This window comes from Doryrhamphus excisus, linkage group LG17, assembly GCF_037039965.1.
Source record: "Doryrhamphus excisus strain RoL-2023G ecotype Guam linkage group LG17, RoL_Dexc_Guam_v1.1, whole genome shotgun sequence".
Taxonomy (NCBI): Eukaryota; Metazoa; Chordata; class Actinopteri; order Syngnathiformes; family Syngnathidae; genus Doryrhamphus; species Doryrhamphus excisus.
This window is the reverse complement of record NC_136373.1, coordinates 3,592,224-4,038,430: the sequence shown is the minus strand read 5'-3', so window position 1 is coordinate 4,038,430 and position 446,207 is coordinate 3,592,224. Positions and strand designations below refer to the sequence as shown.

Below are 446,207 nucleotides of genomic sequence, written 5' to 3'. Positions count from 1 at the left end.
AACTCATTGGCTTCCAATTTCATTATTTTAAACTTAAGAACAGATTGTGAAACACAAAAATGTACCACTTCCACACGGAACGGGAGGCGAACTTATTTGACTCCTTATTTGTCCTTGCTACTGAAATAACAGTGTGTTGCTTTTGATGGCTGGTGACCAGTCCAGGGTGTACCCCGCCTCTCGCCCAAAGACAGCTGGGATAGGCTCCAGCACACCCGTTAAAAAGAAAATATATGGATGCTTTTGATGCTGGATAATTGTGTATATGTAATAACCTATGTTTGTGTGTTGTTACTTTCACTTCTACTTATGACGTGCGACAAAATGTTATAATATACATATAATATAGACCATTATTTCCATATAACTTGTCCTCGAGTCCCATCCTTGTTGTCTTACAGGCATTTTCACTTTCCATGCCAAGGACTGATCCAGTGTGTAAAGTGTTTCGGAAGATTTCCCGCTTTAGATTCCAGCCATGGGAAATGTTCCTGTGGCAACAGGCTCCCTGCTGGGCTGTCTGATCTCTGCTCCAACTATCGTTTGTTAGCCTTTTTTTGGATGGCTGTGTGTAGACCTACACAACCTGTTCTCATGAGACATTTAGGCAATGTCCACATAAATATGGATATTTTTAAAACCCATACTATTCTCTGTGCTTTGGTCTTGTTCTCATGCAAGAGGAGGTTTTTGAAGAGTCCGGTCAAAGTGAACTTTGGTTTCGGTATCTATGTGGATGGGTGAAGCAGCTTTTTGGTTTGTATCATAAAAAAAGGTGTGACTCCGAGATAATTAAGCATTAACTTATTGTTGATGATCAGTGAATTGCATAGCGCAATATAATATAGTGCTTTTTTTTTTTTTAAATACAGTACTGTATGTACAGGGCCAGGCAAATTGATCTGACACATTTGTAGGTTAAATAAAAGGCAAATAAAGTAAAGGAACAAAAAAGTGAGGACTTAATGGAGAACTAACCTTGTTACTAACCTAGTAACTAATGATTTGAGTTCTGCGGAACTATGGCACATACATTTAGAGTAGTTACTGATGAACTGATGAGGAACCAATGGGTTTAGTTACTGAGAAAATAAGGCAAAACTATTTTGAGTAGTTACCGAGAAACTAATGAAGAACTAACAAGGAAATAATGAATAGTTACTGAGAAACTAGGGCACATACATTTAGAGTGGTTACTGAGGAACCAATGAGTTTAGTTACTGAGGAAATAAGGCACACAAATTTTGAGTAGTTACTGATTAACTAATGAAGAACAAAGAACTAATGAGTGGAATAGTTACTGTGGAAATAGGGCACACAATTTAGAGTCGTTACTGAGGACCTAATGAAGAACTAACGAGTAACTAATGAGTAGAGTAGTTACTGCAGAATGAGGGCACATACATTTAGAGTAGTTACTGATGGACTAATGAGGAACCAATGGGTTTAGTTACTGAGGAAATAAGGCAAAACTGTTTTGAGTAGTTACTGACAAACTAATGAAGAACTAACAAGGATAATGAGTAGAGTAGTTACTGATGAACTAATGGGGAACCAATTAGTTTAGTTACTGAGGAAATAAGGCACACAAATTTTGAGTAGTTACTGATTAACTAATGAAGAACAAAGAACTAATGAGTGGAGTAGTTACTGTGGAAATAGGGCACACAATTTAGAGTCGTTACTGAGGACCTAATGAAGAACTAACGAGTAACTAATGAGTAGAGTAGTTACTGCGGAATGAGGGCACATACATTTAGAGTAGTTACTGATGGACTAATGAGGAACCAATGGGTTTAGTTACTGAGGAAATAAGGCAAAACTGTTTTGAGTAGTTACTGACAAACTAATGAAGAACTAACAAGGAAATAATGAGTAGAGTAGTTACTGATGAACTAATGGGGAATCAATGGGTTTAGTTACTGAGGAAATAAGGCACACACATTTTGAGTCGTTACTGAGGACCTACTGAAGAACTCACAAGTAACTGAGTAGAGTAGTTACTGCGGAATGAGGGCACATACATTTAGAGTAGTTACTGATGGACTAATATAGAACCAATGGGTTTAGTTACTGAGGAAATAAGGCACATCAATTTTGAGTAGTTACTGAGGAGCAAGGGCACATACATTGAGAGTAGTTACTGAGAAACTAAGGCACATCAATTTTGAGTAGTTACTGAGGAATAACTACAGATGAAGTGATGAGTAGTTACTGAGCAACTAATGAGTAATTACTGAGGAACCTCAATAGTTACTGAGGAAGAACTAATGCGGAACTAATGAGTAGAGTGGTTATTGAGCAACTAAGGCACATACATTTAGAGTAGTTACTGAGAAACTAAGGCACATCGATTTTGAGTAGCTACTGGAAATAACTACAGATGAAGTGATGAGTAGTTACTGAGCAACTAATGAGTAATTACTGAGGAACCTAAATTCTGAATAGTTACTGAGGAAGAACTAACAAGGAACTAATGAGTAGAGTAGTTATTGAGCAACTAAGGCACATACATTTAGAGTAGTTACTGGGAAACTAAGGCACATATAAAAAAAGTTTCTTTACTTTATTTGCGTTTTATTGAACCTACAAATGCATCAGATCATTTTGCCTGACCCTGTAGATCTTTTTGAACGGGTTCCAACTCAAATTCTCATGAGAAAATGTTGAGCTACAATATATGGGGAGTCAGCAACATTCCACGTGAGAGCTTTGCACCGTCCGAGACCACTAATCTATTCTCTACACATGGCGGTCCTATACTGTATGCTGTATACTGTATATGTGTGTGTGTGTGTGTGTGTATGCTCATCACAGATGTTCTCTTTGGCTGAGATTTGCTGCTCAGCAGGGGAGAGCATAGTTTAAAAAAAAAAGTGGAATAGAAAATTTTCAGTTGTTTAAGTGGTGAAAGGTGTTGTGTGCTTACGTGTATGTAGATTCTAATGTGGACTGACACATGCGTGGCAGTGTGGGGGGGGGGGTATTAATGTCGATTGACAAACGGGCAAAGTCGCATACAAAAAGCATAGAACTGCTGATGTAGTCCTGATGTAGTTCTTATTGACTCAACACAATTTTGTGTGCATTACCTATCTCTGCATGCACTTGAAAATGTTGTTACTCCACTGTTGGTGTGAACGTTATGTGTGTTACACTTGCTGTACTTGTTGTTATTAACGCATTCGCTGTTGGTAAAGCTACCATGCGGTCAATGAGAAATGTATTTTTCTTTCCACTTTCTCATGCATTCCAAGTCATTATTCAGTTAAATTTGAATTTGTCATGTGTTTAGTCACATTTATTCACGTCCTCTTCTCCTTGTTGTGCTTATGTTATTTTGAAAACTAACTAGAACTTATATTGCACTAGTATGGTGTCAAAAACGTGGGAATGTGAAACCATTTAATGACCTCACAATGCAGGGAATATGAGAATACACACACACACACACACACACACACATATCCATTATGTTTATTTTGATATTGTTTCCCCAATAAGAATTTGCCGAACTTAATTGTTTTATCTGGGACTTTGCGTCCCCAATGAGAGAGCATGTCCCCACAGCTGGGACAACGTAACAACTAAATGACCCTGCGATGTCGGGAATATGAGTGTACACACACACACTCACACACATGCTGAAAGTGACCAAAGTTTATAACGTCCACTGGTGGTTTCAAGTTGAAATCAAGCTGCTAAAACCATCATGAGATCATCAGAACCACACACAGACACACACACACACACACGACATGGGATCTGAAATAAATTGGGGACCACACATGGTCTTGTCATCACCTAAGCAGCCAACAGTAAACGTCAGAGAGACTGTAGGAGAAGAATAGGAAAGCTTGATTGTGGGCTGTATAATAGAGCAACATACATTTAGAGTAGTTACTGATGAACTAATGAGGAACCAATAGGTTTAGTTACTGAGGAAATAAGGCAAAATTATTTTGAGTAGTTACTGAGAGACTAATGAAGAACTAACAAGGAAATAATGAGTGGAGTAGTTACTGAGGAACTAGGGCACATACATTTAGAGTGGTTACTGAGGAACTAATGAGGTTAGTTACTGAGGAAATAAGGCACAAAATTTTGAGTAGTGGAGTAGTGGAGTGGAGTAGTTGCTGAGCAACTAACAGGGAACCAATGGGTTTAGTTACTGGGTAATAAGGCACATCAATTTTGAGTGGTTACTGAGGAACTAAGGAAGAACAAACAAGAAACTAATGAGTAGAGTAGTTACTGAGGAACTAGGGCACATACGTTTAAAGTAGTTACTGAGAAACTAAGGCACATCCATTTTGAATAGTTACCGAAGAAGAACTGACGAGGAACTAATGAGTAGAGTAGTTACTGAGCAACTAAGGAGTAATTACTGAGGAACTGAGGAACCTCAATTCTGAGTAGTTACAGAGGAAGATCTAACGAGGAACTAATGAGTAGAGTAGTTATTGAGCAACTAAGGCACATACATTTAGAGTAGTTACTGAGAAACTAAGGCACGCCAATTTTGAGTGGTTACCGAGGAAGAACTAATGAGTAGAGTAGTTACTGAGGAACCTTGATTCTGAATAGTTATTGAGGAAGAACTAACAAGCAACTAATAAGTAGAGTAGTTATTGAGCAACTAAGGCACATACATTTAGAGTAGTTACTGAGAAACCAAGGCACATCCATTTTGAATAGTTACCGAAGAAGAACTGACGAGGAACTAATGTGTCGAGTAGTTACTGAGCAACTAATGAGTAATTACTGAGGAACTGAGGCACCTGAATTTTGAGTAGTTACCGAGGAAGAACTAGAGTAGTTACTGAGGAACTAAGGCACATGTGAAAAGAATGGTAGGACATCTTCCAAGATGGAACGTTAAGGGTTTTCTTTTTGTTGTCGTTTCCAAGGAAATGTTTCATCTTGAAGAAACCGTTTTGGCAAAGCAGACCACCAACACACAAAGACGGAAGGTCAGCTTCATGATAATCCCCAAGCAGACTTTGGGCCAATGGGAATTTTTCAAGGTCTAAAGGTAATCTTTTCAAATTGTAAGCGGATCCTTTCTTTCTTTAAGGTCTTAAAACTGGTAATCCTTCATAAGTGGACCAGCACTTAGGCACGGTTTCTTTATCTTGATTATTTTACCAGGGCCATGAAATGTAGTGGATTGGGGGTCCACAGAGGCCAGGGGAAAACACTTTATCAGATGTAAATACATAATAAATACAACATAAATAAATATGTAGTATGTGTCGGATACACATAATGATAATGGAGTCGGTGGTCAACTGTGGGAGTACGCACGCTCGTCGTAAGAAAACCAATATCCCAGCAGAAGCCAATGTGGGTTTAACCTCTGACCCCGTGACATCTCGTCTTAGTTACCACGCCTGCTGAGAAATCGTCTCATGATGCTTTTGGTCAACTTGTACCTGCTCGCTAATTGTTGGTGGTCGGGCTATCTGATAGGACGATCGGTCAAAACAGTATGTTGCTAAACACAATATTACTGTTAATATCCGATATTATGGTGTTGCAAACGTCCCGCTCCGTAATGTAACATTGATGTATGCGAGAAAGTACTATATAATATACATGGGACAAGTACACTGGAACCGGTACACATAAAGACAGAGGGACTAACAAAACTAATAATTATTATTATTATTTTACGTTAGATAGTAGAAGGAAACCAAAGATCAGAGGTGAAGTTGAGTGGTTTCAGGAAAACGTCCCTCGAGACTTAACCCCCGACCTCCATCAACCCGCTTCCACCCGTCATTTTAGTCTTTCCGTGTTTCCATTTGTATTAAGTCGTCTGTGTCGTCTTGCACAAAGTGTCCGCTTTACTGACTTCTACGCTCTGCGCCTCATCAGCGGCGGTGTCAGAAGCATAAAAAAAAACCAACCTCATTCTCGTGTTTATATGTGCAAAAGGTGCTCATTACGCTCCGTCCGCCATTAAATATAACAGCGCTGCTTGTTTTGTCAAAACAGTCATTAAAAGACGTTGACTTTATGAGCCTCTAAAAACAACCAATTAGGTTTGAAGCCCGACACTCAATAACACTCAAACGCCATGCATAGTTTCATCACAGTTGTTTTCTATCACAACTATTACCCTGCATAATTCATATTGTAATATTATGGGAATTTAGTCTTCACTGCAAAGCCATTGAGCTATTGAGCACTGTTTGTCCGAAAAACAAGGAGACGAGCTGATTTGAGCTGATTTTAAACAGATTTCCTTGCCAGACGTGCAGCAGAAACGTAATTAAAAACATGCTTTGCATTTTGTTTGAAGTGGAAAGGAAAGAATTGAAGTAGAAATTATTGAAATACGCAAAGCCAGTTTGTTAATATCCAGGTTACAACAACATATGACTGAATGTTATATCGGTCAATATTGGTTTATATATTTTTCCCTATAGTGAAAGCCGATGTGGCCCTTTAAGCAGCATAAGCAACATTGCTGTTGCCATGACAACACGCAGTATATACTTGAGTCAAGGTTTTGCTTAACCGTGTTCGGCTTGGCACGTCAAAACAGCTGTGTATATATATATATATGTATATACATATATACAGTATGTTGTCGCCGCATGTGTATTAAAGGGGAACTGTACTTTTTGGAGGAATTTGGAATCATTTAAAACATTTAAAATCCTTGTGTGAGTGAAACATCAAAACATATTTCTTTCACTTTTCTTTGCATTATAACACTAGAACATGAGTTAATATAAGCTAGCTAGCAAGCACGTCATTTGGTACACACCTATTTCAACTATAAAACCTCTAAAAAAAACAAAAAAATGTTTTATCGTTTTATATATGCTGTGTGCACGTCGGTCATGTGGTTAGCGCGCAGACCTCACAGCTAGGAGACCCGGGTTCAATTCCACCCTCGTCCATCTCTGTGTGGAGTTTGCATGTTCCCTCCGTGCTTGTGTGGGTTTTCTCCGGGTACTCCCATTTCCTCCCACATTCCAAAAACATGCTAGGTTAATTGGCGACTCCAAATTGTCCATAGGTATGAATGTGAATGTGAATGGTTGTTTGTCTATATGTGCCCTGTGATTGGCTGGCCCACCAGACCAGGGTGTACCCCACCTCTCATCTAAAGACAGCTGGTATAGGCTCCAGCACCCCCGCGACCGTCGCGAGGATAACCGATAGAAACTGAATGAATGAATAAAATCCTTGTGTGAAACAAAAATGAGTTAATATAAGCTAGCTAACAAAGCACGTAATTTGGGACACACCTAGGAAGCCTCTAAAAAAACATCAAACAATGTTTTATCGTTTTATGCATACTGTGATCATGCATGAACGGGTTATTGATGATAAGATGTAATACTTACCTATAGCGAGGCGTTGGGCCAGAAATAAAGTACTTTGTGTTAGATGCTACAATAACAATATCGTTGTAGCTTGGTTAATATATAGGTAAATTAAAAAAAGTGCAGTTTCCCTTTAAGTATTTCTATGCTCCCCCCTCTTTGTTTCTGCTTCTTTCCACTTTATTAACATTTTTCTTAAACTTTCCTTGCCCCGTTGCCCTGTTTCTTCTCCCGACTCGGCCCCACTTGACTTGCAACTATAAAACTTGTGACCTGGGTTTCTCAGGTGCATTAATAAGCGTTGTAAAATTTGCAGTTTTGTGCGTTCATGCAAAAGTGAAAGTGGGGACGTGGAAAAAAAAAAAAAAAGGATTGGACTGGACACAGATTGTAAATCACGTTTGGTTTCAGTTGTTATGGGGTTATACGTCTTGTTTTATCCCAATGTCATAGTCTACAAATGTGACACACATAAACATAGTGTTATATATCTAATTGTTTTAATGACTGAGACGTTTGCTCGTGTAATAAAAGACAGGAATGTAGAATTTATTGTTCAGCTTTAACATTGCAAAGTGGACTTTTTGGAGACATTTTTTGCAGTTTGGTAATTTATTTTTTTAGACAGTAATTGTAATTGTTCATGAAGTGTATAATGCATAAAGCATGATACTGATACCACCATAGACTTTTGGACCAAATTGTTCAAGGTTCATCAGACTACAGCACAGTTTCACACACAGATTAATTATTTTTGGTGAAATATAACAATCCCATCATGTGTTTTGTTTTTTTTTTAAAACTGGAACTGGAGTGTTAGGCTGCATTCACACCTCATTAATTTTGATTAAATTTTTGGCGCAGCTCAAGCAGTTTTCCAACCCGAAACAAGCAAATAATAAAAAAATACAGTCAGTGACTGATGCACGATCGTGCCCACTGTCTCAAAAAAGGCCAAGAGTGAATACATAATAAACATTTTTTTTGAAACACGAATACAGATAATGACAAATGTGCTCGTTTTATCCGTCAAGAATTCATTATTTGTAACAGATACTCGTTTATAACAAATATACAGCTCATTCCTAGTCTTGACACATTTGGAGGGTAGTGTAAAATACACAGAACTGGAAATTACTACTGGCGCTTTCGATGGGTTGCGGCTGAAATGCTTTGGAAGACATGCTAACTTACATGTAATACACGTGAAATAGCATAGACAAATGGCTACTGACTGATTATTATTATTATTATTACAATCCTCGCCGTACGTTTTGCTAGATGGCAGTGCTGTTTTTCAACCGATCTTGCTCAAATTTTATTCACAAGTACTTGTCCGTGTCCTAAAAGTGTGTACCGAATTTAGTCATGGTTCGACGAAACACTGTAAAGTTACAGTGAGGGATTTCAAGTCAATCCAACAGTTCTATAATGTGTAGTGTTTGTCGGAAAAAAAATAATAGCACAACAGTGCAATGGGGTCATGTCACTCCTGGGTGTCATTTTTTTTTTAGAAAGCATGACATCATTCCAAGAGCTTGGCATTCCCGGTCTACAGCTAAAGCAGAACCTTGAAGTGTCCCAAGATGAAATGGACCGGAAAGAAACAGAACAGTACAGTGAAGCATGTGCAATGAATGGAAGCTTTTGACTTGGGCTCGATTTTTCAAGCAGAAAGCTTGAAAGCTTTGATGTTTAAATGTGACTCTGCACGCTCTGCAGCATCTCCGGACTCCGTCAGCACGGCCGCTAGTGGCTTTTAAAGAAGCAGGCGAATCCGAGGCTTCAGCCAAGCATGAAAGCTTTTTATTGAAGAGCTTAAGGATGGATGAAAGGAAGTAGAAGAAAAAAGGTTGGATTGGTAACCTTGAGGAGACATCTTTATTGGGTGGTGGGACGGTTGGTTGTACTTCCTTGGTCCATGAACTTCCTCTCTAAAAAGTCAGAATATTATATATTATACAGTTTTATTATACAGTTTTATACAGTTTTTCCTGTATAACGCTGCAGGTATTCCGCCCACCATGTTGGTGCCCCATCCGATTTAATATAAAGTTTGTTGTTAAATTCTGGCAGTAGGATCTAATTTTTTTACTGCTCAAGAAGGATGAGGAGGAGCTACCGCAAATATACCATCAAAGGGTCTCCTATTTGGCAATGTATAGCAGGAATGCTGGTGGAAAAACAAGAGGCCTGGATTAGCCTGCTGCTGTGTTTAATATAACTGTCAGGAACATATGACATGTCCTGTGTTAATTTGATTGGTTAAGATTAGACTCAGCTGTTTTAAACCCTCTCACGCCTTCTCTCCTCCTTCTTTGCAACTTCCACCGATGGCAGGGATGGAGGCGTGGGTGCGCCAGACTGCGCTGCTCATTAAATTTAAAAAAAAAAGTGCGCTGTCCACATCCTGAAATTAGAGCTCCAAACCTCCATATGGACTGTTTTTTGTAATCGCTCATTTTAGTGTATTCCTTAATCCAAAAAATTATGTAGAATTTTTGGTTAGCATGTATTTTAGCATAATAAAGGTAGCTTGTAAATTTACTAGATTAGCAAATTTGGGTGGAGGAAGTATGCTACCCCTCTGCAAAGCTTTGGGTAATCCTGCGTCAGTTTGATATCTACAGTGTCATCGAGTCCTTCTGGCATGGGCACCCAACTGCTAGTTGGGGGGGGGGGATCCCGGGGGGTCCCGCCAGGTCCAAAATGTGTTTCATCTCCTCTGAAGTTTAAATGAATAGCTTGTTTGTCATCTTTAGCACTATTTACTAATTTAATGTGTCAAAATGACTTTTACAACTCCAATGCTCCAACCTGGTGAAAGCGCTTTACTATTTTAGCCTAATTCGACATGCACACACACACACACACACACAAACTCGACACAGTAACAGCGATGATGGATGCCCTTAAGGGTGGAACCAGTAAATAAACATTAGCGACCATGATCTACAGGTCAAGAGGTGATAGTCCGTGGCCCGTGCGTGTGTGCCTGTGTATTATTTCGAAAAGAAACGGTTCCACAATAACACAAACGGAAGGTCCGAGGAATGGTGACCTCCAGTTCAGACCGGTGACCCCAGCGTGTAGGAACCACACGTCCGTCATCACTTTGTCCTCACTGAGTGGACGCACACGACTGCGCTTGTTTGTTTTTTTTTTCCCTTTCAGTGACTATTGTTAGATTTTCTCCTCTGACTTTAGTGGACGGTAAACAGGACAGCCTGGCAGGAAGGACTCGTGTAGGAACTCGTGTGTTGGAGGCACACACACATGAACACACACTGAGGCCACATAAACACAACTATTGTACTGTGTGATTTTTGGTAGACAGCACAATTCATGGTTCCATTTGTCATAGCAAGTCTTTTCATGTCCTGAAGCAGCAAAACAGCCCCAGACCACCACACTACCACCACCATATTTTACTATTGGTATGATGTTCCCTTTTCTAAAATGTGGCATTACATTAAAGTCTTTGTCTTTTTTGACATGATGTTGTATGACATGCCCATCCTTTTGTTCAGCAGAGGTTTTATCTTGGAACTCACAGTCATATACAGAATACTGTGGGGTCTTTTGTGACCAAGAGTCACAAACCAAGAGGTCACAAAAGACCGAAGGGTCAATGACTTGGTCATTGGGGCAAGTGACCGAAAACACAGAGCAGTGTTGAACTTTGTGTGGACAGTGTCTGGCCAGCCAAAATGACCACAAGAGGTCACAAAAGACCCTGCAACAACATCCAAAGAACTGCAGGCCTCACTTGCCTCAATGATGGTCTTTTGTGACCTCAACGATGGTCATTGAGGCAAGTAAGGCCTGCAGTTCTTTGGATGTTGTTGTGGGGTCTTTCGTGACCTCTTGGTCCTCTTTTGTGACCTCTTGGTCACAAAAGGCCGAAGACCTCAATGGTGGTCATTGAGGCAAGTGAGGCCTGCAGTTCTTTGGATGTTGTTGTGGGGTCTTTTGTGACCTCTTGGTCTCAAAAGGCCGAAGACCGAAGGCGCAATGGTGGTTATTGAGGCAAGTGAGACCTGCAGTTCTTTGGATGTTGTTGTGGGGTCTTTTGTGACCTCCTGGTCACTAAAGACCGAAGGCCTCATTGGTGGTCATTGAGGCAAGTGAGACCTGCAGTTTTTTGGATGTTGTTGTGGTGTCTTTTGTGACCTTGTGGTCGAAGACCGAAGGCCTCAATGGTGGTCATTGAGGCAAGTTAGGCCTGCAGTTCTTTGAATGTTGTTGTGGTGTCTTTTGTGACCTCTTGGTCCTCTTCTGTGACCTTTTGGTCACAAAAAAACGAAGACCGAAGGCCTCAATGGTGGTCATTGAGGCAAGTGAGGCCTGCAGTTCTTTGGATATTGTTGTGGGGTCTTTTGTGACCTCTTGGGGTCATTTTGGTTGGGTCGTTTTTTTACACAGGGCCATGTACTTTTGGATTTGTTTGATGATGTGAAACATTTAAGCGTGACAAACGTGAAGAATAAATAACAAATCAGGAAGGAGGCAAACCCTTCTGTATGTAAATGAAACTTAAGACGTCAAGTTGAAGAACAAGATGGATACAGAGCAATAAGAATGGAGAATACCAACAGTGGGTTCTTGTTATGGTCCAACACAGGTAAATGGATAATATCCTCCTGCTTCCTGCAGCAGAGCGAGACACATAAAGACTCCCTTATAACATGGTCCAACACACACAAACACATCCACACCAAGTCCATGTGGGGCCTCCTGTGGGAGTCTGGGCCCACCGGCCTCAATTAAGAGTGATTACACGCTGACCTTAGTGCTGAACTCCCACATGCGGGACTCCCGCCCATCCTAATTAAACCGTGACCTCGGCGCTGACCACTGGACGCTAAACACTAGCAGACCAGGTCGTAGCTCTGCTGACACCACATGAGGACCTGGAAAACACTTAGCGAGCATAAGGAAGTCATTTTAGAACGCTTTGTAAGGCACAAATGGAACGTACACTTCATGCAGCCAAAAGAGTTTCCGACTAGAGTAACACTTAAATAGAACTATAAAACCTTCTCTTGTGGTCATGAAGGTCCACTTTCTTATAGTTTTTTTCAATCATATGACATCATGTCATCCAAGAGTTGAACAGGTCCAGTTAATTTCCTTTCTGACCTATTTTTTATTGGGTATTTTTTATTTTTAACCTAAATCATTTTACAAATATATTATTATTCATCCATATTCTATGCCGCTTATCCTCACTAGAGTTGTAGGTAGGCTGGAGCCTATCCCAGCTGTCTTCGGGCAACACGCGGTGTACGCTCTGGACTGGTGGCCAGCCAATCACAGGGCACATATAGACAAACAACCATTCACACTCACATTCATACCTATGGACAATTTGGAGTAGGCAATTAAGCTAATTTATTATGTTATGTGAACAAATATTTTTATTTAATTAAATTCATTATTTTTTTTTTACATTTTTACAGTCTTTGTCTTTCAAAATGTTTTAAACAAATTATTTTTTTATTTACTTGAATTTAACGTGATCATTTTTCTAATAGTTTATTTGACAATGTACAAACTTTAATGTAAACTGATGGCAAAATAAAAAATTACCAAGCACACCCTAATATAATACTATTATTACATTATTATACACTATATAAGATGTCTTAATTAAAGTGGTAACAAAATGGTAATCAAAGGCTGCTAGGTGCCAAGGAGTATTCGGGATATGATGAGTTTTACTTTATTTTAGTTTTATTGTTTTTTTTTTTTTTTTATTAAACAGTGACCAATTTTTTTGATTAATTCATGTTACTATAGAAAAAAATAGTGACAACAACCTGGATGTCAACCAGTGACACGGACAATTTGGAGTCGCTAATTAACCTTTATTCCATTCCCTTTACGTCCTATAATTATTTTTTATGCGTCCCTAAACCAGTTTTTAATATCTGTCCATCAGATTAGGGATACACCCTAAACTGACTGTTAGCCAATCGTAGTCCACATATAGACAAGCTCCTGACTGCATAGCCAACATGGCTACTATAACTATAAAATAAGCAAATAGCGGTTTATCTACAAAGTGTTCAACATCCTCTCCAAGCAATGAAAGCTGTACTTGTCTCCTCCTTTAAAGGTCTTCCATTCAAAGCGCTTTGTTCTTGCTCAATGTCGCCTCCATCATGGACGTTTTCACCGTGATTGCCAAGAAAGATGAAACATTTCCCAACAACCCGCCAAGTACACTTGCAATCACAGCGCCTATGTTTTAAGGGCCCCACTCTCCATCACTGAAGGATATCTCTGATTGGTCAAAGAGACACAATGTCAAGAGTGGGCTTTGATTTCTGTAGATGACTGTAATCCAGAGTGTAATCCAGACGCTGGAAGATTTTGGGAGACTTTCCAAGCAAGGATGGTGACAACTTGAAAATATTTGTGTGTCAAGAGTGGGGAAGGAATTGCACAATGCTAGGTCACATTCTGGTGTGACGCAAATGGCACATGCTTTTGGATTATTATTATGAAACATGTCAGTTGTCATTAAGAACTTGCGAGAAGCGATCGTGTCAAGGTCATTCTATGGCATGATCATCATTCCAGACCGTGGTCGTCCTTTTCTAATCATGTCAAGGAAGGAAAAGTGTGCTGTGCTTGGGCACGGATCAGTTCACAGACTAGCTAAACATGCCGGACCTTAGGTGTGAAGTAGGCCCACGCGTGGTCCTATTTGAGTAGTGCGAGTCCACCCTAAAATGGAACCTCGAAGGTGGAATGTGAGTCAAAACTTTTGTCGTTTAAGGTCTACGCTTTGACACATGCCATTCGATTAGGATGATGTTAATGGAAGTGTGTTGCTTTTGTGTACTTTTTCCACGTTTCTGACCTATAAAGGTAGTAAGAATGTTGTATTTTCGTGTTAAATGATGCCAAAGTTTCAGGTAATCAGGTTTGTGCATTTAGAAGTGAGTCTGGGATGGGTCAAAACGCTCCGTTTTAAAAGGCGGGGGTAAAACTGACCCTTTGTGATGTCACAGAGGGAACTCTCTGCCCTCCCCTAAACTCTGTGTTGTAGAGGAATCGGGATTGCTAATAGCCTTTTTTTTCACAATAATTTTTACTGGCATAAATATGACTTTGTCGATTGGTGTTTTCTTGTCATTTTTGCTGTCATAATCATATTTTTGTCTTGATCCTTTGGAACAATCATCATCAGACAACAGACGGAAAAATACTCCATAAATGCAGACGATAAGTGCAGACGCTAGAAAAGACTAATAAATGCGAAGACAAGCGGTGGTGTGTTTATTTAATCAGTCTGAAGTCTGTGTTTACTTGAAATGGAAGAACAATAGCGGCTGGAATTCCCACTCGAAGCTCTGAGATGTGAAAAAAATATGGAATATATTTGGGGTTTCCTACAGGGAGAATGCCGTGCCACGTTAATATTTTTTGAGAAAATGTCTTGTAAAGTTTAGTAAAGTTGCTCCAGGGGTTAACAACAAATTCCTGATGGAAGAACAGAAGCTGAAGTGTTGGTGGGAGGTCTTCCTGAAGAACGTTCTACAATGCTAAGAGACACATGCTAGCACCCCCCCCCCCTTCCCCCTGTTGTCTCCCCAAGATCTCATACTCCTGTGGTAACACTGACACCTTGAATGGACGCCCACACCCCACCCTGCAGTGACCCCTGTGTTCACTTGGGTTTGAGTGTGAATAGATTCATGAGAGGATGCGGGTGGGGGTGTTGGAGAACATCTTAATTAAACTACAGAACACGTACTGGTAGTGAAGGGGTTAAAGAAGTTCACACGCATGCGGGGATGGCCTTCGTTTTTGTCTCTGGTATTCCGTGTTAATGTTAGGAATTGGATGATCATGAGCTTGTGGGGGTGTAGAAGGGGACAGCTCTTTGGGGGGGCGATGCTTAGAGGGAGGTTGTTGAGTGGTCGCTGGGTGTTGATGAAGAAGACGAAGAAGATGGTCCTTGGGGTGCCACTGGGCAATCCTTAGGGGGATGGTGCTCGGGGGGTGGTCCTTGTGGGCGGTTGGGTCAAAAACATTACACCATTTTTCTATTAAAGATGGTGGCTGGTTTGTTGGTGACTCCGTGATGTCTAAGGACAGTGGATCCTTGAGGGTCAGTCCCTGGTGATGTGGCTCTTTTGGGGGGCTGTCTTTGATAGGGCGGCCATGATGTATTTATTTGGGGAGCACTTCTTGGTTGGGACAGTCCTTGGATGGCTGTTGCATACTATTGCTTGAAGACGACACCAATTGCAGTCGGTAGGTAGGTGGAGGGGGGGGGGCGGCCATGGGTCATCCTTGGTGGCCAGGTGGGTAGTCACTCAGTCAACTGCAGAGGGCAACCATTTTGGGGATTGGTCCTTGTCCTTGTAGGGGGAGGCAGTCTTTGTTGAGTGGCTGCTGTTTGATATTAAAAATGGTGTTCCTGGGGGTTGCCAGGTCATTTTGAAGGGGCTGTTCTTGGGTGGGGGGGATTATCCTGAAGGGGACGGTCCTTAAGGGGGAACCCATTTCGGTGCAGTCCAGTCTACCAAATTACCAAATTCATTGTACACAGTGGTGCACTGGACCAAATTACCACTATGTGGGGTGCGCCACCCTGCGCCCCCCCTGGCACCGGTTTCACTCCGGTTTCCTCCCACATTCCAAAAACATGCTAGGTTAATTGGCGACTCCAAATTGTCCATAGGTATGAATGTGAGTGTGAATGGTTGTTTGTCTATATGTGCCCTGTGATTGGCTGGCCACCAGTCCAGGGTGTACCCCGCCTCTCGCCCAAAGACAGCTGGGATAGGCTCCAGCACCCCCCACAACCCTCGTGAGGATAAGCGGTCGAAAATGAATGAATGAATGAATGTGTTGTGCTGTATCGATGCTGCTGTTTTTGGCAATTGTGCTAATTAACAAAATTTAACAAAAACAAATTATTGAAATATTATTATTAAAATATATATAAATAAATATATTAACTATATCTAAATATATTTAAATATAAATAAAAATATTTTTAAAATTAATTAACAAAAATTGTTGTGCACAAAGAAACTAAAAGCACATCTTGCTAAAACATGGGAATTCGACTTTCATCACTCTGTGCAGAGAGAGGAAAAGAGAGAAAATGAGAGCTAGAGAGAGAAAGAGAGAGAGAAAGCGAGAGAGAGAGAGAGAGAGAGAGAGGAGGCGTGGTCCTGGTCTTCCAAGCTGACTTGTCCTCTCTTGTCTTGCACATGTGTTGGAGGACGTGCTCCAGCACTGACACCCGGTCCATCAGTGTGGACGAGACCGAGACACCCTGAGTGCATGCAAGCCTCACATCGGTGCTCCTCCATTCCGCATGTAGACACACGAAGGACAGGAACAACATTCCTTGGTTGGCTTTTCTTGGAATATCCAGTCTTGATGCTTTAGATTGAAGCTTAAAACCGGGAGTCAGTGTTCATTCATTTGTTTCGATTCCATCAAGAAAGGACACAATGACAGGATTTATGTCTTTTTTCATTCTTTTTTTGGCACTTCTTGCCTCTTGTTCCGGCAGCAAGTTAAATGTGCCACGCCTCAGACTCTCCTATAAAGGTAAACCCATCCATGCATTTTAGTATCATTTAAATATCTGGCTCCTGTTTTTTTGGGGGGGGGGGCTTCCGACAATGAATGAGGCGTGATGCGAGGCAGCCGGAGGATATTTGGCATAAGCGGTCTCTTCTTTGCCTTGTTATTAAACTTTATTAGCAGCGGCGAGCAAACACCCGCAGAGGATGTTGGCAAATTTATATCAAGTGTGATTATGGAGGCCATAAACCGCTGAGCTCATTTCTAAGACACGGTAGCAACTGTTTTTAGATCCTGTTGACCCGATGGATGCTCATTATGTGGATGCTGAGAAACAAGCGGAATCAAGCATTCACACAAAGAGTGAAAATACTTTATTGTGTTCATGCTGGGAATTAAGGAATTCGCACCTTAAAACTTGGGCTGGATGCTGCGAACTGAAGCATTTTGCGTGACTCCCGAGAAGTAAAGTTTTACATCTCCCACCCCCAAAAAAATATTTGAACGTTTGAGGATGAAAAATATATTGTTTGAATATGAAACGTTGCTCATGCTGAGAACGAATCAACGCTTTGAATCAAGAAGTCGATACTCACTCAAAATGCTGAGAACTACTCTTGCTGCAAAATCTGAATTTTTCCAGCAGCAATGCTGTAAATCAATCATTCACACTAATGGTGTTGGGAATGCTGAGAACCAGTGCTTTTTTTGTTAATGCTGAATATCAAGCAGTTGTGCACCAAAATTGTTGTGAATGTAAAAAAAAAAAAAAAATCAAACATCATGCTGTGAAGAATTTTGAGTGGAACTGTTTTGTGTGAATGCTAAAAATCTAGCATTCACACAAAACCCGGGTTGAATGCTGAGTCGTTTTGTTTAAGGTGAACCGTTGTTTTTGTCAATGCTGAGAATCAAACACTTGAGAAACACGCTGAGAACTAGCGTTGTTTTTTTTTTTTTACGATAAAATTGAACGAATGCTGAGTGTCAAGCATATTAACCTTGGGATTTTGAGACATATGAACCCTGGGAGACACAAAACCTGGGGTGAATACTGAGATGTTCTGTTTAAGGAAAACTATTGTTTTTTGTCAATCCTGAGAATCAAACACTTTGTACGAACGCTGAGAATTAGTTCTGTTTTTTTTACAATAAACTTGAACGAACGCTGAGAGTCAAGCATATTAACCCTGGGATTTTGAGACACAAAACTCGGGTTGAATGCTGAGTCGTTTTCTTGAAGGTGAACCGTTGTTTTTTGTCAATGCTGAGAATCAAACACTTTGTATGAATGCTGACAATGAGTTGTGTTTTTTTGCACGATAAACTTGAACGAATGCTGAGAGTCAAGCATATTAACCCTGGGATTTTGAGACACAAAACTCGGGGGGATTGCTGAGTCGTTTTGTTTAAGGTAAAGTGTTGTTTTTTGTCAATGCTGAGAATCAAACACTTTGTACGAACGCTGAGAGTCAAGCATATTAACCCTGGGATTTTGAGACACAAAACCTGGGGTGAATGCTGAGTCGTTTTGCTTAAGGTAAACCATTGTTTTGTGTCAATGCTAAGAATCAAACACTTTGTATGAACGCTGAGAACTAGTTCTGTTTTTTTGAACGATATACTTGAATGAATGCTGAGAGTCAAGCATATTTTGAGACACAAAACCCGGTTGAATGTTGAGTCGTTTTGCTTAAGGTAAACCATTGTTTTGTGTCAATGCTAAGAATCAAACACTTTTTATGAACGCTGAGAACTAGTTTTGTTTTTTTGAACGATATACTTGAACGAATGCTGAGAGTCAAGCACGTTAACCCTGGGATTTTGACACACAAAACCTGGGGTGAATGCTGAGTCGTTCTGTTTAAGGTAAACTGTTGTTTTTTTGTGAACGCTGAGAATCAAACGTTGACACAATACAATGAGTTTAATGCATACACATAACACATGCAAAGTACGTGAACGCTGAGACATTGACATGATGCAGTGTGCCAAAATATTACTTTTAATGCTGTGAAATAATTTTATGTTAAGTTTTGAACCAAAATGAGTTGAGTTGAGTTGCATGCTGAAATTCGGGCCCTAATAGTCAAAGCTCGGTTGCGTGAATGCTGAGAACTCATGTTGTTTTGCTATGAAAAATTGAAAGAATGCAATAAATCAAGAAATTCCCACTCTGACATCTCGTAGAACGTTTTTCCCAGAACAGTAGAAGCTGCTATAGCTGCACTTCCTGTAAAGGCCAGGTGTCCCCATACCTTTTGTCCATGCAGTGTGTCCTCTTCCTGTCTGTCTCGCTCTAATCTAACCCAACCTTCTCCTGTTGGCCGTGACTCATTTAGCTGTAATGATAAGCTTGTCAAAGACGGTGTTGACTCTGTTGCTGCCAAGTCGCATTCATTGTTTGCTTCCAGTCAGGACACAGTATGTGTGTGTGAGAGACTGTGAGTGTAGTTATCATCATATCACACAGGATTTCCTTCAGGGGAACACTCACATCGTGGTCTTCCTGTTGAAGGGACGTATGACGACCACACAAAGTGGGAAAACAGAGTGGATGTGACTCTGAATATGACTGTATGGATGATACCATTTCACTTCTGCTACTATTTTGTGCAAAAAGTTGTGATAATGGCGGTCGAGTGGTTAGCATGCATGTGAAAAAAGACTCCTCTCATTCCATGTGGAAGTGGTAAGTTCTTGGATTCTTACTATGCCCTTCTCTGCACGACCAGGTTTCAATCCCATCCTCGGCCATCTCTGTGTGGAGTTTGCATGTTCTCCCCGTGGATGTGTGGGTTTTCTCCGGGTACTCCGGTTTCCTCCCACATTCCAAAAACATGCTAGGTTAATTGGCGACTCCAAATTGTCCATAGGTATGAATGTGAGTGTGAATGGTTGTTTGTCTATATGTGCCCTGTGATTGGCTGGCCCACCAGTCCAGGGTGTACCCCGCCCCTCTCGCCCGAAGACAGCTGGGATAGGCTCCATCACCCCCTGCGACCCTTGTGAGGATAAGTGATAGAAAATGAATGAATGTAACTTAAACCAGGCTGCACGGTGGACGAGTGGTTATCGCGCAGACCTCACAGCTAGGAGACCCGAGTTCAATCCCACTCTCGGCCATCTCTGTGTGGAGTTTGCATGTTCTCCCCGTGCATGCGTGGGTTTTCTCCGGGTACTCCGGTTTCCGCCCACATTCCAAAAACATGCTAGGTTAATTGGCGACTCCAAATTGTCCATAGGTATGAATGTGAGTGTGAATGGTTGTTTGTCTATATGTGCCCTGTGATTGGCTGGCCACCAGTCTCTCGCCCAAAGACAGCTGGGATAGGCTCCAGCACCCCCGTGACCCTTGTGATGATAAGCGGTAGAAAATGAATGAATGAATGACGTTGTGATATTTGAGCTAACATGGACTTGGGTATGAGTGTAGCCGAGTGTCTTTATGAGGACTAAGGAGTGCAAAACCTTAGGTAAAAAAAAAAAAAAAGCTTCCTTCCTGTTGAAAAACACCCTAATTGATTGAAATGAGATAATGACAGCTTTTCCTGTTGCTAAATTACTTCCTAATCCTCCCGGGAGCACAGACACGCTTTGGGCTACTGCTGGGTGTCATGAGAGGTGGCGGGGGTTTGGGGTTCGGGGTGGGGGGGTTAGTGATTGAAAGACAGGCGAGATGAATGTGAGATTGAAGATAACATGGCTAAAATGATGCCAGTCGTGGTGGAAATGATAAAAAAGTTTAGGGTCGTCAGCACAGGAAGTAGTTGTGCACTAATAACATTGTTATGAGCAGCAGCAGGTTCTTTACTACAACAATCCACATGGAGCTGCCTATAATTGGTGAGTACTTTCCAGAACAGGAATAATGAGGTTTTACCGTGTTGCCTTCATGGCCCTCCTTCTCATACTTCAGCCAAAGAAGGTCAAGATACTCCAGTCATCAGATATCAACATTATTGAGTAGTACTTAACTATACATGAAGTACTGTAGCTAGAGATACGAGATAGATGGATACTAGATAGATAGATGGATACTAGATAGATAGATGGATACTAGATAGATAGATGGATACTAGATAGATAGATGGATACTAGATAGATTGATAGATACTAGATAGATTGATAGATGCTAGATTGATGCTAGATAGATACTAGATAGATGCGAGATAGATACTAGATAGATTGATAGTTCCTAGATAGATTGATACTAGATTGATAGATACTAGATTGATAGATACTAGATTGATAGATACTAGATAGATTGATACTAGATAGATTGATACTAGATTGATTGATACTAGATTGATTGATACTAGATTGATTGATGCCAGATTGATTGATGCCAGATAGATTGATGCCAGATAGATTGATGCTAGATAGATTGATAGATGCTAGATAGATTGATAGATACTAGATACTAGATTGATAGATACTAGATACTAGATGGATAGATACTAGATACTAGATGGATAGATACTAGATGGATAGATATTAGATGGATAGATACTAGATGGATAGATACTAGATGGATAGATCTAGTATCCATCTATCTAGTATCTATCTATATTAAATAGATAGATACTAGATAGATAGATACTAGATAGATAGATAGATCTAGTATCTATCTATCTAGTATCTATATACAAGATTGATGGATGGATAGATACTAGATAGATACTAGATATTTACTAGATAGATACTAGGTAGATAGATACTAGATATCTATTTATCTAGTATATTTACTAGATAGATACTAGATAGATAGATATCTAGTATCTATCTAGATAGATAGATATCTAGTATATTTATTAGATAGATACTAGATAGATAGATATCTAGTATCTATCTATCTATCTTGTATATAGATACTAGATAGATAGATACTAGATATTTACTAGATAGATACTAGATATTTACTAGATAGATACTAGATAGTACTGTGGCTTCCATTTAATTGGTTAAGCAATGATATGGTTCTTGCTTGAAGCAGCTGAAACAATTTCCCATCATGCATCACTCTGTGTGTTGTCTTCCTCCCAGACAACCTGCCAACTCCTGTGTTTGCACACACACTCACATTCACACTCTCCTGCATACAATATTCACTTTGTTTGGATGAAGGTGCCGGCCGGGGGGGGGCTAGGGGGGTGGGGGGGTGTCAGAAGAAAACAGAAGCGCTCTCACCAGCAGCCCTCCATTTTTCAGCCAATTGCATTAGCCGTGGAAGTCAAGAGATGTGTTAGTTTTGTGTGGCCTCCTGTGAATGAATTAGTGTGTTTGCTCAGTTGGCATCAACCACAAAGCCTCACAAAGACCACCGCTGCTCGCTCTCGGACCCCAAGGGGATAATCCGTCCTACGGGGTCTGTCGGGAACCGACTGTGTGCATGTGGACACCATTCTCCTCCCCATCTCACATTATAATACCATTTTTATCCATTGGTCTTGACTACTAGTTGATCCCAGGGCTGTAGAAGATGTAGAAGAAGAATAAGAAGGACACAAGTGGTGTCATCTGTTTACGTTTGAACCAGAAGAAAAGCCTCGGTGAAGCTACAGCAACAGCAACAGGTGGTCAGGAAATGGCGGGATTTACTCTTGTCAGGACTTTGATCTTTACTGGGATTGATGGCTACAATTTATGTGGTCTACAAAGGCAAGGAACGGCCCGGGTCCCTAATGGGTTACAAAACAATCCCATAAGCATCTGCGGTTGTAGGCAACCTCCAAATGTAGTTTGTACTATCATCAGGGGCAGTATCTACACGCTTTATCTCTACTTCGCTTTATCTAGCTCTACATGCACTTTATACTGCTTGCCTAATCAGTAGGGATGGGTAGAGATAAATAGATATCTAGATACTAGATAGATATCTAGATACTAGATAGATACTAGATAGATAGATACTAGATACTAGATAGATATCTAGATACTAGATAGATACTAGATAGATAGATACTAGATACTAGATAGATAGATACTAGATAGATAGATACTCGATAAATACTAGATATATAGATACTCGATAGATACAAGATAGATAGATACTCGATAGATAGATAGATAGATAGATAGTAGATAGATACAAGATAGATATCTAGATACTAGATAGATAGATACTAGATAGATAGATACTAGATACTAGATAGATAGATACTAGATACTAGATAGATAGATACTAGATACTAGATAGATAGATACTAGATACTAGATAGATAGATACTAGATACTAGATAGATAGATACTAGATACTAGATAGATACTAGATACTAGATAGATAGATACTAGATACTAGATAGATAGATACTAGATAGATAGATGCTCGATAGATACTAGATAGATAGATAGTAGATAGATACAAGATAGATAGATACTAGAAAGATACAAGATAGATACGTAGATACTAGAAAGATACAAGATAGATACGTAGATACTAGAAAGATACAAGATAGATACGTAGATACTAGAAAGATACAAGATAGATACGTAGATACTAGATAGATACTAGATAGATAGATACTAGATATATACTAGATATATAGATACTAGATAGATACTCGATAGATACGATAGATACTCGATAAATACTAGATAGATAGATACTCGATAGATACAAGATAGATAGATAGTAGATAGATACAAGATAGATAGATACTAGAAAGATACAAGATAGATACGTAGATACTAGATAGATACTAGATAGATACGTAGATACTAGATAGATACTAGATAGATAGATACTAGATAGATAGATACTAGATATATACTAGATACATAGATACTAGATAGATACTCGATAGATAGATACAAGATAGATATATACTAGATATATATACTAGATAGATAGATACAAGATAGATAGATACTAGAGATATACTAGTTAGATAGATACTAGATATATACTAGTTAGATAGATATTAGATACTAGATAGATAGATACTAGATAGATAGATACTAGATAAATACTAGATAGATAGATACTAGATAGATACAAGATAGATAGATACAAGATAGATAGATGAATAGATACTAGATATATACTAGATAGATACTAGATATATACTAGATAGCTGGATACTAGATAGATGGATACTAGATAGATACTAGATAGATGGATACTAGATAGATACTAGATAGATGGATACTACATAGATACCAGATAGATGGATACTACATAGATACCAGATAGATGGATACTACATAGATACCAGATAGATGGATACTACATAGATACCAGATAGATGGATACTACATAGATACCAGATAGATGGATACTAGATAGATAGATAAGATAGATAGATACTAGATAGACACTAGATAGATACTAAATAGACACTAGATAGATAAATACCAGATAGATACTAGATAGATACCAGATAGATAGATACTAGATAGATATATACTCTGAATTTCCTATAGTACAGTTTGAGAAAATACAAATATAACACTAATAAAAAAAACTACAAATATTTGATGTATTATATTATACAGATTTAAGTCCACTCCACTTTCTCATGTAATCCACATTATTATTAGTGAGTTAGTTGAGTTGTTAGATATAATGAGTATATAAGTATTTTAAGTAAACACGTTGGTGATAATTCCAGCAATTACGCTATCGATATGTTTTGTTTTCCTTCTAGTGTATATTTTACAAACCTTGGCACCAGACAGCTAATGTGGGATCAGGTAGCAAAGGACAAGATTAAGGAGGGAGCGCTGAGAATGTGTCAGATTCCCCAAATTCTTGACACGCTGCAAAAATATACAGCAAAGCTATTGATACCCTGGGAAGATGACAGCGCTGGCGACAACCATGGATGCACGTGTGTTAGCATCAATGCTAATGGGAGCGACCATCTTTATTTGTGTGTGTGTGTGTGTGTGTGTGTGTGAGCGATTCTGGCATGCATTTTGTACCTAAGGGGCTTCTAATAGACTACATATGTGCCCCCCCCAAACCCCCACTTTCTGTGTCTGTATCTACACTATATGTGTGTACATCCCAGTCCGCCAATGTCCAATTTGTACACCGGAGTTGTCAGCATGAGATTTGGAATTGAACCTCAGCAAATACTTCATCCCGTCCCGCTTCTCCCTCCTCACGCTCAATTTTACACCCCTCCCAAAATGTTCTCCTTACTTTGTAAGGCCATCTGCTTTATATCAAACTTATAGTCGGAGCGTTAACGTCCTTTCCAAACCAGTAGAGAGATTTTCCTGGTGCCTAATCAGCGTTAATGACATTCTGGAATGAAGAAGAACATTGACGAACCGCAGACCTCCACTAAGGTTTAAACACTGGTCACCTGTTTCATCGATGCAGTACTCTTTTACTCTATTTGTGTATAGCTTCTATTTCCTCACTGAAGGAATTGTGTGGAAATATGGGCTAATAACTATAAAAGCAATCTTCACTCGCTTAAATGTACTGCAAAAAAAGGCCAGTAAGGATAATTCATAATGCCGCCTACAGAGAACATACTAACTCTTTATTTCTAAAATGACAAATACTTCAACTTGCTGATATAGTTCATCTTCAAACAGCTAAAATAATGCATGAGGCTAAAAATAATTACCTAAAAATGTCATCCAATATTTCTCTACAAGAAAAGAGAAATATAACAAAATTTGAAACACTTATGTGCTAGGACTACGTTAAAAAGCCATAGCATTTCAGTATGTGGAATCAAACTATATATCACTATATTGACACTTACTATGGTACCCATTATGTCATTGTATGGTCATATCACCTCATACTTTGATACGTGACAAAAAAACTTTAATTTAATTTAATTTAATTTAATTTAAAAAATTATATTGGGAAAGCAGGAAGTGAACAAATGTAACAGTTACTGAATGTAAAAGTACCAGATGGAGGGGTAGGATTTAATAAGCTTTGCTTCTTCCTACTCCTTTCGGACATGTGGAACTGTGAACTGATTATGGGATGCATTCAATTGTAATCTGATGCATGTTCAAATGAAATAAAACCATTACCATTACCATTATCACTTTATTGATATACAGCACGCAGCATATCATGCATTGTCTTGACCAACAAATACTTCAAACAGATTTCCAGCAACATGTCGGTATGCAATTCGTAAAAAAAACAAAATTAACTCATTTAAAAAAAAAAGTAGCTGTAAGTCCCGCTTTAGGTAGCAGTGTTTGCACATCAAACATATTCCCGGCCAAAGAATGTGATTTCAATTCCAACAACATCAGGTATTCGCAAATTCCGGGTCTTATCTTCCCTTCTTCATAGCAACACGAAACATATCATGCACGGTATTCCATTTTATTATTGGAAAAACAATGAAGTCACTCAAAAGATACATCTGTATATCAATATGCCAATTTGTAGTCGTTTCCCCTAGAGGACAAAATCAGCACTCCCATCACACACACTCACACACACTCAATGAGCTAATAGCTGACATCTGTAGCTTGTTATCCGTCTTAGCGGCTCAACGCCACGCTATAAAAACCACAACACGGCCTCACCTCACTGTCCTGCTATCCAGCCATCCATCCATTCATTCAACCTCCACCCTGGGCTGTCTATCCATCTTCAGCTTCCCCTCTGGGTTTATTTTCCTCTTCTTAAAGCTCGAAAATACATCTTGAGTTTCGTCCCTTGTGCCTACCAATCTGTCTCCTTGTCCTTTAACCACTCCCGTTTTGATCCCTTTGGGATTCCGAGTGCCTTCCAACGTCGGTGAAGGAACACTTACATCTGTCTTTAATGCATCTTGTTCCCCCCCACACAAGACTTCCAGCGACAAACCCAAAGTGACACACGAAAGAGCGTCTGGTTTCGGCGGACGTGTCAAAGGCCGGTGATGGTATTGTGCCGAGTGTTCCACTTCAAAGATAGCCGCTACGTTTATTCAAGGGTTTGTTTACAGTGTCGGCGGTCCATTTGAGTCGGGATCAGGCCTGTGCTGGATTGGATCAATTCCCCAAAGAGAGACTTTTGTCTCATTTTCTCATTGATGGATATCGGTGAAATCTTAGCGTAGAAATGTGGCTACATTTAATAAATAACAGTAGACTATGTTTATGACTATTTAAAGGTATTTTATTTGGCGAAGTCGGACATACAAGTAGTATTTGTTTTGCTTTGATATGTAGATAAGTGTATCTGGTGACTGTCAATTACGTAATGTGTACGTTGGTTCTTTTGTAGTCCGTTAAAAGAGAATGGATAGCAGAAGTGTCTGCTCCTAAAGCAACATATGTTGTAATCGGACCTTAACATAATATCTTCAAAGCCATGTTGACGGTACGCTGGCTTGTAACAACTAGAATATGTGATTGTCATGCTGGATCTGGTGGGAAAAAAAACCCTTCTTTGGTCAAGACAGTACATGATATGCTGCATGCCGCCATGTTGGATGGAAGTAAAGACATTGGATCTGATATATACCAACATTTACAGACGATGGATAAATTGCAATAACATTGTTACACAAAAAAGAAACTGATCTACCAAAGGGAATTTGCGTTTTTATACCAAATGGTTATGTTGAAGACTTGAGAATCTGTTATGAGTTCCTCATGAAATTAAAAAGCTGACCTAAACCTGCTCAGGGCGATCCCAATAGGGAAGAGAAAGCAGAACTGAAAGTAGCAGAGATGAGGATGCTGAGGTTCTCGTTGGGAGTGACCAGGATGGATAGGATCAGGAAGGCGTACATCAAAAGGACATTACATGTTACATAGTGAGTTTATATAAATAAAGGAATAATGTACCCCCCTTCAACTCCACAACATCAACATTTTCTTGATTTGTTGTTCTTAAAATGCGCAGTGGAACTGTGGACTGTTTTAGAGACATTTTTCCCCGAAAGGAAATATCGGTAGAAATAATCTGTTCCAGGGTCAAGCTGTGGGCATGATGTGTTTGAAGTCATAACTGTCATACAAGTGTAAAATATAAATCCTTAAGTGACAGCTCTGGAATCTGAATTACGACCCCCCCCATGTTTTATAAGATTGACGTACAGTAGCAGGACTACTTGTTTAATTTGTGGTCAAACGTTCTGGCACATTGTTGAAAATTTGATGTAATTATCATTGTAGTTGCACATCAAATTTTTTTCCCTTACTTATTATATATAAAAAACGTATTTCTATCTGCGATTAAATGTGATTAATTCTGAGTTAACTGTGGACCATATGTGATTAATCACAATCGAATCTCTAATCAATGATTTGATTCGTTGTTCTTAAAATGTGCAGTGGAACCTCTAAGGTTAAACACAAGCCAGCTTCTGGATTGTTCAGCTTTAGAGACAGTTGTCGGTAGAAATAATCTGTTCCAGGGTCAAGCTGTGGGCATGATGTGTTTGAAGTTATAACTGTCATACACGTGTAAAAATAAGAAGCAGAGATGAGGATGCAGAGTTTCTCATTGGGAGTGACCAGGATGGATGGGATCAGGAAGGAGTCTATTACATGTTAAAGGCCTTGGAGATAAAGTCAAAGAGAGATGAGATGGTTGGGACATATCCAGAGTCACAGTACATGTTGAAGTACAGAGATGAGGATGCTGAGGTTCTCACTGGGAGTGACCAGGATGGATAGGATCAGGAAGGAGTACATTACATGTTAAAGGCCTTGGAGATAAAGTCAGAGAGGCCAGACTGAGATGTTTGGGACATGTCCAGAGTCACAGTACATGTTTGAGTACAGAGATGAGGATGCTGAGGTTCTCACTGGGAGTGACCAGGATGGATAGGATCAGGAAGGAGTACATTACATGTTAAAGGCCTTGGAGATAAAGTCAGAGAGGCCAAACTGAGATGTTTGGGACATGTCCAGAGTCACAGTACATGTTGGAGTACAGAGATGAGGATGCTGAGGTTCTCACTGGGAGTGACCAGGATGGATAGGATCAGGAAGGAGTACATTACATGTTAAAGGCCTTGGAGATAAAGTCAGAGAGGCCAAACTGAGATGTTTGGGACATGTCCAGAGTCACAGTACATGTTGGAGTACAGAGATGAGGATGCTGAGGTTCTCACTGGGAGTGACCAGGATGGATAGGATCAGGAAGGAGTACAGATGACATGATGAGACAGGGTTGGATGGAGAAGATTGATTTGCTGTGACAACCCCTGATGGGAAAAGCCCAAAGAACTATAATATTAGAATATGGACTATATTTGAATATATTGTAATAGTGCAGGCATTTATTGTTAAAATGACAAAAGGAATGAACATAGTATGCAAGCTTATTTTAAAATATACACTCCTTAGAACAAGTGGATCTTCTTCATTCCTGTGTCCTCATTATATTTGCTCTGCTGTCAGACTTTAGAACATTCATCATCAAACTCCAGCATTCTGCAGTTTCCTGCTCCTCTTCCTTGTTATTTTCTGACTCAAAGCCTCCCTTCTCCTCTCGCTGACCTTATCTTTCCCCGCCGTCGTATCCCTCTTGTCTTAGCATCTCTCTTTTTTTTTTTTTTTTTCCTGCCAATGTTTTATGTCTGACTTTTAAAGCTTTAAAGCTGCGCTTTCATCACGTCCCTATTAGGGATGGTGTGTACAGAGGAAACACGATCAAGTCATAAACTATTAATATCTTCTCCACACTTAAACACACACACAGAACCTCATTACCAGCGTAGTAACTTGTCTGTGTGTGTGTGTTAATGAAGAAGGCCTGTGGAGAAGAAGTAGGACGTTCATAGGAAAAAAAAAATAACGAGATACAGAAAGTTTACAAGTTAGTGAAAAAAGGAGTTCTACCCTTGGCAAATTTGGAGTGAAAGTGCATTTGTATTCGGAACTGGAAATGACTCAAAAGACCCTAAGAAGCTGGTTTACTTTAAAATTGCCATGCACCGTGTGTCAACAACAAATATTGTCAATTCGGTGTGGAATAAATATAATGTTATTGACTCAATACAGGTTGCTTGGTGATGAGTGATTAGTGTGCAGGCCACACAGCTAGGAGACCCGGGTTCGATTCCCCCCTTGGGCATCTCTGTAGTAACTTGTCTGTGTGTTAATGAAAAAAGCCTGTGGAGAAGAAGTAGGACGTTCATAGAAAAAAAAAAAACGAGATACAGAAAGTTTGCAAAGAAAGAAAGTATTTCTACCCTTGGCAAATTTGGAGTGATAGTACATTTGTATTTGGAACTGGAAATGACTCAAAAGACCCTAAGAAGCTGGTTTACTTTAAAATTGCCATGCACCGTGTATAAAGAACAAATATTGTCAATTCGGTGTGGAATAAATATACTGTTATTGACTCGATACAGGCTGCACGGTGATGAGTGGTTAGCACACAGGCCACACAGCTAGGAGACCCGGGTTCGATTCCCCCTCGGGCATCTCTGTAGTAACTTGTCTGTGTGCTAATGAGGAAAGCCTGTGGAGAAGAAGTAGGACGTTCATAGAAAAAAAATAACGAGATACAGATACAAGTTAGTGAAAGAAGTATTTCTACCCTTGACAAATTTGGAGTGAAAGTACATTTGTATTTGGAACCGGAAATGACTCAAAAGACCCTAAGAAGCTGGTTTACTTTAAAATTGCCATGCACCGTGTGTCAACAACAAATATTGTCAATTCGGTGTGGAATAAATATAATGTTATTGACTCAATACAGGCTGCAAGGGTGACAAGTGGTTAGCGCGCAGGCCACACAGCTAGGAGACCCATGTTCGATTCCCCCCTCGGCCATCTCTGTGTGGAGTTTGCATGTTCTCACCCCTTGCGTTTTCTGCGGGTACTCCGGTTTCCTCGCACATTCTCCGAAAGTGCATGCAGAGCTAGAGATGTATAGATGTTGACCACTCATGAGACTTCAAATGCAGCTACTACCAGCTTCTACCAAGAAACTACATCGGGAGGTTGCCTACAGCCACAGATATTAATGCCAATGTTTTTTGACCTGGCGCTACCGCAATTTAGAGACTCTAGTTAATTGAATAGAGGAGTTAATTGGAGCAGATGTAATTGTAATGAAGATGTAATGAACCAATAAATTCCTTGGGGGGGCAGGCACCCAGGGGGCGTGCACCCATTCAACCTTTTGGACTTTGAAAACTGTTCCCAGATTTTTTTTTTTTGGGTAATGGGGGCTTTGCAACCAGGTGCACAAGCAAACTCCTACACCCCCCCCCCCCCCCCAACATCCCCACCCCCTGGCCGCCATACCGCCATAGATATATGGCAGGACATGTAGGGGCTTCTCATCTATAGTGCACATGTTTCTAACCCGAGTAAGATTTAGTATCATTGGATGGAAAGTGCAGGTTTTGCATTGTGACCCCGTGGTGAGAGTTATGTTTCTTGGTCTTGGTTCAGTGCTTTTGGAGGTTTTTTTTTTTTTTTTTTTTGTGAAGTAGGATTTAGTGGAGGACTTTGTTGGACAAAGAACCATATTTGGTAACATGAAGTTTAAAAAAAAATAGTGTGCTTTCTTGTGAAATAATATATTCATTATTAATACCAGATAATCAAACTCTTTTTTTTTTTTGTTCTTGTTCTGTGTGCAGACTTGCTGTCCACCAACAGGTCGTCTATCTTCAGCGGACATCATGGACAACTGTCGCTGTCCGCCGTGTATCTGGATGAGTACCGTGACCGTCTCTTCCTGGGGGGCCAAGACGTCTTGTACTCGCTCCTGCTGGGACCCACCAGGAGCGAGTCCAAAGAGGTGAAATGAACAAAATACTGTAAAACACGTGAAAATATATATTTATTTATCACTTTGTTTTTAATGTTCAAAGTGAAATGCAAAGTAAAGGACGTTTTTTAGTTTTTTTTAGGTAACGTTTTTAGGTGAATAAAAAATAAAAATAACAATCTTGGGTAAAATGCAAATTAAATAAATGTAATAAATAAAAATAAATGCCTAACTAAAAGTGAAGTTATCAAAAATATATATTATAACAATAACACAACATGCAAACTCCACACAGAGATGGCTGAGAGTGGGATTGAACTCTGAGGTCTGTGTGCTAACCACTCGTCCGCCGTGCAGCCCACTACTAATAATAGTAGTAATAATTAAAAATGTATTGATTATATTAGTACTGAATTTCCTATAGTACAGTTTGAGAAAAAAATCGATATAATACTAATAAAAAAAGTACAAATAGCTACAACATAAAGTAAATATATAAAGATATTTATACATATTTATACATTATGCATAACATATATAATATATGTATATGTACTAAATACACTACATTTTATCCAAATTGAATTTGATCAACAATAGTTTTTCATTCATTCCAAAAATTAGGATGATCTTTTTTTCAAATCCTGATCATTGTAGGGCTGCACGGTGCACCCTGAAGACAGCTGGGATAGGCTCCAGCACCCCTCGCAACCCTTGTAAGGATGAGCGGTGGAAAATGAATGAATGAATGATCATTGTATGACCACCACATCAATAAAACATCAGGACAGATTAATCAGATTACTCGCAGTTTTCAAATAAATTAATCTTGATTAATCACCTGACCAGTCCAGGGTGTACCCTGCGTCTTGCCAGAATTTAGCCGGGATAGGTTCCAGCATTTAGGCTACATGTACACAAATATTAAAGTGCAGACGTTGTCGAGGTTTGAATCCATCTGGCGGCCATTGTTGTTCTGACGTGTTTGTGAGTTGGAGATACATATATGATGTTGATGAGTTGAGGTCCGAATAAAGTTATACAAGAGTGCCAGACTACACTACACTGTGCTTCTGCCATTCCTCTGATTGGTTTAATTATTTGTGCAAAAATGTTCAAACTCCAACGCAAACAGTTGTGCTCAGTGTAAAAGTCCCTTGTTGCACCATAAATCAAACCACCAGCGTTTGGCAGAAGGTGCTGTTCTCGCCACAATAACACGGTTCAATGCTTCCAATTATTTCTAATTACCCTGCAATAACTTAAAAAAACATTCTTTTGACACACAGAAATGGAAATAGTGATACCAGAGAGTCGGATATTCTCCATAAAATATGTATTATCTTGGTTCAATAATTGTTCATTTGACAGAAATTATAAAAAATACTGAACTGTTAATGTTGTAGGCCGACTGGGGGATGTTTTTTGCTCAGCAGACATCAGGACCAGGTTCTAATGAAAGGATGTGTTAGCGACTCTCCTCCACTTTTCATCTGGAACACAAACAACGTCAACCCTCAAAGGACGAGGACACGAGACTGATGTCTGTGATGTCGGAGGATGGGACTCAGGGTTGGACATGTGTGGAGTAAAAGCAGGAAGGAACTGGGATGGATGGTGGAGGTCAGCCATATTTCTCACAAAAGGGTGGAGATCTCGGGGGCGCCAGACGGGATGTTGCTGTGCAGCATAGAACGAGCCAAAGAACCCTGAGCCAGGGATTTTAAACCACTCCAAAATTTAGATATGTTCCAATTTCTAATTGTATTGCAGTCAAGCTTGAAATTCGACTTTTCTTTCCAATGAATTCTGATGAGAACAACCATCTTTTGGACACGACTAGGACACGCCCTCAAATCTATTTTTATGCTGGAATCCATAGGAAATAATAAATACTAATAATCTGTTCCAGGGTCAAACCTAGATTCCTAAAAACAGCAGACCACTTGATGATTTTTTGACTGACCTTTTTGCTGTAGTGTGTTTTATGACCTTGAGATGACCTCATGAAGACACATTGAGAACAATCACATGTTGTCATACACGTCAGGACTGTTTTCAATCACGCTTGTTAGCCAAAACAAAGCGGTTTCAGACTCTGTGTTGGTCCGTAAGAAAGTTTCTAGTTCATTGATGGCCAATGTTGAGACGTCTTTCATTGGCTGTTATGTTTCAGTACAGGCAGAAAGCACACGGAAAGTACCACTTCCACACACAATGAGAGTTTTTTTTTTCTCACATACATGCAGTGTGTAGCTAACTTAATGTAATGGTATGTCTCATCAATGTGACCAGAATACAGAATAGGGGTACACCCTGGACTGGTGGCCAGCCAATCACAGGGCACATATAGACAAACAACCATTCACACTCACATTCATACCTATGGACAATTTGGAGTTGGCAATTAAAGCTAAATTATTATGTTATGTTATGTGAACAAATATTTTTATTAAATTAAATGTATAATTTTTTTTAAAATTTTTCCAGTCTTTCAAAAATGTTTTAAACAAATTATTTATTTACTTGAATTATCGTGATTATTTTTCTAATCGTTTATTTGATAATGTACAAACTTTAATGTAAACTGATCGCAAAATAAAAATTTACTAAGCACACCCTAAAATATAATTTGGAGTCGCCAATTAGCCTAGCATGTTTTTTGGAGTGTGGGAGGAAAACCGGAGTACCCGGAGAAAACCCACGCATGCACGGAGAGAACATGCAAACTCCACACAGACATGGCCGAGAGTGGAATTGAACTCAGGTCACGCAGAGAAGGGCGTAGTAGGAATCCAAAAACTTACCACTTCCACATGGAATGAGAGGAGTCTTTTTTCACATGCATGCAGTGTGAATGTAACTTAATGTCTTAATGCCAGAATATCACATATAACTTGTCTTTATATATATTTTTTTTTTGACTAATAATGGTTTATAGTAAAAAAAACTTGATGAAAGAGCCACTGAGAGATGAAACGTCTTCTCCGACAACCTAAACAGTCCAGTTGCAATCAATTCAATACAATGTATGAAATGAATGAGAATATTCCCAAATAATTATTTCTGCCAGTCATTGCAAAGATTCTCCTTCCTGATGGATGCATCCAATTCAAACATGGTCTGGATGGTCCGATTTAAAGTGTTTGTCCTCCCTTGTAGATCTACTGGCCCCCGTTACCCGGCAACAGAGAGGACTGCATTCAAAGGGGGAAAGAACCACAGGTAAGTCATTAACGCTGATTGACTGATGTGTGAATGTTGTCTGTGGCTAAGTAGGATGGATATGGGCAACGCACTTATTAGGGGACGAAAGAAGCTAAAGAAATTTCGATATTTCTTCCTGTATGGATTGTGTATTGTCTTCAGTTAAGGCTGCACAGATGTCTTCTTGCATTCCATCACATCACTTTGCTTTGTCAGTATTTTCGGGGTGTCAAACAAGATGGATCACATACCAAAAAAAAAAAAAAAAGACAGCGAAGTACTCTTGACATAACTTTGACCAAATGTGGAGGAGTTGGGGGGTGGTGGGTCAGTCTTCAGATTGTTTCTATGGTCCTTTTGTGTGTGTGTGGTATACATTCACCACTCATGCACCAGACTGTGTTTACGTTCCATCACTCTGTTGAGAAAAGCAAAAACATCACGTTGGCATTACTTTGACTGAAAGGTAAATAAATGTAGCAAAGGGAGAGAGAGAGAGGGGGGGGCGTTTGTTTAATCTGCCCATGTCAGCAGCCTTTTTTTTTTTTTTTTTTTAGACAACAGTCAACCTCCATAAACATTTAAATGATGGCCTCCTTCTTAAGAGCCACAGCCTGTGACCTTCACCGTCATCAGTTAGAGCTCATACAAATAAATGCTGTACTGTCATTCTTTAACATTAATCACATTGGATTCAAGTGATTTAAAGGGGACCTAGTATGCTTTTCTCGCTTTTCTGTCCTATAAATGTAGTTAGAATGTTGTATTCTATTGTTAAATGATGCCAAAGTTTCAGATAATGAGGTTTTCGCATTTGGAAGTTAGCCCTGAAAGAAGTTCGGGATGGCTCAAAACGCTCGATTTCAAGAGGCGTGGTAAAACTGTTCCTTTGTGATGTCACAGAGAGGCGGATTTCCTTATATGGTTCATATTTACGAAGCACTTTTGATGTGTGACCAATCACAGAGGAGTGGGCATGCCATGGGTGGAATAAATTAAAACAGACCGTTTTGACAGGAAGTCCCTTTTTTGTCCTATAAATGTAGTTAGAATGTTGTATTCTTGTGTTAAACGATGCCAAAGTTTCAGATAATGAGGTTTTCGCATTTGGAAATTAGCCCTGAAAGAAGTTTAGGATGGCTCAAAACGCTTGATTTCAAGAGGCGTGGTAAAACTGTTCCTTTGTGATGTCACAGAGAGGCGGACTTCCTTATATGGTTCATATTTTTTTTATATTTTTTGACGTGTGACCAATCACAGCGGAGTGGTCATGCCATGGGTGGAGTAAATTAAAACAGATCGTTTTGGCAGGAAGCACAAACGGACAGCAGGAATAGGTGCAGATTCTGGGAAGTCTAAAGGTACGCAGGGTGCGCTTCGCCTGCACTAAGAATAGACCAGGTCGGAACTGGCACCTTTGGCGCGTTGTTTTGATATTACATTTTGGACACCTCCCCTGGTGCGCCGCCACAGCCCAATCTACCAAATTAGCTGCGCATCATTGGTGGGATGCTTGGGGTGCGCCATGCTGCGCCACAAAATTAGAGCCCATGGTGTTAATGAATTCCCAGTGACATACAAATCTATTACTGTGTGTCCAAATAACAAAGCTATTACGCTACGTAAGTGCTTCCATTCCGTCTGTCTTTCTTTGAGCGTTCATCCATTAGTACCATTTGACTGCACTTGACTGATGTCAGTCTGTAGTAATAATAGTGGGGGGGTTAAGCACAGAGCAAAAGACTTGTGCCTACATTAAATCAAGTCGGTCTTTACGGTGCTGCTGCTGTTGCTAACTGCTAACATCTGCTATCGACAAGCCATCCGTGCAGCATTGAAAACTTTATTCCAAGACTTAGAACTTGATATTAGAGAAATGAATCCATGCATGTATAGCTGGCTTTTTACTTTTGGATGCTCAGTTCAAGGACCCTCTTTTTATTTGTTATTGATTCATTTGATAGCGCCATTGCACAACATAGACTGTATATAAGATATTAATGATAGCTACAAGCTCATTTTCATTGGTCACCAACAGTAAAGTTAAAAACTAGTTCAATTCTTGATGTCATGTCATATCTATAAATAAACCCAATGCGTAACTTTCATGTTTCTCCATAATAAACCACATCATTTTTCCATAAGTACAATTTTCTTCCGACATGTGGGACACATTTGTCCCCATTTCCAATGACTCAAACGATTACTACATCACTTTGGAAGGAGCGGCCGCCGTTCTGTCAGCAAGTGTCATCTGAAAAAGACACTTCGTAGCTGCTTGTCAATTGATTAAATGTCTATTTTTTCCAATCCAGGCAACGTTGACGCTACCGCCACAGAGAAAAAGAAACTAGTTTGAGGGAAAACGGGGAAAAGGGAAAAAAAACGTTTTTTGTTGAACTTTCTTTATGGCCTCAATAAAACCCACCCACATATATAAAACTCCAAAATCCCAGAGTGAATAGAGCTCAGGCGTATTTCTTTATTGTCAACATTTCATTCCACTGTAGGCCACACAGATTTCACTTGCTTCTATGGCGTAGGTCTTGTTTAAACTGAAGCGCAGCCTTTAGTTCTCGCTCCTGAAATGGAGAATAAATCATACTGGATCAGGCATACGCTGTGGGCTAAAAGAACCAATGAAATAATGATGATTCCAATAATGTAAACGTAAAGTGGAGTGGAAACTCCATCCGTTCCGTGTCACTGGTTGACATCCAGGTTGTTCTCACTATTTTTTCAATAGTAACATGAATTAATAAAAAAAAAATTGGTCACTGTTTAATTTTTTTTAAAATCAATAAAACTAAAATAAAGTAAAACTCATCATATCCCGAATACTCCTTGGCATTAGCAGCCTTTTGCTACAATTTTGTTACCACTTAAATTAAGACGTTTTATGTATTGTATAATAATGTAATAATAGTATTATATTAGGGTGTATCAGTTTACATTAAAGTTTGTACATTATCAAATAAATTATTAGAAAAATGATCACGTTAAATTCAAGTAAATTAAAAAAATAATTTGTTTAAAACATTTTGAAAGACAAAGACTGTAAAAATGTAAAAATAAATAATTTAATTAAATACAAATATTTGTTCATATAACATAACATAATAAATTAACTTAATTGGCGACTCCAAATTGTCCATAGGTATGAATGTGAGTGTGAATGGTTGTTTGTCTATATGTGCCCTGTGATTGGCTAGCCCGAAGACAGCTGGGATAGGCTCCAGCACTCCCCGTGATCCTTGTGAGGAAAAGCGATAGAAAATGAATGAATGAATAAAACTAAAATAAAGTAAAACTCCTTGGCACCTAGCAGCCTTTTTGTTACCAGTTTGTTACCTCTTAAATTAAGACGTCTTATGTAGTGTATAATAATTAATGTAATAATAGTATTGTATTAGGGTGTATCAGTTTACATTAAAGTTTGTACATTATCAAATAAACTATTAGAAAAATAATCACGTTAAATTCAAGTAAATAAAAAAAATTGTTTAAAACATCTTGAAAGACAAAGACTGTAAAAATTTAAAAAAATGAATTTAATTTAATAAAAATATTTGTTCACATAACATAACATAATAAATTAGCTTAATTGGCGACTCCAAATTGTCCATAGGTATGAATGTGAGTGTGAATGGTTGTTTGTCTATATGTGCCCTGTGATTGGCTGGCCACCAGTCCAGGGTGTACCCCGCCTCTCGCCCGAAGACAGCTGGGATAGGCTCCAGCACACCCACGACCCTCGTGAGGATAAGCGGTATAGAAAATGAATGGATGGTGTTTTTAAATGCAAATAAATACATGTGTAGAATAAATTCAATATGGTTTATATATATATATATATATATATATATATATATATATATATACTTTTGTAACATCATTTCAAATGTTCTGTGATATGAAAGTACAGATGAAGTACACGGAGCCAATAAAAGTGGTTGTTCAATGCCAGCATGGTCAGCATGTCACTTTGGGCTCCAATCCACGGAACTGAGTGGAGTCTATCACGTTACATCCAGTAATAAAAAGCAAAATATTTTGGGTCTTGTTACTAAAACATGTGGTCTCAATAAGAAATGTCAAGAAATAACTTTGTTCCCTGGGTAACCCTGAAAATCAGCTTATCTCCATTTGGATGACATCTTCTATTACACTTGGTGTATTTTTGTGCGAGTATATGCGTCACAGCGTATGAGATTGTGGTTCTCAGTACCTCGAAGTAATCGTAATGGTTGTGTGTGTGTGTGTTTTTTTTTTTGTTTTGTTTTTTTTAGACGGAATGTGCCAACTTTGTGCGCCTCCTGCAGCCGTACAACCGCACTCACCTCCTGGCTTGCGGCACTGGAGCCTTCCACCCCATGTGTAGTTTCATCTATGTGGGACACAGAGGAGAGGTAAGCATTTACACAGGCGTGGACGCAAAGCCATGTTACATTTGGATGGGAAATGAAATGGACATGAATTACGCAAAAGTTCATGTTCTGTTTATTAGCATGACGAAAAAAAAAACCCTTCTTCTTCACGGACATGGTACATGTACGCCCAACACTTCCTGCATTAAAAAAAGGCTAAAATGTCAGCAATTTGTTGCTCAGGACTTCAAGCGTTCACACCCAACAAAAAAAGGCTTCGCTACAATTCAGTTAGTCAGTAAGTGGGGGGGGGGGGGTCCACATGAGTTATATATCCTGACCTAAATGAGTGCTAAGAACAAATAAATATGAATTACTGCCAAACTGTATATTTTTTACAAATTTTAACAAATCTGATTTTTTTCATTGTTCAATTGGTTGGATCAAATTTGGATTATTTACTGAGCATTATTTTTTACCATAGCACCAAAATGCACCATTTAGCATTTTAACATAGCATCAAGAAGCTTTGGAGTGTATACTATGTCTTCATATGGTTCAACCCCTGATTAAATGGTTTATTTCCCTAAAAATGTGTGTATTTAAAAAAAGAAAAAAATTCTATATTCTATACCCATCCATCCATTTTCTATGCCGCTTATTCTCACTTATATTCCAAAGTACATCTTTCATAATTGTTTTAATACATAGTATGAATACGGCTAATATAATGAATAGCCAAAAATCAAACCATAAATTACCGTCCTGACCGGAATATGAAACGACCATTTTTAAGACAATATCAAAATACAAAATTTAATTTAATTTAATTTAATTTAATTTAATTTAATTTAATTTAATTTAATTTAATTTAATTTAATTTAATTTAATTTAATTTAAAAAAACAATGTAAAAAATGATATTAGGAAAGCAGGAAGTGAACAAATGTAACAGTTACTGATTGTAAAAGTACCAGATGGAGGGGTAGGATTTAATAAGCTTTGCTTCTTCCTACTCCTTTTGGACATTTTGATTTGATATTTGATGATGTGATGCATTCAATTGTAATCTGATGCATGTTCAAATGAAATAAAACCATTACCATTACCGTAGTCAAAATTACTTATGGACCGTACTGTCCATAAATATACTCCGTAAAAGTACTATGTTTCAGCCTGAGCAGACAGCAATATCTCTTTTGGCCTTTCCATTTAGTTTGATGCTAATCCGGGCCGAGTCCTCCCCCCTCCAAACCAAAACAAACGACAGGGATGCATGAATGAGAGCCACTTAGACTCAAGTTCCAGCTGTCGGACGCCTCAGCGTGGCCTTCCACATGACAGCTCAATGTGACCCAGCAGGAGGCAGTCAAAGCGGGCATGAGCCGAGCATAAAGTGGATCCAAATCCACCAAGAGGAAATGTAACACCGTGGTGGGAAAGTGCCAGACTTTTAGTAACCGGGGAGTGGATTTATTTGTACTCTTACTCTCCTTAGTGCTGTATCTGTCAATATGTCATCTTCACTGCATCAAGTACTTTTTTTCATTGACTTTTTAAAAAACTATTTAAGCTACAATGACACATGAGTTAATTGTTTTTAAGTTAAGGTGAACTGACTCAGCATTTGCAACTGAACGGACTGAAATGGTATTTTAAGGGCCATAACTGCCGATTTTAGAGCTGCTCCAGACTCAAGATGTATTTTTACAGCATTGAGTTAACGGTATTTCCAGCCTGTTTGATTGCCTGGATTTACTTTGTACTATGTACATATATTGGGTCACATGTTGCCTACTCGACATCCATTGCAGCCTGGTCATTCTGGTCCCTTCTCAAGGTTTCTTTTGAGTTTTTCCTTTGCCCGGATGAGGGTTCAGATCTTGGGATCTTGTTGATTGTTGCCAGCTTCCCCAACATGACAACATTTGATTCACCGGTATAAGTCATTTTTGTACCATTGGAAGAATCTATATACGGGTAATGGTAATGGTAATGGTTTTATTTCATTTGAACATGCATCAGATTACAATTGAATGCATCACATAATCAGTTCACAGTTCCACATGTCCAAAAGGAGTAGGAAGACGCAAAGCTTATTAAATCCTACCCCTCCATCTGGTACTTTTACAATCAGTAACTGTTACATTTGTTCACTTCCTGCTTTCCTAATTTTATTTAAGGTTTTTTTGTTGTAATTTAATTTAATCTAATCTAATCTTATTTTATTTTATTTTATTTTCACATACCAAAGTACAAGGTGATATGAGCATCCAATGACATAATGGGTACCATAGTAAGTGTCGATATAGTGATATATATAGCACATCATGACTGGTTCAAGACTCTTCATCCTTGTATTTAGCAAACATCAACTGCTTGTATTGTTTCTTGAATTGGCTCATCGTTGTGCATTGTTTGACTTCCTTACTAAATCCATTCCATAGTTTGATTCCACATACTGAAATGCTATGGCTTTTTAACGTAGTCCTAGCATAGAAGTGTTTCAAATTTAGTTCAAAGTATTGGATGACATTTTTAGGTAATTGGTTATTTTTAGCCTTATGCATTATTTTAGCTGTTTGAAGATGAACTCTATCAGCAAGTTGAAGAAATAAGGAGTTAGTATGTTCTCTGTAGGCAGCATTATGAATTATCCTTACTGGCCTTTTTTTGCAGTACATTTAGCGAGTGAAGATTGCTTTTATAGTTATTAGCCCATATTTCCACACAATAAGTAAGATATGGTAGAACCAGAGAGCAATAAAGAGTGTGGAGTGATTTCTGATTGAGAACAACATAGGTATATAAAAAAATATATCACCCAAACCTATCTTGTTCTAGTTTGTGTATGGAATCTATCTTCCATTTCTTTCATCTCTCTCAACTTGACTTCTAATGTTTTATTGCTTTATTTTATTGCTTATTTTTTCAGCACCGTTGTCACTGTCCTGTCACAGAACTTAATGACTGAGGAATGATATAACCGATTAAGTTTTTCCAAAGTGTGCCAAGGCAAATACAGAAAACGAATGCTTTGCCAAACACAACACGTTAGAACCCCTAGTACCATTTAGACAAGTGATTGGCCAAACAAACGTTATGCCCCGAAGTGGAACAATTTAAGAAACTCTATCCGGGATTCCAGAAATTGTCAGTAAAAGTCAAAGGTTTTGGATTGCAAAGACAAATGTTGGGTCCATTTGACGTGGTCCTGTGTTGTGACTGCCCAGTCAAACAATGGCGCCCTGTCTCCAGACTTAAACTTTCACTCCCGTAAAGGCTCTGTCTCTAATTTAATCTTTCACTTCTTACATAAACGTGGCTGTCTTCTACGTGGAAAAAATACAACGTAGACATGTGGACATTTATGAAGCCCAGTTGGGGGGAAAGTCAGGTACTATGACAATATTGGAGATGGAAAAGTGAAAGACTAATATAACAAAGAAAATATAGCAACGTCCGATCAATCCATGTCAATAGTCCAGGTTTAGGCTTAAAACCTCAAACATTTCCACTGCGACTCTTCACTGACATGCCAACGTCATAACATAACGCCTCAGCATCAAACGTTGCTCGGACTCGAACCAAGAAAGTGATGGCATGAGAACGCCACAACCACTATAACATGTACGTCTGACCCTCACTGAGATGAAATGCCTCAGGGGGGAATAAAGGTCATCCCACCCAGAGGTCGGTTGGATCGTTCCAAGCCTCGGTTCCCTACACAGGTTAGGCAAACATTCGTGTTTGTGTGTGTTCTGCACCAGTTAGCAACTGGTTAAATAAACGGCCCGACTCCCCGTGGACTCGAAGGTTTAGAGTGACTACCTGATGAAACTACTGAATCGTGGCGCATTTAGCATCCTAAAAAATGTCCATATTTAATAGTGTTTTGTTACCATGAAAACTGTAAATTACATTTGTGGCACCCTTTATGGGTTGTGGTCTAGAATTTTAGCATCTTTAAACAAATGCTGAATGACTTATTATTGTGTTATTATTGTGTTGTTATTGTGCAACATATACGAGACATATTTTACCTTTGGTAATGGTAATGGTTTTATTTCATTTGAACATGCATCAGATTACAATTGAATGCATCACAAAATCAGTTCACAGTTCCACATGTCCAAAAGGAATAGGAAGAAGCAAAGCTTATTAAATCCTACCCCTCCATCTGGTACTTTTACAATCAGTAACTGTTACATTTGTTCACTTCCTGCTTTCCTAAAATAATTTTTAAATTGTTTTTTTAATTTAATTTAATTTAATTATTATTAATTTTGTTTTGTTTTGTTTCATTTTTTTTTAGTAGCCAGGTCCCAACCATGCCCTGGTTGGGACCAGTCTTGCTCAAATTCCACAAAAGTGCTATTCAGTCCTCAAAAAAGCAGAATCGCAAAAACAAAAATTTTCATTACCGGTCAACACCTAAACCTAATAATAATAATAAAAGAAAAAAAATCGTGACCAAAAAGAGGTAAATACCCATATAGTTATGTTGGTTAATGATTTGGCTAACCTGGAGTTGGCTAACTAGTTGTTGGATTGAAGCCAGAGCGTGTCAGGGATATACTGGACCAATGTCGCTTTTGCTAACTTTGCTCCAAAACACAGTGTTGGGTAGCGGTGTTACGAGTTCAATTCCCGGTTGAGTGATGGTGACGGATTCCTGTATTGTTTTCCACATGAAATATCACAATATCCTATGCAGAAGCTACATTTCTTCCGGCATTTGTACATTTTAAGTAGTTAGTTAAGTGAACGGACTGCCTCGACTCGGCACAGGGGGAGATCACCAGCTAACGACCAATTGACTGAAATGAACGGATCTTTTTACTGATTAACTGATGAACCGGAATGATCGTTTTTTGCCCACCACTAGTCTGTAGCATTTTTTTGTCCCATTATTTTTAGTAAGACAGATTTTAATGTCATCTGTGATGACGCCACAGAATAGGACTCACCCAGTTAGTAACAATAGTCCATTGTCTAGCCAATAAAACAAACGCCCAGATATTCACGGGTCACTTTGAGGGCACCTCAATCAATAACGATCGTGTCAAACTTACCGTAATTCTTGTCGACATCAATTCATATTTTATTTTTAATGTTTAATCCTGGACATTTTCAATGCTGAAGAGATAAAAGCCTTGCTGTTAGGATGTCGCAGAATGTCAGGATGTTCCCATGTGGCGTTTGTGGCTTCGTTCCAAATAGATAGTCAATGAAAAAACAAAGAGACCAAGCATGACTTTTTGATGCGGTTGGTGTTTTACTGCAGTCACTGGAAAAATAAAAACAGCCGACTCTTATCAACATGAGGAATATTTTCTAAATACACAGCTGGGAACGTTCGCCTTAAACCATAGCGTGCAAGGAAAGGAAACGGACGAGTGTATTTACTGGGTGACTTCATGCTGAAAGCCTATTGACAGAAAATTAATGACCCTGATGCAATATGTTTTTATATACACTATCAGCTGTTTTTTTTTGGGTTCTTGTTGTATTTATTTATTTTTTTTCCTCACTCTTATGACCTCGTCGGCTCCTCGCTGCAAAGTTAAGCTCTGGGCGGGTCGTCACTGGGGAAACTGGGTGGGAAACTGGTCTGAACTCTGGCAAATGACACTGATCCCACACTTCCTGGTTTCTCAGACAGACACACAGAGAGAGTTCAGAGGAGGGCCAGACACGTCGGAAAGAAACAAATAAGAGCCAAGACTTGCTTTGTGTGCACAAAGGGAGAGGAATTCATTCTTCTGAAGAGATTAAAGTCATAACAATGGTTGTGTTTTCCACGGACAGCAATAAGATGAGCATTGATTTATGCTAAATAAGACCATACAAAGTATCTGGGATGTTTTTGTTTTTGTTATTTTTCCATATCAAACAATACAAATAACAATCTTTGTGAAATTTACAGACAAAAAATGCAGAACCGGAGATGTCACTGCTCAGATTTTTGTGGTATCTCTGTGAAACAGTGTAGCGGTGAAAGTTCGCCATTCATCTCTCATCCCATTTAAGACAATTTTGGTCGGTTTAAGCCTCCGCATTTGAGGTTCCATTTCTACGAGTTATTTTTTTTTTCCAGCAGGAACCACTGTGATGGATTTTGTGCAAGAAAGAATGCTAGGTCAAGATACATTATGCTAAACTACTCGGATAAAACATCTGTAGTTTAGCTTTGTGATTTACCTAACACAGGGGTCGGCAACCTTTATGATTTCCGAGGAGAAAAAGCAGAGTTGATCGAGTACTCTTGCTAGTATTGGGTCTCGCAGAAAGTCAGATTTTTTGCAAAACTCATGACAAAGATGCGTATTTCTTCCCATTCGGGTGATACTTGAGCATTGCGAAGGGAGCCACTCTGGAGCCATGGGTTGCTGACCCCTGACCTAACAATTAGTCTAATATGTAATAATATGGGCTGCACGGCGGTCTAGTGGTTAGCGTGCAGACATCACAGCAAGGACAGCCGAGTTCAATCCCGAGTTTGCAGGTTCTCCGGGTACTCCGGTTTCCTCCCACATTCCAAAAACATGCTAGGTTAATTGGCCACTCCAAATTGTCAATAGGTATGACTGTGAGTGTGAATGGTTGTTTGTCTATATGTGCCCTGTGATTGGCTTGCCACCAGTCCAGGGTGTACCCCGCCTCTCGCCCGAAGACAGCTGCGATAGGCTCCAGCAACCCCCGCGACCCTTGTGAGGATAAGCAGTAGAAAATGAATGAATGAATGAAATAATATATCTCATTAATAATGAATGCATTTTCAGAAATATTCATTCTGTACACAAAATGTGGACACAACGGCAAATCAGAATTGAGCAACCTATGATGTGTTTGTGACGTCCACAGCATGTCTTCACCATGGACCCTAAGAACGTGGAGAGCGGACGAGGGAAGGTCCCTCATGACCCCAGCCACCCGTTTGCAAGCACCTTCAGCGGTAAGTCCATATGGTCCATATGGCTAATTTGATTGGTTTATCTCTTATTGTCTTTCTCATTGTAAAGTATATATGTGAAGTTTTTGGAGTAGTAGCTTAGTAGTAGAATAGCTGACTCAGCAGTCATGTGACACGACCGCAGGCCTCCTGCGCTTCAGGATCCTTTTACACTTCAGTCCTGAAGGTTTGAAACAGGCTGTTTGCGTCCTCGCGGCATGTGGGCGAATCGCGGGATAAATGTGTGTACATTCCCAGGTTGACTGTGATTTATTAAGGCAGCGTTGTGTGTGTGTGTGTGTGTGTGTGCACCTATATAAATGTGATCCATCTTTTCATGCCTGTTTTATAAATGAGGGTCTGTGTAATAGATCTCTATGGAGGGTAATCCTCACTGGTTCTTCAAGTGGCTAAGGCCCCAGTTGGTTTCTCCAATGACCTGGATAAGTTTTTAGCTCGCCACCATCAACCTGCTAGCCTATGCTGGGCTAACTTCCAATAACTTAACTTAACTTAAGTTTATGTGCACCTGAGCTCCCATAAAGACAGTAAATCATCAATGGAGGCCACTGTACAGTATATTGCGTTTTTCCATGTAAAATGTGCTAGCATAAATAAACGCTATAATTATAGCCATGGCGTTTATTTACCTAAACACAGAGAATGTGGCGTTAATTGGAATCAGGCGAACAGTGGTTGAAACTCAAATAAGTTAACAGTTCGAGCAACTACGACGTTAAAGCGCACGCAGAGGTAGGTAAATGTTAGAATAAAATATACATCGAATGAATATAGCATTAGTTATCACCCTTATATCCGTTTGCTTAGACAATAGAAAGAGTGTTTGAATGTGCTGAAGAAGGAAGGTTCCTGTGACCCTCATCAGAGATCCCCAGCGACCCCCAGGTTCCTGGAGGTACCTGGATGCGCCAACAGCAACCCTGCAGATGTTCATGTTAATCCTGCAAGAATGTGTCAAGATAAGAACTCATAAAACAATAAAAGTAATTACTCTCACATATACACACAAACATAAACAAACAAATACAGCTCGTACAACTGCCCCCCCCTTAGAGTAGCACGACTATGTAGTAGGGACCACCGAAAAGAGAATAAAAAGAGTGTGAACTGCATATTCAGAGTGGAACGGCATGTCACTGGGTATGATGTTCCACTCTACTCTCTGCGAGTAACTTTGAATATTATTTTCTGTCTCTTCTGTATTTCTGTATTTAAGTGTTTTTAAAAGCATCACAGGAGTTTGAACCTGACAGTAAAACTGCTAGATACTGACTACTCTTCATACGTCTAATTATTAAAAAATGCATTTTTTTTTTTTTTTGTGATTTACCTAACACCGGGGTCGGCAACCTTTACGATGAAAAGAGCCATTTTACCCCCTCACTCACGAAAGAAAAATAAACTGGAGCCGCAAAACATAATTCAAAAACAATGTCTTATAAACTTTCAAGAGTTTTAACAGTACAATATTAGATTCTCGCCAGATTTGGGGGGAATTTTGGGGTATCAAAGTAGTTCCGAGGAGAAAATCAGAGTTGATCGAGTACTCTTGCTAGCATTGGGTCTCGCAGAGAGTCAGATTTTTTTCAAAACTCATTAAAAAGATGCATATTTTTTCCCATTTCCGGTGATACTGAGCATTGCGAAGAGAGCCACTCTAGAGCCATGGGTTGCTGACCCCTGACCTAACAATTAGTGTAATATGTAATATATGCAAGACTGCAAATCCAGACTTGACTGCTAAAGTCTATATTTTAACTTTCCCTTGACTTGTGTAAATGGAGTCGCCCTCCACGGTCTCAGTAGAGGATCCACATAGAAAGCACTAAAGTTTGGTTTTCTCCCAATGGGATCCATATGGGATCTGCGGGATTTCCCTCTTCCTTCCTGTGCTGCATGTCAGAAGCCTTGACCACGATCCTTAAGTGTCACCAACGATTTCCGTCTTGTGTTTGACTTCTTGTTCTTCGCCGACTTCCAACCGTCCAGGCGGGGAGTTGTTTACAGGACTAACGGCAGACTTCTTAGGACGAGACTCTGTGATCTTCAGAAGCATGGGAGGTCGCTCCACCATGAGGACGGAAACCGACCATAAAATCCTCCATGGTAATGACTGAGTCTTACGTCGAGATAATCCTTTTTCATAACGACTGCTAACGGTCTCTTCTCCTAAGACCCCAAGTTCGTTGCGGCTCACCTCATCCCAGACAATGACGACAGAGACAACGACAAAGTGTACTTCTTCTTCACGGAGAAGGCAACCGAGGCGGGCGACAGGGAGGAGACCATTCACACACGTGTCGGACGAGTGTGTGTGGTGAGTTCAAGAAACTACGACTACTATCTCATGGATCATAGTACCTTGCCTTTATTTCTAACAGCTGAAAGAAAAGTTGATGTACGTATTTATAGATCAAGTAGTCCTTATCATTATTATTTGGACTCATTTCCTAAATGTGGGATTGAGCCTTAAATACACGAAACCTTTTTGATGAGGTAAATATGGCAAAGTGTTTTATGGTTGCAGCCTCTCATCCACACGCAAACGGCGTTCCGGGTTACCCAGATCGGTATTTTGGTAATGGTTTTATTTCATTTGAACATGCATCAGATTACAATTGAATGCATCACATAATCAGTTCACAGTTCCACATGTCCAAAAGGAGTAGGAAGAAGCAAAGCTTATTAAATCCTACCCCTTTATCTGGTACTTTTACAATCAGTAACTGTTACATTTGTTCACTTCCTGCTTTCCTAATATAATTTTCAATTTTTTTTATTAATTTTATTAATTTTATAAATTTTATTAATTTTATTAATTTTATTAATTTTAATTGTATTTAATTTTATTTGATTTTATTTAATTTTATTTAATTTTATTTAATTTTATTTAATTTAGTTTCATTTTGTTTATTATGTAATGTAGTTCTTCCCTGAGATCATATTTTTCCTCTCTCGTAGAGAAGTATTGGATGACATTTTTAGCTAATTGGTTATTTTTAGCCTTATGCATTATTTTAGCTGTTTGAAGATGAACTATATCAGCAAGTTGAAGTATTTGTCATTTTAGAAATAAGGAGTCAGTATGGTCTCTGTAGGCGGCATTATGAATTATCCTTACTGGCCTTTTTTGCAGTACATTTAGCGAGTGGAGATTGCTTTTATAGTTATTAGCCCATATTTCCACACAATAAGTAAGATATGGTAGAACCAGAGAGCAATAAAGAGTGTGGAGTGCTTTGTTCAATATTGAATAGCTGGAAATTGTATATGTAATATAGGATATGGACACAATGACACAATTTTGGGAAAATTCCGGATCACCGTCAGGATCTAGGAATGTTTTAAACGATTCTTTTTAACATAGTGAGATAGGACCATTTGTGCATATAACGCCACAAAGAATGGTCACAACACAGGACAAGTTTACAATAGGTTCTACAAAATATCAAAAACTGATCCAAAAAATGTTGGATTGTTATTTTGGTGTGAAAAACAATATGGGGGGTCTGGTTCTCTGGTTCTCTGGTTCAACCGTACTGTACAGTCGGCCATTCTTGTCCATTTCTATGGCTTCTTTTGCATGCGCTATGCAATCCTTGACTGTATTTGTTTTGGTTTGCACACAATTGACCTGTAAATTGCTGAAGAAAACCTTTTTCCCACATTCATTGTGGAAACAAAACATCTGGCTTGCGAGTTGAGTGTGAAACAGAGAAGAAGCCCAGCGGTCAGGTGTAGGAACCAAACATCTGCCGAGGAAGTGATTGCAGAGTTTGCAATTTCGCAGCCAGTGGACTTTCTCGTTTCCTGGTCGATCCCTTACGGGCCTGGAGTTTGGAATCTAGGCCAAAAGCTACGTGGGTCCATCGCTAGAAAAAGATGATGATGATCAAGAGAGCTCCGTAAGAACAGCTCCTAACTCTCTTGTGAGCTATCCGATGTTGACTTATCTCAAAAGGGTGGATATATATAAAAAAAAAAACACAAAAAAACTTCAAATATTTTCAACAAAATGAAGCCGGTCTCCTTCCAAAGTACACACAGCTGTCGGATTTCACGTTCAACGTCTCAGTTCTCTTTGCATGCTTCCTTACATTCTTCCAGGCTGCGTGCGGAGAGCATAAATATATGAAGAATATATAGGTATGCTAACAAGAATAAATGAAAATATACATAACCGCAGTGGTAGCAACACATAGGAAACTGGACCAGAGGGAACTTTTAACCCTTTTGAGAGAACACAATCCATTTGTGAACAGCAGTCAATGACTTTCATACTTTGAAACCACTTTTCCCAATTGGAAAAATCATGGAAATAGAATCTGTCACCATGATATAACCTTTTTTAAACTGTACAGACATGCCCTTTTTATAGGGCATCACTAAAAAGCAGCAGAACAATGTGACTTTTTTTTTTTTACCCAACCAATCTGAAAGAAACTGAAAAATATATTGTTAAATATAATGGTACTAGGACTGCACGGCGGTCGAGTGGTTAGCGCGCAGACCTCACAGCTAGGAGACCCGAGTTTGATTCCACCCTCGGCCATCTCTGTGTGGAGTTTGCATGTTCTCCTCGTGCATGCGTGGGTTTTCTCTGGGTACTCCGGTTCCCATAAAATTCCAAAAACATGCTAGGTTAATAGGCGACTCCAAATTGTCCATAGGTATGAATGTGAGTGTGAATGGTTGTTTGTCTATATGTGCCCTGTGATTGGCTGGCCACCAGTTCAGGGTGTACCCCGCCTGGGATAGGCTCCAGCACCCATCGCGACCCTCGTGAGGAAAAACGGTAGAAAATGAATGAATGAATAACGGTACTGACGTCCGGCTGAACCCCACATGATCAAGCACTTTGCTGATGGAGGCGAGGAAAAACGTTTTCATTTTCCACTTGTGGCTTATTTTTAGCGTCCTTCTGCATATTGTAAAAATAAAAGAAAAAAAATTATGATTCAGTTATATGATTAGATATTTCATAAAGCTGTTTTGTAAGAACTTACACTGAATTAGTTTAGTGTCTATGAAATGGGTCATTACCAAGTCCTTACAAAAACTGTACAACGGTTTTTGTTTCTGTTTGTTCTGTTTACTAGAATGACGTAGGAGGACAGAGAGTTCTGGTCAACAAGTGGAGCACCTTCATCAAAGCCAGACTGGTTTGTTCTGTGCCAGGACCTCATGGCATCGATACACACTTCAACCAACTGGGTATCTATCTGTATATCTTGTCATGGGTAATACTAGAGATAGGAACCTTGAATATACTATTAGTGTAGTCAGTGTACAGCTAGTATCACCGTGAAAACCACATGAAAATGAGCTTTGAATGAACCACAGATCATTTTGTTGGACTTTGAACTATGAGATAACTGTCTGATTGTTTCTACCCAAACAGAGGATGTTTTCTTGCTAAGGACCAAGGACGAGAGAAACCCGGATATTTATGCAATCTTCAGCACTATCAGGTAAAAAATCTAACAAATCCTAAAAACATATTGTTACACATACTATAGGGTAGACTCTTAAGTTATATTCATTCTTTCATTTTGTACCGCTTATCCTCACATCCTGGACTGGTGGCCAGGGCACATATAGACAAACAACCATTCACACTCACATTCATACCTATGGACAATTTGGAGTCGCCAATTAACCTAGCATGTTTTTGGAATGTGGGAGGAAACCGAAGTACCCGGAGAAAACCCATGCATGCACGGGGAGAACATGCAAACTCCACACAGAGATGGCCGAGGGAGGAATTGAACTCGGGTCTACTAGCTGTGAGGCTGGCACGCTAACCACACGACCGTCGTGCACATAGCATATATAAAACGATAAAACATTGTTCGATGTTTTTTTTTTAGAGGCTTCATAGTTGAAATAGGCGTGTCCCAAATGACGTGCTTTGTTAGCTAGCTCATATTAATGCATGTTCTGGCGTTATAATGCACAGAAAAGTGAAAGAAAGTATTACTCGATTAATGAAAACAACAAACTTCAAACTCCGGGAGGAAACCGGAGTCCTACAGAATCCACACAGAGATGGCCGAGGGTGGAATTGAACTCGGGTCTCCTCGCTGTGAGGCCTGTGGGCTAACCACTCCATCGCCGTGCAGCCCTGTGACTGAATTATTCCAAATTTTTATAGTAACCTAGCATGTTTTTTTTTGGAATGTGGGAGGAAACCGGAGTACCCGGAGAAAACCCACGCATGCACGGGGAGAACACGCAAACTCGAATTCAAAATCGAACTTGAGGCCTGCATGCTAACCACTCGACCACCGTGCAGCCTGTGTTGACGTTATATTTTTAATGTAATTCTACTTATTTAAGTGACAATCCTATCTTTTGTTTATCTTCCCTACAGTAACGTATTCCAGGGTTTCGCCGTATGCGTCTATCGCATGGCTGACATCAGAGAGGCCTTTAATGGGCCGTTTGCTCATAAAGAGGGTCCGGACTACCAATGGGGGCCCTATGAGGGACGCGTCCCTTACCCAAGACCAGGAGTGGTGAGTGGTTATTCAGGGTTTTATTCTGCCAATTCCGATACCAAGGACTTAAATTGTCCAATGCCGAAACTGATCACTTGCTACTGGACAGATCCTTACATGCATAATTTTATCAATATTTTTCACTTGAAAGTTGGTAATTTTTTGCTTATTTAAACCTATAAACAGAATTGTATATACTGTATACAGTTTGTAAGATGCTTATATAAACATGTTGAAATACAGTATAATTTTCAATCAAATGAAGTGTTGAAAAGCCCGAAATTGGTAAAGTAAACTTCTGGTCGCTGAGTATACTTGCTGAGAGCCTGTCAGTCACGTTGCTGCAATTTCAATTTAAAACACAAACACAACTACTCGCAATCACACGGGCGTTTCTTACGCCTCATTTGCGGAGCCAGCGGGAACATATGGACTATGAATTATATATACGAAAGAAGCTGACTTTGCTGATTAACAGGAATGTATTGGCTTTTGTGCAACTGGTGGTCAAAAATGAAAGAAAAAATCAAGAAATCTTGCAGAACACCTTAAGCTAACGTGCTTTCTCCATTAAAAATAATTTTGTGAACTGTTTATTTTAGTACCAAGATACAAGTCAGTAAAAATTCCGATGGTCGACCTCTAAAATGTTCTTCTTTCCTTATTTGATATCTCATCCGAGAAGATTAAAGCCACGAAACATCCATCACGTCCCCTTATTTGGCTGTCAGACGTCCGCAGGAATGAAAAACAGTTTTCATTGGAGACAACTTTGATTAACCCTGGCTGTTTATTTTGGATGAATTGCTGTACTTCAACGCCGTTTTGGCACACGGTGATGGGATTTCTTTTGTTGATTCAATCCAGCGTTACCCCGACCTTTGTGTTAAAATGTCATTATCATCTCATTGTGTCACATTTAACAGCCTTCGTCCGTCAAGGCTAATTATTCCAGATCGTCATCCTACTTTTATTTCACATGACACTCACAATATAAAGTGTTTTATGTTCTTTTCTTGTGTTTCTTCAGTGTCCTAGCAAAATCACCAATCAGCCCGGCAGAGAATTCGGCAGCACCAAAGACTTCCCCGACTCCGTGCTCCAGTTTGCTCGTAGCCACCCGCTCATGTGGCGTCCGGTGCACCCCGCTTTACGGCAACCCGTCCTCGTTAAGGCTAATGTTCCTTACAAGCTCAAACAAATCGTGGTGGACCGCGTTGAAGCCGAGGATGGGCAGTATGACATCATGTTCATCAGCACAGGTGAAAAGGACATAAAACGTCATAATTGACTGAACGGGGGAATTGAACCGCAGCTTCTCTTGTAGACATTGGCAGCGTGTTGAAGGTCATTGCTCTGCACAGTGGAAACAGCCTGGAAACAGAAGAGGTCACACTGGAGGAGCTTCAAGTCTTTAAAGTAGGTTTAATGTCTTATATAATATGTCTTATATACAATATAGTTGTTACATAACGTATTGTTGTCATCATTACAGGTGCCAACGTCCATTACATCACTGGACATATCCGTCAAAAGAGTAAGTCAAATTTTTTTATAAATCCTTGATTGAACGAGTATGTCTCATTGCCCCCCCCCCCCCCCCTCCCCAATGTCATCATCAGCAAGCCCTGTACGTGGGCTCCCCAGCAGGCGTGGCCCAGGTTAAGTTGCATCGTTGTGAGACTTACGGGAAGGCGTGCGCCGAGTGCTGCTTGGCCAGAGATCCTTACTGCGCCTGGGATGGCTCGTCCTGTGCTCGATACGTACCCAACAGTAAACGCCGCTACCGCCGACAGGACATCAGGCACGGGAACCCGGCGCTCCAATGTCTGGACCAGAATTTTAGCGGTACGTTTGACTTCTACGACTGGTAGAGAAAAGTGTCAGGCGTGATAGAAGAGTCACAAAACTGTGGCGAGACCAGCCATGTTGTTTGAGGAAAGGACAGGAAGCAGAGATGAGTCCTCATTGGGAGTGACCAGGATGGATAGGATCAGGAAGGAGTACATCAGAGGGACATTACAGTTACACATGTTACATAAGGTAGTCTTGAAGGCCACCATATTTCTGGTTGGTTATTGGACAAGACAAGCAAGGTTATGTGGGCATGTTGGTATAAGACAATATAGAATAACGCTGCTCATAATCATTCCATGAAACTATTCCCGATGCTTTCTCTCACAATCAGAAGACCTGGAGGAGATGGAGGACCATGTGGTTTACGGGGCCGAGAACAACAGCACCTTCCTGGAATGTGTTCCTCGCTCCCCACAGGCTGCCGTCATCTGGTTCATCCAACGTGATGACCGCAAGGAGGAGGTGAGATGACACCTATGAATGTGAGTGTGAATGGTTGTTTGTCTATATGTGCCCTGTGATTGGCTGGCTGGCCACCAGTCCAGGGTGTACCCCGCCTCTCGCCCCAAGACAGCTGGGATAGGCTCCATGTGGATATGTCAAGATACTCTCAACAGATATTTGATTGGTACGTCAACACAACTATTTGTCCATAACAAATTCAACTTAAGCGCGGCGGTGAGTGGTTATATAGGAGGTCACAGCTAGGAGACCTGAGTTCAATTCCACCCTCCGCCATCTCTGTGTAGGACTCCGGTTTCCTCCCGGAGTTTGAAGTTTGTTGTTTTCATTCATCGAGTGATACTTGGGGTTAGCATGCCGGCCTCACAGCTAGGAGACCCGAGTTCAATTCCACCCTCGGACATCTCTGTGTGGAGTTTCCATGTTCTCCCCGTGCATGTGTGGGTTTTCTCCGGGTACTCCGGTTTCCTCCCACATTCCAAAAACATGCTAGGTTAATTGGCGACTCCAAATTGTCCATAGGTATGAATGTGAGTGTGAATGGTTGTTTGTCTATATGTAGACAGCTTGACAGTGACTGAGGTGAGTCCAAGGAAATACAGCTCGAATAGGTGCAGATTCTGGAAGATTTAGAAAGTTTTCTGTGCGGGTTATTGTGTGTAGCTGCTCTATAGGAGTCCAAGGTATTTGTCCATAGGTATGAATGTGAGTGTGAATGGTTGTTTGTCTATATGTGCCCTGTAATTGGCTGGCTGGTAACCAGTCCAGGGTGTACCCCACCTCTCGCCTGAAGACAGCTGGGATAGGCTCCAGCGTGCCCAACAAAAAATATATTTTTTGTTGTTATGGACACAGAAGTGAGGATGTTTGTAGGATGCCTGAAAGCAACAAATCCATATTTTTGGGCGCCAAAATTCATATTTTCCACAATCTTTGCCTTGAAGAGTGCCTTCTTAATATCATGTGACGGCAGAAAGGAAGTGGTTGACAGATTTGGGTGGCGTGTAATCTTTGGCAAATGGTTGCCTTTAAACCCGAGATGCGTACGTCGTAGCTCAGGCACGTGTTCCACTCATCCGCCATTGTTTTGACAGATGGGTGAAATTGGGCAATTATATTTGAAAGACCATTGAGCGCATGCCGCAGATTATTACGTCCACTACGTCCAATCACTCACGTGTTGAGCTCATAATTGTCCAAACTCGAAGCGAGCACCTCAGTCATCAGCACCGTTCCCTGTTTCCCTGCAAATAAACACTAACCGCTGACAAGGCTGCCATATTTGTGTTGGCGCCGCAATGGGACAGTCTTCGGAGCAGAGGTTCGGAATACGAGCTAATGGGAGGAAAGCAAGGGGGCGGACAAGAAAGAAGGATGAGGTATGAATGAATAGAGGCAGCGGTGTTGAAATTTGGAAAATGTGAAATACAGGAAGTGACAGATTTAAGTGGAGTAAGGCGGGACCTTAAAATAAGTCTAAGCGGTCCCACATTCGCTGAAGTTTTGGTAATGCTGGCGTTCTTATACGTAGCAACTAGCGTGTTGTTTCTTCATACCAAAATCGATTCTAATTCCCCTTCCCAGGTCAAGCTGGACGATCGGGTCATGTCTACAGACCAGGGCCTCCTATTCCGTCGTCTCCTGCACCAGGATGCCGGAATCTACATTTGCCGGTCTAGAGAATACGGCTTCACCCAAACGCTAACCCGGATCACTCTCGAAGTTCTTCAAGGGGACACCTTGGATGAGCTGGTGGGTCAACGGGAAAACGCCGGCCTCTCAGACCTCGTCAAGGACAGATCAGGCGCAGCCTACAAAAGCTGGATGCCATGCAACTCCTTCGGTAGGTTAGGCCCCATCGGCCAATCACGGATGTGGTTCAAGGATATTATGCAGATTATCGGACCGTCCAACCTTCCCCACGTGGAGGAGTACTGCGAGAGGATGTGGTGCAACGAGAAACTGAGGAGGAAGCACAAGGGCATGGTGGAGAAGTACCGACAGGCCCAGGAGAGCGCCAGGAAGGCTCGGAGCAAGAGTTCCGGGGAGAGGAACCGCATGCCGAGGGACCTTAGCGGAATTGTGCAGTGATCCCGAACACTAAACCAAAAAACTACAACTGAGGTGGATTAGATCTCTGCTCCGGTAGTCCCCCTTGAGAAAAGACTTCCTTTGGCCTGGACATGCAGATCAGGAAGGGACAATCCAAAGGGGTTTTGGAAAATGAATTCTGACTTAAAAACGTATCACAGATCAAAGAAAACCGTTTAATTGACTTGGCATCGTTATCAAGTCTTAGTCTTTGACTTTATTTTGGGCTGAGCCTTTGACTTCACTGACCCCCAAACCATCTGAGCTAGCTAAAACTGGATGCTAGGCAGAAACGACATGTTGACGGTTCAACGGATTTGCACTTTTCCACACAAAGATCCTTAAAGGGACAGCGCCTTATTTTCACCTAGGTTGACCCCTGTTGGTCGTTTTGGTTGGTAAGCAAAAAAAAACAGTGTCATCCTAAAGGACCCTATGGAGGACTCTCGGATTTTGAAACTTTTTCTTTCCAAGATCACTTCAGTACGGTACGCAAGAAGGTCGGAAAGAGTTCAGGAATTCTGTAAATTGTCGCAAAAAGGAATGCCGCACTACTTGGCAGCACTAGCCACGTATACATGGACCCAAATATTCCAATTCCATTCGGGTTATTTGCTCAAACAAAAAGAATGTAACCTTTGTATACACCTCATTCCGAAAAAAAAGTGCCAATCGGAATGAATATATAATGGGATTCCCAGGGGTGGAATATTCCTTTCCCCAATCCGATTGAGGTATCTTGTACCCGCTCAAACGGGTGCGTTCTTCTTTGTGGTGTTTTTCTTCTTCTGTTGTTTATTAACGGTTGGCAAGCAGCTTTCATGTGCATTAGCGCCATCTGTGGAACAGAATCTAAACCCTTCTATACGCCATTCATAAGTCCAGTTTTATTAAAAAAAGAAAATAATTCTTCCTAATGATAAAATATTAGCAAGTTTGAACTTTATCTTTTCCTGTTCCCGGGTGCGTTCTTTCAGCGAATGCTGAGATATGACGTAACACGCTGCTCAAGACGTTCTTAGATTTAAAAAAATGGAGGCGAGCAATCGGCACTGGACTGCTGCGGAAAGTTTGTTTTTTATTCAAACTAAATTTCAAGACTGGACAAACGAAAAACTGGCAATACGGAGTTATTCCAACAAGTGAAAGAAAAACTGGAGGAAGTCGGTATCACGTGATGTTGGTGTTTACGTTTTACTGTGTATGCCCCATTGACTATTCTGGTTGATTATAGCGCATCATGTAGACACATGATTGGAATATTCCTTTCCATGGATACCATTGCTTTCGGAAAGGTCATTCGGAAAGATTCCAAAACTCCTCATGTAAACGTGGCTATTGTTGAGTCAGTCCTAACTAGTTTGCTGTCTAAGGAAGAACAACATGACTTGGAAAGTTGAGCTACTTTATATCCACTCAACTTTATTCTGATCAATTCCACAGAAGAAGATTAAAAGTTCTTGCAGTAGATATTGAAAATATGATAAAAGATTGTTTATCTTCACTGTAATATTCAATCAAGTTTTTGAATAGTCATCCATTCATTTTCTATCGCTTATCCTCACCAGGGTCGCTGGAGCCTATCCCAGCTGTCTTCAAGCGAGAGGCGGGGTACACCCTGGACTGGTGGCCAGCCAGCCAATCACAGGGCACATATAGACAAACAACCATTCACACTCACATTCATACCTTGGAGTCGCCAATTAGGAACAGGAGATGAATTTCAAAATAATATCACCAGTATTCATTCAGAAGAGCCAAAATGTCAAAATTGGAGTGGCCAATTAAGCTAGCATGTTTTAAATATGTTTTTTGAATATACCACTCCTTGAAACTCCATCATAATTTTGCATCAACAGCTCAATTATGCATGAAGTAGATTTACCACTAAGCTAAGTAGACGTCTTTTGGTAGCATGTTTGCATCCTCTCTCCTTCTATAATTGGCATTTTGAAACTGAATTTCAATTTTTTTGTAGTCCGGGATTAAAAAAAAAATCACTGAAAGTTGCATTGTGGGACATTTAATGCATTCAGCGTTTATGTAGAGTGGTATCCGTGTTCCCGTGGATCAACGCCGCTCCATAGTACTGCTCCCTAGAAATGGCAAAATTGTACATTTCAAATTACAAAATAACGTAATAATGTATAATTGTTGAAAAAAAAGGTGTTGTGTGTGATTATGAATTTAGTATTTTAGCATTTTTAACTTAATGCTGTCACAGTTTATCAATGACTTTAAAACCATCAAATTTTATCCTTATGTTATTTTCCGACATATAGGATAAAACCGTTTTTGTTGTACTGAAACACTTGTAAAATGTTGTTGTAGTATACCACCGAGCATATTGTATACTTGTTAATATGTCATCTAAAAGCATTAAACTAAGATTTTGTGATATGTATCTTTGAGACAACTTTGGAGTACAATGTAAAAAAAAAAAAACGGTGTATAGTTGAAAAATTTTGCGATGCATCTGTAAGTTTTAAAATTACCAACCAAATCAGGGTTAGGGTTTTGATTAGAGGTAGGGTTGTGTACTAGGATTATGGTTTTGGTTAAAGTTGGGGTAACGGTTAGGTTCAGTTTCGGGTTTAGACAAGGGTTTAGAGTTTGTGTTAGGGTGAAGTTTTGGGATAAAGATACTACACTAACTACAAGGCATATATGTAACAATAATACATTATTAATATCTGTACAATTACCCCATCTTGAGGACTGACCACAAGTTCTCAAAGAGATTAAGCTCTCAGTAGTTTCCTGGACATGGACCCAAAATGTCGATGTTTTCTTTCCCAAGTCACTTCGTCAGTTGGTTATCATTTTTGCCTTAGGAAAAAACAATGGATGTCCCAAAACTGTTGGGAGAAATTGCTCTGGGAAGATGTTTTGGGACTATTCTTTATTCCTGGTTGTGTTCTTAGGTAGAATTGTGAGTGAGCTGAGAAGCTGTTATGATTTCAGGATGCTTGGTTATGACACCGAATCGAAACAATCAATCAGAAAAGGGATTAAAATGATGAGAAAATGATATTACCCCAGTCTTTCACAGTCCAAAACCACTTTGCCCCTGTTTTCTTGTCATTAGCCATGGTTAACAGAGGAAAAACAAAGATTCCAAGCATGACAGAGCCATCTCCATCCTTGGATCCTAGAATGTTAACCACAAAATAACTAACATAATGTCAACCTTTTTTTTTTTATAGCAAAGGATGAAATGCAGTGGAAATGATATTTTGGAAATTAAGCTAATTTTCATGACTAAAAGGGACTTTGCGATTCACTGCCTTTTATCTGATCACTATTGGTAACATTCTGGAGTGTATGTATGCAAAACGGACATGAGTGTAGATATGTTTCCAAGATGGCCGCTGTATGTTTGCATTGCTTACAATACTGTAGTGATTCATGTAAGAACTTGAGTGATTTTGGTTAAAAACAAAAAAGAAAACCATGGAAGTATCAGGTGTTTAACTCTTATCAGCTATTATTTTCCATTATATTTGTACCTGGGTGACATATTGGTGACATATGTGGATAAAAACTCTATAAACATTGAGAAAATAATGTCAATATTGGTGGTATTGTGTTTTACACTTCAAGTGTATTTTGTTTTCTTGATTGTGATGGGGAAAAAAAAGTTTTAAAAAATTGCTTTCATGAGACAGACACACATGGAACGTACCAATGAGTAACCTTTTTGCAGCATTTGCAAAAATAAATGTATAGGAGATGACCTAGCCCACCATTCTCTGCAGTGTTACAATTTAATTTGAACATTAATATACACTCAAATCCCAAAGTCCGATAAAAAGAATGTAGAAGCAAGAATCAAAAATTCGAACGAAATTGTGTGTTTTGCGCGGTGCCTTGATTTGGTATCGTGCTTTCATTGGTTTTCTAGTTTTTTTTTTTTTTGCATTCTAGTTCATGTCAACCATCTGCACTGAAGCTAAGCAGTATGTGTCTTTCTACTGATATCTTTCATTTAAAGATAAGACTTTCCCGAGCAGCCTGCCCATATAAGGTCGTGTTCCTCTGTGCTTTTGCTTTTTAATCGCTAAACACTCAAAAGCTTTGGGCTGGAAATAAAACAGCACTAGAGTGTTTTTAAGAGCCAGACATGCCTAGCCGATCCACAGGGAGATCCCATCGCAGATTTACAGGCTCCGCTTTTGACTAATGAAGATGAATCTAATCTGGAATGGTTCTACTTTATATGGGAATATTTCTGTTGAGGTCAAGTGGGAATAAAGCAAGCTAAATGACGTACGGATGTTGCATGGAGGGGCGTGGTTGCTAAAGTGATATAAGCAGAACTGGAGGTAGCAGAGATGAGGATGCTGAGGTTCTCATTGGGAGTGACCAGGATGGATAGGATCATGAAGGAGTACATCAGAGGGACATTACATGTTACACAGTGAGTTTATATAAATAAACACACCTCACCGCAACATCAATATTTTCTTGATTTGTTGTTCTTATCTGTTCCAGGGTCAAGCTGTGGACATGATGTGTTTGAAGTCATAACTGTCATACAAGTGTAAAAATAAGAAGCAGATATGAGGATGCTGAGGTTCTCGTTGGGAGTGACCAGGATGGATAGGATCAGGAATGATTTGTTGTTCTTAAAATGTGCAGTGGAACCTCTAAGGTTAAACACAAGCCAGCTTCTGGATTGTTCAGCTTTAGAGACAGTTTTCCCCGAAAGGAAATGTCGGTAGAAATAATCTGTTCCAGGGTCAAGCTGTGGGCATGATGTGTTTGAAGTCATAACTGTCATACAAGTGTAAAAATAAGAAGCAGAGATGAGGATGCTGAGGTTCTCGTTGGGAGTGACCAGGATGGATAGGATCAGGAAGGAGTACATCAGAGGGACATTACATGTTACATAGTGAGTTTATATAAATAAAGCAATAATGTACCCCTTTTCCACATCATGGGACACTTTAACTACACCTCAACATCGACATTTTCTTGATTTGTTGTTCTTAAAATGTGCAGTGGAACCTCTAAGGTTAAACACGAGCCAGCTTCAGAAAGAAAATATCGGTAGAAATAATCTGTTCCAGGGTCAAGCTGTGGACATGATATGTTTGAAGTTATAACTGTCATACAAATGTAAAAATAAGAAGCAGATATGAGGATGCTGAGGTTCTCGTTGGGAGTGACCAGGATGGATAGGATCAGGAAGGAGTACATTCGAGGGGCATTACATGTTAGAGGCCTTGGAGATAAAGTCAGAGAGGCCAGACTGAGATGGTTGGGACATGTCCAGAGTCACAGTACATGTTGGAGTACAGAGATGAGGATGCTGAGGTTCTCTTTGAGAGTGACCAGGATGGATAGGATCAGGACGGAATACATTACATGTTAGAGGCTTTGGAGACTGAGATGGTTGGGACATGTCCAGAGTAGAGATAGTGAATATATTGTAGAAGGATGCTGTGTTTAGGAGGTAGGAGGCGTAGAGGAAGACCAAAGAGGAGGACATGAGGGTAGTATGCAGAAGACAGGCTTGGATGGCGGAGATTGATTTGCTGTGGCGACCCCTGAAGGGAAAAGCCCAAAGAGAAAAAAGAAGATTATTTAAACTGTAATAAAAACAACAAAGAGTGACCTAAAAGTGTGAAAGAGTCGGTACTGGCTATGACCTGAAAGTCACACAAGAGAAGCGCTGAAAGAGAAAAGAAAGGAGAAAATGGAAAAACATAGAAGAGAAATCGAAACAAGGAGTGTCACGGCTTGTTTTATGACATCCAAACTAGGCTTGTTTGAGGCATCTATTCCAGGCTCCATCATAACAGCAATTATTCATGTGCTGTGATCTAACGTAACGATGCACGACCCACTTTGGAGCACAACCCTGCATCATGCACCTCCATGGTGTATGTAGAAGTTATATAAGTTACTGGCATTAAATAATACTCCCCTTTTGATACATTGCAGTATGCACCTTGTAGTCTTAAACTTGTTTTGTAAAATACACTGTGTTTCCAGGCACGATTGTGCATCAGTCACTGACGATGTAATGGTAATGGTATTATTTCATTTGAACATGCATCAGATTACAATTGAATGCATCACATAATCAGTTCACAGTTCCACATGTCCAAAAGGAGTAGGAAGAAGCAAAGCTTATTAAATCCTACCCCTCCATCTGGTACTTTTACAATCAGTAACTGTTACATTTGTTCACTTCCTGCTTTCCTAATATAATTTAAGTAAACGTTCCATTTTGCATTTATTCCTGGCATTCAGTAATACTCCCCTCTTGATACATTGCAGTATGCACCTTGTAGTCTTAAACTTGTTTTGTAAAATACACAGTGTTTTTGGGCACGATCGTGCATCAGTCACTGACGATGTAATGGTAATGGTTTAATTTCATTTGAACATGCATCAGATTACAATTGAATGCATCACATAATCAGTTCACAGTTCCACATGTCCAAAAGGAGTAGGAAGAAGCAAAGCTTATTAAATCCTACCCCTCCATCTGGTACTTTTACAATCAGTAACTGTTACATTTGTTTACTTCCTGCTTTCCTAATATAATTTAAGTAAACATGTTCTGTTCTGCATTTATTCCTGGCATCAAGTAATACTCCCCTCTTGATATGTTGCAGTATGCACCTTGTAGTCTTAAACTTGTTTTGTAAAATACACAGTGTTTTCGGGCACGATCGTGCATCAGTCACTGATGATGTAATGGTAATGGGTTTATTTCATTTGAACATGCATCAGATTACAATTGAATGCATCACATAATCAGTTCACAGTTCCACATGTCCAAAAGGAGTAGGAAGAAGCAAAGCTTATTAAATCCTACCCCTCCATCTGGTACTTTTACAATCAGTAACTGTTACATTTGTTCACTTCCTGCTTTCCTAATATATTTTTTTGTTTTTTTAATTTATTTTTTTAATTTAGTTTGTTTTGTTTTGTTTTGTTTGTCACGTACCGAAGAACGGGGTGATATGACCATCCAATGACATAATGGGTCCCATAGTAACTGTCAATATAGTGATATATATATACATTACATTACATTTGTTCACTTCCTGCTTTCCTAATATAATTTAAGTAATGCATTTATTCCTGGCATTAAGTAATACTCCCCTCTTGATACATTGCAGTATGCACCTTGTAGTCTTAAACTTTGTAAAAAAATACAGTGTTTTCGGGCACAATCGTGCATCAGTCACTGACTGTGTTATTTTTTCTGTCTGCTTGTTTCGGGTGGTTTGGCTGGTGATATAAAGTCAGTCGGAAAACTGCTGAGAAAAATACATTCAGCAAAGCTGACACATTATTGTTAGTTTTATTGCCATGTTTGCAACTCCCATAACATCCTGTTTTTGTGTTTTATACCGCTGACTTAAACTATTGCAAGTTCATTCGAGGTTTTTGGCCTTATCGTTTTACTTTCAGCATTAAAAAAAAATACCAGAAAAAAATTAGATTTGCTAAATGATCCAATTGAAAGATGTCACAACTTCAGATCCCACCCGAGGAACATCTTTGTTGTCTTGCGCGGTCGTCAAGTGTTGAACAAATGTGTTGAAACAATGCGTCATGACTCATCAGTTCTACAAAAGCAGATGGTCCACTTTGCTCGTTGCTGTTATTGCATTTACCCTGTCATCAGGAATCCTGGATGATTATGTCGGGGCTTGTTGTTTCCTGGCGTGACAAACATCCCGGCCATCAAAGGCGAGAACGCCAAACTATCCCCAAGCAGATGTTTGATGTTTTTTTGCAACGCAGAAAGGAACATGTGTTTTCATGCGCCGTTGTTTAGGTACTAGAAGACGTCTTGTTTTTTGACCCACAGTGAAACAAAGTTGAATCAGCCGGTTTCATATTTTTGACGTTTAGCAAATTTGTCAATCATGCGAAATGGATAGAGTCAATATTTTGAGTCATATTAAATTTCACTACTCATTTGCATTGCATTTGATTCTGCCAAAAAATATAAAATAACAAGTAGTGTGTGAAGCAAATAGTTTGTTGTTAATACATCCACTATCCAGGAATGGAGTAAGGTAATAATAATAATAATAATAATAATAATAATAATAATAATAATAATAATAATAATAATAATAACTACTTCTATTCATTTCTTCTACTTTAAGCTACTAGGCATCATTTGTAGGCTGTATCAATTAGTGTGAATATGTTTTTTTGTACATCAATAGCACAGCTTTTGTGATTTTGTTGATTGCAGCACCCCCCAGTGGTCAACTTATGTATTACAGAAAATAGTATATCATGCAATACAGTATACAAGCCATAGAAAAAATATTAGACCACTTTTGTTTCTTCAGTTTATTGATCCATTTTAATGCTTGGTACAAGTTTGTTTGGGCAAATATAACAACGATAACAAAAATAACTAAAATCTTGCAACTTTTCTTGATAATAACTATAATAATAATTATTATATTTGTCCCAACAAAAGTACCTTTACTTGTAGGGTGGTGTAATACAGCTGACTCGCACCACAAAGTGAGGTGTCAACATGATGTGTACATGATGGTAAATTCAGCATTCCAAAGGTATAATTTGCGTGTTTTTTTTTTTATTATTAATCACAAACAACATATACAACAACATTTGAACATGAGCAAAGTCATGAAGTACCGCTTTAGAATACAAATTAAAATAAAATCATAGTCACTCATAAATATAATAATAATAATAATAATAAAGTTAATGTAGCTAATGTACTATAGCCTAGTACCATGAGTTGTCATCTGGAGTAGCATTTTCCATTAGGAAAAAAACACTGTATAATTACAATGAATTTTGAGTGAGGTTCCCAAAATTTGTATTTGTATAGTTTAGAATTAAAGGAGCTGTAACAACAAAAATGTACTACTTTACTCTTGTAGTATTTGAACTTTTTGTAGTTTTATTTTCACAATAAGTATTTTTGGGGCAAACTGCGGCTCATCCGTCTTCATCCGGCCCAGTTGGCATTTCTAAACATTCATATATTTCCACCGCAAGGCATGCTGGGTAGCTCTTTGTTGCAGCTGAGCTACCCAGCATACCTTGAGGGCATTTGGAAATAACATTCATTCATTTTCTACCGCTTATCCTCACGAGGGTCACCGGGGGTGCTGTCTATAGGCGAGAGGCGGGGTACACCCTGGACTGGTGGCCAGCCAATCACAGGGCACATATAGACAAACAACCATTCACACTCACAATCATACCTATGGACAATTTGGAGTCGCTAATTAACCTAGCATGTTTTTGGAATGTGGGAGGAAACCGGAGTACCCGGAGAAAACCCACGCATGCACGGGGAGAACATGCAAACTCCACACAGAGATGGCCGAGAGTGGAATTGAACTCGGGTCTCCTAGCTGTGAGGTCTGCATGCTAACCACTCAACCGTCATGCACCTATAATGATTATTATTATATTAAACGGGACCTATTATGCTCATTTTTTTAACCCTTTGGCTTGAATTGTGGACTCCTATAGAGCAGCTACACACAATAACCCTCAGAAAACTTTCTAGATCTTCCAGAATCTGCACCTATTCTAGCTGTATTTCCTTGGACCACTCGACCACCGTGCAGACTTGGAAATAAAAAATTTTAAGTAATGTGTTGTTTAGCGCTTAGCTGTTGATTTATGTGATGCGTTAACTTGCTGTGGATGTGTTGTTGGGTTTTTTTTGTTGCTCCGTGAGCAAGTATGTCAGTCTGATTGATGAAGTTTTTAAGGTTTTGACTCGGGTGAGGATTTTTTTTGTTGAAAAACTAAAAAAAAACACCACTTTTCTCTGAATATTACAATATTTTTTGTAATTTTCATTTTTTTTCTCATAATATCACAACTTGTTTACGTTATTTTATTTTCAGTGGCCCCAATACTAGAAGCCTTTTTGTGCTTTTTGCATGTACACACTAAATACCTCCTTTTTGCACAGATATTGAATAAGCCTGTGAGGTCTGCACGCTAACCACTCGACCACCGTGCAGCTTTGGAAATAACAATTTTTAGATAATGTGTTGTTTAGCGCTGAGATGTTGATTTATGTAAAGTTGCTGTCAATGTGTTGTGTTTTTGTTTTGTTGCTCTGTGAGCAAGTAAGTCAGTCTGATTGATGAAGTTTTTAAGGTTTTGACTAGGTTGCTGATTTTTTGTTGTAAAACTAAAAAAAAACACCCCTTTTCTCTGAATATTACAATATTTTCAGTTTTTTTTCTCATAATACCACAACTTGTTTATGTTATTTTATTTTCAGTGGCCCCAATACTAGAAGTCTTTTTGTGCTTTTTGCATGTACACACTAAATACCTCCTTTTTGCACAAATATTGAATAAGCAGTAGTTGTTTTTTTTTAGCTCCCCACTCCTCAGTCTGTAGTGGTTTAATGGTGTAACACAATATTAAGCAATCACAGCTCATTGTATGTGTTTGTCATATTGGCTGCTACAGTACGTGGTGCCTCAATGTGCCAAAAGGAAGTTCTCAGTCTGGCGTCTCTACATCATAAAGTAAAAAGAAACAAAAAAAAAAAAAAGAAAATGCTGAAAGATTGTAAATACATCACATTAAGTAGTTCATCTTTCTGCATGCTTGTGTGTGTGCGCGCATGTTTCCAGTTGAATATTCCAGTTGTGTCATTCCCAGTCATGAAATGCATCGTTTGTCCTCCTCCGGTCTTTAGAGGTGAAGTCCATCCAGGATCTTTTTGTGTCAGAGTTCACACTTAGCGGAAAGACGATTTATCTAACAAATAAGGGACATGTCACAGTACTCAACGACAATGACACGGTGGTGGGATCGTGCGGGATGAACATGGGACAAAACATGCAAAGAAGTCCGTAAACCCGATAAATGTACACAATGGCGGAGGTGCGTTCAAGGTGTCGAAAACGTCTCCAAGAGTTCAGTCATTCTCCCTGAATGAGTCCTGTTGGATATTTCGTTATTATTCCCCCGCACTCCGTGGCGCCCGAGGGTTTGGTTTTCCATCGTGGGTCCGGCGGTTCCTCCCCTTCCTCAACTCCTGAAGATGCTTCCATTTCTTGTTCGAGGGCCGTACAGACGGGCCTGGGGTTTCCGGGTCTTTCCTCGGAGCAGCGACTTTCCTTTCTGTTTGTTCACCGGCGGGATTCCGTCGAGCCCAGACTTGCTCGCAAATCTGGTCCACGGTGCTCAAATTGGGATGATCCACCAGCTGCATGAAGTCCCGATACCAAAGCTTAGGGTTGGAACCTCCTGAGCTGCGGGGTTCCGCTCTAGAAGGGGCGGCCGAGGGCTGGTTGGTGGAAGTGGACTGGATGACGTCTAATGTGATACCCAGCAAGGTTTGCGTGAATCCGTGTTCCATGGCGTGACACTGGTAGACTCCCATGTCCCTCCTTAGCACCCGTCGAATCAGAAGGCCTCTATCCGTCTGCAGGATACGCTCGTCCAGACGTACCTTCACATGAGAACATGGAACGTTTCTTTGATCAAGTTCTACCCCACGTTAGTCAATATTTCAATCTTCTCACCTCTTCTCGTGGTTTCTCTCGTTGCTTCTGGAAGGTCCAGGTGACTCGGGCCTGAAGGGATTTGGGAATGCACTCCAAGAAAGTACTGCTTCCTTCAACTCCGTACAGCTTCTTTTCAGTGACGTGGTGCTTGTGATGGTCTGCAGGGGGCAGCAAAGACAAGATCAACGTTATGAGGCAAGTACTTCTGCACTTTTTTTTTTTTCATCCACAATCCCTATATGAGACATGAACACAAGTCTTTCTGTTTTATGTGTGTTATAAAGATATACAAACAGCTAAAAATAGAGGCAGGTAATTGATGCACAGAATGGTAATGGTTTAATTTCATTTGAACATGCATCAGATTACAATTGAATGCATCACATAATCAGTTCACAGTTCCACATGTCCAAAAGGAGTAGGAAGAAGCAAAGCTTATTAAATCCTACCCCTCCATCTGGTACTTTTACAATCAGTAACTGTTACATTTGTTCACTTCCTGCTTTCCATAATGGGAAATCGCCTACAAAGCCCGCTATTACAACTCCTCTAATATAGTTTTATATAAATACTGTAACCATGTAGTAACAGTACATAAAGTAGGTACATTCACGACAACATGTAATACAGTATTTTTTGCCGTATTTTTGGTCCTTTTAAAAATGACTCGAATTTCCTTCCTGGGTTTTGATTTCACCCGTTGCCTTTTGGAGGTGGCCTAAGGACTGCGCATATGGGTAGCTAGCCGGCTAGCAGCTAGCTGTTGTGATTTGACGAGGTGTCACTACACCAGTAATGTACTTCTTTGTTGTAACAATGTTAATAACAATAATAATAATAATAATAACAATGTGACTGTACGTTATGTACAGTAAATGGAGCGTTGTTGGCGTTTATTGATAGGCAGAAAGGTGTGGAATAGCTAATTACACACAGTCTCTTTTTATCAGTTTTTATATCTTTAGAACACAGAAAAGAGAAACGTTCATTTACTTCCTGTGACGTCATCTCCTTCACTTTGAGTGATGATGTGTATTTCTTTGAAACGGCGCCATTGTGTTGAGGAAGGAATGGGGTCAGCAGGGGTCACACGGGTGACAATTTGGGTTGCAACTTGGTCACAGCATGAATGAGACTTTGTTTCTATTGAGTTGGTATTACTACCAATCAGCACAATGTTCAATGCTTGCTTTTGTCTATGCAAGGCCAATTTCATGATCAATTTATATATTTAATAGCCCTTTATATTATTAATGGCCTATTTTATGACACAGCACACTGAAATATAACATGACTAACTATATCCTTGAACATATAGTAAATGAATGACTTGTTATTTACCTCCAGAGCACAGAGTGTTGGGATCTCCGTTCCTCACATCCTGGCGACGGAAGCGCCTACAAGACGAAAGGTTGGTACACGTCATTAAATATATACAGGTACATGTATGTACGTTTATCGGGCTGTACGGTGTACAAGTGGTTAGTGCACAGGCCTCACAGCTAGGAGACCCGAGTTCAATTCCACCCTCAGCCATGTCTGTGTGGAGTTTGCATGTTCTCCCCGTGCATGCGTGGGTTTTCTCCAAAACATTCCAAAAACATGCTAGGTTAATTGGGACTCCAAATTGTCCATAGGTATGAATGTGAGTGTGAATGGTTGTTTGTCTATATGTGCCCTGTGATTGGCTGGCCACCAGTCCAGGGTGTACCCCGCCTCTTGCCCAAAGACAGCCGCCGCAACCCTCGTGAGGATAAGCGTTAGAAAATGAATGAATAAATGAATGAATATTATCATAAAGGCTGCACATTGGTCGAGTGGTTAGCACGCAAACCTCGCAGCTAGGATACCCAAATTCAATTCCTCGGCCATCTCTGTGTGGAGTTTGCATGTTTTCCTCGTGCATGCGTGGGTTTTCTCCGGGTACTCCGGTTTCCTCCCACATTCCAAAAACATGCTAGGTTAATTGGCGACTCCTAATTGTCCATAGGTATGAATGTGAGTGTGAATGGTTGTTTGTCTAAATGTAGACAGCTTGACAGCGACTGAGGTGAGCCCGAAGGAAATACAGCTAAAATAGGTGCAGATTCTGGAAGATCTAGAAAGTTTTCTGTGAGGGTTATTGTGTGTAGCTGCTCTATAGGAGTCCACAATTCAATCAAAGGGTTAAAAAATGAGCATAATAGGTCCTGTTTAATATAATAACATTCATTATAGCTGCACGGCGGTCGAGTGGTTAGCGCGCAGACCTCACAGCTAGAAGACCCGAGTTCAATTCCACCCTGGGCAATCTCTGTGTGGAGTTTGCATGTTCTCCCTGTGCATGCGTGGGTTTTCTCCGGGTACTCCGGTTTCCTCCCACATTCCAAAAACATGCTAGGTTAATTAGCGACTCCAAATTGTCCATAGGTATGAATGTGAGTGTGAATGGTTGTTTGTCTATATGTGCCCTGTGATTGGCTGGCCACCAGTCCAGGGTGTACCCCGCCTCTCGCCCGAAGGCGGCTGGGATAGGCTCCAGGATCAGTATATAAAATGGATGGATGTATAATTCAAATATTTGTTATTATATTATATTTGTTCTAACAACAAACTGAAACCAAACGGACCTCTTAGTGTTGGGTAGATAGCGAGTACAGGAAGTGCCATCCCAGGCGCAGTAAGGGTCTCTGGCCAGGCAGCACTCAGCACACGCTTTCCCGTACACGCTACAGCGGTGGAGGGGCACCTGCGCGATGCCCGTGTTGGAACCCACGTAAAGTTGTTGCTATGGTGATAAAAATCGGAAACATAAAATCAATATTAAATATGATATTATTTTGGGAACTGTTTTTGATACTGAGAATGAACTGACCCGTTTTGAAGAGATCTGCATGTCAGTGATGGACGATGCATCCTGAAGAGAGATAAAAATAGAATCATGATTAACCATGACAATATTCAACGTCATAAAGGTAGATTTTCTTACTTTGAAGACCTCTAACTCTTCTAGCAGGAGTTCCTCCATGTTCTTCCAACTCTCTTTAGGAACGTTGATCACTTTTAGTACCGTCCCTTTGTCTGAAGTGGAAAGAGGAAAGAACCAGCAAACTTTTTATTCCTCTATTTAAGTGGCCCAATGCCCCAAGTACCAAATAATGTTCTGAATCCAGATCTGGAATTTGGATTGTATTTATTCAACACGCGTTGGAAATAGATTTCTATGAGATTTATTATGTAGCTTGGTATGATAGTAGAAGAAATGTGTCCAATTTTAATTGCGTTCTAGATCAAAAAGGTTTTCTTCAATATGCTAGGTGATAAATAAATAATTTCTAACTATAATCCCCAGTCCATATCCAGATCATTTTTTTAATGCAGACAACTCAAAAAGTTTTGGAAATTTTAGGGGTGTCACAAGAAGAGACGATACACAATTCTGAGTCAAATTAGTTAATTTTAAAAATACAAAAAATACATTAAATTATATTAGGAAAGCAGGAAGTGAACAAATGTAACAGTTACTGATTGTAAAAGTACCAGATGGAGGGGTAGGATTTAATAAGCTTTGCTTCTTCCTACTCCTTTTTGGACATGTGGAACTGTGAACTGATGATGTGATGCATTCAATGGTAATCTGATGCATGTTCAAATGAAATCAAACCATTATCATTAGTGTGATCGTCGGATCGACTGATAAAAGCGTTGATTAAGGTTAAATCCATAGACCAAGTGATTACTCCAAAACCTGATCCAGACTGGCAATCCTGATCCAAATTAAGATTATTATCATTCCTCTCTTATGTAATCCAAAACAAATATTTTACCTGTTCCGATAAACATGACGTCATACTGCCCATCAGCGGCGTTGACTCTGTCTACAGTAATCTGTGTGAAGCTGTAGTCCACGTTGGTTCTCACAAAGACGGGTCTCCTCGTCATGGGGTAGACCGGGTTGTACATAAGAGGGTGGTGACGCGCAAACTGTATCACATCATCCGGGAAACCCTTAGTGGACTCAAAGCTGCCAAAAGTCTTGCTGGGACACTGAGGACACAAAACCAAAATAGAAATATTGTGTATAATACATTTGTCATTATAACATAAATGAAAACAGTCCAGTTATTTAGCACAATGAGGACGCAGAACTCTGCTAATTAACTATAAATAATGAATTAGTGTTGGAGTGGAGTGGATTAATTGTGGCACGAGAGAGGTTTTTACTGTAAGTACAATACAATACAGGCTGATCAACAAATTCTTATTCTTAATTCTGCATTCTTAAGCACACACATTGTAGCCATTTTGGAATGAAATGTCCCTATTAGAATACATGTGTCCCTAGATCAGGGGTCGGCAACCTTTACTATGAAAAGAGCCATTTTACCCAATGCCCACTGAAGAAAAATAGCCTGGAGCCGCAAAACATATAGTATGTTTAAAACAACATTGGAGGGAATTTGGGGGTATCAAAGTAGTTCAGATAAGAAAAGACGAGTTGGAGTACTCTTGCTAGTTTTGGAGATAAACTTACATAAATGTATGTGTAAACTACTGTAAACGTAAAAACAAGTTCCCATGCCGCTGTTTTTAAATTATCTCGAATTTATTTTTTAGATTTGTAGGTAAGTATTACTTGTTTTTCTTCATGTACTGAACTGGATAGCAGTCAGAACTCACTCAGGATGCATTCATGGTCTCAGACAAAGTTGGATTTTTTAAAACTCAAGTTGCATTTTCCCCACTCGGGTGTTAAAAATATTCAAGCATCGCAAAGGGAGCCACAATAAAGAGTCTGAAGAGCCACATGCGGCTCTGGAGCCGCAGGTTGCTGACCCCTGCCCTAGATTCATTCATTCATTCATTTTCTACCGCTTTTTCCTCACGAGGGTCTCAGGTGGGTGCTGGAGCCTATCCCAGCTGTCTTAGGGCGAGAGGCGGGGTACACCCTGGACTGGTGGCCAGCCAATCACAGGGCACATATAGACAAACAACCATTCACACTCACATTCATACCTATGGACAATTTGGAGTCGCTAATTAACCTAGCATGTTTTTGGAATGTGGGAGGAAACCGGAGTACCCGGAGAAAAGCCACGCATGCACGGGGAGAACATGCAAACTCCACACAGAGATGGCCGAGGGTGGAATTGAACCCTGGTCTCCTAGCTGTGAGGTCTGCGCGCTAACCACTAGACCGCCGTGCCGCCCGTCCCTAGTTTCAATTTAAGGCAAAAAAAAAAGACACATTTGAATCATAAATCATAAATCTCAGCCCACTACGCTTACCACTGATAAAGGACAAAGCCTTTTTATAACTCTGTAAAAAAAGGTAGGCTTCACTGCACGTCTTAAAATCAAGCACGAGGCTCTGCTAACAGACGTGGAAACTATAAGTTTATTGCAATACTAACGTGTGAGAATAGTAGTTCTCACTGGATTAAGTATGACCAACTGAGAATGTATGCGACTATACTAAAATATTGAATGGAATAGAATAGAATAGAATAGAATAGAATAGAATAGAATAGAATAGAATAGAATAGAATAGAATGGAATGGACTTTATTGTCATTATACAAGATGTACAACGATATTGGAGAGCTTCTCCTTTCAGTGCAATAGTCAAGTTAAAAAAAGTATACAAAAAGTAGAGTAAAAAATATATCCAAGATATACACATATATTGCACAGGAGCATATACGGGAGCAGACATATTGCAGATATATTAATTTTAGTACAAATAATGACTGGTGTATAGAGATGAGTAAAAGTCACATATGAGTGTATTGTATTGTATTGAGTGTATTCTTGTATTCTCGTTGTACATCTTGTATAATGACAATAAAGGCCATTCCATTCCATCAATGTACCACTACCACACACACACACACACACATACACACACACACACACACACATACCATTCCAGGGCGTGGATAAGGCACTTTTCCCTGGAAGGGCACCCACTGGTAGTTGGGCCCCTCTTTGTGAGCAAACGGCCCCAGGAAGGCCCTCCGGATGTCATTCATGGAGTAAAGACACACCGCTGAGCCTTTAAATACACTGCTGCTGGGGGGACAGGGGAGAGCCGGGTGAGATACGTCAACATACACGCACACACACACACACACACACACACACACAAATACCATCCATCAATGGGCATCTGACCTGGAAGTGGAGAAGACTGTGTAGACCAGAGGATTCTTTCTGTCCCTGGTCTGCAACAGGAATACGTCGCCTGAGGATGGACACACACACACTTATTTCAAAAGTAGTGCAAAGGTGAAAGGTTAAAGGGCAAGATATGCACCCTGTGGACATGTCTAGATACTCTCAACAGATATTTGATTGGTACATCAACACATCTATTTGTCCATATTCAACTTAAGAGCAGTGGACAAGTGGTTATCTAGGAGGTCATAGCTAGGAGACCTGAGTTCAATTCCACCCTCGGCTATCTCTGTGTGGAGTTTGCATGTTCTCCCCGTGCATGCGTGGGTTTTTTTTCCTCCCACATTCCAAAAACATGCTAGATTAATTGGCGACTTCAAATTGTCCATAGGTATGAATGTGAGTGTGAATGGTTGTCAAAATGGGGTCGCTGGGGTGCTGGAGCCTATCCCAGCTATCTTCAGGCGAGAGGCGGGGTACACCCTGGACTGGTTGCCAGCCAATCACAGCAATTTATTTATTCTATACTTAAAAAGGAAGTGAGAAACAAGGACAAAGAAACCAAAAAAATACCACTTCCACAAGGAATGGGAGAACTTGTTTTCACTATGTCAGATTGAACGTGCTGTACACTGTGAATGGCTGGCGACCAAACCACACACAAATAGTGTTACCCAAAGTCAGCTGGGATAGGCGCCGGCATAGTATATAAGCTGTACGCTGCTTACACTGTAAGCTGTTAATATGAAGACAGCTTGACGGTGACTTGAGGTGAGTCCAAGGAAATACAGCTCAAATAGGTGCAGATTCTGGAAGATCTAGAAAGTTTTCTGTACGGGTTATTGTGTGTAGCTGCTCTATAGGAGTCCAAGGTATTTGTCCATAGGTATAAATGTGAGTGTGAATGGTTGTTTGTCTATATGTGCCCTGTGATTGGCTGGTGACCAGTCAGGTGTGTTCATCTTAAACTAGAGATTATTGTACTGTAGATTAAAGATGCTACAACCCATCCAATGCTAAATTATTTGGCTAAAACATCCCCATCTTAGCTCTGTATAATACCTAATAGTTTTTTCTCATAATGAATTTTATCTTTACAATATGCCAAGGACCAATAAAAAAAGAACAGCCATGTTTTTTGGTACAAGTGACAGGTTGGGATCACATGACACAAGTGTCATTGTTCATTGTAGTGATGGATAGCGGTGGCCCAAAGTGAGGCACAATCATTCCCACTCCCTCCGTAGGGTCAGCAGCTGCACAAACAAGATGGCTGGCGGCTGGTTTACGGTCACAATAAATTGATCACATCCAACGGAGATTTTTTGACATGGTCGATCAGAGTCACACTCACGTAGCTCGTCAAAGTAAGTGTCGCTGCCGTCGGCCCCCGGCACCGAGCAGATCAGACGCGTTTTGAGGAAGGTGGTCCATTTGTTCACCAAACTTCGTTGACCGCCCATGTCGTTCTATGACAACACAAGACATAACATGACAGAAGATAGATAGATACTAGATAGATACTAGATACTAGATACTAGATAGATACTAGATAGATACTAGATAGATACTAGATAGATACTAGATAGATACTAGAGAGTTACTAGAGAGTTACTAGAGAGTTACTAGAGAGTTACTAGATACTAGATAGATACTAGATACTAGATACTAGATAGATACTAGATACTAGGTAGATACTAGATACTAGATAGATACTAGATACTAGGTAGATACTAGATACTAGATAGATACTAGATAGATACTAGATACTAGATACTAGATAGATACTAGATAGATACTAGATACTAGATACTAGATAGATACAAGATAGATACAAGATAGATACAAGATAGATACTAGATACTAGATAGATACTAGATACTAGATAGATACTAGATACTAGATAGATACTAGATACTAGATAGATACTAGATACTAGATAGATAGATAGATAGATAGATACTAGATACTAGATACGTAGATACTAGATAGATACTAGATACTAGATAGATACTAGATACTAGATAGATACTAGATACTAGATAGATACTAGATACTAGATAGATAGATAGATACTAGTAGATACTAGATACTAGATACTAGATAGATACTAGATAGATATTAAATAGATACTAGATAGATACTAGATAGATACTTTGCACAATAATTCCAATGTTTCCCACTATTTCTAATCTTTTTTGTGTCAAAAAGGGAAAAATGTGATGATAACCATAGATTCAGAAATGGAATATTATTTAGATAGTAGCGGGAGCATAACAAAACACGTTTGTCCTGGCTGATCAGTACAATATGGCTAAAGGTCAGAAGTCACTGAATAGTTGTGAATTGTCTATATGTGCCCTGTGATTGGCTGGCGACCAGTCCAGGGTGTACCCCGCCTCTCACCCAAAGTCAGCTGGGATAGGCTCCAGCATGGATAATTAATATAATATTTGTATTTATTTTGTTGATAACGTCTTTTTACACTCATATGACAGTTGCTGATGGAGTCATCCTTTACCCTGCAGAGTTGCCCGATGCGTGAATACGTGGACTTCCCCAGTCCCTGGGCCTCCACTGCTGTCTCCCGAAAGAAGAAGAACACTTTATCGTCGTCTGGGTTTTCACTCTCTGGGACCCAAAAGGAACCAACAAACTTTGGCTCTGGTAAAGGTAAACGCACAACAAAGATCAGGTGTGAATGACGTGTATTAGCATGGTGAGTGTATGAAGGAGTTAATGCTCACCATTCAACCAGCGTGAATCGTGTTGCTCCGTGCGGATGGAAGGACGTTTACCCAAACTTCGAAATATGGTGAAGTCCCGCCCCATTAAGTCTGTAGCGACACCTGCGTACAGCTCATCACCTGGGAAACACAATCAATACATTCCTCAGTAACACAAAGTAAAAGCTACTGCATAAAACATGCAATTCTATATCGTATCGTCAAACGTTACCAATAAGCACAGACGCAGCATTATGGCGAGGATCATAAGGACTTTTCCCTTTGCCATCTTCCACACTAGAAGGGTCGATTCTGAAGACGTGATCCTGACAGGGATGACACAAGGACATGCTAACCTTGAATCAGCGTATTTATTTATTCATTAGTTTTGGTGTACTCACCTCCATCCTGTGGCCGACCTCCACAAAGGCACAAGTAGGGTGGAAGGCTCCGGTTCCGCAGGCGTACAAGTGCGTACGGTTGAAATGGTGGACCATCTTCACATAGTTAACGCAGTCCGACTGAAACACACACACAAATACACACAATAGATATATTTAGTATAGTATATTTGAATGATTACTACTTTTTTCACACACATATATATATATATATATATATATATAGTGCATCCCCCCCAAAAGAAAAAAAAAATTGTTTTCTATTTTTTAAGGGAATATTTTCATATTTGTTCAAGAAAAAAAACATAAAAAAATAAATATATATATACAAAAATGATTTTATATATATATATATGTAATGTTCTTTTTAAACAAAAATGATTACATATTTTTTTTATGTTTTTTCTTGAAAAAAAATGAAAATGTTCCCTTAAAAAATTTTAAGGGAACATTTTCAATTTTTTTCAAGAAAAAACATATATATATTTTTATATATTTGTTAATATTTTATATTTAATTTTATTTGATTTTATTTAATTGTATTATTTGATTTTATTTAATTTTATTAATTTTATTTTATTTTATATTTATTTAATTTTTTATTGTGTTTATTTTTTATATATATTTTATATATTTTGTATGTTTTCATACAAAAATGATTATATTTTTTTTTTATGTTTTTTTCTTGAAAAAAAATTGAAAATGTTCCCTTAAAAAATAGAAAAAAGATTTTTTGGAGGGGAGGGATGCACTTTTTTCTTTCAAAAATATACAACTTTTTCCCTGAAAAATACAGGATAAGATATTTTTATTTAAATGTACATCTTAAATGTAAATATACATCCTAAAACTTTTTCTCAGTCTGGCCTCTAAAATGTAATGTCCCTCGTGATCCTATCCATCCTGGTCACGCCCAATGAGAACCTCAGCATCCTCATCTCTGCTACCTCCAGTTATTTTCCTTCTTCTTCTAATAAAACAATCATACAGGGAAAATGTGTATGAGGTCATAAAAAGTCTTTGGTGTGTGATGAAACCAAATAGAGGAAAAAAGTGCAGTGAATTAGATGAATTATGTCAACAATCACCATTTCTCAAGTGAGTGTGCGTAAAAGGGGTCACACTCGTCGACCTTTGACGTCGACCTTTGACCTGCTACTGATTCATGAGTGGAGACTTCAAGATGGAGCTCGCTCTGACCTCAAAGGGCCTTTTAAGGTCTTGACTTCTTCCTCTTCTAAAGCTGCTTTGTTTGAACTTTTCTCTCCACTCTAGTAATTATTAACACAGTTCAGCCATCATGTTAAAAGTATAGGTGATGTCTGGTTGCCAGACGTTCAACGACTCGTTAATTCCACCTCAGGCTCATATAGACGCGTATATTCCCAGTCAACTCGCAACAATGACAAAAGCTTGAATAGCTTCTAATGTTTGCTTTTGTGCTGTGTTTTCATTGTGTGTGTGTGTGAAAAAGAGAGAGTGCTCCACAGTTGATGGCTGAGAACTTATGTGTGAACTCAGCGCACGTTGTCCAGTGGACAAACTTTAAACACACAACACGGCGCGGGGAAAAAGCTCAGGAATGCTTTTGATGGTTTCTGGCCACCAGGACAACGTAACTCTGTGAACCGTTGTCTGTCTTAAACTTGATGGAACGGATCTTTCTGTTATCTAACACAAAATGCAGAAAATTGATCAGATCTCGGAGAAACATTGATTAAGTCATAGTTATCCAGCTGCGAAAACAAAACTGAAACCAGCAAATTGCATGCTGAGTATGACAAATTCTGACATGTTAGCTGGTCTGCACTAATATTAAACGTCCTCCCAGCCTCTCAAACCCCCTCTGACAGTTCACTGTGGTTCCCCCCACCCCACTATACTATACATACATATACATTTAGTGTGCATGTGTGTGTGTGTCATGCCAACCGCAACGCTTATGACAAGACTCCCGCTTTTCCATTTGGTTGATGTATTTGGCTGTGTTGCTTTGAAACGTATTCTTGCATGTGCTCTGCTCTCCGTCAAGGATTTACGACATCGCTGTTATTGCCAAAGGATGTTTTTTGGCGAGAACACGGTTCTTCAACATCCATCATGATGTCTGATGTGGCCAACAACCACCGCAGGGCTGCAAGGCTGCAAGGTTGCAAGGCTGTGTTCCTCCATCCACATAGTACACTTGGCCAAGGATGACCAAAACATGATGATGTTTTGGGAGCTGCACAGTGGACAAGTGGTTAGCACACAGACCTCACAGCTAGGAGACCAGGGTTCAATTCCACCCTCGGTGGAATCTCTGTGTGTAGTTTGCATGTTCTCCCTGTGCATGTGTGGGTTCCAAAAACATGCTAGGTTAATTGGCGACTCCAAATTGTCCATAGGTATGAATGTGAGTGTGAATGGTTGTTTGTCTATATGTGCCCTGTGATTGGCTGGCCACCAGTCCAGGGTGTACCCCGCCTCTCGCCTGAAGACAGCTGGTATAGGCTCCAGCAACCCCCGCGACCCTTGTGAGGAAAAAGCGGTAGAAAATGAATGAATGATGATGTTTTGCGGCAGCACGGCGGGCAAGTGGTTAGCGCGCAGACCTCACAGCTAGGAGACCAGGGTTCAATTCCACCCTCGGCCATCTCTGTGTGGAGTTTGCATGTTCTCCCGTGCATGCGTGGGTTTTCTCCGGGTACTCCGGTTTCCTCCCACATTCCAAAAACATGCTAGGTTAATTGGCGACTCCAAATTGTCCATAGGTATGAATGTGAGTGTGAATGGTTGTTTGTCTATATGTGCCCTGTGATTGGCTGGCCACCAGTCCAGGGTGTACCCCTGCCTCTTGCCCGAAGACAGCTGGGATAGGCTTGTGAGGAAAAAGCCATAGAAAATGAATGAATGATGATGTTTTGCTTTGCTGCCATCTATCTGCTTGTCTTTGCAGTGCGGGCAGGGGGAGGAGCCATCAGCACACCTGTTGCCAATTACCGCAGGCTTCATCAGCATGGCTAAAGCTTTCACCCTTACCAGATCATACCTCAGACTCCACTCTCACAATCATACCTATGGACAATTAACATCATGTTTTTGGAATGTTTTGGAATCAGAGTACCAGGAGAATGGCCACAGCTTGACCCTGGAACAGATGACTTCCTATGTAAATACAGTATGTATTGCATGGCTTTATTAAATTGACTCCTTTCAGTTGTGTTGTAAAACTCCACACAGTAACAAACAAACATGAGATTAATGGAGGACAAGGAACACAATGAGTGCCCACAAAGAATTTTAGACCCCTAAGGGGGACGCTTACTTGGAAGTAATTAGGGTCAACAAGGTGAGGTCAAGTTTTAACATGCCGCTGACACAACAAAAAGCACAAAAAAGAGGTTATTTAATTCTGATAAAAGGACACAAATACTCTAAAAACATGTGATTATTCACTGAAAATCCACACACACACACGCGCGCTTATCCAGGTGAAAGTGGAAGTGGGTAGTCATTTATGAATGGGGCTCATTGTGTCAGCTACAGCTGTGTAATCACGCTGATAAAGCCTCTATACAACACACACACACTTTCCAACATGAATAGAGTATACAGACGCATGTCACACACACACACACAGAACATGGAGACATCATGTCATGCTGGGTGGTCTGCGCACCTTCTCAAGTCATACATGTTTAACATATAGTCTTGAAAAATAAACACAAATTCCTACTGCATGTTCAGTGGCAGAGACAGAAGTATTGATGTGTATGTGTTCACCATAATGTCCCTTTTTATGCACTTCTTTGGGGTTTTTTTTAAGCTACTTGTTCACCACTAAACCACAAGTTTTCATACATTGTAGTACAATTGGATGTTCTTAATGTGTTATTGTGATACTCGCTGTTAACTTTTATTCTTCTATTGGAAATGTTGCACTTTGAGATCATTCATTTGATGTAAAGTGTGTTATAAATTACATTTATTATTATTAATAATATTAATAATAATAAATAATAATAATTATTATTATTATTGTAATAATTATGGTCATTATAATTATGATTGTCATGATAATTATTATAATTACCATTACAATTACAATCATAAGAATAATAATAATAATTATTATTATTAATAATAATTATTATTTATTATCATTATTATTAATAATGAATTTAATTTATAACGCACTTTACATCAAATGAATGATCTCAAAGTGCAACATTTACAATAGAATAAGTTAACAGCAAGTATCACAATAACACATTAAGAACATCCAATTGTACTACAATGTAGGAAAACTTGTGGTTATAATAATTATATAATTATTATCATAACATTAATATTATTATAATAATTATCATAATAATTATAATTATTAACATAATATTATTATAATCATAATAATTATTATAGTTATTATTGTGGTGATAATTATAATTATTATTATTATTATTAATAATAATAATTAAAGAGACTTACTGTGATGTCTTTCCCAGCCCAGTTACACTCCTCCCTCCACTCAACGGGGGCCGGCCAGTAGATCTGAAAGACAAACAGCAAAAGTGTCATTCTCATTTTGTGTACAGTTTATTTATTTTTCTATTCTTTCTTGAAAAATGAGACCTAACCTTATGCTCCTGTTTTGCGATGTTATCCAGCGATAGCGACAGCAGGAAGTTCTTGGCCCCCACAAACAGACGACCCCTCTCTTCATCCAGCAACAGAGCGCTGAAGCAGCATGAACGTTCCAGCTCGAAGCGCCTCACGCCGTGGAACTGCTGCAAGTCTGAAGTTAGAGACATTTGTTTTATAAATAAAGTTTTTTTTGTATTTGTTTCACTAGTAAGGTAAACTGTTACATCTGTCTGTCTTGTATAGTTTTAGGGAGTCATTACTCCTTACCTTTGAAGGAGAGCTTCATACGTGGCGAAGAGGAGGCCGAGGAGGAAGAAGAGGAGGTGGACGAGGAGGAAGAACGTGTGACAGTGCTGGAGGATGACGAAGAAGCATGAGCGGCGGCCAAGCCCAGAAGGAACAGAGAGCTGCAGGTGACCATCATGGCCACCGTCATCATCATCATAGTCATCATGCTGGAACACTCCTGCTGGTTTTTGACGACGAAGGTCAGTAATGTCAGGCTGGCTTTGATGTTTGGATCAGATGAAGTCCATGGAACTGGTCGGGTCTGAGTTTTAAGTCTTTATGGGACTCCTGCGATCACCTTTCGCCTCCAAGATGAGATGAAAATGTCACACATCCGCACCTAAAAATAGAACACATGTTTGACTGACACTTTATGGGTTAAAACGAATTTCACTTTATTTTACTTTCGTTTTAGTGTTCTCAATATTTTTTTTACACTCGTGACAGTTGATAATGTTAATCAAAATAGTAAATAGTAGCGCTAGTTACACACCACTAGTCATCACATGTTGTTGCGCTGTTGAGTGGGAACGAACGTGAACATGAGTGACTGACTCGACACGGCTGACCGGGTCTATGCACAGAAGGAGATCACAGGCTAACTACCAATTGAACGAAATGAACGGATCTTTTTACTGAATGAACCGGAATTATCCAGTTCACTGAAATGAACGGTTTTGCCCACCACTAGTAAGAGTGCAAAGAGGGGTGGACAGATTCCCCAGGATGCTTTGCTGTAATTAAAATGATCCCTTTTGACCGTCCTATGCCTCTTTAAGGTGTTATTTTGTACAGATAGGGTGTATATAATAATTTAAATGTTTTTTTTAGTCATGTCCAGTTAAATTCTTTTCACTTTTGGTCTGAACATGGCACCTTTACTAAGAATAGTTGTGAATTCCATGCTATATATAATAATCGTTCTATGTTCAGTATATTTGAAGTATACTTAATATTGGGAAGTGTAGTAATGTATCTGCAGTACCAGTACATTGAACTGAATGATAAAGGATGAAATGGCAACAGAATTGATGAGTGGTTATACTGTATTTTAGTTCTGTGTATAACTTTTTTACACTTAAGTTAATGTTAATATTCAAATGTTACTTAAAATGAGGGACTAGACAAACATCCCTGTGTCACATTCTGTTCGTTATGTTCTGTTCGTTTGTCTTGCTTTCGCTGACTCTTTTGTTTCCTCCAATCAGCTCTCTCATTCATCTTGTGTCTAGTTCAGGTGTGTCTTGTTCTTGTCAGCTCCTATTTAGTTCTTCTTCTTTTAACTCCTACGTGGAACTACATATTTTTGTATTTTAGATCCTAAGTTGCCCAGTATCTTGGAATTAAACTTTTTTTTTTTTTTTTTTTTAGCAGCATTCCACTCTAACCTTCATTGTTTCCACAGACAACATGACACTCCTGGACAAAACACAAGAGAGCCGATTGGAGGAAACAGAAGAGTCAGAGCAAATCAGGGTCTCCCTGTTCAATCTCCATTATGTGCCGAGATCTCCAACCGGTGAGTAGTTTCACATTATTTTAGTTTTTTATAGCATGGTTAACTAGTCAATAATAATTATTATTATTAAATGACTGAACCTTGGCCCTATGACTTCAAATGTGAGTAGTGTTACTTTATTTTAGTTTTATTATACAGCGGGTGGTAAAATGGTACCTAAAACATATTTACACAGCAAAATGCATCATAAAGCTTACAAAATGTTGATACAAAATGTTACATACAGAACCAATGTTGTAATTGTGCTAGGAAGCGAACATCTAAAAACACGACAACAGCTGAGTAGCAACATTTTAAAGCGTATACAGACGTAGATACGTTTCAAATTTAGCTAGAATCTGGAAGATCTAGAAAGTTTTCTGCACGGGTTATTGTGTATAGGTGCTCTATCAGAGTCCACAACTCAATACAAATGTTTTGTTTTTTAACCGGACGCTAATTAGAGATCCCTGTGGTTATTTACAGACTACGCACCCTGAATCGAAGTATTTATTGGAGTATTTAGAGCAGGGGTCTCAAACTCAATTTACTTGGGGGCCACTGGAGCTAGGGTCTGGGCGAGACTGGGTCGCATCAGGTTTTCAAAAAAAAAAAAACCCAAAAAACGCATTAATTAAAAACAGAAAAATGAATAAACTTTGCTTTGGTTTCGATTTTCTACAAGAAAAGCTCTGATAAAACATTCCACTGTTCTCAAATATCTTATATTTTAATATAAATATAATATAATATAATAAATATTTTATATATCTTATTTATCTATATTTTATTTTTCTACACAAAATAAGATGAAAAATAAATAAACAAATCAAGAATAAAGAAAATCAATCAATCAGTAATAAATAAATATAGTAATAATAATAATAAAACGGCAAATAATAAAAACCACATATAGTTGGTGGGTAGACAAATTATTTTTTTCAGATTAAAATGAACAAAGCATTATTAGAGCCCTGTAGACATGACAAAACACGACTATAGTCACATTTACACTCTTTTTATTTTCAACATATTGCGCAACTGCAGGGTCTTGAGACACATGCTAACTCGCAAACTAGAGAGCTAGCGACCTAAACGGTAGCCTTCAAGTTATTTCCTTTAAACTTAAATAGCCAAAAATTTACCACTTCCACATGGATAGGGAGGATAACTATTAACAGTTATTTAACCTTTAACATGAACATTAATCAAACGTAATTTTTTTCTGGGTACATGATACCATACAGCATCCATATCAAACTTGCGCGGGCCGCACTAACATTAAACTTTCATATCAAGGCAGGGGCCTCAAATTAGTGTCCTGCGGGCCACATTTGGCCCACGGGCCGCGTGTTTGAGACCTGATTTTGAGTAACTAGAATATCACTTGGTTGAGTGCAAAACTACGAATGAACAGAGGGTGAAAATAAACTTCTTCCTTCCACTAACCTTCTACAAAGTATGTATATTTTGGTGTAATACTGCTCACCGTAAGTGTCATACAATTGAAGACTTTTGTACACTAATACAGTACATCCATACATCGTGCACACACACTAGGCTGCTGGCACACACTGGCATGAATAATGAGGCTATTGAGGCACTGAGACAAGAGAGCGCTTATGAATCGCCAGCGCTGCTCAACAAGACGGGAACATAAGGCTTCCACACCTGGCAGCATACGTGCACACATAATGTATATGAATGCACAATGGCGCACATGCAAGCTTTTAAAGCCGCACACACATTTCCTTCCCTTGCCACAGCTCCGTCGGTGAACAAAAGGAGTCTTGTTAGCTTTAAGTCGTGTCAAGATTGTGTTAAAAAATTAAAAAAGAAGCATAAAATTGCTGCTTGACAGCACTAAGGAAGTGATTACGGTGTGAAGAATGCTTTGGTAGATGGTGTATTGTGTTGCCGTGACAAAAGGTAGAGGACTTTGCTGTTTGTGTGTGTGTGTATACTTGTTTTTTTTTTTTGTGCAAAGACACTTTTCATCGTCTCGGAGCCACAAGTCTCTTTGTGTTTCTCACTCAGCACTTAGTTGCAACCCTCTACGCTCTATAATGCATCTTAATAAAAAAAAAAAAGAAGCCATTGGGTGCTGCTGACACTTCAGTTCAGTTCAGCTTCAATAGACAGCGGCAGCAGCATGCCAAGAGAGAGTGGATTAAAAAAAGAAAGAAAAAAAGAGAAGGCCAGATTGTTTAGAAAGGGGTGGGCGGGGTCAAGGCGTATTATAAAAAAATAGGTCTAAATAGCGACGAGTAGACAAAAGCAGGGTTGGCCTTCGGGGTGAGAAAGGTGATGTTAGAGTGTAGGCTGATGTACAGTACAAACTAATGAATATTAGCACACTCGGCCATGACACAATACACACTAATAATTCAAATCAACTTTATTTGTATAGCACTTTTCCTGCAAAGAAATGCAACACAAAGTGCTTTACAGAATTAAAGCAATTTCCACAATTAAAAGGAAAAAACAAAGAAACAAAAGAAACCCCATCCTTCCCACCCTCCATACTAGACCCACACACGCACACACACAAACACACACACACACACACACACACACACACACAATCACACAGAGTAGGGAGACATGGCATGGCACTGAGGAACAAGGAAACGCCACCTTTGGGGCCGTCCACACTGGGAGGAGCTGCAGGCCGTGTCATCGGAGGACCAGCACCCGGGCCCCCCGGACTCCGACAGACGGGCGGACCCCCATATTAAAGGGAGGAACCCCCAGCCGGCCGGGTCGAAGGGACCCAAAGATGGCACCCCCTCAGCAGACCCGAACAGCCCCTAGTGTGGAGGACCCCCCTGAGGAAACACTGGAGTTAAAAGCTGAAGACTAAGAGCAAAAAATATGACTAAAAAGATAAAAACATAACACTGGAGTTAAAAGCTGAAGACTAAGAGCATAAAATAGGACTAAAAAGATAAAAACAAAACACTGGAGTTAAAAGCTGAAAACCAAGAGCATAAAATAAGACTAAAAAGATAAAAACATAACACTGGAGTTAAAAGCTGAAGACCAAGAGCATAAAATAGGACTAAAAAGATAAAAACATAACACTGGAGTTAAAAGCTGAAGACCAAGAGCAAAAAATATGACTAAAAAGATAAAAACAAAGCACTGGAGTTAAAAGCTGAAGACCAAGAGCATAAAATAGGACTAAAAAGATAAAAACAAAACACTGGAGTTAAAAGCTGAAGACCAAGAGCATAAACTAGGACTAAAAAGATAAAAACAAAACACTGGAGTTAAAAGCTGAAGACCAAGAGCATAAAATAGGACTAAAAAGATAAAAACAAAACACTGGAGTTAAAAGCTGAAGACCAAGAGCATAAAATAGGACTAAAAAGATAAAAACAAAACACTGGAGTTAAAAGCTGAAGACCAAGAGCATAAAATAGGACTAAAAAGATAAAAACAAAACACTGGAGTTAAAAGCTGAAGACCAAGAGCATAAAATAGGACAAAAAAGATAAAAACAAAAGCATAAAATAGGACTAAAAAGATAAAAACAACACACTGGAGTTAAAAGCTGAAGACCAAGAGCATAAAATAGGACTAAAAAGATAAAAACAAAAGCATAAAATAGGACTAAAAAGATAAAAACAACACACTGGAGTTAAAAGCTAAAGACCAAGAGCAAAAAATATGACTAAAAAGATAAAAACATAACACTGGAGTTAAAAGCTGAAGACGAAGAGCATAAAATAGGACTAAAAAGATAAAAACATAACACTGGAGTTAAAAGCTGAAAACCAAGAGCATAAAATAGGACTAAAAAGATAAAAAAACACTGGAGTTAAAAGCTGAAGACCAAGAGCAAAAAATATGACTAAAAAGATAAAAACAAAGCACTGGAGTTAAAAGCTGAAGACTAAGAGCATAAAATAGGACTAAAAAGATAAAAACATAACACTGGAGTTAAAAGCTGAAGACCAAGAGCATAAAATAGGACTAAAAAGATAAAAACAAAACACTGGAGTTAAAAGCTGAAGACCAAGAGCAAAAAATAGGACTAAAAAGATAAAAACAAAACACTGGAGTTAAAAGCTGAAGACCAAGAGCAAAAAATATGACTAAAAAGATAAAAACAAAGCACTGGAGTTAAAAGCTGAAGACCAAGAGCATAAAGTAGGACTAAAAAGATAAAAACATAACACTGGAGTTAAAAGCTGAAGACTAAGAGCATAAAATAGGACTAACAAAATAAAAAAAATAATTGTCAATTTAATGGGCCAATGAACTCAAGGGCATTTTTATTATGTGAAAACACTCGAGTGCTGTCTATGTTTCCAGAAGGGCTTCTTAAAAGCACTTTTAAATTGCCAAAATGTCAACATTAGGGTTCGATTTTGGACAGCACGCTTCCAAGACATCACTCACATTAATGCACATGATGCTTAGGTCCTATGTGGTCACTAGAGGGCGTGCAATAGCACCTTCAGGCCAAGCCCATCAATGGTGGCTACTACTTCCTGTTCATGTCAAAGCTTTAGGGCTCCATTGGGATCCACTATGGATATTTTAGCTGAAAAAAAACGTTTTGGATATGAAACCTTCCACAATAACACGATATGGACAAAAGTATTAGGACTCCTGGACCGCTTTTCAACTGGAACAAATTGCATTCCAAGCATCTATGGGTCATCTGTGAAGGGATCTGCCAAAAGTGTACCATCAATCATGACTCCATTAGTCATCATTGACTATTTAACACATGCTTAGCTGCAGCTTTGGAGTCATGGGAACGTTTCCATCAAGTGTTCTGGTCCAAATGGCTCAGGACCAGCAAGTAGCAGAAGACTGTAGAACTTGAGCGCTGATCTCTGCCTTTTTAGAGAACATCTTACTTTCTTTTCCCCTGCTCTTGTGTTCTTCCTTCTTAAATCCCTTCAAGACGTGTGGTCTTAGTCGCTTAGTGTTAGTTTTGTTAGTTTTCCGTGACTAGTGCCTGGCTGCATTACATAATGATAGCATTCTCACACAGAGAACAATAAAACATATGTAATTAATATTTTACATAAGGGGCTGACATAGTTTTAGAATATTGAGGTGTTTAATGTGGTAGAAAATATCAATATTATAATTTTACAGCAGTTTTTAAGAGGATGAGATTTCTTTAGCCTAAGGACCTTGAGTTAATTTTTAAAACTAGCCCTTTACAGATAATAACGTATAAAATTGCTGAGTGTTCAAATACTCATTTCTGGACATAATAATACCACATTAATGGGACACCTTGTCTCTGATGTGGTAATTAATGACTGTTTCTGGGTATCTTTCATTTATCATCTTAGCAGGACATATTTGGACAATTGTAGGCTTCCAACCTCTTGCAAAAATAACTTTTAGGCTTTAGCAATCCCAGAAAATGGATGAAAGGAACAAAATTCCCACACACTCCCAAGGTACATTCCTTAATGATACTAATACTTTCATTTAAATATGCAGGAACAGAAGCATGTCATTACCTCTCTGGTCTACAACTGCAACCATCCATCCATCAACCCTATCTTTTAATAGGGTTGCATGTATGCTGGAGCCTATCCCGACTGTCTTTAGGCAAGAGGCGAGGTACACCCAGGACTGGTCGCCAGCCAATCGCAGCAACTGGAACCAGTCCAAGCCAAACCTCAAGGGAAAGTCACTTCATCCCTGTGCCAAGATACACAATGACGATAAATCAACTCACCTGTCCATTTGCTTCCATGGACCCAAACCCACCGTGGTCAGAACTTCCAGAACTCCCTTCAGAACAAGGGTCTAAAAGGGTCGCCAAGTATTCCCATCCTTCATGTAGTGTCGATGTAATTTGACCTCTTAATTCCCTACAACACATCCAGTGATTGGTTTAAGATTGATGGTGGATGTCCTAAATGGAAATAAAAAAAAGTCCACTCTATGTCCTCAAAGCAGCGTGCCGTGATGTGAACGTATTCCCAAATCCAAAGTCACTTTCTCTGATGAGCGTCTGCGGTGGCAATCTTAGCGTCCACTTAGAAAAATACACAAGTCTTCTTGACGTCCACATGCGAGATAGTCTAACCCACACACATGCATACACAAAGACACACATGCATACACACACGAGTGCTGAGCAGCGCTGAAGTGCTCCGAGGGAGAGCAGGCAGGAATAATGGACTTAATTCAAGAGAGGAGAGGGAAGGAGGGAAGGAAAGGTGGGATGAAAGAGGAAGGGGAGTGGAAAGGGGCAGGGACATGCAATTGTGTGTGTGTGTGTGTGTGTGTGTGTGTCTGTCTGTGTGTGCATGCGACTGTATGTTTGCATTGTCACATTTCACTTCCATGACTTGGCTGAAATAAATGTCAGTATTACAAGGTCCACCCAATGAAAGTACTGTAAACAATGTGGCCTTAAATAGTATATAAACATTTCACCATCATTTGGATACTACACAAGCTTGTAAATAGGAGAATAGTGTGTATTTTGTTCCTATGGATGTTTGCATGAGTCACCAACTTCACACAAATCATTAAAAAATTATTACATATTAAGTTTTATAGATCACTTACACACATACACAGTACACATTCATTCATTCATTCATTTTCTACCGCTTTTTCCTCACGAGGAAGCCTATCCCAGCTGTCTTTGGGCGAGAGGTGGGGTACACCCTGGACTGGTGGCCAGTCAATCACAGGGCACATATAGACAAACAACCATTCACACTCTCATTCATGCCTATGGACAATTTGGAGTCGCTAATTAACCTAGCATGTTTTTGGAATGTGGGAGGAAACCGGAGTATCCGGAGAAAACCCACGCATGCACGGGGAGAACATGCAAACTCCACACAGAGATGGCCAAGGGTGCAATTGAACCCTGGTCTCCTAGCTGTGAGGTCTGCGCGCTAACCACTAGACCGCCGTGCCGCCCCACAGTACACATATAGTGGGATAATAATAAATATAGCAACTTCTGTCAATTTCAGATTTAAAATAATGTACCGACGTAAGCCCCACACATTTCTGATTAAACCACGCCCACTTCCGGTTTATACCCCGCCCACTCAGAGGACAGATGCAGTGTGGTGTACTTGTCTCTTGTCAAAGATCCTCAATATTATGGCAGTAATCTACGGTTTTTCAGCACCTACTGCAAATATCTAATATTCAAAGATCCTCTATATTCTGTAACCGGAGTGCTCTTGTTTTTTTTTTTTTGTGCTTTTTAAGATATTACTACACAAATGCTAGCCAAATATCCTGTATAAGACAAGAGCACTCTGCTGTTTTCAAGATACTACTGCTTATGAAATATGCTTAAATATGTTATATATTACTGTTTGATTTTTTTTTATGTAAATGTTAAATTAGCAAAAATTGCATTTATAGTCCATGGTGCCAACCATGACAAAGTAGCTCGCAAAACAAACAAAAAAAACGCTTCTCGACAAAATGTTGTGTTGCTGCTGGATGTTTGCATTATCTCAACAATACTAGTTTCTTTTCTTTTCCAAAAGAGGAATCTTTTAGAATGAATTAAGCAAATGCAGACAACACGAGACAGAAGACCCTAAAAATACACACTTTGAAAGGTTATACTTGGACTCATGAGGTGATAATCATCTCTCTAGCTGTCCAAATTAAGATCAGTTGACTGATTGCATCCAATCATGTTTTGATGAAGCCATCATCTTAAAAGTGCAGTTTGTATTTCCAATCAGCGGAGTATTTAAGAGGGGACATCAACACAAGCAGGAAGATGTGCTGATAGAAAGCAGGGACGTATGCTGGTGTTGATGCCTTCTTGGAGGATCAGATAACTGGACATTTTAGGAAACAGCTGATTGGCATACATTTTTATCATATAGGGGATGACATCATCATACATCAAGGTTGAAATCAAGGTCAGGTGGGGTAAAAATGTAGAGAAAATTGATATGACACACATGTTAGGCTTATTTTTTAATGTGATTTTGATGAGATCATCACAATCAACCACAACACTTTAGATCAATGCACCCATTCATCCAACTTCAAAGACATTCCTGCACTAGGACTAACTAATACTAAATATTCACCATAGCTTTTTGATAGCAAAGATACATACCAGGAAAACTGCTGTACTTCCTGTTTGCTGAGATTTTTTTTTTACGGCGCATTGTCATACAGAGGATTCTTTGATCCGCGTTTTTGCAGTATGTCCTGAAAAACGGGACATTCAAACAGTCAAGTTTGAATGGTCACTTGTTGCTAGGCAGAGTTCATAGGCCTCAACGATAAAAATATAAAACACCATGCCATAAAAATGGCATACATCATCAGTCTTGTTGAGTTAAACCTGCATTATGTTATGCTAAAAAAAATCTAACCTCATTTAGTGGCGATACAGACCTGTGATTGGTCAGTTTTCAGTACATTATTTCCTATTTCCACTTTCGTATACGCCTTCTCCTCTGATTTCACATCAACATTTCGCCATTATTCGCAAAGGAAGCTAACAAGCTCAGTGCTCACTGTTCACTGAGTTGATAGAAGACGTTTGGGACGACTCTGAACGCTCGGTTTCAGAGTTTTTTTTTTCTAGCACCGGCTTCCTTATATGGGCATGCGCTTTAGGCCAGATAAGCTCTAGGACTGCCTTTCCCACAGCTCATTTTCGCTCTGTTTTCGGTTCTTAGCTATGGCTCCCATGAGATCTTTTTACAAGGCAAGCTCAGGCAGAAGTGGTTGGAGTTGGTGATTCATAGTTTTCATCTGTCAACAGAATTTCACACTGGACTGTTTTTGTGAAATATCCGCGTTAATACGTTGATGTTGGACATACTCAGTACTCTGTAAACGCGGACCTGTGTTACCACTCTTGGAGTTCATTCACGGTAATTCAGGGGTCTCAACCCAGAAGCTCATGGGCTAGCAATAGCGCCTAACCACATTTAAATTGGCTCTCTGAAGACTTTATTCATTTATTATTAACAGAACAAAATTAGAAAGTGGGGCTCGGTAGTAGTCCGGAAGTACTTGGGAGTGTGACCAATCAAAGCAGAGTGTGCAGAGTGTGCTCAGTCGGGCCGTGGGTGAAATAAATGAAAACGGACCGTTTTGGAAATACAGCTGGAATATGTGCAGATTCTGGAAGCTCTTTTTCTATGCGGGTTATTGTGTGTAGCTGCTCTATAGGAGTCCACAACTCAATACAAAGTGTCAAAAAACGAGCATAATAGATCCTCTTTAAATACAGATACAATACTGCTCATTCACTGCTGTCGTTGTCAAAGCAGATGTTTTTAATAGAAAAAAAAACTTGTGTAGTATAAAGTATCCACTTCCACCGGCGGTGTGTCACGTCACTATTTGAATCTACATTCCAGTGGCAGGTGCTGAACTCTGCCCGGCAACCAGCACACAAACCCACAAAACGCTCTCCCAGCAGGCAGGGTATGATGCCCATTGAGAGGTCAGGAGTCTCACATTGAGTGAGGGATCACTACAGTATGTGTTTGTATTGTGTGCACAACTTTTTATTTGAGGGTCCACTCATCCGCCTCCCCGCCCCCCCTGCTGATCTGTCTGTCATAAAGGGGTCTTAATGTCTTTACAGGCTGTCATCCTAACAAAGACTCTAGTCTACTATCGTAACACAAAGCGAAATCATCTTATAAGAACTTTAAAAGTCTTTTTAGTGGGAAGTCAATCAAGTATTTTTGTGTTAGGCCTTCAAAATCCTCCCCGCTGATCCACTTTACTACTTTAAATTCTAAACAACAAACTGCACTGATAATACATAATGACTTATCTCACATTTTGCATAAGTAATTAAATATGGAAAACAATGTATAAATATATTTTTAAAATATATGATTTCATTTCATTCATTCATTCCTTTTCTACCGCTTATTCTCACGAGGGTCGCGGGGGTGCTGGAGCCTATCCCAGCTGTCTTCGGGCGAGAGGCGGGGTACACCCTGGACTGGTGGCCAGCCAATCACAGGGCACATATAGACAAACAACCATTCACACTCACATTCATACCTATGGACAATTTGGAGTCGCTAATTAACCTAGCATGTTTTTGGAATGTGGGAGGAAACCGGAGTACCCGGAGAAAACCCACGCATGCACGGGGAGAACATGCAAACTCCACACAGAGAGGGTGGAATTGAACCTAGCTCCAAGCTGTGAGGTCTGCGCGCTAGCCACTCGACCGCCGTGCCGCAATTTAATTTCATATAATAAAAATATATATGTATAAAACGGGCTTCCGTCAAATGTACGCTTGATACTCTCTGCAGTTGAGTCATACACACATAATGTACGTATACATCTGTCCATCCATTCACATCCATTCATTCATTGTCCATAGGTATGAAAGTGAGTGTGAATGGTTGTTTGTCTATATGTGCCGTGTGATTGGCTGGCCACCAGTCCAGGGTGTACCCCGCCTCTCGCCCGAAGACAGCTGGGATAGGCTCCAGCACCCCCGCATTCACATCCAAATGATTAAAAATAGGTTTTTTTAAGGTCAAATATTGCATGTTGTTTTGGCTCCGTTACAAATATAGATTGAAATACTTGTTAGCATAAGACGATTAACCTTGTTACGTGACTGTAAGGTACAGTACCATCCAACGCCAGTGTACATATTACATCAGCCTATTAAATGCACCATTGTTTACTTCACTGCATATAGTATCCATAGAGTATGCAAACTTATTATGGGGATTATTATTATTATTATTATTCTAATTGCCTCAGCAGCTATGGTAACACTGGCCACTGACATTGACGCTTAAGCTTGCAATGCAGGAGGTGGATAACAGATATAGAGTGTTAAGGTATGCAGCCTTTGCTGTCTTAGGCAGCCATTGATGTTGTTAAGAATCAAGCATGAAGACTATGATGGGATGTCATACTACACTGAATGAAGCTAATATTCATTTTGACTCCATTTTCTTCTTGTAGCAGCCCAACAACACGTCAACTAGGTTTTTTTTGCACCAAATCCTCCGAAATTGCCATCAGGGCAGGATCAAGCAGTAACCACTGTTGTGTCAGGGAGGGGTCATGACCTCGTCCTCTAGTTGGGTCTTTGTCTCGAAACAGAGCATGCCAGCTCTCCACAGATTTCTGTGATGTGTCCTGGCAGGTAGTCTATGACACGGTCCCCTGACCCCTGTGACACCACTGGGATTATTGGGGGCCCCGGATGAGAATGGCAGCAAAAAGGCCAAAGAAGAAGCGAGTGTGTTACAGTGGGGGGGTCTTTCTTGGAAAGCCTTTGGGGGGCACCCGAAGCTGTAATCCTCTCTGCTGGACTTTGATGTGATAGCACCCAACTGAAAGGATGGAGGGTGACAAGGGGATGCGGTCTGGAGTGCAAGGAGGGTTTAAAGGGGGGGGGCTAAGGGTACAAGGCGGAGTTGACAATGGTGCCAACATTGGCTTGCTTGTTATTGTTACCCTCAATTGGGGTAGCCTGACCGCATTTTGTCCTTTTTGAAATATGTTTTTGTCTTATTCCATGAAGTCATCATAAAATAGGCATGATACCTACAATATAAGAATTTTGTTAACTTTGACTGACCAAAACATTAGGTACACTTGCACAGTAGCACAACAGCCGCATCAAGCATTCTGTATCAATGGCTGACATAAAGGGGCTAAAAATATTATTACAAAAAATAAAATAATATTCATTCATTCATTCATTTTCTTCCGCTTTTTCCTCACGAGGGTCGCGTGGGGGGGGGTGCTGGAGCCTAACCCAATAAAATAATATAATATTTATAAAATATTATTAGTCAGCGCGGGCACGATCGTGCATCAGTCACTGACTTTTTCTATTTTGTCTGTAGTACTGAATGCAGTGCTTTTGAGAAAAAATACAGTCAACAATGGTAACTGATCTTCCTGTTTGCCATGTTTGCATGAATCACCAACAAAATAATTATTTTGTTATTTTTGTAACATTATGACTTTATTGTCATAATATTACCACTTGATTCATGCAACTATATAACTATTTTTACAACACTTTTGTTTTTCTCTAAGCATTAGGACTTGTAGTGACTATTTTTATTATATTACGACTTTTTTCTTGTCGTATTTTGACTTTCTTCATTACAATTTCATTTTTAGCATTGTAATATTTTAATATTTTAACACACTTGAATTTAATTGTAATCATTCCTGCTGGACTTTGATGTGATCGCACATAACTGAAAGAATGGAGGGTGACAAGGGATGTGGTCTGGAGTGCAAGGCGGGTTTAAAGGGGGGGGGGGTCTAAGGGTACAAGGCGTAGTCGACAATGGTGCCAGGGGGATCAGTGATGGGACTAACGCCTTCCCAGGCATGTATCACACCCTATCTGGCTATAACGACCACCTGCAAACCAGACATATACACATGATGTATAAACATCTGTCTATCCATTCACATACGTACAGTATATCATGTAAACATCAGTCTGTCCATTCACACATGCATTGACATCATTATTATCGCAGCTGACTTGGGGGGAGTGGTATCATAGTGGTATCACATACCTGTTTGTCCATTCATTCATGTATCTCTTCCTAAGTATAGCAAACTAAACAATATGAAAACTATTGGGAAAACTTGCAGTATGTTCCACAGAGCAGCTTGTGGAGCTCAGCCAGTGGATTAGAACACCTTGCATGACCACGGCTTTGCTTCTTTCATGCACACGCACGCAGGCACACACACGTACAAAGCAGTGTTTGGCAGAGGAATGCACATTTCTGCACTAGTTCCCACCACTGTTAAATCTAGTTGGCTGAACACTGGCTTATGAAGGTGTCTCTCTGCATGTTGGCAAAACACTGAAAAGTGAAAGCAAATAAACTCACTTTGCCGGGTTGCTTCGGTAACACAACTCGACAAGCCAGCCCATCTCAGGAGCGATGCACCGGGCACCCTGTAATTCGTCTCTTAAACTAAACTATTCCTAAACTATTCCTGTTGATACAAGAACAGAGATCACACAGTAAGGATGTCTTGGAGACAAAAAAAAAAAAACGGGGAAAACACCTCTCTAGTTGAAAGGAAGAGGACTTTAAAACACTACCTTTAACGCCGACATTTACCATCTTAAAAATGCCCACACATGCATCGGTCCCTGTCCATCATGTTGTATAAACACAGGGAGAAGAGGAGCTAAGTACAGGTTGCTTTAAAGAGATTGTATATTTGACTTTCACAGTGACAAAGCATAACATAAATAACAGAAAATTATGAAAAAATCACATACACTTGTAGTTTTTAAATAAATGCCTGTCTAGTCACATATATACATAACATTTTGCAAGATATTATTGGTCTCACTTTGGTCGTTGCTCGTCTCCACATAGTGAAAATCAGGAAGAAATGCAAGAGTTGAAAAAAAAAATACTGCAAACATTTAGTGCAAAAATGGTCATGAGTGCGTTAAAGTAAAACTCTCTTAGGAAATGTGGAATCAAACTATGGGATGGATTGAGTAAGGAAGTCAAACAATGCACAACGATGAGCCAATTCAAGAAACAATACAAGCAGTTGATGTTTTGCATTATTAAAAAAAAACAAAAAAATCGTAAACTGTATTATGGAAAGCAGGAAGTGAACAAATGTAACAGTTACTGATTGTAAAAGTACCAGATGGAGGGGTAGGATTTAATAAGCTTTGCTTCTTCCTACTCTTTTTGGACATGATTGTAAAAGTAAACTGTATTATGGAAAGCAGGAAGTGAACAAATGTAACAGTTACTGATTGTAAAAGTACCAGATGGAGGGGTAGGATTTAGTTTTGCTTCTTCCTACTCTTTTTGGACATGTGGAACTGTGAACTGATTATGTGATGCATTCAATTGTAATCTGATGCATGTTCAAATGAAATAAAACTATTACCATTACCAAAGTGGAGCATTGCGTTTTGCCACACACATATAAACATAACTCTTTCAGATGTCCATCAGACACACTATCTGACATCAAAATACTTCAGCAGATCGCACAAGTGGGCGGACGGAGAGCTTTCAAACCTTGCCATACATGTGAAGATGATTTTATACACACACATGCACTAACATAGTATCTCTGGAGTATTAAAACTAGTAAATTACCTTTTTATAAAATGAATAAAAAGCCTGGAGCAGTATGGGGGAAACTGGAAAAAGAACGAACCACGACACATTTATGTATTTTTTCATTTGATCAAATCACTAGACGAATCAGTTTGTCTTGCAGTGCATACTGTACATTCATTCATATCCCGCAAAAATGTTAGTGCTGCATTCAAATGCTTCCTACAAAACAATAACATTTCAGCTTCCAGGGACAAAAGTATTCCAGACAATTCAGGGCAAAAGGAACTGAATACACAATGAAACGGGGCCTTTTGAGGTTGCCACGGAAACGTGGCAACACGCCTTGTTATCACAGAGGCAACATCTGTGATTAGCATACAGTAGCTTCCAAATCGCAGTGAACACACACACACACACACACACACACACTCGTACACAATAAAAGCTGGAATCTAAGCAAGTGCAGTCTGATCAGACGTCAAGGGATTACCGAGGCTGGAAGACTATATTGCGCTCTCTCAGACATGAGCTCATATCATACAAGTTATGACATTACCACACAATATCGGGAAGTTTCTGAAGAAAAAAGGTCCACATTTCTGTTGCTTAAAAAATATTGATACTTTCTTCCTCGTAGTAGCTTTGAATGTTAGTCCACTTATTCCACTTTTGGAATGGAAACGTCCATGCATATAGAACATTCATTCATTTTCTGCCGCTTTTCCTCACAAGGGTCGCAGGGGGTGCTGGAGTTTAGTAACGGTCGCCAGCCAATCACAGGGCACATATAGACAAACAACCATTCACACTCACATTCATACCTATGGACAATTTGGAGTCACCAATTAAACTAGCATGTTTTTTGGAATGTGGGGGGAAACCGGAGTACCCACGCATGCACAGAGATGGCCGAGGGTGAAGGGTGGAATTGAACCCTGGTCTCCTAGCTGTGAGGTCTGCGCGCTAACCACTCGACCGTCATGCCGCCTCCATATACAACATACTATACAATAAGACTAATAATGGAAGATGGAGAGGAAAGGGAACAACAGGAGGAGAGGGGAACTAAACACCTATGGGGGAGTGCAGTGTGGGACTGTCAAAAAAAACACAAATAAGCACACTCACACCAGGGATATAAATTATATCTGTAATTGAAGGCATTCAATCAAAGATAAGTACCGCCTCAGTACGTATTTTGGAGCAAGCAGACACTCTGTAGCACTTTTAGTGCAGGAGGAACCTTTGTTGTATGCGGGTCTGCATTGGGCTCTGAATGACAAAAATGAGTAGCTCTTGGTCATTTTCTTTTTTTTAAAAGTGGCTCTCACAGGCCCATAATATAGTCAGTAGTCCATTTTAACATTTACACTGCATGTATGTGATCATTATAGACCTTCGGTCTCGGGCTGATACTGACACTTGGGGGCATGATACCTGGCCTGATACCAGACAAACCATGTGATGATCTTATTATCACATACTATTTAATCATAAGCTTATTATCACGTACTATTTAATCAAAAGACCATTTTGTTTCCGGAAAATGTTCAGTTTATTACATGTATTATATCTAAACAGTGTAAACACAATAATTGCAAAAAAATATTTCAACAATAATATTTTATCAACAGTCTTATCTTATCAATGTCTGACAATTAAAGTTCCATTCATCAAGTTTGGGTTTTTTGGTGACTGGAGAAGCACTAGACACTAAGCCAAGGGTGGGCAAACTACAGCCCGGGGGCCACATCCGGCCCGCCAAGTGTCAGACATGGTCTGTTGTTTACAAAGTGCTCCTGAAAAAAGGGACACAAGCACATAATAATAATAATAATAATTATTATTATTAGATTATTATAATTATTATTAGAACTATTATGATTATTATAATTATTATATTAATGCTAATTATTATATTAATTATATATAATAGTATTGTTATATTTGCATATTTTACATAATAATAATATAATGATTATTTTAATTTTATTGTAATTATTATAATATTTTATTATTTTTAAAATATTTAAATATAAATATAAAATAATAAATAATAATAGCAGATTGCATGACAATTTTACAGATACAATAATACCAGGTGGACTGTTACGTGTAAAATATATAGTCTGCCCCCCCCCCCCACCCCCCTTCCCGTAAATTTTGTCATATCAATGCGGCCTGCGAGTCAAAAAGTTTGCCCACCCCTGCACTAAGCACTCGCGCGCTGTTCTCTGATTGGTTGTTTCACGGGCACGATACCAGAGCAGCACGCTCTGAGTGGACAGCTACGGGGGCTGATACTGGACATGGTTAAACTCTATATTTTATCAGTATCACTGCCCTGGGCTTTGACACAGTATCATTTTTGTCTTTTCCCGTATCATTCATGGGCGGTTTCTATGGTACAGGGCCAATTAATACTGTAGTATGTGATAATGTACTGTACTGTACTTTATCACATACTACAGTATTAATTGGTTTCTAGGGTACAGGGCCAATTAATACTGTAGTATGTGATAATGTACTGTACTGTACTTTATCACATACTACAGTATTAATTGGTTTCTAGGGTACAGGGCCAATTAATACTGTAGTATGTAATAACTATTGGTATCAGTACCGGCCGATTTCACTCATAGAATATTGGAATCGGTATCGGCAGCATAAAACCCTGATTGGACCATCCCTAGTTTTAGCACCAAACATGTTCTCTATGCACTGTTTCTGTTTAGGCAGCAATCCAGCAGGGCAGAAATGAATTGCACCAAATGTAAGATTAATGAAAAGAACATTGATTTCTTGTCGGTAGCGTGCATGGTTCTGTGTCTCCTATTCCTAAACCACAACTGATGGAAACGTAGCGATGGACCTGGTAGTTTGTTTGATTTACAACGGTGAATTGGGTCAAAGCGGCACTTTAGCCCACATATTATCATAATGAAATAATTTTCTCCACCACAGCCCCTCTTATTCCCTGGCTTCCTCCATCCATCCGCCTTGAGGTTGCAGGTAGCCGGCCAAGTGGAACAGGATTAGAACGCTGTGAGTATTAGAGTGTCCTGGCCAAACAAACTGTCATTTCCCTCCGTTTTGGCTCCCTTCTTCAAACCTCATTCCCTCCTCCCGAAGGCCACGTGTCAAGAGGAGGGGTGGGGGAGTGGGGGGAGCAAAGCAGCACGAGGAGAGACAGACTGGTAAATAGATTTACTGGCGGTACTGAACATTAAAGACTGTTCTGGCTTGAACCAATGTTGTAGTGTGAAGGAAGGCTTAACACTAGCGTCTCGCGGGCCGCATTTGGCCCGCGGGCCGCAAGTTTGAGACCCCCACCTTGATACCAAAGTTTAATGCACACCGGACACAATTAACGTGATTTTGCCCCGCCCATACTGTTACCCTACCCTGTTACCCCGCCCTGTTTTGCTTTGGATTAGCTAATGAAGCGAAAGGCTTATGACGCTGGGTACAAATAAATACAGGAAAATGATTTGGAATAAAATGGAAAATACACGTCAAGATAAAGCATCTCATCAAACATGTTGTTAAAGTTACGATGCTAACTTGCTAATTAGGTAAAATTATTAAGTTTCATTAATGTCCATGTTAAAGGTTAAATAACTGTTAATACTGTACATTTGAATCTGAAAAAAAAAATAATTTTTCTACCAACTCTACCAATGTGGTTTCTCATTTGCTGTTTTATTATTATTTTACTTATTTTTTACTGATTGATTTATTGTCTTTATTCTTAATTTGTTTATTTTTTTATCTTATTTTGTGTATAGAAAAATAAAAATTAAGATATTTGAGAACAGTGGAATGTTTTATCAGATATTTTGGTGTGGAAAACCGGAACCAAAGTACTGAAAAAGTGTAGGGTATAGCAGAAGCAAAAGCATTGTCATTTTTCACCCAGAACCGAGCTCCGGTGGCCCCCAGGTAAATTGAGTTTGAGACCCCTGGCTTAACATATATTGTTTATATATTTAAGTCTTTACAAAAAAACATTTAAAAAAATGCATCTTAAAGATGTCCAAGACATTTTTGCACATGTTGCAATGTAACAGGACGTAAAAATGATAAATATATGCAACATAAAAGCCTCCCAATAAACAATGCAACATTAGCAGTATTCCAAACAAACACACTGAACATGAATAGGATTTTGGCCTCCACATGGCAAATAATCAAGTCAAGACGACGAGGATGAGGATGAGGACGGGGGTACAGTGACCCCGCCGAGAGCACAAAGTTGACAGTGGAAGAATTAGACCGGAATTCGCAAAGCATTCTCACATGTTCTCAAAGAAGATTCATCGGGTCTATAATGTTACGACTTCATCTTCAAACCCGTTGGAAGAGGAGCCAGAACTGTTCTTTATTATCCATACTGTCTGTAGTGGCTTTCAATGCAAACAGGGGGCTTTGCTTCTGCCAACATGTGCGCTATAACCGTTTCCAGCAGGAAGAGCACTACGACTTCCATCATTGCACCTTTCACTTTGTTGGCACTGTCGTACCACAGTGGTAAGATGCTTTTTGAAATAGGTGATTTATTTTAGTTTTATTGTCTGATCTTGACAGTCCTGATGGCTTCCGATGTTACTGGAATGACAAGGAGATCCCACATATTTTCCACATCACCATCACAATCTGGAATGCTTTTTCTTTCAATAGGACAATGACGCTTCAGATTGTTCATGGGTGTCAAACGGCAGCTGGCTAAGTGGAGATGTAATTTTTTAATTGGTCTTGAAAATTTTGATGTATCTTTGGGCTCCCCCTAGAGCGGAAGTGCCCTGGTTGCTTGCTTGGTGTTGTTAGCCTAAATTGGGGTAGCCTGACCGCATTTTTTCCCTGTAGAAATTTCCCATTAGAAATATGTTTTTGTCTTATTCCATGAAGTCATCATAAAACAGGCATGCTACCGACGATATAAGATTTTTGTTAACTTTGACTGGCCACAACATTAGGTACACTTGCACAGTAGCACAACAGCCGCATCAAGCATTCTGCATCTATTGCTGACGTACTAAAGGTGCTAAAATATTATTACACCCCTCAAAATACATTGCAGTATGCACCTTGCAATCTTAAACCTGTTTCATAACGTACACGGTGCATTTTTTTCAAGTCGGGTGCACGATCGTGCATCAGTCACTGACTGTTTTTTGTTTGTTTGTAGTAAAAAATACAGAAAAAATACAGTCAACAAGGCAGACTGATTTTCCTGTTTGCCATGTTGGCATGAATCACCAACAAAATAAATTAACGAATAAAATTTCAAGGATTATTCAAGGTTATTCAAGGTTATTTTTGTAACATTATGATTTTATTGTCATAATATTACCACTTGATTCATGCAACTATATAACTATTTGTACAACAAACTTTTTTCTTTAAACATTAGGACTTGTAGTGACTATTTTTATTATATTATGACTTTTTTGTCGCATTTTGACTTTCCTCATTGTTTTGTAACATTATGACTTTATTGTCATAATATTACCACTTGATTCATGCAACTATATAACTATTTTTACAACATTTTTTTCTCTAAACATTAAGACTTGTAGTGACTATTTTTTTATTATATTACGACTTTTTTCTCGTCGCATTTTGACTTTCCTCATATTACAATTTTCATTTTTAGCATTGTAATATTTTAACACAGACTTCATAGTACTCATAGTACTCCAACCATATTAACCCATTTAGTACGCTGCAGTTATGGGCAAAGTGAGAATCTAATTTCTAAAAAATGTCAGTTAAAGTGAAAGAATATTGAAAAGTGTGAGTCCTCTCATGCGCGTGTTGATGATTAGCAACGGTAATAGTGTTTGCTATGTGTGTCATTGTTCATTCTTCTCCGGTATCTTCGCCACTTCCTTTTCCGACACTGCTTATCTCCTTAATAAGTCACCATAAATTGTACCGTTGATGTTGAGCTACTCTGGAGTAAAAATGGAGTAAATTCAAATAGATGACATATATTGCATGCAAACTTCAATAAGTCTAGAACGTCTTTTTGGCAATGTATATTGAAGGAATGGTGACTGTGGTTTGCCAAGCTGTGACCACAAAATGTCATGTGTGGAATATATGTTTATTTTATTTGAATTTAGTAAGTAAGTAAAGTTGGAGCAAAGCCGACATGGAGTCAGCAGAAGCCTGTAGCCACAAACTGCATGTCCTGCCATGTGTGAGAAGACATCGTAAAATTGATGCATTTTCTTTGCCATTGTAAATAAACGGTTACATGACATGGTTTTGAGGAGAAAATCCAACGGGGGGAGGGGGGGGAGTCAGGAATTAGTTGTGTACTGAAAGGCGACTTGCTCACGTTTGGGGTTTGGACTAGCTACAAATGCTTATTTGACGTTTTTTGGAGTAAACCTGACCTGAATGGTTTGATTTAATTTAGATTTTTGTAACATTACTTTATAATAACAATATAAAGTGGATTCTCAGTTAGCATACGCCCCGGTTAGTGTGATTTTTAGTTAACATGTAGGTTTGTTGGAGGGAACCGTAGTACCCGGAAAAAACTCACGTATGCACAGGGAGAACATGCAAACTTTTAGGTCTTCCCGATCTCTTGACTGCATGGCCAATATGCTAACCACTCCCATCGTGCGGCTACTTCCATACTGGATAAAACAAAATTTGTTCCGGATCAAAAACCACTCCATACTCTTTATTGCTCTCTGGTTTTACTATATCTCACTCATATACTGTAACCTATAATGTAAAATACAGAGAACATACAAATACAAATCATGGCGTGATGTGTGATAGAAGAGTTTTAGCCAAAATGAAAGGAAAAGTATACAAAACTGTGGTGAGACCAGCCATGTTGTTTGGTCTCGAGACAGTACCACTGAGGAAAAGACAGGAAGCAGAACTGGAGGTAGCAGATATTAGGATGCTGAGGTTCTCATTGGGAGTGACCAGGATGGATAGGATCAGGAAGGAGTACAGAGACAAAGTCAGAGAAATTGATTTGCTGTGGCGACCCCTGAAGGGAAAAATTGTGTTTTGGTTAGACTATTTTAGTTTGTCTATTTTCATAGACTATTTTTGTATTATGACTTTTTGTATTATGACTATTTTTTTTCCTGCGACATAACATTGTATTCATAACACTTCATTCGTAACAGTTTTGTTGCAATATCACAGCAGTTCTCATCACCAAATTTTGTATAAACATTTTGCATTAATTTAAATTTAGTACAATAATCTCGAAAATGCAATGTTTATCCTTTTGGTCTCCGCACAATAACTCAGTAGAAGTAGAATTGTGGCATGGTAACTGGTACACCATAAATGCCACTCTATACAATAATGACAAGTATGGGTGTTTGGCACCATGTTGTCTTTATATAACTATTACACAACATTAATAGCTGATTCTTCATAGACTGTTAGAGTGTAATAGAGTGTAATACCGTTGGTTTATCAAGGAGGTATACAGGCGGCATCTAATTAGCGAGTATCGTTAGTGCCGAGATGGGGTTCATCCTAATGAAATGCTAATCGTTGAGGCTGATCAGAAAAGAAGCCAGTTTAACATCCCAGTGATTTCTTTAATTGACGATTTTAACGACATTACATAACGTCATGCACACAAAGAGATGACAGTAACGCATGAATCCCCTCATTCACACTAATTAATTACCACACTTAATGAGTGCATACTTAACAGCCTGCACGTAAACACCAGTGGGACATGATACACTGGGAGTGTTTCATGTTAATTGGGTCTTTGATTGCGGGGTGCAAAGTTAATACTGTAACATAAAGTAGAGTCAAATATGAATTGGAATATGAATCTGCACGACAGGACACACACACACACACACACACACACACACACACACATGGAAAAGAAGTGCAAATATTTCCATTTGTCGTCACATTTGCCGTAAACACCATGACAGCTCCTCATTGACGGCAAATGGCAGAGGTGGCGGACGCCTCCACGACTGTCCCCGCGGCGACCGATCGGAATGCTAAAAATAAATGCAAGCCTTTGTGGACCGACAGAAGGTCAACGGTTGTTATCCGCAACCGCAAGTGTCACATTGTCCGAATGCATTGTAGCGTCTGACTCGCCGAGGACACGCCCACGTTAGGAAGTGCTTTGATATTTGCCAACGCCGTGTGTGTGTGAGACGACATAATTTTTTTTTTTTTTTTTTTGCAATTAAACACATTATGAACAAAAGTATTGGGACATTCCACCGACATGAAGTGAAAAGTGCAAAAAATATAGGGCAGCTATAACCAGCGCCCACTCTTCTGGGAATACTTCCTATTATAAATCATATATAAGTTATATATGATTATAAGAAGTCGTCTCACATTGACAAGTCATAAACGGTAGCGTCTTAAGCGGGTTACACGCTACACAAGCTGTAAATGTGTTTCACCTTGCTGAAGTGTACTTATCATCCTCTTGAGAAGGAACGATAATCCAAGCATGCGAGCCTGGATTTTGAGACCACTTAGGAAGATGACAGATGGGATCGGTGACAAAATCCCCTTATCCGCTCTCTGCTCACTTCATTCCCAAAATGCGTCACGTTCTGAGAGAGAAATAAATAAATAATACAAATATTAGCGCACTTAAACGACAGAGGCGTTAATATTTGTCAGCAGGAAATTCGAATCAAAATAAATAAACGCAACACATCTCATCAGGGATTTTTAAGCCTCGCTTGCCGCCAGATTGTTGCATATCCTTACACCTGCTTTCAGCATTCGGACCTATTCACTTGTTGCTATCTCTCGTGTAACATTTCCCAGGACTGTGCAAGTTCTCTTAGTTAGCTTTTGTTATTTTTTGCTCCCTTAGTTTACCGCTTCGTCCTGCTTTCTATTGTACTTTGTTTGCTTTTGAGATTTTTTGAACATGTGCCTTTTGTTCTTAAACTTTATGGTAATGGTTTTATTTCATTTGAACATGCATCAGATTACAATTGAATGCCTCCTATAATCAGTTCACAGTTCCACATGTCCAAAAGGAGTAGGAAGAAGCAAAGCTTATTAAATCCTACCCCTCTATCTGGTACTTTTACAATCAGTAACTGTTTCATTTGTTCACTTCCTGCTTTCATAATACAGTTTACTTTTACAATCGGTAACTGTTTCATTTGTTCACTTCCTACTTTCCATAATACAGTTTACTTTTACAATCAGTAACTGTTTCATTTGTTCACTTCCTGCTTTCCATAACACAGTTTACTTTTACAATCAGTAACTGTTACATTTGTTCACTTCCTGCTTTCATAATACAGTTTACTTTTACAATCAGTAACTGTTTCATTTGTTCACTTCCTGCTTTCATAATACAGTTTACTTTTACAATCAGTAACTGTTTCATTTGTTCACTTCCTGCTTTCATAATACAGTTTACTTTTACAATCAGTAACTGTTTCATTTGTTCACGTCCTGCTTTCGATAATACAGTTTACTTTTACAATCTGTAACTGTTTCATTTGTTCACTTCCTGCTTTCCATAATACAGTTGAAGGTTTTGTTTTTGTTTTTTTTTAAATAATGTACCCCGTACCGAAGGTAAGTTGCGTACATTGCTGACAAAGTAATGATCTGACAAACTATTTTCGACGTTTTTTTTTTAATAATGTACCGAAGTACGAGGTGATATGACCATACAATGACATAATTACTAAGTGTCAATATCGAGATATATATATAGCACATCATGACTGGCTCAAGACTCTTCATCCTTGTATTTGACAGGTTTTATAAAACCTTTGTGTCTCTGGTTTGGGGTCCGATTCCAGCTTTCCCTCGCATTTTCCATTTCAAGAGCGCCAACTAAGCACAAGCTAGCTAATAAGAATCACAGTGTCAAAGAGATATTTCTACACACATACACACACATACAGTATACACACACTCACGCTGGGTGGATTACTGGATAGTGAGTGCCAAATCTCGTCTCCCCCGCAGTGAAATAATAGAGAGTGATAGTCAGCTCAGGTCATGTGACAGGCGAGTTGATTGGAGCAAAGTGTGAACGCAGCTGTGTGTGTGCGTGTGTGTGTGTGTGTGTGTGTGTGTGTGTCATTCTCATGGCAGAAGGAATGCAGAGAGGAATTCTTGTAATTGTCCAAACTCTGCCCCGACGTTCATCCCACTCAGTCATCCAGAGTCCCCCATCAACACACACAGGCACATAGTCTACAATGGAGTGAAGCATTATTTTTTGTGGACCAGCCCAAACCCCCTATATAGAAAAAATATGGGGGGGGGGGGTTGTGACCTTTAACTAGTGTTTTTGCAGTTGGTTCTTAAAGGGGTGGTCTATTATGGTCATTTTTCAGCCCTTTGTATAGAGTTGTGGACACCGATAGAGCAGCTACACACAATACCCAGCACAGAAAGCTTTCTAGATCTTCCAGAATCTGCACCTATTCCAGCTGTATTCCTTTGATTTCGTACTTCCCGCAAAAAAAAGTCTGTTTTAATTTATTCCATCCACGGCACGCCTCCAGGCATGGCCACTCCGCTGTGGTTGGTCACACTCCCAAGTGCTCTCGAGGACTTCCGGTGTTGTGTTGATAGCTGTATAGGAGTTGATAATAAATGTTGATTTATCTTTTTTAAATGTCCGCTTTTAACAAACAGCCATATATGTGTCAGGCTTCAGCAGTTTGTCGGCAAGTCCAGCTGCATACTGGCTCATGTTTCACAAAACAGAAATGCAGTTGACATATTTATGTCTTATATTTATATATATTATATATATGTTTTATATATTATATATAATATATTTTTTAATAATTTTAAAAAATTTTCTTTTGCTGGTAAGGAATCCTTGAGCTGAGTGGTTAGCACGCAGGCCTCACAGCTCGGAGATTTGAGTTCAATTCCACCCTCTGCCATCTCTGTGTGGAGTTTGCATGTTCCCCCCAGTGCTTGCGTGGGTTTTCTCCGGGTACTCCGGTTTCCTCCCACATTCCAAAAACATGCTACGTTAATTAGCGACTCCAAATTGTCCATAGGTATGAATGTGAGTGTGAATGGTTGTTTGTCTATATGTGCCCTGTGATTGGCTGGCCACCAGTCCAGGGTGTACCCCGCATCTCGCCCAAAGACAGCTGGGATAGCCTCCAGCACCCCTATGACCCTTGTGAGGATAAGCGGTAGAAAATGAATGACTGAATGAATGGTAAGGAATCCAGAACTCCAACAACTTGATCCTTGAGTCTGCTTAGTGAGGAATTGTAAACAAATGTAGCTAACCCTTACACCCTGAAGAAACACTGCTAAAAAAAAGTAAGCCTATATTTTCTTGCACTGCTGATAGAGAATGTGCAAAGGGAGATAAACTGGAGGCAAAAAAGAGGCAGCTGACACTGTTGGAAATGCTGACTAAAAGACATGGCTGTAGGCAACATGATCACTTAACAAAAAATCACAAGGAAGAGGTGGTCACACCAACTCTGTCTGCATTATTTGCACATGCATTCGCGGTGCATTCACAACTAGCATGGAAATTCTGCATGCCATTAATTTTGTACATTTCAAAATTTTATTTGCACAGCACGCAACTCTGCAAGGTTTACACATACTTCACACTTGTTTACAACTTGGTTTGTTTCTTTCGGCTTTTTTCATGATAACGGGATTACCACAGTGGATCTTTTGATCACTTTATATTCCAGATGCCGGTTTCCTCCCACATTCCAAAAACATGCTAGGTTAATTAACGACTCCAAATTGTCCATAGGTATGAGTGTGAATGGTTGTTTGTCTATATGTGCCCTGTGATTGGCTGGCCACCAGTCCAGGGTGTACCCCGCCTCTCGCCCGAAGACAGCTGGGATAGGCTCCAGCGCCCCCCGCGACCCTCTTGAGGAAAAGCAGTAGAAAATGAATGAATGAATATTCCGAATGAATATGCCCTTCTTAACGAATACCAATTACTTGCTTACTCGTGGAAATTCATCCAGAATGCTAACAACTACACCAATTTACTTATCGGGGCGCCATGGGTATACAAAATGGTATACCAAACAAATTCCTTTGTTGGCTTTTGTTGAACAGGCCTGTGCTATCATTTAGCTATCATGCTAGCACTAGCCTGCTAGCATGCTGCTGTTACTGTTCCGAGATGAAATTCACTTAAATTGATGTTCCATGTGTATTTATTCACCCAAGTGACTTAAAGGATAATTACATTTCACACCAATAAAGGCTGCCTTACAGAAAGGAAAACATATTCCTTACAGGTGCTTTAATGGAAATGCAGACCTTTGATGGTGTTAGCAGCTGCTTCTGATCAAACGTTTCACGTTTCTTTATGACATTTAGCGCTTAGTTTTTTTAGTCCCCCAGCTTCCCTGCTTAGAGATGCCCTTGGGGCAGGATTCTCTGTGCCCAGGTGTGTGTGTGTGTGTGTGTGTGTCGAGTTGCAGACACGCCTCCGAGTCCAGCTGTCTCTGATCTGATTTAAATTGATGGAACACTACCCCGGCTGATAAGTAATCCTTTGTGTAGAATCGCGTTCATTAGACACTCTGCTGTAACTTTTATCTGAAAAAGACACAGGTGGACTTAAATTATAGCACACACATGCAGTCACACAGACTCATTGCAAGTTATAGATAGATAGATAGATAGATAGACTGTCTATCTATATCTTTCTTTGTCATTGCACAATAACACAGCAGTGAAATTGCCAACAAAATGTCGTTGCCTGGCTCCTGTATAATAATAGTGTATAATAATAATAATGTGGAGAATAGATGACATCAAATATGAACAATGTACAGCGTACACAGTAATTTGTATAAATAATTTAAATAATTTAGAATAAATAACAATTTAAAGTTTTGGTTGTGCGTGTGGGCAGGTAGAGGGGCTTATTTGGCATTGAGCAGTCTGATGGCCAGGGGGAAGTAGCTATCTCTAAACGCTGTACATTGTTCATATTTGATGTTATTTATTTATTGATAAGAAAGTCTGCCTATGTCTATGTAAACAGTAATTTGTACAAATAATTTAAATTATTTAGAATAAATAATAATAATTTAAAGATTTTCTGCGTGTGCGTGTGGGCAGGTAGAGGGGCTTATTTGGCATTGAGCAGTCAGATGGCCAGGGGGAAGTAGCTGTCTCTAAACGCTGTACATTGTTCATATTTGATGTCATCTATTTATTTATTTATTTATTTTATTTATTTATTGATAAGAAAGTCTGTCTATGTCTGTAAACAGTAATTTGTACAAATTTCAATAATTTAGAATAAATAATAATAATTTAAAGATTTTTGCGTGTGCGTGTGGGCAGGTAGAGGGGCTTATTTGGCATTGAGCAGTCTGATGGCCAGGGGGAAGTAGCTGTCTCTAAACGCTGTACATTGTTCATATTTGATGTCATCTATTTATTTATTTATTTTATTTATTTATTGATAAGAAAGTCTGTCTATGTCTATGTAAACAGTAATTTGTACAAATATTTTCAATAATTTAGAATAAATAATAATAATTTAAAGATTTTCTGCGTGTGCGTGTGGGCAGGTAGAGGGGCTTATTTGGCACTGAGCAGTCTGATGGCCAGGGGGAAGTAGCTGTCGCTAAACGCTGTACATTGTTCATATTTGATGTCATCTATTATTTATTTATTTAGTTATTTATTTATTTAGTTAGTTATTTAGTTATTTAGTGATAAGAAAGTCTGTCTATGTAAACAGTATTTTGTACAAATAATTTAAATAATTTAGAATAAATAATAATAATTTAAAGATTTTTGCATGTGCGTGTGGGCAGGTAGAGGGGCTTATTTGGCATTGAGCAGTCTGATGGCCAGGGGGAAGTAGCTGTCTCTAAACGCTGTACATTGTTCATATTTGATGTCATCTATTTATTTATTTATTTATTTAATAATTTAGTTAGTTATTTAGTTATAAGAAAGTCTGTCTATGTAAACAGTATTTTGTACAAATAATTTAAATAATTTACAATAAATAGTAATAATTTAAAGATTTTTGCATGTGTGTGTGGGCAGGTAGAGGGGCTTATTTGGCATTGAGCAGTCTGATGGCCAGTGGGAAGTAGCTGTCTCTAAAACCTGGTTGTTCTACAGCGGATGCTGCAGAGCCTTCTCCCCGACGCCAGGCGAGAAAACAGTCCATGCTGGGGTTGTGTGGGGTCAGCAGACGCTTGATGGTTTGAATGCTTAAGGCCACCCTTAGCAGTTGACGGTGACAAACTCATATTCTTGTGATGGCGCTCACTTTGTTGTTTGTCTTCAAACTGTGGTGGGACTCTCCACAGAGAGAACGTACACAAGACACATTTACGACCAAACCATCACTCTGGCCTCGAGCTTCTCGTCTGGCTCCAAAAATCAAGAGCAGCATTGTTTGGCTCTGCTCGCCATCAGCTGCTCACATCAAGCATGAAGTTTCCGTTTTAGATTTAGGGACAAGACGCCCAACAGAACATTCTCTTCAAGACTTAGTTGTATCTCTACACTTCTATTCTTGTGTCTATGCTTGTTCTTCGGCTTTTATTATTTAGCACCTGTCGAGCTCGGAACAGGAAGTCCTGTAATGCGATGGAAACGCACGTATGAGCCGGACAGAAGTACAGACTTTGCAGCAAGACTACTGTATGTATGTCAACTAGACTGGACGCACAGTGCTGACATCTGTGAATGCACGCGAGTTAATGTGGAAAGACGTCTGGGCTGAATTACCACTACACCTAATGACTATTTCATGTCAGGAGCAGAGGAAGAGAGGCCAGAAACTCAACACAGGGAGGAATTCTGACTCTTCGCTTGTGCCCTTTTGCCTCTTTGTGCTTTACATCTTCTCACGGCTATTGAGTGAAAAAAAATCCTACAATAATGGAAAAGAACTGCATGCTCCCACACAGCATTGAGCTTAGAACCCAACCTGATCTTTGGGACTTTACCTTACCACTTATTATACAGGAATGACAGATTTGTAGGTTAAATAAAAGTCAAATAAAGTAAAGTAAAGAAACAAAAAAGTGTTTTTATTTTTGAAAAGTACATATAATGCCATTCTGTTTCATTTGCTAAATACAAGGATGAAGAGTCTTGAACCAGTCATGATGTGCTATATATATCACTATATTGACACTTACTATGGTACACATAATGTCATTGTATGGTCATATCACCTCCTACTTCGGTACAGGACAAAAAATTACAAAATTTTTAAATAAAAAAAAAATTTTGTCATATCACCTCGTACTTCGGTACGGGACAAAAAATTACCAAATTTAAAAATAAAAAAAAAATTGTCATATCACCTCGTACTTCGGTACGGGACAAAAAATTACCAAATTTTTAAAATTCAAAAAAAAATTGTCATATCACCTCGTACTTTGGTACGGGGCAAAAAACTACAAAATTTAAAAATTCAAAAAAAAAACCCCCTTAAACTGTATTATGGAAGGCAGGAAGTGAACAAATGTAACAGTTACTGATTGTAAAACTACCAGATGAAGGGGTAGGATTTAATAAGCTTTGCTTCTTCCTACTCCTTTCGGACATGTGGAACTGTGAAATGATTATGGGATGCATTCAAATGTAATCTGATGCATGTTCAAATGAAATAAAACCATTACATTATGTTTTAAAAATGAAATCACTTCTGGCGGTGCGAGGTCGGCCGGTTGATTTTGGTTTCAATGCAGATCCAGTAGCTCTGAAGTTGGTAATCCATAACAAGATGGTGTTTGGAGCTGGTAGGGGATCATGTCTACCAAGATTGCAAACGGAACGCTCGTTGTGTTGCAGTTATAGATTTGCTTGTTTTGATAAATGTGTGATGCTCACCAGTCCAATTCATGGCAGCATTATAAACCAACAAAGCTCTTTACTTTATTCGCCTTTTATTTAACCTACAAATACTATGTCAGATCCTTTTGCCTGACCCGGTACAATACTCACACTTCCTTCTTGCATTTGAGACTCAATAGATTGTCTGTTTATGGCTATTAAACTGTCACCAGGCACACATCAGTGCAATAAAACATCTTCTTTCTTTGTTAAATGTCTACATAAGAAGACCTACATTTGATTGAAGGTTTGATTGAAGTTTAGAAACCAAAGCTTTCGATTTACCAATCACTCTACCAGTAGTCACAAGCTTTGGTTCGTGACCAAAAGAGATCCTGATACTAGTTAGTTTGAGGAGCTTGGTCATCGGTTGCTTAGCCAGTTGAGATGGTCAGTTGTTCTCGAGACCCCAGGGTATACCTACGACACATATCTTCAATATTTCAATAAGGTTTTATGTTTTTTAAGTTTGCAGGAGTAGGTAGTACATGGCTTTGTTTGGGAACCCCTGATGTATATAATATATATACAGTAAACATATGGCCTGTATAAGCAACTATTTGAAGACACCAGCCAATTCTCTTTATTTCCTACATCACAGTTGGTGGTCACATGAAAGACTGCCAATTAAAAACATCTTTTCTACTAGTGCATCTCTTCTGTCAACACTCTTCAGAGGCTTAAAGACTGACATCTAAAGGCCGTGGTGGCGACATTAGGCATGTGTTTGTGGAGAGAGTCGGGAAGGAGATCAACATTATTATAAAATGTAGAAAATAGTTTGTCGGATCATTACTTTGTCAGCAACGTGCAACGTACCTTCGGTACGAGTTACATTATTTAAATAAAAAAAACAAAAAAAAACTTAAAAAATTTAAAAATTAAGAAAAAAACCCTTAAACTGTATTATGGAAAGCAGGAAGTGAACAAATGAAACAGTTACTGATTGTAAAAGTAAACTGTATTATGGAAAGCAGGAAGTGAACAAATAAAACAGTTACTGATTGTAAAATTAAACTGTATTATGGAAAGCAGGAAGTGAACAAATGAAAGTTACTGATTGTAAAAGTACCAGATGGAAGGGTAGGATTTAATAAGCTTTGCTTCGTCCTACTACTTTTGGACATGTGGAACTGTGAACTGATTATGTGATGCATTCAATTGTCATTGTCATGTTCAAATTAAATAAAACCATTACCATTTCCATTACGTACTTTCTCTCAGTTTTTGTAGTGACATTTTCTGGTAGTGGAACAGAGGACTTTTTAAAGGTTCTAAGGAACCAGAACGGAGGATAGAAGATTTGAATCAACTTGACCAGAAAATACTAAAGCAGAAGATCCACTAATGACCGTAATATGGAAACTGGGATTTGGGAATCCAATAGGGCCAACCTGTAATCTTTGTACTTCCATTTCCTGTTTGCTTGATGGGAATTTAGAAGTCAGTATTTGGATCTTTTGTGACTGGTGTGTGGGGTCTGTGTGAGGTCTGAAGTCACGTTTTGCAAAATAATCAATATTTTCAGGAGTGCCCTTTAAAGTTGAAAGAACTTAAGAGTTGTGCTTGATGTCCTGATTTTATGAAACTTCAGCATCACATGATTGACTCTGTGTAGGTTTTTCTTTTTCTTTGGCTTTTGGAAACACTAAAAGGTGGCCACAGATCAGCCTCTTGATGAATTTAATGAAAAGCAGGATGTTTTAACCATTTTTTTATGGTTTAAGTCCCACATCAAGCAACTATTTTATATTTATAACCTAGTCACCAGGAGGATGGATCCATTTCGACATAAGAGCAAGTGTTTCTACACAATATGTCTACTACGTGTCAAATGGCTTTTCCATATAAGAGTGTTCCGTTCTGGGGCTCCAACCTTCCAAATTTTGTATCTGTCCATCTGAAAATGTCATTTGCTAATGGTCGCTATAACTGCTACTGCTTTTAAATACCTCACGTGCTTCCTGTCCTGGAGCTGTCAGGAAGCTTCATCCTCTGTGGAGGAGGACGAGGAGAAGGGGGGGGCTTTAACACACAATAAACTACAGTACCTTGCAAAATTGAGTACACTTTCACATTTCAGCAGGCATTTTATTACATCTTCTCAAGGGACAATACTATAGAAAGTAAACTTGGATATACTTTTGAGTATTTTGTACAATATTTGGGACATTGTTTTCTAGCACTGTCTTAATCCTCTGGAGCATTGAATTGAATTATGCTTCCCAGTGGAGGCAGCGGCCAGGGACACTACCACCACCATGTTTGACTGTAGGGAACATGATTATTTTGCCACTCACTTGTGTTACCATGACAATAACACTTATACTAATACTATTTTATAATTGTTTTACACCACATTGTTCAATGCAGGAGACATTAGTACCAAGTTAAATACTTTTCCTCCAATTTATTTATTCATTCATTTTCTACCGCTTATCCTCACGAGGGTCGCGGGGGTGCTGGAGTCTATCCCAGCTGTCTTCGGGCGAGAGGCGGGGTACACCCTGGTCTGGTGGCCAGCCAATCACAGCAATTTATTTATTCTAGACTTAAAAAGGAAGTGAGAAACAAGTACAAAGAAACCAAAAAAATACCACTTCCACAAGGAATGGGAGGAGAACTTGTTTTCACTATGTCAGATTGAACGTGCTGTACACTGTGAATGGCTGGCAACCAAAAAAAAAACATATCGAGCGATCCAATCCTAGTCAAGATGTCGTCGATCTTGCAAGACTTCCATTCCATATTTAGTGGATTAATCTTAGAAAGTGGAGTATCGCTTTAAGGCACATGTGCTGAATTAAGATGCTAATATAGAAATGTCTTATCTTACAGTGTGATGATGTAGATGCTGGACCAGAGTGCATCATTAGAGGAGTCTGTGTCTACATGGGCGAAGAGCCAGATAACCTCCTCCAGGAATATGTGGTATGTATATGAATCGGTGCTTATGCTCTTCTTTTGTTCTCATTCTTGATCATTGTGCTGAAATTGTTTAGCGATTAAAAAGAATATATATTCTGAGGCTTGGTGGTTAGGTTTGACTTGCATAACGTTTCTTTTCTTACCTTTTGTCTGTTTTGCACAGAGCCTGGATCAGAACACCATCATCAAGACCAATGAAGATATATGTTGGCAAAGAGCATGCCTCAAGTGATATGAAGTGTTGTTCTTGAAGGCATCAAGGTGTTGCAAAAACCTTGATAATGTAGCATTAGCTGTTGCTACGCTGTTTGGATTGTTGTATGCGCTGAACCTCAGCTATGCTACTGACCTCTGCTACACTTTTGAGGTAATCCGAAAGATCTGGATGGAACCGGATGGAAGGAAACTTTCCAACAAAGCACTTGCTGAAAAACAGGCTCCGTCAGGGAACAGGTCAGACTGATTTGACTGCACTTTATTTTTTAATGTTTTGTTTCTCAGTGACAAATCCATAGTACTTTATGCAGAATTTACTTTTAATTTATTTTGTTGTGAATTATTTGGGCTGCATGGCGAATGAGTGGTTAGCGCGCAGACCTCACAGCTAAGAGACCAGGGTTCAATTCCACCCCCGGCCATCTCTGTGTGGAGTTTGCATGTTCTTCCCGTGCATGCGTGGGTTTTCTCCGGGTACTCCGGTTTCCTCCCACATTCCAAAAACATGCTAGGTTAATCAGCAACTCCAAATTGTCCATAGGTATGAATGTGAGTGTGAATGGTTGTTTGTCTATATGTGCCCTGTGATTGGCTGGCCACCAGTCCAGGGTGTACCCCGCCTCTCGCCCAAAGACAGCTGGGATAGGCACCAGCACCGCCCGTGACCCTTGTGAGGATAAGCGGTCGACAATGAATGAATGAAGTAATAATCCATTAAGAAGAATAAAATTTCACATGTTTTTCAGTGTACCGCTTATCCTCACAAAGGTCGTAGGTGTGCTGGAGCCTATCCCAGCTGTCTTGAGGCGAGAGGCGGGGTACACCCTGGACTGGTCGCCAGCCAATCACAGCAATTTGTTTATTCTATACTTAAAAAGGAAGTTTAGAAACAAGGACAAATAAACCAAAAAAATATACCACTTCCACAAGGAATGGGAGAAGTTGTTTTCACTGTCAGATTGAACATGCTGTGCACTGTGAATGGCTGGCGACCAAACCACACACAAAGACATGAGTCTTTAATCCACAATCTAAATGGTTTTCATTTCATTTGTAGAAGCTTCATCTTGTTTCCTGAAATCAGCAAAGAACAATCAAGTTAAGCAGGTAAGCAAGTATTATGTATATACATGGAGGTGTATGTACGTGCATACGTGTGCGTGCATATGTGCACGTATACATGCACATGTGCGTGCGGGTACATACATGTGCATACATGCATGTAGTCTATGTAGTCAAACAGTTAATGTAATTTAACTAGTTAGTACATAGTTAGGATGTAGTTAGTACGTAGTTTAACTACATAATAGTAATGCTAACTAGGTAGTTTAACTATAGTATGTAGTTTAATTACATACTGTAGTTAAACTACGTAACCAACTATGACACATATGCAGTTTGTATGTGGTTAAACTACGAAGTGTGGAGTTAAACTACATGCAAACTACGGACTGCGTAGTTTAACTACATACAAACTACGGACTGTGTAGTTAACTACACACAAACTACATACTGGTAGTTTAACTACATACAAACTACGGACTGCGTAGTTTAACTACATACAAACTACGCATGCGTAGTTTAACTACATACAAACTACATACTGTGTAGTTTAACTACATACAAACTACGTACTGGGTAGTTTAACTACATACAAACTACGTACTGGGTAGTTTAACTGCGCACAAACTACAAGGTGTGTAGTTTAACTACATATAAACTACGCACTGCGTAGTTTAACCACGAACAAACTACGAACTGCATAGTTTAACTACACACAAACTACAAGGTGTGTAGTTTAACTACACACAAACTACGCACTGCGTAGTTTAACTACATACAAACTACGCACTGCGTAGTTTAACTACATACAAACTACGCACTGCGTAGTTTAACTACATACAAACTACGTACTGGGTAGTTTAACTACACACAAACTACAAGGTGTGTAGTTTAACTACATACAAACTACATACTGGATAGTTTAACTACACACAAACTACAAGGTGTGTAGTTTAACTACATACAAACTACGACTGCGTAGTTTAACTACATATAAACTACGCACTGCGTAGTTTAACTACATACAAACTACACACTGCGTAGTTTAACTACATACAAACTACGCACTGCATAGTTTAACTACATACAAACTACGTACTGGGTAGTTTAACTACATACAAACTACGCACTGGGTAGTTTAACTACACACAAACTACAAGGTGTGTAGTTTAACTACATATAAACTATGCACTGCGTAGTTTAACCACGAACAAACTACGAACTGCATAGTTTAACCACGAACAAACTACGAACTGCGTAGTTTAACTACACATAAACTACAAGGTGTGTAGTTTAACTACATACAAACTACGCACTGCGTAGTTTAACTACACACAAACTACGCACTGGGTAGTTTAACTACATACAAACTACGCACTGCGTAGTTTAACTACATACAAACTACGCACTGCGTAGTTTAACTACATACAAACTACGCACTGCGTAGTTTAACTACACGCAAACTACGCACTGCGTAGTTTAACCACGAACAAACTACGAACTGCGTAGTTTAACCACGAACAAACTACAAGGTGTGTAGTTTAACTACATACAAACTACGAACTGGGTAGTTTAACTACATACAAACTACAAGGTGTGTAGTTTAACTACATACAAACTACGCACTGGGTAGTTTAACTACACACAAACTACAAGGTGTGTAGTTTAACTACATATAAACTACGCACTGCGTAGTTTAACCACGAACAAACTACGAACTGCATAGTTTAACCACGAACAAACTACGAACTGCGTAGTTTAACTACACATAAACTACAAGGTGTGTAGTTTAACTACATACAAACTACGCACTGCGTAGTTTAACTACACACAAACTACGCACTGGGTAGTTTAACTACACGCAAACTACGCACTGCGTAGTTTAACTACACGCAAACTACGCACTGCGTAGTTTAACCACGAACAAACTACGAACTGCGTAGTTTAACCACGAACAAACTACAAGGTGTGTAGTTTAACTACATACAAACTACGAATTGGGTAGTTTAACTACATACAAACTACAAGGTGTGTAGTTTAACTACATACAAACTATGAACTGGGTAGTTTAACTACATGCAAACTACGCACTGTGTAGTTTAACTACATACAAACTACGGACTGGGTAGGTTAACTACACACAAACTACGCACTGCGTAGTTTAACTACATACAAACTACGCACTGCGTAGTTTAACTACGCACAAACTACGCACTGGGTAGTTTAACTACATACAAACTACGCACTGCGTAGTTTAACCATGAACAAACTACGAACTGCGTAGTTTAACTACATACAAACTACGTACTGGGTAGTTTAACTACATACAAACTGCGCACTGCGTAGTTTAACTACATACTGCGTAGTTTAACTACATACAAACTACGCACTGCGTAGTTTAACTACGCACAAACTACGCACTGGGTAGTTTAACTACATACAAACTACGCACTGCGTAGTTTAACCATGAACAAACTACGAACTGTGTAGTTTAACTACATAAACTACAGACTGTGTAGTTTAACTACATACAAACTACGCGGCGTGTAGTTTAACTACACGCAAACTACATGGTGTGAAGTTTAACTACATGCAAACTACGCGGCTTGTGGTTTAACTACATACAAGCTACATGGTGTGTAGTTTAACCACATACAAACTACATGCTGGGTAGTTTAACTACATACAAACTACATGCTGGGTAGTTTAACTACATACAAACTACATGCAAACTACATGGTGTGTAGTTAAACTACATACAAACTACATACTGTGGAGTTTAACTATGTGGCTAGTAGTTTAACTACATGCAAACTACATGGTGTGAAGTTTCACTGCATACAAACTACACACTGTAGTTTAACTACATGCAAACTATGTGGTGTGAAGTTTCACTGCATACAAACTACACACTGCAGTTTAACTACGTATCATGAAGTTTAACTACACGCAAACTACGTGGTGTGTGTTAAACTACATACAAACTACATACTGTGGAGTTTAACTACGTGGCGTGTAGTTTAACTAGGTAGTTTAACTACCACAGTCAGCTGGGATAGGCTCCAGCATAGTATAAAAGCTGTACACTGATTTAACTATAACCAATGTTATTTTCTATAGTATTAGTATTGGTCATTGAGTAGCTACACTATGATAAAAATGTAACAACCATTAAAGTGTCCGTGTTCTTTGTCTGCATGTCTGTATCACCACAGAGTGAGGCACACCCATCCCCATGTTGTGCGAGCTGGAGGCTCTCTGAAGGTGAACCCCAAAGGATTCTGTGTGTCCTTTCATGTCTGCACATGAGCACAGTACGCATATTGCTGTAAAAAACGACGACACCCGGTACAGTTCCTAGAGCGCTCAAAACTTTAAGACAAAGTATATGTTTTTAAAATAAAAAACAACAGTTTTGATGATGGGGGGGTTGAAAAGATGACAAAAAGGATAGATGTAGCTTTCATCCAAAGAGAGGGAATGCCAAATTAGCAATGTGGCATGATACCCCCACTCTTCCTCCCTTCTCCTGGGACACATGAGTCAATTAGCCTGCCTGGAGGAGCTGCCAAGAGCCTGGAAAAGGGAGGAAGGGATGATGGAGGGGGTGGGAGGAGGCTGGTGGTAACGATAGTGGTCTCGGTGATAGCCAAGGCCAAGGACATCAGCGGGGAAAAGAGCTATATTTAAAGTGATATATAGTTCATTAGTCTAATGTAGTGTACCCCCAATTGAATGTGGACGGATATACAAAATTTGCGTCTTTTAGAAGTTGGACAAAAATGATGAACTATATAAAAAAAATAATAAAAGTGCAAAAGGGTCCATAAAGTACCATCAGTACAGTACAATAGCAGTAATATAGCAGTAACTATTTGTTACACACACATAGTTAACATTAGGAAACATCACACTAATGTAAATAACAGGACTAGCATGAAAATGACCAGAGAATTTCACCTTTTTATCAGAGCCTTTAATTAATGCATAACACCCAGGCTATAATTACAGTATTTATACAAGACATTGTACTCATTCCATGTACTTTCAATTGTTACTGACATACTTTGGCGATTTTTTCTAGTGTTTCTGGTGTTTGTATTCTCATTTGGGCGTACTGCAGATTCAGGGTGCACTAGTGTGTTCCTGTGTGTGTGTCATGGCTGCAGGTGACTTGAGTGACAGGTTCGAGGGGGCCAAAAAGGGGGGGTGGTTGGTAGTAAGGGGAAAATGGGAGGATATGCAGGCAGAAGCGCGTCTCATCTTATCTGACAAGCACACTGCAGAACAGCAAAATCCCCTGCATAAGCCCCCAGGAGCTTTCCTCTGGGACATCATGCATGTGTGTGTGTGTGTGTGTGTGTCTAAAACATATACGGGTGCTTGCTTGTGTGTGTACATTAAGTGTGTGTGTGCATGCATGACAGCGATGGTGAGAATCTCGTTACTGTGAGAGTAGCTTCCTATAATCTTCCTCAAATTCAATGCTGCATCAACGTTCAAGGTGATAGGACAGGACAGGACAGGCCCCCTCCCCTCACACACACACACAACAACAAAAACAATGGATGTACCTGAACCTTCCTAAGAATAAATTCAGAAGGACAAGGCAAGCAAGGCCATTTCAGACGATTTTGGCATATCTTTCAAGGCACGCAGAATATTGTGTTCTTGAGCTATATAAACACGGAACTTAGAACGTAGAAAGAAACCGAGAACCGACAAAACCAAACACCTACCTCTTTTTTGCAACTTGCTTCTAATGCACTTTTCTGGTCAAAAAACACGGGAAACCTCACACACACTCAACAGGGGCCCCAGAAGCATCCAAAAATGGCATAAAATGCCAGAGTTTGAAGGCGGTGATTTCTGAAAAAAAACGTAAGGGGTTAGTATGTCGTTTTTTTGTCATTTTTTTCAACTTGCTTCTAATGCACTTTTCTGATCAAAAAACACGGGAAACCTCACACACTCAACAGGGGCCCCAGAAGAATACAAAAATGGCATAAAATGCCAGAGTGTAAGGGCGGTGATTTTTGACAAAAACGTGAGGGGTTGGTGTGTCGTTTTTTGTCATTTTTTTTCAGCTTGCTTCTAATGCACTTTTCTGGTCAAAAAACACTGGAAACTTCACACACACTCAACAGGGGCCCCAAAAGCATCCAAAAATGGAAGAAAATGCCAGAGTTTGAAAGTGGTGATTTTTGACAAAAAGAAACGTAAGGGGTTAGTTGTCGTTTTTTGTTGTTTTCTTCAACTTCCTTCTAATGCTCTTTTCTGGTCAAAAAAACACGGGAAACCTCTCACACACTCAACAGGGGCCCCAGAAGCATCCAAAAATGGAAGAAAATGCCAGAGTTTGAAAGTGGTGATTTTTGACAAAAAACTTAAGGGGTTAGTATGTCGTTTTTTGTCATATTTTTCAACTTGCTTCAAATGCACTTTTCTGGTCAAAAAACACTGGAAACTTCACACACACTCAACAGGGGCCCCAAAAGCATCCAAAAATGGAAGAAAATGCCAGAGTTTGAAAGTGGTGATTTTTGACAAAAAGAAACGTAAGGGGTTAGTTGTCGTTTTTTGTTGTTTTCTTCAACTTCCTTCTAATGCTCTTTTCTGGTCAAAAAAACACTGGAAACCTCACACACACTCAACAGGGGCCCCAGAAGCATCCAAAAATGGCATAAAATGCCAGAGTTTGAAAGTGAGGATTTTTGACAAAAAAACATAAAAAAACGTTTTTTGTCATTTTTTTCAACTTGCTTCTAATGCACTTTTCTGGTCAAAAAAACACAGGAAACCTCACACACACTCAACAGGGGCCCCAGAAGCATCCAAAAATGGAAGAAAATGCCAGAGTTCGAAAGTGGTGATTTTTGACAAAAAACGTAAGGGGTTAGTATGTCGTTTTTGTCATTTTTTGCAACTTGCTTCTAATGCACTTTTCTGGTAAAAAAAAAAAAAAAACACGGGAAACCTCACACACACTCAACAGGGGCCCCAGAAGCATCCAAAAATGGCATAAAATGCCAGAGTTCGAAAGTGGTGATTTTTGACAAAAAACGTAAGGGGTTAGTATGTCGTTTTTTTGTCATTTTTTCAACTTGCTTCTAATGCACTTTTCTGGTAAAAAAAAAAAAAAAACGGGAAACCTCTCACACACTCAACAGGGGCCCCAGAAGCACCCAAAATGGCATAAAATGGGCCGCGGACATTTTTTATATGTTCAAGTGGGCCCTGAGTTGGTAGGAACCTCTGTATTATGAAGATTGTTTTCAAGAGATGATTTGTTTACCATCAAACTTTGCACATACTCTATTTTGAACTGTGCTGCTGTTGCTCTGACATTAAAAGCATCTCCGGTCAAAGGGTGCGCACATCAATTAGAGCATTATCTGCGCTTGTCACCAAAAATATGCTCATGTCTTTGAACCTTTACGAAACCCACAAACGACTGTTCCGTGACCTCGGTTTCAACCCATTTGTTATCATGCCCTCCATCGCAGGTGTTTAGCTTATTTACACATATCAAATGACACCTTTTAAAATGTAACTCTAGCTCCAACATACTCCAGAACCTCGTATAATATACCTCATGAGCAACAACAGGTGTGTAAATGCAGGTATAGCATGATTACAATCATAATATCCAGTAACTGCAGTGGAAACAAAAATGATGACCGCAAATAACAACAACAGCAAAGACGAAAAGTGTGATGACAACCAACGGGACTTGGACTCTGATCAGATTCGAGTCAAAAATTTGGACTGAATTTGACAACATCTTCAAAGACTTGCAACTCAAATTGAACTTTGACATCAATGACTATGGACTTGACTCAGACTTTGGTTTGATGACTTGAAAACACGACATTTTCAGTGAGTGTGTTGAGTTAAATGTGTCCCCCATTTAAAGTATAATATTGTTGTATGATTTCCATCAAAACAACACATTTCGGCCATATTGCATTGCATCTTTTAACGTCCAATCAGGTTTAAGAACTAAAAAGGGTGTGGCTTACATTTCTGCTGAAGAGTAGTCGAAAGTTATTTGTAAAATGAAAATACTATATCGTTAACGTCTTCGGAAGTTGTCGTTGTACTGTTTTGATCTGACTAAATCTGGAATGCTACGTCAGCACTTTTTCTGTGACTAAGTCTTATCACATTTAAAGAATAAAACCATTCATTGTATTTGTTAAATTCAGTGGCGGAACCACCCCAGTGGCCACCCCCCCCCCACGGCTATGGAACAAATTTTGACAAACATGGCTCTGTGGTGCAGAACATTAGTTCAGCCGAACCGCTGTTTCCGCTTGGAAGAGTTTCAATGCAGCACACAACTTTCCATGGGAGACCAGAAGAGTGCTGCCTATTTTGGCGAGGACCTGTCAATAAAATTACGTCTTGCATGAACTGTAAGTGGTAAGTAGGTTGGCCATGATTACTCTGGTCAGTTCCCAGTTCCGGTCAAGTTTTCTCACTATGTTGACTTTGACTTAAAGCGAACCAATTATGCTTTTTCCACTTTTCTGACCTATAAATGTAGTTAGAATGTTGTAGTCTTGTGTTAAATGATGCCAAAGTTTCAGATAATGACGTTTGCGCATTTGGAAGTGAGCCCTGAAATTAATTTTTAGATGGTTCAAAATGCTCGGTTTCAGAGGGCGTTGCAAAACTGTTCCTTTGTGATGTCACAGAGGGGCAGACTTCCTTATACATTCATTCATTTTCTACTGCTTTTTTCCTCACGAGGGTCATGGGGGGTGCTGGAGCCTATCCCAGCTGTCTTTGGACGAGAGGCGGGGTACACCCTGGACTGGTGGCCAGCCAATCACAGGGCACATATAGACAAACAACCATTCACACTCACATTCATACCTATGGACAATTTGGAGTCGCTAATTAACCTAGCATGTTTTTGGAATGTGGGAAGAAACCGGAGTACCCGGAGAAAACCCACGCATGCACGGGGAGAACATGCAAACTCCACACAGAGATTCCCGAGGGTGGGATTGAACTCGGGTCTCCTAGCTTGAGGATAGCTGTGAGGTCTACGCGCTAACCACTCGACCGCTGTGCAGCTATAATAATTATTATTATTATATTAAACGAGAACTATTATGCTCATTTTTTGACCCTTTGGATTGAGTTGTGGACTCCTATAGAGCAGCTACACACAATAACACGCACAAATTCATACCTATGGACAATTAACCTAGCATGTTTTTGGAATGTGGGAGGAAACCGGAGTACCCGGAGAAAACCCACGCATGCACGGGGAGAACATGCAAACTCCACACAGAGATGGCCGAGGGTGGAATTGAACCCTGATCACCGAGCTGTGAGGTCTGCGCGCTAACCACTAGACCGCCGTGCCACCCTTCCTTATACATATATATATATAAACGCTCTGTTACGCTGTTTAGTTTAGTTAGCAGATCCTTTAACATGCTCAAGGACACTATAACACTATACATAAGTGAGTCGAGTTTTGTGAGTTCCAACTGCCTGTGAACGTTACATGAGTCCTGAATGTACTAAAACGGATTGATGGGATGTATATCATTGAATTTTACTGAATACACAATTTCGGGGGATTGTAATCGGGACAAGTAAATTTATACTTAATTGGATACACGTGTCTCATAACGCTAGAAAGACGTTAACGATTAAAGAACGCATATAAGAAAGAATGAATAAAATAAGCAAATGAAAGTTTGATGCAGGTACAGCCTTTTGCTTTCTATTTGCCTGAGAGAACAACTCGGAGTCTCATCTGTCCCCTCTGGCTATGTTGGAGGTGGGGGGGTGAGTCAATATTTCAAGAGCGCAGACATAGTTATTAAATATTTCAAACAAAGGAAACCCGGCATTGGTGCTCTGCTAGGAAATGATATGTAGCTTAGCATCGGTACCATATTGAACAAATACATGCTTGGTAAGGAGTTAGTACTTCATGTGTTTCCACATGAGGTAAAACCCATTGGGAGGGGGCGGGAGGGGTAATGGCTTTTTGGGTGTGGCGCTGACAGTTGTTACCGTAGCTCAGCGGACCCACCTTGAACCCAACGCAAGGTTAAATAAATGTCTTCCACGCCGGAGACATGCATCATGCTGGCAGGTGCATAATAGCAGCAGGACGAGTACTTCCTGCTATATAGTACTACTATGTACTTTGACCTTGTTTTTTTATTGTTTGGTATGACGGAAGACACCACTCCAGTCCAGTCCATCACCTTTGGCCCATTAGAGGACAGCTATAGAAATAGGACACCCCCGCTAGTGAGAAAATGTATCCTAGGAAGACAATGCAGCATTCCATTAAACCAAGGGTGTCCAAAGTGTAGCCAGAGCACCATTTTCGGCGCGGAGCTCGTCACCGGGCGGGGAATTGATATTTAGTGTCATCATTAGCCACGTTGACGTGAGTTTTTCTCTTTCCGAATAGTAATGGTATCCATGGAAAGGAATAATCCAATCGCGTGTTTACATGCGTCGCTATAATCAACCAGAATAGTCAATGGGGCATACGCAGTAAAACGTAAACATCAACATCACGTGATACCGACTTCCTCCAGTTTTTCTTTCACATTTTGGAATAACTCCGTATTGCCAGTTTTTCCTTCTTCCAGTCTTGGAATTTAGTTTAAATCAAAAAGTGTAGGACCAGGGTTCGATTCCACCCTCGGCCATCTCTGTGTGGAGTTTGCATGTTCTCCCCGTGCATGTGTGGGTTTTCTCCGGGTACTCCGGTTTCCTCCCACATTCCAAAAACATGCTAGGTTAATTAGCGACTCCAAATTGTCCATAGGTATGAATGTGAGTGTGAATGGTTGTTTGTCTATATGTGCCCTGTGATTGGCTGGCCACCAGTCCAGGGTGTACCCCGTATCTCGGCTGAAGACAGCTGGGATAGGCTCCAGCATGTGCTCTGATGTACCCCGCCTCTTGCCCAATGGATTGATTATTAGAGCCCTCCAGAGATGAAATAACACCCCTATAGTGACCTCGACCTTGGTATTACCCAATATAATAGACTCACATGTTAGTATTGTGAGAGTTTGTTGGTTGTTTGATTGGCTGGTGACCAGTCCAGGGTGTACCCCGCCTCTCGCCCGAAGACAACTGGGGTAGGCTCCAGCACCCCCACGACCCTCATGAGGAAAAAGCGGTAAAAAATGAATGAATGAAGAATTATTTTCTTTTTTAATAAAACTGGACTTATGAATGGCGTATAGAAGGGTTCGGATTGGGGAAAGGAATATTCCACCCCTGGGAATCCCATTATATATTCATTCGGATTGGCACTTTTCTTTCGGAATGAGGTGTATACAAGGTTACATTCAAATAACCTGAATGGAATTGGAATATTTGGGTCCATGTAAACGTGGCTATTGACTCCATAATGCTGCTATGATGTCACACTATTTACCGTTCTACATACACAACCCCTAAATCATGTGTCACCCGTCTAAATTGTAAGGTAGTCTACCATCTCTTTGTCCAAAGTGGGTCAAAGTGTAAAAAGCAGAGCACTTGGTGCTGAGGTGGGCTTGTGTGGTATGATAATAGAGGGGTTACAATCCAGGTCAAAATGGTTCTTGGGTGGGGGGGCTTCCAAAGAGCGACAAGACCTGGGATTACAGGACTGAATAGGTGAGATGACAGACAAAACACACCTGTGACTAAGCCCTCCCCCGGGGAGGAAAACATGAAGTCAAGATGGGGAAAGATGCTGGCATTCTTCCTCCGTGGAGAAGAAACGGAATGAGAATGTGACAGCTTCATGAAGCCAGATGAGAGGATGAGGAGGGGATAAAGAGCAAGGCTGTTGGTTTTGGTGGTCGCCTTTCAGGGGAAAAAATCAGCAAAGGCAAAGCCAAATGTGATTAGAGAACAAAAGTGGCAAAGAAGCAGAGGGATGGGGAGCAGAATAGGCGCTAACTACAAGGACAGGCCCTGCCTGGAGAAATACACACGTATCTCCAAATGACTTTTATTTGCTTTGTGTAGCAAAATTAAAAACTGGGGGGACATAAAAAAAAATTAAAAACTGCTTTGTTTGTGAACATTTTTAATAAAATGTTATTATTTTTTCGCATAAAAATATAATCAAAAAATTATTATTATTATTATTAATAAAAAAATTTCATCAATATAAAAAAATGTTAAAAAACTAAATAATTGGCTAAATTTAAAACATATCTTTTTTAAAATTAGTATTTAAAAAAACACTTTTTCAAATCTAAATTACTGTATTATTATTATTATATATTTTTAATAATGGGGAATACATTGCATCAATATAAAAAAAAAAAATAAATAATTGGCTAAATTTAAAACATTTTTATTAGTATTTTTTTTAAAACACTTTCAAATCTAAATTTCTGTATTATTATTATTATTGATATATTTTTAATTATGGAGAAAAAAGTACATCAATATAAGAAAATAAAAATAAATAAATAATGTGCTAAATTTAAAATATATATTTTTTAAAAATCTGTATTTTTTTAAAGACACTTTTTCAAATCAAAATTACTGTATTATTACTATTATTAATATATATTTTTTAATGATGGAGAATTTTTTTATATAATAATAATATAATATAACAATATATAATATATATAATATCATAATAATAATATAAAAATTATATACATATAAAAAATATTAAAATAAACTAAATAATGGCCTAAATTTAAAACGTTTTTTTTTTAATATTAGTATTTTTTTTTTAAAACACCTTTTCAAATCTAAATTACTGTAGCAGGAAATTTGGAACATAATCACTTTTCTTTTTTTAATGAAAAATAAACAAAACAACTGGAGAAACAGCAAAAAACAAAGTACCTTTCTGATGTTTTTTTTTTTTTTAATAGAAATGTATGCTTTCTATTGGCCAGAAACTATACTGAACATTGTACTTCACACTGCTTATCGTAGCCAATCAGTGATTCCAATGCTCCGCTTCTACCTGCCGCAATTCAGGCATTGAAACACGCTCCTCATAATAACTCCTCTATGACTTATAACAGACTGAACCAGGAAGATTATATTATAACTACTAAACATAATACCAGCCATGTTTAGATCATTAGACCAGCTATGGAACCACAGTTGACACAAATCAATCATGTCCCTTGGAGAAACTTTAAACATGTTAAACCATAAGAATGCTGATATTGAACACACCTGCACACACCTTCTCCGCCTCACACACGCCAAGACTACTTCCTCCATCAGTTAGCCATTAAATGACAACGGTCAGTTTAAAAAGGACAAAGACACAGCAGACTAAGGAAAAGGTGTGTCTCACCTTTGTCCTCCTTCAGGATCCAGTCCCTCGTGCGTCGTCCCTCGTGTGTCGTCCCTCGTGTGTCGTCCCTCGTGTGTCGTCCCTCGTGTGTCGTCCCTCGTGTGTCGTCCCTCGTGTGTCGTCCCTCAGCTGCTCAGACTCCCCCTGGCAGGTGTCGGCATGGCCAAATAGTCCAAACGACGAGCCCCTCTTAAAACGCTCCACTCTCTCAGTCCTGGTAGGATTTCCAATAGAAAATGTGTGTGTGTGTGTGTGTGTGTGTGTGTGTGTGTGTGTGTATCGACACAACTCCAAGCGTGGTTTGGTTTCTCTGTCCTTCCTCTTACAGACGGCCGGGCAGAGAGAGGAGGGAAGGGAGGCAGTCAGGGGGTGGGACACCACACAGGGGATGCTTTTTCTCCACCTTTTTATCTCCTTCATAGTCACAGTCGAGTTCTTTTAGCCTCCATCAAAAATTGGAGTATTGTTTCTCATCACGTTTTACATTAAAAAAAAAACGTAAAAGCGACAAAAAAATGTTGTAATATGCATGATTTCAACTGACTTTTGCAGGTTTATGTCAGCAAAATATTCTACACTGACGCAGACCTGGCAACATGTACAGACCATCACACTACCGCCACCATATTTTACCGTTGGTATGATGTTCTTTTACTGTTAATTTTACATCTTCTAAATAGTTACATTTCTCGTCAAGCCACTAAAGGGATCATCGAGATGTTTAAGGACAAAATGTACATGATTTTGGTCTCGGGCTGTTCTTGACTAGTGTCTTTCCTATAGATATATTTATATTTCCTAAACTGATAAAGGCTGTTTTCAACGGTCAGTTCAATGTCATCATTGAAAACTAATTATGTAAATTACCTTGGAAAAGCGCAGAAACCTAGCAATGTACCAGAAGCCGTGCAAGACACAAATCGGTACAACTCCAGACATTACGAACACATCTGGAGCCTATCCCAGCTGTCTGGTCACCCTGGACTGGTGGCCAGCCAATCACAGGGCACATATGGACAAACAACCATTCACACTCACATTCATATCTATGGACAATTTGGAGTCGCTAATTAACCTAGCATGTTTTTGGAATGTGGGAGGAAACCGGAGTGGTTAAATTTATATATGGCTAAAATATATATGGCCTTTTTTCCCTATTTTTTGTTGAGAACTGATATTTTGCCAAAACTTACTTACCTCAGCAAAAAGTACATTCACTTTTAGGGTTAAAAGAGAATTTACTTAAAGTCATTGTGTGTAGTTTTGCTTTGTTTTAGTTTTATTGTACTGTTTTTAAACTTCCTTTTGTGCTTTTTGACGAGCAAAAAAATGCATTTTAAGAAGTACGTTTTTATGTCGGGTTTTTTGTCCACTTCTTTTTAATCCTATACATGTAATCAAGCAAGTACTCTCCAAGTTTCATTATACAGTGGTTAACTTCTTTTTACACTTGACTGTTAAGTATATTAAAAATTACCGTGTGTGAACCTTTTGGAGTCACCAATTAACCTAGCATGTTTTTGGAATGTGGGAGGAAACTGGAGTGGTTAAATTTAAGATAAGATAAGATAAGATATGCCTTTATTTGTCCCTCAGTGGGGAAATTTGCATTTATATATGGCTAAAATATATATGGTCTTTTTTCCCAATTTTTGGTTGAGAACTGATATTTTGCCGAAACTTCCTTACCTCAGCAAGAAGTACATTCACTTTTAGGGTTAAAAGAGAATTTACTTAAAGTCTTCGTGTGTACTTTTGCTTTGTTTTAGTTTTATTGTACTGTTTTAAACTTCTTTTTGTGCTTGTATGACAAGCAAAAAAATGCAGTTTAAGAAGTACGTTTTTATGTAGTTCATCAGACAAGTACTCTCCAAGCTTCATTATACAGTGGTTAACTTCTTTTTACACTTGACAGTTAAGTATATTAAAAACTACGGTGGCGTGAACCTTTTGGAGTCAATTTTGAACAATTTGGAGTCGCTAATTAACCTAGCATGTTTTTGGAATGTGGGAGGAAACCGGAGTACATGCAAACTCCACACAGAGGGTGGAATCAAACTCGGGTCTCCTAGCTGTGAGGCCTGCGTGCTAACCACTCGACCACTGTGCAGCCTTGATAAATATATAAATATAGTATAAATAAAGATTAACATAACATAAGTTCAATACTTTTCTTCCTTGTGTTTTGTAAACATCAACCGGTTGAATAAAAAGTCTTAATTTTTGGCTTCAAGAGCCTGATTTGAAATGTTTGTATTTCCAGGCTCCTTAGCATGTAAACAAATAGCTTTTATCAGAACGGTCTTGTGCAAACAGATCCCGAGACGCCTTAGGATCCTTTAACTGTTTACAAGGCATAAAAGCGGCGCTTATCTATGACGCTACAAAACACACACCTCTTCTAGCTGCCACAGTCCAGAGGTGAAGCCTCTCCTTCTGGGCTACCCTATCCTGAAAAGATCAACCTCCCTTCTCTTGCAGCTTCAGCCTGTTTAGAAATTTTGTTGCTCATAATTAATTCATCATTTATTGATTTGCACGCAGACATGTGATTCCTACTGCTTTTTATTACACAAACTAGCAAAGCAAGTGTGAGTGAAAAGCTAATCTCTTTTAAGACCGAGTGAAAAATTGCATTTATTTACATTTTTTACTGTTATATCTTAAAGAGGACCTATTATGCTCATTTTCTGACACTTTGTATTGAGTTGTGGACTCCTATAGAGCAGCTACACACAATAACCTGCACAGAAAACATCCGAGATCTTCCAGAATCTGCACCTATTCCAGCTGTATTTCCCGCTTAAAAACGTTTGTATTTAATTTAGTCCCCACATAGCCCGCCTCCGGGTACGCCCACTCCACAAATGAGTGGTCACACGCCAAAATGGCTTCCTAACTATAACCAAACCCCACTTTCTTATATAGTGGGTATAGGAGTTGATAATAAATGAATAAAAGTCTTTAGACAGCTAATTGAAAAGGGATTAGTGGCTTACTGGCTGGAGGAGCACTCATTGTCGGACACACTTTGTCAGGCACACTGACATCACACTGATATTGTATCCCCTCTCTGGGCATCTGCGCTTCAGAAGGCATATACTGTATTTTCTGGACTATAAATCGAACATAATTAGGTAAAAAAAAACATACATAAGTCAAATAAGAGAGGGGGGGGGGGCTTGACCCTGCACCTCAATCCACCTAAGCTTTCCCTCTTTCCTCAAAGGAGTCTGTGTTTTTTTTTTCTTCTTCCTCAAATTGGCTTTTTCTAGGTTATCTGAAATGACTCCTCCCCTTTAAATCCCCCCCATTAGCCTTCTTCTCGGCTGCATCACTTCCATCCATCTGCCCTTTACCTTTCATTAGTTTAGCTTCAATTTAAAGAAATACGTTTTATTTTTCAGTGATTTACTTTTCCCTTAAGCTTTTTAACCTTATGACACGTTTATTATTCGGCTTCTTCAACACCCAGACTGACTATAAACCAGCTATTGCATTTACAATACTGAAGATATGTCCAAACAAATTATTAGGGCTCCAATAAAAAAAAATCCACAAAATATTTTTTAATGTTGCAAAAAAGAAAAACATAAATAAATAAATAAAATAATTTTTACAACTGTATTTTTCATATGACAAATATAATATAAATATATTATATACAAATCGATTAAAATATGATTGTGATTAATCGCATTTCTTGTCCATAATTAACTCACAATTAATCACATTTAACCGCAGCTAGAAATACGTTTTTGTCTAATAAGTAGGGGAAATCTCTTGTGCTTCTTTAACACCCAGACTGACGATAAACCAGGTATTGCATTTAGAATACTCAAGTCAAACAAATTATTAGGACTCCAATAAAAAAAAATCCACAAAATATTTTTTTATGTTGCAAAAAAACAATAAAAATTAAATAAATATTTAGTAAAATTAAATGATAAAAATTAATTTTAAAACTGTATTTTTTATATGACAAATATAATAGTGCAATATTAAAATTAGGGCTGTCAATAGATTAAAATATGATTGTGATTAATTGCATTTTTTGTCAATAATTAACTCACAATTAATCACATTTAACAGCAGATAGAAATACGTTTTTGTCTAATAAGTAGGGGAAATTTCTTGTGCTTCTTTAACACCCAGACTGACTATAAAACCAGGTATTGCATTTAGAATACTCAAGTCAAACAAATTATTAGGACTCCAATTTTAAAAAAAAATCCACAAAATAATTTTTTATGTTGCAAAAAACAATAAAAATTAAATAAATATTTAGTAAAATTAAATGATAAAAATTAATTTTAAAACTGTATTTTTATATGACAAATATAATAGTGCAATATTAAAAATTAGGGCTGTCAGTAGATTAAAATATGATTGTGATTAATTGCATTTTTTGTCAATAATTAACTCACAATTCAGGGCTCCAATAAAAAAAAATCCACAAAATAATTTTTTATGTTGCATAAAAATTAAATAAATATTTTGTAAATAAATTAAATAATAAATAATAGTTTTTTAGACTATTTTTATATGACAACTATAATACTGCAATACTCAAAATTAGGGCTGTCAATCAATTAAAATATGATTGTGATTAATCACATTTTGTTCATAATTAACTCACAATTAATCACATTTAACTGCAGATAAAAATACATTTTTGTCTATAATAAGTAGGGGAAATCTCTTGTGGTAAACGATTGAATATGCAACCATACAATACGCCTTTAAGGAAAATGTTGTTGTTCTTCATGTAAACACCATGGCAACTATAACGCCTTAGTGGACAAAAACCCACACTAGACAAAAGCTCATCCAAAGGCTGCAGTCCTATTTCTATACGGTAAATATTTCATACCTGTAACACTAAAAAAGGTCTGTTATGATACCGTCAAATATGTCAGTGTAGACATCACACACACACACACACACACACACACACACACGTAGACATTAATGATTGATGTCATGAGGATTCTGATCCTGTTTCTTACTTCCTGTTTGTCCAAAGCCCTGACACGGCAGAGACCCTCATGTATATTTATATATTATTCTGTTTAAATCTTCAAAGGACACTTCAGCTTCTCGGCAGATAAATAAACACATTTTTGTTTATTACAAGGTTAAACAAAAATATATATATATATATATATAATTATATAGTGTTTTAGTAAACTGCTGTAGAAGTCTGCTGTTAGTTAAACACACAAAAAGAGCAAACAGGAGATAAGAATGTGGTGTGTTACATTCATTAAGGCCAGTTAGCCGCTATTACTAAACCACCTGACATTACACAATCTGTGTGTGTGTGTGTGTGTGTGTGTGTGTGTGTGTGTGTGGTTCGAGAAGTGTATCCCTTATGATGGGGATTATTCCTCTTAACTGGATATATCCCGTTTTGGTGAGGTAGTTAATTTCATGCTCGTATAAAATCAACAGTAACAGTAGCTCATGTGTGTTGCAATAAATGTGTGGAGGACAGGAAGTGATGTCAGCGGTTCAGAGTTTTAGTTCGGAGCGGATTCCAGTAGCCTGTGTTGTTATTATTATTATTATTATTATTATTATTATTATTATTATTATGTGTTGTGAGATCAAGCAAACATGCAATAAAATCCTGTTGTTGCGTCGATCGGATATGGTGCTTGTGTGTCTCACTTCGATAAATTCACGGTCATTCATTCATTCATTTTCGACCGCTTTTTCCTCCCGAGGGTCGCGGGGGTGCTGGAGCCTATCCCAGCTGTCTATGGGCGAGAGCTAGGGGTACACCCTGGACTGGTGGCCAGCCAATCACAGGGCACATATAGACAAACAACCATTCACACTCACATTCATACCTATGGACAATTTGGAGTCGCTAATTAACCGAGCATGTTTTGGGAATGTGGGAGGAAACCGGAGTACCCGGAGAAAACCCACGCATGCAATTGAATTGAATTGTTCTTCTACTCAGATATTCTTATTGATTATTCACAGTGTTCCTGAATGCATCATGTATCTATGAAGGTCATTTGGTGTTCTAAAAAATAATTTTTAACCGTTTGCGGTATTCCGTGCCTTTTCCAGCTCACTTAGACGCTTAATAAAAAGAGCCAATACAATGCTTGACAAAGGTCAAAGGTCTCAGTCTCTCTCCATGAGGTAGGAGACCGTGATCCATGAAAAGCTAACAAAGTAAATGAAAGAAAATTGGTGAAAAAAAAAAAAAAAAGCAGGAAAGAATGAGGAGGAAAAAGGACAAAGTGTTCCCTGTGCTCTGCTGTGAATGCCAGAGACTTCTGGGCCAGTCTCCCAGGCCTGGAGGTCAGCTGGATACCAGAACTGAACCATTGGTCCACAGCATGAGGAGGAATGAAATCAAGAAAACAATTCAAGTCCTTCATTCTCCTCCTCGATTAGGAATTTATTCAACAACAGAAACCATAGAAAAATATTGACTACATTAAAAAAAACGCTTAATCCTGACCAAGTTTCATAGAATTCAGTCAAAATGAAGTTTTTCCGATCTTTCCTGCAAGGTTCCGCAGAAACTAAACACAGTACTTTACTCCCATTTCTGTTTACACTACAGGGCCCCTCTAATGAGATTAAGGGTCCAAAAAGTGAGACGAGGAGCTACCGTATCTCAACTTCACCCTTACCCTTGCCCTTAAGTCTTCAAACCTCATCCATCTTCACTTCCTGTCAAAGTGTTATTTTAGCAAGCTTGTCCACCCCAGCATCAGCAGCACCCTTCGCATTATCATCATCATCATCAGTTTAATGAACTGAACTTATATTCCAGTGTTGTTACATCTACTTCCTCACTCCTTTATCCGCCATTTTTACTTTAACCTCCACCTAGGAACCTTCTTCCTGCGCTTTACAAGTCTGTTACCGGCTGCCCCAGACACTCTCCACCACCATTAAACGTGCTTCAACAAAACAAGCAAGTTTATGAGGGAAAAACATGTCATAAATCCATAGAATTTCACACAAAGCGTAACCTCTTTCGGGGCCATGTTGACATCTCAACCTTTTGTTGAGAACCGTTGATGGTTCTGTCGATGGTAAGGCAGTAAGGGACAAATACAGTGGATTGAGTAAGGAAGTCAAACAACAACAATGAGCCAATTCAAGAAAAATTTAATTAAATTAAATTAAATTAAGTAACAAAAAAAAACTTAAATTATATTAGGAAAGCAGGAAGTGAACAAATGTAACAGTTACTGATTGAATTAAATTAAATTAAATTAAATTAAATTAAATTAAATTAAATTAAATTAAATTAAATTAAATTAAATTAAATTAAGTAACAAAAAAAACTTAAATTATACTAGGAAAGCAGGAAGTGAACAAATGTAACAGTTACTGATTGTAGTGAATTAAATTAAATTTAAAAAAAAACAATTAAAATAATTATATCAGGAAAGCAGGAAGTGACCAAATGTAACAGTTACTGATTGTAGTGAATTAAATTAAATAAAAAAAACAATTAAAAAAATTATATCAGGAAAGCAGGAAGTGAACAAATGCAACAGTTACTGATTGTAAAAGTACCAGATGGAGGGGTAGGATTTAATAAGCTTTGCTTCTTCCTACTCCTTTTGGACATGTGGAACTGTGAACTGATTATGTGATGCATTCAATTGTAATCTGATGCATGTTCAAATGAAATTAAACCATTACCATTACCAAATTCACTTGGTAATGATGACTGGCTATGATTGGGGATTTGATCAATACAGGAGAATTGGTTCTTGAGGGTCTTGAGGGTCTCCCCTCATGTTTTAAATATTTTTTTCCCTATTTCAGATACAAAAGTCAACTAAAACCTGAGACAGGCGTCATTTCTATATCCACGTGTAATATGTGCGCATTGGAGGGTTAGCGTCAATGCTGTCCACACATACCACTCACACAGGAGTGTTATGACACGAAGGACAGATAAGCCCCGGCACTCAAACAGCCCAAATTCATTCGCAGCGCTCCGTGGGAAAGGAGCACACATACCAATACACTATACCAACACCAATGCTCTCGGTCTTAGGTACTTCGGTGTGTTAGTGCATGTACAGACGGGACTAGCCAACCAATTACTCTCAAGCCTCGGGTTCTCAATATGTCGTACGCGTACCGCCAGGGGAACACCACTTGTGAAATGAAAGACAATTTGCGACTAAAATTCACAATTCCGAATGCCCGAAACACTTCACGAGGCAACGAGAACCACTCCTTAGTAAAAGGAACATGGCAGCCCGTCTGGAATTTGCCAAAAAGCACCTGAATGACTCTCAGACCATGAGAAACTAAATTCTCTGGTCTGATGGCTTTCGTCTGGCCACTCTACCATACAGGCCTGATTGGTGGATTGCTGCAGAGATGGTTGTCCTTCTGGAAGGCTCTCCTCTCTCCACAGAGGAACGCTGGAGCTCTGACAGAGTGACCATCGGGGCCTTGGTCACCTCCCTGACTAAGGCCCTTCTTCCCCGATCGCTCAGTTTAGAAGGCCGGCCAGCTCTAGGAAGAGTCCTGGTGGTTCCAAACGTCTTCCATTTACGAATAATGGAGGCCACTGTGCTCATTGGGACCTTCAAAGCAGCACAAATGTTTCTGTATCCTTCCCCAGATTTGTGCCTCAAGACAATCCTGTCTCGCAGGTCTACAGACAGTTCTTTTGACTTCATGCTTGGTGTTTGTGCTCTGACATGCACAGTCAACTGTGGGACCTTATATAGACAGTTATTATATTTCCAAATCATGTCCAATCAACTGAATTTACTGCAGGTGGACTCCAATTAAGCTGTAGAAAGATCTCAAGGATGATCAGTGGAAAAAAGATGCACCTGAGCTCCCCCCACCCCCCCCCATGTGATTTTCATCAGTGTTTTTCAGACGGTAGCCAAGGACACTTAAGTGTTGATAAATAGAAAGACAAAACAAAATGTCCTTAGAGGGGGTCTCCGCCACGGAAGCCCCGCCCCCCTACACCAACACAATGATAGCATACAAAGATGCTTACATGGTAACTACATCTTACATCTGATAGCTTTGTCTTTTATTGTTTCTCTTGTATATTTTCTTATGCGCTATCATCTTTTTTTTTTTTCTTTGTCCCGTCCTCGGCTGTCCTCTCTTGTCTGTGTTTAGCCATCACTCTCTCATCCTCCCTCGTTTCCACTCAGCGTCCTGTCCTTGACTCTTGGCACTCTGCTCTCAGTTGTGTCTGCTTCTGTTATCGTCTTTTTACTTTTGAAAATTGGGCTGTCTTTGCACCCTGAATGTGGACATTATTAGTGAAACACAGGAATTATTAGTGAAAGTGAAACAGGCTGTTCATCAGCCTATTAAAACTACAGTTAAATAAAATTAAACAAAAGTAAAAATAAATAAAAAAACAATGACTATGACTTTTTTCTGTTTACGGTGTTACCAATGGCTCCCAGGAAGTGTTTATTCCAATGGAAGGGAACGCTACATTTGTTTACATTTCCTAATGAGGAATTTGAGTTGAAATGACGTCACCGCAACCGAGACTTCCTTATATGGGCATGCCCAGTTGGCTCCCAGGAAATATTTCCAATGGAAAAAGTGATTAGAGTTCCTGATTCCCTACTAGCAAAAATATATATATTTTAATTTGTCAACAGCACACTGGACTGTTTTGTGAATATGGGCCACTATGCACTATGCTAAGTAATTTATCAGTGTCCTAACTGTTTTTTTTATGTAATTAATGGAACAAAAGTGTTTTTTGTGGAGTATTATAGAGTGTTTATACAGGCAGCTATTAGAAGTCCTCCTAACTAGGGAGTGTGACCAATTACAGCAGAGTAGGTGTGTCTGGAGGCGGGCTGTGGGTGGAATAAATTAAAACTGACCATTTTGGCAGGAAGCACGAAATCCAAAGAGCTGAATAGGTGCAGATTCTGGAAGATCTCGAACATTTTCTGCACATTCATACGTATGGACAACTTAGAGTCGACAATTAACCCAACATGTTTTTGGAATGTGGGAAAATTAGTGAAATAACAAATTGCTAATGTAACAAGGACACCATAAGATAAAACATATTTGCCGCCCCTTGCTTCAAATCCAAAAGGAAGACAAATGATGAAGAGATTTTTTTCCCCAGGGGAGAAAGGGATGCAGAGGAAATGGGGTAAAGACTAAGGTAGGATGAATGGAGCTCGGTTGGAGGATGAGGGGGGATGAGAACGCGGGCTCAAGGGATAAGACGGTAAACGGGTGCCAAAAGAATGGAGATAAAAGATTGACGAGATGGAGATGAGGCGGAGAGAACGACTAGCGCTATTGCTAGCACTGGTTGCCATTATGAAAGCCAGATACTCCCCATAAAAACTTTGCCAAAACGGATCCATGGTACCCGTCTTATTGCACCAAAGACATAAGTGGGCGTATTTATTGGGGTAGGGGGGATGAAAGAAAGAACATCAGGAAGCAAGAGAGATTTGGAAGTGATCTCGGCCTCATTTGTTTGCTCCACTCTGGAGAGAAGACAGTTTTAAAAAAGAAAATCCTTACGCCTAGACATCTGGCCCGACCCCATTTAAATGGGCATGCCCTGTCTATAAGAAAAAAAATATGCTCCTCCGCCAAATTTACTCGGTCGTCAGAAGGGCAAGCTGTAAGTAACAATTTTAGTGTACTAATTGTGTTTATTTTGTGTAAATAATCAGACAAAAGGGTTTCGGCAGCTGTGCGGAAGTCCTCAGGAGCATTTACTTTATGCTTTAACTGTGTATAAACGAATGAATGTTGTATTTTAATATATCTTTTACACTGTTTACTTGCTTTTATTCAACTCCATTTGTCTGTAAAGTGTCTGAGTATTTTGAAAAGCGCTAAACAAATAAATTATTTTTTTATTATTATAATTATTATTATTGACCAATTACAGCAGAGTGGGCTTGGCGGAGGCGGACCTAGACGAGGAACATTAATTCATTCATTTTCTACTGCTTATTTTATCTTATTTTATCCCAGCTGTCTTCGGGCGAGAGGCGGGGTACACCCTGGACTGGTGGCCAGCCAATCACAGGGCACATATAGACAAACAACCATTCACACTCACATTCATACCTATGGACAATTTGGAGTCGCTAATTAACCTAGCATGTTTTTGGAATGTGGGAGGAAACCGGAATACCCGGAAAAACCCCACACATGCACGGGGAGAACATTCAAACTCCACACAGAGATGGCCGAGGGTGGAATTGAACCCTGGTCTCCTAGCTGTGAGGTCTGTGCTAACCACTCGACTACCATGCAGCCCTAGTGGAGGAACACGGAAGAGTATATACATAAACCGTTTGAGCGTTTGAAGCAGGAAACCCAAGGAAAAACTACAGGAAGAGATGCAGAGTCTGGAAGATCTAGAAAGCTTTCTGTCCACAATTCAGTACAAAACTTGAATATATAATATAAGAGGTCTTCTTTAATAGAATTAACAGAATAATTTTATAGTTGGAGCATAGAAAATCTGTTTATAACTTTGTAAATATTAATTTTTTAACATTATTAGAGCCCTGTAGACATGAAATAACACCTCCATAGTCACCTTTACACTTTTACATTTTTCTCTATAAGTCATCTTCATACGTTAGAGTGTATATTTAATCATTTAAATCAGTATAAGGCATTTATATATAGTAGATGTGGATAAAGTAGTGCTTTTAGCGACACACACTGGATGGAAAAACACAGCTCATTAACATTAAAGCTACAGACACACAGTAAAGAAGATTCCCAGTCTGAATTCCAGCATCGAGGCAACATTCTAGACCTCGGATACTTCATAAAAATTGGTGAAAAATCCTTTAACATGGGGTGTTTACAGTTAAGGAAGCATGAGGGTGGCGCTGAGTACACACAGTCAGTACTAACGTGATGAACCTAACATACTGAGACTGGAAAGCTAGCATGAGTATGACATTATTATGAACCGGTGGCGTTTTTTTTTTTTTTTTTTTGCCTGGGGCTCATTAAAGCAGCAGGAGGCGTTTTCTGTCAAGCCTGGTTCTTGTTAAGCAGTCAGAAAATAGACTACCACAGCAATATGGTACATTATAGGAATGAAATCCTCTCCATGGCACCATGGAGTTGGGTTTAATACGAGACACATGCATGATGAGGACGTGCACCCTCCCTCCGCATTGGAAGCACAATAGAAAAGTCAATGTGGAGTTTGAACATGAAATGAGCTTTAAATGAGGAGCACATTTGGAAGTCATATTAAATACATTTTTAGCTTCCCATATTTCTTTAAAAAACATAACTTGTTCACAATGCGGTCATATATCAAGTCAAAAAATACCAGACCCCCCCCCAAAAAAAATTGTGCAATAAATAGAAGTATGCATGTAATGTATGTGGCAATAGTACTCAGGACTTCATGGAGTACTTCTTGTTTTGCTTATTTATATATATTTAAGGTACAACATGCCCAAGTTATGTACTGGTACCGATTGTCGCTCCCTCACAATATAGTCAAAAATCACTAAAAAAATTACTAATTATGAATTTTGCACATTTGGATCTTAATGAGGTTTTAACTATATTAGATCCAAATTTGCATACAGTAAATCCTACATATTTTTCAACTGGTCTTAAGATTTTGATCGATAACTTTCGGAAATAATTCATGTATAAATAATTGCAGTTTTGTGGTCAATAACGGTCTATTGTTAGTCAAAACATATTGAAATACAAATGATATGTAGTATTCTGGTCACTAGGTGGCAGTAATAACACAAAACATTGAGATGTTACATTACATCGCCTCCCATTCTCCGTTCTCCTCCCATTCTGTGTGGAAGTGGTACGTTTTTGGCTTCATCGGTTTAAAAGAAATCAATTTGAGGCTAACTGGTTAGCTCGCAGACCAGTCCAGGGTCAGCTGGGATAGGCTCCAGCATACTGTATATACACTTAAATAAAATAAAAAATAAATAAAATAAAATAAAATAAAATAAAATAAAATAAAATAAAATAAAATAAAATAAAATAAAATAAAATAAAATAAAATAAAAATTAAAATTTAAAAAAATTAAATAAAATTAAATAAAAAAAACTTAAATTATATTAGGAAAGCAGGAAGTGAACAAATTTAACAGTTACTGATTGTAAAAGTACCAGATGGAGGGGTAGGATTTAATAAGCTTTGCTTCTTCCTACTCCTTTTGGACATGTGGAACTGTGAACTGATTATGGGATGCATTCAATTGTAATCTGATGCATGTTCATACCATAATAAGTCAATAATAGTGACTTGTTTACCACAAGTTCAACCTATCCACTAAGTTTCATTGAAATCAGAGCAAGTGTAGTTTTTGCGTGATAATACTCGCTTCTTAATAACAGACCAAAACAACATCCTGAGTATCCAGTAAGTGGGCGGTGCTGAACTGCTGTAAAACTGTCATTATCACACGTCATTAGCTATTGTGCAAGATGACCTCCTGTTCAAGCTGTGACAGTCTACGTTGTCCAGAAATGACAGGACTTCCTCCTGCTTTTCAGACCCGCCCCCACTGAATTTGTTCTAGCGGTCACTCGGAGGTCACTTAGTCTTAGTGCCGCTTGTTTACCACCAGATGATATCAGCGGTGTAGAAAGAGGTTCACAGGAAGGATGAGCTCACTTGACATGACAACACAAGTTGTCTCGGCCATTGTTGACATTGGTTGGCTTCCTCTATACTTAATGCAGGGACTGTGTGTGCGTGACAGGAGAGGATGATAGCGGAGCAAAGATAGAAAACGTGTGAATAAAAGCACTCGTGGCTGCCGGTGATGTCACCGCTTCGCCTATCTCAGATTCTCATGAAAAATGACATCACTTAGTTTGGGCATTTGGGTTCATTAATGGCGTATTTACAATATGCTGGATGTAGCCTTTTGGAGCAAATAAGAATAAAATTGTAGCTATATTTTTAGTTAACTCGAGTTAACTCTTGTGCCCTAGAATACAAATGGCATCATATACACACTGCAAACTCATTCAATCCCAATTCATCTCATTTTTGCTGATTTTGACTGAGGTGTGTCACAGTAAATGTGGAAGACAATATAAAAAAATTAATTTTTTTTTTTTATTTAAATATTTTTTAAAAACATAAAATAAAAATAATTAAAAATAATTAAAAATAATTAAAAATAATTAAAAACAATTAAAAACAATTTAAAACAATTTAAAAAATTTTAAAAAAATAACTAAAAATAATTAAAAAAAATAATTACAAATAATTAAAAATAATTACAAATAATTAAAAATAATTAAAAATGTGGAAGACAGGAAGTTCAGTTTTGAGTTTTAGCTTGTCATGGTTAATTACGACCGCAACAGTAGTTGGTGTTTCATTCAAACCTGCAATAAAACCCCTGTTGGTCTTCGATCAGGACTGGTGCATGTCTCCCTGAACAATTACTGACACCTAGTGACCAACGTACAATACTACATCAATCTTTTGACTTATAACATTATTTATTTGGATACAATCTGTTCTTTTAAACTAATAAAATAATGTGGTTAGCGCACAGACCTCACAGCTAGGACACCAGGGTTCAATTCCACCCTCGGCTGTGTGGAGTTTGCATGTTCTCCCCGTGCATGCGTGGGTTTTCGGCGGGTATTCCGGTTTCCTCACATATTCCAAAAACATGCTAGGTTAATTAGCGACTCCATCTACACATGATAACCAGCACAGAAAGCTTTCTAGATCTTCCAGACTCTGCATCTCTCCCCGTAGTTTTTCCTTGGATTTCCTGCTTCAAACGCTCAAACAGTTCATGTAATTTACTCTCCCATGTTCCTCCTCTAGGGCTGCATTGTGGTCGAGTGGTTAGCACAGACCTCACAGCTAGGAGACCAGGGTTCAATTCCACCTTCAACCTCTGTGTGGAGTTTGCACTCCAAATTGTCCATAGGTATGAATGTGAGTGTGAATGGTTGTTTGTCTATATGTGCCCTGTGATTGGCTGGCCACCAGTCCAGGGTGTACCCCAGCCTCTCGCTTTGAAGACAGCTTCCTGGTGATCATTTTTAGGGGTTTTCCAGGTCTGGCTGTTAAAAACACGCACCTGCGCTTCCTTCTTAGCTTCCATTTTCCCTTTCTCTGCAGGTGTGTCCATTTTATAACAGAATTAAGCGTTTTAATGCAGTTCCGTCGCGGACTCTTGCCTTCCGGTGTGCGGGTGTGAAAATGAGCTGGCGAAATGTAACAAAACCTCTAGTAAAAAAGTCTGCACGGGAAATGAGCACTTAAAGGACAATCAGCATTTACAGCAGCTAAGTTAGTGCCAAAGCAATTACCAATGAAGTGCCGGAAATCACTAAAGGCCTGCATGCAGGCTTAAACAGACACTGACATTGACAAATGTGAAGCAAAAAAGGAGAAATATTGAATAATGGGCTGTTCTCAGCAGATGACCTTAACTCTGCAGCTAATCCTCCTCCACAGTGTCACCTCCTTACACGCTTTGGCACGTTCTGTTGGGTTTGTGGATTTTTTTTTTTTTTTTTTTTTGCCAGCCATTTGTCATTCTCACTGAACTTTTCACTCCAAAAAACACAGCTGAGCACACCTTGGTAGCAAACACCTTCCACTGCTGCAATACCGTCAACTTGACATTATTCTTATTATGGAAAAGTGTGCAAATGTTACGATTACTACTTGTAGCAGTACCTAATCTTACAGTTATCAGTCAAAATGCAGAAAAATACTACTGTAGTGTTATTGTTGTATTTGCCTCAAAAGCAAAGCATCATCAGAAAAACAAGAAAAGAACTTAAAAAACAGGCTGTTTTGCATAAAATTTCTTCACATGTTTACTGCCTTGGACTCATACCAGACAAACTAACATCCACCCTCATTTCTTTATTCATTCATTCATTTTATCCACACTAGGGTCGCGGGGGTGCTGGAGCCTATCCCAGCTGTCTTCGGGCGAGAGGCGGGGTACACCCTGGACTGGTGGCCAGCCAATCGCAGAACAAACAACCAACAAACTCTCACGATAGTAACATGTGAGTCTATATTGTGTCTATTATATAATAATACCAAGGTAGAGGTCACTATAGGGGTGTTATTTCATCTCTGGAGGGCTCTAATGATCAATCCATTGGGTAAGAGGCGGGGTATATCAGAGCACATATCAACAAACTATCCCCTATTTCATATTGCCGGTCGCCGGTATGCTGGAGCCTATCCCAGCTGTCTTCAGCCGAGATGCGGTGTACACCCTGGACTGGTGGCCAGCCAATCACAGGGCACATATAGACAAACAACCATTCACACTCACATTCATACCTATGGATAATTTGGAGTCGCTAATTAACCTAGCATGTTTTTGGAATGTGGGAGGAAACCGGAGTACCCGCAGAAAACTGGGGAGAACATGCAGAGATGGCCGAGGGTGGAATTGAACTCGGGTCTCCTAGTTGTGAGGCTAACCACTCGACCGCCGTGCAGCTCATATCTTTATTTTTATGTTTTTGTGCTCGGCCTATCATGAAAAGGCGGTCCTTATTATAACATTTGTGGTTACAAAACACGCCCATAAAAAGCTGGCATGCTCTCATATTTAGTTTTTATTACTTTATTAGACATCGTTCCATTTCTGCAATCATCCCACTGACTCTTATATCGATTTGTGTATTGCCATTATGCAAGGTGGTGGTTATCACTAATAACTGGTAAGAGGAGTATCGTCCAATAAATGTTTTTTTTTGTTTTTTATAATACCATAATAATCCAAATGTTGTCCTCCCTACTGCTCATTGCCGCCTTTATTTTCCTCTTTCCTATTCTTCCAATTTCCATGCTGTTGTTTGTCTTTTCCGCGTGTGAGTCCACACTTGACTTTTTATAGGCCGCTTGTTAAAAGTGTGGCAAACACTGCAGACATGAGCTCACATGCTTCGCTTCTTCTGTCCTCCTGTTTACACATTTTTAATAGGCTATCTACCAAAAAGGCTAACTAGCAAAGACATATTTATACGTCTTTTATTGACATTTCGTTGTGGGAGTGGCAAAAAGAGGTAATGATGCAACTCCACAATAGAAGAGATCACATTTGGTGCAGTTTTAACCTGAAAAAAGGGTCCACAAGGTGGAAGGAGTGCAAGAAGAAGAGATTGTAAAATTAATTATTATTAATAAAAAATTAAAAATGTAAAAAATATATATTTATTAATTTTTTTAATTAATTTTTAACACATAAATTAAAAAAATATTTATGACATTTTTTAAATTAATTAATTAAAACTAAAATTAAAAAATATTTATGACATTTTTTAAATTAATTTATTAAAACTAAAATTACAAAATATTTGACATTTTTAAAGTTAATTTATTACAACTAAAATTACAAAATATTTGACATTTTTAAAATTAATTTCTTAAAACTTAAATTACCAAATATTTATTCATTTTTTGAAATTAATTTATTAAAACTAAAATTACAAAATATTTATGGCATTTTTTTAAATTAATTATTAAAACTAAAATTACAAAATATCTATGACATTTTTTAAATTAATTTATTAAAACTAAAATTACAAAATATTTGATATTTTTAAAGTTAATTTATTAAAACTAAAATTACAAAATATTTGAAATTTTTAAAATTAATTTCTTAAAACTTAAATTACCAAATATTTATTCATTTTTGAAATTAATTTATTAAAAGTAAAATTACAAAATATTTGACATTTTTTAATTAATTTATTAAAACGTAAATTAAAATATATATATATATTTTTTTATTTATTTATTAAAAAATAAATTAAAAATGATTTAAACATTTGAGCACACATCTACAACAGGAAATATGTCTTTCAGTGTTATTTTTCACAGTTTTGGTGCCAAGTGCACTTTAATAGAATAATGGTAAAGATCTTTTGGATAAAGTGTTTCCTTATGGTCACTCTGGTGTTTTTTTACGGTCAATGTGTTCCGCAGTTGTCACCCTCCGTCTCCATTTAATGTGCCTTTCCATTTGCTCACATTGTCTTGTGAGCCATTTTACTATTTGAGCAGATGTGTGATGACTTGACGGGAATTTCCAACCTTTTGTCTCACATTTTCCTGATCAAATGTGGTTTGTTTTAAAGACAGTACAAAAAAAAAAATAAAAGGTAGGGTGTGGTTGGTGAGAGATATGTTATGTAATAAATCTAGTGGACACAAATGAAAATACAGAAGTTGTTTTAGTCATGTCATGTCAATCTGTGACGCTACTGGAACTCTTCCAGCCATTTATGACGGCAGCGCTAGTGGGTGGGGAGGTGTTTTTTTTTATATATTTTCTAAACCCTCCTAACTCTTTTTTTATGTAATCCTATTTGTCATTCAGGCTGCTTGAATGATGCACTCTATTGCACCCACACTCAAGGCCACGTCTCTATTTGCAGAGTTGCTATTATAAATGAAAGATTACATGTCATGAAATCAGCATAGAAGGAGGGGAAGACATGTTTGCCCACTTAGAGGGTTGCTTCGCTTTCAATGAGGCTTTAAAAGTGGATGCTGGAGCCTATCCCAGCTGTCTTGGGTGCGAGAGGCGCGGTACACCCTGGACTGGTGGCCAGCCAATCACAGGGCACATATAGACAAACAACCATTCACACTCACATTCATACCTATGGACAATTTGGAGTCGCTAATTAACCTAGCATGTTTTTGGAATGTGGGAGGAAACTGGAGTACCCGGAGAAAACCCACGCATTCTCCTAGCTGTGAGGTCTGTGCTAACCACTCGTCCACCGTGCAGCCCTAGAGGGGGAACACGGGAGAGTAAATGACAAATCGTTTGAGCGTTTGAAGCAGGAAATCCAAGGAAAAACTACGGGAAGAGATGCAGAGTCTGGAAGATCTAGAAAGCTTTCTGTGCTGGTTATCATGTGTAGATGCTCTATAGGAGTCCACAATTCAGGACAAAACTGAGTACAAAACAGCCAATCACAGGGCACATATAGGCAAACAACCATTCACACTCACATTCATACCTATGGACAATTTGGAGTCGCTAATTAACCTAGCATGTTTTTGGAATGTGGGAGGAAACCGGAGTACCCGGAGTAAACCCACACATGCAACATGCAAACTCCATACAAAGATGGCTGAGGGTGGAATTGAACTCGGGTCTCATAGTTGTGAGGCTAACCACTCAGTCGCTGTGCAGCTCATATCTTTATTTTTAGCATAAAATGTTTTTGTGCTCATGAATAGGCGGTCCTTATTATTATAACATTTGCGCCAAGGGTGGAATTGAACACTGGTCTTCTAGCCGTGAGGTCTGCGCGCTAACCACTCGACCACCGTGCAGCCCGGATACTATCATCAGAAGGAAAAAATAAAAATATAGTGTCAGCGTCAGGTTTGACGTGTTGAAGCTCAATATTTTTTTTCATGAATGTTTCAAAAGAGACGTTCAGTTTACGAAACGAGATGATAAACGAGAAATAAACCAAATGCAATTACTTTTAAGAAAAGTACAACGAAAAAAAAAATATATGGCAATATATTGAAATCTACTTGTCAATTTCTACTATGTTACCTTGCATTGGTCCTCATGAGGCTACACTGTATATGTGTATGCTACTGGCCCCGCCTCCACCCATTGTAACTAAGATGACTGACAAAAAGGGCTCACACCGTTCATGCCGTTGTTGAAACCAATGCATAGTATGAAGTCTTTTCCTGCCTGTTTGGAGGTGAGCGACGAGGAAAACAGACGCATGGCATATTACGGTAAGAGAATCAACGGCAGTAGATATCAATAATAATCAATATATTGATATAATCTGCCCTCCAGTAATGATTAACTCTGCTTGTGTTTGTTCTGTTTGGTGCAAATCAAATTAATCCGATTTTAGAGGCACGTCTTCAGTGTTCGTACTATTAGCGTGAACACTTTGAAAGTAATGATGTCAAATCCCGCAGCTTCCTGTGTATTACTGCCAAGACACACCGTTGAATAAAAGTCATGTATTGACTTGACTCGACTCTCACATGCAAAACACACTTGAGTGAAGCTTAAGGATTATTTTGCAAACACGACGTATGTAATAAGAAGGTAATTTGGCCCTCAGGGCAGCTGCGAGTGTTTACACAGTCTTCTCCACTCATAGGCTATTAAGTTATTAGGTTTCAAAAAGCAGGCGCTAGCTCTCTTTGGAAATCTGAAGACTACTGTTTGAATTTTTGACATTTCTGAGGTCGCTGGCTGCCCAGAGTCATCAGTGATTGGCAGGCAGCCCCATGATCTGTTTTGCTTTATCACGGCTGCTCTTGGAGAAGGCCTCACTGATGGATCTTGGTAATGCTAATGGTTTTATTTCAATTGAACATGCATCAGATTACAATTGAATGCATCACATAATCAGTTCACAGTTCCACATGTCCAAAAGGAGTAGGAAGAAGCAAAGCTTATTAAATCCTACCCCTCCATCTGGTACTTTTACAATCAGTAACTGTTACATTTGTTCACTTCCTGCTTTCATAAAATAATTTTAATTTAATTTAATTTAATTTAATTTAATTTAATTTAATTTAATTTAATTTAATTTAATTTAATTTAATTTAATTTAATTTAATTTAATTTAATTTAATTTCTGTGTATACAGTATGCTGGAGCCTATCCCAGCTGATCCTGGACTGGTCGGCGAGCTAACCAGTTAGCCTCAAATTGATTTCTTTTAAACCGATGAAGCCAAAAAATATACCACTTCCACACAGAATGGGAGGATAACGGAGAATGGGAGGCGATGTAATGTAACATCTCAATGTTTTGTGTTATTACTGCCACCTAGTGACCAAAATACTACATATCATATTTCAATATGTTTTGACTAACTATAGGCCGTTATTGACCACAAAACTGCAATTATTTATAAATGAATTATTTCCGAAAATTATCAATCAAAATCTTAAGACCAGTTGAAAAATATGTAGGATTTACTGTATGCAAATTTGGATCTAATATAGTTAAAACCTCATTAAGATCCAAATGTGCAAAATTCATAATTAGTAATTTTTTAGTGATTTTTGACTATATTGTGAGGGAGCGACAATCGGTACCAGTACATAACTTGGGCATGTTGTACCTTAGATATATATATAAATAAGCAAAACAACAAGTATTCCATGAAGTCTGGTACTTACAATCAGTAACTGTTACATTTGTTCACTTCCTGCTTTCCATAATACAGTTTTTAAGTTTTTTTTTTGTTCCTGCTCCGGTTGTACAAAGACCGAATGGCACCAATCCCGTACTCCCGGAGCACCCCCCCCCCCCAAGGATATCTTTTCCAAGTCCATAAAGAACATATAGACCAGTTGGATGCATCCTCACGAGGGTGTAGTCCAGTGTTCCGCAAGCGGGACGAAAACCACATTGAACCTCTTGAATGGACTCATCCACCACCCCAACCCCCCTCCCGAGCTTTGACCACCCCAGATACCTCAGCCACAGTAATTGAACTGTCCGTGTATGTGTTTTTTTTTTTTACCTGTTATTTAGTTGAATTATTTTAGTTTTATTTAGTAAAATGACAGCTGGTTCATTTCCCTATCCATGTATCACACAAACACACGCATACACCGACTGACTCAGACAAACTTGAACAAGAGAGAAAGTTTCCTTTCAGAAAGTCAACATAAAGAATCAGCCCAGATTGTTTGGAAAGGAAACCAAGCAGACCAGAAAGCAGGGTCAAATAGCAAAAAAAAAAAGGAGGTGAAAGCTGAGGCTGCGGGAGACAATGGCTGCTAAAGAGAAGGCAGTATAGGTGTGCGATGTTCAGGAGCGATCTGGAGCGTGGGGTCAAATAGTTTGTTTCCTTACAGACCACACAGACTACAAAGGAGGCCATTTTAACATGACTTGGAACGGTAAAAATGGGATGTTTTGTTTGGTATCGGTTACGCCTTCATGAGGTTCATATAGAGAAGAACAGGAGGTCTCAGCAACCTTTCAGCCTCACCAGTTTAGCAATAAGTCAATAATGAAAAGACAGAAAATGTCAAAACATTCAAGTATTTTTCAAATGTTGAATAATAATCTTATTGAAGAAACTACTTTATGAAGTACTAAATCAAGTCTGCATAACAAATAAAGGCTCTATTATGCAATCTGCTCTTTCTCAGCAATAAAAACAGCAGCAAACATAAAATAATCACATATTATTAACCATCAATTTACATTAGTCATTTTTCATTTCATAATGATATATTTCCAAACCAAATGAAAATAGCTAAAGTAGTACCAATCGAAAATTACAAAATAATTGAAAAAGCTATTCAACAACAGGTTACATAAATCATAATTGAGAATGAATTAATCCCAGACAGCCAACAAGCTAACATTTCTACTTCCATGGGACCAACTGAAATAACAAAGGAAATTACCAACGCATTTATGGATTCACCAAAAGTATTAGCAACAATTAATCACAATATCTTAATGAACAAAGTCTTGGTCTTGAACTGGGAAAATATGTGAAGCAAGGAGAATATACATCTACAGGTTTAAATTATGTGGCGTACCCCAAGGGTCAATACTGGAGCCCAAACTGTTTAACTTATACATAAATGACTATAAATAAATAAATTAAAATATATATATATATATATAAAATAAAATATAAAATATAAAATATAAAATATAAAATATAAAATATAAAATATAAAATATAAAATATAAAATAAATAAATCTGTAAATCTGTTTGGTAATAGCAAGGATACCTTCATGCGCATACAAAAGATGGCGTGGACATTGATAGAGAGAATGAAATTAAAATTCTAGAAGTGATAATAGAAATCTCGGAGTCATTTTTCTAGACACACCAGCCAAAGATAAATCCCGCAAGGAAAGACATACCTCTTGGTACGTTGGTGGGATGGAGCTTGAAGCCAGTGACGGTCTGCCAGTTGGCGATTATGGGTGTCAAGCCCTCAATCCACGATGAAGGTGGATGGACGGACAATACGCATCAGCTTCCTGGGAGAGAAACAGAGATGGTTGATAGCTATTCATTGGACTTGAAGGACTTCAATTTCAAAAAATAACTGGAAAATGTGGAGGATTCAAACAATTTGACAGGTAATATAAATATAAGCCTTGAAAGAGGTTCTACCTTGCTGCTGAAATTACTAATAAAGTGCCTGTCGACATTTGTGAACCCCTTGGTGAATTGAACCCTCCATGGGTGGATTTGTATTATTATGGTAATGGTTTTATTTCATTTGAACATGCATCAGATTACAATTGAATGCATCACATAATCAGTTCACAGCTCCACATGTCCAAAAGGAGTAGGAAGAAGCAAAGCTTATTAAATCCTACCTCTCCATCTGGTACTTTTACAATCAGTAACTGTTACATTTGTTCACTTCCTGCTTTCGTAATATAATTTTTAAATTGTATTTTTTTTTTTAATTTTAATTTTATTAAATTTAATTTTGTTTAATTTAGTTTTATTTAATATAATTTTGTTTAATTTAGTTTTATTGTATTTATTATGTAATGTAGTTCTTCCCTGAGATCATATTTCTCCTCTCTTAAGTATTGGATGACATTTTTAGGTAATTGGTTATTTTTAGCCTTATGCATTATTTTAGCTGTTTGAAGATGAACTATATCAGCAAGTTGAAGTATTTGTTTTTAGAAATAAGGAGTTAGTATGTTCTCTGTAGGCGGCATTATGAATTATCCTTACTGGCCTTTTTTTTGCAGTACATTTAGCGAGTGAAGATTGCTTTTATAGTTATTAGCCCATATTTCCACACAATAAGTAAGATATGGTAGAACCAGAGAGCAATAATTTCTGATTGAGAACAAATTTTGCTTTGTTCAATATTGAAATATTTCTTGCCACCTTATGTTGTATATTTGTAATATTAGGTTTCCAGCTCATATTTTCATCTATTGTGATCCACAGAAATGTATTTTCCTTCACCCTTTCAATGTGTACATTATTATCTTGGAAAAAAGTTGAGTGTTGAGTATATAAAGAGCACAATAATCCAGTTTGGAGGTAAGATTTGTCGTGTATTTTAATGAACTATTTAATTTCTCTTATTTCAAGGTGACAACAAAAACGGTCCTTAATGGCCTCTTAAGATAACAGTAGTGCATGAGTAATGGGGCAATTGGCCCACCCGGACATGCGGCAACATGTTGACCTAAAAGGAAGCTGGAGGAGGGAAAGACGGGGTTCATCTCGCCGTGGGCGGTGTGATTCAAACTCATTTCATGTGGCTCAAAACTGGGAAAACCGTGTAGGCGTGTGGCTTGGGGATTCATGGCAAAACGGAAAGACTCGAACGGGCCACTGTGCTCGGAAGTCGTCTTGGTTGGTTGAAAGTGCTGACGTCTTTTCACATTAAAATGAATACCGTCATGTTCTGGACTCACCTGCAGTCCCTCAGGTTAACCTGTGGCATGTCTGTCACTTTCTATATATTTATATATGCAGAGAGGTCAAAAGGTCAACACTTAGGGGTCATAGGGCACAGACAGATGAGCCGGAGAGGAAGAAATAACTAAATAAGCGTCTATCTATATGCAGCCTCAGGGCTTGACGGGATGCTGGAATTTGGCTGACCATTGTGACCCTTTACTCATCTAGTCTAGTCTAGTCTTTCTTTAGGGTCATGGCGATGCTCAAGGGGATGCTCAAAAGCAAAGTAAAACATAACTTGGAATGTTCAGAAACTGGAATAATAGAACACAAAACCTTTACAATAATACTATTTAGGTTAACTCAAAATTGAGCCGGCCAATCAGCATCCTTAGAGGAAACAGAGGCGGGAGCTCGGTTATAAATGGCAACCTCCAATGATATACAAAAACAACAAACATATGAGGGCATATAAAACTGTAAAAAATTAACAAATTCGGTTGTCATTCACCAGAATAAATTACATGGGGAAAAACTAATGAGTTATAAAGAAAGCAATTTGTATTGTATTGAGTTGTTGACTACTGTAGAGCAGCTAAACACAATAACCGTAAAGATTAAGACCCAAACGGTCTGTGTAATTTATTCCATCCATGACCCGCCTACAGACACGACTACACGACTTTTAGCTACAAAAATAAGAAATGCTAAGGGTTTGTTTTCATAAGCAGGGATCTTTAACTGGAAAATGTTCGCAAAAAAAGCAAAATTTTGGTGTACTTTTTTTTTTTTTTTACATTAACCGCAAAACATGCTAACCAGGGAGGATGCTAACCAAGGTTCCACTGTATTGCAAACCTAAAAATCCATCTTTTTTTTTTTCTACGCAGATTTTGTCTTTTGAGGATACAAAATCAGGTTTCAAAAAAGCCCCAAAACATGCTACTACTACTGCAAGTACTTCAAGAACACTTTAGGTTGAACTTTTTTAAGGCAGTTTAGCTCCAAAAAAATTCAATAAATGCTAAGGGATTTGATCTTTAACTGGAAAATGTACGCTTTTTTTTTTTTTTACCTTAACCGAAAAATATGCTAACCAGGGAGGATGCTAACCAAGGTTCCACTGTATTGCAAACCAAAAATCCATCTTTTTCAGTATTCAAAATTGTGTTACTCAAGGTCGATTGCACTTACACAGATTTTGTCTTTGGGGATACAAAATCAGGTTGTTTGAATAATAATAATAATAATAATAATAATAATAATATGGGTCATCTCTCTGCATTAATATTATCCTTTTTTGTCCTTCAAATTTCAGGCTGCTTCTCCTTTACCTCCCAGTCAGATTAAGGCGTTTTAGTTAGAAAAATAAGGAATGCTAATGGTTTGTTTGCATAAGCAGGGATCTTTAACTGGAAAATGTACGCAAAAAAGGCAAAATTTTGGTGTTCATTTTTTTACATTAACCAAAAAACATGCTAACCAGGGAGGATGCTAACCAAGGTTCCACTGTATTGCGAACCTAAAAATCCGTCTTTTTCAGTAGTCAGACTTATATTACTGAAGGTCAATTGCACTTACGCAGATTTCGTCTTTTGAGGATACAAAATCAGGTTGTTAACTTTCAAAAAAAAAAAAAAACAAACATGCTACTACTACTCCAAATAGTTCAAGAACAATTTCTTGACTTTTTTAAGGTGTTTTAGCTACAAAAAAATTCAAAACAGATTTGATTTTTAACTGGAAAATGTACGCATTTTTTTTTACCTTAACCGAAAAATATGCTAACCAGGGAGGATGCTAACCAAGGTTCCACTGTATTGTGAACCTAAAAATCCATCTTTTTCAGTATTCTAACTTATGTTACTCAAGGTCGATTGCACTTAGATTTTGTCTTCGGGGATACAAAATCAGGTTGTTCGAATAATAATAATAATAATAATAATAATAATAATAATAGTGATGTGAGTCATCTCTGTGCATTAATATTATCCTTTTCTGTCCTTCAAATTTCAGGCTGCTTCTCCTTTACCTCCCAGTCAAATGAATTATTAGCAATCGTGCCACAGAGCAGGATTACTTTCTGGCTAATAATCCTTCCCGTCTCAACTAATCCCAACTGTTTAAACGTCTCCTAATCCCTTTAAAAGACCAGGGAATGGCCGGAATGGCTACACGACGCATATCTGAAGAAAAGTACTTCACTGTACGGTAGATCCCTCAAATCCCTAATGTGATTTCATACCTTACGTTTGGAGATTGACCAATGGCACGGCAGGTTAGAGTGGTGTGATCCAATCGGAAGCGGCGTACGAGTAAAACAAAATTCCTGCGATGGAGAACTAATCAGATTCTTAAGCGCTTAGGAAGGGGAATTAGCTGGAAAGTTGTCTGGTTGTTATGATTTCTTTGTCGAGGGGATGCCGTTATCTCGGAGCTGCATTAGGGAGATTATTCTTTTATTCCGTCTGTAATACTGGGAATACTTTCCTTGCTATTTAAGTCTTTGCTACAGTAAGGCGTGGTGCAATCGGTGGGAAAAGTCTGTCCATTTTTCCATAAATTAATGAAGCCGAGGTAAAATGTTTTACCCTCACAAAACTTCTGACCGACGTTAAAGACACAGACCAGGAAGGTGAACTATTTTCCTAAACCAGGGTTGGGAGTGTCCCTGTGTTTGTCTTGGGAATAACGGGATAACAGTAAGACAGCTTTAAGTGCTTTATGTCAAAGTCTATGGAGGCCAAGGACAGAACCAAACTGGTTACGGTCCGTCAGCTAAAGCCTTGCAATGACTTTAAACGCAACATCCATTCTCCGTGAGGCATTTAAAGAGGAACACACACACACACACACACACACACACACACACACACACACAGAGTGAAGAAATGCCTGACATGCACGTCAATGACAGGTGTTTCCTCAGCGTGAATGTGTTGAGGCTAGAGAGAACAACAAGGACAGGTAACCACACACTTTAGCAGCTGTTTGTCTTATCGCCCAGCATTCCGACGGACGACTTTTTTTTTTTTTTAACTCTCCATTTGGTGTTTTGCCCAATACATTTACCTCCCACTGCAGTTTATAGGACAATACATCATTACTGTACTTGTATGAACACCTCCTCAGGGATGATTGTAAATAAAAAGCATACATTATTACATAATTGTGTCCCACCGCTGCAAAACTGCAAAAAGTATATGCTTGTAAACATAATAAAGTAATAATACTTGGACAGAAATAACAATAAAATTAGCAGCAAGAAGTCATAATGTTTCTAAATGAATACGTTTATATCGGTACAGGATTATGAATAGGAACAGTTGTAAATATGCAATTAGCAATGATGGTAAAATTGGAATGCAGCCTCCTTTGATACTTAAAAAAATAATAATAATAAAATAAAAATGAATTTGTGCAGAATGAGGTGAGTTCATTATTTTGCAGAATGAATTACTGCAGAGTTTCTTACTTTTATTCTTAAACGGATGTTTGTGCCGCATAGAAATGTGCAGCTTTCCAAATTGTATCGTTACCGGTATTATTTACTGTAATTGGATGTTCAAATTATGACTTTTTCTTCATATACTGAAGGTTTAATCTTTTGAAATTACTATTTTATTCTTTTCACGTTACAATTTTTGATAACTTTATTCTGTTTCTTGTAGAATATGGTCAAATTCCACATTTTTTCTTTTCATATTATGACTTTTTCTTCATATTAGTATGGGTTTAATCTTTTGAAATTATTATTTTATTCTTTTCACATGACAATTTTTACAACTTTATTCTGTTTCTTGTAGAATATGGTCAAATTCCACATTTTTTCTTTTCATATTATGACTTTTTCTTCATATACTACAGGTTTAATCTTTTGAAATTACTATTTTATTCTTTTCACGTTACAATTTTTGATAACTTTATTCTGTTTCTTGTAGAATATGGTCAAATTCCAATTTTTTTCTTTTCAAATTATGACTTTTTCTTCATATTAGTATGGGTTTAATCTTTTGAAATTATTATTTTATTCTTTTCACATGACAATTTTTACAACTTTATTCTGTTTCTTGTAGAATATGGTCAAATTCCATTTTTTTCCCCTTCAAATTATGACTTTTTCTTCATATAATACAGGTTTAATCTTTTAAAATTACAATTTTATTCTTTTCACGTTACAATTTTTGATAACTTTATTCTGTTTCTTGTAGAATATGGTCAAATTCCAAATTTTTTCTTTTCAAATTATGACTTTTTCTTCATATTAGTATGGGTTTAATCTTTTGAAATTATTATTTTATTCTTTTCACATTACAATTTTTGATAACTTTATTCTGTTTCTCATAGAATATGGTCAAATTCCAAATTTTCTATTTTCAAATTATGACTTTTTCTTCATATAATACAGGTTTAATCTTTTGAAATTACAATTTTATTCTTTTCAAATTACAATTTTTCATAACTTTATTCTGTTTCTCATAGAATATGTTAAAATTCCAACTTTTTCTTTCCAATTATGACTTTTTCTTCATATTAGTATGGGTTTAATATTTTTAAATTCCTATTTTATTCTTTTCAAATTACAATTTCTGATAACTTTATTCTGTTTCTTGTAGAATATGGTCAAATTCCAATTTTTTCCCTTCAAATTATGACTTTTTCTTCATACACTACAGGATTAATCTTTTGAATTTAGTATTTTATTATTTTCAAATTACAACTTTTGATAACTTTATTCTGTTTCTCGTAGAATATGGTCAAATTCCAACTTTTTCCCTCCAAATTATGACTTTTTCTTCATGTTAGTACAAAAAAATGTCCTTAATATAATTTCCCATAGTATTTTTCATTAATTAATGTGGTAAAATTGTAACTTTATTCTTATAAAATTATGACTTTGGACTTTCTCTCTGTTTAAATTATTCAGGGTGTCACGATACACAATATCGGGTAAGGATGAGCCGGATACTGGTTAAAAATCAGCGCCGGTGTCTGGTATCAAACAGAGAATGTTACTGCTTTCAACGCAACAGGACAGGATCAGGATTCGGTGCCGTTTTTTTATACGTAGAGCAGCTGTAGAGAAAAAGCAGGAACAAGAAAAGGATGAAGAAAGACAAAGAGTGGAGTGATAGACAGAAAGCCAGCAGACTCGTAATGAAAAGCCTGAAGTTGTGATGGGATGGAATGAGATGGAATGAAGGTGTCGGCAGATGTCGGCCATGTGGACACGGTGAAGGTGTTAAGATTCTCATTTTCTTCTTTTTTTTGCCCCTCAGCGTGCTGTTGACAAGTCTTTGGAGATTTACGAGACAACCCCTCACTTCGCACTTCTCCATACAGTATCCTCCTGTTAAATTACGTAACGTTGCCTTGCTTTGATTTCTGCCTTTGACTGACACTTCAAATGTAGCGTCTAAAAGAGCTCATTTTTGTTTATACCGAGTATCCAACTCATCCCTACTGGAGACCCCGGACTTAAGCTAGCAAAGTGGGAGAAGCCCTGGACGTGTGGCACTGCCTCCCGCCTCGCCCAAGGAGGAGCACTCATTGTCGGACACACTTTGTCAGAGTTGCCGTTGGTGTGGTGGACCTCAGAAGCCCGACATGGACGCAGTGTGTCCGAAATGAATGCACCTTTCCCGGCGAGAACGCGCTGCTTCTGGCTCCAGCAACATTTTGCGGATATTTCACGTGAAATACCGTTGACACATGAAAATATTTTTCTCTTGCTGGGAATCTAAAATAAAAAATATAATACCTTCTGCCTGAGCTTGTTTGCTAAACAGAGTAGCAGAGAGCTTATCCGGCTTACAGCAATGTCCATATAAGGACGTCCGCCTCTCTGTGACATCACAAAGGGTCAGTTTTACCACGCCTCTTGAAACCGAGCGTTTTCAGCCATCCCAAACTTCTTTCAGGGCTCACTTCCAAATACTGAAACCTCATTATCTGATACTTTGGCAAGGTTTAACACCAGAATACTACATTATAACTACATTTATAGGTCAGAAACGTGGAAAAAAAGCATCATAGGTCCGCTTTTAAAAAAATGATGGCGACAGTTTGACCATGAAAGATTTCTATCTCCACTATTTCTTCCTATGGGGGGAAAAAATGTTCAGAAATGACAAACTCTCCATCCCACTGGGTGGCTATGGTATTTTTATGCAGCCTCTTTTGGCAGTAGCTACGGGGTATTTTTTTGAGGAATTTTACATGACAAATGTTTTTCCCCGTAAAAGTAAAAAAAAAAAAAAGAAAATCACTCAAAGATGATAAAGACTCAAAGGTGTTGTGGAACGACAAGTATTTAGTTTTTAGGGATAAAGGGAATACCTACTGTGGAGAATGTGAAAATACCACAAAATAAGCAAATATGCTCACATTATTCCAAACAATGTGAAAAAAAACATCTGTTATAAGAACAAAATAAAGGTCAAAGTTGATTTATTGATGAATAAAAATGTCTATGTGATTAAAAGTGTTTTTTTTTAGTGCTGATTTAAAACATTCCACAGAAGGAGCAGGTTTGTTTAGCAGGGGGAGATAGTTCCATAGTTCCATAGTTCCATAGTTTGGGGGCCTGTCACTTTGGTTTTTTTGTCCAGTCCTGGAACAATGTAAAACAGGTTGCAAGACGTCCATGTTTTGTTGGGAGTGTGCAAAATCAGAACAGAAGAGTCAAGCATGACTTGACAGTTCTTTAGGAAGACTTGATGCATCCTGAATCCTTTTAAACAAAAAGCAAGAAAAGATGCTTCAGGGGTTATCATCTATTTTTACGTGTCTTTGTCAGGCGTTCTTAGTTAGACGTGCACATAAAGTATACCGACACATCATAAATACAAGCGGGGAGGATGGGGGGGGGGGGGTTGATTCTTTTTCTTTGCAGCAGTAGAACAGATTGGTCCTCTGGGCCTGATGACGGTTCAGTAACATGGGCCAATGCACCAGAAGAATAAGCTCACAATCAAAACAACTCTATTATTAATATCATAACCTTACATGAACCTCAGTAACACCAAAGTCACCTCATGGGGATGAAAATGATTTTCTTTTAGTTTTTTTATTGAAATGAATTATCATCTTGATAGATTATTATTATTATTATAGGCAACCTCCATCCATCCATTTTCTGTACCGCTTATCCTCATAAGGATCGCGGGTATGCTGGAGCCTATCCCAGCTGTCTTCACCCTGGACTGGTGGCCAGCCAATCACAAGGCACATATAGACAAACAACCATTCACACTCACATTCATACCTATGGACAATTTGGAGTCGCTAATTAACCTAGCATGTTTTTGGAATGTGGGAGGAAACCGGAGTACCCGGAGAAAACCCACACATGAATGGAGAGAACATGCAAACTCGAACTCGGAATCAAACTCGACTCTCCTAGCTGTAAGGCCTGTGCACTAACCATTATATACTGTGCAGCCTTATCCTAATGTCACCATCCAAAATACAAATTTTCACAAAGAATTAAAGAATCAATGAATGATGTTGGGCCGCACTGTGTACAAGTGGTTAGTGCGCAGGCCACTTCGATTCCCACTTCTCGACCGAAGACAGCTGGGATAGGCTCCAGCATGCCCACGCATGCACGGGGAGAACTCCACTCAAAAGCGGCGATTCGAACCCAGATCTTCCCCGATCTCCTGACTGTACGGCCATGGCTGTTGCCGTGAAAGTCATCGGCGTTGCATGCAGTACGCTTTCTCATGCACTCCACATCATTATTAATGTTAGAAAATTAACTTGTCATAAGTTTTCGCAGTAACGCCCCGCCCTTTCTGTGGTTTCTGTAAATAACTGCCTCATTTATTATTATACTGTATTTACGGTATATATATGTATATATATATATAAAGTGAAATAGGGGCGGTGAAGTGGTTAGCGTGCAGACCTCACAGCTAGGAGACCCAAGTCAATTCCACCCTGGGAGAAGATAGTTTAGATAGTCTATTATGCTAATTTTGGGCCCTTTGTATTGATTTGTGGACTCCTATAGAGCAGCTACACACAATAACCCGCACAGAAAGCTTTCTAGATCTTCTCCCCGTGTATGTGTGGGTTTTCTCCGGGTACTCCGGTTTCCTCCCACATTCCAAAAACATGCTAGGTTAATTAGCGACTCCAAATTGTCCATAGGTATGAATGTGAGTGTGAATGGTTGTTTGTCTATATGTGCCCTGTGATTGGCTGGCCACCAGTCCAGGGTGTACCCCACCTGGGATAGGCTCCAGCACCCACCATGAGCCTCGTAAAGATAAGCGGTAGAAAAATGAATGAATAAAGTGAAATATTACCAATTGAACCTATCTTTCCATATATACGCAATAAGTAGTAGTGTGTGTTCAGTAATACTTTGAGTCCATGTTCATTTCATTATCCAGTGTGTGTTTTTTTTTTTTATTATTCCTGACTCAGCAGTTTGTTTGATCCTGGGATCATAGTGTAAGTGCCGAGTCAGATGAAGGCTGCAGCAAAGTTTTTTTAAGCGCGGCATAAATAAACATGAGTTTGAGCCCTTTCCTGTATACGTAGTACATAGAGTGTACTGCAAGGCACTGCATCGCTGCTGCATGCATGACATCAGCTGCATGTTAACACAGGCTTTGACTTTGTGGATTAGTTCGATTCTGTTTACGTTTACCTTGCAAGGTCGCAGCGATTATGAATAAAAATGTACACAGAGAATATTAGCATTTTACATCACCTGCATAGAATAGTACATAAATAAAAATAAATGGATTTCTTTATGTCACAGTGTTGACATCTGTGTTTCTAATCGGGCATCTTTTTGTTTAGTTAGGTGGGTACCGGTTGCAATGACTCACAGTACTTTTTCTTCCGTATGTATTTAGTCACGATTAATTACCATTGAAGACTTTCTGACTGAGGCTGTTAACTCAGTCAAGTGGAGATTATTAGTCAGAGCTTTGCTTGGACTGGATGTTTGGTTTCCCGGCCTTCAAGAACTAGCCAAACATTAAAAAAAATAAAACTAAAACGCACAAAGCGTGTCTAATCTAGTGTTTTATGGTTAATAAAATCGAATGAAAAACTTCATAAACAAGACTTACCCTGTGATGATAACCATAGAACCAGGAACATGACCAAAACTAGCGCATATGCTAAAAAAACAAAAATATGGGAAGTTTAATAGCAACCAAAATGTGTTTAAGCTGAAAATCTTAAACTGTGATGACAATAAAAATATGCATTATAATTATTTGACTTATTTGTAGTCAACACTGGTTGGTTACCGAGACAGATTTATGGAGTAAATATGACCAAAAAGGCCAAAGGAGTGTTAACTGGAGTTAAGTCCCAGCATGCTTTATGATGCATATTTGGCTGGAGGTCAATTGTGGAGCCATCCATCGCTCACTGAGAAGCGACACATTGATTTATGGGGCCCCGCCCACACACACACACACGCACAAAATGTTGAAAGATTTGTGAGAAGATCGAAGAGATTTGAGCGGTCATTTTTATGGCAAGCAATTTGAACGTCTTTAACGTGTTTAGAAAAGGTGGAAAGTTAAACTTGTCAAATGTATTTCTGGTAGCTGATTGTAAATTCCTCCGTTTAATAGGATGACTATTATATGATAATATTGTACAATATGATGTTAGCTCATTATGAGCGAGTTATTTTTTTCCTAAAGTCATCACTTATGACCCAACAATGACTTTTCCAGTTTGTTTCTTTTTTATTTGTCTTGCTAATCTATGAGATTTAAATGCTCCGTTTCAGAGAGTTTTTTCTAACACTGGGTCTTTGTGATGTCACTGTGAGCCTTGTAGCTAGCCCTATTCATTCATTTTCTACCGCTTATCCTCACGAGGGCGTGCTGGAGCCTATCCCAGCTGCCTTTGGGCGAGAGGTTGGGCACACTCTGGACTGGTGGCCAGCCAATCACAGGGAACATATAGACAAACAACCATTCACACTCACATTCATACCTATAGACAATTTGGAGTCGCTAATTAAGCTAGCATGTTTTTGGAATGTGGGAGGAAACCGGAGTACCCGGAGAAAACCCACGCATGCACAGGGGAGAACATGCAAACTCCACACAGAGATGGCCGAGGGTGGAATTGAACCCTGGTCTCCTAGCTGTGAGGCCTAACCACTCGACCGCCGTGCAGCCCCTATTTCACTTTATATATATACACTTTTTAAAACATACCGTTGCAGATTCTTGAAGATTTAGAAAGCTTTCTGTGTGGGTTATTGTGTGTAGCTGCTCTATAGGAGTCCACAAATTCACAAAAATTAGCATAGTAGGTCCCTTTTATTTAATTAAAATTATGAGCAAGTAATTTTTTTATACACACTTTGTTTTTTCCCCCGGTGTTTTGCTGAACGTTTTGGAGAACATCTAAGCTCTGTTATGTTCCACTACTACCACAACTAAGACCACAGTGTGTATGCACGTATCCTACGTAGAGGAGGATTATGGGATTTTGGGAATGGTGGGAGGAATTCACACACTAACCCCGCCCTTCCCTCCTTCCACTTGGCACTCCTCCATCTTGCCTTTGTCCTGGTGATTATTCCTGTCCTTATTCCCATGCTGCATCTTAAGCGACACTTGCAACTTTGTTGTTTATTGGAATAGCAATTCTTCTTCTATTTGGCATTGAATTTTGAGCATGAAATTGTTATATAACAAAATTTATTTTACACTCCTTTGTGTGGGGGGGAGTCGAGGGGGGAGGGTCGTCATTGTACAGTATACTGTAGCGATTGAATGCCATTTATTTATATCATGTGGCGTATCAAATTAAAAGCACAAAATGAATACAGACTCACCATCCGTCAGTACAAGCCTGGAACTACCAAGTGTTATCGCACTAATTAACTTGAGGTTAATTCATAATTAATTATTGTTGCCTTTAATCATTTCCATGTCGCATCAGCATTTAGCACTAAATATGAGATGGAAGAAAAAACGGTAAATATACAGTTTAGTTGTGTATCTGTGCAGAGTGGGATAAATTTACATGGTGCGTTCAAGTACCGTAAATATGAATTGTTTGAGATAACTTGCAACGAGTCTCTTACAGTCGAGTTTTTCAGGGCTGTCATACAATTAAAAAATGTAATCAAATTAAGCACTTATTTACTTAATTAATCAGGATTAATCGTGATTAATCACCATTCGCAACTATGTCTGAAATTCAGCTGGTGATGCTGTGTCTTCGGTTCCACTCGGATAATAGTGATTGACTGTTTGAGGGCTGTGCTGGATCGCTGTTCAGAGGGAGTCTGCAAAATGTTTAAAATTCGATTGTGCCCCTGCCCTTGTGCTTTTGAGCAACTGCTGAAGATGATTCCAGTTGTAGGACCAGTCTCACAGGAGGCCGCTACACCTGGAGGAACAATCAGGTCTCGCTAACAGTTCCTCTGAGCCAACGTTAACTCGAGAGGGAGCCTAACCACCGGAGATGTTGTCCATATGACGCCGTTCACCGGACTAACCATGCTGGCCTTTTTTTGGGGCCTTTATATAGGCCTCCAAAATCGATCAAATTATACAGACATGTGCAATGAACTGTGACAACAGGACAACCCATCATCTCAACTATCTCGTTGTCTTGCTATGTAGAGACAGGAAGCATCAGAACAATCCAACACCAAGAACTCCTTTGTCCAACTCAACCCCGCCTAAGTCTTTCCTGCTTTTGTCCTCCTACATGCAGCAAGCATCAGCACCAATGTTGCGCCTCATCTCGGGGATTCGAACAATGCTCCGTCTCAGGGCCTCGGCCCACACAGCGGAATACTACTGAACGTCTCCTTCTGTCCGTCAACTCCTCCTGAGTCACTCCACCGTCTTTTCTTTGGCTTCCTCCTCATCAGCGGCGTCTCCAGCCTTCTTACCCAAAGTGGTGACCTCACCCACGCCCGCCCACGTTACCGTGACCTCATCATGACAGTCGAGCGATGGTGGCACTTATCGGCACCATTGTGTCCGTGATGAGGACATCTGGAAGATGTCAACCAGCTCGCGGATCAAATCCCAAACAATATCTTGTATTGAGAACTTCATGAGAAACTACGTTTATTTTCCAAACTGGGGGTCAGGGGTCAAAATGTCTTTGTACAAGTAGAAATATTGTAATACTTGAAAACCAGGATCATTTTAGCCAACTAGCAATGCTGATCAGTACAACTGTGCATGTTTTTTTACTGATCACGTTTGTGCGGGCGCTTGTTGCTAGGCAGAAACCATTTCATTCATTTGTTCTTAAAATTGTGACTTACTTCTCATATATTCTCTTAAAAATGATTGCTAAATTCATATTTCATTGTTTGACAAATAAATGTACCTGTAGCTTTCCTATTTGTATTAAATATAAGTATTTATAATGTGTGTAGAAAGTTTGAAATAGCTGAAGTGGCAAATACGGTACACTAGGTAAACGATGCCCTCTGCTGGACATTGTAGGAACGTCATCTCATCACTAAATGAAATTATTGTACAAAGTCACAATGACAAAGATACAATAGAATATAATGTGTTTGTTACAGTTTTTAATTGGGAATTACGGCATGTTAACGACACTGTTTAAAGGTACTGGTGCAGCCATAGCACTATGTTCAGGAAGCACTGGGCCTGTGTCTCCACTCGAGACAAAGAGTGTCCGTCTTCTGCAAACCATAACAACCTGCACACAATAACAGCCACTGCATTTACAGTTTTATTGATTTTCATAATTGATTGACCTAATTATGGTAATGGTTTTAGTTCATTTGAACATGCATCACATTACAATTGAATGCATCACACAATCAGTTCACAGTTCCACATGTCCAAAAGGAGTAGGAAGAAGCAAAGCTTATTAAATCCTACCCCTCCATCTGGTACTTTTACAGTCAGTGACTGTTACATTTGTTCACTTCCTGCTTTCCTAATATAGTTTAAGGTTTGTTTGTTTGTTTTTTTTAATTTATTAACAAAAAAATTTGTTCACTTCCTGCTTTCTTAATATAATTTAAGGTTTTAATTTTTTCAATTTATTTAAAATATATATTTTTTTTAATTTATTTTAAAAAATTTGATCACTTCCTGCTTTCCTAATATAGTTTAAGGTTTTTTTTTTGTTTTTAGTTTATTTTAAAAAATAAAATATAGACTTAAAAAAAATACACATTTAGCTAGTGAAGATTGCTTCTATAGTTATTAGCCCATATTTCCACACAATAAGTAAGATATGGTAGAACCAGAGAGCAATAAAGAGTGTGGAGAGATTTCTGATTGAGAATAAATTTTGCTTTGTTCAATACTGAAATATTTCTGGCCACCTTATGTTGTATATTTGGAATATGAGGTTTCCAGCTCATATTTTCATCTATTGTGATCCCAAAAATGTATTTTCCTTCACCCTTTCAATGTCCACACCGTCTATTTGTATTTGCTGGTGTGTGTCCTTTCTGCTGTGAGCAAACAGCATGATTTTAGTTTTATTTAGGTTCAAAGACAATCTATTATCATCAAACCATCAAATTAGGACTAGAAAGCATTTATTCCTGGTAAATATCAGCCTGGCTGCCATGATTAGGTGTGTGTGTGTGTGTCAATGTACCTGACGGGCGATGCTCTGCTCTTGAGTGCTTTGTAGAGCTCCAGGCCTTGATGAGGAGACACCCGTCTGTCTCTGCCCCCCAGCATTAAAAGCACAGGAGCCTTGATCTACATTACATTGGGAAAAAAAACACTAATTAACTGGGTGCAATGATTTGTAATAAATGTGCTAGTTATTAGCATAAATGTTGACCCAGTTTGGCCAGTGTGTGTCTAACCTGTGCAGCATGTATGATGGGTGACCTCTCCAACATGGCTACCAGTGCCTCAGCAGTGGGTGTCTGCTCGTAGGAGTACTGCAAGCCCACGCTGGTGTAACGCCTGAGGGTGGACATTAAAACGTGTGCGGTATCTGACAGCGGAGTGCGTTACGTTTGTTACGTGTGTTTACTGACCAGTCCACGATATCACTGGTGCCCAGCAAGGTGGCGGAATTGATGACCGGGTTCCTGGCCGCACACGCCCTGTAGAAGTCTGGATACTGAGCCACCAGGTGACACGACAGGAAGCCTCCATGGGAGCCTCCAATGGCGGCCAAGCGCTGTGGGTCGAGGGTGGTGTCTCTGTGCAGCGCGGCAAGCACGGCCCTCTGGGTAAACACCCCAGATATGAATATTATTATATTATTATATCATTTAGTGGACTCCGTGAAAGCATATCCAGCATACCTGTACATCTTTTACATCCTGTCTTCCAATGTGTCCAACGAGGGACAAAATGCTGTCCTGACCAAAGCCTGTGGAACCACGGTAGTTCACTGAAAACAGGAAATAGAAACAATACAGGATGACAAAATAAAAGTGTGTATCGGATAAGAGTAAAGGGTCTCACCCATGAGCACGGCAAAACCAAGAGAGACCAGACCAGCTGTGGTGATGTTCCACTCGGCTGCAAACTGGGAGTGTGGACCACCTGTAGGAACATCAGACTGAGGACTACAAGTGAATCATGATTAGATCATTTAGCAAGGACCTACCGTGGATAAACACGACAAGTGGTGTCTTGTCTCCATGGAGAGGACGTCCGTGTGGTTTAACCAGGACTGCTCCAAACTTCACCCCAGCTATGGTAATGGTAATGGTTTAATTTCATTTGAACATGCATCAGATGACAATTGAATGCATCACATAATCAGTTCACAGTTCCACATGTCCAAAAGGAGTAGGAAGAAGCAAAGCTTATTAAATCCTACCCCTCCATCTGGTACTTTTACAATCAGTAACTGTTACATTTGTTCACTTCCTGCTTTCCTAATATAATTTTTAAATTTTTTTTTACTTTATTTTCATTTTATTCATTTCATTCATTCTATTTTATTTCAATCTATTTTATTCATTTTATTTCATTCTATTTTATTCTATTCATTTTATTTCATTCCATTTTATTTTATTTTATTCATTTTATTCTATTCAATCTTATTTATTCATTTTATTCTATTTCATTTTATTCATTCTATTTTATTCCATTCTATTCTATTCATTCTATTCTATGGCTTTTTAACGTAGTCCTAGCATATAAGTGTTTCAAATGTAGTCCATCCCTGAGATCATAATTCTCCTCAAAAAACCACAAAGAAGAAATCTTTCTTTGTAATGTTGCCGTGTCAAACTCACGATAATTTGAGTTGTCCTCTTCTGGTGGTGGTTCAACTTCGAAACCAGTCCACAGGAAATCAAAGGTGTTGATGGGTTCCTGCAGGGCGTGCCAAGTTACTACAGTGTCACCTGATGAAGGGAGGAACCCGACTAGCTACACACACACACACACACACACACATTGTGTCAATAACAAAAGCCATCATTGTCTAATTGGTGGCGCTGTGTTGTGTGTCCAACCAGAGTGGGTGGTGTGTTGGGACTGGAGCAACAGACGACCATCAGGTCTCCCTGGATGGTCAGAAGCTTCCAGCTACCGTAGACCTTGGATGCATCAGAGAGGCCTAGAATAGATGCGGGACAGGATTTGAATGTTTTGGGGGAACATTTTATTCCTCAAAACAAAAAATAAAAAAGAAAATAACTCATTACCGGAGAGGGAGGTCACTTTCTTTGATGGTCTGTCCACCACAAAGAGGTCCTGACAGAAGGACAGCATGATTGGCCAACCAGATAACTAGTTTATGTTATAGGGTTGCTATTTATGGATCAATGTAAGCTTAATGGGTTCTTATTTGGCAGAGTGTAAGGTTCCCAGATGATTTATCTGCTATACTGTTTCTCTACACTTACTGTGTGTTTGATTGTGAAGAAATTTAGCTCTGAGCTTCAGCTGTGGGTCTGCGCGCTAACCACTCGACCGCCGTGCCGCCCAACATTTTATCATTTTATTTAAAACGAGTGGTTTTAAAATCGAGTGGTTAGCGCGCAGACCTCACAGCTAGGAGACCAGGGTTCAATTCCACCCTCTGTGTGGAATTTGCATGTTCTCCGCGTGCATGCATGGGTTTTCTCCGGGTACTCCGGTTTCCTCCCACATTCCAAAAACATGCTAGGTTAATTGGCGACTCCAAATTGTCCATAGGTATGAATGTGAGTGTGAATGGTTGTTTGTCTATATGTGCCCTGTGATTGGCTGGCCACCAGTCCAGGGTCCAGAAAATGAATGAATGAATTTCATATATATATATATATATATATATATATAGTATAATATTAATTTTAACCGTTTATTTTTACCTTTCGATTCTGACAGGCGCTGCTGAAGACGACTCTCTGGCAATCAGCGGACCAACAGCAGGGCGGCAGAGCTTCATAAATACCTGCAAAGCCATCTGAAACACACAAAACAAACAATACTATCAATATAAACAATGACAGGCTGTATCATGATGAAATATCATAGCATTTGCATTGATCTTCTTGAACAAAGTGCTTGATTTCCAACGCAAATGAAGTGCAAACGCGCCAGATTGTAAACATCCCATACCAGTTAGTGGCCTACTAACAACGTCCACCAGTGTGGATGTCTTCTTGCTGGTCAAATCCATCTGTAGAACATCAATAGTCACTAGTGGAACACATACGGATACAAAGTACACATATACTGTATAGTATTGTGGTACCTGCTGCAGACTGAGGCACTGATGGTGTGGCCCAAAAACTTGACCCTGCAAGTAGATCAACGTGGACCCGTCTGGACTCAGCCTGGGACAGGACACCGACACGTCATCCCCAGTCAAACGCTCTGTTTTGGACAGTGTGGAGTGGATTGAAGAAGGTGCATATAAGGTGTTTTATTTTGAAAGGGTGAGCAATGTGGCTCACCGCAGCGACCGTCCATGCTGAGCTGGAATAACGCTGACCTGGAAGAGTTCACAAAGAGAAAAAAAAAACACTTTGTTGTGTTGCCTCATGACAACAATTAAACAATCAGGTGTCTCTCTAACCTGCGATTGGAGCAGAACTTGAGTCCCAGTCTGAAGGGTTCATGGTACCAACCTACAAAGAACACACTCTGACTTCCTGGAGCCCAGCAAGCCTGGAGGTGGTGGTGGTGAAGATAACACATATTCAATATAACATACCATACCATATAATGTACAGGACTGAATCAGACCTGCCCTGGTGAGACGTCAGCGGGGACGCCCTTCAACACGTCCACTGCACCACTGTGCAGATTAAGGACACAAATGACCGGAGTGCTCTTGTTGGTCAGAGACTCGCCCCAATCGTCACAGTAAACACTCCTGTCCTGTGAACACGCGACATGTCCACACATGGCCATGTTTACATACTTAATGTGTGTGTGTGTGTGTGTGTGTGTGTGTGTGTCGAGATCTACCATCCCCCAGGCAGATTCCTCATCATCATTTGTTGCCTGCTTCAGTTTCTCAGCGATGTAGAGGAGCTGGCTCTCACACTGAGACCACGACAAAACTCCAAATTGACCTAAAATAATGACAAAATACAGTGTCGCCATGGATACTAGCCTTTTCTGCGCATGAATAAAAACATTTACATTCGTATCAAAGTACAAATAAAAGGTTTGATAAGGTCATTTTCACATTTTAGTCAATTTTGTGAGTCATGTGTTATGTTTTGTACAGGTAGAAATTGTGTTTTAGCTATAATTATATAACTAGCTCTAAGCTAACTGCAAGACAATCAATATCAGGTGTGGAAAATGCACAAAAAATAAAAGTAATTAAGGAATTACGATTTCATTTTCAATTCTATTTATTACATTGATAGATGAAAAGCCCAAAGACATAAAAACAATGTGAAATGTTATATGAATGCCTTTGTTTATACAATTAAATGGTGGAAATTAGCTATCAGATTGAAAGCAGTTCCCTTTTACGACACTAGATGGGCACCTGAAGGCACCAAGGAAGCCGTTAATTCATGCTAGTGTTAGCATGCTATTGCAGTGTATTTAGTGTACTGCTTATAATAATAATAATAATAATACATTTTATTTGTATAGCGCTTTTCAAAATACTCAAAGACACTTTACAGAAAAAATGAGTTGAATACAAGCAAGTAAAACAGAGTAAAAGAACATTCATTCGTTATATAGCTGAGATGTTGTGTTGCTAACTGCTAGCTTTCCAGTTCGTCACGGCCACTACCGGTTAATGCCCATTTTGAGAAAATCACCACTTCCGGTTTAGCTAGCTAACTAACTAGCTCGCTGGACAACTAGATGAATGGATATGTGGATAAAATAATTGACTGTTAAATGTGTCGTACAAGTGTCTCACCATCATCATACACGCCGCCATGTTTGTTGAGGGCGGTCAAATTGAGGCACTTCCTGAGTCCATGATGGTCCCAAATCTACAAGATGGCGCCAACCATAGTAAAATAAATTAGAATAGGAATGAGATGGTTGGATGTATGGATTAAATGTTAGAAAAGACCGGTGGTCACCTCCATTAGCTGTTGACCACCAATGTCTCTGACCACGGCCCTCACACCACCAATAGGGGATAGTCCACTCAGTAGTCTAAACATGAACTAAATGATTATTTTGGAAACTATTTATACGATACTGTATTCGGCTAATTGAAATGAACAAAAAAGGACCAGAAAATGAATCATTTTAACTGTACATGCTCTTAAATGTAGCAAGTGCATGTAGTTTTACCATGCATGTCCGTGTATGTGTGTGTACCGACTCTGCAGACAGTGGTCCACATGGTCCAGGTGGGAGGACAGTCTTGATTTTGTTCTGGTCTACAGAGTCCAAAACGAGAGTCCATTGTTGCGAGTAACAGAGCCTGGATCCCCTCACAGCATCAGCCTGACTCCATCCTGACAACATTCACCCAGTTTGTGTTCGTGTTCTATTTCAAGACTTAAACGGGAAGTACAAACGTGGAGTTGTACCTGCAGTCACTGTAATCACGTTGATGTCTGCTTGTTGTTTTTTCTTTACGTCAGCAGAAAAAGCTGCAGGAAGAGAGCTGACTTCTCTGTGCAGCCTCGACACGTGTCTGGAATCCATCTGCAAACACTAACATTAGTAATTATAATGACCTTATCGTTAAAGTCATTCAAAACAACACTAGATATCTATTCATAGCATCCAGCTGCTATCTATTACGACCAACGACTGCATTAAGATGAATCATTTTGACTTTCAAGGTGCTTAAGCTTGTTACCTGATCAATATTCGACTCACGTGTTCTTTAAAACGTTTGCAGAGCCTCCATGTTCACTTGGCGAGTGGACCGTACCACTCTTGCTACTTTCAGAGGGGTGTAGCAGCTGCGAATCGCTCACAAGATGGTCGCCAAACATAGCAAACATGTTTGTTGTATATTGTCTTACTTTACTTAAATTATATTAACTCGTCATTTATGCTTACGGTGTCAATACTGGCGACATTAAACCTGTTTTAGATGGCCGAAAAATCTTTAGACCCCCCAAAATAATATTAATTTGGTGGGGGTTTTCTCTATATGGTTTTGTTTAATATTCATACGAATTCAACATTCATTCATTCATTTTCTACCGCTTTTTCAAAATCAAACCCAACCAAAATCAATTTTGAATAAATACCCTTCAAATAAAAACATAAACCCCACAATTTGTCACAATATAAATCACAATGTGCACAACAATCGTCCATATTGACTATTCACTCAAAATAAATCAGATATTTTGACACAAATATGCAGTGTATACTCCAAACACTCCTTTAATGATTCAAATAACACCTCTTATGATACATCCCAATGTACATCATGCAATTACATACAATAAAATATAATTTAAAAGAGCATAAACAACCAATAATTCATCTTCTTCCCATAGTTATGTCTGTAAACTTTGCATTCTCTTAAAACTAAAACAAATGACAACTTCTACTCTAATAAATTACAATTTAAAATGTTTGTTTCCTTCCTTTTTAAAAAATACGTATAGCAGTACAAAAAATGGTTGTTTTTTGTAATTAGGCTTCTATACTTACAGGTTTTATTCCAAAAGTGTTGCAAAAACTTCAAATAAAAGCACACACATGAGCTGGTGTAGTTTTTGGCAATAAGAAACAATGAGATGCAAGAATATTTGTGGGAGGGGGCATGTCATAGTTAGCATTAGCACCAATTAAAAACCACATCAACATAACAGCCTTAATGTTAACTGCCCTAGAATTTCCCTTCCATCCAACCTAACATGTTGTTGCTTCCCAATACATTTTTGTCCAGTTTGAAAAATACTGCAAAAAGTATTGTTACACAGTATGTAACAATGACACAGTCTTGATCAATCTTGTAGGCAAACATGTTATTTCTTACGAGGGTGGTCCTAGCTGTAGCGTCAGCCATCTTGAATGTGGAGAGCGTAATGGCGGGTACGAGGTTTTGACGTTGTTCGTTTGCAGAGCACGCGCGGCTTGAAGGCAGTCGACGGCAGTCATGTCACATGACGTCGGCCCGTTTGTCGCGTACTTTGTTCCTCTGTTTTGTTCTGGCCTTGAACGCGGCCGAGTTGAAAAGATGCTGTTGAGGAGACATAAAGATTGCTAAATCTCTGCAAACATCTCTGATCAGTTCTGCACATGTGCGAGACCGACGTCACTTCCTCCAGAGTTTTTGTGCCAGAAGAAACCACCTTTACCTTCTCAAACCGTGAGATCTTGTTGGCTTTGAGGGTGGTGTCCAGGATGATGGGAGGTCCTAAACCAAAGATGTCCCTCAGCAGTGGGTTAAACTGCAGCAAAACAAACACACAACAGAAAGTAAATAAAACATCTTTTTAAGAGAGATATTCCTGACTGCTAACCTGCAGTTGGTGCCTGACTCCAGACTCCAGGATCTCCTTGAAGGCATCGTAGATTCTTCTCCTCATCCAGCTGTCGATGTACACACTCTCCACTCCGAACCTGATCTTCTCCTCTGTGAAGTCTTCATTCTGAAGAAGACACGTGAAGCCAATGATAATCACGGTGATGGACTGCTGCTGTATGTGTGTGTGTGTGTGTTCCAAACTCACCTCAATGTAGTGTAGAACCTCCCTGAAGATGGAGCGTTGTTTCCTCCTGTCGTTCTTGGCGCGATGCTTGTTGCTGTCTGTGGCTAGACTCTTCAGATTTTCACACAAGCTTTCTCCATCCTCCACCTCAAAGTCCTGCACGCAAAAACATTAAAAAGTCACCACACTACAGCCATAATTAGAGAGAGGCTCTGAGAGGTCTTTATTCGTCCCACAAGGAGAAGATCTCAATAAATCCATAGTTTAAATGAATACTGTACAAATACACACATGGTGATTATAAGTGAGGGAGCAATTAAGGGAAAACAATGAACAATGTGTGTACCTCATCTATTTCCCGCCCCAGCTCCACCAGCAGCGCGATGGTTTCTCCCGCAGTGATTCTGTAATTGACATCGCTACTTTGCAGGCACGCTTGCAGCTTGGGGAGGTGACTGCAAAACAAGTTTATTACATTGTTCATTTTAAATCAATCAAACATGTCCACAGACAACTAAATAAATAATATAAATATAAAAAACTATCGTGTATTCATTCACAGGTGCAGGAGGACAGAGAGTCTGGATGCAGGACAGAGGGTGACCAGCAGGGACCAGGCCTGCAGGGCGGCGCTGTGGAGGGCTGGACCGCCAGGTTTAGGCGTGGGCATTGCTCCTTCTCTGTTGGGGTAAGACAACATGAAGACGCTCTCCAGGAGGGACAATGACTTGATCAAGTCCTGGGAAGGAAACAAAACAAAAGCTCAATGTACAATGCAAAGATATTCAGTACTAGCATAGCATCCTTAAGGGTATTTTACTGTTACTGTAAACATACAGTCATTTATACGGGTAAAATTATGAATGACTAAAGACCCAATTGGCCCTAAAATGTTCTCACCTCTCCGTCTTCAGCAGCAGAGACATAGCAACACATCCCCAAAGCTCTGGCACACTGAAGGGGACACATAAAACACAACATGTCTAAGTAAATGTACAAAGATAAACTACAAACATGGCGCACTATATCAGGCATCCTCCGATTGTTTATTATATGCAGGATATTATGAGGTGCCATGAGAGTAAAACGTGACCAATCAGACCAAACATTGGTATCACTACTGTGAATAATACAGTACATGGAATACAATGGAATCTACTGTAATCTGCCATGTATTTTTCATAAGTACACATCAGTACATATGGTTAGTAGTAGCAGCTACAGCTGCTGTCATTATTACCGCCGTTGTTTTACCGTCTATTGTATTGTATTCTATAGGTATTGTATACGGTTACTCACACTCTGACGTGCTGTCATGCTGGCAGTGCTGTCAATCAAGATAGTGGTCATGATGGGGCGAAGCATGTTGAAGACCTCGGCCGCCTCATCTCCTCCACCCAGCTGGATGCAGAGCAGGGCAAAGAGGGTGGCCGACAACGCCTGCTCCTCTCCACCGCCTGGATGGAGGAAGCGTTAGTGTACAAATACAACAAATAATACTTGTTCGGTAACAACGTCGTATCAAGATTCGCTAACGTAACAAAGAATGTGGGATATTCAGGTGCTGGTTCATGTGACCTTTTTTGAGGCTCCTCTCCAGGCAGTCGCTGACCGTGAGACGTCTCTCTGTGAGGAAGTCGTACAAGACTTTGGAGGAGAAGGCCTGGCACAAGGACTCCAAGGCCGCGAGCCTTGTCTTTGCACTGAGACCCAGTCAATATTTTAGTGATTTGGCTTTATTCTTTTATTTTGGGATAATTGCTTCGGAAGACAAGAAGAAGGCTCACCTCTTGTCGGTGAGATTGTCGATGCACTGTTTCAGTTTGTCTTCCATTTCCTCTTGGGCTGTCTGCTCGTCCACCTGCTCCCCACCTGTGTTTGGAATGGGAAGTAGTAGTCAAACAGTTGTAATATTTCATACTGTAATTACAAGTATATACAGTACGTATACGCAGCTCACCTATGCCCTCCTCTGCCACCGAGGTGCCTTCACTGGCGCTGCTGTAGTGGCTCAGGATGTCCGATGTCAGCTCATCATCGCTGGCTCCTGACTCCACCTTGTTGCCAATTTTGGCACCTAACACACACACAAGGATGTAATCACATCATTAGCAAAAAAGTGCGAAAAATGTTACAATGTTACATTTAAAATGTCCTGTTTATTGAGGCTTATAGTTTTTGCACGATGATAGATGGTAATATTTAGTTGATTTCAGTTATCTTGTTTCAGATTTTGGTGTGGAAATAAGGGGTCATGGGTCAAACGTGTTACCTTTCAGGGAGGCTTTAGCTGTCAGCTGCAGTTGAAGAACCTCCTGACGCAAAGATCCTGGAGACGACGTATGGACGATGGAATGAATGATGTATATTTAGTACGTATGTGACACGGGCGTCACAATGGCGGAGGATGTGAAATGTTGATGAAAATAGGAATGTGATGGTGGCGAAAACATCGGAAAATGAGTTTATACACAGCTTTTAACTCATTCAATCCAAGCCAAACACACAGAATATTGTGTCCTAGGGCTATTCAAACATGGTACAAATCAAGAGGAGGAAAAAAGGGTATATTTCAAGCATTACATTGACTTTGACACAAATTTTGTCATATATAGTTAGCCAAAATATCTGCTAAATTGGTGTATCTTACTCACTCGAAGCAGGAAGAGGCAGGGAATGTTGTGCCTTTAAGTCCCTTTATGTAAATAAATAATGGCCTCAGCAATAATTAGAGTTTTACCTTAACTGTTTTTAAATACATAACAGTGCAAATATGGCAAGATTAATTTGTCAACAATATAGAAAAAGCTATGCTGTTTAATATGCGGTACGTGAGTGTGCACGCGCCGCAATCCAACCCTGTGTCTTTTTGAATCATCAACTTTATTAACACACATAACTGTCACGGAAATTCAGTAAAGTAAAAATATTTCTGGCATGGCCGGTGGTTTGCTATTTATGTAAATACTATAAATAAACATGTCTATATATAAATATGTATAGCCCTACATGTCAGTCCGTTAAAAAAAACTCAAAGCTTCAAAGTTGCTTAAAAGCCACTCTTAATTGAATGCTAAAAAAAACATTTACCATGTTGCTAATGTTAGTTAATTGTGATGCATGTGCCGAGCATGACAACATTGCTAACTATTTTCCCAGTGTATTAACAGTAACAGTAAAAGTTTTGGAGTGGTTTAATGAACACTTACCCGCTTTTGTGGAGCCACGTTTCCCTTTTTTAATCCGCGGCATGGCAAGCACCTTCGAGCGGCCGGCCAGCTGGGGGTTAGTTAGCTAGGATAGGCTACCTAACGAACGTTAGCCTACTTTTAGCCGACTATTAAAAGCTCCTCTCTGGTTCTACAGTCGGCGTGGAGACATCTGGGTGGTGTTGATGCTTCCCACGATAATAGTTCAAAACACAAATCCACACTCTGGTGAAAAAATAATGCTGATTAACCAAGAACAGCACTCAAGCTAACTTCCACCAGGGGAGAGAAGTCTAAACCAAAGGAGAGACCAAATCAACAGTTGTCCTCGATGTATTATCTATGATTATCCCCTGGTAATCTATACGTAACACCGGGTTGACAATGTGAGCATTTCTCAAAGAGTTTGGGGCGAAGTTCGAAACACGATGCGGTCTCCAGGTCCACCATCTTCCCCTCAGTCACAGCAGAGAGAGCACGCCGACTGCCGGGTGTTGCCAGGTTAGCTTGATAAAAGTGGGTTGCCAGGTACCGCTCAACTTGATCCCGTCTTTCCGTTACAGGACTGTGTAAAATTCAAATAAAGTCACGGCTAAATTGAAATAAAATGACTAACTTAATCACAATAAGATGGCCTAGCATGTATATTACTGTGTCTTTAGTCAATTTAGCATTTAAGTGTGAACTGACAAGGGTGTATTCTTGCAAATATCAAGACAGCAAGGTGACATCATCAAAAGTGCTATGATCTTCTGGTGATGCCATGTCGACATCACTGCTTTCCCATCCATGATCATCTTAGAGGCAAAGTCGAAATCCCATAAATACTCAAATTTACTACTGTGGTCAAAAGAAACCAATAACAGCCAAGGCCTCCATTTAGTGCCAGGTCAAGACATTGTAACAGCTGTGGCTGTAGGAAACATCCAGTTTCCTCTACATGGTGGCTCCAGCCGCTTCATCTACCTCTGTGTGTGCTTAAAAATGTTATCTGTTGGTGTGAAAGTCATGCCTGTTTTTACACTTTGAATTTTTAATATTCTCACAAAACCAATACAACCATAATACTAATTAAATATCTTTACTTAAGATTTGTATTTGCGGGTCAATTACAAAATACTGCTTTCATCAAGTAAATGTTCACATACATCGATTAAGAGTGTACAAAAACATGTTTACACATCAGTAGTTTGCTGTTATATACCGTAAACAAAAACAATGTAATAGAATTGAATTACTATATTAGTAAATTTGGTCCAACAGTGGTTACTTCAGCACTTCACAGTCATTTTGATGTATTACTTGTCACTCATTACTGACTCAACAGTAAAGTAGTAAACTGGGGGGAAAAAGCAAGGCACTTTGGGAAAGTCTAAACCACGCCCCCTAGCTGCCAGTTGGTAAATAACAAGCACCATAATACCGCCACAATTTAACCCGAGAAGATACTATGTACCATAGGAATGTATGTATACTATACAGAATAGTACTTTGTGGGCACAAAGGGCATCTTGGAAACAACGGCGGGAACGGCTTTTTTCCGGACCTCCACTTGAATCGTTGTTCCATTTTTAGCAAAGGTGGCGTCCACGTAACCCATGGCAATGTTTTTTTTCAGGCAGGGTGAAGGGCAGCCGCTGGTCACCTCACCTAAATAAGAAACAAACATCCTTTATTATGCAAAAATAACTAATATACTGTATATGTATATAATACCTTTAACAATGCTAAAATATAAATGCTGAGAGTGTGTATTTTCTGACCTATGACCTTTCCATCGGGGCTCAATATGGGTGTGTGTTGTCTGACCGGAGGCCCAGTGGACACCAAGCCCACCCTCTTCCTGGCGGTCTTAGCTTTGATCTGTGGTACGATGATGTCAGCACCAGGGAAGCCTTTTGTCTGACGTCGTCGCTTTCCTGCATGCCACATGATGACATCGATGTAGTAAACAGACCCGACCACAGCGGGGTGGGGGCGGTAGGGGTGGGAATGAGGGGGATAATGACACTATAACTACAATTACTTCACCTATCGTCCACACGAGGGTGGCCTCAACGGGCGTGGTTGTCTCATCAATGTCATTGCCGTAGAGACAAAGCCCCGCCTCCAGTCGCAGGCTGTCACGGGCGCCCAGTCCAGCCAGTTTGACCTCGCTATGCGCCAGCAGCTTCTCAGTCAGCTCTACCACTCTGGATTGAGGAACTGAGATCTGACAGAAAGTCACACACACACACACCAATCATCACCATCTCACATTGCTATATTAGTTTGTATTCTGAGACATGAATACACATTCTAAAGCTATAAAAACAGATACAAAAAGACAGGTAATCGTTAAGAATGAGTACCCTTCTACTGAAATTACCTCCACACCGTCCTCTCCAGTGTATCCACATCTGGTCACCCTGCAGCCAGATACACCAAAGACAGTGGCGAGGGCAGACGTCATGAAGGTCAGCTTGCTGAGGTCCTCCTTCAAGCCCTCCTGCAGCACCCGAGACATGGATGGTCCTGTAAAGCAAACAAGAGAAACATTAGAAATAAGAGTGTAGTACTTTGAAAAAAAAAATTAAAAAAATGTTACCTTGCAGAGCAATCAAAGCTTCATCCAGGAACTCCAGGTCAACATCAGAGCCTGAAGCCTTAAACTCTGCAAGTCTGGACTGGAAATAACACACATATTCAGTACGCATCAGACTACAGCCAGTGTAATGTGTTTTAACCTAAGTGTGACATGATTATCATCCGGACTATAAGTCACACTTTTTTTCATAGGTTGGCTGTTCCTGCGACTTATACTCCAGAGCGACTTATAAATGAAAAAACTGCTCATGTTACATAAACACTGGACACATTTTTTGTTCATGTGTACGTATGTTTTGTGTAGCTGAATAAGCATTGTGTTAGCATACCTTACACCTATTCAGCCTGTTCTCTGTCCTTTTATTATTGTTAGAACTTGCCTTCCAAGATGATGTAATGTCTGTTTTGGTCAAGTAGTGACCAAGTAGTAACCACTCGAATGCCATGTGCGACTTATATATGTTTTTTCTACCTAATTATGCATTTTTGGCCTTGTGCAACTACTCCGGAGTGACTTATAGTCCAGAAAATACGGTATTCTTGCTAATCAGACTTCTCTGTGTAAGAAGGCAGGTGCTTGTTGCTGCCATCTTTCCACAATAAGGGAGAGCTACAGTAGCTGGGAAGTGTAAAACATAAAATATCACAAAGCAACAGTTTGGACCTTACCCCACATCACTGGTTGTTTACAGTGAACTTATCAGTACTATTAATGCTGACTAAGCAGTTTGCTCAATCCTGCTTTTACAACATTGGGTCTCCTTCTGCTGTGTTAATACACAGTCTATGTGTCAGTACTCACCTTCATGTGAGCAGAGTCTTTGTCAGCACAGCCAGCGTTAGAAACTACATATAAGTAGTCCTGGTCCGTCTTGGTCACTATAAGGTCATCAATGATCCCGCCCTTGTTATTGGTGAAAAGGGATAGTGTGCCCTATATATATTGGAATGATATATATTGGTTATGAAATGATGACTTCCATCCATCCATCCAATTTCTATAGTGCTCACCTGGTTGTCTTTAAGTTCCAAAATATCTGCCACCACCAGAGACTCCATGAACTTGATTCTATCTTTGCCGTGGACTTTGGTCTAATGGAAATGCAATCGAAGGAAAGGCATTGAGAATGTGTGTTTGGTTGTCTGAAGTCGGCCATGTTGGCTGCTGTCCCTCACCTGCAGCATGTGGCTGACATCAAAGATGGAGCAGTGCTCTCGTGTGTGCATGTGTGAGCTGATGTGACTGTCTTTGTACTGCACGGGCATACTCCAGCCTGCAAACTCCACCATTTTGCCACCGTGCGCCTTGTGGAAGTCAAACAGGGGTGTCTTCTTCAGGGCGGCCTGGAAGAAAGCAAAACAGGACACTTTAGGAATGTTATTAGTCTTTTTTTTTTCAGGATTTTTTTACCTTTAGCATTGTAAAAAAAATGACTGGTTTATCAGAACAGCATTGGATTATGGGATGCAGTGAATCTGCACTTCAAGTACAGCTTTTCTTTTTCAACAAAAGTCCAAGGTCAGCCGTTCTTAAGTACAGCGGTCAATTGGTGTGTAGTGAAACTTTGTTAAAAGATAAAAATGCTCTAAATAGAATGTTATCAGTGCAGCTTAATGATTAAAGAGGAATTATTATGCTCATTTTTCGACCCTTTGTATTGAGTTGTGGTGCCCTGTAGAGCAGCTACACACAATAACACAATTAACACTATAGCGTTGCAGGAAAAATGTCTCTCTTGATGCTAAATGGAATAACCTCCAATTCATGTGATTGCTAATAATTGTACAGTATTTGTCTTTTCATTTTTTACAGAGTATAAAGTCATTTGAACAGTGCCAAATATTGTGTAATCTTGTGGTGGTTGCTATCATGTGACCATGAGTTCCCACATACAAAAACTATATTACGCAAGACATAAAAAAAATAATGCACTGGATATTTGTGGGTTTTGTATTCAATTCTTTTGTGACTGCAATGCATAAATGTTCCACTAAAACTGGGAATTGAATAACATGGGGTACCCATGACTACACGAGAATACCTGTGTCAAACTGGTGATTCAAAACATTCCATCCGTGTTTATCTATTTTGGTTTTAACTGATAAAGTTGCCGATGATTTCCACTCACCTCTCCACTTGATGACGCGTGTCTGTGCTGCAGCCCCCTGAATGCACCTCCAGCTGCCCGCATCCCAGGTTCACCGCAAGCCCGGAGCCGAAGCCCCGAAGCCCCGGCTAACAGGCGAGCCCACATGTCAACACCTAAAGTCCCACTGCTGGAGTGTGTCGAGTCGCTCCCAGCCTCCGTCCGACGATACTCCTGGTGGGGTAATAACACCACTTCCGCTTGTGCGTGTGGCTCAACTCTTTTTAGACTTCGAACCCATCATACAGCCGAGTTGACTGGTTTCCTGGTCACGACACACGCAGGGGTTTGTGGGAAATGTAGTGGATTGACGATAGCATCAGCTTGAGATTTAGCCAGATTTGTAACTTTCGTTATAGATGGTATTTTGTAATATAACAATTTCATATCCATAAGTAGGAGACATACATATTGAAACTTCCGCTTGTACGTGTGGCTCAACTCTTTTTAGACTTCGTTGACTGGTTTCCTGGTCACAACACGCGCAGGGGTTTGTGGGAAATGTAGTGAATTGACGATAGCATCAGTTTTAGATCTAGCTATAGAGCCAGCAAGCTAGCTAGATTTGTAACTTTCGTTATCGATGGTATTTTGTAATATTCATAACAATAACAATTTCATATCCATAAGGAGGAGACATACTTTACACGTATTGAAGTTGTAAGATATCTAAACAATCATTTGAGTGTCCTGATAATAGAAATATTGTCAATATAGACATTATAGTGTCATACTACTAATTTCTTGTTCATGTATTTGTCAGCCGGAGGGCTACTTCCTGTTTTACAAAAGAGCGGCGCCATTATGATTCAAGGGGTGAACAGTTAGTGATTCATTTTTTTTTAACAAAATGTCTGTGGTATAAAAGTTATTTAAGCAACAAAGCTAACTAAAAAGCACTTAATGTTTGGGGGGGAAAGATTGAGATGAGCACTAGCTAAAACACACTTTCTTTGTTCCTGGTTCACTTTTTGGTCCACATTTCAGTCTGACTTTGTAGACTTCGGGGATGTGGGATCAATATATTTTCATTTATTCAACTTAACTGCACTTTGACATGGATATATTTATGGATGTAGTGTGTGTGTATGCGTCCCAGCCTACTAGCCTGGCTACCTAATAATACCACCATGTCTCGACTGCTATTTTAGGACACTTGGCTTGGGAAAGGCCTCTCTGTCTCACTGTTTCTCTCTCCGGCAGCTGACTTGATCCTAAATGTGAACCTGGTCACAAAGACTCGGAAAAGGGATCACATCTGAACGTCCTCTGCTGTTGGACACTGACCTGCGCTTTTAAAGACAGAGCTGTGTTTCTTTTTTTAGGACTGGTTTGAATTGAATCGAATGATACACTGGACTAAAGAATTGAATGTTCTGTCTACCACATGCTCATGACTGATACACAAGAACAGGAATAGTACTTTTCTTCATGGTGAATAAAGGTAAGTAGACCTATGGCCGTGCTTTTGTGGGAAATTTGATTTGCTTGGAAGCAAAAAATTGACTTTACAGGGGTACCTTGGTTAATGTCTGCCCCGGTTAGCACATTTTTCAGTTAACATCCATCATGTATGCAAAATTTTTTCCTCGGTTTGCTGTCACCTGTCAGGTTACAACAGTTAGTTTTACGGGCGTAATATGGTGCATGTAACGAATGGTGCTTGGTAAACGAATGCAGCCATCTTGGATCACTCACCTAAGACAAAATCTTGCCATACTTACATAGTTTCAGAAGCAGGGCTGCTGTGCATGGATCTAACAAAGAAGACGCCGGCAATGAATGAGTCTGTTGATAAATTTAAGGAAAACTTATAAAGCATAAATTTTTAGGTGTCTGGAATGGATTAACTGGATTTACATTATTTTATATGGGAAAACTTACCTTGGTTAGAGTCTGTTTTGGGTTGAGTCAGACCTTCTGGAGTGGATTAATGATGCTAACCAAGGAACCACTCTAAATAGATATAATCTCTTCCGTGCGGCCATCATAAAACCTCCATACAAGTGTAAAAAGAAATTAACATAATGATGTCCCAGTTGACAGTCGCCATGTCAAGACCCCCTTCGCAGACCACTCCGCAGGCCTACAGGGTCAGCGACAAAGACCTGACTGAGATTGAGCTCCATTCTGTGGACTCCATCAACGACCTTCACCGGACACACCCTGACCACAACCACAAAGGTATATACACATATTGTATGCTGGTAACAGATACAAGGTATACACATAAAATAGAAGTGTACATAAAATATGCAGATATCAAAGACACAAGTAAATTATTAGCAAAGGTACATGTGCATATATATGCACAAAGGCATTTGTACATTCCAAAAACATGCATGTTAGATAATTGGTGGATATAATACTAGCAATAAGTGTATAGTAATATGCTAGTAGCACAGATATAAGGGTACACACACCGTGTATGATTCCAGGGTCAAGGCCACCCCGCCCAACTTATACACCTTCTGTGAATGGAAACCCACATGTGCATCACATGACCAGTGTGGGCAGACGAGGAGGCAAATGGCAGAGTCATCTTCAGGACATGTTGACTCCCAGCTCATCACGAGCGTACGCCATGGCATGTGCTGTCATCACCCTGCTCCTCATCACCCTTTTACTCATTTTCTACTTCCTGGGTCAGCAAATACGTCCTTTTTATTTTATTATTATTATCACAGCATATTGTAATATTCCGAATATTCTCCATCAGTACAACAGGGAAGTGCACTCTGGAGGCTGACGGAGGCCGTGAGGGAGAAAGAAGCCTCGGCGGCAGAGCTCACTTTGTTGATTCAACAACTACAAGAGCTGACACTCAACCTCACAATCACTCAAAGACGCACATGAGAGGAGACGGAGCCAACGTATTCATTATGGATTCATTATGGATATTCATTATGCATGCTTATTGACCGACACTACCTTGATCATTATTGTGATTATTATTATTGTTGTGATATTTTACATTGTTTAAGAGGTTTATATGGAGGTGCGGTGGTGGTGGTGGACTGGAACTGGCAGCATTTGACTGTGGACTAAATCCCAAACGTCAACATAGATGTGTATTTTTTCTTTTTTTGCATTTTCCTTGACTGTTATTGCCAGTTTTGCCATTTATTTGACTGTTTTCAACCTATAATTAAAAGTGACTTGTATGTCTTGTAGGTTATTATTAATATAGTTTACATGGACATTCTAAATTGTCCATAGGTATGAATGTGAGTGTGAATGGTTGTTTGTCTATATGTGTCCTGTGATTGGCTGGCGACCGGTCCAGGGTGTCCCGCCTCTTGCCCAAAAATCAGCTGTGATAGGCCCCAGCATACCCCCACATAACCCTGGTGAGGACAAACGGCAAAGAAAATGTATCTTATTAAAAACAATACCTTAATCAACATTTTTAAAATGTTGAGCCCCTTAAATTTATTAATATTAATTTTATTTCCTTTATGTGAAAATTACATTCAAATTAAATTTCACACCAATCCTCCAGATGGATTTTCAAACTATGGGTAGCACACGTATATATAAGTCATCCTAAATCAACCCTGCAAAGACCTCCCCTCTGTATTATGTGTTTTTTTTAATATCCCAACGAGTTATAACCCAATAAAAAGACACCAAGTTGCCGTATAAGTCGTTCCAATTCACAATCTATTACGCAATTGTAGATTTCTTCTGTCTGATCCGGATCAGCATCTCGACATCGACTGCTCATGTCTGTCCAATTGAACATGGCGGCACCCACGGATTCGCGTGCGGTGTTTACCGACGGTGTGCGAGTGGTCCTTCATAATTGGCCAGTTCTTCAGGTAAAAACACACACACGCGCGCGCATGCGGACATACGCTCATATACGGAAGCGAATATGTAACACGTTTCTGTACGTAAGTATAGAAACACGCGCACACCGGAAGTGTCGGACAACCGCACGAGAGCTGAGCTTGGGAGCGACACAGTGACGTTGACGTGCTTTGTTATCAATAAAAATAGATATTAAATGGTGACGAATCTATGGATATGGAAAGAATGGCTATGTTTTGACTATCTAAAGACGTTATGACAAAAGGTAAATATCACGCTCATCTATGGTTATGAACATTAGGTCTTGACCAAAACAACATTCCCCCTTCCAGATTGCGGTGGACAATGGCTTTGGAGGCGTGTACGGGCAGCAGAAAGCTGACTGGATGGTGGATGTTGTCCAGCAGTATTTCCATGACAACAGTAAGTATAACCATATCACCTGTCAATTCATCCATCGTGTTGCATAAGTTATGACAATGGTTTTGTAACTGGGTGCGCTGCAAAAAAAAAACTTTGGGAACTTTGAGTTATGAAATGATTTTACGTTATCCTTACATAGGCCTGTCACAGTAATCAATCAGTAAATCAATCAACCATATGATAAATTAATTCAAACTCAACAGTGGTGTGGAAAGTCTTTTTTTGCACGATTGTTGCCCCACTAATCTTTGCAGAATTGTTGTAATTCAGCCACATTTTTTTTACTGTCAACATTTTTAAAGCTCAGATAAACCACTGATATTCTTGCATGTATAATAATAGATCACAATAATGCAATATTTCCTTAAATGTGTCATCTTTCACCCTATAAACTGTCTTTTCAAGTGTATTATTAACAAGCAGCATTTCTTTGTCGTAAACTACACTCAAAAGACGTCCCTCTTGGTACCGGCCATTTTTGATTATTTTGACTGATTTTTCAGGGCATACATAATATTGTGCTCCTGGGCTATGTAGACATGGTATATACCAAAAGAAATATTAGACTCTCATCTATCATTAGGAAAAAAAGTTTGTTTCTACCTTTCTCTGTTCTTGAGCAATCCGCAGTCAAACATTGGTAAGTTTCAGCAAAAATCAGTTCCATCAGTTCTAAACAAAAAAAGGGAGAGAAAAGGCATTTGTGAAAACATTTCAAGCAAAACTTTCACTTTGACACAAATTTAGCAATATATATTTAGCCACAATGTGTACACGATGACGCAACATGCTGCATTCTTATAAAATAAAATTTTTTCCCTCCTAACTTTCACTTTGTTACCTTGCACTGCTCCTGACGAGGGTCCATTCTTTTGCTGTGTTTGTGCATTATCAGCTGACCTTCAGCAGTTTGAAGTTGAAGATTACATCGCCACCCTCATGGATCAGGAGTTTGACACCGTGGTGGATGACGGGAGTTTACCTCAAGTACACACATCATCATCATCATAATTGTATTTTATTATAAACAATTACATTGTTTTATTCTGATTCCGATCCTGAAAATGTGATACTGCAGCTCTGTATTTACCGCCCCTTGTCGCCTTATAACAGCTTTCATGTCCTCAGGTTTGTGTTAGACTGATGCAGATGTTTGGTCAGTGGCAGCAGGGGGCGCTGCAAGAGCTCACGCAATCCATCCAGTCTCTGACCCAGAATAAGACATCCAGGGCAAAGGTCACAGCCCCGCCTACACAGTCAGACTCAGAAAGTGATGCGGAGACGCAGGTGCGCCCACACACACACAAAACATACCTATGGTTCTGATAGTATTGTGTGATTAAGCCAAGTGTGTGTGTGTGTGTAGGCCATGGAGTGTGACACCACTTCAGTCAACACAACAAATCATCCTCCTCAAGATGAAGACGGATGGACGCTGGTTCAAAAGAGAAAGTAACACAGAGTGGATTATTTTGAACTTCTTACATGGACCTGAGGACTCGATGGTGATGTCATTATGATCAGTCACATGACATTATGGATATTGTTTTTTGGTAAAGCGCAGCAGGCCAGTTTGTTTTTAATCACACCGGTTTGGTTGCTTGTACATGAACATAATAAATATCACGTCAACGTCAGTCAGAATCATCTTAAATTAAAACATATTTTACAAAATGACAGTTTTGATCAGTTTTAACCACATTGTAGGAAATATTCCAGGAGTTCTGCAGCCACCTGGTGGATGCTCGGTTGCTAAGAACTGATTCTACAGTAGTGAATAAATGTCCAAGAAGATCAGTCAACCACTTATTTCCTTTAAAGCAGTGATTCATAACTACTGCGCCACGGCACATAATTATTTCATGCAAATGTTTGTGGTGCTGCGCGGTGCAGCAGTGGTCAACATGTTTTACCTTGCAGGCAGGAGAGCAAGGAGAGCACGTTTGTGTGGGTTCCTCCTCCGGCTTCCTCCTCCATCTTAAAATTCATATTATTGGGCCCTGTGATTGGCTGGGAACCAGTCCATACTGTACTCCAAATTTCAAGTCAACTGGGATAAACTCCAGCACACTGGTCACCTTAATGAGAAGAATGAATGAACTAAAGATTAGATTTCACAAAGAGTAAGTCAATTTATGATATACTGTATACTTGTGACATATTTGTAATATTTTTGTAATATAAAACATGTGCCTTGGCTCAATATAAGTTGTGAAACACTGTTTTAAAGCTGCGTCAACCACTAACATCCAGAAGAAAAACAAGCAGGGAAGAAGATCAGGAAAACAATGCAGGAAGAGAAGCATCATGATGGTCACGATGATAACGCCATCAGCTGGTGTGCCGGGGTCGGTCCAGCGGCGTCCTGCAAAGAATACGGAAGTGATTCCTTCAGTTGTACATCTAGAAACAAAGTGCTCAAGGCAGTGATTCCCAACGACTAATTTCACTTAATTACTTCAAATAATATTTTCTACAAATAATGTTCACATTATCTACTGTGTGTCAGTGATGTATAGCAGGTGCTGTGGGGAATGTATGCCTTGGCTCAATAAAGTCAGGTAACACTGCCTTACTGTACAATGGTGCCTGACAATTCAGTACAAATGTATTAAGACACTAATGATTATTGAAATATAAGGTGCATCACAACAAATCAGTATATCATACAGAAGGTCATTTATTTGCAGTGGTAGAAAATGAATAAAGTGAAATATTGAAAGTTATAGGCATTGCATGCAGTACGCTTTCTCATGCACTCCACATCATTAATGTTAGAAAATTGTCATGGGTTTTCGCAGTAACGCCCAGCCCTTTCTGTGGTTTCTGTAAATAACTGCCCCATCTATTATTATACTGTATTTACAGTGTATATATATGATAAATGAAATAGGGGCTGCACGGCGGTCGAGTGGTTAGCGCGCAGACCTCGCAGCTAGGAGACCCTAGTACAATTCCACCCCCGGCTATCTCTGTGAGGAGTTTACATGTTCTCCCCGTGCATGCATGGGTTTTCTTCCGGTTTCCTCCCATATTCCAAAAACATGCTAGGTAAATTAGCGACTCCAAATTGTCCATAGGTATGAATGTGAGTGTGAATGGTTGTTTGTCCATATGTGCCCTGTGATTGGCTGGCCACCAGTCCAGGGTGGCTCCAGCATACCTGCGACTCTAATGAGGATAAATGGCATAGAAAATGGATGTATGGACATTTTCAAGGTACTCAAAAATGCTTCACAGTAAGATTAAAACAATATAAAGCTAAATAACAAAGGCACATTAAAATGTTTGGAGTTGTTTTTTGAAGGTGGGAAGTTCAGAGCAAGCAAGCAACTTGACCTCCGATATTAGTAGTAATAAAGAAACGTGAATAATTTAATAGGCCCCTCATCCTTTCATTTTTTTAGGTGGTCCTGGGCAGAAAAAGTATAGACACCCCTGATTTAGTGCTTATTGTAAATTCAGTTGTAAATCATTTAGGAAGCCAGTGCAGTGGAGAAATAATCTTTTCCTCCTCAGTTCTCGTCAGTGCTTAGCATTTTGGACGAGCCCTGGACTTGCCTGTTCATAGATTGTCATAGTCATTCATTCAATCATGTATTTTACTGCACACGAGGTTCCTTTACTACGCTGCCAGAGCCAAATGCAAAGCAATTTAGAGTACCTTCATGCTGAAGGGCGACATGCGTTTACTGCATTCTGTCTGGCTCAAAGTTGGTCTTTCCATTCTGTTTCTCCTTGAGGGATTTGTGAGACAAGTGAGCAGCCTGGACCACACCCTGCCAAACAAGTGTCAGCTTTTGGAAATTGAGCGGACGTCAACACAAGTGAACAAAAGAACATCACGGTCTTACACACCTTGAAGCTTCGTTTCCTCTTGGGAATGTTCTGCTCGGGGTGAAAGAGGATCACATAGACTTTAGGAATGTAGAGCATCCCGAGGGAGACGGACGCACTGAGAGTCATGGATACGGTCAAAGTGGCTGTCTGGATGAACATCTGGAGTGACGAGCACAAGGTGACATTTGAAGGTCGGTTCTTTGGGACAGTAGTTCAGTGAAATACTTTTTTTTTTAAAAATTTATATTTTTTTTATTTATAACATTTTTTTTCTTTTTGTCAGCTACATTGGAACTGAAGTTGACCGAAGCAGTTGTCAGCATAATAAAAATTGGACCTACAACACAAACAGAATGTGTTTCCATCAATATTCCATCAATTGGGGAACTAATTTACTTTTCATTATTTCATATTTGTGTCAGCCGCGCATTGGACGAGTGGGAAGATTCACCACTCTTCCATGTTTTCACCATTTGTGGATACTGGCCCTTACTATGGTTGGTTAGAGTCCCAAAGCCAGACTGATAGAACTTTTCTCCCTTAATAATAAAAAGTTTAATTTCAAAACTGCATTCTGTGTGCGATTGTGGGGTCTGATTGTAAACATTTAAGTGTGATGTTTGCATCCATTCGCTTTTGTCTGATTTCCCACCTTTTCTGTTGACTGGGCTGTACCAAAGAAGATTGGCACAAAGGCCAGCCAGACGATACAGGTGGTGTACATGGCAAAGCCAATTGGCTTTGCCTCGTTAAACGTCTCTGGGACTTTGCGGCTTTTAACTGCATACACGGTGCACGTTACCTAGCAACAGAAAGGGAACAGGTTACACGGAAAAACACAGAGGGCGGCTTCATGAGATGAATGTGTTACCATGAGAATGATACTGTAGCTCAGGCAGTAGATGAGTGACAGATCAGACATGTCACACTTGAGAATTCCTCGAGCCAGGTCAGGGTTTGGAGGGCGGAGCTCGTTATAATCGACAATGGTGTGAGGTGGAACGACAGCAAACCACACAAACACACCAAATACCTGACGCACACAAACACACAGATGAGTCGCATCAGCACAAACAGGAAATGGTGCCCGTGGTCTTACCTGGACAGAGATGAGGATGAAGGTGATAAGCAGCTGGGACGTGGGGCTGATGAATTTGGGCGGTGTGACAGACCTCTTGCCCTGTTCAAATATCCGATAGATGCGGTTGGTTTTGGTCAGCATGGCCGAATAGGTGATGGCCATGCCGAGGCCCAGCAGGAGGCGCCGGAACGCACAAACCACCACGCCTGGCTCGGCAATCATCAGGAAAGTGATCAAGTAGATCAGGAAGATTCCTGAGAGAGGGGGCGGGAAGGTGGCATCATGACATGACACATTTACAGCCTTCTGCTTTGTTGGGTTTTGGATTGTACATAAGCACACCGCATATAAAACTAAAATCATGATACAAATAGACGGTGTGGACATTGAAAGGGTGAAGGAAAATACATTTCTGGGGATCACAATAGATGAAAATATGAGCTGGAAACCTAATATTACAAATATACAACATAAGGTGGCCAGAAATATTTCAATATTGAACAAAGCAAAATTTATTCTCAATCAGAAATCACTGCACACTCTTTATTGCTCTCTGGTTCTACCATATCTTACTTATTGTGTGGAAATATGGGCTAAAAACGATAAAAGCAATCTTCACTCGCTAAATGTACTGCAAAAAAAGGTCAGTAAGGATAATTCATAATGCCGCCTACAGAGAACATACTAACTCCTTATTTCTGAAATCACAAATACTTCAACTTGCTGATATAGTTCATCTTCAAACAGCTAAAATAATGCATAAGGCTAAAAATAACCAATTAGCTAAAAATGTCATCCAATACTTCTCTACAAGAGAGGAGAAATATGATCTCAGGGAAGAACTACATTTGAAACACTTCTATGCTAGGACTACGTTAAAAAGCCATAGCATTTCAGTATGTGGAATCAAACTATGGAATGGATTGAGTAAGGAACTCAAATATTTATATAATCACTATATTGACACTTACTATGGTACCCATTATGTCATTGTATGGTCATATCACCTCATACTTCGGTACGAAGTACATTATTTTTTTTAAAAAACCTTAAACTGTATTATGGAAAGCAGGAAGTGAACAAATGTAACAGTTACTGATTGTAAAAGTACCAGATGGAGGGGTAGGATTTAATAAGCTTTGCTTCTTCCTACTCCTTTTGGACATGTGGAACCATTACATATTTACTTCTTAAATGGCTTATGGCTATATTGGGTAATACCTGTGACTACAAGGGTGTTATTTAAAGTCTAGAGGGCTCTAATAATGTTAAAAATGTATTTAAAAGGATGTAATCAGGCTGAAGTGTAGCAAAAGTACAGTATTCCATTCAAGTCATAGCTACGGTGTTTACCCGTGTGGTACTTCTGTGTACTTGTAGTTCGTGTGTACCTGTCAGTAAAACGTAGCTGAGTTCTCGTCCAGCCGCTCTCACTATGGGCGTGTCATTGAAGCGGATGAAAGTGATGACAACCGTGCTGGTTGCTAGGATACCAAGCATGGAAAGAGCGGCCGGCACTAAGGCCCAAGGGGAGTTCCACTCCAGTTTTATGATCGGAGTGGGACGACAGGCGGTTCTGTTGGGAACCGGCCGCATGTCTGATGGACACATCTCACAGGTGAACTCATCCAGTTGGTAGTGGTAACCATCGCAGAGCTGTAGACCGGTTAGAGAAGCAGAGAGACACATCAGACGTACGCGTCTGAGAGACAATTTAGATAGACAGACAGGAAGTTACCTCACAGTGCCAGCAGCACGGGACCCCATTCACCATCTTCTTCCTCTCTCCTGGCTTACAGGGAAAACTACAAATGGAGTCTGGAAGTGATTTATCTCCTCCGGACCACTGCATCTCTTCTAGCTGACAGACAGACAAGCAACATTAACATCTCATTGGGTCACCTTAGATGTTTATTCCGACCTAATCGGAGCCTTACGTTAAGACGCAGGTTATTGGTCCACTGGCCAATGACATGGTAGCCAGGGTGACTGTGGTTGGTCATCTGGAACTGGAAGATGTCGTAGCGACCAGGAGCATCTCCGTTCTCATTGAACAGAACACTGGTGCCTGCACTTCCTGTCGGAACAAAGAGGCGCCTGTTGACCAGGATCAACTGAACCTAACACACCTGAAGTAGACTTTTCCTTCAGAAGAAGCAATTAGCGCATCCATTTTTATGTGACTGAACACACAGACGTCCACATTATGTGTGTAAGAGCGAGAGAGAGAGGAAAACATGAAGGAAAAAGAATTTCACTCTGACTCAGAAGGTGTTCTCACCGTTGAAATTGACGGCTCGGATGTAGTCGAGCAGAGCGCGACCCTCCACCGGATCCATGTGGCTACAAACTCCTGAGGAGGAGCTGCAAAGGTTCTGCTGCATGCTGTGCAGAGCGTAAGCTACAGCATAGACGGCATCGATCACAAATTGGACCTTCCCTTCCTGTTCGTAAGAAGAGTCCAGGCCAATTCTCTCCTGGCCTGTGGACATCAGATGTAGTCAGGGGAGGCAGAACTCATATAGCTAATAAGAGGGGCGTGTTATGATGATAATTTAACATTTTACCCAAAGTAGAGCCAAAGAAAGTTCTTTAAAACGTCCCTTGCTACATCATGTTTCGAACATTACTCCCTGACTCCATCGCGTTTTTGCAAATATTAATAAAGTGTCCCTGTTTTATGGTTGATTATGGACTCACGCAATGTATTAATAAAACAACAACATGCGCTCCATATTGTATGCTAACCAGAGAATGCCTCTGCTTGAGGTCACATGACAACTGACACAAACCTGTGCACTTTTTTTTGCCAGGGTCCACTTTCACACCAGGACGGGTGAGTTTACACCGGAAGTCGTCTTCCCAGAATTCGTTGAACCAGATGTTCCTGCGGTTGTTCTCCAGAGAGCGTGACATGAAGTACTGATCAAAGCCTAGAACACACACACACATGAGCACGCAAACACACACACACACACACACACACACAATGGTGTCATAGCGTGTTCTTACCGTCTATCGACGCTCGTTTTGGCAGGATGGTCACCGCACCCTCTGCCATGTCCTCTAGCTCCATGATTGGTGAGCTCTTTGCTCCCCAGCTGTCAGAGCCCACAAACAGGAAGTGGCCCGTCAGGTTAGCACGCTTGGCTGCTTCAAGGACCTGTCTATCATAGGAGAAATGGCCAGAGTCAAAATGGAGTCCAATTAGCTGGCGATAACTTCCTAACATACTTGATGTCGTCCTCATTGGCAAAGATGATGACTCCTCTGGCATTGCTCGTCTCCATCAGACGCTTGATGATCTTGTCAAACTCACCGTCCGTCGGTTCACGTGGGATCTTCACCGACTGGGCAATACACACCCCACCTGTGACATGCAAATCACCCATCAATAACACAAGGCCTAATCCACAGTCATAAAATAATAATACCACATAATATGTGCATATATATGTTTAATGAAGATGCGTGACATTACCAGCTTCTCTGGAGATCTGCATGAAGGCATCCACTCCGCTCTCACCATAGTTTCCCTCAGAGGCCAGCGTGGACACATAGTTCCAACCGAGGGCTTTGACAATGTCCAGCATGGCCTGAGCCTGGTACGAGTCTGGAGGAACCACTCGAGAGAAGAAGTCATAGCGGTTGTTGTCGCTCAGTTCCGGAGCAGTCGACGCGTAGCTCACTTGAGGGATCTGAAGGATGACACGTCGTTAAAGTTAAAGTGTTTGGGTACACTTGGGTTTGAAATAAGTAAAATGGACAAAGATGACAGAATAAAAATGGCATGTTCAAAGACCCGCAGTGTCATACTTCCATGTCATTGAAGTTGCTAGACTACAAAAAGCACCATTGTAGTTACAACAGTGTGTGTTTCTGTAAAAGAGTGTTTGGAAGTGACGTATAAGCTATCCACTAACATTTGAGTGATGGACAGTTTACTTTACTAATGTCTACTTTTCATATGTTGTGTTTGTTTATACACTGAAGTCCATTTGTGTTAAGATGTTTAAAAAAACCTTTTGCATGAAGCAAATATACATAATTTAAAAACAATCTTTCTTTCACTTATTACAGTCTGTTTAATTGCAAGTTAACTATAGACAAAATATGATTAATCATGATTAAATATTTTAAATCGATTGACAGCCCTGGGCAGTCTTTGATTTTTCTGCATGTGGCCCTAGCTGAAAAAGGCTCGATCACCCTTGATTTAAGGTGATGTGCATGGAAAAAAAAAGGAAAACACACAAACACAACCCAACCACAGGTCAAAGTGGGCGGAGCAGACAGGACAAACGACAGACAGAAGATTAAAGTTGTGTAACAGCCAAATGTGTGTCACTGTTCAATCATATGAATAACAATCACATTAGTGTGTGTGTGTGTGTGTGTGTGTTTGCAAGCGTTGACAGATTAGTGTAAGTGACAACTCGGAATAGCAGACTGGTTTATGCGCTCATCATGTTACGTGTCGTACTTCTGCCAAGACCAAACAAAAGACAAAATTATTTCATATTTGACCACCAACACACATGGCAGCAGCATATCATCATTATATTTAATTATTTCTTAATGTAACCATCAGTTTCCCAGTCCATCCCCCATGTTTCTTTTATGATTGATGTATGACCTTTATCTACTTTATCTCCTAAATGGGCTCACGCACTTATACACACACACACACAGAGTTATTAAAAGCATTAAAAGCAGCAGTCAAGCAGACACAAATTGCTTAAAATATTAATCCAGCATGCAGACAGGCAGCTTGTGTGTGTTCCGGTAAAAATGGTAAATGAGTTCACAGGTTCCAGTGGCGTTTTGTGTCATTTTTGTGTAATAATAGTACATTTAAAAAAGTCTCTGAATTCACTAATATACATATTTGTAATGATAGAATATTACATATTTTTCATGATAGAATATCCCCTCTAAATTGAAAATTTAACACTTATGTACACTAGTCTTTGGTTCTGTTTCTTGGCGTCATCGCATGAGTTGGTGTCTCATGTGTAAAGTTGGTCAACATTAGGATCAATTGGATGTCTTCCCAAATCAAAACTCCATTTCCTTCAAGATTGGTGATGGCTTGATTTCCAACATACCATCAGAGGTTTTCCTATTTAGCGATGTAGAGCAGAAATGGTGGAAAACAAGATGCCTGGATTAGCCTGCTGCTGTGTTTAATATAACTGTCTGTAGCCTCTGATGCGCAGTCCAGTCCTAACCATTTAAAGGCAATGAGAAGCATTCATTTGATTGGTTAAGATTATACTCTCTCCTCCCTTTTTGTCATTTGCGCCGGTAGGCAGGACGGGGGCGTGGGTGCGCCGCGCTGCGCCTAATTGTGTTGCTCAAGAAAATTGGCATGCACTGGCCACACCCCGTTGGCGCAGCGTAGGTGCAAAAGAAGATTTGTGAACCAAGAACACAAAATCACGTTGTGGGTTACCTCAAAGAGACGTAGTATGTTGGCCACCATGATGGACACAGAGCTGGCTGAGGCACCAACAACCGCCACCACACGCTCCGGTTTTCGGATGACCGGCGGTTCTCCGTTGGAGCAGCGGATGTCGGATGTGTCCTTCTGGATCAGGGCCTGGACAAAGGTCAGGGACTGTTCCAGGGCATACGTGTCCCTGGAACATGTGTCCAGGATGCGAGCACCCAAGGTGATGTTGGGCAGCAAGTCGGGGTCGCTGTTGATTTGGTCCAAAGCGTACAGCATGGCTTCCATGCGATGGATACCCTTCTCCTTCTTGAGCTCACCGCAGGGCAGACCATGGGGTCCGCGGGCGTGGATGGGAAACAGGCCACCCAGGGTGATGTCTCCCGGGATCTTAATGGAGTGTGGGTGGAAGTGTTGATGAGAGGCCATCACCTTCTGCACCTCTTCACCTGACCACAAGCAGATGGACATGAGGAGGCGGAGCCACCAGAGCCGGGTGGCAATGTGATGCTGATGCCCCAAGAACAAAATGAAGAAAAGGGGGAGGAGGGAGTGTGGGGTGTAGACTGATGATATCATTCTGATCAGATGTTCACTTGGCGATCTTCATCCTGCTTTTGGTGCCTGAAAGAAATCAATCAGTGACAACTTTACAATTTGACACTTCCAAAAACCAAAATGTTGTACGTTTAAGAGATTTTTTTAATCTGCATCTTAGCATTGGGATACAGCTGACGCAGCAAATGTTTGTAATTCCTAATAATACATCACATTAATACTGAATACATTTTATTTTATAATATGTTGAAATTACCTCCCCACTTGACCTGTTCAGGGTCATGGAGAGCTGGAGCCTATCCCAGATGACCCACTCTGGATTGTCACCACTCAGTCACAGGACTCATACTGTGTAGGCAGCCATTCAGTCACATTCACACCTGAGTTTGTCTTTGGGCTGTGGGAGGAAACCACAAGCACAAACTCCACAAAAAGGTCTGAGCTGAGACTGAAACCATCGCATTGCATTATTATAATCATAATCATAATCATCAGAGCTACAATGCAAGTATCCATTGATGGATTCATTATCCAGAGTAAATGAACAATAAGAATAATCATCATCATAAGCACACCTTTAAGGTAAATCAATGAGGAATGAGAAACTTACCGCAGGAAGTGCCTCCTCCCAGGTGGAGGAGGGGGTGCTCACATCCTGACTTCCCAGCTGTGATGTTCTGGTGCAGTTCTGCCCATTGAACGAATGTGAAAACTTCTCCACCTCTGCTTGACACTCCAATCAACACGACTGCGCTTGCGCCCAGAGCACGCTTTCAGAGAGGCGTAGTAATGCGCTAACAGTGACCCCTAGTGGTAAGTGATGGTTCTTCATGCTCAGCAGTTCAATGACACAACTTCGTCCTCTTCTTTGTTCTAATTTCTCACTACGCATAATGTCTTTAAACACGACTTGTTTGACACACTAATGAGTATTACTTACTGAATATATTTTAAAGGCTTGCGAGTCTTTCAGAAAAGGGGGCGGGAAATGGCCCCGTGACACTTGGGCAACCGTGCTAATGTTAGCTAAACTCACTTGGATGTGTATGGACAAGACCATGAAGCAATGTTGTCCATTTTGTCTTTGTTCCATCATGTTCAGCAGTCCGTGTAATATCAACACTACTAACTTTCCGTCGACACCCTTGTCGGAAGCAAAATATGCAGTCTGTGCTTTTTAAATGGGATGATAATCTATGACTAGGGGTAACTCAATTTGTAGTAATAAGGTGTTATTTTCATGGGAAAATAACTAAAAGTTAAGCTAGCCCAACTTGGTTCATTCACTTCCTGGTGTTCGTCGAAATTAGTCGCTGCTTGTCTGGCCACGGCCCTCTTTTGTCATTGCAAACCACGCCCATTACAGGTGGAGAACCCGCGCGGTGCATCATGGTAAAAAAAAAACTTCGCCGACTAAGGACGATCACTTTGGGGGTTTTTTTATTTCTTTTTGGAATTTTTGAACTACAAAGCCACCAATACACCGCGTCGTAAGGTTGTAACTTCTTTAAAGAGAAGCCCTCCATTATCTACTAGATCGACATTTTGAATTCTTCCGGTTTGGAAATCTATTGGCGCGTATCTTCCGCGGACGGACGCGGCGCGTGCGCAAACTGATGGAGGACTCGCACGCGAATTGATCGAGACCACCACGAGCGGAGAGTGACGTCATTATGGACAAGGGAGAGAAGTTCGGTCCAAGACAGGTGAGTAGAGTGACGTCACTGCTGGTCCAACTGGTTTGTCTGGATGAGGAAAATGTATGGAAGAAAAAAACGTAGTTAATAGTTTAGCACATGATCACCTTGAGTCTCTGTGTTACCATGTCAACCTCCTCCAAACTTCACCAGGATTTGGACTTGGACACCACCTTTCAGTTCCTTCCCGCCCCCAACGCCAAAAAGTTGGAGAAGAAGCATGGGCGCAGAAGACTATGGATAGGTGTTGGTTTTGTGATGGCGGCAGTCGCTCTGAGTCTACTGACTGGACTACTCGTGTGGCGTTTACATCGTGAGTTGATGTTTTGGATGTGTGTGTTTGAAGGCGTGGCTCATACACAAACGACCCTCATAAGGGACGCGCCCATATCCCAAAATATAGTATGTTTTTGTTGCACAGTGCACAGCAACGACCCGGTGCCACGCATCTATGTGGGCTCCATGGAGATCAAGCAGCACTTCCTGTCGGTGTATGAGGACTCCAGCAGCATTCAGTTCTCTGAGTTATCTTCTCAGGTTAGCAAGCAGGTGAGTGGCAGGTTGGAACATGATGTTTGAATGAGTTAGCATTCGCTAATGCTAACATTTTGTCTTACAGCTACAAAGCATGTACTCCAAAAACGCAGTTCTGGTCAAATACTACAAACGCTCATCTGTGGATGCCTTCAGGTATGTCACATGACTTGAACAAGCGTGTATCCTGGTACGGTGGTACAGTGTACAATTAGCATCCGCTTCAGATGAAGCATGGCATGTTTCTCTCGCTCCAGCGATGGAGGCGGAGACTCTGTGATGGCGTACTACCAGTCGGAGTTTGACATCCCCGCCCCTCAACTGGCTTCTGTCGATGCCGCAATGACATCGCTGCAAACACCGGCGGAAAGTCAACAAAGTCGACAAGGAAGAGTGTTGGTGAAACCTGCCGATGTTCTCGACGTCAACAGTGTTGTAACACGAGGTTGGATCGTATTTTGACTTTATGAAAAGCATGAAATAACCACAAAATTAATAATAATATTTGTGTGTGCAGCTATCGATCCACGGATGACATCATCGTCCATACTGGGTGAGAGAGTTTCCTGTGTCAGTTGATTGACAGCCAGTAATGAGATAACGCTCAACAACACCGTGCTCATTTTTCCAGTCAAGAAGTCTTTTAACGTGCACGTCCAAGATGGCGGAATGGTTCAGTCACCGGGTTTTCCCGATTCCCCGTACCCGCCCAGCATCTACCTGCAGTGGCGTATGCGGGCTGACCCCGATCACCGTGTCCGACTGGACTTCGATACGCTCATCTTGGAGGACAACTGTCAGAATGACTTTGTCAAGATCTATGACTCGCTGGCGCCCATGGAGCATGCTGCCATTACCGAGTTAGACCCTCCACGTAATTCTTAATCCACCGCGCGCTAAACCATTACGTCAACAAAATTTGTTTATCTGCAGATATTGTGGTTTTCCTCACCATTCGCTGTCATTTGTGTCATCTGGGAACGTCATGTTGTTGACACTGGTCACCAACATGGAGAAGAACTTCCCGGGCTTCAGGGCCAACTACTCGCAGGTCTCTCTAGCGCCCCCAGGTGGGTATATGACACTTGAATGTGTTTTTTTTTTAAATTGTTGATCATATTACCCGTATGGATGACCTCCCGGCAGGCTGTGGAGGGTCTCTAAGCGGTGACGTCGGCTTCTTCTCCTCGCCGTTCTTCCCATCCAGCTACCCTCCTCAGACCACGTGCGTGTGGAATATTCAGGCCAGTAACTACTCTTCCTAGAGTTCATTCCAGGGAAAAAACATCTTTAACCCTTAGATGCACGAGTGACTGGACCGTACACTCTTCCATAAGTGGGTCAAAAATGACCAATACTAGAATCAATGCGTTTTTATGCCAATTTTGGTTAGGAATAATCACTTGTATGATTTTTAGTATTATATTTAGGTTAATTTATTCCTGACAGCCAAAGTTGATACAAAGGTTCCTATTGGATTCCATAGAAAATACATGCGGGTCATTTTTGACCCACTTATGGAAGGTTGCACAAAAACACAAAAACAAAAATTCTTAAAATGTATAAAAGGTAAGTTATAAATGTGAATGGCATGATATCAAAAATGTGTTTTTTGAGGAATACCTAGAATATGAAATGATAAAAAAAAAATTCATTACAAAGATATTTCAAGAAAACAACCTGACCGGATGAATGTGAGTGTGAATGGTTGTTTGTCTATACTATGTGCCCTGTGATTGGCTGGCGACCAGTCCAGGGTGTACCCCGCCTCTCGCCCAAAGACAGCTGGGATAGGCTCCAGCATCCCCGCGACCCTTGTGAGCGGTAGAAAATGAATGAATGAACAACCTGACCGGGTCATTTTTGACCCACTTATGGAAGGTTGGGGTAGTAACACAAAAACTACAATTTCTTAAAATGTATAAAAGTGTGTTAAAAATGTGAATGGCATGATATCAAAAACATGTTTTTTGAGGAATACCTAGAATATGAAATGATAAAAAAATTTCAAAAATTTTTGACCCACTTATGCATCTCAGGGTTAACAGCTTAAACGTTCAATTTATCAGGAGAGAATCTCGTCCATGTGCATTACAAATACAATTTTGTTGTTTTCAGGTGTCACATGACAAGCTGGTCAAAGTGGAGTTCAGAAAGTTCTACGTCGGAAATGACTCCAGCGACTGCTCACAGGATTACGTGGAGGTCAACGGTCGGAGGTTGTTTCACCGCGTCATGTCTGCATGTATAGACGACACAAAGCTTCACGCTAGACTTCAATGCCCACTTCCTGTCTCTACGTGACAGACTGTGTGGGACAAAAGCGGAAAGCACGGTGGTGGCGAGCAGAAGCAATGCGATGACCGTCAAGTTTAACTCCGACTCGTCCTACGTCAACCGTGGTTTCATCGCAGATTACGAGGCGTTTATCCCAAGTGACCGTGAGACAATTTCTAAGCTAACGTTTTCACTTGTGCTCTCGCACCCGTGTGAGCTTCTTGTATTGTGTCTTCAAACAGCGTGTCCGGGACGCTTCCGCTGCACCAACGAATTGTGCGTGGACTTGAGTCTGCGATGCGACGGCGTTGATGACTGCGGAGACGGCAGCGACGAAGACGACTGCAGTGAGTTTTTAATTTAATTTTAATTGAAGTCCTCATCCGTGCTGACGTTGTCACGTGTCTCAGCATGCGAGGCGTCCCACATGAGGTGTGAAAATGGCCGCTGTAAGGCCAAATTCTGGGCGTGTGACGGCATTAACGACTGTGGAGACAACTCGGATGAGCGCAACTGCGGTGAGCCAAGTTTTACACTATATTTTTTTACGTGGTTGAGAACTTTGATGTCAACTTTGTCTTCTTTGGCAGGCGCCTGCAATACCGGCGAATTTCGCTGCAAGAACGGTCGATGCGTCGCATCGGCGATGGTATGTGATGGAAAGTTAGACTGCACAGACGGTTCGGATGAGTCCAAATGTGAGAAATGTAAGGATGCTATTCTTCAAAATGGCCGATCTTGACACATTATAGCTGTCAAATTACGTCAAAACAACTTGCCTTTGTGCTTTCATGCAGCCGTCGCCATGACAACGTGTTCGGAATTAAGCTTCCGTTGCAAAGACGGAGGCTGTGTCAACAAAGTCAACCCCGAGTGCGATGATAAGGATGACTGCGAGGATGCGTCGGACGAGGAATCGTGTCGTATGTCCAGCTGGTGCACACACACTAACACACACACACACAATAACACACACACACAGTCGTCATGTCAACTTGTGTTTCTAGAGTGTGGCTCGCGGCCATACCGTAGCTCCCGTATAGTTGGCGGTCAAGTGTCGCGGGAGGCTGAGTGGCCGTGGCAGGTCAGCCTCCATGTTGGGACCAAAGGTCACGTGTGTGGAGCTTCTTTGTTGAGCCCCCGCTGGCTACTGACCGCCGCCCACTGCATCCAGGACAAGGGTCCAATCAGGTACCATCACAATAACGGCCATGTGTCAACCTATCAATCAACACGACAGGTTAAAATGACATTGCAATGGTATAAAAATACTGTCAGCAGCTAACCTTGACTTCCTGTGTGGCAGGTACACTCAGGCCGACCAATGGGAAGCCTTCCTGGGGCAGCACACGCAGAGTAGCGCCAACGAGTGGACAGTGAGGAGGAAGGTGAAGCGGATCGTTGTCCACAGCCACTTTGACCCGTTCACTTTTGACAACGATGTGGCGCTGATGGAGCTCGACTCGGACGTCCCGCTCAACCAACACATCTGGCCCATCTGCCTACCTTCACCAACGCATCAATTTCCCTCGGGTCACCGCGCGTGGATCACCGGGTGGGGCGCCACCAGAGAGGGAGGTGGGTAAATATTACAGTATTGAAAGTATTACAGTATTCACTCCGCATTTTGACGGCATCCTCGTCACCTGACAGGTGTAGCGGTGAGTGTCTTGCACAAGGCTGAAGTCCGCATCATCAATAGCTCTGTGTGCAACAGTCTGATGAAGAATGAGGTCACGGACGGAATGTTGTGTGCTGGCGTCCTCAAAGGCGGTGTGGACGCCTGCCAGGTAATTGCGCCGATTACGCCGTGACTAGAAGGCAGCTGATGTCTCCATGGAGAACAACTATCTTGTGATAGTGGTGTGTCGGTCATGAACGAACTGGTCAAAATAACTAGTTCTTTTTTTGTGAACGGAATGAACGAGGTCACCACCCCTAAAATACCCGTTCAGTCGAAAATGCTTTTTTTTTGATTGGCTGGAGAGTCAGTTGACCGTTCCTTTTGCAGGGCGGGACTATCTACGTACTTGCCTGTCTTATCCTATCATCACGCCTCGCTCTGTGGGTGGGTGGGGTTAGCTGACCGAGAGATTGACCGACACGTGTCGGTCGTTCATTCATGACCGACAGTTGAGTAGGAACAACCGAGATCACAGCCTAATGACCAATTGACCGAAATGAACGGATCTTTTTACTGAATCAACCGCATCACTGAAATGAACGGTTTTGCACGCCGCTACATTTGTGACTCTTTTAGGGAGACTCCGGTGGTCCGCTGTCTGTCACCAGCCAGAGTGGGCGGGTCTTTCTAGCCGGCGTGGTGAGCTGGGGGGACGGTTGTGCTCGCAGGAACAAACCCGGCGTCTACGCACGAGTCACCAAATACCGACGCTGGATCAAGGAGCACAGCGGTGTCTAGCGGCAAACAGGAAGCGGCCATAAATGGTCCAAAGAGATACAGATGGTTGAGATGAGACTCTGCCTCTCCCAAATACACGGATGTGTATTACCATGGCAACACTGTCAAGGACCAGCAACTATGGTGGACACAGAAGCAGACTTTTATACTTTAAGGAGTGTGGCATCACACCGTCTGGTCATGTTATCATCAGACAGATGATAACTGAGGTGCAGCAGGTTTTATTCCATATCTTTAAAAATATTTGTATATTATTATTATTATTATTATATGTGTGAGGTGAGTGTCGGTGACAACCTGACCAAACATAAGAATCTGAAGCAGCGCTGAGAATAAATACAAACTTTTAATATTTGGTGGTGTAAATATATTGCAAGTACTACACGAGAAGACGCTGGAAGAATATTGAATAATCCCATCATGCATTGCGCTATATTGCAGAGAGCTTTGGTGTCATTAACAGAAGCAGCAGAGAAAACAGAATCGGGGTTCAGTTGAGGAGCAAAACAGCATCACATTAGACATATTTCAAAATAAAAACGTTTCCCTTCTTTGTGCTGATGAAAGAAAAAGTTCAACATAAATTGTCACAGTCGCCGGGTACGAATTCTGTTTTCTCCGCTTTTCTCCACAGCAAATAAAAATGTAAACTCAGCCGATGTCACTACATTCAACAGTCACATGATGAAAGTTGGCTCTCCCACGTTACGTCACTAACAATAAAATCGTCTTATTTTTCTTCTTCAGTTTGAAATGACTTCAGCACCGATATAACATGAGTGACTTCCTGAAGCTTTAAAAATCATATAAATAATCACATGAAAAATACAAACAATAAACACCGCCAGCTGATGCGTGAGTGTCGGACATTCTGCAAGCTGATTGGACCGTTTATGCAGTTGACTTATTGGTGTGTGATCGCTCATCAATTACCTTTTAGCCAGTTTATTAAGGCCCCTCCCCCCTTTTATGACCAATGCTTGATGGCTTATGTAACTGGACATAAGTATGGTGATTATTTACAGTAATAAACATAAATGTTGCTCTACAGTTGTATGCAAAAACACATTGCTTCAGCTGATTGGTTGGCCGTTCCCTTTTACCGTGATGATCAATGACACCAACACTATAATGACCTCAGAGCGGATGTTCATAAAAATGGAAGACCTGTTGCCATGGAAACAATGTCCCGTCCTCTGATTGGTCATTGACTATTGCGTGTGCATGCAAAACATTTTGCCACCTGGACACTTGACAGCGATGATGTCAGAAGAGGAGACTCCGCCTCCTGCTCAGACTGTTTACTGAAGAAAAAAAAAAACAGTGTAATTTTCTTAATAAAATATCACTTCATCATTAGAAGTACAACTTCTACTACTTCTGAATGACTAGAAAACTATTTGTAATATACGTATATCAGTAATTATATATATTATTGTTATATTTGCATAATTTACATCATAATAATATAATAATTACTATTTTAATTTTATTGTAATTATTATAATACTGTATTATTTTTAAAATATTTAAATATAAATATAAAATAATAAATAATAATAGCAGATTGCATGCCAATTTTACAGATACAATAATACCAGGTGGACTGTTACGTGTAAAATATATAGTCTGCCCACCCCTGAACTAGACTGTAGTTTATGATGCTGTTGTTGACATAGACTGACGCATTTTTTTAATAAAAATTACCTCTTTGGGTCTAAAATCAACATTAAGCAGGTTCCCGTTTAAAGAATAGGTCTAAATTATGTGTCCTACCTTGATCGGATGTTCTCAGTTTTTCTGGTTCCAGTTGAATTTCGGCCAACGTGAAAATGGATGTGGCTGAAATAAAGATCAGAGTGAGACATCCTCTCTGGAGGTGTACGATTATGGTGTGCACTTACTGTCAGGAAGTGTGCGCACTCTGCTTCCAAGGTTTCTGAAGTAACAATGACTCATGGCCTCGTCAGCTGAAGTTCTTTTCTTTCCTACAAACTACACACAAATATCAGAAGACAGAACAAAAAAATATGCTAATATACTTTTATTCTGAAGGGATGCATGCTGACTGACCTGCAGGAACTTTGACAACAGCTGGACGCCGTCACTACTGAGCCTGAGCGCACGAAACACAATAGAAGTGGCAATGTGTACACGGACACGGAGTCGTGTGGCTGTTGTGTGGGAGTTACCTGGGTGTGTGATCGCTCAGGTTCTCAGGCGGGTATTGAGGATAGTTTGCTGCCGCAAATTCCTCATTGGAACTGATTCCAGGCCAGCTCTCTTCAGTTGGCGTTCCTACACACGCAAACACACACGATTTTGAATGTGCTGTTATGTACCAAGTAGTATTCTACACTGGGTGTACTCTCTAGGTGTCAGTAACATTACATTGATGACAACAGCCACCAGGAAGTACGCTGTCAAGGCTAATGTGTAAGTCTATCTATTTATGTCTGAGATGGCTTATTTTGGATACTACTATAATCAGTATTACATGTAAACAGGGTTTGAATAATTGCAGCTATTAATAGCTATTACAGCAGCTAATTGGGATCTGTTCATGTGGTAAAAGTGAAGACAAAAAAGGTTACGTTCTGACCCAACAACTTAAAAATGAAGTGAAGCTCCTCCTCCACTGTGGAACCAGGAAATAATGGTCGACCTGTTGTCATCTCATACAAGATACAGCCCACACCCCTGCACACACACACACGCATAAACACAGGTGAGGTGAGAACAAATGTGAGTTCTCTGCTAATAAAATGATGCTGCACCGACCACATGTCGATGTGCGTGGAGTAATCAGTGCTGCCAAGCAGGATGTCTGGTGGGCGGTACCAAAGTGTTACCACCTCATTCGAGTACGTCTTGGTCGGAATCGACTTGGCCCGGGCCAGACCTACAACACCAACAACAACAACTAGAATCACAATGGACACACACCAGAACCACAAAAAGAAAGACTAGAACCGCATAAAGTCTCACCAAAGTCGGCAAGTTTAAGTTCTCCTCGCTCGTTGATGAGAAGATTTTGGGGTTTGAGGTCTCGATGGAGAACTTTCCTGCGATGACAGTAGGATAAACCTCGCAGTAACTGGAAGAGGAAAAGCTGGGAACGAGGACAACATCATGTCAACAAATGTGGAGATAACAGTCACCACATACGAGGCGGGAGAGGAAGAGTGACGCACTTTGACATTGTGTACATGGATGACGTTGCCACAGTCGTCCAGGTACTGTTTCAAATCTTTGTCCTAAAACACACAAATAAAAGTTAGTTTTTGAAGAAAAAAAAAGAACTGTAATGCAGTTGAACCTGGTTATAAATAAATACATGTAGATTTTATTAGTTTCACAGAATGGCAATGCAGCCATGTCTTTATGTACTTCCTCTTGTGTTAGGGTCGGCACATTTTAATGCATAAAAAGACTCACATAACATTTGTTTATTGCATCAAGGCTTTTTGACTTTGACAGGAAACTCTATTTCAACAAAATAAAACCAAAAAATTTTTTTTTTACTACATTTTAAAATGGTCTGGTTGAAATTATGACTGCTGTATTGTGAGGGTCGGTTTCGACCCGGTTATAATAATATGACTATAAAGCAATATTTTGAGCCAAAAATGAAATCATAAGTGTACAATTAGACAACACAATGACAACCAGCTCCTCTTCTAATCATGTAAGCTTCAGGGGATTCTCATTTTGACCGCTTTTCCAGTATAGTAGCAGAAAAACAATGTCCAGACATGTGAGGTGAATTCACTCATTTGATTGGCAGATTTCACATTTTCAATTTTGATCATGGAAAGAATGGCAACAAGTACAGTGAACCAAGATCTGGACCTGTTCTGCTTTTTGATTTCACTTTATACTAAAGTTCTGTTGCTGAAAACAATAACTTTTTCTACCTTTTCTTGACATTAATATATATGAGTCAAAATTCACCCCAACACCATAGATGTTTCTTTAGTGATGAATACTAAAATGGCTCTCTGTAATAACCAGGTAACAAAAGAATTCAATTTATTAATATGATTCTTTTGAGGTTCATTTTACCATTTTTGGAAACTGAAATCAAGGGGTATAGTGACAAAAAATGCCCACACCAAAAGTATTAAAAGCAACATTTTCATGGATGAGGAAGCCTAAGAAGGTAACCAAGACATGAGAAGCAAATTTGATGGTAACTTATTGTTTTTTATAGCTGATTTAATACATGGGTCAAAACCGACCCGTTAACCTAAAAGATGATACCAGAAATCTAACACAAGAGGAAGGTTAATATTTACTTTATTAATATTAGTAAATGAAAAATCTTTAGCATTTAGCATTCTGAGGTTATAACCGTGATATACTGTAGCTGCAAAATTCCAACCGCAAAATGGCAAAAGATGACTGTACACACTCAACTTGTTCATGTGTGTGTGTGTGTGTGTGTCTCACCAGGTACTCAAAGACCAGTGTGAGGGACTTCTGTGTGTGTATGATGTCATGAAGTGTCACTATGTTGGCATGTTTCAGGTCCTTCAGCAGAGACACTGATGAAGACAAACAAAGATACGTCACATATTTAAAAGACCCACAACACACACGTGCACGCTCACACACACACGCTGAACTCCTGAGGTACCTTCTCTGATTGCTGTACACGGAGCTCCTTCTTCATGCTCCAGACGAATTTCCTTCAAAGCCACCAAGTTGTCTGTCAGCTTACTACGACCTTTGTATACTGTCGCATAGGTACCCTGGACAGGACACACACACACACACACAGGTGAGACAGACAGCCAGACAGGCAATAGACAGATAAATGAGAAACAGGGTCCCAACCTCTCCCAGTTTGTCCAGTTTGACATACGTCTCAAGTTTGCCAAATCCGATCTCTGACTGCACACACAAGATTCCATATTAGCCACTGAGAAAACATCATCATTAACAATGTACAATCACAGTTACTGTGTGATTCCCCCACCCCCACCCACAATAGACATACCAAAGAGACTCTGCGTAGTCGCCTGCTAATTGGCTGTTCAAACAAAGCTGGACCAATCACATTGCACTTCTCCAGGTAACCGTCTGGAAGACGAATGTCCGCTGGCAAGGATAAACGTTTGTTGATGTCCTGAAAGACATACAAAGATATTGTCACGAGGGTCGTCGGGGTGCTGGGGCCTATCCCAGCTGTCTTTGGGTGAGAGGCGGAGGTACACCCTGGACTGGTGGTCAGCCAATCACAGGGCACATATAGACAAACAACCATTCACACTCACATTCATACCTATGGACAATTTGGAGTCGCTAATTAACCTAGCATGTTTTTGGAATGTGGGAGGAAACTGGAGTACCCGGAGAAAACCCACGCATGCACGGGGGAGAACATGGCCCAGAGTGGAATTGAACCCTGGTCTCCTAGCTGTGAGGTCTGCACGCTAAGCACTCGACCGCCGTGCCACCTGTCACAGTACATTTATTCATTTTCTACCGCTTTTTCCTCACGAGGGTCGCGGGGGTGCTGGAGCCTATCTCAGCTGTCTTCGGGCGAGAGGCGGGGTACACCCTGGACTGGTCGCCAGCCAATCACAGGGCACATATAGACAAACAACCATTCACACTCACATTCATACCTATGGACAATTTGGAGTCGCCAATTAAACAAGCATGTTTTTGGAGAACATGGCCGAGAATGGAATTGAACCCTGGTCACCTAGCTGTGATGTCTGCACGCCGTGCCGCCTGTCACAGTACATAATATACTAATATTTAGCTAGTGTGTGCAAGCACGTACCTCAGTGGAGATCTTCTTGGTCCTCAGCCGAACTCGAACTGGACTTTGGACATCATCCGAGGAGGACGTGGGCTCGTTTTCGCCGTCTGAGCTCATCTTGACGTCCTCATGGACGATCTCTGCCAGGACACAGAAGATGTTGCGGAACAAAGTGCACGAGAACGTTCCGGTCATGTGATGTACTTGAGTCCTACCAAGTCTGCTGCTGTGGTTCAAGTATGAGCTCAGACTGCGTCCCAGACCACGAGGTCTACGACTGTAAGACTGGAAAAGAGACTGAACCGATGAAGATGATCCTCGAATTTTTACTCCACCTGATGAAGGTCGATGTCCGCCTGTCTCTGTCAGTAGGAACATCCAAAAATAGTCTATTTTATTCGGATGGCGCCAATTCAAAGCACTTTACTCATAGAAATAAATAGCATTAGCAATAGCAATCACCAGTATTACCTGAGTCGCTATGTGATGTCATTTCCTGGTGGTCACTCAGCGTCCTATCTCCTGCACCGGCCCCTCCCCTCCCCAAGGTGAGAGAGAGTTGACGCTTGATCTTCCTCATCCTCTCCATGAGGGGGGGGCGTGAAGCTGAGGGGGGCGGGCCAGCCAGTGTGGAAAGCACACCTGAAGAGGTACACACACACACAAAGTCACACACACAGAAAATGGGGCTGCGGTCATCAATATCAGCTCATCTGTTACCATGGTAACCTGACACATTGGTACGACTTGATTGCTGTTGAGTTTAGTATAGGGGGGTAGGCTATCCATATGTTGCTTCTGACAACACTGATATTAATTAATATTAATTAATTCTACCGCTTTTCCTCACTAGGGTCGTGGGGGGTTGCTGGAGCCTATCCCAGCTGTCTTCGGGCGAGAGGCGGTCCCCAGCCAATCACAGGGGCACATGTAGACTAACAATATTGTGGGAGAATATAGCTAACCAGAACCAATTCTAATAGCTGACTGAAAACTACTAACAAGCTAATAAGAGCTGACAGCTAACACTTAACATACGAACAGCTGACAGCTAAAAACTAACATGCTGTGCCAGGTTATGACGTCATGACGTGAGAGTAACGTCCACACGTTCTTTCTGAGCTTGTTGTAGACAGCAATTAGCAAGTCCTACTGATTATTCCGGCCGTGACTATGTTTTGGTGATGGGGGGCGGGAGCCGTCTATTTGCTGCACATCCTGTGTTCTCAATAGAGGCGGAGGAAGAGCCGTTCGGCGAACGTCTTTGATAGCCCTCTTCGAGGCGGTTCCGGTATCAAACGTGAACACGGCGATGGTTACTCACCGAGAGGCTTCGCCCCCGTGTCACCTGGCTTATCTTTGGATCGGTTCAGCGTGATAGTGTGGAGGATTCTTGTCGCTCCCAGTAGTCTGCCGCCATATTGCTTCTCAGCACATCAGTGACGTCACAACACGTCCCACCTCCCCGCCCGCATCTTTTTCAAAGTAACGTTTTTATGAAGATGTGAATACGCAGCAACATATCCACTATTCAACAAACGTATTGTTAAAAGGATTCGTGATTTATTTTTTTATAAAAATTCATTTTTGTATCTTCGTACATTTTGTATCTTTAGATCCACAAGCTGTTTCCCTTCAAGCAACATGATCTGATGTCATATGACTTAAGGACCGTTTTTAAAGGGGCCCTATTATGCTTTTTTCCACTTTTCTGACCTATAAATGTAATTACAATGTTGTATTGTCATGTTAAACCATGCAAATCTTGAACACATCTTAAAGTAATCTCTTTTTTTGAGAAACTTTGGACTGTATAGTCTCCACTTCCGGATCGGATTCAGGATCCAACAAAAAGCGGACATTTTAAAAAGATAAATTGCCGTTTATCAACACTTATAAAGTTGGCGGCACCGACCAGATGATTTTAAACGCACTGGCAGTAGGCGAAATCGGCATTTATTATCAGTATTAACTCCTAATTAGTTAGCAGCACAAACCGGACGTGTTTCTTATGACCATACACAGCAGAGTGGGCGTGTCTGGAGGCGGGCCGTGAGTGCAGATGAATAGTTGCAGATTCTGGAAGCACTAAAACGTGTGTAGGAGTCCACAGCTCAATACAACAGGCCAAAAATAGCATAACATGTCCCCTTTAAGAGTCTACACAATAAAGGCCTGTAAAATAGCAGTCATTATTGTGACGAAAAAGGCCGCCGCTAAGGCTGATGGGAGTTAAAAATCTTTGCCAGCAAGGAGACGTTTGACTGGCTCTTTTGCTGGTGGAGGCGGTCCTTGTCCTGTTGCTTCTGGCTAATGGTGTCTTTTTGTGTCTTCTTCTTCTTCTTCGATTGGATCTCCTCTTCTGTCTGGCGCTGTGTGAAGTCCCACGTGCGATCCTCCACCTGGCAAGAACATTTCATGAGGTGTGTTTTTTTTTTTTCTTCCACATTAGACTTCCTGCATTAAAGGTGTTTATTGCTGATATAACAGCTCACACCTGAGCGATAACAATGGAGTTATAACAACAACAACATTTTTTCATAGAAATTTCATTAGTAGTTATGCAACACTACCAATGGATATTTCACACACGTGTGCTACAAGTTCCTGACCCAACCTACAAAGCCGTCAACCTCTGTGGCACCACTGCTATGTGGTACAAACGTTTACGTCGACCCAATGGGGACACTCACCTGCTGTGCGTCACTCTTCCTCTTCCTCTTCATTTTGTCCATGTGAGCGCTCTTGTCCACGCTATCCAGGTAGAAGTTGGTTTCTTTCTTGGCCTGCGACACTTCAGTGCGGAGGCGCTGCTGTAGCACCATCTGCTCGTAGGCCAGACGCTCGCTCAGGTGTGTCCACTGGAACCTGTGTAGGTACTACCACACCAAATATTAATATACTGTTTTATAAACTCAGGGAATATAATAATAAATATAAATATAATATGGAAAGTGAGGCAATGGTAATTTTGCACTACTGACTTTATTCTGCTTAAAGAAATTAATGCAATGAAACGGAATAATTGTATTATGTTTTTGGTGTTGTTATATTGTTTAATAATATAGTGTTAAATTATTAAAAAATATTGAAAAATGTCAGTATCAGTATTTACAATACTGGCTCTAAGCTAACGTGAAATAGTACCTTGATGCACCAGAGGTCAGAGATGAACGTCTGGCGTTTCCTTGTGGCCATGGGAGTGTTGTGTAGCGATGCCGCCACTCGCTTGGCCACGCGTTTGTCACGAAACTCGATCCAGCCCTCGGTGAAGTCGCACCTCCTCGATCCCGATTTCTTCTTCCTTTTTTTGATCTCGCCATCTGCAACCACAACATAATGTGTCATGTTTGTATGTATATACATGTCAAATCATTGTTTCACGTTTTTATTTGCCTTCAGGTTGCAGGAAAACGCGTCCAATCTCGCCGTATACGGACATGAGATTCCTCAGGTGTTTGGGTCGAAACCTCGGAGGAATGTGACCAATGTACAAAATCCCTGGAACACACTTCCTGGCTGAAGAGGAAGTTGGCTTAGGCCCTTGGAGAGTTCTCTTTGTCCGCTTTATTTTAACACTATCTTCATCATCCACAATTGTTGTGTCCGCTTCTTCCTCTTCAGTAGTCATCTTCTTGTCTTCTTCTTTCTCCTGAATAGTCACCTTAGTGTCCACCTCTTCCTCCTCCTCCTGAGATGTGGACTTCCTGTCATCCTGTTCCTCCTGGACGGGCATCTTCCGCTCCTTTTGTCTGTTGAGTACAAATCAAAGACTGTTTATTACATTTGAGGACAGCTATAAATGTGTTACCACAACACTTGGTCTAAATATTTGTATTAGTTTTAATCAATTTTACTTTTAATCACAGACTGCACACGTCGTACTTGCTAACAGGGAAACTTTCAACGCGACACGATCTATTTATGTAAAATAAATAATGGTGAATTATTGCCGAGCTTATATTTCGATGAAAAAAGTTAAATAATATATTTCGATGAGTGAAGGTACAATGCTAAACACTCCAAATATGTCAGAATCTCACCGTGAGAACACTCCACGGCGTGCTCAAGCGTCGCGTACTAGTGACGAAACACTTCCGTTCAGAGCACATGCACTTCCTGGTACCACTTTAAAATAAAAGCTTCATAACTCTTCGGTCGTTTTCATATTTGCGAAGTTTATCTGCATGGGAGACTCGAATTGAATTATTATTTTAAAAGTGATAAAAACGAATTAACAATAGGATCTTATTTTATGTCAACCCAAATTTCACACAGTTTAAGCTCATCTTCGTTTTCAGAGATGTTTTATTTTGAAATAAATTTGTCGCAAGGAATGCCGGGAGGCGGGATGTTTTGATGTGAGTAGCGGCTAACGTTACTGTTAACAAACAAACATGCAGAGACCGGTGTCCACTTTGCTGCTGAGTCCAGGTGTTAAAGTCAAACTGCTCAACGCGGGATTTCAGGTGCTCAATGACGTCATTTCCGTTACAGCGCTCAACCTCAGTCGGGGTAACGTTCTTCTTATGTTTTACTCTTTTCTGTGTACTGTGGCTTGCAAGCAGCTACTAGCACCATGAAGTCGATATTTGTTTTATTCTGATCATATTCAGATCAGTTATAATGAAAGTTAAAATCGCAAAGTCATTCAGTGATTTTTAAACATTTAAAGTAAAAAACATTGGTATCAGAATTACATAATACATTTGTAGTATAGTCTATCTAATTTATATTGCAGAGGCGGGTATCAGCCAGCAGGAGGCGCTGGAGGTACTGCAGACAGCGCGGAAGGAGGGAGGAGCTGATGAAGGAGGGGGAGGAGCTCCTCTGACGGCTCTCGACCTCTTGCAGAAAGAGGAGGAGCTAAAGAGCATCGTGACCTTCTCCTCGAGTTTGGACAATGTGCTGGGAGGAGGACTTCCTGTTGGGAAAACAACAGAAGTCTGTGGAGCACCGGGAGTGGGAAAAACACAACTTTGGTGACACATAAACACACACACATACACACACACGTGTGCATCAAATGTGACACAAGCGTGTTCAGTCTGCAGTTGGCAGTGGACGTTCAGGTGCCACCATGCTTCGGTGGCCTCGGCGGTCAGGCGGTATACATTGACACGGAAGGAAGCTTCATTGTTCAAAGAGTCGTTGATCTTGCTGCCGCCGCCGTCCGCCATTGCTCCTTGCTGACAGACGACGCAGAGCAACAGGACGCCATGACGACCTTCACCGTGGACAGCATCCTGTCTAACATCTTCCTGGTACGGCGCAACACTTACCACTTGACAGGAAGTGAAGTGATCATGTTGTGGTCTTGATGTGTTTCAGGTGCGTTGCCATGACTACGTGGAGCTCCTCGCCGAGGTCTACCTGCTGCCCGACTTCCTGTCTCGTCACCCTAATGTCCGCCTTCTTGTGATTGACAGCGTGGCATTTCCCTTCCGTCAACTCTTTGACCAGCTGTCGCAGCGGACACGCCTCCTCAACGGCCTCGCCCAGCAGCTTATCGCCATGGCTACCAAGCATAACGTAGCCGTGGTCATGACCAATCAGATGACCACAAGGCTGCGAGGTGGACAGTCTCAGCTCGTCCCTGCGCTGGGGGAAAGCTGGGGCCACGCCCCTACCCTGAGACTACTCCTTCAGTGGGCGGGCTCGCAGAGGCAGGCCACCATATTTAAATCACCAGATCACATGGAGGCCACGGTCGGATACCAGATCACCACAGACGGCTTCAGGGACGCAGAACAATCAGAGCAGCTGCAGAGTAAACGCCCACGTGTACTCCTTGACCAATCAGATGCCTGCTCCAGCAAACAGATGCAGTTAATTGGTGACAATGTTTCTTTATAAATGTTACTTTAGTGACTCATTAAAATGTGTTTTCAAACCTTTGTTTTCATCAACAACATTTTGGTCTCTAAATATGCTTTAGTCAGTCCAAGTGGTCGCTAAAAACCTTTCAGGAAGTCACAAATCCTTCAGTACTTTTATTTTGGTAATTAAAGGAAACAGTAGTTGGTGTGTTTTACTGGGCAAATAAAAAGATATCCGTGACACTAGTTGCTATTGAATAACATGGATGGGAGGAAACTAGTCAGTTTATATTTCAAAATAAAATGTCTTCATTATCAGGGCAGCTTAATTGTTGAGTCGCTGATATTTCGCGAGATCGCTTCAGCGACGACACAAACACTTTTGTCATGTTTTTTTTTTTATTGGTGTCATGAATATTACACGTCTGTGCTTTATTTGATTCAGTTGCTCACTGGACCCCCCCCCCACCACCCCATCGTATCTCCCTAATTAACATAAAAGAACCGAGTCAATTCCGAAATAGTCCCCTGTTGGCGGCCATTTTGTCAAACTGTCAATACTTTGACATACAATAATACAGTCGCCATGACTGGCAAATGTTTTAGTGTATGTTTGGAGTTGACTTCCACTTTTGATGTGGAACGCAGACAAAAAAAAGGGGGTGAGTCGGAGTCCAGTGAACAGAGAGTGCTTTGAGATCAAATACCTACAACGGTATCCATGCATAGTAGTGACGTCTCTTAGCATTCCGGAAGGCCAGGAACATTCCTGAATGAAACTGTTTGATTATGGAAAGGAAAACAAAAAGAACATTTCTTAAGTTATCATGCAAAAACAACAAGGTCATTTTCCTCCTTTGTGGTTTTTGTTGTTTTTTTTTTAAATAAGGTGGCTAATTGGTCGTCATAAGTACCAGGCTCATGCACGGACTGACACCAGAGGGCGATGTCCACATTTTTTTTTCTTTTTCTTTTTTTTTTCTTTTAATTTTTTTTTCTGAGGTTCAATTGCAGGTGAGAGTTTATCTTACAAATTATTTTACAATGTACACTAGTTCCTAATTGGTCAAATGAAGCATTCGTGCGCAAATAGCGCTAATGTTTAAGCTAGCAGACGGTCAGGTTTTCTTTCATTGCAGACGGACAGATTAGCGTGATGTCGCTAAAGCTGCTAGCATGCTACTTTCTTTATGGCATACAAGTTTGCACTTGGGTCCAACTTAAGTTGCTTCCGGGTGCAACCTCTAATGTGACGGAAGAAAGCTGACCTTTGAACTTGTAAGCTATATTGCATTTGTTGACAAATTTGTGAACGTAGCATGTTAGCCACACAGAAGATCCATCCATGTGTGGGTTTTAAAAACATGCTAGGTTAATTAGCGACTAAATTGTCCATAGGTATGAATGTGAGTGTGACTGCCCTGCGATTGACTCGAGACCAGTCCAGGGTGCACCCCACATACTGTCCGAAGTCACCTGGGATAGGCTCCAGCATGCCCCCCCCCGCGACCCACGTGAGGATAAGCGGCATAGAAGATGAATGGATGGATGCTTCAAACACACAACACAATTAATTGATCTTATTATCGATTATTAATAACTACTTCCTTTGCATATTTGGATGTCCACACCCGTCCAAAAATTGACATCTTCCTCCGTGTGTCCATGTGAGAACGGCGTCTTGCCAAGTAGCCATCTTGAAGTCCTGCAGGAAGTGGATGCAATGAAGAACCTTGTGATGGTGTGGTTCAAAGGTCATAACAAGACGGCTTGAGTTTTTGTGCGTTTTTGGTCTTCAAGCCGCAATCCTCAGCCAACCACAGCACGTCTTTGCTTTCAAGATGGCGGCAAGGACAGCGGCAAAGGCGTCCGGCGAGCTTGTGGCGGTGGGTCGGATTAAGGCCCAGGCTGAGGTTACAACGAGGAGATCTTGATGGTGTCGGAGGTGTAGGCGGTGGCACGCGTCGTACGCAGGATGCCGGTCGGGATGACAGCGGGCGAAGGAGGGAGGCTGTCGTCGGGCGTGTTGGCGGGTGGCGTGGGGATGCTGATGATGGCAGCGCTGAAGTCCTGCTCGCCGCAGTTCAGTTTGAGGTCCACCTGTGCGTTGAGACTTGAACGTCTGAGACAAAAAAAAAAACACACACACACGTCAGCGGCAAAACACGGCGCTAAATGTTATTAAAGTTTACGTTTGTTTACGTCTGAGGTGGAAGGTGCGTGCTCTTGGTGTGCAACGTGTCCAGCTCCTGAACGCTCCCCCGACTCACGGACACAGTAGAGTTAGCCAGACGCATGGCCGCCCGCCTTCGGACGCGGCGAGGGCAGCAGCCTGTTGAGTGGTTTGGCGCCCCCTGCTGGCTGGACAGGGAGGTGCTGCGGCTGGTTCGGAAGCCAACTGACTCGGTGATGCACAACTCGCTGTAGTTCAGCTCGTCTGTGAACTCGTGGTTCTGTGAAGAAGGTGGGGGGGGGGCAGTTGACTTCCTGGGTTTCTATTTTAGTCTCTAACAGGAAAGACACTAAATCAAGGATGTCCGAGGTGTGTTTTTATCCCACAGTTCCTCTCCATCCTTTATCCTATCTCTCAATGTCACATGTCCCTCATTTCTAAAATCACAAATACTTCAACTTGCTTATATTCGTACTTCGGTACATGTCAAAAATTAAAATTAAAATTAAAATTAAAATTAAAATTAAAATTAAAATTAAAATTAAAATTAAAATTAAAATTAAAATTAAAATTAAAATTAAAAAAAACTTAAACTATATCCGGAAAGCAGGAAGTGAACAAATGTAACAGTTACTGAAATTAAAATTAAAATTAAAACATATTAGGATAAAAATTTAAATAAAATAAATTAAAAAAAAAACTTAAATTATATTCGGAAAGCAGGAAGTGAACAAATGTGACAGTTACTGAAACTAAAATTAAAACATATTAGGATAAAAATTTAAATAAAATAAATAAATAAAAAACTTAAATTATATTCGGAAAGCAGGAAGTGAACAAATGTAACAGTTACTGATTGTAAAAGTACCAGATGGACGGGTAGGATTTAATAAGCTTGAACCAGTCATGATGTGCTACTATATACTATATATCACTATATTGACAGTTACTATGATACCCATTATGTCATTGTATGGTCATATCACCTTGTACTTCGGTACGTGACAAAAAATAATTTTCTTTTTTTTAATAAAAAAATAAAATAAAATTAATAAAATAAATTTAAATAATTTAATTTAAATTAATTTTTTTATATTAAAAAGGCCGGAAGTGAACAATCCTTTTGGACATGTGGAACTGTGAACTGATTATGTGATGCATTCAATTGTAATCTGATGCATGTTCAAATGAAATCAAACCATTACCATTACTGTCTCTTTAACACAAGTTATGCGAGTGTATGCTCTATGTGGAATATAACATACGCCAGCATGATGTCACATGTCATGTGTGTCATGTGTGCTGACTCGGCATGTTTACTGACCGTGGTCTTCTCCAAGCAATGAAGCAGGTGATGATGTTGATGCTCAAATGTCGATTTGTTCTTCACACACAGAGCGCCGCTGCCACTGTCACGGTCCTGTACACACACACACACACACACACACACACACACACACACACACACACACACACTATTATAATCAGAGGTGCTCATGTACTTTGGAGTGTTTGTCTTTGTCAAAAGGATGAAGAACAAAATAAAACATCCAGCAGGTGGCAGGAAAATGGAGAGCCATTATACACGATGTGTGTGTGTGTGTGTGTGTGTGTGTGTTTCACCCCAAGGGCTCGGTCTTCTTTGTACTGCAGGAAAGCGTTTGTTGTTCCTTTCTTTGCCATGCGGATCCGAGCCAAACGGACTTTCTGTTGAACAAGTGTGTTGAACATAAGTGTGCATAAACATTGGAAAGTTTGCCAAAAGTATACGTTATAAAAATTAATATGTGCATAAAGTATGGGTGCACCAACCTGCTGCGCTCTCATCTTGTCGGCTCGCTGGTTCTGGTGGTAGATGCGACTGAAGTTGGACACGATGACGGGCACGGGGAGGGCGATGACCAGCACGCCGCTGAGTGAGCAAATGGAGCCAAAAATCTTCCCGGCGATGGTATTGGGGACCATATCGCCGTACCTGCGGACCAGAACCGTGAAAATTGAGTACCAGTCAAGCTGGAAGTGCTGTGTAACCATGGTAACGGAGAAGCATCATCTTCTAGTCACATGATGTCATCATCTTGATGCACGTTCAAAATAAAGCACACACACTAAACTGGGAGGGGCTCCTCCAGAAGCGAGGGTGTGTGTGTGTGTGGGGGGGGGGGATGTCATGGCGTCATGCCAAATAAAGGTTTTACAAGAGTGGGAGGTCCCTCAAGAGCCGGGTCAGCCCGGTTCTGGTGAGAGTGTTCAATATTTCATGACCGGGATTATGTCATCCTCCACTCAATATGGAGGGAACATTGTCGGGAACAACAACGTTTATTAGCCGACTTCTCCAGTGATTAAAAAAAATTCAGAAAAACATCAATCCTCTGCAAAGAGGAAACAAGGAAAGAAGGCAACAAGGACGCAGTGAAAAGAAACAGGAAGCCATTTTTCTAATGGGCCTGAAAGTCAACGTGTGCTGATCCCAGATCGGCTCCGATGATACATAAATAAATAAATAAATAAATACAATAGTCCATTAGCGGTGAGCTGACCAATCGCACACTCAGCTTGCTTATCAGCCAATCAGATCATGATTCAGCACAGACAGCCGATGCTAATTCGGTTTATTTTCTCTCCGACTTGGACAAGAGTGCACGTCTTTTCCCCTTCAGCTCACAACTCAAATGAGCCAAATACAGTAAACATATATATATATATATAAACATAACATATATATATGTATATATATATTGTACTGCATTGTGATAGAGAATACTGTAATACAGAAATGACACCTAAACAAGACTGTTCGGAAGCCATTGTGGCGTTGACATGAAAGACACTGAGAATAGAAAAGATACTTTCCGCTGTGTAACAACAACGTAGGAAGCACATGTGAGAGACACAACATGTGGGTGGATGCCGCATGAAGTTGAGCCAATCAGTGTCGAGGATACTCAACAATAACATCCTGTGTTGTGTAGTACGTGTACCCAAGTCTTGTATTTATGTATCTTCACTTGGATAATAGTAGGTCGAGTGGTTAGACCTCACAGCTAGGAGACCAGGGTTCAATTCCACCCTCGGCCATCTCTGTGTGGAGTTTGCATGTTCTCCCCCGTGCATGCGTGGGTTTTTTTTCCCAGGTACTCCGGTTTCCTCCCACATTCCAAAAACATGCTAGGTTAATAAGCGACTCCAAATTGTCCATAGGTATGAATGTGAGTGTGAATGGTTGTTTGTCTATATGAAGACAGCTTGACAGTGACTGAGGTGAGTCCAAGGAAATAGGTGCAGATTCTGGAAGATCTAGAAAGTTTTCCGTGTGGGTTATTGTGTGTAGCTGCTCTATAGGAGTGTGAATGGTTGTTTGGTTAAGGGGAGTTGCTAGTTGTGTGTAGCTTGGAGATGGTAGCTGATTGGAGCGCAGTATACAGAGGACTTGTCTCCATGCCAACAATACACAGACAGATGTTACTGCATCAAATAGAGTTCACTGCTGTGTGGACTTTTTTTTACTTTCACTTTGGTTTTTGGAGCAGTTTGCTTCTTGTCACATTAAGTTCCCCTGGCCAGGGGGCGGTGCCATGGGAAAAAAAGGGCCCTTGGCATAATTCATTCATTCATTGATTCATTTTCTACATTCATTTTAACCTAGCATGTTTTTGGAATGTGGGAGGAAACCGGAGTACCCGGAGAAAACCCACGCATGCACGGGGAGAACATGCAAACTCCACACAGAGATGGCCGAGGGTGGAATTGAACTCGGGTCTCCTAAATGTTGATATCAATAACTAATAATAAGCACTGTCAAAAATAGCACGACAGGACTCCCCCTTCAGCTTGAAAGAAGCCCTGACCTCTGGTGTCCACCATCGGGTTTGGGGCCCTCCCGGAGGAAACTGGAGTACCCGGAGAAAATCCACGCATGCACGGGGAGAACATGCAAACTCCACACAGAGATGGCCGATCATGGGATTGAACTCGGGTCTCCTAAATGTTGATATCAATAACTAATAATAAGCACTGTCAAAAATAGCACGACAGGACTCCCCCTTCAGCTTGAAAGAAGCCCTGACCTCTGGTGTCCACCATCGGGTTTGGGGCCCTCCCGGAGGAAACCGGAGTACCCGGAGAAAACCCACGCATGCACAGGGAGAACATGCAAACTCCACACAGAGATAGCCGAGGGTGGAATTGAACTCGGGTCTCCTAAATGTTGATATCAATAACTAATAATAAGCACTGTCAAAAATAGCACGACAGGACTCCCCCTTCAGCTTGAAAGAAGCTGACGCTGGTGACCTTGCTACCACAGCTCCGATCGGATGCCTCAGCAATGAAAACATGGAATATGTCCCATTTGGACTCAATGACCCCGCCCTCCCCCGGGATGTCGGCAAAGCTCTTCCGAAAGTGAGAGTTGAAGACGAGGTCAACGGGAGACTAAACACACATAAGGCTACTACTACTATGGGGAATAATAAACAAATATTTTAACTTCAGTAACTTTTTACTAACGAGTACCACAATGCATGCTGGGAGCCAGCGTCACTACCGAGTAGGAGTGGCATAAAATATCTTTATCTCAAACTATCATGATATTAAACCCTACTATGGACTTAGGTGCATTAATAACGCCCATGCAACACCCTGATATCTGACTTCTGACAAAGTGTGTCCGACAAAAATAGTAGCTCATCAGCTGTCAGTAGCTCCTAAACATTTTTCTATTAGCTCTCCAAAGACTTTATTTATTATAACTCCTATACCCACTATATTAGAAAGTGCAGTTTGTTCGTATTGACCAATCACAGTGGAGTGGGCGTGCCCGGAGGCGTGTCGTGGGTGGAATAAATTAAAACAGACCATTTTGCCGGGAAGCACAAATCCAAAGAAACTGGAATAGTTGCAGATTCTGGAAAATCTAAAACGTTTTCTGTGCGGGTTATTGTGTGTAGCTGCTCTATAGGAGTCCATAAGTCAATACAAAGAGTCGAAAAATGAGCATAATAAACATGATGATATGATGCATGTTTTTTCAAACGAATCGGTTCTCTAAAAAGAGCCGAAATGTCCATCAGAACATACAGAGTTTCAGTTCTAAATGTTCTAAATCTAAGTGAAATTTTATGGGTGATGAACGCATCACTGCTAGGAGACCCGAGTTCAATTCCACCCTCTGACATCTCTGTGTGGAGTTTAATTAGCGACTCCAAATTGTCCATAGGTATGAATGTGAGTGTGAATGGTTGTTTGTCTATATGTGCCCTGTGATTGGCTGGCCACCAGTCCAGGGTGTACCCCGCCCATCTCGCCCAAAGACAGCTGGGATAGGCTCCAGCATCCCCCCCCCACCCCACGACCCTTGTGAGGATAAGCGGTAGAAAATGAATGAATGTTCCTCCTCTAGGTCCGCCTCTGCCAAGCCCACTCCGCTGTAATTGGTCAATCTCTCTTATGCTCTTGAGGACTTCCGCACAGCTGCCGAATCCCTTTTGTCTGATTATTTACACAAAATAAACACAATTAGTACACTAAAATTGTTACTTACAGCTTGCCCTCCATAGGTATGAATGTGAGTGTGAATGGTTGTTTGTCTATATGTGCCCTGTGATTGGCTGGCAATCAGTCCAGGATGTACCCCGCCCATCTCGCCCAAAGACAGCTGGGATAGGCTCCAGCACCTCCCCGCGACCCTCGTGAGGATAAGCGGTAGAATATGAACTTATTAGTTTGATCTGGAGCTAAAAGACCAACGTCCTCGCCGTGTTTCCTCCATCCCCCCCTCTTTCCTCTCTGGCGGCCATGTTTAATTGATAACGTGATGATGAAAGTTGCAAGAGGAAGGATGCTCATTTCATGTTTTCGCCTCATCTGGACAACATGTGATTTCTTCTTCTTCTTCTTCTTCTTCTTCGTCTTCCTTGTGTTTTTTTATTATTCCTTATTTATTATTCCTTATTATTTGGATTCTATCTGATAGCATGATAACAATACCTCTAAGTGTAATGTATTGTTGCCATCTACACACAAAACATGTTTTATTTATCGTGTTTCCTTTCCCGAAATCACGTACTTCCTACTCAAAGACAAAGAGAGGACTCATTGTCATCATGGCGTGACTCGGTACAGTCAACGTGTTCTTACCATAAACCTAAACACTAAGATGTACTACTATATTCTAGGACTAGTACACAAACAATGTCAGAGCTAAGAGTAGCGAACTTGATGATGTCATAGCGGTATAAAAAAAAAAACGTCTATAAAAGCCAAGAGTCTATTTTTAGCTGCTCCTGCTATTTCGAGACCACTCTTCACTCCAACAGGAAACGCACGGTGTCAACTATCTACAGTATCCCGATGGTGTGTTCAAATCCATCTGCAATAACTGGAAAAAAAAATTATATAACAAAAAAAAAAAGTAATTATCCGTCTGTGTCAAAGTGATCTTTGAGTTCTTCATTGTTGTCATGATCATGAGCAGCGGAGCAGAGCAATAAAAAGGAGACGACGACGTGAGTCTGTGACAACAAACAAAGAGTAGCGAAAACAAAATGAACACAGTATTTTTCTCACAGGAATTCCGAATAAAAATCACTTTTTAAAGTCGTACACCAGCCGGACTGAGCGAGAACGAGGATTTTCCATCGCAAAAACGATGCGACTCCCTGCAATGAATAACCACTTCCTCACATGAACCCTCCTCAGCTCTCCGAAAAGGCGAAATGTCTGCAGAAAGCGCCGATAAAAAAAAAAGTACACAATGACTCACTACAACAGACAACAACCTGTTATGACTCACTCGGACACATGGTTAGCAGGGATTACAATAAACTACAATGCAATAGACAACAACACAGCGGGACACACTACACCCAGCAACATCACAAAGGACTACAATAAAAGACTACAATCTGTGACTCATTACAATAAATGACTACACACCGTGACTCACTGTAATAAACAACAACACACTGTAACCCTCGACAACAACGCAACCACACGCCATGTAACTACACACTACTAGTGTTGAGTTGTGCGTCTGTGAGCAACAACACACCGACACTGCCGCACAAACACATACACACCCGTATATATAAACACGGCGTGGGCGTGGGCAGGATGAAGATTGGCCGCCACACCGAAGCAGCATGGCGTGGGCGGGCGCGCGCTCGGCAGGACACACAAGAAGAAGCGCTGCACGTGCGTTGCCACGGCAACTCACCCCAGCGTGGTCATGGTGACGATGGTGTACCAGAAGGAGGCCGGGATGGAGGTGAAGGTGGAGCCCTTAGTTCCTTTCTCGGCGTAGAACATGACCGTGGCGAAGATGATGATGGCCATGGTGAGAGAGAAGAGCAGGAAGCCGAGTTCCGAGGCGCAGCTTTTCAACGTGTAGCCCAAAATCCTCAATCCCTGCGAGTGACGTGAGAACTTGAAGATCCGGAAGACGCGGAACACCCGCAGCGTGACGAAGGCGCCACTCACGTCCTCGTTTTCGGGCATGACCAAGCCGATGTAGTACGGCATGATGGCCACCACGTCGATGACCGACATAACCGAGCGCATGAATTTGCAGCGACTCGGCGCGGCGAACAGACGCATCAAGTACTCAAAGGTGAAGATGAGCACGCACGCCGTGTCCATGCAGAAGAACGCCAGCTGGTACTTCTCGCCGCAGGGCAGGTCCTTGACGCTCCCCTTGGGTGGGCGGCAGGGGACCGTTTCGACCACGTTGGCGATGACCGACACGGCGATGAAGAAGCCCGTCACGTAGTAGAACACCAACGCCATGGTGGACGTGTGCGGGTTCTCAAAGGCTCGCCACAACCGCTCTCTCGGGGTGCTGTGGGGGGGCAAGGGCGCATCCATGGCTTCGTTTGCTTCCGTGTCCTCCGCCAGACGCTCCTGGTTTTCCTTTTTCCGGTCTCGATATTCCTTGGTGCGGAAGAGAGACACAAGGAGGAAAAATTATTGCCATAGTCAACCACTTTCATTGACACCCAAAAGGGTCATTTTTATGGAAAATGGGCCCCCATCGTCATCATTAGCATAAAGCCAAGGAAATATAACTGGAATAGGTGCAGATTCTGGAAGATCTACAAACTTTTATGTGTAGGTTATTGTGTGTAGCGGCTCTATAGGAGTCCATAAGTCAATACAAAGTGTCAAAAAATGAGCATAATAAACATGATGATATGATGCATGTTTTTTCAAACGAACCGGTTCTCTAAAAAAAACCACCACCAGTCCATGGGGCATCAGGTTCAACTGTACTGGACTCGTACCAGCACCTTTTTGTTTGTTTTTTGGGTGGGTGGAATAAATTAAAACAGACCATTTTGGCGGGAAGCACAAATCCAAGCAAATATAACTGGAATAGGTGCAGATTCTGGAAGATCTAGAAAGTTTTCTGTTTGGGTTATTGTGTGTAGCTGCTCTATAGGAGTCCATAAGTCAATACAAAGTGTCAAAAAATGAGCATAATAAACATGATGATATGATGCATGTTTTTTCAAACGAACCGGTTCTCTAAAAAAAACCACCACCAGTCCAAGGGGCATCAGGTTCAACTGTACTGGACTCGTACCAGCACCTTTTTGTTTGTTTTTTGAGTGGGTGGAATAAATTAAAACAGACCATTTTGGCGGGAAGCATAAATCCAAGCAAATATAACTGGAATAGGTGCAGATTCTGGAAGATCTAGAAAGTTTTCTGTTTGGGTTATTGTGTGTAGCTGCTCTATAGGAGTCCATAAGTCAATACAAAGTGTCAAAAAATGAGCATAATAAACATGATGATATGATGCATGTTTTTTTCGACTCGTACCAACACCTTTTTGTTTGTTTTTGGCTCAACATTTGCTATAAAAGTCAATCTTGTAACACATTGATGAGTTCACTCTCCTTCTCACTTTATAGTCGCCATTGCTCATTCGAGGGCCGAACGGTGTACGAGTGGTTAGCGCACTGGTGAAAGACCCGGGTTCGATTCCCTGCTCGGGTATCTCTGTGTGGAGTTTGCATGTTCAGGTACTCCGGTTTCTTCCCACATTCCAAAAACATGCTAGGTTAATTGGCGACTCCCGAACCCGATGGTGGACACCAGAGGTCAGGGCTTCTTTCAAGCTGAAGGGGGAGTCCTGTTGTGCTATTTTTGACAGTGCTTATTATTAGTTATTGATATCAACATTGAGGAGTTCAATTCCACCCTCGGCCATCTCTGTGTGGAGTTTGCATGTTCTCCTCGGGTTTTCCCCGGGTACTCCGGTTTCCTCCCACATTCCAAAAACATGCTAGGTTAATTGGCGACTCCAAATTGTCCATAGGTATGAATGTGAGTGTGAATGGTTGTTTGTCTATATGTGCCCTGTGATTGGCTGGCTGGCGACCAGTCCAGGGTGTACCCCGCCTCTCTCGCCCAAAGACAGCTGGGATAGGCTCCAGCATGGCCGCCACCCACGTAAAGATAAGCGGTATATAAAATGAATGAATGAATGTTAACTCGTGACTAAGGAAGCCCGCATGCTAAAACACTGCCCCTTGTGTATCGGTAGAGTATTGCGCTGCACACGCTCAGTCATGATACATTGAAAGCATCATTTGACCTGCTCTGACTGCTGAATTCGGAGAGCCGTGAGTGGAGTCCGTACCTCCATGCAGCAGTCGCCGATGATTTCAGGCACAATGCCGTAGAAGGCCAACTCCTCGTCAAAGGCTTGGATACACTCATGTCGCGGGTAGTGCAGCTTGCCCGTGCGGTAGAAGTTGAGAATATGGCGGAACATTTCTGGGTCTCGATCAAAGAAGTACTCCTGAGTGTCCTCGTTGTAGAAGAACTCTTTCTCCGAGGAGCCCAGCAGCGTGTCGGGATAGCGGTCCAGAGTGTTCTTCCATGTCTGAACAAACGCAAGAACGAGCATGAGCGTCAATGTTTGGGAAATAAAAAAAAAACAACAACAGTCACTGGTAGATTTGGTGGCTCCGCCCCTTTCAGCCGCCATCTTTGGAGCACCTACCTGAAACCTGACCCCGCTGACGTTGACGTACAAGATCTCGTCAGACCGAGATGAGTTGTCTATAGGCGGTTTGGGCATCGTCTTCTTGGCCAGCGGCAGCCAGCCCACCGCTGCTGCCCGCGCGAAAGGCAGCCATGTTGCCACGCCGGCCGCCATCTTGCAAACCTGCACAGCTTTGTCGTCAGGGAGCTGCTCGGGGTACGACGCAGGTGGCGGTGGCACCTGCCCTTATTTCCTGGTGTGGGCGGAGCTTGGCATGTTGATGTGTGGGGAGGGAGGCATGGAGGGAGGGGGGTTAGATATATTCTAGGTGTCACGCCATGGAAAAATGGCCGACAGGAAGTGAAGATGACACACGTGGTGGTGAAGAAGGATGTGTGTGTGTCAGTGCTGCGGTCTTATTAAATTGTGATGATGCTGGCGAAGTTGCAAGCTCGACACAATCTTTTTCTCTAAGTGTCTCTTTGCCGCCGCCGCCGCCGCCGCCACCGCCGCCCTCTTCCTCCTGCCGCTGCTCCTCACTCTCAATGGACCAGCAGCGGCCACTTGGCGTCCATGTTTGCTTGTCCTGTCAAATGGATGGAAGGGGGGGGGGTGTCAGAGAAAAAAAATTAAGGACAGGGAGTGTGAGAATAAGGAAAAAGATGGAGGCCGCAGGAGGACGGCTCAAACACACACACACACACACACACACCAGGACAAGATTCCTAATACTGCTAAATTGAGTGCATGATGGAAGTCAACAAACAGGAAGTGGATTGTTATGTAAAAATATATATAATCTAAACTACTAAGTAATCTGATTACTGACTCTGCATATGTGTGTGTGTGTGTGCACATGAGAGCAGCTCGTCAGGAGAGGCCAGTCAGGCTGAAAGTTTGATTCATAATTCATGAACACACACTTTTGACTTCTCTTCAATGTGTGTGTGTGTGTGTATGGAAGAGAGAGAGAGAAAGAGAGAGAGAGCGACAGAAACAGGAAGAGAAAGAGAAAGAGAGAGAATGGAAACCCTAACCTGATCCACACTGCAGGATGTAGAAGAAGACAAAGACGTTGAGTTCAGGTTCTGGTTCGACTCCACAAATAATGATGGACTGCTTGTGTATGTGTGTGTGTGTGTGTGTGTGTGTCTCTTAATCAAAGCGTGAAAACGTTCGGCTCCACTTCTCCAGGAAAGTCAAAGGTCACAGGAAATCAATGCTCCTCTATTAGAGGCCATATTTACATGCTATCCGAGGCTCGCTATGACATGCATGAATGAATCTGGAGGAAAGAACAACAACAACAAAGAATTACTCAGCATTCACACGATAAAACTAAATGGTCACCATTTAACACACTGACTCATACACACGCACACTGACTCCTACGGGCTCTGACTGACTCGCATACGGACACATGGACTCGTAAAGATTCATATTGATTGGTACAGATTCAAACTCAAATCGCAAAGACTCAAACTGACACACACTAACTCGTACAGACCTGTAAAGAGTCTTAGTGACTCAAGAAGACAACCGTCAATTTTAACAGACTCACATACAGTTGACTGTTTTGACTCAAACTGACTCAAAAAGATACAATGATTCATACAAGTCATACTGACTCATACCGACTTGCATCGGGACACATGGACTCGTAAAGATTCATATTGATTCGTACAGACTCAAACTCAATCGCAAAGACTCAAACTGACTGACTCAAAAAGACACACACTAACTCGTACAGACTTTCAAAGAGTCATAGTGACTCAAGAAGACAAGCATCAATTTTAACAGACTCACATACAGTTGACATTTTTGACTCAAACTGACTCAGAAAGATACAATGATTCGTAGAAGTCATACTGACTTGCATAGGGACACATGGACTCGTAAAGATTCATATTGATTCGTACAGACTCAAACTCAAATCGCAAAGACTCAAACTGACTCAAAAAAAGACACACTAACTCATACAGACTTGTAATGAATCATAGTTGACTCAAGAAGACAACAATCAATTTTAACAGACTCACATACAGTTGACTGTTTTGACTGAAACTGACTCAGAAAAATACAGTGATTCGTAGAAGTCATACTGATTCATACTGACTCTTACAGGCTCAGACTGACTTGCATACGGATGCATGGATTTGTAAAGATTCTATTTGATTCGTACAGACTCAAACTCAAGTCGCAAAGACTCAAACTGACTCAAAAAGACACACACTAACTCGTAAAGACTTTTAAAGAGTCATAGTGACTCAAGAAGACAACCATCAATTTTAACAGACTCACGTTCAGTTGACTGTTTTGACTCAAATTGACTCAGAAAGATACAGTGATTCGTACAAGTCATACTGCCTCATACCAACTCATACTGACTTGCATACGGACACATGGACTCGTAAAGATTCATATTGATTCTTACAGATTCAAACTCAAATCGCAAGGACTCAAACTGACTCAAAAAGACACACTAACTCGTACAGACTTGTAAAGAGTCAAGGTGACTCATACAGACTGATACCGACTCCTACAGGCTCATACTGACTTGCATATGGACACATGAACTTGTAAAGATTCAAATTGATTCGAACAGACTCAAACTCAAATCGCAAAGACTCAAACTGACTCAAAAAGGCACACACTAACTCATACAGACTAGTCAAAGTGACTCAAGAAGACAACCCATCTCAAGTACAGTTGACTGTTATGACTCAAACTGACTCAGAAAGATACAGTGATTCGTATAAGTCATACTGATTCATAGTGACTGGTACAAACGCAACATCGTTTGGTAAAGACACACATTCACGCTGACTTAAAAACTCAAAAACATACGCAGTGTCCCGTACAAAGTCACTCACGTACAATACTCACTGACTCATTTGGACGCACACTGACTGGAAAAGACACCGAATTGTAAAGTTGATCGGAAAGACTCACAATGACTCGCCCAGACTATGGAGGACTCGTACAGACCTACGTCGACTCTAACCGACTCAGTCAGACTTGTATTGTCAAGTTGAGTGTGTTCTTGCTGGGCCGAGGCTCCGCCCCTTGGGTGAGGTGACGGGAAACAAGTCACTTTTTGACACCAAAAAAGTCGTGCGAGGAACTTTTGAGCAAAACTTTCGGGTTAAAAGCAGAGCTGAACCACACGTGTGTGTGTGTGTGTGTGTGTGTGTGTGTGTGTTCATGCAATATTCATATTATTAATGTGTGGTGTGTGTGTGTGTGTGTACTAACAAATATGAATGCAAACACACTGAACTTCATCACTAATTGATATAAAGGCATGATATCACACACACACACACACACACACACACACACACACACACATTGTTGTCTTCTATATATTTAGTTGACTTCTCTGCTGTCATCATCATCATCATCATCATTATCATCATCATCATCATCATGCAGCTTCTATTCTATGCTATTCTGGGCATGAGTGAATGTGGAGCACATTCCATCCTACTTACCTCTGCTGCTGCTGCACTCCACCAGGAAGAAGAAGATGATGGAGGTGGAGGAGGAGGAGGAGGATGAAGAGGAGAAAGAGGGGAGAAAAGTTTCCAGGATGAAAAGAGGAGTGATGAAGAACAGATAAAAGATGGACCGCCCTTCTTTTTACGTTCTCGGTGTGCTTGTGGCTCTGCTGCCTCGGCAACAAGCACATCTACTGTCTCTCTCTCTCTCTCTCACACACACACACACACACACACATAAAAAAACACGCGCGCGCACGGACACAAGCTCCACCTCCACTGACATGCTCGGCCCTCCACTCCCTCTCTTTTGATTCACTTCCTCTTGTTCTCCATGTAAACACACACACACACACACACACGCGCATGCGCGCGTATCTGATTAACGGAGGTCACGATGGCACACCTCTGACCGTCATCGCCATTGTTGCGCACGTGCACGCCCAAGAGCGGCGGGATAGGTAAAAGTGTCCCACGTGGATTGTGGAGCCCTCGTGCGCGCGCGCGCACACTCAATAATGCATGCGAGGGAGCAGCCGGTCAGCTGTCGTTTTTTTTTTTTTTTTTGCCGACGTCGCGCACGCATCATCAAAGTTTTACGACTTCGAAGTTGTTAGCGCGTCAGCAGTTTTGCCACCCGCGGCCACCAGGGGGCGGCGTGTAGAAGTTGCTCTAATGCTAAGCTAATGGAATTAGATTTGAATGTGACTTAAGTTAACATATAACAGAGGCTACAGAAGCATTGTAATAAATGTGACGGCTCAGCCGCTACAGAAAAAACTGTAATAATAAATGTTTACATCAAAGACACTGCAGTTTTTATGAGTTTTTTTTCCTCCAGAGGCCACGCAGGCGTCCTGGAAGTTGATGACTGGGTATACCAAGTTACTTCCTGACTGCTTTAAGCACATGTTGACCATTTTCAAGCTAACAATGGTATTATGGATTATTATTATAGCTGTTATTATTACTGTTAATAGTGTAGTGTCACTAGGACCACTTCCTGCTTCCCAGCATGCTCTGCTGGACTGCTTTGTAAATAGTTGTAACTATTAGATGTTTAAGGAGTCACATACTTTTATTGTTCTGTTCCACATTGTTGGTGATTGAAGGTGATCGCAAACAATATATATTTTTTTTGATCGCAAAAATGACATTTATAGTTCATGGGGGAAGCAAAGCGTCATTTCCAGAAGTGATTATGGCCACGATTTGGGGAAAAAAAACTTACCATATCACTCGGACACTATGAACATCCAGCAGCAACACAAAGGTTTTCACCTGACTATTTTGATGCGTCTTTGCCGGCATAAGATATGCATTATTACAATATTACTATTATTACTTTCATTATTTAAGTAGCGAATAGGTCGACGCTGGTTTATTCCTGTTATTCCTGGCGCTCGGGTCAAAACACATGTGGAACGGCAAAAGTTCTGGAATGAGGGTGAACCACAGGAAGGTCGCATTGATCGTCAGCCGAGTCCGAGTCATTAATAATGCAGAATCCCAACCAGGAAGCACGACTGAGGAACTGTACCAGAACCGCATCCTTGCTTTGCACTAGACATCATCGAACAAAGTGATGATTATTGGCATCCATTATATTAGTCATGGGTGTTATATGTTAGCATACATTATAATATCATATATAATCACAATATTTTATATACATGAGAATTATCATACATTATACTCTATTAATTGATATATTATCAAATACTTTGGTTGTTGACCTAAGACAGTGGAGGCTTACGACAGAAAATGCTTAAGATGTCTTAGCCAAGTCTAAACCGAGTCTAGACCTAAGATGATCTTAAGCATTGATATATGATTGATATGTCAAAATGTCGTTCATTTCCTCTCTGCAGAGGAAGTAGCGAAAAGCACTTCCTCCAAGGTTCAAATGGAACACAAACACTTGAAAAAAATGCAGTCAGAGGCGGGAATTGCAGTCATGTGATCACAGCCGCGCTTCTTCAATTACAACCTCCCACACACACACACACACGCGTGCGCGCACACATATCACTTGTGCGTGTTGCCGCAGTGGCAACTCAGGCTAAAAACAAACGTAGAGGCTCTCATTACAGGTCGATCAATACATCTCAGTGTGTGTGTGTGTGTGTTTGTGATGACATCATGGCGATGCCTCTGGGTCTTCTTTCGTGTTCCTTGCCAACATACTTTTTTAGTAGCGGAAGATGAAACCGGTGATATGTTCACTGTCATTGTGTGAATGTGAGCGCCGATTCATTCAGCCGAAGGGGCGGGGCGGGGTGCACGATGGTTGACACACACACACACACACACACACACACACACACACGTCTATATTTAGCTGAGTGCTGCAGGAAAAAGCTTGTGAATTTTTTAAACTTTGGAAGCCGACTTCCTGCCCTCCGTGGTTGCCAGACGTTGGGATTGCCGTGGCAACCCCAGGACTTTGACATCATCACTACTTCACATAAGTCATACAGACTTATCTTTGCAGCGTTCCTACTGTATGTATTCTTTGTTATTCATTTGAATTAAACTTAGTTTTACGTTATGAACCATGAAGTAACGGCATCAAACCAAAAAAAGAGCGCACTACTTGGAAACAATCACCAGAGGTGCTGCCGAGTAAAAAAACATAACTCGCGGTAGAGTTGAAGAAAAATATGTTCAAAGTAGACAAAAAAGAAGTTAGAAAGTTATAAAGGTTAATGACATCACTGATGCATGATGGGTATTTGGTCCAAGTAAAGCGTCCCAGCGAGCTTTGCTTTAATTAAGAGCACCCCACCCTCGATTAACCCACAGACGGGCCAAGCCGATCCGCTCACCTCTGCAATCTTCTGCTCTCAACGGAAGAGGAAGTCGCTGACGGCTAATTGGTGTCATCTCCCAGTGGACACCTTCAAAACTTTGTGACCGCAACAATACTTTTACTCTGAAAGAGAGAGGAGGGGGGCAGAGTCCCACTTCCGGGTTACGAAGAAACTTTTTAGAAATGACTGGACGGGGTTTGACATGAGCCTCAAGCGTCCGAGACCAGGAATTACAAGATAAAGTCACGATAACAAAGTTCCATTTCAGGATGTTTATTTGGCTTCACGATAAAAAGCATCTCTTTACATTCTAGTTTTTTTAAATATTATTTATAACAACATTTTCTTCAATTTCAATTGGCCAATTGATCACTTACATTGTTGTTTTTGTTGACTCCTGCATGGAACATCTAACCTCACAATCAATCATCACACTGCCAGGACATACCCAAGCCCTCAAACGGGAAGCCGGAGAAGGGAGCATCCCAGGACGTAGTCGAGGGCGCCTTAAGTAGTGTCTGCTTTTATAAATAATCCGACAGAGGAAGCAGGACATAGACACAGATTTCCAAGACAGACGAGATGATTCATTTCTCTTCAATTCGCCAAAAAGTCACAAACATAATAAAATGATATCTTTTAAATATATTTCACTCACATTCGACTGAGACAGATGCTCCAACAAGTAGTCCGGACCCAGCATGTTAACTGGGAGCTATGCCCAGGATATAGACATAGTATGAAGGCATGAGTGGATACACCCTCAAATAGGCTTCCTGGTTTGTTGGGAGGAAAGGGGGGTGGGGTGGGTCCGTTGGGGGGGGGGGGTAAATGAGGATTAGGTGCGCAATGAGAGCTCAAGTGTTCCATTTCAATGCAGTTTGCATTTGTCAGGCTGTGGCCGGGCCCAGGTGGAGATTAACAATAAATGTATGGTTTAATTACAGTACATTCATTATTAAGAAGATTTCCATTCCCCGCATGCTATGGATGGATGGGCACGTTCCAGCACTTAAACACAGCCTGGGATAAGAACAAGAACAATCCAGACAGTAGTCAAGGACCATGAAAAAGTCTCACAAGAAGTCGGTCCCAGGTGTTAGTCTGAGCCCAGTCTTTCAGTTGAGGTGAATGATATGGAAGGGTCTCACCCCGAGCAAGATGAACTCCCATCAGGACCGTGTTCTTTGCTGAGACGGACTAATTCCTGGGACAAAACCTCCAGGTCCTGTAGAATAGAGCGGGAAATGTATTCTATGTGTGGCCAATAGAGGACATTTTAGCAGGGACGCCTGTTCTTCCATAATGACTAACGCTAGCTTAGCATGGGGTGAGCACAAAATAGTGTCCACTCTGACATCATCATCCGTGGACAAAGACAAGGAGGACATGACTCCAGCAAGTTAGCAGTACTTTATACTTGACTGTGGTGCCCCGCCCCGCTTTTACTCATGTTTTAACTGTGTATTAATGAATGAATGTTGTGTTTTAATGTATCTTTTACGCTGTTTACTTGCTTTTATTCAACTCCATTCTTCTGCGCTACACAAGTAAAATGTATTATTATTATTTATTATTATTATTATTACTGTGAGTGGGTGGGTGTAGCGATACCTTCTGCAGGTGCATGTTCTTGGTCAGCTGCTCTTCCAGCATGTTCTGCAGCTTCTTGTTCATTTCGCGCACGTTCTCGTCTCCGGACTTGACCAAGTCCCTCAAGACAGACCCCAGACCTCCTCGGTCAACCTGAGAAGCTCCGTGACCCCCGACAGCACCACCTGACACATCTAAGGACATGTGATAAAGATATGTTTAGGACATGTTTAAGACACAAAGACTGAGATTTGGACAAGCAATGATGATGTGTTTAATGTGTGTTAAATGTGGGATTTTACTATTTTGAAACTGAAGCTGTGTGTATGCGTGTGTGCATATCACCAATGCGGCTATCCATGACGTATGTCTCTATGATGGCGCTCTTCCTGCAGATGTCCTCAGCCATGGACGAGCAGCTTACTTCCAGATGCTTCACCTGTCAGTCAAACATCAAAAGGTCTCGCATAACAGGCGGGACAACCAATGAGATCCACAACCAATGATGTCCTCACCTTCTCCTCCAGCATCCACTTCTCCTGCTGGACCTCAGCCAGCCTCTGGAATAATTCTCCCAGCTCATCGTCAGAAAGGTCGGCGGCACGCTGACACTGAGGACTTCCTCCTCCCGACTGGTCGCGGCCATCGCCGTCAACAACAGGCGTAAGTCGTCTTCACAACGCCGATCACATGACTGACACACTGCACTCACCTTGCTCTGATTAGCACTCTGGTTCTCCTTCATCATGTCTCTGTAGGAGAAAGACGACACGGAGGACGAGTCTCCTGTCTGCTGATTTCGACTTGGACTGTTGATCTCAGACAGAACTAGTTCCTCCAGGCCTGCAAGGAAGTGGACAAGTTCCTGTTAGGCAATACAACTACCCGTCTCCTGATGGACATCAATCACAGTCCTTCAAAGGATAGTATGTTACCGCCCTCCCCCTTTAAGGCAAGACCACACCCATTTAAGGCAAGACCACACCCCTTTTAAGGCAGGTGCTCCTGGCACAGGACACAAATCGAAGTGGACTACTTAAAAATGTCTGATTGTCAGCTTTGTCCAGCAAAGCTTTTTAAACTTTCATCTGTCCTTATAGATTATACATGATACTGTGTGTGTGTGTGTGTGTGTGTGTGTTAGAGGGAATCAAAGCACTGTATGAAATATTGAAGAGAAGGTTCCGGACTGAGGCAGAACCTACTGATGCAGAGTTCACATCCTGCTGCTGCTGCTGGACTCCACAACAGCGTCTATGCTTCCATGCACTCGATTAGTAAGATCGCTGAAATAATTAGCAAGTTTGTCACAGGCTGTCGAGTGGTTAGCGTGCAGACTTGGGTTCAATTCCACCCTCGGCCATCTATGTGTGGTCGACATGGTCAACCGCTTTCATTGACACCCAAAAGGGTAATGGATGAAAATCATATCCATAAATTAAAAATCCTTTATTATTACCCATTATCATTCCCTAAATGTGCAAATAAAGGCTAGGTTTGGCTTTGGTTATTTCGACGACCACTTATGTCAACTCGTACCAACACCTTTTGTTGTTTTTGGCTCAACATTTGCCATAAAAGTCAATGTTGTAACACATCAGTGACTTCACTCTCCTTCTCTCTTTTTATTCACCATTGTTCGCTCGAGGGCTGAACGGTGCACGAGTGGTTAGCGCGCACGTCACAGACCCGGGTTCGATTCCCCACTCGAGTATCTCTGTGTGGAATTTCCATGTTCTCCTTGTGCATGCGTGGGTTTTTTTCCGGTTTCCTCCCACATTCCAAAAACATGCTAGGTTAATTGGCAACTCCAAATTGTCCATAGGTATGAATGTGAGTGTGAATGGTTGTTTGTCTATATGTGCCCTGTGATTGGCTGGCGACCAGTCCAGGGTGTACTCCGCCTCTTGCCCAAAGACAGCTGGGATAGCCTCCAGCACCATAAGCAGTAGAAAATGAATGAATGAAATACTGGTTAGCGCACAGACCTCACAGCTAGGAGACCAGGGTTCAATTCCACCCTCTGCCATCTCTGTGTGGAGTTTGCATGTTCTCCCCGTGTATGCGTGGGTTTTCTGCGGGTACTCCGGTTTCCTCCCACATTCCAAAAACATGCTAGGTTAATTAGCGACTCCAAATTGTCCATAGGTATGAATGTGAGTGTGAATGGTTGTTTGTCTATATGTGTCCTGTGATTGGCTGGCAACCAGTCCAGGGTGTACCCCACATCTCGTCTCTGCTTGTTGTTTCTCTTGTGAGACCTCGACTGTAAATGTACATGAGAAGCAATTCTACGAGCTACAGTGCTATCCGTTTAAGTGATTGTGTAAAACAATTAGCTGCAGGACACAACTGTTGCCCTTTATTGACTTTATGATGAGCATCTTAATTAGCACAGAAATAATAAAAGTCGCTACACTAAGTCGTGGCTACTTTTTTTTTTAACAGCACAAAGTACCACCGTTTGGTTTCCTTGGTTCCTTGGTTCATGCACATGTCCATGCTAGGGGTCATCAGCGGGTCAGACTGGTACTGATACCTGTTCTGGTTTTGCTGTTGGTCAAAATCTCTTGAAGTCTTTCCTGCAGTTTGTCTGCTCGCTTCCTCTCCAATTGCAACTGTCGCTTTAGGTCCTTCAGCTACACACACACACACACACACACACACACACACAATGTTAACATGTTCATTACTGTCCAAATAAAAGCATATATCTTAAATAATATTTGACTTGTTCTTCTTGTTTTTATGGTATTGGCTCCTTCTTAACGGTCTTATGACACACACACACACACTCACCGCTGCACTTCCTTTCTTCTCCAGAATCCTCTGTCCATCCACAGTGTCTTTGATTTCCTGTAGAAGAAGAGTTGTGACAGGTGAGAAGTGTTGACGTACTTTTATCGTGTTGGTAATATGTAGGATATTAATGATGAAGATGTGTGGCTAACAAACTGCACGTGGTGGACACACACACACAAACACACACGTGTGCAACAAGTGGCGAGTTTGGTAGTTTGGTAGTTACCTGTTTGAGTTTGCCGATGGTCTCATTGTGTTCGTCTCTTTGCTTTTGGATCTCCAGCAGCTGCTGGTGGACTGATTCTAACTCAACTTGCTTGGCCTGCAATGCAACAAAGGCAGGGACGGTAAACACGCACACATAGACACTCATGAAACATATACACATATATGCAATCTCCAGTATTGTGTGTGTGTGTGCATAGTGGAAGTGTATGTTCAGAATAACTGTCCATATCTCTGGCTTTTTCATATTCTTTGGCTTTTAACTTGGAGTGAGTCGTATGGTCCTGTGTCTTTTAATTTTCTTTTATTTTAATTGGTTTTATTTTTTATACTTTTATTGCTTTGCTTCTTGTGTTTAACATTTTATTTCTTATTTGATCTTTTAGTTTTGGATTAAATTCAATTTGTACCTTTATTTATTTATAGTATTTTATTTTTACTTTTTATTTTAATACTATGTGCACCACTTTGGAAACTCTGTTTATAAAATGTGCTATATAAATAACGTGGTATAAATAAAGTAAATAAAGTACCTGCAGATCAAGTGTGTGTTGGTCTTGTAGAACTTTGATAGCTTGTTGATGCTCCACAGTCATCTTCTCCATGTTCTCCTGCTCACACACACACACACACAAATAAATACATGAGAGAATGATGTCCTGGTAATTGATCTAATGGTGTGCAAATACAAACCTGGGCCTCGTTGAGTTGTCGCTCAAACCATCCTTTGGTTCCTTCCATGGACTGAAGTTGAGCATGGAACTCTTCCACTTTCATCTGAAGACTCTCCAGGTCTTTGCTACGAGCCTGGAACACAAACTCATTTGGTTATCACATCATGTTGTCATGATACTTCCTCATCTTCTTTACCTTCTCGTCCCGGAGCTGCTGCCGGATCTCCTCCTCGGAGCGATTCTTCTCCTCATGAAGACCTCGTAGCTCTTTTTCATAGCGTGCCCTCACACCGAGGACCTACAGGACAAAATGTTCATTTTTCAGGGAAAACTAAGTGTCCTCGTCATGAGAGAAACACGGTGGAGGTTCACCTCCTTCTCGTGCTGCAGTTTGAGGTCCGACAGCGCCTCCTTGTGGTCAGACTTCTCTTGGTTGAGCTGTATGGCCATGTCGTCCAGCATGGCCTTCCTCTTCTCTGCTATCTACACACACAGTCATACAATTTCATACCATTATGGGTAAAAGAGCGCAGATAACACTTGTATTTGCTAGGTTAGGCTAAATAACTAATAAATAAATGACAAATGACACTAAAATAAGAGATGTTTGAGTGTGTGTGTACCTTCTTGGTCTCATCCAGCTCTCTCAGGAGCTTATCCTTCTCTTGTCCTTCTTCTGTTAACTGCTCCAACAATTTCCTATTTGCAAAACTGGACTCCTGAAGGAAAGACGGAAGAAGGATTATTATTGAATGTTTGTTTATGATATATGAAATGAGGCTTCTGTAAGTGTGAGACGTCAACCCGTATGGGAATGAAGCCCACCTGAAGCTGTGAGTCGAGGTCATCTCTCTGGGCCAGAAGCTTCTCTTGTTCCGCTTGACTCTGCTGCAGCTCGGCCGCTCGCGCCTCCTGCTGCTCACGCAACAGACTGACCTCCTGCATCTTGCTTGTCTGAATCTGCAACGGTTTAACAGGCCTGAGAACATCCCCGTCTTCACGCTGAGCTCCTAAGCACAACTACGTCTAAAAGACATTTGAGGATGAGGAGGGCAAGAGAAGAACATTGGAAGCTGGCAAAGCAGGAACTTTACTGAGTTTGTTTGTTTTGTTCTAGGCTTACTGCTCTCACTGATCATTTTCAGTAGCTTTAAAAGATAACGGTTGAAATATAAATCATAAATTATTAAATTTATTATTAAATTAATTCCAGGCTGCACGGCGGTCTAGTGGTTAGCTAGGAGACCAGGGTTCAATTCCACCTTTGGCCATCTCCGTGTAGAGTTTGCATGTTCTCCCCGTGCATGCGTGGGTTTTCTCCGGGTACTCCGGTTTCCTCCCACATTCCAAAAACATGCTAGGTTAATTAGCGACTCCAAATTGTCCATAGGTATGAATGTGAGTGTGAATGGTTGTTTGTCTGTATGAAGACAGCTTGACAGTGACTGAGGTGAGTCGAAGGAAATAGGTGCAGATTCTGGAAGATCTAGAAAGTTTTCCGTGCGGGTTATTGTGTGTAGCTGCTCTATAGGAGTCCAAGGTATTTGTCCATAGGTATGAATGTGAGTGTGAATGGTTGTTTGTCTATATGAAGACAGCTTAACAGTGACTGAGGTGAGTCCAAGGAAGTAGGTGCAGAATAGGTGCAGATTCTGGAAGATCTAGAAAGTTTTCTGTGCGGGTTATTGTGTGTAGCTGCTCTATAGTAGAGTCAAAGGTATTTGTCCATAGGTATGAATGTGAGTGTGAATGGTTGTTTGTCTATATGTGCCCTGTGATTGGCTGGCTGGCCACCAGTCCAGGGTGTACCCCGCCTCTGGCCCCAAGACAGCTGGGATAGGCTCCAGCACGCCCCCCCCAACCCTCGTTAGGATAAGCGGTTAAAAATGAATGAATGTATATTTAGTATTGTCATTTTTAATAGATGTGTCTGCACCTACTTCACCAAAACAAATTCCTAGTATGTGTTTGATCATACTTGGCAATAAAACAATTTCTGATTCTGAAAGAACACATATCATCATACGTACATCCTAAAAATATTGTAATATATGCCGACTTCCATATGGCCCTACCCTACTTTGACGTATCCATGCCTGGACTATGATTTGCCAGTCGAGATTACCTGTTCTAGAGCAGCTAGGTTAGTCCTCAGAGCATCATTCTCCTGCAGAATGTTGTCCACCTGCTCCTGACTGACTGCACTCTGACTTGCTACCTGCAGTGTCATGCATGGCAGGCAGGCCGGGGTGAGCAGAGGAAAAAAAGAGGAAAAACAGGAGACAGATTCCAGTGAAGAGAAGCCGGAAGAAGTGGAAATTTACATTTAATCTAATTTAATCTAAATATTGCCACAAAGACGTCACATACAGCAGCCACTTCATCACTAAAACAAAAGAAGATGGCGCTAAACTACTCTCAGACGCTACATGCTGTCCATGCATCATTGCAGAGCAAACAAGCCCAAGTAAACAGCCTCGGAACGAGATGTTGACGAGGAGCATTACCTGCTCTTTGAGAGCGTTCACAGCCAGCTGGTGTTCTTTGTCGTCGGTCTGCAGCTTTTCTCTCAACTCCGACAGAGTCTAAAACACAGAACAGAAAAAAAAAACGCCTGCTACACTTCCTTCGTGTGGCAAATGTCACAACTGAGGTGAAACTTTGATCTCTGACTTGATTGGCTGCCGTGAGGTCAGACTGAAGCTTGTGGACGCGTGCGTTGGTCGCCTTCGCTTCCTCGTCTCTCCTCTGGTTGATCTCCTCGATTTTTGTCCTGCACATGTTGGGTTGCCAGAAGGTTACTCGCTCAGTTACTCGCTGTTGTGACAGTGATTGGCATAGTGGGCGGGGCTACCCTCACCTACTGTCATTGTACAGAACTTCCTTCTCTGCCTGAAGACGCTGGAAACTGCAACAAGGAAAGAAGGTTTTTTTTTTAGGTATGTAAATAGTGACAATGATGATGATGATGATGATAAAGAGGTCCCACCTCTCTTGTTTCTTTTTTAACTTGTCAGATAGCTAAAAAAAAGACACATGTTTCATCATTCCAGGATCAGTGTCAATATTCAGACCAGGAGGAGAGCATCAGGTGACGTTTACCTTAGAGACGTCGTCCAGGAGTTTGGAGATTTCGGCCTGTTTGGATGCCTGCATGTTGGTTGGGCAGAGAAAGTCACATGACAACAACATCCATGTTTATGTTAACATCATTTTATGTGCATGTGTGTGTCAGGTGAGTGACAGATGACCTGCCAACCTTGAAGAATATTATTTTCTAACAATTTCCTAAAATAAATTTGACGTTGCAAGTCTGCAAGTGTGTGACAGGTGAGTGTCAGGTGACTGACAGGTAAAGTACATGCGTACCTCCAGGTGGCGCAGCTGCTCCCTCAGCAGCCTCTTCTCCTCGTGTTGGTTGTTCAGGGCGACCTCCAGCTCTGCCCCAAAGCAGTGAGTTAATGGACACAGAGCAGCCGACCAGCCTAGCGCTGAGTGCTTAGCTACAATCTCCTCTACGCTCTTCTCTGACAGGCCTAAAGGGGGCGCCGCACACAGCAGGGGGCAGTCTACCAGTTAGTGTGCCAGACACACACTATATAAATATAACACACCTCTCATATTCTCAGGATGGTTCAGCCCGACGGTTGTTTTTGTAGTGTTGTGATAGTATTTGATTATGCGCCGTGTTGTAGTTGTGTCGTAGTAATATTTTAGTAAGGATATACTGTAGCAGTGCTGTGTTCAGGTTGCAATAATGTTATGCGAGTGTCACAGTAGTAGTGTTGTGTTAATGTTTTAGTAGTGTTGCACTGAGTCAGTGTGCCAAAGTGACAAAAACAAAAAAGGAGGGTCTACTAGCTTCAATAGAGTAGTGCTGCAACAATAACAACAACGACTGTGATAAGCATGAATCTTAAATTGCTTATGAGCCTCACCATGTAAATGCGTTTGTCCCTGCTGAGCTTCTGTCTGCAAACAGGAAGTAAACAAAATTGGTTTCCGAGGCAACCCTAGAGCACGCCTATAAAATTCTGTCAATCACCTGCTGTACAATTACATTGGATCCCTCTGCTGCTGCTAGCTCCTCCCCTTTCAATTCAATGTTACACACTCCATTGGCTGAGCCGTCTGTCCTTGCGGTAGCAGTCTCTGCTCTCTGCTGATCAAAGTGCTCCTGCAGGGCTGAGAGGGAACAACACAGCTTACGAATTAAATTAAAAAGCCCCCCCCTCTGTGACAACCGCCCATTAACGATGATGGTTTCACATCTGCAAACATACTTCGCACTTGCTTCTGAAGAGTGGTGTTCTCTGCCTGGAGGCGGAGCAGCTCTTCATCAGCAGGACTGGGGGCGGGGTTAGTGCTGTCTTGCGAAGCGGTGGCCACGCCCTCTTGTTTTAGATGCTGGTTTTCCCGTTCGAGCTGCTCAATCTGGGCACACAACTGCAAGGAGGCGACGCGGGGTGACACATCAAGTGGACACCGAAAGTGGACAAGTGGACGGTACCTTGGAGAGTTCAGCCATAAGGGTGCTGTTCTGCAGTCGAAAGTCTTCTTCCTGGCTGTGAAGTTTACCCTGTAGCATCTCATTCTCGCTCAGCAGTGCTTCCACTTCCTGCAGACAAGGGGGGATTGAATCCCATCAACCTAAGACTACCGTCAAGCACTAGAGGGGGCTGTTTAAGAAAGTGAGCCTCGGTAACCACAGTAACAGAGGAACACTCACCTGGGCTCGTTTGCTCTTACTCAGAGCCTGAGGAGACACAAAGTATCACACGCATGAACTTCATCTGATCAGCCAAATGTCGATTATAAAAAACATGACTGTGACATTCCTTACCTTCTGTGCTTTAGCAAAATCTCTTTCCAGCACCACATTCTTGTTACGCAAGGTGCTCAGCTCTGCAAACACACACAACATCATCATCTCATGTGATGAAGACGCTTCTAAAAGGGGGTGCCACACATGATGACGTCATTCAATTAAAAGAGAGTTTAGTTTATTTACCAGCCGAGTTCTTCCTCAGATCATCGGACAGTTGATAGTTGTGTGTCCTCAACTCCAGCAGCTGAGCCTGTGCACACACATTTACCATCATGAAAGTTCTATTATTTTTCTGACACGCTATTTAATGCATTAACACGACTGTGTATGCTATGACGACAAATTAGCATGTTTAAATCAGTCTGTAGTTGCTGTTCAAGATGACTGTGTCAAAGCGCAATTTGTGAATAAAAATAACATATTGGAGCGTGTCATGTGACCTGTCACGGGGTCGCTAGGCTAGGATCGCTACGTGAAGGTGGCGATAAAGGTTCCTTGGCTAATAACGATAACATCTGTGGTCCGGTCCAGACCTATTGTCACGTCTCAAATAACACAGTCAGACCAAAACAAGGCAAACGAAACAGCTTTGACTAGATATATGTCCCACCCAAGTGGCGAATGATTAGCCTCAGTTGGCTAACCCCAATAACAATTCACCTGGCGGCTTTAAGGCGAACTAAAAAGTGGCAATTATCAACGTGAAATCGCCGCAACGTGACATTTACAGCTGTCGTGTTTCTTAGTACCTGCATACGATGAAACTCCTCCTCTGAAAGAGCCTGCGACATGATGCTCCCGCAGCCAGCAGGCTAGGCTATGCTAGGCTATGCTAGCCTAAACTAAGCTAAGCTATCTGAGAGAAGAGAAACAGCGGCGGAAGAAGCTCTCGCTCTGAATTGTTGTAATTTGGCACCACGTCCACTGGGGGGAGACAAAGACTTTTTGTTTGCAGCAGGCGAAGAGTTTGAATAACCAAGAAATACAATTAGTGACCTGTGACCTCATTAGTTAATGAGGTCTAAGACCCGCCCCAACACATCATCCTTCGTTTGACAATATATGATAATAAATAACGTAATAAATAAGAAATAATAACACTAAATAATAATTACAAAACATTACATAACTTTTTAATAATAATGACCCAACAGTTAGTAAACGATGACATTCATTCATTAACCTACGTTAACTTTTTAATAAGAATGGCCCAAAAATTAGTAAACGATTGCATTCATTCATTAATCCATTTGGTCATTTATATGCATGAATCTGATTCATCGTCTGAACGAGAGGGAGACCCCGTTACGTCAGCGACAGGTGGGGGGCGGAGCGTGTGTGGTGACGTAAGCACCAGCAGCCTCTTTAAAGGCTGGAGTTCTCAGCGTTTCTCTCGTGTGATGGCGATGTGCGCGTTCCCGTGATCACCCGGAGGACTAACAGGAGGTGACCCCCCCGTCCCCCCCAGCGAGGATCTGATGACTTTCTTCAAGCTGACATTCAAATGTTTTGTGGATTGCTTCTGAACGTCGACGGAGAGCGTTTTTTATTTCTATATTTGACTTTCTGTCATTTGTTTATTTTTGGGGGGGAACGAGAGCCAGCCAAGAAAAGTGTTTCGCGTGCGTCTTGGTTTGATTGACAGCTGAGACAGTCAGGATTCGTGTGTGTGTGTGTGTGTGAGCGCGCGCTTTGGAACATTCCAAATAAGTAATCCCTATTACTTCTTATCATCATTGTTGTTACTATTAGTGATTTGAGTGATTGATGGAAAAGCAGACTCCTCCCACTTCGTCCTCCTGCTCTCTGCTCCTCCTGGAGGAGGCTAAAAGGAGTCAGCTCCTCCTCCCTGCTCCGCTCATGGCGGCGGACGGCAAGAAAGGAGGCGTAGTCATGGGGGCGGAGCCAGGGCGTCAAGAGCGGGAGACGTGGACCAGACAGATGGACTTCATCATGTCCTGTGTGGGCTTCGCTGTGGGTCTGGGGAACGTGTGGAGGTTCCCCTATCTGTGCTACAAGAACGGAGGAGGTGAGAACAGGCCCCGCCCCCCATACACACAAACACCTCCCACTCAACTAACTTCACTTTTAGTGACCCAAGAAGGGAAGACCAGTCCAGGCCCCGCCCACTCACCTGTTTAGGCTAACCTTTACTAGTAGTGGTCACCTGACTTTGCCAATGTTTACTTGCACTGATCATTGATTGAATGCACCAAAGTTACGTAGCTTGGTCGCCCATGGGCAGGAAGTGATGTCGTGCTCATGCATGTGCGGCAAGCTGGTGGGCGGGGCCAGTGTGACACAACACTAGTCACTTTTGAAGGTCACTTATTTTGATGGTGGCCATCTTAGTTTGACCTTTGTTAACAGCTAATGCCTTGTCTTCTTGCATCTTTCCTTTCATCCATGTCTCCTTGTGTCCTTGGTTCCGGTGCTCTTTCTTTTCTGCACTCATCCCCATCCTTCACACACACACACACACACACACACGAACACACCCACGCAATCAAGGTCAACGCAAGTGTGTGTTTTGGATGAGTCATCAGTCTGATTGCGATAGTAACCCGCCTGTAAATCATGAACCTATTGATCTTGAAGTGATGCTTGGCTTTCTGTCTCCATGACAACAAGATGTCTAGTCAGGGTCAAAGGTCGCAGAGATGTTTTGAGGGGGGTGTGACATCATCATTATCATCATCATCACGTGCGCCACAGTTTAGTGCCAGTTGCCAGTAATCCTTTAATCCTATTGGCACAACTACAGGCTCCGCCTCCTCACCTCCTTTGCCTGCCTCAGACCAGCCTTCTTGTGTCTTGAACACGTAGAGGCGAACATTTTATTTGTTTACTTTTGTGAATGATCAACTTGTTGGCGTGTAATAAAATGCAGATAACGAGCGTGACCTGGTTAACACTGACTCTCGCTCCCGTGGGTTGTCGTGACCAAGTCATTTCTGCCCTAGTCTTCTCCTTCTTCTTCACTTAGCATGTTGATTTAGCTCGGATTAGCCAGATTAGCTCACTAACTGTAGCTTTGCAGTTTAACATGCTAAAGTGTCACTTTCCATTCTCAGCCAATCACGTGCACGCATGTGAGATGATGCAGCAGTGGGATTCACACGTAAAGGAAAGCGCACTGTGGGAGAATACACAACAAATTATAAACATTTACAGTCATGGCCAAATGTTTTCAGAATGAAGTACAAATATAGTACATATATATATATATATATATATATACATAATAAAAGTCTGCTGCCTTTTATAATGGCAATTTGCACATCCTCTAGAACGTTATGAAGAGTGATAAGATGAATGTCAATTAATTGCAAAGTCCCACTACCACCACCATATTTTACTGTTGATGATGTTCTTTTGGATTAGCATGTTGGCCTCACAGTGGTGAGATAGGGAAGACCTGGGGTGTTGAATATCTGTAGGAGCATCTCTGTATGCAGCTTACATGTTCTCCCCATGCACGCGTGGGTTTTCTCCGGGTACTCCAGACAAATTGTCCATAGGTGTGAATATGAGTGTGAATGGTTGTTTGTCTATATGTGCCCTGCCCTGCCTAATGTCAGCTGATAGGCTCCAGCATACCCGCGACCCTAGTGAGGATAAGGGGCATAGAAAATGCATGGATTGATCTAACACAAATGTCCCAAACATGGAAATCAGCAAGGGGGCACCACTGTACTTGAGTCTATCATAGTACCATCTGACTCTGAACCCAATACAATACACAGTCCAACTTGTATGGAAAAACTAGTTCCCAAAGGAAATAAAGACACACTGTGTGAACAATGATGAGTCAAGTGAGTATTTTAGAGCATATGATAATAAATAGTACCTGTTACTGACCTCTGTCTCGGTGTTTGAGACCGACTGGGGGACTTTTGGGCTTTACTTACAGGACAGAGGTAAAAGGTTGATCAAGGTAGCGAGTCTGAGTTAAGATGAAGCTGTAATTGTTTTACACACACGGCTTAGATGAATGAAGTTATAAAATGTTACATAAAAATGTTACAGCAGCTGTCCAAAGTCTGGAAGGTCATGCCGGGGCATTTATACCTTAATGAGGTCACAAATGAAGGTTGTCCTCCTTGTCATTATCAGGCGTCTTCCTCATTCCATACCTGTTGATTGTCTTTGTGGGCGGAGTCCCCATCTTCTTCCTGGAGATCTCATTGGGTCAGTTCATGAAGGCTGGAAGCATCAATGTGTGGAACATCGCACCGCTTTTCAAAGGTAGCGCACGCCCCCAAACCTGTGCAATATGATCAGGAAGTTTAATTTGTGTACGTGTATGTATGTGTGTGTGTGTGTGTGTGTGTGTGTGTGTAGGTCTGGGCTACGCGTCCATGGTGATTGTGTTCTTCTGCAACACGTACTACATCATGGTGCTGGCGTGGGCCTTCTACTACCTCATCAATTCCTTCAGCGCCCAATTGCCGTGGTCCACGTGCGATAACCCCTGGAACACGTACGCCTGCGTGGACGCCTTCAGTCTCCATCACTGCAACAATGCCACTGATAACCACACAGACGCCACCGTCACCAACGGCAACCTGTCCTGCGACGACCTCGCCCACGCCAGATCCCCTATCATTGAGTTCTGGGAGTGAGTTCTACAATTCTTAATAGGATATGTAGTGCAATGTGATTTGTATTAATGTAACATATTGTGTGTCACAGAAGAAACAATTGTCTGTTAGCAGGAAACTAAGTGGAAGGGATTAGCGAGATGCAAAGCTAAACTGCCTAGCTTAGTGCATGTGTCTGTGTGTCTGCAGGAACAAGGTTCTGAACATCTCATCGGGCCTGGACGACCCGGGTCAAATCAACTGGGAGCTGCTGCTGTGTCTGATGGCCGTGTGGCTGCTGGTCTACTTCTGCGTGTGGAAGGGTGTCAAATCCACGGGAAAGGTAACGTGCCAGCAACACGCCATAAACACGCTCCCTTGCTCACATGGTAGTGACATCATCACACCACCAAGAGGTCATGTGACACTGACCTTGTCATCGTGTCCTCAAATTGTGTGTGTGTGTGTGCGTGCTGACGTAACACTGACAAAGGTCAAAGGTCACTGATCAGCTGTCAAAGCAAACAAGCTAAAGATAATGTGCACGTACATCTCTTTAAAGCTCTGTGTGTGTGTGTGCCCACTCGCTGTCACGTGGCAGACTAAGCGTTTCCATGACGATGCAGCGGAGGGGGTGGGGATGGAGTTGGCTGTCTATTCATACCGTAAGGCTGTGATTGGTCCTAGGTGGCAGGGGGGGAGGGGTTACTTATTCTGCAGTGGGACGTGACTGAGAGATGCAGCACACGTATGTGTGTGTGTGTGTATGTGTGTGTTGGGAGTTATGGAGGTCACATGACCATCACAAATGACATCACACATTTGCACATAGAGGTCATCATGGTGGTGTGTGAGTGGGGGTTTATTATCTCACAGTGCGTGTGTGTGTGTGTGTGTGTGTGTGTGTGTGTATGCTCACTCTCACGGATCTTCTCTATCAACACAAACATTCGTGTTGGTGTTCAACAGCAGGTAGCATTTTCAAGTACGCACCCTCGCACAGTCTCGTGGATTGAAGCTTGCGTGGACTCGGTGTCCTCACAAAAGACAACATATCTTCACACAGACTCGTCCTCATAACGACACACAGTATGTCCACGCAGAGCATCATTCTATTCTAAAACAATAACGATGACATCCATCCATCTGTTTTCTATACTGCTTGTCGTCACTTTGGTTCGCGGGTATGCTGGGGCCTATCTCAGCTGTCTTCGGGCAAGATGTGGGATACACCCCGGACTGTTCACCCGCCAATCACAGGGCAATAATGATCATTTAAAAAAAATGTAATTGATGTTACAGTCGGCAATAATATAAAGTTGTACATGGTGTAAATTATACACCATGACTTTCTAATGACTTAACTTTAAGTATGACATCATTATTCTTGGGGCAGCACGGCGGTCGAGTGGTTAGCGAGCAGACCTCACAGGGTTCAATTCCACCCTCGGCCATCTCTGTGTGGAGTTTGCATGTTCTCCCCGCGCATGCGTGGGTTTTCTCCGGGTAGGTAGGGTAGGTTAATTAGCGACTCCAAATTGTCCATAGGTATGAATGTGAGTGTGAATGGTTGTTTGTCTATATGTGCCCTGTGATTGGCTGGCCACCAGTCCAGGGTGTACTCCGCCTCTTGCCCGAAGACAGCTGGGATAGGCTCCAGCACCCCCCACAAAATGAATGAATGAATGATTATTCTTTCTAATGGCACAATAAAATACAGTGAAATGAGAGACGCATGCTGTACCGTTCTCATTTTGAAGGCGTGTGCGAGCTGTGAGGTGCTTGTCGCTGCTGTCCTTCCATAGAGAGGAAAAGCCGGCATTCTTTTGACAACAGCAGGGCCATCTGGAGAGCAGAAAGTCAAATGCATTAAATATATTTGCATGCTGTGTTGAATGAATGAATGAGTTTGACTGCCAAGATGGAGGACTATAGATAAACAACAGGTGATCAGACTTTCATAGCTTTTCCTGTAGAAGGATGGTGTATGTACTTCATATCCAAAAGGTAAGACCACAAATGTTTTTGTGGCCGAGGAATAATTTTCCTCTTGTTCTAGTTACCCATCTTAATGAACTAAAAAAAGTCAGCCTGGTTCGTGTGTGTGTATGTGTGTAGTGATCTCAGGTTCCTGTTTGTGTTCTTCTCATCTTTATTTTCTCATGCTGTACTAGAACATTTGGCAGACATGTGACCCGTGCATGTGTGTGTGTTTTAGATTGTGTACTTCACAGCAACGTTCCCGTACGTGGTTCTGATTATCCTGCTGGTCCGGGGAGTCACGCTTCCTGGCGCTTATGATGGCATCATGTACTACATCAAACCTGACTGGTCCAAACTAGAAGAGGCTCAGGTCAGGACCCGCAAGGGGGAAACATCCACCAAATGTTTGACAGATCCTGTTGTGAACTTTCACCTCTGACCCCACAGGTGTGGATCGACGCCGGGACACAGGTGTTCTTCTCGTACGCCATTGGTCTGGGAGCACTGACGGCGCTAGGCAGCTACAACCGCTTCAACAATGACTGTTATAAGTAAGACGCACACACCCGTGCACATCAGCCAAACGTTCATTGACTCGATGCGTGTTTTCCCGCCATCAGGGATGCCTTCGTGCTGGCACTGATCAACAGCGGCACCAGTTTTTTTGCCGGCTTTGTGGTCTTCTCCATCTTGGGCTTTATGGCGGCTGAGCAGGGCGTCGACATCTCGCAGGTTGCAGAGTCAGGTGAGCTATTGTATTTTGAAAGGCAGGATACTCACTTTTAGAGGGAAAATTCCACACATTCCAGGAAGTCATGTTGTCATGGCATATGCCATGCAATGCAATGTCAGCTGACATTGTGTGTGAATCCAGAAACGGTGAAGCGAAACAGAAATGCTTTTAAAAGGCACAAAAATCTAAATTTAGAATGAACGCAGGAGCCATTCAAAAGCTGAAGCTGGGCTGAAATGCTGTGGAAATACGCTAAGACGTGTCCTGAAAGTAAGAGTAAATTGGTAGTTTGAGCTCAAATCGGGAATGGCGGCGCACCAGGGGAGGTGTCCAAATTTTCAGCTTGGCGCAGTGATAATTTCGTGACAAAACAGTGCGCTGAAGGTGCCCAGAAAGATCGCCAGCTCTAACATTGTCTGTCGGAGCGGACTTAATGAAACCGTCTGAACCAGCCTGTACAGTTTTGTATTAAATGTCCCATCACATCTGATGTCAGATCAAAGATGTCACACTTAATGGGAATTCAACCTGACAGCAGCTGAAAGTATGATGCCATCCGAGGCCTGCTCCACGTTGGGGCAAAATAAATAGCTTGCACCCCCAAATCAACATTTTAGAAGTGAAAACTCTGCCAAAAAAAGCACCACACAGCTCCACGGTATGGTTTAGTATCTCTGGACTTGATCTTAGGACCTCCAGATTACAAACCAAGCAGTCTACATGTATGCAATAGGAACCGCAGTTGCCCCACCCACTTTCCCTGAGTCACATGACGTGTGTATGTGTGTCCGTGTGTGTGTGCGCATCAGGTCCAGGTCTGGCATTCATCGCGTATCCAAAGGCAGTCAGTTTGATGCCAGTGGCTCCATTATGGGCGGGGCTTTTCTTCTTCATGCTGCTGCTGCTCGGCCTAGACAGTCAGGTGACACGCATGCACGCAAACACACACGGCTAGTTTAGCTTAGCATCTTGCTAATAATGTTAATCACACTACATATAAACACACACACACACACACAAACACACATACAGATATATTAGGGATGCCTCGATCAGGGTAGTATGCTGCCTATTCTGATCACCTATTAGTGAGATCGGCCGACACCGATCACATTGATTAACAGTACATTTTTTAATTGATCTATGTGTGTGTGTGTGTGTGTGTTCAGTTCGTAGGCGTGGAAGGTTTTGTGACAGGGATTCTGGATCTTCTCCCGAGCAAATATGAGCATCGCTACAAGAGGGAACTCGCTGTCGCCGTCTGCTGTTTGCTGTGCTTCATCATCGACATCTCCATGGTGACGCAGGTCGGTGAGACGCTCACATTGGCACCACGTGGTCCAGGAATCAAACCGTGACATGTTGTTGTTGTTGTTGTTTCCAGGGAGGAATGTATGTCTTCCAGCTGTTTGACTATTACTCAGCCAGCGGGATGACGCTGCTATGGCAAGCCTTCTGGGAATGCATCGTGGTGGCCTGGGTGTATGGTACGGTACCCTTCTTAAATAGTGCTTCATCTAGAGGAAGACGTTAGTCCTAGAGACATTTTAGTATTTATTTATACATTCCAAAAATCTATGGTGCAGTTCCTCCGACTATGACAAAAAAAAAGAAGCAAAGACGGGTGCAGTTAGGTAAATGGGAAGACATCACAAGGCGCATAAGAATTGATTGTTAATTTCGTCCAGCTGCCCAGCACAGGAACAAACGTAACAAATGTGATATTTTCCCCTTTGTAGTGTGATATGACAACATTTCTTTTAAAAAGTAACTTACTGACTTATATACTTATAAGTAATGTCATGAAATTGCAGAGTATCAAACGTAGTGTAGTGGAGTGCAGTGTAATGTACGGTACTTTAGGACAGTCTAGTGTAATATAATGTAGTCCAGTATAGTACAGTGCAGCATTGTATAGTATAGTATAAATACCTAAAGCTATATGTGCTAGATATGACACAGTAAAAGAACTTTATGGACTTTATTTCTTTACAGTCCGATTTTTTCCATCCAACAGGTTAATTTGTATGTCTTAATGAGTCTGGTTTCTGTAATGAATGAACATTAACATGTAAAGTAAGGCACGAGCTTAGAGGAGCACGTGCTAATTTACACACACACACACACACACATATATACTGTATTTGGCTTTATGACGAAAAGGGCGCCAACAGGTTAGCTAGCACTTCAAATGTTAGCATTAATATGCAGGCGGACACAAAACAATGGGCGATATTCGCCGCCTAATTTGCATATAAATACGATCGTTAACACATGAACATGAACTCACCTTTATCGCTAACGTTGACAGACATACAAGTACAAAGACAAGATTCCAAACTTCAAGCTTCAAACTTTCAAGTTTCGGTTGTGGTCCTACTGAGGGGACCCCTTAGTTGCCCCGCAAGTTGCCTGATACAAAAACCAACATGAAGTCTGCCGTGAACAGTGCCTGGACAAACATATTTACAACAATGGAATTTACAACACTAGTAACGTAGTGTGGTGTCGTTTATGGCAGTCTTGTATAGTATGTGTTGGAATGTAGTGTAGTGTGGTGTTAGTTTGTCATTTCCTCACACAGAGAGGAAAAGCCAGTGTTTTTTTTTCATTTCAACTTTATGGAAATGCAAACAAGTTACAAACAAGTTAAATGCTACATATAGTATTTTCATCCCATGCTGAATGGAGTGCATACGTCTCGCCAGTCACATAGTGATATGCTAAATAATGATGATGATGTCATCACTTGGCAGGTGCCGACCGCTTCATGGATGACATCGCACGAATGATCGGGTACAGGCCCCTCCCCTGGATGAAGTGGTGCTGGTCCGTCATCACGCCTTGCGTCTGCATGGTGCGTCTCACACACTCATTGACTGTCATTGTGTACTTTTGTGTGGGACACATTGCTAACCATGTGTGTTTGCATTCAGGGCATCTTCCTGTTCCATCTGGTCAACTATAAGGCGCTGACGTACAACAACACGTACGTTTACCCGTGGTGGGGGGAAGTGTTGGGCTGGTGCCTGGCCTTGTCGTCCATGTTGTGCATTCCTGTCAGCCTCGTCTACAAGCTCTTTCTCGCCAAGGGATCCTTTGCGGAGGTTGGAGGTCACACCTCATCTTTGCTGTCGTCTGATCTGCAGCGTGCTAAGCTCTACGTGCGTGTGTGTGTGTGTGTGTTGCAGCGCTGGGCCCATCTGACCAGCCCGGTGTGGGGGGCTCACCACCTGGAGTACATGGCGCCTGACGTTAAGTCACTGAGCTCTCCCGCCAATGATGACAACAAGGTCATCATCTTCGAGAGTGTCATGTGACCACCCCCCCCCACGTGACCATCCGGACGCGTCACATGCCCTGTTGAGGAGGCCCAAAGGAAGTGACTCAAATCGCACTTTATCACGCTCGTCTTCCTGTCTGACCCGCCAAAATATCAACACTGTGAATCGCCACATGCTCCTCTCTGACACTTACCTGACCTTTGACCTCTTACAGGTCAAAAGTGCCAAAGTTCTTCCCTTGCCCGCCCTTCCCCCATCCCACTCAGAATACTCCAGTGCAAGAAGACGTAAGAGTTGCCTTACGTTGTTGTCTTAATAGCAGCCGGAGGGGGCGTGGCTACAAACCAACAGGAAGTGTTTTTTTTTATGCAGTATGGGGCCTATTCTCCCATTTGTGTTTTTCTACATGTCTGGAGTTACGTGCGTTTCCCTTATTCGAATTCCTGACACGTCCACCGTGCGTTTTGCAGACGCATCAACTAAGGAGGTGGACTTTGCCACTATATCATTTTTTAAAGGTAGTCCGAAAACACGGGAGTTTTCCAAGCAATTATCACTGAAATCCATAAAATTAGATAAAGCGCACTTATAGGTTTAATTGATATGTCCAATAATAATATTTGGCTACATTTCACTGCCTAACTTGTGCTTTTTCGCGCGTGCGTAGTCATGGTGATGTGACCATGTGTGTCCTCCGATTAAAGTTTTTGTTTCACTTGTTATATTGTGTAGCAACAATGAGCATAAATGTAATGTTAATGAAAACGTGGACGCGTTTAGGGGCCCTCACACACGAAAAAAATAATTACTTCTTTCTTTTTTAAGTTAATTTCTCTTGGAGGTCCCAAGCAGGTGCTTAGTTCGTTTATGCCTTGGGCCGGGTTCTATTCCGCGCAGTTGCGCGCCTTTGCCTCATGGGAGAATAGGTCCTAAGTGTTCATGGCTTCCTCAAGCTCCGCCTCCCAGCTGTGGCTACCTCGCGACTTCCTGTTTCGGCTTTAGGTGTTTTCATGCTGCGTCGCTATGTGAACAAGCAACAGTGGTTGGGGCTTTTATTTTGGCAGATGTGAAGCCTGTCAAGGCCCCCCCATCTACAGGTGACAAAAGGGATTTTTTTTTTTTTTTCGTAATGTTTTTGTTTTTCAAAGTGCTGAAAACTTAGTGTTTGGTGAGTTTAACATGCTTTAATGGGTTTTATTTTCATAAGCAAAACTCAGAAGATGTACCAAATACAGTCAATGCAGATCTACTTCCAGGCAAGGAGCCAATCAGCTGAGCCATCGCCTTTGCGACTCGAGTCGCTATCCTAATCATTTAGCACGTTAGCTTCTAGAAAAGATGATGTCATGTTTTTGTTCTAGCGTTCATCGTGGTCATATGATCAGAAAGAAGCACTGAAAATGTGAAAAGTTGTAAATAACGGTTCATTTTGTCACTTTATTGTGGAAGAGTGTCAGGATGAACGCAAACAGGAAGTGAGGTTTCAGTGAATGACTTAGACGTGACATTTACTTTGCTAAATTAACTTTTTTTGTAACTTGTGAGACTAAACAATTATCAACTAAGTATTTTGTTACTGGGATAAAAAAATGACTGAATTGAACATCTATATGAATGAGCTTTTAGTGTCAAATTAATTCTTTGTGTGAAAAAAAATGGTCTTACTGCACTTTTTTTGTTGTTTACGTCCGAGCAGAGCATATCTCCTCCAGAGAAAATCATTGATCTAACATTACCACACATAAGCAGCCAATTTGGCTTCATTATCAGGAAGGTAAACAAGGTCCGCTCATTGTACTGTAATTACATCAGTCATGTGATCATTGCTCGCTAACCAAATAACAGCAATAAAACTAATGTGATACAATCACCTGTGTACGTGCGTGGGCTCACAAACACGGACACAAAGAGCATCACTATACTACTTAAAACTGCAAGCCCCTCCCCCATTAAAGCTAATTAGTCACAAGCCAATCCTTAGTGGAGTCATACACAAGCTACAGTACATCAATAACACAGTACAATATGGCTCCAGCATGATAGCTCTATGGGATATCAGATATGAAAGCGCCGCTGCTTTGCTGTTTAACTCATTCGAAGATTTATCGAGAACCTGATGGACATGGGAGTAAAAATAATTCGGTTTTGACAAGCTGCACAAATCCTGGGTTTGTTAAGCCACTTTGACAGTACACCCCGCCTAGCGTTAAGCAATGCTAACAGGCTCCATCCCCCTCCATACCTGGTTTTGGTGGTGAGTTGCACGTGAGTTATAAATGGATCCGACACTTTCCGAAAGGCCGGTGACGTGACTTTGCTATAGCACCACATAAAGACAACAAAATGAACTAGTCAGCACTTCTGACGTCCTCACAGAAACTAGATCTTAGCAAGGCTGGGGGATCCAAGGAGGGCAAAGTGTTTTCTAAATTAAGCAAACAGCTGCCTTAGAACAACCCCCGCGCACATAGCTACGCTAGTTACATTGAGAACACCAACAATACACATGCACAGTATTTGCATGTACTGTATATTTTATTGATAACGTGCTATTTTTGCAGTTTCCGTCTTAACATGAAAAAAAAAACCCAAGCGACACATTAGCACGCAATGCTAACTACACGAGTCAACTTATGGCTCTGATGTCGTACTTTGCAAAGATTCTTCAGTGAGAAGCCAACCGTCTTAAAAGATGAAAGCAAGAACGAGCCGACAGGAAGTGATATGACACACACCGGAGAGGGCGACGACGATGAGACGCAGACCATCTTCATCCTGCTCAGTCAGACTTCTTGTCACCGCTGGCCTGCGAAAGGGAAAGGACCAAAACATGAGCAACGCCTCCTGCAGGCGGGAGGAAAATCTGCTTCCAGACAGGAAGTGTGTGTATGTGTGTTACCAGCAGCTTGCTGTGTTCGTCCAGCAGTCGGTCGTATTCCACTGTTAGGTTTTCAGCCTGCTTCTTCATCGCACGAACGTCACCATCCGACTTTTGCAGAGCTACACACACAAACACACAAAAAATAAGCTTCAAAAAGGTAGCCAGTTCTCATCAGCTTTCTTCAGAGCGTCCTCGCACCTTTTTTGGTGGCGTCCAGTTCCTCCTTCAATGTCTTCACTTCGTCCTTTAGAGTCTTGTTCTCTTCCTGCATTCCGCCTCCTTTTTTGCCCGCCTCTGGCACCTCAATACCAGCGTCACGTAGTTTCTATCAGATAAAGAAGACATTCATTCATTCATTTTCCATCGCTTTTTCCTATCCCAGCTGTCTTCGGGCGAGAGGCGGGGTACACCCTGGACTGGTCGCCAGCCAATCACAGGGCACATATAGACAAACAACCATTCACACTCATATTCATACCTATGGACAATTTGGAGTCGCCAATTAACCTAGCATGTTTTTGGAATGTGGGAGGAAACCGGAGTACCCGGAGAAAACCCACGCATGCACGGGGAGAAAATGCAAACTCCACACAGAGATGGCCGAGGGTGGAATTGAACCCTGGTCTCCTAGCTGTGAGGTCTGCGCGCTAACCACTCGACCGCCGTGCCGCCCATAAAGAAGACATGTTCATTCTATTTCCTTTGGAACAGATTGTGTTTGACTTTAGGTTGTGGTAATGAAACGCGTCATTACACACACAACACATGCACAGGTTGGCAGCTGTGTGATGGAGGAGCGTTTAGAATTCACACCTGTTACTCTGATACATCCGTGTCTGTGTTGAGCGAGTCAAACCCCCTCCATGCTAAAGAGTCTGGGGTGCCCTGACGATGATGAGGTCAGTGAACACAGCACACAGCACAGACACAGTGATTGAGCGCAGCAGCTGGCCAGTGATGCAGTCAAACAGGTCTCCATCATAAATTATAAAAACTATTTTTTTTTTTTTTTCTAAAGCTGTACATCGTCTCACTTTCACATACTGACGCCATCGTGATTCTACCCTCAAACCCCCCCTTTCCCAGGTCTGACTAGGCATTAGGACATCACGTCCGGACCCGCATGGACCTTGGAGGCGAAGACAGGAGCAAGTATTTTGCAGTATTACAAATAGTAGTTCTGCAGTATGAAGTATTATTACTATGCCACGACAGGTTCCGCCCCATCCGTTTAAAAATAGAGCGTACACACGAATAAATAGTGATTCACTGCCCGGCAGCCATGTGGTAGTTAGTCACAAAGCAGCAGGGTCAGAGTATGTGGCGCCCCTGCTGGCGGGAGTAGGAGTGACTTACGTCTTGCAGCACTTGGTTCTCCTCCATGAAACTTTTGGCGGCATTACTGGCGCCCTCCGCCTGCTTCTTGAACGCCTCGTTAGACGCCATCAGCAAGGCCTGCTGGGAGAGCAGCGTGGCCAGACGACGCAGCAACCTGCACGTACACACACACACACTGGGTTTACATTAGGTTGACTTTAAGTCATTTCAGATCAGGTCTGGATTTGAGTTTACAGTTAAAGTGTGTTTGGATAATGTTTACAAAGAGTTTAAAGTGAATTGATCAGGTTTAGACCATTTAAAGTGAGTTGAAATTGGGCTTGGACTCATTTTCAAGAGAGTTTAGACTTGGTTTAGACTGGCTTTGGACACAGTTTAACATCAGGTTGTGACTAAAGTTTTAAAAGCAGTTTTGATCGGGTTTACAAAAGAGTTTCAAGTCAAATCAGGTTTCAACTTTTGAAAGCGACTTCAGACCAGCTTTGGAATGAGTTTAAAGAGTTTAGCTAAGGTTTAGATTGAGTTTAAAGTGTGCCGCTGAGATGAGGCACATTTAGACCGAGTGTTGCTAACAAATTAAATAGAGGAAAGTACTCACCTGAAAACGTCGCGCACACTAACCAGCAGCAATAAACAGTTACAGTTTACAAAGAGTTTAAAGTGAATTGATCAGGTTTAGACCATTTAAAGTGAGTTGAAATTGGGTTTGGAGTAATTTTCAGGAGAGTTTAGACTTGGTTTAGACTGGCTTTAAACACAGGTGTATACATCAGGTTGTGACTAAAGTTTCAAAAGCAGTTTTGATCGGGTTTACAAAAGAGTTTCAAGTCAAATCAGGTTTCAACTTTTGAAAGCGACTTCAGACCAGCTTTGGAATGAGTTTAAAGAGTTTAGCTCAGGTTTAGACTGAGTTTAAAGTGTGCCGCTGAGATGAGGCACATTTAGACCGAGTGAGCTGACATTTGGTGCGAGCGGCTGCAGCACACATGATGTGTGTGTGCAGCTGAACGTGGAGTGACTTTATATTTAGTAACACCCACACGGATCGCGTGGCGTTGACAGGTGGTGATGATGTAAGAGCGAAGTGGGCGGGGTTAATGTCATTCATGTAATGAAACATGACCCAAAGCGTTTTGCACATCAATGGTCGAGGTCCGAGGCATGTTCACAAATTCATATGATGCGTTTAAGGACATGCTGAGCAAAAAGACGACTGAAAAGGAGGCATCCGTGTGGTCCAAATATGGCCGCCGGGTTACAGACAGTCCGGAAATATCCCATCAGCTGCCAACACTTTCTGCTAACTTGAGTCCCAAAATGGAAGTGCACGAGGAGCGGCGGTGTGAGCGCGTGTGCATACTGCCCCCTGCTGACGACTGAACTTCCTACATCAACAAACTACTTCAAGTGTGATGCGTTCAATAACAAATGATAAATTTAGTTAAAATATCATGAAAAATAACATAAATATTATTCCAGTACAATCAATTAATATTTTATTCATTATATTGATTTCAATTTTGACACAAAAACCCTGCGTAGAAGACGCACATGTGATGTATTGTCGCGTGTACTCACAGGCAGAGCAGCAGGGCGAATCCTGCGATGTACAGATTTCTCTGAGCTCGAAAGAGCTTCATGTGAATGTGCTCCACGGCTGTCGGGTTGTTGCTCAGGTCCACCTTCTCCGTCACACTGTACTTCCTCACCTCACGGACGGCGTCTGGCACGACAAGGTCATGTGACATCACAATATTGACAACAGACTGCACCTATAACACAAAGCTAAGATGGAAGCTTAGCATACATTGCCTTCCCACAAACCCATAATTTTTTTTCTGCATGTGGCCCTCGCCGGAGAACGTCGGACAAGTTTAGAGGTTCTACTGTAGTGTATATTCATATACACACACTGATGCACACACTTACCAATGAGCAGGAAGACCAGGATGGCCATTGCCACCATAAAGGAAGTGTTTCCATATAAGGCAATGGTTTGGACCAACCGAGACCTGAAGACACTGTTCCATCTGGGCCAACACACACACACACACACACACATCCATTACAAATAAGAGTGATTGCGTTAGAAAAATGCACGATGATGTTGGTAACTGCTATTCATCTGAATGTGTTCAGTACCTCTTAGCAGAAATGAAGGGAATACAGAGGAGGAGCACCAAGAAGACCTCCACGTACAAGAAGGTGGCCACTGCTGTCCACTGGAGACTCATACCTGAGTGATACACACGTACAAACACATACAGTCACAATACATAGCATAGATGTCAACATTTCCATTATAAAATATGTCAAATGTTCCACAAAATGAAGCAAAAATATAAAAAAAACGAATTTCCCAGTGAAAACAAGGAGTGTTTACAGACAATACAGTCATGTGATCAGTGTAGAATACTACATATTAATGTCTGTCTTCTGAATATATGGCTATTTCAGTTAATTTAACCTTTTTTTTGCTTGGAAATACTTAATTTATTTTAAAAATACATAACATTTGCTTAATTATGCATAAGTTTAACTAATAATTGTCAGGGGTATTAACATATTTTTGAAAAAACGTGCTTTAGTGGTGAGCACGTCACGTAAACTGTACGTCATATTAGTGATGGGGGCGTGGCTGCTTTGTCAAAGGCCCAATCAGGCCCCAATCTAATTGAGTCAGGCCAAACACAGTCTTGTGTTGACAGCCATGATAAAGTCATCAATCGTCATATTGAAAAAAAATACGAAACTTTGACGTTTTGGCCTTTGAATCCAAACAGGATAGCTTCCATGTTACAGTGTATACTTAATCCATGTATTTGTTACGTCATACACACAGACAACTTCAATAGAATAACACCAATTTCGTACTATAATTAAAAATGTATATTGTGTATCTACAGAGTAGGCGGTGGCTATTTCCTGGAGTTTTACGAACCCTAGGTAGTTAAAAAAAACACAAACGCAGTTTCCCACTTGACCTGAAATACGCCTCTTTATCCATTAAATAACCATACAATGACACATAAATGTGTAATTCGACTTGACGCGGCGTGTTGAATCAGATGTGACTATTCTCTAAACTGCTAACAGAAGCTACCTGACCAAAAACAACTTTTGGCGTCTGGAGAGATAATGAGGCTAGCAAGCAATTACCTAGCTAGCTCTGGAGAAGTGTTGCTAACAAATTAAATAGAAGAAAGTACTCACCTGAAGATTGTCGCACACACTAACCAGCAGTAATAATAAACAGTTGCAGTAATAATAACAAGTTATGTATGTCAAAGCCTCCCAGTTTAGCTTTTAGCTTTGCTGCGCTCGGCTGAGCCAAGACAAGACGACACTTCCGGTTCCTGGTACAAAACGCCAGCTCATCTGGATGACGAAATGTGATTGGTTCCATGTACATACAGCCATACACTAGGAGCAGTGCTAATTGGCGACTGCTACTACATGTTACGGAGTCTTTTGTCGCTCATGTATCGTAAATTATATAACAATAAATACACAATAATTAATATAAAATACATACATTTTAATTCAGGCCTACTGGGCTGCGTTTCAGTTCGCACACTTTCCAATTTACACTTCAATCAGGTAGGATCTACCATTACGAAACCCCGAGATTTTCAGCCTCCCCCCAAAAAAATGTCTCATAAAAATTTATTGTTTTTTCCTTTAATTTGCTTCCTTTAATTTTAAGGTACATACTACAGTTTTGGTCTTAATTCACCTGCTGAAAACGAAATCAAAATGCGTAATCTTTCATAAGTGTTTCGACCGCTCCCCTTCCTTCTGATGCAATGGACTGTTCCAATTTGCCGCTAAGGTCTGGAAAACTGGAACGAAGCAAGCAAATATGTTGGCACTGAGTTAAGCCTCTGACTTCAATATGGACACTATTGGTACTATGTATACAGTTTCTGAGGGCGGCAGAAACAGTCGGCTTCCTTGACATTTTAAATTGTGACCAGTCGAGTTAGTACCTCCCCTTTGGGTAACGTAGCTAAGGTAGTGATGGCTGGAAAACAGTATGTGGCCTGCAACACCAGGGGAAACCTGCAGGTGTCGTTGTTGTTCCGCAGACACACACGCGCGCCTCCACACACTGCAGTCTTTCTGCACTCGTCTCATTAACATCATAGTCGGTAGGTGGCGCTCGAAGTCATCTTCTTTATGTCAGACCAGATTGTTTTGCCAAGTTTCTTTCCAGCCTGTAGAGGACGCTAGGGAGTGGGGTGTGTTTTGGGGGAAAGGATACAGTCTTTTATCTTTTTTTTTTGGGACGCATTTTGTTCACCGAAGCGGCAGCCATGTTGCTGCTCCACTTTTATTTTGCTTGGCTTCTTTCCAACACCCCCACCATCCGCCAGAGTGCTGTTATCAGCAACATGCAGCCCCCCATTTCTGGCAGTTCATTCACAGGCTAACGTGGCGTCCTGCTGGGAGGGGGGGTATAGCGCCGTCACGGTTAAAACGATTAGGAAACATCACACGGACAGAGGACACGCTGACCCTGTGACCTTTCACTTGATGTGACGTAGCAGGCAGCTAAGCTAACCGTCGTAGCTTACAATTTTTCTCATTTATTAAACATGGAAGTGGTCATGTGACCGGCTGCCACCCAATCATAAATGATGCAGAAGATGGACGGGCTGGGCTGTTGCTGGGCGGATTAACCCCAAGACTAGCTAATATTTCAGTGGATTTTTTTTCTGCAGGATGTGAAGGTCTTTCAAAATAAAGCTCTCCTCTCGAACACAGCATGTATCAATCACAGCGCCTTCGCAGAAATTTGTCATACTCACTGCTTAAGGCTACAGGAGGCTAAAGATGATGTGATAGTGGGTGTGCTGTCACAACTAATGAGCCGAGAGACAAGTGAGGCATTGTTTACACTTCAGTGATGATGTCACAGTGTACAAACAAAAGGCGATGGCAATGTAGAAAAAAAAGACACAGGCTATTACATGAAGCAAGTCGTCATGGTTACACTTCAAAGTCAAACATGTTTTCATTTTCAATGTTTTTGATGACATCATGGACAAGTGTCAATGTCCTGCAGTGGCGACTCTGCCTCACGTTTTTTTTCCCCCAATGAGGCGAAGCCGCAACACAATCTAATGTAGACGTCTGCTCGACTGATTGGCTGCTGCTATGATACAGTCACAACAAGTCTGCAGAAGAGGGAAGGGCTACTCCACCCCTCAATTCATGTCCAGTGGGCGGGGCCGAACAAATCCCATCGTCAGCTCCGCACTTCCTCTACAGTCAAGTGTCTGACGTCAAGTGTCAAGGTCAAACACTGGCTGGTTGGCACCCATAATAAATAAAAGTGTAAACAATAAATAAAACCAAATAAAACAATAAATACCCTTTAAATGTGTGTGTATGTGTGTTTTGATGAGTTGTGACGTCACTAATTACACCTGACCCCGCCCACTTCCCACAAGCATCTTCAGTCTGCTGCACGCACACGCACGCACACACACACACACACACACACACACACACAATCTAATGGGTGGTTTTGGTGTGGACAAGCCAAAATTTCCACATAAAAGACATTCGTCCCCACAGTAAAGGTGGCACGTCAAGGGCTGCGCCACAACATACACACACATACGCGCACACACACACACACACACACACACACACACACACACACACAGTGGTGTTGGTCCAGTAGTGGCTTTCCTTCCCTTCCTGTCCAAGAACCAACCATAAGCTTCCTTGACTCGTGTAAACGTTATTGTTTTGTTTTGTTTTCTTTGAGTCCAATTGAGCTTTGATCTTTGATCTCTGCTTTGGTCCAAGTCCGGTCCTGCTCTGCTGGTCCCGGTCTTTCCATGGCACTGGTTGCTGGGCACAGTATTCGCATCATGGCGGATGATGTCCCGCCTGAAAGGGGTGAGGGGGGGGCGGGTCGAGATGGCGCTGGAATGTTCCGAAAAGGGGCACCGCAGTCTAGATCGGTCAGGCAGTAAACACGTACAAGGTCTGCTGGCCAATCACTGAGCAGCATAGTTGACCATTGAGGGCTGCTGGGGGCTGTGGGGGGGTGGGCGTGTCAAATGGGCAGGGTTTATACTGTAGACGCAATCAGCAGGCGTGATTGTCCACTTCCTGGTTGGTGCTCATTTATGGCCAATGGTGAGGGTTTAGACTGATGCCGCACCCCCCGCGAGGCCCCAGACGATTGGGTGCCAGCCCAGCGCTCAAGTGGCTCCATGATGGATTGGCAAATAAATAACACGTTGATTGATTGATTGGTGCAGTTCAGAAAAAAGGCCCCGCCCCCAAGCCCAGTGTCCAATGAGCTGGTCTCCTCAGCTTCCCGACATCAAGTTGATGGCTTGTTCCAATTTGTGACGCAGTTTGTGTTTGCGACAGTAGGCGTCACGATCCAGGGCCGTCACAACCTGCACACGACAACGCCGTCAGTTCAGGAAAACTGAGCACCGATGCTCAGTGCAGTTGCTCGAGAACGGCACTCACCTCTTCTTTGTACTTGTTGATGTAGAAGTAAAGCTCACTGAGCGCGCTCAGCGTGTTAAACTCGCTGCCGTGGAGACGGGACTGCTCCACCAGGTAAGCGTCCATGTCCTGGTCGCTGATGCTTGGCATTTTAGCGATGTCTCTGTAATACCTGCGAGAGACACACAAAACACTCGGCTTAGCATGCTAGCTACCGCTAATATTTTGTTGTCTTTTTCCCTAAAATTATTCACAGAAGAACATTAATTCCACTTGGAAATGACAGATTTATGTTCCTTCTTTTATGGTTTGGTTTCAGTTTATATCCCCATCTGTGGATCGTTCGATATATTAGCGTTAGATATATTAGCTACCTCTCCACCCAGCTCTTGTAGTTGGGGATGTCCTTTGCGTAGAGCAGCTTATTGGACGGGGAGTCTTTCCCAAGTCTGTGTTCGGATGTGGAACAGGAGTCCATGAAGGTCTGAGCGACAACCGACAGGCACGCGTCTGTGATGCTACTTTTGTGGATGTCGAACACAAACTGCGGGTTCTTGATGACGTTGACCCAGAACCTGAGAGGAAGGCTAGACATGTGGACAGGAGACAATGTTTATTATAGCTTTATACGGTCAAGGTGACGCAGCCAGTGTAGTCCAGTCGTACCAGTTGCTCTTCCAGGTGTGCCGCACGTCCGGGTCGCTGATCTGGCGTTTGTCGGCCTGCTCGTCCAGGAAGTCGAACATGTATTTGATGGCCAAAGGTAGAGCGGAGCCGCGGTGGGCCGTGCTGAAGACGGTCTCAAAAAGGTCATCCACAAATTTCTGCAGTGTCCCCTGGTGGTGAAGGAGAAGAGGGCAGCGTGTCAGTCACAGTCACTTCAATGTTTTGTGTATCTTTTGTGTGTGTGTGTGTGTGTGTAAGACCTTGGTGGCCAACAGACGCGTCAGGTAGATCTCGGACACCATCTTGCTACCTCGGTCTCCTTCTCGCTGGTCGCTGTGCTCGTGGTTCTTGACCAGGTGCCACAGTTTTGTTCCTGAAACACACAAAAGGTTAAGTGTATGACTGACACCACACACATCAGCACACTATAAGCGTCGCAAGATGGCGGCTACCTGTCTCCTGGTCTGGAGTGATCATGGGCGCTCTGGACCTCAGACTGTCAGGACTACTGGACGTGCGCAGTAGCGACTCTGCACACACAAAAAGCACAATGTTACTTACATAATAGTGTGTATGCTTGTGTGTGTGTGTGTGTGTGTGTGTGTGTGTGTACCGTATCTGCTGAGCGATCTCGTGAAAGTGAAGCTGTTAGCGATGTTATACGCAGAAACCTGCTTCTGGACCAACGCCACCAGGGAGCCGTCTGTCACCTTGTAATACACATCGACAAGTTCATCTCCCGTGGAGGCGGACGTCGACGGTCACATGACAAGGGCGTACCTGATAGTGAGCCAGAGTGTTGAGCCTCTTCCAGTCGCTCTCGATCTTGGTGGTCACGTCTTCGTCCTGCAGGATGATCCTCGTCAGGCGGCCTTGACGCCACTCTAAATGCACAAACACGTTAGTTAATGTTAATAATAAAGATCGACCGATATGTTTTTTTTCCGGCCGATGGACGATATTTGTGGCCTATGCTGCTTTTGCTCCCTCAATTTATATGAAAAAATTACAAGGATAACAAATATTACAGGTCTCAAGTTTAAACAAATATTTCACATTTAAACAGTATTATCAATTTTAAAAGGAGTAAAAATACCCCCCCGTCTTTCTTAGATGAACTTTTGAAGGTCACGTGAGAGGAGGAATTTACCAAGGTCCATGTCATCAGCCTGAAGTCGCTGTGAGAAGGGAATTCCTTTGTAGACGGCGTCCAGAAGCTTGTCTTTGACCTGCGTCACCGTGTCACAGTTCAGCACCTTGACTGGCACCTCCGTGCCAGCCTCGCCCTCCGGAGGGATGCACATCAAGGTCTAAGGACGATGGCGTCATGAGTGGACAGACACTTCTGTGTGTGTGTGTGTGTGTGTGTGCATTACCAGCTGCTTGTAGTCAATCTGCTGCCTGATGAGTTTGTCCTCGCTCAAAGAGTAACGAGCTTCGCCTGTGATGGCATCAATGGGACCCTTCTCCATCTGCTGCTTGATGGCGCAGTACAACATGAACAGAGGCTCCCCTGCACATTCCTGATTTGAGGGGGGGGGGCAAAGTAAAAGGAGTCAAACATGGCATCCTTCTTTCTACCTTCATGAGTACAAAGGTCACCTTGAGGAATCGATACAAGAGGAAGGTGAACCAGTTGGTCAGCATCTTTTCAGCCACAGACTCCGTCCTGTGGAGGACAAGGTCATAGGTCACAGAGGGGGGTCATTTCACACAAGACAGCTCAGGGTGAAAAGTCGTTCACGGACCTCCTCAGCAGCAGTTTGGGATGATTCCGGTTCTCCAAGTTCTTCTCAATCAGGTCAGCCAGCAGTTGCTTGAGCACCACCGTGGCGTACTCCATGCGACCCTGACGGAAAGCCATAGAACGTTAGCGTATACCGCGACCCTTAGCCGCCGTTAGCAGACAGACCGGACTGGTACCTGCAGCGCGGCCATTAGCAGTGAGGCCACGTTCCCACGGTCGCGCATGGAGAAGGACCGCTGAGCCTCCAGCGTGTGGATGAAGGTCAACAGGAACATTTTGTTGTTGAGGAGCTGACTGAAAAGTCGCAGGGCTTTCTCCACGTTGGCTGGAGACTGAACACACACACACACACACTTAAATCAATACAAGGTCTTCAGTCCCAAAACCAGCTTGATCTGATCCAAATGCAAATATATGTGAAAAATGTACTATTGTTGCCATAGCAACCCATACTGACTGGTGTGGATGCTACAGATGTGAAATATGTATTTGATCCCCTAACTAACCAGCTAGCATTCTGATCTTCACAGTCCAGTTATGTCCCTTAGTCCCACCCCTTTAGGGAAGTACTCCTAATCTCAACGTTCCACCACCACGGACAAGAAGACCATAATGGTCTGGGTGACAAGACCAACAGCAAGACCACTATTATTATAATGCAGAAACTTCAAAATCAAATTCCTATTTTCCATATGTGACATACATCCAGCTCCTTGAGTACGGGGTGTTCTTCTATTCCAGGGAACATGACTCTCATGGTATACGTGCGATATTCCAAGAAGGGAATCTTGACTCCATCCATGTCATTGGTCAGCTCCTGAATGTCAGTCTGCAGCTCAGCAAACGCTACACAACAAACACACAAACAGATGAATACCGATACACACACACACACACACACAGCGATGATTGCGTGTTGGCGCACGTACCCTCCTTGCACTCTAGCGCCACCCTGCTTTCGAGGTTGTCCATCTGCAGCTGGAGACGTTTTAGCGTGCGGTCAGCGTCGCGGGTCTTTCTCTTGTATGCTATGAGGACAGCGATGATGGCCACCAGCAGCACGCCGCCGCCAGCTCCGATGCCGATGATCGCGGGCAATGTGAGAGCGCTGTCCGAATAAATGTGCAGCATTCCCGGGGAGAATTCCAGACCTCCCACCAGTATCTACGAGACCACAGCTAGGCGTCAGAGCCGAGCGTAGACAACGTTGAATGACAAGTGAAGGGGCGGGGTTAACTCACCACCACACGTTGCTCCCCGGTCAGCTCCGGCGAATCACAGAGAAGCTGATGTTCCGAAACCGTCAACAAGCATGGAGACTCTCCAATGAGGACTGTGTAGTTGAGGCGGCTGTTGCCAGGAGCAGGTGGGACCAGGTTCTTTCCCTGCACGAGCACAAAGTTCAAAGATGTCCTGGCCTTCCCAGTCTTACCTTCCTCTGCCGTTTCGCACCTTGAGGATGATGGGAGAACCTGGCTTGACCTCCAGAATCCCAGAGGTCCCCAGAGAGTCAAAGATGGGGTTGGGGTAGTGTGTGAAGGGGGTAGAGTTAAGAACCAGCAGAGAGGACACCTGCAGGCCAAAATGTAAATTTGAGTCAGTAAAGACAAAAATATAATCGAAACGGACTCAAACATCACCTGATCCAAGATGAAGCCAAACTCATCAGCACGCAGCGCTCCCTCTGGTGGCTTTGTTTTGCCGAATACCAGCCCGGGAGCCAAACATGTCATGGCGCTGTCGTTGACCACGGTGCAGAACTGCTCGACAGAAAGAGGACCGACTTAGGATGGGAAATTAGCCACATTATAAAAGTAGCTTGCTGCTGGCCCAGCATCAACAAGCTAAGGTGGCTAATCTATTAGCACACAGGACCTGAGGAAACTTCAAAATCTTACATTGTTGGTCTCCACGCCGCCATATTTTGCTCTGATTTTGGGCTCCTGGATGGTGAGCAGATTGGTTCCTGTAACTGTTATCACTGTGCTGCCACTGTACACACGCACACACACACAAAACACAGTTGGGAGTAGTGCTCTGATTGGTGGACAGTGAAAGTGGGTGTGGCCTACTTGAGAATAGTCCAGTTGGGTTCAATGGCAGTGATGGTGGGGTCCTCCGTGTAAAGGTATTTGGTCTCCGAGCTGGTCACTTCTGCCTTGTCAATCATCAAGCGGATAGGGGCTGGTCCTACTCCAGATGGGGAGGTGGGAGTAATGCAGACTACCTCTCGATTGGTGCGTCTGGACAAGGAAGAAGAGCAATTTTTGACTTTGACTGCAATTAATTAATCTCATGTCTGTGAACTCACTTGACAAAGAGACACTCGTCCTTGTCTATGAAGACGGACACACTGCTGCCGGCGTCCAAGTTCCGACCCTTCACCGTCAGTCTGGTTCCCCCAGAAACTGGACCCCTCTCTGGACCAACACTACTGAAACTTGGACTCTGTGTAAACACATCAAGATTGTCCTCTGGTACTTTGGACAACAAGTAAAAAAAACCCAAACAAACACAAAGTCCAAGCCTTACCACAAAGGCATACGTCTGAGTGGACATGGTGCGGTACTCTGCACTGCACACGCCGATACACAGCTCCACAGAACCGCCTGGAGAATGAGGCAGCAACGCCTCCGCCATGTCACACACCACCCTGCATGCACATACAGTCAGATAGCATCTCCCAAAGGGACACAAACGCACCAAGACTGTCATAAGACTGTCAGCACAAGGCTAAGTGAAAACAACATAATGAGCTCGCTAAGGGCTGATCTGCATTCATGAAGCATGTCCTACTTAGACCTCCAGCTAGACCTTGGAGATACTGGAAGGACTTAAGCCAGGAGAAGAAGACACACTAACCTCTCGGCGCTGACATACAGCGAAGGGACGGGGTTACAGCGCACACCGGCCACCTGAACGTGCGTAATCTCCTTCACCTGCAGGCCCAGGTTCTCCCCCTCAATGGTCACGAGGGTGCCTCCCTCACGAGGGCCCGTCAGTGGCGAGATCTGCGGGATTCCATATTAAAAAAGGTGAGCGCAGAGCAGGGGGCGTCTGCTTATGAGGCGTGCACACGGTAGCGCTCCTACCTTGGTGATGCGAGGGTGGCTGCAACGCACGTTGTGGCGTCCGTGGTGCATCCAGCTGTGTTCGGGCGCCGCGCAGTGCTGACGCAGCACGCACTTCCTATTTTCGCCACACCAGCCGCATTCGAAGGAGGGCGGGGCTTTCAGGCACTGACCGCAACTGGAGCGCTGTGCCTCGCACTTGTACAATAACGCTAAAAACACACACAAGACAACGGCGGTGACGCAACAGTCCGTATATAGCTCAAAGAGCCTTACCTTTCATGGACACCGGCTTGTCAATCAAGAAGTCTCCATCCCAGACAATGTTGAAGTCCACCGGAAGGTCAGCGGCCTCTGTACCCTCGTACCAGTACTGGAACGAGAGAATACTCGTAAAGCAAACAGGACAATGGTGTCATAGACATACATACAAGTACTCAACGAATCAAAAATACAATATATTTCATAATAGCTCTTTGCATGTGTGTCTAACGCATTTATTTCCCATTAAAGTCTTCCAGCTGAGCCCCCCCCCCACACACACACACACACACAATCTGTACTGTAAACCTCCTGGTCAGTGATGGCGTGAGATCATGTGACACTGCATGTTCATATTGGCTCTGATGTCACACATGAAAACCGAGCATGTGTTGTCTCTATGGTAACCTTGCTCTGTTGCCATGGTAACATAAGTGGACATGTATTTATATACAGAAAGGCCATACTGCAAAAAAGGGCTGGCCAAATAAAATAATAAACCCATAAATAAAAATAAAAATAAAAATAAAAATAAAAATAAAAATAAAAATAAAAATAAAAATAATTATGCTGAACAGGGTAGTCTCACCGAGGTGTTCTGACACTGAATGCAGGACGAGTTGAAGCGGACCGCTGGCACGCGTTGGACTTTTCCTTGAATGTGAAATACACACTCATAGTTCTTCTGTCCCGACTGAGGTTGAGGAAGGTTACGGGCTCGCAACGTGATTGGACGAACCAGACCGGCCGGAACCAAGATGTCTGACGTGGGTACGATCTGAGGACAGCCCTGCGAATAGGAAAATCACATAATCAACAACATGGCCGACTCATGACACATTGCACTTTGCTGCACAACAATATTAGGACAGGAGACGTGACAGAGACAGTGAGGACAGTTAAACGGACTATGAGGCCATTTAGAGACCCGGTGGGGAAATTTAGTCACATGGGAAGGACATTTGGACACACAATGAGGACATTTAGCGACATCGTAAAGACACCGATTTCCACAATAAGGACATTCATCCATCCATTTTCTATGCCACTTATCCTCATTAGGGTCACCCTGGACTGGCCGCCAGCCAATCAGGGCAAACAATCATTCCCACTCTAATTCATACGTATGGACAATACCTTGGACTCAGACAAATGTCTTTCACAACAGCCGCTAGATCTAAGCTTGGTGACTTCCCATAACAGAAAACACAGACACACACACAAGCACACTCCCACAGTGGAGTGAAAGCTTCATTAACAAGAGCATCGCCACAGTAATTAATTGCTTTGTGGCTGACAGGAAGCCCATTAGCGCCGCAGGAAGTGGACCAGAGCACAGTCTGCTGTACTAACTGGGGGGGAGGCTATATAAAAGCAAGAGTCTCATCGCATCGTCTAGTGAACGTGCTCAGTGTGAAAGAAGATTTACCTGGGAGGTGCTGACCCGCCCCTCCAGGAAGGAGCAGTCCTCCAGATTGTTGGTGCATATATGACGATATTTGCACCAATGACATGGAAACATGCTGCTGACACAGGATGTGCACCTGCAACACAGGAAGTCGGGAGAACATGTTAATATTTTTGGTGTGAAAAATGACATTGAAAGGCCCTATGTTAGATGTGTGTCCAATGTTGACTTTTGTTGGGGTTTTATCACTAAAAACAGTTTCTTTCCGGCATCTGGGGACGCCCCCTCTGTAGTACTGTGCTCAATATGTTGTTTTATTAAATGAGTACTTTCATTTCGTTATTGTTTTCAGTGTCAATGAGCACTTTAAGACCGAAGAGGATGCAAGGACAGAGGAGACTCTGTGGACACGGGGACGACAGGCTTACGAGTTGAGCACGGAGCAATTGTAGAAGGTCAGATTGGTGCTGATGAAGTTGCGTCCCGTCTCACTGGATCGAAGACTGAGTTGGATGTCTCGTTTCTCTCCTAAGGACACAATATTGTCTTATTAGTGTATGTGTGTTGCACGTGTGTGCATGACGAGTACAACACGTGTGTGTATTACCGTAGGAATGTGCCGGCAGGTCTCTTAGCGTCGGGGAAGTGCACGTCACCTGATCTTTGCCCACAACCTCTGCCGGGGTTTCGCTGATGTCCTCGAAGACGCAGGACACGCCCCCGGACAGCATAGGCACATTGTGCACGTGTATGGTCAGCTGCGGACAATGAAGTGACTCAATGATATTTCTCTCGGTTGATTGACAGAGGAGCCTGAATGCCACTGTACGTACCTGCGTGGCGGGTGCGGTGACGGACATGTTGCTAGGGGTAACGGAGATGTTGACACACTGCTCCAGCTGGGAATTGAAGTGCTGAGGCTCTGCCCACTTTTGACATGCTTCCTGTCTGGAACATCTGCGGGGGTCACATGACCACCGATTATGATGTTGGCCCAGAATAGACAAAAATCAATAGATGCTTGACGACTTCAGTTGAAAAAAACAAGCAAAGTGCTTTTATATTGAAGGGCAACTTGCTTGATGTTACAGTAAAGAGGAAACGCCTCCACCTGGACTTCAAACATCAAACAGGACCACACACTGTGTGTGTGTGTGTGTGTGTGTGTGTGTGTGTGTGTGTGTGTGTGTGTCTTCCCATGAGGCCTCATTAACGTTTCTATAAATGCTCACACACACACACCCGCGCGCAAGCACACACCCACCAATCAGAAGCGAGTGTCAGAACACCTTTAGTGGTTTAGTGTGAAAGAAAACAAAAATGATTTCTAGTCAAATACACTCAGTGCTACTGTATCACTTCCCAAAGCTGGCTTTGCATTCCCGATCAGTGTCTCGGGATTGACAGAACATGAAAGTGGGAGTGACCAGGATGGATAGGATCAGGAAGGAGTACATCAGAGGGACATTACATGTTAGAGGCCTTGGAGATAAAGTCAGAGAGGCCAGACTGAGATGGTTGGGACATGTCCAGAGGAGAGAGAGTGAATGTATTGGTAGAAGGATGCTGCCAGGTAGGAGGCGTAGAGGAAGACCAAAGAGGAGGTTTACAGATGTAGTGAAGGAGGACATGAGGGTAGTTGGTGTGAGAGAGACAGATGCAGAAGACAGGGTTGGATGGAGAAAAAAAAAAATATGATTCTGTATATTGTATATTTTGTATTTTCATTTTTAATCGATGTGTCTGCATCTACTTCACCAAAACAAATTCCTCGTATGTGTTTGATCAATAAACAATGATTCTGATTCTCATGAAAGGGGTAGCAGGAAGCCTGCCGTCACATCAAGGGGGAGTCTCTTGTGTCAATTTCAGCCTATTTTGCGACGTGCAACACGGCGGTGCTTTCAGCTGGAGTGATTTATATAACACCTCACTGTGCACCAAACACATGTCAAATGTCTAAATTGTTTTTTCCAAAACCTTTAACTTCATTCATTGATTCACTCATACAATGTGCATATTAAGCCTTCAGCAATATAATAATAACAATAATAATAATATAAATAATAATGATAATAAGGTGGGCTGTACAGCGGACATGTGGTTAGCATGCAGACCTCACAGCTAGGAGACCAGGGTTCAATTCCACCCTCGGGTACTCCAGTTTCCTCCCACATTCCAAAAACATGCTAGGTTAATTGGCGACTCCAAATTGTCCATAGGTATGAATGTGAGTGTGAATGGTTGTTTGTCTATATGTGCCCTGTGATTGGCTGGCCACCTGTCCAGGGTGTACCCCGCCTCTCACCCGAAGACAGCTGGGATAGGCTCCAGCACCCTCCACGACCCTCATGAGGATAAGCGGTAGAAAATGAATGAATGATTAAATAAGGCTGCACGGTAGCGAGTGGTTAGCGCGCAGACCTCACAGCTAGGAGACCTGGGTTCAATTCCACCCTCGGCCATCTCTGTGTGGAGTTTGCATGTTCTCCCCATGAATGCGTGGGTTTTCTCCGGCTTCCTCCCACATTCCAAAAACATGCTAGGTTAGTTAATTAATTAAAAAAAAATTATTTAATTTATGTGCCCTGTGATTGGCTGGCCACCAGTCCAAGGTGTACCTTTGCCTCCTGCCAAAAGACAGCTGGGATAGGCTCTGGCGACCCTCATGAGGATAAGCAGTAGAAAATGAATAATAATAAATACATTTTAGCATTTGAATGTTAATTTGAAAACACTTTAATATGCAATTTATCAATAAATACGATTCTGGTACCCGATTCAGGAGTATGAGCCAGGTGTACATGTCTTACTTGTTGTAGAGGACACACCATCCACAATGCGGGTCTCCTGAGGACAGACAGTCGGAACAAGACTGATACTGCTCACATGTCTCCACAGGAAATCTGCTCACCTAAAAAAGCAACACACCACGGTCGACCACGTGTCACACACACACACATTTTGGCTGTGTACTTATGAGTGTGTGTACATACCTGTCTGTCACTGAGCAGGTAGATGTACAACTGGTCTGGACTAAACATCATGTCTCTCAGGATGGGTTTCCCTTCCACTACGGCCACCGTCTCATACAGCAAAGCATTGTTGGAAGGCGGCGGGACTCCATCCACGCGGATCTGAAACACACACACACACGGCATGAACACACATGTACACATATACAGTATGTATCATCATGTTCATGACTCAGAAGCACCCACCTACCCCGTGACCCAAAAAAACAACACTGAGAAGGAAGGGGAGGGGTTCAGGGGGAGCTTGTGAGGAGGGAAACACCGACAGGTAAGAGGAAGTAGTGTGTGTAGTCGCCAGTGTGTTCATTAGCTGTACACTTGGACTTAATTAGAGCTGATGAGTTACACCCCCCCTCCAGACACACACACACACACACACACACACACAGATAGTGAGCAGCATGGGGGTGGGGGTGTCGTGAAAGTAGGGCACTGCAGCAGACTTGAACACCCCCACCCCCCTCCCCTCACACACACACACACCACAGTGGTGAAGATGTTATTTAAAGCAGCTGACATGATTCAGGAAATCACCTTTGGAGGCGTGGATGTGGAATCTAACCCTAACCACACACTGACCTTTAACCTCTCACCCTGAGACAATTTGTCTACAGTCAGTGTGTGTGTGTGTGTCTCCATCTCACTTCCTGTGATGCCATGATGATGTCCCTCTGTCACAGCCCCACCCACTTCTGTCATGAATAGAACCAAATTGGCGATGGTATTACATGTTGAGGCCCCTCCCACTTTAACAGCGACGTTAACTCATTCACCAAAGACTTTTTTTTTTCAACCAAAGACATTTATACCAACCATTTACACCACACACAATAAATTAAAACAGTTTTGTCGGGAAGCAAAAAAGAAATACAGCTGGAATAGGTGCAGATTCTGGAAAATCTGAAAAGCTTTCCGTCTGGGTTATTGTGTGTAGCTGCTCTACAGGATATCACAACTCGAAAAATGAGCATAAAAGGTCCCCTTTAAGGTTTTGCATGGAACTTTCCACAACAAATGCAATAAGGGCTTTTATGATACTTACATATATGCTTCTTATCGCTTATTCTAGTTTGTGACTCAGGTCGCAGTGTCGTTCGATTCATAGTAGTATTGAACGTTTTGATACAGATACATATATCGTAGTACCCCTGGCGGCCTTTTTCCGCCTTTTGCATGTTGTCGTCTTCATTTGAAACCTCATGTTTTTAAATATGATGTTGCTGTCGAAACGCAACCTGAGATACTATTACACTATCGCACTAGGTGATGATGTTGCCATGGCAACACAGCTGATGTCTTTGATCTGCTAATGATGCACTGAAGTGTGTGTGTGTATGTATACAGGCGCATATAACCAATGTGTTACTGGCTGACGTGTTACAGCAGCAGTGAAGCACACACACACACACACACACACACACACACACACACAGTGCACTCAGGTTTCATGGCAGCTGTTCCTGTGACTGGTGAGTCTGTAATGTGCACAAATGTGCATTAGTCTTCCCTACATTAATTAATAAATCATACAGTTTTTGTGGTAAAATATGGCCTATTAGTCAAATGAACTAAAATATAAATTTAAGGCATTCAGAAAATGCATTGAAAGATGCGATGCTATGTCACTTAGCGACACTGGTCGACAAGTGACATAATGTTACTGTAACAACAACAACAACCATACAGGCTACTGTTGTAGCTGTACGTCCGCTAAAACCGAACTCTGAATACCTAACATCACTTCCTGTCCGCACATCTGGAATGCATTTATTGCAACGCACATGAGTATCAGTCTTTTTTTATGTCTTAAATGGCTTATTTTCTCTGATCCATCGACAATATTGAGTAGATATTAAGGTTATACATGGAAGATCATAAACAGGATTTCTGAGGTCCAACTAATATAAAAATATTTGATTTATGAATAATGAAATTCACCCAGCACAGTCGGGTCTGGAAGCAACCAATCCGCATAGACAAGAGATTACCGTAGTTATCAAGCAAGTCATTCACAACTTGCCCATTTTCTCATGGACCACACGGAGGATGGATGGAAATAAACACAAAATTGTGTGTGAATTAAGATGGCTCACACACACACTATTCATTGACAACTCAGAGCCTGAGGGAGGAAGACGAGAAGGAGGTAGAGGAAGACCAGAGAGGGGTGACATCGGGGTATGTGTGTTGGGGGCTGTTAAGCTTATTAGCCCATTCCCATCCCCCAATGCACGCATACAATGGACAATAGTGAGACCACCAACTGATGCTATTCACCCTTCAGTCACACAACATCATTTTTTTCTTTGCATTGTGCCTATTTTATTCAATAAGCAGGAATTACCTTGCTAACTTATCATCGAAAAAAAGTATATATACTTTTTAAATATATACAAAACTGCTACGTCACACGGAAAGATTTACAGCTTCTCCATGTTGTTTCGAAGCATTCCAGTCTAAACTTTTATGATGAACTCCATCGCTCCTTCCTTAACCCACCATTGACCGCTTTTATGGTCGCCATGGTGACGTATGGAGAGACAGAACATGATCGCATGTGAAGAGTCTTCGGGTCTCTTTGGGAGCTGACACATCCACTAATTCTTCCATCGTCTCCACGGCAACAGCATAATAATTAATCCTCGTCTGTATGTGTGCGTGCGCACACGCACGTGCGTGCGTGCGTGCGTGTGGATGTTTCGGCAGGGAATTCGAGGAACGCTAAGTTATGCACTTATTGAGGCACGATCGCACACATACACACACACACACACACACACACACACACAGACAATGGGAACAGGACGCATCACTTAAGAGACAAAGATGTTTCTGTCAAACACAAACCGCACACACACGCACACAAACACACACAGGGTTTGTTTCTTGAGGGAAAACTAGCATAGATGACAAACATGAGAATATCTTTAAAAATGTTCAACTGCATCATCAGTTGCGCCTTGTTTTTTTATTTACCTACCTCGCTAGCTAGCTATGTGATGTAATATGATGCTATTGTCACGATCACGTACATACACGCTAGTGTATAAAGTCGTAGCGGAAGCTAACAATTTACCAACAATAAATCTCTCTCTCACACACACACACAAACACAAGTTGCGTTCATTTCATCATCTTTGCTCATTTTCCCCTCTCTGTCCGTCTTAAAATCCATAAACATTGTCCCCAAGGACACACAAACACAGTCGTAAAAGTGTGTGGTCTGAATGGGAAAACTAAGCATTTCGTGCTGCGAGTGCGAGTGTGTGTGTGCGTGTGGTCAGTTGGGTTGACACACCCAGTCTAAATGTGTACACGGGAGGAAATACACACTGGAACTGTACTGTGACTGCCACACGGTAGCACGGGCTGATAGCGCCGCTGTGCTAATGTTAGCTTAGCAGAGAGAAGGGAAAATCTTTGCAAGCTCGTTAAATCATGCAAATGTAATGGGACTGCTGTTGTCATGGGGACGAGGGAAGCTGCTGATGTTTAATTGTTCAAGTATTGTCTGTGTGTGTGTGTGTGTGGTCAGCACAGCGTGTCTCCTCTCTACCCCGTGTTTGTTTTGAAAAAAAACGAGCACACACGCAAACCCTCTGGACCAATCAGCACACAGTGGAGTAGAAGCGCTTTCACTATCTTGACATCAAGTACATGAACGGGGGCTGCACGGTGGACGAGTGCAGGCCTCACAGCTAGGAGACCCGAGTTCAATTCCACTCTCGGCCATGTCTGTGTGGAGTTTGCATGTTCTCCCCGTGCATGCGTGGGTTTTCTCCGGGTACTCCGGTTTCCTCAAATATTCCAAAAACATGCTAGGTTAATTAATTAGCGACTCCAAATTGTCCATAGGTATGAATGAGAGTGTGAATGGTTGTTTGTCTATATGTGCCCTGTGATTGGCTGGCGAACAGAAAATGAATGAATGAATGAATCAACTACATGAACGCTATTTAAACCTGACATGATGTCACATGTGACATTTGTGGAGCTTGATTCCCTTTGAGCAAGGCATTTACACATGACATTGTAAAGCAGGAGTGTCTAAAGTGACAAAATAAAAGTGTTGTGAATTTGTTGTTATATATAATATTATTGTTGTCAATAATAATATAATAATAATAATTTGTTTGTTGAAACATCTTAGCATATATTGACCTACACTGGATTAGGTTTAGTATCTTTAATGTACAAATTCTATCCATCCATTTTTCTGTGTGTGGCCCTGCTGTAATGTGCCCACAAGTGTGCTGGACCCAGTGCAGAGGTCAAAGTTCAACACAAAGTCATTGATGTCAAATAACATCAATCATCATCTCCATCATTCAAAGAGCTCTTACCTTCTTGAGTTGGCCACTGCGCGTCCCCACGAAAACCACCGTGTGCTCGCCGTACGTGTAGGCCGCCACTGCGCCCATGCCCTCCGTGCGGTCCTCGAACAACGGGCTGCCCTCGATGACTCGCAGACCGCCAAGTGGCTGATTTAACACCAGACCGCAGAAGTCATCTCCGATCTGCTTGGGCTGTGAAGACGATGATTGTTTCCTGAGTGACTCAACAAGTGATAGTGGGATGTGCAGAGGCGATACCCGGGTCACGTGACTCACTGTATGAATGCAGGGCAGCTCCTTGTTGAGTAACCACGGTAACGAAAGTCGTCCCTCGCCGCGATAACACGAGCGTATTCTCTCCCTCATGGCCAGGTTGATGTCATGAAGTGTGAAGAGACACAAGAGCGTCTCTCTGGGCGGGTTGGAGCGGTTCTTCTGACCCTGAACGCACCACAAGCCCACATAAGAGCGGTCATCATTGAAGAGGGAGGTCAAAGGTCGCTCACCTGGGAGAAGATGACAAACAGCACGTCGTCGTCCTCCGACAGGCCAAGCGCCTGAGCTAAGCGTCGTCCCGGTTTCTGCTTGTAAGCGGCCTGGACCAGTCGGTATTCCACACCATCCTTGGTGCATCCCAGAGGAAATTCCACATACGAATAGAATTCCGTGTCGTTGGAGCACATTCTCACAATCTTGGAGGTGAAGAATTTCTCTCCGCCGGCGTCCATCTGCGTCAGCTGCGTGTCCAGCTGCAGCGTCAGGAAGTAGACGTAGGTGCGGCTGGAGAAGCCGTACACGTAATAGATGTCGAACGCCGGGTAGAGGGACAGCGTGTCCGACGGGATCTTGATCTGAGATGAGACAAACTCGTCCTGGTAGACCAGCGAGAACATGTTGACGCTCTCCTCGTCGGCTACCAACTTCCTGCTGGACAGCGTCGGAAAGTACTCTGATTTTCCGTCGATGGCGGCGCCGATGAAGAGACGGCTGCCGTCCTTGGCTGGTTTCTTCTTCTTGGGGTCGCTTGTCCAGTCGTCCTCGCCGACAACCACACCTGGAGAGCGAGATTGCGGTTACCATGGTGATGCTAACACCGTACATCTCAATGCCTCAAGCTAGTAATACTACCTATTAGTGCTAGTACTGTGTTGATAGTTTTGAAAAGTTAATGCTAGGTTATCAATAATGCCTCGCACGTGTATTAATTAGGGATCGACAGATATGGTTTTTTTCGGGCCGATGCCGATACCGATTTTTTTCCATCACCCTTAGTCGATGGCCGATTTTGCTTGGGCCGATACTGCTTTTTGCTGCCTCAATTTACATGAAAAAATGACAATGATAACAAATATTACAGGTCTCAAGTATAAACAAATATTTATTTAAATGTAAACTGAACACATTAGGATTCAGCTTTCTTCAACACACATTTAAACGACATTATCAACTTTAAAAGGAATAAATATAATAACGATATGCAAAACATTTCTGTCGTAGTTTAAGTTTATCTAGCATCGATGTGATGACTGCTCCTCCGCAGTGTGACGCACAAAAGTCGAACACGTACCCTTTGTTGTGATTCACCACTGTTTTGCGCAGTGGGAGGGGTACCGCGACTGCATGTGTTTGTAGGGGTCCTCCGGCAACACAAAGCTGCCCGGCGGATGCCTGCCTGTAAATCATGCGGCGGAAAAATACATCGGCGAACCCACGCGCGTATCGGCCGATACCGATTCAAGTAAAGAACGCAAATATCGGCCCGATATATCGGTCGGTCGATCATTAGTATTGATGAATAGTTGGTCAACTTTGAGATTCCACAAGCTACCAGGAAAACAACAGGACAGACCGAAGGATAGCAGCAGACCCAAATAAGGTATTACATTTATCATCAGGGCGGCACGGCGGTTCTAGTGGTTAGCGCACAGACCTCACAGCTAGGAGGACCAGGGTTCGATTCCACCCTCGGCCATCTCTGTGTGGAGTTTGTATGTTCTGCATGCGTGGGTTTTCTCCGGGTACTCCGGTTTCCTCCCACATTCCAAAAACATGCTAGGTTAATTAGCGACTCCAAATTGTACATAGGTATGAATGCGAGTGTGAGTGTCTATATGTGCCCTGTGATTGGCTGGCGACCAGTCCAGGGTGTACCCCGCCTCTCGCCCGAAGACAGCTGGGATAGGCTCCAGCACCCCCTGCGACCCTCGTGAGGAAAAGCGGAAGAAAATGAATGAATGAATGTTATCATCAATAACCTCTTAATACGTGATAACATCTTGTATATAAAAAGATAAAAAATGGGGGTGTTGAAGCGGGCCCGCCCATTTGACACGAACGAGGGAGAAGACCCGCCCACCTGCCATCCCGTCAGCCTCCCTGGCACCAGAGAGATAGTGCTCCTTGCGGTGGTGAGGCTCCCCCAGTTTGAAGAGGTCCTCCAAGCGAAGAAACTGACAGACGCCCTGCCAGATGGAGCCGCATGCCACCAGTCTGTTCCCGGTGTAGTCCACCAGGAGCAGCTTGTTCACGTTGTCCAGCGACTCCAAGCTGTCCACACACACACACACATACAAAGGTAAGAAGACAGACAGCAGAGACAGTTAGGCAAGACAATGAGGCGAGACACACCGGTGAGCGCAGGCCCTGACGCTGGGTGGGGGGTAACACTTAGCGTTGTCCTCCACCGGTCCGGTCATGTGACTCCTCAGCTCGGTCAGGTTGGCCGACAGTTTGAGGACCCGGTTGACGGCTCCGACAAAAACCTCACCCGTCCTCTTGTGGACGGTCAGGTGGGTGAGGGAGGTGTCAAACACTTGGTACACCGCTCTGCCACCTGCCGCCACCAGGGGGGGAGGAGGCGCCGCCGGAGCGGAGAGGAGGGGGGGAGAGAGCAGGAGGAGTGAGAGGTAGGAGAAGAGGAAGGGAAGAGAAGCAAACATGGCGGGAAGCGGAGGAGGGTGGAAAGAGGAGGTGCTGTCCACAGGTGAATGAAGAGTGTCAGCAGGTCATGGCTGCAAAAAAAAAAGAAAGATGGCTGCCATTAGTCAAGTGTGTTTACAAAAGGACATGTGCCGCATGTTTTTCCCATCATGCACCAACATAATTACCACACACATGTTTTTTTATATATACACCAGTATAGAGTCTTCCAATGATAATAAAATTACTTTACCAGTATCAATTATAAACGTAAACAATACATTAAATTAATGAAATGCCGTCATTGTGAGAAGGAGGAACGTTCCATGTAGGGAAGCATTTACTAGACGGACCGTTCAATATAAACACTAAACCGCCTCTTTCCGAACTAAAATGGTTGAAATGGTGATAAACACCGGCGAATGTTAGCATCACGCCATAGAGTGAATTGAAGCTAGCAGCGTTAGCTTTGTTTAGCATGCTAGCGTGGTTGCGTGCATGAGTATATCTTCACCGCTTTAATGTGAGGGCCATTTCATAATGCGGGATGACAGTGTGCAAGTTATAAGCGAAGACAGGAAGCACATTATAACTTGGATATACTACCGGCCTTCAAAATAAAAGCGCCGTCAGCCGTTTAACTGTGTAAATAACAGTGTCATAAAAAATATCTACATATGCAGATGGAAATTCATGGGTGACGACATCCTCCTTAATTATAAGCACCGGTATTACAGTTTGTTGGAGATTTTTAGGCAATGTGTGCAGAAGCTGACATCCCATAAGAAAAGTTAGCTAGTTTGTTACCAATAAATAAATGCTGTCTTCACATATGCATGATGATGGATGGTCAAGTGAAACTGAGGAGCGCCTCAAGAAAACACACACACACAGATCCATCTGTCGACCCCTCCCCTCTGGTGGGCCCCCATAGCTCAGCAGGCTAATTAGCTAATGTGCTGATCTTTCACTACTTCTATAGGTTGCTGTGTGTGTGTGTGTGCAGTCATGGTTACTACTGGAGTAAATCTTTATTAGAGCGACATGGTGGATTCCGTGTCATTAGCCGCTAATCATCTTGATTGCAATGGAAGTCAATGCACGGGACGCTGACACATGCTAAGTCGCATTAAAACATTACAAAGAAAAAGCTATAAGATGTAATGTTAAATGATATTGTCGGCCTTTTTATTTGCATTAATTTTGACATTTCATATGTCCCGGACTACTTTGAATTTATTCTTGTTGTGTTTTAGTAAACTAAAAAAAAAGTGAAGAATATCAAAAGTGGCTCCATGGAAAATGGTGACATTCCCGACATTAGCAAAGCAGTTAGCACATGAACTAGCAGCACAATATCCAAGTGAGAAAATGCATGCTTTTGAAAACAGTTAAAAATATTTTTGTAATCAAAACAACAGGCTGGTCATCACACTTGACAATCATTGCAAATGTTTTCTGCGATTATATCGCTCACTGTCTGCTCTAACACCAAACATCTTATTTGCCCTAGCAAGTGCCTTAGAAAAACAGATCCAACCTTTTTTTTTTGTTATTCATAATTTTATGAAAAAAAAACTGAACTGTGGTAACTGGGTCTTGGAAGCATGAATATTTTCCACTTTCCATACTTGAATCAAATCAAATTTCGTCCTTTTCCATACTTGCATCGGAACACTGGTTTGCCAGCCAGAAAACACACATGTGACCTGATTGGTCAGTACAAAGATAAGTGGGCGGGGACAAAAAGACACCAGACTGGCTGCACCAACATGTCCATTTTTCCTTTTTCCTCTTGTCACCAACTTTGAACATCCCAGAACATTCCTGCTGGTGCAAAACGATGTCTGACAACAACTGATGATGATCACCATGGAATCAACCCCGTTATTTGTTCCCTACCACTCCCGTGCTCTGATTGGCTGTCACACTCGACAGCTAACCAAGTCAATTAGGATCATGAGGCTCAAGCGGTAATGTGGGAAGAAAAGCAGACTAAAAAGATACAGGCCAACATTTATACAGTCATCCAACTGGCAAACGACGGTTGCTATGGCATCAGCAGCAAAGGGAGTGGCTAAGTGTGTGTGTGTGTGTGTGTGTGTGTGTGTGTGTGTGTGTGTGTGTACCAGCCAAAAAAAAAAACTGTTTGACCTTGGTTTTATTACTAACCCATAAAGACATAAAATCATAATACATCTCCCACCATCCAGCTACTTCATAACACACATAAAAAACACACAACGGTGCTGGAGGTCAGAGGTCATCAAGGACGGAAGCGAAGGGGGCCAAGTGATTGTTTCCTTTTGGTTGTTGAGCTCATCCTGTCTGAATGTGTGTGTGTGTGTCTGAGACACACAAAATAGGTCGGATAGCATGGATGACAACATGAACAATATACTGTATGTACATGAAATACAGAACTATATGCTAAATACACAACAGGAGGAGCGTAGGAACGTACGTCAACACTAACATATGACAACCATCCTCCAATCCCTCCCCTCCATTGGCTCAGTGCTTCCATAGTAAATCCTCGTCTACCTCAAAGAACTCATCCTTCAGCAAAATTCATCCCGCAATCTCCGCTCCAAAAACAGCAACCTCCTCCATATCCACACCACTAAGCTCCATGGTAGATTTAGGCTTTCTGCTCAGCCGCTCAACCGCCTCTGGAACTTCCTGATCATTTCGAGGCTTAAAAAAAAAATTAACAATGAAAAGCACCAGATGTGTATTCTATTATAATAATACTAACCTTTGACCCCTGAGCTACCTGCAGCACTTGAGGTCAGTTCCAGCCGCACACACGCACAATCGATATTCCATGATAAATGCAGTGACATATTTCCAGTAATAACATCCTGAGGAAGATTCCCCAGAGCAGACGGAGGAAATGTCATTAGCAACACACACACACACACACACACACACACACACAGGTTAACCATGTGTAAATGAAACAGAATGATGTCACAGGTGGTGTCATCAACCCACATTTGTGGAGTTGATTGATTTTCATTTTTCCGTAAGCATAACTGGCAGGTTCAAAGCTTCGTGCAAAACATTACCACCGTGACAGAGGTTACTCAAGGTCAAGATATACACATGTTCCTTATATACAGTATAATGTGCGTACATCAGTAAATGCAGCGGTACATTGTGTGCATATCACCACAGTACACTGTACAAGTATATACTGTATCAGTACTTTATGTGCATTAGTATCTATACAGTACTAAATGTGTATCATATTTATAGTAGGAGTATTGCAATATTTTACCTTACAACGGATTACTAATATGCTTTGCTGTGTATTCATTCATTCATTTTCTACCGCTTTTCCTCACAAGGGTTGTGGGGGGTGCTGGAGCCTATCCCAGCTGTCTTCGGGCGAGAGGCGGGGTACACCCTGGACTGGTGGCCAGCCAATCACAGGGCACATATAGACAAACAACCATTCACACTCACATTCATACCTATGGACAATTTGGAGTCGCTAATTAACCTAGCATGTTTTTGGAATGTGGGAGGAAACCGGCGTACCCGGAGAAAACCCACGCATGCATGGGGAGAACATGCAAACTCCACACAGAGATGGCCGAGGGTGGAATTGAACCCTGGTCTCCTAGCTGTGAGGTCTGCGTGCTAACCACTCTACCACCGTGCCACCTATTTGCTGTGTATAGATTTTTAAAATGATTAAAATATGGCCGCCTGACTCCTTTTTCACCGTTCCTGAATCCCGGACGAAAATCGGCCAATCAAAACAGAATTCACATTTAAACATGGAATCTCACAGGAAGTGACATAATGTGAATGAAATGATGTCATCACGAGGAGAAGGAACTTTGGTGTGGGGAAGTATTTCCCCGGCGGACCGCTCAATTGTGTCAGGTAAATTAATTATGGATATAAACAAACAAGTCTACAACAATGAATGACTAATGTTATTTGAATCAAGTGCAACCAAGACTTCTGGTTGAATTAATGAATGACATAACAGGTTGGATTAAATCAAGGCTGTGATTAATTAACTCTGAGCTGGGGTATACTATGGCTAGTTGGGAAGACGTTTCTCCAACATAGGGCGTTGCCATCTTGTACTGACTTCATGTTATGTTGTACATTTAATGCTTTAGTAGCATGATAATCCAAGGAAAGATGTAGGTGTTCTATTCTGTTGGTAGATGAAGAAAACCTTGCAATCGCAAAGTGTGAAATATACAAACATGGGATCTTATGCTTATGGACATGCCCTCTCGCCACGATTTCACACAGAAAGCTCTGCCAGCGTTTTGTAAGAAGATACTGAGGGCCTTTATTTTCTTATTTGTTTACATTCCTGCTGGGTATTTTAAGTAGAGGTAGGAGACCCCCCTGGGGCATCTCAGTGTGGAGTTGGCATGTTCTTCCCGTGCATGTGTGGGTTTTCTCCGAGTACTCCGGTTTCCTCCAACATTCCAAGGTTAATAGGTTAATTGGCGACTCCAAATTGTCCATAGGTATGAATGTGAGTGTGAATGGTTGTTTGTCTATATGAAGACAGCTTGACGGTGACTGAGGTGAGTCCAAGGAAATAGGTGCAGATTCTGGAAGATCTAGAAAGTTTTCTGTGCTGGTTATTGTGTGTAGCTGCTCTATAGGAGTCCAAGGTATTTGTGCATAGGTATGAATGTGAGTGTGAATGGTTGTTTGTCTATATGTGCCCTGTGATTGGCTGGCCACCAGTCCAGGGTGTACCCCGCCTCTCGCCCGAAGACAGCTGGGATCGGCTCCAGCAGGTATAGAAAATTGGAAATGGTACTCAAGTCCAAATTATTTATTTTCTTACTTGATAGTTCAAGCTATCTCAGTTAGCGCCTCCGTTAAAGTGTTAAATGTTATAATAAGGTCAATAAAAATAATACGGTGATCGAGTGGTTAGAGCGCAGGTGGGAGACCCGAGTTCAATTCCACCCTCGCCCATTTCTGTGTGGAGTTTGCATGTTCTCCCCGTGCATGCGTGTGTTTTCTTCCGGTTTTCTCCCACATTCCAAAAACATGCTAGGTTAATTAGCAACTCCAAATTGTCCATAGATATGAATGTGAGTGTGAATGGTTGTTTGTCTATATGTCCTCTGTGATTGGCTGGCCACCAGTCCACGGTGAGAATAAGCGGTAGAAAATGAATAAGTGAATGAAAAATAATATTGGATCAGTTTTGTCGCTCTTTATTTTTTTAATGTATTAGACGTATCCAATCAGGTCTCGGTATTGGCCTAGAGGGATCACTGTATACATACAGTACATGCTAACATTAGCGTGGCCTGTTGCTGCCCCGAGTGTCCCTGCTTTCTTACCTGACCAGCAATGTCTATTGTTTACATCTGTACTGCGGAAAGATCTACATTGCTGCTATCACTACTTTTTTTTTTAAACATAATTACCATAAAAAACAAAACAACATTCATTCATTCAAAGATCATATCAGACATTTTGGTGAGGATCTGGATAAAGATGCAGATTAGGACACTAAGGTATTAATAGACTCATCAGTAGTATTTGGTCACTTCTTATTGTAGTAAACATATCAAATGGCAACAACACTGTCAATAAGTATTAATATGTATACATACAGTACATATCACATGACATCATCAATAAGGAAACCAATCATGCCTTTGCTTCCTTTCCTGTGGATTCAAATCTGGTGCTGTTTGGGACTCTAGGGTATGGTCTAAGCGCTTATCGTGATTGTTTGGACACTTTGTGTAATTCATATTAGAAACAACATATGGCATCATCAGCCATAACTATTGATTATTAGATATAATTGCATCACGTTTGAGGATGACATCATCACATCAGACCATCCATCAATTCAATCATGCCTTTGCTTCCTTTTCTACAGCTCAATTGATCATCGTATTGGTAATTATTAGGGTTATTTATTACATGGATTATAGATGAGATTAGTGACGTCAGATGTGATCAAGCACTGTATCGATGACGTATTGATTGGTTGAGTGATTGATCTGCTAGGTTTCAATCATCACATGCGGATGGACGAAGGAGGCCACCGTTCCTTGGACGACCCGCCACCCCCCCCTTTGTTCTTCTTTAATGGATCGGCGTCTGGATTCCCTCCCCTTTTCCTCCCCCAACACACACGGACGCTAATACGCATGTAAAGGCCTCATTCACGTCCTTCTTTTTTTTGGGGAGGGGGGGTCCCCGCGTGTCGTGGGTCTACAGCGAGCCGCCCCACCTGGACGTCCACTCCCTTCTCTCCAACCCCCCCCCAAAAAAAACACACTCGACAAACCCCCACCCCCCCTCCAAGCAACCGCACCCCCACCCCCACGAGTGCTCGTGCACCTACCTGCAAGGAGTCAGGATGGACAAAAATCAATCCAAGGAGTCTCATTAAGGCGGCGGGAAAGCAGCCGGTACCAGAACCAGAAGTCCTGTATCTTTCTGTATGCCGAGCGCCTTCGGTACTTAGTGGTACCGGTACCACACGACGAATAAATCCACGGGAGAAATGACACGAATCGAACACAACCTGCCTCGTTTTAATGTGTGTGTGTATGTGTGTGTGCGCGCGCGCTCGTCCCCGTCTGGACACTACCACCTTGTGGTGTATGGACGGGGAGAATACAGACGGCACCGCCATTACTACTGTATAAAATAGCCTCAAATAAATATAAGTTATTTTATAAACGTGTGATATGTATAATGTGACATTTAATTTAATCGCTGACGTCTGGTGTGCTAACTTACCGTAAAATGTACAAAGTGATGCTTTTAAGCTAAACGAATACCCCCCCCTCCAGAGAACTGTGTGTGTGAGTTGGTACGCTCCATCCAGAATCTGCTGTTTTTCTCTTTTAAGCAGATGTGGAGAAACTGAGACAGGGACAGACAGACAGACAGACAGCGACAAACAAACGGGCAGACAGGGAAAGACAGATAGACCGAGTAAAACGGAAAAAGAGAGAGCGTTGGTGTAACACATTCAATGGAAACCGGCAACATGGACGACATTACACACACTGCTGCATCACACATTCACCACTACAGTCATGATAATGAATTGGACATTTCTACCAAAGAAAAATTGAAGAAATGTTGTATATTTTTGTGTCAGTGAACAATATCAAGGTGTGTTTGTTCCATAGAACAACAGCATGAACGGAGTGAGCTCTTTTAGTCAAGCTCTTGTCTTCTCTGTCTCTATCAATGAAGACTGTGTCACATGGTGCCAACCAGCAGAACCAGAAACATTCCTCAGTGGAGGCCCAGGCCCAAAATAACGACGGCTGGGTGTCGTCTGCTTTTTGGGTCGGGACCACTTTTGATGTGTAACATTTAAACCTGTAATCAAACCTCTGTGAGACGCCGCTGGACCGCTCCACTTCCCCCCCTGTCATTTTCTTAATTGAACACACTTGATGTTTTCATCTCTTTCTCTCACACATACACACACGCGCACGCACACGCACAATGTGTGTCCCCACAAATGCAAAAGACGAGAAGAGACCCACACACACACAAGGAGTCGAGCTGGAGAGGAGGAAAGGAAAGTAGGAAGCAAGGAGAGGAAAAAAAAGAAGTTATTATTGAAGAAGCATGATGGCGCCCTCTAGCGGCTACTCACTGAATCCTCACGCACAGGTATCAAACCTGTGAACTTTTCTCCATTCGGATGGCAGCCAGCGGTGGCGATGAGGTTGTTGCCATGGTTACCAACGAGCCGCGCTTTGACCTGATTGTTAAAACGCAACAACCATGAGGTAGGATTTTAAAAGAGAGCTGCTCTGTTGCCTGGCAACAAGCTCTCTCGGTTTTCTTTTTTTACTGAAAAAGGAATTAAATCTTTTTTTTTTTTTTTTTTTTTGCTAGTCAGTACTTTATCTATGGACATAAACCCAAACCCTGTTTCGGCACTACTTGCTAAGCTAAACCTCATACTCGATACTCAAGGTACTTAGATGTTCACAGTTCGCATGTAACGTCAGAAATTAACCACTTGTCCACTGTGCAGCTCAGTGACATTTATACATTTTCATTCATTCATTTTCTACCACTTATCCTCACGAGGGTCGCAGGGGATGCTGGAGCCTATCCCAGCTGTCTTCGGGCGAGAGGCGGGGTACACCCTGGACTGGTGGCCAGCCAATCACAGGGCACATATAGACAAACAACCATTCACACTCACATTCATACCTATGGACAATTTGGAGTCGCCAATTAACCTAGCATGTTTTTGGAATGTGAACCGGAGTATCCGGAGAAAACCTCAGAGATGGCCGAGGGTGGAATTGAACCCTGGTCTCCTAGCTGTGAGGTCTGCGTGCTAACCACTCAACCGCCGTGCAGCCCTGCTCCCAATTTGCTTTCTTAATTCTTAAATCTAGTTTCTCCGACCCGTATCAATCCTTGTTGTCATCGAGTTGGGTCTTTTTGGTTTTATGATGTCTGGCTGCGGAGAGTCCACGACTACAGTTAGTAGACTTTTATTGTGCTGTTAAAGAAGCATGTCACATTGTCAAGACAAAAAAATTGAACTAAAACTTCAAAAGTTTCGGCAAAATTAACCAGACTTTGTACCAAACAAGTCCAGTTGGGTCTTGTGGTGTTCCCGTCCATTCGGTGTTTCACCCCTCCAGGCAGGTCCAGGCGATAGGCGGTGCTCTGGGTCCTTTTGGCTTCTGAATGCGATGATTAAATTCTAAAACATAACACAAAGGAAGTAAACGTATGAAAATGTTAGTCTGGTGTAAAACTGACATTAGCATGCTAATAAATGTCATTTATTATTGTTAATGTGGCTGCAGCGGGCTAAAACACGCTAACAACTAGCTAGCTGCTAGATTACTGAGCAAGATTATAAAAATAAAGTAGTGACGTTACTGACCGAGATGTGTCGCCGAAGTGGAGACGTCTTCGTAATCGTTGCTTACAGGAGACAAATGAGTATCTGGAAAAGGACCAGTGTGAACGGTCAGTTGGATATTTAGTTGAAATGAAATGTTTGGGTTACCTGGCGCTGATGAAGCTGCTCCAGCATCATGGACGGGGCGGGCGTGTGGGACCTGCGGCTGCAGGATGGTGCTGTAGAGCGGCGGATAGTCGTTGTCATAGTGATGGGAGATGCTACAGGACATGAGACAGTGTTGGGAGTACTCCATTTAATTATTTGATTGAATTATGCCACAGCGTAGTCGCTATGATGGTTCTTCTGACTGCTTCCTGTTCTTGCTCTTTGAGGCACTTAGCTCACCTGTAGGCATCAACATACCTATTTCCCGCCACTCCGGGCGGGGCTACACCGGCGTCACCTTGGCTTTCTGCTGGTGGGCGGTGTTGTTTGGGCTTGTTGACCACGGCATACGTGTCATTCATGTTGTTGACAGGTCACCGATGCTAATGCTAATGTACAGTATATCACAAAAGTGAGTACACCCCTCACATTTCTGCAAATATTTGATTGACACTTTGATACAATGTGAGTGTACAGCTATCCGCTCAAAATAACTCATTGATAGTAACTAACTAAAACCTTGCTAACCACTAGTGGATACCTAGCTCTCAATTTCGCTACAAAGACTCAACAAGATGCTTGTTTATGTTTTTTTACTTGAGGACTGGAGCGCACGTCTTGTGCTGGAAGATACAGCCATCCCAAGGAGAGTGGAAATTATAAGTGTTGTCGCCACTGTTGTTGTTGACGGAACTAGCATGAATAAATACTACCAAAAAGAAGTTTCGGTAATGTTTTAAATAATCAAAATAAGGCACGATACTGTAACTATTACATGTTATCATCAGTGTATGTGTTAATGCATGATTACAGCATGTATATCAAACGAATATATTTCTCTATGAATGGCTAGCATCATGCTCTGCTTCAGTATGTCACGAATTATACTATATGTACATTATATTAGTCTACAGTTATATACCATACATATAATACCATACATACAATGCTTTTGTAGTACTTTTTCAGTGGTGAAAATAATTAATGGATTCTGCAAATGCCTGCAACAAATTGCTCTACTCTTATAATTGCGTTTAAAAAAAAACTTTATTGAAAACACACAAAGCAGTGCCTCCAGCTAGATATACAAACAAATCAAATGCAAGATTGTATGCTTTGTTGAATGATTTAATTAATTTGACTGCCAATATGGAGGATTGTATAAGTATTCATATTTATTTTATGTTATTCATTTTTGTATTTTTAGTCCTGGCAGGTGAGGTCCCTACTTTGAGGGTAAAATTGTCCAAGTTGTACACTGACTACTTCACATTGTATCAAGTGTCGTTTGTTTGTCCCATAAAAATATTTCAATTATTAGCAAAAATGTGAGGGGTGTACTCACTTATGTGACGTAATGTAGCTTTGGCTCTCTTCCTAGTCTCCTTCCTTCCTTCCTTCTTCACTTGTTGACTCTTTGCTTGTTTAAAACACGTTCTCTCACTTCTCTTCCACACGAGCACGAAATTCAAGTCAAACAATGACACGACCTGTCCTCCATGTTCGGTGTGGTCCAGTCCAACGACGACTCTCTCTCTCACCAACTGAAAGTCATTTACAGGAAGTGCTATTACTTCCCCTTTTCTGGGCTGTCGACCAGACTGGGCGTCAAAGTACAAGCAGCACGTGACGTCAAGCTATTTGCGTGGAGCGTGACGTCATCAACAAACGACCAAAAATGACGTCACGTGCTGCTCCCGGAAGTGGAAAAGCATCAGTGTGAGAACTCCGATTACAAAACACTGTCAATACTAGCAATTACAATGCACTTTTATTGTTTTATTAGACTGACGTCTAGCCCTGACAAGCAAATAAAGAGTGATGTACTTACAAAATAGGCTTTGGTGTCTTCAGAGTCAAGTTAGTGTCCTATAAGGTAAGCAGTGGACTAGTTTAAGAGGTAGTTTTATAACGTGAAGCACTGCCTCTTCGTTAGTTATTTGAATAAATACTAGTTCTTCAAATGTTTAGACAAAAATAATCAGTCACTGTGAAAAAAAAAACACTTCATGACTTTAGTAATAAAAGCTCCCGCGTGATTTCAAGTGACATACAAGGGGCGGAGCTCTCATGATTGACAGGTCACCGGGTAACTGTCAAGAGAGCCGTCTTGTCTCCGCCCACTTATGCTTATTGGGTGTGTTGGCACCAGCAGGGGGCGTAAGAAAGCGCTCTTCCTTCTTAAGATCCTTTCTGCTTCCCGGCACACCTGAACGATGAAGAGGAAGAATGTTAGTCACGTGACGTCATTCAGATGACGTCAAATTTTAACTCTTCGTTTCCAACTGAATTCATTTCCAGTTGTATATGTGTGTGTATATGTACAGTGAAGAAAATAAGTATTTGAACACCCTGCTATTTTGCTATTTCTCCCACTTAGAAATCATGGAGGGGTCTGAAATTTTCATCGTAGGTGCATGTCCACTGTGAGAGAGATAAACTAAAAAGAAAAATCCAGAAATCACAATGCATGATTTTTTAACAATTTATTTGTGTGATACAGCTGCTAATAAGTATTTGAACACCTGAGAAAATGAATGTTAATATTTGGTACAGTAGCCTTTGTTTGCTATTACAGAGGTCAAACGTTTCCTGTAGTTTTTCACCAGGTTTGCACACACTGCAGGAGGGATCTTGGCCCACTCCTCCACACAGATCTTCTCTAGATCAGTCAGGTTTCTGGGCTGTCGCTGAGAAACACGGAGTTTGAGCTCCCTCCAAAGATTTTCGATTGGGTTCAGGTCTGGAGACTGGCTGGGCCATGCTAGAACCTTGATATGCTTCTTACGGAGCCACTCCTTGGTTTTCCTGGCTGTGTGCTTCGGGTCGTTGTCGTGTTGGAAGACCCAGCCACGACCCATCTTCAATGCTCTGACAGAGGGAAGGAGGTTGTTCCCCAAAATCTCACAATACACGGCCCCAGTCATCCTCTCTTTAATGCAGTGCACTCGTCCTGTCCCATGTGCAGAAAAACACCCCCAAAGCATGATGCTACCACCCCCATGCTTCACAGTAGGGATGGTGTTCTTCGGATTGTACTCTTCATTCTTCTTCCTCCAAACACGCTTATTGGAATTATGACCAAAAAGTTCTATTTTGGTCTCATCTGACCATAAAACTTTCTCCCATGACTCCTCTGTATCATCCAAATGGTCATATGCAAACTTAAGACGGGCCTTGACATGTGCTGGTTTAAGCAGGGGAACCTTTCGTGCCATGCATGATTTCACATCATGACGTCTTAGTGTATTACCTACAGTAACCTTGGAAACGGTGGTCCCAGCTCTTTTCAGGTCATTGACCAAGTCCTGTCGTGTAGTTCTGGGCTGATTCCTCACCTTTCTTAGAATCATTGAGACCCCACGAGGTGATATCTTGCATGGGGCTCCACTCCGATTGAGATTGACCGTCATGTTTAGCTTCTTCCATTTTCTAATGATAGCTCCAACAGTGGACCTTTTTTCACCAAGCTGCTTGGTAATTGCTCCGTAGCCCTTTCCAGCCTTGTGGAGGTGTACAATTTTGTCTCTGGTGTCTTTGGACAGCTCTTTGGTCTTCGCCATGTTACAAGTTAAAGTCTTACTGATTGTATGGGGTGGACAGGTGTCTTTATGCAGCTAACGACCTCAAACAGGTGCATCTGATTCAGGATGATACATGGAGTGCAGGTGGACTTCTAATGGGCAGACTAACAGGTCTTTCAGGGTCAGAATTCTAGATGATACACAGGTGTTCAAATACTTATTTGCAGCTGTATCACACAAATAAATTGTTAAAAAATCATGCATTGTGATTTCTGGATTTTTCTTTTTAGTTTATCTCTCTCACAGTGGACATGCACCTACGATGAAAATTTCAGACCCCTCCATGATTTCTAAGTGGGAGAAATAGCAAAATAGCAGGGTGTTCAAATACTTATTTTCTTCACTGTATCTCCAAATAAAAATTCCTTAATAGAAAATCATTCACGCTTTATTATGATCGTGATAAAATATAATAAATATGATTCCATTCTTCTTCACCCACATTTATAATTAAAAACCTTTTTTTTTTTTTACATGTCTTCTCCTCAATGGACACTTTGAGTGGAAGAGGTCAACACCATTCAGAGCAAGAGGAAGAAGAAAAAACATGATCCAAAACGCCTCGACATCTAAGATAGGAATTCAAAACGGTGGCCATGAGGCTGTCGTGGCGTCATGGCGTCCAAAAGAAAGCAAACAAACGTAAACGGGGAGCGGGCCACATGACTGTGCGACACCATCCACTGAATTGCCCTGGACCGGTTGTGCGACACAATCGTATGGCTTTTTGACAAGATGAGAAGGCACCAATGACGACAATCTGTCAGCAGACATGGTCGCCGTCACCACCATGTTAGCGTGCATCTGCTCAATTCCAGCAAGGACGCACGCATAATAATTCATTCATGTCAGTGTGTGAAATCAAAAGTGTGTGACTGACTGGTTTGTAATCAGTGATCAATAAAAGTGTAAGGCAGCGAGTTGGTGGGAGGAGCTTTGGGATGTCTGCTTCCTCCTGGTGGGCTCAGGCGAGTTAGTGTATTAGCCGAGCGGAGGAACACAGGAAGGGGAGGAGTCAGTCAGGTTAAAGAGCAAACGTCAGGTCAGGACACATGCTGTGAAAAGATTCCAAGCTTACTTATGATCTCTGACCTCTTGACAGCAGACATGAAGTGAGCTTGATACAGAGAGAAAGATGGGGGGGAGGAAGGGGTCAAGGGTCACTTGGCCAGCACTGACTTGGTCTCAAAGGGCTCCCTCTGGGCGCCGTCCTCCATTGCGGGGGAAGACGAGCTGTGGTTGGGCGGAGCTTTGGGGAGGCTGTACAAGCAGACGGCACTTATGACTAGCCCTGCCCCCACGGCGAAGAGTATGTCCACGTGGAAGGCGAAGAGGTAGACGGACATGACCGTGGAGATGATAATGGAGAAGGACGTGGCGAAGCCTTTGAGGATGTTGTCGGCGTACTTGACGACCACAGCCACCAGGAGGCCTCCGAATGCCTGGTTGAAGATGACGCACCACACCATAGTCGTGTAGCCCGATAAGAAGCCGCGCTGGCTCAGGGCGGCGCCGTCGTTCCACCACAGCGCCAGCATGCCCAGAGCTATGCCGAAGATGCCCAGCTGTATGTTGCGGACCCAAACGGATGCAGAGCTTCGCTTCAGAATCTTCTCAAAGTAGACACCGGCGAATCCCGACGACATACAGCTGATGACCACGGCGCCCAGGCCAGACACGTAGTTCTGATTGCCGTGCTCCGCCTCGTTTCCACCCTGCTGCACCTGCCGACCGACACAATGACGTCATGGCAGCGACTGAAGACCCGACAAACTGTACGAAGACGGGGGTGTGGCCTACCTGCACAATGGCAACACCCACAAAAAGCAGAAGCAGAGACAACCACTGGATTCTGGTCAGACTCTTCTTCAGCATCAACACGCTGAACAGCGCCGTGGTCAGGATCTTCAACTGGTATGTCACCTGACAAAACACCAACACCATCAGTGTTATCTTCAGCAACCTCCATACATCATATTTTTATGAATAAGCTATTTCTAAACACATTGTAATATTTTCAAAACACCTGACATCAGCCATTTTATTGTAAAATGCTCAAAGTCACAGTGGTTGTTATCTTTGCATTACGGTCGTGACCTCTGACCTGGAAGGTGGCAGCGGGCAGGTTGGAGATGGCGACGTACTGCAGGTTGTTCTGTAGTGTGTAGATGAGAGACAGACCTGCCAACTTCAACGTGTCCTTGTACTGAAAAAAGATGGCGTCAACCAGGACGGCCGCTGTAACCTTCACGTTGACTGATGGAGACAAGAACACAATCTTAGGTTTAACCTTTTTTACAATAACTGTTGTAAAAGTGTGTTTACTAGTTGCTCAGGATGCTTACATCTCCTCTCCAGCAGCATGATGAGGAGACACGCCAGAACCTTGAAGACCTCCGCCATGACCACAGCCGATGTGGCGAAGAAGCGCTCACCTGGCAAGGTGCGCACGTAACGGATGCTGAGGATGAGCGATGCATTCTGGACCACCAGCACAGCCAGACTAATGTACTTCAACCTGTGGTTTACTGACACACAAAGGAGTATTCCTTATTAGTAAGTACTATGAACGTGAAAGTACAGTAAAGCCTTGTTTATTGTGGCTTATTGATTCTAGACCTGACCATGAAAAGTGAATTTAAAAGCAGCATTCCTGATTTATAAATGAAATATTCCTGTAGTTACAACATAATAAGAAAGCTTTATAATTTTAAATAGAACTATTATTCATTCTAAGCATGTTTGTAACATTATTAGAGCAATAACACCCATAGTCGCCGTTACAGAGCAGGCATTATAACAGTAAACAAGCCCTTTAAGAGATAAACAAAGACTCGTTTGTTACTTTAAATGTGTTTCGGTGCCAGGAAACAGGTTAAAAGTTATTACTTTTACCTTGGCGTGTATTTCGGCCACAACAGTAGTTTGTGTTCGGGATTATTGTGCCGTTTGTGAGATCGTTCAAAGCAGCCATGAACTGTTAGCATGGCAACGACTAGCAACAAGCACATATTCATATTAGTTCCTACCTGTTCGCGCGCTACAAAATAAACATTACCCCACAAGGCGGAAGTACCACGTCAGCACCTGCTGACTAAGCTAGGACTAAGCTAGGACTAATATTACAGCGTGAGCTCCAGGTGGTCGGTTAGAAACTTGTACTAAGTACTTGAGTTCAAGTAAAACAAACACAAATAATGTTATGTAGCTACTAGGAGACATTGTACTGTTTAAGCTATTACTCAAGCAGAAGGATGCTAATATTGTTTTTTATCTGAAAACCAAGCCCCCAAAAGGAACTGAGCTAAGCTAACAAAGTCCAGGCACGGGCATCTCTTACTTTTACTTCCACTGTGGCCCTGTGTCTTCGTCTTGTCTCCGGCCACCTGGTTGTGGTTTCCTCCGGCCATGCTAACGCCTACCTAACAGCCAACTAGCTAGCGGCTGACGGCGTGAAGCCCACCGGAGGGACAACCCTGCGTCCTAGTTTGGGTTGACTGCTCCAGTGTTGGATCTAGGAGGAAGTGTCTCAACCGGGCCCCGGAACTGCTGGGATGGGAGGACGTCCGACAGGCAGCTGCAGTGTTCGGTTACGGATACGAGACGACCAAATAAAAGCGCGTCTTTGTTGCTCTTTTTTCCTGGTTTTGTTGTTATTGTCTTCTTAGCCAACAGCAAAACGTCAGATGATCAAAAACGCACGCGAGCGTAGTAGTACGCTGACAGCACTCAAGCAGTACCGGAAACACGATCGCTTGTGCGCATGTGCAGAGAGCCGGTTGACAGCAGGGGCGGTTCTAGACACGTCGTGGTCTATCCAGAGGGGGCCCATTAAAACATTGTCCTGCAGGTTGGGCTGACTCCTTTTCGGTTGCCCGGGTAAACCTTCTGTATTGTGTGGGGTGTTTGTTTTTGAGGTGGAGTATCAGGTTTGTCGTGTTAAATACAGCCTTTCCCTTCCCATCTCTTGTAATACCAAATTTACATATTTCACACTTTCCATTTGCAACGTTTTTGTCATCCATTTTAAAATACCTTCACACCGCAGACATAGTCGCGCGTCCAGCTTCAAGCTACTTCCCGGCTTTCAACCAATAGTATCACTGCAGCAAGGTGACGTCATGCAGTACATGTTGCTGTTTGTGTGTTATGAAGACATCTCACTCCGTACCACCGCATAATTATAGATCGTACAGATGTACAGTAAAAGCGAATTTAACCGAAGTCAAATTCATTTTTTGTGTAAGAATGCTTATAAATAAAGTTGATTCTGATTCTATGTATAAATTAATGAGGCGGGGCGGATGTCGCCCTCTGTTGGTCTTTCATGGCAATGGCGCCTGTTAAAGGTAATGGAAGCCCACATACAAAACACAATTAGGTTTCTAAACAAGAGTGAGACATCTTCACTGAGCCTTGTTCTTCTACAGGAGAAATCCTATTGGCTATTGAGCTCCAACCCTTTCATCACCGCTAACAAGTAAAAAACGAGTCTGACGTCATCACGCAGCTTTTAAATAAAACTCAAGTTTTGTCAGAAACGTTTTCCACTTTTTATTCCAAGAAAAAGTTATTTTCATCTCAAGCGATGAAATAAAACAACTTGTATTATTAATAACAACAATAATCAATCAGCAAGAGGATAAGTATGACAATTGTCTACGTTTTTTTTCTCTCATTTATCGCTTTGTCTCCATGGCGATATTGGTCGTGATCAAACATGCAGCTAAGAACTCTGTGATGATGATGATGATGATGAGAATGAAGGCGGTTATTTAGAGGAAGAGCTAATGATGTTATGTTTTTAAAATGTTTCAGAGCTGATGATAGAACGTAAACACACTGGCTGAGGACAGGAAGTACTTAAAGTGTACAATAGGAAGTACTTGAAATTGTACAACAGTAAGACTCCAGGCGTTAACTTTGACAACATGCTAACGTAGCATGAGGCTAGGACACGCCGCCGCCGGCCTCGCTCACACGTCATTGTGCTACATGATCAATAGCAATTAGCACAAGAAGGCCTGTTTTTTGAAGCCCAAAAGATCAGCATAAATTCAGCTGACAACAAAGTTAGCCTGAGTGCTAATGCTAACCCAATAGTAAAGTTAAAAAATAGTATTTCCTATTTTTTTTTACTTGGCCATCATTGGAGTTTTGCTATTTCACTGAACTTAAGTAGAACCTTGAACACATGTTAACTTGGTATAAAGTTCCCTTTGTCCCAGCTAACTGCTAGCGGCTAACACCGCGCTAGGTTTGCGGAAAGCTATCTGTGAGAGTTTCTGAATATACAGCTTTGACTGCACATGTGCAAACCAGAATAAATAAATACGATAAAAGTGAAGTCATGTGACGACACCGACCATTGGACGCAACATGTTTTCGATCATACATGACGTGTAATCGTCGACGTGCCGGCAACGACACGGCTCCTTCAACAAGTGATCTGTGTTTTATAAGCTAACTTGACACGACTGGTGTAGTCAGTTGGCATGTAGTTAGCGTGTTGCTCGGTGACAGTGAAGCTTGGAAGATCCATGATGACAAGATGATGACGGAGAGAAGGAAGGAATGGAAAAGATGAGGAGAAAATAACTGCATTTCTTTCTTTTGGGTCGAATGTGTCCCTGGCGATCTTTTGTGGGTCAAAGGTGACAGGTGAAGGGTCATAGATCATGTGTGTGTGTGTCCATCAGCTGCTGTCGGGTGATGCTTCGCGCTCTCGATGCTGCATGGTGCCGCTCTGATGTTTGATGCTGTCCAAATATTCCTGCTGGGACACGGCTAGGACCGATGCCAGGATCTCATCGTCCTCCCAGTCGGTCAGACCTGAAGCGAATGCACGCACACACACACACACACATACACACACACAGTTTAGATGATGATCACACACAACTTCGGACCCATCTTACTTACCAAACGCTGTAGGTGACATCTCCTGCATGATGGCTCTGTACTCTAAATGATGACGACTGGGATTACTGGGACCTACACATATACACACACATGTCTTCTATTGAGGTGCCAATCAAATCGGAAATGGGTCAAGAAGGCGGGACTTACCTGGCGCACACGGTGAGGGCGGTTTGTTAAGGATGAGGGCAGCGCCCGCGGGCGAAGGGGGCTTGATGACCGTCGACGTGGCGCTCGTCAGGTCTGAGTGGGACGGGTCAGCGTCCCGTTGCCGTGGCGACCGAGCGGTCCAGTCATCTAAGCCACTGGAGGCTGCCGCCGTGGCCGAGCTGCAGGTAGCGCTGGCTTTCCTGGGCTGGGGTCAGAGGACGTGGGGGGTTGATAGAAGATGAAAAACAGGAAGAGGCGGAATCGTGGTCAGCGCGGGGGCGGGGGCTGACCTGTCGGGCCTGCTTCTCCTGGTCGCGCAGCCACTGCAGGTAGGACTCCCTGGCCACCTGCTCCTCGATGGCCTCGCACGTGGCCTCCCAATCGCTGGCTCGCTTCTTGTCCTCCAACATCTGCTGTTCGATCCATGACTCCTCCGACGTCTTGATTGCCGACTTCATCAGAGACTGTTCTGCATACTGCGGGGGGGTGGTGCAAGGCTTTAGAACCGTACTTCCTTTCCTCATCAGCACCATGTACTTCTTCTTTATTGGAAGTACTCATGCATTTTTGTAATAATTTTGTGTGTGTACCCCCGGCTTGAAGGCAGGCAGGCCCAGCCCCACGCCAATGGTGGCCTTGTTGGGGTTGACCACAGAGTTGTAGTGGATGTTGCGGTGGTAGCTCACTCGGATGGGCTCGTCATTATTCTGGTGAATGCCATGGAAGGTGTTGATTGGCTCTGCGTCGAGAGAGAGAGAGAAGAGGCGGGGCTACGCTTGAAGGAGGTAACAGTATGAAGAAGAACAAGTATGAAGAAGTAGAACTAGTAGTCACCTGTGCTGTACTGATACACCTCCACCGGCCTGTTGTACATCTCAGCCATGGCCTGCATCTCAATGTGGTTACCATGGCAATTGTTTTTCCTCTTCCTGTTGATGTATGTGGTGAAGTCCTCCGTAACGTAGTTGGAGAAATAGTCTGCATTCTTCATCTGACGGCATAAAAATCCTGTTTATTTCTACAGTACTGCTGTGGTCTACAATGAATGGTCTTTTGGGAGAATGTGATGACTTTCATGTCAGTGGCGGCCATGTTGCTAAGATGATAACGTCACTCACCAGGTAGTCCATGCAGTGTTTCCTCACCACTTCGTGCATGTCTTGATCGCCATATACCTGGTCAGCTAAACACACACACACACACACAGAGTGAAGGTTTCCCCAAACACAGAGTGACATGACACCCGGTGGTCATGAGAAGAAGCGCCTGACTCACCCACAGCTCTGAAGAGACATGCTCCGTCCTCCTTCATTTTCTTTATAACGAAACCTTTCTTGTCCCGCAGAGCTTTTTCAAACCAGTGCTCCTGCTGTGCCCGCGTACAAGCACACACACACACACACACACACAAGAACAGTCATGTTCAGGATGCTTCCACGACAATCACATTGTTTTTGAAAAGTCAAGACTAGAACAGCATACAAAAAAAATCTATTTCAATAACCGATAATGTGGGCCTGCATCTCAAGTCTCTGATATTGACACTACGATAAAAGCAGTCGATTTCAAACGTCTATCCAGCAGCAAGCGTATAGAGCCCATGTGATCACAAACAACAACAGTGTTTGCTAGCGTGCTGACAAACTAGCAAGGAGCAGAAGTGATCTCAGTCGAGTTGACAGTAAAACTACAAGTTTCCTGTGGTAGAAGCTTAATACGATGTTCTTTATTATGCATAGAATGCAACCGAGCTGAGGCTAAATCTATCACTTATTAGCAGTGAACAATACGGACTTGTCTCTTTAGTAACAGTCCAGAAACCTTCTCTACACACCTTCAGAATAAGAGCGCTGTGCACCACAATGTGTGTACTTATGGTAACAAAATAAGGATTGCTTACAGTACTACGAGGAAAATTATGGAGTTTGTGGCAGTAGACGACCAGCCATTATGGGTCACTGTGCACTTTTTGGTATCACAAAAAAAAGCATTAAAACTAACACGTCACCTCTCTAACCGCTAGTCTCAGTGTCAATCACAGACGGAAGAGTGGATAGCTAGCTCTTGATTTCGCTACAAAGACTCAACAAGATGCTCGTCTGGAACACACACTTTGTGCTGGAAGACACAGCCAATCCCAAGGAGAGCGGACATTGTAAGTGTATGTTGTATGTTGTTGGAACTAGCATACTAAGTATGTGTATCAATGTACCTCCAAAATAAGTTTGGTAGTGTTGTAAATCATCAAAATACAGCAAGATACTGCAACTGTTACATGTTATCATTGGTGTATGTGTTAATACATGACCATAAGATGTACAACAAACAATGCAATGTTCATTCATTCATTCATTTTCTACCGCTTTTCCTTTCGAGGGTCGCTGGGGTGCTGGAGCCTATCCCAGCTGTCTTCTGGTCGCCAGCCAATCACAGGACAATGCAACGTCGTTAAGAGTTTATTTTAGAGGGCTTCATTGTCAAAATAGATGTGTCCCAATTACATGCATTGTAAGCTAGATCATATTAACTCGTTTTCTCGTGTTATAATGCACAGAAAAGGGAAAGAAGTATGTGTTCATGTTTCACATAAGGATTATGAATGATGGGCAAAATTCACCCCCAAAAAGTTTTGGTCCCTGTTGTGACACATCACCTGCTTGTTGACCTCTATACTATTTTCTGTTTTGAATGTGGCCCCTTTGGGAAAACAAATGCCAGTAGCGCGTGGCAACCAATCTCGACTGATCTGTGATCAGTGGAAGTCATACGACAAAAGAAACCCAAGGACAAACTACTACTATTAACTTTCAAAATATCCAACTCTTAAAATACACATTATTTGACATATACTGAAAAATTATAAGCAAACTATCAAAAACTCAGAAATGCTGACTTAGCAGATCATGCTGTACTTTATTTCCTCTTCCCATTCCACGGTTCTACAGTGTACCCTATGTTTGTTTGCACTGATAATAATAATAATAATAATAATAATGACATGGCATGTCCATAATCATGTTAGGAAAACAATTATCTCCTAGCTAAGGTTCTAGATGGCCCTAAAATCGCCTGTTGCCAAGGTAGCCATCACATCACGTGACCCTAATGCAGACGGGTCCATTTTAAACATGACCTGTGACCCCTGTTACCCCCCACCCAAGTTAAGGTTTTGGGCGCTCACCTGCTCAGCGGTGGCCGGGTCCACGGCCTGCAAACGGGCGGCGTTCTCGTACTCGTCTTCGCTATTGTTGCCGGCTCCCTCGTCCTGGTCCTGGCTGGAGCCGGGGCCGCTCACGCCGGGCTGGCCCCCTCCGGCAAGAGCCGCCACCACCGCGCCGGAGCAGGTGCCCGCCTGCCGCCGCCTCTTGCTCAGTCCGGGCCCGGAGCAGCAGCCGCCGATACTCCCTCCGCAGCCCACCACGCCGGCCTGCACCACCAGTTCCCCGCGAGAGGTCGCCACCATGCCGCCTCCTCCGCCGTCCCGACCGTCGCCCGGCCCCGCGGAGGCCACGGAGCCACCAGGCGTCGGAGAGGCCTGCTGCGGCCGCGAGCTCGCCTCGATGCTCCGCCGCTCGTCCCTGGCCGACGGCGGCGCGGGCTGGTAGGACCACGGCGGAGGGGAAGCCCGTGGTCGGGCTCCGGTCCTCCCCGCGTGAGGGTGCGGGTGCTGGTGAGGGTCCGCGCCGCTCCGCCGGTCGCTGTCATCGGCGTGATCCGCGACCCCGACCCCGGAGCTGGGCTTCTTTTTGGGCAGGATCGTCATGGTGGTGCGGGGAGGGGGGAGGACGGGGGAGGAGGGAGGGAGGGGGCAGAGGGCGACGAGTCCTGCCTTTTTGGATCAAAAGATTCGCTGCGTCGGGCCTTCGGTTGGGCCGCTAGCCTCTAAACATGGAGCTAACGTCGAGGAGGAAGAAGCAGCGAACAAGCCGAGGATCCTCGTCGACGTTTGGACGCGAAAGCGACAAACAAGGTGAAAAAAAACGTCTCGTCTTCCCGGTCGAGAGCTTGAGCACAAAACATCAACAGTCTGACGGCCCGCTGACGTCACTTCCGGGTCAGGGCGGTGTGTCGACGTCACGACGTCGACGTCGCTTTTGTTGCCACCGCGCCTACAAATAAACTAGAAGAGTATATATTTTTTGTTTGGCATTTTCCTCCATAAAAGAACAAACATTTTATTAAAATATCATTATTAATAATGTTAGCAATGTACTTTGCTGCGGTCACGTGGCGGCACTGACGTCACACTGTGCCCAGATGATGATGCTAAAGATAACTGATGCATTCCTCTGCACAAAAAAAATACCGGTCTAGAATAAAATGGTTAATTAATAACGTCTATTTTTGGCTAATTTGCTTTTTAATGTAATTTCTGAAGTATATATCAATAGTATGTCAATGGCATATACACAGCATGCACGCTGGGTGTCGCTGTTCAGCAGAGACTCTAAGTAGACTGTGGGTCAGTGGTGACTTTTTATTTATATATTACGTATATTGTTTATTTATATATTACGTATATTGATTCATGTGTGTTTAGTGTATCTTCTAGCAATCATCTTAACAAATGTGTAACATAAATACAAATATATAAACTTTGTACAAAAACACTGCAAGTCTGCCGCTGGTGGCCACAGGAGGCGCTGCCGAGCTCGCCTTCATTGCCATAACATGATGCTGATCTTTGCAGCTTTGTAGTCAACCACACTTCTCATCATCATCATCATCATCATCATGAGTGTACAAGTTGGTGCTTGGCCGTGTTCAATTTACAAAAGTCAGAAAAAAGAGTGCAAACATGCAGTAACCCCGCCCCCTTGGTTTCAAGTCTATACGTGATGCCGCTCGTACATAATGCTAACAATAACGTGATGACGTGTGGTGTTCACCACGTGTATGTCTTGGTTGTGTCGATGTGACTTCCTGTCGCTGCTCCGCCTTCTTTGTCATCCTTGTCCCTGTCGGCGTCGCCCTCCCACAGCGTGATGAGTGGCGGGTACTCGTGGAGAGGAATAGCGGCGGCTGCATGGTGCATGTATTTCTTCAGGCAGGGCGTGTATGATGTGTGGCGGCGCATGCGCCATCCCATGTAGAAAACCAGCAGCGCCATGATGGACACGGCAAATACAGAACCCGTGACGGCCGCCAGCGCTACGCTGCTATGTCGCGTTGCCACCGGTGTCACTGAACAGCCCGTTCCCTCAGTGGTGACGTTGAGGCAGGAAGTGTGACTGGGAGTAGGGGGGGAGGCGGTGAAAGTGAGGCAGACATGGTAGTCGTTGGCAGGAAGTAGATGAGTCAAGTTGTACTCCTGAACGTCGACGGGAACCTACATACAAAAATGATAAGTTTAATTAATGATTAATGATAAGTGTGCCATGAAAGAGTTCACCTTAGCAGTGTAGCTGATGTGAGCGTTGTTGATGTGCACAGCGGCACTGCTCCAACGTGGTAAAGAAAGGGTGGAAACACCCCCTCCTCCCTGGGGGTCGAACCTCCATGCCAGCACCATCGAGTGCGCGTTCACTGCCTGCACATGAAGCTAACATGAGCTAAAATGCTAACACACTAACAACAAACACATCGCTGTTACCTTGGCTAGAACTACCAGTGAGCTGGACCTTTTCTCTTTGGTATGCCCCCACAGTGCCCCCGGAGCGTCCACCGACACGGTCACGCTCTTTGTGTCCGCCCCCGCCACATTCCATGCCACACATGTGTACACGCCTGCACAACGAGCCGAGCGTCACGCTAACACATGACTCAAAAAAAATAAAAATAAAACCCTGCTGGTGCTGACCTGTGTCTGACGGCTCCACATGTTGCATCACCAGCGTTCCCAAATCGGTCACATGATACCTCCGCCCCTCTTCTGATGCGATCGGCGAAGGTTCCAGGCTCACCTGAGTGACAAAGAAAAAAAGTGTTACATCATTTATGTTCATTATTGGTCGTAATATACTGTAGATTTGGCCCCGCCCACCTTATCTCCAGTGGGTGTCACCCAATAAAACTGAGGATAAGGTTCGGCATCAGCTCGACATTCCAGCATCATCATCTCCCCCGCGGTGATGTTCAGCTCAGATCCAAATGAGTCGTCACAAATCAGCGGCAGGCAAGTGTCCTCCCCATTTTCTCCTCCCGAGGCCGCTACTTCCTGTAGCTCTCGTCCAATTAAGCGAGGCGGGAATGAGCAACGCGTCATGGACGACTCCAGCAGCCTGATAAGCGACTGGTTGCCCAGATAATGACTCCACCAGGAGATACAGTCGCATCGCAGTGGGTCCGAGTGCAGCGATACCTCCTCCAGGGAAGGGAGGGCTTCCAGTAGGTCACCTGACAGGAGGCGGAGCCTGCTGTTGTGAAGCAGAAGCGTACGCAGCGAAAACGTGCCCCTGAGTAAAGACAAGGCGAGAGTGTTGGTCTGTGTTGTTTTTCGATGTATCGCTTGGTCGTTGGCGACTCACCTGAAGGCACGGGCGTGCACGTGAGACAAGATGGCGTTGTTACTCAAGTCCACCTTCACCAGACCAGGAAGGTTCTGGAAGCTCCCTGCTTCCACCAGGACAAGAACCTCCATGTTGTTCATGCTGACACACACACATTAATGAGACAACTGGCCCACAAGTTAACAGACCAATAAGCACGCTTTATAAAGACAGGGGCGGGACTATGGGTTTGGTTGCAAGTACTTCCTCAAGTACATTATGAAGTATCGCTAGCTAGCAATTTAGCTCCACTGTCCAAAAACATGCTAGGTTAATTGGCGACTCCAAATTGTCCATAGGTATCAATGTGAGTGTGAATGGTTGTTTGTCTATATGTGCCCTGTGATTGGCTGGCTGGCCACCAGTCCAGGGTGTACCCCGCCTCTCGCCCCAAAGACACCTGGGATAGGCTCCAGCACCCCCCCGCGACCCTTGTGAAGAAAAAGCGGTAGAAAATGAATGAATGAATGAATGAATGTCTTGGTGTTCACCTGAGCTCCTCAAGGTGCTGAAGGTCCTTGAAGTCTCCTGGTTTTACTCGTTCAATCGGGTTCCGGTTCAGGTCCAGGAACTTGAGATTGGGGAGCATGTTCAGAGCATCTCTGGGGACGGATCTAGCAAAGAACAGGTGGACATGCATGAATAGGGAACCAGGAAATAATCCAGGTCTGTCTCACCTGAGGCGGTTGTCACACAGGGACAGACTCTCCAAGTGGTCCAGACCCACAAAGGCGGCAGCAGGAACTGAGGTGAGTCCCATCCCAACCAGAACCAGACTATGGAGGTAAGATAACGGAAGGAAGTTGTTGTCCTCCAATCCCAGGATGGGGTTGTCTCCGATCATCAGGATCTCCAAGGAGGGCAGAGACTGGAACCAGCGGCTGTCGATTGCCACCAGGCGGTTGGAATTGAGGTGGAGCCTTCAGGAAGAACAGATGATTCAGAGTGGTGCATTCTGGGAAATAGATTATCCCCCACCAGAGGAGCACCTCAGTAGGTTAGCCACGCCCATAAAGGCGCCAGGTGCGATGGATGAGATCCTGTTGTGGTTCAGATACAGCTCCTCCAGTCTGCTGAGGTTCTTCAAACTCTGGTCATCCAGCTCTTGGATGCGGTTCTCCTCCAGGTACAGTGTCACAAGAGACCATGCCCCCACTCCACGCACCTGAATGCACCACACACAACCTTGACTTCCTGATCTCATGAATGTGTGTGTGTGTGTGTGTGCTACCTGAGTGAGATGATTCTGAGACAAGTCCAGCTCAGTCAGCTTGGTGAGATGTTCAAGTTGTCTCGTGATGGACGAGATGTTGTTACTCTGCAACAGCAACACCTAACACACACAAGTGTTTTTATTGTTTATTTATTATTTTATTGACATTTTTGGATGTTGCACAACAGCAAGACACAGTGTGTGTGTGTGTGTGTGTACCTGTGTGTCAGAAGAGATGTTTTCAGGAATGTTGTTCAAGTGAAGTTCGTTACAGTCCACGGTCACAGCCTGCTGAAAAACAGACTGAGGTGTGTACCACGGCCGCGTCTCACACACACACTGCATGGGACACTCCAAGACGTCACCTGCTAACACACACACACACACACACACACATTTAAGATGGTACATTCCAACAACAAATGAATGATAACAACCATATCTGACCTTGGGACAGTGATGATGTCAGAAGAAAGGGGCCGAGCACAAAGAGGACAACACGTCCCATGATGCACTTCAACAGGAAGTGATGGCACAGACTAAAAAGGAGAACATTATTAAGTGTTAACTTTAATTATTCATGGGAGCAACACGCATAGATTAGTCATTTAATTAGTTTAACATGACTACTTTGTTACCATGGAAACATTCAATTCTACTTCACAACACAACAACTTTAGGGGAGGAAACAATTAATGCAAAAGGAAATTTAAAAACGATTGTCGCATTTCGAGTATTTAGCTAACTTTATGCTAATGAGTCTTCAATGAATAATGAAGTCCTGCTCATGAATATTAATGTAGTCAACGAATACTGTCACGAGATGTCCCGCTTCAAAGTGAGCACAGGGACATCCCATAATACTCCGAAGATCCCAAATTAGTTTGTTTTTTTTTTAAAACGTTCGCCTGTTTCGACCATCCTCCCGGAAGAAATCTCACCTTGCTCCTGTGATCGCGGCCACTGACCCTCCAGGGACCACCAGGATCAGCAGAGACAACCAAAGATCACCAGAGTCCAACAGAAACCATCACGGTCCAGTAGAAGAAGACAAGGGAAGGTCGGTTCAGGTGTTCGGATGAAGATGCTCCGACTTGTGCTGTTTTTTTATCACAGGCATCCCGTCCCCCCCCTCGTCCCCTCCTCCGTCGCCATCCCTGTAGTCTTGGCCGTGGAGCGTCACGTGCCACCAAGCAGCGGACCAATGAGAGCTCTTCTACATGACGTCATGCTCCAGATTCTCCTGCTTTGTACGCCCATTAAATGTCCAATCATCTTTACAAGCATTAGAGCACATTTCGTGTCATTAAGATGAAGACACGTGTGTCACAACCACGTGACTTTCAATCATCACGTGACTTTCAACCAGCTAAGCCAACCTTTCTTGTGTCTTGAGCGCGCCACCCGCAGGACAGTAGAAAAAAAAAAAAGATGGTGACATCATGTCCCACAAAAATCAGTGATGTCATTGTCTTTTCTCCACATGCAGCGTGGATCTTGGCAAATTATCAATATTCACATATCTGGTTACCATGACGACAGAGTGAACCTTTACTTATATATCATAGTGATGCTCCAACATGAATGTTGACTTTCTGAAGTGATGAAGAGCAACAGCAGCTCTGATTGACACTTTTATTACACCGCACCCCCTACCTGTGTGTGTGTGTGATAGAAAAGGAGACATCTGTACAACATTAACAAACACCAGAGAGAGAAAAAAACATCAATAAAAAATATCTTCTTTATGTTTCCAGTAAATACCAACAATAAAAATAGTCAAGCCCCGCCCCTTTGTATCAATAACTCCTCAGCCAATGACAGGCAAAGAAGGGCAGGATCAAAGAGACTCTGGGCATGAAACATCTCCATACACAATATTTTCATTAACTTCAACTTTGTACACAAAAGCTCTTATTGTGAAAGTGACAGGAAAACGTGGACACAAACATGCTAGCATCTAGGCTAAAAACCATGTGGTCTCATAGGCGGATGGACTTAATCCAACAGTATAAAAACATTCTTCCTGTTCTGCTGGTGAGAGGAAAACGTTCCAAGACGAATGGCTTTGTGTAGGCCAAGCCCACTGCAAAAGACGACTTTAGAGTGTCTTTAAGGCTTTTTTTTGTTCTTTTTTTATAGACAAAATAAGCAGCAGCTCTCTGCTAGAAAAATAGAACAGTCGAACACAATGGCTTAGTGCTGCATTCACAAGGCGACTCTCGCTGTAAGATATTTTGGGGAGCACTTCGCACTTATCTTTGGAAGGTGCTTCCTGTGCCAATGAGCGTGTGTGCAATTTCTAGGTCTTTGATAACCAATCACTTGTGTGGGGGGGTTAAGGGACCATTAACTGCACCCCTGAAAAAATAAAATAAAAATATTTCTGCCAGACTCACGGTCAAACTGAATATTCATGTGTGTGTGTGTTGGTAATCAGCCTGGTCATATACACACACAAGCGTACAAACACATAAACAACAGTCAGTGTCAGGTTGCCATGAAAACCACAGAGCTCTACTAGCATGAAAACATCATCATCGCACTGCATGTTTATGCTGTTGTGGTGTCCAGGTCATGATGCATTCAGGGACAGCTATCAACAGTAGGTTTCAAGCAAGTGGGCGTGTCCACGCTGCACGTACACGTAACAAGTTCAACTGAAGAAAGTGTAGTGGAAGCGAAGCTCCTTAAACGGAATGAAGGGAGGGATGTCCTGGCAGGTCCTTGTTAAGCAAACAATTCAATTTCATAGGAATGTACGAAAAAAATCATTAAAAGTCTGAGGAGCGCATTCACCTTCCAGGAAAAGACAGCGTCCAATACCATTACAAGAGCAAATTATTGTCAAAAAATGTCCGCCGAAAGCAGGAAGTGGAATAAATAAGCAGAAAAGAGCCCACAAAAAGTGTTCAACTTCCTTTCTTCCTCAAAAATAACGAGGAGGCAGTAAAAATATTTTCCTTTATCTCCTTGCGAGTCTTGCTTTAGGTCCTCCAAAACAGGGAGCGTCCTTCACCATGACTGTGAAGCCGCCATCTTGGGATTTTAGCATGGTCGACAATGCTCCTACGTGCAACGTAAACAAGAGGCCAGGAAGCAGGAGGTTCAGGGTTTCTGGGGTCCGGGGGACAGCACCACGGGGGTGGAGAGACCATCCACACTCAGCGCCGGGATGTGCATCTGGTTACTGCCGTTTGTCGGGAACTGGAGGAGACATTTATTCAGAACATGGCATACTTTAGAGGAACGTCCGTCGCCAGCTGTCACCTGTACGGATGTGTACCGAAACGCTGCGGTTGCAACATAAACGGTGGTGCCTTAAACTCCACATGCAATGGAGGTGCTTGAAGGTGACATGGTGCAAGTAACACACTTCCTTATTTGCTGGGGATTGTGTATTGTGTTAGGCTCCAGCATGATGATAAGCAGTATAGAAAATGGATGTATTTCATATTAGTGAATTTATTACTTTGTCCTAACTTTATCTATAGTATTGCAGTATTGTTCCCTCGCTACATCGTGGTTCACCTTTCACACATTTTGCACGTTTTACTTTAACAGCGAATTAACAGTGTTTTGCGTCCTTGTGGTTTATTAGAGCGATCTATCGGTGCTCTTTTGTTGGTTTGCCAACTGTTTAAGCACCGGCACCATTTCAAAAGTCCAGATTTGACACCAGTATTGAATAATATGTAAAATATATCCATTCCTAGTCACCTGGAAGGAGAGCTTGGCGGGTGAGCGAGGAGCGATGGGACTGAGCGTGCTCCAGAAGTGGATGGTGGAGGGAAGCGGACTGGGAGTCAATAGGACGGGAGTCTGAGGACAAACAAGTCACCGAGTCAGTTAACTGCACGCTATCCGTGCACTGTGACAGGCACGTACCAGAGCGTGTGAGGTTATGACGCTGGGAGTCAGCGTGTTGGTGGCCGACCCGGGAGCCAGCAAACTGTTGACAGCGGCGTTGACCTGCGAACAAAACAAGCAACAGGAAGTGAGGACGTAAGCTGGAGGCGATGCTTACATGTCGCGCGCGCGTCTCCTTCGTGACTGCACCTTGTCCAGGGAGAGGCCGGGAGGCAGGGAGGGGGACGATGGCAGTTCCAAGCCTCGTGGCTTCTTTAGTTTTGGGGGGACGACGTCTGAGGTTGAGGTCGCCGCCGCCGCCGATGATGTCACCACAGACACAGACGGGTCTACAAGGAAGACACAGACACAAAACAATAATCACTGATTGATTCCCAATTGCTGTTTAAGAAAAAATGAGGACTCAAGAGCAATATAATGGTAATGGTAAGTATGTGTAATAACACAACAGTAATAGTACAAGAGTGTGTGTAATAACATAATAATAATAAGAGTATGTGTGAAATGATAATGGTAACAAATGCACATTTTACAGAGAGAAACGTATCTTTTAGCACGTTACCCGTTAGCGTGTCCTTTTCCTCCCCTCCTGAATGCTGATCTCCAACCACGGCGTCAATGCCCGGAGGGGGCGTGGCTTCTATGATGGCAAGCTGAGGCTGTGGTTCACCAGTGCCGCAAATGAGCTGAGGAACCTAAGGAAGTATGGACCAAAGTCAGGTGATGACCAATCACATGGTGCGGATGCAAGGGTGCTGTTTGCTAAGGCTGACAAACTTTAAACTACTACAACAATGCAAAGGTGCCCCCCCCCCTGTGAATTTTTGTCTCGGGCCCCAACAGACTCTAAAATCAATATGTAAGGGGAGATGCTGCCTCACCTCCTCCACCTGTTTCTCCTCCAGGCTCCCTATCTCCAGAAGATCCTCCTCAGAGGGCAAAGTCTCCTCCTTGATGACGATGGGGGGCAGAGGAGGCCGTGAAAGAGATGGGGTGGCAGAGGGCGGTGTGGGCACCACGGCAGGCTGCTGCTGCGACGGAGGGGGGTTAATGATGACGAAGACGGGTGGCGGGTGAGGGAAACCGGCGACATTGCCCGCTCCGCCGTTGTCTTCTGGTTGTGGCGTGTGTGTGCTGGCGGCGGAGTGTGGCGGCTGTGCAGGGTTCACGGAGCCCCCGACGGGACCCAGCGGGATCAGCGGGGTGAGGGAGGACGGGTCCCGAACACTGGTGAGGTATATGTGGGGAGGGTCACTTAGTGTGGGGCCAGGGGGATTCTGGGACAGAGAGGACAAATAACCGTCAGTACTTCCTAACATTACATGCTAACAGGAAGCAACCACATCCAAAGACGGTAGACTCAGGGTCCGGTTCTCTCACTGACCTGTGATTGGCTGGGAGTGTTGGCTGTCTGAGGTTGGCTTCCAACAGGTGTGGGGCACGGTGAAGGATGAGTGACGATCACCTGGCGAGAAGCATCGATAGCGCCACCTATTGACGGCGATGAACCCTGCAGCAAAGAGGAGGAAGAAGAACATGAGGAAGGGTGGTCCGAGATTTCCCACACCAGTCAGAGTCTCACTTCTCTGGGAGCGCGATCCAGCTTGGATGAAGGGTCAAACATCAGCTCTGCTTTGACGGGTCGAGAATTCGGCACGGCCTGCAGCGATTGGATGGTGAAGGTGGAGTACAGGCCAGACTTCATGTAGTCGTTACGAGAACTTTTTTGCGAGCTGCTAGGCGACGACTTCTGACGATCAATACAAAAATCAATGCAATTAGCGTTGAGCCGCTGATCGCTGCCGTGACATCGATGAGTCTGTGCACCTGAGCTATGCTCTTTGACTGACAGTTGGACGTCCCGCCCCCGACACCTTTTGATTGCCCATTGGTGTCACCGTTGTCCCTCCTTTGGCCTTCTTCAGGGGTACGTGTCCCATCAGGCAAGGAGGGGTCAGGCTGGCTGACAAACTTGTACACAAACTTTTGTCCGCTCACCTTCTTGATGATGTTCTGAAACAACAACAGGAAGTGGAAAAAAGTACTATGTAGTCGAAATAATATCCTATTTCCTTAGCATCATGTGGTAGTGTTGAGTAATACAGTATAATAATACCTTATCGTAATAGTAACGCAGCGCGCGGCTGAGTTTGTCGTAGTTCATGTTGTGTTTGTTCTTGCGGAGTCCCCACAGGCGAGCCACTTCTTCCGCGTCCAGCAGTTTGAACTCGCCATCCTCGCCCGTCCACGAGATCAGGTGACGCTGACGCTGGTCGTCCAGCAGGTGGAGCAAGAACTGCCAGAGCGTGATGGAAGGGTCCATGGCTGCCAGGCACATGGTACACATAATGCAAAAATCAATAGTATGCTAAGAATGATGATGTATGTATTGCTGTTTAAAGTACACAGGCGCACGCAGACTCCTCAAAGTGGAACATAAAGAGACTTACATATGCAAATGAGGCACATTGTCATTGGCTGAGTGGTTATGCAAGTAACCTATCAATCACCATGGAAATGTTGCCATGGCAACCTTTCATGGACACTCACTAGAGAAACAATGGCCCTGTTGGTCTGTTCGAAAACACTTCAGTTTTAAAATAAAAAAATATTGTAAATATTTGTATGCCTGTGTGATGGATGTTGGTGGGCGTGGTCACATGTGAGTGAGGGGTTATTGGTCCTCAAATTTCCTCAAATAGATGCCTACGTTTCCCGAGTCATTCCAGGTTTTTCCCATGAGGTGGCTGTAACGGTCTTTGCCACAGCACACATGTTTATAAAGCGGACGGCAAATGTAAACAAAATGCTGACTCCACATCGTCAACAAAACCGCCACCTGCTGTCCAGATGAAGAAACAGGCTCTTCAATGACAGGAACTACATGCATTAGTTTGAGACCTGGGTTTGATTCTCTGCTTGGGTATCTTTGTGTGAGGTTTGCATGTTCTCCCACATTCCAAAAACATGCTAGGTTAATTGGCAATTCCAAATTGTCCATAGGTATGAATGTGAGTGTGAATGGTTGTTTGTCTATATGTGCCCTGTGATTGGCTGGCAACCAGTCCAGGGTGTACCCCACCTCTCGCCTGAAGTCAGCTGGGATAGGCTCCATAGTGAATATAAGTGGCATAGAAAATGAACGGATGCAATATTCCCTTTGTCATATTTCAGGGCGGCACGGCGACTAGTGGTTAGCGCTCAGACCTCACAGCGAGGCGACCAGGGTTCAATTCCACCCTTGGCCATCACTGTGTGGAGTTTGCATGTTCTCCCCGTGCATGTGTGGGTTTTCTCCGGGTACTCCGGTTTCCTCCCACATTCCAAAAACATGCTAGGTTAATTAGCGACTCCAAATTGTCCATAGGTATGAATGTGAGTGTGAATGCTTGTTTGTCTATATGTGCCTTGTGATTGGCTGGCGACCAGTCCAGGGTGTACCCCGCCTCTCGCCCAAAGACAGCTGGGATAGGCTCCAGCACCCCCGCGACCCTTGTGAGGAAAAAGCGGTAGAAAATGAATGAATGAATGAATGTCATATTTCACTCTGTAAAGTTGTGGAATTGATATGATATGTATTTTCTCACAGGCAATTTGTACTGTCTGTCAAATGCTGGCTTTTCAGTTGGGGTTACAGTATTAACACTTTAATGCTGGTACTCTCTGCAGTAAAAGAAATACAGTAGTCATTAAGGTGAATCCGCCCCTTTGCTGCACTGACTGGCTGAAGTGACCAGCAGCTGTTACCATAGTAACAAGCATGAAAGCTTAAAGTTCATCGCTTCTTTTCCTCTTCAACAGTCTGTCATCCCATAATAATAATAAAAAGATGACAAATGAACACAACGTGTACACAATTGAACTATGCGGTTATCTTCTGGTGACATGACAAATTAGCAAAGGACATGAGATGGCTGCACAACGATGTTGTCTGTGTGTTCAAAGATCACAATAAAATGCAGTAATAAAGGCTTCCAGTCTCATGACAACAACCTTCCAGCTGCAACATGCACGCCAACTGTAGGCCAAACCTGTTGCAAAAAAAAAAAACACGCGCGCGCGCGCACACACGCACACACACAAAACCAGCCACATACAGTACTTACCGTTGATGAGAGGGTTGGAATCCATCTTGGTGAAAATGTTATCCATGTACACCAGCAGTCTCACAGCTCCTCCATGTTGCTTTTTGTCTTCTTCTTCTTCTTCTTGTGTTAGCTCTTCTGTGTGTGTGTGTGTGTGTGTGTGTTTGCAGCTGTCAGAGAGGCAGCTTGTCGGCGGACTTGCGGCTGTTATGTAACGGCTCCAGGGCGCCGCTGCCGGGCTCTGCAGCCCCCATTCTAACAACCAAATTACAAGTTAACTTAAAAAAAATGAAAATTGAAAGGGTCAATAAAAAGTACTCTACGCGTTTAGTCGAAAACTAATGCACGTTCGGTGTTGTTGTTGTTTTTTTTTACACTTTAGTGTGAGCGTGTCGAGCGACTTGTTTTCCTCTGCGCGTCTCCACAATGTGTTGACAAGCGCTAACGAGAGCTAACTAGCTGCTATGCTAACTGAATTTTTACCAGAATGTCCTCCTGGTGTATTCCACGTCGGTTATTCAAACATTACATTGGGCGGAGAGTTTTCTTTAGACTCCATAAAGCGATTGAGGTTTCATTGAGATGTATGTTAGCTTAGCGTACACACAGCTAGCTAGCTAACTTAGCTTAGTTTAGCCCAGTGACAGCGCCCCCGCCTCTCGAGTGTGCGTCAGCCCACCAACACCACTGTGGGCTGCAGCCACGGACTTCAACCGAGAGCCTCCAAAACTCCTCCGGAAGCGATAAAAAGTAGTTTGTAGAATACTCCCGTTTGTTTACTGGAACTCGGTCACAAATAAACAACAATTATATCGCTCGATTGTTTTTCTCGGCGCCTTCCTGTTTGGACGAACGCCTACTCACTTTTTTTACCTGCGTCAAAGGCTTAGCGCAAAACACTCAAGCTTCCGTTCGTTATTTTCAAAGTAAGAGTGTTAAGTGTCACGCAGTTCCACGTTGTACTGTATGTATAGACTGCTCTTGATGAATTTGGATCCCGTTGTTTCATTGGTTTGACTACAAATTATACTAAATACTCGTAAATATTCGTAAATACAATACAATTGACGGCTTTATTTAATTATTAATAATCATCTTAACACGAGGTCCGGTAGTTTTGGCTAACTTGACTCAGTGACAACCATACAATTACGTCTGCACGATACAAAAGGAGGTAGTCTGCTGCCAAGTAATTTTTTCCCCCAAAAAAGTAAACATTTATTGATTCTTGATTCTTATGATAAATATGTCACTGTGGTTACACACAACAGATGATTAATAATCTGAAAACTCAATTGAAATGAAAACAACACTTCATGACTTTATCAGCATCAGACTCAATGTACAACAAAAAGTTGCTTTTAAAGCTGCTGAAGAAAACAGAAATGAGCAAAAATGTGAGCAAGCTTCTGTCAATTTTCTTGTTGCCAGGGCAACTGGACATGTGAAGCCATGTCTTGTCGCACCATTGGATAGATTATATCCAGATGATGACCTAACAGGACACCTATGTCCTTCTCCTGCCTGTGTCCCGGATACATCCAACGACACCTTGGTACAGTAGAAGAACCACTGAATTGATGACACTGTCACCATTAGCAGGTCCTGGACAGCAATGTGGGATGGGGTCACAGAGGAAAGAGGAAACATCTAGAAGACTTCTCTTCTGCTGTGTTCTGGAAGCTCTGTGAGGCCCTGAAGTTCTCGCAGACCCTGAATGACGAAAAGACGGCAGACATTTACCAATAAAAATGAACACACAAGTTTCCAATAAATGTGTGAAGAAAGAACTGACCTCCAGCACCATGCGGATGTTTGCTTTAATTTTAGCAGCGTCTTTTGTCAGCTGATCCGTGAAGCTAAAACACACACACGCTGCATTAGCATGACAGGGCGGCATCTTGCATGAGGAACAACGGACACAAGCTAGCAGGCAAATATCCCAAAAGTAGCTTAACACACACAAAAAAAAGCTTCCTGTCTGGTATTTGCTTTCAAATACAGAGTTTTCACTGACGATGTGAGCTGACTCGTCTTCTTGTCGATGAAGCACAGAGCTTCCGAGTGGTCCATCTCAACGAAGAAGCCAAATCCCACCAACACGAAGATCCTGGAAGAATCCGCACTGGGGGAGATGGGAACAATCAGGGGCGCACACTGTAGTGTAACTCATTTGACATCATTTAAAGGGGACCTGTTATGTTCATTTTTCGGCTCTTTGTATTGTGTTGTGGACTCCTGTAGAGCAGCTACACACGATAACCCCAACAGAAAGCTTTCAAGGTTTTCCAGAATCTGTACCTATTGCAGCTGTATCTGTTTTAATTTTTTCCACCCGCGGCCCGCCACACATCACGCCCACTCCACTGTGATTAATCACACTCTCAAGCACTACTGAGGACTTCCGGACTACTGCCGAACTCCACTTTCTAATTCTGTTGGTATAGGAGTTGATAATAAATGAATAAACACTTTGGAGAGCTACTTTAAAAGTGGTTAAAAGCTACTGGTAGCTAATGCTACTGGCTGGAGACCCCTGACTTTCCAAAGAGTGGCAACGTGGGTCCGCGCTTATTGAGTGTAGAAAATGTTGACAATTTTTGCAGGACTATCCGGGTTTAAAAAAACTTGTGTAGATCCACCAATTGTGGTTTCGGGACCAATCAGGTTTCAGCAATAGTTTGGTGGATAGGCGGATAGTCCAGTTTCGCCTGTGTTCACAAATCATCCACTGTTTCTCCTCACCTGGAATCTCAAACTCCAACCGCTTCTGGCTGATGTTTGCCTCTTTTCTTGGAGGCCATTAGCGTTAGCGCCATGCCAACATGGTGAAATCAGAGCAGTGAAACAGCACAGAAGCGCGGGATGAGAGCAAAGCTCGACTTTGTCCCCAGGAAAGCCTGTATAAGAAGGTCCGGTATTGGGAAAATCTTCTTTCAGGGCTCACTTCCAAATGCAAAAACCATTATCTGAAATTTTGGCATCGTTGAATACGATAATACAACATTCTAACAAAATTTACAGGTCAGAAAAATGGAAAAAAGCATAATAGGTCCCCTCTAAAGCAAAATAAGGTTCACCCCTTCACTTTGTGATTTAAATGGAAGAACTTACACTTCCGCCTGAACGTAGAAGTTACATCCCAGGTCAACATCTGTCTTGAGGCGCTTAGAGCCTGTCTCCTGCCCACACACAACAACATACAGTACATGTAAAATACACGCATGACACTTTCAGTGTCGTGTGTGTGCATACCTGCAAACTCTGTATGGTGTTCTTCAACTGCAGGTACTGAGATATTTGATTATAAACTGCATCTCTCTGCTCCATTACTGTCCTAAAAAACAATAACAGATACACATACAAGTATGTAACAAGCGACTGTCGAGCTTAAAGGGACAGTCCAACTTTCTGCCAGTCTCTAATAACGACCACTTCCACAAGGACATGTATGTCGATGTATGTTGTTCATTGACCTTCATAAACAACATTAAGTAGAAGCAGGTTTAACAGCCATCGTAGCATACGTGAGTTTATCAGAGAAACTAACACAGCATGGAAATGTAACTAACACTACACGACAGTGACACGTTTCTTACTGTAAATCTTTCTTCAGCACTTCGTCAATAAACTTCTCATACTGTAACACCTTCTGCTCCACGTTACCGGTAGTATTCGTATTAACATTAGCAGTAGCCGTAGGAGCCATTGCTATTTCGCTTGTTGTGTTTTTTCTTCCGCTTCAACATCCGGGGACTGCTTACCGAGGTCATCAAGCCACTTCCTCCTTTTCAGAATAAAGCAACTAGCTAGAAAAACTGTTATTTTACCGAACACAAATGTACATTCTTATTTGTGACATTTGCTATTTACAAAAATAGTAAAATATTGATATAATTATTACATAATTTTGCAAATATAAAACAGGCTGAAATAACTGAAACGCAAATTGTTTTCATAACCACTTAGTCATGTAGCAATAAATACTGTTACGTTTTGGGATAAATGAAAGTATGTTAAAATTTCTTATAATCGCAAAAAAAAAAAAACACACATCAAACGATGCCAATGGCTGGCGCGACTCCGTTGTGACGTCATTTGGGTGCGACGACCGTTGCAATCGGCGCTCTGTGGTACATCTAAAAAATACTGTAAGAAAATACTGTAAGTCCGTTCATGATTGTTTTTGTGTTTATCTTTGTAAATGAATATGAATGTGTTCACGCCTGTGTAATGGACGTTAACTAATTCTGTCTAATTTGATGTGTTTACAACCGCCGGTATGTAGGTTTTGCCATTATGTGATGTTGTGACGTGAAATGAGGTGTTTGAAGTGATAATACTGCAGTAATAACACTGTAATAACGATACAAGTTATTTATTAATGTGTTTGTTATAACCCAGGTGAGTTGGCTCAAAGATGTCTTCCGGACCAGATCTTCCAGCTTCAGGATGTGGACTCAAGTCAGTCCGGAGATCTCCTCGTCTGTCCCCTCAGGTTGCTCACGTGTGCATGTTTACTTGCTCAACACGTTTTGGTGAAGGGTTTGACAGATGAGTGACACATTAACCTGTCAGTCATACAACAAGAGCTTGTTAATAACTACAAATGTATCATTCATTATGAAAGTGTAACTAGATGTCTTGCGCATAAACAGGGAGGCGGGGTCCAAGGAGACAAACAGAGGCCAAAAGGAGGCAACCTGAAGGAGGTGAAGAAGAAAGGGAGGATGGCGAAGAGCCAGGAAGAGCGAGACAAGGAGCTGCAAGTCCAACTACAGCAGCTGGTGAGTAGAAACACTTTTTTTTAACTGTTTTGGAGCGTGTGAGTGAATTTGTGTGTTTTTGTGTAGGACCTATCTAGCAGGGCATCTGCCACTGGGACAGGTTTGGTCTACTCTGAGACCTTCAAGTGTCATCAGAACCTATGGGAGACCAGGTTAGCTCATCTGACATGACTTGTTTATGAATGTAAAATGTAAAATCTCATGACTTCTAAACGATACCCGTGTTGTGTAGTCATCCAGAGAGTCCAGACAGAGTAACGTCCATCATGGAGGAGCTGGATAAGCAAGAACTGTTGTCTCGTTGTGTTCGAGTGCAGGTGAGTGTTTGTTTTCTTCACAAAACTGTCCTTTATGATGTCCTAATTGTGTGTGTGTGCACATTTTTCAGGCCAGAGCAGCCACTGATGAAGAACTTCTTCTCGTGCACACGTGAGTGTTAGCAAAAGATGGACCAACAACAAACATTTACAATCCACTTTGCTTTGATCATGTGCATTCCCTGCAGGAACGATTACATTGAGTTGATGAAATCCACTCAGACAATGTCCGAGACAGAATTACATAACCTGTCTGACAAATATGATTCTGTCTATTTCCATCCAGTAAGGACACACACAAACACATTTACTGTACAAACACACACATGCTACAAACATAGTACGTGTGTGCCGCAGGAGACCTTCCAGGCGTCCATATTGGCAGTCGGTTCAGTGCTCCAGCTGGTAGACCAGGTGTTGACGTCTCACCTCAGGAACGGATTTGCTGTCGTCAGGTATTTTGTCTGGTTCATTTTGGTTACACATCTAGCCATCGCTTTTATATTTCTGTTGTCTGAACTGTTTGTGTGTGTGTGTGTGTGTGTGTCTGTGTGTGTGACAGGCCACCGGGACATCACGCTCAGGCTGAAGAGTCCAACGGTTTTTGCTTTTTCAACAATGTGGCCGTTGCTGCTCGTTATGCACAAATGAAACACAAAGTCAACAGGTTGGTCTATTTTTCATTCATTCACAAGACACATTGGGATAACATGGGAGGGCAATGTGAATTATTGAATGGTGAAAAAAATGCGGTTGCACGGTGGTCGGGTGGTTAGCGTGCAGGCCTCACAGCTAAGAAACCCAAGTTCAATTCCACCATCGGCCATCTCTGTGTGGAGTTTGTATGTTCTCCCCGTGCATGCGTGGGTTTCAAAAACATGCTAGGTTAATTGGCGACTCCAAATTGTCCATAGGTATGAATGTGAGTGTGAATGGTTGTTTGTCTATATGTGCCCTGGGATTGGCTGGCCACCAGTCCAGGGTGTACCCCACATCTCGCCCGAAGACAGCTTTGATAGGCTTCAGCAACCCCCGCGACCCTCGTGAGGAAAAACGGTAGAAAATGAATGAATGAATTATGAACAAATGCGGCTGCATGGTGGTCAAGTGGTTAGCGCACAGGCCTCACTGCTTAGAGACTCGAGTTCATTTCAATTCCACCTTCGGCCATCTCTGTGTGGAGGTTTTCTCCGGGTACTCCGGTTTCCTCCCACATTCCAAAAACATGCTAGGTTAATTAGCGACTCCAAATTGTCCATAGGTATGAATGTGAGTGTGAATGGTTGTTTGTCTATATGTGCCCTGTGATTGGCTGGCCACCAGTCCAGAGTGTACCCCGCCTTTCATGAGGATAAGCGGTAGAAAATGAATGAATGAACGAATGCATAATCATGCAAGAGCGAGTCAGTTATATTCGGTGTGTTGATAAGTTAACCCTGCCATCTACTGTACGGGGTTGTCATGACAACCTATATAGAAAGTCATGTTGTGACATCATTATGAGCGAGGGCAAGCGGCACAATTAAATGCTTTTTGATCAGATGGTACATAATTTACATTAACTTATGGATCCTATGTGTGTGTGTGTGTGTGTGTGTGTGTGTTAGGGTGTTGATCGTGGACTGGGATGTTCATCATGGTCAAGGTGTCCAGTATGTTTTTCAGGACGACCCCAGGTGAGTCCTCACCCATCATACTGGTAAATTCTTAAATTCTTAAACTGTGTGTGTGTGTGTATCAGCGTAGTGTACGTGAGCATGCACAGGTTTGAACAGGGAGCGTTCTGGCCTCACCTTCCCGAGTCAGACAGTAGTTTTGTGGGCGGTGGCGCCGCCGAGGGACGAAACATTAACCTGCCCTGGAACACGGTAAGTCCAGTCCAGTACTTCTTTGTGCTTTATAAACCCTTTCAAAATAAAACCCTGCCTACTTCATGTGCTTGTTTAGACAGGAATAAGCGATGCCGACTACGTGTGTGCGTTCCAGCGACTGCTGCTACCCGTTGCCTACGAGGTAATGCATGTAAGATGACCTTTGACCTCACGCAGTCTGGTTAAAACTTTTTTTTTTACTTGTTGTATGTGTTAAGTTTCACCCGGAGCTGGTTCTGGTCTGCGCTGGTTTTGATGCCGCACTCGGGGATCCGAAGGTACGCAACAACATCTCAATCCATAATAGTTTCAGCGACAATAAATGGTGTGTTTGTGTGTTGTGTTCAGGGTCAGATGTGCGTGAGTCCTCAGTGTTTCTACACACTCACACACATGCTGATGTCTTTGGCAGAAGGCAGACTCATTCTCGCTTTGGAGGTAAAACATTGACAACGTGAAGACGTCCAAACTCACGTGTCAACCGTTAGCTGAAGTCTTGTCCGTTTGCGTTCAGGGAGGTTATAACCTGAAGGCAACGGCAGAGGGCGTGGCTGCTTGTGTTCAAGCTCTTGTGGGAGGAGCCTGTGTCCCTATGACTCCGCCTACCGCCCCATCCGACAGGTACCTGTACAACGGTTGCATTTAAAAGTTAATAATATTTATCATGTAAAAGACATGTAAATAAAATAACTAGCTAACTGTAAGCTAACCAAACCTTTTTTGGGTTAGCGCTCTGAAATCCATCTCTGAGACCATCTCAGCTCTTTATCCATACTGGATCTCCTTGCAAGTACTGGGTAAAACACACACTCAGTAATACTGTATGGACAATTATTAAATATTGAAGTATTTATAGATTAATAATGACAGTGTTTTTTAGCTCTGTATTATTGTATCCACTATAGAGGGGGCGGGGCTTGCTGAGGGGCATGTCATCAGAACAGCGGCCAAAGAAGAGAAACCGGAGAGTCTGTGTGTGCCTGTTGTCATGGCAACCGGCCTGGTATACGACGAGAGGATGATGGAGCATCTCAACATGTGGGACAGGTAGGTGTGTGTGTGGTTTTTTTTTTTACGGAGTTTAGTCGCTCACCGTCCCGCGTCATCACGTGCAGGCATCATCCTGAACAGCCTCAAAGAATCTTCAAGATCTTCTCCAAGCATCAGCAACTCGGACTGGTGGATCGCTGTCAACGCATCCCAGCACGTTTCGCCACCGAGGAGGAGCTTTCGATGTGTCACACGTAAGTCATGGCGTCCATGTTGCTTGGTCTGAGAAGAAACCAATCACGTGATTGATCTCTGAAAGATGACTTTGTGTGTGTGTGTGTGCAGTGCGGACTACATCCAGCATATGAAGTCCACATCCACGATGAAGGCGAGGGATCTGCATAAGCTCGGACAGGAATACAACTCCATCTACATCAACAATCAGAGCTTCCAGTCGGCCATGTTGGCTGTTGGAAGCTGCTTCAATATTCTGGACCACATCCTGAATGGACAGGTATAAAACTAGCTGGACCTTAGGCTCCCTGGTCCGAGTCTTCATAGTCAGTCTGGTGTGTGTATATATGTGTGTGTGTGTGTGTGTGTGTGTGTGTGCAGGTGAGGAACGGCGTGGCCATTGTGCGTCCACCAGGCCATCACGCAGAAAGAGACTCCGCATGTGGTTTTTGTTTCTTCAACACAGCAGCGCTCGCCGCTCGCTACGCTCAGAAGATCTCCCAGCATGCACCTGTACGCGTGCTTATCCTAGACTGGGACGTTCACCACGGCAACGGCACCCAGCACATGTTTGAGGACGACAGCAGGTGAGGAAGTCGATTCAAGTGACAGAAATGTGTTATTATCTTCACTTCCTGTTTCCAGCGTCCTGTATGTATCACTCCATCGCTACGACAACGGAACGTTTTTCCCGTCCTCGGAGGACGCCGCTCCCGGCAGGGTGGGCGTGGCAGAGGGGGCCGGATTCAACGTCAATGTGGGGTGGAGTGGCGGGCGAATGGGAGACGCCGAGTATCTTGCCGCCTTCCACCATATCGTCATGCCGATTGCTTCTGAGGTACACACACACACACACACACACACACACACACACGGGACTCATGAAGAATCATGTGACTACAGTTCAACCCCAGTGTGGTGCTGGTGTCAGCTGGATTTGACGCTGCACGAGGAGACCCTCTTGGCGGTTACAATGTGACCCCAGAGGGCTACGCCCACCTCACGCACATGCTGATGTCATTGGCCGGGGGGCGGGTCTTGCTCATACTCGAGGTAAGTCAGCTGATCAGAGATCCATGACCGGTGAAGGTGAAGACGAAGAGGAAGTGACATCTCTTTTTAGGGCGGTTACAACTTGACGTCCATCTCCGAATCCATGGCCATGTGTACAAGCGTGTTGCTCGGCGACCCCCCGCCTTCACTGCTGATACCCCGGCCCCCGCCTCACCGCAATGCCGTGACAACCATCAACGAGGTCATCCGCCACCACGCCCCTTACTGGAAGTCGCTAAGGATACACAGTGAGAGGAGTGCATAAGCCACACCTACATTTGTTAGCTTTTATTTAATACCGACCTTTCACCTCAGTCCCAGACTCCGTTCGAGCAGCCGTACCTTCCCCGAAGTCACATGAGAAACGAAGTCGCCAAAGCAAAGGCAGGAAGTCGAGACAGAGCGGTCCAGATAAACTTCCTGTGGGACCGGAGAACACAAACGTAATAGCAATAATATGCAATATGGCGCTAATCAAACACAGCATGGCCCCTTTAAGTGTTTACATTGTTTACATTGTCCAATCAGGCGCAGTGTAGTCTGGACCAGCTCACACAGGGATTGGCCAGCTTGGACCTCAGTCAGACCTCTTCCACTTCCACTCCGGTGGGCAGGTCCGATGTCCACTGTGACGAGTACGCAAAGGCGGAGTCATGTCCGGTGTCTCCTGAGCGGAGTCAATCAGCAGAGAGCTCGCCGCCTCAGGTAAATTCCACTTAACTCAACGTTAATTGATCTCACAGGCTCCGCCTCCTTCCCCCCTCCTTTTATTTCTGATTTCCTGCCATGAAAGTTTTCTCGACGTGCTCAGGTTGATGCTGCAGCGTCAACAACGGTTGCCCTGGGAGACGAGCCAGAGGGAGCGTGTGGTTGGTCCAAACCTCAGGGGACTCTGGAGCTGATTTGCGGAGCTGAGATGGGCGGAGTCAGAACTTTTATTACTACAGTACTTTTATTTTGACAGCAGCAGCGACATGAGTTTCTAACGTGTGTGCACGTACGCTTGCAGGCCGCCATGTACGTGGTAGACCCTCTGTCCTGGTGTCCTCACCTGGATGAGGTCAAGCCCCTCCCACCATCAGGTAGTAGCTCATTGTGCAAGTATGCTAGTCGTTAGCATGTTAGCTACTGGATAAATAAAGTGTGCATCTATCTAGGTATCGATGTCTTCCTGCCTTGTCAGGACTGTGGCTCGGAGGCCGAGAACTGGATCTGTCTCACCTGCTACCAGGTGACCCCCACCCCCACCCAAAACTACTACAGTACTAAAACCGATGATAAAATTAATAATAAATAACTTGTATGTTAAATGTATATAGACTATGGTATTATGTACAAACACAATATCAACACTGCATGTCACATGACAAGGTGATGATGTCACATTTTCCGCATCAGGTGGCGTGTGGGCGCTACGTGAACGAGCACATGTTGATGCACGGTGTGACATCACAACATCCCGTGGTGCTGAGCTTTTGTGACCTTTCCGTGTGGTGTTACGTGTGCGAGGCCTACGTGCACAATCAGGTGATCATCATCATCATCATCACTCACATATGTTCCCCCGCCATTGTTGATCATTGACGTCATTTGTGCCTCCAGGTCGTATTTGATGCCAAGAATGCAGCCCACAGCGCCAAGTTCGGAGAGGAGATCCCACCCTGGAGTTAGAAGAGAGAGAAGGCGGGGCTTAGATTTTAACATGAAGGCATCATCATGTGTGTTTATGAGTGTTTACCACTTTTAAACTCACCATGTTTATAATACATTGTATTGTTATCAGTTTTTTTATCATTATTGTGATTTATGTTAGCCGGACGTTGAGGAGGCCTGTTCATTGTGCAATAATGCTTCTGTATAAACATTAAAACATTATTATTATCTTCTTAGCTACATTTCTTTTTGACCGCACAATGAGTGGCTCAGCAGCAGTCACGTGGGTGATGAAAAAAATATATATATATTTTTAGCAAATGTCCTGAATTAATAAATGCGCCGCCTCGCGCGCTGTGATTGGTCGCCATACAGGAAAACAAATGCACCTGCAGTTCTTTCCGCCTCCTGCAGGCGTCGCTCGCGCTCTCTCTCGCGCGTCGACTTGCATGAGCATCTCTCCTGCGCGTGCCATCCACAGCATCCAGCTGCGGTCACGCGCCTCGGTCCTTCCAAGCGGCGTGTGCGTGCACGTCAAACATCCGCAGGTTGGTTTCGTTTTCGTTTTGTACGTTTGCCGATGATCATTACGTCACTCGATATGTTATTCCACATGCTTTTGTACCGCCAAGGAAGACAAGTGATCTAAGTCACGTGATGGCGTCTCCGGACCTGGCGGACCTGTCTCGTCTCTACCAGACAGAGTTCGTGCGTAGTGCGCGTGCGGTGGGCGTGCTCTGGGCCGTGTGCACGCTGTGCTTCGCCGTCATCCAGGTGGTTGTTCTGGTGCAGCCGTCATGGATCGGAACTTCAGATTCCCACAACCCGGGAGTAGGAACAGCTCCACCTAGCGGGACACTGGGATTATTTGAGGTTGACTATTGATTGGTCCTGGAGAGTCACGTGATTTACGGACCTTCTAACTATGGTTGTGTTGTCCTATGACAGGTGTGCCTGGAGTCGGACCGTCCGGTTCCGGACTGTCGCGGTCGTCTGTCCAGTCTGTCTCCTCTGCCGTCCTTCCAGTCGGTGGCGGTCCTGGTGGGCGTGTCCCTGTGGGCGGTGTGGACCAGCGTGTTGTGTCTTTGCCTGTTCCGCTTCTGCAGCGCCGCCACCGTGTACAAGATCTGTGCCTGGCTGCAGCTCACTGCAGGTGGGGGTGTGGCGTCATGGGCATGGGCTAGCTAACAGGAAGTGCCTGTTAGCTAACAGGAAGTCCTCAATTTGCTGACAGCTCCTTTCCCGCCCACCAGGATTCTGCTTGGCACTGGCCTGTCTCCTGTTCCCTGACTCGTGGGAGAGCCCGGAGATGAGAGTTCTGTGTGGGGACTCGGTGAGTGACCCCCCATCCCACCCCCCACACCCTGATTGGCCTATAAATCATCGACTGTGTGCAGGTTGGCAGCTTCTCATCCGGGAACTGCTCGGTCCACTGGGCCTACATCCTGGCTATTCTGGGGGTCTTGGACGCCGCCATCTTGGCCACATTGGCCTTCGTGCTCGCCAACAGACAGGACGCTCTCCTGCCGCCGCTCAGCAAGGAAGGTGGGTCAGGGGTCGGGTGCCGATTTCGATGCAGTAAGTGGAACTTAAAGACTCACGTGTGTGTGTGTGTGTGTGAACAGTGACTACGGGGCTGCTGATGTCAGCGTAGACGTCATGTGACTCTTCTTCTTCTGGTCCTCTTCGACAAGTCGTCTTCCTCGTTCTGACGCTCCGATAGCCTCGGCTTAGTTAGCATTGTTAGCATCAGCCTGGACCTTTGACTATTGTGTCCGTGGTAGCCATGTAAACAAATAAAACATCTCGAAATACTAACTTTAATACTTAACTTTATTACTACACACACACATGACATTAACATTCAATCCACTTCTGCTCCCATCAGAGGTTAAAGGTCACTGGAAATTTTAACCTTACTTATTCCCTTTCCTTGACTCCTACTTCCTCATGTAGCGGCGCCGCACTTGATGGGTGGGGATGGGGGTGGGGCTCAGGGCTGTCTGTTCTGTCAGTTGTCATAGCCTCGCCTTTTCACTCGGAACAGTGGTGGCTGGTTGCTAGGCAACGGTGAGGCGTCATCATCATCATCATCATCATCATCATCATCATTGAGGGAGCGCCGCCTTCTCCTGTATGCGGAACCCACGTTTTCAGAGAAACGCCGTTGTACACGGTGGCCGGTGGAGGCGTGGTTAGCGCCGATGACGGACAGGATGTTCTCGAGCAGACATCTGAAGAGGCGGGACATATGATGATGAGCGTGATGCGTTTGTGACATGTGACCACCTGGACCGGCGCTCACCTTATTTCCTCATCCTCTTCCAAGTCTCGCTGTAGGATCGCTTGTCTGGCTCTGCCCACCTGCGTCTCCGTTCTGCCAATCATACGGCAGCATTCACTGAAGGCCCGCCTCCTTTGACTGACACCTGAAGTGTATGATAACCTCACCTGTCCATCAGGGCCTGAAGCAGCTGTGGTCCTACCAGGGTCATCCAATGGGCGGGGATCCTACCCGTACTCAGGCCCCACCCCGTGTCATAGTCAGCCGGGGGTGGGCCCCGGAAGTTCCCCCGTGCCGCCTCAGTTTTGGCGAGGAGGCGGAGCAAAGCACGAGCATATGCTGCGTACACGGGAGAACCTTCATTAGATTGATTAGTGCTTCATGAATATTCATTATCTGTCAATCAACCTGCTCTCTGCTCCTCCTGCTCCCGCCTATGTCCTCTCTCCACCAATCGCTGAAGGGCCTGCTCCAAGCCCTGCCCATTCCAGACCTCATCAAGCATTCCTCCCCTGCGCCAGGCGGGATAGATCACCCCTTTGCCGTCGTAGGGAATGTTTTGACGTGGGACTCCACCTTCCGAGAGACCCAGTCCAGGCCAACCAGGACCTGCAGGAGCACACTGACATCGAACGTTAACGCCTCATTTGAATATTACACACAAGTCGCCATGGCCACAAGATGAGGTGAGAAGGTGACATACGGGATGTTGACGTTATTGCATCTAGGATGGGAGGAGCCTGCTAGAATGGGAGGAGCCTGCTAGGAAGAGAGGTGAACCGTCTTCTAAGAGTTCAGTTCATTTGTGAGAATACAATACCCTCCGAAATTCACAATTTAAGGCCTGGTTCGTTCTTTGGTTGCCATGGTGATGTGATCTTGTTGTTTACTGTAGCCTTTTTTTCAGGGTCATCATCAGGAAGTGATGACATCATAGTTCCTGCTGATGCTAATGCTACTAGTTAAGGGATGACATCACTTCCAGTGTGTGCTCTTCATTCACATGACACACACACACACACACACACACACACACCAGTGCCAGGAGACTGTTGCTATGGTTACTGTCTCCTGTCACTATGGAGACCAGGACCTGAAATGTGACACACACACACACACACACACACACAGAGAGGAGCTTCCACAGAAATGTCAAAAAATGTCAAACAACAAGAACTGTGAGGAGGCGGAGCATCCATCCAGTTACCGTGACGACACAAAGTGAAAAAGACGTCATGTGGTCCTACCTGAGCGACGGTGAGTAGCAGCGGCAGCAGGATGAGCGACGCCATTCTGCTGACTGAATGTGTACGCCGAGCGCACAACAACATGGAGGTGGTGTGGGGGGGGGGGGGGGGCAGGGGGAGGAGCTATGGGAGTAGAGCGGGAGTACCGGGGAGAGGAGGGGACCAGCATCAGGCCTGTGTGCTACACAAGAGGTCATTCAAGGTTAGTCACGTGTTGCCATGGAAACAAAGGATGTTTGTTTTTTTTACTTGTTTATTCAAACCTGACACTAAATAAACAGCGAGGGGGGGGGTATCCATTGCAACAACATCATCATCATCACCGTCACCATCGTTACAGACGCGGAGTCCAACAGGAAGAAACACACAAACACACAGGAAGTAGGAGCATCATTGCACAACGGATGCTGATTGGCTTGCAAGTTTTGGTTAATTTCTAAGACGTCAGAGAAGGAACAGGAAGTGGCAGAGAAGAGGAGGGAAAGAAAAAGGAAGCATTGTTTCAGTGAAGTCATGAGTTGAAGGGGCGGGGTATTTGTTATGATGACATCACTGTGGGAAGCTAGCCGGCCAGCACTTCCTGTGGAGGAATATAATAATCATGTGATCGAGCCAAGCTTCACATCTGATTGGAGAAGGAGGTGGGCGGCGGCTTCTGGCCGTATTCTGCGTCCTGCAGACAAACGGCACAAGGGCGGAGCCAATGAAGGAGTGTTTTTAGTCAAGATGGCCGACAGGAAGAAGCACTCACTTGGTTGTATTCAGGCTGGTACCCCCCCTGGCCGCCGACGTAGGGGTCCTGTTCGTACCCGTCCGGGGCGGCAGCCTTGTCCTGAGGGGGCGGGGCTCTCATGAAGGGGGCGATGATGCGCGTCTCCTTGAAAACAAACCACAGGTTTCCCACCCACAGGACCAGATTGATGAAGCCGAACGCCTGAAAGATGACAACACGTATCAGCAACGCCCACCGAGATCAGGACCCGCCCACTCGAATCCTCACCACAGACGTGTTGAGCCCAGACATGACCGGGTCATGGACTTCCCGACATCGGTTCTCTTCATGATCGCAGGCAGAGATCAAAGTGATGACGAGGTCAGGGTTGGTCGCCGTCTTGACATCGGATAACGCCTTCGCCCACGCCGCTGAGCTCACCAGCCACATGAACGCCAACACACCCGTCACGCCCAGATCCTAACCACACAGGCACATCAGCAGGTACGCTGCGTCGCCATTCCATGCGGGACCAGGTTCACGTACTCACCAGCAGGGGGCCCTTGTTGTTCTCCTTGTACTTCTCCAGGAAGAACACGTAGATGCTCAGCGCCGCCGTCACGTACAGGAAGGACAAGACACCGATGGTTACAAAGAACTCCGCCGAGGAAGAGTAGTCGCCCACTAAGAACACACGTTCCGTACCCCGGTTACATGAGGGGGCGTCAAAGTAGACCTGGTGCAGCCTGACACACACAATGACGAACAGCATAAATCTACTTCCTGTTTACAATAATTCCCATCACTCTTCCGTGCTTTCTGACCTGAAAGGATATTCAAAGTCAACCTGGACGTTCAGGTTGCTCTCCGTGCGGTTCTTGCACTCCACTGCCACGCGGAACATTCCCGAATAACTCCCACATGTGGAAAAAGCCAAAATGGCAAAAAACTGGACGGGGAGAAGGGAAATGTTTATTGATGATGTAATCAATATAAACATAAATGTGTGTGTACGTACTCACCCATTGTAGAACTTTGATGAAACCCAGTGGAACCTTCAGAACCCTGAATTGACCCTGAGCCACCAGCTGGAGGGGGAAAACACACACACACACCCACGTGTCCCTAATAATGTGGTATGCCAAACTAATGACCTTATACTGTTATCATGCTGTCATTTATAGACCCTAGTGTTGTTCCTGTTGGTTGTTAGCTAGCTAGCTGTAAGACCGTGACAACATCTCACGACGTAGAACAATATATTCATGTTCATCATGGTTATATTGGCACCCCGACACCCACGCGTGGTGGGGGAGGGGTCAAAGCCCCCCCACCCTCTCCCGCCATATCATTTTCATCGTCTCACGCGCACATTCACGTTAGCCACCATGTTTGCGTACATCGTACGTGCCTGGATGCTGAAAAAAAAAATATCGACGGACGGACGGACGTCGTGGACGTAAGGCGTGTCACCATGAAAGGCAAGAAGATGAATGTTTAAAAGAAATGATTTCTTACCTGATTGACGACGTCCATGTTTGACTTGGAGGGACACGGAGGATTCACGGGGGCGGGGGGGCGATGCTCGCACGAGGGAGGGGCACTGAAAGAGAAAAAGATGGGGGCCATTGGCGTCGGTACTTCTTCCGTTTGTTAAATATATATTTTTAAAAAGGTGGAATAAATAAAAATATTTTCATCACGAAAACAACAATGACATCACATTATTGTGGGTGTGGCCTGTGTGTTGACATACAGTACACTCAACTGAAGTGACCTGCTCCAGTATCAAACCACAGCATGAGTTAATAACGCAAGTGTAAAAAGAAGTTGTACTCACCAGGCCTGGGACATATAAACACAGTTGACTTATTGTACTGAGCAGCCAGTATTGTTCTGAGTTCAATTTCCTCCATGTTTATCACATTTGTGGGCTCCGAAAAGCCAAAGCAGGCGCGAAAGGTAAAGTCACGTGAAGGATGCACTGACTACAGCTATCCAGCAGGAGGCGGCACAAACACGCATGTCATCCACCACCAGAGTCAGGACATGTTTGTAGTCACGTTTTATTTGAGGTAAAAGGTCATGTGACTGATGTTTGGAGAGTTCAAAGCCCTTCAGTCAGGAAGAACATGATTGACACGCAAGGAATTAAAAAACATCAGGAATAAAAAAAAACAAAACACATTTTGACCAAATATCGAATAGTTGATCCAAAATTCATGACCTTTGACCTAAACAACTCACACACTTGTTTTTCTTTCCACTCAGCATTCTCCTCACAGGGGGTCCACGGAGGGCACACACGTGCCACGGTAAGACCACTTTGATGGCCATGTCAGCCATTCCTGGTGCAGCTACATGCTAACAGGAAGTATCTCATCCATCACAACCAGCACAGCTAGCAACAGCGATGATGACGGCCATGATAGCAGCAGTTTTGTTGGCATGTAGCACTTAGCAGACCTTACTGTTTGCATTAAAATGCTGTTTTCTTGCAATGATGCTATGAAATATGTTTATGTGTACGATATTAATGTTAGCGATCACGTGATTGCGCTACGTTAAATCAAAATGAATAATAAAATCAATCAAATGGGTGTGAAATAATTCAATGTTTTCTACACTGAGACTAGCATGCTACCCGCTAAAAATAGCATCAAACTGCATGGTCGCCCCGTCCTGGAGAAGAAGGAACATTAATTGTGACTTCCTGTCACAAATGCACATGCACTGTGGAACACATTGCCATGACAACATCTGTTGTCTTCCTTGCTACTCTCCTTCCCGGCGTCCTTCGTCCTTTCCTCCTTGAGGATGTCATGAGGACCTTGTCCTATGTCTCCGTTAATGTACTCCTGATTGGTTACCAGCACGTGTCCATCAAAATGAGGTCACACAGGTCATCTCGTCCGCCAGTTCGTCCTCGTCTCGGCCTGTCCTGATTGGCTCCTCATCGCTGTAGAGTGCTGCGGGATCAGCGGCAGTGGCATTGTTCAGAAAGTCATGGCTGGCGGACCCTAAGAGGTCGCTGGCAGCCGACTCCATCTCGTCCACGGTCATGTGACACGCATCCGCGATCTCTCGCTTTGCAAAGGCAACAAACTTGGGGTCGCGTGCGTAAAGACCTAGCCCTTCAGAGATGAGAACCTGCGGAAAGAAGAACAACGTTCAAGCGATGATTTCCCGCCAGTCGGGTCTAATGGTTACTCACCGCCTCCACCAGGCTGTCAGCTGAGCCTCTCTTCTCTCCGAAAGGAGCGCCGAGCTGAGAAGGAACTCTGAGGGTGGTGTAGGCCCTGTAAGGAGGTGGGGCTAAAGCACACAACGACAAATCAGACAGCGAGTGACGGTGGCACTCTGTGACCGACTTGTCTTACCTGCAGGCTCGCCGTACCACATGGGAGTAGGTGCCGCTCCGGTCACGCTGACACCTGATGGAGGAAACACAACATGGCGTACGATGCGATGTACGATGCATGGGATATCTGACGAGTTTCATGCTTGATGCAGACAATCCTCACCTCTTCCTGCTTCCTGCTTGCACTCTCCGCTCAGTCCTGTTCTTGCGCCTCGATTCCCCCAGGGGGGGCTGCCCTCCTCCTCCACCAGGATGAGAGGAGCGTACAGGAGGCGACCGCGGCGAGGACACGGATTGGCCCATGAGGCAGAGGACGCCGCAGAGGAGCGACCGGACGACTGATGAGAGTTGTAACTGCCATACGTCTGGTGGAGACAGGAACATGTGTGCCTGAAGACCATCTGTGTGTGTGTGTGTGTGTGTGTACCTGAGTGCGAGCGCGGCGTGGGGGTGAGGTGGGGTGGTATGTCCCAGGCAGAGGTAAGTCGTCACTGCTGCCCTGACGTCTCAGACATTGGATGTTAAACGACGGCTTTCGACCTGGCGGGCGGGCAAAGACACCGTCAACCATCTTTGATGAAGTCATCCAAGCGAAAACAGCGCACCTGTGGGCGTGGCCGGAAGAAGGCGGCGCCGCGTAGTCCTCCTTCCCTCGCCATAGTGACCATAGGGGGCGTGGTTGTCATAGTGCAGAGGGGGCTCATCGGGGTAATACCTGAAAAAACACACACACTTATATCCACAAATATGCGTATAATAGACAACGTGTGTGTGTGTGTACCTGTCTACAGAGGTGAAGCTGTCTGCGTCGTCCTCTCTCGTGTAGTAGGGTGGCTCTCTGGACACGTCCATATCTCTATTCCTCCAGTGTCTGTCCCTGGAGTCCCTCCTGTCAATCACAGCACAATCGGCATGCATGCACAGCAGCACCTATTGGAACTTAAAGGAACTACACTCATGACTAATAATATACCTTCCTTTCCCAAGCAGTTTAACAGCCTACCTTCCATGTTTGTAATAGGACGGCCTTTTGTGGGCGTGGTCTACAACGCCATTCCTGACTGAGGGTCGGCGGTGATGATGATGATTGACAGATGATCTCAGGTTATCTCGCCGCGAGATGTCGTAGTCGCTGCCGTTGGACATTTTTGTCAGAGAGCCCACACGATGGATCAGACCGCCGTTCACCACGCCGCCGTCGCCCACGACACCGACCGGGCCTGCCAAGTAGAAGACGGCGGGGGTGAGTGAACCATGCATAAGGTCAATATTAAAAAAAAAGAGAGCATTACCAGTGGGCGTGGCCAGCATGGATCCTCGTCTGTCTCTGTATGACCCCCCTGTGTCTTCCTGCGGAGGTGAGAAAAAACCGTGAGAGCATGTGAGTGTGCGGTAAAAGAAGAACGCTCACCTCATCCTCGTCCCTCATGGTGTCCTCCTCTTCCTCTTCCAGGTCTTCATTGAGGGCCAGACGCATCTCTGGACCCAGATCCTGTAGAGTCTTCAGACCCGCTTTACACAGCTGCCCACACATGCACGTTGTTAGTATACACCAAGTATACTAAGACGTGTGATTGACACACCTGTACGGCTGACGGGTTGGTGGCGTCTGTCGCGACACTCAAACCTCCCCTCTCCTTCCTCTTTCTGAACTTGCGGAAGTAATCCTGGATCAGGAAGGTGGCGTAGAACTTCCCCACCGTCACCTCTTCCTCTGCAGGGAACATCACAGAGGGACTGGACTGTAATAATAAGTCTAGTGGTACGGAATGGTTACGGAAGCTTGATCCTTCTAGATGCCACCACATCGTTCCTATTCTGGTCTTGACCAAGACCATGTATTGACCAAGTCACCCTTAAACAACCAGCATGCTAAGGCTAGTGCTAATGCTACCGTTTGTACCTTCATGCGGTGGGATGACTTCATCCAGAAGTTTTGGTTTCATTCTCTTCCAGATCTTCTTGATGATCACCCGCAGCTCCTCGTTCTCCTGGTCTGGGTTCCCTAGCAACGGGACAACATGAGCGTGTCAGCAAGGACGAATGTGACCTCGGTGAGGACACTTCCTGTGGTCATACCTTCAGTCTTGATCTTCAGTGCCGTGCGGACCAGCGCAAAGAGGGTGGCATTGAAGGTCACCATCCCGTCTGAGTTGAGAGGCATGTTCATGGCTACCAGACGCTAACCGCGGCACGGCCATCACACGTCAGGTCAGGACATGAAACATTTGAAGAGTGACCGTTACAACTTAAGATAGATTCCCCCACCTTTTGCTTGTAAAACCTATTTTTACATGTATGTTACATACAGGTACATCTATAATATTTACATATATTATATAAACTCATCACACACAGAATGAAATATTTAAAGGTTTTGTTTCTCCCCAGTTTGATGACTATAGCTTACAGACAATGATAACCCCAAATTCAGTGTCTCAGAGAAGTACAATACAGGGGTGCCTTGGTTAGCGTCATTAATCTGTTCCAGGTCTGACTCAAACCAAAACGGACTTTAACCAAGACAATTTTTTCCCATACAAAATAATGTAAATCCAACTAATCCCTTCCAAAATTTGAACATAAAACACATTTCCATCCATTCATTTTCTATGCCGCTTATCCTCACTAGGGTTGCGGGTATGCTGGAGCCTATCCCAGCTGTCTTTGGGCAAAAGGCGGAGTACACCCTGGACTGGTCGCCAGCCAACAAAATACATTTTATATTATATATTTATATAAAATAATAATTATTATATAATAATATTTAAATAATAATATATATGTATATATTTATATTATATTTTATTTATTTGTCAGTTTTACATGCAGAAGAAAAATAAGCTTGGGGTGGCTCTGAATGCTCGGTTTCAGAGGGCGTTTTAACACTGGTGTTTTGTGATGTCACAGATGGCCGGGGTTCCTTATATGGGCGTGCATTGTAGGCCAGATACACTCCCTGCCCTCCCCCTTGCAAGCTGGGCTTCTCTGTCTAAGTGGTTCGCAATGTGTCAGAGGAAGTGTTTCGTCGAGTGTAAGGGAAAGCTACATTTGTTTACAATTCCTAACGAGGAAAACATCAGGCTCAAGTGGTTGGAGTTCCTGATTCCCTACCAGCAAAAGAAATTGATTTTAATCTGTCAACGGCATTTGACACCGGACTGTTTTGTGAACATGGGCCGGTATACAGCTGGACTAGCCGACAAATAAAGGATGGTACTTATTGTTGATGAGGGCTTCCAGTACATCCTGATGTTGTTACCTGAATGTTACATGCATGCTCTTTTGATTACCTTACAGGCGACTCTGTGAGGGCACAGTTTTCCAAAACCAAGAGGAGGCTGAATCCTCCGAAGTAAAGCAACAACATCCAGATGTTTAATACGACCCCTGAGAGATGACAACACACAAGCTGATCACTCTTAACTATGATGTCATAAAAATAAGTATTGTATGTGCGCCTCCTGGTGGCGACTGTGTCGTACTTGGCTTCAGGATCGTATTCCGACCAGATCCTCTTGAACTCATCCAAGTGATGTGGACCCAGAATAGACCAATCACGTGTCAGGTAGTCAAAGTTGTCCATGATGACGGCCACAAACAAGTTGATGATCTGGACAAGAACATACATACACACTATTGTGATCGCCTGTGTGTGCGTGTGTGTGTGTGTGTGTGTGTGTACGCACCAGGAAAGCACACAGCATGAAGAAGCTGATGAAGTAAACAATAGCAAAGTTGCTCCCGCAGCTGGATTCTTCTCCTGCCTCATAGTCGGACTCGGGATCACAGCGTTTCCCAGGAAGACTGGCTAGCATGATCTCCTGCCACGCTTCACCTGTCGCACACCTGTAACACACACACAGTCAGTGAGAGGCTCACTATAATGATGATGATGATAACTAGGTGGCCATATGTGAAGAAGGACCTGAAGAGGAGGAGGACGGCCTGTGGAAAAGTCTGGAAGTTGTTGTTCCTGTTGATCTGAGTGTGATCCTGCATAGCGATCTTTCCAAACGTCTGACAGAGACAAGTTACACGACACGTGTGACATCATGATAACCCCTCCATGTGCGCCACGTGCGCGATGAGCTCACCTGCATGCCAATGACGGCGTAGATGAAGAAAATCATGGCGATGAGCAGGGCGACGTACGGCAGAGCCTACATACACGAGACACATGTTATCGAGCGCCACTGGGAGGCCACCTTAAAGGCCACGCCCCCTCACACCTGCAGGGATTTGATGAAGGTCCATAGCAGCGTGCGAATGCCCTCCCCTTTGCTCAGCAGCTTGACCAACCGCATCACTCGGAAGAGGCGGAAGAAAGTGATGGACACCCGAGAGCTGTCCTCGCCGCTCTGTCACACACACACACACACACACATAGTGATAATCGGCTAGTTGTGTGGTACACACACACATGCTGTTGTTACGTACGCTGAACTCTGTGACCACAATGTCCACCACACTGCCGACCACGATGAGAGCGTCGAAGGAATTCCACGCATCCACAAAGTAATGCTGCATGACAATCACACACAGGATGTGGAAAAAAACTTCCAGTACAGATATGGACACGTGGACTTAGCATGTATGCAGGGCTCACCCTGAGTCTGAGTGCTAAGAGTTTGAGCAGCATTTCCACAGTGAAGAGTCCAGTGAAGACCATGTTGAGGATGTCCATGATGTCACTGAACGTCTTGGATTGCTCATAGTGCTACAAACACACACACATACATACACACCATCACAAGGTGGGTTGCCCCCCGACTCCTCCCGTCCCTCTGGTCCATGCCAGCGGGAATTTACCTGGACAGCCAGCGTCACAGTGTTGAGCAGGATGAGCACAAACATGACATATTCGAATCCGGTGGAGTTGATGATGGACCAGAACTTGTACTGCACCGGGTTTTTGGGAATGTAGAGCTTTAACGGCTGAGCTTTCAGCGCGTACTCCACGCATTGGCGCTGTGGACGACATGTGACACGTGGAGAGGACTCAAGCACGCGTCTGGGTGAAAAGAGGTGTGAGCGTTTTCGGGAGTAGATGGGTCACCTGGTTTTTGTCCAGCTCACAGTTCTTGTACTCCTGCTCGCCCTGCTCCCTGAATGTGATGATGACGAAGCCCACAAAGATGTTCATCATGAAGAAGGCAATGATGATGATGTACACAATGAAGAAGATGGAGATCTCCACACGGTAGTTGTAGATGGGACCTGAGTTCTCCCCGTTGGCATCGATGGCCTTGTACAGCAGGCTGTTGGAGGGAGGGGCGGGGCTTAAGCTTTAACAGCACACAGACACACACACACACACACACACACAGTACTCACGCAGGCCAGCCCTCAAAGGTAGATACGGTGAAGAGCGCCATCATTCCCATCAGTACATTGTCAAAGTTGAAGTCACTGTTGTGCCAAATTCTCTCTCGCACCATCGGATGGTTGACGTCGCCATCTTTGTACACCACAAAGGTGCCTCTGCACACACACACACACACGTCATGATGATGTCATAATGCTTATAGGAAGACAAGTGAAGACTGGACATACTTGCACTGTTCGGGAGTGTGTTTGGCCTCATCGGTACAACGATAGAATTTACCCTGAAAACACAACACCGCCATCATCGTAACAGGTAGACTAAACATATACTATATATGTGTGCATATAGATAGCACATCTTACCTTGAACAGTTGCACTCCGATGCACGCAAACATGAACTGGAGTAACGTTGTGACGATCATGATGTTTCCGATAGTTCTGATGGCCACAAACACGCACTGGACCACGTGCTGTGAGGCGCACAAAGAGTCAGCATAAAATATTGCAAAGGCGACCATTTTGAGCCACACACGTGTTCACATACCTTGAGGCCTTTGGCTCTGTTGATGGCCCTCAAAGGCCTGAGCACGCGGAGAACCCTCAGGATCTTCACCACTGAGATAGCACTGGAACTGTACGCACACACACACACACACACACACACACACAGTGTGAGCAAGCCTCAAACACTACGGGTCGCCAACACGTCATTATCTGCATATGAGTGGATTGATCTATGTCGCTATCTAGCCATCTACACTACACTTTGTCAGAAGGTGGCGTGAGTGAGTGAGCACTGACTGCAGGAAAAAGGAGACGAGTGACACGCTGACGACGAGGAGATCCAGCAAATTGAACCAGTTCCTGCAGAAGGAGCCCTGGTGTAGGAACGCTCCGTGGACCGTCATCTGACCACAAACACAGACAGGAAATTAGCCTGGAGGACAGACAAGAGCCATCACCACTCCCATTTGTTTTTGTTTTTTACCTTCAATAGGATTTCCACGGTGAAGATGGAAGTGAAGGCGTAGTCGGCGTAACCAAGAACCTGAACACACCACAACATCATCATCATGACATCAACAGTACATTACCGCACAGCCATTAAACATTTACCGCTGGCATCAGACACATGTCTGCTAATTAAAAACAGGATGAAAGTCCAAAGACCATTAGGTGTCTCATCAGTCCTTAGTGAAGACATGTCTGCGAGTTCCAGTGACCAGTGACCTGCTGACCTGCTGAGCAGCAACCAAGTACAAGGACCATACTCAATTTTGTTGACACGTTATTAGCCAAGTGTGTGTGTGTGTGTGTGTGTGTGTCATGCACGTGCACAATGCTGCCAACATCTGTGTGCGTGTGCACATGCAGAATTGCTCAGCGTTGCGTGAGCACAGCTGCTGCTCGCTGTATGCGTGCACGTTCAGACTAGTGATTTTCTCGTCAGGCACTGACCCACTTCTGGAATAATCTGCTCAAGCTCCGCCCCCCATCAAGTTGGTTTAAACATGACTGACAGCTATCTTTGTTTGCCATTCTTGTTGACGGTCTTCATCTGCCGCTGTTCCCACAACACACCTGTGTGTGTGTGTGTGTGTGTGTGTGGACTCACGTTGTTCCGGAAGGAGTGAGCTCTGATGGGATCTTCAGCGGCCAATGAGCATGAGCTGAGAATGATGAAGACGAGGATGAGGTTGGTGAAAATGTGATGGTGGATCAGAGTGTGACATGCCACTCGAATTCTGGAGACACACACACACACGTTATCAGATCGCCGCACAACCAGCAGGAAATGTCCGGAATGTGGTCAGACTCACGGGTTGGTCTTGCTGAGGCAGAAGAAGGCACTGCCTTCGGGGATGGGCAGAACTTTCTCTTTGGGTGGGGCCAGGTCGGCCATTTTCAGCTGGACGCCGCCGTCTGATGGAGGCCATCATGAGGTCAGCAAATATGGCCGCATCACTATAGCGTGACATAATCTCACCGTCCTCGCCCTCGGGAAGCTCCTCCTCTTCCTCATACTCCGTGTCCTCGTCAATGTCCACCTGTAGATGCAAAGTTAACAAGGGACGTGGCTTCTTCATCAACATCATCATCATCCTCACCTTAATTTGCTCCCCCTCTGTCTCCTCCTCTGTCTCCTCCGTCTTCTCCCTGCATGGAGGAGAGAGCGGCAGTACAGAATGAGGCCCTGCCCCCCACCTCTGACCCAAAGTATGCGCCCACTCACTCTTTTTTCTTGTCGTCGCCATCCCCTCCCGCCAGGTTGTCCACGGCAATGGCCAAGAAGACGTTGAGGAGGATGTCTGAGCCACGTTAAGAAGTTCTACTGATCAACTGCAAACCAAGGTCATCAGTCACCCTTTTTAGGCCCAAAACATCAGCTAACTGGCTAGCGGCTAACGTTTGTGGTGTTCCTCTGGGTTCTCAAAGATGCCGTCACACGCACGGCCGCTTGGCAGCAATGTGAAACAGGAAGGATACAGTTTCCGCAGATGAAGAGAATGACGAAGTAAATGCAGACAATCATCCCGGGAAAGACAGGGCCGCCGTATGCCATGATGCCATCGTACATCACCACATTCCAATCCTCACCTGTGAGAATCTGCACAGATGTGATCGTCAAGCCCCCTGGCGCCACCCACAATGCAACATCAGTGAACGTACCTGGAAGCAAGTGAGCAGCGCTTGTGGGAAAGCATCAAAGGTACTCCGTTTGGTCTGCGTCTCATCAAAGTTGAACTTTCCGCCAAACAGCTGCATTCCCAGCAACGCGAAGATGATGAGGAAGAGGAAGAGCAGGAGCAGCAGCGAAGCGATGGACTTCATGGAGTTGAGCAGCGATGCTACCAGATTGGACAGAGCCGTCCAATGGCTGCGCAGATATAGACGTCAGTGTTTCGGGCAAATGAGCCTGCGTTGATGTGTCACTGTGTATGTGTCTTCTCACCGCGTGACCTTGAAGATGCGCAGCAGGCGGACGCAACGCAGCACGGAAATCCCCAGAGGTGGCATGATCTCCATCTCCACCAGGATGGTCTCCACGATGCCGCCACACACCACAAAGCAGTCAAAGCGGTTAAAGAAGGCCACAAAGTAATGCGCCAGGCCCAGACTGTACATCTTCAGCAGCATCTCCACAGTAAACAGCGACAGCAGCACCTTGTTGGCGATGTCTGCACCACAGGCACACGTACAGGGTCACCGCACACTTGCACACGCCACATGTACGCACAGAGACGGCACACCGTTCGTACCCTGCGCCTCCGTCAGCCAAACAGGTTGGTTGTAGTGCTCAGAGGCGCTGAGGGACGTGTTGAGGAAGACGAGCAGCAGAACCAGCCAATAGAAAGTCACCGATTTGACCGCTGTGCGACAGTTCCTACGACATACTCGGTTCCAGCGCCGCAGCGTGCGACTGAATACACACAGTGACAGGGTGTGATCACGTCGAGGCATTGTTTACATCTACGCTGTATTGATGCAGGAGGAGAACTCACCAGCAGCCAATCTTCATCAATCGAGCACTGAAATCAGACAAAATTAAGTTTCAATATGAAGAATATGTGTGTGGGGGGGTGGGGGTGGGGGGGCTTAAAATGTTAATCTCCACAAACATGTGACTCCAAAATGTTGACGTGATGACACTGAGCTGTCTCCAAGACAACAGACAGCAGAGAAATAACCTCGAACAAAGGAACATGGGAGGTGGGGCTTGTGCGTTACCAGCAGGCCTGGCAGCAGTTGGTATGTTCCTCATCGATGTTCTCCGTGTTCTCCGATGCCGTTTCGCTGGCAGGGAGACTTGCTGGGAGACACAAGTGAAGTTCTGAAGTTCTGATCCAAATGCTGGTATCATCATTGGAAGGCAGTCTCACCGTGTGTTTCATTGGAGTGGCTGAACCATCCAAACTTCCCTCTTTTCTTGTCTGACAGATCACCCAGAGACAGACCTACACACACACACACACACACAAATTCAACTAAAATGTTCAGCCAAAAAAAGAAAATTAAGTAACACTTTTTTTTGCGTCGCTTCTTCCAAAATAAGGATGAGCATCAACAAAAAGAGCTCTAATTTCATAGACCAGGCGCAGCACGGCGCACCCACACCCCGTCCCTCTCACCGACGCAAGTGGCAAAGAGGGAGGAAAGAAGGCGTGAAAGGGTTTAACACAGCCGCTGGACCGTCATGCACCACATACGGCACTTTGTGGGAGACGTCATCTGTTACATCAGTTACATTAAACACAGCAGCAGGCTAATCCAGGCATCTTGCTTGTTTTCCACCAGCATTCCTGCTCTACATCGCCAAATAGTAGAACCTCTGATGATGTATTTGCTGTATCTCCTCATCATCCTCCTTGAGAAAAAGTGAAATGACCAAACTGGCTGAGAACAGTGGTGCGCTGGACACAATTCCGACTGTGTGGGGTGCGCCACACTATCCTGTTCTGTACTGTTTATTTTTTTATTCTTGTTGTTTCCCTTACTATTTTATTGATTTAAACCACACTCACGTGGGTTTCCATCCTCGTCCAGCTCGTCCATGTCCTCGGCCTGTGTGATCCAGTCCATGTATCCGCACAGGTCCTCCTCCATCTGTTGCTTCTCACGAAGCTTCTGGAAGTCTCCGCGAGCCTTCGCCTTCTCTCTCTCCTTGCTGAACTCTCTGCGGCATGACATGGTTCAACATTTAACGACAATCTGCTCACGTTTGACTACCGTGACCAAAGTTTACTGACCCGCTGAGGACACCAAGAACCAAGTTGAGAACAAAGAAGGAACCAAATATGACCAGACTGACAAAGTACACCCATGGCAGCTCAAAGCCGATGGCGTCGTTCATCTGCGGAAACGAAGGTAACGAGTGTGGGCAGCCATGACACTTGAACAAAGAGGTGTGTGTGGTTGTGGAATCTTACCCAGTAAAGGACGTCTGTCCAGCCCTCCATGGTGATACACTGAAACACCGTTAACATGGCGAAGAAGAAGTTGTCAAAATTGGTGATGCCTCCATTTGGTCCATCCCAGCGCCCGCGACACTCTGAGCCATTAATTGCACACTGGCGCCCATGACCTGCGAAGGCGCATGGCACTGGGTCGTCCTCCACAAAGTTGTCTGGGGGAACAGAGGTTCGTGTCAGTTAATGGCGGTGATGACGGTGGAGGCAGCGGCAGTGTGTACCAGATCCGATGTAGTAGCAGGTTCGATGCATGCGTCCAATGAAGAGCTCGAGGCCGATGATGGCGTAGATGATGATTACGAAAAGAACCAGCAGAGCGATGTGCAGCAGCGGAACCATCGCTTTCATGATGGAGTTCAACACGATCTGCAGACCTGCCACATGTGCTCATGTCAGTGAACAGGAAGTGATGTTACCACCACATGCTCACAACACGACCACTCACTGGGAACACCGGACACCAGCCTGAGGGGCCGCAGCACCCGGAAGGCCCGCAGAGCTTTGACGTCCAGACCTCCAGGTTTGCCCGGCATGTGGTGAGTGCTCGCTTGCTCACCAGACTTGTGGGTCATGGTCTCCAGGACAACGCTGAATAGCCTGCGGCGGAGACAGGAAGATGTCATCAGCCCTCGCGGCCACATGAAAAAAAAACATCTGGTCAACATTCGGACCGGTGCCAAAGTGGACCCTGACAGTCTGGACATGGATAACAAGCGAGAGACACAAGACGAGTCCACCAGATCTTAAAAGCTTGTGACAGCTTGTAAACAAAGCGTTAATCAACAGGAAGTGATGCAATTAACCAGCTCAATGAGCCTATTAGGACATGTGTGAAGCAAACAGACAGGTCACGACCTTCACTAAGAATGAGCTCCTCAGCTGGTCAGGTGATCAAAAAGGTTGAAAGTAGGAAGTGGCGAGCACCAGCTATAGAAGCACCTCAGGCCCGCCGTGATGGAGGGCTGCGAGGCTCGTGAGTGTAGTCGAGCATCACGCACGCTCACCACAACACGGCTGAATCATACAAATTGTAGCGGCGCCGCAGGCGGTGACTTCGGACGGCGCCAAACGAGGACGTCAGCTCACGTTTGCCTCGACTCGGAATCGCTGAAGCGCTGCACCACAACTAACTAAACTGTATCTTGCTTACATCTATCTACGGGGGAAAAGAATAGATGGTGTCTCTCGATGTGCACAAGATCTCTCTTACCCCACGATGACGATGACAAAGTCCAAAAGGTTCCAGCCGTTGCGGATGTAAGAACTTGGATGCATGACCAGACCGTATGCTAGAATCTTCAAGAAGGTTTCCACTGTGAAGATGATGAGGAAGACATACTCCACTTGTTCCTGCAGGAGACACAACATGTCCTCACTATGTCCAAATGTCCACACTGTGCGTCTGAATGCCCTCAGTGTGTGTCTAATTGGCCTGATTGTGTGTCCACTGTGTCCTAGCAGTACCTAAATGCCTCACAATGTGTCCAAATGTCCTCACTGTGATGCCCTTGAAGTGACAGAAACTAAACCCATCACACCCACTCTACTTTCACAGACACATCTTTGACAAAATGTTAACAATAAAGCCACAGTTCAGCTTCGCATAGAGCTAACCTAGCTTAGCATCACTCGGGTGAGGAATTGAACTCACCAAGTCGTGGTTGGTGGAGTTGGAGTCGTCCTCAGGAAACGGTTTAGACACGCCCAGAGCGACACAGTTGGCAAAGATGGCTAACAGGATGAAGATGTCAAAGGGTCTAAATGGACATTAAGGAAGCTCACCTGTTTTAGGAGTAACAGGAAATGATGTCGGTGTTAGCAACGCCGTGTGTCAAGGTAAGGATACTTCCACTCAACAATGGAGAGCGCAGCACGTCTGATTGGGTTGTTGAGCTTCAAGCAGAACAACGCCCGCGGAGCTCGCTGGACCTGATTACTGCCCTGGACCTGGACAGGAAATGACATCATCGTCTTTCGCCGTGTTGTCTGTTAGCGTGTTGTCTCACCTGTTTCTTGGCGTGTTGTCCTCTCTTGCGTTGGGTTGCCGTGGAGCTGGTGGTGGAGTGGAGGGTGTCAGTCCTCGTCATCCTCACTCCATCGCCTTCGCCGTCCATCTCCTCGTCCCAGTCCCCGTCCCTTTCCTCTCCCCCCTCTCCTCCTCCACCACCATCGCCCTCTCCAGCCTCCTCGCCCTCGCCATCTTCGCCATCTACTGCATTGGCATAGCCGTTGCGTGAGGCGCCTGGGAACGAGATGAAAAGGTCAAGGGTCGAAGTGCGAACGTGTGATCACATGATGTTCTTGTTTTACTGTGATTGGTGTCGTCATCATCATCGGGTCAGAGGATGATGATGATGGAGGAGATGAAGGTGAACACTGAAACATTGTAGTGAACAGCTGTGACCTACATCTCTGTGTGTTACTGCTACCTGAGCTCCACACATACACACACACACACACACACGCACACCACAGCAAACATCTCAGCAAGATTACTGCCGCCTCGCTCGACCTTCCTAGATTTCCTGTTTCCCACAATGCTTTGCTGTGTCCAGCTGTGGTACAAAGCTGATAAACCTCTTAAAACACACACACACGTTGACAACAGCTCATACCAATGTACGACAAAATGGCGGCACAGGGGGATATGGACATCGCGACATGCTAATGTTGCATGCTAACGTAGCACGCCATATACTAATGTGACATGCTACAGTACACAATGAATAATTATTCAACGGAGAGGTTGACGAAACAAAAGAAACAAACATATAAATAAATAAAAACAAAAAATAGTAAATTAAGAAATAAAGAGTGAAGTGAGCCTGCAGGGGGCGCTGATGCAACATGAATAAATGTCCGCAGGCATCTGAGGTTAGGACAGTGCGGATCACATGATTCTTGCTCACGTTGTGTTGTTCTCTGTGTGGAGCTGCACAACACACACATAGACACACGCGCGCACACACACACACACACCCCGCCCCCTACATTGCCCCACGAGAATCCGTCTAATTATGCCCGAATTATCCCGAGACAACTGAGATCATCCTGACAGCAGCGAGCGCGCACGCATGCATGTATGACTCTCTGTGTGTGTGTGTGTGTGTGTATGAGGACTAGCGTGACCTCCTTGTTTAGGAGACTTGTGTGTGTGTGTTCATGTCTTTCTCTCCTTGTGTGCCACTACCTTTTGCCGTGAGGACGTGTCTCTGTGAGGACATGTGACTTTGTGAGGGCATTTTAGCTGGTCCACAAAAAGAAAGACAAATGCGAGAATGTGTGAGAGAGAGTGTGTGTGTGTGTGTAGAACATCACTGGCACACAAACCTCATACGCCTTGTTAACTTTCTGCTTTTCACTGCTCTGCTACTGTGTGTGTGTGTGTGTGTGTGTGTGTGTGTGTGTGTGTGCCCTGCAGCCTGGTCCAGCTGGGAAGGTCATCAGGTTATTTAGTGAACGTTTCTTTTTCTTCTTTCACTGCTCACTTGCAGCCATGGCAATGGTGGCAATGGTGACAATTGGGCAGGCAAGAGGATAGAAGGAGTGGGTGGAGCTTACAAACATCAGGAAAGTTTGCCTTGACTTAGTACATGAGTGGATCCGAGTTCTGCAATGCTCCTCGGCTCATGTTTGAGACTGCGTGTCAATCAATCGGCCAATGCTCAGGTAGTGCATATGAGATGATGGAATAAAAAGGGCAGGGATTAATTCGGCTGCCATGGCAACCAGTGACTTAGTGCTCATTTCCATGACAACGTTATCAGGACGCCATCTTAATTCCAAAAGCAGAAAGTCTGATCCTGCACCAGGATGGATGGATTAACTGTGATCTCTTTTTGAGGGATTGGGGTGGGGTGTCAAAGGTCACTCGCACCTGCATACGGCCACATCAAAAAGCTGAACTTTGACCTCTTCAAGCATTTGCACTATGAGTTGTAGAAGACAACAAACCAAGATGGAAGACGGCTGTCTTCATTTTGTTGTTGAGCACTTCAACATAAAGCGAATGGAATATGCTAACACGAAAAAATTTGCAATTAACATCTGTAATTAGCGCTAACATTAGTAATGTCAGTGATTGGGAAATATTCCACGCAAAAAAAAAAACCCACAATCATATGTAGTAACAACCATAATACAGCATTGATATGTGACAGCGCATGTTTACATCTGCTGTCAGTCATAACATTCATGCTAATATTTGTTCTCAAATAGTTCTATACTAGAGCTGGACAGGAAGTGTAACATCCCTGCCTATTCAAGGTTCGGCATTGGCTTCCTTGCATATATTTTAAAAACATATAAATTGCATATATCTGAAATTGTACCTTTGTGATTCAATCAATCACACTGTAAGATAAATGAATCTGAAACTGACAGATTCAGTGAATAGGAAAATGACAGGTGAATACGTTTTAATAAGGACACAAAAACGCTACAGCTGCAAAGCAAGATCGGAGTCACTTAATAATTTCTTGTGTCTGACATAATAGACTGATCATAAAAATTCTAACTGAATTTGAACTTTGAGAGTGTTTAATAAACAAGAGAGAAATGTGAGAAAATTAAGTGTACTGATTACTTTTTATGGGTGGTGTCCATTTTGCACAGTTTTTCACCATTCATAGGCGGTATGTTGGAACATAGCAGGGATCTATTGTAGTCACGTGTCTACTTTGTAAACAAATACAGTGTGAGAGGCATGGCTCGCGATAGTCACAGCTTGAAAACTCTCTTCCATCGTTAAAGCCTTCCCTGTGAAATACGTAAATGAACAAAAACAAGTGGCTGCCATTGTTCAGGAGAGATGGTGAATGGAGCTTCAAGATAAAACTATTAATGCTGCACAAAAATTTTCCACTTACATAACGTACCTCTATATTAACCGAGCTACAGCGTTATTGTTATTGTGGCAGCTAACACGGAAAACTATATTTATCTGGCGGACTAACGTGACGCCTCGCGAGCCGTCACTAACAGACGGTAGAGTGGACACCTAGTTCTCAATTTTCGCAATGAGGACTCAAGATTCTCGTTTGCAGTCAGCAGTTTTTAATTGAGAATTGGAGCACATGTCTTGTGCTGGAAGACACAGCCATCCCAAGCACAGCGGACATCGTAAGTCGCTATATCTATGCTGCTGTTATTGACAGAAGTAGGGTAAGCTAAATGCGACTCGGAAAGAGGTTTTGGTAATCATCAAAATACGGCAATATACTGTAAGTATTACACGTTATCGTCAATGTACTTGTTCTTGCATGATCACAGCATGTATACGTGTCAAACAATAAAACGCTGTTTTATTGGGTTTTTTTAAGAGGGTGTTGTAGTCGAAATAGGTGTATCCCAATGATGTGCATTGTAAGCCAGCTCATATTAACTAATTTTCACAGAAAAGGGAAATAAATGTGTTCATGTTTCACGTAAGGATTGTGAATGATTTGCAAAATTCCCAAAAAAGTGCAGTTGACAACCATAAGTGCGTACTATAGCCGAAGTATCATAATCGTTAACATTACCAAGAAACACGTCTTGTATAATCAGAGTACTGAAGTCACAGACACACTGAAACATATCAACACGGCACGGCATAGATGTAAAGCAAATAGAACTTACTTTTGTGGTTGTGCTGCATGTCTTGTGGTGGTCCACTTCAGACATTCATGTTGGCGGTGTCTTCATGGCCTCCCAAAAGTTAGCATGTTGATCACCCAATGATGGCGCTGCTGCTGCTGGTCATTCACACCTTCATCTGATCTCCAAAGATTGTTTCAGGCATGACGGAGCTCAGCAGAGCGATGTGAAAACAACAGAGCGAGAGGCTGGGAGGAGACAAATTCAGCTCGGCTTCACTAATCTGAATCTCTTCATCTCTCCTCCTCATCCTCATCCTCATCTCTCCCTCTCTCTCTCTCTCGCGCCATGCCCACCTCCCCCGCTTCCTCCCCCACCCCGTGCCCCAAATGGGGATTAAATAGGAAAAGGGCTCAGTGTGTTAAAGTGGAGGACAGCTGCACATGAATTAAAGGCACACGCTGAATAAATATATGACTCCATGTCGGATAACAACTGGCAAATGAACATAATCGTGAACACAGTCATATCTAACTTGACTGTTAATGATTAATTTAATTATGATAGCACTCTATGGTTTATTTGTTTCAGACAAGCTTCATCACTTGCTTATATTTACACAATTCAGAATGCCTGAATAGGAGAAGGTAGAACACAATATTGGACATGGTGTATGTTTTTGATATTAATATAAAAAAAAACATTTTATATATGCTATTGTTAGTCATTTAATGAATAACGGTGCTTGTGTTGAGCTAATTGCATGTTGTGTGAAGATTGTGAAGTGGAGCAACACGCTGGAAAGTCATTATTCGTGGCTTTGAGCCCACTCCAGGAGCAGGAGTGATGATGGTGTGGAATAAAAAAAAAAGGCTCTGCCCACCTGACACGACTTGAAGACACTTGAAGTGAAATTGAAGATGAACCTGACCTTCACACCTCTCTTCAGTCTCTTCACTACTGTACGTCTTTTCCTTTTTTGTTTCTGTGCCTCATCTCCTATTTAGTTTATAGCCTCTCTTCCATTTTGCACCTTTTCACAGTGTCTCACATGACAATAGGATCACATCTTGTCGTCATGGGACCACAATGATAGACTGAGGTGCTGTTTTTTTGAACACATCTTGCAGCAAACATTGTATTTATTGATTAATGAACAGTACACTCACCTGCTGCTCAGCTCGTGCGTCTTATGACGTCATCACGGACACATCCAAATGAGCTCTTCTGCCACCTGCGGGACAAGCGAGCAACTGCAATCAGCATGTTCTATGAGTCAGTGCTTGCGTTTGAACAGTACACTCACCTGCTGCTCAGGGCTATCTGCTTGTGACGTCATCGCGGACAAACGTACAATGGAGCTCTTCTGCTACCTGATGGACAAGAGAGAAAGTGCAGTCTGCATGTTCAGTGAGTCAGTGCGTGTTTGTTTATTGGATGCATGCGTGGATGTGAGAGGTGAACAGATGGCGAGGAGACGACAATGCTGAGCTAGCAAACATTTCAATGTGAAACACACGGAAATAGAAACATTAAATATATAAATATATTCATATATTCATGCGAGTGCATTCCCATTTTCTACATAAAGGATAAAAAAAGGAAATTTCGCTTTCACTCTCATGTAACCAGTTAATTAATATTTCCTCACTTTAGCTAACTGCCAGCTGGGTTGCTAACATGCTAAATTAGGCTCTCCAAATTGTTTCTTAATGCCAAACAATGAATTGCAGTACAGCAGTTGTATTAATTGCAGTAATAGTGTCAAATAATTCCACTATAAATACAAATGATGGTTTTGGCTCAATATGTGAATTTCATTGGAGAGCTAACATGCAAAATGTGTTTGGAGTGACTTTGCTAGCTGCTAGCTTTAGCACGACGTTGTAAGTGAGCGACGTGGGTGTGTGGCTTGTTGTCACAGTGTCAACTATCAGATATGTGGAATTTAGTGACTATGGAGGTTTACTGCGAAAATGGCTCAACAAAACCAGGCTTTGTGCTCAAGATGCAGCTCAACAGAACCTAATTGACCGTTAACAGTTGACACTAATGACAGTTAACAGATTTAAAAAGCAGGAAAAAGTGGCCTGAATTACATACTTACATTTAGTAAAAATTGAAATAAAGGATGTAGATGGGCCCCAAAGAGGAGGTTTGCCTCCCAAATAACTAAATACGCCACCCCAACTCACGACCAGCGTGTGTGTGCGCGTTTACTACTCACACTTTTGATTGGCACTCCTCTAACCCCGCCCATTGAGAATTCACTTCCTCCTTTCTTCCTGCTGTCCCGCCTCCACCCAGCGCATACACGCTGCTGGATCATCGCGCACGCGCCTGAGAAACAGCGAAATGATGGAGCGACATTAGCTATAGCGTGCACGCGCCCTGGCAGACGTTCCATCCTGTCGCTGCTTGGCATCATCCACCTGCAGTGGCCGTCGTGTACGTTCCCTCCCTCCCTCCTTCCGCGCACACGCATGCACCTTGCAGCAGTGTCAGCGAGGCGTCGAGTGGCTCCAAGACCGTAGAGGAGCACCACGACGCGGCCATACGGTGGACGAGCATGACGGTAAAATGAACGGTGCGGTTGTTTGCGTGCATAAGATAACGTTTTTGACAGACAAAAGCCGGTTTGTCGTAGTGTGTGTGTGTGTGTGTGTGTGTGTGTGTGCGCACGCGCGCGAGTGTGTTGCAGGTAAAAATTACACTGTCAGCACATTGTCGGCGAGCACGCGCCAGGGACTGTGTGTGTGTGTGTGTGTGTGTGTGGCTGTTGTCCTGGTCAGCCCCCACTTTAGGTCGTACATGCGCGCGTGCGTGCGTGTTTACGTGGTGATCTTTTGTGTGAGCTGCTATGACGTCACAAGGAGTTGGAATAGATGGCTTGATTGACAGGATGCTTTCACACGGATGAGAGGTCACAAAAGGTCATCTCAGTTGAAGTGTTGATGGCAACTTCTATCAGAGGTCAAAGGTCACGATGTGTTAGCAGAGGTCTCACTAGTAACATGTACTTTTGCTTCTGTGATTGTGAAGAAAGTGATACATCACTCCAGCTGGCGCTTGTAAACATGCTAACATCAGCAACTTCTTAGCTAACACATTTTAACTGCTGTGTTAGCTTGCCGGCTAGTGACCTTTGACCCTGCGTAGTCCAGCCTGCTCATGATGACGTCATTGTACATACACCATGGTGATGATGTCATCACGTGAGCATAAGACAGCCAATTAACATGTTGATAACCTGTCAAACTACAAAATGCTTGATGACAAAGACTACAAATCCCATGGGAGGCGGTGTATGGTACACACATGAGTTTCCTATTGACGCTGTAAAAAAAACTACACACATGAAGGTTGTAAATGTGGACAAATCGCTACTACGCATTTGTGTGGACAGCGGTCGTGCATGTGCCTGATGACATCCACCATGTTTTCAGTCCAAAGACTGATAGATAGGTCCTTCCCCTAGCATGGGAGGACAGGTTTCCTAGTGTGGACAAACACACATAAACACACACATTCCTTTCATCCCACCTTGAACATACGCAACCTTTGACCAGTCCTATCAGGGTGGGAGGGGCAAGCAGCAACCACAACTGTTGAGAGAGAGAGAGAGACATGAAGAGACATGAAGACGTGAACACAACACAACGCTCTACAGGTAACACATACACACACATGCGGAGGGACATACAGGAAGTGACAGATAACAACACTTGAATCCTTGGATCGTTCCTTATCTCCATAATGCTTTAGTAACCTTCGCTCACCTTGTCTTCTGTACCTTACTTCCTAACCAGAGGACGCTTCCTTGCTTTTGTGTGTGTGTTTGTGTGCTATCTTGGTGACAGAAGACTACAATAATCAATCATGCATGTTGTCTCCTGGTCCAATCTGCCAGCATGCTAACAGATGTTAGCATGTGGATGTGATCAGAGCTCAGTCAAATGTGATTAATGACACGTTGATGTCAATGAGTGACATATAAATAGTAAAGACTATTTCCCTGTTTGCAGCTCGGCCACCATGTCTAAAAACACGGTGAAGAAGCTGCACTGGCGCTCCAAGGTACAACACGCTAACACGCTGCCTGATTAATAACGTACTGACCTGACTTCGGTCTGCCATCTTGGTGCAGGTGCAGGAGAGCTTCGTGCCGCTGGGCAGCAGCTCAGGTGAGCTGGGGCTGGCCATCGGTGGCGGGGCCGACTATGGAGAATTTCCTTTTGTGACAGTGGCTCCCGAGGGCGGGGCCACTGTGGGCGACATCATCTTGGAGATTGGCGGCACACCCGTGTTAGGGATGACACTTGGCGACGTGCGAGGTGTCCTCAACTCCTGCCCTCATCCAATCAGGATCAAGACCGTCTCACCAGGTGGACAAGGCTAATGCTAATAAGTGTGTGAGTTATATGCTAAGATGGTTTGTGTGTGTAGGTTCGTCACTGTGCAAAGATCTTCGCTTGTACCTCAGTAAGTGTTTCACTCCATCGTCCATGGACAGTCAGCTACAGCAGCTCATACGAGAGAACCTCTATCTGCGTGCCGTGCCCTGTACGTGCAAACAAACAAACACACACACACGACAGGTCACATGATGTGATACCTTGTGTTGACATCACTCTTACTGATGGCAGGTACGACTCGGCAACCTCGCGAGGGTGAGATCAGTGGAGTGGACTACAACTTTGTGTCCATCGAAGAGTTCTTTTCTCTGGAGGAGTCGGGAGCGCTGCTGGAGAGTGGAAAGTTCAAAGGTGAACACAAAATATCCCAGACATGACATCGCTAAAATGTCTACAATGCTCAAAGTTCTTCAGACGTCTTTTACATTTATTATTAGTGACCACAATTAGTTTGATCTTATCTCAAATCATGGTTACTGATCCAAAATCTAGTTGACAAGCCAGTCTTTCTCATCCAATCACAGGCAACTACTACGGGACGCCCCGCCCTGTCCACATAGGGCCCGACAGTCCCCCAATCACATATCAGGAACATAGAAACCTTCTGAGGAACTTCAGGACCAGAAGCAAATCTCTCAGCAACCTGGAAAAAACTGTAGAAGAAGACAACAGCGAGGAGGACAGTGGTCTGTCTGGTACGTGTGTATCAGTGCATGTGTGTACCTTTGCGACGCTGACAGACCATCTATGTCTCCCAGGAGGGTCAGCCGGACCCCTGCCCACCCCTCTACCTCTCAGCCAATCGTGGGAGTCTACACTGGTGAGCGAGAATGAAGGAAGAAGAGCAAGAGCAATTGTGGCCGACACGTGGGACGCTGGGGGTACCTTCTATGTCGAGTGAGTCGCGTCAGACAAACTACGTCTGCTACTTCCTGTTTTCATTTGAAGACTGATTCCACTGTTCCCAGCATGCATTGAGAGTGTAGACATAATAGTAACGTTGCCGATGATGACGAAGTGTCTCTGTTAGTCACATGTCAAAGAATAGCAGACAGGATCTTCGTGCTCAAAACAAGGAGACAACTTCCTGCTCGCAGCGTGAGTGCATTACTTTTTTCAGGCTTTTATTTTGATCGCCACCTACTTCCTGTTTGTAGCCGGTGTTGATGACGTACACGCTCTCAGTTCCAGAGTTCACGGATCAGCCGAGTCAGCTGAGAGGCTTTTCTGTGCACACGCGTCTTTCGAAAGGCCCGCGAGGCTTCGGTTTCAACATTGTAGGAGGAAGTCGAGCACGGGAGTTTCTGCAGGTATACAGCGTCACACCTGGAGGTCCACCCAGTCTCAACCAAGGTACATCAGCTTGCATGGAAGCTCCACCCCCTGATCCACCAGTAACAATTCCTGTGTGTTTGGCCCGAACCAGCTGACATCTTGGTGTACATCAACGACGCGTGTGTGCTGGGTCGCTCACACAAGGAGGTGGTGGAGATGCTCAAGTCAGTTCCAATGGGTCAGAGTGTGGACGTGGTTCTGAGGAGAGGATACCCGATGCTCTACAACCCGGATGGTTGCCCCAAACACAACCTGGACACGGTACACTGGCCACTTACCATGTCAGCACACACATTCCTTGCATTGTCATGTGATGACTTGACTCCTCCCTGCAGCCACAGACTCCTCCCCCGAAGCAGAAACGTGGGCCGCTGACGTATAGTCATGTGCAGGATGGCGGCAGCAGTGGCTCAGGTCAGCCAATCATTTCTCCTTTTTCTTCTTCTTCTTCTTGTCTTTGATGGCTTAATGTCATTGCAGGACTCCACCAAGTCCCGCCCTCCTATTCAACACAGCCAATGACCAATGGGCTGACAGGTCCGCCCACTCCCACTTCCTCAGACCCCCCTGTGGCGACGACTTCCGCAGAGAGGATGTCAGCCAATCACAGCGACTCTGACAGCAGCACCCGAAGGTGAGCTAAAGCATTAGCATGGTTAGCCTTTCATGTGGTTTGGTCCATTAACCTGCCCCGTCCGACCCTGGACAGGTCTTCTGTGATTGGCTACAACAGCAGCACTCTTCCCGCCCTCTCCTCCTCCTCTTCACTCCTCCAGCATCAGAGTTCCAAGTCTTCAGAGAGCGACTTGTCGACATCCACCCTCCCATTTCCATCCTCGTCCTCCCATGCATTGTCCAAACTCGCTCAGCCTGAGACTCCACCTCCCGGTGGCCCTGCTCAGCGGCCCCCAATGCCTCAGACCTGCCTCCCTCCCGTGCCACCTCAGGAAATCCCGACCTGTGGTTTCAACGGGTGCCCGGCCAATCACCAAGTGTCGCCGCAGGCCCCACGTGGGAACACAGACCCGGCACCCACTCTGACTGCAGGGTCGCCCCCCGCGGGTGAGCTGGTGCCCGTGGCGCTGGGGCGCTGCGATAGTGGGGGTCTGGGTTTCAGTATCACGGCAGGGGGGCTGGGAGGTCAACTGGCGGTTGTGAGGCGGGTCTGGGACCGTAGGCAGTGCCCCTCCCTGCAGGCTGGGGACACTGTGGTCAAGATCAATGGCGCCGACGTGCAGAACCTCAGCTTCTCCCAGGTCAGCCCTCCTTGGTTTCCATGACAACATGCGGTAGCACAGTCTTTGTATCGGCTCAAGGAGGGTCACTGAGAGCATGTTTCGATTTCTCAGGTCCAGAAGGTTTTGCAAGACCACTCCAAACAGGGAGAAATGGTTCTGCTGGTGCACAGGCGAGGTGCTTATTGAATATTCTTTTCACTGAATTTATGGATCAATGACATTTGTCCCTCCCCCAGCTCCCGTGGTCACACCTAACTTGTACAAGCCCCTCCCCTCCTCACATGGCCTGGCCAGCCCCCCATCTCAGCCCTCAACTTCTGCCACCTTGCCTTCTTCATCCTCTGGGGCATTTGTGGGGGGCGTGCCCCCTCTCAGCCAGGCAGGCTTGGCCATGGAGGCCCCCCAAGAAGGACACCTCCCAGCTGCAGGTAACACCCCTACAGGGTGCCCCCAAGGCTCCACATGAGTTTCTTTGGGCCCACACTCAGTGTATGTCTGTGTTGTTTTTCAGGTGCGCTTCCCACCCAGCCCCCCAACGGTCCCCTCGTCTCAGGCCTCATCCAGAGCACTAGCTTCCTGGACTCTGTTCCCGTCACCTTGACCTTGGAGCCACGTGACCTGCAGGGGGTGGAGGAGAGTGTAGGAGGGGCCGTCAAGGACAAGAGTGGGGGTAAGACCGTGGAGGTGGAACTTCGGCGGCGGCCTGGCGAAGGCTTTGGATTTGTCATCGCCTCCCAGGAAGTCAACCGTGGTGGTAAGTTGTGTTTGATTCCTTGTGAACTTTGACCTTCTGTGCAAACACTGATAGTCTTCATCACGCATTCATCAGGAGGCATCCTTCCTGTTATGTCCTCCTTTACGTCCTTATCGTTTTGTTTAATTATTTTTGGGAAGAATGGTTAGGATGGTCAGTCTCCAACCTCTAAGCTATGCCCTGTGAAGACTCCGCCCCCTTATCCAACTGCTACAGCTGAATCACACACACACACACACACACATACATGCACACATACCGCGGCCCAGGTTCTAATTGTGGAGTTTTCGTCATGTTGGCGCGACTGCAGTCTCTTCTGAAGACAGTCAAAAACTCGAAATGTAAGTCACTGTGTGTGTGTGTGTGTGTATGTGGGTTGTTCAGAGATCCTCTACGCGGGTGTCTCACTCCGATCAAAGTATACTAACTTTCACCGAGTGCACCATCACACATGTGATGATGAGAAGATGTGGTCGAAGTCTAGGGACCTTCCTGTTGTTTTGGAGGAATGTTAATGTTAATGACTTTCGCTTCTAGATCATCTAGTTCTACAGTTGTGTAGAAACAGACACAAACAGTCAGTCTCTCTGTGTGTGTGTGTAGTGAAGTGGGTCACGAGTGTAAAGAGGTTCAAACATTCCAGAGAGCTGATAAAGAGCAGGAAGCCTAAATCTGTGAGAGTGAAACTGGGAAGTTAATCTTTTATTTATTGACTTCTTTTATACATATTTTATCAAATCTGACTGACTTCATATCATGGCCACAGCTAGCTTAGCACAAACACACCAGAGGCAATTGGAAACTGCTAGCTTAGCTCAGAAAATGGAAATTGCTGCCTGGCTTAGCACAGATACCACAGGGAAAAAAGCTAGTTTAGAACTAGCTTAGCTTAGCACAAACACCAGAAGTAAAGGGAAAATGTTCTAGATTGGTCCAGAGACAGTAGTGAAAGGAGCTAGCTTAGCTTTGTACAAAAGCCAGAAGATAAAGGAAACTGCTAGCCTAGCTTAGCACAAACCTTGGCATCAAAATGACTAGCTTAGCTTAACACAAACACACTGCTAGTCTAGCTGATCCCAGACTCCGTAGGGAAGAACTACCTTAGCTTAGCACAAACACCGGAAGTAAAGGGAAACTACTAGCTTAGCACAGACACAGGTAGCAAAGGGAAACCTCGAACCTAGCTTAGCACAGACACAGGAAGTAAAGGGATAATGCTAGCCTAGCTTAGCACAGACACAGGTAGCAAAGGGAAACCTCTAACCTAGCTTACCACGGACACAGGAAGTAAAGGGATACTGCTAGTCTAGCTTAGCACAGACACAGGTAGCAAAAGGAAACCTCTAACCTATCTTAGCACAGACACAGGAAGTAAATGGAAATTGATAACCTACCTTAGAACACATTGTACAGAAATGAACTAGCTTAGCTTAGCACAAACACCAGAAGTAAAGGGATACTGTTAGCCTAGCTTAGCACAGACACGGGAAGTAAAAGGGATACTGCTAGCCTAGCTTAGCACAAACACATGAAGCGAAGGGAAACCTCTAACCTAGCTTAGCACAGACATAGGAAGTAAATGGAAACTGATAGCCTACCTTAGAACACATTGTACGGAAATGAATTAGCTTAGCACAAACATCGGAAGTACAGGAAAACTGCTAACCTATAGCTTAGCCCAAAGAGCAGAGGTTATAAAAAAGGGTGTTGTTTTTCAGCAGAAAATTGGTGCTGAAGTTTGGATGTTTTTCTATTTTTGGCACAATGTTGCGTGTTGCTCTGTGCTGTCACTTTGCATCGCGTCAGCTCCTCTCATGTTTTTGCGCTTAGCAGCTTTATGTTTGTTCTGTTTGCTCTTCTACTGGCACCAACACCATAATGTCAGCTCTCTCTGTGCTGACACTCTTGGGGGGGGGGGGGGGGGGTAAGATGACGAAAAAAGAGTGAGAATTAAGTGAAACCGATTTAGATTGTTCTTTGGTTTGCCTTTGTGACGGATTTGATGCTTATATGAATAACACAGTGCTTGCTGCTTGACGATTTATATTTCACATACTACACTGCTATGCACTGCACAGCCATGCCCCCATCATACTGTCGCACGCAACACTTCCTGGATTGTTCAGCACTGATTCGCCAATCACTGAGTATAGATTTGACTTCCTGCTAGCTTTGTGTCTAACTCCTCCCATCCTCACCGCAGCTCCTCCCACCTCTGTAATGTCTCACCGCTTTGTGACGGTGAGACGCGGCAGTCCAGCCGCACGAAGCGGACTCATCCAGCCCGGAGATCAACTCGATGCCGTGGAGGGACGAGCAGTGACGAGTCTCCAGCACAGAGACCTGGCACAGATCCTGAGGAGGGCAGGAAACGCGTTGAGGCTCAGCGTGACGCCAAGAGCACGTATGACACACACGGATGTAAACACAACACTTTCATGGCAGAATGCCATGTCCAAACTTTTGATGTCTCTCTCAGAGACGGAGGCAGCCGACGTGGACATCGATAACCACTTCCCAAAGGGATCCAGAGGGAGGTCAAAGGTCACTAAAATGCTCACGTACCTTAAGGCTGCAGCCAATGAGCTGCTAATTCTCATGTGGGGTGACAGTTGTGTTTTTGTTTGTAGGACGAGTCAAAGTTCTACACCGTGGATCTAGAGCGAGGACCCACAGGTTTTGGTTTTTCTCTGAGAGGAGGCAGCGAGTACAACATGGGGCTCTACGTGCTGGGGCTCATGGAGGGGGGGCCAGCCCAGCGCAGCAACAAGATGCAGGTACACTCGAACACACCCACACAGTATTAGACTAACCTTTCAGTGTCAGCACCGCCTGTGGTTCAGTCACAACAAAAGCCAGCGTGTGCTCTCAGGTGTCGGACCAGCTGGTGGAGATCAATGGCAACAGTGCGGCAGGAATGACACACAGTCAAGCGGTGGAGCAGATCCGCCGAGGAGGACATCGCATCCATCTGGTCCTGAAGAAAGGAAACGGCTACGTCCCAGATTACGGTGATGACAATTACGTGATGTCCTATAACCTCCTCTTCCTCTGCTCTTTTCCTCTCTTCTTTCACCGTACAAAGTCAATCATTTAAGGAAAACTGCACTTTTGGGGGAATTTTGACCATTATCCTTTTCATAGAAAGGATTGTGGAAAAGACGCAATAAGACGCAAAAAGCGGCAACAACACACCATTTAAATATATTGTGACATGCATATTAACCGGGCTGCACGGTGCACGAGTGGTTAGCGTGCAGACCTCACAGCTAGGAGACCCGGGTTCAATTCCACCCTTGGCCATCTCTGTGTGGAGCATGCATGGGTTTTCTCCGGTTTCCTCCCACATTCCAAAAACATGCTAGGTTAATTGGCCACTCCAAATTGTCCATAGGTATGAATGTGAGTGTGAATGGTTGTTTGTCTATATGTGCCCTGTGATTGGCTGGCCACCAGTCCAGCTGGGATAGGCTCTAGCAACCCCCCGCGACCCTCGTGAGGATAAGCGATCGAAAATGAATGAATACATATAAACCAAGCTACTGCAACATTGTTATTATTAACACTGTTACGCCAATCTAACGACGATACTACTAGCTAGTTAGCTAACTAGCTAACTAATTTTAGCTGGCTAGTGCCTAGCTTCACCACACTCTGCACATTGAACCTGCCTCTACTGCTGCTGTGTTTTTATTTTTAAATTGAGGCGTGCCATGTGTGGAATACATTAAAAGAGACACGACGTGGGAACCACGAAATCCAAAGAAATACAGCTGAATAGGTGCAAATTCTGGAAGAACTAGAAAGCTATGTGTGCTGGTTATCGTGTGTAGCTGCTCTACAGGTGTCCACAACTCAATACAAAGGGCAAAAAATGTGAGCAAAAAAATAGTTCTTGCTAAGGGGCTCCACTTCTTGATTTGCTGCTCGGGTTTACCTCCTTAGCCGCAAGGCAGCGGAGGTTTGAAGTCAGGGCTTCCTTCCCTTATAGCCTTAGCCTAAGTCCTGAGCCTACAATGCAGCAGGTGTCAGATGAAGTTTAAGGGGCACCCCTCACAGATTTTACCAGAGGCTGTGAGGTCCATGTTACCATGTTGTGCCACAAGGAGGCACTGTGAGATTGTTTTTCTATCTTCAGAACGCACAGATGAGAAAGCCCAGTGTTTGTATCTCACATAAGGATTGAGGATAATGGGCAACATTTTATAAAAAGTGCAATTTTCCTTTAATGAACCTTAAAAAAAATCACGCAAGGCTCTTGTCTTTCTACTTCCTGTTCCCGATATCTTCCTCAGTGGAGCTGTCCAGCCTGTCACTGTGCATGACCAACTCCAAACAGGGCGAGCCGTGCTTCTACGTCATCGGACGCACGGAAAACTCGCGGTCGGTAACGTTTACCTGCTTCTTCCTTTTCTGCCTGGCTTCTTCATTTCCATCTTCATTTTGGCTGAGGGTGTATGTACATCATCAGTGTGTGATGGTTTGCTCTGCATTGCCATGACAACGCCTCCATGTTCATTCTACTTCTTTTCAAGAGAGATGCTCACCTTTTCACGTGATCATCACAGCACCCTGCGGAATAGGAAGTAAACAAATGTGTATTAGCATCATCAGAGGTCTAATAAAAGATGAAATAAAATAAATCAGGAAGGGGAAAATACATTTTCACACCACCTCCAAAAGTTTGGGACCACCAGTATCCTTATATACAATTTGTATATAAGGATACGTCCTATTCCCATTGGCAGGAAGTGGAAAGGGTCTGATGACTCTCGGCACCTTCTAGTGACGTTTTGAGGTAGTGCGGCTGACAGTGTCCCTGTGTCTCTTGATAGGCCCTGAGGAAGACTCCTCCTCCCGCCCCTCCTCACGGGAGGAGGTGCAGGAGGCTGTCACCATGACGACCACCCCCCACAGCACACACTGGGGAGAAGGAGACAATAGGAGGAGGAGGAGGACCAGAGCAACCAAACCAAGAAACAGAGGACGACGAAGGCCTCCTGATCTGGATCTGGACCTAGTGGAGGAGGAGATCAAGGATGAGGAGAGGAGAAAGATGAAAGAGGAGAAGGAGAAGAGGAGGAGGAAGACGGGAAAGAAGGAGAAGAGCGATGCAAAGAATTGTGGGAGCTTGGGTGCTCCTCAGCAAGTGGCCTTCTCCTTCCTGATGCCGCTGGACGCTGCAGAAGACCAGCGCCTGTCTGACAGCCAATCAGATGACAGCCAATCGGGGGCCAGCACAGCAGAGACGTTTGATTGGAGGATAGCTGGACTGAAGCAGCAAGAGGTGCCAGGCCCCTGGTTGGAGCCCAGCCCACACAAACTCACGCAGGTTCTGACTGGCCGTCATCTCAGTGGGCGAGGCCGAATGGGTGGACTCGATCTCTGATTGGATGTCAGCAGAGTCTTGTTTTTTTTTTTTTTTTAGACATTTAAGGGCTTTTCTAGACTCGCCTCTTCCTGCATGTGATTGGATGCTAAGGAGCAAACTGGTTAGTGAACGACAGAAGAGGCGTGGCCAGTGACACTTTAAAATGTATGCAAAGAACTTGGCTCAACTTTGACCCCGCCCTTTCCAAGCATGTCAATCATTTTTTTTATTTTTCTAAACTGAAAACCTTGATATATTATTATGATGATGATGATGAAAAAAAGTATAGAGACTACTTGCTTGCTTGTATCGGAAAAACCTTTAGAAGTTGAACTAGAGCCATATAGACACACGCCCAGTCCTGCTGGCTGTCAGTACGCTCATTGCTACAGCTCAATGACCAGTCTGTTTCTATAGCAACATCCAAGACAGGCCGGCATCCTACAGCTGAGTGGTAACAAAGTGCCTCGTTTACTTCAGCCTTCACCCACAAGATACCCCCCCCCCCCCCCCCCGAACCCTTGTCATGTCCACTTGTTGTCTCTTTGTCTTTTATGGCCTGATGAAACGTTCAACAAATAATTAAACATGTCGGTTTTCTTCTGTTTTGGCTGGAGGAAAATGACAACTACAAGTCAAATTTGAGATACTGTATTAATATATATAATATATATATAAAAGAGCAGGAAAGGGGATAATGAAAGCGACCTTTTAATGCTAATGAGCGATGCTCCAATCACAGACAGGAGGCGTGTCTCCGCAGCAATGCAGGGTCAACAATGCTTTCCGTCAGGGGGAGGTCGGTTGAGAAGTCAGAGGGCGGCGCCTGCAGCCTCGGGTGGGGATGACCGCCACCCTTCTGAGGGATCGGCAGCTCCGAGTGGTGAGCAGGAAGAGGAGAACAGAAGAAGTACGGGTGGAGGAGAGCCTGCAGGAAGACGTCTGTCAACAACACCATCCAACCATTAATTGGACACTTCCTGTCTCTCACCTGCTGGGCGGGGCAGCGCTGCTTGGACGGATAAACCAGGAACTTGTAGAGCAAATGGATGGCCTGTGGGGAGGAGTCAGGGATGAGCTCCTCCAACGGGATGGCGGGATTCTCCTTGAAGGTGATTTTGTTGTAATCTGGCAAGTCCGCCATCTCCTGTAGTCGCACAAGGAATGTCAGTACGATCCTACTTCCTGTCTGACCATCTACCCAACATCACACCATTAAGTGTGTTTATGTGCACATGTGTCTTACAGGCCAGGTGTCGCATGTCGGCGTACCAAGCACCCTTAAGACACAACACAGCTGCTCGATGTCGTTCTCTCCAGGAAATAGAGGAGAGGAGTTCAGCAGTTCCCCAAAAATACAACCTACTGCCCTGCAACACACACATCCGTATCAAACCCACGCTAAGCAGCAGATGGTCACAAACTTACCACAAATCAACCCCCTTGTCGTACTTTCTGGCGCCATACAGCAACTCAGGAGCCCGATACCACCTCGACACAAACACATGTTTAAAGAAAGCAAAGTGTCATGCTTGACGAGGCTGACAGGTTCTCACCTGGTGGCCACTTGGTGGCTGTACAGACGCTCCGGGTGCTGGCTGAGAAGGCGGGCCAGGCCAAAGTCAGCGATCTTGAGGTGTCCCGAGGAGCTAATGAGGAGGTTAGCAGGCTTCAGGTCCTACACACGTACATGTATAGAAGGATCTCAGGGCTTTTACTGTGAAATTGTCGGCGTATTCAGACCGGGTGCTTACTCTGTGCATGATGTTGTTGTGATGCAAGAAGGCCACGCCCTTAAGCAGCATCAGCATGTAACCTTTGACCTGTGCTGTAGTCAGAGGTCGCTGGGAGTTCCTGATGACCTCCGAGAGGTCAGAGAGCATGAAGTCAAAGACCAGGACGAAGCCTGTCCCATGAGGGAAGACGTCCCTCAGTGTCACCACCTGAAGAACAGGCGTAAAAGTGTGTAACTTCCGACCCGATGTGTTACATGCTGTCTCACTCACGTGCTGGTTGTCCTCAATCTCCTGCAGGGCTTTGATCTCCCGCAGGGCCTGGTTGGGAATTCCGTCCTCCAGACGCCTAAGAGCCACCTTCTTCAGGGCCACCGTCTCTCCTGTCTGAAAGCCATAAGCCGTAAACATTTTTAGCGTTTCAGCGCATCACAACAAAGTGTAACAGCAATGTGTCACCTCAATGTGTTTGGCCTTGAAAACGATGCCATGAGCGCCTTCTCCCACACGGCCAAGGATGCTGTACTGCTCCATGACATCACCTCACAGGACCTTAAATGAGTTTATATCCATTAATGACCATGCTGATTACATTTATGTCGGTTAGATATCAAATTGTGCAGTATCGCCCACCCGTGACAACTCCAATTATCACTGCTCAACATTGGAAGACAATGCTAAGCTAACGTTAGCATCTCATTTGTTATCATCATCGTCTATGAACTCAATATGCATATTGCGGTGTCTGAGTTTTAATGTGAACAGACAAACGTGTATTGTATGAAGAATTACTGACCTTTACACGGTAGGAATACTCCAGAAGCGTCAAAATGGGCTACCGTTGCCTAGGTAACCTGTTAGCTAAGCTATCGTCACATTGTTGCTCTGAATAGCGACATACGCTAACGTCTTATGTACACTGCTGATACATATATTAATATATAACATCTTAACTAATCACGACATGTTGAAATACAATCATACAATCAATTTGTTTAACGAGCTCACACTTGGGATGCTAGCCGTCAGCCATGTTGTTTACGCTGACACTTCTTCGTTGTTTTTTTATGTGCGCCACGAGAGCCCTTTTTATCTTCCGCCACCTAGAGGACGGAAATATACGACATGCATTTGGTCAGGACTCTTCAAACTTTTTTCTATTGCGAGCTACTTTTATTAAAAAAAATGGCCGAGAGCTGACTTATTCACAAGTCACGTTTAAAATGAAAACATAAAACATATATTTCAGTATGCAGTTATTTCCAGTACAGGTGTCTCCAATGTCCATTGCTATTAGCCTCCTCTATGTGTACTGTGTACTGAACACTGAATAAAATATATACATCATATTTTGCAACTTGTCTCTTGGAAATTCAGTTGTAGTAATGCTCACAAACAGTATTTTTGTGCGTCTATGAAATTGAAAACAAATAGTGAGTTGCCATGATGTTTTTAATGTAATTTTGGCTACATCAACATGAAAATACAATGAAAATACAAATATAAAAAAAACAAATGCATTTTAACAATAATATGAAATGTAAAAAAATACCAACATCTGTTGCATGACGATAAAATGGAAACTTTAAAAGGGACCTACTGGCTTTTTACACTTTTCTGCCCTTTCAAATGTAGCTAAAATGTTTTTATTCTCATGCTAAACCATGTCAAAGTTTCAGATAATGAGGTTGGTGCATTTCGGAAGTGAGCCCTAAAAGAAGTTAATACATTCAGCATGGTAAAACTGCCCCTTTGTGATGTCACAGAGGGGAGGACGCTGAAATGCTAAAGCTAGTACCTACCAGTGAGAGACTTCTTGAAATAACCTCTTTTCTTGAGAAACTTTGGACTGTGGAGTCTCCACTTCCGGATCGGATTCAGGATTCAACACATATGGCTGTATGTTAAAAGGCGACAGCATCGGTAACGTCTAATGTGGCCACTAATGGTGGTGGGAAACGGCTATTAGCACTCCATGACTTACATAAAATAAACACAGTTAGGTGTCGGCTAGTAAAACTGCATACTGGCCCATGTTCACAAAACAGTCCAGTATAAAATGTCGTTTATCGGTTAAAATGCATTTCTATGGATGCTAGTGAATCAGGAAGTCCCGTATGATGCATTGCTAGCAACTAAACAGAGGAGCAGAGCTTGAGTTGGGGTTGTACCAGGTATTAAAATGCATCAATAAACCGTGACTGTACTTCAGGTACCGGTGAAGTTACCAGTGATGACAACACACTTGCTGCGTCGGAACCTTTCACAATAAAAGTCGTCTACCTGTCTTTGGCCGAGCGCAAGTCCGTGGTGACGGGGTCATGCTGGATGGTCTGATGCAGCATGAGAGCCAGTAAACCAGCTCGGTTTGTCATGGCGGCACGTAGGTTCCGTTCTTGCTCGAACAGCTCGTCCAGTTTATACCACTGATGACACACATTCAGACTCATGTTAATGTCAGTCGGCAAAAAATGTAGAAAATGTTTTACAAGACGTCTCTGGTACCACGTGGACTCTCTCCAAGTCGACCTCGGCGCGGCGAAGTTTCTCCCAGCAGTAATGTTTGTTACACTTCCTTTTGGAGACACGACAAAACTCTCCCGTAGGCTGGAAGACGTCTCTAACCAGAGGACAGCCACACACCTCATCTGCTGCCACCTGCACAATTAGCAGTAGCATTATTGACACGCCATGGTCAACGCTATTAGCATCTTAGCAGTGTTAGCATTAGCACTACGCTCAAAGATGCGTCAAACCTTTGGATCTCTGGAGTGTTCTGGACATAAAACTTGCAGCCGTTTGCAGTAGGTTTTACTTTGAGGATTGTAGACGTCACAGAACAAGCGGGTGGCTCTGAAATTCCGACAGGACAGACAAGTCAGAGACTGTAAGGGGACGGAGACGTGGAAATCGTGGGCATCCTCACCCTTCGATGCGTGTGGGGTACATGGATCCAAACGAGGTCTGACTTTCATACTGTGGGACAAAACGTCGGCTGAGGTCACTTCAAAGTCAACATGGAGGATGTCGGAGAAACTGACCTTGGCGTAGCACCTCTCCATGTGCCTCAGCGCCACTTTGGGGTTTACAGGATGACTGCAGGACACGCAGAAGATCTGAAAGTCCGTGTCGTCGCCCTCACCTTCGTTAACCTATACACACAAACGAGCTTTAACTTTGAAAAGCTTAGGTTTATTTCCTGCCGTGAGCGAGCTCGTTTTCACCTCCTCATCCTGTTGCACCTGATGAAGTTTGGAAGTAGCGATGATGCTTTCGAGTTCATGGAAGCGCTTCTCCATTAGAGTGAGGCGTAGCCTGGCTGCCTGTTGCTCCTTCCTGATTCGCTCCAGTTGTCTCCGCCCCATTTCCTCCGCCACGCAAGGACTCTGCTGCCACTGCTGGATCCTCTGAGGGACAATCTCGTAGATGCGGCTGTGGAAACGCAAATGCCAAATAGTCAAGTGTCTGGAATCATCGATGATGTCATGCCGTAAGGTGTGTTTGTGACTAACTTGGCGGCGAGTTTCATGCCGCAGTCGTCCGAGCAGTACTTGGAGTTGTTCCGGGCACCTTGAACGCACCCTGGACCGAGACACTGACGCAGACTACAACCCGAGTCCTTAGCTCCGCTATCCCCGCCTCTTTCGCTGTGCCGCACACGCTCCCTGTGTCGCTGCTTTGCCTTGTGACGCCGCACCTCCTCTTTTGGGGCGGAGACAGATTTCTGTATATGACAACATCATCAGTGACATCACAGCGGCGTGGTCTCGTGAGATGAGCTCACCTTCTTCTCCGTCTTCTTCTCTCGTCTTTTCACATGCTTCACCTTCACCGCCTTCTTCCTCAGAGTGTCAGGTTCCTCCTCCTCCTCGCTGTGCCACACCTGCGACAGAAAGACGCATCACACAAGCCCCGCCTCTCATAGCCAACTGGTCCCACCCACACACTTACCATGTCTCTGAATCCAGCAGCTTTGTACTGCTTGTAGAGCTCCAGCTCACTTTCACTGAAGGCCTCCTCCTCGTCCTCCTCTGTCATGTGACCTTTTCTCTGGAAGTCCCGCCCCTTCATGCTGCCCGCACTTGCCTCCTCCTCTTCTTTCACGCGGAGCATCTTCTGCTCCACAACGCCAACATCCAACTTCTTACGCAACCTCACTGATTCTTCCCTCAACAGATGTGCAGGCATGAACACGTGTGAACATGTGAGCTACATGCATGCTTCAGGTATGAATATATACAGTCATGGAGGAAACCATGACTTCACCTTTGTTTTCTCTGTGTCTTGTTCATTTGCATTTGTTTGGACTAACATAACAACTAACCACTAATTTAAAGGGGACCTATGATGTTTTTTCCATTTTTTTCTTCCAAAGAAGTTTGGGATGGCTCTGAATGCTCCGTTTCAGAGAGCTTTTTTAAACATGGGCTGTTTGTGACATCACAGGGAGCTGGGCTTCCTTATATGGGCATGTGCTGTAGTCCAGATACGCTCTAGGACTACACTCCCGATAACCCTGCTTCGCTCTGTCTATGTCTGTTAGCTAAGGCCGGCAGATTATTTTTCTACGAGGCAAGCTCAGGCAGAAGTGGTTGGAGTTGGTGATTCCCATCAAGAGAAAAATATTTTTATTAGTCAACGCCATTTCACACGGGACTGTTTTTGAACATGAACGTGAAATATCCGTGTATTTTCCTAAAGCCGGAAGCAGCGTGTTCCCACCAGGAAAGGTTTACTATCAACTCCTATACCCACAAAATTAGAAAGTGGCGTTCGGCAGTAGTCCAGAAGTACTTGGGAGTGTGACCAATCACAGCGGAGTGGGTGTGCTCAGAGGCAGGTGTGGGTGGAATACATTAAACCGCACCCCTGCTCCTAAGAATTAGTTTCTTTTGTAAGTACAACACCATAGCCGCAAACCTCACAGCTAGGAGGACCAGGGTTCGATTCCACCCTCAGCCATCTCTGTGTGGAGTTTGTATGTTCTCCCCGTGCATGCGTGGGTTTTCTCCGGGTACTCCGGTTTCTTCCCACATTCCAAAAATATGCTAGGTTAATTGGCGACTCCAAATTGTCCATAGGTATGAATGTGAGTGTGAATGGTTGTTTGTCTATATGTGCCCTGTGATTGGCTGGCCACCAGTCCAGGGTGTACCCCGCCTCTCGCCCGAAGACAGCTGGGATAGGCTCCAGCACCCCTGCGACCCTCGTGAGGAAAAAGCGGTAGAAAATGAATGAATGAACAACGCCATAGCAACTGATTGTTGTATTAATGTTGTTTATTTGTTGTATTATTATTATTATTGTTGTATTATATTTATCCAAACAAACGTCCCGTTAGTTGTACCAGGGATTGAAATGAACAAGAAATTGTAGAAACAAAGGTGGTCTAATTATGTTATCCATGACTGTTTATGCTATGCTACACTGTATACACTGAACATGTCTGCTACATGCATGCAGGCGTGAACACGTGTTACAGGAATGAGCATGTATACAGGTGTCAACATGTGTGTTACATGTGTGAACATACACTACGTGCTACATGCATGAACGTGCATGCTCCAGACTTGAACAAGAGTGTTCTACATGTTTGCTACAGTTGTGAGCATGCATGCTACATACATGCTACAGGCGTGAACATGCCTGCTGTGGATTGCGTACGCGTCGTGATCACTCACCCGTGCACGAACCTCACACTGCCTGAGGCGACACTTCTGTCGAATTTTGTTGGGTCCTCCAAATTTCTTCATGTCTTTACAGAAGTCACAGATGGCACAGTCGCGCGTTCTCAAACAGGCATCACACTCGCCACACATGCGAGCTGAGCGTTTGATTTGCTGAGAAACAGGAAGCCGCAATGTCATACAAAATCCCTCGGCAGGGTTGCCTGATTCTCAAGTTACCTGTGAGCCACGCGTCCCGTCCATCTTGGCCTGAGAGGTGGAACTCCCGTCCTCCTCCCATTTGTCCCTGTCTTCCTCGGACCCCTTTGTTTTTTTCTGACGATACTGAACCTCCAGAGAACGGTCGCTTTCTGAGCAGGATGACAGGAAGCTAAATGAACATGCTTATATGTCAACACGAAGGCATGTTCGCAGTAATGTACGTATTGATGTTCATCAAAAAGATAAACGACCTTGACAGGACGGACAGAACCAAACTCTGACGGCTTTGGCAGCCTTCTCTGACACACCCACACAGCTGCCGTGGAACCACTCTGCACAACCATCACAGCCTCTGATTGGGTGACAACACACACATAGTATAAACATGGAGCACACACAGAACGCAGTACAGTGGTACCTCAGTTAACATCCTCCCCAGTTAGCATGTTTTTTGCTTAACATCTAAAAGCATAATGTTGTGTCTAATATGTGTTGTGTTAAGAGTTTAGGGTGTCTGGAACAGATTCATTGGATTTACATTATTTTCTATGGGAAAATTTGATTTGATTTTAGTCTGTTTTGGTTTAAGTCATACCAACGGATAAATGATGTTAACCAAGGTACAGCTGTACAGATGTAGCAGAGTTAAAAGTGGATTACATCATGAAACAGTTGATGTCAGGTTTCCTGCACAAGCAGTAGACAGGACGCTTTGGCGTTTCCATGGTAATCTCTCCTTCCTCCCGCTCCTCCTCACCATCATCAGGGCCAAGACATGACGCCCCATCGGCCTCAAAGACAACAAACAAGTCATTGTAGTCAGTGGAGTATGAGGGAATTTTACAGGCAACATTTAAACATGGCATTGTGTCGTACACACACACATATCAATGTTAGCTTTCTCTAAGCTAGTGGTCTCGACGTTAAACAAAACAATGAATAATGAATAACCACGACATGTCCGACTTCACCATCACGAAATTCACTCACCATGGTCACGTCGTTACAATTCAAACAGGCTTTTCGTTGCTAAGAAGACGAAAATGTCACCAGCAGCCGTCTCTTTGTTGACTCCATCATCATCATCATCTGCATTATGGTCTTCATCACAGCAGCATCCTCGTCTTCTTCTTCTCTGTCTAATTTTTCCCTTCCCTGGCGGCAGTAAGTCAAGTGGCAGCGACACTCGCAGGCCGGACTAGTTACTGCAAGTCATTAGAGAGTGACGCCATCGGTGAATCAATATGAAATAAAAACTTTTTTTCGTGTTTTTTTTAAACAAAAATCTGAGCTGGAGGCGTTTATTTGTGTCATGTTATTATGTTCGATCATAACTCGAACAAAAGATGACCAACAAATTCTCCATTTTCCTGCTCATTTCCACAATGTATGGGTGGTTGGGTTTGGGGGGCGCACGCATGCGCAAATACACCCAACACTTAAAAAGTGGTCCATGCAGTATATAGACACACACACACACACACACACACGGACACTGACTTGGAAGCACTGACAAGCGTGAGGAGACAACAGGTTGGAAACATTTGTATGACTAATATAATTAATTACTTCATTATATGCATTTGCATGTACTGGATTTGAAATATAAAATATAAAAACAAATGGGTATTTAAATTTAACTAGTTTAACTAAAGTGAAAGAAGCAGTCTGGTGACTTTAAATGGCTTTTTTTTTTTTTTTACAGTTTTGTAGTTTTTGAGAAAGGTTTGGTTGTTTTCAAAGTCCTCTCTTCTTATTGGTCGACATGGACGTGATGCCTGAATGCCGTACTGAGAGCTCCAGCCAATCAGAGTGCATTTCCAGCCAACCTGTGGCTAGATTACCACGCCCACCGGAAAGTGCAGGTGATTTCATTTCATGTAACCGAACAGGAGCAAGCTAACATTAGCTTAGCATAGTCTTCCAATGTTTCTTAGCGGGGATACTAATTATTATTATAATTATTTTTATTATTATCACCAGCAGAACAGTCCAGGCTCGGTCTTTCTGTTTGGACGGAGGACGGCAAAAGCAGCGAAGACTCGTCAGTCAGCGACACATCACTCCTCTTGCCTGCCCACACTGACTTAGCTCCACCTCCCCTGGACCCGAAAGGAAAATTAACTCGCTGTGACGTCACCAGTACGTCGGACAGCTCATCAGTGGCTCCGCCTCCCGCATGCACCTGCACTCCTCCTCCTCCTCGTCACCTGTCCTCCACTACAAACCACACATCCTTCAAGGTGGACGCTGCTCACATCAAGGAAGTAGCAGGAGATGGTGAGTAAACAGGAAGTGATGACACCTGTCTCCCTCTTCAAGCTATCTTCATGTCCACAACATTCTAGGTACTTAGCATACTATGCCAGAAGCTAACAGTACAGCAGCACTGATGAGTTCACGTGCACTCACGTGCACATAGTGACAGGAAGTAAAAAAAAGATCAACATACACACCCATCATGTTTATCAGCGGGACACTGTCGTGGGCCTTATCTCTGTGGAACACACTCTCTGAAAACATGTTTGGGTTTTTTTCAGTATGCAGAATCCTACAGTGAATGCATCAAAATGCTGAGTCAGTGAATGCAACATATTTGGAGACAAAGATGGTGATTTTTTGATGTTATGATTGTTCATTGCCGCCCTCCATGCCTCACTTGGGTAGCAGATTATCTAAAGATTATTTAAATGGTGATGCCTTCACTGTCTTCTGTTGCGTTCACTGTCCCCGCAGATGGTTGAAGAGGCAATGCATTCAGTTTCTTCATTTTGTTGGAGAAGCGATGCCTTCACCGTCCTGTGTTGCATTCCCTGTGTCCACAGACTGTTGCGTTCACTGTTTGCTGGCATGTTTGTTCTGCGAGCTGCTGTCCATGTGTTCAGCCGTGGGGGCGTGTCTGCCGTGTGCACGGGGCGGAGCTGGTTGCTGCACGGCTGCTGATGACGACTGCTGCTGCTGCATGGAGGCGGCATGCACTGGCGAGGCGTGTCAGGCCGTGTCGGACTGCGGGATGCTGGAGGAATGCTGCAGCTCGGCCGACTGCTTGGAGATTTGTCTGGAATGTTGCTCCATCTGCTTCCCGTCTTAAAGAAGTATCAACGTAGCATCTCTCAAGTGTGTGTGTGTGTGTGTGTGATAGAGAGAGAGATGGCTCGGGAGGAGGTATGTCAGTTGTCAGTTGATGGGACCTCCATGCAGGAAACAGGAAATCACTGAAATGACATCAGATGACCTCTGACCCTAGGGAGCCGACATCAAAACTACAGACAGCGCACCACCACCCATCCACACACACACACACAATGTAAACATATCTCATTTAAGCTACAAGTTGTCTTTATAGCTTTCTCTTTCATTGATTTTGAATGTTCATACTTTATTTGTCACTTCCTGTGAGGACAAACAAAAAAGCTCTGCATTGATTTCAGATGTTTTGGACTGTTTTCCCCCCCACACACACAGATCTCAACCAGGTAGATACCCCTGGCTTGAATACAGTCTAGCGCGAGGAAACAATTAATAAAAATAAAAAACGTGCAAACTTCAAGAGGGATCTAAACTATTTGTTGATATTGTTGTCATTGCGATTGTTGTTGTTGTTCAGTTTCAGTATAGGTCAGTCAGTCATAGTAAGTTTTTGCTGCCCCCTGCTGGTGAGTGACAAACTTACTCGATTCAAGGAAGTTGCTTCTCGTACAAATGAATTGTAAACAGTTTTTTATTTATATATACAAGTGTTTGTGTGTTCATATATATATATATATATATATATATATATATATATATATCACGCTCCATGTGATACTGACATCTGTTACAAAAGCAACGACATCACAGCAATTCAAATACGATCAACACTTCGTTCAGTGCTAGCAAGCTAAAGCTGTGCTCGTTAGCAGTTAGCATTGGATAATGCTAATGCTACTTTTGTTCCATTAGAACGTCCGCGCTCACTGCTAGCACACAAGTGTTGCAAGCTAATGTAAATTTAAAAATAACTAAATATCGACTCTCTCTGCTGGTGAGAATAAAAACTTAACATTTCCCTTCTTTTTCCTGGGATTTGCCAGCAGTGAACATTTAAAAGTGATGAAGTAAATCTCCAGCTAAAATGTGACATCACAGATATAGGTGTCTCCGAAGAGAAATGATTACCAGCAGACAAAAATATAAACAAATGGAAATATTTTCTATCGGATAAAAAGCAAAAGGAAGACAAGAATGCTTGCAGTTAGTGTCGCTGAACTCTATTGACCAATCAGGTCGCAGCTTTCAGTGATTGGTGGACTGTCATTGGCTGCTAAACTTCATTTAAAAGTTCGAGAGACATTGTGACATCACAATGTGTGTCCAGATTTTTTTCCTCTTGAGTCTATTTGTAGTGGTTACCACGGCAACAACAAAGGGATGTTATGATTGCCATGATGCCAGAGGGTGATGTTTTTAAGACGGTAGAGAGGAAAGACATGGTTACCACGGTGACTGAGTGTAATCGCGAGGTTATCATGGTGATGAAACATTACCATGGCGACAGACAGGTATTGGTCAGAGGTCGTCGTCCATGCTGAAGCTGCTTCTCCTGCTGCTGCAGCGTGATGCTCCACAGGACAGCATGGGATCAGCGCCCCCTGCCGGTGACATCACTCCGCCGCCGCCGCCGTCCTCCACTAGCATGTCTCCGAGGTCATCAAGCGCCATCAGCCCGACGTCGCTCATCAGGTCCGAAGAGAAGATGTGGGCAGGATCGTGAGGGTCGCTAAGCTCGGCTAACCTATATGAGTTTGAAGACTGTGGCAAGGCAGCGCCGCTGGTCGAAGACAGGAAGGTCTGTGGGTCACTTATGGCGCCATCCAAAGAAGAAGAAGAAGAAGAGGAAACGCCGTGAAGGCGGGCTTGAAGCTCCAACTCCTGAAAACAACAATAAACATTGATACATGAGCGAGCGCTCTGATTGGTGGACACGGTGTCATGTGGGCTGGACTGACTTGTATCCTGAGCATCAAAGTCCTGTTGGTGAGTTCCATTTGTTTGTGTCGTTGTTCCATGCCGCGTGCTCGTTGTTGTTCCTTCTGAAGTTTCCGGATGTAATCCACCGACGCCTTCAGGATGCTTCCTTTGTTCCACCTGGCATCCCTGTCCAATCACAGGCCTGGCCTCGTTAGTGGACACAATGCAAGCACATCCTTTGAGCATCTAACGAGCGTACTGACGGGTCGGGCGATTTGGGTACAAGCGCTCCCAGTTCTTTGATGCGGTCGTTGATGTTGAAGCGTCTTCGCCGCTCAACTGCAACAAACGACAACTGGTCTTAACGACCATGCTAAGAATTTAAGCGTGGTCAGTCGCTAATGGAGACTCACTCAAGTTGTGATTGTCCTTCTTCTGTCGCTCCTTCATCAGCGCTTTTGTGTCCAATTCTGAAACATCATCACCGTCACATCAACTTCCTGTTCGCGATTTAACATTTAATACAACTTCCTTGCCCAAGAGAAGCTAACAGGAAGTGAGAAGTGCTGATGTTGTCACATTTGTGCGTGTGAGGATGCAGTTGTGTTGACTCAACAAAGTCTCTCTCACACACACACACATACACACATACAGAGCGCTAGGGCAAGGGGGCGGGGCTAATCATCTATATGTTATGTCATTAATCGTTCCATAGAGGTTGCCAGACGGTAACGACGGCAATATTAAAAAACTTTACACCCACCGTTGGGCTCTTGTTTGACGGCGAGCAGCTCGGCAGGGCAGCTGTTGCTAACAGCAACGGTCGATACGGCCATCCCGCCGCTGTCCCCGTAGACGTCCAGCAAGTTTCCCGCCGCCGGCAGCTGCAACAACAACCAATCAGATCACACCGTGAGTGGTTATTTATACAGAAATAGTTATTTACAAAGGAAATAGCTAACGACTCTAAGTTTATTGTAACCGAGCTAAGCTGGTGGCAATGCTAAATGCTACTATTCGTTCGTACGTTGCCCGCATTCCTTCGCTTCTATCAAGACAACAAACGTTACCTCAGCTTTGAGTCGCTTCTTGTCATGTTCCTGCAGGAAAACTAAAATCCTCATCGTGCTGCCGCGACACAAACTGACTGACTGACTGACTCCACATGCACACACACATACACACACACACACACACACTTCCTCTTTCTTTATGAAGACTGTTAAAAAAAGGAGGAAATGACCCTTTAGGAGGAAAAACCAAAAACTTCCCTCAGCAAGCACAGACACAAAGAGGAAGGAGGGATCTGAGTAATCAACACAAGACCAGAAGACAAGTGGAAAAACACCGACTCATCATTTCTTTTTGAAACACACACACACACACACACTGGTGGTGTTACCGTGGCAGCAAGCTGCTGAGGCGAGTGTAGCAGCGTCAGGAAGTCGTCATTGAGGCTGGATTCCAAGCTGATGATGTCATCAATAACCGTCTCTTCCATCTGAAAGACGCAATCAGAGACCGGGTCATGTGATGTGGCAGGCTCAAGAGGACCCCGACCAGCGTGTGGAGTCGTACCTCCACTTTGTGGCAGACGTTGGGAGCGGGGCTAAGCTGTGGGCCCGCGCCTGGCAAGGGTGTTGAAGTGTTGCGATTGGCGGAGGAGAGGTACTGTCGGACTTGCTGCTTCTGTGCCTGCTGGATGTGGTACCTGGTGGGGTTCTCCAGATGGGTCTGCACCTGATTGGTCATGTGACATCAGCACTGGTGCATTGTGGGAAAGAGAACTACAACATCAACAATGACTTTGTACCTTCAGGACCTCCACTGGCACCTGAGCGGGGGGTCTGCTGGAGGACAGGCTGACACAGACGGGGGTGGAGGAGGCGGGCAGACGCGGGAGCTGCTGAGCTTCCTTCTGCTCTTCTTGCAGCGCCTGCTGACGCATCAGATCCTGACGCAGCAGAACCCTGCCAGACGTCGGCGTCAGTGAGGCAGCCGGATACGACCATCAGCGAGGAGTTGAGGCGCTTACCTGGACGACATGGCCGCAGACACGGACGATGACGAAGATGAGGACGAGCAGGCGTTGGAGGAACCACTGAGGAGACATCACGTGATGCTGTCATCTTCTACATAACTAGCCGCTAATGCTAAACGCTCCGTCAATGACATAATTATGGCCTCCGACCATCTTCCACTTAGGGCCGCTTACCTCATGCCGATGGGCTGGCTCTTGATCTGGTAGAAGGCATCGCAGTCGGACGGCAGCAGAGCATCCACCTCAATGTCGGCCACGATGCCAGACTCCACCCTGAGCACACATGGGACCAATCAGACATCTGTTCCCACTGCGGATGACGTCACTCGCCCTCAAGAAGAATGAATCATTCATTCATTTTCTACCGCTTATCCTCACGAGGGTTGTAGGGGTGCTGGAGCCTATCACAGCTGTCTTCGGGCGAGAGGCGGGGTACACCCTGGACTGGTGGCCAGCCAATCACAGGGCACATATAGACAAACAACCATTCACACTCACATTCATACCTATGGACAATTTGGAGTCGCTAATTAACCTAGCATGTTTTTGGAATGTGGGAGGAAACCGGAGTACCCGGAGAAAACCCAAGCATGCACGGGGAGAACATGCAAACTCCACACAGAGATGGCCGAGGGTGGAATTGAACCCTGGTCTCCTAGCTGTGAGGTCTGCGCGCTAACCACATGACCGCCGTGCAGCCGCCTCAGGTTCTACTTAGGAAAAAAATATTTAGATTAGATTTATGTCCGATATTGGAAAACCGATATGCTGATGATTTGTTGGAATGTGCTCGACACACATCCTTGTGGAACCCCAGTGTTGATGGTGAGCAAAGGGGATGCGGTTGAGCCCACCTTTACTGCTTGGGGTCTGAGCTGAGGAAGTTGTGGGTGAGGTGGATAAGATGGGGGTGGGGGGGGTGTACACAACAGAAGGCAGGCAACCACAGCTTGAATACCATAGATACTTGGCCTTTCACTAAAGCAGAGATGAGAAACGACTGCATAGGAAATGATGATAACGCCATTCATCAAATATGCATATCTGTCGTGAATAAGACGCTTGTCGGCCATAAGTGTACTGGAAGCAGTCCTAGCAAGTGGCGGGCTACTAAACGAATATAATAATCTAAACGAATATAATAATAAATGGAATTGTAGCAATCTTCATTATGTATATTTCAATAGGACTGCACTACATCTTCTTCTTTTCCATTACATTCCTTGGCATATGTGGTAAAAAAAAAAAAAATCTGAAAAAAAAGAATGTGTATGTTTCTGCTGAGTCACTTCCTCCATCTCTGCATCACCGTGGAGACCCCCATTATCCTGCCACATTCAATGACAGTAGGAAAATAGGCATCCTGAGCAACACGGAGGACGACGTTGAATGTGTTGGCGTTCGACGACGCGTGTGTGTTTGTGTTTGTGTGTGTACTACTTAATCTGATCTGACTCATTCCAGTAGAAATCACAGAGGCACAGGGGTCAAAGGTCAAGTCCTACAACAGCCAGTCAGACACACTGAAAGACAGACAATGACCTCTGACCTTGTTCTTCATCATCATTTCTATTATGAGTCAGTAACAACGTCTTATAGTTTTATTAGTTTAATTCAACTTTTTAACTCCTTCCACATTTTAACTATTTAAAGTTGATTGACGTTGAGTCAGTTCAGTGTGACAAATAATTATTATTCATATTTGCTTCAAATTGTCGACATTTATTGTTTCATATTTTCATTCTGCACTAAAATGACGTTGACAAACTACTTTTGGTTTCAGCCAAGCACAATAGAAAGTGGATTAGAATATTGTGGAAGTACAAAGTGTAATTATTCCACGGCCCATGTGAAACATTATTAGCAAGATCAGAAGACATCAATCTGAAGAAAAGAAAGTGAACCAAAAAGAGAATTCATATGATAACGGTGACTCACTGCAGCACATTAAGACTTTCTGCCGCGTCCAGGATGACGAAGACGGTCTGCGGCTGAAGGACTCCCGTCTCAGGCTCCAGCCCGTTGGTCTTCTGGTCGGGACCGATGGAGGACATTTCTCCAGCGGTTCCGAGGATCCAAACAGACAGTTTTGCGGCCAGCCAGCAAGAGGAGCGCAGAGACGTTTCTGATTTCCCAGCAGCCACAAACACGCACATGCATCTTCGAGCGTAGAAATACAATAGACAAATCAATCCCGTCAGTCTTCCATTGACTTAAAAGCGAAGAAAATACAAACGAGAAGCATGTAAGAGGCCAAGAGATAAAGTTAAAATCGTTGCAAGTGTTTGTATATTTACAATATTTTCTAACTTTAACGAGAAGCTGGTTCTAGGTTTATCTATATGTTCCAGTTCTATCAAAAGTGGGTGGGACTACCGGGAAAAGCTGATCACCTTAAAACCAATAAGATTGCAGCTTTGACCCTTGACAGCCAATCATTGCCGCTCTGCCACATCGAATCCTGCCCTCCAGTCGGCCATCTTGTTTGTTTTCGTCTGTCTGATCGGTTTCTTATGGGAAAGTGGAGTTGTTGGGGAAAGTCCGGGTTGACGTCAGACAGATCGGCTGACTTTAATGGACAGCTTACCTGACTAATCAGCGAGCCGTGAAGCGATTAGGAGGTGGGACTTATACGTTTGTTTTTCAGTACAGTCGTAGTAAAAACATAAACCCAGAAAGATACGATAATAAACGAATAAAAACTTTTCTTTATAATAATCTTGTCTTCAATATTCAGTGCTATAATTGGGATTGTTTTTCATTCCCATAGCAAAATAAACTGTAATTATGACAGCAGTAGTCCGGTCCTTTCAATACTTTATTTTCATGTCATACACACCAGCTGAAAGGAAGGCAGTGGCCGGCCACTAACCAATAATCTGTTATCAATAATCAACCGCTTTTTTGGTTGTCAGGGCAACTCAGCAGCACTGGAACTTGGAGGTCACCATGGCAACAAGACATCACAAGCTGTGGGACATCGAAGAAGAGCAAGTTTCGGGAGCCTGACGGTTACCATGGCAACACAAGGCAAGATACCACAGCAATACAATGTCATTTTAGCTTGTGATTGTTTCCTTAAAGGGGAACTGCATTTTTTTTACATTACATACATAGCATTTTTTTTTGCGCTAGAATGCACAGAAAAGGGAAAGAAATGTGTTCATGTTTTGCAAAATTCTGAAAAAAAGTGCAGTTCCCCTTTAACAGCTGCTGACAGGAAGTCCTTTAAACATTGCAATATAATATTAAGTTTGTCTGGCTGCCATTTTACAGGTTGTAACACGTGTAAAAATAGAAACAACAATAATAACAATAAGACTGCCACTTGTCTCATTGGACACAACAAGTTCACTCGGGAGGTGTAAGGCAGCTCAATTCCCAGCGCTACCTTGTGACCCATATGTAAACTCTCGTCGACATGCACCAGTCGCGAGTCAAGTCTTCATCATGCTACACTGTCACAGCGCCAGCGTAAGTCCCTCCCCCATCCGGCGATGTTTGAGGTTCACCGACACCGCAAAAAACGTATAAACAAAAAATGAATGAAATATGCAATATTCAAATATTAGCAGTTATATGAATGTGATATAAATATGAGCAATTGTACAGTAAAATTAATTAGTTCCCACTACAACAACAATGTGGGTGTCACTTAATTTGCCGTTGTTCTATTCTACTGCAAAGGAAGCTAAATAGCTAGCCACCGCAGGAAAACACTGCCCCCTAGCATTTTGACAAAGAATTGTAAGTGACGTGTCCAACCCTTGCACGAGCGCCATAAAAGGATCAAGTTGCTGTTAGAAGAGCCGGCGTAGTGACGACGCTGTAGCATAACGAAGCCTTCACGTGACATGAAGCCTCCTGGCTAGCATGCCATGAAACGATGAAAAACACTAATCTAGCGTTCAGCACCATGTTGCCGTTACTAAAGCACCGTCCTTTATCACTTTGTGGGTCAGCCCGGCTTCAGATGGACAGATTTTGTCGGAACCTTGACAATAAATGTCCATTTTAAGGTCAGTGAATGTCCAGTTGTAAGGTCACTGAGGGAGCACACGCTAACAAGAACACGCTGTGAAGGCCAGTGAGGCGGCTGAAGCTCAAGTTGGAAAAAAAAAAGAAACACTTTCACACAAACATGTTCTTTGTCCACGATAACATTAGCCTAGCTTAGCCCCCCCCCAAAAAAAACTATGTCCGCTCACTGCTAAGCAGGGCTAGCGGCAAACGGGCACCTTTGACGTTGCCTGAAGGTTACAGGTAAATAAATTATATTTACAAAAGTGGACTATAGTTTGAATGTGTACTTTTCTTTTGGCATCAAGGAAACAACAAAGACACACACATCCAACTACACCAAGAAGAGCATTACTAGCAAACACTGTCCAAGGGTCAGAGGTCATGAGAGCCCACGCATCAGATGGTCTAATTTCTAGTTTCTCCTCCAAAGGTCAAAGTTCATATCACTTAGTTTAACGTCATTTTTTCTATATTTGAATACTGACTGATGACATGAACACTACAATGACATAAAAAAATAATTTGCTGACTCAGCAGAAATCGATGATGAAACAGGTATACGTCCATAAAGCATGTGCAGTACCAAACTGAGCCAGCGGAGGACCTCAGAGCAATGACACATGAAGGTCAAAGGGTTATTAAGGTTTGACCTCTTTTAAATTTAGTGTTTAAAAAAAAAAAAGATGGACGGGGTCTCTGACAGCTTGATTGTGATGGTTGCAGGATGTGGATGATGATTGTGCTTTGAGTCAGCTGTGATGTCACAAGTGGAACAAGGAGGCTCCGCCCATACCACCGGACAGGTGGAGTCATGCACATGAAATGACCCCGCCCCCAGCACCACTCCTCGTCTAATCAAATCACGTGTTGTCGACGTCGCCCTCTGCCAGCTCCTCCCCTTCCTCCTCTTCCACGCTCTCTACAATTGGCTGGTGGGACTGAGGCTCCTCCCCTTTTCCGGCCCTCGAGAGCACGTCCATCCAGCGACGCTGAAGCTCCTCCCCTTCTGCGCTGAAGTACAGCGTCAGGTGACTCTGGCAGATCTTGAAGGTATGCCGACGCTCCAGGCGGTCACATGACTCTGGGAGCGACACCTCAAAGCCGATGAGCGGAACGCTGCGCTGAGCCTTCACGTCCTGCCAAAATAAAACACAACACAGCTGCTGTTGCTATGGTGATCCTGACAACATGATGTATGGCACGTCGGGGTCCCACCTGAGGGGCACCGTAGATGTAGAGTACCAGTGGCTCGTTTTCGGGAATGACAAACCACGCTTTCTGCCAGCCCCGCCCCCCACCTTTCTCCATATGATGCAGGAAGCTGCATATGACGCTGTTCTCAGCCGCCAGCGAGGCTTGTTTCTACGGTGACAGCAGAGAAGTCAATCGCAACGCCAGGCTCCATCGCCGGGCGCCGCAACGAGTCACTCACCTCCAGGATGGAACGCCTCCTCAGGCCAGCAGTAGCCATGACGGATGGCGTCGGGGACACGCCCACCAACATGGCGTAGCAGTCCACACACACGCGGTTTGTGCGATTGTTATCGTATGAGAGGCGAGCACGGAATTCGGAACACTTTCCACAAACCACCTGAAGCGGGCACAGAGATGCATCAGAGTGAGTGGTCGTCAAGGCGACGTTGGCGTCGGCGGTGACGGGACTCACGTGACCACAGGCCTTGCAGTGATGGCGTCGCTTGGTGATGGCGTTGAAGGCTTCCTGGCACTTCATGCACAGCGTCACTTCCTTTTCACGGATTGGCGTTGGTGCTCGCTTGCCCAGCTCCGCACAGCTCTGACGCAAATACACACATACACACTGTGATTGCTAACACAAACATCACAACAACAATGTGTGTGTGTGTGTGTTACCGGGGAGTGAGGGGGCGTGGCCTCGTCATCTCGCAGAGAACATGTCAGCTGACGGAACGTCTCCATGGTGTGCTCGTGTCTCTGGATGGTCGCCTGGATAGCCTACACATGATGAAGGTATTTTATTTTGAAAGAGAAGCTACAATGCTGGGTAAGTGAACCAGGAAGTCTGCACTGATGTCACACCGTACCTGGATCCAGTCCTTCTTGTCCTCGTCTGTCCTACAAAGACATGGCGAGACAGGACAGGAGGTCATTTCGAGGTCACGAGGATTTGGCGAGGAGGCGCGGCCTCTGTGCTTACCTGGCCTGCAGCTCCAGCGAACGCTGTTTTCCCGAAACCAGGAAAGTCCTCGGAACCGCAGCGCTGCTTATCTCTTTCAGCTGCACACAAGTCACATGACTGTCACGGGTGTCTGTGCTAACCCCGCCCCCTCCTTCAAAGGTCTCACCTCCATGCCGTCCACGTCAATGCGAGCGCGAACGCCATACTTCTGGCCAATCAGACGTAGCTTGGGAACGCAGTAGAGGAGCCTGTCATTGAACTACAAGGGGATGATAGGTCAAAGGTGAGAGGTCAGCTAATCGACAGAAGCGGAAACAGAAGCGGCGTGGAAGGAGGCGGGTACCAGGATGAGGTAGCGGTCCTGCGATGTGCCGTTCTTATTGGACAGTTTGAGAATGTGTCCCTCCTTGATGAGCTCATTGGTCGGGTTCACGATATCCTCTTCTCCACCCAGCAGCTCGTAGACCTTCAGCAGCTTCCTCATTCGCTCCTGGAAACATCATCATCATCATCAAAAACCTTCGGGAACATTCCATTCTGTGTTTTATAGATGCTCACCATCTTCCTTATGGCGGCATTGGAATGTTCTGCTGCCGTGGCGATAAGCTCCAGCGACTCTGTGGAGAAACGAGATGGTCACATGACATCCACAGTTGTTTAAATCTATCAATAAATAGATGCTACGATACCACTACACCACTATGAAGCCATCTTGTAAACAATGGAGGTTAGCGTACTCTGAGCGTCCTTGTAGTCGGGGGCGTCGTCAGGCAGGCGGTGAAGGTAATCTTTGAGCAGGAGTTCATAACGAGGAATTCTTTGGACCGGCTCCAACATGTGATGTTGCAGCGTCAGGTTAGCGCAGCGCTCGTCCCTCTGACACACACACACACACACATGCAGAGTTCAGCATCACGTGACATGCGACACCATGTGACCACCACTGCACAGTGCAGAATGTACCTGGATGGCGTGGATGATGCTCTTGAACTGAGCCGACCTCTCCATCCATGTGTTGAGCAGCTCCATGGCATGGTCGAAATTCTTCACATACTCGCCGTACATCTTCAGAAATGGCGCCAGCTTCTGGAGGATGTCTCCGATGCGTGGGTTTGAGTCCCTGCATGCACGGCAGAAGCATTAATTAGTCATGGTAATGGTTTAATTTCATTTGAACGTGCATCAGATTACAATTGAATGCATCCCATAATCAGTTCACAGTTCCACATGTCCAAAAGGAGTAGGAAGAAGCAAAGCTTATTAAATCCTACCCCTCCATCTGGTACTTTTACAATCAGTAACTGTTGCATTTGTTCACTTCCTGCTTTCCTAATATAATTTTAAATTAAATTAAATTAAATTAAATTAAATTAAATTAAATTAAATTAAATTAAATTAAATTAAATTAAATTAAATTAAATTAAATTAAATTAAATTAAATTATAATTTTTTGTCACGTACCGAAGTACGAGGTGATATGACCATGCAATGACATAATGGGTACCATAGTAAGTGTCAATATAGTAAGTGTTCATCCCATAGTTTGATTCCACATACTGAAATGCTATGGCTTTTTAACATAGTCCTAGCATATAAGTGTTTCAAATTTAGTTCAAAGTATTAGATGACATTTTTAGGTAATTGGTTATTTTTAGCCTTATGCATTATTTTAGCTGTTTGAAGATGAACTATATCAGCAAGTTTTAAGTATTTGTGATTTTAGAAATAAGGAGTTAGTATGTTCTCTGTAGGCGGCATTATGAATTATCCTTACTGGCATTTTTTGCAGTACATTTAGCGAGTGAAGATTGCTTTTATAGTTATTAGCCCATATTTCCACACAATAAGTAAGATTTCTGATTGAGTGTTCGAACAAGAGCGAGAAGAGGATGTGAGGTAACCGCGACGCACGTACCATTCCTCCATGCGCTTCTGCAAGGCGGGCAGGAGAAACTGCTGGTGGAAGCAATGGATGGAGCAGATGTTGGAGAAGATTCCGTGGACCACATCGCAAGGGAAGGACGAGCGGGAGCGCGCCTCCTCCAGGAGTCTGGCACAGAAGACCTGACAAAGAGGCACGCATCAATACACTATTTAAGGCGGGCGATTGCATGTTGCCGTGGCGACTGACCTGGTCCAGGAGGTGCAGCTTAGACACGTAGGAGATCTCGGTGTGAAGAAGCTCATTGGCGATGTGGAACACTCTCTGTTGGACAGACAGCTGCAACGCAAACCTTGCATCACATCACTTTGCGTGTGCATGTGATAAGTTTTCGAAAAAATCATGTGACTATCTTACCTCAGCCAAGTCCTGTCGTGGGGGCGGCATCACAAGCGTCAGCTCCGCCTCCTCTTCTTCCTCCAGGTCGCTGTCAGCGTCCTCAGAGAGGTCCCGCCTTCTGGCCCCGCCGTCCTCGCCGGCGTACGAGGATGAGCTGGAGAGGCGAGGGAGAGCACATGGATAAGCTCCGCCCCCTTCGTCCACACCCACAAAGCAGAGCTCCTCGCTGTGTGACGGCGAGCTGATACTGTCGATGCCACTGTCGCGATTGGCTAGCTTTCCGTCAGTCTGTGAGGAAGGGAGGGACAAACGCTCGGGCGGGGCTTCTGATTGGTCCACAGGCGGATGCTCAATCAGCTCGTCTTCCAGGTCTCTTTCTATTTGTGGCTCCTCCCCCTGTGCCAGCTTCTCGTTTTCTTGCATCACATCCTCGTGAGAGGCGAGGTCCTCCTCCTCTTCCTCCTCCTCAGTGCGGGGAGGACCTGATGACGGTGGGGATGAAGGTCGGGAAGAAGCGGAGTCGAGGAGGCGGGGACACAGAGCCCCCCCGGTGATGTCAGGAACCATGATAATCTGCTCGCTGATGCAGAACAACAAAAAACACTAATCAATAAACACGCCAACATATTAATGATAATAATAATCTTTCCATAAAACTTCCGTGAAAGACAACCAGGAAGTTCACGAGTCGTCCAGAAGGACGGAGCGTTTGTGAGACAAACATCTCCCACTTGTCATCCTCACTTTCATCTCACACATGGAAAAGTGGGAGTCATGGTTACATCACAACTCACCGCTCAAATTTCTCAATAAGCGACAGCACGCAGGTCGGGGAGGCGTGGTCATCTGCGCGAGGGGGCGGAGTTCGGCGAGGGTCTGTCGGAAGGGGTCTACCGGGCGGGGGAGGAGGAAGAGGCTTGTCCGGAGCTCGAGGTCGAGACCTTAAAGCTCCGGCCTGCTGTTGTAGGTGCGGGGGCTTGGGCGGGACTGAAAAAAGGGGGCGGGTCAGTGCGTGTGATGTCAGTGCTCATTGTTGAATAGTAAACGGCGCCGCTCACCTTGAGGTTTCGGTCCCAGCACAGCAGGCCGTCTCCTACTCGCTGGTGTCAACGTGCATGCCGGCAACTGCGGTGGTCCTGTTTTGTTCACCTCCAGAAGCTCTGCGAGAGGAGCCCCTCCTTCTAGGCTTGGACCCGATGAGGAGCAGGTGGTCTGCTGGGGGGCCTCGGCATCCAGCGCCCCCTGGTGGCTACAAGGAGGCTCCAGAGAGAGACCTTTAGCCAGCAAGCTAGGACTGGAGGAGGGACCTGGTGGGGGAGGGGTGAAAGGTCAAGCGATGGCGTTCCCGTGGCGTCCCCAAGGTTGTCTATTCGGCATTTCAGGAAGCAAACGCTAACACGTCAACACAGCTGCTACAAAACATAGCACATCACAAGCCTGCTAGCATACTAGCTAGCGCCAGAAACATGAATGACAATCAACAAATCACATGTTGTTAGCGGGCAGCACGGTGGTCGAGTGGTTAGCGCCCAGACCTCACAGCTAGGAGACAAGGGTTCAATTCCTCGGCCATCTCTGTGTGGAGTTTGCATGTTCTCCCTGTGCATGCGTGGGTTTTCTCCGGGTACTCCGGTTTCCTCCCACATTCCAAAAACATGCTAGGTTAATTAGCGACTCCAAATTGTCCATAGGTATGAATTTGAGTGTGAATGGTTGTTTGTCTATATGTGCCCTGTGATTGGCTGGCCACCAGTCCAGGTCAGGTGTACCCTGCCTCTCTCCCAAAGACAGCTGGGATAGGCTCCAGCACCCCCGCGACCCTTGTGAGGATAAGCGCTAGAAAATGAATGAATGAATGAATGTCATATAGCGGCTGCACGGTGGTAGAGTGGTTAGCACGCGGGTCTCACAGCTAGGAGACCAGAGTTCAATTCCACCCTCTGTGTGGAGTTTGCATGTTCTCCCCGTGCATGCGTGGGTTTTCTCCGAGTATTCCGGTTTCCTCCCACATTCCAAAAACATGCTAGGTTAATTGGCGACTCCAAATTGTCCATAGGTATGAATGTGAGTGTGAATGGTTGTTTGTCTATATGTGCCCTGTGATTGGCTGGCGACCAGTCCAGGGTGTACCCCGCTATTCTCGTCTGAAGACAGCTGGGAAGACAGCTGTAACCCTCGTGAGGAAAAGCTCTAGAAAATGAATGAATGACTGTTGTTAGCTGTTAGCTAATCCTGTGTGCACATGAACATCAACACTGGACAACATCAACACGTTGCCATGGCAACAACATCCTCGTTGGAGTTGTGTTAGCATTGTGCTACACTGCTACAACACCAAACAGACGTTAGCAGATGGGAAAAATGACTACTTCTCAAATGAGGAAGTGACATGATCACATGTGGGCGGAGTCAACCGTGATATTTTGTCTTCTGATGCTCTGGAACCATAACGTGTTCTACCAGAACACTCATCCCGAGGAAGCTAACACACTGACCCGATTATGTCAGGAGCGTCATTGAGGTTTTGGTGGTGATGATGGAGGTTTTGATGGTCCAGTACAATGACGCCATCAAGAACATTAGCGTTGGTTCTACGATTGTGGTGAAGATCATGGAGGTTGTAAATGAGGTCATCAGGGACACGAGGAAGGTTGTAGATGTGTGCTAAGGTTATAGAGGTCACACACACACACACACACGCACACACGAGGAGAGGGGGGTGTGTCTGTTCACAGAGGATGAAGCCCCTCATCATCATCCTCAAAAAGAACGCACGCGCACGCTGCAGTCAACTCGTATTCGATAAGCGCCAGGCGCGTGACCGTGACAAGCGCCACATCTGGCCTCAGACGCAGTGACGTGCACGCGCGCCACACTAGCCCACATTCCCTGCGACGTGCGCGTGCGCGCGCCACACTAGCACACATCCAATGCGGGCGAGATGTCGGTCAACGCGTGTGTGCGCGCGTGTCTTCCCCCCACCCCCCAGCACGGTGCCATGCCATGACAGCGCTGTCATGGCACCGTGCGTGTGCGTGCGTGCGTGCGTGTGCGCGCTCACCTGTGCTCAGGCTGCTTCTGTCCATGTACATCGCGCAGCACAGCACCAGTCCACTCATGAACGACGATGTTGCTTCGGGCAGACCGCGGCTCGCCCGGTCCACATGCACGGAGAACAACGACACACCGCCTCCGGTCCACGCGCGAGCATGCACACACAGGCTCGGTTCGGCACGGCCCGGAACGAAACGAACCGAGCCGGAGCCGCAGCGAGAAGAGAGAGATAGAGAAGTGGGTTAGAGGCGCTTGATTTGAGTCAGTGGACTGACCGGAGAGACAGAGAGAGAGAGAGAGAGCGAGCGAGAAAGCGAGAGAGAGAAAGAGAGACACGGGGGAGGAGGCGGGGGTGTCTTCTTCTCTTCCACTTCGGTCTCCATGACAACGATATGAACTAAAATGTACAGAAGCAATTGACTGATGATCACGCCAAAACATTAAGAACACCCCTGGAAGGTTAACCTCAGGTGATATTTATATGTGTCATTAGCATTTAGCTGGGCGGCACTGCAGTCTAGTGGTTAGCGCGCAGACCTCACAGCTAGGAGACCAGGGTTCAATTCCACCCTCGGCCATCTCTGTGTGGAGTTTGCATGTTCTCCCCGTGTATGTGTGAGTTCTCTCCGGGGACTCCGGTTTCCTTCCACATTCCAAAAACATGCTAGGCTAATTGGCGACTTAAAATTGTCCATAGGTATGAATGTGAGTGTGAATGGTTGTTTGTCTACATGTGCCCTGTGATTGGCTGGCGACCAGTCCAGGGTGTACCCCACCTCTCGCCCGAAGACAGCTGGGATAGGCTCCAGCACCCCCGCGACCCTTGTGAGGAAAAAGCGGTAGAAAATGAATGAATGAATTAGCATTTAGCTATCAGCTAGCATTACGGGCCCTTGGAATTGACCTAGCTCCACCTCCTTTACAGCACTCCTGGCTAGCATTAGCCTAGCATTAGCCTCTGCTCAGTGTAGTGAAAAGATACAGGACAGATATTGGCATCTTGATGAAGACCACCTTGGGTTCTTCTACAGGTTCTATCCATGAAGACGGAACCGGTGACATGTTTGAGTGCCTCAAGTTGGACTTACATGTGAACCACTACTGTACAGGACCAGAAGGTCCATGTATACCTTACACTTCTGGAGCCCACAAAGTCCACAAAGCACATTTGAACCTCCAGAAGGTGTAGCTTCTCCAATGTCCCACCACTGGACCTCCTGTGGGATCACTAGGTTCCTCGGGAATAGACTTTTCCCATAAACTCTAAAGCCATCCTCTATATCTCTTTCTGAGTGATCATGGACAAACACTTCCTTGCTGGCTGACTTTCAAAGTAAAAGCACAAAATGACTTCCATTTCTTCCGATGAGCACTAAATCCAACTGCTCGAGGCAGATGGCCACCACTGAGTGGTTGCGTTCAAAGGTTCCTCCTATGAGATATCGCTCTTCATGAGCCAGGTTGATGAAAACAAACACACCCCAGATGTCCACTATCAATGATAAGAGACAGGAAGCTGAGAGTCATTCAATTAAAAGGGCCCCAACCCCCTTCTGTGTAGACCTAAAAACAACTCCACTCATCTGTCTGCTCAGCCTTGGACCTCTGTATCTTAGTTCTAGCTTACACACACACACACACACACACACACAATAAATAAAAGTTGGAGGTAGCAGCAGGCAGGGGCAGTGCTAAATCAAAGTGTCCCACTTGTCATTTCCATCCAGCAGCAGCAGCTGAAGCTATTTTTAGCCTTCACATGTGCCCAGCTGCATGCTGGGAAGGTAATGATGACATCACCATGACAACATGGTATACATCTTATGACATCACAAGGCGGTCAGGGCATTCAGCTGTAGCTTTTCATATAGTTTTTGCATGACAACCCCACCACTTCCTGTCATGTGACCAACAGTTGTGTCTTGGGAGACACTATTACTGCTAGTAGTATTACTACAATGATGACTACTACTGTTACTAGAAATGCTACTACTACTACTACTATGACTACTGGGGTTTTAGTGGGGCTCGGACAACCCCACTTCCTGTCATGTGACCAACAGTTGTGTCTTGGGAGACACTACTACTACTACTACTAGTACTACTACAATGATGACTACTACTGTTACTAGAAATGCTACTACTACTACTATGACTACTGGGGTTTTAGTGGGGCTTGGACAACCCCACTTCCTGTCATGTGACCAACAGTTGTGTCTTGGGAGACACTACTACTAGTACTACTACAATGATGACTACTACTGTTACTAGAAATGCTACTACTACTACTACTATGACTACTGGGGTTTTAGTGGGGCTCGGACAACCCCACTTCCTGTCATGTGACCAACAGTTGTGTCTTGGGAGACACTACTACTACTAGTAGTACTACTACAATGATGACTACTACTGTTACTAGAAATGCTACTACTACTACTATGACTACTGGGGTTTTAGTGGGGCTCGGACAACCCCACTTCCTGTCATGTGACCAACAGTTGTGTCTTGGGAGACACTACTACTACTAGTAGTACTACTACAATGATGACTACTACTGTTACTAGAAATGCTACTACTACTACTATGACTACTGGGGTTTTAGTGGGGCTCGGACAACCCCACTTCCTGTCATGTGACCAACAGTTGTGTCTTGGGAGACACTACTACTACTACTAGTACTACTACAATGATGACTACTACTGTTACTAGAAATGCTACTACTACTACTACTATGACTACTGGGGTTTTAGTGGGGCTCGGACAACCCCACTTCCTGTCATGTGACCAACAGTTGTGTCTTGGGAGACACTACTACTACTAGTAGTACTACTACAATGATGACTACTACTGTTACTAGAAATGCTACTACTACTACTATGACTACTGGGGTTTTAGTGGGGCTCGGACAACCCCACTTCCTGTCATGTGACCAACAGTTGTGTCTTGGGAGACACTACTACTACTAGTAGTACTACTACAATGATGACTACTACTGTTACTAGAAATGCTACTACTACTACTATGACTACTGGGGTTTTAGTGGGGCTCGGACAACCCCACTTCCTGTCATGTGACCAACAGTTGTGTCTTGGGAGACACTACTACTACTAGTAGTACTACTACAATGATGACTACTACTGTTACTAGAAATGCTACTACTACTACTATGACTACTGGGGTTTTAGTGGGGCTCGGACAACACCTGGTGGTCTCAAACCAGTTCTTGACACACTGAACTACTAACCCCCTCCACACACACACACACACACACACACACACACACAGGCTTATTGTTGTTATTGACTGACCTGTCCCACAGCCAGCAGTGTTGTGGAGATGGTAGGAGAACCTCATGGTGCTGAAGTGACTGGAGAAGGATGAAGAAGGAGGTGGAGGAGGAGGAGGGGGAGAAGGGGGCAGGCCGACGCCAAGCAGGGCGCTATGGGTCCGGTTCATTTGCGTGCGGACGCCCCCACAGGTCACTTCAGGTGACCTATAGCGTGGAAGGTCAGAGGTCAAAGGTGAGCCGTGTGCAGTCGATGATGGAGAACCAAACTTCTCCCTCCTTCATCTTCCCGCCGCTTGTTCTCCTCTTGTTCTCCACCTGGACAACTCCTGCTAACCTCCACATGCTGCGGTCTCCATGGCGCTCCTGTGAAGAGCCTGAAGGTCAGAGGTTACACCAGAGAAGAAGCCGCAAAAGTGCAGAGTCAGCAGTTCCCAGCTATGGCGAGGCACTCTTGCTTCTTCTTCTTCTTCTCATCGCAGAGCCTGTTTGTTGTCTTGCAAACACACACACACACAAAGTGTACACACACACACACACACACACACACACGGATCACGGATAGTCCTCACTGGTCAGCTTGAAGCTTTTGTGTAAAAATGGGAGCTGAAGTGAAGTTGAACGCTGCTGCTCCGCCTCTGTCTGGACATCTGATCCCGGACCAGCCACTCCCCCCCCCCCCTCCACTACAGCCCCTCCATCACCTCCCCTCTTTCCCAGCCCCTTTGTGGTCTGGATCTCATTTTCCCTCCTTTGTGGCTTCCTGAAACTTGAAGCAAATGAAAACTGAGGGAAAATTCCTGCACATTTTTTCCTGGTCGGTCTCCATCAGAAGCAAAGTTTGCTCAGCAAGGTCATGGTGCAGTTTATGAGATGAACCACCGGGGGGCTCCGCTACTTCCTGTTTCCATTGCGGTTTGACACACATTTGAAAAAAATGTGTCACTTTGTGGAAAAACAGCTGCTTAAGGTGTGAATGCTTAGCGGATGCTAGAATGTCATCAGTCAGTACTACGGGGTTGTATCTGTGGACTGCTATGATATGTTGTGATATAGGAAATTAGGAGCCAATGATCTGGTCCTGATGTGATGTCATTTCCACTTTTCCATGAAAGTCCACTCGGTCAAAAATTCATGTTGCCAGTACACAGTTCACTCTTTGAAAAAAAAATAAAAAAAACTTTATTGAACAATAAGATAAAAACAGTAAAAAAAAAATTCATTAGAAGTTTTGGGATTTCCGGCTCCTGAGGCTGTAACGAGACTGATGGAGGAGACAAATGTCAAGGTCATTCAAAGTCAAAGTCAATCAAAGGACCCGGTCTACCTTTCTGTCCTCCACCAGGACGCTGTACACCACAGGGGAGGTGGAGGAGGAGGATCTGCGGCGAGTACGTCGACCAGGAGTCACTGAGGAATCATGGGTAATAACGGTGTCTGCTGCCGTGGTGATCAGGGTGCTACTGAGAAGACTGTCAGAGCTCCAACCTGCACACACACACACACACAGTTGACATAGTTGTCATGACTCCGCCCACATCAAGGAGCAGGAAGTCAACAAACTGACCAATGATTGACAGTTGTGACAGGTCAGATGTGTCCGTGCTTGGAGACACCAATGTATCCTCCTCTTCATCTTCATCACTTCCATTTTTCCTCTCCAGCGTCTCTTTTCGTCTTCTCTGAAACAAAGAAATTCCATTTCCTGTTTCCATCTCACAGTCTTCCATTTCCTGTTTCCATCTCACCCAGGTTTAACCATTCTTACCTCCAACTGAGTCTCTTCCGTCTTCTTCCATTGCCCTAAATTCTCTGTGGATAGACTTCAGCATCACTACACTTGTTATCAAAGTTAACATGGCTTAGCTTCTTTTTACACTTGTTTAACACTGACTACATTGCCTGTATACACAACATATTTCTATTCCGACCTGCTCTCTGTAGCGTCTCCTGCAGGCGACAATGTGTATCTCGTAGCTGCTGCAGGACCAGAAGACTCTGCTGACCCGGGTCCATGTAACGAACGCACACCCAGAGCAGAACCAACAATGCCACGCCCACCATGAACCTCCTCAACATGCCAATGTAAACACTGAGCAGCTCCTGCACATCCACATCACATGTTTGAAAGCCATGCACACGCAACGCATTCGGACACGCGCACTCACTCACCAGCGTGTGCTCAGAATGATCGGAGGTCATCACAAAATGGTAGATCTTCCTCTCCAAGTAGAAGTTCAAACACACCAGACCCAGCAACACCAATCTATACGACAGAACCACATAGGTTCTCACCGGGTTTTAATAAGCATAACGGGCTGGTACCTGGCTCTGGAAGAGCGCTGGGTGGAGGTCAGGAGGAAGGAGGCACAGAGGGCGGCGGCGTTGTACAGACAGGATGTGACACTGTGCGTCTCCATCATCAGGAAGTTCTGCAGGAAGGAGACTCTGCTGAAGAGCTCCGAAAGCACCACCTGCTGCTCCTTGGAGACGCTGCTCAACTCGGAGAACATTGACCTCAGACCTGTGGATGTCATGTGACATTATTTGGACCTACAGGAACAAGCTTGATTAAAGGGGACACTATTATGCTCATTTTCCATCCTTTGTATTGAGTTGGCGGCACAGTGGACAAGTGGTTAGCGCGCAGACCTCACAGCTAGGAGACTAGGGTTCAATTCCACCCTCTCTATGTGGAGTTTGCATGTTCTCCCTGTGCATGCGTGGGTTTTCTCCGGGTACTCCGGTTTCATCCCACATTCCAAAAACATGCTAGGTTAATTAGCGACTCCAAATTGTCCATAGGTATGAATGTGAGTGTGAATGGTTGTTTGTCTATATGTGCCCTGTGATTGGCTGGCCACCAGTCAAGGCCTGCCTCTCGCCTGAAGACAGCTGGGATAGGCTCCAGCACCCCCTCCCCGCGACCCTCGTGAGGAAAAGCGGTAGAAAATGAATGAATGTATCGAGTTGTGGACTACTATAGAGCAGTTACACACAATAACCCGCATAGAAAGCTTTCTAGATCTTCCAGAATCTGCCCCTATTCCAGTCGTATTTCGTGGTTCTTGCAAAAAGAGTCCGTTTTAATGTATTCCACCCACAACCAGGGGGTGCCTCCAGACACGCCCACTTTGCTGTGGTTGGTCACACTCCCAAGTGGTCAGAACGACTTCCGTTGTTGTGTTGAGTAGATAATAAACGGCGATTTATCTTGTTAAAATGTCTGCTTTTAACATGCAGTGGGGGTGTTTACAGTGGGGGAGGGGCCTCGACTGAGGATGGAGTCGAACGATGGAGGGAATACTTTGAGGACCTCCTCTATCTGTACACGGACAGTTCCATCATGGTGGTACCGAGGTATTTGGGGTATAGTCACGGGGTGTGTACTACATAATGTGTGTGTGTGTTGTGTTACCCTGGGTGGAGTCTCTCAGGGTAACTCTTAGCTCCTCCCCACTGTCCAGGATCTCATGCTGTGCCTGCAAGGCGACACTCTGGGCTTCCATCAGTTCCTCAGCCATATGCTTGGTGGACTCTAGCTGTTCCACTACACCTGCAGAACTTTCTGTCAACCTGAAACATGTACGCACACGCGTGTGTGTGTGTGTGTGTGTGTGTGTGTGTGTTAGCGATGTACATGTACTTCAGGATGTAGTATTTTACCTGTGCATGGTGTTCTCAGCTCGGTTGTGCCAGGCTTCAGAGTGCAGGAAGTGACAAATGGAGTACGTATGCGTGAAGAACTCGGTATAAGTGTTGAAGGCCACACTGTCCATCGAGGCGGTGCAACTGCTGACCTCTGACCCCTTGGGACATGGAGGGAAATCCCTGCCTGAGCTGAGGAGCACAGCGACAAGCGTTTAAAGCTTCACTTCAGTGATGTCACTTCCTCTTGTGTAATACCTGGCAATCTTAGACATTTTATGAGTTGTTAAAATATACTAACTAGCATCATAACGTTAACGTCCTATCGCAGTGCTTTCTGGGAGTTGTAGTTTCAACGCTTTTCTTACAATGGGATGTGAGATCAGAAAGGACAGCAACAACGCTCACCTGCTCAGGTGACAGTGTGTGAATTTGAGCGCCAGACGACCCTGTGTCTCTGACGTCATCTCCCGGCAGTGCTCGTCGAGCTGCTCCAGCGCATGCGCCCAACATTCTCCGTATTTGGAGTGTTGGGCCAGGCTCCGAACTCGTACCAGTTCCGCCCGACCGAGAACCAGGTCTGGATGTGAACACAGACCAGGACCAACCGTACCAGCTAAGAGCAGCAGCACGGCAGCAACGGGGGCCGCCATCTTAACGTACCGGCAGGTCAGCCAATCACAGAACTCCATTTGAACGCGGTCAGACGTCACACAATTCGAGTCGTAATCATTTTTAAAAATCGAAAAACACCACATTTTGCGCTCATACAATTACACATAAACACTTAAAAACATTTTATGTTTTTTAAAACTTAACATTAAAACTTACCAAAACTTAATTGGTCCTCCAGCCAGCAGGTGGCACACTTCATTAAACACCTGACTTTGATCCTGTTGGGCTCAAATACCTTCTAAAGTCACAAGAACTTGGGAATTAAAACCATGGATGTGCATGACTGTTCTTTTTCTTTGGCTTTTAAGCGCAGCCTCTGAAAGACAGGATGAACAGGACATGAAAACAGAACATGTTCAGGAAAAACGGGACATTTGGTCACCTGATTCCAGACTTTGTCAACAACAAAGTAGACAAGTGTTTTTTAGTTTTGTTCTTCATCATTGGTTGTGTGTGTGTGTGTGTGTGTGTGTGTGTACATCATCAACGGGACCAGGACGCTGGAGGGGACAACAAACGCTTTTTAATACGAAAGAGAACTAAGAACCAGGTAAAAACTAGTGAGTCTACAGTGACAGTGTATTGAGTTGAAAGCAGATTATTATTATTATTATTATTATTATTCAGCAGCTATGAAGTCACCGCACATCACAACTAAGTCTAGAAACAACATGGCCGCTGGCTGACATGGTGGCTTCTGGCAAGACGCACAAGGTTATAGGCACTAGACTCTGGAACATGCAATATGGCGGCTGCTTACATCTGACATTGGCTGGCGAAGGCGCTAGCTGTGACCGAACGTGCGGTCAACATCAATTACGGAAGTTTTCCAACCTTGCCGCCTCCTATAACTGTCAGGATAGCGGAATGCCCCGGATGGAACCTGACAAATACCGAGTGATTGTTTGTATTTTGATTTCGCAAGTTCAGAAATATGTCTGGATGTTTGACTTGATTGATGTCAGTCGTCGGTTATTAACTTCCTGTTCCGTCATTCTGTGCCGCAAATAAAGTCGGTGGAAAATTCGGGATCAACTATGGATAAAAACATGATGTTTTGTTTACTTCATGACAACACTTCATCATTGGCTTTGCTGTTTTAACTTTCCCAGTCTGTGAACCGTCACCACTTGTTTGGTGGTGGACCACAACAACGTATCCCAGAGGACATATCCCGGATGAAACACATATTCATTCATTCATTCATTTTCTACCGCTTTTTCCTCACGAGGGTCGCGGGGGTGCTGGAGCCTATCCCAGCTGTCTTCAGGCGACCCTGGACTGGTCGCCAGCCAATCACAGGGCACATATAGACAAACAACCATTCACACTCACATTCATACCTATGGACAATTTGGAGTCGCCAATTAACCTAGCATGTTTTTTTTGGAATGTGGGAGGAAACCGGAGTACCCGAATGCACGGGGAGAACATGCAAACTCCACACAGAGATGGCCGAGGGTGGAATTGAACCTTGGTCTCCTAGCTGTGAGGTCTGCGCGCTAACCACTTGTCCACCGTGCCGCCAGTACAGAAACAAATGTGGTAAAAGTCATCAAAAAGATATTCCAAATGAAAGTATGACCTGCGTTCTGACCAATCACAACAAATCCACCGACAGAGAAAATCGTAAATAAACCCGGAAGACAACTTTTCCACCATGACTGCTCAGATCCGGCTAATCGTTGTCCACGTCTTTCTTCCTAAAATCACACTATAATGTGCTTAGCAACACGGAATGTCCCACTGCAAACATCCAAACTGGTTTTATACGGTCACGCTTGGCTCATTCGGAACGTCTTGTGTTGGACCTCTGCCTGCTAGTCTTCCAGGGAACGTTCCAGAACATTCAAGACAAAGGAAGTTGTCACAGTACAGTGATGACGAGCCCACCGGAATTAAGGTGAAGAAGCTACGCTACGTTGATAATAAAAACACAACCAAGACGGAAGAAGGTCTTAACATGATTTTCCCAAACATGGGAGTCAGTCCGCAATATTCCATAACATATCAGCTTGTCTTTTAAAATAAAGTCCGGACCTCATATTTGTGTGTTCTCGCCATAAGTATCGATATGTTGGCTACCAGTAGGGCGCACTGTGGAAAACAGGAAGTCATTCATCTTAAATAAGGATGTCAGTCAGCAGCACGGTGGCGTGCTCGGGAGCGTCAGTCCATGACATCAAACTTTAAAGCTGTGAAGACAAAACAATAAAACTATCAAAATAGAAAATAAAATACATTAAAAAAAAAAAAAAGGTTATGTTTTCCGCAAAATGACGCTGCATTCGGACTAATGCGTAATTAGGCGTTTGTTTTTAGTTCCAAACTGCTCCCCCCTTTACCTGCCAAGAGTGGCGAAACGCAACAGCTGCCTTTTGATTATGGACACACACTCGCGCACGCGCACACACACACACACACACACACACATGCACACACCCTTTCAGTCTAAGTTTTCCTTTTGTTTTTTTCCTACAAAATGACACCATGCGTTCTTCTCCTGGGTCGTCTGTCAGTGCTAGCTCGGCGCTCAGAGAAAAAGGTTGTTCGGTGGAACAACAGTGCACAAAGATGGAGGAAGAGCCCTCACTGGTACCATCTCAGTCCATAATAACAGAGCGGTTCCACTCGTCTAACGTGACCGCTCCCATCAGCTGACCCTTTCGCTGACAGCAGTCCGAGACTCAACAGTTTCCTCCCGACTGGGACAAGGAACAGCCGACTGGGGGACAATGTCTCTGAGCTCCGCTGCCCCCGATCCTGCGGTGGGATCGGCCCGGATGGAGCTGTGGGGCCTGGCGGTGCTGTTTGAGCCCTCGATAGAGTCTTTGCTTTCCGAAACAAGTCCTGGTTCAGGTCTTCTTTCCGTTCTGGGACCCCCCTCCATGCTGCGAGCGAGTGTTGCGGTTGTGGTGCTCAGGTCTTGAGGCTGCTCGCTCTGCGGAGCTGGCACCACCAGGCGGGACCTACCGGGCGGTCTGAGAGACGGTTGTTGCGGGGGTGTGTGGGGCCTGGGGGGACGTGGTTGAATCTGCTGAAAATGTGGCGGTGCGTGGGCCTGCGGGGGCCTAGCGTAGTGTAGTTGGTGTTGCGAGGGGGGTCTCATCTGTGATTGAAGCTGAGTCTGTGAGGGCGGCCTGGAGACGGACTGTTGTTGAAGGTGAGCTTGCGCTGTGGCGGGGGTCCTGGTCTGAATTTGGAATTGAGTCTGAAAGGGGGGTCTGGGTTGAGGTTGGACCGTTACGGAGGACTGGCTCTGCGGCTTTGGATTCCGTGTCTGGGGGAGAGGAACCTTTGGAAGGTGTGATACGGGCAGAATATGCGGCGCCGGAAGCTGAGGTCTGTGTTGGACTGAGGGTGGTGGTGCTTTCTGGGGGCGTGGCTGACTTGTTGGGACTTGGGACTGGGAATGTCCTGGGGACTGCTGGGTCTGGACGGGACAGGGAAGGGGCGGTGGGGGTGATTGTTGGACAGGTTTGGAAGGAGCTGGGTGCGGTGTGTCAGTTTTAGGTTTGGACTGGGCGGAGCCTCCGGATGCAGGATGACGGTGATCCGCAGAGGTCTGTTGGTGGCGATGGTGGTGATGGTGATGATGGTGGTGGTGGTGATGGTGGTGTTTGTGTGGGGAGCGCTCCTTCCTCTTGTGGCTTTTGGAAGGACTGGTGCTACTTCTACTGCTGCTACTCCTTCCTCCTCTTCCTCCCTTTTCTCCAGTGTCCTCGCTCACTTCCTCCTCGCCACTTTCCGCTGCTGCGCTCTTCTCCTTGTGCTTCCTCCCTTTGTGCGTCTTATGTGCATGTGAGGAACTTTCCTGGGAAGCAGGGGGCTGCTTCTGGGATTGGGATTGGCCCTGCTCCAAAGAAGCCTGGTGGGAAGTCTGTGTGGGTTCCTTTGGAACAGTCTCCATCCTTCCTGGTTCTGCTGTGCTAGATCCCGGGGTAGGAACGCTCTCCCTTTCCTCAATCGTTTCTCTCGTTTTTCGTTTTTTGATTGGCAGGGCTGTTTCCTGGACAACAGGTTTGCTGGAAGACTCCTTGGTGGCTCTGCGCTTTGCCTCGGCGGCCATGATGGCAGCAGCGGCGTAGCCCCCTGATGTTGACATAGCAGAGGTCGATGCTGACGAGGAAGACGACGCAGCAACCGCCGACACCGTTGAAACCGATGCTGGTTTCCTGCCCCGTTTCTTAGGGGTCGTTTGTGGAGCGGCAGGGAGATCCTGTTCCGACTTCCTCTTCCTGCCCGGACGAGACTTGATTGACGGTAACGCAGGTGATGACACCTGGAAGGCAGTAACCGCACCCAAAAGTAACACCATCTTTCACAAACAGATGACAAAAAAGCTACATGCTAACAACATCCTGGTGTGATAGAGAACGCCACATGGTCGCACCTTTGAAGGGGTGGGCGTGGTCCCACTGGTGGACTCCGCCTTGCTGTAGGGCATCTTGACCAATAGTTTACCTGGAGATTTCTCAACCACGCGCTTCATGGCCACGCCCTCTGTCGCCTGCCGCATCTTCCCGCTGCCTAAACGCCAAACAGGAAACACGTCAGCAAAGTCCTATGGCGTCCATAAACATACGTAGTATACCTTTGGGCCTGCCACGACCTCGACCGGATGGTTTGGCCGCTTTTGTTGTCTTGGGGGGCTTCTTCTCTCGGCGGGACGGGCTCCCACGACCAGTCACAGTGAAGTCGAAATCATTAGGGTCAGTGGTGGTGTCCCCGACCTTCTGGAAGTAAGCGATGAGCTCCACCTTGGAGCGGAAAGCCTTTCCCTCCGAGCTTGACCGCAACAGCAACAGGTCATCGCACAAACAAACAAAGATGGCCGCAGCAAGGAGAAAGGTCATCTTACTTGATCAGGTACACGTCAAACTTCCCCGCTGAGCGTCCGGACTTCCTCTGCTTCAGCTTGCGGGTCCAGCCGGCAGGCAGCGAAGGGTCGTCGTATAGCGGTCCGCGATCTCGAATGACGGAGCGCCGCTGCCTGGGAGACCCCACAGACTCCGCCTCCGGTTGCGTATCTGATTCCTGCGAGGGCCCGGCCACGGGCTCTGATGCCTGCCAGACAGACAATGACATGAAACAATGTAATGTTTGGGGTGCGATATCAGCAGACTACATCGTTTATTAAAAGTCCGAAAAAAATGTTGCAGCTGAGTGTCATGAAAAAGTTTCCACGGTGGCAAAGAACCGAGGATGCTTAATACAACTAAAGTCATTGTGCATTGGAATCGGAATCACATGGGAAACTCCCATGGAACAACAGGAAGTCATTCACTATAAAAAAAGATGACCAGCTCCTGTTGGTGTTGAGTAAAGTAAGGATTAAACGCTTTATTGAGCACCTTGAGCCTTGCTATATTATACCTAGCCACACTAGCCAATACATTGTGGATAAAACTTTTGGATTTTGGATACAAAATAAGTAATAAAAAGATATTGTATTGACATCGATACTGGCTAATATTCACAACTGCGATGACGGTATCGGATCGGAAAAGAAGAAGGTGACAATTCAATGGCTGGCTGAGCCTTCACTCACTGAGGTGTGTTGCTCAACTTGCTCAACATGGCAGCGTTCCTTGTGCAGCTTCTTGGTCTTGCCGTGGGACTGTTCTCTTTGCGGACGCTCCTCTTGGCCCTCCTCTCTGGGGGAAAACACATGACATCACTCAAGACATCATGGCGGTGCAAGTCACCTCAAATCAACTCTTGCTGATGATGTACTTTGCATTTTTGTTCAGAGGGCATCAAGCTGGAAACAAAACAAGAAAATAACTTTACAAAAAGTAAGCCGTAGTCATACTTGTAGCACTGCTTTGCTTCTTTTTACACTTTTTAGCACTTCCCCTTCTACCTTAAAGGGGACCTATTATGCTTTTTTTCCACTTTTCTGACCTATAAAAGTAGTTACAATGTAGTATTCTTGTGTTAAACCATGCCCTGAAAGAAGTTTGGGATGGCTCAAAAACGCTCGGTTTCTGAAGGCGTGGTAAAACTGTCCCTTTGTGATGTCACAGAAGGGCGAACTTCCTTATATGGTTCATAGTTAGGAAGCAGTTTGGGCGTGTGACCAATCACAGCATGAGTGGAATAAATTAAAACAGACAATTTTGGCAGGAAGCACAAATTAAAGGAAATACAGCTGGAATAGGTGTAGATTCTGGAAAATCTAAAAAAAAGTTTTATGTGCTGGTTATTGTGTGTAGCTGCTCTATAGGAGATCACAACACAAAATGAGCATAATAGGTCCTCTTTAAATTTGGATTGTGACCTCTCAATTGTTTTGGATTTGTTTTGGGTCGCGGGGGTGCTGGAGCCTATCCCAGCTATCTTCAGGTGAGAGGCGGGGTACACCCTGGACTGGTGGCCAGCCAATCACAGGGCACATATAGACAAACAACCATTCACACTCACATTCATACCTATGGACAATTTGGAGTCGCTAATTAACCTAGCATGTTTTTGGAATGTGGGAGGAAACCGGAGTACCCAGAGAAAACCCACGCATGCACGGGGAGAACATGCAAACTCCACACAGAGATAGCCGAGGGCGGGATTGAACTCGGGTCTCCTAGCTAACCACTCGTCCGCCGTGCAGCCCCCCTCAGAAAACATCTACAGTCCAAATCAATGGACAGTTTTACCGGTTTCCAGTCCAACACGAAATAGAAGTTTACCATCAAGCATTCCTAGATGCCTTGCTGCTACATGCATTTTTCCACGCTGTCCCTGAATCCACCAGCACGTGCATAAACAAGGCGGCAGACTGTTTAGTGAAACCGTGAGAGGTACAACAGGAAGTGATATCTCAATGTGCTGCGGCAGATTCTGATGCATGTTCACACTTTAAGCAGCCACATGCCCAAGTTTCCGCTCTTTGAGACGCAGCAGGAGGACGCAAATTTTGTCGTATTTGCAACCAAAGATGTATTTATATGTTTTATTCAATCCGACCGCTCACTCCCAAAGACGGATTTATACGTTTTTTTTATGTTTTTCCGTGATGATGCAACTTTTCAATAAAAGAGAGCACATTTGGGGATCTCTTATGCTCATTTTTAAACTCTTTGTATTGAGTTGTGGACTCCTATAGAGCAGCTACATACAATAACCAGCACAGAAAACTTTCGAGATCTTCCAGAATCTGCACCTATTCCAGCTGTATTTCTATGGATTTGTGCTTCCCGCCAAAATGGTCTGTTTTGATTTACGACACCCACAGCCCACCCTCCGGGCACGCCCACTCCGCTGTGATTGGTCACACGCCCACCTAAAGTTTTATTAACTATGAACTATGAGTAGTGTTTACCACTCCCAAATCCATCAGTGCGGCCATATTTGAAGTCACATTTGCCAATTCTTAATTGTCTTACAAGTGTAAAAAGAAGTGAAGCAGTGTTAGTAGTGTCAAAGAGTTTACGCTGACGTAATTCGTTATAGCGGTTTGAACTGTGACGTTTTGGACAACTTGAGTGCCGTACCTGAATATTTTGGTTTCATTTTCTATTTTACGACTTCTGGTTTTCCACAATATCGGCTTGATTTTAATTGAGGATGATGAAGCTCTCCGAAGGAGCAGCCACAGGAACAGGAAGTGTGCTGCAGGGCAAAATGGGCCACCGGGAGAGGACAGGAACAGACTGTTCGCAGCTTTATAAGGTGGTCAATCAGCTGTCAGTGTGCAAGTTTCAGTCCTGACAACATGTGGGATATGTGCTGCCTGGCTCAGCAGCACCTGGGCGGAGGATGTTGACTTGAGTGTTGGGGGCACGTAACGGGAAGTAAACAAGTTCATGAATAGGTGCAATAATAAACACTCGCTGCCATGAAAACACTCAAGTGTTTGCTTAACGACGAGTTAGCAGGCTGCTAGCCACCTGCCCGCTAACACGGCTGTGTTCTGGCGGATGAAGCCCGGCAGGCGGGCACAGCAACGCTGAACCCCCCGGGCCGACCTCCAGCGGGTGTGCGTGGAAGTCGGCGCAGCTCGGCGGGAGAGCGCGTAACCAGAAGCGGGCTGAGCTAACGTACGGAACGGCTTGAACCGCTAAAGTCGGGACTGAGCTGGAAGTTGGTGACGTATTCCCGCTAAAGCCCGCTCCTCGGAGAGAGGCCGGTGGAAAAATGATCGCACTTTGAGGTGAAATAAAAAGACGACAGAAAGATGGCGGAGGCGGCCAAAGACAGCGACGCTTTCGCGGAAGATGAAATATAAAAAAAACCTTACTTACATTCTCTCCTCATCGCTCTCTACGGCAGCCATTTTTATTTAAATAAATAATTTTATATTAAAAAAAGCCTCCAAACATCTCTGCTGCACCCCGCCCCCTCCGAGTCCTTTTCCAACCACCGTCAGCTAGCAAACATCGCGATATTTGAAAGAAGACTGAGACGCGCAGGCGTTCTGAGATCTCGCGATATGTTGACTTGGGGTCAGACTGGGAGGAAGAGTATATAGAGAATATAACGTTTCAAATTTTAATAATCATAGTAATATTCATAATGTAATTATGATGAATTGTCATTTATGTAAGATGGATGGACGGTGTACGTTGTTCACTTTATTTCAGTTTGGGGAAAAACTTTTATTTTTGAAGATCTCCAAGCGGAAGCTGTTCTTGATACAGTATGTTGGTTCCGATAGATACTACGTGGGGACGATACAGACATTTTGGTATCGGTACGATAACACATGAATTTGTGTTTTTTTTTATTATTGATAATTTCTTGATAATACTAATCAGAATAAAACATAGGACACATATTTTTGGCAAACAAAGATATAATATATATAGTCAGCAACCACATTTTGTGAACAATGTAACAATATATACCAACTAGAATAACGTCAATGTCACAATATGAATACAATCACATATATTTGTGAAAATAAAAATTGAAGAGAAGATATAAACATCGATCTCAGTGAGTTAGTATCGACCCAATACCACCCTTGTATCAATGTCTTAGCTACTTGAATGGAACCGCCCACCCCTCGTAAACGCCGTGTCCGGAAGCAGCCCATCGAAACTATTGACACTCTTCGAATGTTGCGAGTCTGAACAGGATAGTGCCAATGAATCATCAGAGGGATCCGGGTCCGGATGTAAGCGGTTCTGTTGGTGCGGCTCAGTGCCGCGTGTGTTGGGCCGTTAGCTTGTTAGCCTGTTAGCTCCCCCGCGTTAGGGAACTTCCTCCAGAGTTGAAGTGTCATTTAAAAAAAAAATGTCACGAGGAGACGCCAGACTACAGTTCTTGTACCAGCTGCCGCCTTCGGTCCTTTGGGAGTTCTGCCGGGTCATGGATGGGCTGTCAGACTGGGACTGGACCCGCTTTGGTGAGCCACAACCGGACTAAGTGCTAACGTGAAACTGGAAGGGAGAATCCCTTCCACCCTCTCAGCCGTTACATCATTCTTTTGTTGCGTTTAATTAATATTTACTAACATAGTTAGAGCAGAAAGTAGACATTTTGTCCACATAAAAATTAGTAAAACAACAAGTTCGGTTTCAACATCAAACTTATTTTTCAATGAACTTTTCTATGGTAGCCTCGGAGGTACTTGTCGACCAAGTCAGCGTGCGATTGGCTGAGAAGCAGGAGAGGCGGACCGATTATGTGATGAGCCAATGGGGCAACAGGAACGGCCGTGTCTGGGAGTTGCTCGACCTGCTGGAGCATCTCCAGCTTCTCCATCCCAGAGACATCATCCTTGCCTGTGGGTGCACCAATGTTCTGATATCTGACCTCTTAAGATGTCCGATCTGTAATATCCTTTTTTTTTTTTTACACTTTGTGTCTTCAGGGTCATCCAGCTTGACACCACCTCCTGCTCCTCCTCCTGTTCCTGCTGCTCCTCGCCGACCCTCGCCTCCTCTTACTCTCTCTTGCTTCGACCCCCCTCCCAAATCAGTGGCGGTCTTGCCCACACTGAACACCCACATTACTAAAGGTAATGCTACCATTACTGCCTTTTCTGTAATTCTAGACACTTGAACGAACCACAGTCTTACTGTTATGACAGACACTTGAACTAACCACAACGACTTTATTCAGTCCAGATAGTGGACTCTCCTACTGTTATGACAGGCATTTGAACTGTTCGACTGTTGGGCAGACATTAGAACTAAACATTGACACTGGACTGTCCTATGTATTGATATGACAGACATTTGAACTGTTCTACTGTTGGGGAGACATTTGAACTCAGCACTGACACTGGACTATTCTACTGTTCGCACTGATATTTGAACTAAACACTGACACTGGCCTTTTCTACAGTTTTTACAAACACTTGAACTTGCCATCGACACTGGACTGTCCTACTGTTATGACAGACATTTGAACTCAGCACTGACACTGGACTATTCTACTGTTCGCACTGATATTTGAACTAAACACTGACACTGGCCTGTTCTACAGTTTTTACAAACACTTGAACTTCCCATCGACACTGGACTGTCCTACTGTTATGACAGACATTTAAACTCAGCACTGACACTGGACTATTCTACTGTTCGCACTGATATTTGAACTAAACACTGACACTGGCCTGTCCTACAGTTTTTACAAACACTTGAACTTCCCATCGACACTGGACTGTCCTACTGTTATGACAGACATTTAAACTCAGCACTGACACTGGACTATTCTACTGTTCGCACTGATATTTGAACTAAACACTGACACTGGCCTGTTCTACAGTTTTTACAAACACTTGAACTTCCCATCGACACTGGACTGTCCCACTGTTTTGACAGACACTTGAACTAACCACTGAGGCCGGACTCTTAAACTGCTATATTTGATCTAACCACAGATACTGGACTGCCTTACTGTTAGGACTGACATTTGAACTAAACACTGACACTAGCGTGTCCTACTGTATTTACAAACACTTGAACTTCCCACAGACACTGGACAGTTCCATTGTTATGACGGACATTTCAAACTGGACTCTCCTACTATTATGACAGGCATGTGAACTCAGCACCGACACGACCGACATTGGATTGTTGTGATGGACACTGACACGAGCATGTCCCACTGTTTTTACAGACACTTGAACTAACCACAGACACTGGATTATCTGATTGTTATGACGGACATTAGAACTAATCACCGACGCTGGACTGTCCTACTCTCAGGACAGACATTTGAACAAAGCACCAACAAGGAAAATAATAATAATCCTGTGATGGATAATTAAAAGTGTTGTGTTCATTTAGTAGATAAAGGAGGAGCAGGAGGAGGATCCCTACCCATACCTGCCCCACCCCCTTCCAGTTTGCAGTCAAGTCGACCTGTACCCCCCCAGGTGAATTTACACTCATTAATAAGTAACACTCATCACAGGTAGATTCTGTCACCCATCAGAAGAATACTATAAAAAATATGGCTTCTCTAGGGCCCCACTGTGGTGGCGTGTGGCGATGGCGGTTGCGGCGTGATGTGCTGGTCATATGAAGAGGTGTATGCTGGGACAGAGGGATTTTCTCCTGCCCTGCAGGTGGGAGAGGGGGGCTTTGGAGTCGTGTACAGAGCGTCCCTGAGGAATACGGACTGTGCAGTCAAGAGGCTGAAAGAGGTCAGCAAATCACAAAGCAGACTACACCAGTAGTCTTCTGTTACATTTGTTATTGTTGTTGTGGACACCGAAATGATGCATTTTGATTGTGCAACATATATGTTCATATGATGTTTTCTTTTTTACTGCATGTATCATGTTGAATTAGATTATTGCTGCCAACAGGACTGTCTGCAGGACTTTGCCGTGCTGAAGGAGAGCTTCAACACCGAAGTGGAAAAACTCTCCAAGTGAGAGTTCTCACTCTTCAACAAATCAATCTTTGTTTTCTGACCCACTCTTGTTACATTCAGCTTTTTTTAATTCCTCTCTTTGATTCAAAAGGTTCAGACACCCAAACATTGTGGACCTGCTGGGCTTCTGTGAAGGACCTAGAGGTGTTTGTCTCATCTACAGCTACATGGAGAACCGATCCCTGGAGGATCAGCTGCACAGTGTAATACACACATTGGGAAGAGCACACACACACATGCACAAGCACACTAACGTTTGCTTGTGTGTGTTTTTAGGTGTCTGGCGCCCTCACCTGGTCTCAGAGGGTCAGGGTTGTTGTTGAAGCATCAACAGCCTTGCAGTTCCTTCACTATCCACCAGAGGGACACAACTCTGTCATTCACGGGGACGTCAAGAGGTACACAACACACATGTTGCATTCCACACTGTTGGAAAATGGAGTATTCCTCATCAGGGGAGTCACTAGGTTTGGGAATGGGGGTGTGGGGGGGTTCAGCCTATAAACAAACAGAACAGGCCATGTCTTTATCATTATTACTTAACTCGTGTATCTTTTTCCACTTCCTGTTACAGTTCAAACATCCTGTTGGACCGCCACCTGGTAGCCAAGCTGGCTGACTTCGGCTTGGCTCGCTTTGTTTATCCCAGCTCTTCGCGGCGCTCTGCGTCTAAGACGAGGTCGGTGGGTTACACATCTACGGTACGAGGAACGCTGGCGTATCTTCCTGAGGAATATGTGAGGAACGGACAGCTCGGGACGACGGTTGACGTCTACAGCTTTGGAGTGGTGAGTGGCCTTGAGCGTAGATGATCAGGACATGGAGACAAGTCTAAACCAGTTAGCACTTGGACGTATTGGTGTGTGTGTGTGTGTGTGTGTGTGTGTGTGTGTGTTGCAGGTGCTGTTGGAGGTACTGACTGGTCGGCGAGCTCTGGAGAAAGACAAGAAGTCAGGAGATATTTACCTGGTTAGAACTCATACTATACACGTGTGTGAACACATATACACACTTTGACCAACATTTCCGTGGTTCTGCAGAAGGACCTGGTCCAGGAGGTCCAGGAGGGTCCAGATGTTTCTTGTGCAGCTGCCTGGAGGCAACAGTTGGACAAGCGGCTCATCAAAGGTTAGTCTTCAGGTCTCCGCTTGTGGAGTTTTCATGTTCTCATGTGTGCATGCATGTTAGGTTAATTGTCCATAGGTATGAATGTGAGTGTGAATGGTTGTTTGTCTATATGTGCCCTGTGATTGGCTGGCCACCAGTGCAGGATGTACCCTGCCTCTCGCCCAAAAACAGCTGGGATAGGCTCCAGCATACTTGCAACCTTAGTGAGGAGAAGCGGTATAGAGAATGAATGAATGGATTTGTGCTGATATAATGTGTAACTCAACAGGGGGCGCCACAGAGCCGGCAGGGAGCATGCAGATGGCAGTGCTGGCCTGTGAGTGTCTGGACAGGAAGTGCAAGAAGAGGCCGGTTATGACGGAAGTGTTTGACAAACTTCAGGACATCCAAAAGCTGGTGAAGAAGAGCGACATCCACCTCCTGCCTAGCCCACCTCACTCGTCAGACAGCAGTGTGAAGGTGCTGAGCCAGCAGTTTTCCAGTCTGGGACCGCTAGAGGACACCTACAAGCCCCACTTGTCCCTCCCCCCTGCTCTATCCTCGTTTAGCTCCTCTTCCCCCTGTACTCCTCTCTCCTCCATGCCTCTCCCTACTTCATCCCTCCACCCTCCCTCATCCTCTTCGTTTGAGGGACCGTGTGAAACAGACGAGAGTCGAGGTTTCTCACAATACGACATTTCTACTGGGAGCCACCGTCGCTCCAGAACTTTGTCCCCGCCCACCAGAGACCAATACCACAGTCAAACCAGGTCCAATAAGTCCTGGTCCAGGGAGCCTTCTGAGGACCAATACGACGTTCATGTCTGTCCCAGCAACACTGCTAATAGAACAGGTCTCTCACCTAGTCCCCCTCAGAAGGGGGTGGCACCAGGACCGGGTTCTAGAGGCCAAACCATAGAAGAATGCTTCTCTCCTGTAGGATCACTTCAGTCAGTTTCTCCACAGTCCTCAGGTGAGAACAACACGGACATCTTGTCTTCATCTTGCATTGTCTTGATCAGTTCGTCCCTCTTATTATGTCCGCCATTATTTCCACCAGAAGCAGTGCGGCCCTGTGAGGCGTCCAGGTGTCCAGAGGAGAGTGATGAGCTGGATTATCTTGCTGAAAGTTGACCAGTGGACGTGTTGGATGGAATCAAACCTGAAACATATGTTTAAAGGGGACCTGTTATGCTCATTTCTGTCCCTTTGTATTCAGTAGTGGACACCTACACACCAGCTACACATAATAACGCACACAACTTCCAAAATCCACACCTATTTCAGCTGTATTTGCTTGGTTTTCCAAAACGGTCTGTTTTTAATTTATTCCACCCACAGCCACACCCACTCTGCTGTGATTGGTCCCACTCAGCTTGTACAGTTTATGGCTTGTACAGCTGGCTCACTGTGACTTCACCTCATTATCTGAAACTTTGGCATCATTTAACACGTGAATACAACACACAACAGATGCAGTGTAAATCTAACTATTATTTCAACTATTTTCAGTGCAAAACTTTATTTCTTATGCAGACACAATGACTTATGTGGTATGGTGAGTGCTAATTGCATGACCAAAAGGAGAAAATACCATGTTTTCATAACAGAAAGAAAGAATATTGCTTATATAATAATAAAGTATATTTAATAATTTACAGTTTTTACACATTATGCCAAGTTTTTTTTCTCAAAAGGGTAATTTGTCTGACCAAATAAAGTTTTTCTTTTTGGGTGCAATCATCTGCTGTGCAGCCCGCAGCCGCCAGGCGTCACTATGGAGCAGTGATCCCATAAATAAATAGGCCAGTTTTGCAAAGTCCACTCCTTTTCTCCCTAAAAAGTTTAAAGCACCGTGAATTATTGTCTTTAATTTGCATGTCATGATATCACTCAAATAAATACATTTTAGGCCAAACGATAACTTAATTTATAGTCACAACATTTTTTTAAATGTACTTCAAAGATGAAAACCAACTTTCGTGACTGTATTTCATGGGCAAACATTTTACCTTAGTATTCGTGAAATTTACAATTTTTATTAAAGGCAAAAATAATAATAATAATAATAATCTGAGGTATTTATCATAAAGGAAGTAAATTATAAATAAACACGAATTGACCATTTGTCGATCCATATCGGGTGTTCGGTAATGTTTACAACCAAAGAGTCCAGTGATTGTCTTCACATTGAACCGAAGTCAAATTCCTTTTTTGTGTAAACAGACGTGGCCAACAAAGCAGATTCTTCTGATTCAGATGTTCTGTCGATTTCACTGGAAGCCTTAGCATTAGCAGTTAGCTTGTTGTTAGCTGCGAGCAGCTTAGCGGTTAGCTTCCCGCTGCCATTTGCCTCTCTTGCTCGGTTTTGTTTGGTGACTGTTAGCAGCAAGATGGCGGCTTCCATCCCAGCAAGCAGAGCCGCTCCGCACATTTAACCGAAGTCATTGCATTTCCACGAGTGCTCTGTCACACGACTGCATGTCGCCACCACAGCAAGAAACGGGCCCGGGTCTGGATGTGTTCGTCTGCTTCATTTTGTTCCCGTGAGCCTACAGCGACCGGCGGCTATGTTCACTTCCTGAATGCTCTCCCCTGTTCACCGGCAGAAAATGGCGGACTGGCCGCAGCGCTCGCTATGCTAGTCAACAACACAGCGGAACCATTACAAACTACAGAACCGAGTGAGGGCGTTTGTTTCCACAGTGGCACTGCAGTTCTCGAATCTGGGATAAATATTCCATTGCTAAAATTAGCGACAGCTAATTGACTTTTAACCATCAGCGCCTAGTTAGTATCTAGCATCCTTTGCATCGAATCAGCCGGCTAGTTAGCGGGCTAATGCTAAGCTAGTTGCGGACGGAGCCTCTTTGGCAAACATTACGTTTGGTGTTCCCCCAGCAAGGCATATTAGTGCTGGACTCTGACAAAAACAACATGGAAGGTCAGCCAGTGGTGCTTCAGCCTCGCTGGAAGCGCGTCCTGGGATGGAGCGGTCCTGTGCCGCGGCCCCGTCACGGACATCGGGCCGTCGCCATCAAGGAGCTCATGGTGGTGTTTGGTGGTGGTAATGAGGGCATCGTGGACGAGCTGCACGTCTATAACACAGGTACCGACAACATTTGAGATGAACGTTTACATCTGTAATGAAACCATTATTTAAATATGCAATTTCTGTGCACATTTACGTAAACAGAGGTGTTTAGCTGCTAACCAGGACTCGTTGTTTTTTGTAAGTGAACGCTTAGTGAATGTCGAGGCGATTGAGTAATCAGAAATTGACAATACAAGGTCGTCGTTCGTGTTTTAGGGGGAAAACAGTCATTTTGGCATGAATTAACCATGTTTGTTTGGAATGTTGACATGCTAGGCTAAACTAGCAGCTAGCTGGTAACGAAGAGGTGGGTGCTCCAAAGAGAAATGGCGCGGTTTTACTGAAAACAACGTGACGTAATTAGGACACGCCCCTCTCTAGCTGGACGGCGCCTTTAGCAAGAAAACTGTCATTCTTTAAATTATTTGCTGAACTTCAGTGAGAAACAAACAAACTCTAATTAAAACTGCGAAGTGACGAAAGACTTTATAAATTATAAGCTTTGTGTAACATGGCAGTGAGAAGTAGTTGTGTATAAAAATGAATGTTAAGGTATCTTCCAAGCATCCTGCTGACAGCTCCTTAGGTCTCATTTGTTGGTGTTCCCACTCTCACACAGCTACCAACCAGTGGTTCATCCCTGCTGTCCGAGGCGATGTCCCACCTGGGTGCGCCGCTTACGGATTTGTGTGTGACGGCACCAGGCTATTGGTGTTTGGAGGAATGGTGGAATATGGAAAATATAGCAACGACCTGTACGAGTTGCAGGTATGTGATCTCACTGGGGGGGGGGGGGGGGTGCTTGTTTTGAAGTAGCTGCAATTTAAACATGTGTTGCCATCAGGCCAGTCGGTGGGAATGGAAGCGGCTGAAAGCGAAAGCTCCAAAGAACAACCCGCTGCCATGTCCCCGCCTTGGCCACAGCTTCTCTCTGATTGGCACTCGCTGCTTCCTGTTTGGAGGACTGGCCAATGATAGCGAGGATCCCAAGAACAACATTCCCAGGTAAGAAACACAGATTAGCTTGTTTCTCTTTCTAGATGCTGTGACCTCTGACCTCTCTTCAGGTACCTGAATGACCTGTACTGTCTGGAGCTGCGTCAGGGCTCCAGCGTGGTCAGCTGGGACCTTCCAGTGACGTCTGGGCAGCCTCCGCCGCCCAGAGAGAGCCACACGGCGGTGGTGGCAAGCGGCCGCGGAGGCAACCGCCTGGTTATCTATGGTGGGATGAGCGGTTGTCGACTGGGCGACCTCTGGATACTCGACATTGGTGTGTCCACTGACACTACGCTACGGGACCTAATGAGTCATGTGACGCGTGTGCTACGCTATTAACTCCTTGCCTTTTCATTTATATCACAGACTCGCTCGTCTGGAGCAAACCAAACCTCACTGGGACCGCACCGCTGCCCCGCAGCTTGCACTCCGCCACCGCCATCCACAACAAGTAACGTGATGCAAGATGCTGACATTAGCTTCGCAGTTTCTGTCTCACCTCCTGTCTGTCTGTCTGTCTGTCTGTCAGGATGTATGTGTTTGGAGGGTGGGTTCCTCTGGTGATGGACGACGTCAAAGTGGCGACACACGAGAAGGAGTGGAAGTGCACCAACACACTGGCCTGTCTCAACCTAGGTACACACACACACACACACACAGTCCGAGTCTGAGTCTGAACGCGCCCCAGTTTGCTGTGAGAAACAAGCAAAATGTATAAATTCAACTTGGTGACAAATTAAATAGTAATTTATTTGTTCCATCTATTCTTTTAACAAGCTGATGGAGGTGTAAAAAGTAATTTGGAGGCGGAGAGGAACACCACCTTTCCTCGTGCTTAATTAACATTCAGTTGCCCACAATCAATCAATTTGTTCATTCCGAAGCGGAACTGATGCACACATGGCTTAATTAGACACAATGTGTGTGGACAGACACACTGTGTTGGGAGACAGTGCAGATGGACAGCGTGGAGGAGAACATCCCTCGAGCTCGCGCGGGTCACTGCAGCGTCGCCATCAACTCCAGACTTTACATCTGGAGCGGAAGAGATGGATACAGGAAGGCCTGGAACAACCAGGTCTGCTGCAAGGACCTCTGGTACCTGGAGACACGTGAGTGCGGGCGCCGTTCTGCAGGATGTCACTCCCCCGGTCTGGTCTCAACCGGTCTTTCTTGTGCGTCGTCAGAGCGTCCCATTGCTCCATCGCGAGTCCAGCTGGTACGGGCTAACACGTCGTCTCTGGAGGTGAGCTGGGGGCCATCACAGACAGCAGACACCTACCTGCTACAGATACAGAAGTACGACATTCCCGCCACACCTACGGCAACCCCAACCGCCGCCGCCTCCGCCGCTACTGCTGGAGCCATCTCGCCCAAGAGCCCCGTCTCTGTTGCGGCCAGCCCCACTAACAAAACGCCACAGCTGTCTGGCATTACGTTGGTTCCCTCCCCCACAGCAGCTACATCTGCAAGTCCATTGGCTGCTGCTGCTAAAGGGCCAGGTGAGTTTCATTTATTTATACAGTACATTTAGCATATATCACAATATTTTGGGGATATATCACAATGTGACGGTATAAAATGCGATAAAATCCACATTGTGGCTAAATCTTCAACAAATTGTAATGCCTGTGTGTAAGATTAAGGAAGATGTAGTCCCCCATGCAATGCGTGAGATGTTTTTTTAATAACACTCTTGTTTTGTTTATGCAGACATTTGATGTGTTCATGTGAGAATTGAACTAGTTGTCTTTCTGCAGCAGTCCTCAAGGTGGCCACACAAGGAGCCCCAGGTGGCGCCTCCATCGTCACAGTGCGCCAGGCCACGCCCAAGTCCCCAGTCGCTGCAACCACGCTTCCTGCAGGTGTTCGCATGATGGTGCCCACACCGGCCAGTCAAACCACAGTAGGTCGACTTCCTCTTTATTAAACGCTGCTATTGTGCAATGAGGACTAAAGTTCTAATTTGTTTGCTGACAGCCAATCGGCAGCAGTCCGCAGATGAGTGGCATGGCCGCGCTGGCAGCGGCGGCCGCAGCGACCCGCAAGATCCCCCCCGCCACAGCCACCGTGCTCAATGTGCCAGCAGGAGCCACCATTGTCAAGACTGTGGCAGTCACTCCAGGATCTGTTAGCCTTCCCGTTACCATGGTAGCATTTCATCTTCCTAGAGTCCACATGTCAACAACGGGCATGCCCGGACTACCTGTTGACTGGTGTGGACTTTCTGTCCTGGCAGGTCAGCAACTCGGCAACTCGCATCCTGAAAACGGCCGCTGCTCAGGTCAGCGGGGCCACAGTTGTCTCCGCCCCCGGAACCTCCAGCCGCCCAATTATCACGGTGCACAAATCTGGAACGGTGACGGTCACCCCCCAGACTCAGGTGGTTACCACAGTGGTGGGCGGCGTCACCAAGACCTACACGCTAGTCAACAGCCCGCTCGGGGTGGGAGCTGGCGGCACTCTGGTGAGTAAATGTCAGCTCATTCTGACCTCCAGGGTCACGTGGGTTCATGTGATGACATCACACATCCCCGCTCTTTCAGATCAGCAACTTGGGAAAGGTGATGTCTGTGGTGCAGACCAAACCTGCGCAGAGCGTCACGGTTGCCGGTCAGAGTGCGAGCAGTTCTGTTGCTCAGATCCTGCAGGTAAGGATTCATTCCTTGTGCCGGTGTTAGCAAAAGTATGTACCCTAACTGTGTCATGTGTACATATCAGACTAAGGGCGCCCTCCCTGCTGGAACAATCTTGAAGCTGGTGACCTCTGCAGACGGCAAACAGACCACTGTGCTCAGCAGCCCACAGGCCGGCTCCATGGTAACCAAACCTGGTACCACCATTATCAAGACCATTCCTGTGTCGGCGCTGCAGGGTGGGGCAGGTACGATCGCAAATGACATAGCCTCAATCAATTGCACATCCACAGAGTCTTAATTGTGTGGAACATTGTTAAACGTTTTCACCAAAGGGAGGGTAGGTGAATGTTTCCACCAATGAGGACTTGCTTTCACTTGACGTGTGACATGACAACATACTATACACATGTAGCACACCTGACGGAAGCTCCTCTCTCTGTAGGTGGCAACTGTCCAATCACAATCCTCACGACCAAGGTGATGACACCCGGCACTGCAGGAAAAATCATCACCACTGTCCCCAAAATATCCGCGGGCCAGCCGGGTGTCACGCAGGTGAGCCTCGCCTGTTCAGTGTCCTGTTCTTCGAAACGAGGGTCTTCACACAGGTCACATGACGTTTCTGTATGCAGGTCGTGTTGAAGGGAGCTCCAGGGGCGGCAGGTACCATCCTCAGGACCGTTCCAAAGGGCGGAGTCAGACTAGTGTCGCCAAGCATCACCGGCACCAAGCCCGCCGTCACCACGTTGGTCGTGAAGGCGACTACAAGTAAACTCCAGATGCTTCCTGTCATGGTCTCTAATTGTGCATGCATTGACTAAAAGCGGTGCCACTCATCTGTCCCCCGCAGGTGTGCCCAGTCTGGGGACGATAACAGGAAGTGTGTCCACGACAGTGGCAGGAGTGGCCCCCAACATCAATGCATCCCTGGCCACGCCCATCACCACTCTGGCCACCATCGCCACGCTTGCCAGCCAGGTCACCTCTGTGACAGCTGCTGCTTCTGGACCCAAGCAGGTTGGACGCATCTCACTGGTTCAGGTTTTGGAAGCGTCCGTAGTGCTACTATATTTGTGTCATCGCAGGTGACCCTTATCACAACCCCGAGTGGCGCAGAATCCCAGCCACTGGTCCAGGATCTACCCGTCTCCATCATGGCTTCTCCTACCTCGGAGGAACCAGGAAGTACGACGAGCACTCTAACGAGCAGCAGCGCGGAGGGCGAGAAGGGAGACGCTGCGGCCACTGGTAGGACACTTTGCCACAATAACCACTTTTACTGATAGGAAGGAGTCCAAATTCTTAATTTCCGCCTCCAATGTCTCGCTTGTGTCTATTGGTAAGGCGGTCCGCTTGGATAGAACCCCAAAGACCCTCATGCATTGTGGCTAAAATTCCAGATGCATTACGGGAATAGTTTTAGTGACACTGTCATGGCAATATGAAACCATTTTCAAATCCTTTTTCTTCAAGCTTTCACCAGTTTTTATTTAATGCTGCAGTGACCCTGGTGTGCTCCAACCCACCCTGCGAGACGCACGAGACCGGAACCACCAACACCGCCACAGTGGCAACGGCTGGCGGAAGTCAGGTGCTGCAGGTGAGAGGCGAGAAAATAATTTGTGGTGCTAACAAGCATGACGAGAAGAGGGACTTTCTCATTATTTATGTCCTCTTCTTCCACAGGTGTGCTCCAACCCCCCCTGTGAGACCCACAAGACTGGAACAACCAACACTGCCACTGTGGTGATGGCGGGTACAAGTCAAGTGCAGCAGGTGAGCCGCTAATGAGCATGATGAGGTTTTGGGGATTCCTAAACACTGACTCGTCCGTCCTCAGGTGTGTTCCAATCCACCGTGCGAAACCCACGAGACCGGAACCACCAACACCACCACCACAACAGGAGCAGGAGGACTACCACAGGTGAGGCTGTAGTTGTCGTCGTTGCCTGTACGAACCTCACGTGGACGCCCTTTTTAACATGTGACGAGATTGCAGGTGTGCTCCAATCCACCGTGCGAAACCCACGAGACCGGAACCACCAACACCACCACCACAACAGGAGCAGGAGGACTACCACAGGTGAGGCTGTCGTTGTCCAGTGTGCCTGTTTGGGCCTCATGTGGACCCCCTTGTGACATGAGGCGAGATTTCAGGTGTGCTCCAATCCACCGTGCGAAACCCACGAGACCGGAACCACCAACACCACCACCACAGCAGGAGCAGGACTGCCACAGGTGAGGCTATAGTTGTTGTCGTCGTCGTCGCCTGTCCGGACCTCACGTGGACGCCCTTTTTAACATGTGACGAGATTGCAGGTGTGCTCCAATCCGCCGTGCGAGACCCACGAGACCGGAACCACCAACACTGCCACCACAGCCACAGGTAGCCTACCAACACACCAGCAGTATAATGCCTTTTATTTTGAAATTATCTCATTTCCTGTATTCGGTCTGCAGCTCAACAGGGCGGAGACGTTGCACAAGGAGACTCCACAGACCCCGCCCCCTCCTCCTCATCCTCTGAGCCTTCCTCATCTGCCACCATCAGCCAGGGCAGAGCCATTACCATGGTTACACAGGCCACGCCCACACCTGGACCTTCCATACCTGTAAGTGAGAGAGAGACACTAATCATCATCATCATAATCATGACTGGCATCTGTGTGTGTGTTTTGGCAGGAAATCTCATCATTGGTCAGAGAGGATGTGGTCAAGGCTGAGGGCGATGGCGTCGCTGTGGTGATGGCCGTCGCAGAGGAGCCCATGCAAATGGACAGCCAATCAGAGGATGTCATGTCCTCATCAGCGGCGTTGTTGCAGGGCAGTGAGGCCGCACAGGTACACACACACTCACACGCACGCACATCTTTGTGTGGACATGAGTAGCGTGCACCTTCTGATCTTCCTGTCTGTCTCATGCTCAGATGGCGTCCACGGACACGCCTCCTCAGGAGCTGATGTCATCAGAAGCTGTCAGCAGCGAGATGGACTCTGGGACGACGACACTGATGGTGACGGCCGATCAGCTGGCCGTTTCCACGACAACAGACGAGGTTCAGCATGCAACCATACAGGCTGTGCTGCAAGCGGCGGGACACATCGGTACGACGCGCACATTTCGAAAGTATGATGTCGACGGGAATTCCGGGAACACGACGTACATGCGTTTTTTTCCGCAGGTGACGCGGAGTCCATTCCTATCGTGTTGACCCAGCAGGAGCTCGCTGCTCTGGTTCAACAGCAGCAGCAGCTGCAGGACGTGCATGGTCAAGCAGAGGAGGAGGCGGAGCCTGGGGCCGTGCCCACAGGTACACACACACACACACACACACACTGCACACGTGACAAAATTCTGAAATCCAGTCTTTTTTTCTCAGAGGGTCTGGCTCCAGCAGACAGCCTCAACGACCCAATGGCGGAGAGCAACGGCCCTGAGGTGACATCGTCGGCCGTGACCAGCGCAGTGGCCCGATTGGCCAGCACCTTTGGCCCAACTCCTCCTCTGACGGCCAGCGCCGGGAAAACTGACGCCACCACCATTCCTGATGTGTCCAACGGCATTGGCGCAAATGTGACGGTGAGCAGCTCGACATCATGATCACCAAGACCCAAGCGTGACAAACAACATGTTAACTGTTTGTATAGAAACATGGCGTCATGGAGACGAAGACGTCCGCCAAAGACAACCAGTGGTTTGACGTGGGGATCGTCAGGGTGACCAACATGGTGGTCTCTCACTACTACATCCCTGACGATGTCGCCATCGATGTAAGAGCACGCCACAACAAAATACTTTACTCCTCAGGAAGCATTTGCCAAAATAAGAGCGCTCTTCCCGCACAGCATGACTCAGGCGTGCCCCCAGACTACAGTCGGATGAAGAAGGTGGAGCTTCAGCCGGGGACGGCGTACAAATTCCGGGTGGCTGGCATCAACATCTGTGGCCGCGGGGCATTTTCCGAGGTGTCTGCGTTTAAAACATGTCTTCCCGGTTTCCCAGGAGCACCTTGCGCTATCAAGATCAGCAAGGTGAGGCCACTAGTCCCGAAACCCTTAAAGCCATGACTTGGTGGGACGGGGACTGTTTATTTGACAGCTTTGCGGGGGGCCGTGATAGAGACTCATGTCTGTGGCGGTACAGTTTTTCAGTGACCTCATTGTTCTCCTGCAGAATGTGGGCGGAGCTCAGCTCACATGGGAGCCTCCCGCCGTCACATCGGGAAAGATCATTGAGTATTCAGTGTACCTGGCCATCCAGTCCAGCCAGACCACCAGCACCTCGGGGTCTGGTCCGGCACAGCTGGCATTCATGAGGGTCTACTTCGGCCCGAACCCATCCTGCCTGGTCCAGACATCCAGCCTCAGCAACGCCCACATCGATCACACCACCAAGCCTGCCATCATCTTCCGCATCGCCGCTCGCAACCAGAAGGGCTACGGGCCGGCCACGCAGGTTCGGTGGCTTCAAGGTGAGCGGGAGCATCGCAGCAGCGTCGGGTCTGGCAAGTCCTCCATCGTGTCCGACTTAGCATGTGACCTCTTGTGTCTTTTTGTCCTCCACAGAAACCAGCAAAGACACCAAAGCAACCGGCAAGCGAGTGGCCGTCTCTCCTGACGTGTGAGTGACCATGTGACATCAACATTTTTAACGTAGGTTGTCATCTCATTGGATGTCTTTCTCTTCTCAGTAAACCTGGCGGACCAAAGAAGTTCAGAGGCGACCAATCAGAGGACTCCATGCTGTCCTGAGGATTGCGCTTGGTTGTCTTAAGAACTCAAAGATAAAACTTGTAGGATATTTGTACATTACTGATCAATCACAACATTCTTGCGTTTGTTTGTCGCCATGGAGACGGCAGCAATTCACCTTCAGAGGAAGTAAATCCAGTCGAAAAGAAATCTGCCATCATGACAAAGGGTCAAAGGTCTGATGAGGTGTGATGCCGGGGGGGTGGAGCCTCTGCAGTAGTGGAATATAAATTATTTTTTTTCCCAGTAGCAACAAAATATTCAAAAGAATTTAGCTTTTCTTTTTTATATATATGTAAAAGTATGTCAGAAAACATTTCCACTAGTGTTTTTTTTGTTTGTTTTTGTTTCTGTTGGCGTGTGATCATGATGAAGACAGTGAAAGTGTGTGGGCCACAGGAAGTGATCGTTGACATGTTTGTGAATATTCTCTGACAATAAAGATTTTTAGATCATTTTTAACAGCTGGCCTGGGGTCTTTATGAAGACTGACAATATCGATCTAATATGCCGCTTGTCCTCACTAAGTCCATGTTCTACCGAAAGCCACAAGAGGGCGCTAGCTACAAGATAGCATTGTTAACCAATAATCGAATAGCATGCTAGCTGCTAACTAAGGAGTTTATTTTTATTTTATTCGTCTGCCGAAATGTTATAAAGTTATTTATTGTTCTTTATGCTGACTCAAACATGTTCACAGTCGGTATCTTCTTAGTTGGGTTAGTTAATCGATCGATTCTCATCCTCCCCCAGCAGCCTTGATGGAGTCTGGGCGCGTGCTCGCGTCTTCTCGGTGACGCGCCTCGTGGTGCACATGGAGCTTATTGAGGAGACGGGCAGAGGATGATGATGAAGATGATTGAGCAGCGCGTGGGGGGTTGCGCGAGGCGACAATCAGTCAATCAATCAATCAATTGACTTGGCACAATCAGCCTTTTACCAGCGTGATGCAGCTTGTGGACGGACAGACGGATGCGCGCGCAGGTGGTCCAGGTAAAGCATGTTCCACACACACCAGACTCCGTTGACAATGTGGACATTTTTAGTGTTACGTTCAGGGACACGGGAAAGCGAGCATTATGCTATAAAAGTGTTACACCAAAGCTTACAGAAGGCGTCCTTTCGTACAAACATCTTTAAAAAAACGCTTTAATGCGCTTCTAGAAGCTGGTGAAAATCCAGTATCAGAGTTTGGAATAGCAGAGGACCACTTGTTATTGTGGCGGCATCCCCGCCCTGCGCAGTGCGCGTGCGTGCGTGCACGAGTCAACCTGCAGTACAGCCTTCATGTTACTTTGTGACGATGGGAAACGGGAAATACTTAAAACAACGCGATTGTGATCGTTTTCACAATATTTGTTTTTAATGTAATGAAGACAAGCTATTTAAAAACAGCGAGTAAGTCGGTTAATTAAGCACAAAAATCACGTGACACACGTCACATGACTGGCATCGGAAAATGACTGTTAAAAGTGAATTTTTTTTGGAATCTATCGCAACAGCTTAAATATAACTTCGACAATTTGTAACTATTTAAACAAATATATGCAGAATGCAGCATGAAATGTCAAGAATTGTCTCAATATTTTCGATAATTTAGGACAGGATGGATTTTATTGTCACTTTGTATCCTCATTCCAAAAAAAACAAACATTTAAACACATCTTTTAACACGCTGTTAAAATGGCATACTCAATGCTTATACAAACATGGACTATCACTCAATAGCTATCGTTAAAATAAGACACAAACTTATTAACGTGTCATTTTATTGATGGTTAAAGTCAACAGATCCCCGCAACAGGATGAAAACAAGGACACAGACACACAGCGCCCAAGGGTTGCAAGGCTATTGGTTCCCTGCTTGGTTCTCTCAGCCAATCGCAGTCAAGTATTCACCGTTTGGGATTTTCTACATTGTTGCCATGCCAGCATCAGCAGCCTGACCTACATTCATCACACAGTGCATGTCTGAGTGTGTGATTATAGGACTTTACATCAAAGGGAGGACCCGAGGGTGTTCAAGGGCATTTCAAAGTCACGGGGGAAAAGAAAATGACACCTCTTTTGATGAGATGTCTTTTTTCATGTCATCTTTTCTGAACCATATCACCTTTATGTGAACTAAATTTGACTTTTCTACTATGGATACTTCTATAAAAGTATCAAGTAGACACTTGGCGCTGAAAAAAACATTTAGATGTACTTTTTGCACGCAAATCATCAAAGTAAAATTTAATATTACAATATCAAGTCAATTTTACTTACTGTAAAACAAAATCTGTGACTATATTAAGTAACTATTACTTAATTGGAAGTTGTATTTATTCAAACAAATTAAGTAATTCCAAATTTGTTTTTCTTAGTCAGGAACATCACTTTACTCATAATTGGAAGTACATTTTATTTCTGTAATTTAATTTTGTAATGTGGGGGAATCGAACCCCCGATCTCCTGAATGTGTAGCCTACATGCTAACCGAACAACAAAACATTAATTCTTTCATTCATTTTCTACCACTTATCCTCACGATGGTCCCGTGGTGTGCTGGAGCCTATCCCAGCTGTCTTCAGGGGAGAGGCGGGGTCCATCTTGCACTGGTGGCCAGCCAATCACAGGGCACATATAGACAAACAACCATTCACACTCACATTCATGGAGTTGTCAATTAACCTAGCATGTTTTTGGAATGTGGGAGGAAACCGGAGTACCCGGAGAACATGCAAACTCCACACAGAGATGGGTGGAATTGAACTCGGGTCTCCTAGCTGTGAGGTCTGCACGCTAACCACACGACCACCGCGCAGCCAACAACAAAACACAAAGTAGCAAATAAGATCTACAGCACAGAAAAATGAAAACAATGGTTTCTAGCAACGTGAGAGGAGTAGAATAAAGTGTGTACGATGCTGGCAACAATCTGACAACGGCTTGCTAGACCAGTTAAGCGTAATATGGTGGACATAAAGTGAGGCTATAGCTACAACCATCCACGCTCATGGACAACCTGGAGTCCACTCGCAATTCCTTACTTTTTATTTCACATTTTTTTAATAGTGCACAACATCCAGGTATTGACAGTGAACTGCATATTGCAACCAATCTGAGAGCAGCACTCTAAACACAAAGTAAACAAAGTAGCTCCGCCCCTCCCCCGTTCACTTCCTCAAGTTGTTCCCCATCTCCCGCCCCCCTACTGACAACATGAACATATCAATAAGTCATTGTCCCGTCCGCTTTTATTGTGAAAATCCAAACAGGAAGCGGTTGACTGTATTTGATTCCCTGCAGGGCGCTGTCCTCTTCCAGCAGAGCGGACCAGCTGAGTGTTGGAGGCAGACGGAAGGAACGTTGTGGATGATATGCACACAGGAAGTGGAACTCTCCTCAGGTAGTCGCTGTCCTATAATGCGTGTCCTATAATGCGTGTCCTATATGCGTGTCCTATATGCGTGTCCTATATGCATGTCCTCCATATCTGTCTCATGTGGACCGTTCTCTTGTTGTTGATGTTAGTCAGCTGTTTCCTCCGAGAACTTCACTTAATGTCCCTGAAAGTATTACCACTGATATATTTAGTAATATTTAGTAATGTAGTAAATATGGCAACCATGGTCAATACTATCCATGTATCCATAAACACATTGACAGTGGTTGCGTGTGTCTGCTTCAACAGGCATGAATATTGAAATTGGCATTTGCATGTCTTTGTGTGTGTGTGTGTTGATGAAATGGTAGGACGTGTTAAAAATGGGGGAAGTGTGCTTTTCATAGGTGTCGGAAGATGTTAAGAGTGCATCGTATTGACATGCTAATGACGGTTTTAGCCACAGATACACTTACTTTTGGAACACTTGACTTAGAATTCCACTCTTGATGTTGTTTCAGAGCACAACGCTCCACTAGCGACACGTATATTTTTGCACAGGTGGTTCTAAAATGAGTTTATCGCAAATAATCATTGAACTGAAATGGGCGGTTCATCAGCTGATCAAAAGCTCCAGACCACGGCTATTAAAAGGCTAAATGTGATCTGATCAAACCCCCCCCTTACCCAATTCCAATCCAAACTCTGCAGCAATTTTATAAACAACCTCTGGATTTGACACTGAGCATGTGCACTCGACATCTCATTTTTGGATTGGATCACTTAGAGACCCGAGTTCGATTCCACTCTCGGCCATCTCTGTGTGGAGTTTGCATGTTCTCCCCGTGCATGCGTGGGTTTTCTTTCGGTTTCCTCCCACATTCCAAAAACATGCTAGGTTAATTGGCGACTCCAAATTGTCCATAGGTATGAATGTGAGTGTGAATGGTTGTTTGTCTATATGTGCCCTGTGATTGGCTTGCTGGAGACCAGGCCAGGGTGTACCCCGCCTCTTGCCTGAAGCTGGGATAGGCTCCAGCAACACCCGCGACCCTCGTGAGGAATAAGCGGTAGAAAATGAATGAATGAATGAATTGTGCTGGTTAGAGACCAGAGTTCGATTCCACTCTCGACCATCTTCTGTGTGGAGTTTGCATGTTCTCCCCGTGTATGCGTGGGTTTTCTTTCGGTTTCCTCCCACATTCCAAAAACATGCTAGCTTAATTGGCGACTCCAAATTGTCCATAGGTATGAATGTGAGTGTAAATGGTTGTTTGCCTATATGTGCCCTGTGATTGGCTGTGTGGCGACCAGGCCAGGGTGTACCCGCAGTAGAAAATGAATGAATGACCACATCACACTTTTGTTGTTTTTGTTTTACTATATAAGACATATAGGCCAGTTTGTATGTTAAAAGTTGAAATACTTAGAAAGCAACTGGCAGGCCGGATTCAAACGCTTAGTGGGCCGCATGTGGCCCCCACGCCGTAGTCTGCCCACCCTCGTGAGGATAAGCGTCAGAAAATGAATGAATGAATTTGCTGGTTAGCCTACTACAAAGGTGAGCAAACTACGGCCCGGGGGCCACATGCGGCATTGCAATACATTGCAATGCAATATGTAAACACCACTTTACTCTGCTTCAACTCTTCACACGCTTCCTTTTGTTTCAAGGCTGGCTCCCGCTTCCTGTTTCCTGTTCAATGCTACTTCCTGTTCCAGCTGCACATTGTTTCAGTGTCAGGCCAAAGGTCATGTTGATGCCGCTGAGGTCATGTGACTTACTTATGTGTGTGTGTGTGTGGACTTGCTGGGATTGTCGATTTCTGTTGTTTGGTTTTGGTCACATGACTTTCATTTTCACATGTGATTGGTTCTTCGCAGATGTAAACACAATGGGACAAACAAATAATCACCTCCACTTACTGAAATGTATATAATATTATATGTTATATATATATATATATATATATATAAATGTAAATATATATAGATTTTTTTTTCCATAAACTGAATTTATCCAAAAGTCAACTCTAGCGTTCCCCATGACGATATACGGTAAACATAGTTGATGCCGCCTTTGAAGACCTTTATACCGTCTTTTTCACTGGTCTATCCCGCTATGCAGCCTCTCCAATCCATATTTCCGCGGGGATATCCAATCACAGTGAACATAACAAAGGGATGCTAGCATATGCTAACAGCTGCGTGTCAACAATGGCGCAAGCGGCAAGCTACAAACGTACTAAGATGAACATCCATAGCTGTACACTTGCTTAAGCGGTCGTTAAAAACGCTTCAGGAGACACGGAGCTGTCGTAACTAGCTAGCACTCGGGCGGCGCCATCTTGAAACACGAGACCTCCATGCAAATAAAATCCAGTCACCTTGTTCCCTTTAAATGTGTGTCTAAATATGTTGTTGTCTGTGTTGCACCGGCCAGGTGAGAGATTTAATCAGTGAGGACGAAGGAACACGGAGTCACATGGGAGAGGCTAGCAATGGAGGTCAAAGGTGAACTCATCCCAGCACCTGGTGAGACACAAAGCCGTGTGCGTTTGTTTGTGCGTGATTGTGTTGTAATGATGTGTTTTGTAGCGGTGGTCACATGCTGGGATAGGAAGCAGAGGGAGCGCATGGTGGAGCTACAGGAGAGGAGGCGGAGCCTGCAGGCGTTGCTCAGCGTACGATTGGCTGAGCTGAGGCGCATGTGTCTGCAGGAGGCGGTGAGTTACGTTGTTGTAACGTTTTGTCAGTGTGAGCGTCGCCGTTGGCTGAACTGGACTGGGATCTCGTTGGCCCGGACAGGAGCTGACAGGTGCGCTGCCCGCTGACTTCCCCTTGGCGAGCGGGGAGAAACCCCCGTGTGTGAGGCGAAGGGGTGGGGGCTCACGCCAGACAAACAGGAAGTGCAGGGTAGAGGTGAGATGGTACTTTAAAAACGGAATGTTTCAATAGAATTTGATAGAGTTTATAAATGATATGATTCATATGTTTTGGCAGGAGGAAGATGGTCAACGTGTGAGGTCGAAAAAAACTTTATTTAGTGGAGCGCTGAGAAAACACAATGACCGTGAACACAACACACAGACACAGCATGGCAAGATGACCGTGCATAGAGGCTGCCATACTGGTAACACACTCATGTTTATTTATGTTTATGTTTATGTTTATGTTTATGTTTATGTTTATGTTTATGTTTATGTTTATGTTTATGTTTATGTTTTATTTGCAGATGATACAGTGAGGTCAGAAAGTAGTTCCACGTCTGAATCTACTGGACACGACAACGGTAACGCACATTGTGACATCACAACAGTATATAAGTTGATGTCATCGTTCTGTTTTCATGGCAGATGAGTTTGCGGCTCAAAGTCGCCCCCTGTTGGTGGCTGCTGGTTCTCCAGTGGAGCTGTTCTACCCCAGCAAACCCAGAAGGAGTTCATTGTGTAACAGGTCATTACTGCTAAATTAAGACAAGCTAAGCTAAATGACGTCAAAATAAAATTGTTTTGATTTCAGGCCTGAGCATCCAGAGGTTCTTCAGAGCCACAGACCCCTCCTACTCCAGCCCCCGCAACCTACTCGCTCTCATGACAGCTCGCCATGCTCCCGCCCATCTGAGGCGGCAGCCTCGGGGGACGCCAAGGAGGCCCGTCACAGTAACAGCTCAGACGGGCTCCTTGACCGGGGAGCCCCTCTAGAAGAGGAGGGGGCAGTGCCAGGACTGCAGGGGGCGTTGCGATCCAGAGGAACTAACGCCCCCCCGGCGGTGAACAAGAGCTCGGAAGGGGCATGGAGAGGAGGCGGTGCGGGGCGAGGGCGGGGCTACAGTGACCTTCTGCTGGATTATGTGCTGACCAAACAGCGACAGCATTCTCAGCCGATCACATTGCACCAGCCGCCACAGTACAACGGGCACGCCGCCCAACCCCCCTCAGGAGCCCCGCCCACTTACCATATCCACATGGGAGAGCAGCGCCGCGTTAAAGTCACCCGCACCAAATCCTGCGGCCCGTTCCTTCCTGTGACAGAGGCCCACATCCAGCCGGACCCCCACCCTCACCTGTTGCCCCCACAGCCCTCTCAGCTGGGTCCCACCCAGGACGCACACCTCGAGGATGCTACCAGAAGCCTCCACAAGGCCCTCGCCTTGGAAGGTAAGCCCCGCCACACAGATGTGGTCACTTCCTGTTTGCTCTGACGCTACAACACTTGATTGACAGGACTGAGGGACTGGTACCTGAGGAACACCATAGGCTCCTCCCACTCTAGTCAGGCTAATGGGAAGGTCAAAGGTCAGACTGGAGCTCTTCAACGCAGACGGACGACTCACGGCGTCCTCCCGCAGCCTACCTATCAGACGGAGGCGGGGCCTCGGGCCGTACCACACAGCAAGAAGGGGGCGCTGCCCCATTCTGTCACCTTCCACGGACACCCGCTGCACGCCAGGTGGGTACACTATGTGCCGACTGGCTGTTACCATGGCAACACACTGCATCGATCTCTCTTTCTCTGGCAGGTCTGCGGACAGCTCGCTCTATCTTGACTCCGCCCTTCCCCACAAACAGGACACGTCTCTCAGAGAAGCACCAGCGGAACCAGCATCACCAGGGACTCTGGTCTGACCCATCAGGATGCTGAAGGGGGGGTCGTATGGATGATCAAAATGGCCGACGCTACTTCAGGAAATGGGTGGTGGCTCCGAGCCTTTGTATGCTGCCGCCTCAGGGACCGCAACCTTTCACATTTCGTGACCATAACCCAAAGACTCCGCCCACCAGCCCAAAGCTTCTTCCAGTTGCAGAAGAAAAAGCAATAAGCAGGTTCAACCTGAAGCACATCCGCTTGTAAACACGGCAGCCATGTTGGCTTTGATGTTTTCTACAACGCTTTGAATCAATCAGGACACCTGGTGACATCATCACATGATGACATCACTGACTCAGGCCACTCCCTTCAGGTGTGGGCGTGTTCTTCATAGGTGACAGCCAACAATGAATGAGAGGAACAATGTTTTTATTTATTTGACCAATCAGCTGATGTGACAATCACATGACGAAGACGATCACTTTGGTTATTATTGATTAATGATGACTATTTAAATAACGCTGTGGTCACATGACACGTCCCTCACGTCATCAGTTTGTGTTATTGCTGCAAATGTTTAGAACTTAACTAAGTCCCGCCCACCCTGTCACCTTTTTGATTGCTGCTGAGGACTGACTGATTTTATAACTTGTGATGACATCACTGTGACAGCAGCGGTCATGTGACCACAGCATGCACACAGGTGAATATTTAAATAAACCAGCCGTCCTAATGGACCAACCAGGATTGTCTGCCATTGTGACGTCATGGCTCCTGCTGCTGTGACGTGTTCAGGTGCACTGCTTTGTACAGTTCATGTATCTTTGAAAAACTGCACATGTTTAAAAAAAAAAAGAAACAAACAATCTTTTTCTATCTTTTTGGACTCATTTGTACTTTTTCACACTTTCATGACAACACATTTTATGTAAATTAAATTAAATTGTCTGTTGCAAATAAACCTTCACGCCTTTCCTGCTTGCATGTTGCTGTTTTTATTATTATTAAACATTGAATCGTAACAAAATAAAATGTTCAGAATGAAAAGCATTACGTCACAGTATTATTAAACAGTGTTAGCATTATTTAGTAAACAATTCCTAAAATAATATTAGTGTTACAACACATTTGTCATAAGATCGTTGAAAAAGGAAGCAGGATGAGTATGCAAGGCAGTAGGAGGGGCAGCATACGTCAGTATTGGAACGCGGCCAGTCCTCTCAGGTAAAGCTAACTTTCCAGTGCACTTTGACGCCATTAAATCTGTTAGACGTCTTCTCGGATCAATGCTCGTGTTTCCTGTTTACCAACAAGTGCAGAACGGGGTTTATGTACGTTTTCCGGTCCAAAGGATCAGATGAAGGAGACTCCACCGGAAACTAATCTCCTTCATGCTGAGATCACACGAACAAAGTTGGTCTTGTTAGCTTTAGCTGACGTTTGGACAAACAAACGTTCAACCGGGACATCGGCACCGCTAACCGGACTGTTGGTGGACAACCAAGGTTGGAATGAGTTCGTAATTAAGTCGTTCGATGCTGCTAGCCTGCTGGTAGGCTCTCTGCTCGGACCTAAGCTAACGGTGCTGACATCGTCTATATCAACATTCACTTAAAGTGCGACATTACGGTACTTTCTCTTTACAATACTTTGTCTTGTCAGAGCAAGGAGAGGTCCAACTCAACAGGGACTTTCTAGTAAGTGAACTTTGATATAAACACTGACTGTTTAGTATTTTGTAATAAAGGTCTATAACATTGTTTACAATATGTCACAAAAGCGAGCACACTAATTATGTTTCTGCAAATATTAAGTGGGACAACATTGATATGAAACTACACTCCGAGCGAACACTACAAATTTGCTTTACCTTCAAAATAACTTGAGGGACACACAGCCATGGTTTCGGTACTGCAACAAGCGGGGGCGCTGTTTTGCCAATGTAATTCATGCCCTTTTCCTGGTTACTATGGAATGGAATGGAATGGAATGGAATGGAATGGAATGGAATGGCCTTTATTGTCATTATACAAGATGTACAACGAGATTGGAGAGCTTCTCCTTTCATTGCAGTAGTCAAGTTTAAAAAATAGCATATAACAGTAGAGTAAAAAAGGCAATTTAACAAGATATATACAAGATATACACAAGATATCCAAAATATACACACAGGAGCATATGCAGGAGCAGATATATTAATTTTAGTGCAATGATAAATGGGTCATAGTGCAAATAATGACTGGTGTATACAGGTGAGTAAAGTCACATATTAGTGTATTGTAATAAATAATGTGAAATATTATGTGGAACAGGTCTCATAAGTATGCTAGGTGTCCATTTTCCTGTACATCAAGTACATTATTTTCTAATTGTTTTTTTTACTTTACAGGCAAGCAAATAAAGTGAATTCTGAGAGAGTATCCCCACGATGATGATGTGATCAATAACATAACGCAGCCCAAACATATGTAAATGTTTACTTTTCAGTGCAACGTGACCTCAAGCGAAGGTTGGCATGATGATGGTTCCCTGTCTCAGTTGAACCCCAATACCGCCCCCTGGTGGCCTGCTGCAGGTACTGCCCCGTCGGTGGGTGGAAAGCAACCTCTTGTCAACATGCAGCTGACCTACCAGAAGCTGTTGCCTCAGCTGAGGCGGAACCCGCGCATCAAAAGCCTTATGGCCGCTGTGCTCGCCGCTTATGCCATTAAGAAACTGTCGCCGTATGTTTGGAGGCGGATCCAGGTGAGTCCAACGCATGTACACCCGTGCATACACAACCACTGCAAGTGTGTTTATTTTTCAGGGGGGTTCAACGATTAAACCAATGGGTGGGACTAACTCTGATGTGGGCGTGGTCAGTAATTCCTCCATTTTGGATGCAAGTAAACAGAAGAGAAGCGACAACAGGTATGTGAACATGTGTACTGTAACTTTATATAATTTACATTAACTTTTTCTTTATGTGTGTGTGTGTGTGTGTAGGTCTCCATCAGCAAACAAGGAGTTTGTGGTGCGACTTGCTCGTCTGTTAAAGCTGTTGTTTCCACGGTTACTATGTCCTGAGGTGGCAGTGCTCATCCTGCACTCTCTCACGCTCATATCCAGAACCTTCTTGTCCATCTATGTCGCCACCTTGGACGGTCAGTGTGTGTTTGTGTGTGTGTGAGTCTATTTAGTTTTAACTTCCTGTTTACATAGCAACCTATGTTGTAATAGGTGCCACATCTTCTTCGGGGGTCATAGATTGCAGATACTGACCACAGTTTGGTTACCTTATTGTGCACAGGCATGATCGTCAAGTGTATCGTGCAGAAAAACCCGCGTGCCTTCATGCTACAGCTCCTAAAATGGCTGCTCGTGGCCGTTCCCGCCACCTTCATCAACAGCGCCATTCGGTTCCTGGAAGGTCAGCTGACTTTGCACTTCAGGGGACGCCTGGTCAGCCATGCGTACCAGCTCTATTTCACCAACCAGGTAGGTCAAAGGTTAGGTGATGTGAAGGGGTGACTGAGAAGAAGATGACTTGTGTGTGTGTGTGTGATGTCAGACGTACTACAGAGTCAGCAACATGGACGCCCGCCTGTCCAACCCGGACCAGTCCCTGACAGAGGATATCGTCATGTTCTCGGCCTCAGTGGCTCATCTTTACTCCAACTTGACCAAACCCATCCTAGACGTCGTCGTCACCTGCTACACGCTGCTGAGAACCGCCCACTCCAAAGGTCCCCATCTCACACCTGCTTCCCACTAACGTCTCACAGCGGCAGATGTAGTGATGAGCGCTGTTTGGCCCTCCCCCGTGCAGGAGCCAACACCACGTGGCCTTCGGTCATCGCTGGCTTGGTGGTGGCGCTAACGGCTAAAGTGCTGCGTTCGTGTTCACCTCGTTTTGGGAAGCTGGTGGCAGAGGAGGCGCGGCGTAAAGGTGACCTGAGGCACATGCACTCGCGGATCATCGCTAATTCGGAAGAGATCGCTTTCTACGGAGGCCACACGGTGCGGCCCCGCTTCTTCCTGGACACATTCTACTCCTCGTACCTGCTCCTCATGTGGGGTGCGTTTGATTTGTAGGTGGAGATGGCCCAGCTGCAGAGGAGCTACACGTCATTGTCGCGTCAGATCCATCAGATCCTGCTTAAGCGTCTGTGGTATGTCATGCTGGAGCAGTTCCTCATGAAGTACGTGTGGAGCGCCTCCGGTCTGGTCATGGTCGCCGTACCCATCATCACCGCTACCGGATACTCCCAATACGGTAAACACGCTCTTGTTTGCTGTTTCGGCAACAAACCTCTGACACTATTATGTCATCAGACCCAGACGATGTGAAGCAGGCGGCCATGGTAATGAAGGAGGAGGAGCTTGTGAGCGAGAGGACGCAGGCCTTCACCACAGCTAGAAACCTTCTCAACGCTGCTGCTGATGCCGTGGAGAGGATCATGAGCTCTTATAAAGAGGTGCCCCCAACCCCCCCCCACCTCCTTAGATTACTTAACATGCTGACGCTGTCTGCATCCAGGTCACAGAGCTAGCCGGCTACACAGCTCGCGTCTCCGAGATGTTGGATGTCTTTGAGGATGTCAAAGAGGGAATCTACCAGCGGTCCTTGGACAGAGACCAGGAGACGCCAGCAGGGGGAGCGGTGGTACAGCACGGTCACAGAGTCTGCGGTCATCTGGGCATGAGAGGCAAGACTTATGGCCACTGCTAGTTAGCTTTAGCCTCACTTTCATTCATTCATTCATTTTCTACCGCTTACCCTCACAAGGGTCGCGGGGGTGCTGGAGCCTATCCCAGCTGTCTTCTACCCTGGACTGGCGGCCAGCCAATCACAGGGCACATATAGACAAACAACCATTCACACTCACATTCATACCTATGGACAATTTGGAGTCGCCAATTAACCTAGCATGTTTTTGGAATGTGGGAGGAAACCGGAGTACCCGGAAAAAGCCCATGCATGCACGGGGAGAACATGCAAACTCCACACAGAGATGCTCGAGGGTGGAATCGAACTCGGGTCTCCAAGCTGTGATAGCCTCATTTTATTGCTGTAAACAATCACATGAAAGACACTGACAATTGTGAAAGGAGGAAAAGTGTTAGCACAGGAAGTGACATCACAGCTGATATCACACGCTGTCCTGCTGCAGGTCAGGTGGTCAGCGTGGAGAAGGGGATTCGCTGCGAGAACCTGCCAATCATCACACCCACGGGGGATGTGGTTGTGTCTTGCCTCAACATCCAGGTCTCTCACACACACACACACACACACACACATGCCAGGCACTGCACTGTGATTGGCCCATCATCCTTTAGCAGTGTTTACATGCAAATATAATACTTGTTGGTGTTGTGTAAAGTCTTAACTGTCAAACAGGAGAAGAGTGGGTGTGGCCTCTTTATGTTGACGTGCTGATGTCGTGCTTGTCACAGGTGGACGATGACATGGATGTGTTGATCACGGGACCCAACGGTTGTGGGAAAAGTTCTTTGTTCCGCATCCTCAGCGGCCTGTGGCCCGTTTATGGAGGTGTCCTGTACCGACCGGAACCGCACCACATGTTCTACATACCACAGAGGTACTACTTATGTGTTACGGTACTAGAGTATCACATACTACACTAGTACTAGTACCACATACACTCCATACTACAGTATTCCAGGATGCAAGTTCAAAACTGTCCAGTTCACAGGCACTGGTTTAAGTCACATTGGTGTGTGTGTGTGTGTGTGTGTGTGTGTGTGCGTGTGTGCAGGCCTTACATGTCTGAGGGGACTCTAAGGGATCAGGTGATCTATCCAGACTCTGTGGAGCAGATGGTCCAGAAAGGACTCACAGATGCTTGTTTGGAGGAGATCCTTTCCACTGTGCACCTTCTCTACATCCTGGACAGGGAGGGAGGTCTGTGTGTGTGTGTGTGTGTGTGTGTGCGTACATGTGTTGTGTGTTTATAACAACCGTGACTGTGTGTGTGTGTGTGTGTGTCAGGTTGGGAGTCAGTGAGTGACTGGAAGGACGTCCTGTCAGGTGGAGAGAAGCAGCGAATGGGAATGGCTCGTATGTTCTACCACAAGTGAGCATAAAAAAAAAAACACCCTGATGCAAGGAGTGGGTCACATGACTCATTTGAATCGGGTCACATGTCTGGTCAAGGCCCAGGTTCGCCCTGCTGGACGAGTGCACGAGTGCCGTGAGCATCGATGTGGAAGGAAGCATCTTCCAGGCTGCAAAGGATGCCGGGATATCGCTGCTGTCAATCACACATAGACCCTCCCTCTGGTCAGAACGCACGTGCACGCCCACACATATGTACATAGTCCACACACGCTAGTATATGTTTTCAGCCAGCAGGGGGCAGCAGAGTTTCAAACTGCTAGCTGAGACCAGCCATACACTTCTAACCAAAATATGTATATCTAAAATGTATATATAATGATATATTACTCACTGTCCCACCACAGGAAGTACCACTCTCACATCCTGCAGTTTGATGGCGAAGGCGGTTGGCGTTTTGAGCCTCTGGATGCGTCCACTCGTCTGTCTCTGCAGGTGAGTGTCCACTTCCTGTTTGACCTTCACCTTCGCTGACGTGACCAGAAGTCTGCAAATGCGGTCAAAGGGTAACGTAAAGTTGTGGTGGGAGGAGCCTGTGTTTGAACTTTCAGAGTGCTGAAGCGTGCAGGCCGCGGCTAACACGGTGACTCCTCCCCTTTCAGGAAGAGAAGCTGCGTCTGGAGAGTCAGCTGTCAGGAATCCCCAAGATGCAGCAGCGTCTGTCTGAGCTCTGCATCCTGCTGGGGGAGGGGCAGGGGGAAGCGCCTGCCGAACATGACACGCCCCTTTCCTGAGGAAGACCTGCACAGGATGATGGGTAACTAAATATCACATGTTTACACACACATGAAGTTTGACCTTAAACTGGTTGCTGTGTTAAAAGGAAATAAGAAGCCTTCATTGGTGGCTTTATTCTGAATGCATGTTGGTCAGCTTCCTGTCAGCCATTTTTTTTTACCTTGTTTCTCTTTGCAGCGTTCTCACTGTCACCAGAAGTTGAACATCAAGAGGAGACGATAAAATTGTGCCAATTTTAATCTTTCTACTGATGACAAATCAGCAGGTCATTTAACTTTTATTATTGACTAAAACCTGTTTGACACCGATGATGTCACTGAAAAGATAAAGTATTTTTATCTTGCTTTTCAAAATAAAACTTGTTGACAAGTCTTCATGGTGGTGATTGACAGAGTAGGCGGGTGGGGCTTGTCGCCTCCTCACCTGAAGGCAACACACACCCTTATAAGTACAACATAAATATACAGTATGTGTGCATTTACTACACACACATTTATGTCCTCTTTCTTTTTTTACGTCTCAATGTGAGGATACAACTTTAAACTTTGGACTGTTTTAAAATAAAAGTCAAAGTTGTGCATTGGCAGGAAAATGTAACCCGGATGAAACCTGACAAGTAAGAGAAATTAAGTCCAAACAGTGTATCATTGATACTATGAAAATACGCCTCCTAGTGGCTGTCAGTTGCATAGAGATGACATCAGAATTATCTATTATAGTTATTGATGTAAAAAAATGTACTGCAGTCCAGCGTTGAACTGCAGTATCGTATGCTAAGTTAAATGTAAACATATATAAGCAGTATATATGGTAGTGGAAGTGTAGTGTTATGTTACACATGTTGTACATTACATATTGTACATAAACTGTACAATATAGTGTATATAGTAGTGCTGTAGTACTTTAAATAAATACTGTATATATTGTACTGTGCATAGAACTTGACTGGTACCAGTTTGTTGTCCACAGAGGAGCGTCAGATGAGCTTGCCGGCGCAGCTCAGACGGGTGGGGCGGGGTCTCAGTGGACCTGTTGTGCGGCTCTTCTGGCTGATCGTGGCGGTTTCACTCGCGGGCGCCTGGAAGTTTTTTTTTTCCACGGACCGCCAGCTCAGGTGAGAACGTAAAAACGCGTTTGTCTTTTTTTGTCTTCTGGTCGTTTTTGTCTAACTTTGTTCCTAACCACGGCCGCCGCAGGAAGGAAGGTGCGCGCGCGTGCGTCTGTGTGTGTGTGTGTGTGTGTGTGTGAGTGAGTGGGTGAGCCAGGCGTGTCAAACAAGGCACTAGCCAGACTGTAGTGTTGGAATTTAATATTCCTGTTTTGTTATTTTTGGACGCTGGGAACACAAGTGGGTTCGACATAGTCATTTATGATCCTCCTGTGTGTGTGTGTGTGTCTAGTTTGGATTCGAACAGTCTCTCAGTGGGCTCAACCACTTTTTAAGTGAGCACTTTAGCAATGGAGTCTGGTGTGCTGTTTGGTCCGGTTAGCTGTTAGCTGTTAGCTCTTTGGTCCTGTTTCTTATTTTGGTTCCGTTCCGAACTGAAATGGCTGTGATGATTGGCAGGAGGTCCCAGCCTGTCTCGGACAGCTGCGCTCAGAATAGCTAGCATTCCAACACATGCGCGTGCACACACACACCGGAAGTAGAAAGTTGACTTGGGAGAAGCGGGAATTGACAGGCGATGTCACTTTATTTGTTCGGCGTGGATCATATGTATGTACGTAGATTATTGTTTACTACGTCATTACTACTGTTTCAAATATTTTTGACCTTCCTCTGTAGCGAACCAGTTATAACAATTGAATTAAATGTCAACATAGTAATGTATTTAAAATATATGTTTATAGTATATACAACTTGCTGAGTCAATCAACCCTAGCATGTAGCGCTCCTCCTGAGGGGTCACCTTCACAGCCAGGCCGTAACCCACCCAACCCTACATGATGATATCACAGAGTGAGATTATTCAAGTTTAAAACACGCATTTGACTAATCTGCAGGCCTTAGTGCACGTTGAGATTACCGCGTCTCCTTAACATGCACACACACACACACACACACACATACAGGGTTCTTGTGTGCGTCTTTAAGATGACCCTGACTCAGTTTATGTTGATTGTCGTCATGTTGGCTTCACTCAACAGATGGACACATGACAGGAAGTTTACTTTAACCTGTGTGTGTGTATGTGTGTGTGTGTGTGATTATATTGTGATACAATCTGGCAACCATCTGTTTAACCCAACTTTACTCCCTCATCTGCATGTATGTGTGTTGAAGCAGCATTCTAGGGAATATGTTGTCACATGTATTATGTATGCGCACGTACATGGACAGGTGTTGTTCCTCAAGACACACCAATGAGTGGTCCGTTGTGTGTTATCATTCATCACTCATACACACACAAATATGAAATATAATACGAAATATAGGGCGAGTGGTTAGCGTGCAGACCTCACAGCTAGGAGACCCGGATTCAATTCCACCCTCGGCCATCTCTGTGTGGAGTTTGCATGTTCTCCCCGTGCATGCGTGGTTTTTTCTCCGGTTTCCTCCCACATTCCAAAAACATGCTAGGTTAATTGACTCCAAATTGTCCATAGGTATGAATGTGAGTGTGAATGGTTGTTTGTCTATATGTGCCCTGTGATTGACTGGCGACCAGTTCAGTGTGTACCTCTCACCCGAAGACAGCTGGGATAGGCTCCAGCACCCCCTGTGACCCTTGTGAGGAAAAAAGTGATAGAAAATGAATGAATATGAAATGTAAAATGAGAGTCACGGGTGTTTGTGAAAGGGGGTGTGATGGTCTATAGCCTTCAGGGGTCACATGTCACCATAGTGTAACGTCATTGAAATATGACCTGATAAAAAAAGGATAGTAGTGATGCATTCTGTTTAAAAATGTCATATTTGAAGGTGGCGTTCAGGTGGTATTGATGATGTCATCAAATGTTGACTGTCAATCGGGCTACGCCTAAAGACTATGTTCCATGTGCACAGCCTGACGCTGCTTGATTGGACACAATGAAGCATTGATATGTGACATTTACAACACGGACAGGATATCCCACCCACACAAACATGTACATACACACACACACACACACACACACACACACTGGTACTTGTCTTTGAAGTATGCAGGCTGCATAAAGCGTCATGGTGTGTGCACGTGACTGCCAGTGACCTACCTGTATCACAGTAGCACCACTTCAAAGCATCCCTCGGTGCATGTGTGCATGTGCACGTGGGTGTGTGTCATCTGTTGGCGCAGATGAAAGAGTTGCTGGTTCGATTCCTCAGGGACCCCCATCCGCCCACTGCTCATCTGTGCCGGGACCCTCAGGGAGTGAGTGTGTGTGTGTGTGTGGTTCACGATGAGGTCTTTGTACTTTATTAAACTTCATTAACACTGTGATGTTGTTAATCCATCCAGCTAATGATGACGACATATTTAATATTATGTGATTATTGGTCTGTATTGATCTTAATGATGTTATGTCAGGCGGCACGGCGGTCTAGTGGTTAGCATGCAGACCTCACAGCAAGGCGACCAGGGTTCAATTCCACCCTCGGCCATCTCTGTGTGGAGTTTGCATGTTCTCCCCGTGCATGTGTGGGTTTTCTCCGGGTACTCCGATTTCCTCCCACATTCCAAAAAAAAAAACATGCTAGCTTAATTGGCCACTCCAAATTGTCCATAGGTATGAATGTGAGTGTGAATGGTTGTTTGTCTATATGTGCCCTGTGATTGGCTGGCCACCAGTCCAGGGTGGACCCCGCCTCTCGCCCAAAGACAGCCCCCCCGTGACCCTCGTTAGGAAAAGCGAGCGAATGAATGAATGAATGTCACAGTGGCGCTCTTCATCAATGTAGCTTAGCTTAGCTCACGTCATGTTCTTTAGATGTAAAACCAGACATGTGACTCAACAGCGCCTCGACTGGTTGCAGACTTAACATTGCATAGTATTTTGATTCACAGTGCTTTGAGATGCCATTAATCACCAATCAATGTCAGTGTCACACAATGGCTGTATTATTAATGAGGGATTAAGGTCTTATTCTTGTTTTCAGCTAGCGACGTGTAACCGTGCTTCCACACAGAACCCTGTAGCGAGTGCTTGTGTTGAATGTGAACAACGTTGGTCACATGAGTGCACGAGTGATTACAAGGAGCTATATGCTACTGGTAGGTTCTCCGAAGGCAAGACAAAGTGATTCATTCGACCTCATGAAAGGGTCTCTCCTTTCAGCCGCATCTCGCCTGTAGCCAAGCCTGGGGGAGGGGCTTGCAGGCGAACACCTAGTGGCCCGAATGTTGGTCTTCAGCAAGTTTGTCGGCTAGTCCAGTTGCATCGTGGCCCATTTTCACACAACAGTCCAGTGTGAAATGCCATTAAAATTAAAATACATTTCTGTTGCTAGTACGGAATCAGGAACTCCAACCACTTTGTGCCTTATGGTAAGAAATTGTAAACAAATATGGGTTCCCTTTTCGAGGCATTGCTAGCAAGTAAGCAGTGGAGCTTATATATAAGGAAGTCCCTCTGTGACCTCACAAAGGAACGGTTTGACCACGCCTTTTCAAACTGAGCATTTTGAACCATCCCAAACTTCTTTCAGGGCTAACTTCCAAATACGCAAATCTCATTATATGAAACTTTGGCATAATTCAACACGAGAATACAACATTCTAAGTACATTTATAGGTCAGAAAAGTGGGAAATGCATAAAACCCCTCACCATACACTTTATGAACTTTTCTCAAATAGGCATTAACACAATTCAAAGTTTAAATTTTAATTTGTGGCGTTTTTGTGTCCTTGTTGAACCGTGTTGCACCTGCCTTTGTGTGTATCGGTTTGCCTTCCTTTGGTGTTTCCGAGGGTCCGGCCGTTTGGTTTTCTGCCTCAGAGTCACACAGTCGGCTAATATTTACTGTATTGGCGGCTAGCAACAGTTAACACTGTTAGCTAATTTGCTACCATGTCATGACCAAAACAGGAAGGCGGTCTATAGCCAGTGAGCACGCAAAAGACTACAACACTCAATTTCCCCCAATGCAATTCTTTCAAAACAGCCAGGATTGTTTTTAAAAAGCACTAAAATTACACAAAAAAACAAAAATGAACAAAAATATCAGTCTATAAAAGTTGTGGTTGTTAACGTGTCTGAGTGACGTGGGGTGCGTTGGATGCGGTCCACCTTGAGTGAACAGCTGAGGGGAGACAAAGTCACAAAAGGCTTGACGAGGAGTCTCAGCCTATTGTTGATCCCAGATTAGGGTGTGGCCCCCCCCAGCAGATTATAACACACACGCACACACACGCACACACACACACAGTGGAGTGTGAATGAAGCGTCCTTGATCACACCAACTGCTGAGCACCCCCAATGGTCCCCCATCCCCCTAACATCACACACACACACATACAGAGTGTTGCTGCAGGTGTTATTAATAATCCATAAAGCGGCTGGTTTCTCTCGATCGCTCCCTGTGGAGACAACACACACTCTCTCTCTGTCAGGACACACACACACACACACACACACACACATGTACAGATCTCAACAGTGACACAAACTTAAACAGTCATTATGCTACACACTGACAACTAGCTTCATGTCTTTTTGTGACATTTGGACAGTTTGGTTCAATCAACACAAATGCTTGGAGGGGATTCGACTGTGCGTGTGTGTGCGTGTGTGTTTGTGTGTGCGTGTGTGTTCCCACTGACGCTGCAGGAAGTTTTCCAGGAACTTGCTGGAGGAAGTCTAAATGTAGCGTAAAAGAAATAGTCTCCATGTTGCCTTCAGTGACACTAGAGGAATAAGGTAAAACACATACTTCTTCAAAGCTGATGTTGCCATGGTGACGGAGCATGTTGCCATGGAGATGAAGAGTATGGCTGACAGCGAGCAGTCCTCAGATAGACTCAAGTGTGTGTGTGTGTGTGTGTGTGTGATGTTGACACGGTGTTAAGTGGACACCATGACTCATCAAATCTTTAAAATGCCAAGTCATGACAGTTGTGAGACAGTCCGGTAACATGTCACACACACCGAAAAACTTTATTGACACTACTGGTGAAAAACATTAACACAATTTGAATGTGTGAGGAAGTTTCTCTTGAATGGATGCTGTTTTTTTGTTTTTTTTTTGTCTCAGTGTTCCCACTTCCTTTGTTGGTTCCGCCTCTTCCTTCCTTCTTCCTGTGTGTGCTCCAGTGTTATTGAAGCTTCCAAAGATTTTCTCTTCTTTTCTTCTATTCGGCTGTTTGTTGTGTCCTAAACCATCAT

General features: G+C 43.4%; 40 protein-coding genes and 3 long non-coding RNA genes across 75 annotated transcripts; 18 read left to right on the top strand and 25 right to left on the bottom strand.

Moving 5' to 3' along the window:
• Positions 1 to 16,579: 16,579 nt before the first annotated feature.
• sema3bl (sema domain, immunoglobulin domain (Ig), short basic domain, secreted, (semaphorin) 3bl) lies at positions 16,580 to 60,715 on the top strand. 2 transcript variants are annotated; one of them, XM_058085224.2, is made up of 16 exons: positions 16,580 to 16,928; positions 31,436 to 31,596; positions 34,729 to 34,791; positions 39,063 to 39,182; positions 46,007 to 46,097; positions 48,105 to 48,221; positions 48,290 to 48,432; positions 51,215 to 51,329; positions 51,517 to 51,586; positions 52,489 to 52,633; positions 53,646 to 53,877; positions 53,943 to 54,034; positions 54,111 to 54,152; positions 54,238 to 54,463; positions 54,807 to 54,934; positions 56,519 to 60,715. In XM_058085224.2, the coding sequence occupies exons 1-16, from the start codon at positions 16,829 to 16,831 to the stop codon at positions 57,023 to 57,025; spliced, it is 2,352 nt and encodes a 783-aa protein (XP_057941207.2). In that variant the 5' UTR covers positions 16,580 to 16,828; the 3' UTR covers positions 57,026 to 60,715. The 2 variants fall into 2 exon arrangements, with proteins under 2 accessions (XP_057941207.2, XP_057941206.2); XM_058085223.2 differs by having other exon boundaries at positions 54,804 to 54,934.
• A 7,062-nt stretch (positions 60,716 to 67,777) lies between these two features.
• sema3b (sema domain, immunoglobulin domain (Ig), short basic domain, secreted, (semaphorin) 3B) lies at positions 67,778 to 130,793 on the bottom strand. The gene is made up of 20 exons (XM_078797696.1): positions 130,688 to 130,793; positions 123,102 to 123,231; positions 89,946 to 90,081; positions 82,711 to 83,071; positions 82,437 to 82,594; positions 82,288 to 82,350; positions 77,818 to 77,937; positions 77,649 to 77,742; positions 77,438 to 77,557; positions 77,212 to 77,354; positions 76,045 to 76,159; positions 74,688 to 74,757; positions 74,438 to 74,582; positions 72,342 to 72,561; positions 71,504 to 71,595; positions 71,390 to 71,431; positions 71,145 to 71,302; positions 69,877 to 69,932; positions 68,554 to 68,693; positions 67,778 to 68,480 (listed from the first exon to the last, which is right to left on the bottom strand). The coding sequence occupies exons 4-20, from the start codon at positions 82,895 to 82,897 to the stop codon at positions 67,986 to 67,988; spliced, it is 2,418 nt and encodes an 805-aa protein (XP_078653822.1). The 5' UTR covers positions 82,898 to 83,071; positions 89,946 to 90,081; positions 123,102 to 123,231; positions 130,688 to 130,793; the 3' UTR covers positions 67,778 to 67,985.
• LOC144901924 (uncharacterized) lies at positions 80,849 to 83,091 on the top strand. Its single transcript, XR_013630096.1, has 3 exons — positions 80,849 to 80,977; positions 82,467 to 82,599; positions 82,687 to 83,091. It is a non-coding gene; the product is annotated as an uncharacterized LOC144901924 (long non-coding RNA).
• On the top strand, positions 117,293 to 167,264 carry LOC144901923 (uncharacterized). The gene is made up of 4 exons (XM_078797702.1): positions 117,293 to 117,537; positions 118,358 to 118,407; positions 121,578 to 121,626; positions 166,833 to 167,264. Exons 1-4 carry the CDS (start codon positions 117,480 to 117,482, stop codon positions 167,108 to 167,110), a joined length of 435 nt encoding a protein of 144 aa, XP_078653828.1. The 5' UTR covers positions 117,293 to 117,479; the 3' UTR covers positions 167,111 to 167,264.
• Positions 153,444 to 174,458, bottom strand: apeh (acylaminoacyl-peptide hydrolase). 6 transcript variants are annotated; one of them, XM_058085225.2, is made up of 22 exons: positions 174,324 to 174,458; positions 174,049 to 174,166; positions 173,838 to 173,973; positions 173,590 to 173,665; positions 173,421 to 173,496; positions 172,499 to 172,605; positions 172,274 to 172,408; positions 172,104 to 172,195; positions 171,982 to 172,019; positions 171,780 to 171,901; positions 171,644 to 171,704; positions 171,394 to 171,488; positions 170,746 to 170,794; positions 170,554 to 170,657; positions 170,332 to 170,467; positions 169,695 to 169,781; positions 169,550 to 169,630; positions 169,387 to 169,475; positions 169,114 to 169,307; positions 168,937 to 169,039; positions 168,720 to 168,826; positions 167,648 to 167,801 (listed from the first exon to the last, which is right to left on the bottom strand). In XM_058085225.2, the coding sequence occupies exons 2-22, from the start codon at positions 174,164 to 174,166 to the stop codon at positions 167,702 to 167,704; spliced, it is 2,106 nt and encodes a 701-aa protein (XP_057941208.2). In that variant the 5' UTR covers positions 174,324 to 174,458; the 3' UTR covers positions 167,648 to 167,701. The 6 variants fall into 6 exon arrangements, with proteins under 6 accessions (XP_078653827.1, XP_057941208.2, XP_078653823.1 ...); XM_078797701.1 differs by lacking the exon at positions 167,648 to 167,801 and adding an exon at positions 153,444 to 153,709 and having other exon boundaries at positions 172,274 to 172,605; XM_078797697.1 differs by having other exon boundaries at positions 172,274 to 172,605.
• A 379-nt stretch (positions 174,459 to 174,837) lies between these two features.
• On the bottom strand, positions 174,838 to 179,960 carry ifrd2 (interferon-related developmental regulator 2). 2 transcript variants are annotated; one of them, XM_058084380.2, is made up of 13 exons: positions 179,349 to 179,960; positions 178,412 to 178,468; positions 178,100 to 178,216; positions 177,927 to 178,011; positions 177,718 to 177,842; positions 177,439 to 177,596; positions 177,040 to 177,093; positions 176,700 to 176,878; positions 176,486 to 176,594; positions 176,161 to 176,295; positions 175,951 to 176,079; positions 175,786 to 175,878; positions 174,838 to 175,667 (listed from the first exon to the last, which is right to left on the bottom strand). In XM_058084380.2, the coding sequence occupies exons 1-13, from the start codon at positions 179,389 to 179,391 to the stop codon at positions 175,587 to 175,589; spliced, it is 1,365 nt and encodes a 454-aa protein (XP_057940363.2). In that variant the 5' UTR covers positions 179,392 to 179,960; the 3' UTR covers positions 174,838 to 175,586. The 2 variants fall into 2 exon arrangements, with proteins under 2 accessions (XP_057940363.2, XP_057940364.2); XM_058084381.2 differs by lacking the exon at positions 178,412 to 178,468 and having other exon boundaries at positions 179,349 to 179,946.
• A 346-nt stretch (positions 179,961 to 180,306) lies between these two features.
• On the bottom strand, positions 180,307 to 184,373 carry amt (aminomethyltransferase). The gene is made up of 9 exons (XM_058083268.2): positions 184,064 to 184,373; positions 183,111 to 183,278; positions 182,946 to 183,026; positions 182,737 to 182,868; positions 181,936 to 182,014; positions 181,717 to 181,862; positions 181,380 to 181,560; positions 181,112 to 181,267; positions 180,307 to 180,998 (listed from the first exon to the last, which is right to left on the bottom strand). Exons 1-9 carry the CDS (start codon positions 184,187 to 184,189, stop codon positions 180,823 to 180,825), a joined length of 1,245 nt encoding a protein of 414 aa, XP_057939251.2. The 5' UTR covers positions 184,190 to 184,373; the 3' UTR covers positions 180,307 to 180,822.
• A 996-nt stretch (positions 184,374 to 185,369) lies between these two features.
• On the top strand, positions 185,370 to 187,325 carry LOC131136456 (uncharacterized). 2 transcript variants are annotated; one of them, XM_058083272.2, is made up of 4 exons: positions 185,370 to 185,525; positions 186,121 to 186,265; positions 186,520 to 186,726; positions 186,801 to 187,325. In XM_058083272.2, the coding sequence occupies exons 2-4, from the start codon at positions 186,133 to 186,135 to the stop codon at positions 186,935 to 186,937; spliced, it is 477 nt and encodes a 158-aa protein (XP_057939255.2). In that variant the 5' UTR covers positions 185,370 to 185,525; positions 186,121 to 186,132; the 3' UTR covers positions 186,938 to 187,325. The 2 variants fall into 2 exon arrangements, with proteins under 2 accessions (XP_057939255.2, XP_078654220.1); XM_078798094.1 differs by lacking the exon at positions 185,370 to 185,525 and having other exon boundaries at positions 186,004 to 186,265.
• Positions 187,326 to 187,760: 435 nt separating this feature from the next.
• Positions 187,761 to 189,994, top strand: tsr2 (TSR2 ribosome maturation factor). The gene is made up of 5 exons (XM_058083271.2): positions 187,761 to 187,902; positions 188,227 to 188,317; positions 189,213 to 189,304; positions 189,446 to 189,604; positions 189,684 to 189,994. Exons 1-5 carry the CDS (start codon positions 187,807 to 187,809, stop codon positions 189,771 to 189,773), a joined length of 528 nt encoding a protein of 175 aa, XP_057939254.2. The 5' UTR covers positions 187,761 to 187,806; the 3' UTR covers positions 189,774 to 189,994.
• Positions 189,101 to 200,127, bottom strand: grm6a (glutamate receptor, metabotropic 6a). Of its 2 annotated transcripts, XM_058083263.2 has the most exons (16): positions 199,859 to 200,126; positions 198,694 to 199,314; positions 196,720 to 196,936; positions 196,473 to 196,608; positions 196,251 to 196,405; positions 196,031 to 196,171; positions 195,520 to 195,720; positions 195,176 to 195,315; positions 194,977 to 195,099; positions 194,630 to 194,894; positions 193,257 to 193,492; positions 193,029 to 193,190; positions 192,810 to 192,959; positions 192,176 to 192,316; positions 191,982 to 192,096; positions 189,101 to 190,682 (listed from the first exon to the last, which is right to left on the bottom strand). In XM_058083263.2, exons 2-15 carry the CDS (start codon positions 199,267 to 199,269, stop codon positions 192,007 to 192,009), a joined length of 2,733 nt encoding a protein of 910 aa, XP_057939246.2. In that variant the 5' UTR covers positions 199,270 to 199,314; positions 199,859 to 200,126; the 3' UTR covers positions 189,101 to 190,682; positions 191,982 to 192,006. The 2 variants fall into 2 exon arrangements, with proteins under 2 accessions (XP_057939246.2, XP_078653820.1); XM_078797694.1 differs by lacking the exons at positions 189,101 to 190,682; positions 191,982 to 192,096; positions 192,176 to 192,316; ... (1 more) ...; positions 193,029 to 193,190; positions 193,257 to 193,492 and having other exon boundaries at positions 194,748 to 194,894; positions 194,977 to 195,095; positions 199,859 to 200,127.
• A 497-nt stretch (positions 200,128 to 200,624) lies between these two features.
• LOC131136448 (suppressor of tumorigenicity 14 protein homolog) lies at positions 200,625 to 206,924 on the top strand. Of its 2 annotated transcripts, XM_058083264.2 has the most exons (19): positions 200,625 to 200,954; positions 201,099 to 201,258; positions 201,367 to 201,494; positions 201,565 to 201,635; positions 201,737 to 201,924; positions 201,997 to 202,032; positions 202,111 to 202,339; positions 202,413 to 202,549; positions 202,626 to 202,723; positions 203,598 to 203,698; positions 203,787 to 203,920; positions 203,999 to 204,103; positions 204,167 to 204,274; positions 204,347 to 204,463; positions 204,554 to 204,679; positions 204,764 to 204,947; positions 205,063 to 205,334; positions 205,410 to 205,546; positions 206,017 to 206,924. In XM_058083264.2, exons 1-19 carry the CDS (start codon positions 200,922 to 200,924, stop codon positions 206,176 to 206,178), a joined length of 2,526 nt encoding a protein of 841 aa, XP_057939247.2. In that variant the 5' UTR covers positions 200,625 to 200,921; the 3' UTR covers positions 206,179 to 206,924. The 2 variants fall into 2 exon arrangements, with proteins under 2 accessions (XP_057939247.2, XP_078653821.1); XM_078797695.1 differs by having other exon boundaries at positions 204,554 to 204,947.
• cdk16 (cyclin dependent kinase 16) lies at positions 206,512 to 213,411 on the bottom strand. Its single transcript, XM_058083267.2, has 17 exons — positions 213,276 to 213,411; positions 212,423 to 212,593; positions 212,167 to 212,313; positions 211,973 to 212,091; positions 211,181 to 211,309; positions 211,018 to 211,074; positions 210,818 to 210,932; positions 210,631 to 210,725; positions 209,373 to 209,435; positions 209,167 to 209,290; positions 208,960 to 209,080; positions 208,781 to 208,878; positions 208,371 to 208,476; positions 208,252 to 208,294; positions 208,083 to 208,173; positions 207,955 to 208,020; positions 206,512 to 207,482 (listed from the first exon to the last, which is right to left on the bottom strand). The coding sequence occupies exons 2-17, from the start codon at positions 212,538 to 212,540 to the stop codon at positions 207,445 to 207,447; spliced, it is 1,530 nt and encodes a 509-aa protein (XP_057939250.1). The 5' UTR covers positions 212,541 to 212,593; positions 213,276 to 213,411; the 3' UTR covers positions 206,512 to 207,444.
• Positions 213,412 to 213,509: 98 nt separating this feature from the next.
• Positions 213,510 to 216,051, bottom strand: abt1 (activator of basal transcription 1). Its single transcript, XM_058083270.2, has 5 exons — positions 215,995 to 216,051; positions 215,348 to 215,703; positions 215,099 to 215,274; positions 214,645 to 214,830; positions 213,510 to 214,353 (listed from the first exon to the last, which is right to left on the bottom strand). The coding sequence occupies exons 2-5, from the start codon at positions 215,685 to 215,687 to the stop codon at positions 214,168 to 214,170; spliced, it is 888 nt and encodes a 295-aa protein (XP_057939253.2). The 5' UTR covers positions 215,688 to 215,703; positions 215,995 to 216,051; the 3' UTR covers positions 213,510 to 214,167.
• A 222-nt stretch (positions 216,052 to 216,273) lies between these two features.
• rad51c (RAD51 paralog C) lies at positions 216,274 to 217,996 on the top strand. Its single transcript, XM_058083269.2, has 4 exons — positions 216,274 to 216,466; positions 216,693 to 216,933; positions 216,999 to 217,215; positions 217,283 to 217,996. The coding sequence occupies exons 1-4, from the start codon at positions 216,349 to 216,351 to the stop codon at positions 217,805 to 217,807; spliced, it is 1,101 nt and encodes a 366-aa protein (XP_057939252.2). The 5' UTR covers positions 216,274 to 216,348; the 3' UTR covers positions 217,808 to 217,996.
• Positions 217,997 to 218,078: 82 nt separating this feature from the next.
• On the bottom strand, positions 218,079 to 234,581 carry kcnd1 (potassium voltage-gated channel, Shal-related subfamily, member 1). Of its 2 annotated transcripts, XM_058083266.2 has the most exons (10): positions 233,432 to 234,581; positions 230,975 to 231,222; positions 229,956 to 230,523; positions 229,590 to 229,835; positions 227,163 to 227,875; positions 221,756 to 221,918; positions 221,567 to 221,650; positions 221,268 to 221,363; positions 219,973 to 220,223; positions 218,079 to 219,892 (listed from the first exon to the last, which is right to left on the bottom strand). In XM_058083266.2, the coding sequence occupies exons 3-10, from the start codon at positions 230,109 to 230,111 to the stop codon at positions 219,685 to 219,687; spliced, it is 1,917 nt and encodes a 638-aa protein (XP_057939249.1). In that variant the 5' UTR covers positions 230,112 to 230,523; positions 230,975 to 231,222; positions 233,432 to 234,581; the 3' UTR covers positions 218,079 to 219,684. The 2 variants fall into 2 exon arrangements, with proteins under 2 accessions (XP_057939249.1, XP_057939248.1); XM_058083265.2 differs by lacking the exon at positions 230,975 to 231,222.
• Positions 234,582 to 236,499: 1,918 nt separating this feature from the next.
• gripap1 (GRIP1 associated protein 1) lies at positions 236,500 to 256,075 on the bottom strand. Of its 4 annotated transcripts, XM_058083594.2 has the most exons (31): positions 255,962 to 256,075; positions 252,700 to 252,800; positions 250,509 to 250,639; positions 246,556 to 246,622; positions 246,388 to 246,449; positions 246,274 to 246,300; positions 246,055 to 246,162; positions 245,828 to 245,990; positions 245,590 to 245,729; positions 245,483 to 245,516; positions 244,914 to 245,080; positions 244,647 to 244,694; positions 244,534 to 244,565; positions 244,405 to 244,452; positions 244,218 to 244,317; positions 244,052 to 244,129; positions 243,670 to 243,762; positions 242,370 to 242,504; positions 242,168 to 242,263; positions 241,917 to 242,027; positions 241,741 to 241,842; positions 241,564 to 241,677; positions 241,404 to 241,481; positions 240,872 to 240,967; positions 240,643 to 240,699; positions 240,383 to 240,482; positions 238,556 to 238,686; positions 238,359 to 238,475; positions 238,189 to 238,282; positions 237,865 to 238,037; positions 236,501 to 237,478 (listed from the first exon to the last, which is right to left on the bottom strand). In XM_058083594.2, exons 7-31 carry the CDS (start codon positions 246,130 to 246,132, stop codon positions 237,398 to 237,400), a joined length of 2,466 nt encoding a protein of 821 aa, XP_057939577.2. In that variant the 5' UTR covers positions 246,133 to 246,162; positions 246,274 to 246,300; positions 246,388 to 246,449; positions 246,556 to 246,622; positions 250,509 to 250,639; positions 252,700 to 252,800; positions 255,962 to 256,075; the 3' UTR covers positions 236,501 to 237,397. The 4 variants fall into 4 exon arrangements, with proteins under 4 accessions (XP_057939573.2, XP_057939575.2, XP_057939577.2 ...); XM_058083590.2 differs by lacking the exons at positions 250,509 to 250,639; positions 252,700 to 252,800; positions 255,962 to 256,075 and adding an exon at positions 247,122 to 247,296 and having other exon boundaries at positions 236,500 to 237,478; XM_058083593.2 differs by lacking the exons at positions 250,509 to 250,639; positions 252,700 to 252,800; positions 255,962 to 256,075 and adding an exon at positions 247,122 to 247,296 and having other exon boundaries at positions 244,914 to 244,984.
• slc6a8 (solute carrier family 6 member 8) lies at positions 247,773 to 258,846 on the top strand. The gene is made up of 13 exons (XM_058083595.2): positions 247,773 to 248,401; positions 250,489 to 250,620; positions 250,717 to 250,993; positions 251,166 to 251,298; positions 253,174 to 253,308; positions 253,386 to 253,489; positions 253,559 to 253,683; positions 254,481 to 254,593; positions 254,841 to 254,978; positions 255,056 to 255,158; positions 256,428 to 256,528; positions 256,608 to 256,778; positions 256,863 to 258,846. The coding sequence occupies exons 1-13, from the start codon at positions 248,140 to 248,142 to the stop codon at positions 256,989 to 256,991; spliced, it is 1,923 nt and encodes a 640-aa protein (XP_057939578.2). The 5' UTR covers positions 247,773 to 248,139; the 3' UTR covers positions 256,992 to 258,846.
• bcap31 (B cell receptor associated protein 31) lies at positions 258,364 to 264,554 on the bottom strand. The gene is made up of 8 exons (XM_058083596.2): positions 264,388 to 264,554; positions 263,317 to 263,410; positions 263,104 to 263,204; positions 262,753 to 262,897; positions 261,193 to 261,328; positions 260,035 to 260,161; positions 259,855 to 259,955; positions 258,364 to 259,761 (listed from the first exon to the last, which is right to left on the bottom strand). The coding sequence occupies exons 2-8, from the start codon at positions 263,406 to 263,408 to the stop codon at positions 259,735 to 259,737; spliced, it is 729 nt and encodes a 242-aa protein (XP_057939579.2). The 5' UTR covers positions 263,409 to 263,410; positions 264,388 to 264,554; the 3' UTR covers positions 258,364 to 259,734.
• Positions 264,555 to 266,053: 1,499 nt separating this feature from the next.
• Positions 266,054 to 291,704, bottom strand: plxna3 (plexin A3). The gene is made up of 38 exons (XM_058084203.2): positions 291,460 to 291,704; positions 284,805 to 285,187; positions 284,533 to 284,723; positions 282,683 to 283,230; positions 282,453 to 282,617; positions 282,186 to 282,368; positions 277,804 to 277,944; positions 277,621 to 277,721; positions 275,641 to 275,764; positions 275,415 to 275,565; positions 275,236 to 275,335; positions 274,829 to 274,943; positions 273,989 to 274,189; positions 273,415 to 273,511; positions 273,160 to 273,350; positions 272,930 to 273,078; positions 272,600 to 272,720; positions 272,379 to 272,515; positions 272,140 to 272,310; positions 271,966 to 272,059; positions 271,708 to 271,827; positions 271,520 to 271,639; positions 271,309 to 271,452; positions 270,997 to 271,231; positions 270,771 to 270,913; positions 270,244 to 270,399; positions 270,069 to 270,169; positions 269,923 to 269,989; positions 269,697 to 269,843; positions 269,471 to 269,630; positions 269,101 to 269,204; positions 268,934 to 269,030; positions 268,773 to 268,850; positions 268,581 to 268,693; positions 268,321 to 268,490; positions 268,029 to 268,241; positions 267,676 to 267,826; positions 266,054 to 267,599 (listed from the first exon to the last, which is right to left on the bottom strand). The coding sequence occupies exons 2-38, from the start codon at positions 285,113 to 285,115 to the stop codon at positions 267,507 to 267,509; spliced, it is 5,703 nt and encodes a 1,900-aa protein (XP_057940186.2). The 5' UTR covers positions 285,116 to 285,187; positions 291,460 to 291,704; the 3' UTR covers positions 266,054 to 267,506.
• Positions 291,705 to 293,580: 1,876 nt separating this feature from the next.
• On the bottom strand, positions 293,581 to 301,472 carry slc35a2 (solute carrier family 35 member 2). Of its 4 annotated transcripts, none has more exons than XM_078797972.1 (10): positions 301,048 to 301,472; positions 300,053 to 300,235; positions 299,812 to 299,963; positions 299,508 to 299,630; positions 298,887 to 299,431; positions 295,614 to 296,332; positions 294,382 to 294,512; positions 294,124 to 294,236; positions 293,998 to 294,060; positions 293,581 to 293,811 (listed from the first exon to the last, which is right to left on the bottom strand). In XM_078797972.1, exons 1-6 carry the CDS (start codon positions 301,115 to 301,117, stop codon positions 296,305 to 296,307), a joined length of 1,101 nt encoding a protein of 366 aa, XP_078654098.1. In that variant the 5' UTR covers positions 301,118 to 301,472; the 3' UTR covers positions 293,581 to 293,811; positions 293,998 to 294,060; positions 294,124 to 294,236; positions 294,382 to 294,512; positions 295,614 to 296,304. The 4 variants fall into 4 exon arrangements, with proteins under 4 accessions (XP_078654098.1, XP_078654100.1, XP_078654099.1 ...); XM_078797974.1 differs by having other exon boundaries at positions 301,054 to 301,471; XM_078797973.1 differs by lacking the exon at positions 301,048 to 301,472 and adding an exon at positions 300,603 to 300,716 and having other exon boundaries at positions 298,786 to 299,431.
• Positions 301,473 to 302,221: 749 nt separating this feature from the next.
• Positions 302,222 to 307,832, bottom strand: otud5a (OTU deubiquitinase 5a). Its single transcript, XM_058084965.2, has 9 exons — positions 306,958 to 307,832; positions 305,052 to 305,145; positions 304,895 to 304,959; positions 304,611 to 304,767; positions 304,367 to 304,515; positions 304,067 to 304,252; positions 303,777 to 303,981; positions 303,630 to 303,701; positions 302,222 to 303,539 (listed from the first exon to the last, which is right to left on the bottom strand). Exons 1-9 carry the CDS (start codon positions 307,537 to 307,539, stop codon positions 303,403 to 303,405), a joined length of 1,647 nt encoding a protein of 548 aa, XP_057940948.1. The 5' UTR covers positions 307,540 to 307,832; the 3' UTR covers positions 302,222 to 303,402.
• Positions 307,833 to 307,978: 146 nt separating this feature from the next.
• LOC131137251 (leucine-rich repeat neuronal protein 3) lies at positions 307,979 to 312,626 on the bottom strand. 3 transcript variants are annotated; one of them, XM_058084960.2, is made up of 13 exons: positions 312,419 to 312,625; positions 311,925 to 312,016; positions 311,697 to 311,845; positions 311,496 to 311,597; positions 311,254 to 311,429; positions 310,942 to 311,184; positions 310,756 to 310,878; positions 310,244 to 310,366; positions 309,760 to 310,171; positions 309,577 to 309,679; positions 309,370 to 309,503; positions 309,169 to 309,306; positions 307,982 to 309,105 (listed from the first exon to the last, which is right to left on the bottom strand). In XM_058084960.2, the coding sequence occupies exons 2-13, from the start codon at positions 311,983 to 311,985 to the stop codon at positions 308,662 to 308,664; spliced, it is 2,208 nt and encodes a 735-aa protein (XP_057940943.2). In that variant the 5' UTR covers positions 311,986 to 312,016; positions 312,419 to 312,625; the 3' UTR covers positions 307,982 to 308,661. The 3 variants fall into 3 exon arrangements, with proteins under 3 accessions (XP_078653960.1, XP_078653961.1, XP_057940943.2); XM_078797834.1 differs by having other exon boundaries at positions 307,979 to 309,105; positions 311,254 to 311,597; positions 312,419 to 312,626; XM_078797835.1 differs by having other exon boundaries at positions 307,981 to 309,105; positions 311,254 to 311,597; positions 311,697 to 311,842; positions 312,419 to 312,626.
• A 472-nt stretch (positions 312,627 to 313,098) lies between these two features.
• On the bottom strand, positions 313,099 to 320,336 carry elk1 (ETS transcription factor ELK1). Of its 2 annotated transcripts, none has more exons than XM_058084962.2 (11): positions 319,454 to 320,336; positions 317,464 to 317,672; positions 317,175 to 317,360; positions 316,930 to 317,097; positions 316,732 to 316,857; positions 316,229 to 316,624; positions 315,910 to 316,042; positions 315,537 to 315,676; positions 315,366 to 315,449; positions 315,198 to 315,299; positions 313,099 to 314,684 (listed from the first exon to the last, which is right to left on the bottom strand). In XM_058084962.2, the coding sequence occupies exons 1-11, from the start codon at positions 319,497 to 319,499 to the stop codon at positions 314,586 to 314,588; spliced, it is 1,689 nt and encodes a 562-aa protein (XP_057940945.2). In that variant the 5' UTR covers positions 319,500 to 320,336; the 3' UTR covers positions 313,099 to 314,585. The 2 variants fall into 2 exon arrangements, with proteins under 2 accessions (XP_057940945.2, XP_057940947.2); XM_058084964.2 differs by having other exon boundaries at positions 316,930 to 317,094.
• Positions 320,337 to 320,616: 280 nt separating this feature from the next.
• On the bottom strand, positions 320,617 to 323,316 carry uxt (ubiquitously-expressed, prefoldin-like chaperone). The gene is made up of 6 exons (XM_058084972.2): positions 323,032 to 323,316; positions 322,688 to 322,769; positions 322,547 to 322,614; positions 321,450 to 321,557; positions 321,228 to 321,291; positions 320,617 to 321,145 (listed from the first exon to the last, which is right to left on the bottom strand). Exons 1-6 carry the CDS (start codon positions 323,139 to 323,141, stop codon positions 321,083 to 321,085), a joined length of 495 nt encoding a protein of 164 aa, XP_057940955.2. The 5' UTR covers positions 323,142 to 323,316; the 3' UTR covers positions 320,617 to 321,082.
• Positions 323,317 to 323,519: 203 nt separating this feature from the next.
• Positions 323,520 to 330,553, top strand: hdac6 (histone deacetylase 6). 2 transcript variants are annotated; one of them, XM_058084958.2, is made up of 30 exons: positions 323,520 to 323,596; positions 323,837 to 323,930; positions 324,091 to 324,219; positions 324,286 to 324,371; positions 324,452 to 324,536; positions 324,608 to 324,648; positions 324,725 to 324,821; positions 324,894 to 324,991; positions 325,099 to 325,203; positions 326,144 to 326,212; positions 326,278 to 326,404; positions 326,484 to 326,549; positions 326,626 to 326,685; positions 326,756 to 326,845; positions 326,922 to 327,028; positions 327,137 to 327,204; positions 327,313 to 327,454; positions 327,523 to 327,651; positions 327,743 to 327,911; positions 328,013 to 328,218; positions 328,277 to 328,469; positions 328,535 to 328,684; positions 328,755 to 328,932; positions 329,000 to 329,127; positions 329,213 to 329,389; positions 329,496 to 329,609; positions 329,694 to 329,766; positions 329,842 to 329,915; positions 330,083 to 330,211; positions 330,287 to 330,553. In XM_058084958.2, the coding sequence occupies exons 2-30, from the start codon at positions 323,853 to 323,855 to the stop codon at positions 330,353 to 330,355; spliced, it is 3,237 nt and encodes a 1,078-aa protein (XP_057940941.2). In that variant the 5' UTR covers positions 323,520 to 323,596; positions 323,837 to 323,852; the 3' UTR covers positions 330,356 to 330,553. The 2 variants fall into 2 exon arrangements, with proteins under 2 accessions (XP_057940941.2, XP_078654423.1); XM_078798297.1 differs by having other exon boundaries at positions 323,527 to 323,583.
• Positions 330,554 to 330,771: 218 nt separating this feature from the next.
• Positions 330,772 to 332,167, top strand: lhfpl4b (LHFPL tetraspan subfamily member 4b). 2 transcript variants are annotated; one of them, XM_058084967.2, is made up of 6 exons: positions 330,772 to 330,885; positions 330,974 to 331,210; positions 331,286 to 331,490; positions 331,591 to 331,670; positions 331,735 to 331,882; positions 331,963 to 332,167. In XM_058084967.2, the coding sequence occupies exons 1-6, from the start codon at positions 330,787 to 330,789 to the stop codon at positions 331,989 to 331,991; spliced, it is 798 nt and encodes a 265-aa protein (XP_057940950.2). In that variant the 5' UTR covers positions 330,772 to 330,786; the 3' UTR covers positions 331,992 to 332,167. The 2 variants fall into 2 exon arrangements, with proteins under 2 accessions (XP_057940950.2, XP_057940952.2); XM_058084969.2 differs by having other exon boundaries at positions 330,970 to 331,210.
• On the bottom strand, positions 332,153 to 334,079 carry pcsk1nl (proprotein convertase subtilisin/kexin type 1 inhibitor, like). Its single transcript, XM_078797755.1, has 5 exons — positions 333,869 to 334,079; positions 333,030 to 333,243; positions 332,789 to 332,960; positions 332,643 to 332,714; positions 332,153 to 332,571 (listed from the first exon to the last, which is right to left on the bottom strand). Exons 1-5 carry the CDS (start codon positions 333,950 to 333,952, stop codon positions 332,349 to 332,351), a joined length of 765 nt encoding a protein of 254 aa, XP_078653881.1. The 5' UTR covers positions 333,953 to 334,079; the 3' UTR covers positions 332,153 to 332,348.
• Positions 334,080 to 334,103: 24 nt separating this feature from the next.
• LOC131137256 (synaptophysin-like) lies at positions 334,104 to 336,228 on the bottom strand. The gene is made up of 7 exons (XM_058084970.2): positions 336,099 to 336,228; positions 335,603 to 335,668; positions 335,405 to 335,529; positions 335,131 to 335,326; positions 334,869 to 335,060; positions 334,620 to 334,802; positions 334,104 to 334,541 (listed from the first exon to the last, which is right to left on the bottom strand). The coding sequence occupies exons 1-7, from the start codon at positions 336,207 to 336,209 to the stop codon at positions 334,488 to 334,490; spliced, it is 927 nt and encodes a 308-aa protein (XP_057940953.2). The 5' UTR covers positions 336,210 to 336,228; the 3' UTR covers positions 334,104 to 334,487.
• Positions 336,229 to 336,297: 69 nt separating this feature from the next.
• Positions 336,298 to 356,127, bottom strand: cacna1fb (calcium channel, voltage-dependent, L type, alpha 1F subunit). Its single transcript, XM_058084952.2, has 54 exons — positions 356,045 to 356,127; positions 355,124 to 355,190; positions 354,987 to 355,051; positions 353,860 to 354,065; positions 350,247 to 350,482; positions 350,087 to 350,187; positions 349,892 to 349,997; positions 349,451 to 349,590; positions 348,686 to 348,837; positions 348,462 to 348,614; positions 348,199 to 348,395; positions 348,019 to 348,122; positions 347,794 to 347,945; positions 347,152 to 347,226; positions 347,000 to 347,081; positions 346,774 to 346,800; positions 346,531 to 346,691; positions 346,224 to 346,449; positions 345,941 to 346,148; positions 345,758 to 345,878; positions 345,504 to 345,579; positions 345,379 to 345,427; positions 345,258 to 345,318; positions 345,091 to 345,193; positions 344,886 to 345,015; positions 344,259 to 344,318; positions 344,072 to 344,178; positions 343,815 to 343,902; positions 343,633 to 343,740; positions 343,498 to 343,550; positions 343,279 to 343,425; positions 343,001 to 343,202; positions 342,754 to 342,912; positions 342,551 to 342,661; positions 342,382 to 342,465; positions 342,174 to 342,302; positions 342,039 to 342,104; positions 341,870 to 341,961; positions 341,631 to 341,790; positions 341,427 to 341,554; positions 341,235 to 341,331; positions 340,021 to 340,123; positions 339,845 to 339,946; positions 339,525 to 339,655; positions 339,353 to 339,463; positions 339,234 to 339,291; positions 338,945 to 339,161; positions 338,723 to 338,830; positions 338,547 to 338,656; positions 338,369 to 338,481; positions 338,105 to 338,306; positions 337,961 to 338,014; positions 337,795 to 337,895; positions 336,298 to 337,730 (listed from the first exon to the last, which is right to left on the bottom strand). Exons 4-54 carry the CDS (start codon positions 353,876 to 353,878, stop codon positions 337,464 to 337,466), a joined length of 6,147 nt encoding a protein of 2,048 aa, XP_057940935.2. The 5' UTR covers positions 353,879 to 354,065; positions 354,987 to 355,051; positions 355,124 to 355,190; positions 356,045 to 356,127; the 3' UTR covers positions 336,298 to 337,463.
• Positions 339,416 to 341,489, top strand: LOC144901929 (uncharacterized). Its single transcript, XR_013630104.1, has 3 exons — positions 339,416 to 339,818; positions 339,898 to 340,152; positions 341,242 to 341,489. It is a non-coding gene; the product is annotated as an uncharacterized LOC144901929 (long non-coding RNA).
• On the top strand, positions 356,121 to 368,138 carry magixa (MAGI family member, X-linked a). Of its 5 annotated transcripts, none has more exons than XM_058084957.2 (22): positions 356,122 to 356,392; positions 357,843 to 357,894; positions 357,965 to 358,202; positions 358,264 to 358,380; positions 358,464 to 358,583; positions 358,757 to 358,927; positions 358,991 to 359,129; positions 359,263 to 359,330; positions 359,418 to 359,585; positions 359,659 to 359,828; positions 359,903 to 359,981; positions 360,048 to 360,201; positions 360,277 to 360,823; positions 360,917 to 360,980; positions 361,042 to 361,233; positions 361,317 to 361,559; positions 363,763 to 363,963; positions 364,039 to 364,103; positions 364,190 to 364,336; positions 364,432 to 364,570; positions 365,855 to 365,942; positions 366,395 to 366,547. In XM_058084957.2, the coding sequence occupies exons 2-22, from the start codon at positions 357,853 to 357,855 to the stop codon at positions 366,399 to 366,401; spliced, it is 3,159 nt and encodes a 1,052-aa protein (XP_057940940.2). In that variant the 5' UTR covers positions 356,122 to 356,392; positions 357,843 to 357,852; the 3' UTR covers positions 366,402 to 366,547. The 5 variants fall into 5 exon arrangements, with proteins under 5 accessions (XP_078653880.1, XP_057940940.2, XP_057940938.2 ...); XM_058084955.2 differs by lacking the exon at positions 365,855 to 365,942 and adding an exon at positions 357,387 to 357,487 and having other exon boundaries at positions 356,126 to 356,404; positions 366,395 to 368,138; XM_078797754.1 differs by having other exon boundaries at positions 356,121 to 356,392; positions 365,855 to 366,546.
• cdk20 (cyclin dependent kinase 20) lies at positions 367,566 to 369,852 on the bottom strand. Its single transcript, XM_058084966.2, has 9 exons — positions 369,460 to 369,852; positions 369,123 to 369,215; positions 368,937 to 369,050; positions 368,685 to 368,873; positions 368,487 to 368,608; positions 368,359 to 368,421; positions 368,177 to 368,300; positions 367,922 to 368,077; positions 367,566 to 367,858 (listed from the first exon to the last, which is right to left on the bottom strand). Exons 2-9 carry the CDS (start codon positions 369,195 to 369,197, stop codon positions 367,667 to 367,669), a joined length of 1,035 nt encoding a protein of 344 aa, XP_057940949.2. The 5' UTR covers positions 369,198 to 369,215; positions 369,460 to 369,852; the 3' UTR covers positions 367,566 to 367,666.
• A 245-nt stretch (positions 369,853 to 370,097) lies between these two features.
• cxxc1a (CXXC finger protein 1a) lies at positions 370,098 to 375,689 on the bottom strand. The gene is made up of 14 exons (XM_058084274.2): positions 375,542 to 375,689; positions 375,212 to 375,342; positions 374,803 to 374,903; positions 374,570 to 374,700; positions 374,345 to 374,503; positions 372,615 to 372,779; positions 372,448 to 372,546; positions 372,176 to 372,387; positions 371,888 to 372,095; positions 371,705 to 371,815; positions 371,590 to 371,639; positions 371,420 to 371,516; positions 371,169 to 371,321; positions 370,098 to 371,089 (listed from the first exon to the last, which is right to left on the bottom strand). The coding sequence occupies exons 1-14, from the start codon at positions 375,542 to 375,544 to the stop codon at positions 370,943 to 370,945; spliced, it is 1,767 nt and encodes a 588-aa protein (XP_057940257.2). The 5' UTR covers positions 375,545 to 375,689; the 3' UTR covers positions 370,098 to 370,942.
• An 844-nt stretch (positions 375,690 to 376,533) lies between these two features.
• LOC131136928 (myoD family inhibitor) lies at positions 376,534 to 378,100 on the top strand (the record flags this gene model as incomplete). The annotated part of the gene is made up of 2 exons (XM_078797999.1): positions 376,534 to 376,831; positions 377,377 to 378,100. Coding segments are annotated over 2 exons (564 nt in total), but the record flags the coding sequence as incomplete, so codon positions are not given.
• Positions 378,101 to 378,275: 175 nt separating this feature from the next.
• Positions 378,276 to 383,723, bottom strand: tfe3a (transcription factor binding to IGHM enhancer 3a). Its single transcript, XM_058084275.2, has 11 exons — positions 383,481 to 383,723; positions 381,717 to 381,815; positions 381,537 to 381,602; positions 381,315 to 381,471; positions 381,080 to 381,241; positions 380,904 to 381,002; positions 380,265 to 380,385; positions 379,915 to 379,971; positions 379,765 to 379,840; positions 379,540 to 379,687; positions 378,276 to 379,462 (listed from the first exon to the last, which is right to left on the bottom strand). The coding sequence occupies exons 1-11, from the start codon at positions 383,696 to 383,698 to the stop codon at positions 379,100 to 379,102; spliced, it is 1,566 nt and encodes a 521-aa protein (XP_057940258.2). The 5' UTR covers positions 383,699 to 383,723; the 3' UTR covers positions 378,276 to 379,099.
• Positions 383,724 to 384,057: 334 nt separating this feature from the next.
• Positions 384,058 to 387,189, top strand: LOC144902002 (uncharacterized). Its single transcript, XR_013630227.1, has 3 exons — positions 384,058 to 384,163; positions 384,458 to 384,572; positions 386,289 to 387,189. It is a non-coding gene; the product is annotated as an uncharacterized LOC144902002 (long non-coding RNA).
• Positions 384,312 to 396,864, bottom strand: fgd1 (FYVE, RhoGEF and PH domain containing 1). Of its 2 annotated transcripts, XM_078798254.1 has the most exons (19): positions 396,682 to 396,864; positions 396,367 to 396,551; positions 391,063 to 391,311; positions 390,799 to 390,991; positions 390,023 to 390,584; positions 389,855 to 389,944; positions 389,639 to 389,787; positions 388,687 to 388,843; positions 388,461 to 388,599; positions 388,282 to 388,340; positions 388,067 to 388,213; positions 387,890 to 387,982; positions 387,742 to 387,821; positions 387,629 to 387,659; positions 387,438 to 387,539; positions 387,232 to 387,360; positions 386,998 to 387,156; positions 386,781 to 386,927; positions 384,312 to 386,701 (listed from the first exon to the last, which is right to left on the bottom strand). In XM_078798254.1, exons 1-19 carry the CDS (start codon positions 396,687 to 396,689, stop codon positions 386,426 to 386,428), a joined length of 2,955 nt encoding a protein of 984 aa, XP_078654380.1. In that variant the 5' UTR covers positions 396,690 to 396,864; the 3' UTR covers positions 384,312 to 386,425. The 2 variants fall into 2 exon arrangements, with proteins under 2 accessions (XP_078654380.1, XP_057940256.2); XM_058084273.2 differs by lacking the exons at positions 396,367 to 396,551; positions 396,682 to 396,864 and adding an exon at positions 393,066 to 395,298.
• Positions 396,865 to 397,464: 600 nt separating this feature from the next.
• LOC131136770 (uncharacterized) lies at positions 397,465 to 400,970 on the bottom strand. The gene is made up of 10 exons (XM_058083999.2): positions 400,401 to 400,970; positions 400,011 to 400,184; positions 399,763 to 399,920; positions 398,670 to 398,868; positions 398,517 to 398,610; positions 398,276 to 398,447; positions 398,113 to 398,156; positions 397,912 to 398,026; positions 397,672 to 397,832; positions 397,465 to 397,608 (listed from the first exon to the last, which is right to left on the bottom strand). The coding sequence occupies exons 1-10, from the start codon at positions 400,748 to 400,750 to the stop codon at positions 397,567 to 397,569; spliced, it is 1,509 nt and encodes a 502-aa protein (XP_057939982.2). The 5' UTR covers positions 400,751 to 400,970; the 3' UTR covers positions 397,465 to 397,566.
• Positions 400,971 to 403,319: 2,349 nt separating this feature from the next.
• Positions 403,320 to 409,031, bottom strand: mecp2 (methyl CpG binding protein 2). Its single transcript, XM_058083993.2, has 6 exons — positions 408,911 to 409,031; positions 406,219 to 406,324; positions 405,529 to 405,734; positions 405,262 to 405,455; positions 405,061 to 405,197; positions 403,320 to 404,949 (listed from the first exon to the last, which is right to left on the bottom strand). The coding sequence occupies exons 1-6, from the start codon at positions 408,940 to 408,942 to the stop codon at positions 403,321 to 403,323; spliced, it is 2,304 nt and encodes a 767-aa protein (XP_057939976.2). The 5' UTR covers positions 408,943 to 409,031; the 3' UTR covers position 403,320.
• Positions 409,032 to 409,642: 611 nt separating this feature from the next.
• irak1 (interleukin-1 receptor-associated kinase 1) lies at positions 409,643 to 415,563 on the top strand. Of its 3 annotated transcripts, none has more exons than XM_078797630.1 (13): positions 409,643 to 410,016; positions 410,230 to 410,397; positions 410,485 to 410,631; positions 411,908 to 411,996; positions 412,087 to 412,266; positions 412,432 to 412,496; positions 412,591 to 412,702; positions 412,776 to 412,897; positions 413,074 to 413,287; positions 413,400 to 413,468; positions 413,540 to 413,627; positions 413,896 to 414,579; positions 414,670 to 415,563. In XM_078797630.1, the coding sequence occupies exons 1-13, from the start codon at positions 409,905 to 409,907 to the stop codon at positions 414,738 to 414,740; spliced, it is 2,121 nt and encodes a 706-aa protein (XP_078653756.1). In that variant the 5' UTR covers positions 409,643 to 409,904; the 3' UTR covers positions 414,741 to 415,563. The 3 variants fall into 3 exon arrangements, with proteins under 3 accessions (XP_078653756.1, XP_057939978.2, XP_057939977.2); XM_058083995.2 differs by having other exon boundaries at positions 409,644 to 410,016; positions 411,911 to 411,996; positions 414,667 to 415,543; XM_058083994.2 differs by having other exon boundaries at positions 409,645 to 410,016; positions 414,667 to 415,543.
• A 386-nt stretch (positions 415,564 to 415,949) lies between these two features.
• hcfc1b (host cell factor C1b) lies at positions 415,950 to 425,544 on the top strand. 2 transcript variants are annotated; one of them, XM_078797628.1, is made up of 32 exons: positions 415,951 to 416,715; positions 417,320 to 417,468; positions 417,545 to 417,705; positions 417,768 to 417,970; positions 418,063 to 418,147; positions 418,226 to 418,332; positions 418,629 to 418,808; positions 418,884 to 419,198; positions 419,457 to 419,602; positions 419,677 to 419,847; positions 419,936 to 420,163; positions 420,243 to 420,347; positions 420,418 to 420,580; positions 420,778 to 420,890; positions 420,968 to 421,103; positions 421,186 to 421,352; positions 421,421 to 421,583; positions 421,838 to 421,935; positions 422,022 to 422,111; positions 422,176 to 422,259; positions 422,335 to 422,418; positions 422,655 to 422,721; positions 422,796 to 422,947; positions 423,018 to 423,176; positions 423,263 to 423,440; positions 423,518 to 423,646; positions 423,716 to 423,915; positions 423,984 to 424,106; positions 424,182 to 424,367; positions 424,510 to 424,807; positions 424,902 to 424,956; positions 425,027 to 425,544. In XM_078797628.1, the coding sequence occupies exons 1-32, from the start codon at positions 416,544 to 416,546 to the stop codon at positions 425,085 to 425,087; spliced, it is 4,728 nt and encodes a 1,575-aa protein (XP_078653754.1). In that variant the 5' UTR covers positions 415,951 to 416,543; the 3' UTR covers positions 425,088 to 425,544. The 2 variants fall into 2 exon arrangements, with proteins under 2 accessions (XP_057939974.2, XP_078653754.1); XM_058083991.2 differs by lacking the exon at positions 422,335 to 422,418 and having other exon boundaries at positions 415,950 to 416,715.
• A 331-nt stretch (positions 425,545 to 425,875) lies between these two features.
• On the top strand, positions 425,876 to 434,028 carry ccdc120a (coiled-coil domain containing 120a). 3 transcript variants are annotated; one of them, XM_058083998.2, is made up of 11 exons: positions 425,876 to 426,080; positions 428,379 to 428,478; positions 430,898 to 430,989; positions 431,053 to 431,180; positions 431,263 to 431,376; positions 431,458 to 431,587; positions 431,690 to 431,746; positions 431,811 to 431,910; positions 431,977 to 432,614; positions 432,681 to 432,906; positions 433,026 to 434,028. In XM_058083998.2, the coding sequence occupies exons 3-11, from the start codon at positions 430,956 to 430,958 to the stop codon at positions 433,096 to 433,098; spliced, it is 1,500 nt and encodes a 499-aa protein (XP_057939981.2). In that variant the 5' UTR covers positions 425,876 to 426,080; positions 428,379 to 428,478; positions 430,898 to 430,955; the 3' UTR covers positions 433,099 to 434,028. The 3 variants fall into 3 exon arrangements, with proteins under 3 accessions (XP_057939981.2, XP_057939980.2, XP_057939979.2); XM_058083997.2 differs by having other exon boundaries at positions 425,877 to 426,080; positions 431,056 to 431,180; positions 432,977 to 434,028; XM_058083996.2 differs by having other exon boundaries at positions 425,877 to 426,080; positions 432,977 to 434,028.
• Positions 434,029 to 435,360: 1,332 nt separating this feature from the next.
• abcd1 (ATP-binding cassette, sub-family D (ALD), member 1) lies at positions 435,361 to 440,271 on the top strand. Its single transcript, XM_078798015.1, has 17 exons — positions 435,361 to 435,789; positions 435,851 to 435,954; positions 436,030 to 436,187; positions 436,334 to 436,521; positions 436,595 to 436,769; positions 436,853 to 437,043; positions 437,119 to 437,299; positions 437,359 to 437,501; positions 437,564 to 437,732; positions 438,198 to 438,292; positions 438,481 to 438,626; positions 438,804 to 438,949; positions 439,037 to 439,121; positions 439,202 to 439,327; positions 439,510 to 439,597; positions 439,765 to 439,919; positions 440,078 to 440,271. Exons 1-16 carry the CDS (start codon positions 435,517 to 435,519, stop codon positions 439,894 to 439,896), a joined length of 2,400 nt encoding a protein of 799 aa, XP_078654141.1. The 5' UTR covers positions 435,361 to 435,516; the 3' UTR covers positions 439,897 to 439,919; positions 440,078 to 440,271.
• The last annotated feature ends 5,936 nt before the right edge of the window (positions 440,272 to 446,207 follow it).

What these genes read in the sequence shown, in the direction of transcription:
- otud5a (XM_058084965.2), bottom strand. Translation starts at nt 307,539, where the DNA reads ATGACGATCCTGCCCAAAAAGAAGCCCAGCTCCGGGGTCGGGGTCGCG. An exon ending in ACCCGGCCACCGCTGAGCAG is followed by an intron (nt 305,146 to 306,957) that starts GTGAGCGCCCAA and finishes ACGCGGGCACAG; the next exon opens with CAGGAGCACTGGTTTGAAAA. An exon ending in TGCCTGCCTTCAAGCCGGGG is followed by an intron (nt 304,253 to 304,366) that starts GTACACACACAA and finishes ACCCCCCCGCAG; the next exon opens with TATGCAGAACAGTCTCTGAT.
- ccdc120a (XM_058083996.2), top strand. Translation starts at nt 430,956, where the DNA reads ATGGAGGTCAAAGGTGAACTCATCCCAGCACCTG. An exon ending in GCATAGAGGCTGCCATACTG is followed by an intron (nt 431,588 to 431,689) that starts GTAACACACTCA and finishes TTTTATTTGCAG; the next exon opens with ATGATACAGTGAGGTCAGAA. An exon ending in ATCTACTGGACACGACAACG is followed by an intron (nt 431,747 to 431,810) that starts GTAACGCACATT and finishes TTTTCATGGCAG; the next exon opens with ATGAGTTTGCGGCTCAAAGT.
- hcfc1b (XM_078797628.1), top strand. Translation starts at nt 416,544, where the DNA reads ATGGAAGGTCAGCCAGTGGTGCTTCAGCCTCGCTGGAAGCGCGTCCTG. An exon ending in CACCGGCCAGTCAAACCACA is followed by an intron (nt 419,603 to 419,676) that starts GTAGGTCGACTT and finishes GTTTGCTGACAG; the next exon opens with CCAATCGGCAGCAGTCCGCA. An exon ending in GCCTGGGGCCGTGCCCACAG is followed by an intron (nt 423,647 to 423,715) that starts GTACACACACAC and finishes TTTTTTTCTCAG; the next exon opens with AGGGTCTGGCTCCAGCAGAC.
- irak1 (XM_058083994.2), top strand. Translation starts at nt 409,905, where the DNA reads ATGTCACGAGGAGACGCCAGACTACAGTTCTTGTACCAGCTGCCGCCT. An exon ending in GAACACCCACATTACTAAAG is followed by an intron (nt 410,632 to 411,907) that starts GTAATGCTACCA and finishes GTGTTCATTTAG; the next exon opens with TAGATAAAGGAGGAGCAGGA. An exon ending in CAGTCAAGAGGCTGAAAGAG is followed by an intron (nt 412,267 to 412,431) that starts GTCAGCAAATCA and finishes TGCTGCCAACAG; the next exon opens with GACTGTCTGCAGGACTTTGC.
- hdac6 (XM_058084958.2), top strand. Translation starts at nt 323,853, where the DNA reads ATGTCTTCCGGACCAGATCTTCCAGCTTCAGGATGTGGACTCAAGTCA. An exon ending in ATGAAACACAAAGTCAACAG is followed by an intron (nt 325,204 to 326,143) that starts GTTGGTCTATTT and finishes TGTGTGTGTTAG; the next exon opens with GGTGTTGATCGTGGACTGGG. An exon ending in GAAGTCGCTAAGGATACACA is followed by an intron (nt 328,933 to 328,999) that starts GTGAGAGGAGTG and finishes CTTTCACCTCAG; the next exon opens with TCCCAGACTCCGTTCGAGCA.
- LOC131137251 (XM_078797834.1), bottom strand. Translation starts at nt 311,985, where the DNA reads ATGGGACGTGTTGTCCTCTTTGTGCTCGGCCCCTTTCTTCTGACATCA. An exon ending in CAGCACCTTGAGGAGCTCAG is followed by an intron (nt 310,367 to 310,755) that starts GTGAACACCAAG and finishes TGTGTGTGTCAG; the next exon opens with CATGAACAACATGGAGGTTC. An exon ending in TGTGGAGCCGTCAGACACAG is followed by an intron (nt 309,504 to 309,576) that starts GTCAGCACCAGC and finishes CTCGTTGTGCAG; the next exon opens with GCGTGTACACATGTGTGGCA.
- amt (XM_058083268.2), bottom strand. Translation starts at nt 184,189, where the DNA reads ATGTGGGCTCGCCTGTTAGCCGGGGCTTCGGGGCTTCGGCTCCGGGCT. An exon ending in AAGACTCTGCTCACATGAAG is followed by an intron (nt 182,015 to 182,736) that starts GTGAGTACTGAC and finishes TGTTATTTCCAG; the next exon opens with TCCAGACTTGCAGAGTTTAA. An exon ending in CTGGAGAGGACGGTGTGGAG is followed by an intron (nt 181,561 to 181,716) that starts GTAATTTCAGTA and finishes ACTTTCTGTCAG; the next exon opens with ATCTCAGTTCCTCAATCCAG.
- slc35a2 (XM_078797971.1), bottom strand. Translation starts at nt 300,681, where the DNA reads ATGGCTGCTTTGAACGATCTCACAAACGGCACAATAATCCCGAACACA. An exon ending in CATGCTGCTGGAGAGGAGAT is followed by an intron (nt 299,964 to 300,052) that starts GTAAGCATCCTG and finishes TGTCTCCATCAG; the next exon opens with TCAACGTGAAGGTTACAGCG. An exon ending in TGCCCGCTGCCACCTTCCAG is followed by an intron (nt 299,631 to 299,811) that starts GTCAGAGGTCAC and finishes GTGTTTTGTCAG; the next exon opens with GTGACATACCAGTTGAAGAT.
- cdk20 (XM_058084966.2), bottom strand. Translation starts at nt 369,197, where the DNA reads ATGGAGCAGTACAGCATCCTTGGCCGTGTGGGAGAAGGCGCTCATGGC. An exon ending in AGCCACCAAGTGGCCACCAG is followed by an intron (nt 368,422 to 368,486) that starts GTGAGAACCTGT and finishes GTTTGTGTCGAG; the next exon opens with GTGGTATCGGGCTCCTGAGT. An exon ending in CGACATGCGACACCTGGCCT is followed by an intron (nt 368,078 to 368,176) that starts GTAAGACACATG and finishes GTGCGACTACAG; the next exon opens with GAGATGGCGGACTTGCCAGA.
- abcd1 (XM_078798015.1), top strand. Translation starts at nt 435,517, where the DNA reads ATGTTTACTTTTCAGTGCAACGTGACCTCAAGCGAAGGTTGGCATGAT. An exon ending in CTATGTCGCCACCTTGGACG is followed by an intron (nt 436,188 to 436,333) that starts GTCAGTGTGTGT and finishes TATTGTGCACAG; the next exon opens with GCATGATCGTCAAGTGTATC. An exon ending in ACACATAGACCCTCCCTCTG is followed by an intron (nt 439,328 to 439,509) that starts GTCAGAACGCAC and finishes GTCCCACCACAG; the next exon opens with GAAGTACCACTCTCACATCC.
- apeh (XM_078797697.1), bottom strand. Translation starts at nt 174,166, where the DNA reads ATGGATTCCAGACACGTGTCGAGGCTGCACAGAGAAGTCAGCTCTCTT. An exon ending in GTGGTCAACAGCTAATGGAG is followed by an intron (nt 173,497 to 173,589) that starts GTGACCACCGGT and finishes GCCATCTTGTAG; the next exon opens with ATTTGGGACCATCATGGACT. An exon ending in ACTTGTCGTGTTTATCCACG is followed by an intron (nt 169,631 to 169,694) that starts GTAGGTCCTTGC and finishes ATGTTCCTACAG; the next exon opens with GTGGTCCACACTCCCAGTTT.
- ifrd2 (XM_058084380.2), bottom strand. Translation starts at nt 179,391, where the DNA reads ATGCCGCGGATTAAAAAAGGGAAACGTGGCTCCACAAAAGCGG. An exon ending in CTCTCTGTCCTCCTGCACCT is followed by an intron (nt 176,595 to 176,699) that starts GTGAATGAATAC and finishes CTTGTTTTGCAG; the next exon opens with TCACCTCCCCAAGCTGCAAG. An exon ending in GAGTCAGGCACCAACTGCAG is followed by an intron (nt 175,879 to 175,950) that starts GTTAGCAGTCAG and finishes GTTTTGCTGCAG; the next exon opens with TTTAACCCACTGCTGAGGGA.
- cxxc1a (XM_058084274.2), bottom strand. An exon ending in GGCATGAAACTCGCCGCCAA is followed by an intron (nt 372,096 to 372,175) that starts GTTAGTCACAAA and finishes GCGTTTCCACAG; the next exon opens with CCGCATCTACGAGATTGTCC. An exon ending in TACCCCACACGCATCGAAGG is followed by an intron (nt 371,517 to 371,589) that starts GTGAGGATGCCC and finishes TCGGAATTTCAG; the next exon opens with AGCCACCCGCTTGTTCTGTG.
- bcap31 (XM_058083596.2), bottom strand. Translation starts at nt 263,408, where the DNA reads ATGAGTCTCCAGTGGACAGCAGTGGCCACCTTCTTGTACGTGGAGGTC. An exon ending in CCTGGTCTTCCTGCTCATTG is followed by an intron (nt 262,898 to 263,103) that starts GTAAGTGTGTGC and finishes TTGTCGTGCCAG; the next exon opens with ACGCCGTCCGTGAGGTGAGG. An exon ending in ACTGGACGCCACCAAAAAAG is followed by an intron (nt 259,956 to 260,034) that starts GTGCGAGGACGC and finishes TTGTGTGTGTAG; the next exon opens with CTCTGCAAAAGTCGGATGGT.
- cacna1fb (XM_058084952.2), bottom strand. An exon ending in CACACTCCCGAACAGTGCAA is followed by an intron (nt 343,426 to 343,497) that starts GTATGTCCAGTC and finishes GTGTGTGTGCAG; the next exon opens with AGGCACCTTTGTGGTGTACA. An exon ending in ACTGAAGATCAAGACTGAAG is followed by an intron (nt 339,947 to 340,020) that starts GTATGACCACAG and finishes TCCCGTTGCTAG; the next exon opens with GGAACCCAGACCAGGAGAAC.
- abt1 (XM_058083270.2), bottom strand. Translation starts at nt 215,687, where the DNA reads ATGCCCGTCCAGGAGGAACAGGATGACAGGAAGTCCACATCTCAGGAG. An exon ending in CTGACCTCTGGTGCATCAAG is followed by an intron (nt 214,831 to 215,098) that starts GTACTATTTCAC and finishes TTGGTGTGGTAG; the next exon opens with TACCTACACAGGTTCCAGTG. An exon ending in GGAAGAGTGACGCACAGCAG is followed by an intron (nt 214,354 to 214,644) that starts GTGAGTGTCCCC and finishes TGTTCTTGCCAG; the next exon opens with GTGGAGGATCGCACGTGGGA.
- magixa (XM_078797753.1), top strand. Translation starts at nt 357,853, where the DNA reads ATGTCTAAAAACACGGTGAAGAAGCTGCACTGGCGCTCCAAG. An exon ending in GGAGGACAGTGGTCTGTCTG is followed by an intron (nt 358,928 to 358,990) that starts GTACGTGTGTAT and finishes TATGTCTCCCAG; the next exon opens with GAGGGTCAGCCGGACCCCTG. An exon ending in GGGGGTACCTTCTATGTCGA is followed by an intron (nt 359,130 to 359,262) that starts GTGAGTCGCGTC and finishes TGTCTCTGTTAG; the next exon opens with TCACATGTCAAAGAATAGCA.
- LOC131136456 (XM_078798094.1), top strand. Translation starts at nt 186,109, where the DNA reads ATGATGTCCCAGTTGACAGTCGCCATGTCAAGACCCCCTTCGCAGACC. An exon ending in CCCTGACCACAACCACAAAG is followed by an intron (nt 186,266 to 186,519) that starts GTATATACACAT and finishes GTATGATTCCAG; the next exon opens with GGTCAAGGCCACCCCGCCCA. An exon ending in ACTCATTTTCTACTTCCTGG is followed by an intron (nt 186,727 to 186,800) that starts GTCAGCAAATAC and finishes ATTCTCCATCAG; the next exon opens with TACAACAGGGAAGTGCACTC.
- kcnd1 (XM_058083266.2), bottom strand. Translation starts at nt 230,111, where the DNA reads ATGGCGGCCGGCGTGGCAACATGGCTGCCTTTCGCGCGGGCAGCAGCG. An exon ending in TCGGCGACTGCTGCATGGAG is followed by an intron (nt 227,876 to 229,589) that starts GTACGGACTCCA and finishes TTCCGCACCAAG; the next exon opens with GAATATCGAGACCGGAAAAA. An exon ending in ACGCACCTTCCACCTCAGAC is followed by an intron (nt 219,893 to 219,972) that starts GTAAACAAACGT and finishes TTTTTGTCTCAG; the next exon opens with ACGTTCAAGTCTCAACGCAC.
- LOC131136448 (XM_078797695.1), top strand. Translation starts at nt 200,922, where the DNA reads ATGGACAAGGGAGAGAAGTTCGGTCCAAGACAG. An exon ending in ACTCGTGTGGCGTTTACATC is followed by an intron (nt 201,259 to 201,366) that starts GTGAGTTGATGT and finishes TTTGTTGCACAG; the next exon opens with TGCACAGCAACGACCCGGTG. An exon ending in CAGCGACGAAGACGACTGCA is followed by an intron (nt 204,104 to 204,166) that starts GTGAGTTTTTAA and finishes CACGTGTCTCAG; the next exon opens with CATGCGAGGCGTCCCACATG.
- cdk16 (XM_058083267.2), bottom strand. Translation starts at nt 212,540, where the DNA reads ATGGAGAGGATGAGGAAGATCAAGCGTCAACTCTCTCTCACCTTGGGG. An exon ending in CCAAGAAGATCTCCACTGAG is followed by an intron (nt 211,310 to 211,972) that starts GTACGTGCTTGC and finishes TATGTCTTTCAG; the next exon opens with GACATCAACAAACGTTTATC. An exon ending in CACTGGTCTTTGAGTACCTG is followed by an intron (nt 209,436 to 210,630) that starts GTGAGACACACA and finishes TGTGTGTTTTAG; the next exon opens with GACAAAGATTTGAAACAGTA.
- lhfpl4b (XM_058084967.2), top strand. Translation starts at nt 330,787, where the DNA reads ATGAGCATCTCTCCTGCGCGTGCCATCCACAGCATCCAGCTGCGGTCA. An exon ending in TGCACGTCAAACATCCGCAG is followed by an intron (nt 330,886 to 330,973) that starts GTTGGTTTCGTT and finishes CCGCCAAGGAAG; the next exon opens with ACAAGTGATCTAAGTCACGT. An exon ending in GGACACTGGGATTATTTGAG is followed by an intron (nt 331,211 to 331,285) that starts GTTGACTATTGA and finishes GTCCTATGACAG; the next exon opens with GTGTGCCTGGAGTCGGACCG.
- LOC144901923 (XM_078797702.1), top strand. Translation starts at nt 117,480, where the DNA reads ATGGAAGGAAACTTTCCAACAAAGCACTTGCTGAAAAACAGGCTCCGT. An exon ending in CAGGCTCCGTCAGGGAACAG is followed by an intron (nt 117,538 to 118,357) that starts GTCAGACTGATT and finishes TTTCATTTGTAG; the next exon opens with AAGCTTCATCTTGTTTCCTG. An exon ending in GAGCTGGAGGCTCTCTGAAG is followed by an intron (nt 121,627 to 166,832) that starts GTGAACCCCAAA and finishes TCCTACATGCAG; the next exon opens with CAAGCATCAGCACCAATGTT.
- sema3bl (XM_058085223.2), top strand. Translation starts at nt 16,829, where the DNA reads ATGACAGGATTTATGTCTTTTTTCATTCTTTTTTTGGCACTTCTTGCC. An exon ending in GCAATCTTCAGCACTATCAG is followed by an intron (nt 51,587 to 52,488) that starts GTAAAAAATCTA and finishes TCTTCCCTACAG; the next exon opens with TAACGTATTCCAGGGTTTCG. An exon ending in CTTACCCAAGACCAGGAGTG is followed by an intron (nt 52,634 to 53,645) that starts GTGAGTGGTTAT and finishes GTGTTTCTTCAG; the next exon opens with TGTCCTAGCAAAATCACCAA.
- rad51c (XM_058083269.2), top strand. Translation starts at nt 216,349, where the DNA reads ATGCAGAGACCGGTGTCCACTTTGCTGCTGAGTCCAGGTGTTAAAGTC. An exon ending in AGCGCTCAACCTCAGTCGGG is followed by an intron (nt 216,467 to 216,692) that starts GTAACGTTCTTC and finishes TTTATATTGCAG; the next exon opens with AGGCGGGTATCAGCCAGCAG. An exon ending in GTGGGAAAAACACAACTTTG is followed by an intron (nt 216,934 to 216,998) that starts GTGACACATAAA and finishes AAGCGTGTTCAG; the next exon opens with TCTGCAGTTGGCAGTGGACG.
- gripap1 (XM_058083590.2), bottom strand. Translation starts at nt 247,163, where the DNA reads ATGTCGCAGGCTCTTTCAGAGGAGGAGTTTCATCGTATGCAG. An exon ending in GTTCTGTACAATGACAGTAG is followed by an intron (nt 244,318 to 244,404) that starts GTGAGGGTAGCC and finishes CAACATGTGCAG; the next exon opens with GACAAAAATCGAGGAGATCA. An exon ending in ACCTCACGGCAGCCAATCAA is followed by an intron (nt 244,130 to 244,217) that starts GTCAGAGATCAA and finishes TCTGTGTTTTAG; the next exon opens with ACTCTGTCGGAGTTGAGAGA.
- elk1 (XM_058084962.2), bottom strand. Translation starts at nt 319,499, where the DNA reads ATGGATAACATTTTCACCAAGATGGATTCCAACCCTCTCATCAACG. An exon ending in TTCCAACCCTCTCATCAACG is followed by an intron (nt 317,673 to 319,453) that starts GTAAGTACTGTA and finishes TGTGCCTGGCAG; the next exon opens with CCATGGACCCTTCCATCACG. An exon ending in AGGAGAAACAGGTGGAGGAG is followed by an intron (nt 316,043 to 316,228) that starts GTGAGGCAGCAT and finishes ATACTTCCTTAG; the next exon opens with GTTCCTCAGCTCATTTGCGG.
- LOC131137256 (XM_058084970.2), bottom strand. Translation starts at nt 336,209, where the DNA reads ATGGCCCCCATCTTTTTCTCTTTCAGTGCCCCTCCCTCGTGCGAGCAT. An exon ending in ACATGGACGTCGTCAATCAG is followed by an intron (nt 335,669 to 336,098) that starts GTAAGAAATCAT and finishes TTCCCCCTCCAG; the next exon opens with CTGGTGGCTCAGGGTCAATT. An exon ending in ACAACAAGGGCCCCCTGCTG is followed by an intron (nt 335,061 to 335,130) that starts GTGAGTACGTGA and finishes CTGTGTGGTTAG; the next exon opens with GATCTGGGCGTGACGGGTGT.
- LOC131136770 (XM_058083999.2), bottom strand. Translation starts at nt 400,750, where the DNA reads ATGTGGTGTTTTTCGATTTTTAAAAATGATTACGACTCGAATTGTGTG. An exon ending in ATCATTCTGAGCACACGCTG is followed by an intron (nt 398,448 to 398,516) that starts GTGAGTGAGTGC and finishes GTGGATGTGCAG; the next exon opens with GAGCTGCTCAGTGTTTACAT. An exon ending in GTCACAACTGTCAATCATTG is followed by an intron (nt 397,833 to 397,911) that starts GTCAGTTTGTTG and finishes GTGTGTGTGCAG; the next exon opens with GTTGGAGCTCTGACAGTCTT.
- sema3b (XM_078797696.1), bottom strand. Translation starts at nt 82,897, where the DNA reads ATGATGACTATGATGATGATGACGGTGGCCATGATGGTCACCTGCAGC. An exon ending in CGATTCACGCTGGTTGAATG is followed by an intron (nt 77,355 to 77,437) that starts GTGAGCATTAAC and finishes TACCTTTACCAG; the next exon opens with AGCCAAAGTTTGTTGGTTCC. An exon ending in AAGAGTTAGAGGTCTTCAAA is followed by an intron (nt 71,432 to 71,503) that starts GTAAGAAAATCT and finishes ATCTCTCTTCAG; the next exon opens with GATGCATCGTCCATCACTGA.
- grm6a (XM_058083263.2), bottom strand. Translation starts at nt 199,269, where the DNA reads ATGATATCATCAGTCTACACCCCACACTCCCTCCTCCCCCTTTTCTTC. An exon ending in CCGAGCCGTCAATTTCAACG is followed by an intron (nt 195,316 to 195,519) that starts GTGAGAACACCT and finishes TTGTTCCGACAG; the next exon opens with GAAGTGCAGGCACCAGTGTT. An exon ending in CAGCCCAGTCAACAGAAAAG is followed by an intron (nt 192,317 to 192,809) that starts GTGGGAAATCAG and finishes TCGTCACTCCAG; the next exon opens with ATGTTCATCCAGACAGCCAC.
- uxt (XM_058084972.2), bottom strand. Translation starts at nt 323,141, where the DNA reads ATGGCTCCTACGGCTACTGCTAATGTTAATACGAATACTACCGGTAAC. An exon ending in GTGCTGAAGAAAGATTTACA is followed by an intron (nt 322,770 to 323,031) that starts GTAAGAAACGTG and finishes ATTGTTTTTTAG; the next exon opens with GACAGTAATGGAGCAGAGAG. An exon ending in ACATCCGCATGGTGCTGGAG is followed by an intron (nt 321,146 to 321,227) that starts GTCAGTTCTTTC and finishes TTCGTCATTCAG; the next exon opens with GGTCTGCGAGAACTTCAGGG.
- mecp2 (XM_058083993.2), bottom strand. Translation starts at nt 408,942, where the DNA reads ATGGCTGCCGTAGAGAGCGATGAGGAGAGAAT. An exon ending in GAGAGCGATGAGGAGAGAAT is followed by an intron (nt 406,325 to 408,910) that starts GTAAGTAAGGTT and finishes GTTTTCCCCCAG; the next exon opens with AGAGGAGGGCCAAGAGGAGC. An exon ending in AAGTTGAGCAACACACCTCA is followed by an intron (nt 405,735 to 406,218) that starts GTGAGTGAAGGC and finishes TCTGTCTGGCAG; the next exon opens with GCATCAGAGCCCGTGGCCGG.
- plxna3 (XM_058084203.2), bottom strand. Translation starts at nt 285,115, where the DNA reads ATGTTTGCTTCTCTTCCCTTCCTCTTCTCCTACCTCTCACTCCTCCTG. An exon ending in GACGAGTGTCTCTTTGTCAA is followed by an intron (nt 272,311 to 272,378) that starts GTGAGTTCACAG and finishes TTCCTTGTCCAG; the next exon opens with ACGCACCAATCGAGAGGTAG. An exon ending in AGATTGACTACAAGCAGCTG is followed by an intron (nt 269,631 to 269,696) that starts GTAATGCACACA and finishes CATCGTCCTTAG; the next exon opens with ACCTTGATGTGCATCCCTCC.
- pcsk1nl (XM_078797755.1), bottom strand. Translation starts at nt 333,952, where the DNA reads ATGTTGTTGTGCGCTCGGCGTACACATTCAGTCAGCAGAATGGCGTCG. An exon ending in GCAGGAGGAGCAGAGAGCAG is followed by an intron (nt 332,961 to 333,029) that starts GTTGATTGACAG and finishes CCGTGTACGCAG; the next exon opens with CATATGCTCGTGCTTTGCTC. An exon ending in CTTCAGGCCCTGATGGACAG is followed by an intron (nt 332,715 to 332,788) that starts GTGAGGTTATCA and finishes TATGATTGGCAG; the next exon opens with AACGGAGACGCAGGTGGGCA.
- tsr2 (XM_058083271.2), top strand. Translation starts at nt 187,807, where the DNA reads ATGTCTGTCCAATTGAACATGGCGGCACCCACGGATTCGCGTGCGGTG. An exon ending in ATAATTGGCCAGTTCTTCAG is followed by an intron (nt 187,903 to 188,226) that starts GTAAAAACACAC and finishes TCCCCCTTCCAG; the next exon opens with ATTGCGGTGGACAATGGCTT. An exon ending in GCAGTATTTCCATGACAACA is followed by an intron (nt 188,318 to 189,212) that starts GTAAGTATAACC and finishes GTGCATTATCAG; the next exon opens with CTGACCTTCAGCAGTTTGAA.
- fgd1 (XM_078798254.1), bottom strand. An exon ending in CTTATTGAGAAATTTGAGCG is followed by an intron (nt 390,585 to 390,798) that starts GTGAGTTGTGAT and finishes GTTCTGCATCAG; the next exon opens with CGAGCAGATTATCATGGTTC. An exon ending in CGACTACAAGGACGCTCAGA is followed by an intron (nt 388,341 to 388,460) that starts GTACGCTAACCT and finishes GTTTCTCCACAG; the next exon opens with AGTCGCTGGAGCTTATCGCC.
- slc6a8 (XM_058083595.2), top strand. Translation starts at nt 248,140, where the DNA reads ATGGAAAAGCAGACTCCTCCCACTTCGTCCTCCTGCTCTCTGCTCCTC. An exon ending in CATCGCACCGCTTTTCAAAG is followed by an intron (nt 250,621 to 250,716) that starts GTAGCGCACGCC and finishes GTGTGTGTGTAG; the next exon opens with GTCTGGGCTACGCGTCCATG. An exon ending in CTCGCAGGTTGCAGAGTCAG is followed by an intron (nt 253,684 to 254,480) that starts GTGAGCTATTGT and finishes TGTGCGCATCAG; the next exon opens with GTCCAGGTCTGGCATTCATC.
- tfe3a (XM_058084275.2), bottom strand. Translation starts at nt 383,698, where the DNA reads ATGTGCGTGTTTGTGGCTGCTGGGAAATCAGAAACGTCTCTGCGCTCC. An exon ending in AGCCAGCCCATCGGCATGAG is followed by an intron (nt 381,603 to 381,716) that starts GTAAGCGGCCCT and finishes ATGTCTCCTCAG; the next exon opens with TGGTTCCTCCAACGCCTGCT. An exon ending in CTTTGATGCTCAGGATACAA is followed by an intron (nt 379,463 to 379,539) that starts GTCAGTCCAGCC and finishes TGTTGTTTTCAG; the next exon opens with GAGTTGGAGCTTCAAGCCCG.